Source organism: Schistocerca piceifrons, chromosome 1, assembly GCF_021461385.2.
Source record: "Schistocerca piceifrons isolate TAMUIC-IGC-003096 chromosome 1, iqSchPice1.1, whole genome shotgun sequence".
NCBI classification, from domain to species: domain Eukaryota; kingdom Metazoa; phylum Arthropoda; class Insecta; order Orthoptera; family Acrididae; genus Schistocerca; species Schistocerca piceifrons.
Window position 1 is genome coordinate 460190948 of NC_060138.1, and position 576716 is coordinate 460767663.

At 42.7% G+C, this 576716-nt stretch overlaps 2 protein-coding genes and 1 non-coding gene across 3 annotated transcripts; 1 reads left to right on the plus strand and 2 right to left on the minus strand.

The window, feature by feature from the left end:
- Positions 1 to 11513: 11513 nt before the first annotated feature.
- On the minus strand, positions 11514 to 196128 carry LOC124736369 (beta-1,4-glucuronyltransferase 1-like). The gene is made up of 5 exons (XM_047248574.1): positions 196060 to 196128; positions 71483 to 71743; positions 52837 to 53144; positions 17706 to 18015; positions 11514 to 11738 (listed from the first exon to the last, which is right to left on the minus strand). Exons 1-5 carry the CDS (start codon positions 196126 to 196128, stop codon positions 11514 to 11516), a joined length of 1173 nt encoding a protein of 390 aa, XP_047104530.1.
- On the minus strand, positions 36527 to 36601 carry Trnas-cga. Its single transcript has one exon. It is a non-coding gene; the product is annotated as a tRNA-Ser (tRNA).
- A 798-nt stretch (positions 196129 to 196926) lies between the features above and the next one.
- On the plus strand, positions 196927 to 461130 carry LOC124736535. The gene is made up of 18 exons (XM_047248575.1): positions 196927 to 197109; positions 201839 to 201949; positions 226193 to 226415; positions 239324 to 239419; positions 243898 to 244115; positions 273396 to 273621; positions 284980 to 285095; positions 292981 to 293214; positions 296942 to 297093; positions 304131 to 304347; positions 308716 to 308877; positions 376012 to 376200; positions 383553 to 383668; positions 416948 to 417360; positions 423427 to 423724; positions 433972 to 434236; positions 443744 to 443904; positions 460333 to 461130. The coding sequence occupies exons 1-18, from the start codon at positions 196927 to 196929 to the stop codon at positions 460523 to 460525; spliced, it is 3573 nt and encodes a 1190-aa protein (XP_047104531.1). The 3' UTR covers positions 460526 to 461130.
- The last annotated feature ends 115586 nt before the right edge of the window (positions 461131 to 576716 follow it).

A 576716-nucleotide genomic window follows, 5' to 3' on the forward strand; every position in this document is an offset into this window, starting at 1 on the left:
GGGATATTTTAGCGTTATGGTCATTAGTTCATGCCATTTCTCCTCTCTGTTAGAAGTTTTTAAGAAGCAGTGGAATAAAAATGATGCCTAGGCCTGCTACTCTGACTAGAATATGAGGTGGATTTTCCAGTAACCCTGTTCTTGAACAAGTTTATGTACATTTTTTAGGATATAAAGCTAAGAAAGTGCCATTTTTAACTTAAAAAGACCAAACTGTTCTCCTCTTGATGGATGAAATCCATTTAAAGTCACAGATGGTGGTAATATTATGTATCAGGCCTATAGTAGCAGCCACTGTGCATCTACAGCCTATGTATTCATGGTGCATAGTTTGGATACACAGTACACTGATGTAGCTCATATTCTGCCTCTCAGTGTCATGCAGACACCTGCTCTTTTCACCTTCCTTAAAGATATTGTATTGACATTGGAGAGCATGGGGTTAGACGTTAGTGGTACTGTATCTTATAATAATGTCGTGAGAAGAGAACTATCTCTTCATTTGCTTGGAAAGGTAAATTTATTGAAATTTGCCAACAAACTGTGTTTCAAATCACTGTATCCATCAACAACAAAAAGCAGAATGTAAAATTTGCTCTTTGTAGTTTTGATCATACAACAGCTATTGCTCTCAAGGAATTAGCTTCTAGTTACAATATTGAATACTGGAATGATATACAAATTTCACTGAGATAACTTGCTGGTCATGGGATACAGTTGCTGTTTGAATTTTGTTAAGAAGTCAGAGATTATCAAATAGGTGTCAACAGACAGTAACCAGGAATTCTAAACACATACTAGAGTCCCTACATCTGTTTTCAAACTGGTTAATGATGGAAAATTCGGACAGTAGGCCTATAATTGGTCTTAGCAGACAAACATGTTTAGCTCTTAGACATAGCATTTTGACTTGATCGATATGACTGGATACTGGCTCAACGAGATTTGCCTAACAGGCACAATTCAAACTGATGATCTCAAAAACACGTTTTGGAAATATCACTAGCCAAATGCTGGTAATTACAATGTCTCAATCAGACAGATTTTTGAGACAGGAAGTAACACAAAAAATTGGTGATATTGTAGTTTCCAAGGATGATACTTTGTCTAATGAGTCAGATATAAATGGCCTTTCACAAATGACATTCAGTGAGGAATTAAATTTAGTTATACATGATGCTGGCATACAAAAGTTAGATGAGGAAATGTGGCCTGTACTTCAAAATGTAAGTGGCTACTGGTCATATCGAGTCACTAAGAAAAATAAATGTAATTATTGTAAAATGTATCTAACAGCAGATGATGAGGATGTGAAAGATGATCAAAATCATTTAACAACTGTGGAGGTGCAATGTGTTATCCTGATCAGGATATTACAACATATGTGGCATATGTATATATTGCTTACTGGAAAAGAAGAGTTGTTTCTCTGGGTAAGATGCCAAAGAAATGTATTGGTTCATGTATGTTGTAGCAACTTGCCTGATGATATATATTTGTTGGGTTTAATTGTATTGTAAATCACACTGTACATGAAATCATTGACTATATATTTGGTCCTACTGTCAATATTCTTTTGAATAATTATACCCCCCAAAAGGGTCAATGATATTGTAAATACAAATAGTGTTACATGACTCAACAGGAAGAGATAAGTGTACTGAAAATTTGGTTCTGTGAAGGTTTTTGAATTTTTAAGTACAAATAAAAATAAATAATTAGGTAAATATAAATACTAATTCATTGTTTATCGAATTTACAAACATTCCTTGATTCCCTAAAATAGTATTTGTCCAGATTATTCAAAATTTCACTCAACTTCAAATTAAGTTTCAATGTGTAATTTCACGAAAAAAGGCAGTGTATCACAAAAATAAGGGAACAAATACTCATTATTTAAAGTATGAGAATTTCATTTTTATTTTGGATAAGAATTTGATGAAAATAAAGTTCAATATAGGCTAGCAGCTGGAATCATCTTGAATAGTAGTATGAACCCTACCAATGACGTAATACACAAAGTGTTGAGGTCTTATTTCTAGGTGGCTCTGGCTTGTTATGCAGTTGACCAGTCTGAAAATAACTAGCATAACAGAGAGATGCAAAGGCAGAGGCTGTTGCTTTTGGAAGTATCACTTTGTAAAGATTGATTTGAGAAGCGTGAAGATATTCAGGTAATGACGTTGCTCCACTGCTTAATCGCTTGTCATTTATCAGGAGTTTGAGAAAAGCACGATTTCTTTTTCTTTTCTGATTAGGGTCAGTTGATTTAGCTATCGAGACATAACTAAACCAAGTTACATAGCTTGGCCTCTGAGTTGCATTTTGGTTAACTAATTACATGGTAGAATTGCATTTTCTTTATCAGAAGTGGTTTTTGTAAAGTTGATTGTAATTGCTAGAGACTGAGGTTCATAATACAGCTCTGAATGCTAGTCTCTTTTCAATTATTCAGTAAATCGAATCTTTCCCACTGTCTCCTCACGAATATTTATTTGACTTTGCTACTGTGTGTTGCCGCATTGCACTCAGCGGAAAACAGTTGCATAAAGTATATAAAGCAAACTGCTTTCCGTTGCACCCAGTAAGGTTTTTTCTTTAGCTAGTTTGCTGTGGAGCTTATTTTAATATTAATCACTTTCCAGCAGTCCTGGGTTTTCATTGCCACAAGGTAAATCATGAAAATTTGTTAGGGCCAGCTGAACATCAGTCAGCACTCAGTAAAAGCGTTGACAGGCAAGCTTTGCATTTCAAAATTATAATCAGTTTCGGTTCAGTAAAGTTTAGTTCAGTTGTAAGACAATCTTATTCTTACAGAGCAAGGTTACTTACACTAGGTGATCAAAAGTATCCGGACATCTGGCTTAAAACGACTTACAAGCTCGTGGCTCCCTCCATCGGTAATGCTGGAATTCAATATGGTGTTGGCCCACCTTTAGCCTTAATGACAGCTTCCACTCTCTCAGGCATATGTTCAATTAGGCCTGGAAGACTTCTCGGGGAATGGCAGCCCATTCTTCAGGGAGTGCTGCACTGAGGAAAGGTATCGATGTCGGTCGGTGAGGCCTGGCACGAAGTCGGCGTTCCAAAACATCCGAGAGGTGTTCTATAGAATTCAGGTCAGGACTCTGTGCAGGGAAGTCCAGTACAGGGATGTTATTGTCGTGTAGCCACTCCGCCACAGGCCGTGCATTATGAACAGGTGCTCGATCGTGTTGAAAGATGCTGTGCTGTGATAGTGCCACACAAAACAACAAGGGCTGTAAACCCCCTCCTTGGAAAACACGACCATGCCATAATACCACCGCCTTCGAGTTTTACTGTTGGCACTACACACACTGGCAGATGACGTTCACCGGTCATTCGCCATACCCACACCCTGCCGTCGGAGTGCCACATTGTGTGCCGTCATTCGTCACTTCACACATTGTTTTTCCACTGTTTAGTCGTCCAATGTTTACGCTCCTTACACCAAGTGAGGCTTCGTTTGGCATTTACCGGCGTGATGTGTGGCTTATGAGCAGCCGCTCGACCATGAAATCCAAGTTTTCTCACCTCCCACCTAACTGTCATAGTACTTGCAGTGGATCCTGATGCAGTTCGGAATTCCTGTGTGATGGTCTGGATAGATGTCTGCCTATTACACATTACGACCCTCTTCAACTGTCGGTGGTTTCTGTCAGTCAACAGACGAGGTAGGCCTGTTCGGTATTGTGATGTACGTGTCACTATCACATCGGAAACAGTGGACCTACGGATGTTTAGCAGTGTGGAAATCTCGCGTACAGACGTATGACGCAAGTGACACCCAATCACCTGACCACGTTCAAAGTCCGTGAGTTCCGCGGAGCGCCCCAATCTGCTCTCTCACAATGTCTAATTACTACTAAGGTCGCTGATGTGGAGTACCTGGCAGTAGATGGCAGCACAATACACCTACTATGAAAAAAGTATGTTTTTGGGGGTGTTCGGATACTTTTGATCACATGGAGTGCGTGCATGTGTGTCAATTAGTGTTCGGGATTTTACTTAATCAGCTACGTACGTAAAAGTGTTTGGCGTTTTAATAAAAGCATTATGGGGATTTATTCTTTCAAAATTCTATTTTAATATAATTCTAATTTAATATATAGTTTTAGGGTTTTAATTATTTTCCGGTAAAAGTTAATTGCGTACAGCTGTAAGTTTCGGAAGGATTTGGCGGCTCTTTTTATCAGATAGTGTTTACGTAAACGCACTACTTGCATTGTCCAGATTCACATTACAACATAGATGCATTGGAAAGTTAAAGAATTGGAAACCAATTTGCATACAAAACAACAACAAGAAAATCACCATTTAAAAATACCGTTACAATGGCCCTGCTGCAGTAAGATAGGATTCTGTGCCGGGCCCGTTGTAGAAGAGGAGGGCAGTGTGTGTTCTCCTAGGTTAATACGCGGCAGCGCCGGCCACAGCCTGCCCAAAGTGCGTTTCAGTGGCAGCAGGACAATTACCGGCGCTGCAGCCGTGATGGAGTGGGCCGCAGTGCTGCCCTTCCTACTGCTGGCAGGCCGCCTGTTGACACACGACAGCCACGTGGCCACATTTGCCTTACGCCCAACACAACGCAGCACTAAGCGGGCATCGCCTTCTGGTACGCTCGCTGCCGCACTCAGGGTAAGACTGTAGCGTCTGCGACGTGCGTGACTGACGATGCGACGCCGAGGATGGAGAACTTTTCTGAGTGCATTCAGACATGTAGAATTTTGATATACATAATTGTTCCATTTCTTCGTTACGACGTTTTTTGCACTCGTTCTATCAGATTTTGATTATAACTATCTGCATTCTTTGTACCTTTTTACAGTTTTTAGAAATTATTTCCACTTGAGAATCAGATTTAGAATTCATCTTTTCAGAAAGGTTTAACAGAATCTAACTAAAATAAAAATAACATCAGCAGCAGGGCAGTAGTCCTCGACTGATGACACTTTTCAAAACATACGAAATTTTCAAACCCTGGTAACTACGACAATATGTAGTGGACTGGTGCCCTTTTCAATGAAAACTGGCAGATAAAGTCGTAAAGTACGTATTGAATTCGTAACTCCTTTTTTAAAAAAAATTGATTGATGCCCATTTCAAAACGACTGATTCAATTGCAAATGTGTTCCTTAGAAGAAGAACGGTACCTAGAACAAGTTTTACGCTAGAGTCCATGCTTCAGACGAAAAACATACAAATTTCGTCCTAAGCAAAGGTAATGTTTGTATTTTTGTTTATTCCACTTCTAACATGAGAAAACATATTCTGCGTGAAACGAAAACTGGGCACGTAGTCAACGTCACTGTTATTATCCCTGCGACAAAAAGCACGCTATTTCTGTATTCCCCTGGTCATAGTAGCTTATTATTCATTTCTGTAATTTATTTTAATAATTAATCACCATTTAGAGATTGCGCTTCATCCTCATGTTATGTTTTCAGCTGCGGTCGTTACAGACACGGTAACGCTTCGAAAGTATGTATATGTCAACATAATTATTAAACATTCACTCCATAGACATTAAGTATTAAAATAAATTTACAGCAGTCTTGGATATAGTTTTTATACAAAATTGTGCACAAACAGATCAATATTCACAGCTAATTGATCAGTCGTTATATAACTTGCTTCTGTCGTTTAGGCAGGTCTGACATTTTATAACACTTCAACTTGCGCTTGAGAATGGCTGTAAAAACGAAATCATAATTTTGTAAAATAAACGAATAGTTGTTTACAGTTTAATGGCGGAAACGCGCGTTCTCGCTCTCCTTTCTGAACGAGTCGACTCCAGTTGTGTCTGACAACTGACTCAGTTGACGAGTGGGCTGCAGCGGAGACACACGAGTGGAGTGCACGAGCACACGGAACGGCGAGTTCGGATATGATGTCACAGGATTCGCTGAGGAATTTAAAGCGAGATTCGGGGCCCATTTCCGATCTCTGGTAGAAAGGTTAATCAGTTCAGAGACGAATGGAAGCCGTATTAAGCATGTAATGGGTAGTGTTTTTGGTGTTTCCATATTTTGATCCAACACCTGTAGGTGTGTCATGAACATAACAAGAATACAGGGCTATTCAGAAAGATGCACCCTAATGAATTGATTTTTATATCGTGGAATATAAACTGGATATGAATAATGTACACACCTTTGCAGAGAAGAGGATCTAGGGTTTCGATTACTGCCCCTTCAGTGGTGACGGCTGCGCAATGCAGATAGTCACCAGAGTGCTCGTGACATCAGACACTCAGCTCACGTCAGTTGTGACCCCCTTGTAGCATTGGGTCTTATACATTCTTGTGTTAGGAAGAAGCGCCTTGGCATTTTCACTGCAGGAGTCATTTTGTCCGACTCGGAATTGAACCACGAACCAAGTAAAGGAAAAACCGTCGATGTGTACAATTTCGACAGTCCGAACAAAGGATGAAACAAAGGCCTACTTTGTGTACATAGTTCAAGTAAGTCAACGGATAGAGCTAGTAGAGAAGTAGGAATCTCATCTATTGTATGGTGACTTCTGAGACAGCTTTGGCCCACAAGCCATACCGTTTACTATTTGTATAGTATTTTGTTGAAAATGACAAAGTAAGGCATACTGAATTTTGCGGCTAAATGGGAACGTAGATGGCGGATTAAAACGTTTCTCCTGCACTGAATTTTTGAAGACAAAGCAAGATTTCAGCATAGTTGAAGGGTGAAAAGAGTCGTTGTTCGCATGTTGGGCCTGAAAAATCCTTATGAAACATTGTGACATGAGTCTCAGTGAAAGTAAATGTGTTTGTTTCGTGCCTTTTCGTAAATCAAAGGGGCACAAAATTTTTTTGCGGAGGAAACTGTTATTAGAATAACATACCCGAAAATGTTGGAAAAATAGTTCTTTCCTAAACTTACCAAAGAATCACAAGACTTCATTTTTCAACAGGTTTGGAGCTTTGCCCCACTGGCGTTTTCATGTCTGCGGATTTTCGAATGAGTCTTTTTCTCAAGAAAGGGTAGGCTACAAGGAAAAGGAAGACCGATTCTCTCTTGTTCTGGCCACCGAGGTACCCTGGTCTCTCTCCATGTGATTTTTTCCTCGGGGTTCTGTAAAAGAGGCAGTTCACGTTCCATCTCTACCAACAACTCCATCCTGCGGAACCGTATCACAGCTGAGGTGAACTCTGTAACACGAGAGGTGACTCCTCGTATGTGAAACGAGTTCGGCTACTGCTCAGATGTCTGCTTTGTAGCTGGAGGGGGCTACAATGAACGTCTCAAACCTGCGTTTGTTAGCTTTAAAACTTCCTGTTTCCAGATGCATGTAGATTATTCATATTCAATATATATTTTATGAAATAAAAAATAATGAATTCGTGAATAATACTGTACAGTAGAAAAGAGAGCCAGTTGGCCAGTCGAGAAACCAGTTTTAGTAAAACCGTATATTAATGAGTTTCACAAATTTCGTTGTAATAAACTTTCCCAACATACAAATAATCATATTGCTACTCAAAGTGAAAAATAGAAAAAAAACCTAAAGAGATCATCGTCCGTCGTTCTGTCTGAAAACTTTGTGTGAAGTATACAGGGTGATTCAAAACTGCTATTACAGGCTTCTAGTGGTTGTTGAGGGGACTTAGTGCATGAAGTTTTCTACAAGGAATTCATGTCCTGAAATGTAGCGTTTGGATGTAAAATCTGTATGAGAATCGAATAACTTTCAAACCTCCCGGTACGCAAACAGCGGAAACAATGAGCTTTGACCTGTGTACTGTAGCAACTTCTCCTCGGGTTCTCTTCTGTGAGATGAAGAACATCTTCTTCTAAGCTAAGAGTGCAGCGTGTCCGTGGAGCACCTCCTAGTTTCGAACGTACCAGCTTCTCGCAGGCGTTGTTGCACTAGACGAAAGAGTTGCGTGATGTAATTACAACAGGGACCGAGGACGGTGTCCTCTTCTCGGCTTGTGGGCGTACCCTGAAGTGGAAGATTTGAAAATCATAATATCTTTAAACTGATTTTATATCCAAATGGTACATTTCCGGACATGGGATCCTTATCAAAACTTCATCTACTAAGTCCGCTTTACAATTCCTGAAAGCCTGTAATAGAAATTTTGAATCAACCTATCCCTTATTCTTATATCGATATTACGATATATTTTTATATAACTGTAAAACGTCACTTTGACAGAATATGAAACAAACTGGAAAGTATTGTTAAGGTGTACAAGTATGACATGCGGATTTCAGAGAACAGATGTCGCGCCAATGCAGTTCGAGCTATAAAGATCTGACACTGCGCCATTTTGTTGTGTCATCAATAAGTGACAGACGCGCACAAGTGATAAATTGGACAAGTGTGTGCATAGTGTTGTGTCGTTCTGTTCAATATGTCTAAATTTACCGCAGAAAGAGCACTAGCGGACAGCATTAATTTTCTGTTTTCATTTGAAGAAAACCGCTGATGCATCATACGATTACTTCGAGAAGCTTATAGTGAACGTGCTCCATCGCAAGATACCTGTGAAAGATGGTTTCGACGGTTCAAAACTGGTGATTTCGATGTTGCAGCAACGAGCTTGGTAAATCGCCAAAAACATACGAAAATGTGAAACTGGAAGCATTGTTGAACGAAGATGATTCGCAAACACCAAAAGAAATATAGATGGGTGTCACAGGATTTGAACGATAGGCAAAGGGAAAAGCGCAAAAACACATGCGACATTTTGCTCGCTCAGTACAAAGGGATGTCATTTTTCCATCATATAGTTACAGGGTATGAGAAGTGGATTTATTTTGAGTAACCCAAGTGCAAAAAAACTTTGGGTAGACCCAGGCCCACCATCTACAACGACCGCAAGACCGAAAAGCTTTGGCAAAAAGACGATGCTCTGTATTTGGTGGGATCAGAGGGGCGTAGTCTATTATGAGCTGTTGAAACCTGGCAAAACGGTTTGAGCCGTGGTAAAAATTGCTGTTTTGAAGAGCGCGCCGCAGCATGTAGTGTGAAGCAGTCGCCCTCCGTTTCTGGCGGTGGCGCCGCTGTGGCAGTCGCAGCTTTGGTGTCTCCCTCTGGTGGGAAAGGGGAAAGGTTGCCTGTTCAAGTGCATTTAAAGGCGCTATGAGCTCACCAGTCGGTCAGTCTCTCGTCCCCAGCTTGCTGTCTCTCGCCCGCATCTGTTAGGCAGTTAGTGTCTGTCTGTCGTTCGGAGTGCTAGTATGTCTGTCGTTCGGATCAACCTTTAAAGCCGGCAAAATGAGAGTCTTTCCACTCCGCCAGTAAGAGAACTCAGCGAGTGGTCGCCCGGTCGGGGCTTAGTCCCTGCATCTGAGTCTGCGCGTTAGGCCGCCAGTCTGATCTAGTTTGTTCAGGCAATGGTCACTGGCGGTTGGATCGATCGGTTGGTCGGTCGCGCACTGAGACACAAGATGACTTGTCCGTCTTGAGCGTCGGCGCATGTGAGGTCGCCACGTGAGTCCAGTGGGCCGTGGCGTATAGCGAGGGGTAGTGACACGGGAGCAACAGGAATCAACCCACGACATCATTCTGGCCGGTGCGAGCTGGAATGCCGTGAGACGGGAGATCGGCGCGCCTTCCTGCGTTCGTTGAAGCGGCTGGCAGCGGACGGTTCGGGAGAGCGATTTGGGGGTGCTGCGCCAGGTCTTCTCGAGAAATTTCAGTTTATTAGAAGTTAAGTGATTGGTGATATGTTGTTTGATTTACTCTTGTTAAATTCTACTCGTTTACTTGCTGAGGTTACCAGCCATTTTGCTTTGGGGTCGTCCCACCGTTCTTCTCCGTTTGCCCACCCGCGGGAAGGTGGTTGTTTATAAATTGGGTGGTCCGTTTTTCCCTTGTGGAGTAGGGGCGGGTTAGAGCAACCTGCGGTTCGGGTTATTCGGCAATCTCCCTATCAATCTACCGTACGTTAGTAGCTGCCTCTGTCATGTGTGTCGGATTTGGTGTGTTAACGAATTTATTGATTGGAGTGTAACGGCCTAATACCTGAAATATGTTTTGATCTTTGGAAACTTTGATATTATTGCCTATGATCTTGAGAGGCGGTATCTGTGTGCTGTAGAGCATCTTAACTATTGTTTGGCCAACCTTGTACAATTTTATATAAGATTGCATTTCATGGGCTTTTATTTAAATGATCATTCTAGTATATAAAGTTGCCAGCCTTTCACCGTAAGACTTTTCTTAGAAGTTAAAATCAAGTTGCACCTTCGGTGGCAAGGTTAATATTTTAATTGTTAGTGTTTTGTACCATTTCCATCCCTCCTACGGGGGGTGCATAGTTTGTGTGCTTGTGTACATTGTTAAAACTCTTAGTTAGAGTTATCTAGTGGGTTGCAGATTTGCACCAGTTTAGTCTATCAGAGGCTGTTGTGTGCGGTCGTAACTACGGCCATGTCAAAAGAGAGCGGCAAGGTTCTCTGCCCGGAAGCTCATACGGTAAAAACTTGTTTCTTTCTGCCTCTGAATAAATTGTAACTTTGATATTTAGAGGGTGCTTTCTGATTATAATTTTAAATCCGTTTCTCTTAAAAAATGCTTTTAGGCACTATTAAAGTGAATAAAATTCCCATTTGTTAAAGAGAATTTGGTTATGATTTCATCAGTTACTCCCTGGCAGTTACTTCCATGCTTACATAGTGTGATTAAATGTGTTAATGTTCTTGATGAATCGCTAGTAAATAAAATTAATTCTTAAGAATATTCTTTGGAAAATAATCACGCTTTAGGTTAATATTAAACATTATCAACAACAATTGACCGATCTGAACCGTTCGCTGCTTGAAAAAAGGCCACAATACCGAAAGAGGCAACACAAAGTCATTTTTCTTCATGATAATGCCCCTTCACACAGGGGAAAACCAGTTCGCGACACACTGGAAGCACTCGGCTGGAAGTCCTACCCCATACAGATTACTCGCCAGAATTGGCTCCTTCCGATTACCAATCGTTTGCACAGATGGGTCGCGCACTTTCTGAGCAGCGCTTTGGTTAGTAAGAAGATGTGAAGAAATGGCTCGATGAGTGGTTCGAAGCAAAAGGGGAAAATTTTTACTGGTGTGGTGTTAACAAATTGCTCGAAATATGGGAAAAATGTGTAACAAACGATGGAGCATACTTTGAATAAAGCACTATTTATCATTCTTCTGAATTCAATATTTTTTTAGAAAAAGATACCCGCATTTCATTCTTGTACATCAACTATTGTGATACGTCATATTTAAACTTGTTCATCACCTATCTCGTATAACAATTAAACATAAACATGAAGTATTACAAATATTGTAATGGAGCATGTGCAGACAAAAACGCCGGTGGAAATCACGAATAAAGTGGTGACATCCGCGAGACAGGTGGCTCACACAAGCCTAGGGTGGAAGCTCGCGGAGATGCCGTTAGAGACGAAGTGCCTTCCGCTGCTCGCGCTGGCCGTTGCAGCTGCCTTGCCGGATAGTGTCCAGGCCACCATGAGGGACGCGCGTCGCCCTTCAGGGCCGCTTCCTCCTGAGCGAGTACCTGCGAGCCAGACGGAGAGGGTCTGAGCCGCCTTGGACGGCGACGCGGTGCGCCCACTTCCTCAGCAGGCCGTAGTTCTCGGCCATCTGCTTCTGCCGCCACTTCGGCCGCTGCTTCGCCGACTGGAAGCCGGAGTGTACCAGGAAGGCGTTGTCCAGCACTAAGAACCGCCAACCAGAAGCGAACATCTCGTAGGCCTGTGTACAAAAACAACACGTTTCGCTTCTAATAGAGTAACACACTAGACAGAGCAAATATTCCGCCGAGACATAGCAGCACGGCAACATTATTGTGTGTCTCTGTAAAACTGGTATTAATATACAGAGGGGTCCAAAAAAAATGTATCCACTGTTTAAAAGTCGATAACTTGCAAACTAATTGACGTAGTTGTCTCATTTTTGGTGAAAGTGTAGCTTAAAGTCCAACTTAAAGATATCGCTGTAGGTGTTCGAAATGGTCACCAAATATCCACACACAAACGATGCCGCCTAACTGCAGCACGATCTACTGACTGCAACGAGTTCAGTTGGATATTTGCACATGAATGTACGATGGATTCTTCGAAGTTCATACAATGTACGTGGCTTTTGTCAATAAACGACGTCCTTCAGTGTTCCCCACAGGTAAAAGTCCAGTGGAGTTAGGTCTGGGGCACGTGGTGGATACTCCAGAGCATCTCTACGGCCTGTCCATCTTCCTGGCAGATTTTCGTCGTGATACGCCCTAACACGATTTTGGTAGTGGGCTGGGGCACCATCCTGTTGAAAGTAAACTCTTCCACCGGCCGGTGTGGGCAAGCGGTTCTAAGTGCTTCAGTCTGGAACCGCGCGACCGCTACGGTCGCAGGTTCGAATCCTACCTCGGGCATGGATGTGTGTGTTGTCCTTAGGTTAGTTAGGTTTATGTAGTTTTAAGTTCTAGGGGACTGATGACCTCAGATGTTAAGTCCCATAGTGCTCAGAGCCATTTGAACAATTTTTTTCTTTTTTTTTGTTTTTTGTTTGTTTCCGAGTGATAAACAAGATTCCTGGATTCAGTTTATAGCGCAACGATAGACGGAAAACCGTTTTTACAGATATAAGAAGTGATGAAAGGGATTACAAGTCTCGGATGGCATGTAAAATGGATGTCTGAAGCTTCTGAAGGTACACCTCAGCGGTAACTGTGCCGTCAAAGAAGGATGGCCCAATCAAGCCACGGTAAGACACCCCACACCACAAATCCACGGGTTTGTCTACATGAACGTTCGGATTTTCGACGGCCCAGTAGAAGCAATTGTGGCGATTTACTGTACCATTGCGTTTGAACTGTGCCTCATCAGACCACACACCACAATCATCTCTGCAAACTCTTCATCGTTGTGCACCATGTTAGTAAACCACTCGCAGTACTCCATTCTATGATCTGGGTCGTCCTCGTTCATTGCGTGTAGCGATCATGGGATGTAGCACTTCCATTTTGCTGTCATCAAAATTCGCCGAATACTTGAGCGACTCACTCCAGTTTCACGGGCACACTGTCTCACAGACTTCTGTGTACATCTTTAACACAGCCTTCGGTTTCAAATTTGTCTCGAATGCGACGAATCGTTAAACATGTCGGTGGCTCTGTTTGGTACTCATTTCGCCATTGTCGTTGAATCTCATTAATGTTTTCGTACTTAAAATACCACTTCCTTTCATCGAATGTAAGCCTTGCGCCAGCCATGTTTACTCGAGTAAGTAGGTGCGACTAAGAACAAAACACTGCCTATCTGGCGACTGTCATCTGACAAAACAAAACAACGCAAAACAACGCTTGTGTGGCGATTGCCGGAATTACAAACTATTGCACTACCAAAGATGAGACAACTCAGTCAATTACTTTGCCACTTATGAACTTTTAAACAGTGGATACATTTTTTTGGACCTCTCTGTATAACATACTGGAGGTAGCGGGAAAGATATGTTTTAAAGAGCATGCAACTCATCCTCTTCAGATCTCTGATGTTCTTTGTTTCCCAAGTGTTCAATGAAGAAAAAAGGAAGGAAGAATCATTAAAGACGGAGCACGAACTCGGATTGTGTCAACGATGGGGAAAGAATTTAAAAATGGTTCAGATGGCTCTGAGAACTATGGGACGTAACAGCTGAGGTCATCAGTGCCCTTGAACTTAGAACTACTTAAGCCTAAGTAACCTAAGGACATCACAGCGTAGTTGGACTGCTTAGTCTACGAATAACTCACAACAGTACTATACTACTAATGGTGTTGATACAAATCAGAACAATGGCAATGATAAAAAAAGCAAGCCGGCCGCAGTGGCCGTGTGGTTCTAGGCGCTGCAGTCCGGAACCGCGGGACTGCTACGGTCGCAGGTTCGAATCCTGCCTCGGACATGGTTGTGTGTGATGTCCTTAGGTTAGTTAGGTGTAAGTAGTTCTACGTTCTAGGGGACTGATGGCCTAAAATGATAAGTCCCATAGTGCTCAGAGCCATCTGAACCATTTTTGAATAAACAAAGCAAACATTGCATTATATCAACAACAACAATTGCCGAAGTTGACCTTTCGTCAGAAAGGAAACCAAGGAATTTGGCAGAGTGAGAAAGAAGTGACAGATAAATTATTAGCGTTTCTGCAAGATGAGTCAGCGGAATGTGAGGTGTCTTATTCGCTCGATTGTGCGGACAACTTACATGAGTAATACAATGATGACGATACGTGCTTCACAAATGAAAGTGACACTGAAACAGGTGTTGAGCATGTAGTCCATCATCTCTGTCGATCAGGGAGCCACAAATCCCTTCGTCAGTGAAACATATTAAGAGACAACCGTTGTCCAAGGAGCGGATAGTAAACATGATTACGTAGGCGGAACATCACACACAGTACAGTAAAAAAAAATGCTGAAGAGATTTCGAATAAGTCCGCGGCAGTAATATGACCGTGTAACGCAGAAGAAGAGCTGCGGATATTCAAGGGGGGAAAGGTGTATTTTTTACAGAAACTAGTGTTTGCACGTTTCAATTTACAGGATGTGCGTGATGGTGACCTGCTACGTTATACCCATTAAATCGCGCGCAACATAGATTACAATGATTTCATTCGAAGCAGTGGATGGTTACATAACTTGAAAGAGTGCTACAGAATTAGAAGACATAAGACAATGAAATTTCAAACAAAGCTTCAATTTGACGAAGCACAGAAAACTGCAGAATCAGCCCGAAAATTTGTAGATGAGATGAACAAACTCATCCCATCGTGTCAGTAAGGAATTTGTTTTCATCTCCGACCAGTCCAGATTTAAAGAGGAAATGCATATGAAAGGAACCCTGGAAATTAGAGGTCCGAAGAGAGCTGTATCGAGATCAACTAACATCTATGCCTTCACGCATTGACATACAATCTGAATGGTAAATTGGCTGGAAAACTATTTACTGTGCTGCGAGGAGTTAGAGATGTTCTGACCCTATGATTCTTTCTCGTGTGCGTGATCTTGCAAGAACAGTTGGAAATATTTACGTCACGACAGACAAGATTGGTAAACGGGTGTAAGAGAACTACAACTATGGTATGAGCACTGCTTTTGGCCAATAGCTGGTCAAAATTACTCGCTTTTGCTTGATTCCTGGCCTGCGTATAAAAATAATATTCCTTTAGAGGAAACTATTCCTTCTGAAAAATGTGTGACATTGAAGTTCATCCCACTTGTAACCACTGGACAAACTCAGCATCTGGTTGTCTGTTTTTTCCGTGCCTGTAAAATATATTATCGCACTATCTGCAGCCACGCCTTAAACTATAGCCAGTTTCGAGATAATCTCCACGACAGGCTGTTTCTCATTCAGTTGCATGCCATCACATTCCATCATATCTCATCCCTCGTTACACCAATATGATTCTATATGGATTCTTTAAGAATGGATACCTAGCGGAACGTTCTGCACAGTTTGCAGGTCCGAAGGAGTTCGCCTTCGATGATGAGGGTACGAACCTTTCTGATCACTCTGGCGTGCCATTTCTCATTCGGTAGTCACGGTGCAAGTTAACAGTTTGTTTTGAACATTTCTTGATTGTCGACAATGGCCATTTTGTGACGTTTAATACTTATATCCCATAGAAGGCTGGTCTCTAAATCTCCCGGACACTCATTTTCTGTCACCCTCCTGTCTGAGTCGTTAGCAGCTAATATTATTCCTGTCGTAATTGTTAACACAAAACTTTGAAATGAGCCTTAGTAAAGATTAAACTTGCCAACTCGTATTCAAAGGGTTCATTGATAGTTTATGTCTGATTATAACACGAGGTTCCGACAGAGAGCCCTGCTTCAAAATTTATCTTTTGATTTATAACAGACAAGTGACTTACCACAGTATGTAGGCATTGCGTCCGTGAATGGTGTAATTAATGTATTTTTCAACAGTTATTAGCTACGTTTGATTAAGGGCATTTTATTCCCAAACAATAAATATCACTGCTGGTATACATCAGCCAGCGGTGCACGGCATACGCAGTCTCTGCATATTCAGGAACAACGCTACACTGGATCACAAAAAAATAACAATAAAGGTTGGGATAGTTAGGAAAGACACATTGAGACAACAGACCAGCTGACTTAAGAATAATCTCTCGAAGAGCTTTTACAAAAAAGAAAAAGGATATAATTTTTGTGTATATCATGTCCCAAAAGCAGAAATCAAAACGGGGAATCAGACTCAGTATTGTAACTCTGTGCTCTATTGTGACTTACAACTGCCGTCAGTATTAACGTGGGAGGAAATGAGAGGCGAAACAGAAGCGCTAGTTGAGACTGGTAGACGATCGGTGAAAACGCAGGTCACCTCGCTGCTGTACATTTGCGTCCCCGGAAGTGGCCGGACTAGAGAACTGACGGCAGCTGGAATTTCGAACAAGGAGCCTCTATTGGTCACATCGAGGTTTCCCGTGACAATGGTTGTGTCAGATTTGCAATGAGAGTCATGACACAGCAGCCAGGCTTGTGAAAACTTAGCTGAGGCCTACCACTGATTGATCCCCACTCCATCTAAGGAGAAATAGCATCAGCCAAAAGCCGGCCGCGGTGGTCGAGCGGTTCTAGGCGCTTCAACCCGGAACCGCGCGACTGCTACGGTCGCAGGTTCGAATTCTGCCTTGGGCATGGATGTGTGTGATGCCTTAGGTTAGTTAGGTTTAAGTAGTTCTCAGATGTTAAGTCCTATAGTGCTCAGAGCCATTTGAACCCATTTGAAGCATCAGCCATATTCCCACCAAGCGCCGGACGGGTGATAGTTGTTAATATTTGCATCATAGAAGCCAAGAGACCCGAGCTCTCGGGGACACTGACAGGAGACAACCGCATTTCGTATAGTTCCGTGGTTCCTCGAAAACGCGTGAACGTAACTGGCCACGTATCCCCACTTCTTGAGACAACTGAAAAGAAGGACCCTAGCTCATAAAACCTCTTTCTGCTTTTAAATAGAGGATCCTTTTCGGCGCCACGAAAGTTGCGCCTATTGTGTGATAGTCGACTCCCGACCAGTGGCTTGTAAGACTTTGCAGTACACGTCCCACGTCTCCTCAGCTACCACCGGTATCGCTGTACCTCAGTAGGACTTGACATTTGTGTAGCCCCTCTGCACCACCTACACACTTACTGTATTGCTGTTTGTAATCAATTACAGTTAATAGCTAATTAATAGGCCTAAATTTTAGTTCCTGAGTATTTTCTTTCTAAAATTTCTTTACTTGGTAGAGTTTAATACAGATGTCCCTATCACAGGGTACATTATCACCTCGACCTTTAGCGTTAACCTAGAGGAGACAGGTGTTGGCCGCTCACAACGCCTAAAAGTGTCACAAATACCTTCCTGTGATAACAGATCTTGTATTCAGGGAAGTTCAATCTCGCCACCTAAAGTCTGTGTGGCTGTAGTTTATACGAACTCGTAGAAGCGAATATTGTCCTTCTTCCTTCTGCAGAACCACAATGACTATTTCCCACATAATTTCGAACAGAGTCAGTACTCTCTCTCTCTCTCTCTCTCTCTCTCTCTGACCGGCCTAAGATAGCGGTGCAGACAAGAGAATTCAGATTAAACAATTCAAAATGAAAGAAAATCCGACGTCTAGTGACATATGTCGTATTCCGCAAGATCTGTTCAAGTGACGAATGTGTAGCCACACCTGCGTGTTTCTGGTGAATCCGTAGCCGACGAACGTCTCATCGAAGAGGGGAACATCTTCGCTCGTTGCGACGAATACTGGTTCGGCCTTCCACTCGTACGGCATCTCGTATGCGATGTTAAGCTGAGAGGCATTCGATTCGTGGTACAGCCAGCGTGTGGGCTGCACGCACCTCTGGTTGCGCCTGTAGACAGCCCAGTGGTAGGGACGGACCTGCTGGCTCAGCGCCAGTTGCCGCAGCTCCGTCTTGTCCCTCGGCACGTGCTTCAGTCTCGAGTCCATCTCGAATACCGGCAGCACGTACGCGCACCTGTTTGACAGAAAGGACGGCATCGAGAAAATCGTAAAGAGACCGAACAGTTTTCAAGTTCATCTTGACTATCCACCTAAGTGGATGGTGGGAACGCAGCCGTGTGTCGATTAGCAAATATACACTACTGGCCATTAAAATTGCTACTCCACGAAGATGACGTGCTACAGACGCGAAATTTAACCGACAGAAAGAAGATGCTGTGGTATGCAAATCATTAGCTTTTCAGAGCATTCACACAAGGTTGTCACCGGTGGCGACACCTACAACGTGCTGACATGAGGAAAGTTTCCAACCGATTTCTCATACACAAACAGCAGTTGACCGGCGTTGCCTGGTGAAACATTGTTGTGATGCTGTGACACACACACACACACACACACACACACACACACACACACACACACCACACACACACACACACACAAAATCCACTAACACAGAGAATGACACACAGCAAAACACACACACACGTTGTCAACACACAGTGAAAAGTGGAAGTGAGGTGTTGTAATAAATGTTGATGAAAAAACTCCGGAAATCGCCATGTTGAGTATGGGGAACGAGTAAACACACTTCGTAACTACACAAACGGCCACTTGAGGCAGTAAAGAAATGTCACCGTACTGCCACCGAATTCTAAATTTGCGCCTGAAATACCTTTTTTACAGAGTTCAGCATGCGACAACAGCTGTCTGTGCATTCACATTCTTTGTGCTCGCCAACTAAGTAGTGGTTCAGTTCGTGACTGCGGTTGCATTACGTCTTTGTGGATACATAATCACATGCAGAATTCAAAATGCACAGGAGGCAAAAGCTGTCCATTGATTGTGGATTACCAGACCACTGCACCTAGCTTCCAGTCCGTCTGAGGTGGGTTCCATTGCACTGTATGTTTTAATATGTTTTGGGCGTTTGCACTTCTGGCACCGCCAAACAACATCGCTCGCATGAGTATGCTACAACTTTTCGTTGTAGCCGCCAGTTATTCTATATAGCACTCCAGTCTCGCATCAACTCATTTCTAATTATTTTCTCTTAGGAACAGGCAGAGCTTCTATGTCCAGCAGAGCGTAAAAGATTTTCTTATACTACAGAAACGAAATTGCATACGTAGTATTTACTGGATTTAGTTTTAAGCTCACAGTTTTTCTCTTTATGAGACATATGGTCGTGTTTCTAGTGTATTACTCAGTGGCCTGACACAAATGAAATTATTTTTCGTATCCAGTGGCATTGTCTACAGGCTACCAAGGTTACCATTGTTCTAATTTTGCAGAATAGAAACATCTGATACCTTGCTGCACACCGAATAAAACAGAAAGGACATATAAAAAAAATCATGTATGCGAAAGAAACTTAGAATGCAACATGTCTTCAAGAATTCATGGTCCGTCGTTACATCTCATACAGTGTTGTTCAGAAATAAAGGATTAGGGAGTATAGACAAAATCTGAAGGACCAAAATAAATTTGTTAATGTTATCCTAAGGATAAAATAATGAAAATGTATTGAAAGGTCTCTGTTGGATTCCTTTCATGTTTGATTTCTTAAATCTGTTGTCATTTACGGCATAAATTCCTCTTCTAAATTTACTGTGGCGTTTCTGACTATCTGGGAGGAGACTGAGTAGTGGAACGTGTTACTTTTACACATAAACAAGAACGATCTGTCACACTACTACACTTTAAATCACAGTTTATATGTAATTCATGTCACACAGTCTCATACGGAACCTACATCAGCTTTCTTTTATATACTGTATGTGATAAGATACTGTCATCGCCCTTCCCTTCTGTGTGAGAGGATGAATGAGCAAATGTATTTCTAGTTGCATGCTTGAGGGTAGCAGACAAGCCTGTCTGCTAGAGAACAGTAGGACCAACGTCGGAACAGGTAGCTACGCTTTCTAAAAGCAGAGAGGTTTCCATTCTTAGTATGGTCATGTTGGTATAGGAAGCTGCCCCTCTGGCCACTTCCGTTTGTATTTGTGAGCCACCCCTCAGGAAGGGGCAGGCAGTCTGTCCGTGGCGAGCGTCTGAAGTGGTAAGATCTCCGGCTAAGCGCGTGTCTGCTAAGTTCGTAGGACAATGGATTTCTTAAGTTCAGCCTAACTGGAAATTTAATCACTTTTATTTCAGGTTTAGCTCTAAAATATCTAATGTTATCTTAAATTGCAGTGCAGTGTAATTCTCGTGTGAAGTTCAGATTATTTTCCGGTAGTTGCTTTGTCACTACTTTGTGAGTAAAGTGGAACCACGTGTTGATCAGTAACTCTAACTAAGATCAATCTTAAATGCGAATGCTTGTGTGATTATAACGTCTCGTCTTGACAATATTTTTCAATATAGCAACTTTTCTTTATGTTCAACCCACGTGGGGTGTACTTTGCGAGACCAGTACCACGTGCTTATATAACTGTTTGACCCATCAGGTTAATAGTAAGTCGTTAGTAACCAGTTCGAGGTTTTTCTTTTGTAAATTGCTTTTCGATCTCATTTATTTTAATTATCAAAATTATTGTGGAGTTATACGCTTTGTGTAAACCAAGTTGACCACGTGAAGCATGTGGTGTAATCATCAAAGTAGCCCTCAGCTATTCTTTTTGGGAAGATTTCACAGAGAGTTGGTATGAATTTAGTATACCAGTGTGTGGTAATTACATGACGGACAGGATTGTGCTACGAACGTAATTTCTTTGGGTGAAAATTGAATCGGTTGGTTGTGGTTAATTTCCTCTTGCATATGTTTCAACGTTCTTCGTGTGTTATTTTATGAATGCAGTGTTGTATGCAGTCTCCCAATCTTGGCTTCATATTTGATGTGTTCCGTAAGATTACAATCTCACATTTTCACAGTCCTAAATAAGGCACCAGCTTAGTTATGAATCGAGTTTAATATGCTGAAATTTCAATGATCAATCTTAAAATAAATTTCCAAATATAAACTGATTTCTTTCTTTTTATTTAAATTCTCTTTTATATATATATATATATATATATATATATATATATATATATATATATATATTACCTGTTGTTGTATGACTATTAAAAGATTATAATTAATGTTAGTCTGTTTGGGAATTTGGCAAACCTAGACTAGATACCTGGTGAAACAGTTGCGCAGTAATGCGCGGTTAACTTCCCCAGACAGCTCACAGCTTTTAACCCGCTTTTATCGTCTATCAGTACCGCTTTCATAGCAAAATAAAGCAACAACATTACAGTATTTTGCATAATAAGATAAAAAAATTATTTTGGTTCACGCTCAGCATGACTTACAACTAATCATGTTCATTTTGCGTTATTTACATATTCACAATACATGGACAAGCAAGATATGACCTACAGCCAAACTGCTATTTTACTGTCTCTTATAATCCACATAGCTTGCGTATGTCATATGAATGACATCCTTATTAATAATTTTTGTTGAATTACGTATCATTAATTATTTGGTAATTACTGAATGCACTCATGTTGCTTTATCATATAATTCTGTTATCTTTTACTCCTCACATCCGTTAGATGACTTTGTCATTTCTCACTACAAGTAGATGAAACTTCTTCCCTTGTTAAACATTGAGACAGCTATTTACAGTCGAGATTTTGTTACTTATTCACAAAGAGCCATCTTTGTAGAATGATACTAATTATCTCTCCCTTTGCAAACCTTATTTTGGTCATGTGTAAAGAAACAGAAATGCTTATCATGTCAGTACGTATTACTTATCTTAGACTTAGCTTAACTTAAGCAGAGTAAAACAATGTGTATGTACAAGACAAAGAAAAATCTTATTTATATATTGCTTATTTCTATTTTGATAAGAGATCAAATCTCATTTTATACCATACACAAACGTATTCATGAATGGAAACATCTGAAATATATTTTCACACTATCTTACGATATATCAAGATTTCTACTGTATGTTCTTCTTTAAATCCTTATTATGATACAGTTCTTTGATTTTTGAAAACTCGGGCTGTGCAATCGGATAGCGCCCTTTTTGGGGTTTTCTAATTATCTTTTATGATCCAGTGTATGATAACTGCCATTTTCTGTTCCTTTTCGAGGAGTGAGTGCTTTGGATGCGATTTAAATAGAATTATCTTACCTATTCGAAATTCCTGTATCTGACCTAGTCTTTTATTAGAGACGGACTTTCAAAGGCATGCCGACATATTTAGTGAGAGGAGTTTTTGTCTTATTCTTTCTTCTTTTGTTGGCTCGATACTGGGCATTTGGGCGGGTGGATCTATCCGTTCATTTCTTTCTGTGATTCCCAGTATTACTTCAGCAGGTGTAAGACACGTGGAGGTATGCGGAAGGTTGTTGACAACCTGTTCAAAGGAAAATACAAATGCAATCCTTTTAGTTTTTTGTTGTGGAGCGTAGGTCCTTATGAAACAGTTGAATCCCTGGAAAACATGTTCAATCGGATGTGACGCTGGGTGATAAAACGATACTAATATCTGTCTGATGTTATACTGTTATAAAAAGGCCTTCCTCTTTCTTTTACCAGTAAAATTCGGAGCATTGTCAGAGAGAAATGCATCAGGTTTTCCAAACCTGGTTATGTAAACAGCCCTGATCCTTTTTATCATCAGCCTGGGGGACGAGTCCAGCGACGTCAGTGGCAATGTTTTCTAAACGTTTATTTGTTACAATAGGATATAAGGGAATTTTGTTTGACTAATTCATCAGTTTGGTTTTCTGACAGATGGTACCACTTCGCAGTAACTGATGCACACATCAATCCAGGTTTGGGATGTAACAACACTGAGATAGCTTTTGTTTACACTTTTCTACCCCAGGGTGGCTTCATGTTAAGCGCATATGCATTACAAGATTTTCTTGATATGCTGATGGAATACATACACCATGAATTCGAACCGTTTGTTTAACCCTGGAGCAGGACATTCTTATGCACTTGGTAGTGCTATGTCAGTTTGTGATGCGAGTTTCCTGTCATGATGTCTTTAACTTTTATAACCTAGGATCCGCATCTTGCAAAATTCCAATGTCTTAGTACAACTTTAAATAATAAAGGCGATTTTGCAGGTCTTTCATTAGTAACACATTAAAATGAGACATTTGTTTCAAGTGGTCTGAATATTCTAGGAACTGCCTGAGAAGTCTCGAGAGAGCATCCCCAATTACATTGTCTTTACTACTTCTATCGACAGTCTCATAGTCATATACTGGCAAAAAGAGTGACCACTGGACAAGCATTGAGTGCAGCAATTTACATGGCAAGAAAAAACTGTGCTTGATGATCACAAAACACCTTTATGTTTCTATCATAGATAACCGAATTATTTGCAGGACCAAACCACAGCCAAGCCCTCCACTTTAGTCGTTGTGTATGATCTCTCACATCAGTAAGCAGCCAATGACGAAACTCAAAGTTCTTACTTCAGTTTTCCCATCATTATTAAAAAATCTGAAACAGACAGGTGCCTACATCACAACAAGACACATCTGTTGCGATGCAGAAGTCACTATGCATGCCAGGGTGGTGCAAAATGTCAGAATTCACAAGTGCATCACATCTGTTACGATGCAGAAGTCATTATGCATGTCAGGGTGGTGCAAAAGTCAGAATTCACAAGTGCATCCTCAGTTTTGCAAACAGCTTTATGACACTTGTCCGACGAAAACCAAGTAGCATTCTTCTGCCACAGATTCAACAGTTCTGTACTGTTCATTAACTGGCTAGGAGCAAATTGCCTAAAAATGAGGGTGTCTTAAAAATGCTTTTGTTTCATCATTGTTGAAGGCGGGGAATTTGCTATCGCTTTTATTTTCTCTGTGTCCAGCAGAATTCCCGCTGATGAGATGATGTGCCCAAAAAGCTTTGTCTTTTACGAATCTGGATCTCGCCAGATATGCAGTGATCGTGGAACAAGAAAATTTACTCAGTACCCTAGTTAACAACTCAGTATGTTCTAGCCAATGTGAGGAGGCAATTAATAAGTCATCATGTATAGTGTGACTTTGTCCAGCAGCTATGGTCCATGGACAGCGTCTAGTGCTGTGATAAAGACTCGAGAGATGGACATGGTATTAAGGCCGAAAGGTAGGACTTTAAACTGATACAACCTCACTTCAAAAATAAAGACTGTGTATTTGCAGGAATTCTGTCACGGCTACCTGCGAATATGAAGATCAAATAACTGTTGCAGATAAAAATTGCACACCATAAAAACTTTGCAGCTGTTCCTCTAATGGATCAGGCCTAGTCCTTACTGGGACAACAATCTTATCAACTGACTTAGTGTCTATGTCCAGGCACACACCTGATTATAGTTTTGCAGCAGTCAATGGTGATCTACTGTCAGGTGACAGAGAAGTTTCTATAGTCCCCCATTCCAGCATCTTCTGTATGTCTCTTTTAACAGTAGGCAATAGGTTTAGTGGGAGACCATTTCCATTTCATACTCACGACCATTTACTACACCAGGTGTCTGGGAAAAAACATTTTCGTACTGAAACAATAAGGTAGCTAATTTCTTACTCTGGTGTCCAGTTAAAATTTCAGTGTCCATAACTTTATTTCATATCATTCTAGACTCTCTCAGTACACCGTTACTGTCTGTAGAAACAGATGTAACATTTCCACAAGTGGTATGACCATGCATACGCAGCACACTACATCTTATATTTCAATTGAAATATTCAAATCCCAGAGTCCACCATGCTCTGTGTTCGTTTTTATCAAATTTAAAAAAAAAAAAAAAACATAACTCTCATTCAGTTTCAAGTGGCACTTTCTGCCTGGATGGTCGATCTGCAGGTGTCTCTTATGCATGAAGTCCATCCATGACAAACAGTTTATTGAGAAAAATTACTCATAACCACATTTAAATTTGCATCCATGTCAAAAATAATAGTGGTGGGTATTCCTCTCACCACAGCATTAACAACTGCCTGCACTATTCCAACAGAGCTTTCCCACAGGTTTCACGATCATTGCGAAATTCTTCACAGATGTCAATGCCGTCGTTATAATGCAACTTTTGAAGATGCACGCTGGCAATGGTGCACTCATTCCGTTCCATGACTGTCACCAAGGAGCTTGATGAATTAACTTTTGCTTTGTCTGCTCACTTGTAGTCAGGTAGGCATCTTTGAACCATCTCGACTATGCAAATGTCATGATTATTTGGTAGAGTCCAGTTTTGTGGAGGTCCATAATTGTGCCTAGGTCTATTTTCACAGTTCTGACTCACGGCGATGGTGGGTTTCTTGTGTTAGATGGCCACTAACTCCCGTATGTTTGATGCCACTGGTTCCTGTTATTTGGTTGCCAGGGTTCGCTTTTCGATTTGAGTGATGCTCTGGATGATACTATAATTATTACTCGACGACCGACGATAAAACTGCAATCTGCACTGTCCTTTTACATCTGCATTTTGATTTCCATGCCGTGCTGCATCAGTGTTGCATCGGTGCCCACCCGCCGTTACACTCTTCACTGCTGCCGTTGCCATTCGAATTCGCCGGCGGCGGCACACCGTTCCCAGAGCTACTCTTAACATCAGCCTGAATCAAATCTGTTGAGTCCAGTACTGATAAAACATACTCTAAATCGTGATCTGGTACAGTAATTAACTTCTCGCAAATACCGACAGGCAACTTTGCCTTTAAAATTCCCAATAGATCTTTGTGAACTATCGGATCACTACAGTTGCGTATCTTGTTAACAAATCTTTCAAAGTATTTCCTTAAACTGTCATGCTTCTGGTTATAAATTTCAGGATTGACACCTGTTCACGTAATCGTTCCTAATCACATCCTGACCGTATTTGGTCAGAAACGTCTTTTCAAATTGGTCATGCATAATACAATTTTCCGCAGCTTCCTCGTCCGTAAGGCTCCTTTGCCCTGAATGTGTGCTGCAACGAACAGAATCTTTTATCTGTCGTTCCACGACTTCGGTAACACGTTCCTGAGAACTTTTACGGAAGCAACCGGATGGGGGGACGTCTTCTCCAATGTAAACACTGGAACTGACAAAGGCTTCAATAGCCTTTCTTCGAGCAATATTCCCATCAAATTGGATACTGCCCTCGCCGATTTATTAGAGTACTCAGTGTTCAGACTGCTTGGCCAAAGTTGTTACAATACGACAGGTAAAGTGGACTGTTCATAAACTTTATGAGCACTAAGCATCATGCTGCATGTTCTGTATACCAGCAATCGTGTGATGCCAGTCCGTGGCCTTAGAGGTGAGATCGTTTCGCCATTGTGGAATACCGTCCATTAACATACGTTTGATATTTTCTAATTCACTTCAGATAGCATAACTTGAAGTATTTTGTTCAGTGAATGCCTCGACACCTGCCTGTTGCATGGCCTCCTTCCACACCAATTTTTACGCTGATGAGCCAAAACATTATTACCACCTGCTTGATAACTTGTTTGTACGGCTTTGGAAGAAATATATAACTGATTCTGCGTATCAGGGATCCGACTGTTTGTTGGTAGGTTTGTGGAGCAATGTGGCATTAGATGTCTACGCACATGTCATGTAATTCGCGTAAATAACGGGCCGCTAATGTGCGTACGCGGTACTGGCGCACTATAGCGAGCCAGATGGGCTCCACAGAATTTACATCTGGCGAATTTGGTCGCCGAGACATTGACGTGAGTTCACTATAATGCTATTCAAATCACTGTCGCACGGTTTTGGCTCCGATACACGAACAGTATACTGCTGAAAGATGACATCGCTTTTGGGGAAGACATTAAGCATGAAGATTAGCAGGTGGTTATCAGCTGTCAGCGTATCTTTGATTACCACCATAGGCCCGATGCAAGCGTAGCAGAATGTCTCCCACAGCTTAATACAGCTCCTACCAGCTTGCGTCCGTGGCGTCTGCAGTGTCCGAGCCGCTGTTCATCTAGATGACGGCGTTTATGGAGACGACCATCGAGGCGGTGTAGCAAAAATGTGATTCACCCAAAGAACCGCCACATTTCGACTGATCGAAATCCTGATGGTCCCGAGGCCACTGAAATCGTAATTAGCAACGTCGTTGGGTCAACATGTACGGGTGGCGTGTTGCAGAGCTTCATGTACAACAATGTACGATAAGTGGTGTGCTCCGAAACTCTTGTGCATTGTGCTCATTCGGCAGACAAGCCTCCTGACCGCACCGAGCGAGGTGGCGCAGTGGTTAGCACACTGGACTTGTTTCCTGGAGGATGACGGTGCAAACCTGCATCCGGCCATCCAACTTAGGTTTCCCGTGATTTCCCTAAACCGCTCCAGGCAAACGCCCGGGTGGTTCCTTTGCAAGGACACGGTCTATTTCCTTCCTCATCCACTACATCATCAGAGTTTGTGGTCCGTCTCTAACGACCTCGATGTCGACAGGCCTATAAACCGAATCTTCCTTCCTCCTCCGAACCGCAAGTTCTGCGAAGAGTGGTGAACGTCCAACCATTTAGCGGTAGTTTCACTGTTCTGCTACCTCTTTCCGTAGATGCTCACTACAGTAGCACGATCTGCTTTGCCGTTTCCGAGATACTCGTTTACAGGCTCTGCGTGATAATAACTTGTCTTTTGTCAAAAGTTGCTTATCTCAATGGATATCTCCATTTACACCCCATGTCTTCGCTAAGGTGATCCCCTGTACGTGTCTGCTCCTCTTACATACTTTTGTCACCGCGTCACGTGCCGGCAAAGCCACCAGGTGGCATCCAACAATTTGTTTATATTTTTCGTCTACCCGTTCAGTAGATTAATTTGTAACTCTCTCCCCTTGAGCGTCTAAGGACTCTCGCAACACGTCCTTGGGTTCGAGTGTCAACTTCTCTGCTCTCTGAGAAACCTGCTGCATCGTACATTTAGCGTCGTTTTTTGCCGTTTGTAGTGTTTGAACATCGTTAGATTATTTTTGAATAGGCGAAAGCATACCTTTGTTGGCCTCCTTTAGATCTGAGATTTCTTTGGACATATCAAATAAACTATTATTCATCCGCAAGGCCAACTCTTTGTCCAGCACTTCAAGTGTGGTGTTTACCATCTGTGTCGAAATTTACATGGCCGGTTCTCCGCCTCGCGTTTCAAGTGTGGTGCTTCCGTGTGTCGAAATTTGCACGACTGATTCGTCGTCCGCACTTAAAGTCACCATTCTAGCTCATTATCTTTGTCAGAGTAAGATTTATTTGCTTGGATCATTCCTTATCGCGTGTTTCAAGTATGATGTTTGCTTGTGTCGTAATCTGCAGGGCCAGTTCAATCTCTCGCGCTCCACGTCGCAGTGTTCTCATTAACATTTGCACTCGTCACGGCAGTAATTTGGTTGCGTAATCTGGAAAATTTGACTGGTTTGTGAAACCTCTTCACAAGATTGAGGCTGTGTGTCTTATTCTAACTCTGAAATACATGAGTTTATTTCCGGTATTATCGGTTCGCCGTCAATGGCGCTATCGACATCAATTCCAAACTTTACTTCAGTTACTCTATTCATTTTACTACCTTTCCAATTTTAGCCTTGTCACACAGTAAGAAATAAACTTGAAATTAAATTTTTACTATACGCAGAAGAGGTTTGTCTAATTTATGCGCATCAAGACTATTTTATTAGCAACAAGACAAGAGGGATGCTCCTAATTAAAACAGTAGACATCTTCCATCTTGAGTTTGTGCTGTCCATAGCAGCTGTCAGAACAGTGGAGATTAAAGATCTTAAAACTTGTAACTAAAGAACTTGTAATAACTGAATTTAAAATATGAATCATTCAACAGAAGTCCTGAGAAATCCTCATATGCGATTTGCAGTATAGTGTATCTTTCCACATATTTGACATGAACACTGTAAATAACGACAAAAGAACTATACATGCGTCATGTTGTGTGAACTTTAATGCCTAACTGAGATACGGACAAAGTGACGAAATAACTTTAAAGACAATTTATCGATTCTGATAATAGAAAAAAGACATTATTCTCCGTGATACAAGATCATATGTGTAAACTAAAGAATTGAACACTATAATATTTGTTATACTATAAAAGGACTGGAAAACAATGAACTTAGTCGTCTTCTGATGTTTTCTTGTATCTTAGCTATTGTTTGAGTGCAGAGGGTACGATTGTATTGCGTTAGCTTGTGCCTTGCTCTCGTTTAATTACTAGAACATAATTCAGGTGTAAAAGAGTTACGAAAATATAATAAGCTAATCTGGAGTGCAGAGTAATCATTTAAGGAACCCACGCCACATTTGTTATAACGCAAGAGTTTGTGTAGCATTTTTTGCTGCTAGCTGCGATCATCTTTGACTGAGAAAGTTGGCCGCCATTACGTGGCGCATTTAAACTTTTTATTTCCACAGGAAATACGACGAAGCCGGAGCAGAAGAACTTATTTAAAAATGCTGTCAAAATTAATTAGCATCAAATCACAAGATTGATTTTATCATAAAGTGATTATTTTCAGTGATACAATTTATTAAAGGTCAGGTGCCTCTTTGCATAAATTTTATTACGCTAACGCATCTAATATTATTTGTAGGGAGCCTTGCGCTCGTTTTAAATCAGAATTTAAAGTTTAATTTGGCAACCTGCAAATATAATATTACTTATTTTTAATTGTTTCTTACGAGGTTTTATGAAAGATAGCTTTACGAAATTTAACTTCACGAACTTAATAGAATCCTCATATAACGTACAGCAGAAAGGGACATTACAGCAGACAGTAAAACAATGGTAGCAATACCTCTCGTCTTCTGGTATTACTATATTCTGTTGCAGGTGCAACCTCCTTTCATCAAATTAATGTCCTCCAAAGCTGTCATGTTAACATGAAAGAGAAAATAGATGTATTAGACAAAAATTAATGATGAAATTTTGTTTCGTCGCTTCACGTTGGACGCCAGATTAGGCGTTACCTTCCAAAAAACTTTCATTTAATCGTACTTAATTGACATTCACAAAAGATAGCCTCATTGAAGATGGGGGCCAGAAATGTAAGTTAGTATACCTTACGGAGGAGTACGAAAGAGGTAGATAACATTCCGTTAAGACGTTTTACCTTAATGGCTCCCTTTTCCTATGCTTTTGTATCAGACCAGTGAGCAATGTTCTAAACGCACTTGTTAGATGGTGGGTGGCTGATCAGCCTAATATAGTTCTTGCGAAAAATTAGACCGGTAAAAAATATGTTTGCAACACATTAATTTCATTTAAAGAAGCATGTAACGAGAGAGCGGGATTAGTGTTCAGTCGTTCGGTCTCCAACAATTCGGCACCAGTCTCTCTTATTTGAAGCCTGAATTAAAATTCTAGTTCAATGAATATTATATGCATAAGAAGACATCAGATAGCGATGGAATTAAATGATCGGCACCGTAATATATCATTCTTACTGTTGCAGATTTCACAGAAATTGAACACTAGTATGGTTACGTAAAAATGTTTACACAAACATGCTCCTACATTAAGATGTAAGTTTCATGGACGTAACCCTAAGAAAACCATTCTTCTAAAACGTGGTAATTTTCACTTACTTTAAAAGTAGTTCTTTAAATTTTTCCACGATTTTTATGCACCTTTCTGCTTCTGTTCCATGCTTAGGCACCTTTCCCCCCGTTTTCTGCGTTGGTAATAAATTAGACAGAATTTTTTTCTCTTCTAGAACAGGATTTTAAGATTTTGTTAAATCATCAATAAATATAAATTATGGAAAACATTAGTAATTATTCATACCTCAACAGCAATGCCTAACCTCAGCAGCAACAGTCAAATTCAGTAACAATTGTAAAGCAGTAGCTGTCAATTCAAATAAAATTTAAACAGTGATACTGCAACAGTTGAACCTAAATTCAGTTAGAGCTAGCATTAATTTTGCGTTTCCTGTCTATCGACTATGTACTGTTTTGTCGCCGGTGTTAGTGTTTTACCACATCGGATTCTTCACAACAAAATTTGTGAGAGAGGTTAAGAAGGAGACTTTGTGTGCTCTTTCAGAAGAATTCAACACTTATTGTATCAGAACTGATGGCATCATTCTGCGATGTGCCCTGCGTGAAGTAAGTATCGCAGTCGACAACAAGCCTCAAAGAAACTGAATAAACCAGTACATGTAGAACAACAAATATTTAAAGAACACGGAGCCTCATAAGACGAAACCTGAGCAAACTAATCTGATACACGCATTCACTTGAGGATCTGGAAAGCAGCGATCATTGAACGGTTTTAGTGCCGATCTTGCCGTGGCATGAATCCAGTCAGGAATTCCAATCCCCGAAGTAAACAATCCTACACTCACATCATTTCTTGAGAAGTAAGCACAAAGGTCATTAACGGATGAGAGCACTCTGAGTATAAGTTACATACAGCCAATGTATGTCAAGGGTTTAGAGAAAATAAAAGAGCGGTCGGGAGACATGAAGTGGGATTCGTTTTAGATGAAACTACTGATGAGCTGAAAAGATATATTTTAAATATGTTGGTTTTTCCACCATCTGGTGAATGTGCAAAACCTGTGCTTTTAAAAATGTATCAACTCGAGAAGACATATGCCTGCAAGTTACTGCAATCATTCAAAGATCGTGTATGAACCTATGGCCACGAGGCATACAATACGAAAGCGTCAGGTTTGTGGTGACTGACAAAGCACGCTCCATGCTTTCAGCTTTCCAACAGTTGAAGGGCATGTACTCCAACCTCAACCAAGGGACATGTTTTCGAAAAAGTGAGGGAGAATTACTGTGCGGTAATTGACTTCACCGCTGGTCTCAAGAAGATACTGGTAAACGCTCCCAGTCGTCAAGTTTTGTATCAAGAAATGACAGAGCTCCATCTTCCACAGTTTTCTGTCATCACAAGGTGATGTACTTGGATAAGATCAGCAATTTTGTCGTGAAAAAACATTGATGAAATCAAACACTTCATATGTGCCCTAGAATCGATGGACGTAGCAGCGATCAATCAAGCTCAACAAGTAGTCAACAACAAAGACCTGGAGTAGGAACTTTTGGCAGTGTATGGCGACAGCTATTTGCTTGGTATCATTCTGAGTTCGGAAGAAGAAGATATGGAGGAGGAACCGTGGAAGAAGTTGGTGAGTATTAGGGACATCCTTGATGGATTTGCTAAACAGAAGTTCAAATTAAATTTGAAGAACAATCAAGATGTGGAAACTTTTTAACTGTGACTGAATTTGCTTTATGGGTGCTGAAAAGATATGCTCCATTGGTTTCTGTAGATGTCGGGCGAAATTTCTTCGTGTGTAAGGACCTAGTGAGCTCAAAGCGCCAGCGACTTAGTGTCAAAAATATTGACATGATATGTGTAACCACGTAACTAATGAGGAGGTATTGAGTAGGATTGGGGAGAAGAGGAGTTTGTGGCACAACTTGACTAGAAGAAGGGATCGTTTGGTAGGACATGTTTTGAGGCATCGAGGGATCACAAATTTAGCATTGGAGGGCAGCGTGGAGGGTAAAAATCGTAGAGGGAGACCAAGAGATGAATACACTAAGCAGATTCAGAAGGATGTAGGTTGCAGTAGGTACTGGGAGATGAAGAAACTTGCACAGGATAGAGTAGCATGGAGAGCTGCATCAAACCAGTCTCAGGACTGAAGACCACAACAACAACAACAATGTGTAACCAAGTATAAAAGAATCCTGTAAATGGGACAAAGAAAGGCGAAGATGATTTAAACCCAAATAAAGTAATTTCAGCCCCACCTCTTTTGTATCTTTTTGTATTTATTTTCAGAACCTTCTTCTTTTTGGATCATAATTTGTACCTTAAAATTCTAGTAATTGTACTGTCAGGATACAAAGAAATATGCTTACGGCAGATAGTGACGTACAGTCAGTGCCTAAGGTATTCTTCATGAAGATGAACATAATTATACCGGTGGGTATAGTCCTCCATCATCTTCCAGCGCCGTTTGCTGAAGTCTAGGTTTGCGACTTTGGCAACTCAAAAGTCGGGACGCTGCCGCCTTTGGCAAGTCAAAAGTCAGGTCATGTCAAACAGAAGGTTGCACTTAATACATGAAATGTTCAGGTCTTACCAACGTTCCTCAGTTTTTATCCTCACGGCAAACTGAACCATAGATACCACGCTTGAAATTTTAAAATATCTAAAAGTTAAGTCCTTACCTAAGAGCCCTATACTGGCGAAAATCTAGGGGATTCGGGCTGGATCTTGTAGAAGTACTTGTTCTGTGATGTAGCGGCCTTGAAATTTTTTCTCGTGCAGAACATGCCGACAGAATTCAAAGCAGCTCAAGTAATTCATTTTTAACAAGAAGCTTACTTTCCACATATTTCAGCTTAAATTTGTTTCACGCATCAGTCCACAAGTTTCTCATGAGGGAAAATACCTGTTCTACAAGCGCGAATAGAAAACACAAATTTCTCTCTCTTTCATAAATTTGAGGCTGCAATTTTACCAAACAAATGAACTCATTTATTGGTCTGTTTGTAAATCTGTAGTTTTATAAGTTTCGATGAGACTTCTTAACGCTGCGAATTTTTTGTCTAATTCGTCATCGTTTACTTTTGTGCTATGGTCTTTTAAAATATCTATTACGCTACAAGAGGTCATCTCATCTTTCATGCTCAGGCGAGATACTGAAATTAAACCACTTATTTCGATAGTTCAGGCTTCTCTGAGAAACGTTAGCAGCATCTTTCCTAACATTGTCCTTGACCGATTTGCTCAATCTCTTCAGATTTTTATTCACATTAAAAGCAAGAAAACCAACTTTTAATCTAGATTCAAAGTTTTTCTTCAAACATTCTAAAATGACGTAAAGACCTGTAGCCTGCTCTTTCCGATTTTTAAGTCGTAAAATAGTTGATGTAACAAAACTCATGTAGTTATGTATGAACTACATGTATAAAAAGGGAAGTCACCATTCGTCTTCTTTGTCCACGCCTTTGCCGAAAGTCCATATTAAAAAGTTGGTCAGTAAGACAGAATAGCTTCCCACTGTCTTAGTCAGCACTCAAGAACCGGCAAAGAGGACAACCACCGTACATGAATATACCGTTAAACTTTTGGATGTTCTTTTTCAACTATGTCAAATATTTGTTTGAGTTCATGGGTTTCCTTATTAGAAGAGAACTCGTTGTAGGCTTTCAATACTAGACTCTCGACATTTTGGATGCGGTTTTGGCCATTTTATGAATAGCATGACAGTTAAAATTCTCTCTGATTATATTATTAATTAAAGATTTAAAATTCTGAAAAACTAAGTGATGTTTTACGAAGATCACTGCTGCATTGTCTACACAGAAGCTTGATATACTATTTACTTCCAAACTGTGTTTATCTAAAACGAACTTATTTTTCCCGAAAATAGCTCAGCTGTTTCATTACTATCGTTATAGGAGCTTAGTAATTTCTAATTCACTCCATGTACCTCAGTAAACTATGTTATCGACACAGGAGAGCCTTTAATATCACCTTTATTGGAGGCGTCTATCGAAACAGAAAAAGCGCCATCTTGTAATATATTTTCTACGAGTTCTACCGCATGCGTAGCCAACACATTTTGTACTACCATCTCACATTTTGTATGTCCACAATGAAGTTTCGAACTTAATTTTAAGTGTTTGATAATTGTGCTTCCTAGATTAATATTGTTATCTGTAGAAACATAATTAACGTTACGCATAACTCCACAATATAGACGTGACAGTTCAGCAGTGAAACTTAATTGTCAACACAAGACTGCTTTACACTACAAAAGCCTGCAATCGATTTACTTTTAGAAGTTGATGCAAGAGAAAGTTTGTTTCTCTCTTGAAAATGCTTTCTCACGGCCCCAATACACTCACTTTTTATTGAAAAGGAAGCAAAACACTGTACACTTTACCATCTCTTCATCATTACCTTTAGCCAACCAAATTTTGAAATGTTTATATTCTGACTGTTCATTACTAAATGAGCAAATTTTCACTTTTCAGACCTGATTCTGTCATAATTGTCGTCTCTATTCTCGTTGCCACTGCTATTTGTATTTCTACTTAATCTACTGAGCATTTTAAACATGACTCGCACTTTCGAAAGCGCTAATGTCACCGCAATATTAATAATGGCTTGCTCTTACGGTATACCGACAATACGAAACATGTCAATACTCCTTCACTGTATCGCTCCATAACTAAACATATTTTGAAAACGAGAGCGCAAAAACCCATTGTTTTGTTGGTCTCTCGTGTTTTACACGTATTGGCTTTGGTTAACAAGAGTAAGATGATAAAATTAAGAATATGAAATAAAAAATTATGCACCATGTTATAAAATAGTAAAACTGTATAAGTAAACCATAACAGTAGGAACTAGAGGTGTCCCATCATTCTCATGTAGAAACACGAGACAATCATAGAAAAATAGGGACGATTCCTACAAAATGGGGACGTGTGACAACGCTAGCAATCCCCACAAGGTGGGGGCATCGTCTGCGAAGCATCTCCCATGCTCTGAGTTCAATATGCAGGCTGTTTCATTCGCTTGACGTCCTCCAAAGACATCAGCTATAAGTCCACGTAAACGAAATCGCTGCCCCTGCACCTCCTTTATACTGAAAATCCAAAATGGCATTGGCTTGTGACTAATCTTGTTGCTTGAAAATGTATTGAAGTATTCATCACGAAACCAGCCGAAATTTTGACTTTACGACAGCCTTCCGTCACTTCCAGCATGTTTTACGTATTCTAACATATCTCTCGTTCTCTCCACACTAGCTGGTGTCAGAACGGTTTGTTACTGTACTGGAATTCGCCTGAGAGTATAACTCTGACCCATCTGCCACTGGTCCCAGCCAGTTTATGCTGTTCCCTGCACAGTGGAGAGTGTGAGCTAGTGGAAAGTGGTGCCCAGACATGCACGGTCTCCTAGGATTGCAGGTCTTGTCTGCTGTTGCCTGTGATCTGCTACTGGAACAGACGAATATTCAGTGCGGTCTAGCAGAAGAGTGTCGCAGCAGATAGCACACTGGACTCACATACTGGAGGACGACAGCTCGAATCCCTACCCGATCGTCCAGATTTAGGTCGTTTGTCATTTCTCTAAATTGCTTAAGACAAATGCTAGAACAGTTCCTGCACCCAACCTGGGCTTGTTTTCTGTCTCGCCTCCTCTTCGAGGGGCATTGAAACCTAAACTTTTCTGTTTAGTATCTTATGGACAACTGGAAATCTCCTTCTTACGCAGCAAGTGTCGGACACTGTATGAGGAAACATGTAGACTACTACAGGAGCGACTTAGGTTGATGCCTAAAGATAGGTAGCTGACACAAAGCCATCATGTCATAAAATTTTATATCACGCTGGAGAAAATAACGATGCTGAGGCTATAAAAAAAAAAGAACAAAGTATGAGGGTCACACCAAAAGAAATGCACACTATTTTTGTAAAAATACAGTGTCCATTTTGCATGTGTGAAAGTCTTACAGTGTGTAGATATATCTTTCCCGCTTGTTTTCAAACTTAGTTCAACCTGAAACTTCCTGGGAGATTAAAACTGTGCGCCGGACCGAGACTCGAACTCGGGACCTTTGCCTTTCGCGGGCAAGTGCTCTACCAACTGAGCTACCCAAGCACGACGCACGCCCCGACCACACAGCTTTTACTTCTGCCAGGAGACGAAGTACTGGCAGAAGTAAAAGCTGTGAGGACGGGGCATGAGTCGTGTTTGGGTAGCTCAGTTGGTAGAGCAAAAAAAAAAAAAAAAAAAAAATGGTTCAAATGGCTCTGAGCACTATGGGACTTAACATCTGTGGTCATCAGTCCCCTAGAACTTAGAACTACTTAAACCTAACTAACCTAAAGACAACACACACATCCATGCCCTAGGCAGGATTCGAACCTGCGACCGTAGCAGTCGCGCGGTTCCGGACTGAGCGCCTAGAACCGCTAGACCACCGCGGCCGGCGTTGGTAGAGCACTTGCCCGCGAAAGGCAAAGGTCCCGAGTTCGAGTCTCGGTCGAGCACACAGTTTAAATCTGCCAGGAAGTTTCATATCAGCGCACACTCCGCCGCAGAGTGAAAATCTCATTCTGGAAACATCCCCCCGGCTGTGGCTAAGCCATGTCTCCGCAATATCCTTTCTTTCAGGAGTGCTAGTTCTGCAAGGTTCGCAGAAGAGTTTCTGTAAAGTTTGGAAGGTAGGAGACGAGATACTGGCAGAAGTAAAGCTGTGAGTACCAGGCATGAGTCGTGCTTCGGTAGCTCAGATGGTAGAGCACTTGCCCGCAAAAGGCAAAGGTCCCGAGTTCGAGTCTCGGTCCGGCGCACAGTTTTAATCTACTAGGAAGTTTCATATCAGCCCACACTCCGCTACAGAGTGAAAATCTCATTCTTAGTTCAACCTGTTCCCATGAGTGGCGCCATCACAGCATGTCTTCAAGATGGCTGCTACACTTGACGTTCGTCAGAAGCAACGTGCTGTCATAGAATTCCTGTGCTATGAATACGAGACACTGGGAAACATCCACAAGAGGTTGAAACAGGTGTATGGAGATGCTGCTGTCGATAGCTGTACAGTTAGTCGGTGGGCAAGCAGGTTACGTGATGAAAGTGGGCACGGCAATATTGAGGATTGTCCTTGCAGTGGCAGGTCTCGTAATGCACACACTCCAGAGAGTTAAAGAATTGGTGACTGCTGACAGACACATCACAGTGAACGAATTGTCACACTACGTTGGGATAGGGGAAGGAAGCGTTTGCAGAATACTGAGAGTGTTGGCGTTAAAAAAGGTTTGGGCCAGGTGGGTTTCCAGGATGTTGACAGTGACTCACAAAGAAACAAGAAAAACGGTATGCAGCGATCGTTTGGAACAAGAGGAGAATGGTTGAGATGAATTTCTTGGAATAATTGTGACAGGTGATGAAACATGGCTCCATCATTTTTCACCAGAGACGAAGAGGCAATCAATGGAGTGGCATCATGAAAATTCATCCATGAAAAAAAAAATTCAAAACCACACCTTCTGCTGGAGAAGTTATGGCTACGGTGTTTTTCGATTCCGAAGGACTCTTGCTTGTGGACATCATGCCAAGTGGAACCACCATAAATTCTGATGCATATGTGATGACACTGAAGAAACTTCAAACTCGACTGAGTCGTGTTCGACCACATCGACAAAAACAGGATGTTTTGCTGTTGCACGATAATGCACTGCCACACGTCAGTCAAAAAACCATGGAAGCGATCAGAAAACTCGGATGGACAACACCGAAACACCCGCCTTACAGTCCTGACCTGGCTCCATGTGACTATCATCTCTTTGGGAAACTGAAAGACACTCTTTTTGGAACAAGGTTTGAAGATGATGAGTCCCTCGTAGACGCTGCAAAGCAGTGGCTCCAACAGGTTGGTCCAGAATTTTACCGTGCGGGTATACAGGCGCTGGTTCCAAGATGGCGTAAGGCAGTTGAGAGGGATGGAGATTATGTGGAGAAATGAAAATATTGTTCCTAAAGGATGTGTCTACACACAGACATGTAGAATAAAAGATGGATTAAAAAAACAGTGTGCATTTCTTTTAAAGTGACCCTCGTAGAACGTTCTGATTAATTTAACTGACGGAAGGGATCCTGGAAATATTGATAATTCTGAAAGGTCAAGGTTCTAACTAATATGCAAACTGTGTCGTAAGAGTCTACTTGTTACATTGCAAGAACCGATTTTCAATGATGAATGCAAATATGAGGGGTGTTCAATAAGTAATACAAAACACCTTTTTCTCGGCCAGTTTCTGTTGAAAAAATGCGGGATTTCTTGTGGGACATGGTGGAGAACTCCCGCGTAGCCCCAGCAGTTTTATGAAGTTCCGATAGGTGGCGGCGCTATACGTAGTCTTCAAAGTGGCGTCTGTGACGGAGGTATCTCTGAGTTCCTTTTTGTGGAAGACCACATACTCACAGTAGCTTCCAGAATATCTACAGAGACATGGAAGTGAACAAAAGTACGATGACTTGCTGGGCGAGGCGTTCGTCATCATCGCAACAAGGTAGCGCAAACCTGTCCGACCTCCCATGTGCCGGTCGGTCGACCACAGCTGACTCATGAAATGTTGGAACGTGCGGACACTGTGATCGTCGGATTACAATGAAACACCTCGCTGCACAACTGGACATCTGGTGGTAGTGCTTACCCACTCGTACACCATTTTGGGTACACAAAGATTCAAACGTCCCCTTAGAACAATTATACATGACTGTGTTTAAACTGACACACAATATTTTTAGCGCAACGCAGTCTGACTTTCAAAGATCCCTACAAAAGAATGGCCCTGACTAACATTAACCTATACCTTTCACAAATCACTTACCTCACAAAAATCTTCGTTACTCAAGCTACTGCAATACAGCGAGTGCCACTACTGCCAGCTAAATAAAAGATTCAAACTACTGAAGGCACTAACTACTGATAGGCATAGTTAGCAAATGAAAGATTTTGATACAGAACAAACAATATATTTACCTTAATAGTCATAATATATATATAGCAGTTCATGCCATCCAGTCTTACAAATTTCAAAACTCCGCCATTTCTCTCCCCACATCCACCACTGCTGGCGGCTCACCTCCAACTGCGCAACGCTATGTGCTGTTAACAGCCAACAGCCCAACACTACAATAGCGAATATTACAACAATGCCACACAGCCACAGACTGCACACAGCACAGCCAGTGATTTTCATACAGAGCGCTACGTGGCGTTACCAATATAAAAACCTAGACAGCCTACTTACATAGCCCCCATGCTCCCCACAAAAAATTTTACAAATTGTTTTGGGCAGTGGGCAATACAGATTTGAAGAAATTTTTCATAATTACAATAACAAAGAAATCAAATGCACACACTTATTGATACAATGTTGGTCAAAGGTAAAATTTTCACACAGTCCATAAAGACAGTCCTGATCGTTCATCACAGTAAAATAGCAGTGTTTTTCTCAATGTCTGAGCAGTAAAAGAAAATGCACACGGAAGTAGTGAATTTCCATGCAGTCTTGAAGAAGTAGTGTTGTCCTTCCAACGGAAAGACAGTGCTGACTCTTGACATGCAGACAGGTAATGGGCCACAACAGAGCAAACCCACAGCAGAGTCAGTCGAAGTTTTGAAGAATACTGGTAGGGAGGTCGTCACAGAGCAGACCCACTGTAGTCCTGGTAGAGATTATGGTATTGGTGGGCCACCAGAGGTGCAGACCCACTGCAGTCCTTGTAGAAATAATGGTATTGGTGGGTCATCAAAGGTGCAGGCCGTCATCAAAGGTGCAGACTCACTGTAGACGTTGTAGAGACGGCCAACAGCCATCTGTTGCGACTGTGCAGGTGCACAATCACCATCGAAGAGTCTTGCGGAGAATATAGCAAGTCCATAAACCACCACTTGTGCACTCACAAAGTTTTTGAATTGTCCTTAGAACCAGCAATGCTGTTAACCAGTCCCTTGCTGACTTATTAACACACGTGCAAGCACAAACAGTCCCAACATCTCACATATTGTCCATATACTATGACCAACAGAAACGTGTGCAGTGAAATGTAACTTACAAGTTACTTAATTTGATGAACTGGTGTCAATTACAATTTTATAACATAAGAATACAATAAGAATGGTACAAAATACATCATTAAAGAACATAACAATACAGATAACATTTGTAGTAATACGGGCTTTACAAAAGAATCGAAATAACATATACATCAGTGTTACAAGAATTATGACATAAGTAAATACATAAAAGATCAGAATAACTTTTGGAACATCAACTTCACACATGAGCATTAAAACAAAACAGAATAATTAATGTCTAAACATCTTTATGAAGTAAATAACATATTATTAATGCAAATTATATTTGAGGATAACAGTATTCCTCATCATAGTGAATGTAGCTTAGTATTAGAAGAGAAAAAATTCTATGAAACAGTACACAGAGACAGAAAGAAAACAAATACACAAGGGTACACAAACACATAGTGGGATAACACAAAAGGAAAGGACAGGGTTTGTTCTCAGTGTAACATTTGGTACTGCAGTCCAACCCAAACTTCATTCCATAGATCTTTCGTCTTATTTCAACATTTGTTTCCACCAAAAAAAAAATCCTATCCAAGCATGCTTTCTGTATTTATATGTTGACACATTTCTTACCTCATTATTTACTTTCCATTATCTTACCTCATCATTTATTTCCAAGAAAATCCTACCTATACCTGCTTTCTGTACTTTTTCGTATAAATTCTCAATGCATTTCTTCCAATTCATCGCAACTCATTCTCTTATATATTCTACCCCCTCTTAAGCTAACTTAAATCTACTGAGCTCAGATGCTAAACTGAGGGACGAGGCAATGCAGCAGCACAAAACAATTAATACAAACAGCAATGGAAATTGTCAAAGCAAGCTACAGTAAATCTAAATTACCAAGCAAATGCAACATTACAACTAATATGAGCTGGCAAACGGCAGCAGCAAATGCAATAACTTATATCTAAACATGACAAAGCTCAAGCAGAAAGAATATTACAGTAAAAATGGCCATTTTTAATACCTATGTCACATCTTAACACTAGGGTGATGCATCACAAAAACTTACTCTGCAAGAAAGTTACCAAGTCATTAAAAAAATTATTTATGCAATTCCTGTGAAGGGAAATGTCTATTTGTGCTCTCTTTTCTAAGAAAGTATATCATAAACGTATTCTTTACTGGGCCTGTAGACAGAAAATAGTGATATTAGTACATCTATTAAATTTTATAATAACCAATGCTGCAGTGCAGCTAGAAACTAGATATTAAAGAAAATGAGCAAATATGTACAAAGGAGGCATGAAACATCATTCTTTAGCCATATGCCATTTCATAAGGTAGTAAAAAAAAATCTCTGAACTAGAAAGACAATAGTCATAATCAGGTGTATAGACATAAAAATATTTCTCGTCATTTCATTAGGCATTTCAGTAAATATCATAAATTAAGAGCTCCACAGTGTTACATATGTTTTAAAGTTTGAGCGTGTCGTATTTGCGATGCTTTCTACAAAGGAATGTCAATAGTGAGGATAATGGCCTCCTTTTTTTTTTTTACTCCACCTGTGCTTCTGAAAGGCACACACTAATGACTTTTTTCCAGGCGACTGTTGCACAGCTGGGTGCCCACGACGCATTACGTGAAGGTGGTCACTTAACTTTCTTACTGAAATATTTACGACACCAGTTTGCATTACAGTGACAGTCTCATATAAAAAATTTCACAGGTCGAGAATTTGCGTTGCAAATGTGTAGAAACAAAGTCCTGTAAATATAACAGTGTTCAAAAAGTTTTCGTCGGCATTGTGATACATTTGCGCATTTACACACATTTCATAACTCTTAAAGTACGATTCTTGGTTTCCAACGTCCTTTTCCTCAAATCAGAGTCCCGAACCACTACTCATTATTCATACACATATTCATCGACACTTCTTCAATATTTCATTATAATAAATACGTAGCATAATCAAATTCCTCATATAACATCAGCTTATTGATCATAAACATACCTCAACAGCATAATAGACATTGTCATCATAATAGTAACATCATAACACCTCAGTCAAATCTCAAAAACGTCGTAGCTTTCTGCAATAAGGTCAAAACCTAAATAAAGAACCTCTGCTCATTTCAACAGTGTCATCTACCTCCAACATACTTTAAAAATCATGATCCCATACCAAATACATCATTCAAAGGTCTCATAGTATCACAGTGGTTCCGAAAATATATGAACATTTCACAAAGTACAGACAAAATACAATTTCATAAGTGTGAAGTTATCCAACTGTGTAATTACGTAAACATCTGTCACTGATGTAGTAAAATAAATATTTGTCTCTCTCAGTTAAATGATCAGATAGCTGTGTAATTCTGTGTTAGAGAAATATGGTACCGATGTGTAAAGTTGTATAAGCAAATACCATATTAGCTAGGGCTCCCTGTGCTTGCCAAACACATGGTACACAAAGTAGGCGTGTACCCCCCTGAGGATTAATGTAATTACACCCTCAGGTGTTACAGATTACAGCAATGGAATGAAATGTATCATGGAAAACCTTTGTATCATTGTACTTCAAATATCTTTAAAAATAAATGATTTAAGTACAAAATTAATCACTCAAATACGTGTACTGTAGTGCTAAACTGTGCGTCTTGTTGTAAGATAATCTCTGTGGAAGTGTCGTAGTTATCGTCCTCCGAAAGCTAAGTTCTGCGGAAGCCAATGTACTTACCTCATGATAAACAAAAGTGAAATGCTTTGCGTATAGATATCTTAGTTATTACGCTTATTGCCATGATGATGAAAGTACTGTGCTGTAACGTATTGTTGTGCTACGGAAAAGGCAGTCTCATTGTAGCTATACCACAAAAGTTACTTCTAAAACATGTTTTACTTTCCAGAATAATACAGAAAAACTGTGCGGATATAAAACAGAAACACTGCAAAAGCAACATTGTAAATGGTCACTCATTAGCAGCGTCGTGATAAAATCGTGTAGCTGTCACATAAACTAACCACTGTGTCATCTAGTATCTCACAGAAAGTACTTTAAATCCAGAATGTATTTTCAAGTAAACCAAAATGTTGCATTAAAATCTCATTAGCAGTACTGGTAAATGTTCTAAGTATGTGAGCCTTATAGACGTTACGTAATCGTGCAACTAACAAGCAAGAATGTACACACACAATAACACTGTGACGTCTGTTCACTATAACAATGCATTCGTAATTTCTGTTTAAATAAGTTCTCTTGGTTCTTGACTGGATGTTTAACTTCAAACATTGTTGCATGTTAACAGTTTCTAAGTCTGACAAAGCATACTAGTAACGTGAAGTGATACATTGTATGGCAAAGACAAAGTTAAAAAGCAGATTATCTCTTAATAAACGGTTTTACATGTGAAATGTGGTGTAAACCTTTACTCTTCCTAGTACGCAGAGTTTCAACTTCAACGCAATTATCATGCGGTATATGTCGGTAAGGAATGCTAAAATTTTTCTCAAGGTTAGCGTCTATGTTATTTTTCTCTGAGCCAGCCGGCGAACGTGGCTGCCTGCGGTGCGAGTCGTTGTCTGCTATCACTTTGTTGGCGTGCGTCGTTATTGGGATTAGGAGACCTAACTTCTACAAATTCACCTTGACGAGAAGGCCCTGCCCTGTTTGAAGCTCGCCAGTTCTGATGCAATTCAAGTCTGTCGTTACTATTATATCGTCTGTCGTCATGTCGGTAGATTCCATAGTTTCTTTCTTGCCGGTCACGTGGTGGGAAATTTCTTCCTGAATTGTAACTGCGCACAGAACTGTTGTGTCTGAAGTTATTCTGTCTCCCTTGATAATAATTGTTTTTGTTCCCATATTGTCTGTTTCTATGGTAATCTCTGTCATATTCATTACTACGGAAATGCGATCTTTCTCTGTAACTATTATTACTCTGCCAGTGGTTGTCATATGGGTGGTGTCTGTTTTGGTCACGATTTGCGCTGTAAGAATTGACTTGTCGTGTCCAGTTATTGTTTCTGTCGTCACGGAATTATGACGGATGTGACCTGTAGTGATTGTTTTCCTGTTTTCGCATCCCGCGACTGTCTGTGTCAATTTCTAATTCTTGTAAGAGTCCCTGAAAAGCTTCAATATCGTCTTTGTAACGCCCTGCCAAAATAATATGTCGTAAATGTTCAGGTAGTTTGATTAAGCAAATGCGGGTGAGTTCTGAGAAGCTGTATGGGTTTGACAGGTACTGATTCTTGTGCAACATGTCATCAAAATATTTCACAAGACTGGAAAATTCAGATTGTTCGAAATGTTTCATCATTATGATGCTATCTTTTACTCGGTCTTGTGTAGCTTGAGACCAATATACTGAGAGGATGGCATGATAAAATTCTCCTTCACTGTGAAAATCGTGAATGACCGATCGCATTCTTTCAGCTGGTTCATTCTCTAAGTAGCCACACATAAATTCTAATCTGTGCTCTACTGACCAGTTGGGAGGAAAACAATGAGAGAATTGATGGAGCCACGCTTGTGGATGAATGTCGTTGCCAGAATTCTTAAATGTTTTGAATTTACATGTAGTAATGAACAGCTTATAGTCAAAATCATCGTGTCGGCGAGTCCCATATCGGTCATTGTTACGTCGTGTCGGCGGTTCCATCTCAAAATTCGGTGCACCTTGCCAATTTCTTTCATAATTTCCGAAATGCCCTGTGTTATTATTTTGTGGCTTTTCCGTATTTCTAAGTTCCTCTTCCCGTGTTGGAGCGTGAGTGTCCTCTGAAATACGTAATTTTTGTATTACTTGTGCCAACTGATCTTGTACTTCCCGGATTTCTCTTTTGTATTGCGTATTAATTTGATTCTGATTTTGTTTGAATTTCTTAATTTGTTCATACTCTTCTGTGTCAGTGATGGCTACAGGTCTTGTGTCATTCAGATCATCATCTACCTTCGCAGATAAGTTAGTGAACTGATCCGAAAGTTTGGCTACTTTCTCCGCTAGTGTACTTATGTCCACAGTGTGGTTTTCTGAACCAAGTTTCAGAGTATCTACTGTGTCCTTTAAGTTTTCCTGAGTTTTTGCAAGTTGCATAACTGAATTGGTAGATGCAACTGAGTCAATTTTAGCTTGCAAGGTCTCATGATTTTCATGAACAATAGTTTGCAGTTCTTTTATGGCTGCTTCGTGATTCTGTAATGCATTTTCATGCCGCGAAAAAATAGGTTGAAAATGCTCACAAATTTGTGTTTTTACGTCATTACAGACTTTTTGACATTTCGATTCAATGTTATTATTTCACAAGACTGGAAAATTCAGATTGTTCAAAATGTTTCATCATTATGATGCTATCTTTTACTCGGTCTTGTTCAAGCGTGGTGTCTAACTTCCGAAGATTTTGTTCCATTGTGTCTAACTTTTGAAGCTTTTGCTGTGTTTGTCACTGATTTTGTTCCATTGTGACTAACTTTTGAAGATTTTGTTCCATTGTGTCTAACCGTTGCTGTGTTTGCCTCTGTTGTTGTTCCATTGTGTCTACCTTTTGAAGATTTTGTTCCATTGTGTCTAACTTTTGAAGCTTTTGTCCCATTTGTTGCATTAATTCTAATAACAATGCACTGGTGTCTGAAACATGTTCCTCAGTGCTATTTGACAATGCATTTGAACCGACAATATTCGCATTTTGAAAAGCAGGAAATGTGTCTTGACTTATTTGAGAAAACGGCGAGGATGCAAAACCTGAATCTATAGTATTTGCAGGATTGTGTCCTGACATTTCGGATTCCTGAGGCAAGCTGTTGCTGACCGATCGATCGATAATGCTTCCCTGTTCACTAATTGTTTCACTGCCTACACCATTATTTGCAGCCCGCTCCATTTCCCTATGCACAATTACCAAATTACTAATTTTGAACATTAGTTAATTCATTACACGGTGGCGCTAACACACTGCTTTCGTCTTCACTATCATTTCTCAGTTTACTTTGGAGCCTAGTATTACGTTTTTCACACGCCCTTATTGTCACAATATTTCACACGACAACACAGAAAAGAAAATTTGAAGAGCAAAATAAGAAAACACATTAACATAGCATTGAAAATAATATCTCGTTAATTGCAAGCGCAGCTGCAAAATACTTGGTGCAAATCTACATGTGTGCCACAACTGTTTTACTGTACAAGAATGAAAAACTACAACTACAAAGGAAATTCTCTCTGCAATTCTGCGCTAGCAATAAACAAAGGCTACACTAATTGCACAAACTACAGGAAAAAAATCTGAAGATTCCAGTGAGGTATCCTGGCAGGGTCGCCATATGAAATGTCCCCTTAGAACAATTATACATGACTGTGTTTAAACTGACACACAATATTTTTAGCGCAACGCAGTCTGACTTTCAAAAATCCCTACAAAAGAATGGCCCTGACTAACATTAACCTATACCTTTCACAAATCACTTACCTCACAAAAATCTTCGTTACTCAAGCTACTGCAATACAGCGAGTGCCACTACTGCCAGCTAAATAAAAGATTCAAACTACTGAAGGCACTAACTACTGATAGGCATAGTTAGCAAATGAAAGATTTTGATAGAGAACAAACAATATATTTACCTTAATAGTCATAATATATATAGCAGTTCATGCCATCCAGTCTTACAAATTTCAAAACTCCGCCATTTCTCTCCCCACATCCACCACTGCTGGCGGCTCACCTCCAACTGCGCAACGCTATGCGCTGTTAACAGCCAACAGCCCAACACTACAATAGCGAATATTACAACAATGCCACACAGCCACAGACTGCACACAGCACAGCCAGTGATTTTCATACAGAGCGCTACGTGGCGTTACCAATATAAAAACCTAGACAGCCTACTTACAAGGTGTGTGTCCCCTGGGTTCTTCGCCGCCTAACAGAAGGCTATAAGGAGCAACGAAAGATCAGCTGTGCGGAGTTGATTGCGCGTTGCGAGGCTAGTCGAATGTCACAGACGATGAAACATGGTTTCATGACTTCGAACCGGAAGCAAAACATCAATCCACGGTGGGCGCTATACCACCTCTCCCTCGGAGAAGAAGTTGAAAGCCACATGCTCAGCCAGTAAACTCATGGCGATGATCTTCTGGGATTCTGTAGGCGCTATTCTGTTTAACGTCCTCCTCATGGCGCAACGAGCAGTTCTGAACTGTGCTGTGCCACCCTCAGGAAATTGAAGAAACGACTTGAACGTGTTCATCGCCACAAAAATGCAAAAGAACTTCTCCTCCTTGACAACGCCAGGCCTCACAATTGTCTGTGCACCAGAGAGAAGCTCACAAAACTTCATTGGACACTTCTTCCTCTTCCACCCTACAGCCCGTATCTCGCATCTTCCGACTTCCTTCTGTTGAGGCTAATGAAGGATTCACCCCTGCCGGCCGGGGTGGCCGAGCGGTTCTAGGCGCTACAGTCTGGAACCGCGCGACCGCTACGGTCGCAGGTTCGAATCTTGCTTCGGGCATGGATGTGTGTGATGTCCTTAGGTTGGTTAGGTTTAAGTAGTTCTAAGTTCTAGGGGACTGATGACCTCAGAAGTTGAGTCCCATAGTGCTCAGAGCCGTTTGAACCATTTTTTTGATTCACCCCTCAGGAAGCGTTATGTGGCTGATGGGGAGGTTATTTATGCAGTAAGACGTTGGTTCCGACGTCGACCAGTAGAGCGGTTGCTAAAAAAAAAAAATGTTCAAATGTGTGTGAAATCTTATGGGACAAAACTGCTAAGGTCATCAGTCCCTAAGCTTACACACTACTTAATCTAAATTATCCTAAGGACAAACACACACACCCATGCCCTAGCGAGGACTCGAACCTCCGCCGGGACCAGCCGCACAGTACATCACTGCAGCCCCTTAGACCGCTCGGCTAATCCCGCGCGGCTGAGCGGTTGCATGCGTGGGTACAGGCCCTCCCAGTAACGTGGAGTAAAGCCGATGCGTTGAGCAGAGATTATGCACAAAAATAAGGTTTTGTAGACAAAAGAGTGGGGAAGAATATGGTGCACTGAAATCTGAATAAAACAAACCTGCTTTCGGAAAAAAATATGTGTTGCATTATTTATTGAACATCCGTCGTGTATCAAGTACTAGCGCTATATCGAAAAGATAAGCTTAAGTTAATTACAACTCACGCTGGTCTTGCCGAGCTCCATCTGCGAAAGGAACCGAAAGAACTTTTAATGTATGCTGCAACGAAAACTACAATTTGCTTAGCAATTTTACGGCGATTTGCACTCTATGCAGCAGATGTAGATAAATTTCCGCACGTGAAGCAAAAAATTTAGCACCTACACAGTAAGAAGACGTGAGCAAACTACGCTACTGGATTTCCATTTTAGTGTGTTAATGTAAGTGTATTGTGCTACACCTCTACAACTCTTCTGATACAACTTTTAAAACATTAATCTCACCAGTAACTCCGTCTAATTAAAATTGTGGATGCTGTAATCTTTTTTCTCCAATAATTTTTTTAATTAGTGTGTCAGCAGCACTATAACCCTGTAAAGAACATATTTAACATCCAGATTTAAACAACATTAGCTTATCCAGAGTATTCAGGCAACAATTATTGGACATTAATATCAAATGTGTCTATCCTTCACCTGTTCTCTGCTGAGGTCACTTTAAATGTGGTGCCCGAATGTCTGTGGAGGAATGGCAGTCCGTTCCTTCTCAACAGCCGAAACCAGAGAAGGTAGTAACGTTGGACACTGGGGTATGGAGCGAAGTTAGCGTTCTCATTCCACAGGTGTTCCATTGGGTTCAGGTCGGAACTATGAGCAGGCCAGGCCATATCACGAATGTTATTACCCACAAACCATTGGCTCATAGATTGATACTTCATGACAGGATGAACTATCGCGCTGACACAATGTCCGCCCCGTTAGCTGAGTGGTCAGCGTGACGGATTGCCGTCCTACGGACCCGAGTTCGATTACCGGCTGGGTCAGGGATTTTCTCCGTTCAGGGATTGGGTGTTGTGCTGTCTTCATCATCATTTCACCCACATCCGGCGCGCAGGTCGCCCAATGTAGCGTCGAATGTAATAAGACCTGCACCAAGGCGGCCAGACCTGCCCCATAAGGGGCCTCCCGGCCAATGACGCCAAACGCTCATTTCCATTTCCAATGAATCACCGTCTCCGAACTGTTCCTCAGCTGTATGCAGTACACTAGCTGAAAAATGTGTGCATATCCTTCAGCATTTAGTGTTCTGTTAAAGCAATAATAGGATCACACTTTAATTACGAAAAACTTTCTAGCACTATAACATCACTTCCCTCCTATTTTACTGTTGTTATCACGCATTATGTCATCTGAGGTTCTCCAGGTATTCGCCTAACCCAAAACCTTCCCTCTCATTGCCACATCGTATAGCATGATCCCTGTCCGTCAGTACGTGAGGCCTGCCTGGTATAGATTTATCTGTGATTGTTATTCTCCTTTGGACTTCACAGTCACATCACCAACAGTCACCTTGGGAACCTTCAGGAAGGCTGAATTCTCCAGGAAGGATTTATTACTCAGGTGAAATCCACACTAACTAGCCTACCTTCGACACTGCTAAGTTCTGCTCGCCGGCCCAATCTTCTTCTCGACTTATAACTCGATACTCCCCGCCTCCGTGTACACTGATGGGGCCGCCTCTCTTGAGATCTAGTGATCTATTACTGCACATTACATAATGCGTTCGAATACCTTTGATTATATAGTCTGTTACACGGGAACTATGAACGAACATACAGAAATGATTGTTCTACTGTGTATTGCGTAACATGTGGCTTTTTAAAGTTTCATTCATGGTTCACGCTCCTTACTATAAATTAAGTCGAAGTATGCGATATAATAACGTATTTTGCAGAAAGTGTTGAGTTTTCATAATGGCTACATAACGTGTTGAGGAAAAGAAGGAAATTAATTTGTTATTCATTCTTCAGCGAAAACACCCTTGCTCTCTACTCCATTCATCCCAAATACGTTTGTCCCAAGAAACACCTGACCTCTAAACAGGTTGGCAGTGCTACAGTTGTTGTTGTTGTGGTCTTCAGTCCTGAGACTGGTTTGATGCAGCTCTCCATGCTACTCTATCCTGTGCAAGGTTCTTCATCTCCCAGTACCTACTGCAGCCCACATCCTTCTGAATCTGCCAAGGGTATTCATCTCTTGGTCTCCCTCTACGATTTTTACCCTCCACGCTGCCCTCCAATACTACATTGGTGATCCCTTGATGCCTCAGAACATGGATGGATGTGTGTGATGTCCTTAGGTTAGTTAGGTTTAAGTAGTTCTAAGTTCTAGGGGACTGAAGACCTCAGATGTTACGTCCCATAGTGCTTAGAGCCATTTGAACCATTTTTCGATTATTTTAGCTGTGAGCTCGGCCTGCGTTTTCCAGCTAATTTGGTTATTTTAATTACATAGCTGTTCGCCAACCTGTATACTGGGGGATCGAGCTAAGCTTTAATTTACTCAGTTATGTAGAGTTTATGGCCAGCATACGAAATTTTGTGTGTTATTAATAGCAATACCTTCATTTCTTAAACTTAAAATCGTTTTGCTTTTGTTGATGTTCATCTTATATCCTCCTTTCAAGACAATGTCCATTCCGTTCAACTGCTCTTCCAGTCCTTTGCTGTCTCTGACAGAATTATCGAGCAATAACCCTCCCAGTTGTCACAACGTATGGAGGTTTGTTTTACAACTCGTCATTACACTTTCAAGTGGACTTTATATCACATTAGAGTTAATGAATAACGGTAAAGGAACAAAATTTAACTTCGCTTCATTTTCGCAGTAAATAACAATTATTTATGTTTACATGGGTCTGAATACGTAAATGGCTTTGACAGTTTTCTACTTGAAGATAGTGATTAAAAACAACTGCTAAAAGACTGTGTTTAGACTTCGGACTAGACGATACCTAGATTCCCTTGATAAAAATTGTCTCAACAGTGGAGTTATTGAGCTAGACTATCTCGACATATCAGCTTACAAGACACAGACATTACACTGTTGGGTCACCTTATTATGAGCACATCATAGTTCTGCATCTGCAACGTGTAGCCCCTGGCATATGGCAATCTATGACCATCACTTAGTTCAGCTAATATGATAGGACTTACATTTTTAATGCATGTTTTTCGTCTATTGCCGCTATGAATAAAGAAAGTGAATTATCCTAATTCCAAAGCTTGGATGATAATGTGCTTTCATACAACGATCAGGATTTCTGAAACGGCGGAGTCTGCGAACGGTTAGTGAGCTTGAATGGCTTTAGTATAACATAAGGAAGCTAAATGACATAGCGTGAAATTCTGTCAACTGTTGTCGAGCTTCTTTGGCAGCCGATGTCCATGTTATAATGAAACAGCTCATCATCCAAACAAACCAGTGAAATGACATATGTCTACTTCAACGTTTTAATTAACCCTGCCACACATGGGGCTCCAAACTAGACTGCTGGTTCTGTATTAGTGTTGGCTGTGGTGTATTGGCCAGAAAGACTTGAACTTGCTCAACAGTATCGAAACTGTGCTGTTGTAGACTTGTTCGACGAGTTACTTTTTTTGTGTCTTGCACGATGGACGTGCCTTAAGAATCTGCAAGCATTTCTGTAATAGCATAAGTTGTTGGTCTCATCGTTACGCTCTAAAAAATAGTTTCATTGAGTTCTCTAGATCGTTAATGCACGTGGAACGCTTGTGCGTGCTCAATGTTCATGTTCATCCGACCAAAATGATCGACTCTCTTGGGGAGGATAGGATCGTTCAGCAATACAGTGGGGCTTGTCGTGCTGATTGAAGTGTCCACACATGGTTGGAAGTGTATGATCAAGAGCTGAAAGTACAGTCCTGGTCCAGAAATATCGCTGATTGTAACTCAGATCGACATTTGAGAAAACTCCGATGGTCGTGTTTGCTGTGTGTGTCCCCCAAGATACATACATCAACAGCTGTGGAAGTAATGCATATGGCACGGTTTCTGATAGTTTCTAGGTATCGACAAATACCAAATGAGGTAATTCCAGACGGTCTAGTTGCAAATAGGAACTACTCTGGATACTGACAGGTCGATTATGTGAACCCTCCCAATACATCCATCGACGACGACTATAGGCTTATGCTCATGACTTGGTTTCTGACATTTCTGAAGATTTGTGAATACCTGTTGAGCACTTCCAGGTGGTTCAGCTGCAAGCGGTAGCATAACAAAGTAACTCAAGGTTGTGAACACTTATGACGATACCTGATACAGGGTGGCTGGCGGCTGAACAGCTCCGTGAGTGCAGCGTTGACATCGAAGCCTGCAGGGGGCAGCATGTCAACGTCTGGGCAGAGCGTGAGCTTCGTGGGGCAGGCGAGCCTGGCCGTGTTCCTGGCCAGGTTCTGCGGGTACGACAGCTGCTCCCCCACAGGGTGCGCCTGGCGCCACAGCAGCCGCTGCAGCACCTGCTCGTCGTCCTCTCCGCAGTCCGCTTCCTCCAGCTGGTCCCCAGCCGCGACAACAGTATCGTTGGGTGGCTGCTCCGAAGGCCACAGCAAGTGGAAACTCACCTGCATACAGGAATAATTTATCATGCTGGAGTCCACAAATCATTTCCCATCATAGAAAGCGGACGCCAATAAACAATACTCGTGTGTGGTGTCCCGATTCTCGCGCAATTTGTCTGCAACTGATGTGCGGATTAGCCGCGACAGCAGCTAAAACACCTACTTGGGCATCATCATTTGTTACAGGCCGTGGTTGACGTTTCACATGTGGCTGAAGACTTCCTGTTTCCTTAAATAACGTAACTATCCGGTGAACGGTCCACACACTTGGATGATGTCATCCAGGATATCGAGCAGCATACAGAGCACACGCCAGTTGGGCATTTTGATCACAATAGCCATACATCAAATCGATATCGACCTTTTCCGCAATTGGTAAACGGTCCATTTTAACACGGGTAATGTATCACGAAGCAGATACCGTCCGCACTGGCGGAATGTTACGTGATACCACGTACTTATACGTTTGTGACTATTATAGCGCCATCTATCACAAAGCGAAAAAAGTGGTCAAACTAAAACATTCATATTTCTTTACGTACTACGCGAATATGTAATAAAAATGGGGGTACCTATTTTAAAAAACGCAGTTGATATCCGTTTGACCTATGGCAGCGCCGTCTAGCGGGCCAACCCCCTTCAAGCTAGACGAGTTTCGTTCTTTGTAGTTTTTTCGTTTGACGCTTATTTCGTGAGATATTTGGCCCGGTCACGATCAGTGGACCCCCTGTATACTCTGAAGCGGCAAAGAAACTGGTATGGGCATGCGTACTCTAATACAGAGATATGTAAACAGGCAGCATACGGCGCTGCGGTGGGCAAAGCCTACATAAGACAACAAGTGTCTGGCGCAGTTGTGAGATTGGTTACTGCTGCTACAATGGCAGCTTATCAAAATTTAAGTCCGCGCACGACTATTGTGCACACCATCTCTGAGGTAGCGACGACGTCGGGCTTTTCCCGTACGACCATTTCACAAGTGTACTGTGAATATCAGGAAACCGGCAAAACATCAAATCTCTGATATCGCTGTGGCCGGAATTGTATAGGAAGCTAAGACTCATGAACAAACAGTTTTCACTAGACCCAGCTGTATCTTAGATACTATGATGTATTCCTAGATCATGAATCAAGGCCACCAAATTTATGCTAGGGTTGCTTTAAAAAACGCAGTGCAAAATTAAATGATCATGGATTAAATCCAGAGGCAAAATGACAAAAAATAAACATATAATTCCTATGTGGACAAGACTCTGATGTTGAAATATATGCTATCCCACACTGCAATTCCACCGGAATAGCCGTGCTTGTTGAAGCGCCGTTTCCGGATCGGCGAGGTGCGCCGGCCCCCGGCCCCGGATCGATTCCACCCATCGGATTAACGACAGGGGACGGTGGGCCGGCCAGTCTCCAGTCTGGATATGGTTTATAGGTGGTTTCTTCACATCCAAGTCGCGACTCATTTACACCATTCGCGAACATTCAAACATTTAGAAAACATTCGCACATTTCCCCATGAATCACGCAACACGCGGACAGTCGCAGTTGGACATTCCCTCCTCACGGGGGCAGGGTAAAGGGGTTGGCTCTGAGCACTATGGGACTCAACTGCTGTGGTCATCAGTCCCCTGGAACTTAGAACTACTTAAACCTAACTAACCTAAGGACATCACACACATCCATGCCCGAGGCAGGATTCGAACCTGCGACCGTAGCAGTCGCACGGTTCCGGACTGCGCGCCTAGAACCGCGAGACCACCGCGGGCGGCCGGTAGAGGGGGGGGGGGAGATAACAGGGTGAGGGTGGTGACAGGAAGGGCATCTGGAAACCCCTTAGAAACTTAACCATGCCAAATCTATTCATAACAATCCCGAGATACTGCGCAGATCCGAGAAGAAGGCACTGGAAAAAAAAAAAAAAAATCCAATTTGAAACCACTATGTTAACATATGGTGGAACTGTACAATAGCAGTAAAAATGCTAAACAAGCAATATACTCTTACCAAAAACAGCCATGCTAGCCAAGCCTGCAGGTTGCGCAGTTGTATTCAGTCGTGATCTGAACAGTTCTCCGTGTAGGTATGAGTGCGTTTTGTCGGAGCTAAGTAGATTCAAAAGTGAGCAAATCGTTGGTACTTGTTTGGTGTGTGCTTCGGTAGCAAAGGTAACCGTAGTGTTTAGTGTTCCAGGAGACACAGTATCATAGATGTACACCACATTCGGGGAATGTGGAAAATATCATCCGCTAAGTCACGACGCGGACGAAAGTGTGTGTTGTGTGACAGTCACTGAAGAGGATGCTGACGAAAAGTAAGAGGACGACAGCTGCAAAAGTCACTGCACAGCTGAATGTCGCACCGGCGAGTCTTGTCAGCACCGAAACAACACGAAGGCAGCTCCAAAAGCAGGAAATGGCAGAGCGAACTGCAATTCCAACACCCCTCATTAAAGATGCATACGCTCGTAACTGGAAAACGTGATGCCGACGCCATAAATTCTGGATCATGCAACAATAGAAGAATGTCATTTGGTCGGATGAGACTGCGAGCCGAATTTGCGCCTCAAGAGTGAAACATGGCGGTGCGTCGGTGATGATTTGGGCACCCATATCGTAGTACTCCATTGGGCCCATAGTTACGCTGGAAGACTGCATTACTGCCAAAGATGGTGTGACGAAATTTGAGCTACAAGATGCCCTTTAAGAATTGTTCCTAGTAATACTGGATGTGACAGACAGACAAATACACTACTAGCCATTAAACTTGTTACACCACGAAGATGACCTGCTACAGACGCAAAATTTAACGGACAAGAAGAAGATGCTGTGATATGCAAATGATTAGTTTTCAGAGCATTCACACAAGGTTGGCACCGGTGGCGACACCTACAACGTGCTGACATGAGGAAATTTTCCACCCGATTTCTCATACACAAACAGCAGTCGACCGGCGTTGCATGGTGAAACGTTGTTGTGATGCCTCGTGTAAGGAGGAGAAATGCGTACCATTACGTTCCCGACTTTGATAAAGGTCGGATTGTAGCCTATCGCGATTGCGGTTTATCGTATCGCGACATTGCTGTTCGCGTTGGTCGAGATCCAATGACTGTTAGCAGAATACGGAATCGGTGGGTTCAGAAGGGTAATACGGAACGCCGTGCTGGATCCCAACGGCCTCGTATCACTAGCAGTCGAGATGACAGGCATCTTATCCGCATGGCTGTAACGGATCGTGCAGCCACGTCTCGATCCCTGAGTCAACAGATGGGGACGTTTGCATGACAACAACCATCTGCACGAACAGTTCGACGACGTTTGCAGCAGCATGGACTACCAGCTCGGAGACCATGGCTGCGGTGCCCCTTGACGCTGAATCACAGACAGGAGCGCCTGCGATGGTGTACTCAACGACGAACCTGGGTGCACGAATGGCAAAACGTCGTTTTTTCGGATGAATCCAGGTTCTGTTTACAGCATCATGATGGTCGCATGCGTGTTTGGCGACATCGCGGTGAACGCACATTGGAAGCGTTGTAAGTAGGCTGTTTAGGTTTTTATATTGGTAACGCCACGTAGCGCTCTGTATGAAAACCACTCGTTGTGCTATGTGCAGTCTGTGGCTGGTTTGCATTGTTGCAATATTCGGTATTGTAGTGTTGGGCAGTCGGCTGTTAACAGCGCGTAGCGTTGCGCAGTTGGAGGTGAGCCGCCAGCAGTGGTGGATGTGGGGAGAGAGATGGCAGAATATATATATATATCAAGGGATCATCAATTTAGTATTGGAGGGCAGCGTGGAGGGTAAAAATCGTAGAGGGAGACCAAGAGATGAATACACTAAACAGATACAGAAGGATGTAGGTTGCAGTAGGTACTGGGAGATGAAGAAGCTTGCACAGGATAGAGTAGCATGGAGAGCTGCATCAAACCAGTCTCAGGACTGAAGACCACAACAACAACAACAAGGATTTATTGAAACATGTACCCTCACCAAAAGAGAAACATCAAGGTTGCAAGCATCTGAGATAAAATTTCTTAGATCCACCATCCAGAAGACCAAGACGGACAGGTTAAGGAATGAGGAGGTGAGGAAAGAAGCCGGAATAAAGACATCCCGATGGTACGGGAATGTGTTGAGAATGGAGCCAACTAGAACGGCCAAAATAAATTTGGAAAGACAGGTGGATGGGTAAAGACCGCAAGAAAGGCATCGAACCCGATGGATGGACTTGACTGAGGCTGATCTAGTGACCAGGGGATGGACAGTGGAGGATGTTCTCCGTGAACAGGTGTATTTGGACAAGGCGAAGTGGAAGAAGGTCATTACCTGTACCCAGGAAACTGGAATTGTTAAATGATGATGATGATGATGAGGAGGAGGAGGAGGAGGAGGATTTAATCTTCCGAGCAAAAACAGAACTTTGGGTCGAGACATACAGTATCAACTACAGTTAATCATGTGGGATGTGCCTTACAAAATAGTAAGTGAAATTGTTAAATTACCTTTGACTTCATCAGTAATTAAGAAATATGTCAACTCCATGACAGCTAATTGTAAAGATACTGCTGAATATTTTCTTGAGATGTTACTTCCAGGATGTACATCAGAAGAGGAGAAATAATTCTGGAGAAACTGAAGAATAATGATGAACACACCTTAGGCTGGAGAGCGACTCTTAATGCCAGTTGAGCATAAAATAGCACCCACACAATTTTTAAAATCTAGAAAGGAAGGTCACTTAGTCTTCACAACATTTATGCTACTCTGCTAAGCCAGATATAACAGCACATTCGTCCAAATCTTTCTCCTTTATTAAATGAAGATCTCGTAAGTGGACGAATTCCTTTGATCTGGAAAATAATTTAGGTTATTATAATACGAACGGGTACCGATCGTGGTCCCACTGCTACAAAGGCATACCGACCAATCTGCTTGCTAAGCACAATACGGAAATTTCAAGAAAAATTTCTATGCAACACGTTGCAGAGTTGTAAAGACGTGTGTGGACAGCTACTGCAAGTCCGGATTCAGAATAGGCAACACTATAATGACATTAATTATGTCATGACAGTTAAAAATATAAAAGGAATGTTTGTGATTTGGATCACGACAGTTACAGACGGGGCATTCGATAGTTTATTATGCTTAATCTGACTGCACGGTTTACGAAAATGGGCGTTCCTAACCCTGCCATTGGAATATATTCTGTCAAGATAGAGTTGTACACTGGGAAAACAATGAGACTGTCCTAAAGATGCCACAGTGTGTAATTTGTGAGCTATTTGTTGATCATCACAACCTAAAAGATGTCGATGATGTCATTCTACATGCTGATGACATAATAGCGGGAGAATCACATGATTCTACAGACTACATTGAGAGTAAGGTCTCAGACGAACTCAGTTTCATTTAACATAGTGTTCACAGCAAAAAGTTACTATAGCTTCAAATATGACAATATATTCTTCTTAAAGACAATCTGGCGGGAAATCTTACTTTACACCTGAACCTTGTCTCCCTTCAGAGAAATGAGACATGCAGATGTTTGGAAGTCGCTCTTGACAAGAAACATAATTTTTGTTACCACATATAACGGAAAGTTGCCAGAGAAATACAAATTTTCTGCAAAAATTTCTAACTGCATTTTCGAACGAATAGCGATTATCAGGACTTGCAATTAAAGTACAAGGTGTCCGTAATTAAAGTTCCAGTTTCAAAAGCCTGTAGAAAGAGAGCCACTACTCAGAATGATGTCAAATTTGAACAGTGACGCAGAAGGAAACACAATGGAATAAAAAAAAGAAATTAATGAAAACTTTACCAACAGTTGGCGCTGTAAGCGTCTTAACGTAAATGGGGTAAGCTACACATGACAGGTAAATCGTAATGCGACGGCTCTGGTTTGAGCTGCGCACTACAGTGTCCGTACTTTTCAATGTGCATGCTGCACGAGTTCGGAAGTCAACAGTTTTGGTACTGTTACTTAGGTAAGCCCATCCATCACGGTAAAGCGCACCACATCGATGGTAAAAATCGGTGTTTATTTGTCCTGTGACTAAAAACCGCGTAAAAAGCAAAATGATATCAGTTTTTAATTGTCTTGGGACCAAAACCCCTCATAAAATGCAATGTGCCATTCGTTTCCAAATGTCGTGAGTCTGGTGCATGACATGTTCAATATGCTGTTCACCGTTTCCTACCACAAGATGAAATCGATAAGCAGCACGTTCCCTAATAGATCGGAGTGTCTCGGGTGTCACGTTCAGAACCCGTTGCTCAATGCGTGCTTTCAATACAGCTACGTTCGTAACTGGAGTACTGAACACAACATCTTTCAGAAAACTCAATTGCCACAAGTCACACGGATTAAGATCAGGTTAACTGGTCGGCCAAGCTGTAGGGAAATGTTGGCTGATAGGTCTAGCATTTCCGAAATACCTCTTAAGCAGCCGCTTCTCAGGCTACTCAATGCGCGGCGGAGCGCCACCTTGCGTAAAAATGATACTACTCGCACATCCCAGCTGTCCAAGGTTTGGAATGACTTTGGAGCAGAAAAAAACTCCCATAGCTTTTACCAGTGACAGTACAGGTAATAATACCTGCAGGACTCATTTCCTCGAAAACTACAGCTCTGCTATAAACAATGCCATCAAACCGCACCATACACTCAGCTTTGCGGAATGAAGTGGTACTGGTTGATGTGCGTGCGGGTTTTTCCGTTTCCTATATTCTGCATCTCTTCGTATTGACATGTCCTTGGAGATGGAAGTGGACTTCGTCTGTCCACAGAACGTTCCATGGCCATTCATTGTCCACCCCCATGTGACAAAGAATTTACACACGGAACGTTCGTCTTATCAGCAGGTCAGCAGGAAGGAACTCGTGATCGTGGATGATTTTTTGTGGATAGCTATGCAGGATATTTCGTAGGATTTTGCGCACGGTACTCGCAGGTATGTCCAGCATTCGGGCAATTCCCTGTGCACTGCATGTTTGCACACCACAACTCGACGCCTTCTGCAATGCTGTGACCACGTCTTCAACTGACATCGGATCAACTGGCTTCGAGCCTCTGCCACATTGCACTTCAAAAGAAACTGTCTCTTCGAATTTTGTATCATTTCTCCAGTCACTTGGCAGACATCGGACCAATGCCTATTTTCATACCTTTGAGTATCCGGAACTTCTGCAGGGCTACTGCCGCACAGGCACCCTTCTAATAAAACAGCGCAACCAGCAGCGGGCGATACTTCGTACACTACTGGCCATTAAAATTGCTACACCACGAAGATGACGTACTACAGACGCGAAATTTAACCGACAGGAAGAAGATGCTGTGATATCCAAATGATTAGTTTTCAGAGCATTCACACAAGGTTGGCGCCGGTGGCGAAACCTACAACGTGCTGTCATGAGGGAAGTTTCCAACCGATTTCTCATACACAAACAGCAGTTGACCGGTGTTGCCTGGTCAAACATTGTTGTGCTGCCTCGTGTAAGGAGGAGAAATGCGTACCATTACGTTCCCGACTTTGATAAAGGTCGGATTGTAGCCTATCGCGATTGCGGTTTATCGTATCGCGACATTGCTGTTCGCGTTGGTCGAGATCCAATGACTGTTAGCAGAATACGGAATCGGTGGGTTCAGAAGGGTAATACGGAACGCCGTGCTGGATCCCAACGGCCTCGTATCACTAGCAGTCGAGATGACAGGCATCTTATCCGCATGGCTGTAACGGATCGTGCAGCCACGTCTCGATCCCTGAGTCAACAGATGGGGACGTTTGCAATACAACAACCATTTGCACGAACAGTTCGACGACGTTTGCAGCAGCATGGACTATCAGCTCGGAGACCATGGCTGCGGTTACCCTTGACGCTGCATCACAGACAGGAGGGCCTGCGATGTTGTACTCAACGACGAACCTGGGTGCACGAATGGCAAAACGTCATTTTCTCGGATGAGTCCAGGTTCTGTTTACAGCAACATGATGGTCGCATGCGTGTTTGGCGACATCGCGGTGAACGCACATTGGAAGCGTGTATTCGTCATCACCATACTGGCGTATAACCCGGCGTGATGGTATGGGATGCCATTGGTTACACGTCTCGGTCACCTCTTGTTCGCATTGACGCCACCCGTGGCTCTACCCTTCATTCGATCCCTGCGAAACCCTACATTTCAGCAGGATAATGCACGACCGCATGTTGCAGGTCCTGTACGGGCCTTTCTGGATACAGAAAATGTTCGACTGCTGCCCTGGCCAGCACATTCTCCAGATCTCTCGCCAATTGAAAACGTCTGATCAATGGTGGCCGAGCAACCGGCTCATCACAATACGCCAGTCACTACTCTTGATGAACTGTGGTATCGTGTTGAAGCTTCATGGGCAGTTGTACCTGTACACGCCGTCCAAGCTCTGTTTGACTCAATGCCCAGGCGTATCAAGGCCATTATTATGGCCAGAGGTGGTTGTTCTGGGTACTGATTTCTGAGGATCTATGCACCCAAATTGCGTGAAAATGTAATCACATTTCAGTTCTAGTATAATATATTTGTCCAATGAATACCGTTTATCATCTGCATTTCTTCTTGGTGTAGCAATTTTAATGGCCAGTAGTGTAATTTTTACATTCACATTTTATGGAACTAAAAATTACATTTTGCGGTCAAATTGCTTGACATAGACAGAGAGAAATAGAGCTCGTAGTGACGGGCGCTTTTAATACAAAGGCTGAGAAACCCTTACCTATATTAAGCTTTGGCATCATCGACATAGAACTGTGGTATCTAGAGGCTAGTCATCGGTTACGCACGGTCGGGAATCCGAAAGGTAGAGGAATCAGATTCAGGTTCGAACACGGAATACTTCACTCTGTCTTTAACATAGTCTTCATTTCTCAATAATCTGAAATTAGCCAGGAACGACACGTGATTCGGATTCCGCGTCAGACGGTAGGTCGTCTTTCCCCGGCAGTAATGGCGTAGATTAGAGAAGATGCGTATGGCCGAAGTTTCGTACAATTAAAATTTGTGGCCGTTGAACCACATGTAATTATTATTATTAGCTACGCACAAAGCACTCTAGCGAAAGTGATTTTCGTGACCAGAACATCACTGTCAAGAAACAACGTAAGTAATGCATGCTTGCTGAATGGCAACACGTCTGAGACATGAGAAATGCAGCACGATGGCTTCTGGGTTTTTCTCAAAGAACCATGAACGATTGCAACGAAACTATATCATCCCACTAACAAGAATGAAATACATTCACCAGATATCGTATTAGCCACCATCTTAGAAGAGCACAGTGGTCGGTTTGAATAACTGTTAATGATATAGGACTGGTACCAGGCGTTCATGTAACACTCCATCATTGAAAGCCATCGCAATGGAGTGATTTATGTGTATGGAACCAGCGCAGTAAGACTGATCGACGTATAGACGTAGCACTACAGCGGAAAGACAGGAGCTGTCGTGTTTGGGCGTGTCAGTGACCACATTGTGAATGGTGCTGCCACATTTGTTGTCATATCAACGCGGGTTGTCCCGCAAGTGAAAAAGTAACGGTGTATTACTCGTAGCCATATAACACGGCGTAAGAACAGAGGCCGTAAAGACATTGTAGCCGACAGCGACCGGAGACCAGTGTCACTCCTCGTCAATGACTTAAACCCTACATGAACTGCTGCTGCCTCTGAATGCAGGTCCATCTCACCAGTTTCAGAATGAACACTGTAAGCAGGACTAAATGCTGTGGATATTTCGAGTCTGGTATCTATTGGTCATGAACTGTAGATTAAAACTGAAGAAACTGCAAAAAGGTGGGAATTTAAGGAGATGGGACCTGGATATACTGAAAGAACCAGAGGTTGTACAGAGTTTCAGGGAGAGCATAAGGGAACAATTGACAGGAATGGGGGAAAGAAATACAGTAGAAGAAGAATGGGTAGCTCTGAGGGATGAAGTAGTGAACTCAGCAGAGGATCAAGTAGGTAAAAAGACGAGGGCTAGTAGAACTCCTTGGGTAACAGAAGAAATATTGAATTTAACTGATGAAAAGAGAAAATATAAAAACGCAGTAAATGAAGCAGGCAGAAGGGAATAGAGACGTCTCAAAAATGAGATCGACAGGAAGTGCAAAATGGCTAAGCAGGGATGGCTAGAGGACAAATGTAAGGATATAGAGGCTTGTCTCACTAGGGGTAAGATAGATACTGCCTACAGGAAAATTAGAGACCTTTGGAGAGAAGAGAACCACTTGTATGAATATCAAGAGCTCAGATGGCAACCCAGTTCTAAGCAAAGAAGGGAAAGCAGAAAGGTGGAAGGAGTATATAGAGGGTCTATACAAGGGCGATGTACTTGAAGATAATATTATGGAAATGGAAGAGGATGTAGAAGAAGATGATATGGGAGATACGATACTGCGTGAAGAGTTTGACAGAGCACTGAAAGACCTGAGTCGAAACAAGGCCCCGGGAGTAGACAACATTCTATTAGAACTACTGATGGCCTTAGGAGAGCCAGTCGTGACAAAACTCTTCCATCTGGTGAGCAAGATGTATGAGACCGGCGAAATACCCACAGACTTCAAGAAGAATATAATAATTCCAATCCCAAAGAAAGCGGGTGTTGACAGATGTGAAAATTACCGAACTCTCAGTTTAATAAGTCACGGCTGCAATATACTAACACGAATTCTTTACAAACGAATGGAAAAACTAGTGGAAGCCGACCTTGGGGCACATCAGTTTGGGTTCCGTAGAAATGTTGGAACACGTGGGGCAATACTGACCTTACGACTTATCTTAGAAGAAAGATTAAGGAAAGGGAAACCTACGTTTCTAGCATTTGTACACTTAGAGAAAGCTTTTGACAATGTTGACTGGAATACTCTCTTTGAAATTCTAAAGGTGGCAGGGGTAAAACACAGGGAGCGAAAGGCTATTTACAATTTGTACAGAAACAAGATGGCAGTTATTAGAGTCGAGGGGCATGAAAGGGAAGCAGTGGTTGGGAAGGGAGTGAGACAGGGTTGTAGCCTCTCCACGATGTTGTTCAATCTGTATATTGAGCAAGCAGTAAAGGAAACAAAAGAAAAATTCGGAGTTAGTATTAAAATCCATGGAGAAGAAATAAAAACTTTGAGGTTCGCCGATGACATTATAATTCTGTCAGAGACAGCAAAGGACTTGGAAGAGCAGTTCAACGGAATGGACAGTGTCTTGAAAGGAGGATATAAGATGAACATCAACAAAAGCAAAACGAGGATAATGGAATGTAGTCAAATTAAATCGGGTGATGCTGAGGGGATTAGATTAGGAAATGAGACACTTAAAGTAGTAAAGGAGTTTTGCTATTTGGGGAGCAAAATAACTGATGATGGTCGAAGTAGAGAAGATATAAAATGTAGACTGACAATGGCAAGGAAAGCGTTTCTGAAGAAGAGAAATTTATTAACATCGAGTATTGATTTAAGTGTCAGGAAGTCGTTTCTGAAAGTATTTGTATGGAGTGTAGCCATGTACCGAAGTGAAACATGGACAATAAATAGTTTGGACAAGAAGAGAATAGAAGCTTTTGAAATGTGGTGCTACAGAAGAATGCTGAAGGTTAGATGGGTAGATCACATAACTAATGATGAAGTATTGAATAGAATTGGGGAGAAGAGGAGTATGTGGCACAACTTGAGAAAAAGAAGGGACCGGTTAGTAGGACATGTTCTAAGGCATCAAGGGATCACAAATTTAGCATTGGAGGGCAGCGTGGAGGGTAAAAATCGTAGACGGAGACCAAGAGATGAATACACTAAGCAGATTCAGAAGGATGTGGATTGCAGTAAGTACTGGGAGATGAAGAAGCTTGCACAGGATAGGGTAGCATGGAGAGCTACATCAAACCAGTCTGAGGACTGAAGACCACAACAACAACAACAACCTTGTAAAAGGATTTTGCCCTCAGCGGCGCAAAACTCCACACGTATCTATGGAGCCAAAAGACACAGAAACAAGGCAGTAGCTTACTGCAGGCATGTAGTGTGTTCCTAAGAGTCTCGATTTTGCCTCATTTGGAACGATGCTAGTTGACAAGTGTAGCGTCGGTCCAATGTGATGTTTAACCCGCAGTGTGTGGAGAGCATAGTTCAGCCCGGACGTTTCCGCGGTGTTTATTGTACCATGGCTAGGGTCCGCACATTTAGGTTATCATGAAGATGTAGGGGTATGAAACTTCCTGGCAGATTAAAATTGTGTGCTGGGGACTCGAACCTGGGCTGTTTGCCTTTCTGGTGAAAGTGCTCCAACGGCTGAACTACCCAAGCGCGACTCACGAACCGCTCTCCGAGCTTTACTGCTGCCAGTATCTCATGTACTGCCTTCCAAACTTAACAGAACATCTCCTGCAGACTTGAGGGTCTAGCACTGCTCGAAGAAAGGATATTGGGAGAATGGCTTAATTATAGCCTGGGTGGGATTATTACCAGGATGAATATTAACTCTGTAGCAGAGTGTGCGCCGAACTGAGACTTCCTGAGAGATTAAAACTTTATGCTGGAGCGAGGATGTTTATATCAATATTCTCAGTGACCAAACACTGCTCCTTCATCTTCGTGTTAGGTATGCTGTGGACTCTTCCTATCTTCCAGTATACCAATAGCCGTGCATGCACCCGTTCTTGGTTTGGTGAGCACAACCTACCTTTCATCAACTGACACACTAAATCGCCCGATCTTAATGCTGTTAAAATGTCTGGGGCTATTTGGAACGGTGGAAATGTATCAGTCAACATCATCGCAGTTTGATAGCTCTGCGAGATGTGATCATCAGTGAGTGACATGTGACTATGCCTGGATATTGATACAACAGAAGAAACTTGTGGGCTCTCTTCCTCACTGATTTGAGGCCGCTATATAAGCTAGGACTGTTGTAGTGTCCCTTTTGCAATATTCACCCTTATCGACGTGAATCGTAAATAAAAATGACTGTATGTGACCGAAAATGAACTGCAAACATCGATTTATCTACGAAAGGTAATAACACTAACTGTAAAAATATACAATATAGATCGATAGATGCAGAAAAGACATTATTTTTAGTGTATGAGATTATAATGTGAAGTAATTAAAAGAAGTATTATCATCTCTGTAAGAGTATAAAACACAATGCAATGTTCATTCTTCTGTCTAGTCTGTTTTGTTCTGTTCGTTCTGGTGTTCGCTGGAATAAGGTACGCAAGCTATTGTGCTGCGCTAGCATTTGTTTCTGTCGTAACGTAATTGCAAATATTTAATGGTGTAAACTGTTTCCTAGCAAGAATGTAGGCCCGTCCACACGCAACGATCTGTCTGCGCAAATGTCTGCACACATCACATCTGCGCAGACAGATCGTTGCGTGTGGACAGAAGATTTGCACCAACCTGAGGTGTGTGCAAACCTGGAAGTTGGAGTTGGAGGTTTGAGCGAAACCTCTCAATTCTGTGGGTTCAAACCACATCTGCGCAGACAAGTTGGAGCGTGTGGACAGGAGATCGCCGCAAATCTGGCGCGAAACAGCTGTTTGCTCAGTCTAGTGTTTGTATATGTGCGCACAGGGCATTAAAATGGATCATACTCTTTAGTGTTCTCGAGAGTTTGTAAGTGAATTCATTGAACTATACAGAAACCACCCATGTTTGTGGAAGATTAAAAGTAAATAATATAGTGACCGAGACAAAAAGACATCAGCATACAATGCTCTAATTGAAAAATTGCGGGCAGTTGACGCCTCGGCAAACAGAGAAACAGTAATATAAAAACCAAAATCGTTGCGAACTGTTTACCGAAAAGAGTTATCCAAAGTTCAGAAATCTAGAAGATCTGGTGTAGGAGTAGATCAAGTATACCAGCCAACGTTATGGTATTTTGATCTGCATGGCCAGCCGTTAATGAGGAGAAATTGCCCTTCTCATACAAGTATTTTTCACATAATATGAGGGGTTATAAGCCTTAAGAGATAATTATAAGTTTCGACATCCATCCGCAAATAATTTCGCCAGTCGTTAGGCTCGCCCAGCAACTCTCGCAGTAAATTTACGTGAGAAAACTGCTTTCGCTTTAGCAGCCACTGTCTGCACCATTTTGACCGCTTTCTCAGTTTCCTGCGGTTTGTCTGAATGTTTTTTGCAATACAAATTACGGACACAGACCACAACAGAACTTTCTCCATTTCTATATTTCAAAATAACGGAATTAAATTTTCGACGTTTACGGGGAGTGTAGTCGCTTGCCACTGACATTTCTTTTCTACACCGACAGATGGCAGGCGAGTAGTAGATTGGGGTTTGTGTCGTGTGAACAAACCACATTTGCAGCGATCTTTTGCATGTACAGACATCGGCGCCGATGTCTGCGCAGACAGATCGTTGCGTGTGGACCGGGCTTATATTAGTATAAAGTGATCTCCGTGTGTTATTCAAGAACCTGATCCACATTTATCTTATGAAAAGAATATTTAATGAAAATTATTTAGCATGTTTCCAGCTGCCGCGGAGCGAGTAACAGTGATCTCTGATTGTTAACAATTAGCCGCCATTACGCGGTACATTTAAAAATATTTTTTCACAGCACAACGTCTGATAGCCGGAGCGGAAGAAATATTGTAAAAATATTCAGTGAGATTAATTGAAGTAATCCAGTGAAACAATTTTATTAAAACTTGTCTATTTTCTATGATAGTGAACTGGAGGTGAGTAATACTACGCTATTGCATTTACAGTAATTTGTAGGGAGCCTGGCGCTCGATAAAACCAGATATAATACGTAATTGGCAACATACGAAATTCATTATTTTGCTTATTATATCTCTTTTGTATTTTTTTGAAAGCTAAAAGTAAAAACTAACTCCACTAAAAATCAATAACAGATCACGATAAATCAAAGGACAAACAAATTTACTAGGAGAGTGTTTCCTCTAAATAAATCGTTACATTATTTTTTTAAGAGATATAATACTGTCTTACACGTTATCAGCCTGAAGTCTCGAGGGGACGAAACTTTTTGTTTGTGACAACGTTACTTTTTGACAAGCCATGGCCCCTATCTTGTATATTTATTTGGAATTAAACTATTAGATTAATTCCATGGCTGCGAGCCGTAGTGCTTTTCAAAGTCGTTCTCTACTTCCACGAGTGAGAGCCGTGTAGCGTAGCCTTAAGCTATTCGTAATACTTCATCACTTCTGTCAGAGACTGCATGAAATATTATATATCAATGGAAAGAGGAAAGATCGATCCCTCGCACTGATCTTAATTCATTCAATGCTGTCGATTAGTTCAGTCGTAATATGGAAACGAAATTGACGGAGTTCCCGTCTAATTCGACTATACAGCAGTCAGGATCAAATTGCCGTCACGTAAGCAAAGTTTTGGCGGTACTGGGCGAAAAATTGTTGACTGTGGGTTTATAAGATTATTAAGCTACAAATGTGCAAATGTGAATTGGGAGACAAGTCTAAATGTGACAAATAAGTTGAATTTAGAAAAGGAGCGACCATGCAATCTAATAGCGTGCGTGTCATAGACCGTAATTAGTTCCAGTGGCACTTGCCTGAAAACTTAGTGAATAACACAGTGATAAATCATATCAGAAGCCTCAGCAAGATAGTGAAGCCAGCAGCATTTAAAACAGTTCATTAGGAGTGACAGACAAGGCAGTTACAACACCTGCAGAAGGAGAAAAGTCCTTAGAAGTTATGACAAGATCGACGCGTGACCTTTCAAGAATTTATGGAAGAAATGAGACAGTTAACTGCTAACGGAAGACATTACTTACGGGTCATAGTGGGGGACCGATATTAGACAGCTTGTGCCGTGCCCTTCAAGAACATTCCAGCATAAATGTCTCGGAATATGGTGAAGATGCTGAGTTGGATTATAGCATCCCTTTTGAGGCACGTCGCTTATGATGTACAGCCTTTTCCTAGCCACGTCACCACGATCACTTGACGCCAAGCAGCCACTCTGTTTACGACGTTTTACCACAGCTGGCGAGTACTCCTTCACTACCGTGTATTTCTCGGAACTTATTCCATGAAAATATATTGCAGATGATATTTATAAGTGTTGTTTATATGGCTTTGTTGAGCAGTAAGTTTTGGTTTTCCTGCATGTTTCTTTCATATGGTAACTTAATAGTAATGTCCATTGCAATGGACGGGGGGACTTAGTACCACAGTTTCAAGCACTAGTCCCAAGGCGTCAATGGTGATTATGTTTGCTAATATTGTTGCTAAATGCCATTATCTAAAGCATTATTTTTATTATTATTGTACGTAAGCAAAGTAGGTACTATGTTAATATGATCATTTTCTTAAAGGATACAGGTTAAAAAAAGTTCAGATGAAATTGTAGATTATCTTTTTGAATGGAGACTTGTCTGATCCTGAGGTCAGTGAGGAGGAGGAGGAGCGGGAGGAGGAGGATAATACCGGTCTGTTGGCTGTTGAGCTCCAGCAAAATCATGTTTCTTCCCCAAGTGAACAGAGGAGCAGCCTTTTTTAAAGTTTAGAATGACAGTATGACAAAAGCGATATCAATAAACTGCTAATGAAGCACTTTCTTTACATTTTTCACTTTCTTTCTAATGTTTATTCATACGATATCTCTTCAAAACATTTGGAACTCTGTCCACAAAATTTTCCTATGCATACCATTTACTTATTCTGCATGATCTCCTTCGACATACTCTCCTCCACAATTGATACACCGCTCCCAAAGCCGTTTCCATTTCCGGAAGCAGTCTTGGTATGCCTCTTGATGGATCGCGCGAAATGCCGTCTGTGGATTTTCTTTTATCTCGTCTGTTGCTGCAAAACTTCGTCCTTCCAACGGGATTATCAATTTTGGAAATAAAAAAAAGTTCACAGGGACCAAGGCTGCAGAGTACACAGGATGAGAGAGCACAGTAATTTCTTTCTTTGTATAATAGTCACGCACCAGCAGAGATGAATATGTGCGTGCGTTATCGTGATGCAAGAGCCATGAATTGTCTCGCCACATTTCAGGACATTTCCTTTTCAGATTTTCAAGCAGGCGTCGCAACACGTCGCGATTGTACCATCGATTTACACTTTGTTCCTATGGCACGAACTAATCCTTGAAAGTCAAAGAAAACTACCAGCATGATTTTGAATTTGACCCGACCTAACAATCTTTTTTGGTTTTTGAGAACCTTTCCCTACCCATTGTGAAGATCGAACCTTGGTCTTAACATCATAACCGTAGACCCACGACTCACCAGCAACTATGGTTCTCTTAGGGAACAACTCGTTCTCATTTGCGGGATCCAATAGCGCTTCACAGATTGCGAGGTGAAGGTCTTTTTGGTCTTGACTCGTGGACTGTGCGACGAACTTGGCGGCAACACGATGCATTCCAAGATGCTGTGTCAGGGTTTCATGACTTGATCGAACTGAAATGTTACATTCTTCTGTAATCTCTCGGACAGTCAGTCTTCGATTGGCACACATAAATTCGTTGACATGAGCGTCGTCGATAGACGTTGATGGGCGCCCTAAAAGAGCGTCATGTTTAACTTCCTTCCGCCCATTTTTAAACCGTGTGAACCATTCGTAACACCGAGTACGGCTTAAGCACTTATCACCGTAGGATTCCTGCATCGTTTGGTTTCTGTGAAGGTTGTCTGGAGTTTCACGCAAAACTGAACGCAGACGCGTTGCTCCTCTAACTCTGCCATCTCGAAATTCGCAAACTGTACGACACAGCATTCTACTCAATACAGCACTGAACAATAACTAACAGATAGCCGGCCGGAGTGGCCGTGCGGTTCTAGGCGCTACAGTCTGGAACCGAGCGACCGCTACGGCCGCAGGTTCGAATCCTGCCTCGGGCATGGATGTGTGTGATGACCTTGTGTTAGTTAGGTTTAATTAGTTCTAAGTTCTAGGTGACTGATGACCTCAGAAGTTAAGTCGCATAGTGCTCAGAGCCATATGAACTAACAGATATACAACAATGAAACTTCCGGGAGTTACACGTTAGATATAGGAGTGTGCACTGATGCCAACCGCATTTCGGTCCAATACACCAATGGCGCGAAATTACGAAAGTTCCGGTATTTTCTGAAGAGACCACGTATGCTACAAAGACCCATTGTCCACTGCAAAAGACATCCTGAAAATCATGGCTTTTTTTAAATCTAACATTTTTGTGAATGTCCTTCCACTACCTTCTGTTTAACAGGTCCATAAAATCTGTTTCAAAAAAGTTCCTGACGGTGACAATATCTCAGGAGCATATGTGACAGACACCCATTAGCAGAACAGCGGAGTTCGTGGCCGGACGTACCCGGTCCCGCACGTGTCGTCGGCAGCGCCTGAGGAACGTGACGTAGGCGAGCAGCAGGCGGACGTCGTCCCCTGCGGCGAAGAGCGCGACGGAGAGGGGCCCACTCCAGCAGCGCGCCTGGCGCTCCACGTGGTGCACGTGCGACAGCGAGGCGTGCAGCGCCAGGCACGTGGTCCAGTCCCCCGCTGGCGCGGGCAGCTGCTGCCAGCGGTCGCCCACCGACACGAACTGCCGCACGCGGTACTTCTCCGGTGCCGATACCTGCACCAGTAAGACCTGTGTCACTGGAAGGAAACTCAGTTACGGTAAACGCGCTGCCGTAAATTGGCTGCAGCCGCAGGGCGCCTGAAAACTGTGCAAGACAGTTACTGATATTTGCACAGAGTAAACGTTTATTTTCGTGAGCAATCTCATTGTCAAACGAGGGTCGTTACGTTGGATAGCCAAAATTTAGTCCAAGTTTATTTTTGTGTTAGAAGTACGAGTAATAACTCTCCATGTATTAACGTGATAAGCATCTTCATCCTTTCAAGAAATACGTGTAAAAATTTATAGAAAGTGGCACAGTGCAGTTGAGCATACCTTTCTTGTTGTAACCTTCCTTATTCATGATATTAAAACTAACTTATATCATGAATTATGAAAGACTTGAGATACTGCTAGTTTTAAGTTCTGGAATATTAATGGTTGTAGCTTAATCACATTCAGCTTGTAAGAGGTCCACGAGTAAGGAATTTATTGCTAGCGCACTTGAGCAGATGTAATTTCGATGGATTGCTCACGTGCTGCCTCCGATATGTAAGCAATGAGAGAATAACAGACCAGAGAGCAGTGTTGGCTGCAGTAAGAGCAGTGTCAGTAGGTGTAAGTAGTATCTAGCAGTCTGGTGTATCGAGTTGGCGGGACCAGTCGTGGGGAGCGATGGCGGTGCCTGAGCGATGCAATATAAGGTAAAAGCAGCCACACGCATATATAGTTTGTTACAACAAAATTTGTACTAGTCTTATAACAGGTCCCATGTAAATTTTTTCAAAAAAATCTTTCAATAATAATATTTTTTATAAAATTAACTTTTTGACAATTATTCATCTGAATTTAAAGAATTTACTAATTTCTGCAGTCCATGGTCATCCCAATTATCGTAAAGAAAAATCAGTTGTTTCTTTCTATACATGACAAATCTAGCAGCCAACATTGCACTGGGCTGTGCCAGAAAAATTTCTTATAGGAACAGATATATACGCATTATCCAGCGACTTCATTGAGGTAAGAATTTTCAATTTATTCAGAATGATCTTTCAGGGCCATGACGCAGCACTAATGACGTCCAAATTTACCAGTTTAGATTCACAGTCAGTTAATTATTGAAAGGTTATATGTGAGCCACAATATTATTGAGAGATTAGTCACATTTTATTATTGGTAGGTTACGGAATAATAAACGGTTGGGAGGTTGCCACTTACAATATCTGTGAACTGGCCACGTGACTAAAAGAAACAAACTTATCCTAAAAGCAGCTGCTAAATCATCCGGAGCCTTCGATGCTGCTGGAAAATTATCATCGAATCAAGATATAAGATGAATTTTTATTTTTCAGTGAGTCTACAAATAAAGTGATGTAGCATTTTGTACTTACCTGGAAGTCGAATATTTCAAGACACACACTCATTTACTGTATGTATCCGATGCATGATTGCTGAAACGCTGGCAAAACATAGAATGTGCGTACCAAAAATTTCAGGACCATTTTGAAAGTGAAAAGTGCCCTTCAAAATATTTTGGCGCAAGCGTTCTGTAAAATGTGAATTCGAGAGTGGTCCATCAGTTGTGAGGTAAGAATTAGATAGTAGTAAATCGGTTCAAAGAATAAAGGTCTAGGTGTTGTTTACGTCCTTGTAGATTCAACGAAAACACTCGAAGAAAAGGCTTACTTTAACTATTTTAAATTGTATTGATACATACTGTACTTGGAGGAAGTAGTACCACATATGTTCGATAAAAAATGTACAACATGAATTCTGAAGACCAAGAACAGAAAGTAGTGTGACAACACATGACACATGGATCCAAAGATCTAGGGAGCAGTGTCAATGGCCATCTCCAGCCCAGTACAGCTACCTTCCTATTTTTCAGCGTTTAATGCCCTGTCAACTGCATTACAATAACAAACAGTACTCTGGCTTGAATGTGCAATACAGAAGAGCTCGTTTGGGGCGTCGCTGGAGGAACTACATAGGGGTGTTCCTCAAATGATTCACGGTAACGGACGAAAATTAAAATCACAATTTCCACTTTGATCTTCGTACTGGATCCTTCCAAAGAGGACTAGAAATCAATTTTTTATATGACACTACACTCAATAATCTACACTGAAGCGCCAAACAACAGTTGTAGGCATGCGCACAGAGATATGTAAACAGGCAGAATACGGCCTTGCGGTCCGCAACGCCTCTATAATACAACAAGTGTCTTGCGCAGTTGTTACATTGGTTACTGTTGGTACAATGACAGGTTATCAAGATTTAAGTGAGCTTGAACATGATGTTATAGTCGACGCACGATCGATGGGACACAGCATCTCCGAGGTAGCGATGAAGTGGGGATTTTCCCCCACGATCATTTCACAAGTGTACCGTCAATATCAGGAATCCGGTAAAACAGCAAATCTCCGACATCGCTGTGGCCGGAAAAAGATCCTGCAAGAACGGGACCAACGACGACTGAAGAGAACCGTTCAACGTGACAGAAGTGTAACCCTTCCGCAAATTGCTGCTGACTTCAATGCTGGGCCACCAACAAGTGTCAGCGTGCGAGCCATTCAACGAAACATCATCGATACGGGTTTTCGGAGCCGAAAGTGCCCTTTATGACTGCACGACACAAAGTTTTATGCCTCACCTGGGCCCATCAACACCGACATTGGACTGTTGATGACTGATGTTGGACGAGTCGGACGGGTCTCGTTTCAAATTTTATCGAGCGGATGAACGTGACGAGTATGGAGACAACGTCATGAACCCACGTACCCTGCATGTCAGCAGTGGACTGTTCAAGCTGGTGGAGGCTCTGTAATGGCGTGGAGTGTGAGCAGTTGGAGTGATACGGGACCCCTGATACATCTAAATACGACTCTGACAGGTGACACATACGTTAGCATCCTGTCTGATCAACTGCATCCATTCATGTCCATTGTGCATTCCGACAAACTTGGGCAATTCCAGCAAGACAATACGACACCCCACACGTCCAGAATTGCTAAGGATTGGCTTCAGGAACACTCTTCTGAGTTTAAACACTTTTGGTGGCCACCAGACACCCCAGGCATGAATATTATTGAGCGTATCTGGGATGCCTTGCAACTTGCTGTTCAGTAGAGATCTCCACCTCTTCGAACTCTTCCGTAAGACTTATGGACAGCCATGAAGGATTCGTGGTATCAGTTCGCTCCAGCACTACTTCAGATACTAGTTGAGCCCATGCCACGTCGTGTTGTGCACTTCTGCGTGCTCGCGGGGGCCCTACACGATATTAGGCACGTGTACTAGTTTCCTTAGCTCTCCAGTATATATCAGACTACATTCTGTCCTATTTAAAACTAATATGCGAAATTACAGGGAAGAATTTATTTCTATGCGAATTTATATATTGTTTCTTAGAAGTGTGAAGTTTCAATCAAGACGAGGGGATGGAAGGAGCGTGGATTGGGAAGAGGAGTAATGTAAGCAAAAGTCTCTCAATCATATTTGCTGCGATAAACGGTATGTTGTAATAGACATTCAGTCATTTCTGACGGAGGAGCAGATGCCGTGCGTTTTGCCTTCTGCATCTGCATTTACGTCTACACTTCCGTAAGCCAGATTACGGTGTATTGCGAAGGGTACTATTTGGTTCAAAGTGGCTCTGAGCACCATGGGACTTAACATCTACGGCCATCAGTCGCCTAGAACTTACAACTACTTAAACCTAACCAATCTAAGGACAGCACACAACATCCAGTCATCACGAGGCAGAGAAGGTACTTTTGGCTCAAACGGCTCTGAGCACTATGGGACTTAACATCTGAGGTCACCAGTCGGTACTATTTGCGAATGGCGTGTGGGAAGAATCACTGCCGGTAAACGTCCGAATAAGCTCCAATTTATGTGATTTTCTCGTCTTGGTCATTTCGCGAGCCGTATGTGAGAGGAAGTAATGTGTTGCCCGACTCTTCCCGGAACACTCTCTCGGAATTTCCACTGTAAAATTCTCCTCGATCACAACACCTCTCTAGTGTTTGAAGAGGAGCATACGCATTCAATAATGAGAGAACACTTAAAAACGCAACAGAATTTACACATGTCAAAAACATAGAAGTCCCTGTTGGTGCCACACTTTCCTCATTTGACATACAACACCTTTATTCCTCTGTGCCAATAGATCCCACACTACAGATAATCAATGCCAACCTACAAAAGCACAAAAAATCCCTTCAACTCACATTACTGAGCTAATGGACCTGCTTGAATTCACACTTTTACACAACTGTTTTAAATTTAACAATAAAATTTACAAACAGATGGTATGGCAGTGGGCTCGAATCTTTCCGGATTGCTAGTTGAAATATTTGTAAGTAACTTAGAAGACAGAATCCTGAATTCCAATCACCACCTCCTCAAAAATATCATCTATCTACAACAGATATGTACATGATACCATAATTTTAATCAAAGGCACTAAAGATGACATCAGTGAGTTGAACCAGTTATTCAACAACTCCCATGAAAACACAAAATTCACAGTTGAACACCAAACAGATGATAGTATAAATTTCTTAGACCTTACCATTAGAATAAGAAATAACGGAGATCACTTTGAAATTTATCGGTAGCCTACCATAACACATACTACAATCCACAACTCCTCTTGTCACCCCACAACCCACAAAATGGCAGAATTCCGGTACATGTTCAATACAGCTATCCAACTACCACTCTCTGAAGACAAATGCGATCAAGGAATTGAAATTATAAAACAAACAGCTGTTGCAAATGGTTATAACAGCTCCATAGTAGACACCCTAAAACACTCAATAATGGCAAAGAAATCACAACAAAAAAAAAAAAAACAAAAAGAAAATAACATTTTCCATACAATCCCCTTTCTAGGTAACATTTCATATCAGATTGCCAAAGTCTTCAAACGAAAAGGCATAAGCATATCCTTTACAACAGCAACAAGATTGGACAGAAGTTACCTCACAACATCAGCACACGTAACCCACTTCATCACACAGATGTGTACAAAATTGAATGTTTGGACTGTGAATGCTTCTACATAGGCGAGACAGGCAGATCATTCGAGATTAGATTCAAAGAACACATGGCAGCAATAAAAAACAAAAAATGCCACATCAGCCATAGCCACCCACATGCTAAAACAAAACACCATGTTAACAACACAAGTATCAGCATCGTACACATCCAACCAAAAGGCAGAAAACTAGGCATCCTTGAAACACTCCATATATACAGACACCAAACAAAACAACCTGAATCCATCTTAAATGACAATAACAGAATACTATCATCTCTGCTTTCAGCAACTGCGTACGTCATTAAAATTGCAATGTACACACACACACACACACACACACACACACACACACACACACACAAACACAAACACACACACTTACATCTTAATATTTACCATAAATATTTAGTTATGTTACCATGACAGCCGACAAGTGTAAAAGAGATTGACCTCATTTACAGATTTATCATCACACCAACAGCTTGTACCCCTTGTCAGCTTGAAACTGTATGTATATCAACTACTGGCACAAATTACACATCCATCTGCATATTTTGAAGCATTAAACAATGTATTACACCAATCTTTAGGCAGTTATTACATGTAACAGATATAATCTTAGGACCCCTTGCCTTGTAAAGTTTGCTCTCATAAAATCACTCTTTCCACCCTTTCTATCCCTCTCACTTTCTCTTTCTCCCCCTCTGCCTCCAGCCTTTCATATCTATCTACGAATCCCAACCAAAATTGTTATTTGTGTATAATTATACAACTGTAGCCAATATGATTATTGCACTTACAGTTTGTAACAATTCACCTGATTGTATAAACGGGTATGCAGTTTAAGCTATTTCAACTTCTTAAAATCGGATTTATATACCACCTGAAGTATTTATTCCAACAAATATATTCGACACCTCAAAACAACACCACCCAGTCCTTTAAAATTTATTCTGTAATAATGTTGGTAGGACGTATATTCTTTGTACCTTGTGATAATATTTGCTCCTCTGCTTTAGAATCCATGCACCCAGTAGTTTCCGACGCCATATTTGTTTACAAGATATGGCAGTATATATGTGATGTGTTACGATAGTGAAAGAAACCTGTGACCATTAAACCTTTGAAACGTATCGTGGAGATAAATAAACAGTAACTGGTAATAGTAAACTTGTTGTTTCATTTAATAACCCAACTTGGTAAGGGCTCATAGTGATAAGCAGTAGTGGAGAATGGACTGAACAAATGTTACTTAAGCCACTTCTTTCGTGGACGAATGACATGTCTTGAAGGTTCTCCCACTTAATGTCAGCCAGGCATCTGCTTTTCCTAAATTGTATTTGATGTGGTCTTCCGTTTCAGGTTGCTCTGGACAGTTATTCCTAAGTATTTTACGGTAGTTATCATTTTCAGTGTTTTGTCTCGGATGGTGTAATGGAAGATTAGTGGATCTCTTCACATATTTATAAACAACATGTCACATTTCTGTACGTTCAGGGTCAACTTCCAGTCCCTGTACCAATAGTCGGTCCTCTGAACTTCTTCTTACATTTCGCTTCAGTCTTCTGGTGTTGTTAACGTCCTGTAGACAACAAGATAGTCCATGAATAGTCTCACAGACAGTTCACTGTTACCCACTAGGTCATTAATGCATGTACCCTCATGTGGCGAGAGGTGGGAACACGTAACACACCCAGCAAGATTGTCGAACACGGTGATCCATGTAGTCTACTATCGTGCAGGGAGGCACGTTGTTGCGTGGATGTACTGACCTCCAAATCTTTTAACACGGTGAACTCACCGCTCTACGTTTTTGTGAGACTGTACTACTCTTTCACGTGCGTCTCTTCAAGGATGTGTTCAGCCCTGACTTCATTTTTATAGATAACAATCCGCAACCTGATCGAACTGCGCAGGTGGTGAAGCGCTATCAACGAGAGAATATTCGGCGAGTTGACTGGATTTCCCGTTCGTCTTACTTAAATCCCATCGAGCGCGTGTCGAATGCGTTGGGGAGGCGTATTACAACATGTCAATATACACCAAAGATTTTTCAGCAGCTGTCAGCTGTGGTGGTCGAGGAGAATAACTCCTTTACCAACCTTGTGGCCAACATGGGAGCACGTTTGAGAGCATTCGTTGCCGTCCGTGGTGATCACACAGCCCAATAAGAACCACGTCCCGCCTTCTGTAATATCCAAGGGACCGTCATGGATCGCGGTGACTTCAGTGTAATTACTGGCTATTATAAAAGTGTCATTTATTTCTCCGTCTTGCTATGTATTTCTCTCTTTTGTCAACAGCGTTCACATTCGGTGAGTATGACAGCAAATCAAGAAAACTGAAGCCGACACTGGCGCTTGTACCCGGCAATGATACAGAGTCTGAGATATACGATTAGCAAACAATGACAGTTCATCGAGGATCTGCAACGACACTAGCAGAGGGAATTTGTTTCTTTAATTACAGTCTATGATCACAGAAATGTCTTCATACTATTGGTATCGGGCCACAATGACCATCTTGAGATCTATTTCAAACAGACGAACCCTTATATTATCCTAATATGGTAAAGTCAAAGTGCCATCGTCAATACACTAATATGCCAAAACATTATGACCACTGCCTATAGCGACTATGGGTGCCGCCTGTTGGCGTTCCGGACACGTGACGTGGTAACAGATGTATGTAAGCGAAGCATATTTGCACGGGGGATCACCCTAGGGAAGATATGGGCTGAAAATGGGGAAAACACATGAGATAAGCGACTATGACAAAGGGAAGATTACTGTTATGCAGAGCATGTAAATTAGCACCTCGAATATGGCGTAGTTGGTCAAATGTTCACGTGCTACTGTCGTGAGAATCTACGGAAAAATGTAGGAGGACAGTGAAACTACCATTGAGTGCAAAGTGGTTGGACGTCCACGACTCTTGACAGAAAGTGGGGTTCGGAGGCTTGTCTGCTCTGTAAAGTAGGATAGATAGTAATCTGTGGCATCTCTACCAAAAGAGCACAATGCTTGTGGAGGCACAAGTGTCTCAGACCACTCCAATCATCGTTCGTTGTCGAACATGGAGCACCGCAGCAGATCACCCTACGTGTTCACATGTTGAAGCAACGACATCTTCACTTCCGATTGCAATGGGCACGGGATCATTGAGATTCGACCGTCGATCAATTGAAACGTATCAGCTCTTCGTATGAATCATACTTTTGCTACACTAGGTCGATGGTCGTCTCCACAAACGCTGTTAACGAGGTGAACGGCGGCTCGAAACGTCAACCCGCCACGGACCCAGGCTGGTGAGAGCAGTATTATGCTATGTGAGACATTCACCTGCACTTACATGGGATCTGTGGTAATAATCGAAGACACGCTGTCAGCTGCGAACCACTTGCATCCCTTCATGCTTCATATCTTTCCCCTCGGCCTTGTCATCTTTCAGTAGTAAAACCATGTGTCGAAGCCAGAACCGTTCTACAGTCGCCTGAGCGCCATTGTAGTGAATTCATCTTGATGTCTCGGCGACCAAATTCGCCTGCTGTAAATTCTATGGCACCCATCTGGGTCGCTATCGGGCGATATTACCGAGTACGCAAATTAGTGACCCGTTATTTACGAGAATTACGTGACCAGAGCCTACACATCTAATACTATATACCTCCAGAAACTTACCAACAAACTATTGGATCCCTGATATGCATTATCAGTGATGTATTTCGTTCCAAAGACGGACAAACAAACTATTAAGCAGGTGGTCACAATGTTCTGGCTCATCAGTCTAGATGTAAAGAAAATTACCTTGGCGTTGTTTATATGTATTGTCGATGTAACTGTGGCTTAATCATGTTATAATAATATCAGAAAAAGCGACTTATCACGAAAGAATTGTGCGAACTGGATGTGATGTAAATATATAGACAAACAAATGGTTACAATTTCAGAAAAATTGGATTATTTATTCAACTGAACGAGCTTCGCAAATTGAGCAAGTCAATAACGTTCCACCTCTGAACCCTATGACAGCAGTTATTCGGCATTCCATTGATAGGTAAAGTTGTTGGATGTCCTCCTGAGGGATGTCGTGCGCGATTATGTCTGACTGGCGCGTTAGATCGTCAAGATCCAGAACTGCTTGGAGGCCCCTGCCCATAATGCTTCAAACGTTCCCGGTCTGAGAGACGTCTGGCTACCTTTCTAGCCGTGGTAGGAATTCATAAGAACGATGTCAAGCAGTACAAACACTCATTATGCGTAAACGGGCTTTTTCTTGATGAAATCCAAGCCCAGGATGGTTTACCATGCACAGGAACAAAACGGGGCGATTAATGTCGTCGACGTACCGCTGAGCTGTAAGATTGCTCCGGATGACAAGCAAAGGTGTCCTGCTACGAAATGAAATGCCACCCTAGACCATCAGTCATGGTTGTCGGGCTGTATGGTGGGCAACACTAGGGTTGTCATCCCACAATAGTAGGGAACTGGCGGCGCGAGGACACTTTTGGTATCAAATTGATTTGCAAATTAATTAAATTGATCAAATAATCACCCCCGCACCTGGTCACCCCCGCCCATCCCTCGCCCCGGATGACGTCACGTGTTTTTCTCAGCCGCACGTGTGCCTCAATCTCTCTCCCCCCCCCCCCCCCCCCCACTCCCACGCCCCTCCCCTACCCTTCCCCCAACCTACACTATTGGGAGAAATTTTGAATTTTGGCGGGAAATTTGATAACAACTTCGAATTTTGGGGGGAATTTCTTTGTACCAGGGCTATGCTGACATCCCACCCCACATCACTCTCACCCCACACGTGCGAATTGAAGGGAAATTAAAATTGCCAGTACCCTTTTAGGGACTCGAACCCTGGCCCTTCTGAGCGGAAAGCCCAAGTGTACCCTCCTAACACAATTAAACCACTAGAGGCGCTTGGAATTGACGGGAAACGGTTCACTTTTGGGAACTTGAACCCTGATTCTACTGGATGGAAAGCCCAAGTGCTCCCCCCCCCCCCCCCCCCCCCCCCAACACAAGGAAACTGTCGACATGAGGGGGGGGGCGGGGGAAGGTTAGGTTAGTGTACTTTATTTTTTTGGTCGGGAAACTGACGCAAAGATTGATCCTTATTATGTAATTAATCAAAACGATTGGGCCTAATTACACAACAATATGCATAGTGCTGCACAAGGATCGTATAAAATCGCAGTACAACTCAAAAACTGCCGATACCAACTGGTGTTATTATGCAGGCAAAAAATTTCACAGTGCAAAGTGACTCTCACGATCAATTCAATGAATTAGCCTATCAAATTGATATCAATGACGTGCCGCCTGGCGGGTGGAAGAGATGGCTAGGGCGCCACAGAATGATTCTTGATAAGCGTTTTTTTTTCGTTGTGGCGATATCTTTTAACGAAATTTCACTCTCCCACCTACACAGGGCGAGACAGGCTCTCACGATTTGTTTCATAAACGCTAGTATGATATAGCATAGCATTGGTAGAAGAGGACCTGTCTTAGTGTACAAGACAGCTACATTCTGTTGAATTGTAGCTTGTTGTTCTCGAATGGAAAATGATTGTGTTTTTCTTTTTTAATAGTTGCTTTACTATAGGAGTCGAGTTGATGTTAAATAGTCTAGCGCAGAACGGCGGGTGAGTTCCCTACGAGGTTGTAGCTCTCCCTTGGTAGGGGTAGCGGTCATTTACCACGGTTCTGAGTAATGCCGGCGTCGCGCTTTGTTCTGAAAGCACTACGGTGTGAGGCTGTGCTCGCTTTATGCGGGACGGGCTTTCTGTTTCTCAAACAGCCGACTTTTGAAATAGACATCTGGAGCGTCCTCCGGATGGGTGGAGTATGCTACTTAATTTCCCTTTTGTGTTGTCTAGGATCGTCGCCTCAAAGACATACCGCATGTCGCGATTGCCGCGAAGGGGCCTGCAGCCGTACGCGGGTCGGCAATAAAACAGTAAAGGGCGCGCAGCGGTCGTCGAACACAGCCACTGTCTGTGTAGGAGAGGTGGTGCATGGGGGCTCTGACCCAATATTTTGGACGAACAAGTTGCACTTGAGGCGGCCGTCCTTTTATCTGCTACTGATTAGTTGACTATACATGCTACTGGCGTAGGAGCATCGCCTCATGTAGTCACTTCACCATTGTAGCTTCCGTGCTACACCACCACTCCCACTGGCATAGGAACTCAGAGTGTCATACCTGCAAATTATAACTTGCACTCTTTTTTTTCTTCGAGCAGACTTGGTGCAGCTGTTTCAGGAAAGTATCACGTCCGTGGGGGGGGGGGGGGGGGGGGGGGGGGAGGAAAGAAAGATCTGAAACAAACATCCTGTGTTGGACTGCAAATGGATGGAATATTGGATGCAGCTGTTAGCTTTAGAAAAACATTGTTCATTCTGAGACAGATGGATAGTCTGATACACCCATCCTGTGTTTGCTGGCAAGTGGATCGAAAATTGGATGCAGCTGCTAGCTTTAGAAAAACATTCTTTGTTCAGTCTGAGACAGATGGAAAATCTGGCATGCCCGGTACCAGCTACAGTCCTCGAAATATATGTCGATGGTATCCTTAGGACAGAGCTGTGGCGGAAGAAGCTAACCTTTGAAACCGGTTATGACCAACAAAGTGTGGCTTGAGAGCAGAATTGTATGCAGATTACAGCTGCTGTTTGCTGCCCCCCTGACGGAGGCAGACACGTGGTCACCAGCAGACCGCCAGACACGTGGACGAGCAGCACATGTGTCGTGGTTGTATCATTAGACCGCCTAACAACACTCGCATCAGCTCACGTGGCGCAGCACCTTTCATGTCGCGCGAGGCAGCCATCGCGAATGCCGCCAGGCTGGCAAGCTGCTACCTGCTGGGAGGAGGCTGGAGACCTACAGTGGTGAAGTCACCACATGAGACGACGCTCCCTCGCCTATGGCTTGTATAGTCAACTAAACAATAGGAGATGAAAGGACGGCCGCCTCAAGAGAAGCTTGTTCGTTCAAAATATAGCGACCGAGCCCCCAAGCACCAACTCTCCACTGCAGAGAGTGGCTGTGTCGGACAACCGCTGCGCGCCCTTTACTGTTATCTGCGGCGCTCACGATATGTGGTGTGCCTTTGAGGCGACGGTCCTAGACAACACAAAAAGGGAAATTAAGTAGCATAACCCCACCCATCCGGAGGATGCTCCAGATGGCTATTTCAAAAGTCGGCTGTTTTCGAAACAGAGAGCCCCTCTCGCATAAAGTGAGCACAGCCTCACACCGCAGTGCCTTCAGTACAAAGCGCGACACCGGCATCACTCAGAACCGTGGCAAATGACCGCTATTCCGACCAAGGGAGAGCTACAGCCTCGTAGGGAACTCTCCCGCCGTTCTGCGCTGGACTATTTAACATCAACTCGACTCCTATAGTAAAGCAACTATTAAAAAAAGAAAAACAGTTATTTTCCATTCGACAACAACAAGCCATAATTCACGAGAATGTAGCTGTTTTGTACACTATGACAGGTCCCCTTCTACCAAAGCGAGAAAACACGTGCACATGAGAAAAATACGTGACGTCATCCGGAGGTGGTTGTGGTCGTGGTCTTGGGAGGGGGCGTGGGAGCGGGGGTGGGCGGGGCGGGGGTGATTAATTGATCAATTTAATTAATTTGCATATCAGTCTGATATCAAAAGTGTCCTCACGCAACCAGTTCCCTACTACTTCCCACCACTGTCTATGACGTCACTAGACATGTCTTCACCCTGAAATCTCATTGACCGTAGCAGAATTGTCTTCAGTGATTAGTCCCACTTCGAACTGAGCCTCGATTACCACTGGAGACGTATCTGGAGATTCCCTGGAAAGCTGTGGGATACCTACCTGACTCGCACCATATGGCCCGACGACAACTGGGATTGATGGTCTGTGGTAACATTACATTTCACAGCAGGACCACTTTGATTGTCATATTGGTACATCGACGATTTTCTTCACCCTGTTTGTTGCCTTTCATGGCAAGCCATCCTGGGTTTACATTTCAACAAGATAATGACGGCAGCACATTGTGAGACTTTCTACTGCTTGTCTTCGTGCTTTGCAAACGCCACCTTGCCCGCCAATGTCCCCAGATCTCTCCCCAATTGAGGACGTTCGGAGCATTAAGGGTAGGGCCTTCCAAAAAGCTCAGGATATTGACCATCTAACGCGCCAATTGGATAGCATTTGTCACGATATCAATCAACTATCAGTCAACGCCGTGCCGAGTAACTGTTTGCATAAGGACCAGGTGGATCAACGCATTGTTGACTTATTCAATTTGTGGAGCTCGTTCTCTTGAATAAACGTTCCAATTCCTGAAATTGTAATCACTTGTTTGTCTATACATGTACGCTACATCTACCGTTTTCCATCCAGTTCGGATAATTTCTTCGTGGTCCGTTGATTATTTATTTATTTATTTATTTTTCTTAGAACTTGCAAGGCTTCGCTATTTTAATGAAATCTAATGATATGTTTGTTCTGTCCAGCAGTCTAACGAGGTGGTTGGACACTCTAAAACACATCAAACACTACAGAAGTATTAAAACGTAACTGTATTTATGCTCAATAAGTTCTGTATAAACCAAATTTAAGTTTGTATCCTTGAGTCTCTTTGAAGTCTTGCAGCCCCTCTCTCTTTCTCTGTTGCACTAGTCTTGATTATCAGTATTCACTAGCAGTCGTAGTAGCACTAGCGTCTTTCTGGGATCGTAAAGTTCTATCTGCATTGTCATCGGTATGGTCGATGTGATCAGAGAGAAGCCTGAGGAAAATCTGAGGCGGAGCTCTGAGGAAGACGGTCAATAAAGATGCGCGAAGCAATCACAATTGCGAATTCGGCGTCCTCTGGTTTCATTTGTAGCGACACACGATGGCGTTTGGCAAGCCCTATTTACCGATGGCTTGCGGGTTTCTTCTGCGGAGATGACAGCGGCGAACGCAGCGCCGAAAACGATCGCCGAAGACACCGTCTGTTTACATTTTGCCGCGTGCACTGCAGCTGTAGCGGCTATAAGCTAAGTACTGGACAAACTGTATTTGTGCTCTGTAATACAGTTATTAAATTTAATAGATTTCACCGGTGTTGCGTGCCGTTTGCGGCGAAATAACGACTTAATAAACTTTTGTAACCGTTCGCTAGCTGTGTTTTATAGAGTTTTCAGTGTGCTGAAGTCGTTTAGTACAATTTCGTGCTTTAGTTTTCAACTGACGTTTATTATTCTTTCTAGTGAAATATTTTCGTAAAATTTTTCATTCAGTGTTTTAACTTTGCTTAGTGTTACAGTGGTCGTTTTAATTTTTTGGTTTTAGCTAATAATTTTGTGAAGTTTTGCTAGTATTGGTATCGGCTGTGTTGTAGTAGTATTAATACAAGTAGCTGCTTTCTTAGTAGGCAGAGAATTCGAGACCATTATTGTTAGTTCTTAATAGTTCTACTGGTGCAACTGAACTTTGGTAACGTAGACGTATAGATTTTTTCAGTAACTGTAAAATTTTACCATGAGTGAAAAGTGTGGTGGGGCTCTGTCGTAGGTTTGTGAGTAGTGGATTACCGTGTGTGGGATTTGTTCAAAGTATTTTCATTGGGGGGAATGCAGTGGGGAAGCCAGTGGTCATTTTAGGGAGATCCTCTCCTGGGAATGTAGAATCTGTAGTAGAAACAAGTTAATAGAGGAGCAGGAGCGTAAGAGCTGTGCCCTTCAGGTGCAGTTACAATGCGTAAAGGAGAACTAGATAGGTTGAGGAGGGGTGAAGGGTGGTGGGGAATGGGAACTGGCAGTTGGCAAGAAGGTAGCTAGGAAGAGGAGGTATTCAGACAGTTTTACTTTGCATACATGCAATAGATACGACCAACTGTCAGAGTTGAGTGGAGAGGAACCTCGTGTAGCCGTAGATGTAGGTAACTTGCAGCAGTCCTCAGCAATTAGGAGGCCTAGGTTAGTTGCAAAGTCTAGCAGAAAGAAGGTTCTGCTGCTAGGTAGTTCCCACGGTAGAGGTGTGGGCCAGCAATTGCAGGAAGTGTTGGGGAGTGAGTACCAGGTCACGAGCATTGTGAAGCCTAGTGCAGGGTTGGTTCAGGTGACTGAAAGCATAGGGGAGTTATGTAAGAATTTTACGAAAGAGGATCAGGTAGTGATAGTGGGTGGAGCAGGGAACAGTCTCGATAGGGACGGGGAATATGATGTCTGTGGTGACTTGGTTAAGGATAGCTATTCAAACTGGTGGCATTAATGTGCATTTCGTGCAACTGTTTCAGCGTCATGATCGGCCTCACCTTAAGCGGCTGTTAGGCGCATTAATGTGGAATTGGGGAGGGCACTAATGGCGGAGGGCACGGATCACATCGCAGTGGAGCCAGTTGGGTCTATCAGTAGATGGGGTATCACTAGGCATGGCCTGCACCTCAATAGGTATGGGAAGGGGAGGCTGGATAAGCTTGTAGGTACAGTGTAGTGGGTGGTGGTGGTCGGTGGTGGTAGCTGGTATCACTCATGGAAAAATTCCTGTAGTAGTTGATGTTAGAGCTGCACCTTTTTTAGATCGAAGTCAGCTGATAGGTATACCTGCTTAAAGGAAGTGCCTCTAGCTAAGGGCTCACCTCCAGAGGATGTACTGCTTCCAAGTAGAGAAGGAATTGGCATATTTCATCAAAATATAAGAGGTATTAGAGATAAAGTTAGTGAACTGGTAATAGATGTTAACTCTGAAATTATTGGTATATCAGAGCACCACGTAAATAATTTGATAATTCAGAGACTTCCTTTACCAGGCTACAGTTACCAGGCTACAGATTAGCTGGCTGTTTCTGAAGGAGTTCCTTGCGGGGTGGGGGAGTGGCTCTGTACGTAAAAAAACAGTATTTCATTTGAGTCCATAGACGTATCACGACACTGCACTGAACAGATATTTGAAAGTTGTGCAGCATTAGTTGAATTTAGTGAAACTAAACTTCTAATTGCTGTTGTTTATAGGTCCCCTAACTCCGACTTAGAGCATTTTTGCTTAAGTTGGAGAGGGTTCTTGATTCACATTGTAGGAAGTACCAGAAAGTAGTTATATGTGGTGACTTCAATATTAATTTTGTACGTGATTGTGCAAGAAAAAGGATGTTGGTAGATCTCCTAAATTCATATGATCTGATGTAAACTGTGTTTTTTCCAACTAGGGTGCAGGGGAATAGTAGCACAGTCATAGACAATATTTTTATTCATTCTTCATTACTAGATGGGCATTCTGTTAGTAAAAGGGTGAATGGCCTTTCAGACCATGATACACGAATTTTAACATTACATGGTTTTTGTACTCAAACCAATGTCGTACTTAATTACAAACTACGTAGGAAAGTTAATCCAACAGCAATAGAGAGTTTTTCAAAACTTGTCAAGGAACAAGAGTGGCAATATGTTTATAGTGCCGATAATATGGATGATAAATACAATGCTTTCCATAACACATTTCTCATGCTCTTTGAGAGTTGCTTTCCATTAGAACATTCTAAACGAGGTACTAGCAGTAATGGACAGCCCGGTTGGCTGACTAGTGGGATAAGGATATCATGTAGAACAAAGCGGGAATTATATCGAAATGTTAGAAGTAGTCACAATCAAGCTACAGTAGCCCATTACAAACAGTATTGTAAGGTGCTTAAAAATGTTATGTATGTGGTATGCAAATAGAATAGCTAATTCACAGGATAAAATTAAAGCCATATGGTCAGTTGTGAAGGAAGTGTCTGGTCAGCAGCACAAGGTTGATGATATAAAGTCGGTTCGCAGTAATAATATTTCTGTTACTGATAAATCAGATATATGTACAGTTTTTAACAACCATTTTCTGAGCATTTCTGGTGAATTAAATAAAAATTTTGTTTCTACAGGCAATCATATACATTTCTTAGCAAATGCCTTTCCGAGATTGAAGTCTGAAATACTCCTCTGTGATACAGACAAGAGGGAGATTGAGTCAATAATTAAATCACCGAAGACTAAGGACTCTCATGGTTATGATGGAGTGTCTAGTAGAATATTAAAGTACTGTGCTGCACATGTTAGGCATGTATTAAGCCATATTTGTAATTTTTCCTTTAGGAGTGGTCAGTTTCCTGAGCGATTAAAGTACTCAGTAGTAAAGCCGCTTTATAAAAAGGGAGAAAGGCATAATGTAGATAATTTTATACCTATTTCTATGCCATCCGTGTTTGCAAAAGTTACCGAAAAGGCTGTGTATGTAAAGTTAATTGATCATTTTATGTCACACGATTTGCTATCAAATGTACAGTTCGGCTTTAGAAGTCGTTTGATAACTGAAAATGCTATATCCTCTTTTCTCTGTGAGGTACTGGATGGGCTAAACAAAAAGTTTCGAACGCTTGGCGTATTTTTTGATTTAACAAAGGCATTTGACTGTGTTGATCTCACAATATTGCTCCAGAAGTTGGACCATTACTGAATAAGGAGAGTAGCTCACAGTTGGTTCACCTCTTACTTTAGCCACAGGCAGCAAAAGGTCATTATTAACAATGTTGATAACGGCTGTGATGTGGGAGCTGAGTGGGGTACTGTCAAGTGGGGGGTGCCCCAGGGATCAGTGTTGGGGCTGCTCCTGTTCCTTATTTATATAAATGATATTCCCTCTAGTATTATGGGTAACTCTAAAATTTTCTGTTTGCAGATGACACTAGCTTGGTAGTAAAGGCTGTTGTGTGCAATATTGACTCGGTTTCAAGTAGTGCAGTACATGACCTCAGCACATGGCTTGTAGAAAATAAACTAACGTTAAATCACAATAAAACTCAGTTTTTACAGTTTCTAACACACAATTCAACAAAACCTGACGTTTTAATCTCACAGAACGGGCATATGATTAGTGAAACTGAACAGTTCAAATTCCTAGGTGTTCAGATAGATAGTAAGCTGTTGTGGAATGCCCACGTTCAGGATCTTGTTCAAAGACTTAATACTGCCATTTTCACTATTCGAACGGCATCGAAAGAGAGTGATACTTCGACACGTAAATTAGTCTACTTTGCTTATTTTCATTCACTTATGTCGTATGGTATTATGTTTTGGGGTAACTCTTCCCATTCTAGAAGGATATTTTTGGCTCAGAAACGGGCGGTTCGGGCAATAAGTGGTTTGAGTTCACGAACCTCTTTTCGACCTCTGTTCACGAGTCTGGGTATTTTGACATTGGCCTCTCAATATTTATATTCTTTATTGTCGTTTCTTGTTACCAATATTAGTTTATTTCCAACAATAAGCAGCTTTTACTCGGTTAATACTCGGCAGAAATCAAACCTCCATTTGGAACGGACTTCCTTAACTCTAGTGCAAAAAGGTGTGCAGTATACTGCTGCATCCATTTTCAATAAGCTGCCACCCGAATTCAAAAATCTTAGATGTAATCCACGCGCTTTCAAATCGAAACTGAAGAGTTTCCTCATGGGTCACTCCTTCTATTCTGTCGAGGAGTTCCTTGAAAAATTAAGCTGATTCTCATTGTATTGCTGAATGCGTTTGCTTAAACTTATGGACTGATTTTTTTTCAGGTTCATGAACATTTATTTTTATCTGTTATTACTTTTATGTTGTAAGTTCAGGTACTGACACGTTCCATGACCTTGGAGATTTGCTCCTCAATTTGGTCCTACGGAACTTGACATGTAAATAAATAAATAAATAAATACCGCAGCCATTATGGACTGAAATTGATAGTGTTACAGCCTTAACCATAGATTAGTAAGGAAAGTCAAATGTTAAGCGTTCAATGAATTAGAAAGTAAAATTCTATCTGACGACTTGACAGAAAGTCCTTAGACGTTTTGGTCTTGCGTTAGATCAACAAATAGATCGATACCATCTGTCCAGGCACTCTGTGACCATAACGGAACTGAAGTGGAGAAGGACACACAAGATTCAAAATGCAAAACGTATTTTTCCAAAACTGTTTCACACAGAAGAAGTTCGAACTGTACTGCCTACATCAAATCGTCGCCCAAGTGACAAAATGGCTAGTATCGAAATACACCAAGGTGACAAAAGTGATGAGATAGCGATATGAATATACACAGATGGCGGTAGTATTGCGTACGCAACATATAAAAGGCTAGTGCATTGATTCATGTGAAAAGACTTACAAGATGATTGTGGCTGCATCACACAGTTAACAGACTTTGAATGGAATGCGGAATGGTAATTGCAGCTAGGCGCATGGGACATTCCATGTCGGAAATCGTTAGGGAATTCAGTATTTCGAGATGCACAGTGACAAGAGCGTGCTGAGATTTCCAAATTTCAGGCATTACCTCTCGCCCCGGACAACGCAGTGGCCGATGGCCTTCACCTAACGACCGAGAGCAGCGGCGTTTGCGTAGAGTTGTCAGTGGTAACAGACAAGCAACACTTCGTGAAATAACCGCAGAAATCAATGTGGGACGTACGACGAACGTATCCGTTATGACAGTGTGGCTAAATTTGGTGTTAATGGGCTATGGCAGCAGTCGACCGACGTGAATCTTTCTGCAAAGAGCACGAAATTGCCTCCAGTGTCTGGGCTCGTGACCATAGCGGTTTTAACGTAGAGACTGGAAAACCGTGGCCACGTCAGATGAGTCCCGATTTCCGTTCGTAAAAGCTGATGACAGGATTCAGGCCACGGAATGGATTCGGTCCTCTGGTCCAACTGATCCGAACATTGACTGTAGCAGACCATTTCCAGCCATTCATGACTACATATTCCAAAACAACGATGGAATTTTTATGGATGACAATGCACCATGTCACGGGGCCAGAGCTGTTCACTATTAGTTGGAAGAACATTCTGGACTGTCCGAGCGAATGATTTGACCATTCAGATCACCCGACATCAGTCCCATCGAACATTTATGGGACATAATCGAGACGTCAGTTCATGCACAAAACCCTGAACCGGCAACACTTTCACAATTATGGATGGCTATAGAGCGAGATGACTCATTATTTGCCAGCCGTTGTGGCCGAGAGGTTCTAGGCGCTTCAGTCCGGAACCGCACTGCTGCTACAGTCGCAGGTTCGAATCCTGCCTGGGGCATGAATGTGTGTGATGAACTTAGGTTAGTTAGGTTTAAGTGATTCTAAGTCTAGGGGACTGATGACCTCAGATGTTAAGTCCCATAGTACCCAGAGCCATTTGAACCATTTGACTCAATATTTCTGCAGGGGACTTCCAACGACTTGCTAAGTCCATGCCACATCGAGCGCTGCACTACGCCAGGAAAAAGGAGGTCACACAGGACATTAGGAGGAACTGTTGTATGTCATGACTCTTGTCACCTCAGTGTAAGCGACCAATGGGGTAGAAAAACAACTGAAATCCTTCAACAGAGGGAAGCTTACTGGACCTGGAGGGATACCAGTTCTATTCTATGTAAAGTACGCGAAAGAACGTTCCCCTCTTCTAGCAGCGATGTACAGTAGGTCTCCGGAGGAGCGAAGTGTTCCTGGTGATTAGAAAAACGCACGAAGGGTCGTCGAACAGACGCACAGAACTATAGGCCTCCATCTCTGACATCGGTCTGTTGTAGAATTATAGAACATGTTTTATGCTTGCATATTGTGACATTTCTGGAGATGAAAATCTCCTCTGTAAGAATCAAAATGGGTCCCGAAAACAAGGATCGTGTGAAACTGAACCCGTTCTGTTTGTCCAGATCCAGAAGGCGGTAGACACCGGCGGCCAGGTAGTGCTGTCTTCCTTGATTTCCGTTAGGTATTCGATACTGCTCCTCACTGGCACCTAATCAACAAAATACGCTTGTTCCGTATGCTGGTAAGGACAATAATGCATAATGGAAGAAGGAAGATTGGGTTTAAACGTCACGTCGACGACGTGGTCATTTGAAATGAAGCCGAATATCAGTATAGGCTGAGGAAAGAAATTAGCTGCACTCTTTCAGAGGAAGCATCCCGGAATTTGCGACAAGTGATTTAGATAAATCACGGAAAACCCACGTCTAGATGACCAGACTGGGATTTGAACAGCCGACCTCGCGGATGCGAGTTCAGCGTGTTTCTTAAGCACTGGGCACGCAGCGTCCTTGGACAATGGAGGCGCCACGCTTACAAGATTTCCATCTCGGCAGAATACTAAGTTCACAGACTTCGACACAGATTGACAAACTAAACATTAGACATGAGTGGAATGCCCTAAGGAATGAACATTATTTACAAGTGTGTGTTTTCAAGCTGTGAAAGTGGATGATATGCAGCCCCCTATCAGTCTTTGTGAGAAACCTGTGGTCCTGTTAGGAGGCGCCGATGAGGCGTACCACTTGCGAAACCGTTGCTGATTACATGCGTACACACTACTAGTTAGTTTGCATCCTGTCATACATTATTGCCTTTATAGTTAATGATAACACCGGGGTTGAATCATACCTCATCAATACCATGTCAGTTTAATACTGTGCACTTAACTTCTCACAAAGTAGTTGCTTGTATTCGGTAAATATACTGCAATACACGTGCTATTCATGTATCATTCATCAGATTAAGTCTTGTATTAGTCACAAATCTTCTGTAGTTGTTCCAGTGAAGTGTTGTCAGTAGAAGTCTTACCCATTGTGTCTTATGCAGCCAATAGGAAGACTGCTTCATTAGGGCCCTAATTCTAGGGCTATATTTTATTTTTGACACATGGATCTCTGCCAACAATTGTAAAAACGGCGATAGTACATTAGTCCTTACTAATGTAAAATTGTTACCTTCTGAAGAAGATAAATTTATATTTGTCGAAGCCTAGATAAAGAATTTCTCTATCCATTGCAACTGGTCGGCTGTTTATAATTTTATTATTTAAATCTAAGACTTTCCATCGGTTAAATAAAATCGATATTAGTGCTATAGGAGATAGAAAAGCATTCAGGATGACGCCAACTGGTATGGCGAAAGTCGAAAATGTTCAAGTCAAAGACGTACACTGTGATTGTCAAGACGCACACGATAACGATAATTTTTGATCGTAGTCTTCACTGTATAAACAGGGTTGTGATCATACGCTGTAGGTTTGCCACGTTTTCCTTTATGTTATCCGTCTGTGTCCTGCTGTCGTCTGGTGCTGGTATGGCAAGGGCCGTCAGAACATTATTTCATGGTTGGCTTAGGAAGGTACTCACGTGATCCGATTTAGATGAAAGGCAGACCAGAGAGGCGGGCAGCAGCAGATATAGCTCCAGTGTGATGAACATGATGACGACACAGCAAGTGGCACGAATCACTCTGCCGCCATTTCTGCGCATTCTGATCTGCGAAGAGCTAAAGTGTACAGACAAGTACCGTAGATGGTGATACACAATTACTCTGTAGGTGCTCCCAGTGTAGAAAGCGAGGTACCAATGACGGTGCCGTAAGCGTGTGCACGCAGTTAGCGCGGCCGCTCCATTACTGGTCTACGAAATGCTAATTCATTTAGCATTGAGGCTTCTGCGACTAAATGTGTTAGTATCGATAACAGAGGCCGCCACTGTCTTCTAATACTGGTAACATGCGGGAACGCTGGTCCAAGAAAAACTTCAAAAACATTGTATCTATTTAGCTGTTGCGTATCGTATTGATAGGCGTCTTTGTGCGACTATATTGGCCGAATTCTAAGACTGCGTATACTGCCCTAGATAACTCTCGCGGGAACGACAAAAGGTTGGGTGAGGAGGTAGACGTATGTGTTTAAATTTTGTATTGCACACGATAAAAAAAAGACCGCTTCTGCTGTATGTTAATATTTATTTATGATTGAAATAGTTTCACAGTGTTACAGTCACTTCATTGATATATCTGTATATAAATCTGACCAAAACGTATAAACATCCTTCTTCACTTAAAAATTAGTTGAACTATACACGAAACTACATAGGAAAATCACGTACTCATTTATTTCATGACTTAGATGACCGATATTCTGTAGATGACCCAACATTTTCCGTAAAGAGGTCGGTAGGCCAGGTTGAAATACGGAAGAATGCAGGAAAATCGCCACGACACAGGAAATCTAGAATAAGAATAAAGTGGTAAAGAATGCAAACTCCAAAATGGTTTGCAGAAAATGGTCACAGCCAATTTCCTTCCGCGTCCTCGTTTAATCAAAGCTTGTGTAACCTCTCTGATCACTTCGTCATCGATGGGAATTCATGCTCTGATTTTCCTCCCACGGTCACAGCTAGCTTAGAGTTCCAACATTATGTGAACGACAGCTTAGCAAGAAAAGAAAATGAAATTAAAATAAAAGATTCTTATGAAAAGTACAGTAAATGTTCTCACAAAATAAAGGAGACAAGAGTTACAAACAAAACACCTTTATTGGCCTTCAAAGTAATCACAATTTGTTACAACATCGGTTGTAAAGCTGCTGGAAACAGCAAACGATTCTTGGAATCGCTCGAAGCACTGATACAGAAACAACGAAAAAGCATGCCAAATTTAAACGAACGTGAAGTCTCCAAGATTGGTGATATTTTACAGAAGCTCGAAATTTAGCGCGGACTTCAATGAGAGAAACTTTGTCTTTAAACCTGCCAGAAAATCCAAAGAGCTTCTGGTAGTATGTAAAGTATTCTAGCGGCAGGAACAATCAACGCCTTCTCTGCGCGATGACAATGGACGACAGTGCTGCTAAAGCGGAGTTACTAAACACAGCCTTCCGAAATTACTTTACCGAAGAAGACGAAATAAACGTTCCAGAATACGAATCAGCAACAGCTGCCGACCTGAGTAACGTAGAAGGAGATATCCTTGGAGTAGTGAAGCAAGTCTTCAGGTCCAGATTGGAAACCAATCAGGTTTCTTTCATAGTACACTGCTGCGGTACCTCCATACTTAACAATAATATACATTTCCATCGACGAAAGAACCGTATCCGAAGGCTGGAAAGTTGCACAGGTCACGCCAAAATTCAAGAAGGGTAGTAGGAGTGATCCACTAAATTACAGGCCCATATCATTAACGTCGATATGCAGTAGGATTTTGGAACATGTTTTGTATTCGAACATTATGAATTACCTCGAAGAGAACGGTCTATTGACACACAGTCAACACGGATTTAGAGAACTTCGTTCTTATGAAACACAACTAGCTCTTTACTCACACGAAGTGTTGAGTGCTATTGACAAGGAATTTCAAATTGATTCCGTATTTCTAGATTTCCGGAGGGCTTTTGACACTGTATCCCAGAATCGGCTTATAGTGAAACTGCGGGCTTATGGAATATCGTCTCAGATATGTCACTGGATTCGCGATTTCCTTTCAGAGAGGTCACAGTTCTCAGTAACTGACGGAAAGTCATCGAGTAAAACAGAAGTGATTTCTGGTGTTACTCAAGGCAGTGTTACAGGTCCTCTGCTGTTCCGTATCTGTATAAACGATTTAGGAGACAATATGAGCAGCCGTTTTACGTTGCTTGCGGAAGATGGTGGCGTTTAGCGTCTAGTGAAGTCATCAGCAGAACAAAACAAACTGCAAAACGATTTAGAAAAGATATATGTATGGTTCAAATATTGGAAGTTGGCCCTAAAAACTGAAAAATGTGAGGTCATCCACATGAGCGCTACAAGGAATCCATCAAGCTTCGGTTACGTTAAATCAGTCAAATCTAAAGGCCGCAAATTCAACTAAATACCTAGAAATCACAATTACGAACTACTTAAATTGGAAACAACTCATAGAAAATGCTGTGGGAAAGGCAAACAAAAGAGTTCATTTTATTGACAGAACATTCAGAAAATGTAACGGATCTACTAAAGAGACTGCCTACACTACACTTGTCGGCCCTCTTTTGGAGTACTGCTGCGTGGTCTGGGATCCTTACCAGACATCGAGAAAGTTCAAAGAAGAGCAGCATGTCTTCTATTATCGCGAAGTAGGGGAGAGAGAGTCATTGACATGATACAGTATTTGGGGTGGATATCATTAAAAGAAAGGCGTTTTTCGTAGCTTCGGTATCTTCTCACGAAACTTCAATCACCAGCTTTCTCCTTCAAATGCGAAAATAGGGAGAAACGATCATCATAGTAAAACAAGGGAAATCAGAGCTCGCTCGAAAAGGTACAGGTGCTGGTTTTTTCCTCGTTATATTAGAGATTGGAGATTGGTGTAATAGAGAATTATGATGAAGGTGGTTCGATGAATCCTCTGCCACGCACTTCAGTGTGATTTGCTGAGTATCCATGTAGACGTAGATGTTGATGAAGCACCGACTGCAACGTCTGCGAACGGTGAGCCTTTCAAGGCTTATTTAAGACAAGGAAACAAAAATAAGCCTGGTGGCGCCAAATATGGAGAATAATGAGGGTGCTAAACAGTCACCTTGCGTTGTGCGAGAAAACTGAGCACACAAAGACGTTACTGATATCCAGCAAGATGTGACCACAGAACTTGGAGCGGTTCCACAGCAAGCGTTCCCTCACAGTTTCCAGCAGATTCACAACCGATGTCAGAAATGTGTTGCAACTGATATTCATTACTTTGACGGCAAATGAAGGTATTTTGTTCGTAACTGTTGTTACCTTTATTTTCTGAGATTATTCATCGAGCTTTCCAGGCACTCTTTGTATCTTGTGGCAGCATCTGTTATTAGGACTAAATATTGATGAGTGCCGACAGGTGTATGAATTATTACATACCTTGTGCTTAAAATGTCTCTAATTGGACAAGTTTTCTATCTTCAAGCAGGTAGATACTTTTCATTTGCGAAATATGGATGTTGTCTCCTGTAAAATATCTGGGAGTATGCGTACGGAACGATTTGAAGTGGAATGATCATATAAAATTAATTGTTGGTAAGGCGGGTGTCAGGTTGAGATTCATTGGGAGAGTCCTTAGAAAATGTAGTCCATCAACAAAGGAGGTGGCTTACAAAACACTCGTTCGACCTATACTTGAGTATCGTTCATCAGTGTGGGATCCGTACCAGGTCGGGTTGACAGAGGAGATAGAGAAGATCCAAAGAAGAGCGGCGCGTTTCGTCACAGGGTTATTTGGTAAGCGTGACAGCGTTACGGAGATGTTTAGCAAACTCAAGTGGCAAACTCAGCAAGAGAGGCGCTCTGCATCGCGGTGTAGTTTGCTGTCCAGGTTTCGAGAGGGAGCGTTTCTGGATGAGGTATCGAATATGTTGCTTCCCCCTGCTTATACCTCCAGAGGAGATCACGAATGCAAAATTAGAGAGATTCGAGCGCACACGGAGGCTTTCCGGCAGTTGTTCTTCCCGCGAACGATACGCGACAGGAACAGGAAAGGGAGGTAATGACAGTGGCACGTACGGTGCCCTCCGTCACACACCGTTGGGTGGTTTGCGGAGTATAAATGTAGATGTAGGTGTAGATTGTGCGTGACCAGTGTAGTTGATTTTCATGAATGTGTGTAGAGCTTTTAACGTCGTGTTTGTGTTTTTGATGGCGATATATTAGAAGGGAATGGGTGGAAGTCGAGGCCAGCGCATTAAACTTACTCGTCTTGAACAGCACTAACTCGGGTTTGCAGTTTAACGTTCCCATTCGACGAATGATAGCAAAACTTCCTGGCGGATTAAAACTGTGTTGCACTGGGTCTCGAACCTGAGACCTTTGTCTCTTGCAGGCAAGTGCTCTACCGACTGAGATATCCACACACCGCTCACGAACATTCCTCACAGTTTCACTCCGCTGCAGAATGAAAATGAGTTCAGGAAGAATCCCCTCGGTTGTGGCTAAGATATTTCTCCGCTGTATCCTTTCTTCCAGGACTTCTAGTAAAGTAAGGCATGCAGGAGAACTCCTGTAAAATTTGGAATTTGTTTCCAGAATAAGTTTTCATTCTACAGTGAAGTGTGCGCTATTTTCAAACTTCCTGGCGGTTTAAAATTGTGTGTTGGACTGGGACTTGGAACATTTCCACCTGCCGGGAAGTTTCAAATCACTGCATACTCCACTGGAGAGTGAAAATTCATTCTGGAAACATATGATAGAGTTTCATTCCTATGCTCCGTTAGACACCGCAGAGAATTGAGGAATTTAATCCAGGAATCTGGGTAAAGTATGGTGATGAACACTTTACGCCATCACCTGTTCTCCCCTCACCTGTCAAACGCTGGTGGCGAAAATTCCTTCCACTGCCAGTATTTGAACCTGCAACTTCTGAATAGAACATCACTGCAGAAGCGCACGTTTACGGCCCCGACCATAGACGTTGATCCAATTCGCCACTGATATGAGGGCTTCAGATGCAAGAAAATTACCGTGGACCAGTGTGATCTGAGAGCTCTTAAAAGGCCAGAACATAGTGTCAATCAAATGAAGAGCGATAAGGAATGTGGCACCTGATAGAGGTTTATTTTGTAATCCATCAGTGTTTTACGAAAATGTACTCGAGCAAACTAAAAGTGTCTGGCGTCCAGCTCTTAAGAAGCAATTACCAGAAATCTTCCAGATAGCTCAGATTATCATTTAAAGAGGCGCACTAGAAATTTGAACTACTGGGTTCGCAATCAATTGAATGAAAATCAGTCTAAAGAGACATTGGCTACATTGAAACACTTTTCTGGGACAATTAGAATACGTACTTGACGACTGTGTTAAGCCCATACTTCCATACTCTAATGAAGTAGAAGTAAGGAGGGTGATGTGGTCAAGTTCACAAAATTGTGTGGATCGAGAAGGGCTGGACATGTAATACGACGCGATGAGACAGATCCTGCAAGGAAAGTCTGCTGCAGTGAACCTGGAGGAAGAAGAGCGAGAGGACGACCCAGGCTGAGATGGAGTGACGAGAATGAAGAACCACAGTTATTCGTCTTAACTGGAAGTCTAAAGCAAAGTCCAGACAGAAATGGCGAAAAATTATCGAAGAGGCCAAATCCCATCCTGGGGTGTAGAGCCAGTGGAAGAAAAGACATGAAACAAAAATATGTCATGTGCCCTGATGGAAATCGTTAGAAAAGTGTACGTAATGCTTTTAATGATCTGTTACCATTCGAGGCATACCGTAATCCCAAAGAATGAGCCACATGATAAGAAAAATCGTCAAATTAATCATATTCCATGGATCCCGCAGAGAGAGGTGTCAGGGGTTTGGAAAGAAGTAAAAGATAGACATTTAATTTAAGTGCAATACAATGCAATGATTAAATTTATAAAACTAAGCTAGGTGGCGCCCATCTACGTTTAGGTTTTTCATTATTTTTCCTAAATCGCTCCAGAGAAATGCCGGGATGATTCCTTTGCAAAGAGCACAGCAGACTTTCTTCCCCATTCTTTCGTAACCCGAGCTCGTGCTCTGCCTCTAATGACCGCGCTGTCGATGGGACGTTAAACTCCAGTCTTCCTTCATGCCTTCCTTCCTTCAATATATGAGATCTGACATCGCCAGTTTACGAATTTTAATAATGTTAATTGCAATTTTTTTTAGAATCATCAGTCTTATGACTGGTTTGATGTGCCTCGCCACGAATTCCTCTCTTGCGCCGATCACTTCATCTCTGAGTGGCATTTTCAACCCACTTCCTCAATGATTCCTTGGGTGCGTTCCAGTCTCTGACTTCGACTACAGTTCTACCCTCCACAGCTGCATCTAATGTCTAGACATATGTCTTTTCATCATGCTCCTTCTGCTTGTCAGTGTTTTCCATACATTCCTTTCCTCATAGATTGTGCGGAGAATCTCCTCATTCCTTATCAGTCCAGCAAATTTTCAACATCCTTCTATAGCGCCACATCTCAAACGTTTCTACTCTCTTCTTTTCCGGTTCTCCCATAGTCCACGTTTCACTGCCATACAATGTTGTGTTGCAAACGTACATTCTCAAAAAAGTTTTTCCTCAGATTAAGGCCGATGTCTGATACTAAGAGATATCTCTTGGCCAGGGATGCCCTTTTCAGCTGTGCTAATCTGTTTTGATGTCCTTGTTTCGTCCATCATGTGTTATTTGGTTCCAAGGTAGCAAAATTCCTTAAGCCTTTCATGGTTAAAATTTGTTTTATATATATTCGAAAAATAAAAGGTAAAAAGCTGCCATCCTTTGTGATAAATGATACACTTTGAGTACCAAAAACAAATTTAAGCTGACCGATTTTGAAAGTCGGTGAAGTGGGACACATGTGTCCCACGAACCTAACTCGATCCATGTTTTCATGTGAATTTAGGCTCTTCAAAGGTAATTTTATCATTTTAGATTGATTGATTTTTACAGGGTGGCAATTACGAAAGAAAACATAACAAGTCAGTACACGAGCGCATTTATTTTGCTGACAATGAAAAACACAACGAAAAACGCAAGTTTTCAACATAACATTCGAAGATGACTTTGACATACCACTTACCAATGTTTTCTACATTGTATTAAGTTTTCTCGGGCATATACGTCCCACTACAAACAAATTATGTACTGAGGGTTGTACTAATGTTTCAAAGCAATGTATACGGTGGGTAAGAAAACACAGTTACTTCAGACATTCTTGGAATGGAGAAGATTGTGATTTGATGTGGTTTTTGTGAGGCAGACACTATAAACACAGGCCGCCACGTTTTCAGCCAATCCTTAACCTAAAAAAAGGACGTTGCCACAGCACTCTCTGATTATCGACCTATTTGCTTTCTTCTTGCGCTGTCCAAGGCCTTAGAATATATAGTCCACAACCAGCTAGCAAACTACCTAGCTACAGTATAAAAAATCTACTACACGAATACCAATCACATTTCCGTAAATATCGGAGCACAACAGCTCCCTTAACTAAGGTAGCACATGACCTGCAATTTGCCATGGATGCACAAAAGCCAACTGTCGTGCGCTTCTTAGATTTCAGCAAAGCCTTTGACAGTGATGACTTCGACATTTTACTTGCAGCCTAAATTTCTCGCCAACTGCATTGCAATGGCTTCGCCAGCATCGCATCATGTGCGGCACCATGAAGCCACAATTGAGTCAATATCTGGTGTCCCCCATTGTCCTGTATTAGGTCCTACACTCTTTTCACTGTACGTAAATGACATGTCATCCGTTTTGTACTACTGCAAACACCACATTTACTCTGATGACGTCCAGTTGCATGTAAGTGCAAAAGCAGTAGACCTGAAGACAGCTATCGAAAATCTCAGTACCGACCTGTGTGCATGTACGATATAAAGCTCAACGTATTCAAAATCCAAGAGGTACTGACTGGCCATTCTAGGCTCATTAGCCCGAAATATCGGGAGTTCCTACAACCTTTTACTCCAAATGGGATCAATATCAACTTCTCTCTTTCAACAAAGAGTCTAGGAATAATAACAGATGAAAATGTTAACTGGACTGAGCACGTAACTGTAATGTGCAAGAAGACATCAGCATGTCTCCATTCCCTACAAAAGTGTAAAAGGCTATTTGCTCTTGACTTGAAAAAGAAACTTGTACAAACATTTATGCTTCCAATTACTGATTACAGCGATGTTATCTCGCAAGGCCTTTCCCAGGAAAGCTCAGGGCGCCTGGAACTTGTTGCGTATTCCTGTGTTCGTTATATCTGTGGTGCTCGACTCTTTGATCGCATTTCACCATCACATGTATAGCTATCCTGGTTGCGTGTAGACTAGCGCAGAGATGTTCATACCTTTTGTCTTCTCTGCCGTCTATAGACGTACACTGTACACCAAATCTCTCGTTGACCTTAACGCTCTTGTCTGATCAACATTAGAGCAATATCCTTTCTGTCCCATTCCATCGTTCAGCCACTTTCTCTAAGTCATTCTCAGTAACAGGAACCCGACTCTGAAACAACCTCCCGCAACTGAATAACATTTCCAGCTTCAGAAGACAATTAATGTATCTAGTAAAGCAACAGTAAGGATTACAATTGTTCCTGTACACGCTCGTTAGCCTTGCATATCCTTCTTTCCAACCAGACGTTCGTCATTTCCCAGTATTCTTAGCCGATGCAGTCTGCTTAAATTTCCTTTCCCCAGAACTCGGTATATCAGAAAATATCTATCTTGTAATCAGTAACTTCTTTTTATATCTGTTATTATTATTGTTATTACTATTACCACTATTAGTGGCAGCAGCTGCAATAGTACAAGTACTGTCAATATTAACTTTATTAGTCTATAGTCAGTATTATTTAACCACATTGCCACTGCAGACACTGAAATCATTGTAATACTATCTGTCATATCAAAATTGTTATTACTTAGGAAACAATGATGCAGAAAATGTACTCTGTGTGTTCAATCCTAGTCCAATGTAAGAAAGGGACTGATGGCTCTAATCATGTCAGTTAATAAATAAACAAAATATTCAAAATTGGTACTCAGTTTTCGATGTTTACTTATTAACATATTCCACGTTAGACGATGCCCTGTATGTCTTCCTGCATTTCGCAGGAATCTTCAGGCGTCGTTACTCCCTAGCAGACAACAGTATCGCTCGTGAATAGCCTCACGAGCCTCCACCGTTATGAATTAGAACATCAATGTCTGTTGTGTACGGTGATGGCCCCATAACATACCCTTCGCGTGTTATAGAAATTACTTTTACACCAGTCGAGTTTGTTCCGTTTTGAAAGACATGTTGCCGCCTGTTTGCAAGGAATTCTGAATCCAGTCACGAATCCAGTCCGATTCTCGGTAAGCTCGTATTTTCTTCACTAAAAGACAGTGCGCAACTGCATCGAGTGTCATTCAGAATCTAAAGTACACGACATTCATCTGGACGCGTTTGTCCACGGAGGCTTTCCGGCAGTCGTTCTTCTCGCGAAACATACGCGACTGGAATAGGAAAGGGAGGTAATGACAGTGGCACGTAAAGTGCCCTCCGCCACACACCGTTGGGTGGCTTGTGGAGTATAAATGTAGATTTAGATGTAGATGATCAGGATCTCATGGACGAACAGAGCTAACAGAGTTGCGCAAGATCTCTGTTTACAGAACCCAGAGGAGATTTTCATACTACGAAAACGCTACAATCGCTTAGCATAAAACCTGTTCCGTAATTTTATAACAAACTAACATCAGCGATGTATACCGATAATCACGAGCAACTATCTGGCGACCCTTCTAGCAAGTGAGAATGATGTGAACATTTTTCAAAAATGGTTCAAATGGCTCTGAGCACTATGCGACTTAACTTCTCAGGTCATCAGTCGCCTAGAACTTAGAACTAATTAAACCTAACTAACCTAAGGGCATCACACACATCCATGCCCGAGGCAGGATTCGAACCTGCGACCGGAGCGGTCGCTCGGTTCCAGACTGTAGCGCCTAGAACCGCACGGCCACTCCGGCCAGCGAACATTTTTCCAATCGGTACATACTTTCCGTTGTTCCAGCGACATACGATGAACCACTGTTGGTAGCGGAGCAAGCTCTTTCGCATAATCTCTGTAGAATCTCAGCGGTACCTCATCCAGTCTATTTGCTCTTCCGCGGCAATGGACAGCATTGAGAGACATTTTTATAAATGAGTAGGAGCAGGCTGTCTGCAGATGACAGAATGCCAATCTTTCATGATCGTTAACTTAAGTCGACGAGAAACTAAGTTATAATTTACATACAAGTAGGCTCTCTAAATACTATGGGAGGAGAGGATGGAGCGTTGAAGTATGAAACACAGAAAAACGGGTGATGCACGTAGTGGGGCAGTGAAGTTTTATTTAGTACAGTATAACGTGTTACGTGAATCGTTTTGTACTTTAATACAGTATGAATTTTTCTTTCTACGGTTTAGAAAATGTACTACGTTACTAACATACTTCCTTTTGTGAGGATTAAATGTCACTTTTGTCACACCGATCAGCATACCCCATGTCACACAGAATCGCATGCTACCGGATTCTTCTGAGATGTCTCACCTACGGCCACTTCACCGGATCTGATATAACGGTACAAATAATTTTTTTAAATATCTTCTTCAGCCACGTTTGCAAGAGCCTGGCATTAGTTGTAACTAGTCTTCGTTGTCAATTTTTGTGTAGAATTTGACAAGGATAACTCTCAGGAGTTAAATATATAAAGTGAATGTTTATGTCCTGACATTTCATAAATACAAGTAAAAAATTATTTATTCATCCAAACAGATTTGGAAACGAGTCAGTAACTGGACTTGTACACGCATTTATAGATACCGGGACGCCAGCCGCGTAGGTTGATGCAATCGCTAGCAGTGTAACAACAAGAATGATGAAGTGGTCGGCGTGGGTTAAAGAACCGAAACACGTAGAAGTGACAGACATGGCTGGTGGAATATTCAACAAAACCAGCGAGGATAGCTCTGGTAGAAAAAAAGAGTTGAGACGCAATTCACAGGGAATCACTTTCGTTAACATGAATTGACTCAACCAGTCGACTGCAGTGTGGAAAAATGCAGTCAACATGACAAAGCTGTGTCGCAGATCCTCTAAACACCGAAGCCTTGACGGGTATAGTCGTCTGACTATACAAAATTGTTACCACAAGAGAACACTAGAGAACACTGCTCTTTATGGAAGATGTAAACTAATACCATGATACAACACATATTAGAAAACACGTTATTAGAGATGAGACAGTTCCTAATTCTTCTAAATTAAACTTCATTACAATAAGTGACACTACAGAAGTCTTATCATACCAGTTAAATGAAACGATAAGTTTCTTAGTTTCTTTCGTGATCTGAATTTGAACCCAATGTTATCCAAAAAAGCTTGCATATCCAATCGAGACTCGACTACGTATAAAGAGACGTAAAATATCGGCGTGTTCACCAGTACAAGGCCAAATGTCCGAACCTGGAAATAATATATTCAGCACTGCATCATGAACCCCATGAAGCTTATACTGTGTTGCCTGTGAGAAGTAAGCACGAAAGCTACGTCATAAAGTACAACCCACATGCGTGAAACGCCGTGATGTGAAGTTGTGGTGATGGACGAGGAGTAGAATTCGGTACCTGTATGAAGTGTTTGCTAAGCACAATAAGATGTCAGATATTAAACATGTTCACCAATAGCGTGATATTGTAACCTGAAACGACGATACAAATGATTTTTGCCTGGCACGGATTCGAAACCGGCATCTTTCACTATTGTCTTATAGCTAGAAATAAACATGAAATGTTTGCTGTTACTTCAGTAGTAGCGAGATGTGCACGTCTTCGGCTAAAGGTAACGCGACAAATAGTTCTGTGCTGGCTGAGACTCCAACCTACGCATATCGCCGTTGTTGATCTTACACAAAGCGGTGTCAACTGTCAAATTCTCTTTCACTAGCAGTTAGGATCACACCGTTCTCAGGGAACTTGAGGAGTTTGGCATAGTGAGGAAACAATGAAATGATGGGATAGTATCATCTCGAAAGGTTCAAATCCACAGAAATATTGGAATCTGAGCTCGAATCCCAGTACAGTGTCAATATTTTCAAAATCTCAGTGTCATTTAGAATAAGAAATGAAGGTCCTAACACCTTACATGACGATTGGTTCGTGAAGTAAAATAACATTACTAGTGCAGGAAAGCTTACTACAACCAGAGTGTCTGCAAACAGCGACTTCCGCCTCTGACAGCCAAAACTAATTCAACTCTGTTCCAGTCAGCAACAACTGGACGTGTTTAATGTTAATCTGGAACCACAGATTCTGTGTCGCCTGGCCACCAAGAGCTGTTGCTAACGATTTGATTCACGGATCCAGTTATATGGCTCCTTCCGCGTATAGCGATTTTACGACTATGACATGTGGGGCCTGAAGATGGCATTAGTGTAATGCCGAAACTGGTAGCACATAAGTTCATAAAATAAATTTTTACAATACACACGACTGTTGGTAAATTACTGCATTAAGAAATACATGCTAGCCGTTGTCCCATGGTCTATAATGGATCAACGAAGAACTACAGCTGACGCTCTTTCGGACTCCGTTTTGAAGCCTGGGCGTAAGTTGTTTCTCTAGGCTGTTACCTCCGACGGTTTATAGATTCTATGCCAAGACACAGACAGAAGTACAAAACAGTGTGTGAATCTGGATAAAATATCAGAGTCTTTAAAACTTTTTCTTATGTCGTCTTTTTCTCCAGTTTTCCTCTTTGAGAACCAGTGGAACGTCAATTGGCAACAGATGAAATAAAATTTGAGTTTCTTTTGAATATACAGTTTCTTTAATATTCTATTTTTATTTTATTTATACCTGTCTAGGTACTTAAAAAGTAATCAGTTTAGAGGGAAGCTTTAAAATTACATTGTGCTATTTCAAATACATCTCTCTCTCTTCTCCTCCATCTATTAGTACAGCATCCTTAATACACCATCCTTGAAAAATTATGCAAACGATTTCACCTTACTTTTATTCAGTGTTAATTTCTCCTTCATTCTCTGTCGCCTCTCTTACAATATCACACCGACTGCCCTTCTACCCCATTCTCCAAAAACGTTGTAAACAAACCTACCAGTTTTCATTGAAATTATACTTTCTCGTTTAATTTCTAGTTTCTTCAAAGTCATCCATCATTCTCTCAAAACATATCACATTGTATTCATTTATATCCCTTTACCTACAATCTATTCTTCGTTCTGGTAACATTCCTTTCAGTTCTCTCTCTTCTAAGATGAAACGAACTCTAGCATATGTCTAAGTAAGGAATATTTTGTAACCGCACACATTTTATTGTTTAGGGTCAATTGTCACGTTTTGCACCGTTTTCAACGTGATTTTCCAATTCCTAGACGGCAGCATTACCTGCCACAAATCTAAGAGAAATGTTCTGATTATCTGATAAATAGTTGATATATATGTTAGAAATAGCAGAAAGTATACATCACTTTACTTGCGGAATCACACTCATCACTTTTGTTTCACTAGGTGACGTCCCGCCAGTTGCTGTGAACTGTGACCTGTCAGACAAGAAATCACAAATCCAGTCCACAACTGAGACGACAGACCATGGGAAAGCAATTTGATTGAAAGCCCATTATGAGGAACGATACGAAAAGCCTTTTTGGAGCTCTAGTTATTTTAGTTCATGAACCAACCGTCATGTAGGGTCTTAGGATCTTCAATTCTTATTTTAAGTGACCTTGACATTTTGAAAATATTGACACTCGATTGGGATTCGAGCTCCGATTCCAACGTTTCTCTTCACTTCAACCCTTCGAGATTATACATTCATATCACTTCATTATTTCCTCACAATGCCAAACTCCTCCAGGTACCTACGAATGGTACAATGCTAACTACTGGTGAAAAGAAATTTGATAGTTGACAGCACTTTGAATGTGGTCAACAACGACCCTGCCTTTAGCCGAAGATGTGCACATCTCACTACCGGTGAAGTAACAATAAACATTTCATGTTTATTTGTAGCTATAATATAATAGCGACAGGTGTCGGGTTCGAATCCTAGTCAAAAATAATTTGTATCGTCGTTATAGGTTCCAATATCACGCTATTTGTGATTATATGTTATATCTGACATTTGACTGTACTTAGTTAACAGTTCATATAGATACTGCGTTTTACTGTCCGTCATCACCGCAACTTACTTTACGGCGTTTCATGCTTGTGGGTTGCACTTTGTTACGCACCCTTCGTGGTTACTTCTCGCAGGAAACACAGTATAAGCTTCATGGGGTGCCCGTTGCTGTGCTGAACATGTCGTGATTTATTTCCACGTTTGGACATTTGGCCTTGAAAACTGATACTGGTGAACACTTGGATATTTTACGTCTCTTCATGCCTAGTCGGGTCTCGATTAGACATGCAAGCATTGTTTGGCTATCAGCGAATTCAAATCTGGATCGCAAACAACAACTCGTCATATCATTTAATCAGTGTGATAAGCTTCTGCAGTGTCACTTATTGTAATGAAGTATAATTTACAAGCTTTAAGGACCGACTCATTTCTAATAACGTAGTTTCTAATATTTGTTGTATGGCGGCATTAGTTTACATCTGGACTGGATGCCATGGCAGTGTTCTCTAGTAGTCTCTTGTGGAACCCATTGTGCTTAGCCAAACGACCGTGCAGCAGAGGGCTTTGGGGACCTGCGACACAGTTATGCTATGTTGGTTGCACACAGCCAGGTGTGGCCTACACATTGGGACTCAGGAGTGATACATCATTTGTACTATGGTGTGTACATACACTGATGTTCCCAAACATCATGACCAGCGGCTTAATAGCTTGTTTGTCCCTCTTTGGAACGAAACACGTAATTGATCTGTGTATCATGGATCCTACAGTTCGTTAGTTGGTTTGTGGAGGTGTGTGGCATTGGATGTCTACGCACAGGTCATGTAATTTACTTAATAATTGGTCGATGATTTGTGTATGCGGCGAAGGCACCCGACAGCGGCCGAGGTGTGTTCCATGGGATTTACATCAGGCGATTTTTTGATCGCCGGGACATGAAAGTGAGTTCATTATAATGTTCCTAAAACCACTGTAGCAAGGTTCTGGCTTCGAGACACGTATAATTATACTGCTGAAATATGACATCGACATGAGGGAAGACATCAAATATGAAGGGATGCAAGTGGTTTTGCAGCTGTCAGTGCGTCTTCGATTACTTCTACAGGTCCTATTCAAGTGCGGGAGAATGTCTCCCATAGCATGATATTGATCCCTCCAACTTTCATCGGTGACGCGCTGCACGTTTTGAGCCGCCGTGCAGCTCGATGACGGCCGTTATGGACACGACAACCGAACTGATGTACCATAAATGTCTTTCACCCGAAGAGCCGACATATTTCCATTGATCGATGGTCGAATCCCGATGGTCCCGTGCCCACTGCAGTCGTAATTGAAGAAGTTGTTGGGTGAACATGTGGACAGGTAGGGGTGGTCTGCTGTGGGGCTCTTTGTTCAACAGTGTGCGATGAACAGAGGGCTCCGAAACACCTGTGCGTGCACCAGCATTCTGCTCTTTCGACAGAGATTCCACAGATAACCATCTATCCTATTTTACAGAGCAGACAAACCTCAGATTCCCACGTTGTGTGAAGGGTCATGGACGTCCAAACATTTAGTGCCTAGTGGTAGGTTCTCTAACTCTTTCCATAGTTAGTGTCGACAGTAGCAGGTAAAAATTCGACCAACTTCGCTGTTTCCGAGATACTATTTTAGAGGCTCTGCGTAATACTAATCTGCCCTTTGTCAAAGTCGCTAATTTCAACAGATTTCCCCATTTGCATCTCATATCTTCGCTATGGTGATCACCCGTCCGTGTCTGCTCCACTTACATTTTTTTTTTTTTTTTTTACCACTTCACGTAAACGCAACGCTACCAGGTGGCATCCGACGTCGCGGTGAGCTTTTTAGTAAAGTTTTGGCTTGTCATAGTACAAGGTTTATGTTGAAATGGCTATCCTTCCCCAAAGAAACAAGAAAATTGCTGCGCCAGATGGTTATAAAAGTATTGTATATCACAGCAGCGTCAGTGGCCTGTGAACGAATATTTTCAAATGCAGGACAACTGTGCACTAAGAAGAGAAAGAGACTTGCATCGACTAAAGTGGGTCAAATTTTGTTTATAAATGACAGCACTGATTAATTTTTCCTTTATGGGGAACATATATGATAATATTGACTGTAAATGATGACTGCAGATACATTTTAATTATAATTGTTATAATTTTTTATTTTTTCCAGTAAAACTATCAAAATATAACAAGAATCAGTCTTCATTCTTAAAATTTATCTACTTGATAAGAAATATTTAGGGTTTTGTTATAGTGTTGATAATTTTTACAGCAGACTAAATTTAAAAACTTTGTATCTGAAAATTATTAGGGATATGGCACAAAATTATTACTCCTCTTTATGTGGTCTTTTAAAATAGGACCAAAATAGGATAAAAATATAGGTTTAGTGATCTGAATTAAAAAGGTATGTACCTTCCTTTTATTTATTTTTGTGAGTGAATAGTGAATGCTAAGTCATGAAAAAGAGCTAGTTCATTTCAGTGAGTGACCTGATCTATGGAAAGAGCTGATTTGTACATCTTTAACCAGATTAGAGTTCTGCACCAAAAAATACCTAAGGATTGCCCGAAACTTTTTTTTCATTCGTGGTAAGTGGCACGGTAGTCGACAAAATTCAGGTTTCCGTTTATTCGCGTTCAAGAACCGATGAATTTAATTCCACATTACATTGGCGATAAGAATGTGGACCTTTTCTGTTCTCAACAGCCGATATTTTCACTAAAAATTTGATTTAATTCTGTAACTTTTATTGTACAGTAAAATGTTTATGGTTTGACATTTGAACTTTTGCAGGTACGTTACTTGTAACGTAAACTAGTCTTCTGTTCCATTCGGGTTTGATTTTGGCGATTCCTCACACCACGGGGATGACAGACTTCAGCGGGATCCCTCGACTGCCACCATCAGGGTGACTGGTTTCGGTTGTTCTCGCGTCCAATCGCCGTAACTCCCGAGCTGGGCGCTGTGTAGCCTCTGTGTGGCCACCAGTGGAGTACAGTCCACAGCGACTGTAAGAAAGATAGTGGTAACGCTCGCCCCACCGCTCAGCATCCCCCCATGCGACGTGCTGCACCTTAACAAGCAACAACACCGAACGACATGGCACAACTGCTCTCCGGAGATGTTTCTGGCACATTCGAAGTAAAGGATGCAGAAGAGAAAATGAAATGGTTCAAATGGCTCTGAGCACTATGGGACTTAACATCTGAGGTCATCAGTCCCCTAGAACTTAGAACTACTTAAACCTAACTAACCTAAGGACATCACACACATCCATGCCAGAGGCAGGATTCGAACCTACGACCGCAGCGGTCGCGCGTTTCCAGACTGTAGCGCCTAGAACAGCTCGGCCGGCTAGCGGAATTTTGCTGCAGTCAATAGCGAATCAACGTGTGAATCGGACATTCAAAGAACTACGATTTCCCTTGATAATGTCCTCCGCAGATGGGGATGAAATTTTGGGAAAAATCCATTCGACCATGGCATAGCCCGGAACATTTTATTACCTGTAACATTCCAGGTCGCCAAAGGTTACATTTTAGTAAACAATTTACTGCCGAAGAAAGTATGGTATCATCAATGCCTTTAGCTTGGCGCCTGTTGCTACCCGTCCGCAGGTCACACTTTGTCACACAGTCCACGGCCGGCTCAGCTGTACAGCGCAGTATGACTGTGAAAAACCGAATGGTTAAAACTAATGCCGGTATTTTAATTCTGAATAACCGGATATTTCTGTATTTGTCTGCCTCAGTAATAACAGGTATTTTTATTTTTCACTGATAACTGGGTATAAATTCGAAATATCAATTAGCCATAGCAGCAGTGCTAAAATTTTTCGTTTCCAAATAAATCTTCCTTAAAGTAGAGTAATTTTTATTCGCAAACATTTCATTGCTTTGAAATCTGCGTTAGTGTAGAAAATGTGAAAAGCGATCAGTTCTGTTTTTTTATCAATACCAACGGAAACGATTAACAAAAAAATTGCATTAAGGTTTAATTCAATTTTGTTGAGACAATAATGTACCTGTTACCGTGTGGCGTGGCCTATGAGTACACGCGTACATGCAGTGCGCCCCGTCTGGTAAATATCGTAGTTTCTCACTGTCGTCGTCGGACATCGGTTGTATTTCAGAATGGCACCACCCGCAGTCTTGAAATATTTTAGGAAGTAGGATGCTCCATTTGCTTTAAAAAACTGGAAGAGTCACAACAAACTTGCGACATAACATTAGATAACACTTCATTTATTTAAATTTACAATAAAAATAGAAAGCAGCTGATCTGCTTCCTATCTGTACACAATATGCCTTAACCTGCAGGCGTGACCCCTGCACCGAGCTGCCTCCGTGGTAACGTAGCAACACCGACCGGTGTACTCACGTCAGATGATTGCGTGACGGTAACGCGCCAGTCACGTGATGCCACACAATCGTAGACTCACCGACGGCGGACATACTCCAACACTGCCCGGGCCTTATAACCGCATACGGTATCTCAGGCGGGTAGTCTGTTTTCGGACTTCAGTGCTGCTGATACCTTAATGCCACACCATTCGGTTCCACCTCTTATCGATTTAGGCTACACTTGGATGTGGAGTATTCAGGGATTTCTACTACTGGGCACTATATACACGGGATTCATCTGTGGACTTCGCTGATCGAAGTCCCATTAACAGCGCAAGCACGTTCATTAAACTACTGCGTTATTCTGTTCTCTGTCTTCACTTGTAGAGGAATAAACCTCGTTGATTACTGACGTCTTGTGTTATTTGTTGTTGCACCGCTCACGGATACAACAGAAAGTGTGAAGCCCAAAACCTCATAGAGCAACTGCTGCGGGGAACAGCAATTATGAAATTGCAGCACTAGCAGCTGTGTCTCATAATCCACACGCGAGTACCAGAGAAATATCTTGCCGGCGAGGAATTGTTCACACAAGTGTTTCGGCGGTTCTAAACCGTCACAAATACATGCATCAAGAACTTCATTGGAATCATTTTCAGAATCGAATGGGGTTTTGGAATTCTGCCCTCACGCAATTACAAAGAGACCCGCAATTCTTTCGTCGAGGAATGTTCTCCGACGAGTGAACTTTTACGAACCATGGCGAAGTTAATCGTCATAACATGCATTGTTGCAGTGTGGAACACCTGCTCTGAATACGTAATGTTGATCATTAGAGCCCTTGTTCTGCTAACATTTGGAGCGGTATCGTAGGCGACAAAATACTTGGTTCTTTAATTTTGGGAGGCACATTGAACGAAGAAAGGTATCGTCAGTTACTGCAAGATGTACCCCTGTAGTACGACAGAACACGAGGTTTCAAAATGATGGCTGTCTCACACGTAACTCAGCAACAGCCCAAGAAGCATTAAATCGCGTTTTCAACGGTCGGTGGATCGGTAGATGTGGTCCGGTAAAGTGGCCTTTCAGATCATCTGACCTTACGTTGACGGATTTTTTCTTGTGGGGTCATCTTCAGGACGAAGTTTATGGAGAAGTGCTGGAGGACATAGCGGTTATATCAGGGGTTACCATTTTGATTAATTTTCAAACCCAGCAGTTCAAGGAAGTACGAGACATTGAACCATGTAACAAACGAACGTTGACCATTGTGACGTTTTAGAACATATTCTGAATGAAACAATCTGAATAACCTTACTGCAGTCCGCAGGCATCTCAGGTACTGTGCTGAAAAATGGCTAGCTTTTCTTTAGCCAGCCGGTGTGGCCGTGCAGTTCTAGGCGCTTCAGTCTGGAACCGCGTGACCGCTACGGTCGCAGGTTCGAATCCTGCCTCGGGCATGGATGTGTGTGATGTCCTTAGGTTAGTTAGGTTTAAGTAGTTCTAGGTTCTAGGGGACTGATGACCACAGATGTTAAGTCCAATAGTGCTCAGAGCCATTTGAACCATTTTTTTCTTTAACTGGAAGAGGAATAGGGCTACATCTCCTCTTGAACTCCTTCGTGGAAACATAGCTCTATTTTGTTTCTAAGCTTTCACAGATCTCCTAACAGCATTTTGCAACTCTTGGAATACCAATACTACGATACTTTTCTAACAGAAAACAACCAATCAAATGGGACAGGACTCATCAGAAAGGGAATAGTTTTTTCGCGTGACACGGGATCGTGGCCTGTCACCAAAACGTTCGGGGTCAAGAGCAAAGGCAGCTTCCAAATTTCTTGCAGCCTCGCCTTAAATTAAAATTACTTTGATTTTCTCTTCTACAGACCAAACATTCATTACTTCAAATGTCCGAGAAACATCTCCGGAAAGCAGTTGTGTCGCGTCGTTTGGTGTTCGTGCGTCATCATTATCAGTCGCTGTGGACTGTATTCCGCTGGTAGCCACGTAGCGCCCAGCGTGGAGTCACGGCGGTTGGACGCAAGAACACACCGACATCAGTCACCCCGGTGGCGGCAATCGAGGGACTCGCCCAAAACTGAATGGAACAGAAGTCTATGTTACGTTACAAGTAACTTGGGGGGAGTGTGGCCACTTTAAGTACAAATAGATGTCCCTTTCCAAAATTCAAACTTTTCATCAGGCACATTTTCTTCGTGCGATGCGCACTTTTGGAGATATTTAGTTGTTTCAAGTTAAACCAAACACCCCGTGGTACATTGTGCACTATTTTTCCGCACTGCAGTCAGCTGGATGAACCTATTCATACCAACTAAAGTGGTTCTCTATGTATAAACTGCGTCTGAACTATATTTCTTTACCTATAATCATGAAACTTGGCAAGAAGAAAGGTTTCACAGTACAACTAAAGGAAAAAAATCTGAAAAAATATTTCTTTCGTCATTTGTTATCCGACTTTGAACTTGAAATTAAAATAGTCTTGGAATTCCCATGAACCATATCTTGCCAGTATCAGTGTCGATAACAGGCAAAAACCGTTGAGATTTTCGATTTCCGGAATGGATGAACTGTCTATACACCATACACATAATTACAAACATTAAAAAAAGTTTAGCACCACCTCGGTTCAAGAACCTGTACAGAAAATTGGAATAGAGATCAACATAAACATATAAACATCATTTCCGCCCTTTTTATTGCTCATGAAAACCACACATTGGATGTTGCACCACCATACAGCGAGACCTTCAGAGGTGGTGGTCCAGATTGCTGTACACGCCAGTACATCTAATACACAATAGGACGTCCTCTTGCATTGATACGTGCCTGTGTTAGTCTTGGAATACAATCGGCAAGATCATCAAGGCACTGTTGATCCAGAATGTCCCATTCCTCAACAGCGATTCGGCGCAGATCCCTCCCGAGTGGTTGGTGGGTCACGTCGTCCATAAACAGCTCTTTTCAATCTATCTCAGGCATGTTCCATAGGGTTCATGTCTGGAGAACATGCTGGCCACTCTATTCGAGCGCTGACGTTATCCTGAAGGAAGTCATTCACAAGATGTGCACGATGCGGGTGCGAATTGTCGCCAATGAAGACGAATGCGTCGCCAATATGCTGTCGATACGGTTGCACTATCGGTCGTGGGATGGCATTCACGTACCGTACAGCCGTTACTTCGCCTTCCATGACCATCAGTGGTGTACTTCGGCCCCACATAATGCCACCCCAAAATAGATGGGAACCTCCACCTTGCTGCACTCGCTGTACTCTGTGTCAGGCGCGTTCAGCCTGACCGGGTTACCTCCAAACACGTCTCTGACGATTGTCTGGTTGAAAGCATATGCAACACACATCAGTGAAGAGAACGTGATGCCAATCCTGAGTGGTCCGTTGGGCATGTTGTTGGGCCCATCTGTACCGCGCTGCATGGTGTCGTGGTTGCAAAGATGGATCTCGCCATGGGCGTAGGGAGTGAAGTTGTGCGTCATGCAGCCTATTGTGCACAGTTTGAGTCGTAACACGACGTCCTGTAGTTGCACGAAAAGCATTATTCAACATGACTTCGTTGCTGTCAGGGTTCCTCTGAGCCATAATCCGTAGGTAGTGGTCATCCACTGCAGTAGTAGCCCTTGGGCGGCATGGGCGAGGCACGTCATCGACAGTTCCTGTTTTCTCTCTGTATCTCCTCCATGTCCGAACAACATCGCTTTGGTTTACTCCGAGAAGCCTGGACACTTCCCTTGCCGAGAGCCCTTCCTGGCACAAAGTAACAATGCGGACGCCATCGAACCCCAGTATTGACCGTCTAGGCATGGTTGAACTACTGACAACATGTGCCGTGTACCTCCTTCCTGGTGGAATGACTGGAACCGATGGGCTGTCGGACCCTCTCCGTCTAATAGGCGCTGCTCATGCATCATTGTTTACATCTTTGGGTGGGTTTAGTGAAAGCTCTGGACAGTCAAAGGAACAGAGTCTGTGATACAATATCCATAGTAAACGTCTGTCTTCAGGAGTTCTGGGAACCGGGATGATGCAAAACTTTTTTTGATGTGTGTAAATTCGTACAGAACACTCAGAGCGCGTGTCCTACTCGCACCTGGCCAATTTTTTTTAAATGTTTAGTCATTTCTTCATATGCCCAGGGTGTTAACTTCTAAATAAAACAGTATTCAAATGAGACCAATCTGTGTCGTCAAATAATGCATCTGGTTGTGTGAATCAGTCCTCGTATCAGTTGTTGCAGCACATGTTTTATTAAAGCTTCCTAATAACAGAAGGCATTATGCTGTTCCATGTTGTTAATTACGAAACCATTTTTACAGCTAAATCTATGAAAATTTAAATCTGGCTTCTTAGTTAAGAATACAAAATACTTGTTTTACTGTATTTGGAAATTCGGCCCACAATGGGGTAAAATAGGGTCAGTATGATTCACTGATTCATCATCACCCAGCCCAAACCACTAAGGATAGAAACTTGAAGTTTGGAGAGGGTGTGGATCTTACACTCTAAGCATTGTTTAAGAAGGTTCAAAAATGGTTCAAATGGCTCTGAGCACTTTGGGACTTAACTTCTGAGGTCACCAGTACCCTAGAACTTAGAACTACTTAAACCTAACTAAACTAATAAGAAGGGACTCTCCGAAACTCCATTTGTAAAGTAGCGAAATAGGGGATCAATGGCTTTTTGAAAGAATGTCGCCATTTAGCGAATTTTGAAGTTAGAACTACGAAGACTGGTATTTGGTTTCTCAGTCAGAAAAAAAAAGTGTTTCAGCATTTTTGGAGCTGCTACCGCTAAGGGGGTAAAATAGTAAGGGAAAGATTTTTTGAAAATAAATAATTGCTAAAGAACTGCTGAAGGGTTTTAAAAGGCCGTATTGAAAGTATCATGTCCTAACTTATCTTTAAAAGTGAAAGTATCAAACCCAAAAATGTTTCCTTTTTAATTAGTGAAAGAATCGAATATAAAATTGTTCCAAAATAATTATTCAACAAACCCACATCTGACTGCATCTGCAAACTTGTTTCGCACACTCCTCCATTTTGCCAGTAATGAAACATGTATCTGACTGTGCAATCAAGTTTAAGAGAATAATGCCGTTTGTGCAATGGCATTTAGTTGGTACTGAAAAATTAACTTTTGGCCTTGATGTTTTCTTAATGAAATTTTATCTTGACTTGAATAATACCGGTTGGACAATGGCATAAAATTATTTATTTGAAATAACTTTGCTCCAATAACTTAAGCTATACCAAAATCGATTTCAAACCATGAACTGCACATATATATTGCATAGAGGCCTCATTTTCTTTATGTTCTTTCATTTGGTGGGTAACTTTACTTTGCTACTCATTTTCATATTCAATACAAGCAAAGGATGTGGATCATGATTCACGCTGTTAGATTTAAACACAATGTTAAAAATTTAAGTCATATACAAAAACTACCATTTCCAACATTTTGCAGCACGCATCACTCTTACAAAAACTTTACAAAATGCTTACTGCGTCAAACTTCGAACATACAAATCCTAACTCTGAACATAGTCTAACAAAACCGTTTTGAAATCATTTTAAAGCTTTCCCATTAATGTGCTAAAGTTTGCTCAGTGTACAATATGAAAAATGCGTAGCGCTAATCCTACCTTAAAGCTGTCACCACACGTCTGCTTCCTCCAGGCACGTAGATGCGACGACCAAGTTTTATTACTGCGCGCGCCCGGCTCTCTTAACCATCAAAGATCCTCCTACTCAAAGATATTATACTCATTTCACGTTGCGGTTGACAACTATCGACTTTATTTTCTGGATCTGTAGCGCCTAGAACCGCTCGGCCACACCGGCCGGCACGATTTTGAAGTTTTTACATGACCACCCAGAAGCAGTACTGGGAAATCGGTTTACGAAATCCGCTTTGGGGAGTCCCATGTAGGAGGGGTGACTCGAGGAGTAAAGTGATGGCAAGCTTAGTGTAGGGTTTGGGTAACCCTGTAAACCTTCGACATGACATTACAGTCCAACAGTATTGCTCAATATCGTTTTATTAAAAAAACAATCGGTATGAGAAAGAGCCAAATGTTAGGGGTATTGTTGACACGGTCGAGGCAGGCGACGCCAGCGCCCCTCTGGCACCAGCGAGAACTACGGCTGAGCGCCGGCAGGTGGGTGAGGAAGCGGCCGCGCGCGCCAGAAGGCAGTGCGACGGCGGGCTGCGCTGCGCTCGCACTGGCCCAGCTGCTCAGGTGAGGCGCGCCGCACACGGCCAGTAAATTTCGATTTCGAGGGCGTACCCGGGACCTGAGTCATGGGCAAGGGCGGCAGAACCGAGCACATATTCACACAAAGTAGAAGTGCAAATCTCCTGAAAAACTGTATTTGTTCATCATAACAATGCTCCCACTTTATAGTAGAGGCCTACCACGATAACGTATTTGACCGTTGTTATAGCTGGCATGAGATCTGAACATATCATTTTACTATCACCCCGCTGACGTTCGTAAATTTCTGCATAACAGTTTTGTAGCTTTTTTACATTGGCTGGTAATGCGATGAAACACCGTTGTAGATTGATACAACACTACTGAAAGCTTTTAGAACTCACTGCCATTTGGAATTTTCTACTGCAAGTGGAGCAGCGACCTTCGGCGAAACAGTTACGAGAATTCTCGACAAATGGCTCGGGGTACACTTGCCGTTACTCAAGTCCGTTACATGCTTTGGCTATCTTCAGACTGATACTAAATTTATACATCTGCCGGTGGGGCAAGTTTTTTTTTTTTTTTTTTTTTTTTTTTGAGGGAGACAGGCCGTGTCCTCCAGCGCCCCTCTCCGAGTACGCCCTTGACATAAATACTCAATTGCTTCCTTTGCATAATGCCTTCAAAGAGCCCTCCAACCTTTGTAAATGTGACATGTCTTTAGGTATTATCTGCTTGCTTGATTAACCTTACCCAGCGCTTTGCAAAAAGAAGGTAGTAAATTTGATTTCTCAAGCTAAATTGTTGCATGCAATCTGATTCTCTATAAGATTCGTCTCGTACGCAAATCTAGGGTACAAGACTTTATCACTTCCTCAGTAGGCCTAACTAAAAAACCGACTATTCGTTTTTGTGTTGACACATCGCGTGTTGCTAACATCAGTTTCATAATGGCATATAACTCTTTCCTGCATTGCATTACAATCTGCAGTACATTCTGATGATATGGGTTTCCTCCTCTGCAGTTTCCTTGTTCGATATCAGTTGTTCTCGAATCAACTTCCGTGATGTTAATCTTGCACTCGAATGTGATTAGGTAGTATCTGAAAGTTTCCAGAAGACATTCCCGAAACGATGTAACTGGCCAGAAGTTATGTTTTCTTTTCTCTTACTTCAGTTATTAGTTCCAGCACCCATCTCATTGTTGCTTCTCATTTCAGAAATTGTTCTAATAAAGTAAACATAGTTGTCATTGTCAAGCCCTTGGGGAAGTATGAGAAACTTATATTACACTGAGACGATGAAAGTTATAGGATGGCTATGCACGAATGCAGATGGCGCTAGTATCGCGTACACAAGGTATAAAAAAGCAGAGCAGTGTAGGAATGGGAAAAACCGACCGGTTAAAACCGATACCGATATTTTAGTTCTGAGTAACCAGTATATTTGGGTATTTGTTTGGTCTTGTTTATAACAGTTCGTTTTCATTTTTTATCAATAACCGAGTAAAAAACAGAAATATCAATTAGCCATAGAAACAGTAGTAAAAGTTTTAGTTTTTTAACCAACATTTTTTTAAAAAAGAAGTATTTTTTATCTGTAAAATTTGCATTGGTTTGGAATGTTACGTTATTATACACTCCTGGAAATGGAAAAAAGAACACATTGACACCGGTGTGTCAGACCCACCATACTTGCTCCGGACACTGCAAGAGGGCTGTACAAGCAATGATCACACGCACGGCACAGCGGACACACCAGGAACCGCGGTGTTGGCCGTCGAATGGCGCTAGCTGCGCAGCATTTGTGCACCGCCGCCGTCAGTGTCAGCCAGTTTTCCGTGGCATACGGAGCTCCATCGCAGTCTTTAACACTGGTAGCATGCCGCGACAGCGTGGACGTGAACCGTATGTGCAGTTGACGGACTTTGAGCGAGGGCGTATAGTGGGCATGCGGGAGGCCGGGTGGACGTACCGCCGAATTGCTCAACACGTGGGGCGTGAGGTCTCCACAGTACATCGATGTTGTCGCCAGTGGTCGGCGGAAGGTGCACGTGCCCGTCGACCTGGGATCGGACCGCAGCGACGCACGGATGCACGCCAAGACCGTAGGATCCTACGCAGTGCCATAGGGGACCGCACCGCCACTTCCCAGCAAATTAGGGACACTGTTGCTCCTGGGGTATCGGCGAGGACCATTCGCAACCGTCTCCATGAAGCTGGGCTACGGTCCTGCACACCGTTAGGCCGTCTTCCGCTCACGCCCCAACATCGTGCAGCCCGCCTCCAGTGGTGTCGCGACAGGCGTGAATGGAGGGACGAATGGAGACGTGTCGTCTTCAGCGATAAGAGTCGCTTCTGCCTTGGTGCCAATGATGGTCGTATGCGTGTTTGGCGCCGTGCAGGTGAGCGCCACAATCAGGACTGCATACGACCGAGGCACACAGGGCCAACACCCGGCATCATGGTGTGGGGAGCGATCTCCTACACTGGCCGTACACCACTGGTGATCGTCGAGGGGACACTGAATAGTGCACGGTACATCCAAACCGTCATCGAACCCATCGTTCTACCATTCCTAGACCGGCAAGGGAACTTGCTGTTCCAACAGGACAGTGCACGTCCGCATGTATCCCGTGCCACCCAACGTGCTCTAGAAGGTGTAAGTCAACTACCCTGGCCAGCAAGATCTCCGGATCTGTCCCCCATTGAGCATGTTTGGGACTGGATGAAGCGTCGTCTCACGCGGTCTGCACGTCCAGCACGAACGCTGGTCCAACTGAGGCGCCAGGTGGAAATGGCATGGCAAGCCGTTCCACAGGACTACATCCAGCATCTCTACGATCGTCTCCATGGGAGAATAGCAGCCTGCATTGCTGCGAAAGGTGGATATACACTGTACTAGTGACGACATTGTGCATGCTCTGTTGCCTGTGTCTATGTGCCTGTGGTTCTGTCAGTGTGATCATGTGATGTATCTGACCCCAGGAATGTGTCAATAAAGTTTCCCCTTCCTGGGACAATGAATTCACGGTGTTCTTATTTCAATTTCCAGGAGTGTAGAAAGTAGGAAAAGCGGTCAGTGTTGTTTTAATAACAATGCCGACAGGAATGAGTAATAAACACATGGCATAAGAGTTCGTATGCCATTGTCGAGACAATAATGTTTCTGTTGCCGTGTGTCGTGGTTTAAGGTACGTGTGTACGCACAGTGTGCAATACAGCCCCAATATGGTCTGTACGGTAGTTGCTCGCTGTCGTCAGACGTCCTTTGTCCTGCAGGGTGGTACCAACCCTAGTCTGGAAATACTTTTACTAAGTGAAGCAGCAATGAAATGCAATGCTTCATTTGCTTTAAAACATTAAGGACGTGTCTGCCATTACCATGGTATAATAAAACAAGAAAGCAAATTCTGGTAACAGTAATAAATTATAAACTTAACAACAGTTCATTCACAGTATACAATAAAAATAGAAAGTAGCTGATCTACTGTCTATATCTACATAATATGCCACTATATGCTCGTAGCTCTGGACAACAGACTAATTAACACGAAAAACAGAGTTCTTCAGTCTCAGTTTCCATCCTTTAGCACTGACTATTCGTATAGCCCAAATAGTAGTATGATCCCCGACTATAACATGATTTTTGAGCAGAGTTTAAAACACTTAGAATCAATAGGAGAATATTGGCGATTTTTTGTAGTATTCAGATACTTATCACATTTCGACGAAAGCAGCGATCCGTGGACAGACTAATTTTTCATTTATTTGCATATTTAACATTTTGACTCTATGTATCTTGAAACTGAGAGACTCAAACATTTTAAAACTTTGTTCGATTTAATCAGTTATTCCAGAAAATAATAGAAATAAATACCAAAAATAGGTTATTTCAGAAACCGGTTATGATGAGTGGTTTCAACAGTCAGTTTAAACAGGAGTAAAAAAACCTATGTAACCAAAAACTGGTTGTTTCAGTGATAATCGCCATTCCTAGTACATTGGAGGAGCTGTCAGCTGTAGAATGGTGATTCACGTGAAAGATTTCGAACGTGATTTTGGCCGCAGGACGGGACTTAACATATTTTGAATGCGGAATCGTAGTCGGAGCTAGACACATGGGAAATTCCATTTCGGAAATCGTTAGGGAATTCCATTTTCCGAGATCCACAGTGTCAGGAGTATGCTGAAAATACCACATTTCAGGCATTACCTCTCACCACGGACAACACAGTGGCCGACGACCTTCACTTAACATCCGAGAGCAGCGGCGTTTGCGTAGGGTTGTCAGTGCTAGCAGACAAGCAACAGTGCGTGACATAACCGCAGAAATGAATGTGGGACGTACAATGAAAGATTCCGTTAGAGCAGTGCAGCGAACTTTGGTATTAATGTGCTAAAGCAGCAGATTATGCCTTTGCTAACAGCACGTCATCGCCTGCAGCGCCTCTTCGGGGCTCGTGACCATATCGGTTGGACCCTAGACGACTGGAAAGCCGTGGCCAGGTCAGATGAGATCCAAGTTGTCAACAAGCCACTGTGCGAGCTGGTGGTGGCTCCATTATGGTGTGGGCCGTGTTTGCATGGAATGGGCTGGGTCCTCCAGTCCAACTGGATCGATCATTGACTGGAAATGGTTATATTTGTCTACGTGGAGACCATTTGCAACCATACATGGATTTCATGTTCCCAAACAATTGCTCGTGCGTGGTTTTAAGAAAATACTGGAGAATTCAAGCGAATGATCTGGCCACCCAGATCGGCCGACATATGACATAATCGAGAGGTCAGTTCGTTCACAAAATCTTGCACCAGTAATACAGGGTTATTACAAATGATTGAAGCGATTTCACAGCTCTACAATAACTTTACTATCTGAGATATTTTCACAATGCTTTGCACACACATACAAAAACTCAAAAAGCTTTTTTAGCCATTCACGAATGTTCGATATGTGCCCCTTTAGTGATTCGGCAGACAACAAGCCGATAATCAAGTTCCTCCCACACTCGGCGCAACATGTCCCCATCAATGAGTTCGAAAGCATCGTTGATGCGAGCTGGCAGTTCTGGCACGTTTCTTGGTAGAGGAGGTTTAAACATTGAATCTTTCACATAACCCCACAGAAAGAAATCGCATGGGGTTAAGTCGGGAGAGTGTGGAGGCCATGACATGAATTGCTGATCATGATCTCCACCACGACCGATCCATCGGTTTTCCAATCTCCTGTTTAAGAAATGCCGAACGTCATGATGGAAGTGCGGTGGAGCCAATTTTCTAGCATGTCCAGATACACGTGTCCTGTAACGTTTTTTTCGCAGAAGAAAAAGGGGCCGTAAACTTCAAACCGTGAGATTGCACAAAACACGTTAACTTTTGGTGAATTGCGAATTTGCTGCACGAATGCGTGAGGATTCTCTACCGCCCAGATTCGCACATTGTGTCTGTTCACTTCACCATTAAGAAAAAATGTTGCTTCAGCACTGAAAACAAGTTTCGCACTGAAAGCATCCTCTTCCATGAGCTGTTGCAACCGCGCCGAAAATTCAAAGCGTTTGACTTTGTCATCGGGTGTCAGGGCTTGTAGCAACTGTAAACTGTAAGGCTTCTGCTTTAGCCTTGTCCGTAAGGTTTTCCAAACCGTCGGCTGTGGTACGTTTAGCTCCATGCTTGCTTTATTCGTCGACTTCCGCGGGCTACGCGTGAAATTTGCCCGCTCGCGTTCAACCGTTTCTTCGTTCACTGCAGGCCGACCCGTTGATTTGCCCTTACAGAGGCATCCAGAAGCTTTAAACTGCGCGTACCATCGCCGAATAGAGTTAGCAGTTGGTGGATCTTTGTTGAACTTCGTCCTGAAGTGTCGTTGCACTGTTATGACTGACTGATGTGAGTGCATTTCAAGCACGACATACGCTTTCTCGGCTCCTGTCGCCATTTTGTCTCACTGCCCTCTCGAGCGCTCTGGCGGCAGAAACCTGACGTGCGGCTTCAGCCGAACAAAACTTTATGAGTTTTTCTACGTATCTGTTGTGTGTCGTGACCATATGTCCATGAATGGAGCTACAGTGAATTTATGAAATAGCTTCAGTCATTTGTAATAGCCCTGTACTTTCGCAATTGTGGACGGCTGTAGAGGCAACATTGCTCAGTATTTCTGCAGGGGACTTCCAGCGATTTGTCGAGTCCAAACTACGTCGAGATGCTGCACTACGCCGGACAAAAGGAGGTCCGACACGATAGTAGGCGGTACCTCGTGACCTCTGTCACCTCTGTGCGTCATTCTTTTGATTGCACTGATGCATAACACTTACCTATGCCTTACTTCGAAAGATGGCTGAACAGTCGCCAGTTAGAACACCCTTGATTTATATTAGGAAAGAGTTGTTTTCAAGTATCGTATTGCAGTGCCTGTGTTATGTAGAATTACGATGCGGTTCCTTCGGACATGCAGTGCAGTATCGTATTTATACGCCGACACCGGGCAAGCGACTTTTAATAAAAATTTCTCCCCTGCACGGGAATACTGGGTGATCCATTGATCGTGACCGGGCCAAATATCTTGCGAAGCAAACGTCAAACGAAGAAACTACAAACACGAAACTTATCTAACTTGAAGGGGGAAACCAGATGGCACTATGGCTGGCCCGCTAGATGGCGCTGCCATAGGTCAAACGGATATCAACTGCGTTTTTTTTAAATAGGAAACCCCATTTTTTGTTACATATTCGTGTAGTACGTAAAGAAATATGAATGTTTTAGTTGGACCAGTTTTTTTCGCTTTGTGATAGATGGCGCTGTAATAGTCACAAAGATATGGCTCACAATTTTAGCCGAACAGTTGGTTTTTTAAATTAAAATACAGAACGTAGGTACGTTTGAACATTTTATTTCGGTTGTTGCAATGTGATACATGTACCTTTGTGAACTTATCATTTCTGAGAACGCATGCTATTACAGTGTAAATACCACATTAATGCAATAAATGCCGAAATTGATGTCCGTCAACCTCAATGCATTTGGCAATACGTGTAACGACATTCCTCTCAACAGCGAGTAGTTCGCCTTCCGTAATGTTCGCACATGCATTGACAATGCGCTGATGCATGTTGTCAGGCGTTGTCGGTGGATCGCGAAAGCAAATATCCTTCAACTTTTCCCACAGAAACAAATCCGGGGATGTGAGATCCGGTGAACGTGCGGGCCGTGGTATGGGGCTTCGACGACCAATCCACCTGTCATGAAATATGCTATTCAATTCCGCTTCAACAGCACGCGAGGTATGTGCCGGACATCCATCATGTTGGAAGTACATCGCCATTCTGTCGTGCAGTGAAACATCTTGTAGTGACATCGGTAGAACATTGCGTAGGAAATCAGCATACATTGCACCATTTAGATTGCCATCGATAAAATGGGGCCAATTATCCTTCCTCCCATAATGCAGCACCATACATTAACCCGCCAAGGTCGCTGATGTTCCGCCTGTCGCAGCCATCGTGGGTTTTCCGTTGCCCAATAGTGCGTATTATGCCGATTTACGTTACCGCTGTTGGTGAATGACGCTTCGTCGCTAAATAGAACGCGTGCAAAAAATCTGTCATCGTCCCGTAATTTGTCTTGTGCCCAGTGGCAGAACTGTACACGACGTTCAAAGTCGTCGCCATGCAATTCCTGGTGGATAGAAATATCGTACGGGTGCAATCGATGTTGATGTAGCATTCTCAACACCGACGTTTTTGAGATTCCCGATTCTGGCACAATTTGTCGGCTACTGATGTGCGGATTAGCCGCGACAGCAGCTAAAACTCCTACTTGGGCATCATCATTTGTTGCAGGTCGTGGTTGACGTTTCACGTGTGGCTGAACACTTCCTGTTTCCTTAAATAACGTAACTATCTGGCGAACGGCCCGGACACTTGGATGATGTCGTCCAGGATACCGAGCAGCATACATAGCACACGCCTGTTGGGCATTTTGATCACAATAGCCATACATCAACACGATATCGACCTTTTCCGCAATTGGTAAACGGTCAGTTTTAACACGGGTAATGCATCACAAACCAAATATCGTCCGCACTAACGGAATGTTACGTGATACCACGTACTTACACGTTTGTGACTATTACAGCGCCATCTATCACAAAGCGAAAAAAGTGGTCCAACTAAAACATTCATATTTATTTACGTACTACAAGAATATGTAATAAAATGGGGGTTCCTATTTAAAAAAAAACGCAGTTGATATCCGTTTGACCTATGGCAACGCCATCTAGCGGGCCAACCATAGCGCCATCTGGTTTCCCCCTTCAAGCTAGACGAGTTTCGTTCTATGTAGTTTTTTCGTTTGATGCTGATTTCGTGAGATATTTGGCCCGGTCACTATCAATGGGCTACACTGTATACATAATGAATGTACGAATGCAGGTTGTAGACACAGGGCTGTAGACATATGGAAGTATGGGTCTGCCTCTGGAGCCTGCTCAGGTAGCCTAATGGTGTGCCGGCACGGTAGCTGAGCGTCTTCGGTCAGAGGGCTGCTCGCCCTCTGTAATAAAAAAACACAGTAAAGGAATCAAGGATCAACTTGAACAGATGTCTTGTGACGTCCGCCCGGACCAAACTCAACGAGCAATACCGAACAAAATGAAGAAAAAGAAAAAAAAGGTAAATTCACCGCTCGCGATAACCAGAAAGTCCGGGTTCGAGTCCCGGTCCGGAAGAAATTTTCGTTGTTGTCATTCCATTGTACAGCTGACAGTTGCCCATATTCGCAACTGCGAATACATTTGATGGCTCATTATGGGGTAGTTGCATTTTATTTGAATTCTTACCCGCAGTTATTCTTGCAGTTGCATTCCACTGAAAATATCTACTCAACAGTGCAAATATCGACGATACGCGCAGTGTGTCTTCTTCGGAAACAAAATTGTTCCACTCACTACTCATATTTATTGTTGACAACAGTAATGTCCAACTCACTCTTCGTTCCCAGTCTTGCTGCATTCAGTACTGCTCCAGTCTGTCTCAGGTGTGTTTCGTCTGAAGTCTGTGGCATTATGTTGCCTTTTGTGTTGCATGTTTCGGTGAGTGCATATTATGGGTTTTTTTCACTGATGAAAAGAATTTTCACAGAAAGAAATGGAAGTAGGATAATAAACCAAATATATTGTAATTAAATTATTACTCTGTAACGACCCACAGACGACCACGACCCTCTTATAATGAAATACTCAGAAAATATCACTAATCAGTTTCCCAAATTTTGTCGGCAGATTTCGTGTTCGCCGTCTGTATAAATGATCTGATGCATAACGACGGAACGACTACATACAAACAGTTGTAGGATCAGGAGATGCCACGATAACAGTCATCGAAAGAATCCCTTGGAAATGTAAGTCATTCGCCGGCCGCGGCGGTCTCGCGGTTCTAGGCGCGCAGTCCGGAACAGTGGGACTGCTACGGTCGCAGGTTCGAATCCTGCCTCGGGCATGGATGTGTGTGATGTCCTTAGGTTAGTTAGGTTTAATTAGTTCTAAGTTCTAGGGGACTAATGACCACAGCAGTTGAGTCCCATAGTGCTCAGAGCCATTTGAACCATTTGTAAGTCATTCACAAAAGAAGTGGCTTACACAACACACTTTCGGTTGCTTCATGAGTATGGCTCCTTTTTCTGGAACACTTACAAGGTGTGATTAATAGAGGAAATAGAGAAGATCCAAAGTGGCGCACTTCGTCACAGTCCTGTTCAGTTAGCGCGAGGAACTCCAGAACCAGGCGCTACGGAAGGGACGCTGTGCATCACGGAGTTTTTTACTATTAAAATTCCGAGAATGTCGTTCAAAGAAGAAGCAGTATAGGAATTTCTCCATTATTTTGTTTATTTATTTATCGATTTATTTAGTCTGACAGGATTAGGGCCATCAGTCACTCTCTTAAATCGAAACGGGCATTCTACATAATTTCCATTAAATTTGTTTCGAGATGCATGTTATAATTTACATCTAATATCGAATTTACTATTGTGCGGAAAAGAATACAGGTACATTCGTGTCGGCCGCGGTGGTCGTGCGGTTCTAGGCACTCCAGTCCGGAGCCGCGCTGCTGCTACGGTCGCAGGTTCGAATCCTGCCTCGGGCATGGATGTGTGTGACCTTAGGTTAGTTAGGTTTAATTAGTTCTAAGTTCTAGGGGACTGATGACCACAGCAGTTGAGTCCCATAGTGCTCAGAGCCAGGTACATTCGTGCATGAGAAGTACAACAATAAAGGCAAACTATGGGTAAGTAGATCTAAACTATGAGCGCTAACAGCAGTACGCAAGAGCAGCGGTCGTAGATGCGGAGAAAAAGGAACGTGACAGAACACAGTTGATGAAGACAGAAGAAAAGAAAGCGACGTGACTCAACCATGAAAAGAGAAAGAAGCATAGCTGGAAGAAGGTGGGGGCATTTGCTTTGCAGTTTGACAGAGGGAAAACATGCCATATATTTTAATATTTCGTGTATGTTAACGCGTCGACACACAGGAAATATACATACATTCAATACGCAGAGAGAAGTGCAAGTGGAGTGTTGAAATAAATGCGGTCATCTGGAATAAGGATATCGAGTAAAGACATCTCCAAGATGACACACATGAATTAACAACATTAGAAATCGCCACTGAAGAGGCTTGTGTAAATAATAGAATGGAAACGTGTGGGGCAAAAGACAAATTGCCTTTCATTTAGTTGCAAAGACGAAACACCCTTCCGTGACTTTTGAAGCAACAAAGGAACGACAGAAAACCAAAAAATTACGAAAATTTGTGAATTGATATTTCACTGTGTCACAAAAACGCCTAACTTTAAAAAGTTACATGTTGTGGCGCACAGACTTCACGAAATATGTTGTTTGGATTAATTAACAATTGAGTATTGACTTATTTTAGTAAACAGAAGGTGTGAAAAATATTTTGATCTGTTTTAGAGTTTTTTAACTAGCAACACCCTTGTCATACGAATTCACTAACATTTATGATCCTGAAGCATTTTCAGATTTTTATTGTAGTTTTTCTTATAATTGAGGTCGTCTTTGTGACTGAAGTTTGGCTAAGGATCACTTATTTTCGAAGTTACCTCTGCGTTTTGAAATGCTTCAATTAATCGTACATACACCAACAGGTATGTGACATACAGTTATTATCTAAAAAAGCAACGTCTAGTTACGGGCATTGCAGGAAGAGAGCTCAGTACATAAAGCAATACAGTCGCTTCACTCCCAAAGTGCTGTGTCTTTGCGTTCCACAGTATAAACTCAGAGAGGATCACCAAGGGAAATGCCTTCACGGAAAAGCGAGAAAGTTTGCTCTTAACGTCATTAAGTTCTTTGACGACGGTAAGAAAGAGTACCGACGACAGAAGGGGCAGAGTGAGTGACCAAGATGTTAAATTGTTGTAATATAAAAAGAAAGTGTGTAAACTACAAAAAACATTGTCATCGAAACTACTGAATGTGGAAGAAAACTTCTGCTAGTTGCAAATGCTATTCAATCACAGGCGTCCGCTCGCCTCTGGAATGTGGAACGCGGGGGTTTTATTCATTAGAGAGTTCTCATACACATGTAGAAGCGATTTTCCGTCAATCAGCTAAACATCTCGTTTAGCAGTTGTGGCATTACATTTTTTTAATTTTTTTTTGTACTGTGTGAGACACATTATATCATCAATCCCGAATGAATTTTCTCTCTGTAGCGCTGAAATGAAACTTCCTGTCAGATTAATATCGTATGCCAGACCGGGATCTTTACCTTCCGTAGGCAAGTGCTCTGAAGAGCAGATGCTGGCGGAAGCGTATCTGTGACGGCAGCTCGTGATTCGTGCTTCGACAGCTCGCAAGGGCAACGCCTTGACACGGCCAACCGATTCGGCTCACATTTGCAGATCGCTTCCGCGTAGCCTCAAATGAAGGACCGTAAGAAATTTCGGCTCAACAGCACCTAGTTTTTGAGAAACCCATCCCTGAAGTTGAAGGCGTGCAATCGATTGAAAATAGACTGGATCGATGAATAATCGAAAGTTGCTTTCCTAGAAATCGACAAAAACACTTTTACATCTACCCTTATGTACCAGTAAGGTAAACGTTGTTCTATGAAAGCGTTGATGGCCTAGAGTCCATAGAGTCTGGCTGCGGAGCAGAGAACTTGTGTTAGATTCTCAGATGGAATCTTCGGGTTATATTTATTCGTATTTTTGTCCGTTTCCAAACTGAGCCGAATAGGTGAGTTAAGATAAGTAAATCAATAAGGAATAATAATAAGGTAAGCAAATAAACTTCTCAAGCGACTTTGATTGCTAAAGAATTAAAAATCTAATCGCGTAGCTTTACAGTGGCTCTTTCACCAACTCTTTTATACGTCATGACTTCCCTTCTAATAATGAGATGGTTAGTAACTGTCGTATAAACATTCAAAGCAAATAATTCGCAGCACAAAGACCATCTAATGCAGCAATCTTGGCGCCACTACATCGCTCCTTCAGAATATTCGGAGGAAAACAGACTTGGTTTATATTTTGATGGATACGACAAATACGATAACACTGCTTGAAAAGTCGGCGCTGGAAGTTGATTATGAATAATGGTTATAGATAATTATTGCATCACGCGGTTGAGAAATTCCCACTAGGCTTCCAGAAACAGATTGCCATCTTGAAGCCTCGAAATGGTTTTTAACTTGGCGATAAAAATAAACACCAGCTGGCTGGCAAACAGTTGTGTATTTTGGTGGCATTACTTCTGCCGTGTAATTCGGTTGACGTCTGCAATCTGTATGTTCCGATACATGACGGTATTCCTGGTTTCAGGCGAAGACGCAAACACTTATAACGAGTCGCTTAAACGATTGACTTCTTCGACACCACAAGTACCAAATTAATCATCAGCTTCTTATAAGCGAAGGACAACTTTAGGTAAAAAGTGTCCAGGCGCTGTGGTAGAATATTGCGCCATGCATGTTCGCGTTTTTTATGTATATAGGGTGTTCAAGAAGTCTTTCGCATAGTACAAGCATACATGAGACAGAAAATATGATACACTGACAAATATCTTTTATCTTGAAGTTTGGGTAATATATCCAAGTTTTTGAGTACACATACACACACACACACACACACACACACACACACACACACACACACATACATACATACATACATATATACAATTAATAAATTTCTAAGCGTACTTCTTTCGTTGCCCGAAGGATATTTAGCCGATATACCATTTCCACCCCGGTGTTGGTCAATATTCTTCAGGGATGGAGGCTATGACGGCAATAATTCTGCGCCATAATGCTGAAATGTCGTTCAGTGGCGTCTTGTTAACCTGGTCCTGTTTAACACAACCTTAAAGGAAGAAAGCTAGTAGTGTTATGTAATGTGATGGCAGAGGCCAGTTGATGGGAACACTACGCCTGTTCCATCTTCCCGGAAATGCTGTATGAAAGTAGGAACGAACATCTAACCTGCTATGAGATGGCGCACTATCTTGTAGGAAAATTAAGTTCGGGGTATCCTGAATCTGTAGCACAACAAATAACTGCAACGTATCAAGACGGGTATTAGTTGTAATGGTCGTTTCACTGAAGAAAAAACCTGGGCAGGTGCCAGTAGAAGTCGCGTACCGAGGGTTCCGTACAAACTTAATTGCGTGTATAGACAGTTTATTCATCCCGGGAATCGATAATCTCGACGATTTTTGCTTGTTATCAACATCGATACTGGCAAGATTTCAGACCCAGGGATTCCAAGGCTTACAAAAATGTTTTAATTTCAAGTCTGAATTCCAATACCGAATGACAAAAGCAATATTTCTTTCGTGTAATATAATTTTTTGAATTTTTGCTTTCCTGGTACTGTGCAACCTTGCTTCTTGCCAAATGTCGTGTTTCTACGTCAACGCTCTTGAAAAAAAGGGTTTTTAGCAGTCGGACAGACAGGCTGAGAGACATACAGACGGACGGACGTGCGGACAGACAACGACGTAATCTTATATGACTTCCATTTTTACCGATTGAAGTACGAAACCCTAAAACGGTAGTATGATTTTATTGTGCAAATATCGCACCACACTTTCAGCTTAGGGCTGTCTCTGACGGTGTCAAACGCAGCGTGGGGATTCTCGGACCCCCCAGTTCCGAACATCGTGACTGTTGACAACACCTTTCAAATGAAATGTCACCTCATCAGAAAAAGGTCACTTTTCAGACAGCCATGATCTCCTTCAGTCTCAACCAGTATGGCAACAGCAAAGTCATAACGCGCACTACAATTCGTTGATTGGATCGTACACGATCTTGACTTTTTTGAATGATTTCTTGAAGCCTTCATTGTCATTTTCTTTATTTCCTGTACGATTGTACAATTTCGACCGTAGGCTATTTTCAGTGATCGGTTTCCCGTGAAATGGATTATCCCATCTTTAACTACAAACTGAGAGTCCTTGTAACCCTAGTCATTCCACTTTAACTACTCTTGCCTGTTCTTTGGAATAGCACTCCTAACTTTTTTTGATTTTGGTTTAGTGTTTCTCAAAGTTACGCCCACTCTCCGGTCCGTTCCTCCTTCCACGCATAGTGATGCACATCCTACATCTAATTCACAAGTGTCACTAACGTATCCAATGTATGAAACTTCCGTTTTAGATACTTGAAAATGGCGTAAGGCCGAAAATGTACAGGCTGTGCATCATTCCGCGTGGAAGGAGAGGAACGGACCGGAGAGTTCAGTTGTCTCATTGCTATACACAAACGAGCTGTGATCGGCAAAATGTTCCCAAACGGAAGACAGCCAACGAGTGAACGGAACGCCGCTTGCGATGCAACCTCCAAAAGAGAAAGAGGCGGGAAGCGACAAAAGTTTAATTAGTGATAGGTGTGAAGTGGGCGTAACTTTGAGAAACACTAAACCAAAACAAAAAAAAAAGTTAGGTGTGCTATTCCAAGGAACAGACAGGAGTTGTTAAAGTGGAATGGTTGGGGTTACAAGGACTCTCAGGTTGTAGTTAAAGATGGGATAATCCTTTTCACGGGAAACCGATTCTTGAAAGTGGCCTAAGGCCGAAATTGTACAATCATACAGGAAACAAAGAAAATGGCAGCTGAAGGCTTCAAGAAATCATTCAAAAAATTCATCGCAGCTGCGACCCTATCGCATTGAAAGTTATAGATCTGGACTTTCTTGGCACGGAAATGAAGTTGTTTATGTAGGATGCGGTGCACTGATTTCTTCAGAATCTGCAACTCATATGAAGCTCTGCGGACTCACTTCTCAGGACTTCTCACGAACGCGTCTTTCACTGTCTGAATTCTCTGGTGCTAGGTCGACAAATGTTTGTTCTACGAATTTCACAGAAGCTACCTGTTTCCTTAAACTCCGCATAGCACATCTTGATGTTTCAACGTCTGGTGGCTGTCTATGGTATGCTATCTTGAAATTTGGTAACTGTGCTTCGTGAAAACAAAGGATGCATTGGGCTTTCTCCTGGTTTGAGTACATCTTGTTACGTCACTGTACCCTGTAACAAAGTGACAGTAAGTGTGTACGTACAAGAAAACCTGAATATGTTACATGCATTTCAAGATAAAAAGTATTTGTATATGTGTCACATTTTATGCCTTATGAATGTTTGTAATCAGGGAAAGAATTCCGGAACAACCGATGCTACCAGCTGAGACAAGGGTTCGTTTTCCCGTGCGTCGAATACTCGTCTTTGCAGCCGTCTTACTCGGAAATATTTTCATATTTTAAAGGTGGTTTTCTCAAAAACAGAGGGGTTTTGAGTCAAATCATCTTAGTCTTAGAGTCTTTCATTGTATGTTGTACACAAGGGACATGCCAAACATGAGCCGAATCGGTCGGCCTTGTCTGAGACCTTCCTCTTATCACTCAACCGAGCGCTTGCCCGCGAAAGAGCAACGTCTCAGATTTGGGCCGTGGTGTGCATCTACTAGGAAGTTTTATAACATCAATATTTATACTTACCTTATAGCCGTTATTGATCAAAAATACATATGTCGTGTTGTATTCACCTGTCAAATGAATGAAAATTGTGTTAGCTCTTGTTGGTTGATTTTGGAATGACCGTGCTTGGAGGCAGCCCAACAGCTAACACAAAGTGTATGAATCGGCATGAAATTTACGTAATGAGAGATAATTAATAATTGCAGTACTGGAATTAAAGCATAAATTCTTGTTGAAACTAAATTTGGTGCTATGAACTGTCACCCTCGCAATGTAAGAAAAAATTACAATGATACGTACCAAAGTCGCACAAACTGTAATTTGCAGCAACTTGGTGCTTAACAAAAAATCAACTATTCTCGTTATTACACATATATATGTTTGATAGAAGTCACTATTAAGTTACACTGATGTTACGTCTAATATTCTGTGGTTGCCGATCACACAGCCCATCCCTTAAAACTTGATGATTAACAGACATTTTGCCAGACGGGAGAAATTACTGCCTCTTCTTACAATTGCAGGTTAAAGTCATACGTAGAAATAAAAAAATGCTTGCGTCTTTTATAACTCTTTTTTGCTTTTGCATTTTTATCACACATAGCATTCACAACACTCATTGTTGATACAGGAGTGAAAATTACACGTACTTCTTGCATGGGATCTAAAACATAAGTACTCTCAAGCGAGATTTGAAACAAAAGTTATTAAAAAATTGAATATTCTCCTCGCATTTCTCCTTTGTTACAAAGATTATTTTAAAATCCTGTCTTTGCCGTCTTCTGCGGCGATGTACCAATTTCTTATTACTGATAAGGAAAAGAAAACGTTCATATAAATAAAAAGGTATTACACAAAATACAGCAAATGTTTCACATTCTATCCAGGATTTGGCGTGTATACATGGTTGCTATTTACTCTTCAACACCTCAAGGAAGATGTCATTATCTGATACCAAGTTGCAGCACTACGTTAGGCTAGCATCATTTATAAGATATGCAGTGTTTTCTTTCTTCCTACGAGTCATTACAAAATTTTTGTCGTAGAATTTGGAGAAAGTGGAAAGCTGTCAATAGAAATGTTAGATTATGCTGTAGTAATTGTGAGGACCATTCACTGTAGTATTTGCTAAAGGTAACTCGTTAGGGTAATAGGTTCTCCAGCTGTGCATGGCGTCAGTCACTAAAGCGTCATTAACAGAATACAGTAAGTACAAAACAGCTTCACTTGAAATTACTATGGCCTGAGAGGCGCGCTACAATTTCATTAGGCGCTCGTGCAACGAGCTGACAGAGTGTAAACACGAACTGAATTCTCCACTCGGCTGAAGATGAAGGCTTCAATGTCCACCAGACTAACAATAATCTTTGAAAGGACAAAATATGACTATCTTTACGAAAATTATCGGACAATATCGCCTTTGCAACTTCACAATTTCATTTCTATCTCAGGTTTCGAAGTGAAAGTAAAAATACACGTTTTATTTAAATATAGTACGACAGAATCATTTAACACTACTAATAATAGCAATTGCGTTAGCTTAAGAATGTGAACATGTCATTCAACGAAATAGAAAGATATGCCGAATATATTTCTTGCTCATTCTTAACATCACTGGATTACTCACAAGTAATTTAATACGCTATATTATTGAACGTTCACCTTTGTAACAAAATGGTAAACGGTGCTGCCTTCGTTGCCAGGGGACCGGGATTTGTTTCTCGATACCTCCTCAGATTTTTTCTGATGTAGAGGGGTATGTAACGGTTTCCACTCAGCCTCGTGAGGCCATACTAGGAACTTTTTGAAGAATGCAGCGGCGTCATCAGGATTCACCCACTGGCAACAACGGCCGCAGGAACTGGTGACATGGTGACCAAAGGTCCCACGATGACAGATGGCTCCTCGTATTCCATTATAGGCAACGCTCGTCCAGACCGAATAGACATATTGCCTAATCCGTGAATGGTGGCGCGTTGTCACTGAACAAGTACACGGTCTCACAAAAAATTGGAAGTCCAGAATACATGTACGGCCTTGCTAGTGGTCTCATTGATTCGGTGTTTTGGAGAGGGACAGCATGTTAATCCTGGTTTCATGCTGTGGGGAGGCACCGGTTACGACTTCGGCTTACGACTTGTAGTGACTGAAGAAACTCTGACAGCACAACGGTACATCCTCCGTCCTAAGGTGTTATCTCTCATGCGACAGTATCGTGGTACTTTTTCCAACACGACAATGCTCCTCAAAATGAGTCACGTGTGTCTATGAAATGCCTGCATAGTGTTGAAGTACTTCCGTGGTCAGCAACATCGCCAGAGCTATCCATGTGCGGGATCATTTCGGACTTAAACATCGCTTCGCCGATAGTATTGAGGATATCAAGGATCAGGTACTACAGTTGTGCGCCATCTTGCCTCAGGAGAGGATATTGCCGGTTATGACACCCTTTCCAGCCAAATAAGTTACAATCTCTGAACTAAAATCACACACACTGCCAACCTGTGATGTTTCATTTCCTTTCCTCCCCACCTCCTGAGTCCCTCCCTTTTTTTCCAGGCAGTGTGTTAAACTGTAGGTGCTAATTTATCTGGCTGGGTACGTCAGTTCAGTGGTTGGAGAAAGGCAACGGCACATCACCTGCAAAAAGGACCATGTGCATAAATATTCCACAACCAGCTGAGCAGTGCACTGTGAATAGTACATAGTGCCAGTATTGGTTTTATTTCCTACTCCTTTTGCGCACTGACCAAGAGAAAAACTAGTGTTTTATGCCTCTGTTGTTGTTCTCGTTGTGGTCCTCAGTCCGGAGATTCGTCTGTTGCTGCTCTTCAAGCTATTGTTCCTGTGCCAGCCTCTTTATCTCTGCATGACTACTGCAATTTACATTCATTTAAACTTGAAAAAAGTATGGCGCTGTGATGTCTATAATAATATTTATTTGCTACTGATTTATGTTTGAAACCATCTTCACGGCAGCTGTATAACATAAAAAAATAGACGAAATGTATAAATGAAAATAAAAGAAGAAATTCCCATACTAAACTACCTGTTGTTGTTGTGGTCTTCAGTCCTGAGACTGGTTTGATGCAGCTCTCCATGCCACTCTATCCTGTGCAAGCTTCTTCATCTCCCAGTACCTACTGCAACCTACATCCTTCTGAATCTGTTTAGTGTATTCATCTCTTGGTCTCCCTCTACGATTTTTACCCTCCACTCTGCCCTCCAATACTAAATTGGTGATCTCTTGATGCCTCAGAACATATCCTACCAACCGATCCCTTCTTCTAGTCAAGTTGTGCCACAAACTTCTCTTCTCCCCAATCCTATTCAATACCTCCTCATTAGTTATATGATCTACCCATCTAATCTTCAGCATTCTTCTGTAGCACCACATTTCGAAAGCTTTTATTCTCTTCTTGTCCAAACTAGCTATCGTCCATGTTTCACTTCCGTACACGGCTACACTCCATACAAATACTTTCAGAAACGACTTCCTGACACTTAAATCTATACTCGATGTTAAAAAATTCTCTTCTTCAGAAACGCTTTACTTGCCATTGTCAGTCTACAATTGATATCCTCTCTACTTCGACCATCATCAGTTATTTTGCTCCCCAAATAGCAAAACTCCTTTACTACTTTAAGTGTCTCATTTCCTAATCTAATTCCCTACTAAATTACCTTCGAACCACTAAATACATACAAAAATATTATAGATGTGATATACACTCCTGGAAATGGAAAAAAGAACACATTGACACCGGTGTGTCAGACCCACCATACTTGCTCCGGACACTGCGAGAGGGCTGTACAAGCAATGATCACACGCACGGCACAGCGGACACACCAGGAACCGCGGTGTTGGCCGTCGAATGGCGCTAGCTGCGCAGCATTTGTGCACCGCCGCCGTCAGTGTCAGCCAGTTTGCCGTGGCATATGGAGCTCCATCGCAGTCTTTAACACTGGTAGCATGCCGCGACTGCGTGGACGTGAACCGTATGTGCAGTTGACGGACTTTGAGCGAGGGCGTATAGTGGGCATGCGGGAGGCCGGGTGGACGTACCGCCGAATTGCTCAACACGTGGGGCGTGAGGTGTCCACAGTACATCGATGTTGTCGCCAGTGGTCGGCGGAAGGTGCACGTGCCCGTCGACCTGGGACCGGACCGCAGCGACGCACGGATGCACGCCAAGACCGTAGGATTCTACGCAGTGCCGTAGGGGACCGCACCGCCACTTCCCAGCAAATTAGGGACACTGTTGCTCCTGGGGTATCGGCGAGGACCATTCGCAACCGTCTCCATGAAGCTGGGCTACGGTCCCGCACACCGTTAGGCCGTCTTCCGCTCACGCCCCAACATCGTGCAGCTCGCCTCCAGTGGTGTCGCGACAGGCGTGAATGGAGGGACGAATGGAGACGTGTCGTCTTCAGCGATGAGAGTCGCTTCTTCCTTGGTGCCAATGATGGTCGTATGCGTGTTTGGCGCCGTGCAGGTGAGCGCCACAATCAGGACTGCATACGACCGAGGCACACAGGGCCAACACCCGGCATCATGGTGTGGGGAGCGATCTCCTACACTGGCCGTACACCACTGGTGATCGTCGAGGGGACACTGAATAGTGCACGGTACATCCAAACCGTCATCGAACCCATCGTTCTACCATTCCTAGACCGGCAAGGGAACTTGCTGCTCCAACAGGACAGTGCACGTCCGCATGTATCCCGTGCCACCCAACGTGCTCTAGAAGGTGTAAGTCAACTACCCTGGCCAGCAAGATCTCCGGATCTGTCCCCCATTGAGCATGTTTGGGACTGGATGAAGCGTCGTCTAACGCGGTCTGCACGTCCAGCACGAACGCTGGTCCAACTGAGGCGCCAGGTGGAAATGGCATGGCAAGCCGTTCCACAGGACTACATCCAGCATCTCTACGATCGTCTCCATGGGAGAATAGCAGCCTGCATTGCTGCGAAAGGTGGATATACACTGTACTAGTGCCGACATTGTGCATGCTCTGTTGCCTGTGTCTATGTGCCTGTGGTTCTGTCAGTGTGATCATGTGATGTATCTGACCCCAGGAATTTGTCAATAAAGTTTCCCCTCCCTGGGACAATGAATTCACGGTGTTCTTATTTCAATTTCCAGGAGTGTATGTCCTACATGTCTTGAGACAAACTTAACGAGAAATACATAAACTGCCACTAAGATTTGAAGACATTGGATAACTCACTTTGAACAAATGTGACCAAACAGGAAATTAACATGGGGACTGAGTGGATTAGTGGCAGCAAGTGATGTATAAGCTGAACGCAAAACAAGCCAGAGACCGTAAGAGTCAAAGAAGAATAACGTACCAAATACAATGATGCTGTTATTATCTGATGATGTGTTGTCAGATGACATTGTCTAACTACATAGTTTTAACTTTTGAGTAAACATAACATGTCGAATATAAAATTATGTTATTACATAAATGTAATTTGGTCACAAAACTTGTAGGAAGATTGCACACTTCTTGCGTCAATTGGAAAAATATAAAATAAATGTAGAACATATAGATGAAGTGAATCTAAAATTATTGAAACGCAACAATAAACCAGTAATTTGACAGTACATGAACCTCTGGTTAGAAAAATAATTCATCAGACTGACAAATAAATGGTTGGTCTTAAACCAAGAATACAGGCTAGCGAAAATTTGCTGAAGAATGTACGTACTAGGAACATAGACCTCAAATAGATCGTATCTAGAAGTTAATTTTCCAAACAGATAAAAATTAGTAAAGTGGTCATTACCAAGAATTGTATTTAATATAGAAAAAATAACCATATCATTGGTAAACGTATCGCAATTTGGCATGCTGTACTTCTTTGCCGTTTAAGCTCTTTGACTTTCTTTGCTTTCAGCTTATACATCATGTGCTGTCACTATTCCACTCAGTCCTCACGTTAATTTCCTGTTTGGTCACATATGTTGAAAGTGACTTTTCTAATGTCATTAGATCTTAGTGGCAGTTCGTGTATTTCTCGTTAACTTTATCTCAAGATATGTATGACATATGAACACATCTGTAATATTTATTGTATATATTTGGTTGTGACTACTTCGTCTGTGGATTTCATGTTTTATTTTCACTGACACGTTTTTTTTGTGTTATGTAGCGGCCATGAAGATGGTTTCAAACCGAAACAGAAAGCAGATACATTATGTGATCAAAAGTATCCGGACCCCTGGCTGAAAATGACTTACACGTTCGTGGGGCCCTTCATCGGTAATGCTGGAATTCAATACGGTCTTGGCGCATCCTTAGCCTTGATGACAGCTTCCACTCTCGCAGGCATACGTTCAATCAGGTGCTGGAAGGTTTCTTGGGGAATGGCAGCCCATTCTTCACGGAGTGCTGCACTGATTAGAGGTATCGATGTCGGTAGGTGAGGCTTGGCACGAAGTCGGCGTTCCAAAACATCCCAAACGTGTTCTACAGGATTCAGGTCAGGACTCTGCGCAGGCCAGTCCATTACATGGATGTTATTGTCGTGTAACCGCTCCACCACAGGCCGTGCATTATAAACAGGTGCTCGATCTTGAAGAAAGATGCGATCGCCATCCCTGAATTGCTCTTCAACAATGGGAAGCACGAAGGTGCTTATAGCGTCAGTGTAGGCCTGTGCTGTGATAGTGCCACGCAAAACAACAAGGGATGCAAGGCCCCTCCATGAAAAATACGACCACACCGTAACACCACCGCCTCTGAATTTTACTGTTGGCACTACACACGCTGGCAGATGACGTCCACCGACCATTCGCCATACCCACACCCTGCCATCGGATCGCCACATTGTGAACCGTAGTTCGTCACTCCACAAAACGTTTTCCCACTGTTGAATAGTTCAATGTTAACGCTCCATAAACAAAGCGAGGCGTCGTTTGGCATTTACCTGCGTGACGTGTGGCTTGTGAGCAGCCGTTCGACCGTGAAATCCAAGTTTTCTCACCTCCCGCCTAACTGTCATAGTACTTGCAGTGGATACTGATGTAGTTTGGAATTCCTGTGTGGTGGTCCGGACAGTTGTCTGGCTATTGCACATAACGACCCACTTCAACTGTCGGCGGTCTCTGTCAATCAACAGACGAGGTCGACCTGTACGCTTTTGTGCTGTACGTGTCCCTTTACGTTTCCACTTTACTATCACATTGGAAACAGTGCACGTAGGAATGTTATGGAGTGTGGAAATCTGGCGTACAGACGTATGACACAAGTTGGCTTGGCTTTGAGTACTATGGGACTTGACATCTGAGGTCATCAGTCCCCGACAACTTAGAACTACTTACACCTAACTAACCTAAGGACATCACACACATCCATGCCCGAGGCAGGATTCGAACCTGCGACCGTAGCGGTCGCGCGGTTCCAGACTGAAACGCCTAGAACCGCTCGGCCACACCGGCCGGCATGACACAAGTCACACCCGACCACCTGACCACGTTCGAAGTCTGTTGAGTTCCTCGGAGCGCCCCATTCTGCTCTCTCACGATGTCTAATGACTACTGAGGTCTTTGATATGGAGTACCTGGCAGTAGGTGGCAGCACAATGCACCTAATATGGAAAATGTATGTTTTGGGGTCACACAGTCATGCGTTTTTTGAAGTTTGTGCATACTGCTGATTTTCGCTTATGCAAATTGTTCATTTAAACTTGCCTACTGCAATCAAACCTAGGTCCTTCTGTACAGTTTTTATTCCTCATACTTCCTTCCATTACCAAACTGACGATTCGTTGACGCCTCAGCAGGTGTCCTATCAATCGATCCCTTCTTTTGGTCAATCACTTGGTTTAATTACCCTTACTTTACTTTTGTTATGTTGACCTTATAATGTCTTTTCAAGGCAGTGCTCATTTCTTTGAACTGCCGTTCCAAGTCCTTTGCCGTCCCTCACAGAATTAGAATGTCATTGGCAAACCGGAAAGATTATACTTCTTCTCACAGAAATCCATAGATGAGTAGCATTTCTACCTTGTCTTCTTTGGTGTACACCGTGCTCCCTCAGCTTTCAACAGAAGACGGTTGACTGAATAGCCTTTTCCTCGTGTTCCCGTTTGCTTACTGTCAACTACGACAAGTGGACGAGTTACGTTAGTACGAGTACGTGCAGTGTGTGCTAACATGCGAGAATTAAAGTCAAATTTTGGCTCATGTTTTTGAATGACGTCATGCTTGTGTGACTTGCACATTGTGATACGGTTTTGAACACTTCTTGAGGAGGGGAAGTGGATTACGGAATAAAAAAATGCTCGCCCACATACATACACACACACATACACACACAAACACACACACACAGAGAGAGAGAGAGAGAGAGAGAGAGAGAGAGAGAGAGAGAGAGAGAGAGAGACAGAGAGAGAGAACTTACACACAAACATTCAATCAAACAAAACCAATATAAAAAAACTGAGAAAGTTGCCAACACTTACAAAAACAAAGGACACTCTAGATGTAGAAATAGCCAGTTAAAGTGTTATGTTTTAACAATAGAGTGACCGCAAGAAAAACTGCAAAACATAATCATTTCACGACAGCCTCTGAAGATGCCTTGTTAAAAAGCAGAAACGCGACTGTGTTCATAAGTGAAATAAAAAACTAATATGTAACAAGCAAAAGGTTTTTTTTCTTGTAAATTACTTCGATTTATATACAGCTGCCACTTGTTATTTGCTTGATACAATTTTAGTTTGCTTCTGGACTATCGGTTATTCGGTGTGGCCGAGATAAATGTAACACCCTGTATATTTCATCTGTAAAAGTAAGGTAACTGGAAGCCCTAGATACGTCGTTCGGACGCCATGTCATCTTCTACCATTCGTAGCACATGCGGTTTGTAGGGGTCTGTGATCTGCATCGCTCTCCCGACCATATTGTGGGCTATTCAGACCTTGCACCAGCTATTTCTCATTCAGGTAGCTCCTTAATTGGTACCGTACGAGTCCTGCTACAGAGAAAAAATTCTTGGCAGTACTGTAAATCGAACCCAGATTCTCCGCTTGACATTCATCTATGCTGACTGCTCAGCTGCAGAGGCGGACTATGGATATCTAACAGAATGGATTTCATGGTCAAACAGAGGGAGGTCGCTTAAAATTTAACTGGGAGAGGGTAAGAAGTGTGTATTAGTTTAAGGAGAGTGAAGAGGGGGTTGGGGGGGGGGGGAGAGGGGGGAGCGAAGAAGGAGTTCTGCTATAGCTGTCAAGCTCCAGGATTAACGTAGTCGAGAGACGGTAGTTTGAGCAGTCGACCGCAGAGCAGTGAGTGAGTGCGGCTTTGCGGACGCGGCGCTATAGATCGAGACGCGAGGGGCGCGGATATCGACGGAGCGGCCGGCGCCTGGCACGGCGTCCTGACCCACTGGAACACTTGGCGAACCCCTCTCCTCCCCTTCCTTTCCCTCTCCCCTCGCTCTCCCTGCTCGTTCCTTTCTCTTCTGTTCCCCGTTATTCGGTGACCTCGGAGACATGACTAATAGTCCGAATTTCAGTCGGCTCATTTCCTGTGGAATGCGTCTATAGCTTTTCCTTGTAGCTCAGAACAGGATGTGACGATGTACTGCGTCTTTCTCATTTGACCTGTCGGCTATACAGGAGTCTCTGTGTTAGATGAAACGCCTAGGACGTTGCAAAGTAATGTTACAGTTGCAAAGGTGCCGATATAGCGTTTGGTTCGTGGGGGTGGGCTGGGGTTACAGTTTCTTCCTTCCAATTTCTCCCCCCCCCCCCTTTCCCGCCCTCCGTCCCTCCTCCCACAATATAAATTGCTGTCACCGTTAGTTTTAACGTACCACAAATGCCTAGGATTTCCATTGTAATGCGAATGAAACATATAAAATATTTTAACGTAATTATAAAATACAATAATGAAACGAACCGCAACAGCTATAGACGAATTTCCCTCTTTTCAGTGATTTAGAAAATACTTTCAAAAGCATTACAAAAGAGGATGCAAAGCTAACTGGAAGAGTAATTAGGATATAGCGAAGGAAGATTTAGAAATGGACGACCCTGTATAAAATAGATTTTAAATCTGAAATTTATAATCAGATATAGAAGAATGAAAGCCAAAAGCATTTATATTATATTGGTAGGCTTCAACAAAGAGAGTGATTCGATTGACAGGGAAACATTTTCCAGCATCTTAAAAGATTCAGGAGGTGAAAACAAATCGGTGGCAATCACAAAAGATACGCTAACAAATACAAAAGGCAAAATTAAATTTCTAGTTGGAACCGGCTTTTGAGATCTAAACAGGTGTAAGACAAGGTGATTGACTGTCTCTTCTACTGTTCAAATGTGTATTAGGGAATGTAATCAGGGAATGGAGGAAAAGAACAAAACAACAGGGGATTTTAAAAATCATTACTGGAAAAAGGAGGATAATCTGAAAACTGATTATCTAGGTTTTGCAGACGATTTTACCATCTAGAATCTGTTAGAAGATGCAACAATGCAGATAAACATCGTACAAGAGACAGCATCAAAAGCAGGCCTATGTATATATATATATCTTTTGAAAAAACTGACTAGGTGAAGGATGCGAAGGAGCCAACGAGACACATGGAAACTGATTATGGAAGAATAAAAAGAAGTATAATATTAAAATCTTTTTGTGAAATAATACAGTCAAATGCTTTGGGCAAAGAAGGTGACTTAGCAAGAGCAAGGAAGTGGAAGTGATTTTTCAGTTAACAAAAAACCTGCATAACAAGAAATCTGTATCCGTAAATGCAACATTCTGGCACTGCAACACTATCATTCGACCAGTACGTCTTTATGTTTCAGAACACCTTTCGTTAAATACAGCCAAAGATTTAGTTGAAATAGAAAAGAAGAAACCACCTCAGGGGATACCGCCTTAACGTAGCGCTGTCCGTGCGGGTAGGAGGTTTGCGCGCTCTGGATCCAGAGGGCTATGCCGGCGGTAGCGTAGCTACAAGCAGGGTCATTCATGCCGCACAGGCCAAAGGGGAGGAGCCAGACCAAGTGTGTCCCACAAAGACCTATCATTAGCCTGTCTCCTATCCCATTCTATCCTAAACCTCTCCTTTTTCCTTACCATTATCAAACCATTGCCAGGGTTATGGCGAAGTCTTTAACGGCAGCTATGGCGGAGAAGAGCATTTTTGGTGCGGCGCAGCTGGCGGAGGAGGCACCCTTTCCCTCCTATGGTAAAAAGGCTAAGGAGTAAACCCTGAAAGAAAATCCTCGGATACGTTAGGCTTAGGAGGCCAGCAGATGAGAAAAAGTTATCATTGCTTTCAATCAATGAACGAGCCTGATGAGAAAAGAAGAAAAGGAAAGTAATCATAAAAGTCTTTGAACCACAATTTGACAAATGGGAAATGGAAATTAACAAGTAATAAAGAAGTTTATGAAAGAGTAGAATGAATATTGTACACAATTTGGAAGAGAAGACGTATAATATGAGCACCTAAAAAGCCTGAATGAAAATGAATAACTAAGAAACTTGTAAATTTTTTGACAGAAACCCAAAATCGTCAATCATTGGATGAAAGAAGTTAAATCAGACCTCAGGGAAACAGAAATAATGGCGGAAGACATAGACGACAAAGAAAACTTCAGAGTAATATTAATAAGTCTGAAGGGATTGCAAACAAAAATAACCAAAAAAAAGAGACAGTCGTAATAAGGACAGAGGAAAGAACAGCATGGGAGAAGAATGAAAATTTTCTGGAAAGAAAGAAAAGAGGAAACAAAGAAGACGTAAGTTAATTCATGTTGTTCTCAAGAGGCAAACCTACAAAAAATAATTGCCTTACGTATGTGGTTAATAAATTACGATGCAGAAAAATATATCCTTTTAACGACATTTGTTCAAAAATTTTGAGAAGTTTACGTGTCATGTACTTATAAATTCCCCTGTCACGTTTTTCTGTCTCCATGTGAAGGCTAATTTCGGGAGCAACTGTGGGGATTTTGGCACAGTTTTCGCTGATAGACTGACTGACTTGTTAGGAAGGTCTATATTCAGGGTGTTAGCTTCCGCTACCGTTGTCGTTTTATGCAACCCGCAACGGTATACCTGGCATTCATAAAGCAGGGGCGAGACCTTCATATTTTCTCCCTCGCTACTTGAAAACAATCAGCCCTACAGAAAAAAATGAAAAGGGCCTTTTTGTGGAAAATTTAATGTAGTTAAATTTTCTACTGGGATACATTTTCGTTAGAGGTCGTAGTTTTCAGGTTATTCAAGAAAAATGTACAAAAGTTACCTTCAAATGTGACCCCCAGTCCCACACTCAGCCCCCATCGGTCAGGATTTCTAGTATGTCATTGATGGCACTCCCTCCTATCACCATTCTAATACTTACGACTGCTCGAATTATTTCCCACATTCGACCTTCTTTCGTCTCCATTGACACGCCTTACTACACCATCAGCTTAGTCGAGCGCTTACATATTGTAAAACTGACGGTTGTGTAAATTATACTTGACAGTTTTGTGAATTTTAGCAGCATAAAATAAACAATTAGATCGTTGCTTTCGTTAACCCATCTGAGTACGAAATTACTTGGCTTGTAAGCGTTAAGTATGGATCAAATTGTCCACATAATTAGTTTTAGCGTTTTTCCATTCATTACCCTCACGGGCACGTTTAAATTAATAATGCCAGTGAAGTAGCCGACTATGCTGGAGGCGTGATACCCCAATCAGTAGATACCGAAAAAAGATTGAATATCTGGAATGGTTCGTGTATTCGGAAATTTTTGTTCAATGGTAGAAGGGAATGCCACGAACAACGTACTTGAAATCCTGACTGGTGACGTATGAGTCTGGGGTGGAGGTGAGTCTGAAGGTAATTTTTGTACGTTTCTCTTGAATAATTCTAAAACTGTGGCCTCCAGCGAAAACGTACACGGCTCAAAATTCATCTGGATTAGATTTCCTTGTAGGACTAATAGCATGCGTGTGGCGAGCGTCACAATCTTAAGTTGTGTAAAACTACTGCGGTAGGGGCAGCTGAATCAGCCTGCACAATTTATAATTACAGTAATCGTGGGTGTGGAATAAGTGAATTGTCGTCTGTTCCGTTTTTGCTTCGGTTTGGAGTGATATCTCGTGGTAATGATGGGAGCTACGAGCTGGTCATTTACAGAGGAGGCGGTATCTGGTGGCAAAAGTAGTAAACACGCGCCGCAACTCCAGATAGCAGAACAGCTTGGCAGAATGCATACCCTTGAAGAAAACCATTTATTGACGTATAGTCAATGTTGTGTCGGTAGCTGGGCCGACACCGTGAAGTTTAGATGGTGGAAAATGCAAGCTACACTAACGCGGTAGCCGATAGGGCACGCACGGCTAAAGCAGACGGGCGTGAAGTCTGGAACATGAGAACTTATAAATGAATAAGAAGAAAAGTATGTAGATGCTTATTACTTATCTTTTATTTAGTCCTTGGAATACATCTCTCTTGAATACTCGTAAGCTATAGGCACTGATACAAATGGCGCCTTGCTAGTTCGTAGCCATTAACTTAGCTGATGGCTATTCTGTCTCTCGGCTAATGAGAGAGAAAGGCTTCGTACAACTGGGCGGTAGCTAGGTTCTCGTACAACTGGGCGGTAGCTAGGTTCTCGTACAACTGGGGCGAGTCCACTCTCGTATCACGAGATCTGCCTAGGTGGTGGCGCTAGGTCTGCGATCACAGTGGCGACACGCGGGTCCGACATGTACTACATGGACCGCGGCCGATTTAAGCTACCACCTAGCAAGTGTGGTGTCTGGCGGTGACACCACATTCCTCCCCCGCAAATCGGCGAACGGTCGTGAGATAAGGCTTCCGCCCGCCGTGGGGAGGACCACATGTTGACGTATGCGATGAGGTGGGGAGCCTAACAACAGGCGAGGCTGTGCCACCCGCACCCGGCCATCCGGTCCGAGGGGAGCTAGGAAACGCCTGCAAAACTAGTCCAGGGTGCACGTCAACATGCGGTGTATGCGCCCGTAATAAGACAGGAGGGACCGAAGGGTCGATTTCCATGGCGTCGGGGTAGCCGACGCGCGATGACGTCATGTGGTCCGGAGCGGGCGGGAGTTCCATGGCGGAGGACAGCTGGTCACGGGAAGCGATCGGCGGCGCGTGACCCTGGGAGGCGCTTGGCGGCTGCAACGAAGCGTCGAACGCGGGCGGCGCCGGCGGGAGAACAAGCGGCGGCGGCGGCGGCTGCTGCTGCTGCGGCGGCGGCGGCGCGTCGCCATCGGGCAAAATGGAAGGCATCGTCGGTAACACCTGGGGATGAGGCGAGCCAGTAGATGGGTCCCCAGGGCGCTGACCGGACGGCACCGTCGCTGAAAGCAGACGGGGAGCGGCAGAACCCGAGCGACGACAGAGGCGCAGCTGATTGAGATGCCGACGCACCTCACCAGAGGCCCCCAAAACCAAATACATCGCGCGGCCGAGGCAGCGAAGAATGCGCCCTGCGAGCCAACGCCGTGAACCTCGATAGTGGCGATAAAATACAACGTCGCCTGGAGCAAAAGCAGGAGTCTGCCGCTGCACAGGAACCTGATGCGGCGGATGCAGCAAAGACATCAAGGTGCGATGAGGACGACCGTGGAGCAACTCAGCCGGCGAGCGACCATCTCGGGGCTGAGAGCGATACGAAGACAGAAAGAGCAACAATGCGTCCTCCCGAGAATGCGACTCTTTCAATGTCAACATCTGTGACTTGAAAGTCCGGACCAATCGTTCAGCGGCACCGTTGGACTGAGGCGAAAACGGCGCGGATGTCAGATGTTGAATACCATTGGCCTGGCAGAATGACTGAAATTCTGCGGACATGAATTGTGGGCCATTGTCGGAAACAATAGTCTGCGGAAGACCTTCAATGCAAAAGATAGCAGACAACGCTTGGATGGTGGCGGAGGACGTCGTGGAAGACATCCGGACAACAAAAGGAAAATTACTGAAGGCGTCGACCAGAACCAACCATCGGGCATTCCAGAATGGACCAGCAAAATCAATGTGCAAGCGTTGCCAAGGGGAAGTGGCTTTTGGCCATGCAAAGACTTTCCGCGGCGGTGCGGACTGTTGTTCAGCACACGCCGGGCACGAAGAACACATAGTCGTAATCGCAGCATCGATTCCGAACCAAGTACAGTGCTGACGAGCAAGTTGTTTCGTTCGCACTATACCCCAATGTCCTTGGTGAAGAAGCCGTAAAACAGAGGACTGTAACGAACGTGGGACCACGACTCGGGACTGATCATTATCAGAACGCAACAACAAAACACCACGTCGAACAAAAAGTCTCTCCTTGTGAGCAAAAAATCGGCGAACCAACGGATCCTCGATCCGAGACTTTGACAAAGGCCATTGCGTAGCAACAAAACGTAAAACAGTAGCAAGGACAGGGTCAGCAGCTGTGGCTGTAGCGACACGACGAAAATCAATCGGAAACGATTCGACCACTTCATCGGTTTCCGAATCAATGAACATGCAAGCAAGTTCGGAAGAATCGAATGCTTTATCCTCAGCAACAGGCAAACGGGACAACGCATCGGCGTTGCCGTGCTTAGCAGTGGACCGATACAAGATATCGTAGCGGTACTGCGAGAGGAAAATAGACCAGCGAATGAATTTCTGCGCTGTACGTGGAGGTACAGGCTTGGTCGGATGAAAAAGCGATGTCAAAGGTTTGTGGTCTGTGATGATGGTAAAGTGACGACCATACAAGAAATCATGGAACTTAGTAACACCAAACACGAGAGCCAAAGCTTCTTTCTCTACCTGTGAATAATTTCTTTGCGCAGACGAGAGCAATTTGGACGCAAAGGCAATAGGGCGATCATGGGAGCCAACTTTGTGCGCAAGCACAGCACCGATCCCGAAATCCGATGCATCTACCATCAACAAAAGGGGTTTCTGGGGATCGAATGGCGTAAGGCAAGTATTAGAAAGCAACGCCGATTTCAACTGGCGAAAGGCGCGTTCACATTCCGTCGTCCAGACGAACGGAACACCTTTACGGCGTAAGCGATGAAGCGGAGCTGAAATGGAAGAGGCATTGCGCACAAATTTATTGTAATAATTAATTTTACCCAACACACTCTGTAGCTGTTTCACATTTTGAGGGGAAGGCAAATCGTGTATGGCACGGAGGTGCTCTGGACTTGGATGTATGCCTTGGGCATTAATGACATGTCCCAGGTATGGTAAGTCACGAGCAAAAAACACACATTTGTCCTTCCTCAAGCGAAGACCATTTTGCCGCAAGACCTGAAATAATGTTCGTAAATTCGCAAGATGATCTTCTTCTGTCTGTCCGGAGATCACTATATCGTCCAGATAGTTTGCTGCAGTAGGGACCGACGCACAAATAGTTTGTAAATATTGCTGAAACAATGCAGGGGCGGATGCACACCCGAAAGGCAGTCTTTTGAAGCGGTACAATCCAAGATGCGTGTTAACCACCAATACGCGCTGGGATTCGTCGTCCACCGGTATTTGCAAGTACGCATCGGCTAGGTCCAACTTTGAAAAATATTTTCCCGGGCACAGTTTAGCAAAAAGATCTTCCGGGCGGGGCAAAGGAAAAGTAGCAGTCACTAGCTGTGGATTCACTGTGGCCTTGAAGTCCACGCAAAGTCTCAATTTTCCGGAAGGTTTTGGCAAAATTACTAAGGGTGAGGCCCATAGAGAAGCTTGCACACGTTCAATTACACCCTGTGATTCGAGATCGTGTAACGTTCTTGCGACCTCATCACGCAATGCGTGGGGAACATTGCGCGCCCTGAAAAATTTCGGTTGCGCGTTTACCTTCAGTTCTAAATGTGCTTCATAGTTTTTAGCGCAACCTAAGCCCGGTGCAAAAATGTCTGCAAATTCGTCACACAGCCGAGAAACACTGTCTGTAGGCACAGTCTGATTCACTGATAGAACCTGATTTACAATAGACATGTTAAACAACTTAAATAAATCTAGACCAAACAAGTTCACTGCAGAAGAAGAACGAAGAACGTAAAATGACACAAGTTTTGTTTGTCCCTTGTATGTTGCAAGAAGGCCGCACTGTCCTAACACAGGAATTGTCTGTCCGGAATATGTAGTTAGCTTAACATTTGCGGCACGCAACGGAGGTGCGCCCAGTTGTTTGTACGTGTCGTGATTGAGCAATGAAACTGCAGCTCCGGTATCGAGCTGGAATGGTATCACTTTGCCTTCAAAGTCTAAGTCCACAAAAAGTTTATTGTCCTGCTGACGACAAAAGCGACTGTTTTGTGCAATTGGAACAGACACTGGTACAGAATCACTTGCTAATTGACGTGATTTCCGGCGACGTCGACGCACAGTTTTTGTGGGACGAACACAGTTACTGTTAGAGAAAGTGTCACTGGACGAAGTGGAATTAACGACATGAATGTCCATAGGCGAAGGTCCACGAGCCTGAGTGTCCTTGGTTCGATTCCGGCGCGAAGCAAAGGGCCTGGAATGATTGTGATCGTCTGATCTGAGCTTTTTCTGGCAAACACTTTGAACATGTCCTTTCTTATTGCAGAAAAAGCAAATAGCTTGGCGTGACGGGCAATGTTCACGCGAATGTCTAGTAGCACACCGCGGGCATGATTTCACTACATTTGTGGGCTGGCGCGGCACACCTGGCTTAGCACGCGGCGGTCGCTGTGCGTCCGTGCGCGAGGCCCGGTTACCGGGCCGCGCAGCGCGTCCAGCGGGCCGGTTAATGTAACACACGGCTGGCGAAGTTGCAAAAGATTCCTGAGCACAGTCAAGTGTGTCCTGTCTATCCAATATGTCTATCACTTGTTGAAGGGAGGGATTAACTAGTTTCAAAATTTGCTCCCGTATGCGAACATCAGAAACGTTCTGTGCAATTGCATCACGCACCATTGTATCTGAATAAGAAAGACCACAGTCACATTCAAAGGCACAGTCCCTAGTAAGTCCTTGCAATGTTGCTACCCACTCCCTATTAGTTTGACCGGCCGTACGTTTTGTACGAAAAAACGTATACCGTTTTGCAACCACATTAACTGTTTCTTTGAAATAGGCATCTAATGCAGACAAAATTTCCTCGTAGGACAGAGTTGCTACGTCTCGTCGGGGAAACAATTTCACTATCACACGGTAGGTGGACACACCGACACAAGAAAGCAAAAACGGCTGCCGCTCATTACCTTGAATTCTGTAGGCAGCGAGGTGGAAGGCAAACTGGCGGGACCACTCTTGCCAGGTCTCTTGGTTCGGGTCGTAGTGCCTAAAAGGCGGTGCAACGGCCGGTTGTGGCTGCGGTAGCGGTGAAGCGGCTGCGGCCGCATCGGTGTGCAGCGCACGTTGACCCTGGACGAGCTGTCCAAGGGCATCCAGTAACGCCTGCGTCTGCTGATTCTGCAAGCGATAAAATTCGGACAGTACATCTGGAGAATGTGGCGAAGCCATGACACAATTAAATGTAAGCAATCAGAAAAAGTTCACTTTTCCCTCGTCGCCAATAAATGTTGTGTCGGTAGCTGGGCCGACACCGTGAAGTTTAGATGGTGGAAAATGCAAGCTACACTAACGCGGTAGCCGATAGGGCACGCACGGCTAAAGCAGACGGGCGTGAAGTCTGGAACATGAGAACTTATAAATGAATAAGAAGAAAAGTATGTAGATGCTTATTACTTATCTTTTATTTAGTCCTTGGAATACATCTCTCTTGAATACTTGTAAGCTATAGGCACTGATACAAATGGCGCCTTGCTAGTTCGTAGCCATTAACTTAGCTGATGGCTATTCTGTCTCTCGGCTAATGAGAGAGAAAGGCTTCGTACAACTGGGCGGTAGCTAGGTTCTCGTACAACTGGGCGGTAGCTAGGTTCTCGTACAACTGGGGCGAGTCCACTCTCGTATCACGAGACCTGCCTAGGTGGTGGCGCTAGGTCTGCGATCACAGTGGCGACACGCGGGTCCGACATGTACTACATGGACCGCGGCCGATTTAAGCTACCACCTAGCAAGTGTGGTGTCTGGCGGTGACACCACAGTCAACATGTATTCAGAAAATATCGATCTTGGAAACACAATTAGCTCTTTATTGTCGCGAAATAATGAGTACATAGACCGGGGACATCAAATTGATTCCATATTTTTAGATTTCCAGAAGGCTTTTGACACCGTTCCTCAAAGGCGACTTGTAATTAAATTTTGTGGCTATGGAGTATCGTCTTAGTTGTATGACTGTATTTGTGATTTCCTGTCAGAAAGGTCACAGTTCGTAATATCTGACGGAAAGTCATGGAGTAAAGCAGTAGTAATATCTGGTGTTTCCCAGGGAAGTGTTCCTGATGTGCATAAACGATTTAGAAGGCAATCTGAGCAGACAGTATTGTCATTTATCGCCATGTAAAGTCATCAGGTGGTCAAAACAAATTGGAAAATGATTTAGATAAGATATCTATATGATGCAAAAAGTGACAGTTGACTCTAAATCATGAAAAGTGTAATGTCGTGTACATGGGCACTAAAAAGAAACCGCTAAGTTTCAGTTACACGATAAATCGTACAAATCTAAAGCCTGTAACCTTACGAATAATTTAAATTGGAACGATCACATAGACAATATTGTGGGGAAAGCAAACCAAAGACGACGATTTATTGGTGACAGGTCAAATAAAGAGACTGCTTACACTACGCTTGACCTCCCTCTTCTGGAGTATGGCTGCGCAGTGTGGGATCCGCACCAAATAGGACTGACAGAGAACATCGAAAAAGTTAAAAGAAGGGCAGCTCGTTTTGTGTCACCGAAAAATAAGCGAGTGAGCGACATGGATATGATACATGAATTGGAAGAGCAGTCATTAAAACAAAGGCGTTTTTCACTGTGGCAGGGTTTTCTCATGAAATTTAAATTGTTAACTTTCTCCTCGAGTGTGAAAAGGTTTTGTTGATGGCCTCCTATATGGTGAGAAATGATCAGTATTACAAAATAAGAGATATCAGTGCTCGTGCAGAAAGATGTAAGTGTTCATTTTTCCCGTGCGCTGTTCGAGAGTGGAACTGTAGAGAGATAGCTTAAAGGTAGTTCGATGAACCCCCTGCCAGGCACTTAATTATGAATTGCAGAGTTATCATGTAGGTGTAGATGTAGATATACATACTTATGTTTTCTGTCTGTAGGTGTCGGCTAATCTCAGGAACTACAATTAGGATTTTCTTATCCTGCTTAACGAAGGAGGTTTGTGTATATGACATTACAGCTATGCCAGAGAAGACGTCCAGCCGTAAATACTCAGCTTTACTCTTGTAAAGTTGGGGCTGGTCGCTAGTAAAGTTCAATTAAGATCAATAACTGGAATAAGCTCTCACAACTTGGGCAACGTCTTAATTAATACGATACAAAACAGAGGTGTGCAATCATTATTACCTGTCTTTCGTTTAGTATGCAGGTTTGGATACTGTGGTTATGTGATCGTGTAAATTGGGGGAATGATGATTCTTTGCGTCGCTTCCATTTCTTGCCGAAAAAGTGAATCTCTCGAGATCTATTTGCCCTTTGCCTTGTTGGCGGCCTCCCCCTTTCTGTCTCGCTTTGCGCAACTTGCTGCGTTTTGCTGCTTCCACTTGTGGACTCATGAATTGTGTCGGGTATGTTCCTGGCAGCAGGAAGGAGCAGCCATTAACCTGCTGGGACGTAGCCAGGCCAGGAGCGCACGCACGTGGCTGGTGCTCACGCAAGCAGCTGAATGCGAAATACACGTTTAACTTAGGGAATTACTTCCCGATTTCGAAACAAGCTAATTTTGTTTTCCAAATGTTATCTAATGGACTTGGATACTGATAAGTGTAAAAAAAACGCTTCTACTGAAATGTTCCTTTGGAGAAGGAGGACACACTATGAAATGTGGATAGAAAGGAAGGATCATTTCCATCGCCTACATATTTCCTCAATCTCATTTCTTTGGGCTATTAACTATCAACACACGTGAAACGATTGTTTATCCAGCAAACATTCGTAATTCAGGGACTCTTGATCATAGTGTCATGCGGAACTGCAGAAATAGTCGGCGCCCTCTCGGACTTTTGCAAATAGTGATAGTGTCAGTGATGCGGCGAGTGCAAGTGAACGTACGAGTAGAGGCAAGTGAAGCAAACTTCGACGTTTACGAGAGGCTTTCAATAAGTAATGCATCACATTTTTTTTCTCTAAGCAGGTTGCTTTTCTTTCAGGATTCCAATGCATCGTATTATTTCGCACACTTTTGGATACAAAACCCTATTTTTCTACGTAATCTCCCTTCAATCGATGGCCTTAAGCCATCTTACTGAGAGGGCCTGCATGCTCTACTGGTGGACGATGGAGCCAACGTCTTGCAGCATCAATAACCTCCTCGTGTTCCACTTACTACTTCCCGTAGAATGCATCCTTCATTGGGCCAAACAGATGCAAATTGAAAGGTCTCATCTGGACTGTAGATGGATGAGGATCAACAGTCCAATGAAGTTTTCTGAGCTGCTGTCGGTTGCGCAGACTTGTGTGAGGCCTTGCGTCCAGCTGAGCAGTGAGGTGTTTAAGTGCGATCCGTGATTCGCCTCGAATGAGAGTGTCCGCACTTTCAGACATTGCCGGAGTCACAGCTTTGTGCGCCCGGCCAGCACGCGAGTGGTTCAAATGGCTCTGAGCACTATGGGACTTAACAGCTGAGGTCATCAGTCCCCTAGAACTTAGAACTACTTAAACCTAACTAACCTAAGGACATCACACACATCCATGCCCGAGGCAGGATTCGAACCTGCGACCATAGCGGTCGCGCGGTTCCAGACTGTAGCGCCTAGAACCGCTCGGCCACTCTGGCCGGCACACTGGATAACAGAAAAGTAAAGTTGTATGGCGTCATTGGCTGGGAACAACGGAGAATAAGAAAGTAAAGTAAATTGGCGTTGATAGTAGGGAGCAATGGAGACCATAAAAGTAAAGTCGTACGCCATAACTCGCTGGAAGCAATAGAAAACTGTAAAGTGAAGTTGCATTGAGTTATGGGCTGGGAGCAATGGAGTTGGGAAAGTAAAGTCATACGGCGTCACCCATTGGGAGCAATGGAGAACTGGGAAAAAAATCGAATGGCGTTATTGGCTGTGAGCAATGGGTAACAGGAGTCTGATGTTCCGGCCTGGACAGTTTGAAAGCCGTCCGGAAGGCATGGATCTCTACAACAACCACCTGCGGCGATCGCTACGGAGACATGGAGGTCCTGCCAGCCAGTCAGTCTTGATTTCACTGCGCTAGTGTACTGATCTCGCTGCACATCGTTATTTTGGTTCTGAGTCGATACATCTTAGGTTTCCAACCTTGTTTTATTCGCTGGATTTGATATTCCGGCATGCTGTTTCCGTTGTCTGCTTTTCTATCGTTGTTGTCCACTGAGTTTGTGTCTCGTTGACATCCTTGCTCAGTAGGCCAATCTCCGCAAAATCTCGAGACCTTCCCGGTCTTGCTAGATTCCTCTCACTATAATTCACGACGAGGTAAAAGTTTAGCAGAGTTTCAGGGACCCAAAGCTCGAGCAACTCTTGGAACGGCAACGGCAACAGCTACTTCTGCATCAGCAGTTGGAGCAGCAATTTCAACAGAAGTTTCGTCAGCAATAGCAGTTCCAACAGCAATTTCAACAAGAACAGCAGAAAATTCATTTTCTGAAGGATCAACTGCAGGTCAGCGTTCCCAATCCATTCAGGCTGTGGTCATGTCCCAGCCGGAGAACCGCCTACGTGTTTCCGCCATTTAAAGACGCCGAAGAGCTCTGGGACACGTATTTGCAGCGGCTGAAACAGCACTTCACCACTTTTCAGGTTTCTGATTACGCTCTTCAGCAGTCGATATTCCTTTCTTTGGCTTCCCCAGAGACGTTTTACTCACTAAAGAAATTGGCTCCTCTCTCGAGTTCTGTCGCGCTCTTGTCAAATTATTATTCGTAACGATTCCGTGCCGTCGCATCGCACCTCGATTTCCGTCAATAACACAAACCGCTGGTAGCAATTTTTGAGCCACTCTCCCAGCTTCCAGAGCAGATGGCACAATAGTTACAGCGTTGGGGGCTTTTCCTCAGCTCCTATAATTATACCATTAAGCACAAACCCACGGCACAGCACGCAAATGTGGGTCCTCTATGTTGTCTCCCCTCTGATCCCAACCCAGCGTTTTACCAACAGGAAATCTCCTGTTTCCACAGCAATGTGGAATGACAGTATGCTTTGGATGGGTTTCCCATGGCAGCTGCTTACATTGATGCTGATGCATGCCACGACCTTCTCTTATGGTGTGTCATTCACTATGTACTGTATGGGTGGCCCATTTCCTTGTCAAAATCTGCTGATCCAGAGGCCCATGTCTGGGCTCGCCTCTCCGACTTCTATCAGTTATCTCTGATGGTCTTCTGCTTGATTCAGAGGCATAGCACTTGCAAAGCGACATGCCAAATGGCCAGAACTGAACAGTGACATGGAGGCCATGGTGCACAACTGTTCTGCTTGCGCCCAGCTCCTCGTCAATCTTTTGTTCCCTCACCCACGCCTCATCACGTCTGAGACTGCATTCATCTGGACTTTTCTGGCCCTTTTCAGGGCTTTGTGTCAATACCTATTCCAACAACCCATTCATTGTACCTCACAGCACTTGTCCAGATTCTTACCATCAAAGGGTTTTCCCACACCGTCGTGTTGACAGCAACAATCTTCAAATAATTGTGCACCCCTCAATGGCACCACGTACCTGTTTAGACCGCCATTTGACTGATCCTACAATAGTAAAGTGAAGCATATGGTCCAGAAATTTAAACAACAAATGACAAAAGCAGTGGACACTTCAACCACCACGGCTGCACTCGCAATGTTTCAGAGCACCACCAGGACCATTCTTCCCCATGGCTGTAGCCCATTAGAGCTTCTCCATTGATAGCACCTGTACACGCTCCTTCATCTTCTCATCCCACAGCCCAAGGAACCCCAGACATGGCACACTGGGCAGGCTCAGGTGTGTTGGGTTGCTCGTACAGGACAAAATCTTTGTGGATGCCGGCCACGGTGGTTGCACCCATGGGTGGCACCTTGCAGTGGTTGACAATCTCAGGGTTTTGGGGCGCTGTGGTCGAGCTGTTCTAGGCGCTTCAGTCCGGAACCACGCGGCTGCTACGGTCGCAGGTTCGAATCCTGTCTCGGGCATGAAATGGTTGAAATGGCTATAAGCACTATGGGACTTAACATCTGAGGTCATCAGTCCCATAGACTTAGTACTACTTAAACCTAACTGACCTCTAAGGACGTCACACACAACCATGCCCGAGGCAGGACTCGAACATGCGACCGTAGCAGCAGCGCGGTTCCGGACTGAAGCGTCTACAACCGCTCGGGTCTCGGGCATGGATTTGTGTGATGTCCTTAAGTTAGTTAGGTATAGGTAGTTCTAAGTCTAGGGGACTGATGACCTCAGATGTTAAGTCCCATAGTGCTTAGAGCCATTTGACCCATTTTTGGAAAACCGGAAAATAAAGTCATACGGCGTTATTGACTTGGAGCAATGGAGAACAGGAAAGTTTAGAAGTGCAGCTTTATTGGCTGAAGCAATAGAGAACAGGAAAGTGATATGGTGTTATCGCCTCTGAGCAATGGAGTGCAGGCGAGTAGTCATATTACGTCATTGGCGGAAGCAATGGAGAACATGAACGTAACGTTGTGTGGCATCATTGGCTGGCTGATGCTTGCCCCATCCCCCACCATCCCCCTCCGCCGCACCCCTCCCAACTATAAATCCCAACCACGAATCATGTTTGGGTGCAGCCACCTAATTGGATGCACAATGGCACCTCCCCGTAGCGAAATGTGAATTTTGTTTTTAAAGTGTATCCGCATATTGCACATGACTGGTTTGAATAGGAGTGAGTTTTAGTGCCATGTACGTGTTGCTGATGACGTTAGTGAGAAAGCAATGGTTGGTGCTTGGTGCCCGCTTGGCGCCAGGCTGCTCCAGTAGGATAGCTTCAGAGAGGTACAGTGGAGCCTGGCATTTCCATCTGACTGGCAGATCCACTTCAACAGTATCACATACCGTCATTTGATAATACATGACAGAGAGTTTTGAAATTTAATCCAAGACATTGTCTACAATTCTACTACCTAGGAAGCATATGCCACCAACTCTCTTCTCTTTGTCGCATAACTACAGCTTTTGAAAAGTTCTTCCAGCACCACAGTTCGAAATGGCCGCTTCGGAGTCGAGCGAAGTCCGTCACACAAGCAGGCAACGGCTACAGACGAAGAACGGTAGTGGAGAGAAGCAGAATCAAAAGTGGAGAGATGCGTGGAGAATGAGACAAGCCGAGAGAGAGTGAAGGGTAGGAGGCTGCCACAACAGTGATCGACTGCCGAGTCCTACCCCAGGAATTAGTACCAGAAGCGACTGCACGCGAACTGCCCCTCCAGACAGCAATAAGGCCCGCCGGTTGCCGTTTCTGACGGCTAAATTACGAGCCTGTCGCAGCTAAGTTACGGAGTTGCTCTACAAAAATCTGGGCCACAGCAACCGCAGCCCGGGCTAACGCACAAAACCTTGGGCAATGCGACACTGCGAATGGGGATCTGATTCGTGTGTTGAGAACCATCTTAAATCATGCCTCACCGAACGCTTTCATTATATATCTTGTCTCTGTCTACTTCGATAGTAAATAAAGTGTTAGAATCATCAACCATGATTTTATACCTCTTGGAATTTACGTGTCTTGGTCAAGAAAGGTCTTTACAACAAACATTCTCATATTGCATCGTCTCCAGCTGCCTTTTGATTTACTAGCGCAGGTGCTTATAAAAAAAAAAAAGAATTTTTATTTTTCATAAGGCTTTTCTTTCATTTGAGTACAGTAAAAATAACTGATCTTATGCCGACAAGAAATTTCAAGCTGCACAAACGTTAAGCAAGCAGGCACGCCAGTGTAGATCTTTCTCCATATTTGCATGTATATGAAATCCAGGAATACACTAAAGACGGAGAGCATTCTCGCAACAGGTTTGCCGAAGTAAAATCATCGATAGTTAATCATTGGTTGCTGCTATTACTGTATCCATTAAGTACGATGGCTAGCGTGCCTCTAATGAATTCGAGCAATCCACCATAAAAAAATTAGAATGGAAGTATACGCAGTAGTAATAATACGTGTAGTTATGAACATAATACCTTGTTAGAAACATATATGGTCTTATAAACAGCGTGAAAGTGTTCGCCATTCCAACTACAGATAGTTTCCTGTCATTAGATACTTTATGTGATCAAAAGTATTCGGACACACGCGCATAATGCGGAGTTGACCACTAGATGCCACGAGAGGCAGAGCCGCCAGTATAAAAGGAGACGGTGATTATATTGTTGGCAGCAGAGAAGCACTGACAGCAGAACGGGTCATCCAGGAGAGCTCAATGAGTTTGAACGTGGACTGGTCATTGGATGTCATCTAAGGAACAAATCCATCGGGTATATCTTGGGTATCAATAACCGCTTCAGCTGTTTTTAGTCTTTATTACTGAATCACTACCAAGTGCCATGAAGCCGGTAGTGATCCAATAATAAAGGACTAAATACAGGCTGTACATACAGCCTGCGAACACTTTCAATTATTTATTGCACAAGAACCAAAAGTTGTACAGGTATCATACATATGTCATTTTGAAGAGAAACCCTGAAGGGCTTTTTTTTTTCATGTACACCGCCACAGCGAAGTTTGGTAATTTGCCGATAGTCAGCGCTAGTTGCAAACATGGCGAGTTCTACAGATATCATGCATATGTCATTTTGAACAGAGACCCTGAAAGTTTTTTTTCATGCACACCGCCACAGCGCAATTTGGTGGTTTGCCGATACTCAGCGTTAGTCGCAAACATGGCGAGTTCAGGTGCGGAGCGAGCATCTGTGTGTTGGAGGTCTACAAAAACAAGTGTGCTACAGCTGTTCATCGGATGTTTAGAACCAAGTACGGTAAGAAGCCACCAACAAGGAAGGTCATTTACCACTGGCACAACAAATTCGTTACGACGGGTTGCTTGTGCCCGGTAAAGGGAAGCGGACGCCCCAGTGTGAGTGAAATGAATGTGGTGCGCCTACGAGAGACATTATAAGCAGTCCAAAGAAATCGGCGCGCTGTGCGTTGTGAACTCGAAATGGCTCCAATGACAGTGTGGAAAGTCCTGCGACAGAAACTGTCTATAAAACTATTCAAATTGGATCTAGTTCAGAAGCTCAATGACGACAACAAGGAAAGCGTTTTGAGTTTTTTCGCAGTTGCAGCAAATGAATGAGGGTGGGGATGGCATTGTTGATCGCCTAATTTTTAGCAACGAAGCCACTTTTCACACTAATGGCAAGGTGAAACGGCATAATTGTCGAATTTGGGGTACAAAGCATCCACACGAGTGCACTGAATTTGACCGAGATTCCACAAAGGTAAATGTTTTTTGTGCCTTGTCACGTCGATAACTGTACGGGAAATTCTGTTTCGCCGAGAGCACTGCTACTGGATATTCCTACTTGGACATGCTGCAGCAATGGCTGATGCCTCAAATGCAATCGGACTCTCTGTTCATTTTTCAGCAGCATGGGACTCCACCGCATTTTCATCGTGAAGTTCGTGGGTACCTGAACACGGAGCTGCCGCATCGATGGGTCGGCCGTGGTACAGACGGGGACAGCTGTTTCATGAAATGGCCTCCCCGATCACCAGATCTCACTCCGTGTGACTTTTTTCTCTGGGGACACATTTAAGATCCGGCGTGTGTACCGCCTCTACCACGCGATGTAGCAGAGCCCCGGGGGAGAATACGAGAAGCGACTGCCACAGTGGACGACGCCGTGCTGGAACGGGTATGGCAAGAATTCGATTACCGTATTGAAGTCTTGTCAGGTCACTCATGCTTCGCAGATCGAATGTTTGTAAGAAAAACTTTCAGAGTTTCTCTTCAAAATGCAATATGTATGACACCTGTACATTGTTTAGTCCTTGTACAATAAATAATTAAAAGTGTTGCCGGACTTTATGTGCACCCTGTACAGCTGAAGCGGTTATTAATACCCAAGATGACGACTCACTGCTGTGGTTGCCCCACCTCCAAGGTTGTCTGCCGTCAGGTATATTTCATTTCTTCTACATCTGACCAAGCCGACTGTTTATGATGCGACTGTGAAGAGGAACATCCTCACCTAAACCAGTGCGACGTAGATCTCATGTACGGACTGACAGGAGCGAGCTGCTACCAGCAGCCCAGCTATCAAATTATTGTGCGTAAAATGGTTGAGCAGCTCTTCGTAAGCCACGCATTTCTGTAGCCAATGTATTTAATTTTATTTTTGCTTACATGTCCGATTATTGATATTCCCACACCAAGCATGCCTATAAATACGTAAACTTGGATATGATCGAGATACGACTTCCACAGGCAAGCCAATGAAATTAGGATCTAAAACATTGTAAATACTGTCTGCCTGCTTAGCTGAGTGGTAACGTGCTTCCTCGAATGCAGCTGGCCCGGGTTCAGTTCCCGGTCGGGTTGGAGATTTTCTCCGCTCATCATTTCATCCTCATCACCGGCACGAAAGTCGCCCAATGTAGCGTCAACTGAAATAAGACTTTAGCACTCAGCGGCCGAGCTTCCCTGGTTGGAGCCTCCCGGCCAACAAAGCCATATGATCATTTCATTTAATTGTAAATATTGACACTGTGATACAATAAGCTCTTTGCTATGCAAGCTATTATTAAATGAAATGCCTGCTTTTAAACTGCTTTCCGGCTGCTGCTGTAGAAATAGACACGAAATATTTTGTAAATATTTGACATTGTCGCGTAATGGCGGCTGATTATTGCACGTCAGCGATGTTCTATTTCCTGGAGGCGCGGCAGCTATAAATTGTTTAAATGTTCAAAACACTGACATAAGGAATAGGAAGGCTACTTTCAATAGTAATAAGACTAACATTTCCTACATATATTAACAATTACAACATACACATCCCCTCAACGTAAATGACTTTTTCTCCAAGAACAGCGAAACCAATAATAAGGCAGACAGAAGACGTACAGGTAGATAGATTAGATTAAGTTTTCGTTCCATAGACCCAAAAAATGAGATAATTCTCGTGGGTGTGGAACATGTCAGACAGTATAGCATAAAAACATAAAACATTTGAATATAATATTTACTACCTTGATCATTTGTCAGGAGATTGTCGAAATAGGTGAATACAATGCGGTAAACTGAAACAGCTAATATTTATAGAATTAACATGCTGTCAGACTGAAACATTGTTATGCACTATTAATAAATTTATCGTACGCAAAATACTTAATCTTGGCTGTTGTGACCAAGTGCTGCCAAAAATGAAATCTAACATATTTTTCTTAAGCTGGCTTAACAGTCTCTGTTAAGATATCTATGGAGCAAGAGGAGTTGCCTATCAATTCAAACGCTGTTTAAACCGTGCTTTATCTGAAACCAAGTTTTTGATGGTTGCTGGCAATTTATTGAAAATGTGTGTTCCTAATATTGGACCCCTTTTCTGACCAAGGTAAGTGATTTTCGGTGTTTATGTAGATTGTTTTTATTCCTAGTACTGATACTACGTATTGAGCTATTAGTTGGAAATAGAGATGTATTACTTGCAACAAATTTCATTAAGGTTTGGTTTGGTTTTGGTTGGTTGGGGAAGGAGACCAGACAGCGTGGTCATCGGTCTCATCGGATTAGGGAAGGATGGGGAAGGAAGTCGGCCGTGCCCTTTCAGAGGAACCACCCCGGCATTTGCCTGGAGTTTCATTAAGGAATAAATTTATTGAGAAGCAGTGATTAGAATACAAAGTTCCACCGGCCGGAGTGGCCAAGCGGTTCTAGGTGCTACAGTCTGGAACCGCGCGACCGCTACGGTCGCAGGTTCGAATCCTGCCTCGGGCATGGATGTGTGTTATTTCCTTAGGTTAGTTAGGTTTAAGTAGTTCTAAGTTCTAGGGGACTCATGACCTCAGAAGTTAAGTCCCATAGTGCTCAGAGCCATTTTTAAACAAAGTTCCTTGAACAGGTTTATACACTCCTGGAAATTGAAATAAGAACACCGTGAATTCATTGTCCCAGGAAGGGGAAACTTTATTGACACATTCCTGGGGTCAGATACATCACATGATCACACTGACAGAACCACAGGCACATAGACACAGGCAACAGAGCATGTACAATGTCGGCACTAGTACAGTGTATATCCACCTTTCGCAGCAATGCAGGCTGCTATTCTCCCATGGAGACGATCGTAGAGATGCTGGATGTAGTCCTGTGGAACGGCTTGCCATGCCATTTCCACCTGGCGCCTCAGTTGGACCAGCGTTCGTGCTGGACGTGCAGACCGCGTGAGACGACGCTTCATCCAGTCCCAAACATGCTCAATGGGGGACAGATCCGGAGATCTTGCTGGCCAGGGTAGTTGACTTACACCTTCTAGAGCACGTTGGGTGGCACGGGATACATGCGGACGTGCATTGTCCTGTTGGAACAGCAAGTTCCCTTGCCGGTCTAGGAATGGTAGAACGATGGGTTAGATGACGGTTTGGATGTACCGTGCACTATTCAGTGTCCCCTCGACGATCACCAGTGGTGTACGGCCAGTGTAGGAGATCGCTCCCCACACCATGATGCCGGGTGTTGGCCCTGTGTGCCTCGGTCGTATGCAGTCCTGATTGTGGCGCTCACCTGCACGGCGCCAAACACGCATACGACCATCATTGGCACCAAGGCAGAAGCGACTCTCATCGCTGAAGACGACACGTCTCCATTCGTCCCTCCATTCACGCCTGTCGCGACACCACTGGAGGCGGGCTGCACGATGTTGGGGCGTGAGCGGAAGACGGCCTAACGGTGTGCGGGACCGTAGCCCAGCTTCATGGAGACGGTTGCGAATGGTCCTCGCCGATACACCAGGAGCAACAGTGTCCCTAATTTGCTGGGAAGTGGCGGTGCGGTCCCCTACGGCACTACGTAGGATCCTACAGTCTTGGCGTGCATCCGTGCGTCGCTGCGGTCCGGTCCCAGGTCGACGGGCACGTGCACCTTCCGCCGACCACTGGCGACAACATCGATGTACTGTGGAGACCTCACGCCCCACGTGTTGAGCAATTCGGCGGGACGTCCACCCGGCCTCCCGCATGCCCACTATACGCCCTCGCTCAAAGTCCGTCAACTGCACATACGGTTCACGTCCACGCTGTCGCGGCATGCTACCAGTGTTAAAGAGTGCGATGGAGCTCCGTATGCCACGGCAAACTGGCTGACACTGACGGCGGCGGTGCACAAATGCTGCGCAGCTAGCGCCATTCGACGGCCAACACCGCGGTTGCTGGTGTGTCCGCTGTGCCGTGCGTGTGATTATTGCTTGTACAGCCTTCTCGCAGTGTCCGGAGCAAGTATGGTGGGTCTGACACACCGGTGTCAATGTGTTCTTTTTTCCATTTCCAGGAGTGTACATGATGTTCTTATAACACGCTTTTGCACCCTAAAAATTTTTGCTCAGTTTGATAAGTGGCCGCAGAATATGATCCCATATGAATAGAATAGAATGAAAGTAAAGGAAGTATGCAGTTTCTTTATATTTATGTATCATGTACGTCTGACATCATTCTCACTGCAAATACAGACTTGTTTAGTCCTTTAAGCAGTTCTGTGGTATGCCTTTCACAACTGAATTTATTATCAAGTTGTAGTCCCACAAATTTAATACTGTCAGCCTCTTCGATCTGCATATCTTCATACGTTATACACATGCTGGAAGGAAGTCTCTTACACGTTCTGAACTGCATATTGTGCGTCTTCTCAAAGTTTAATGACAGTGAATTAGGTTTAAACCACTTATTAATGTCAGTGAAAATTTGATTAGAACCTATTTTTAAATCTGTACTTCACTTGCTACTTGTTGCAATGTTTGTATACTCAGCAAACGAAACAAACTTAGCATCTGGCAATGTAACAGATGGGAGGTCATTAATGTACACAAGAAAATGGACCCAAGATGGAACCTTGAGGAACACCACATGTAATTAATTCCCAGTCAGATGAAGACTGACTGCTTACTGCACAGGTATTTCGCAACGACACCCTTTGTTTCCTGTTAGATAGCTAAGACTCAAACCATTTCGCAGCATTGCCGGTGACACAATAATATTCTAATTTACTTAAGAGAATGCTGTGGTTCACACAGTCAGAGGCTTTTGACAGGTCACAGAAATTGCCAGTAGCCTCTAATTCATTATGTAATGAATTAAGTACAAAGTGTAAATAGCTTTCTCTGTATCAGAACCTTTAAGAAATCCAAAGTGTGACTTGAACAGTATATTATTTGCAGTCAGATGCTTGAACATGACCTTTTCAAATGTTTTTGAGGAAGCCTGCGAAAATGAAATTGGTCGGTAGTTTGATGGTATCTCTTTATCCCCCTTCTTGTAAAGAGGCTTAACTGCAGCATATTTTAGCCAGTCTGGAAATGTTCCGCTGATAAGAGATTGATTACACAAATAACTTAAGACAGAACTCAACTCACATGAGCGGCTATTACAATCGCTTCTTTTATCTACGTCTACATCTACGTGGATACTCTGTAAATTATACTTACGTGTCTGGCACACAATAATTCTCTGTTATTCTAATCTCGAACAGCGCACGGAAAAAACGAACACGTATATCTTTCTGTTCGAGCTGTGATTTCCCTATTTTATTATTATGATCGTTGTTACCTTTGTAGGTCGGCGTGAACAAAATATTTTCTCATTCGGAGGAGAAAGTTTGTGATTGAAATTTCGTGAGGAGAAACAGCCGCAACGAAAAACGCCTTTGTTTTAGTGGTGTCCGCCGCAAATCCTGTATCATGTCAGCAACACTCTCTCTCCTGTTTCGCGATAATACAAAATGTGCTCCCCCTTCTCTGAACTTTCTCGATGAATTCCATTAATCCGATCTGGTAAGGATCCCAGATCGTGCAACAGTACTCCAGAAGAGGACGAACAAGCGAAATACAGCCAGTCTCTTTAGCAGATCTGATACATTTTCTAAATCTTCTGCCAGTAAAAGGCAGTCTTTGGTTTGTCTTCCCCACAATATTTTCTATGTCTTCTTTCCAATTTAGGTTGTGCGTAGTTGTAATTCCTAAGTATTTAGTTCAATTTACGGCCTTTAGATTTGACTGAATTATCTTGTAACTGAAGTTTAAAGGATTCCTTTTAGCACTCATGTGGATGACCTCATAATTTTCATATTTTGTGGTCAATTGCCAATTTACACACCATTCAGATATATTTTCTAAATCGTTTTGCAATTTATTGTGATCTTCGGTTTGGTTTACTAGAAGGTAAATGGCAGCATCGTTTGCAAACAACTTAAGACGGTGCTGAGATGGACGTTAAAGAGCGGCAATCTGGCCACACTGTAACTACATGTACGGTAACTACTGCTGTTATGACACCGTGGTCGTGCTGTACAGTTGATGCAGTGGACAAAGTTATGAATTTGCATGCAGGAGGTCGATGGTTCGATCTTGGGTTGAAGCACATGTTTCTTATTAGGTAAATGTAGTCCAGGTGGTAAAGTAACTGGTATAGTAATCCTCAACAGCTATTGCAGCGCGTCCTCTAGAAAACATTTGCACTTACGTACTACAATCGTAGAAATGGAAGATTGGTCAGCTTTGAAAGAAGCCCTTTACACGTTGTGGGTGTGAATTTATTCGCACCACTTCGTCTATTAGGTGCGAAACCTGTTTTCTTTGTACCCTCGTCCAATGGTCCCATAGATTAGTACCAACTATTATTCTTGCCTCGTTCGCGTCCATTCATTTTGTTACGACCTTACGTTACCAGTAGAACTAACAACGTGCTTTGCGATCAATGTCTAAACTCAGTTACTATCTGTATGTGTTATCACCCTGGTCCCACTAATTATACCTTTCAACATTGAGTCTGGTAACCGCATGTTGTTTAGTACGTGTTTCATTGCATTATTATTATTATTATTATTATTATTATTATTATTATTATTATTCTACCGATGCGATTATGGAAATATCACGTCCATTACCGTTAGTGAAACAGTGTAATCCGAAACTGAACATTTCACAATTAGCAGTGTCAGGATGAATCATGCAGAACAAAATCTGTCAGGGGGCTAATGCACGTTAGGTGGAACAGCCTGCAGGACTGACGGCGTGTTTACACTGTACGCGCTGTCCACCAGCCAGGGACTAGTCAAATGGCTCTGAGCACTATGGGACTTAACATCTGAGGTCATCAGTCCCCTAGAACTTAGAACTACTTAAACTTAACTAACCTAAGGACTTCACACACATCCATGTCGAAGGCAGGATTCGAACCTGCGACCGTAGCAGTCTCGCGGTTCCGGACTGAAGCGCCTAGAACCGCTCGGCCACCGCGGCCGGCGAGGGACTAGTCGCGAGCAGAGTAACACACCCGTGACAGACTCCAAAGTACATGCGTACACATATAGAATTTTCTCATTGTAAACCTCTAAACCAGTGTGGTACACGTATGGCATACACAAATGATGAATATGTGGATGTGCTTCTGGCCCTTTGTGCATCTGATAACCGGGCTGGTGTTGCCACTAGTGAATATGCTGCTAGATATCCTCGTCGACGCCATCCAGATAAAAATGTGCTTCGTCAGCTGGAGCTGCGCCTTCGGGAGTCAGGTTGTCTCCTTCCACCACTTTTTGTGCGCCCTAAATCACTAATCATCATCATCATCATCCTTCCACCATTGCGTGACAGATGTCGTCCACGGCCTCGCCGTACTCTAGCTATGGAAGAAGCTATTCTGGACGTCATACACCAAGAACCTCAGCGAAGTACATGTCGCATAGCAAGGCAGCTGCGTGTCTCGCAATGCACGATCGTTAACGTGTTGCACGAGCATGGGCCTACATCTCTATGATTATGCTTTCATACAACACCTGCATTCTACATATCGCCATCAGCGGATGCAGTTCTGTGAATGGTTCCAACAACGACAGGAAGCAAACGATGACTTCATGAACACCGTAATATTGTCGGATGAAGCAGTATTCACTTGTGAGAGTGTCTTCAATATGCACAATACCCACCACTGGTGTAAGGTTAACCCGCACGTCACCCGCGACCGTGGACATCAAGTTCTCTTTGGTATCAAGACCTGGGCCGGAATATTGGGCAACAGGTGTTTGGGCCCCTACATGTTGCCTGAAGGATTGACTGCATGACGGTATCATGCATCCTATCAAACTATCTGCTGATGCGCTGTAAGATGTTCCACTACATTTTCAGGAGAGGATATGGTTCCAACATGATGGTGCACCTCCACACTCTGGAATTAATGTGCGACAGTATTTGGACAGAACATTTCCAGTGAAATGGCTCAGTCGTGGAGGTCCAGTTGTATGGCCACCGAATTCACCTGACCTACATACCCTGGATTTCTTCCTGTGGAGACGCCTGAAGGATCCAGTGTACCCTACTCCGCCGACGAATATGCAAGAATAGGTAGCGTGTATTCATGCTCCTCTTGTTACTGTGGATGCAGCTTTACTGCGAAGGGCCCAGAGCTGTATGATCCGGCGGGTTGAGCAATGTTTGGACGTGCAGGGAGGTCGCTTTGAGCATCTGTTGTTCTGAGGACAAGGTATTCTGTTGTGAAGGTCATGCGGTCATTCATATGGACATTATTATTATCACTGGTTGCTAATGTGCGACATCTGAGCGCTCGTATTATATGTACTATAAATCACAAGTAGATGTTGTGTTACTGTACTGTGCTATCATCTTTAGCATCTCGAAACTGATATTGTTTTTGTAGTTATTCTGTCCTACGACAGGTCATTTGCTTCAACTGTCTATTTCTTATTTGTTATGTTCAGCATTACAAAATGTTGTAAATTTAGGATACATGGAACCTAAGAAATGGTGTATATTACTGACCCAAGAAACGGAGTATATTACAGCATGAAATGTCAGAATAAAATTAGCAAATAAAAAAATACTCCCCAACCCAGAATCGAACCCTCCTGCATGCTAACCCAAAAACTCTGTCCACTGCACCAACTGTACAAAAAAACTAAAACGTGCTGACAGAGGTAGTTTCCATACACGTGGTTACAGTGTTGCCAAATTGCCACTCTGTAACGCCCTTTTTCTGCCGGGTGTATTCGCGGGACGAAATTTTGTGAGAGACATCTTTTTTTATCGCTGGCATGTGAGGAGTCGCGCTGCGAAGCCCGGGTGCTCGAATTTCGCTTCACCCTGTATAGGTAACGAGCAGCTTGAGACCTATAACACTACCTTGGGAAGCTCTAGAAATCTAGAAATCACTTCTATTTTGCGATGACTTTCCATCAGTTAATACGAACTGTGACCCCCCTGACAGGAAATTGAGAATCCATTCACATAACTGAGACGCAATTTCGCTACAAGCCGCTTGTGTTGCATATTGTCAAAAGCCTTCTGAAAATCTAGAAATACGGAATCAATTTTAAGCCCTTCGTGTGAGTAAAGAGCTGGTTGTGTTTCACAAGAACGATGTTTTCTAAATCCGTGTTGATTGTGTATCAAGAGACCGTTCTCTTCGAGGTAATATTATAAAACAAGAAAAGATATTATCATCTACAATTAAAGTTGTTAGTAATGGCAGCTATTCTGTTCAGACTACGTCTCTGATGAAAAATAATTATTGTACGCTTCAGACATTTTAGTAATAAGTTACAAATACCAGGTTGCATTACAATATCCGTACACACCTTTTGAAACGTATTTGAGTTTATAGTCTTGGAATCTATATTTGATTTCATTGGTGTTATATAGTCATAATGATTAAAAACTTTATATATTTCTACATAGTTGTTTGTTTAGTTGAGTATAATCTGTATGCTGGGTACTAATTTTCGTTGGACGCTCCTCCATTTGGACGTGGGCCGCCGGGAACATCCCAGGCGGAGCAGACAGACTATACCACTCATTTCTTCATTTTATGATTTTGTTTGCCATACGTCAAGTTTACAATGTTTGGATTTAATTTTTCTTGTTTTTGGCTTTTATTCTGTGTTGGCAGTTTATTCAAAATTTATTACTATGGGCACAAATTTGATCACTGTATCTTCAAATTAAAGTTTTTTTGTTATTATTTGTTTCCAAAAGTTCTTATATGGTGAAATTCTCTAATTTTCTCTATGAGCTTCTGCACAGTGATGTATTTAAATATTTTCTTCGATGCCGTTGCTTGATGCGTCGCAGTAGTCGTCATACATCCTCAGAGTCTACGCTGACTGGAGTGGCGGTGCGTCGGATGAAAACCGAGATTGTCGTTGAGGTCAACGTCCGACTGGGACACACGTTCAGGTCTCGAAGTCCGAAACCGCAGACATGCTGCTGGTGGTCTGGAACGTAGCCGGTCGGAGTCGTGTAGGCCTCCGCCTACCGCTCCTGTGCTCAGCATGACAGATCGATTCGGCACGCCGGGTTCATGGTTCAAAAAATGGCTCTGAGAACTATGGGACTTAACTTCTGAGGTCATCAGTCCCCTAGAACTTAGAACTACTTAAACCTAACTAAGGACGTCACACACATCCATGCCCGAGGCAGGATTAGAACCTGCGACCGTACCGGTCCCGCGGCTCCAGACTGAAGCGCCTAGAACCGCTCGGCCACACCGGCCGACACGGGTTCATGAAAAAAAATTTAAGCATGGTATAGAATTCTGACTATAAGGAGATGTTATTTGGCTTCTGGGCAGAATTTGGGTACTCTACTATTTACTGTTCCGTACAGGCCCTCTCTTCATTTTTCAAAACATGGTTGCTTTAATTCGTTCTACATAAGTCAGTTCACAAATGGTTCACAAATAGTTTGTAAAATAGTTATTAGTTCATTAGGTTTGTGAAATTACAATGCACGTCTCTACGCAGGCAATTAGTAAGAGTTAACATTTTGCGTCCTACACACGGTTCCACAAACGTTTCCACTCGCACCTGCTCGCCGTTCATTTTAGCTTGAGTCCGCAGCGAAGCAGAAATGTACATAGTTTATGCGCCGCAACTCACGTCCATTCCAGACATATTGACTTCAATGTTTTGGTTCTAACGTTTTGGGTTTAACGTCTCGCGTTTTTCTGTGGGTACTGACGTCTTGCCACATAGTACGGCCGACGTTCAATATTACAGTCTCTTGTCACTAACCATGGTTAATTCACAGTAAACATTACCCCAAATGTCCGCAGCTCGTGGTCGTGCGGTAGCGTTCTCGCTTCCCACGCCCGGGTTCCCGGGTTCGATTCCCGGCGGGGTTAGGGATTTTCTCTGCCTCGTGATGACTGGGTGTTGTGTGATGTCCTTAGGTTAGTTAGGTTTAAGTAGTTCTAAGTTCTAGGGGACTGATGACCATAGATGTTAAGTCCCATAGTGCTCAGAGCCATTACCTCAAATGTTGACTTTTTAATTGCTTTCAAGAAAATACTTTGTTTTAAAGTTCATATCAGCTTAGCATGTTTCTTTGCAGCGACTTCGCAATGTTATGTTCTTTTATGTACCACAATTCATATTTTTAGTACATTTTGTTCGTGAACATCTTGATATATACACTCCTGGAAATGGAAAAAAGAACACATTGACACCGGTGTGTCAGACCCACCATACTTGCTCCGGACACTGCGAGAGGGCTGTACAAGCAATGATCACACGCACGGCACAGCGGACACACCAGGAACCGCGGTGTTGGCCGTCGAATGGCGCTAGCTGCACAGCATTTGTGCACCGCCGCCGTCAGTGTCAGCCAGTTTGCCGTGGCATACGGAGCTCCATCGCTGTCTTTAACACTGGTAGCATGCCGCGACAGCGTGGACATGAACCGTATGTGCAGTTGACGGACTTTGAGCGAGGGCGTATAGTGGGCATGCGGGAGGCCGGGTGGACATACCGCCGAATTGCTCAACACGTGGGGCGTGAGGTCTCCACAGTACATCGATGTTGTCGCCAGTGGTCGGCGGAAGGTGCACGTGCCCGTCGACCTGGGACCGGACCGCAGCGACGCACGGATGCACGCCAAGACCGTAGGATCCTACGCAGTGCCGTAGGGGACCGCACCGCCACTTCCCAGCAAATTAGGGACACTTGCTCCTGGGGTATCGGCGAGGACCATTCGCAACCGTCTCCATGAAGCTGGGCTACGGTCCCGCACACCGTTAGGCCGTCTTCCGCTCACGCCCCAACATCGTGCAGCCCGCCTCCAGTGGTGTCGCGACAGGCGTGAATGGAGGGACGAATGGAGACGTGTCGTCTTCAGTTATGAGAGTCGCTTCTGCCTTGGTGCGAATGATGGTCGTATGCGTGTTTGGCGCCGTGCAGGTGAGCGCCACAATCAGGACTGCATACGACCGAGGCACACAGGGCCAACACCCGGCATCATGGTGTGGGGAGCGATCTCCTACACTGGCCGTACACCACTGGTGATCGTCGAGGGGACACTGAATAGTGCACGGTACATCCAAACCGTCATCGAACCCATCGTTCTACCATTCCTAGACCGGCAAGGGAACTTGCTGCTCCAACAGGACAGTGCACGTCCGCATGTATCCCGTGCCACCCAACGTGCTCTAGAAGGTGTAAGTCAACTACCCTGGCCAGAAAGATCTCCGGATCTGTCCCCCATTGAGCATGTTTGAGACTGGATGAAGCGTCGTCTCACGCGGTCTGCACGTCCAGCACGAACGCTGGTCCAACTGAGGCGCCAGGTGGAAATGGCATGGCAAGCCGTTCCACAGGACTACATCCAGCATCTCTACGATCGTCTCCATGGGAGAATAGCAGCCTGCATTGCTGCGAAAGGTGGATATACACTGTACTAGTGCCGACATTGTGCATGCTCTGTTGCCTGTGTCTATGTGCCTGTGGTTCTGTCAGTGTGATCATGTGATGTATCTGACCCCAGGAATGTGTCAATAAAGTTTCCCCTTCCTGGGACAATGAATTCACGGTGTTCTTATTTCAATTTCCAGGAGTGTATTTGTTTGTACGAGGGTAATCCCAAAAGTAAGGTCTCCTTTTTTTTATAAGTATAGAACTCTGTGTGGCAGTTGGCCAAACTGTTTTGAAGAGTGCTTCACGCGCTGTGTGTAAACATGCGCACGCCGCACCGAGGTGCTCAGTCTTGGCTTGGTAGCCGCTGAGAATGGAGCTCCCGTTTGATGTTACCGCCAACGCGAATTGCGCGCAGTTATTCGGTTTTTGAACGCAAAGGGCACTGCACTGATTGAAATCCATCGCCAATTGACGGAAATGTATGGTGAGTCGTGCATGGATGTCAAAAATGTTCGTAAGTGGTGTAGAGATTTTGCAGCTGGTCGGACCGAAATTCGCGACTAACAAAGGAGCGGGAGACCGTCAATTTCTGAGGAGAAAGTGTTGAAGGTTGAGCAAAGCATGCGTGAAGATCGGCGGATCACCCTGGATGATCTCTGCACGTTGGTTCCTCAGGTTTCCCGAAGCACAGCTCACAGAATTTTAACGGAAACATTAAATTACCGGAAGGTGTGGGCAAGATGGATGCCACGCATGCTGACTGAGGACCACATGCGCCAACGAGTTGATGGTTCCCGCGCATTTCTTCATCGCCTTGCAGCCGAACAGGACAGCTTTCTGGACTCGATTGTCACGGGTGACGAAACCTGGGCATACCACTTTACACCTGAGACCAAGCAACAATCACGCCAGTGGCGGCATCCTTCTTCCCCGAAGCCGCGGAAATTAAAAGAAACACAGTCTGCCGGTAAAGTTATGACAACCGTTTTTGGGATCGGAAAGGGGTATTGTTGGTCGACTTTATGCCCACTGGGACCACAATTAACGCTGACAGGTACTGTGAGACTCTGAAAAAACTCAAACGGGCAAGTCAACCGGAGAAGAGGAAGAGGAATGTTGAGCAACGCCCACACATCGCTCGGCAAACCGTTGCTCTCCCGCAACAGTTTCAGAGAATCACAATCACCCACCCACCCTATAGTCCTGACTTGCCGCCCAGTGACTATCGCCTGTTCCCTGGGTTAGAAGAACATTTGGCCGAAAAGCGATACAGCTCCGACGATGAGATGAACTTCTGAACGGCGAGCTGGTATGACATGGGCATACATAAACTGCCACAGCGCCTACAAAAATGCAGCGACAGAAATGGTGATTATGTCGAAAAATAACTAAATGTTCAAGCTGTAAACTGATGTAAACCATTGTAGAAATAAATAGGTCTATGTACTTATAAAAAATAGGAGACCTTACTTTTGGGATTACCCTCATATTTCTTTGTTATTATTTTCAGCACCCCTTGCCATGGTTTTGTGATCAATTAATTTATAATTAAGATTGGTAACAATACTCTGGCGTGACTTTACACTATTTCTACTTTGTTTTCAAACCAAATCATATTTTTATAATTACATTTATCTTTATAGGACTGCCAAGCATGTTCGTGTTTTGCACTGAAGTAGTGAACAATGGATCCTACCGTGAAGTTCAGTTTAGATCACAAGGCCACAGCTTGGCAAATCACATGTGCTCAAATGGCATAACACAACTATACTCCACTGATTTCATTTAAGTCTTTTATCGGTTTTCATTAGAATGATTGCAACATAACTACTTATAACTACGAGTAATGAAAATCTGACACTCCTTCTATACCTGCTGCTTCAAAGAACTAGAATTACATTTGAAATGGAAATGATGAGCAAAGAAATTTCAGTACAATCATGAAGTCCCTTTTCCTTATTGACTACTTAATTCTCTATAATAACAACTACTCTCCAATGTAATATGCGATTAACTCTCTAAAACGGATTAGGGCTTATGCCCTGTTGTCCATTGCAAGCTTATCTGCACAAATACTCTAGACAATTGGCACAAATCAGTTCATGCATAGTGCAGTAATCAATGTGAACTTACAACTACAGTCAAATGATGAAGATTCATTGAATACTTATATACTAACACATAAAAATAGAAAAAAATTTCTACATATACTGTATAAAATTCATCGTATATACATTTTAAGATCCTTATGCGGATACAAGCCCTTTATCTTGTCCGTCTCCACATTTCCTAGCACGTAATTACAGTTGTGAGGTATGTGTACGATTTTGTAACGTCCTGCATGCACCGATTTGTCACTTCTTATTTCTCTTATTTGTTAAGGGCGACTAAGTCAGCCACTTGGTAGTTAATAGTCTTTTTAACAGTCGTGTAATATTTTAATTTCCTCTGTTGAGCACAACAATCAGACTGATTAGAGATTCTTTCGTTTTTTCATATCTTCATTTGTTTGGAAAAAAATTGGAAATTTGTGGTAAGGTATTATGGGACCAAACTGCTGAGGTAATCGGTCCCTAAGCTAAAGGACAACACACACACACACACACACACACACACACACACACACACACACACACACACACACATGCGCGAGGGAAGCCCGAACCTCCGGCGGAGGGAGCCGCGCGGACCATGAAAGAACGCCTCAGACCACGCAGCTACCCTGCGCGGCGATTTGTTTGCTCTTAGTAATTTTAACAATGGCGTTAGCCACTCATTTGATTCAAATGTATTAAACGTAAGTTCGTTGAGTGTGTAACCCGTCGCTGGGTGTGGTAAGACACCAACCTAAGTTTTCCTTCCGACTTTGCCACAGCGACCGACTAATGGAATGCTAAATGGTGATAAATGTGGTTCTGTTATACGCTATTATGTCATTATTTCTTTGGAAACTACGTCATTTTCGTCCACGGGACAGAGTAAGTTCCGTGACAAAATGTTTTGTGGGACACCACCTCAATATTGTATAGATAACCTTCATTTATACCTGGTTTCTCCGAAAAAAACGTCTAAATAACCATTTAATAGCTGAATCAATCGCTTTTGTGGTTCCAGCGCCAAATAATCCGATCCTTGCACCTTGGAGTTAACCAAATTTATTCTACCGAGAGCATCATCTTCCGTAGTGTCCAAGTAATAAAACTTATGGCGTGTTAAGTCGCTACTAATCTGTAGTATTTGCAGCCTCCTGCACTTTACTTGGATACTCTGACAGTATTTGCCGTATATCTCCTTGGCTCGCATTAAATTCAGAGCAATTCTACCTCCATTTTCTAAGCTGAATTCTCCGTTCGACAGATCAATATTTATCTTTCTCTCACGGTCACGGATCACCGTTAATCCCTTAACCGCAAGAAAAGAGCATTCCATGGTTTCTTCTCCTATGAAAACAACTACCTGCATCTGGTACTTACGTAGCTTCTACCTGTGCACCAAAGGCTCCAGTCACTTTACAGTTCTGCACTGGATACATGACAATTTTTGTGCTTGACTTAAGGCTGTAAACGAATCACAGCTCAGGACACTGGCTGTTGCTCCTGTGTTCGATATATGCTTCCACAGGTACGCTTCCTATACGTGCTTTGACTATTGCTTACGCTATCTCAGCTCCGGCGCTCTCGTATCTACGTGTTTCCATTAGCAGATATTTCTGCGTATCGATACCGTCATTATACCTCAGCATTTGTGATTCGCGCTATTGTCTGTGCCCTCTCCCTACCCGTCGACCTACAGTGGGGGAGCTTATTGCTGCCGATTCGAGTTTGAGGCCGCAAGGGGTCCGAACAGCTTTCATCGTCACCTAGACAAATCTTACGTTATGATTCGGTACAGGCCAGGGTTGTCGGCTGAGATTTACGTTCTGTTCTGAATTCCTACCATCATTTCGATGCGCAGGATTATTATCCTTTGGTGGTGGTGATGGTCCTGTGCTGTGGATCCACTGCACTGGATAATTACTGTTATTGTGTTTTTATTATTCCATTGATTTCCAGTATTCCCCCTCCGCTAATTACTGTTGTTGTTGTTGTAACAAGGATTAAATCTGTCATCATAGCGCCGTTTTCTGGTAAACTGCGCATGCCCTTTTCCGTTTTGCTGTCCACCACTACCTTGTTGTTGCTCTTACTTCCTCCCCCCCCCCCCCCCCCCCCAATTAGCATTTCCTTGGCTGGAATAAGCATTTCGGTATTCATGTTTGCGCGGAGACGATTAATTATTTCCGTGCTCTCTGCTTGCTTTCGTGTCTTCTTGTGGCAGGTCAATCGCGTCTAACACAGAAAGATACTTTTCTGGATTATCCTCCGACACATTTATTAATTTACCTTTTATGTGACTCAGTAGTAGTAATTTCAATACCCTAATTACATCTCGATTCTAAAGTACTTTCGTAAATCTCCCTGTTCGGATCTATATGTCTCAGACCTGTTGACTTCCATCCCAAGCCATTCTTGTACTTAATGCGACCAGTACTTCGCAAGAAACGCTCTTTCAAACTGGTTGGTTGATTTAGTGGAGGGGACCATACAGCGAGGTCATCTGCCCCATCGGATTAGGTAAGAATGAGAAAGGAAGTCGGCCGTGCCCTTTCAAAGGAACCGTCCCGGCATTTGCCTGAAGCAATTTAGGTAAATCACGGAAAACTTACATCAGGATGACCGGACTCGGGTTTCAACCGTCGTCCTCCCACATGCGTGTCCAATGGGCTAACCACTGCGCCACCCCGCTCGGTTTTCAAATGGGTCAATAGTGTGACACCTATCTATCACATCGTCTGCCCACAGTGCAGCATCGCCTATTATGTGGGAACTGAATTTTCTGTTTAACTAGCCAAGAGTTAAGTAGTATACTCCTAAACCCTTTGATAAATATAACAGTGTGGACAGACTCCTTTTCTGCATTGAATGTTTGACATTGTCTACGCTTGATGAGGCTTTCTTCTATCATCATGCTAGATACAGACGGAGTTGCTCCCATAGTATTAGCAGTTATCTCCGGTTCTCTTTATGGGCTTGAACTCCCCGTATTATATTCATATGGCCGTTCGTGAGCACGAGAAATGCTTGCTGCATTGCCGTAGTTATTTCCAGGTTTCTTGTTAAGTAAGCTTGCGCGTTCTAAATCTGTAATACGCTGTACCACCTCACGTTGCCCGCGTGGTAGCTCATCCAAAAGCTTGTCGTCAGTGTGTCCTAAATCGGTTTTGCTCTCTTCAGCTTCATTGTTGTTACTAAAGCTATACCATTACATTCTCGCTGAAAAGCATCATTCACTTTTATGTCAATTTGTTCCACAATTTCGTTATCCTTTTCCATTAACCAGACATTAAGTACCTTTTCTACCTTCTTTGCTTGTTCAGTAAGGTGCTGTTCAAGGATTTCCTTCTGCACAAGCTCTAGATTTTCTAAACGATTAGTCAACCTTTCCACGTCTTCTTAATAACCGTGTAGGCAGTCTGAAAATGTTGTACATTACTCACAAGGTTACTGACCAATATTTGGTAACTCGCTTTACTCTCTTTTCATGTCAGATATCCCCAACTGAACTTTTTCAAACAGCTTGTTAATCTGTTCGGCAACTTCCTCGTCCCTTTTGGCTTGTCGCAGTCTCTCTCTTCCTCTCGTTCCTTTTCCCTTTGGGCTCTTTCTTTTTCTCTCTCCGCTAATGTTTGTTCTAATAGTCTATCTCCTTCCTCCTCCTTTTCGGCTCCTTCTTTTTCTCTCTCTGCTAATTTTTGTTCTAATTGCCGATTTCTCTCTTCAAGCTGTCGCAAAATTTCAGCAAAAGACTCTGGCTGTGGTGAACACATCGTTGCCATTGTCGTTGTATCTACACTCCTGGAAATTGAAATAAGAACACCGTGAATTCATTGTCCCAGGAAGGGGAAACTTTATTGACACATTCCTGGGGTCAGATACATCACATGATCACACTGACAGAACCACAGGCACATAGACACAGGCAACAGAGCATGCACAATGTCGGCACTAGTACAGTGTATATCCACCTTTCGCAGCAATGCAGGCTGCTATTCTCCCATGGAGACGATCGTAGAGATGCTGGATGTAGTCCTGTGGAACGGCTTGCCATGCCATTTCCACCTGGCGCCTCAGTTGGACCAGCGTTCGTGCTGGACGTGCAGACCGCGTGAGACGACGCTTCATCCAGTCTCAAACATGCTCAATGGGGGACAGATCCGGAGATCTTTCTGGCCAGGGTAGTTGACTTACACCTTCTAGAGCACGTTGGGTGGCACGGGATACATGCGGACGTGCATTGTCCTGTTGGAACAGCAAGTTCCCTTGCCGGTCTAGGAATGGTAGAACGATGGGTTCGATGACGGTTTGGATGTACCGTGCACTATTCAGTGTCCCCTCGACGATCACCAGTGGTGTACGGCCAGTGTAGGAGATCGCTCCCCACACCATGATGCCGGGTGTTGGCCCTGTGTGCCTCGGTCGTATGCAGTCCTGATTGTGGCGCTCACCTGCACGGCGCCAAACACGCATACGACCATCATTCGCACCAAGGCAGAAGCGACTCTCATCGCTGAAGACGACACGTCTCCATTCGTCCCTCCATTCACGCCTGTCGCGACACCACTGGAGGCGAGCTGCACGATGTTGGGGCGTGAGCGGAATACGGCCTAACGGTGTGCGGGACCGTAGCCCAGCTTCATGGAGACGGTTGCGAATGGTCCTCGCCGATACCCCAGGAGCAACAGTGTCCCTAATTTGCTGGGAAGTGGCGGTGCGGTCCTCTACGGCACTGCGTAGGATCCTACGGTCTTGGCGTGCATCCGTGCGTCGCTGCGGTCCGGTCCCAGGTCGACGGGCACGTGCACCTTCCGCCGACCACTGGCGACAACATCGATGTACTGTGGAGACCTCACGCCCCACGTGTTGAGCAATTCGGCGGTACGTCCACCCGGCCTCCCGCATGCCCACTATACGCCCTCGCTCAAAGTCCGTCAACTGCACATACGGTTCACGTCCACGCTGTCGCGGCATGCTACCAGTGTTAAAGACTGCGATGGAGCTCCGTATGCCACGGCAAACTGGCTGACACTGACGGCGGCGGTGCACAAATGCTGCGCAGCTAGCGCCATTCGACGGCCAACACCGCGGTTCCTGGTGTGTCCGCTGTGCCGTGCGTGTGATCATTGCTTGTACAGCCCTCTCGCAGTGTCCGGAGCAAGTATGGTGGGTCTGACACACCGGTGTCAATGTGTTCTTTTTTCCATTTCCAGGAGTGTACTTGCAGCCTGATACTCTTTGGTGTATGTACTGGCTGACCTACTTGATCTATATCCTCGGTAGTAATCGGTAGAATGGATTGTAACCGATTGTCGTCAGCAGGCCAAAGTGGCCGAGCGGTTCTAGGCTCTTCAGTCTGGAACCGCGCGACCGCTACGGTCGCAGGTTCGAATCCTGCCTCGGGCATGGATGTGTGTGATGTCCTTAGGTTAGTTAGGTTTAAGTAGTTCTAAGTCTAGGGGACTGATGACCTCAGAAGTTAAGTCCCATAGTGCTCAGAGCCATTTGAACCATTTTTTTGATTATCGTCACTAGCTCTCCGCGTGGTACTAGCTGCGGTAGTGACTACATTTTCGTTTCCCACATTGCTTATTTCTCGCACGTTGTCATCCATCACTAAATCCAAGCTAGACTGTGAATCCATTTTCCGTCCAACCTTAATCATAACTGATCAAAAATTACAGTACAACTTCACAAGAGTTACATACATACAATCACTTGCAATACATTAACATAAAATAGAATCAAACATAAAATAGCAACCAACATTCAACATCAGATATACTAATTTTTGGGAAACATTAAACTATTTATTTAGTTACTAATTAATTTCAGTGCAAAATTCTTTTGAAATATTACTACATACCACGACTCATCTACTGCACTATGCACCCAGAAAAATTTCTTTGAAAAGAAGAGTCCATGCCCAGAAGCCCTTACCTTATGCTTTTCTTTACTCATGTTTGTAACATATTTCGTCTTTTAATCTCAAGGTAATTTATTCAGTTTTTCAATAATTTTCGATTCTTGTTGTCTATGTACTTTGGATATGAAAGAAATTTTTTGTTGTAATTAATACATATACATAATCACATACAACATATACATAAATTCATTTATATATCTGTTTATTTTTTCTTATCAATTGGTTCTGGCCCCACGTATAAGGGTACTAGTTATTTCATTTTATTCTTGCATACGGGTCCGTTTATTGATATTCGGACACCAAGTCTGGCTACAAATTACGTAAACTTGCTTGTAATCGAGGTCAGACTTCCTTAGACAAGAAAGAAGTTTTCGGTCTGCAGCGGAGTGTGCGCTGATAAGAAACTTCCTGGCAGATTAAAACAGTGAGCAAGACCGAGACTCGAACTCGGGACCTTGTCTTTCGCAGGCAAGTGCCCCCGAAAGGCAAAGGTCCCGTGTTCGAATCTGCCGGCACGGTAGCTCAGCGTGTTCGGTCAGAGGGTTAGCTACTTTCTGTAACAAAAACGTGAGTGAACGAATCAACAAAGAACCTGAACGGGTGTCATCGGACGTCCGCTGCAAACAAATTCAACGAACAATATACGACAAAATGACATCATGTAATGTAATAAAATAAAAATAGTTGTGGCTCTTTTTCTTCACTATCAGTGTAATGTAATAGAATGAATATGAGCTGTGACTCACATAAAAAATAAACACACATTAATGCAATGGCTGAGCATAAAAGAGAAATACCCATGTTGGAATATTATTAACGGTGCAATACGTTGTTTTATTTAGCCCGACACTTAAAGCACTCAGTGAACTACTCAGTTCTCAGCGATTACGGAATTGTAAATACTCATTTGTTTAACTATTAAAACACCACAGATATTCCTCAATATATGCCTAGTCGACGTCAAGTTAAAAGTCGTGTGCATATTGCACCAGAAAATATTTCACCAGTTCGTTCACTGTACAACAATAAATTCCGTGACTCAAAATCGTGGTTTCATCTTGATTCCCAATATAACAAACGTAGCTTTTGCAAATAAAATCTTATACGAGAACTAGAATCCTGTGACCAGGCCTTCCTGCCTGGGATGTTATCTCGCTACTTTGAGAAAATCTGAAAGTGAACCTTATTAAATTATTTGCAGCGACCGCCAGGCTCGTAGAATCGGAAAGAAAGGTTTAGTTTTCTAAACGGTGGCACGTCTCTAAGATGAGCTGAAAGAAAGTTCTTATAACAATGAAGAATTTCTGTTAAGGCCCATATCTACTCTAGACAAGCAAAATTTAGGATTACAAATGGTTTCAACACGGACACAGTTTTTAAGTCACAAACAACTCTATTTAAAAAAAAATGGCTCTGAGCACTATGGGACTTAACATCTATGGTCATCAGTCCCCTAGAACTTAGAACTACTTATACCTAACTAACCTAAGGACATCACACAACACCCAGCCATCACGAGGCAGAGAAAATCCCTGACCCCGCCGGGAATCGAATCCGGGCGCGGGAAGCGAGAACGCTACCGCAGGACCACGAGCTGCGGGCACTCTATTTTCAGTTTTGTTAATATCTTACATTGGCTGAAACAGCAAGACGAACCTTCGTTGAACGCTGCTTACAGAACGCGTCCAGATCATAAGCCAAGAAGAAGAATAGTAATCGTGACAAAACTGGTCAGCGTTCAAACACAGAATCTCATTTCCAAGGAATATGCATACATTGTAGCATAATATACTGTTCCTTGATAAAACTCGCAAGTTACTCATACAATAGTTACCGTAAAACATGTAATCTATACATTTCACATTCATGTCCACCCAGGAGAAACAGTACAATCAACAACAAAAAAGCTGGTAGAGGACTTGATCGAGTTCGAGTCTCGGTCCGGCACAAAACTTTAATCTGTCAGGATGTTTCATATTTCCGTAGGCAATCCAATGAAACAAGAATATGTAAAGAGAAAAAAATATAGGCTTTACATTTACTTTTTGTTGGTGGGTCCACTTTTGTCGTAAAGGTGCCTGAACAATGTATATATTTTAAGGTACTTTCGTTCATCATCAAGGCCAAAGCTGCTGTATCTAACTTGGATCTATAATATTGTAAAACATGACTAAAAAACCAGCTGAACTCAGCCCGAAAGATCAAGAAGGCCCAACGGTACCGCCGGCCGCCGTGTCATCGTCAGCCCACAGGCGACACTGGATGCGGATATGGAGGGGCATGTGGTCAGCACACTGCTCTCCCGACCTGTAGATAGTGACACTGTAACAAAATAACTCTTTGCTATGCAAGCTATTATTAAATGAAATGCTTTAAACTACTTTGTGGAAAAAGACATGAAATATTTTGTAACAATTGAAACTGTGGCGTAATGGCGGCTCATTGTTGCACGCCAGCGATGTTCTGTTTCCTGGCAGCGCGGCACCCATAAATTGCTAGAAATTGTTTAAATGTACAAAACACTGAAGTGAGGGATAACAACAAGACTAACATTTCATACATATATTAACAATTACAACATACATACGTTCTCAACGCTAAAGACTTTTCATGCAAAAATAAAGAAAACAAAAGTAACACAGACAGAAGACGTAGCGGCTATTACGGCCGCTTCTTTTATAGGACAAGAAAAGATATTATTATCTGTAACTGCAGTTGTCACGTATGGTTGCTATACTGTTCAGACTACGTCTGTGATGAAAAATAATTACTGTAGATTTCAGACATTTTGGGAATGAGTTACAAAACTGACGCAGTCTTTAAGGTCAAAATTTGAAGACGTTATAACCGCTGCGCGATGCATGAAGTGGCGTAAAGAGCGATGCCACTGGACGGCAAACGACCCGAAACAACAGATTTGGAGTGATGAATCACGCTATACCCCATGGGAATCCGATGGAAGCTTTTGGGTTTGTCGAATGCCTAGAGAACGTTACCTGCCATCATGTGTAGTGCCAGTAGTGAAGTAGGGAGGAGGTGGTGTTACGCTATGAGGGTGTTTTTGGTGGCCAGAGTGTGGTCCCATTATCGCGCTTAACAAAACGCTACATGCAGAAGGATATGAAAATATTTTCCATCATTTGTATTGCGTACAGTAGAGGAACAGATGATTGATTGTATCAGTACAACAATGAAACTTGTCATAAAGTAGGGTCTGAAATAGACGGCCCTGCCCTTCCGTGAGTGCCGACCTGAAACGAACGGAACGCTTTTGGGATGAGTCAGGACGTCGACTTCGCTGCAGACATCAGCGTCCAACATCACTATCTACTCTGGTTTCGGCTGCCATACCTCGAAAAACGTTCAGACAGATGGTTCAATCGCTCTGAGTACTATGGGACTCAACTTCTGAGGTCATCAGTCCCCTAGAATTTAGAGCTACTTAAACCTAACTAACCTAAGGACATCACACACATCCACGCCCGAGGCAGGATGCGAACCTGCGATCGTAGCGGTCTCGCGGTTCCAGACTGAAGCGCCTAGAACCGCACGGCCACTCTAGGGGCACGTTCAGACATCTCACTAAAAATGTCACAGGCTCACTTTACGCTGTCATAAAGGCGAAGGGTAGGCGCATCCGATATTGACGTCCACTAATAGGTGTTCACATATTTTTTATCAGATAGTGTACTACACTCCTGGAAATGGAAAAAAGAACACATTGACAACGGCGTGTCAGACCCACCATACTTGCTCCGGACACTGTGAGAAGGCTGTACAAGCAATGATCACACGCACGGCACAGCGGACACACCAGGAACCGCGGTGTTGGCCGTCGAATGGCGCTAGCTGCGCAGCATTTGTGCACCGCCGCCGTCAGTGTCAGCCAGTTTGCCGTGGCATACGGAGCTCCATCGCAGTCTTTAACACTGGTAGCATGCCGCGACAGCGTGGACGTGAACCGTATGTGCAGTTGACGGACTTTGAGCGAGGGCGTATAGTGGGCATGCGGGAGGCCGGGTGGACGTACCGCCGAATTGCTCAACACGTGGGGCGTGAGGTCTCCACAGTACATCGATGTTGTCGCCAGTGGTCGGCGGAAGGTGCACGTGCCCGTCGACCTGGGACCGGACCGCAGCGACGCACGGATGCACGCCAAGACCGTAGGATCCTACGCAGTGCCGTAGGGGACCGCACCGCCACTTCCCAGCAAATTAGGGACACTGTTGCTCCTGGGGTATCGGCGAGGACCATTCGCAACCGTCTCCATGAAGCTGGGCTACGGTCCCGCACACCGTTAGGCCGTCTTCCGCTCACGCCCCAACATCGTGCAGCCCGCCTCCAGTGGTGTCGCGACAGGCGTGAATGGAGGGACGAATGGAGGCGTGTCGTCTTCAGCGATGAGAGTCACTTCTGCCTTGGTGCCAATGATGGTCGTATGCGTGTTTGGCGCCGTGCAGGTGAGCGCCACAATCAGGACTGCATACGACCGAGGCACACAGGGCCAACACCCGGCATCATGGTGTGGGGAGCGATCTCCTAGACTGGCCGTACACCACTGGTGATCGTCGAGGGACACTGAATAGTGCACGGTACATCCAAACCGTCATCGAACCCATCGTTCTACCATTCCTAGACCGGCAAGGGAACTTGCTGTTCCAACAGGACAATGCACGTCCGCATGTATCCCGTGCCACCCAACGTGCTCTAGAAGGTGTAAGTCAACTACCCTGGCCAGCAAGATCTCCGGATCTGTCCCCCATTGAGCATGTTTGGGACTGGATGAAGCGTCGTCTCACGCGGTCTGCACGTCCAGCACGAACGCTGGTCCAACTGAGGCGCCAGGTGGAAATGGCATGGCAAGCCGTTCCACAGGACTACATCCAGCATCTCTACGATCGTCTCCATGGGAGAATAGCAGCCTGCATTGCTGCGAAAGGTGGATATACACTGTACTAGTGCCGACATTGTGCATGCTCTGTTGCCTGTGTCTATGTGCCTGTGGTTCTGTCAGTGTGATCATGTGATGTATCTGACCCCAGGAATGTGTCAATAAAGTTTCCCCTTCCTGGGACAATGAATTCACGGTGTTCTTATTTCAATTTCCAGGAATGTATTTATAGGTTAACGTAGTGATACAACATAATACTGAGACACTAAAATTCAGTATACTCAAATTCAATATACTGACTGATGCAGAGTTTATTAAGTAATAGAGAATTAACGGTGAACCACAAATATTTTCTCCTTCTGCGGTGCCCGCATCTCGTGGTCGTGCGGTAGCGTTCTCGCTTCCCACGCCCGGGTTCCCGGGTTCGATTCCCGGCGGGGTCAGGGATTTTCTCCGCCTCGTGATGGCTGGGTGTTGTGTGCTGTCCTTAGGTTAGTTAGGTTTAAGTAGTTCTAAGTTCTAGGGGACTGATGACCGTAGATGTTAAGTCCCATAGTGCTCAGAGCCATTTGAACCATTTTTGAACCTTCTGCGGCAAATAATATTATGATAAGGGCTATTAATGTATAGCTCCCTTAACTGGACAGTAAGTTGACACATACATCAGCATCTACGAGTATATACATACTGCTCAAGCAACAGTATGGTGCATACGGGAGGGTACTCTATAGCACGCCCCGCGCTAGCCGCAATGTCTAAGGCGCCTCGTCACGGTTCGCGCGGTTGCCTCCATGGGAGGATCGAGACCTCACTCGGGCATAGGAGTGTGTGTTGTCCCTAGCGTAAGTTTAAGTTAGATTAAGGAGTGCGTAAGCTTAGGGACCGATGACTCCAGCAGTTTTGTCCCATAAGCTCTTATCACAAATTTCAAAAAATCTCCTCTGTACCACTAATAGTCATTTCCTTTCCTGTTCCAATCACAAATAGAGCGAGGGAAAAGCGACTGTCTGTATGCCTCTGTACAAGCCCTAATTCCTCTTATGTAGTCTTCGTGGTCATAAGCAAAATGTACTTTGACGGCGGTAGAATAATTCTGCAGTCAGCTTCAAATGCCGGTTCTCGGAATAGTCTCAGTTCTGCTTTGCTAAAAGAACGTCGTCTTCCCTCCTGGGATTTCCATTTTAGATCACGGAGTACCACCGTAATACTTGCGTGTTGACCAGACCCACCGGCAACAAACCTAGCAGCAAGCCTCTGAGTTGTCTCGACACCTTTAATCCGACGTGGTGGGGTCCGAAGCAGCTGAGTAGTACTCAAGAATAGGTTGCACCGGTGCTCTATACGCTCTCTCCTTTACAGATGAGCTACATCTTCCTAAAAGTCTCCCAATAAACTGAAGTCGACTATTCGCTTTTTCCTACTGCCGTTCTTATTTGCTTGGTCCGCTTCATATCGCTTTGCAACTTCAGGCCCAGATATTTAATCGACGCGGCTGGGTCAAGCAGCACCTTACTAATACTGTATTCGAACTTTACGGGATATTTTTCCTACTTATCTGTATTAAAATACTTTTGTTTTACATTTAGAGCAAGCCGCCATTCATCACGCCAACTTGAAGTTTAGTCTGCCACCTTGTATCCTTTAATAGTCACTCAACGACACCTGCCCAACATCATCAGCATACAGCCTCAGACTGCTGCTCAGCTTGTTTGTCAGATCATTTATTAACGTAGAGAATAACAATTGCAGATGATGTTTTTAAGAATTAGTGCCACATCTGTTCTAAGGTTTCCAATTTAAAAGAATTTTGGATTACATGTTTGTCTTGTAGAATGACATATTGGGAAAGATAGTGATATGAGAAACAAATTAAATCACATAAAAATTTCTATTTCCCCGGGGCATTTGAGACTTAAGGAGACATGGGGATACCTTGCTCTTAAAATGAAAAGCGTAAATCACAAATACAAATTCGCAATAAATTGTAAAGATACTAACATATGTGTCTCATTTTGCAACTAGTCTTGTAATTTCATCAGCGTAATATGACATGCTGCAGAGCAATGTTAAAAAAACGTTTACATTATGTCTCTTTGAAGAATCTAAAGAAATGAGCGCAATAAAACAGATTATCCATAACAATCATCTGCACGAAATTAGGACACACGCCTGAACAAACAAGATCACAATGCTCCCTAAAGGTTGTTACACCGTATAACTCAATGAAAAATCTGTATTCGGTTCCTAGATAGATTATGGAGCATGTCACATTGTGTCAATGTTTGAACAGACTTAGAAATGTAGAAATGCGAAGTCAGTGAACACTGAAAAACAAATGTTTAAGTTTATTCAGAAACAAGTTGACTTCTTCATTTCCTGTTGAGTTTGCTGTACGTCAAGCAGAAACTGCTTGTTCAGTTGAGAGCTAGATTTAAATTCTTCCGGAGCAATTATAGCGCCATCTGCTCCTGCTAATGCACTTTCGTCCTTTCTCCTTGTGAGCCTAAAATCTTTCAAGTATCACACATCGTTCTGAACCTCGAAACTTCCCGAAACTCTGACAGTTTAAGTGAAATATGGTGAACATTATTATGATTCCCTGTTTATTTCGTACTTCATTGAAAACTATTGTGAAAATCGCACGACTCGTAAATTGTGCTAAATATACCTGTTATTACGATGATTGGTCCGCCTTCCCCGGTAATTGCCTCTCTAAAATTTGTGATTTGCTTCTCGTCAATACCACACATTCATCTATCGCTGTACTCATTTTCATGCAGATCCAAGCTTATGCTCTTATTTCCAAAAGCGAATATACAAATGATTAAATTCGCCAACATTATCCTTCTCTTCGTTGACTTAATCCGCCCTTTAACGTGTGCTTTCAATTATTAGAACGTCTTTTTCATGCAAGAACTAGTTTAGTGCAACAAGCGAAAATCATATTTATAGCAAATATATAGCGTGGAATGTTCCTGATTATTGGCACCAAGTACCTTCTGCCGTGCACAGTGTACCAGCTTACAGAGTATTCGTGTAGATGTAGATGTCAAGCAGCCCACACAGTCTTCGGAGCGGTGCTTCAAATCGGCAGCTTTGCAGAGAGATCTCTTTGTGTTCGTAAGCACTAGGAAAAGTAGGTGAAATTACATTCGAGATAGCTGATGTCGTGATAAGTGAACATGGGATGGAGAACAAACTGAAGTCGCTCAACAGAGGAAAGGCCACTAGATCTGACGGATTACCACTACCTTTCTACACAGAGTATACGAAAGAACTTGCTCCTCTTCGAACTTGCTCATCGTCGAACAGACGCACAACACTATATCTGACGTCGATCTGTTGTAGAAATTTGTAACATGTTTTATGCGTGTATAGTACGACATTTCTGGAGACGGAAATTATTCTCTGTAGGAATCAACAAGGGTTCCAAAAACAACGAAAGTGTGAAACCCAGTTCACTCAGTTCGTCCACGAAACCCGGGAAGCTGTGTGGCTGGACTGAAGAGTTTCTAGCAAATAGAAAACAGCATGTCATTTTCAACGGGGAGAAATCTTGAGACGTAAAAGTAACTTTGTGTGTGCCCCAAAGGAATGTTGTAGGGCCATTGTTTTCACAATACGGTATGTATAAATGACCTAGCTGACAACGTTGGAAGTTCCGTCAGGATTTCGGAATGATGCTGTCGTATAAAGATAATACACAATGCTGAAATGTCGTGGCGGAATGAAGACCTACAGGGGATCGACACTTAGTGCAGCGGGCCGGCCGGAGTGGCCGTGCGGTTCTAGGCGCTACAGTCTGGAGCCGAGCGACCGCTACGGTCGCAGGTTCGAATCCTGCCTCGGGCATGGATGTGTGTGGTGTCCTTAGGTTACTTAGGTTTTAGTTGTTCTAAGTTCTAGGCGACTGATGACCTCAGAAGTTAAGTCGCATAATGCTCAGAGCCAGCCACTTAGTGCAGCGATTGGTAACTATACATGTAAACAAATGTAATGTGTGGAGCATAGATAGATAGAGAGACCCGTCCGTTATTGTTTGATCACACGATTGCAGAACAATCAGTTGAAGCCGTCACGGGGCTGTGCTGACAAAGTGATTTAAAGTGGAATGACCATACAAAAGTAATCGCAGTTAAAGCACATGTCAGACAGATTCATTAGAAGAATCTTCTGGAAGTGTTGTCTACCCACACAGAAGGTGGTATACAAAATCCTCATTCGACCATTACCTGAATATTGTTAGTGAGTCTGGTATCCGTACCAGATAGGATTGACAGAGGATATAGAGAAGGTCCAAAGAGGAGCAGCACGTTTCGTCACAGTTCATTTAGTAAGTGGGAAAGCGACACAGAGACGCTCTGCAAACTCAGTGGCAAACGCTGCAAGAAAGACATTCTGCATCACAAAATGGTTTACTGTTATAGGAGGTCGTACATTGCTAGAAGAATGAACCAATACATTGTTTTCTCCCATGTATAACTCGCGAAAACACCATGGAGGTCAAATTACAGAGATTCGAGCTTACAGGGAGGTTTACTAGCAATCGTTCTCCCCGCGAACCAATCGCGATTGGAGCAAGAAAAGGGTGAGTGACTGGTAAACTCAGTACCCTCCGCCACATACCATAAGGTGGCTTGCGCACTATAGATGTAGTGCTCGGTCGGCTGTCTGTCATTAATCTAGGACAAAAAAGAATATGCAGCTCTGTACCGCGTAAGGCCCGGCAATAATTGAGAGATAAGGTATTCAGTGTTTATATTGATAAGAACCAAAAATAGAAGTTGCATGTTACAGATCTTAAACCACTAGACTGAGCATTACAATTGCAAGTAGGCTGTTTAGGTTTTTAAATTGGTAACGCCATGTAGCGCTCTATATGAGAATCACTGGCTGTGCTGTGTGCAGTCTGTGGCTGGGTGGCTGTCTGTCATTAATCTAGGACAAAAAAGAATATCCAGCTCTGTACCGCGTAAGGCCCGGCAATAATTGAGAGATAAGGTATTCAGTGTTTATATTGATAAGAACCAAAAATAGAAGTTGCATGTTACAGATCTTCTTAAACCACTAGACTCAGCATTACAATTGCAAGTAGGCTGTTTAGGTTTTTAAATTGGTAACGCCATGTAGCGCTCTATATGAGAATCACTGGCTGTGCTGTGTGCAGTCTGTGGCTGGGTGGCATTGTTGGAATTTGCTATTGTAGTGTTGGGCAGTTGGCTGTTAACAGCGCGTAGCGTTGCGCAATTGGAGGTGAGCCGCTAGCAGTGGTGGATGTGGGGAAGCGAGATGGCGGATTTTTGAGAGCGGATGTTCTGGACGTGTGTCCATCAGAAACAGTACATTTGTAAGAATGGATGTTATGAACTGCTATATATATTATGACTTTTGAACACTATTAAGGTAAATACATTGTTTGTTCTCTATCAAAGTCTTTCATTTACTAACTATGCCTATCAGTAGTTAGTGCCTTCAGTAGTTTGAATCTTTTATTTAGCTGGCAGTAGTGGCGCTCGCTGTATTGCGGTAGTTCGAGTAACGAAGATTTTTGTGAGGTAAATGATTTGTGAAAGGTATAGGTTAATGTTAGTCAGGGCCATTGTTTTGTAGGGATTATTGAAAGTCAGATTCCGTTGCGCTAAAAATATTGTGTGTCTCAGTTTAGTGTTGATCAGAATAGGTAAAGAGCGAAATGTCTGAGTACGTTCAGTCCTGCTCAGTTGTTTGAAAATCAAATAACGTAAGGGATTTATCAGCACAGTAATTCACTAATTTTTCTAAGGGGACGTTTCACAATCACTAACAGACTCTACAGTTGAAGGCGCCTGAAAGCTGACTGATTTTACCTGTCTTCGCTCTAATGTCTTATGGTGCTGTACTCTCGTCGAAAAAGGAAGTGTAAGAGGTGAAGAAGCATGGTCTCCACTGCGTGATTAAGAGTTCGGTTGTCAGTCCATCGACTGCTGAGAAATATCTGAGTGGAGGGATGGAAGACGCGTTACTAGACCGGTTATTCAAAGCCACAAACTTCGCTGGTCAGCCATGCTGTTGGTATCTTAAGCTGTGAGAAACTCATCCGTGAGGCCAGCTCTATTATCATCTGCACCAACACTACATCTTAAGAAGTCCTACATGTAACTGCAGTATATATGTTCCCTTGGGCTGCAGCGGAAACCCGATTGTCCAAAACGTTTCGAGACTGGATTGATAAAAAAATAGGGAAAAGTTAAAATATTGGTTTCAATATTGGCAATGCCAAGTTCGGCGGGAGGCAATACGACCACGTGACTGTTAGAAAAATCCACGTTTGCGATGTTGTTCAGCTCACTCTTCACATTCGCGCCTTCTTCGGTCTTGGCAAACCATGAGAGAAACATTCTGCACCTCGCCCTTTTGTGGTAGGTTCGTATAGGTAACACCAAGTCTAACCATCGGTGATTGTATCCGGAAAAGAAATGTTCGCCATTTACATTTTAATCAAGTGGCGAGAGGCGTCCACACGTCATTGTTTTTATTTCGGAATGAAAGTGTGCTGTACAAATTCTGGACACACTTTTATATTCTTCAAAAGATTTCTGAGAGTGTCTCGAATATTCCATTTAGAGATGTTGCTACGACGCGATTTATGAAGCAACAATACTGAGACGGTACGCCTACACGTCCACTACTTAACACCACCTGTTTATAACTCAATGTTCGAATGTACATCTGTTGCTTGCTGTTGTTAGTTCAAGCCGCCACCGTAGTTACTGCGCTGACGCCACTTATACGCCAGGAATAAAATCATCTTCGGAATTGTTTTGGAAGGATGGCGAAGTAAAGGTTACACCTGCAACTGTGATGTTACCTCCCAAAGTGAGGACCCCGCCTTCACCGACCTCGTTTGTATTCGATTACCAGTTGCCTCCACGCGAATATGCGGCGACATCCATCCTGAAAACTGAAGAGTGACATTCATTCACGGTCCATACATATGACGACTCACCTCTTCTCTTTCCATTTTGCTCTTTTCCCAATTATACTGAATTGCACTACATGAGGTCTGTCCGTAAGCACTCTTTGACTTTTGGATCGTCTAATAACTTCGATGATGGAGTGTAGGAGGAATTTCGGAACTTTGTCTTCAAAATTTTTCTACGTTTATCTTTTACTTATTGTGCATGGTATCCTTCGAAATACTCTCCTCCACAGCTGATACACCGCTCCCAATGCCGTTTCCACTTCCGGAAGTTCTCTTGATACGCCTCTTCCTGGGTCGTGCGAAGCGCCGTCTGCTAATTTTCCATTATCTGGTCTATCGTTGCAGATGTTCATCCTTTCAATGGGATTTTCAACTTTGGAAATAAAAGAAGTCCGCAGGGAGCAGGTCTGGAGGGTATGGAGAATGGCTCACAGTGATTTCGTTTTTTGTGCAGTAGTCACCTACCAACAGGGATGAATGTGCAGGTGTGTTGTCGTGATGCAAGAGCCATGAATTGTCTCGCCACATTTCAGGCTGTTTCAAATGGTTCAAATGGCTCTGATTACTATGGGGCTTAACACCTGAGGTCATCCGTCACCTAGAACTTAGAACTACTTAAACCTAACTAACCTAAGGACAGCACACACATCCATGCCCGAGGCAGGATTCGAACCTGCGACCGTAGCGGTCGCGCGGTTCCAGAGGCTGTTTCCTTCTCACATTTTCTCGCAGGCGTCGCAACACGTCCCGATTAACATATTGTACGTGTGCTACGAATTCGTGATGAACTTATCCTTGAAAGTCAAAGGAAACTATGAGCATGGCTTTGACATTTTACCTGACTAGCTGGAGACCCTTTCCTGACCTATAGTGAAGATTGAACCTTGGTGTCAACATCATAACCGTAGACCCATGTCTCATCACCAGTTATGATTCTCATAAGGAACATCTTATTTGTGGGCTCCAATAGCGTTTCAATACTGCGAAGCGAAGGTCTTTCTAGTCTTCGTTGATGAGCCGTGGGACGAAGTTGGCGGCAACATGATGCATTCCAAGATGCTGTGTCAGAATATCATGACACGATCCATCTGAAATTTTACAGTGTTCTGCAGTCTTTCAGTCAGTCTTCGATTGGCATGCACAATTTCGTTGACGTACCTAACATGAGCGTCGTCGGTAGACGCCGAAGGGCGTCCTGAACGAGGGTCACCTTTAAATTCCGTCTGGCCATTTTTAAACCGTGTGAACCATTCGTAACACCGAGTACGGCTTAAGCATTCATCATTTGGTGTGTCTCTGTAAAAACTGTATTGAGTTTCACGCAAAATTTAATGCAGACGCGTTGGCCCTTGTGCTAATATAGACATTAATAAAAGGTACATAAATAAAGAGATTAATTTTTTTACCAAAAATCAATTATTTTCAATTAATGCCGGAATTTTACATTTTTATACTCTCTCTCTTTGAGTCCGTTTTAACGTGAACTTACTTCCATGTTGTTGCGATTAACACACTTCGGTGTAGATACTTCTTCTTCTTCCGGCACAAAATTTATCATTCTTGACTGTGAATATAACGTATTTTTCATTTATCGTACTTATTCTTCAGATACAGGCAGCACTCGTGACATGATACAGGCAGCACTCGTGACATGACGTTTACGTATTGCGCTAAAGATAACTGAATAGCTCCTCGGTTTTGTTCCAATAATAATTATTATTCAGACAACACAAATGGTTCTGGTGCTTCAGTCTGGAACCGCGTGACCGCTACGGTCGCAGGTTCGAATCCTGCCTCTGGCATGGATGTGTATGATGTCCTTAGGTTAGTTAGGTTTAAGTAGTTCTAAGTTCTAGGGGACTGATGACCACAGATGTTAAGTCCCATAGTGCTCAGAGCCAACACAAAGGGCTACCACACACATCTTACAAAAATACGTCTTCTCCACTCGAGAACTAAAGACAGAGTCCCTCTATTAATTGACAAAAAATTAAACGAGGTTTCCCTCATTTGTTACCGCCTTCCGTCATAGTAAAATACATCTTTTGCGGACGCTTACAGCGGTCGCGCTAATGTTTTTTTGTCAGTGCTTTTCTTACGTACCAATACACCCTCTAAATTTGCTATCTCGAATTTCGCAAACTGTGGGACACAACTTTCTACTCAATACACCATTGGCGCGAAATTACGAATGTTCCAGTATTTCTTGAACAGGCCTCGTATCGTGTATTGGCCTCGCGCTCACAGTGTTCGCTCGTGTCTGTCGCGCAGCTGTCGTGCAGGGCTGCCTAGTGCGGGGGGCGGCCAGTGAGCTGAGTCGGTTTCCCCGCAGGAGGGTGAGGATGAGGCGGACCGCATGGGCTGGTCGGCGTCGCGCTGCTGCGGCGGCTCCGGGGACGCCGCCACCAACGACGGCTCCGTGCTGGACCGCGTCATCTCGCAGGCGTCCGGCTGCGACGGCTGCCTCCTCTACCGGCTCGCCGACTACAAGAAGGGCGGCGAGCTCGTCGACGCCTACAACGTGGGCGGCCAGGCCGAGGTGCGTAGCGGCGGGCTCTCAAGGACGTGGCGCACACAACACATCACAGCCTACTTATGTAGCAACATCTTTAAACCTGAATTTTAAAAAAGTAGCCTTTAAAACAAATAGTACATTTGTAATTTATTAAGGTTTCCCTCAGAGTTGCATACAATGTTTTTTAGTGACCTGTTTTAAACATTTTCGTTCATTCCGAAACCATTACCTATATTCGAAGGTACAATTTTACTAACGAAACATGAAATACAAAATTTTCAAACATTTTGTGTGCACAGACCACAATAGTACAATAAACCTTTCATGACATGCCTCCATTTTTAATGTTTGTAAGTAATAAATAATTTGTTTTTGCATCAGGTCCATATAACAAATGTTATCTGACTGTATTACGACGTCTTGGTACAAAATTCGATAGGCACCTTTAGTTATTTATACATAGAACACTGACAAGCGCCTTTAGTTGTTTATTATGTGTCCAGGTGCTCTGTCTCTCGTGAGATCATTATGTTACAACTAAATACATAGATACTGTATCAGTGAAGATCTTAGATTCTCAAAAAATGCGAAAGTGAAAAAAGTCCACGTAAAGAAGAGAAACCGTTCGCTAAATTGAAATATTATGGCCATATTACTGTTAACTTAGTGTATGCTTTCCCTAATCAGTACTAAATAACATTTCGAACAGCATATCAATTAACATTTAAACTAAGACATAAAATTTTAAAACGTGGAAATAATTATAATGAATCTGAAGTGTAGAGCCTGCAATGTTGAACATGTGATAGTTTTTATGTAGACTAAACTATCAAAATTTTATAACTATATACAAGGAACATATCAGTCAAATAATATAGACTGATTTCGGTCGTAACCTGCGAAACACAAAGCATTCAGCAAGTAGTACTGAAAATACTATGAAAATTTTACACGTGGCACCTAAAGGAATAAAGTTAGACATAGTTGAAGAATGGAAAACATATAAACGGGAGATAAACGAGCCAGGCGACCGATGAACGGGCAGTCCAAATTTAAAAAAAATTCTTTTTTTAAAAAAATGATTCTTGATTCATTAAAGCAGCTGGGTGATGACAGCTCAGTAATTTATAAAATAATTCGACAATATGTGTGACCTTTTTCGAAACATTATATGTGTATTTAGTTGTAACATTATGACCTCTGGAGAGACAAAGCATATGAACACATAATAAACAACTGAAGGCTCGTGTCAAACTTTTATGTACAAGCAACTAGAGACCCCTATCGAATTTTGAATGTACTAAGACAATTTTAATGCAGACAATTAATATTTCCTATAACTATCTGATGTACACTCATGTTCAGAAAAAACAAAACACCTTGAACGACTAGAGATAGGACGTTCATATTCACGGGACAACAACATTAATATATTTTGCAGAAATGATTAGCATTTGAATCATTTCAGTCCGCGGGTTCAAGGTAAACATCGATATCGCGGGGCAATACCACCTACTGGTAAAATGTGCATGCGGCTCTCGTTGTGGCTGAAAACTGAAGGTAATGGATCAGTGGGATGCAGACGTGCAGGATGCTCCAAGAGGTATGCGCGAATCGTACTGCCAAATCAGTGAGTTTGAAAGAAGGCACATTATTGACATAAGAGTATGTGATGCATCCATCCGGGAAATTGGTGCTCGTGTGGGACGAAGTGAATCGGCAGAGTATGGGTGTGCGCAGAATGGTTCACGGAAGGCTGTAGAATACGATAAAATGGGGCAGGTCACACCACCCAGACCACCCCTCAAGAAGATCGACACCTCATCCGAATGGTATTTCAGGACAGATCTCCTTCCTCCTCGACCCTGGCGCAACAGTGGAACAGTGTAATTCATCGTTCACTATCAGGAGTCCGTCGCCGGTTATTACGGCATGGGTTACGTGCGCGTCGTCCACTTCTCCACCTATGTTTGCTAGATGCTAGAAGGCAATGGTGTAATGGAAGACGTCACTGGGGACAGGAATGGCATCAGATAGTGTTTTCGGACAAATCCAGCTTCTAAATTTGTTCGCCGCAGACAGGGGGAGCGGCATGACAATGACTGCTTTCGCACAAGACATACAGCGTCAGCTCAAGGCCTTATGGTGCGTGTCCATGGCACTGTAACCAGTGTGAATTACGTGGGTGACATATTGCAATCTACAGTAATACCCTTTCTCTGCACAATACTCCAGACGCCATTTTTCTGCAAGACAATGCACGACCACGTGCCTTCTTTGTGACACAGGATGTCAGCCTTTAGCCCGGTCCGCCAGATCAACAGACTTGTCGCCAATCGCAGATGTGTGGGACATGGTGAAACGACAGGTGCAATCCGTTACCCAATGCCAGCCACCACAGATGAACTTTGGAACCAAGTGAATGCAGCATGGATGGTTATACCACAGGACGCCGTTCGTGCCTTATACCCTTCGATGCCACGCATCGAACAAATTATGAGGGCCCATGGCGGACCCTTTGTCTATTAGGCAACAGGATACGTGCTGAATCTAGGTGACTAAAACGCTAATCATTTCTGCAGAACATATTAATGTACATGTCCTGTGAATATGAACGTCCTATCTCTAGTCGTTCAAGGTATTCTGTTTTTTTTCTGAAAATGGTTGTAAAAACAAATATCTTACAGTCAAACATTACAAATGCAAGTATGTCATAAAAGATTTATTGCACTACTGTAATCTGTGCATAGAAAACACTTGAAAATTTTCTATTTCTTGTTTAGTTAATAACTTATTCCTTTTAATGTAGGTAGGTGGTTTGAGAATGAACGAAAATGTTCGAAACTAGTCACTAATAAATATGTTTTATGAAACTCTGCTGGAAACCTTAATTAATAAATTACGAATTTATTGAGTTTCTGATCCTGATACTAATACAATGTGGGAAATACATAATTAGTACACTAAAAATTAACAAAACAACAATGACACTCGAAAAGATAGGTATAAAGGTTCAAGGATATGTGAACTAAAAAGTAATAGTTGCAACTCCAGATATATTAGAATGACTGCTAGACACTTTAATAAAGGAACACATAAGAACATTGCAGGCAATGTACCCAAATCACATGCATGATACTGTATAAGGAATTCGCGTACAGGAATAAATCGCACATGTCAGTCCTACCGTATAAACAGAAGAAAGGACATGGTCACTCTGAAGAAAACAGTTTCATACAGATGGTCATAAAGTAAACAGAAACTATGTCTTCAAAAATCATGGTTTGCTGCAAGAGAAACATATGCTTTCTTCATTGAAACATCACCAGTTTTGGTCAAACAGTAGACCATCCTCCGGCATTAATAACATTATGACTGAGGAGGGTCTGTTGTTTGAGGAAAACTGGCAGTGTTTTAATAAGGAAGGGAGCATCCAATCTCCCTGCCGAGTGGAAAATTCCTTTCAGTCGCTAGTCTCTACTGTTCCCACGATCTTTCAGTTAACGTACCAGCAGGGTGAAGTGCGGTGCACAGTAAGGTTTTCAGCAGAATGACCAAATCCAGAGAACAGCAAGGTTGTGACATTCAGCTAACTGAAATCTTATCCAAAAAGTTCGGCTCCAAAGGTGCTTACTGTCGAACCAATGGACACACAATGATAGGAGACGCAAAAGTATATCCTCAGTCTACATGCTTCTTTTTTGTAAATTTGTGAATGTTAAGGTAATCTAAAAATATTGCTATGGAACAGTACGTTTCTCAAAACGAAATACTGGTAGTCAAGCAAAAAATAATTTCTTTTATTGCTCCGCATACAGCAGCAGATACCCAACACTATGTTTGATTGAAGCCAACAACATAAATTCAGTTGTAAAAGACGAGGCGTAGTTCTTCTTATGAGCAAGATAAATGAAAAACAGATAATGTTGTTCCAGAAAGAAATTCGTCGATGGAAGAAGTTTTTCACCAATAAATCTGCCACGGTTTTAAACTATAGTTTATTAACAGTTAAAATCCTGATGAAATTTGAGAAAATCTCTCCTTTCAAAATGGGAATCTTTTTGGACCATACAAAGCTTCTTTAGATCTCTCTGTTCATTGTTTACACGATTCCGTTAGTAAATGACCATGCTATGGCTCTGTAATTGGTCTAAACTTTTCTTCGATGGCCACAGAACGCTCTCGATTTAACACCAAGTAATTAGTATTATTCGACTGTACTTGGCCTGAGCAGTTACAACAAAAATGAAATTACGGAATTTAAAAAAGCAAAGCAGCCAGTTTATTATTTTTATTTCAGCCATGTTTTAACACCATTCGCATTTAAAATTAAGACTTGTTTCGGAGTTTTACTAGTTTTGTGCTGTACTCTCATTGTCAACCTCTTGTATTTCACTTCCTTTTGTTATATATGTATTTGCTGGGTAGCAAATCATAGCATCTGGTAATGTTGCTGATGAAAGGTAAATGATACACAAAAGAAAAAAAATCAAGGACGTTAAGGTGGGGTATCAAGCAATTTGGATGTTTCTTATTTATTCCCACCTCTCCTACCCTTATCATCCCATATTTTCTTGTTCTCAACGATCTTCTTTAATGGTACTGAAAGCTATTTCTTGGGAGTCTAGCATACTTATGATAACAGCTTTCACTCACAATGCCAATGGACTGCCTGCACAGTCCGTTGCCTGCGGCTACTGTGTTTCAGCTCTACCACTGGACGGATGATGAACGAGAGCGCGACTCGTTGCAGGTGGAGAAGCTGATCCGAGAGCAGTTCGGCGTGCTGATGTACGGCGAGGGCCGCGGCCAGGTCATCAACAGGGCCGAGTACCTGCGCTGGAAGTTCCGCGACCAGAAGGAGGTCAGTCACCTGTCTTTACATCGCGTTCCAGCGGCGCAATAGGCGATAGCTAAAGCTGAAAGTTTTTGAAAACCATTCTGTATAGTTGAGCTCGCAAACCGGGCAATGCTCCGCAATTGCAAAACATATATCGCAATTGGCTATAACTCTTAACCTCCTTCTATCCCCTCTCTCTGCCCTCCTCCTCTCCCTCCCTTTGTCCATCTCTTCCACCTACTCATTCTCAACGTTACCCATCTGTACACTACATATACATCTATGTATCATATACGGGGTGTTCAAAAAGTCTCTCCGCAGTGCCGTATGATTGTTCGCCTGCCTGGGTTACTTCACTTCAAGTGGACTCTCCCAACATTCCACTGTTTCGTTTATCTCAGCCAGCGTCAGTAGTATCATTGGTGTGTCTTACGTGTTGACGTGAACATTCAAGTTTAGTTCCTTTATTCGTTTGTTTCGTTTTTGTCAGTGATAAAACGCTAACCATCGAAGAATGTGTATTTTTAGTCGAACCAAGGTTCAAAGCTGGCTGTAAATACACAGTTTCAGTTAGTATATTTAATTTAGTTTTCCCGGAGACAACACTCCCGCATCGCGATACTGTGCGAGATTTGATTAACAAATTTCGAAGTACGGGTTCAGTGACATGTGCACCTAGAAGTGGTCGTCCTAGCGTTTTATCTGAGGATAAACAAGTCGATATTTCCGGTAAAATGTCCACGAGTCCGAACGAGTCAGTAAGAAAACTCGCCCAGGAAATCGATGCTAGTGTCGGAACGCTCACACAGCTGGAAGGAAAAAATTAAAACTTTTCCCATACAAAGTGACAGTCGTGCAAGAATTGAAAAACGCTGATCATGGCAGGAAACTGCATTATTGTCGATGGTTCAAAAATTTCGTTCAAAAAAATGGAAGGGATATTCTTATTGAAATGTTTTTCACTGATGAGGCGTGGTTTCATTTAGCCGGGTACATGAACTCGCAAATTCTCGTATGTGGTGTACTGTAAATCCATTGTGTATTCGTGAGGAACCACTTCATTCTGTGAAAACAGGAGTTTGGACTGCAGTTTCTAGACGTCGGATTGTGGGTCCCATATTTTTCAACGAAACAATACATGCACAATGATACTGCAGTGAGTTTCATTTTGGTGTATTCACTGCGGCATACGGAACGCGCGGCTAACAATCATACGGCACTGCGGAGAGACTTTTTGAACACCCCGTACAATAAACATATGTAGTCCATGTCGCGCAGAATCTTCTTCAGAGTATTCAGTAAAATTTGATGTAAATTGGTCAGGCATTTGCTGAGATATACGTTAAAAATGTATCCTCTCTATAGTAAACATATATTTATATATATGATATACGTTAAAACAGTGTATGGCCTATGCCATTCCGTGTGTCCATTACAGTAGAGTACCTCTCTCTCAAGTCCCTTGCTGAAATTAATAATTTAATTGTAAAGCTATGCTGTTCAGGAAGTGGTCGTGTTGGTCTCCAGGCAGACACCTGGACTCTAGCATTGGACGTCCCCAGTTCAGTCCTAGATAGGGCTGGGGATTTCTTCTCTTTCCACTCCCTCCAGGACGTCCCCAGGTCCAATGAGGCTGCTATCAAAACGTGTACCTGTGGGACATATACCGTGGATAGGAGGTGGCCGTGGCGAGGGCGCGCTGGCACCCTCACTTTCCACCCGCCACTTTCTCCTTCGTAGAGCTGTAGCAGTTAGAGAGGCTTTTCTCTACTTGCAGCCAGACCACTGTCCAGTCAGATTTACCTTTACCAAGTAAAGTGGCCTCCACGTCTTTCTTATGAGAATTGACGTTTAGTGGGAAATCATGTAGGTGACTCGGACTTACTACTTTCACCAGTCTGTTAGTCAATGAAGCAAACTCTGGCACCGCACGCCACGGAATTTGAATCCGCGCCAGACGTCATGGACGTCGAAGACCCATAGAGGTCTCTGCACCATCGCGCCTTAAGCTGTGGCGGCGCGCGGCTCCTGGCCTGCTTTTAGTGTGGGGGCGCCAAAGTGGAACACGTGGTCCCAGCGGCCAATAGCGGCGCCCCCGATAGCGTACTTAACCGCTTGCCTCTCGCTCAGCCAGTCCCCCTACCCTCCATCTCTACACCCTTCATCTCCTTTCCCAAGGTGGCTTCCGTCAACTCCCCCTCCCGGATGATGCCCTCTCTCCCTCCATTTTTCCCTCCTATCAACTCTGATCCCCACCCCCCCCTCCTCTCCTCTGTCCTTTCCCTGGGCTCCCTCTTCCCCCCCTCCCATCCTGTTTTCTCCCCACCAAACCTCTCCCTACCTCCCTTCTCTGTTCCCCCCCCCCCCCGAGCCCTTTTGTATTCCCCTCCTCTGCCTTCCCCACTCCCTGTCGTGTCTGCCCAGCACCCCCCCACCCCTCTTATGGGTCCTCATCCTCCATCGGCTCCTTTCCCGCCTCCCCCTCTTCGCTTTTCCTCTCCTTCCCCCCTTTTTTATTTTCCCATCGTCTGTCCAGTTTTCCCCCCACCTGCTCTCGGCTGTGGTATGTCACATTTGCCAACTTTTTAGTGCAGTGTTTCAGTGACTGTTCAGTGTTGTTCGTCTTTCTCGTGTTGCGAATAGAAACCATGCTGTCACTAGGTGTGAATTTTATATCTTCTGCGAACAGAAACCAGACTGTCCCCATGTTTTTTAATTGTCTGTCTATTGTTTTACCTGTCTGCTTCGTATGTATTTTATCCTCCCTCTGTTCTTTGTTTTAAGTTCCACGATTTTTTTTTCGCCATGTTACTCTTTAAGTCTCCGATTTTATCACCTGTTTTTATTATTTATTCTCTTCATCTTTTAACAAAGTCTGTAGGCTGAAGAGCGGCATACTAAGTTGCTGCCAGCCCGCCCCCTTCGGGGGGGGGGGGGGGGAGGAATTGAAATTCAATAAAGAAAGAAAAAAAAAGCTCATCCAGTCAGTCTAATCTCGCTTACGTCGGTTTACACCTCGCTTTGGGCTAGACTGCTAACCTCCTGGTTCGTGTACGAGTTTATTTCCTTGTGACTGTTGTTCGGTCTTGTATTCGTTTCGTCCTACGTTCGTCGCGTCCGTCCTCTTCCGTTGTATTGTTGTTCGCGGGCCTCTCCGCGGGTCCGGTCGCGAATTGTCATTGCTACCCCGCGGCCGTCCTGGTCGCAGTAACAACACAAACGAATCTTGTCACACAAAAAGAAATCACCTGCCACTCTCACTGGTCTTATTTTGTTCACCTCATTGCACAGCAGTCTTCAGAAAATGCGTGTACCTGACAGTTGGTGTTTGCTCGTAGTACCAAAGAGCCTCATATCGAAAATATAGAACCCAAATGTAATTTGACGGTAACTTCGGTAGATTACAATAAATTGTTGTTCTTTTCACAAACGTGAACCAGTATCTTAAAATTATTGAATTTCTTCGGACTTTTTTTTTTTTATCCAGGAGGATGTGTATTCCCTCAGCAGTTCTCCAGTTACTTAGGAATAGTACAACAACGATTAGTTAACAGAAGGAGTTGGCTTAACGCCACCACAACGCACTGCACTAATCAAATGGTAGAGAGAAATTCTTTAAAGCACCAAACGTTATTAACATTCTACATTATTTTCATTCTTCACGTCTACATATTTGCAGCCCTCTGCCGCTAGGAGGCTCCGAACTGTTGTAGCGTGTAACATGGCGGTGTGTAACGTAGTTATGTGTCGGTGGTTGAGAAACAGTGTGCTATAATCCAGTTTCCACACGTTAAGCACACTCTGCTTCAGCATGACAATGCCAGACCACACGCGAGCGCTGCGACGTCTGCAACTAGCCGCCACTTAGCGTTCACTGTCATCGATCATTCTCTACAGAGTCCCGACTTGGCCACATCCGATTAAAGAAAACTTTCGGAGACTCCACTTTGGTAGTGATGAATTGGTGCAAGCAGAGGTGAGGTTGTCGCTCTGTCAAGAAAGACAAACATTCTCTAGTGACGCTATCAACAAACTGTTCACTCCATGGGAGAAGTGTTCGTCGCTAGGGTGACTACATGATACGATATTGCACTACCTCTCATGTTAAGAAGTACGATGCAGTGGTTGTAGATACATGGTTGACGACATATGCGTGGTTGGGTCTGGCCCGGAGCCGTGCTCGGATAGCCTCATGGTAAGGCGACCGCTTGCGATGAACTGGAAATCCGGGCTCCAGTCCCGGTCCGGCACAAATTTTCACTCTCGTCATTCAATTATACGCCTCATGCTTGTCCATATTTGCAGCTGCGAATATATTTTATGTATTCCAGGCTAACTATGTGGAGAAATAAATATGTAGAGATGAAGAATAAAGACGTAGAATGTTAATAATGTTTGCTTTATTTAATAAGCTTTAGGAATTTTCGCATAAAAATTCGGAGGAATTACTTTTCAGCACGCAGTCGTAAACTGATTGGGGCTGATACAATGCTCGGATGGTCTAATCTGTGAAAGCAACCTCTCTCGAAAAGTCGAAGATCTAATTTTGAATCATGTGACTAGGAAAAAACTTTAATGGTCTCATTGTAATAACTTTTATCATAGCTATCAGTACAAAGACTGATCTGATGCAGTTGTTCACGCAAGTCTAACCTACATATATCTGCGTAACTACTATACCACTACTGCATCACATTTCTAAAGCTTAAATTCTTCTCTTGTCTGTAATTTTTCTTCTACACATTTGGCTCATAGAAGGCTATCTCCACAAATAAACACTTTCAGGGAAGACTAACACTTAAATTTATATTTGTTATACATGTTTCTCTTTTGCACGAATGCTGGTTTGTTAAATTCTATTCACAGTAGACGGTTTGATGAAGTGTATTAACCTGCAGAACTCCGGAATAACACCGTGACCCAGTTTCTTAAGACAAAGCTTAAACAATTCAAAACTTTGGTCTGATGTCTTGGTTTGGCCAACTTGTGGGGAGGAGCCTCTCTTATGATAGAGGATCTAATGCTACGTAAGGTAGGTGTATGCAAGATCTCCTGTGAGCGTGAGCTTTAATAGGCCAGTCGATAAAGATGATCCCACTAAATAAAGAAAGTGGTCTAGCCCAGTTTCAAAAAGAGATGAACGCTAACTTTGGGAAAAGTGTCTCTGGAAAGGTGAAGTTCGTAGACTGTTCGTGTCTCGAGAGGGGAAGTGTAGCGCGAGAGTGACAGAAACACTGAACAGCCGTCGGGGAAAACATGTAGCCCCACACGGCATTGACCAAAGTAGCGTTCAAATGCAGCGGTATGAAAAGGCCAAGCGACATATGCAGTGGCCGAGCTCACCGTTCAAATAAACCTCAAGTGGACTCTTCCATAAAAGCTCATCAATTTCTACTGCGTTCGGCACTACCAAGAGTAGGACGGTATCGGTACACGTGCTGTGTGAGTCTATCGGAACTTATTATAGCTAATTACTTGTTTCAGGGACAATTACGATTTAATACAGGAGATTACTGATTTCGGTCGCTGTCGGCCACTTCAGATTATTTTCAGGTTATTCTTAATGTAGCTGTCAATTTCGGCACTATATATGAACGCCTCACCATTACGAAATACTTTTTTTTTTTTAATGTTGAGACAACCATACACAACGACAGAGTTTACGCGTTACACAGTAACTAGGCCGAGGTGGTCTGAAGACGGCTGACGATGGTCGAAACTGCATATTTAAGAGTTATCAGCACTTGTTCAACTCATCTACTGGAAGCTCTTTGCTTGGTGGATTGGACTAAAAGATCGAAATATGTCCAGCAAACATGGGCTGTGTAAAGCATACTTTAAGAGCTATAAGAACATGTTCATTGTGCTCATGACATGAATGAAAAATATAATACATTCATGAACAATGTCAGTACCATGTTTGAAAACTGTTTTCCTCTAAAAGTTACTCAAATTAAACAGAAGTCTATAATAAAACTATGGATTACACAAGGAATAAAGATTTCCTGTAAGACAAAAAGGAAAATGTGTCTGTCGACGAAGAATAGCTCCAACGCTGATGATTTAGCTAAATACATGGAATACTGTAAAATATTTTTAAAAAGCAATTCAGACATCTAAACAAATGCACTACGAGAAGAAGATAGCAATGTCAGGGAACAAAATAAAAACAATATGGGATACAGTGAAAGAGGAGACTGGTAGAACCAGAAAGGAACAGGAGCAAATAGCATTAAGGGTAGATGACACATTAGTAACCGATGGGCATAGTGTGGCAAATCTATTTAACAAGTACTTTATATCCGTTACTTATACAATGGGATTGTCAGGATCAGTAAATAATGCCCTTGAATATCTAAAACTAGCCTTTACAAATAGCTTCAGGTATATGAATATGTCACTCACTTCACCAAAAGAAATAACTTCCATAATAAAATCTTTAAAAACAAAGCATTCTAATGGTTACGATGAAATATCAACAAAGTTAATTAAGGCATGTTCTTGTGAGTTTAGTACGATTCTAAGTTACTTGTGTAACCAGTCAATTATAACTGGGACATTTCCTGACTGGCTAAAATATGCAGTTGTTAAGCCTCTATTCAAGAAAGGGGATAAAGAGATACCATCAAACTACAGACCGATTTCACTTTTGCCAGCATTCTCAAAAATTTTAGAAAAGTAATGTACAAGCAGCTTCTCAACCATCTGACCACAAATAACATATGATCAAGAACACAGTTCGGATTTCTGAAGGGTTCTGATATCGAGAAGGCTATTTACACCTACAATGAATATGTACTTATTCATTAAATAACAAATTACAAGAAGCATGTAATTTCTGTGATTTGTCAAAGGCATTTGATTGTGTGAATCACAACATCCTTTTAAATAAATTAAAATTCTATGGTGTCACAGGCGGTGCTGCAAAATGGTTCAAGTCATATCTCGCTAACAGGAAACAAAGGGTGTCAGTGCAAGGGACTAGTGAATTAAGTCATCAGTCATCACAGAATGGGAAGAAATTACATGTGGTGTCCCACAAGAATCCATCTTAGGGCCATTGCTTTTTCTTGTGTACATTAATGAGCTCTCATCAGTTACACTGCCAGAAGCAGAGTTCGTTTTGTTTGTAGATGACACAAGTATTGCAATAAATAGTATGTCGAGTGTAGTTATAGAAAGATCTGCTAATGATATTTTCATGGATATTAATAAATGGTTTAAAGCCGACTCACTGACATTAAACTTCGAAAAGACTCACTATATGCAATTCAGAACCTGTAAGAGGTTTCCACCCAGCATATGCATAAAGTATGAAGAAGAACAGATAGAAGAGGTTGACAGTTTTAAATTCCTAGGATTACAACTTGATAATAAAGTCAGTTGGGAGGAGCCCACCACAGAACTGCAGAAACACCGTAACAAATCTGTATTTGCAATTCGAGTGTTAGCTGACATGGGCGACGTAAAAATGAAAAAGCTTGCATACTTTGCCTACTTTCATTTCATAATGTCATATGGTATAATATTTTGGGGTAACTCTTCAAGTCAAACAAAAGTTTTCAGAGTCCAAAAGCGTGTAATACGTATTATTTGTGGAGCAAATTCAGGGACGTCCTGTAGGCACCTCTTCAAAGAACTGGGTATACTAACTACTGCCTCTCAGTATATTTACTCCTTAATGAAATGTGTCCTAAATAATATATCTCTTTTTCCAACAAACAGCTCAGTTCATACATACAATACCGGGAACAAAAATGATCTGCACAAGGACTTAAAAGCACTTACTTTAGTGCAAAAAGGGGTTCACTACTCAGGAACACTCATCTCCAATAACTTGCCAGCAAACATAAAAAATTTAGTTACAAATAAAGATCAGTTTAAAAGGAGCCTGAAAGACTTACTAGTGGCCAACTCCTTCTACTCAATTGACGAATTTTTTAATAGAAACAAATGATGTATCGTATATTTTCATACTGTTAGTATTGTTATTTCAGCTTTCAACATCCACGAGGATTTCCTCAGCACGGATCTATGGAACGAGAAACTAATCTAATCTAATCTAATTGGAAATTCACAATAACGAAGATGAACAAATGCTCATAGCTCTAAAGGGATTCACTTTAGAGCATTTTTACTGGTAATTTTTTTCTTGTTTTCGTTCACACTACTACTTCTGAGAGTTTGTCGGTAGAGTTCTGTATATGAAATCACAACTGTAACTGAAATAATCTGGTACAGCTTACCAGCAGTTGCTACATGTCTTCACAGGCATAATTTCTGCCCTTACAGCAGCGACTTGCCCTGTACTCTGTACACACTAACCGCATTTTTGCTGAGAGGGTACAGGTAGTCTCGTTTTCTGCGTTATAGGACAAATGTACTGCACTCTTGGTGGTATGTAAGTCAAACGGTAAAACAAAACTCTGCTCACGTTATTGCAAAAAAAATGGTGGAAGCGACAATGTTACAGTGTGGACAACGTTTCCGCGGAATTCCCTACCAACATTAATACACGTGCGATGTAGCAAACCTGGACAGCCGGATGCAGATTAGCATCCTTCGCGATAATTTGCATCTGTGGACGTGTATTGATAATACCGGTATCTGCAGGTGTGACAAGTAGCGATATGAATGTTCTTGGCACACTATCGATACTGCGATTAGAACCATCCCACGATCACAAATGGAACCTCTTATTACTTCTTTTTCGTCGTAATGTAGATAATTCCTCTGGGTTAGCCTAAGAATGTATCTCTGCCAGGAGTCGACATACGCAAATCAAGTGCCGCTGCTGCTAAACATGAAAGAACTAGCCGACATACTGGCGTTCGAAGGGGTGGTTCAAATGGCTTGGCAAATCGCTCGTGTGTGATGGATTGATGAGAGTGACCAATGGCAGGTGGTATTGTTGCCGAATGCCAGCGATACATCGTTGGCGTGTTGGGTCCTTAACGAGCTCGTTATCGACGGCGTTATTCGATGTGAAAGACCAAGGGTCACGCAACACTGTAAGAGGTCATGTACAAGTGCTTTAAATTATTTACTACCGTAATGAAACCCGGCATTAAGCAATGACGCGCATGGCCTGAAGCCTTTTGCGACCAGTATCGTCTGATCGCCAAAGTTGCTATGCGACCTCTACCTATCCAGTACAAGAGAGACGAAAAGCCTAAAAAGTATGGGCGAACTGTACTGGTATTGAGGATACGAACTGCATAATACAAGGACCATAGCTGTGATTATTTTCTGCAGTCGCAAAACTTTCAAACCGCATTTCATTCCTTTAATAGCCATACTTTTTAAGATGCCTATGATTTAAAAGGCAAATAGTTTTGTGAAAAAATGCAGCTTCATGCATGAAATCCGTCTACAATGCCTTAGAAATTCTTACAAAAAATATTATTTCTTATGATTCGTGCGTGGAGAAAGCTTGTTTTCAAGACGCCGTGGTGATACACTCGACTGGTCACATGATCCATGCCAGTGGCTGTCAATCTGGTACGTACTGCCCACTAGTAGCCGTTCCAGCTTGCGTAGTGGGCAATCTGCGGTAAGGGTTTTAAAAACATTTTCACTGGGTTTTCGTAAAGTTTTGACATAAAACACTTGGTAAGTAATTATTATTATATGTATTTTAAACATAGCTGCACAACAGAAACGGTTCCACGTGATAAAATTATAAACAGCCGACCAGTTGCAATGGATAAAGAATTCTTTACCTAGGTTTCAACAAATTTAAATTTGTCTTCTTCAGAAGGTGGCAATTTTACATTAGTATGGACCAATGTACCATCGCCGTTCTTACAAATGTCGGCATAGATCCATTTGTCAATATTTTAATTTTGACAAATGGATCTATGCCGACATTTGTAAAAACGGCGATGGTACATTAGTCCATACTAATGTAAAATTGCCACCTTCTGAAGAAGACAAATTTAAATTTGTTAAAACCTAGGTAAAGAATTCTGTATCCATTGCAACTGGTCGGCTGTTTATAATTTTATTATTATTATATGCTTTAATTTGCTGTAACTCTGCGTTAAGAATTTTGTGACATTATTTCCCTACTTTATAAATTATCCTCACTGCGGGACCAGAGGGCGATTAGAAAATTTTTCTACTAACGGAGATGCGGAAGTGAGCGGTTGACTGCCCTGCTTTATGTATGAGTGCACTTGGCACGGTAACTTCGTAGTAGAATGGATGATTTTCTCCAACATAAACTGATTCAGACAAACCGTAAGAAAAAGTTCGTATGACTAACTTGTAAAATCAAACTACCCTGAATGAAACTGACACATTCAAATCCACCATATCCATTACATATTTGTGCTGTGGTAATTTATGTGGTGCTTTTGCAGAAAGGTGAATCGATTTGATGTCGGTGTTTCAGTTGTCAGGGATAGGCAGAACTCTGAAGTTTGTTGGCGGCTTACCTTCTGCTGCTGTCACCGCTCTGTGCTATTACCGTATTGCACGGTTTCCTTCACTGCTGACTAGGAACCGACGCATTCGTGTCGCTCGCCAAACGTCTCGTCGCAGACTAATGCTCAGCAACGGTACGGGCCGTTGTGTGGACGAATGTATTGTTGAGAACTGCGTCACGTCGCTATTGGTTGTTTACTCTCAGAAGATACGCAGAAAATAATCACAACACAATTAAGGATACTATCCAGCGATAACAGTAGGGCGTAAGTAGACTGGGACATGTTTCAGGGACATACGAGGAAAAGGCACTCGTGATGTACGAAGTAAAGAAAGGAAAACTGAAAATGAAAAGGAAAAATGGAGAAATTAGTAAAGTTATCACTCAAATCAAGTATTTCGCTATGGTGAAATAATAAATGCTTCTGGGAAACCTTCAGAGGTAAACATGTGCGAATCCTATCTTTTGTTTATTCAGTGGATCCGAATTGAAGTGCCAATCAACCACTTCTTTCAATTTTGGCAATGTACGTTCATGTGAAAAAAGTATCGAGTTGCACCGTGGTCCACGTTAAATTGTAGGCACGGTAAGTCAGTTTATCGAATGGAGCCAGGCAGCGGTACACTACTTCCAATAGGAGCATGGCTAGTGCTCGAACCAACTTTCGCTTTGCACATAGCTTTACCTATCACTTCAAAGATCGGTATGTACTGAGACTTGAAGACAAGTTAATTAAATCTATGGAGCGAAAATGGCTAGATATGAGTAAATGTTGTGGCCGGTCTAGTAACGGAGCATCCATCATGAGTGTATATACAGTTTTATGCAAGGGAATATCAAGTCCAAACGTAGCTCTTACAGGCACTGTACGAATCCACTGTGTTAAGGCGGCGTAATGGTTAGCGTATCTGCCTAGTGAGCAGGAGAGACAGGTCGAATCCTGGCCTTGACACAAGTCTTCAGTCGTCGCTTCAGTCTGCATATATACATCATAGCTGTATGAGACTTGAAAAGGTCTCTAGAACCATATAGGTCCGTTTTATTCAGAAAGAGTTGAAAACGTCTCCAGAGTTTTTCGCCATAGCATGCTAAGGTGTTGGGATTGAAAAACTTGTTGCGTCAGCACTTCCAAGGTAACGCTATGGACATTAGACCCATTTATGGACTTACAGAGAGTTTCATTGATGTTGTTGAGGATCTGAAAAGTGTAATTCTTACGAGTAAGAAATATAATGAACAGGGTGTAGCAATAGGTTCTAAAAACATAATGTAATCCTACAGTTTTATTGTTCAGTGTAAAGTAACAGAATGAATCAACGTAGAATCTAAGGCGTCGAAGTCTGAGAGTATGAACGTCGCGGCTACAACCGACATCCTAGGTACAGAATTATCAGAAAGGATCATTCGATAAAAATTCAAAATCTGTGAAAGACAGGGCATCTAGTAGAGATGTATCTAACAAAGGAATAACAACGGTAAAGAAACAAAAAGGAAGGATGGAAGGTAGGCTAGGGATTAGCGTCCCTTCAATGACGGTCATTAGAGACGTAGCACAACCTCGGGTTAGGGAAGCATGTGGGAAGAAATCGGCCATCCCGTTATGAAAGGAACTATCCCGGAATTTGCGTTAAGCGACTCAAGAAAATTGCGAAAAATCTTAAGCTGGATGGTTGTACCGGGATTTGAACCATAATGCACCGGAATTCTAGTCCAGTGTATTAACAACGGCAGTAAAGATACATTTCGACGAGCAATGTGAGGACGAGGTACAGAGCCCGTAACTAGACTTAGAATTACGCTTCATTTACCCAGTGGTTGTCAACATCTGTTAGGTAGAAGATACTTTGTTTTTAAGGAACGAAGTAAGTTATGACGCATACAGAGCAATGCTTTCTTTGTTCATATTTAGTTCCTGTGATGAAGATCTTAAAAAGTAAGCATTTTAATTTTTTTCTGTGACATCTCCTCGTGACATTCCTCTTCCTTTCCGCTTCAGTTCCTTAAATACAGGGTGGTCCATCTGAAGTTTCGGGTGAGATTATCTCGAAAACTATACATCGGGTAAACATAGTGGGTAAGACAAGTTCTTAAGCTTAAAGGGGGACATCAAATGATACTACACGTGACCCCCAGCCCCCACCCCCTTGGGTGGGCCGGGGGGAAACTTTTAAATCTTAAATGGAAACCCCCATTTTTTATTGAAGATTCGGATTTTCCATAAACAAAGTAATCAAGTTTGGCCTGAAACATTTTTAAACCATTAACAGATGGCGCTGAAACCGAGAAAAATTAAAATTGGTGAAGAACTCCGATTTATTTAGAATGATCCGAGAAGGACGCATCAAATCGATACAAAATGTGCACCAATTCTTTCGTTACGCCAAATTAAGGTATTTTTTTACAAAATGTATCCTAACCGCCACAGTTTTTGATGGAGGGAGGCGGAATGGTATTAAAATATCGTTAGGGAACTGTTCATAACTGCATTACTCACCCGACTGTGGCGCTACCATGACCAAACTGCGAACTACGGTTCAGTATAAAGGTGGGTGCAAAGCGATCAGACGTCACTTGACTTTCAGATTGTGAACCGTAATCATCAACTAACGAAAGTAAATTATTCTCTAGCGAAACATGGCTCACTATCCTCCTACAGAGATTGTTGATATGATGTTAATTTTAGGTGAATACCATAACAATTACGCTGCAGCTGCGCAATTGTATGCGGATCGTTTCCCAAACAGGCGACATCCAAGCGAAAACATTATTCGAAATTCCAGTCAACGAGCTCGAAATGGATACATGCACCGTCCACCTCGTCATCGCGAATACAATGAAAATGACACTCGTACCCTTACCGTTCTCGCCTGTGTTCAACTGGATCCCGAAATTAGTAGTCGTGCGATTCAGAGACAAACTGGAATTCCGAAATCAACTGTTTTGAGGATTTTGAAGGCACATAAATATCGTGTGTATCATATCACACTGACACACATTAACGCCGAAAGATATGCAAATACGATTGCATTTCTGCCAATGGGCGTTGTAAATGATAAGAGGTGGCAATGATTTTTTTAGATACGTTATGGTCACCGATGAAGCCACATTCAAAAACAATGGCGAATTAAATCGCCATGATTATCATTATTGGTCCCCTGTCAATCCACACTGGCACAGACTCGTTGACAATCTACTCGAATGGTCGTTAATGATCTGGTGTGGGATTTTAAACAGTTACTTGATAGGATCGTATTTTTTTGACCGAAATGTTACTGGGGAATCTTATTTACAACTTCTCCGCGATGATTTGTTGGAGCTAATGGAAGATGTTGATTTAGAAACTAGGCAACGAATGTCGTTCCAACAGGACGGAGCAGCTCTCCATTACGCTAAAAATGTGCGGAACGTTTTAAATTTACGGTACCCTGGTCGGTGAATAGGACGCGGCGGACCAATTCAGTGGCCTCCACGTTCACCAGACCTAACATCTCTTGATTTTTTTTCTTGTGGGGTTATTTAAAAAATATTGTTTATGAAAGACAGCCCACAACCATAAACGATATGAAGCAACGCATTCGAAGAGCGTGTGCAGCCATACCACGGGATGTGCTGCTCGAAACTGTGGACAACTTTCGCAGACGATTGACTTTATGCATTGAAGCAAATGGGGATAATTTTGAACAATTTCCTCGTGGCTGATTTCATTATTTAAGCACCCCAAATTGTGAGAGGCAAGGGGACTCACACTAATGAAGCACCCCATGGAAACATCATGCTACTACGTCCATGTCGTTATTCCTCGGTAACGCTAAAAGTAGGATACAGTACATTTTGCACAAAAATAGATTAATTTGGCGTAACGAAAGAATTGGTGCCAATTTTTTATCGATTTGATAAGTCTTTCTCGGATAATTCTAAATAAATCAGAGTTCTTCCCCAGTTTTACTTTTTTCTCTATTTCAGCGCCATCTGTCAATGGTTTAAAAATGTTTCAGACAAAATTTGATTACTTTGTTATGGAGAAACCGGATCTGTGATAAAAAAAATGGGTGTTTCCATTTAATATTTGAAAGTTGCCCCCGGCCCCGCCCAAGGGGGCGGGGGCTGGGGGTCACGTGTAGTATCATTTTATGTCCCCCTTTGAGCTTACGAACTTGTCTTACCCACTATGTTTACCCGATGTATAGTTTTCGAGATAATCTCATCCGAAACTTCAGATGGACCACAGAGTATATAAAACGCGCTGTAAGTCGTTTTGCAAGGCGTCTATCATCATCGCAATAAAATAGTCCAAACATGTGCGATCTCCCGCTTGCCGGCCGGCGGTACACAGCTGTGGCTCCTGCAACATTGGAGCGACTTCCATGTGTTTGGCCCGATGAACGATGCACTAAGCGGGAAACGATACGTGGGTGGTGGGGAGGTTACCGACGCAGCAAGACTTTGACTCCGACGTCGAGCAATCGTGTCATGCGGGCATACAGACTTTTCCAGTAAAGTGGAGTGAAGTCCTGTCATTGAACGAAGATTATATGGAAAAGTAAGGTTTTGCAGCCAATAGAGTGGGGCATTATTTGGTATATTGGAATCCTGAATAAAACCAACCTTCTTTCAAGAAAACGTGTAGCGTTATTTATTTAACACCCCTCGTATTTGCGTTCTGCAATGAGTCAGGCACGGTTACTGAGTTTGGCTATATTATCAGTAGTGGAAGATTGGTGCAAATGGTCACATGCTTGTTAGACTAGTGAGAAAGTAATGAAATAATTAATGTGGTACTGAATAAATACTGCTTGTATATAAAATCCCTTAAGGATCAATAAAACCTACTCGAACGTAAATACTATTCTCCTTCGATCTACAGTGATCACTGGAGCTAAGCAACAATACCAGACGGAGAGTCGCCACCATAATCTAAATCAAAGAGTGCCGGTCGGAATCTGCTGCCAAAGTCTGAAGGCAGAGTCTGTGTCCATCGAAAACTGATGGCAGAGGCTGAATGGAGAGTCTGTGCTCATCGAGATCAGGTGGCAGAGCGTCGAAAAACATCGCTTCTGTACTCTTCCCAGCGTCCCCATGAAAAAAGAACTGGACACAGATTTTCAGCTGCTAATCAAGACACGTAAGCTGTGATCAAGACACGTAAGCAGTGATTGCCCAATGAGACCTTCGAATCCCTCTGCACAGAGAATTTTGAAAATAACCAACCGAAAATTCCTATGTAAGAAGATAGATAGCTGATAAGCGGCCACTATAGCGCCAGTCTGTTATTGCATCCATTTGTTCAAAAAACTTGAAACGCTACCGACAAGTTACTTCGGCAGAACTGGAGGAACATGTCTTGGCGTGGCAATCGCTAGCCGCAGTGCCGGGCTATCAGCTCCCTCATGTCGAGATCAACGACTGGTCTCAGAAGTTCCTCCCCAAGAGAACTGGAAGCGTAACGGACAGAGTTCTCTACAGAGGCAAGAGACGCCCACCTGTTCGCAGCGGTCAAGCTGGGCCACTTGTCCGTCGCCAGCCCAGGACACTGGCAGAGTTGTTACTCTCTGCCTAGGGTGAAGGGGCGAGTACTCTCATGATTTCCTCTCCCCAACAATTTAGCCACAAGGCAGAAACATACGAGTGTTTCATAAATCTGGCAAAAAAAGTGAGAAGAAATGCTTTTTTCGTAAATAACTCACTTTACTTCTCGACTCGTCTCCTTTGAGCGCTATACACTTGGCCCTCTTCAAGAAAACGCTTTTAGTACTTTAGAGAAATCATGGACAACCTCTGGCTGGTCAGACGAGGATTTGAATCGCCATCCTCCTGAACACGTGACCTAGAGGAGTAGCGCAGTGGTTAGCACACTGGACCCGCATTCGGGAGGACGAGGGTTCAAACCCGCGTCCTGTCATCCTGATTTAGGTTTTCCGTGATTTCCCTAAATCGCTTAAGGCACATTCCAGGATGGTTATTTCGAAAGGGCACGGCCGCTTTCCTTCTCCGTCCTTCCCTAATCCGAGCTTGTGCTCCGTCTCTAATGACCTTGTTCTCGATGCGACGTTCAGTACTAATCTCCTCTTCCTTCTCCTCCCCTTCCTTCTGAATACATGTACAGTGCCTTACTGCTGCGCCACTTTTCTTGGTTTGGCTACAACTTTTTTGCTAACGCAGCAGTTGTCAATGTAGTCGTCAGTCTACTTCCTGTTCAGGAGTCTGCTGAGGCAGTCGTGTTCTAAATATCAAGTTGCTAACTGTAAGAATTTATTCATGTTAGATTTCAATTGTAATTGAGACGTTGTCTGAAACAAGGACTTAACTGACATCTAAAGCTGACAGTAAATCTTACATTTTACACTATCACGTCACATATTCTGAAACCATGTATTTCATTTGTATTTTATTCAAATTTAGTCCATGTACGAGAGTTTGAAATGAATAAAAAAAATTATTTAAAACTTTTGAAGCTCTGTATCTCGATCTGCCAGGTGTGAAAATTACCGAACTATCAGCTTAATATGTCATGGTTGTAAAGTACTAACACAAATTCTTCACAGAACAATGGCGAAAACGTTAGAAGCCGACCTTGTAGAAGATCAGTTTGGATTGCGGAGAAACTTAGGAATATGTGAGGCGATATTGAGCCTACGGCTTATCTTAGAAGATAGGCCATCCTACGTTTATATCATTTGTAGGCTTAAAGAAAACTTTCGACAATGTTGACTGGAATATTCTCTTTGAAATTCTGAAGGTAGTAGAAATAAAATACAGGGAGCGAAATGCTATGTTCAAGTTTTGCAGGACTAGATGGTAGTTGTAAGAGTGGAGGGACATGAAAATGAAGCAATGCTTGAAAAGGAAGGGAGACAGGGCTGTAGCCTATCCCAGATGTTATTCACCCTGTACACTGAACAAGCAGTAAAGGAAAGCAAAGAAAAGTTTTTGCCCATGGCATTTCAGTTCTGTCAGAGACAGCAATGGACTGGGAAGAACAGTTGGGCGGAACGGACGATGTCTTGAAAGGAAGATATAAGATGAACATCATTAAAAGCAAGACAAGGACAATGGAATGTAGTCGAATTAAATCAGGGAACGCCGAGAGAATTAGATTAGGAAACGAAACAAATTTGTAGACACGTTTTGCTGTTTAGGCAGCAAAATAATTGATTGAAGTCCGCGGTACAGAAGCTATAAAATGTAGACTGGCAATGGCAAAAAAAGCGTTTCTGGAGAAGAAAAAATTGTTACTATAGAATAAAGACTCGACTGTTAGGTAGTCTTTACTGAAGCTATTTGGCTGGAGTGTAGCGAAGTATGGGGTGAAACACGGATGCTAAACAGCTTAGATAAGTAAACAATAGAAGCTTTCGAAATCTTATGCTGAAGAAGAACGCTGAAGATTAGATGGGTATATCACGTCACTAATGAGGAGATACTGAATAGAACTGGAGAGACAAGACTTACTAACTTGACTAAGAAGAGATTGTTTGACAGGACAGGTTCTGAGAGATCAAGGAATCACCACTTTAGTACTGGAGGGAAGAGTAGGAGGTACAAATTGTAAAGGGAGACCAAGGGGTGAATACAGGGTGGCCCATTGATCGTGACCGGGCCAACGCTCCCACGAAATAAGCGTCAGACGAAAAAACCAACAAAGAACGAAACTTGTCTAGCTTAAAGGGGGAAACCAGATGGCGCTATGGTTGGCGCCCTAGATGGCGCTGCCATAGGTGAAACGGATATCAACTGCGTTTTTTTAAAATAGGAAACCCTATTTTTATTGCATATTCGTGTAGTACGTAAATAAATACACTCCTGGAAATGGAAAAAAGAACACATTGACACCGGTGTGTCAGGCCCACCATACTTGCTCCGGACACTGCGAGAGGGCTGTACAAGCAATGATCACACGCACGGCACAGCGGACACACCAGGAACCGCGGTGTTGGCCGTCGAATGGCGCTAGCTGCGCAGCATTTGTGCACCGCCGCCGTCAGTGTCAGCCAGTTTGCCGTGGCATACGGAGCTCCATCGCAGTCTTTAACACTGGTAGCATGCCGCGACAGCGTGGACGTGAACCGTATGTGCAGTTGACGGACTTTGAGCGAGGGCGTATAGTGGGCATGCGGGAGGCCGGGTGGACGTACCGCCGAATTGCTCAACACGTGGGGCGTGAGGTCTCCACAGTACATAGATGTTGTCGCCAGTGGTCGACGGAAGGTGCACGTGCCCGTCGACCTGGGACCGGACCGCAGCGACGAACGGATGCACGCCAAGACCGTAGGATCCTACGCAGTGCCGTAGGGGACCGCACCGCCACTTCCCAGCAAATTAGGGACACTGTTGCTCCTGGGGTATCGGCGAGGACCATTCGCAACCGTCTCCATGAAGCTGGGCTACGGTCCCGCACACCGTTAGGCCGTCTTCCGTTCACGCCCCAACATCGTGCAGCCCGCCTCCAGTGGTGTCGCGACAGGCGTGAATGGAGGGACGAATGGAGACGTGTCGTCTTCAGCGATGAGAGTCGCTTCTGACTTGGTGCCAATGATGGTCGTATGCGTGTTTGGCGCCGTGCAGGTGAGCGCCACAATCAGGACTGCATACGACCGAGGCACACAGGGCCAACACCCGGCATCATGGTGTGGGGAGCGATCTCCTACACTGGCCGTACACCATTGGTGATCGTCGAGGGGACACTGAATAGTGCACGGTACATCCAAACCGTCATCGAACCCATCGTTCTACCATTCCTAGACCGCAAAGGGAACTTGCTGTTCCAACAGGACAATGCACGTCCGCATGTATCCCGTGCCACCCAACATGCTCTAGAAGGTGTAAGTCAACTACCCTGGCCAGCAAGATCTCCGGATCTGTCCCCCATTGAGCATGTTTGGGACTGGATGAAGCGTCGTCTCACGCGGTCTGCACGTCCAGCACGAACGCTGGTCCAACTGAGGCGCCAGGTGGAAATGGCATGGCAAGCCGTTCCACAGGACTACATCCAGCATCTCTACGATCGTCTCCATGGGAGAATAGCAGCCTGCATTGCTGCGAAAGGTGGATATACACTGTACTAGTGCCGACATTGTGCATGCTCTGTTGCCTGTGTCTATGTGCCTGTGGTTCTGTCAGCGTGATCATGTGATGTATCTGACCCCAGGAATGTGTCAATAAAGTTTCCCCTTCCTGGGACAATGAATTCACGGTGTTCTTATTTCAATTTCCAGGAGTGTATGAATGTTTTAGTTGGACCACTTTTTTCGCTTTGTGATAGATGGCGCTGTAATAGTCACAAACATGTTGTTGTTGTTGTTGTTGTGGTCTTCAGTCCTGAGACTGGTTTGATGCAGCTCTCCATGCCACTCTATCCTGTGCAAGCTTCTTCATCTCCCAGTACCAACTGCAACCTACATCCTTCTGAATCTGCTTAGTGTTTTCATCTCTTGGTCTCCCTCTACGATTTTTACCCTCCACGCTGCCTTCCAATACTAAACTGGTGATCCCTTGATGCCTCAGAACATGTCCTACCAACCGATCCCTTCTTCTAGTCAAGTTGTATCACCAATTTCTCTTTTCCCCAATCCTATTCAGTACTTCCCCATTAGTTATGTGATCTACCCATCTAATCTTCAGCATTCTTCTGTAGCACCACATTTCGAAAGCTTCTATTCTCTTCTTGTCCAAACTATTTATCGTCCATGTTTCACTTCTATACATGGCTACACTCCATACAAATACTTTCAGAAACGACTTCCTGACATTTAAATCTATACTCGATGTTAACAAATTTCTCTTCTCCAGAAATGCTTTCCTTGCCATTGCCAGTCTACATTTTATATCCTCTCTACTTCCACCATCATCAGTTATTTTGCTTCCCAAGTAGCAAAACTCCTTTACTACTTTAAGTCTCTCATTTCCTAATCTAATTCCCTCAGCATCACCCGACTTAATTCGACTACATTCCATTATCGTTGTTTTGCTTTTGTTGGTGTTCATCTTATATCCTCCTTTCAAGACACTATCCATTCCGTTCAACTGCTCTTCCAAGTCCTTTGCTGTCTCTGACATAATTACAATGTCATCGGTGAACCTCAAAGATTTTGTTTCTTCTCCATGGATTTTAATACCTACTCCGAATTTTTCTTTTGTTTCCTTCACTGCTTGCTCAATATAGAGATTGAATAACATCGGGGAGAGGCTACAACCCTGTCTCACGCCCTTCCCGACCACTGCTTCCCTTTCATGTCCCTCGACTCTTATAACTGCCATCTGCTTTCTGTACAAATTGTAAATAGCTTTTCGCTCCCTGTATTTTACCCCTGCCACCTTCAGAATTTGAAAGAGAGTATTCCAGTCAGCATTGTCAAAAGCTTTATCTAAGTCTACAAATGCTAGGAACTTAGGTTTGCCTTTCCTTAATCTAGCTTCTAAGGTAAGTCGCAGGGTCAGTATTGCCTCACGTGTTCCGATATTTCTTCGGAATCAAAACTGATCTTCCCCGAGGTCGGCTTTTACTAGTTTTTCCATTCGTCTGTAAAGAATTCGCGTTAGTATTTTGCAGCCGTGACTTATTAAACTGATAGTTCGGCAATTTTCACATCTGTCAACACCTGCTTTATTTGGGATTGGAATTATTATATTATTCTTGAAGTCTGAGGGTACTTCACCTGTCTCATACATCTTCCTCACCAGATGGTAGAGTTTTGTCAGGACTGGCTCTCCCAAGGCCGTCAGTAGTTCTAATGGAATGTTGTCTACTCCTGGAGCTTTGTTTCGACTCAGGTCTTTCAGTGCTCTGTCAAACTCTTCACGCAGCATCATATCCCCCTTTTCATCTTCATCTACATCCTCTTCCATTTCCATAATATTGTCCTCAAGTACATCGCCCTTGTATAGACCTTCTATATACTCCTTCCACCTTTCTGCTTTCCCTGCTTTGCTTAGACCTGGGTTTCCATCTGAGCTCTTGATATTCATACAAGTGGTTCTCTTTTCTCCAAAGGTCTCTTTAATTTTCCTGTAGGCAGTATCTATCTTACCCCTAGTGAGATAAGCCTCTACATCCTTACATTTGTCCTCTAGCCAACCATGCTTAGACATTCTGGACTTCCTGTCGATCTCATTTTTGAGACGTTTGTATTCCTTTTTTCCTGCTTCATTTACTGAATTTTTATATTTTCTCCTTTCATCAATTAAATTCAATATTTCTTCTGTTACCAAAGGATTTCTACTAGCCCTCGTCTTTTTACCTACTTGATCCCCTGCTGCCTTCACTACTTCATCCCTCAAAGCTACCCTTTCTTCTTCTATGGTATTTCTTTCCCCCATTCTTGTCAATTGTTCCCTTATGCTCTCACAATTTTAGACGAATAGTTGGTAACTGGTAGGTTTTTTAAATTAAAATACAGAATGTTGGTACGTTTGAACAGTTTATTTCGGTTGTTCCAATGTAATACATGTACCTTTGTGAACTTATCATTTCTGAGAACGCGTGTTGTTACAGCGTGATTACTTGCAAATACCACATTAATGCAATAAATGCTCAAAATGATGTCCGTCAACCACAATGCATTTGGCAATACGTGTAACGACATTCCTCTCAACAGCGAGTAGTTCGCCTTCCGTAATGTTCGCATATGCATTGACAATGTGCTGACGCATGTTGTCAGGCGCTGTCGGTGGATCACGATAGCAAATATCCTTCAACTTTCCCCACAAAAAGAAATCCGGGGACGTCAGATCCGGGGAACGTGCTTCGACGGCCAATCCACCTGTTATGAAATATTTTATTCAATGACGCTTCAACCGCACGCGTGCTATGTGCCGGACATCCATCATGTTGGAAGTACATCGCCATTCTGTCATGCGGTGAAACATCTTGTAGTAACATCGGTAGAACATTACGTAGGAAATCAGCATATAATGCACGATTTAGATTGCCATCGATAAAATGGGGGCCAGTTATCCTTCCTCCCATAATGCCGCACCATACGTTAACCCGCCAAGGTCGCTGATGTTCCACTTGTCGCAGCCATCGTGGATTTTCCGTTGCCCAATAGTGCATATTATGCCGGTTTACGTTACCGCTGTTGGTGAATGACGCTTCGTCGCTAAATAGAACGCGTGCAAAAAATCTGTTACCGATCCGTAATTTGTCTTGTGCCCAGTGGCAGAACTGTCCACGACGCTCTTAGTCGTCGCCATGCAATTCCTGGTGCATAGAAATGTGGTACGGGTGCAATCGATGTTGATGTAGCGTTCTCGAAACCGACATTTTTGAGATTCCCGATTCTCGCGCAATTTGTCTGCTACTGATGTGGAGATTAGCCACGACAGCAGCTAAAAACCTAATTGGGATCATCATTTGTTGTAGGTCGTGGTTGACGTTTCACATGTGGCTGAACACTTCCTGTTTCCTTAAATAACGTAACTATCTGGGGAACAGTCCGGACACTTGGATGATGTCGTCCAGGATGCCGAGCAGCATACATAGCACACGCCCGTTGGGCATTTTGATCAGAATAGTCATACATCAACACGATATCGACCTTTTCCGCAATTGGTAAACGGTCCATTTTAACACGGGTAATGTATCACGAAGCAAATACTGTCCGCACTATCGGAATGTTACGTGATACCACATTCATATTTTTTTACGTACTACACGAATATGTAATAAAAAATGTAGGTTCCTAATTATGAAAAAAACAGTTGACATCCGTTCGACCTTTGGCAGCCCCATCTAGCGCGCCAAACATAGCGCCATCTGGTTTCCCCCTTCAAGCTAGACAAGTTTCGCCTTTGTAGTTATTTCGTGAGATATTTGGCCCGGTTACGATCAATGAACCACCCTGTATATATAAGGAACTGAAGCGGAAAGGAATAGGAATGGCCGGCCGGATTGGCCGTGTGGTTCTAGGCGCTACAATCTGGAACCGAGCGGCCGTTACGGTCACAAGTTCGAATCCTGCCTCGGGCATGGATGTGTGTGATGTCCTTAGGTTAGTTAGGTTTAAGTAGTTCTAAGTTCTAGGGGACTGATGACCACAGATGTTAAGTCCCATAGCGCTCAGAGCCACAGTTATTCGGGGATGAAGAGGATTGCAGAGGATATACTAGCACGGAGAGCTGCATCAGACCAGTCTTTGGACTAAGTTGACAACAACAACAAGAAGAACGACTCAGGTAAGTCATTGTTCCAGATGCAAATGGTTCAAATGGCTCTGAGCACTATGGGACTTAACATCTTAGGTCATCAGTCCCCTAGACGTAGAACTACTTAAACCTAACTAACCTAAGGACATCACACACATCCATGCCCGAGGCAGGATTCGAACCTACGACCGTAGCGGTCGCGCGGTTCCAGACTGAAGCGCTTTTAACCGCGTAGCCACACCGGCCGGCCGTTGTTCCAGAGAACTGATAGTTACATCAATGTTGTCATGAAACTGTCGGAACGTATAACTTCACTATTCATAGACAACAAGACAGTCCTCTTCGCTCCAGTGTGCTCAGTGTCGTACATTTTCCCTTTACGGAACCAATCGATCGTAGAATTATTTCGTTTCTCTGTCTTTCAGTTGTCCGAAGTTCTTGCTGTTGTGACTGTAGCTAAGGCCTCGAATATCATGAAGATTCAATGTTAGAAGATTCAATGTACTAAAATCCTCTTTTACTCTAAATATAGCGTAAATACATTCTAAGGGAAAAAAAAGAAAACGACGCACCGCGAATGGGACTCAATAGCGCCCTCTGTGCTGATGCAGACTTCAGTTTCTGGCCAGGATGCGAGAGTGGTGATGTTGTGACTGTGCAGTGCTACGCTGTAGCGCCTGGCCTGTTCCCTCCCACAGGTGGTGCTGCCGATCGAGGCGTCGCTGTCGGCGCACGACCCGCTGGCGCGCTGGGAGGACCACGAGGCGTGCTGGCAGATGCAGTACCGCGGCAGCCTGGGCGAGACGCTGCTGCACGTGCTCATCATCTGCGACACGCGGCTGCACACGCGCCTCGCGCGCACCCTCATCAAGTGCTTCCCCAAGCTGGCGGTCGACGTCGTCGAGGGCGAGGACTACCTGGGTGAGGGAGGGCAGCCCTGCACCGCAGTGCCCGCTGCTGCAACTCGGCGGTCCACGTAACGACAACACTGCTTTAGTAGACCTCTGTACCTACGGGGTGTCCCAAATCTTTACATTTTAAATTGTACCTGCCGCAGAGGACACTGAACTTGGTATTTTTATGTGTGGAGCTTATAGTCGGAAAATGAACCACTCGCACCCAAACCTTCAAATGTCAGACACACGGATCGGTACCAAACGTTGTATGTATATATAGTATCAACCAAAACTCCGGTTTTTTCTTATTATACACTACTGGCCATTAAAATTGCTACACCTCGAAGATGACATGCTACTGACGCGAAATTTAACCCACAGGAAGAAGATGCTGTGATACGCAAATGATTAGCTTTTCAGAGCATTCACACAAGGCTGCACCGGTGGCGACACCTACAACGTGCTGACATGAAGAAAGTTTCCAACCGATTTCTCATACACAAACAGCAGTTGAACGGCGTTGCCCGGTGAAACGTTGTCGTGATGCCTCGTGTAAGGAGGAGAAATGCGAACCATCACGTTACCGACTTTGATAAAGGTAGGATTGTAGCCCATCGCGATGCGGTTTATTGTATCGCGACATTGCTGCTCGCGTTGGTCGAGATCCAATGACTGCTAGCAGAATATGGAATCGGTGGGTTCAGCAGGGTAATACAGAACGCCGTGTTCGATCCCAACGGCCTCGTATCACTAGCAGTCGAGATGATAGGCATCTTAACCGCATCGCTGTAACGGATCGTGCAGCCACGTCTCGATCCCTGAGTCAACAGATGGGGACGTTTGCAAGACAACAACCATCTGTACGAACAGTTCGACGACGTTTGCAGCAGCATGGACTATCAGCTCGGAGACCATGGCTGCAGTTACCCTTGACGCTGCATCACAGACAGGAGCGCCTGCGATAGTGTACTCAACGACGAACGTGGGTGCATGAATGGCAAAACGTCATTTTTTCGGATGAATCCAGTATCTGTTTACAGCATCGTGATGATCGCATCCGTGTTTGGCGACATCGCGGTGAACGCACATTCGAAGCGTAAGCGTGTATTCGTGATCGCCATACTGGCGTATCACCCGGCGTGATGGTATGGGGTGCCTTTGGTTGCACGTCTCGTTGCACTGGACGACAGCACGTGGCACGAACTACATCGGTGTTTTGGTTGATTCTCTATCGACGTCCAACGTTTGGAACCGATCTGAGTATCTGACATCTCGAGGTTTGGGCGTTAGAGGGTACAGTTCGGGCAAGATAACTTGGACAATGCGCAGAAACGAATTTTCGTCGTGTGCGCTGGACGAGTCCATCCTTTTGTTCCGAATGGTCGACCGCCTCAACCGACTGTAAAATGTCGAATCATAACATCTTCAGTCGTCTATTTTAAGTCGATATTTTATTTAAGCAACCAGTTTCGGGGCTACATTACGCCATCTTCAGGCCTTCTGTGCGACTTGTACGAAGAATCCCTTCTCTGCTCCACTCAAAATAGAGGCCAGCATTCAGTTAGTGGCGTGGGCAAGTGATAATCAAAGAGATCGCTGTGTCAATAAGTGATCTACGGATACCAGTCACTGAATTCTGGCCTCTATTTTAAATGGAACAGAGGTGGGACTCTTCCTGCATGTCAGTAAGGTGGCCTTACCATGGCGTAAGTAGCGCTGAAACTGGTTGCTCAAATAAAATAACGACTTGAAATTTAGACAGCTGAAGATGTTTTGATTCGACATTTTATACTGAACAGCCGTGAACCCGCAACCATCTGTATAATGATGGACCAACGTAGTCTATTGCCTGTTCTCTGTCCACCTGGACATTTCGAACGTTCTCATTGCTGTCTCCTTAGTATGTAGCATGGCACCGGAGTCTTCGACCACTGAAGGCGCGGCAAAAGCTCTTCGTAATCAGACACTTGTTACTCTATGCAATACCATTAAATTTGTACCAAAAGAGGCAAACTAGGAAGCAGAAATCTCATTAAAAAGTGTGTTTGGAAGCGTAGCAGGCACTGCTGTTGCGCAGTAAAGAGAATAAAGAAGGAGGTGGAACCATAACTTAATTGCTTCCCAAGGCTTCACTACATCATGAAAGACGCAGAAGGAGAAAATTTTATGTTTCTGTAATATTGACGAAAAGGGCATTAGAAGACAAACTTAATTTCTACCTGACGTGTTTCTTGTCTTACATTGTCATTATATAGGAAGTAATGATGTCTCCTACACTACATTTTTTACCCATTTTAATCCTTCTGGTAGCACGAGATCACACTTGTTTTGCTTTGTTTGATCTTTTGTTTTTCAAATTATTTCCGTTTCAGTACTCTAATGAGAAATTATTGATTTTGGAAATCCAAATGTATGAGAGGCAGTGAAATGGAAACGAGATAGATAGGAAAGCATTGGCCAGTCGCGAGGAGGACTTGCGCACTGAGGGTTCCGTACAAACTGAATTAGGTATGTACTCTGCTCATCCACTCCAGGAATCGAGGATTTTGATCATTTTTGTCTGTGGCAGACACTGGTACTGGCAAGACATCCGTCCCAGGGATTCCAGGACTAACAAAAGAAATGCTTTCTTCATGTGATATAACTACAAATTAACAATGTACGGATTCTTTTCCTTTAGTTGTCGTGGGAAACCTTTCTGCTTGCCAAATGTCATGATCCTACCTCAATGGGAAGTACCTATAAGTTTTAATGAGTGAGTTTACAAGCATCAAAATATGTGACATACTCGTAAAAGGTCGTATCTTTTAAGTGCATTGACTTAGAACCTTCAATTTATACATCGCCAAGGGACCATAGAACTTATTGTGTGTCACAAATTTCAATTTGATATGCCCATCCGTTCACGGGATAAATGGTTTCGGAGAGACAAACTGCCAACAAAGTGTCTTACAAGGGTTCCGTTTTTCCCGATAGAGGTACGGAATCCTAAATAGTAAGTAAACTGTTCGGTTTTTCAAAAGTAGTGGCTACAACTGTTAATACACTTACCCAACTGCGAGACCAGACGGTCAATGCCTTCATCAGGAAAGAATGTATGCGTTTACCAAGAGAACTATCATTGTACCCAGGCGTGGACCTGTTCGTCCGAAGCAAATCGACAGCAAAGTATGTAAATCGCATGGGGAGAGGTCGGGACTGTATGGAGGATGTGTAACATGTAGCTGAGTATTATCCTACAACAGAATGATGCCGTCCTTCAACATTTCTGGGCGTTTGGATCTGATGGAGCGGTTCAATTTTTGCAAAGCGTTCACGTGGATTTCCATATTTCTGGAGCCCTAAAGAGAGACATTCGTGGTCGCCAATTTGCTTGGACGAAGAAGTGCGCCCCGGTTGCAGTAATCGTCTTTTTCCGTGAAGGCACTGACCGTCTCGTCTCACAGTGGGATAAACGTATTAACGGTTATCGGCATTACTTATCAGACAAGACTGACCGTCAGACAAGACTGACCGTCTTGTCTCACAGTGGGATAAATGTATTAACGATTATGGGCATTACTTATCAGACAATAAATTGTTTACTTACTATTTTTCCATTTGCTTCGTCTTCATTTAACTGTCCCTTGTATTTGATGGAGAGCAAAGGTAACAGGCATACTACAGAAAATTCTAAGACTAAAGTGCCAATGGGTCGGACATGTAACTCGACAAGATCAGAGGAGGTGGATCCCTGTAATTGTACACTGGAGACCATGGAACCACAGGAGAGACACTGGAAGGCCCGGAAAGAGACGTCTTGATGACGTGAAGATGGAGGAAGGAACACGACTGTACCAGATGGTTCAAAACAGGAGACAATGGAAACAAAAAAAAAATGGTTCAAATGGCTCTGAGCACTATGGGACTTAACTGCTGTGGTCATCAGTCCCCTAGAACTTAGAACTACTTAAACCTAACTAACCTAAGGACATCACACACAGGCCGACTGACAATGGAAACACATGTGCGAGAAGCCGAGTGTGCTGAGAACCGAGTACTTGCTCTCCACATGTTCCGTGAGTATGCAGATTAGACTGGTGCTAATTCTATCACCCAAGTTCAAATAAAAGATTACCTCCTTGAAGTTAATAGACTACTTGAAAACTCAACCGCCGCGAACACTGGAAACGTTATTTGATAAGAACCTGCGCGCACCAGGGGCATCGCCTATTGCTTATGGTTGGAGGACCTGGACATTTCAACTGAATGATTTACTTTAAATTTTTAGATTTAATTTTACACGTCTAGTTCGTTAGGATCAAACTGAGGAGCATATCACTCAGGTCAGGTATCTTTCTAATTATAAGAAACTAATGGTTGTGAATAGAAACGTGTGAGAAGCTGATTCGTTCAGGCCTTAGAGAGATGGTCACAGAAATGATTACACAAGAAAATCTGAGGAGATGCTTTCAGAACGTGAAGAAGATTCATCAGTAAGTACACATAAACTTCCCGCAACATACATATTTTGAAGAATACAGTGTGGAGAGTACTGTTGGACCAGCAATTGTATCCCTTTTGAAGCCATTTTGACTATTTTTCGACCGTGACTGTCTCACGAAATATGTAAAGGTTTTTTTTAAATTACCGCTACGAGTCATAAACTTTGTCAACTAATGTATTACTTATTTATTTAGCCTCATATTTCTAGGGAATATCTCATCTTCAAGCTATGTGGCATTACAAAAACAACTTTACAATAAGGTCATACTGATGTTGCATAGTCTTTTCGTAAATGCTGTGGTCATCCTGTGGAAGAAGAGAAAACTTAGTGAGAGGTGATGTCACTTTGGAAGCTGGACTGATGTTTGCACGAAAGTATTTTGTAACAGTCACTCACTTTGTTCTTCTGGCGTGGCAGTCTCGTTGTGATGCGCTGGGGTGTCTCCATTTCCGTGGCTCTCTTGGTCACTGTTCACAAATTGTCACCAACATAGCAGTAACTTGGAGACACGATCACCAGCAGTTCTGTAGTGCAATGGACAAGATGGCGGTCAAAATAAAGCTGGTTTCGAGTTGACTATCGATTTGTCGATCTATGAGGTGTCAGATGTTTACATCTCTTCTGCACGTCTTGTTATCGTATTACAGATGTAGGTTGACGAAATACATTACAACTTGAGCACCTGTTACTATATTATTGAACTTATCAAGATATAAGCTTTTTATTTTACATATTTCTAAGCTATTGCTGGGGCTATAGTCAAACGAATGTCATGTTATGTATCTTTTATTCTAGGAGTACTTTAATGAAATTGGAAAATAAATATGATTTTTTAAGTCTGTCATTTCTTTCAGGATCTCGTTATTCCCCATATGGCCATGGATGAATATTTCCATTTCATTCAAGATGTCCATTTTCCAGCTCTTTTCTAAATTATGTGGTTAAATGACATCTCACATCCCACAGAGAAACTAAACGAAGTAGGAATTTATAAAATTACATGCAGTCATTACAACAAATATTACATTGGCCAAACGGGGAGAAATTTTAAAACCCGCTTTAACGAACACATTGACTGTTTCAGACTTGGCAAACCGAAGAAATCAACTATAGCGAAACATATAAATGAAACAGGACACAGTGTTACAATAGACAACGATCTCAAAGTACTACATAATTTAGAAAAGAGCTGGAAAATGGACATCTTTGAAGAAATGGAAATATTCATCTTGGCCACATGGGGAATAAGGAGATGAAATGACAGACTTCAAAAGTTCATACTTCTTTTCCAATGTCACTACAGTACTCCTAGAATAAAAGATACATGACAGTCGTTTGACTCTAGTCCCAGCAATAGCTTAGAAGTATGTAAAATAAATAGTTTATATCACGACGTGTTCAATAATATTGTAACAGGTGCTCAATTTGTAATGTATTCCGTCAACCTACCTCTGTAATACGATAACAAGAAGTGCAGAAGAGATGTAAACATCTGACACCCCATAGATCGACAAATCGATAGTCAAATCGAAACCAGCTTTATTTCGACCGCCATCTTGTCCACTGCACTTCAGAACTGTTTGTGATCGTGTCTCCAAGTTACTGCTACGCTAGTGACAATTTGTGAACAGTGACCAAGAGAGCCACGGAAATGGAGACACCCCAGCGCATCACAACGAGACTGCCACGCCAGAAGAACAAAGTGAGTGACCGTTACAAAATACTTTCGTGCAAACATCAGTCCAGCTCCCAAAGTGACATCACCTCTCACTAAGTTTTCTCTTCTTCCACAGGATGACCACAGCATTTACGAAAAGACTATGCAACATCAGTATGACGTTATTGTAAAGTTGTTTTTGTAACGCCATTTAGCCTGAAAATGAGGTATTCCCTCGAAATATGTCGCTAAATAAGTAATACAACAGTTGACAAAGTTTGTGACTGGTAGCGGTAATTAGAAAAAAAAACCTTAACATAATTGTACCCCTATCGCAAGCAACATATGCAACTGATGTGACCAACGATTTTGGACCCAAAATTCAGTTCTGTCAGTGGATTAAATTTTATTGATTGCACTGAGACCGGCGATCGTCGCTGTCAGCTGTTGCTATGACTTTCAGTTGTTACTACAAGATAGAAGTTTATTACGCCAATGTAAAACCAAATATTCATTTGCTATTGTCAATGCCTTGTACAAAAATACTCAAAGTAGCAGGTTGTGGCATAGGGGTTTGGGGCACTCTGTATCACCACGTGAGGTGGCGCAGCAGTTAGCACACTGGACTCGCATTCGCTAGTGCGGAGCTTCAAACCCGCGTCCGGCCATCCTGATTTAGTTTTTCCGTAATTTCCCTAGATCGCTTTAGCCAAATGTCGGGATGGTTCCTTTGAAAGGACACGGCAGATTTCCTTCCCCATCCTGCCCTAGTCGGGGCTTGTGCTCCGTCTCTGATGACCTCGTTATCGACGGGACGTTAAACACTAATCTCCTCCTCCTCCACTCTGTATGTTTTACGGTTGGGACCGTTTCTAATGACATCACCATTCGCGCAGCCAGATGGCGGTTGTTACCCGCTATTTATGTGCAATACGCTACATTTGTCTTATGTTGTGGATCGACTGCGTCAGTCACAGCAACAAGCGTCGACGTTTGCAGGCCCTCCTGATTTCGCTGCAATTTTCTGGCGAACAACCGAATCATCTGACAACGGACTCCTGTTACCGAACACATCGTTTATGTGTTAGGTTGGTGCGTAAGTTAGTAGTGTTTCATTTTGAGTGTTGGTATTGCGGTTACTACGACTTTATCTGTCGGTTGTCATTTTTTATTTGCAGTTCGCTGTTGCTATTTCTGTTTACATTCTGTCATTTTGAGATAGTGAGTAGAGTATGGACGCTAGAAAATTGACTGCCAAGTGGAGAAATCGAAACATTTCCCAAATATTCTTCTGTCTGAGTTCAAAAGTGGGGTGGCTGTAGCGGAGGCAGGCAGAAACATTTGCGTCGTGTATGTGGGCAATGCGACTGCTCAGGACAAGGCAAGAAATGGTTTTCTCGTTTTAAGGAGGATTGTTTTGACATTAGTCACTCTCCATTTTTCAGGAAAAACTTCGTGATTTGATGAAGATCGTTTAAACGCATCAATCCACAATGATGCACGTCAGTGTACTCGAGAACTGGCAAATGTGATGAGGTGTGATCATTCCACCCTTGTGTGACATCTGCATGCAGAAGCGAAGGTTCAAAATCGGGTATACGGGTACCGCATGCTCTAAGCCAAAATCACAAAAATCAGCAGGTGGCCATATGTGCATCTCTGGTTGCTTGTCGTCGAATGGTTCGTGAACAATATCGACTATTCCTATCATTTATCGTTACTGGTAACAAGAAATGGTGTCTTTACGCTAGCGTATGGAAAAGAAAGAGACGGTTGAGCCCAACCAAAACAGTAGCTCTCGTGGATCCACAAAAGATAGTGCATGGGGGCTTAATTATTATTAATTTTGAAAATGATTTCTAATTTTGGTGCTGTATGTCCGATTACGCTGTATCTCGTAAACGGTTGGCCCTGACTAGTATTATTACGCTATCTGACTGCATAGAACAACAACAAAGAATGAAATGGAAATTTTCGTTAACACAATTAATTAATTAAGTCTCCAGCAACTATAAAACCTACTAAACCAAAGCACAAGTGTAATTGTTCTGTGTGTGGGAGTGTGACTCAACGTACACATCTGGCACGGTTCTTCTTCAACAAGACAAGAAATTTTAAATACCATTTATACTGAAGTAACTAAAAAATAGAAATACTGTAATTGCGTAAGGAAAGCAGAATTACACTCTAATACAAGAACACAAGCCAGATGCTTTGTTGACTGAACCTGTAATGACGCATTATTTAGGACATTGAAATAATGAGAAAAAAAAGAAAAGTAGTTTGTTACCTTAATTTATATTGATGAAAAGCACTCTAATCATTACAATATCTCCACACCGACTCGCTACTACCATATCTCAACCAGAACTCTCCAATATCACATCTCAGCAAGCACCGCCTACTAGCACATCTCAACAAACACTCTTCACTACGACATCTCAGCACCGACTACTACGAGACCTCGACAGGCACTGTGGAGGCGGCTGAATAATACTCTTTGGCGCAATCTCTGGCGCAGTGGCTCAGTGTAGCCACCTTTCAATAGTCTTATGCATTTGGGGGAACAGCGACGGTGTAGTGTACTACGAATTGCTTCCCCCAGGGGTACTCATCAGTGCTGGCATTTATTGTCAACAACTGAGACATCTTATAGACGCAGACGAGGAACAACGACCAGGAAGACTGCGTGAAGTGATGGTACCCCACCCTAACGCCCACCCGCGTACTGCTAGACTTGACAAAAAACACTATATAGGAGTTGGGTTAGGAATTCATTCCAAACGCGCTTTATTCATCTCAGATTTTCACCTTTTCCGCCCTCTATCGAATAGCCTTCAAGGAACTTCTTTTCCGATTGAAAATACCCTCCGAACATGGCTCGACGAATTCTTCGCCTCAAAACCACGTGATTTCTAGAGCCGCGCGATCGAAAAGTTACCCAGCATTGGCAGACTTGTAAGTATGAAGGAGAATATATTATTGATGACTCAAGCCCCTGTTATGTGTATCTCTTGTGTTTATTAATATTATGGAAAAACGCTATGAACTTATGCACCAACCCAATAGATACTGTGAATAGTAATCACATTATAATATTTCTTTGTGAAATGCCCATATCTACGTTTGCACGATGTTTTCATGTTGAGGGCCGATGTGTCGGTCAGCCTCTATGTGGTTTTTAGGTGGTTTCCCACCTCCTACTCGGTGAACACCTCACTGGTATTCACGTCACGCCTCAGTTACATTTAGAAAACGTTCACACACTTTCACAAGGAATAACAGTAGGCGCGTAAGTGACCTGATATATGACAGCAACATTTGTAGTTAAGATGTGAAATAGACTGATTTTGAACAGACTGCTTTGAAAATATAAAATTTACAAAGTTACATGTTTCTTGACGGTAGCGCTCATTCGAAGTGGAGAAAGAATATTGTTGCTTTCACCACATTCAAATGCTAAACTGTTATTCAAATTATTTTATCGTATTCTATGTTTATGTGTCCAATGCTGTCAAGCGTTAGGAAACTTAAGTACAGAAAGGGTATAACGTCATTACTCTTTCATTGTAAAAAATTTTTTTCTTTCGTCAGGAGATTTCCAGCCGTTTAATGTGAAACGCTTCCCTAATTCCCTTTCCAACAAACCTCCAAATTCTGTTAACAAAGTACATTGTTCTTTTGTTGTGGGTATTTATTACTTATAAGAGTGCAGTATAATATTCGCCACCAACGTGCTGTTACTTGTCAATAACCCTGTTTTGATCTCATCGTCATCTACATATGTACACCGCAATCCATCTTACGGTGTGTGGTGGAGGATGCTTCAAGTACCACTATCTGTTTCCCCATTTCGTGTTTCATTCGCGAATGGCGCTTAGGAAGAACGGCTGGTTCAAAATGGCTCTGAGCACTATAGGACTTAACATCTGAGGTCATCAGCCCCCTAGAACTTGAACTACTTAAACATAACTAACCTAAGGACATCACACACATCCATGCCTGACGCAGGATTGGAACCTGCGACCGTAGCGGTCGCGCGGTTCTAGACTGAAGCACCTGGAACTGCTCAGCCACCACTGCCGGCGAAATACGGCCGTCGATAAAGCTCCATGCGACATCTAATGTCTCCGACTTTCTCGTCTTGATCATTTCGCAAGACGTATTCGGGAGGAGGTAACGTGAATTTCAGTAGTAAACTTCTCCGTGATGTACAACGCATCTCTTGTAGCGTCTGTCACTGGAATTTGTTTGTTGATCGTCTCGGTAAACTTCGGCTCGCATTAAACAATCCGGTGACGAAATGCGCCCTTCTTCGTTGGGTCTTCTCTATCTGTTCTCTTACTCCTACTAGATAAGTGTCCATAATGATGAACAACACTCAAGAATCGATCGGACGTGTGTATTGTAAGTCACTTGTTTAGTGGACGAAATTACACTTCCTTAACGTCTTCCCAGTGAATCATAACCATGAATAAAACAGTAGTTTCCCCGTTGTCGTCAAACTTATCCTGTATTTATCCAGAAAGATGCAAGAAACAGAACAGTTTAAAAAGTTGAAGACAGAAACAAAATACTTGTATTCGTCTTCAGAGTAATCTCCTCTGGCCACAACATGTTTTTGTCGGCGTTTATAAACCTCTCGGAAACTGCCAGCAAATGCTTCTTTTGGAATCAATCTTAGCACAGCTGTCACCTCAGAATAATCATTGGACAGCCGTCGAAACGTGACTCAAACCGCTGTGCACTGCAACCATGATAGTTGCTTACCTTATTTTTTGTAGAGTTGATAATACCTTGTGTGTAAAAGATAGATCTCAGTGACATATGTCGGTGACGTCTGCAGCAGTTATAGATGTTCCCTACTGCACCTCATTCAATTTCTGTGTCAGGATTTAGGAACAGCTCCATTTGCATACATGTCTTATCATTGTACACGCTGTTTTTCCGATTAATCCGATTTCAATGTTGGAGAAAATCGCCGATTCATGGGAGCATTTTTCGCACTTCGTCGGTGTTGTCTGTGGTTATGGTTGTCCATGGTCGATCCAGACTGAGATGTATCAACAAGTTTTCTTTCCGTCCCAAAAGCGTTTGAATCATTTGTAAAAACATTTTCTGGTCATTGGTCCTAATCAGCTCTGTTACACCTCCGTCAGTGTTCTCTACAATTTGTAACACGACTTTATGTTTATCAGTCTCCCCATTGTATTGCACTGTCAATTTTTCTACTCATTGCAGCCACAGCAGACATGCCTGCTTCAATTTGGTGCGTTCCTCATTACATAGCGCTTCTTAACATTTGTATTCATGTATAAGAATAGGTTTCGAATAAATTTGGACAATTAGTTATTGATCAATTCACCATTCTCGTTAGGCATTACGTGTAACCAGCGGTGCTTGCTGAGGTATTTGCTAGTGTTGAGTGGTACTTAAGATAGGTAAATAAATTAGTGAAATCAATGTGAAGTGAAGTAGAAATTAGAAAATAAATGAAAAACTTAGTTTAGTTTAGAAGAGTTACACACTGGCAAACAGCAGGCAGAGCAGCAGTGGCAACGGCCGGCTCTTGCAAGTCAGCACATTCAGGAGAAGCCATCGCCCTCCCCACATAAGCGGAAGCTGTCGATTCAGCCGTCAGGGCAACGCCCGACCGGCTCACGTGTTTCTCAACTGTCACATGTGATCAAAGGCCCTCGCCTACATTCCAAGAGCCACAGACCGACGTTAAGAAGATTCTTTGAGAAGCTTTTCAACGTGACAGAAGAGGCAATGGCCGTGAAGTCGTTCACCTCCAGTGAAGTGAAGTAAATAAATAAGCGAGACGCAGTGGGCCCGACAGTAGTTTTCAGTTCAGTTTCGGTTTGAGTTCAGTTCCAGTACAGTTCAGTCGGTGCTGAAGACCGTCATGCAGGAAGAGACTACATCGTACACAGAAGCACCAAGTCCGCCACTGTAATGGAATAGCAAACAGCAGCCTCGCCGACAGAAGTTAGAAGGTATATGAAGACTAATTTTTACGTACCTGGGTGACTCGTGAGGACGGGAAGGGGACGGCCTCACATCAGCAGTCACCTGTGAGCTGGTGATGAAGATCTGACAGTCAAAGACTGGCAAGCTGGATTCTGTTGTTCGAGTCCGGGACACTGGCCTTCCCCCGCCGCGCCGCTCTGCTGGCCGAAGCACAACACTGTCACACGCGGTCGCATAGAGAAGAGAAACACTGGGACCCCACATCCAAGGTATCACCATCCGATTCACGACTTCGTTCTCAATAACTAAACGGGCCACCTCACGATGCGCGTCTCCAGTCAACTGGGCGAAACAGCAGAAGGCTTTGCAAACGACACAGCTGCCGCTCTCCCAGCCAGAACAATCCAGTAAGGAAACCATTGTACAAATCTTTCAATAAAAGTTATCTTATGTAAAATGCTGTTTCGTTCTACCTCATACCCGAGCCAAGGAAGAACCCACCCTGCCCACATGTTGTTAAGAGAGAAAAAGTAATTTATTTAGTGTTTTTCACCCTGACATAATGCTTTAGAATCAAATGCCCTTCGCAGTAATGTTCATCTTGACAATTGACTAGCATCAAAAGAGGTTTCCCAGTTACACTAGCAACCACTATGCTCCATTGTCTATATAACGTCCTGTGTTGTCTTCTGACTGTTTGTTCCAGCCAAAATGAGTGTAGACGTGTAGAATACGGTGAGGCTCGTGTGGCGAGTCTCGGCTGCGGCATGTCTAATTGTGAGGCACAGCGAGGTGACGAGGCGGTGGCGTGTTGCAGGTGCCAGCGGCCTGCACCTGGCCATCGCGTACAACAACAACGAGCTGGTGCAGGACCTGGTGGAGGCGGGCGCCAGTGTGTCCCAGCGCGCCATTGGTAAGTGGCTGCCCCTCCTAAGAGCTCTGAAAGACGTCAGGACATTGCGTACCGATGTGGCGTGACGTGTAACTCTGTGCGATAGAGTCCGCAGAGTATACGGTCGTCGATGCGCAATGACCAGTTTTTGTCCAAAGCGCTGAGCGAGTTCATCCATTCGTTCAAAAGAGGAGGCCGATATCGTTTGCGCGATTTCGGCCGGTCGGCGTCACGCTGCAAAGACAGAATTGAGGCGCGCACCCACAATCTCTCTCTAACGGCTGTGCAGTAACTATTCGGTAAAAAAGATCGTTTTTTCGTTACTTACAGCTGCGTGATGACATGCCCTTCATTTCTTTAATGACCACAGTTATTGTTTGTACTTACGTAAGACACTGCACGAATTTAGGAAAAGTTTGCAATAAAAAATAGGTTTCATTATGATTTTGTGCTTGGTGCATATTACATAATATTTTGCTGCATATTAAATTTAACTAAGATATCGAATTTTTCCTTAGACTTTGGTGGGGTCCTCTATCTCCAGCAATTTTGAGGAAAGTGATCTGATTTTGCACACTCATATCCGATGGCGGATGCCAGCGATAAAGTGAGAATAAAATATCTACAACATTCCTCATATTTCATAAACGATCCGACCGAGCGAGGTGGCGCAGTGGTTAGACACTGGACTCGCATTCGGGAGGACGACGGTTCAATCCCGCGTCCGGCCATCCTGATTTAGGTTTTCCGTGATTTCCCTAAATCGCTCCAGGCAAATGCCGGGATGGTTCCTTTGAAAGGGCACGGCCGACTTCCTTCCCAATCCTTCCCTAATCCGATGAGACCGATGACCTCGTTGTCTGGTCTCCTTCCCCAAAACAACCCAACCCCCCCTCATAAACGATCCGAGAAACAGAAATTAGATTTTGGCGAATGATAGCACGCAAAGAGGAGAGTATTTTGCAATACGGTTATTATGCAAACTTTCATTATCTACCATGGCATTTCCACTAACTATAGACTTCTTCGATGAAAAATGTAATTTTTAAGGACCATCGGTAGATGGTGAAAAGATACATGGTATGGATTTTGGAACCAAAGTGAAGACGTTATACTTTTATTTTTATACCGAGGATAGGCTTTTTATAAGTTACTGGCCTTACTTTTCCTCAGTTTATCCTTAATAAAATTAGTAAATCAATCTTTCAGAATTCTCTCGCAGCTCCGTCTGCACAACATGTTAGTGACTTGACACTGCGTAAAATCCACTGTGTTTTGGCAAAAGAAGCAAATTTTAATATGGCAACAAGGCAAATGTACGTTTTACTCAAAATTCGCCACATGACGCTTTCTTGTAAGTTACAAGTGGTTTACAAGCCAGCAGAAAATTAATTTATGCTTTAGTTGCATTTTCAGAAAAATTATTTCTAGATACTAACCAAAGCAGAGATAACGGTAGATCTTTTTGAATGGTTTACAGACGAATGGAAAAACTGGTAGAAGCCGACCTCGGGGAAGATCAGTGTGAATTCCGTAAAAATGTTGGAGCACGTGAGGCAATACTGACCTTACGACTTATCTTAGAAGTAAGATTAAGGAAAGGCAAACCTACGTTTCTAGTATTTGTAGACTTAGAGAAAGCTTTTGACAATGTTAACTGGAATACTCTCTTTCAAATTCTAAAGGTGGCAGGGGTAAAATACAGGGAGCGAAAGGCTATTTACAATTTGTACAGAAACCAGATGGCAGTTATAAGACTCGAGAGGCATCAAAGGGAAGCAGTGGTTGGGAAGGGAGTGAGACAGCGTTGTAGCCTCTCCCCGATGCCATTCAATCTGTATGCTGAGCGAGCAGTAAAGGAAACAAAAGAAAAATTCGGAGTAGGTATTAAAATCCATGGGGAAGAAATAAAAACTTTGAGGTTCGCCGATGACATTGTAATTCTGTCAGAGACAGCAAAAGACTTGGAAGAGCAGTTGAACGGAATGGACAGTGTCTTGAAAGGAGGATATAAGATGAACATCAACAAAAGCAAAACGAGGATAATGGAATACAGTCGAATTAAGTCGGGTGTTGCTGAGGGAATTAGATTAGGAAATGAGTCACTCAAAGTAGACAAGGAGTTTTGCTATTTGGGGAGCAAAATAACTGATGATGGTCGAAGTAGAGAGGATATAAAACGTAGACTGGCAATGGCAAGGAAAGCGTTTCTGAAGAAGAGAAATTTATTAACGTCGAATTTAGATGTAAGTGTAACGAAATCTTTTCTGAAAGTGTTTGTATGGAGTGTAGGAAAGTATGGAAGTGAAACATGGGCGGTAAACAGTTTAGACAAAAAGCGAGTAGAAGCTTTTGAAATGCTACAGAAGAATGCTGAAAATTAGATGGGTAGATCACGTGATTAATGAGAGGTACTGAACACAATTGGGTACAAAAGACATTTTCGGCCAAACATGACTAGAAGAATGGATCGGTTGATTGGACACATTCTGAGTCATCAAGGAATCACCTATTTGGTACTGGAGGGAAGTGTGGACGGGAGGGGGGGGGGGAGGGGGGTAAAAGTCATAGAGTGAGACCAAGAGATGGATACAGCAGGGAGATTCAGAAGGTGAAGATTGCAGTATTTATTCGAAGATAAAGAGGCTTGCACAGGGCAGAGTAGCATGGACAGCTGCTTCAAACCAGTCTCTGGACTAAGGATCACAACAACAATATATTTATTTCTTAAACACTCTTACCTAGCAACTTTACCGGCTTCAGCTGGGAGGAGATAAATTTGCGGCCAAATAATATAGTTACTTAGTTAATATTTAATAAAATGCTATTCATTCTATTTTCACACTTTATCATTTTCGTTACAGCATTTGGTTATTACAAGCTTTTTCAAAAATAGAGGCTGTAGTTTCAGGTATATATTCCCTAAATGTAGGCAACAAAAAAATTCACTGCAACGCGTGTTCAGTAATATTTGGAATCCGAGTTATGGCCTTAAAGTTAGTGACATTCACTGAAACGTTTTTCTTCCCGCAGATAGTTGCCATGACAAAATATGTTAACCGGATAGTTAATTCCGGAGCGAAGGGTTCATTGAGTGTCGTGCTCGACATTCGACTCGTTATCAAATCAGGACCTGGCAGAGACACAATTCCTGTACAGAAAGGCGGACGGCACGATGTTTCTAGAAGGATTGGTACAGACAGCAATGATTCCAGACCAAATGACATTTGAACTTCTCCATCACCTTATGTGCACTCATTAGAATTTTACATCTCTGGTTTGGAGAGGGTACGACGAATTTCTGCAACTTCAGTTGTAGATGAAGATACTGTGGATCCTGTGCAAACGACTACTTCTCTCAGTACACGAAGGTTAGTTTTGCAAGTGAATCTTTTTCCTAAGACTGTGTGGAGACTGTCGCAAGATCAACAATTGTGTCCTCATCATTTTCAACGTGTGCAGTTCCTGTCACCAGCAGATTACGCCGCACGAGTTATGGTGTGCCAGCGGTTCGTGGAACAGTGTGCTACAAATCTGAACTTTCCTACAGTACCTTGGTATTGTTCACATATGAAGTACAATTCAGGCAAGATGTCATAACAAACTTCCGCGATCAGCATACATGGTCACATGAAAAGGCACATACAGCTGTTCTGCCTGTCACTAAGAACATTTCTCCCTCAGGTTGTAGGCCAATATCATTGGTAATCGATTAGTTCGACGGAAAGCCAATATTCCGGCAAGAAGAGGGTATTCTGATAATCTGTTTCGAAGGACCTATCTCAGAAACCAAGCATTTCTGGGCATATCTTGTAATGACCTTTTGTTGTTACCTGCATATGATGGATGTTGTTGTTGTTGTTGTGGTCTTCAGTCCTGATCCTGGTTTGATGCAGCTCTCCATGCTACCCTATCCTGTGCAAGTTTCTTCATCTCCCAGTACCTACTGCAACCTACATCCTTCTGAATCTGCTTAGTATATTCATCTCTTGGTCTCCCTCTACGATTTTTACTCTCCACGCTGCCCTTCAATACCACATTGGTGATCCCTTAATCCCTCAGAACATGTGCTACCAACCGATCCCTTCTTCTAGTCAAGTTGTGCCACAAACTCCTCTTCTCCCCGATTCTATTCAATACCTCCTCATTAATTATGTGATCTACCCATCTAATTTTCAGCATTCTTCTGTAGCACCACATTTCGAAAGCTTCTATTCTCCTCCTGTCCGAACTATTTATCGTCCATGTTTCACTGTCATACATGGCTACACTCCATACAAATACTTTCAGAAACGACTTCCTGACACTTACATTTATACTCATTGTTAACAAATTTCTCTTCTTCAGAAAGCTTATTGTGGACTGTGTTTGCATGGAACGGACTGGATTCTCTGGTCCAAGTGATTTTTGGATGCATTATATCTAGCTTGACATGTCAGGTGATGAGACACACTTAGCGTGGGCAGGCCTGACTGGAGTGAGTGGAGTGCCGTTTGCAGGCAGCTTCTTCCTGCCGCGCGACCAGCAGCGGCCGCGGCCGGCGCGCCACACGGACTACGAGGGCCTGGCCTACTTGGGCGAGTTCCCGCTCGCCTGGGCCGCCTGCTGCGCCAACGAGAGCGTCTACAACCTGCTGCTCGACCACGGCGCCGACCCCGACGCCCAGGACTCCTTCGGCAACATGATCCTCCACATGGTCGTCGTCTGCGACAAGCTGGTCAGTCCCAAACGGCGCTCCGCCATTCATTACACATCATCCCAAAAATACAAGAATCGCTTCGTGTTAAGTTCACTCTGGCTATAAAAACTGCATATTACCATCAATGCAGGGTGGTCCATTGATCGTGACCGGGCCAAATATCTCGAAATAAGTGCCAAACGAAAACACTACAAATAACGAAACTTGTCTAGCTTGAAGGGGGAAACCAGATGGCGCTATGGTTGGCCCGCTAGATGGCGCTGCCATAGGTCAAACGGACATCAATTGCGTTTTTTTAAATAGGAACCCCCATTTTTTATTACACATTCATGTAGTACGTAAAGAAATATGAATGTTTTAGTTGGGCCACTTTTTTCGCTTTGTGATAGATGGCGCTGTAATAGTCCCAAACATATGGCTCACAGTTTTAGACGAACAGTTGCTAACAGGTACGTTTTTTAAATTAATATACAGAACGTAGGTACGTTTGAACATTTTATTTCGGTTGTTCCAATGTGATACATGTACCTTTGATAACTTACCATTTCTGAGAACGCATGCTGTTACAGCGTGATTACCTGTAAATACCACATTAATGCAATAAATGCTCAAAATGATGTCCGTCAACCTCAATGCATTTGGCAATACGTGTAACGACATGCCTCTCAACAGCGAGTAGTTCGCCTTCCGTAATGTTCGCACATGCCTTGACAATGCGCTGACGCATGGTGTCAGGCGTTTTCGGCGGATCACGATAGCAAATATCCTTCAACTTTCACCACAGAAAGAAATCCGGGGACGTCAGATCTGGTGAACGTGCGGGCCATGGTATGGTACCAATCCACCTGTCATGAAATATGCTATCCACATCGCTTCAACCGCACGCGAGCTATGTGCCGGACATCCATCATGTTGGAATTACATCGCCATTACGTCATGCAGTGAAACATCTTGTACGAACATCGGTAGAATATTACGTACGAAATCAGCATATATTGCGCCATTTAGATTGCCATCGATAAAATGAGGGCCAATTTTCCTTCCTCCCATAATGCTGCACCATACATTAACCCGCCAAGATCGCTGATGTTCCACTTGTCGCAGCCATCGTGGATTTTCCGTTGCCCAATAGTGCGTATTATGGCGGTTTACGTTACCGCTGTTGGTGAAAGACGCTTCGTCGCTAAATAGAACGCGTGCAAAAAATCTGTCATCGTCCCGTAATATCTCTTGTGCCCAGTGGCAGAACAGTACACTACGTCCAAAGTCGTAGCCATGCAATTCCCGGTGCATAGAAATGTGGTACGGGTGCAATCGATGTTGATGTTGCACTCTCAACACCGAAGTTTTTGAGATTCCCGATTCTCGCACAATTTGTCTGCTACTGATGAGCAGATTAGCCTAGACAGCAGCTAAAACACCTACTTGGGCATCATCATTTGTTGCAGGTCGTGTTTGACGTTTCACATGTGGCTGAACACTTCCTATTTCCTTAAATAACGTAACTATCCGGCAAACGGTCCGGACACTTGGATGATGTCATCCAGGATACCGAGCAGCATACATAGCACACGCCCGTTGGGCATTTTGATCACAATAGCCATACATCAACACGATATCGACCTTTTCCGCAATTGGGAAACGGTCCATTTTAACACGGGTAATGTATCACGAAGCAAATACCGTCAGCACTGGCGGAATGTTACGTGATACCACGTACTTATACGTTTGTGACTATTACAGTGCCATCTATCACAAAGCGGAGAAAGTGGTCCAACTAAAACATTCATATTTTATCACGTACTACACCAATACTTACTAAAAAATGGGGTTTCCTATGTAAAAAAAAAAAACACAGTTGATATCCGTTTGACCTACGACAGCGCCATCTAGCTGGCCAACCATAGAGCCATCTGGTTTCCCCCTTCAAGCTAGACGAGTTTCGTTCTTTGTAGTTTTTTTCGTTTGATGTTTATTTCGTGAGATATTTGGCCTGGTCACTATCAATGGACCACCCTGTATATCCAGACAGTGTTATCTGGTAACATTGCGGTCAGACGAATTGCAGCCACTTGTACGACAACATTACTTCCCCGGTAATGTTTGCGGCTATACAGCTACTTATAAGTGTTTATATGGGTGCCACACAATAGGCTATTTTCCTATGTGATAAATATGGTTTGGATTGTTGTTATTCTGATTCATTATAGCATTTATGTTCAATATTCACATAACATCTCTCTTCTTTGTATGTAATTAGAGCATAAAAATCATTAAATATCAAGATGTGGTCACGTGATCGAAAACGCTCTGTTATTGGCTGATGCTCTGGTGACGGCACAGGCTAGTAGCGTTACCCGAAGATACGAGGCTTTTGCGTTGTTTTCCTGCAAGCAGTCTAGCTCTTTAGTAATGAAAACCCCATCACCACTTTTAAGTAACAATAGAAAGTAATTTTGTGAACACTGATAGTGGAAGCATTGCGAAAGTTGATGCATTTGTGCTCCACCAACGTAGAACGGCGATGTGTGCAACGAAGGATATAGTTTTCCTTGCTGCCTGCAAACACGCTCAAAAATCAGGAACTGTAGAACTTTTACAAATGTGTCTGTATATTATAACTAGATTGTTGACTGTCAGTCATGGGCTGCGACCGAAAGCACAATGAAATTATTCTTGGCAAAACTTAGTGCCGATTTCTTCTCTAGAAGACACTTAGCAGAGATAACGCTGGCAGCAGGCTTTCGGTGGCGCAGCTGACAGCGCATCCGATCGGAAATGACGTGGTCGTGTGTGCGGATCCTGTAAGGGTCATATATTTTTAAACTTTTTACACAAAATACGCAAATAACGTTAGCAAGTACTGATTGTAGCAGTTGTTCCGATTTTGGGGTGCATTATATCTAGCTTCACATTAGTCTTAGTCAGAGAAATAGAAAACAGAGCATAAACGCATATGCTTTGCGAACAAACAGTTCCTTTTTTCGGAAGCATTGCTAGTAATGAAGATATCACTTTATGCCAACAGTACAACAAGTGTTAGGACGACAAGGTTACACGGAGAGATATAAAGTGTGTACAACACGCAGATGACACGAACGTAAGGGCTGTTTTGCTTGTGAGTATAAACTAACATTAGCGTCTGAAGCAGACTTAGTTCGTATTTATGTGAGATGATGAAACTGCAAAAGTTTAAGCAATAAGAATTCTAGTTGGACAGTGCGAATATAAAAACATTGTTTCTAATAAACTAAATAGCGTTTGGTTACCTTAATTAGAAAACATCATTTTTAACGTGACATGTGAACAGTGACTGCAAATATAAGCGCATGTAAACAACAAGAAAAACAGAATAATATTCTATTTCTGATCTGTGTGGTGAAGTTCTGTAATTGTGGTTTGGTTTCCGTGTGAGAGGACTGTCGAGTCGTTTTACAAATAAGTTAAAATGTTTTTCCGGATTAGATTCGAAACAGCGATCTGTGGACACCATCTTATATAATCCGACGGTCTAACGTGCTTAACAACTGAGCAATCGAATAATGGAGGTGTAGTTGAGTAAAACGACAATTTTCAGTAAGAGTTTAATTTCGTTGAATGACACTGTCCTTCGTTGCAAGAGTGGGAGAGCATATCTTGTGGTAAGTTAATGTTAACTTCACAGTGCAACACATTTTTACTTAAGTTAGTGAACTCGTGCGTCGACGTGGTGGCAATTTGCTGCTACCGTGAACCACATTGCGACTTCTCATTCTCTGCAGTTTCTGTAGAGGTATTTGTGCAGTATGGCACTACACACCATTTGTAACCCATTTTCCAAAAAGTAAATTCCAAAACAAGACATCACTGTGAATTAGCGTTGTGGCAGTAGGAGCAGCGAGCTACCCAGTGACTTCACAGGCATCATATGACTTGAACGGAGCGTTTTAGGGGCTTTGAGATTTTTTGAATTGCATTTCCATTTTTATAAAAGAATACTGCAACTCAAGTGTAAAAAAAAAAGAATATTAGGAGCACAATTAATCATTTAAGACAATTTCGAGAAAACAATCAAATACCTATTGCCATAAAATAAGCAAGCGCGAGCTAGTGGAAGTGTCTGCGCCTCTCTCACCTTCACATCATACAAGTTAGGAAGGACAAGAGAATAAAAATGGAATCCTCATAGGATGACTTTGTTGTCTGTCTGTCTGACCGACTGTTAAGAATTCTTTTTCTCAGGAACAGGTACCAGTATCTACCTGCAATTTATGACACACACTGATTTCCCTGATCGCTTGGCGCTGTAAACAAATTAAGCTTATAAGTGAGTGTAATCGAAATATATGGCCGTTTATATCACATATTTTGACATTCGCAAATTTCCTTATCTAAACTTACGTGGTACTTCCCGTTGACATAGAATAATGAAATTTGGTCAAAAGTAATATTTCACACTAAAAGTAAGGGAAGAAATCCGAGAGTTGTTAATTTGTAATTATCTCACACGAAAAAAAAAATTTTGTCACTTCTTATGCGACTGTGTACATGTCTGCCTGTCTATAAACACAGCAACGGGCAATCTATTCAAGTTGAAACTCATGTGACACGCTAAGGTTTTTGGTCCGTTGGTGGCATGAACACCTTTAAGCACCTTTAAGCACATACTTCGATAACTTGCCAGTGACCCGCCAGGTTAGCCAAGAGCGCTAATGTGCTGCTTCCTGGACTTGAATAGGCGCGCCGGCCCCGGATCGAATCCGCCCGGCGGATTAACGGCGACGGCCGGTGTGTCGGTCAGCCTGGATGCGGTTTTCAACATCCCACTAGGTGAATACTGGGCTGGTCCCCATGTCCCTCCTCAGTTGCACAGCTCACAGACGTTTGAAACACGTTCGCACTATTTGATGGCTCACACTAGACGCAGACAGCTGTGGTGCACTACTTCCATCTGAGGGGGCACGGGTTGGCGCCAGGAAGGGCATCTGGCCTCCCTCTGACACTAACATTACCAAATCCGTAGTAACAGGGCCGACACCGCGTTGAGGTGAGAAAATGGCCTAAGGAAATGATGACTTCGATATCTTGACAGGAAATGATGACTTCGATATCTTGCCAGTATCAATATTGATAACAAGGAAAAATTGCCGAAATTCTATATTTCTGGGATGGATGATCTATATGCGTAATTTCACGGAACCCTCGGTGCACAAATCCTAATCGCGCTTATCCCGATTTTTTTATGTGAGTGGAATGTTTCAGAGAAATTACCTTTTTCAGAATTTTACCATAATGCCAAATACAATTTCGAATATCATGTACAAGCAAATGGTCTGAGAATTCCTAAAACACCACACTCTGTGGCGTCTGCTTACCTTTGTTGAGCACTTTAAAAATTACCTATACGGGAATAAAGTGTGACGACAGTCCTAGGCGCCTGCAGGTAGGCTACACTTCTGCTCTTGTGCTTGCTAGCAGGCATGCAGCCTCAGAAGGGTGCCTAGGAGTTGCCTGTCTGCAAAGGCACCATTACAGTTTGTCTGTGTACAGGTACATACTTAATATGCTCAACAGAGGCGGGTGGGTAGCACCGATTGTGTTGCGGAAAGGGGGGGGGGCTTTGACAGACCCTTTGCCGTTTTATTCGTTCATGTGTTAATGTTGTACTTCTCCATGATCAGGCAACAGGAGCGCACGAAACAGGAGGGCTGTAAAAGCATGAGCATCCTTAGCTGCTTCAGATCATGTTCAAATTTCGTCGAATATTTTTGAACGGTCCCTAGTGGTTCCACCCTGCATAACATAGCAAAAATTACGGTCACACTACATTCCAAAGGGGCCTGATCATGTCCAATGGGGTTTATACCTCATGATGTCCTTAGAGTAGGATTAAATCGTCCGGGTGGTGTCATCAGTGTCGAACATTGTCAAGTACATCGTACTGTTGCTCATTGCACTGGACCTGGTGTTTTCGACAGTGAAATGTGTAGAAAACAACATTCCAAGGAAATTGGTGGTTTCATTGATGCCCTTGCGGTACCTCTTGAGGACTTTTCGTGTCATTTCTGAGCAGTGGTGTACCGGGTGATCAAAAGGTCAGTATAAATTTGAAAACTTAATAAACAACGGAATAATGTAGATAGAGAGGTAAAAATTGACACACATGATTGGAATGACATGGGGTTTTATTAGAACAAAAAAAAAACATATTGCTAGACGCGTGAGAGATCTCCTGCGCGCGTCGTTTGGTAATGATCGTGTGCTCAGCCGTCGCTTTCGTCATGCTTGGCCTCTCAGGTTCCCAGACCGCAGTCCGTGCGATCGTGCTGTTATTGGCTTTGGGGTTACCTGAAGTCGCAAGTATATCATGATCGACCGACATCTCTAGGGATGCTAAAAGACCACCATAACTCCGGACATGCTTTGCAATGCTGTTCACAACATTATTTCTCGACTACAGCTATTGTTGAGGAATGATGGTGGGCATATTGAGCATTTCCTGTAAAGAACATCATCTTTGCTTTGTCTTTCTTTGTTATGTTAATTATTGCTATTCTGATCAGATGAAGCGCCAACTGTCGGGCATTTTTTGTACGTTTGTATTTTTTTTGGTTCTAATAAATCCCCATGTCATTCCAAGCATGTGTGTCAACTTGTACCTCTCTATCTACATTATTCCGTGATTTATTCAGTTTTCAAATTTATACTGACTTTTTGATCACCCGGGAAATTGAAATTTTTTCCATGGCCAGGCCAACCATAAGAAAACGGCATGATTTCAATGCTGGGTATCGCGGCAAAAGGAGGGATGTACCGTGTGTAGGAGGGAATGTGATGACCTTTTCCATGAACTGATGTGTCGCCTTTTTTCCGCACAGATCGATGCCTTGCTGTGGAAGCGTCTCCGAGCCTAAGGATGAAGCCGCAGTGCGCCACGCTTTTGTACCACTACAGGTTGTAGGCACTTTTGAGTGATCCTTTAATCGTGTTGCGCAGTGTGTGTATATAGATAAAGATATACAGTAACGTCAATGTCTCCCGTTACACCAGGAGCGAATTTTCATACATTATTTACCGTTGACATCATACTACAGACAGAGACTTTCACAATGCAGAACCCGAGCCAACTGAGCAGTGAGTATCATTCTGTGGTGGATGGCGAAGAGTCTCACTTACGTTTGTGGCTGTCACAGCAACACCATCGTGTGCCTAGACGACTTGGTGAAAGTTCACAGGATACAGTGGTTCTCGAACTCCATATAACCGCAACCCCTGAATCATGGTGTGGTGATGAGGTGTGGCTGAGCGTAAGATTACAGGACGGATTTGGTAATAATTGTTGAAGGGGTGGTGAACGTTCAGCAGCATATGGCAAGAATGGGAGACCCTGTTGTCATACCCTTCATCATCAGGATTCCAAATAGTGTATTGCAGCAGGATAATGCCATACCTGATACTGCAAGTCACACCACAAATACCTTTAGGAATGTACGAATCCTATACTGGCCTGCCCACTCCCCTAACCTGTCACCTATAGTGAACATCAGGGACGTAATAGGAAGACATATAGTTTCACACGAGCCTCTATCTAGCAATCTTCCTTAACTAACACAGCATGTGGTGCAAGCATGGCAAGAAATTCCTGTAGGTGACATTCAGAGGCCGTTTATGTGACAACAAATACGCGTTTTTATTCGTACCCGTGTTAGTCACACCTAAATCTAGTACTGATGCCGGCCATTAATTTCGAAAGGAATGAGAGTGTAATCAGTTAATAACCGTTATGCGATGAACTTCACGATGTTTCATAAATATCGGACTGATACTGCATGGTGTAACATCTTCCATTTCCATCAGTGTATAAGCTCCCATGACTTAATTATGGAATAGATCGCAGAACACCGATGATAGCAATCGACAATATCAGACACGAGTATAGAACTGACTGACCGTTCGCTGGGTGGATGTATAAATATCAGCCGCAAGGAACACAACGATCCGGTGTAGTCACATGACGAGACTGCCATTTGCTGGGATATAGAAGTGTGTGCAACACCTGGGTTCCACTGAATTCCCATCAGAGCGCTCATACACTCAACCTCCACCTTTCAACTACCACCTTGACTTAAGCATAATGGAGAAATGAACGCTAAGAGGATTAATAAAATGACCCCATAGATGACTAGTAGAAAAGGATTTCACACAACCTATAATTTAATAAAGCTACTAATCAGTCTCTAAGCTCAATATTTATCAAAATGGGCAGGAAATGAAATCTGACTACTAAATAATAAACAAATTAAATATCACAAAGAGATTTATTTTATGTAATAAACGTATAAATATACGATTCACTGAACAATGCTTAAATAGAAGAAGGGCGCAAAATAATGGTGTTGAGAATAATTAGCTGACAAGTTTTTTAAAGGGGCACTCACTGTGAATGCTGAATCTCTTATGAATGGGTCAGTCAACAGAGATAATGATAAACCCAGACTGTGCGACAGAATGCCACTCAGAAATGAGAACTCGGTGAAAAATGTATGTACAAAATTGTGAGTAATGTAGCGCCAAGACGACAGCATTCGCTACTGAGGGCTTCATAGAAGAATTACAGCTCCCTATCAAGCCCGTGTTGCAAGTATTTCACCATCAAGATCTCACGCGGTGTGTGGACAGCAAGCAGCAATCGGATGGTGCAGCCGCTGATCTACGTACTGCTGGGCTCTCTGATGATCAATGATCGCGGATAAAACCGCAATGAGATAAATTCCAGGAGAAGATACCATCAATAGACCTGTTCTCCCTCGCGGTCCAGAGGAGACACTTTTCATCTCAAGCACAGCGCACCGACACCGAAAATTTGTGCTTCTTGACCCAACCACACTCGAATGTTTCAAATTTTAGGAGGCCGTGGAAAAATGCGTCAATCATCTGTGTTCACTGTACTTCGCAAAATTTCACCAAGACGGCTAGCAACATTTTTGTACCAATCGTGGTCATTACCGCCAATTTTCAATAGGGCTCTGTAACGTCATATCGCATCGTGTTGAGTTGCCTAGTCAGTTCTCTGTATTTCCCGCGACACGCGAAAGGAGACATGAAGATTGCCGTCCAAAAGGAACAAAGTATCGGCCGGGCGCTAGGCGCTGGTGTGTCGGGCGTCCCGTGGCTTCAGACGTCAGACTGTGAGGACTACTGAAAACAATAGTAACTCTTGGCGTCACTCAGGCAAAGCCCAGAAATGAATTGGAATAAAACATTTAGCACAGAAACCAGAAAGTTTCACTTGCTGTCGCTTCATGTCTAACATAGTGGCCAAGAATCGTAGCAGGTCGGCTGCTATGGGGATCCGGCACATGCTACAGTCCACTCCCCATCTTATTCGCAGGAAAACCAGCCTGGCCCAGCCCGACTTCTTGTTTTTCTGACACACTCAATGCAAGTGGCCCTCGTCCAGCCCCAGCTCGCATACATAAGCACGACAGAAGGGCAAGCAATGCCCCAAAATCTGTTAAAATATCATGAATAAAAACCAAAGTCTTCATTACCAATATCACTTTCAGCAAAGACCTATCTTGGCCCGCCCCCACTGAGACGCATAATAAAATGATATCAGATAAAAAAAATGAGAAAAATGAGAAGACACAGGACACATTAGCCTTGTAAACTCTTATAACCCCCCAGTCAGAATTTATTTGCTTTTAACAGTGGTTGACTAACTTAGAGTAACGATAGTTTGCCAATCGCTCAAAAAAATCTGAATAGTAGCTACTAACATGTCACTACATAGGACATACCCGAGTCAAGTACTGACAGCAAAAAGGGGAAGTCTCACTCCGACTGATAAACAAACCACATCCGACACAGAAACGCACTCAGAGACGCCTCAATCATCCACAGAGGCAATCGTACAGTCACGGAAAGCCTAGAAGCTGTGGTTGGAAATTCGTCCATCTGGTCTTTGCAAACTTCGCATTTACTTGAACAATTAAAATTCAGACTGGAGGCCAATTCAAATACAGTCACGCTCTTCCACGAAGCAAAGTGGTCGACAATATTTTTACGCTTGTGGATTTAAACCATGACACTCTGTCGTACCGTATCCTTGATCAAGAAATATGGCTTGTACAAGGTTGATTGATGACTGATGGTCGTTTCATCTCACATGCAACCAGTTTCCATAAATTTGTAGTAATAGGCACACCTCTCTCAGACAGATAAATGCGGCTATTTAAAATGTGACATATAATTCGCGAGACATTCGGTAAATTTTGAAATGAAAAATGACGTTGTGTAACATATTATTCACAGCAATTTGTATGGACAGTATGAAATATGTACAAATAAACATTTACCTAGACAAAATTCGTTAAAATGGGATAAATAAGTAAGTTTACGAAATAAGATTTATATCTGAGTGACCCCTGTTCTGTTAACAGATGACATATAAGGCGTTAAAATTGATATAACAAAACGGAGTGGGCCGGCCAGTATGGCCGAGCTGTTCTAGGCGCTTCAATCCGGAACCGCGATGCTGCTACGGTCGCAGGTTCGAATCCTGCCTCGGGCATGGGTGTGTGTGTGATGTCCTTAGGTTAATTAGGTTTAAGTAGTTCTAAGTCGTAGGGGACTGATGACCTCCGATGTTAAGTCCCATAGTGCTCAGAGCCATTTGAACCATTTTTGGCGCGAGGGATTAGCCAAGCGGTCTGAGGCGCTGCAGTCATGGACTGTGCGGCTGGTCCCGGCGGAGGTTCGAGTCCTCCCTCGGGCATGGGTGTGTGTGTTTGTCCTTAGGATAATTTAGGTTAAGTAGCGTGTAAGCTGAGGGACAGATGACCTTAGCAGTTAAGTCCCATAAGATTTCATATACATTTGAACATTTTTGAACCATTTTTGAACAAAACAGAATCAAAAACTTGGTGAGCAACGATGTTTCCGCCGGGGAGGCGTATTCTGGTTCAGGACTGTGGCCTTTCCTAAGCAGAGCCATAGTATGGAAAGTGGTCACGCTCGTACTTCGCTTCTCAACAAATTAAACACATGGACTCCTCTGCAGGATCTGTTGAGCATGGAATGTGGGCTGGCATAGGCAACTTTCATGCCTAATGGGAAAAATTTGACCAGTGGCGAGGGCCTCCTATGTTATATCTCTCAGTAGCAAGCGGCCGGCCGAAACAGCAAAAGTGAGCAGCTCCATACACCCTTCTCGATGGGGAGGGGCATCATTTGTTGGACCGAGAGGCTCCCGATGCCGAGAGACAGCTCACCATGGAAGTAATGCTCTGCTGGACACAGCGACAGGAATTATTATTGGCTCTTAGTGTCTCTGAGGATCACCACAGTCAGGGATTTTCAGCAGGACTAAGTATTGGCTATCTGACGACAATTAAGATAACCTTGCTCAGAGTGTTGGAATGATCCCACAGACGTGTGGAAGTTGTGCATCGTCAAACGAAGAAAGACAGCAGAGCAGTCCTCATTTGGACTGCTGGTTTCTACTGCTCTCGCTTGGAGAGGAGAAAATATAGAAAAAGCTGTGCCGGTTCTCAACAACGCAGCACATATCTGCCTTGTCCACGCAGTCGTCCCGACTGTGTGATTTGCGAGAACTCAGAAGGTACTAGAGCTAGTGCCCGACATTACCGTGGTACTAGAACCATTCTCTTCGTAGCTCCTTTCTGCCGTTTGCCTGGATGGGCCATTTCCACCGGACGGCCACCGTCACCTCACTCGGACATTTCCAGCCACGTGTCCGCCCGGGCGCCAGGCTGCCTCGCACAACGGCCTTGGTGAGCACCTTTGCAGCGCGCTCCTCCTCGTTCTAGCAGACCTGAAGACGCGCGCTTCAGGTAAGCTGCCGCGCCAGTTCCTCTCGTACTGACTGCCGTTGTTCTTCTGTCTTTGCCAGTTTTTCTGAAATTCTATACTCTGTAATCTTGCCGACCAGAGGGCCGATCGCGGTCATTCCGTCTGTCATTGCTGTTTCCTTATGGCACCTGGGAGTTCCTATTAAAATTACTGTTCTGGCCCCTCTTTCAGTCATCAGCCTGTTGTTTTTGAAGCTGAATTCCAGCTCGCAGAATGGACTAATGAATTCTTCTGTACTAGTGCTACATTTCCCGAAGAATGTACGTTGGTAGTTGCTAGGCACCTTAGAGAAGTACAATTTTATAATTTCGCTATCGCAGTGTGGCGCATCTAGAAATTGATCTTTCTTTATTAGCCCCTCGAATACATTTATAGGGGTTCCCCTTCTGTCACATCGAAAGCGATGAAATTGTTACTGACGCGACATTGGATTCACATGTACGACTGCACCGGCGCTGGCAGGATTGTCCCATTCTTTCCTGTCTTTGTCATTACTGGTGTGGCACTCTACCATTCACGTGTCTTTTGTGTTTACTGTGTTCTTCCTCTCTCATATTGTGTATTTCATCCAACCCATCACTACCTGTAAACGAATTCTTTCTTTCTCTGCTGTTTAAAGCTTCCTGTTCTGTGTGAAAATACCGTTTTTGACCCTATGCTGAACAAAGTTCATCTTAGTGGGCCCGTCTATTTGACATTCGCTTACTAACAATCTTGTTTTGCTCCATGTTATCATTCAGGAAAGCAAAGAATAGGAACTAGTCCATACGACACCTAACAATTAAAACAAAACAAAGCTTTTCATAACTTACTAAAACTAATCCACAACGTAGATTGCATATTCATATCCCCTCCAAAATAGTGACAACGCCGTGGCAATGCCGGTAATCATCAGAAGAAAATCTAATGTGAAGTAGAAACCAAACACATGGACAACAAACAAAAAAAAGACATAGCTAAATTTGTTGGAAAGAAAACACAATAGTTAGTACATTCGTTCAGCTGTTTAAAACTATCGCAGAATTGAATAAAAATTGGAAATGATAAAATTTTCAATATTTAATCTAATAAAAATTATTAAGTGATCACTGACAACATCTCAGCGTTCACAGGAAAGATCCAAGAGCCGGCCGGAGTGGCCATGCGGTTCTAGGCGCTACGGTCTGGAGCCGAGCGACCGCCCTGGTCGCAGGTTCGAATCCTGCCTCGGGCATGGATGTGTGTGATGTCCTTAGGTTAGTTAGGATTAAGTTCTAGAGGACTGATGACCTCAGAAGTTGAGGCCCATAGTGCTCAGAGCCATTTTTGAACTGTCCTCTGTGTTACTGGACTTTCTGATGATCGATGACGACAGATAAAACCCAGTGAGATTAATTCAGGAAATAATCTTTACTGCTGTCCGGATCACTGAGACAGTCTTACTCCTAAGTTTGCACAAGAGCTTCTCCAGGAAAAGACACTATAAGTACACCTATTCTCCCTGGCAATCCAGAGAGGACTCCATATACTTCTACTCCCTGGTGGTCCAGAGGAGACCCTTCCATCTAGTGCACAGCGCACCGACACCGAATGATAGTGCTTCATGACACAACCAAGCTCGCATGTTTCCACACGTAGGACGCTGTGGGAAAACGTGTCAATTATCTGTGTTCAGTGCATCCCACAAAATCTGACATTTTTTTACCAATCATGGTCGTTGCCCCCCCCCCTCCCCCCAGTTTTTAGTAGGTCCCTCTAACGTCACTTCCGGTCTTCCTGAGTTGCCCAAAAACTCCCTGCATTACGCGGGATGCACGAAAGCAGCCGTGAAAACCGCAGCCCAAACGAACATAATACCACCCCGACGATGGGCGCCGGTGTGTCGGGTATCTCGTAGTTTCAGACCTCGGATTGCAAGAACCACTGAAAACAACACTAACACCAGTCGTCGGCCAAGCAAAGCCCAGACAATAAACAGCAACAAAACGTTTAACGCTGGCTTCAGAAAGTCGCACTCACTGTCGCTTCATATCTAATACAATGGCCAAGAACCGTAGCAGGTCAGCCGCCCTGAGCGGGCACACGCTGTTGCCCACTCCACCTCTTATTAGCAGAAAAGCCAGCTTGGTTCGGCCTCGTCCAGCCCCAGTTCACCCACACAAGAAGGACAGGAGAATAAGCAATTTCCCAACAGCATTTGAAATATCACGAATAAAAATCAGAGTCCTTGTTACCAGTTTCATTTACTGCAATGACCTTTCTCGATCCGCCCCCACTGAGATGTATTAATAAAGTGATACTTCAAAAATAATTCAGGAAAATGAGAAGAGAGAGGCCACAAGTGGCTTGTAACCTCTCATGATAAGTGGCGCACTCGTGTTGCGAGCGCAGCCGCAGCCGGGCACCAGAGATACCAGCGGTCTCGTTGGCGTTATTCGATACAAATAGGCAATACGCTGGCACCAGACTTTCCTTTCTCCCTTCTCTTCATCAACAAACACTGCACAGCACTCAGCGTAGTGATCCACATCAGTAACATGTTGGAGGAAACCTACGACAAAGCATACGGTTAACCACAACGTCACCGCGTCTCGCATATTATAACATCGTTTTCATGGACAACACTGATCACCACCGAACTGCCTGAGATCGTAGAGAGCGAGGATACCATGCGAGCTGAGTGCCTCGCATTTTCGCCAAATGTCGATCCGTGATACTCCCCTCGGAGAAAATAATGGATCAATGTATTTAATGCAGCTTTATCTTTTCGTTTACGACCATCAGAGACCACGTCAAGTAACAATAAAGCACTTCTACAAGACTTTTTTGCAGCCCAAAGGCGTTGCATTCTTTCTGTGGCCGCCTGATTTCTCTCCTATGCCCAGCCATTGTTTTGATTTTGCTCAACGTAGAAATTCGACTAGTTCTTGATCAGTGAGTTGTGCTTTGAGAGGTTAAAGAAGTCTTCCTACTTCATTCCAGTGCTCTTGAGATCCTTCCTTTCTTCCATAAACCATTTAACGGAAATTTTATGTCTCTTGTTAAGTACTTTGAAAATCTTCTTCGTTAGTCGGGTGCATCCATCCTGGGAAAATGTTCCTAGAGCGTTAGTCGTCGTCCCATATTATTATCTTCTGTTCCTCTCAGTCTCTAACGTCCATTTATTATCTTAGGATCCATTATTTACCGAAGCTGTACACCTACATATTCTAAAGGCTAGTGCCTTGTCGTTGCAATAACTCTATTCTTTTTAGTTCCTGTGATCGTCACATCCTATCCCCTCCTAGATGTGTTCCAAATACTTCATCTTAGGCAGTCTTCCTTCTTCCTTTCTCGGCACTTTCCCTTCAAGAATATTTGATGAAGGTTTGGTTTCTGATGACACGTCTAATACATTTTGTTTTTCTATTTTCCATTTCCATTAATAATTTTCTCTCTTCGTTGACGTCCATCAAGATTTCCATGCTGGTTTTCCTTTCCGTCCAGCTCATTCTTGTCATTTTGTATCATATCCACATTTGAGCAACATCAAGGCGATTCCTTCCCACTTTACCCAGATACCAATTTTCACTTCCATAGAGCAATATCCTCCATAAAACTGATTTAGAAAACAATTTTCTTACATCTGTGTTTATAAGTTTGCTGGTTAAAATGTTTTTCTTAGTCATATATGCGTCCTGAAAGAAAGCAGCTTCTCGCTAAAATGTTTCCCATTACAATGTTAAACTCCATTATATTTCTTACAGAAAAGGTCATATTAATTTTTTCCCTACGACTAATAGTTCCCGCCTTGCAATTAATGGAACAAATCGCAAATTATTTTTAAAATAGTGTTTTAATGGTACAAAATTAATGTTTAGTTTAATGAAGTGGGTTAAGAACAAATATTAAATGTGTGTACCACGTTTAAGTGTAGCAGAGCCGTATTAAGTGATGTGTACTTGGAATGTAGGGTGTAACAGCGGGGTGGGTGTGAGGGAACATAACTCACAGGATTGTACTCACGCAGTTTCCTTCTTCTGAGTACTGCACACTGAAGAGCGTGCATGCCAGTCCCCACTCTGTCTTCCCCGTTACGTCACAAGAAGCAACTGCAGGATGTTCCACAAACTTATACCGATCCTCCCGCGGTGCGCCGTATGAATCACTTGCAACGCAATGAACAGACTCGCTCGGGCGTGTTTTTTTACTACAAAGTGCGTCAACACGAAACGAAATGCAGCTACGAGTTATTGATAATATTAACACAAGAAATTTATACGTAAACGTCTAAGCGCTGTTCTACAACGCAGCTGTAGCTTTCTTCCGCGAATGCAATCTCCCTCATTAGGAGTGCCGCTCACTTTTCACTTTGCAGCCAGACTGTAACTCCTCTTCGTTTCCTGTCCAGGTCTCTTATGTGAGCAGACACAACTACTTCGCTGAGTTCTTGTTTATTTAGTGGAGTTATTTTCAGTTTATTAAGTGAGTACTTATTTGCAGTTGTTTAGTGAATTATTATATAAAAATGTTTAACAGCTGGAGGGTCGGTATAACTTTGTGAAACATCCTGCAGTTGCTTCTTGTGACGTAACGGGGAGGATGGAGTGGGGACTAGCATGCCTATACCATCACTGACTGGAGTACTTTTCACAGCAAGAGTTGTATTAGATGCATCACTCGAGCATCCGCTCTGACAACATCTAAATAGTTTCAGAGGCTTAAATTTTCTCCGTCTGCAACAGAAGTAAATCACCTTTGTGTTACAGAACCTCAGATATTTCAACATAAATTAAGCAATGCATTACAGCCGATTACTGTTTTAGACTTGAACATGATCCGTGTGATTCCTTGAGCCACATTCACATCCTCACTGGCAAATACACTGTGGATGTGGGGTAAGTGGCTGCACTCAGTGCAGCCCGCTCTACAAGTGCCAGCAATTACTGAAGGGAAGAGATTTACGCAGCCTACCAGTAACACCGTTACTGGTGACAGAAGTATAGTAACATTCTGGTCATTCATTAATACACCACTAAGTGTCTAAAATGCAATTACACTACTTTACAATACCCTGTAACTAACAAACAGCAGCAAGGTGCCATATTTACCAACGCATTCACTTCCTCATCAACACTACAAAGGTCGTTCACAAATTATACATTTCTCAGCCACTGTTAATAGGAACGCATTTTACATAAAAATCTCAGTTAACAACTGCAGATAAGTATTTATAACTTAAAATATTTACAATATCCGCAGCTCGTGGTGCTGGGTTCGATTCCCGGCGGGGTCAGAGATTTTTTCCTGCCTCAAGATGACTGGGTGTTGTGTCGTCATCATCATTCATCCCAATTACGGTCGGAGGAAGGCAATGGCAAACCACCTCCGCTAGGACCTTGCCTAGTATGGCGGTGCGGGTCTCTCGGAGTATGGGACCTCATGATGATGAACTGAAAATAATTCCGCTGTATAAACACGAGCGCTGTGAAGATATTTTGCCTGCTCGCATTGCAGAACTGGACAGGAAATGCTGTGGAGGTACAGTCTGTCTGTAAACTGAAAAAAGATCATTTCTCGGGGTTAAGGAAGTCGCCGTTCCCCGAAGAATACTACAACTGCCTGACAGGATGACTAAGAGACAATTCCCCCTCAAGTAGTGTCGAAAGTGTGCAGAGTTACGCAGTACTTTTCCATATACGTTTCTCCTGTTCATATTATTTGTCACTCATATCTACAGTCCATGTAATGTTAACTCACTTGGTGAAAAACGAACATCCCCAGACCGGGTGTGTCTATACATTGCGTTGCAATTGATTCATAAGGCGCAGTGCAGAAGGGTTGGTATAACTTTGTGAAACATACAGCAGTTGCTTCTTGTGATGTAGCTGGGTAGATGGAGTGGGGAACCATTTCGTCCATCTTCAATAAATTTGGGAACCACCTGGTCGCTGTTCAATTTGCAGAACACCTATGACAGAGGGAACTGCATAATCACAATCCGCTGGCCGGTGTGGCCGAGCGGTTCTAGGCGCTGCAGTCAGGAAACGCGTGACTGCTACGGTCGCAGGTTCGAATCCTGCCTCGGGCATGGATGTGTGTGATGTCCTTAGGTTAGTTAGGTTTAAGTAGTTCTAAGTTCTAGGCGACTGATGACCTCAGATGTTAAGTGCCATAGTGCTCAGAGCCATTTGGACCATTTCATCACAATCCTATAGCCTATCTTCCCCCACACGTTCCCTACCCCCCCCCCCCCCCCCCGCCCATGCGTCCATCCACTCCACGCTGTTACACCCCAAGAACATAATTTTTCCCTTAATACGGCTCTACAGCACTTACATGCGATATACACTTTTAATAGTTGTTCTTAACCCACTTCATTTAACAATAAAAATAATTATTATAACATTAAAACACTGTTTTAATAATATGTGATTTTTTCATCGCCTGCAACGAGGAAATTATTAGTGCTAGGAAAAAATTAATATGATCTCTTTCGATGGGAATTTAACGTAGTTTAATTTTGTACAGGGAAATATTTTACGTTAGAAACAGCAGTTTTCGAGTTACTCAAGAAAAACGTAAGAAAATATCTTTATACGTCTCCAATCCCTCGTTCATTCCCCATCAGTGAAGATTTTTAATATGTGGTAGTTGTGGGATGATGGCAGTGCAGGTTCATTTTTAATATCAAATTGATTTGCAAATTAATTAAATTGATCAGTTAATTACTTCCATCCCTACCTCAAGATGACATCATGGGTTTTATGGGTTTTCCCCATTCGGCACGTAGGTCCCCTCCCTCCTCATGTCCTCCCCTCCCCCTCCCACACTGCCCTATTGACAAAATTTCGAATTTTGGTGGAAATTTCGAATTTTGGGAGCAAATGTAAAAAAAATGTTGGAAATTTCATAAATGGCTGGAACTACATGTGTATGCTATGCTGACATTCAATCCAGACCCCCACCTGGGAGCTGGCGGGAAATCAAAAATGGCTGTGCTTTTTTCGAGATTCTAACCACTGTCATTCTGCACAGAAAGCCCAAGTGCACCCCCAAAACAGGGAAACCGTCCAGATGCAGGAGAGGAAGGTTAGGCTAGTGTACTTTATTTATTTTGGTTGAGAAACTGAAGTATAGATTGCTTATAATTACATAATTAATCATAAAGACTGGTCCTAATTACATAACCATCTGGACAGCTACACACAAGTAGCGCCTAAACTCACAATACAGCTCAAAAATTGACAATGTCATAAAACTGGCGTTATCCTGTTGGGAGAAAATTTCACAGTACCACTTGAAACTAGTGGCAGATATACTCAAAATAAACTCTACATAGGATGATACCTTCACCTACATGATGGAAGAAGGTACTACATTTTTGGTGGGAAATGTGCTCAGTTGACTAGATGTTGGTGTTGTACAGATAGAAGTTTCAAGCTGAGGACTGTATCTATAGCATCGTACATAAGGAATGGAAGGATGTGGTAATGGATGAGTGTAGGGGGAATACTTTTCAAAAAATACTGGCGATGCAACATGTTGGACTGAAGATGCAGTCCACAAGTCATAGAGACTATTGCCTGTGCTGGAGCTGTTTGTGTTTCTGAAATGGCCAGTCAGACCAAACTGCAGGAGACGACTTTGTGTGCCCACTGCCACCACATTTTACTGACCACATGTGTGTCCCACTGTTTCATGTCGATGTTTGCCACAGATGCCTCTTGCTACATAGCTCAACAATCACCCTGCAACCTGGTGCTCGAAATTCAGGAACGCCAATACACACTATCACAACTGATGAAAAGTACTGCACTGTTCCAGTTGCACATCGAAATTGTCGTGAAAAAACCAACACTCTTTGCGAATGAGTCATAATGCAACACATGTAATGGGGATTGAGAAAATAATCTTAAAAACACAACTAGCACTGCCAGATATATTCACTTATAAATATATTATAAATATCCACCCTGCGTAAAATCGAAACAAACTTCCACTACTTTGCTGCGAAAACTAACGATCACTGCAGAATGTCCTTTTAGAAACTTTTATTGGAGTAAAGAAAAAGGGAGAATTTAAACTCTGAAGATAAAAAAGACATCAATGTTAAGCGATTTCTTTCAGTTTGATGGACTAAATTGTAATTGACAAGCGCTCCATAACCAATTAATTTGCTCGATCAGAATGCTGGTAATTTACAGAAGCAGTGAGAATAGTGTTGATCAAGAGCGGAAATTGCGTAATTCGCCAGCGATGTAGTCTGCTTACTTATGTAATTCTGCATGTAAAAATCTCAGTGCAGTATTTCTGCTGTGAATTTCCTTTAGTGTTGAAGTTATGTACATAATCCATTGTTAAGGGCCCTTCCACACACGCACATACACAAGAGAAGTACCGCGATCTATTTCAGAAGCAGTTGACTGACTGAAAGCATTTAATTTGTAGTCTCCAACTGTTAGAGTGGTCGCTGCATCTCTGTGCAGCTCACAGCTGCACTAGCCCACTAAGTCTACCGTATTGCTCGAGGAAAACATTGTTTGTCTGGTGTCAGGTCATGATAGATAGATCCGCCTGCGATTCTCCACAGCTGACCAGAACAAATGATCGTCGTTTTGCTGCCCGTCCACAGAGTGACGGGGGTTGCAAAGAGGGCACCTGTAGTGGTCACTAACAAAGACAAGGAAAACATCCGCTACTCCCTCCATTTATTGGTTGCCCGCTTTGACGACAGCAATATCTTCCTCTCTGTAATAGTCTGTAAAAAGGTTATAATAGAGTTTTTACAGTGACAGCAAGTTCACTTCACCAACTGATCTGCATTGTAATCAGAGAGAGAATTTAACCGATTATTTGCTCTCTCAAAAGTATCTGAAACTAGGTTAAAAAAATGTGTGTGAAATCTTATGGGACTTAACTGCTAAGATTATGAGTACCTAAGCTTACACACTACTTAACCTAAATTATCCTAAGGACAAACACACGCACCCATGCCCGAGGGAGGACTCGAACCTCTGCCGGGACCTGCCGCACAGTCCATGACTGGAGCCTAAGACCGCTCGGCTAATCCCGCGCGGCCCGAAACTAGGTAGCTGAAAGTGCCGCAACTGTTGGAACTCATCTGAAAAGACTCGTCCATCATTCAGTTTGAAGACATTGAGTGCCTCTTCAGCTGAGGAGGTGACACCATTCCTAGTCTGAATAAATTTGCTCATCCTGTTTCACTAGGAGTGCAGCGCCATCTTGCTGCAATGAGTAGAGTCAGACCAGTACAGTAAATGTATGTGCTCATTCCAGTCGAAGTTAATAAACAGCACTTTAGCGTTTTCCAGTGCATTTTAGATATCCATCAATCCACACAAACACATCGATCATTACACATGTAATTGACTGTCGTTTGAGGAGCACTCCTTAGCCGTCAAATTCATCCAATCTGAAATGCAGATACATAGTTTAAGAGTGTTCTGGTGCTTGAGTTGGGAGCTAATTTCTGTGGAATAGCATTTACGGCACTGGAATGTGAATACAGAGCATGTTGTGTTCAGTGTCCATATCACGTAGTGCCAGACCGTTATGTTTTACAACACTAGTTTGTGAGAGTCTTGGCAGAACATTGGGCACCTGCTACTTGCCACTGTCGAGCATGGGATTAAATGAAGAGGTCATCACCTTCAGACAGCTGTTAGGAGATGTTCCACAATGCTGCAGTCTCGTCCTATTTCAAAATACTGCGATGCCTGTCACATCTTTTTTTCCACTAAGATAACAGTACCTCTTTTTATTTCTAATACCCCAAGTGTGCTGTGAACAGCATCTTCCAGAGATCGTCAACTCTGGACCAGTGATCGCGTACATGGCTGCAACATAAGGAAAAAATGGTCTTTGAAATGGAACACCGTCACTGTTGAAGAAGAGATTAAATGCATAGGTCATCACCTTTAGACATCTGTTTGGAAATGCTCCACAATGCTGCAAACACTTCCAGTCTCCATATGTTGCGAAGTCTTCCACATTTTCAATAAAAAACAAAGTCTCTGTGTTTTGTTTCTAGCACCTGGTGTGTTGTGGGAACATCACAGTTTTCACAATGTGATATTCAGCTTTCTTTGAGAGCCAATGGATCAAAACATGTTAAAGTTGGTTTAGCATCTGACACAGACGTTGAAGTCGTGGTAGAAAAAAAATGCATGGAAGTGTACAAAGCTGTAGTAATACATTGCCTGGACATTCTACAGCAGTATACAATGTTTCAAACTGATTATGACCCTCTCTTGTGGTTAATAGTCTGTGGGATATGGTCTTCCTCCAGTACAGACGACAAAACTTTACACAGGTCTCTGCAGGCGACTTCGATCACTGACAACCGGCTCCTGAGCTATTGAAAGAGAAAGATGCGATGGAACGTTATAGGAGGGTCTATTCCAGGAGTGTTGTAACTGGTTAAAGCTTGGATGCAGATAGTTCGTAGTTTTTTATTTTTTTATTTTTACCTACTCTTCATGTTACAAAATAACGATGAGGAGTGCTCTCAAATTTAATTAATGACAGTATATATACGGATCAGTATCGGTATTTCATATGTCTGCCATGAATGTAATGCCCTCATGCATGACAATTTGTAATTTGAACACATGGAATTCTCTCAATCAACACTGATTTTGCTTATAAAACTAATATAAATCGACTGTGTCTATTCTGGTGGAATCATTACTGTTTTTATTATTATTGTGAGTTTAAAAATATGTATTGCAACAATTCCTGTGTTATTTCATACCTCATAACCTCTAATCATAAAGTATTAAGTACCACTTGAAATATAGCTCATTGTTGAACGTAGAAATGATTGTTTTTTCTGACATGTGGGTAGATTGCGTGAAACAGGCTGTTCTGTGATGCCCAAATTGCTTATGAAACTACAAAGCAAGAATCTGCTGCTGTTATGAATCATAGTCTGCTGGGTGACAAACTTTACACACAAGTCAGTAGAGGGATCAAAAATGTCAGATGTCACCATACAGACAGTATTTGTTTTCGATGTATCAGTGGAATCTTATAGGGTTCTCTACCAGGTGGTATTAGGAGGTTCTATTACACGATTTGTCTTTTTAGATTTTGTAAACGCCAGTGCGATATACCATTCCACTGGTAATACATAAATTGGCATAGTGTAAAAAACAACAACATACTCTTGAATTATAGCTTGCTGTTGCCAAACATAAAATGATTGTGTTTCTTTTTTTTCCAACATGAGAGCAGGTGGCGTGAAGCACTGTATCCTGTAATGTTACTTCAGGTGGCTGAAATGTTTGTATTACACACTTGCATGACAATTTATTTACAGACACCGATCTGAACACCAGGGATGCTCTCAAACCCTGTAATTTTGACCATCAAACTGAAAAAAATCGCGTATCATAGATTTTTTTGTTTGGAGTTTAAATTTCCTCTTTTTCTTCACCCCAATGAAATTTTCGAAATAATGAGGACATTCTGCAGTGATCGATAGTTTTCACAGAAAAATAGGGGAATTTTTTGCCATTTTATACAAGTTTGATATACATAAGAGACGTAAGGTAAGTCAATACATCTGTCAGGTGTACCGTTATTGAGCTCCAACCTCTGCAATTTGGTGATCTATGATCGGTGGCAGCGCTGTAGCTCTTTCTTTTTCTCTTTGTTGGATGTCACAAAATAATGGTAGGTAGGGAGAGAGATGTGAACAATATCCTGCAGTCGAACATAATAGAATGACTGTATAGACGCCGTTCTATAATTATAATTCAATCGTCTGAAAAGAATATAATGCTCTTGCGCACAGAACTTTTTAATCTGAACACGAGGAATGCTCTCAGACTATAACAGTTTTGCTCATAAAAATGAAAGAAAATGGATTGCACCTATTTTCGTGGAAAGAAGGCTGTTTCTTTATTGCCCTCGCAATAGTGCTTTTTAAATAGATGCTTCCTTATAAGGGGTACATTGACATTAAATACAGAGAGGATTTTAATAAGTGTATTACTGTAAGCATACAGCTGAGGACTGTACCTACAGCATCCTACATAAGGAATGGAAGGAGCTGATAATGGACGATAGTAGGCAGAATGTCTACCCTCGCAGTACCGTGGGCACCAGTGGAAGCAGTTGGTCGTGGAGCAGCTGCACTTTTAGACAAACAACACATGGTCAAGGTAGCCATCATTTATCTCACTGTGGTCCACTGACTGTCTGGACCATTTCATTCTCTGCTGAGGAGCACTGCCCGCTGGAGTGGGTTGTGTTGCAGAGGGCCAGTGTCTGTGCATTCAGCTACGGCAGTTGGCGGCAGTTGGTGGATGGCGGTGGTAGCTGTCTGTTTCCCAACCAGCTGACATTTGAAAAAGCATTTTGGAGAATTCTCCAGAATTTCGTTTCTTTTTTTCATCTGGGTAGATGGGTGGCAGGCAGTCTTTCCAAGAAATATGTTAAACAGACTGCAGGAAGCAACCTGTTATTAAATCTTTGGTCTACCCGTGACTGATTTCCGCAGACTGATTTCCGCAGACAGTGTATCACATTCACCTCATCTCTTTGTGGACCATCAGTGACAGCATAGAACTGGCCTGTACGCCTGCCTATGGTGAGAAGGAGGGATGAGGGGTGGTAGGAGGGGGGGGGGGCGGAGGTAAGACTGGCTCTAAGTTGGTTAGTTCGTGCCCGCACATCAAAGAGAACACATCCTGTAACTGCCGCACCTCTCTCCTGGTGTGATCTTTTGGGGTCGGTTTTTGTGGTAGATGTGTTATTATGATGAGGTTCTCAGTGCCGAGTACGTGTGTCGCATCATAACCCACTGATAACGAGCGCTGGTTTTTTCATGACCATTTCGATATGGAATTAGAGCAGTGAAGCGTTTTCCATTAGTTGTGGTAGCCTGTATTGGACTACCTGAATTTCGAGCACCAGGTTGCAGGGTAATTATGGAGCAATGCAGCAGGAGGGGTCTGTAGCGAACTGTGATATCAAACTGTGTGGCACACACACCTGGTCGGTAAGAGGGGATGGCGGGGGGCGTGCCAAGTCGTCTCATGCACTGTGGATAGATCCGGCATGGCAGAAACACAAACAGCTCCAGCACAGGCAATAGTCTCTATGAGTTGTGAAATGCATCTTCAGTACATCCTGCTGCACCACCAGTATTTGCTGAAAATTATTCCAGCTACTCTTGTCCATTATCACCTCCTTCCATTCTTTATGTAGGATGCTGTAGACACAGTCCTCAGCTGTATGCTTACAGTAATACACTTATCAAACGCTTCTCTGTACAACACCAGCATCTCTTCAATTGAACACATCTCCTACCAAAAATAAAGATAGAACTTCCCACCAGCTTGTAGGTGAAGGGATCATTCTATTAGAGTTTATTTTGCGTACGTGTGCCACTAGTTTTGAACGGTATTGTGAATTTCTTTTCGCACTAGTTATACGGCATCGTCAATATTTGAGCTGTATTGTGGATTTACAAGCAACTTCTGAAGCGCCATGCATATAGTTGTGCAATTAGGACCGATCTTTATGATTAATTGAGTAGTTAGGAGCGACCTTTACTTCAGTTCCCACTCAAAATAAATAAAGTAGTCTAGCCAAACCGTCCTCTCCTGCGTTGGACAATTTGCGTATGTTGGTGGATGCACTTGGGCTTTTTGCCCAGAGGGAGCGTGGTTCGAATCCGAGAATCCAGTTCCCCGGGTGAGGGATGGTGAGGGAGATCAGCAAAGGCTTGGGACAAAGAAATTCTCGCCATTTTTGAAATTTCCACCATTTTTTAAATTATATGCCAAAATTCGAAATTCCCACCAAAATTCGAATTTCCCACCAATAAGGCAGGTGGGGGAGGGGGGGTGGTGAATCACATGCCGGCTAGGGAAAACTCATGACGTCATCTGGGGGTAGGGCTAGGGGTGGGTCTAATTAATTGATTAATTTGCATATCAATTTGATATAAAAAATGCTAGCATACTGCCTCATCCCCGTAGTTCATAATACTCGCTCCTAGCACTGTCCAAAATTTGCGATTACACGATTTTCCCCCAGTTTTCCTTCGTTGACTGGACTATGAAGTTCATCAGGAGTAGGAGGAGTTGGCTCGTTCGTTTGCTATGTGGTAGCTGTTCTCGATCACTTATCCCTTTGTTCATCACAGTGAAGGGGTTTCCCACAGTAATTGGTTAGAATGCAGTAGTTCTCTATGTTGGTCGCCTTGGTGGTTGATAATCATATACATGATGCATGAAGAACCTGTAACAGTTTCTGGTGTTGTTCCTTTTGATTTCTGATTCAATGCTGTCCCCTCCACAGTGACTTTTGTTCTTTTTGTTTTATGGGGCATCTTTGAAGTCTGATCCGCATTTCTTTGTAGTCGGAGTGTTTATCTTCTGTTTCGTATGCATATCGTATTTTTTTCGACGATTGCCCGTTTTGAACGATTGCCTTATACCTTATAATAGTCTTCAGTTCACCATTCAAATCCGAATGCTCCACAAATCAGGAAACTGCATGATTCGACAGACCGGACATTCGGATACCCACAATGACATCCCTTTCAGACTCTGTCAGGTGCTGATAAACGCTGTTTACGCGAGTACACTACGTCCCCGTGTCCTTCACGGTGATCAGTCAACAACTGACGCTGTTTACGTCTCTAATATATCCTAACAGGCCTGGTAACAAAACACCAACAACGCTAATGCGCTCTAGTGGTCGTTCAACCTGTCACAGAGAAATGCAGCTCTATTCAATTACTTGTCCGCTATATATATATATATATATATATATATATATATAAAAGGCTCACCGGCTACTTGACCATCTTCTTCTTCTGTGCGAATGCACAAACAGTGCCCGAACTCTTACGGGAATCGGCAACGCGCCGCGACAGTGAGTATAATGGGCGGGGGAGTACGAATGTAGTGCGGGACAATACGTTGAGAATGTGGGTTTCGCGGGAGACGTGCCAGAGATAAGGGGCACACATTTTCATTGTCCCTGTAGACGTATGTCAACGCCTGTAAGCAGCTAAGCGTGTTCATTTCATTGCACTTGTCCGCTTCTGGTGTGTACGTGTACGAAGTTACACTGGCGTCCAACACATATTGCCAAACGAAGTATACAGGGTGAGTCACCTAACATTACCGCTGGATATATTTCGTAAACCACATCAAATACTGACGAATCGATTCCACAGACCGAACGTGAGGAGAGGGGCTAGTGTAATTGGTTAATACAAACCATAAAAAAATGCACAGAAGTATGTTTTTAACACAAACCTACGTTTTTTGTAAATGGAACCCCGTTAGTTTTGTCAGCACATCTGAACATATAAAGAAATACGTAATCAGTGCCGTTTGTTGCATTGTAAAATGTTAATTACATCCGGAGATATTGTAACCTAAAGTTGACGCTTGAGTACCACTCCTCCGCTGTCCGATCGTGTGTATCGGAGAGCACCGAATTACGTAGGGATCCAAAGGGAACGGTGATAGACATTAGGTACAGAAGAGACTGGAACAGCACATTACGTCCACATGCTAACACCTTTTTATTGGTATTTTTCACTGACGCACATGTGCATTACCATGAGGGGTGAGGTACACGTACACACGTGGTTTCCGTTTTCAATTACGGAGTGGAATAGAGTGTGTCCCGACATGTCAGGCCAATAGATGTTCAATGTGATGGCCAACATTTGCTGCACACAACTGCAATCTCTGGCGTAATGAATGTCGTACACGCCGCAGTACATCTGGTGTAATGTCGCCGCAGGCTGCCACAATACGTTGTTTCATATCCTCTGGGGTTCACATTCTCCTTTAACGTACCCCACAGAAAGAAGTCCAGAGATGTAAGATCAGGAGAACGGGCTGGCCAATTTATGCGTCCTCCACGTCCTATGAAACGCCCGTCGAACATCCTGTCAAGGGTCAGCCTAGTGTTAATTGCGGAATGTGCAGGTGCATCATCATGCTGATACCACATACGTCGACGCGTTTCCACTGGGACATTTTCGAGCAACGTTGGCAGATCATTCTGTAGAAACGCGATGTATGTTGCAGCTGTTTTGGCCCCTGCAATGAAGTGAGGACCAATGAGGTGGTCGCCAATGATTCCGCACCATACATTTACAGTCCACGGTCGCTGTCGCTCTGCCTGTCTGAGCCAGCGAGGATTGTCCACGGACCAGTAATGCATGTTCCGTAGATTCACTGTCCCGTGGTTTGTGAAACCCGCTTCACCGGTTAACAGGTAGAACTGCAAGGCATTCTCTGTTAATGCCCATTGACAGAATTGCACTCGATGATTAAAGTCATCACCATGTAATTGCTGATGTAGCGACACATGAAACGGGTGAAAGCGGTGACGATGTAGTATGCGCATGACACTACTTTGACTCAGTCCACCGGCTCTCGCAATGTCCCGTGTACTCATGTGTGGGTCCATGGCAACAGCAGCTAACACACCAACTGCACCTGCTTCTCCTCTGACGGGCCTGTTACGGACCCGTTTGCGTGCTACGACCATACCTGTTGCATACAGTTGGCGGTAGATATTTTGCAATGTGCGGCACGTTGGATGCTCTCTGTCCGGGTGCCGTTCTGGATACACCCTGCAGGCTTCAGCTGCGTTTCGTCGACACTCGCCATAGATGAGTATCATCTCCGCCTTTTCAGAGTTCGAATACACCATGGTCACAGTTCCTACAACACTACACTATCACAGACGTCTGGTAACACTGTGTACTACAGTTGGTCTGCGTGCGGAGACGAATGCAGAATAACAATAGCAACAAGCGCTACATGCGGACACTGCGACAGCTAGACCAAACCACAACAGTGCACTACAGCCACACTTGTAAACACGGTCGTCATCGTAAACATGTCCCTGCTGATGCTGCTCGCCGACCGTGGCCCGTGTTTGTTACAACACGCAACTGAACGTCGGAGGTTTCAAGCGTCAACTTTAGGTTACAATATCTCCGGATGTAATTAACATTTTACAATGCAACAAACGGCACTGATTACGTATTTGTTTATATGTTCAGATGTGCTAGCAAAACTAACGTGGTTACGTTTAAAAAAATGTAGCTTTGTGTTAAAAAACATACTTCCGTGCATTTTTGTATGATTTGTATTAAACAATTACACTAGCCCCTCTCCTCACGTTCGGTCTGTGGAATCGGTTCGTCAGTATTTGATGTGGTTTACGAAATATATCGAGCGGTAATATTAGGTGACTCACCCTGTATAGCACACATATCTTATCCTGTGCACGTATGAATCTGTATTGACAGTAGTACAGTATACAGCTTAATGGTAACTAGAGAGTTTTTAATTGTCACGAGTTCAACATTTCTGGGTATGTTAAAGAAATGCACCTTACAACGTATTATGTAGGGAAAGGTAATGGCGCCTTGTCCAGCGAGTGAGTGCGTGGCGTGCCGCGGTGTTGCAGGACATGTTCGGCTACGCGCTGCGGCACCCCAAGCTGCCGGCGTGCAACGGCATCGCCAACCGCGCCGGCCTCACGCCGCTGACGCTCGCCTGCAAGCTGGGCCGCGCCGAGGTCTTCCGCGAGATGCTCGAGCTGAGCGCCAGGGAGTTCTGGCGCTACTCCAACATCACCTGCTCCGCCTACCCGCTCAACGCGCTCGACACGCTGCTGCCCGACGGCCGCACCAGTCAGTACTCAAAGCTACGCACAACAGCACACGTTCTTTCTAGTCAGGCTGCAGACTTAGTAGGCAGCAATCCAGAAACGGTGATTACGAGAATATATTAAGAAACCCTTGGATAACACGAGAGATACTGAATTTAATTGGTGAAAGGATCAAATTTTAAAATGCTGCGAATGAGGCAAGCCAAAGCTAATATAAACGTTTACAAAGTGAGATTGACAGTAAGCGCAAAATTGCTAAGCAGGAATGGCTGGAGGACAAATACAAGGATTTAGAAGTATATGTCACTAAGGGAAATGTGGAAGGTAGATACCGCTTACAGGAAAATTAAAAACACCTTTGGAGATAACAGAAACAGCTGTACGAATATCAAGAACTCAGATGGCAAACCAGTCCTAAGCGCAGAAGGGAAAGCTGAAAAACCGGAGGACTATATAGTCTATACAAGAGAGATGAACTTGAAAGCAATATTATAGAAAGATAAGTGGACACAGATGAAGATGAGATGGGAGATAAGATATTGCGAGAAAGATTCGACAAAGCTCGGTAAGATTTAAGACGAAACAAGGCCTCAGGGGTAAATGACATTGTGTCAAGACTGCGGAACGCCTCGGGATAAGCAGCCATGACAAAATTATTCCATCTGGTGAGCAAGATGTATGAGACAGGCAAAATACTCTCAGACTTCTAGAAGAAAGCAGATGCTGACAGCTGTGAAAATTACCGAACTATCACTTTAATAAGTCATGGTTGCAAAATACTGACACGAATTCTTTACGGAAGAATGGAAAAACTCGTAGAAGCCAACATCTGGGAAGATCAGTTTGAATTCTGGAGAAATGTAGGAATAGATGGGCAATAGTGACATTACGACTTATCTTAGAAAATAGGTTAAGGAAAGACAAAACTGCAATTATAGCATTTGTAGAGTGAAAGAAAGCTTTTGACAATGTTGACTGCAATACTAAAAATGGCTCTGAGCACTATGGGACTTAACTTCTGGGGTCATCAGTCCCCTAGAACTTAGAACTACTTAAACCTAACTAACCTAACGACAGCACACACATTCATGCCCGAGGCGGGATTCGGACCTGCGACCGTAGCGGTCGCGCGGTTCCAGACTGTAGAGCCTAGAACCGCTCGGCCACCTCGGCCGGAGAGTGCAAGACTCTCTCTGAAATTCTGAAGGTTACAGGGGTAAAATATAAGCAGCGAAAGTTTGTTTAGAACTTGTACAGAAACCAGACGGCAGGTACGACAGTCGAGGGGCATGAAAGGGAAGCAGTGGTTGAGAAGGCAGTGTGACAGGGCTGTAGTTAACCCCTGATGTTATTCAACATGTAAACTGAACAAGCAGTAAAGAAAACCAAAGAAAAATTTGGAGTAGAAATTAATGTTCAGGGACTTTGTCGATGCCATTGTAATTATGTCAGAGACAGAAAAGGTCTTGGAAGAGCAGTTAAACTGCATTGATAGTGTCTTGAAAGGAGGATATAAGATGAACATCAACAAAAGCAAAACATGGATAATGAAATGTAGTCGAATGCTAAAAGAACCAGATTAGGCAATGAGAACCTTTAAGTAGTAGATTAGTTTGCTATTTGGGCAACAAAATAACTGATGACAGCCAATGTTCATTTGTAGACTGGTAATGACAAGGAAAGCATTTCTGAAGAAGAGAAATTTGTTAATATCGAACGTAGACGTAAGTGTTATGAAGTGTTTGCTGAAGGTATTTGGAGTGTAGCCATACGTGGAACTGAAACATCGACGATAAGCAATTTAGATACAAAGAGAATAGAAGCTTTGGAAATGATGTTGCTACAGAAGGATGTTGAAGAGTAGATGGGTGGATCACCTAACTAATGAGGAGGTACTAAATAGAACTGGCGAGATAAGAAATCTATGGCGCAGCTTGACCAAGGAAAGTGATCAACAGACACATTTTGAGATTTCAAGGAATTACCAGTTTAGAATTGGAGGGAAGTGTCGGGGTAAAAATCGTGGAGGCAGACCAAGAGATGAATACAGTAAGCATATTCAGAAAGATGTAGGTTGTATTACTTAATCAGAGATGAGGAGACTCACACAGAGCAGAGCAGCAAGGAGAGATGCATCAAACCAGGTTTCGGACTGAAGACCACAACAACAACAACATTAAGAAATACTAAGGAACACCGAATCCTATCAACCACGTTCAGCATCTTAGTCCCAGACTAAAGATACAAGTAACAAAAGCTGTTATAGATACCAAGAAATCAAAAGAAAAGATAATTTAAATGAACTGGGGGAGCTGTCAAAAATTTTCAGTGAAACGATAGTAGCAACAATACAAATACACGTAGAATTAAATAATACTATTAGTAAATGTCAACAAGAGGATGTAGAGGATGCAATGAAAATATGACAAGAGAAACAACCTTCAAAAAGAATTAGAATGTCATGAACACAAAAAATATGTTGGGTAGACTTCAAGTTTCGTCATTTAAGATTGCAGGTAACAGAGAATGTAACATCGGACAGAATATTGTATTAAGTTACCAAAATTTTTTCTGTACGTTCGTATGGTTCGAGAGATAAATCGGAGACTGATAGTTACTAACCAGAACTCAAGGACAAAACTTCGAAGGTTACTGAGAGACATTTTGTGAGTATTTTGGTATAAGTGACCTGTGGCCTCCGGTACTTCATCTGATTTCCTATACCGCTTATTTTTGCATCTTTATTTCACTGAAAATATCTGTCGATTGTATGCGGTTGTTTGTCTTGTTAGGTAACAAATTTATTCAGTTCATTCAAGTACCACCGACCACGATATTATTGCACATGGCCTCCCATAGTATTGCCAGAAACACGCAGTGACACTATTTTAAAGAAGTGCAGGGGTGACTAAGGAAAGCGCGTCCCACCGTGAATGGTTTAAAGAAAGTTGTGTGTATACTGTCAAGAAGTTCAGTGTGTCCTCGTGAAAAATCACAGATAAAAACTCGCGTTTAACCGGTAGAAGCATCCTCACTCTCAGCTACAATAATATTGTGGTCGACTAGTACTTGCTGTTGACAACACCAACGACCACTTCACTCTTCGTCCTCAGTCTCGCTTTCAGCACTGCACGTTTCTGTCAAAAAAAATGGTTCAAATGGCTCTGAGCACTATGGGACTTAACATCTATGGTCATCAGTCCCCTAGAACTTAGAACTACTTAAACCTAACTAACCTAAGGACAGCACACAACATCCAACCATCACGAGGCAGAGAAAATCCCTAACCCCGTCGGGAATCGAACCCGGGAACCCGGGCGTGGGAAGCGAGAAGGCTACCGCACGACCACGAGATGCGGGCTGCTCGTTTCTGTATTTCTAGCAGTATTAGGTGTACATTAAGAACATTGTGTATTGGCTTACTGATGAAAACTTGGCCAATGTGAACCTTTTGTATGGGTTCACTGAATACAATAGAAGAGCGGCACAACGACACTCTGCTTACAATGGGACCGTACGAGCATCCCATATCCGATTTGATTCGTACTGACAGGGTGTGTGCAAGGCATGACTAATGCTTCAACATAAGCAAACAGGAAAACGCAACTCTCAAAAGTTTTGAAAAAATGGAGTTTGAAAATGTAAGTACGCTTATATACGTTGTATGATCGTTATTAACCAAGGAGCCTGCAGCCGAGCGAGTAAGCATCTACGTAAGTTTCATAAGCATGAGATCTCTGGAGAGAATTTCACAGCTGGCGCATTTTTATTTATTTTCATTACGATGTAATTCTAAAAAGAGATTTAATATGATTTTGCAAATTATCAATATTGATTCGTTTATGATTTTCATAACCTTTATCGTGGAAAAAGGGGAAAAAACATTTTCACGAGGAGACTGGATATAAAAATGTTATGTATGACTTCGTGCACAATGGTAAGGAGAGATAGGTTACTCAGTGGTGTGGTAACTGTCGTTGTAGGAAAGTTGGACAGCAGCTCAAATGATTAGTGAACAAGTAACACAGCAAACTACGCAAGCTTGTGGTCTTTGGTTAGTAATCAAAACTTTCGTGGTCCCGGGTTCGAAACCCGGCTGCTTAAATTTTGATTAATAATCAGCATTGGCGACCGAAGACTCCCGGCGTAAGAAGTCACCCTCATTCTGCCAACGGCCTTGTCAAAAAGGGCGGAAGAGAGGATAGAGGTTCAGGACACTCTCTTGTCCTAGGGGTGGGAAACTGCCCCTAAAGGTGGAAGAATTACCAGTGATCAAAGGGATGAGGATACATAAGGCAATGGAAACCACTGCATTAAAGACTCGTAACGTGTATCCACAAGACATGTGGCCTGTAACTGAAAAAGTGTCGTGATGATCTCTCCATTGCCAAAAGATTCAGGAACAGTTCCCCATTCGGATCTCCGGGAGGGGACTGCCGTGGGGGAGATGACCATGAGAAGAAGTTTCAATAATAAGCGAAAGGATAACGTTTTACGAGATGGGGGTCTGGAATGTCAAAAGCTTGAACGTGGAAAGGAAACTGGAAAACCTGAAGTGGGAAATGCAAAGGCTCAGTCTAGATATAGCAGGGGTCAGTGAAGTGACACGGAAAGAAGACAAGGCTTTCTGGTCAGATGAGTATATGGTAATATCAACAGCAGCAGGAAATGGTGTAACAGGAGTAGAACTCGTTATGAATAGAAAGGTAGAGCAAAGAGTATGTTACTCCCAACATTTCAGTGATAGGGTTGTTCTTGTCAGGATCGACAGCAAACCAATACCGACAACGATAGTTCAGGTATACATGCCGACGTCGCGAGCTCAAAATGAAGAGACAGAGAAGGTGTATGAGGATATTGAAAGGGTAATACATAACATAAAGGGAGATAAAAATCTAATAATCATGGGGGCTGGAATGCAGTTGTAGGGGAAGGAGTAGAAGAAAATGTTACAGGTGAATATGGACTTGGGACAAGGAATGAGAGAGGGAAAAGACTAATTGAGTTCCGTAATAAATTTCAGCTAGTAATAGCGAATACTCTGTTCAAGAATCACAAGAGGAGGAGGTGTACTTGGAAAAGCCCGCCCGGCTAGCCGCGCGGTCTAAAGCGCTGCTTCCCGGGGGGGGGGGGGGGGGGGGGGGGGGAAGTGTGTCGGCTCCAGCACGATTCCGCCCGGCGGATTAGTGTCGAGGTCCGGTGTGCCTGTGGATGGTTTTTAAGGCGGTTTTCCATCCGCCTCAGTTACACTGTGTCGGCGAATGCTGCGCAAACACCATTTCCACTTACGCCTATACTATCATTATTCTACCACGCAAACATTTGGGATTACACCCATATGGTATGAGATGTTCCCCGTGGTGTCCACTGGGGGCCGATCCGCACAATAACCCTGGGTTCGGTGTGGGGCGGCGGTGGGGCGGGTGGACTGCTGTGGCCTGTTGTGGGGTTGTGAACCACTGAGGGCTGCGGTGAGACGCAGCCTCTCCGTCGTTTCTAGGTCCCCGGATCAATATATACATACATACATACACACTTGATAAAGGCCGGGTGATACGTCACGATTTCAGTTGGATCACATCAAGGTCAAACAGAGATTCTGAAATCAGATACTGGATTGTAAGGCCTACCCAGAAGCAGATATTGACTCAGATCACAATGTAGTAGTGACGAATAGTAGGCTGAAATTCAGCAAATTAGTCAGGAAGAATCAATACGCAAAGAAGTGGGATACGGAAGTACTACGGAAAGACGACATACGCTTGAAGTTCTCCTAGGGCAGCACATACATCGATAAGGAATAGCTCAGTAGGCAGCACAGTTGAAGAGGAATGGACATCTCTAAAAAGGGCCATCGCAGAAGTAGGAAAGAAGAACATAGGTAGAAAGAAGGTAACTGCCAAGAAACCATGGGTAACAGAAGATATACTTAAGTTGATCGATAAAAGGAGGAAGTATAAAAATTTTCTGGGAAACTCAGGAATACAGAAATACAAGTCGTTGAGGAATGAAATAGATAGGAAGTGCACGGAAGCCAAGACGAAATGGCTCCATGCAAAATGTGAAGAAATCGAAAAAGAAGTGATTTTCGGAAGGACAGACTCAGCATACAAGAAAGTCAAAAGAACCTTCGGTAACACTAAAAGCAAGGGTGCTAGCATTAAGAGTGCAACGCGAATTCCACTGTTAAAAGCAGAGAAGAGAGCAGATAGGTGGAGAGACTACAAAAATGGTTCAAATGGCTCTGAGCACTATGGGGCTTAACATCGGAGGTCATCAGTCCCCCAGAACTTAGAACTACTTAAACCTAACTAACCTAAGGACATCACACACATCCATGCCCGAGGCAGGATTCGAACCTGCGGTTGTAGCGGTCGCACGGTTCTCGACTGAAGCGACTAGAACCGCTCGGCCTCACCGGCCGGCGGAGGGACTACGCTGACAGCTTCTATATGAGGGAACATTTGTCTGATGTGATAGAAGAAGAAACAGAAGGTTTAAAAGAGGCAGGGGATTCACCATTGCAATCAGAATTTAAAAGAGCTTCAAAGGACTTAAAGTCAAATAAGGCAGAAGGGATAAATAACATTCCATCAGATTTTCTAAAATCGTTAGGAGAAGTGGCAACAAAACGACTATTCACTATTTTGTGTAGAATGTGTGAGTAATTCCGAAGACTTCAAGAGGTGACAAGTGCGAGAAATATCGCACAATAAGCTTAACAACTCATGCATCCAAGCTACTGACAAGAATAATATACAGAAGAATGGAAAACAAAATTGAGGATGTGCTAGATGACTATCAGTTTGGCTTTAGAAAAGTTAAAGGCACCAGAGAGGCAATTCTGACGTTGCGGTTGATAATTGAAGCAAGACTAAAGAAAAAGCAAGACACGTTCATAGAATGTGTTGGCCTGGAAAAGGCATTCGACAATGTAAAATGGTGCAAAATTTTCGAAATTCTGAGAAAAATAGGGGCGAGCTATTGGGGAAAGACGGGTAATATACAATATGTACAAGAGTCAAGAGGGAATAATAACAGTGGACGACCAAGAACGAAGTGCTCGGATTAGAAAGGGTGTAAGACAGGGAGGTAGTCTTTCGCGCCTACTGTTCAATCTGTACATCGAAGAAGCAATGATGAAAATAAAAGAAAGTTTCAGGAGTGGAATTAAAATTCAAGTTGAATGATTATCAGCGATATGATTAGCTGATGACGTTACTATCCTGAATGAAAGTGAAGAAGAATTACGTAATCTGCTGAACGGAATGAACAATCTAATGTGTAGAGAATATGCACTGAGATTAAATCGAAGGAAAACGAAAGTAATGAGAAGTACAGAAATGAGAACAGCAAGAAACTTAACATCAGAATTGATGGTCATGAAGTAGATGAAGTTAAGGAATTCCGCTACCTAGGCAGCAAATTAACCGATGACGTACGAAGCAAGGAAAGGGTATTCCTGGCCAAGAGAAGTCTACTAGTATCAAATATCGGCCTTAATTTGAGGAAGAAATTTCTGAGAATGTGCATCTGGAGCACAGCTTTGTATGGTAGTGAAACGTGGTCTGTGGAAAACCGGAACAGAAGAAAATCGAAGCATGTGAGATTTGGTGCTACAAACGAGTATTGAAAATTAGGTGGGGCGCATCAAACCAGTAAGAAGAATGACGACCCGAAAAAGAAAGACGGAAAACAGAAGATTTACTTAAGTTGTTTTTCTCCAATCGTGCGAAGAGTCATTACAATAGTGCAGCGAGAAACAGTCCAGCTATCTCAATATCCACAAGGAAGAGTCTGTCCGTACTGAGGCACGGACGACGAAAACGGAGCCGCGACCAGTTGGCGTCTGCGTAGCATCACGTTGCAAAGTGGCTCCGAGCATGAGTGGAGGTGAGTCGCCGCACTGGCCACCCTGTACCGTGGCGGCAGAGGGCACTCGTGGGTAACGAACCGTCGGACGTGTGGCTCGGCAGCCGTGCTCCATTGGGTCTGCTGGATCCCTCATGATCTCTGTCGGTGTTGGGCAGAAACTTGCAGTTTCCTTACCAACCGTGATACGCCGGTAGGGTGGTATCATTAGGCGATACCAAGAAAACAGGATACACAAGAGCTTTCAATCGTATCAGTATAGCTGATCATAACAGTACAGCCATTTTATTTATATTACTGTATCTACATTTGTTAAAAGTATAATGTATAACCTATGGATCACATCGCGAATCAGCTTCATACTGATCATAGAAACATGAGAAAGAATAATTATCATGATATGCGGCACATGTAATGAAAGCCGAATTTTCTCCTGTGGATGTCTTTCAATGCGTGTACAGCAAAAGTAGCATGATATTCGTTCATAAAAGGTTCTCTGTCATTACACAATTTCGTCAAGTACCATGCATATCTGTTGTTGGAATTACAGTGAATGAAAAGTTCTGTAAGGGTGATTCAATGAAGAGGCCGCGCGATAGTAAAACTAAGCACTTACTCTTTTATCTTTGGACTCCTCGAATGCTAGAGACTATGCGAAGTATACAAGGACGCCCAAAATTTTCAACTTCGATTTTCTCGAAAATGGTTAAGAGTTGCGTCTTCCTGTTCGCACATGTTGAAGACATTGCGTGCCCTGCACGCGCTGTCAGTATTTATCAAACCAGTGAGGAGAGGTTCGCACGGTCCCATTGTGAGCTCTTCCTGCAGTGTAGGTAATTATATCACAGTGCTTTTGTATCGTCCGTCTTCGTAGATGAGAGGTCAGCGAAGCTGACAGCCGCGAGGAGGACTCGGGTTCTATTCCCTGTACTGCCAGCGATTTTTGTTTAGTGGGAGGACTAGTAAATGAACGGTTAGCTAACTGAAGAGCCACTCGGCCCATTAGCAGCGGTTTCAATGTCAAGCAACCCGACAACGCCCGCGAGAACGGCTTGCTGATCACATGCTCAGCCATGCCGCCTCAAATAACACAATTGGCCGAGGATGATACGGCGGTCTCGAATGTCTCGCCCAGGGGCACAATGCGAAACTTTACATTTACTTTACTTTTGTATCGTCTGAGGATTTGTGAGTGTTGCTTGTATTTGTCTATAAATGTGTATTTGCCCTGGAATGGCGACAGTGCACATTACCGTTCTCCGTCTGTCGCAACAGTCACATTTTTGTGTTTGAAAATAATCTTGGAATAGCATCGGGGCTGTTATATCCCACCCTCCGGCGCGCAGCTCGTCGTCACCATCGTCAAGGTGAATCTGGATAGTAGGCCAACACCCTTGGTTGACAGCATGTTGGCCATCATTCGTCTGGAACTCGTACCGAGGCTATACCCAACAACTCAGAGAACTGGAAAGTAACTGTAGCAGCAACTGTCAATTTTTCTTAGTAGAAAAATATTCGAGCTCAGCGATATCCGGTATTGATCTTTTTAATTCTTTATTTTTTGTGAAAACTTCCCTTTTTTAGTAATAGGATAATTTATCATCAGAATTAAGTTTGTAAGATAATTTGTCAATTTACTGCTTGATGCATTATACCTATCTGGCTATCTTTATAGGTACTCTGCACGTTGCTCAAAATGGCAGCTGCATTGCTGTTGTTGGTACCATTGCATGTGGAAGGCGTAACGTTCACCCACCAATGTGCACAGCTGCCAACAGCAGTTATCACGTGGGGTAAAGCATATTATCTCCGCTTCTCTCACATCGATTAAGGAACAAAAAAAATGGTTCAAAAGGCTCTGAGTACTATGAGACTTAACTTCTAACGTTATCAGTCCCCTAGAACTTAGAACTACTTAAACCTAACTAACCTAAGGCCATCACACACATCCATGCCCGAGGCAGGATTCGAACCTGCGACCGTAGCGGTTCCAGACTGTAGCGCCTAGAACCACTCGGCCACCCCGGCCGGCGATTAAGGAACACGGAGAAGAATAACTATATCCAGGGTGTACTGAAATTCACGTTATAAACTTCTAGGACTTGTAGAGAGGAGTGAGTTTTGAATGGGAACCTATGTCCGGAAACGTACCGTTTCCATGCTACAGCCGTTTGAAAACGTATTTGCTAGGAATATGCAACAGGGTAGTCATTGGGGGGGGGGGGGGGGTTACCTCGGAACGGCTGATGTCATTTGACGTCCATCCTACCTCTCTGACCTGGTTCGAGCCTCATTCACGTATCTGTGAGTGTTAGAGCAATATGGCTGAGTACACGTCTACAGCAGACACCGACGTCATCCTTCTGGATGGAGAAACTCACGATAATGGCAGAGCCGCTCGTCACCTATATCGAGATCGTTATCCACAACGTCTGACTCTATCATATACGCCTTTCGCCACAATTACTCAACGGCTTCGAGAAAGGGTACCTTCGCTATCAACTGACTTGACTTTGGTGCTCCAAGGAGAGGCCGCACGCCCGAATTGGAAGCGGTTGTACTGCAGCACTTTGAAGAAAACCCGTCAATGTGTACATGAGGAATTTCTTTGGCTATTAATGAGTTGAACTGTAAAACAAGTGATTAATCACTTAATTGTAAAAGTAGTCGTTTTCAACATGTTTTCAAATCGTTGTAGCACGAAAACGGTTCTTTTGCGGACATGGGTTCTAGTTCAAAATATTATCTACTCACTCCCTTCTACAGGTCCTAGAACAATGTAACGGGACTTTCCGAACACCCTGTGTAGCACTTAATGCACACCTTTATTCTGGCGCTTCAGTGCATTGTGGAGTGCGAAGACAAGAACTGCGAATATTATTGGGAGGAACACACAGGGATGTTCTCCCTCGCTCTTGTGTTATTGCCAAGTATTTTATGGAATGCTTTGAAAATATTAATCTCGAGGACCAGATCAAAGAGAATTAGGGAGCTTAAAAGGAAAATTCCACTTGTAGAATTAAGGATAGCATGAGCCGTCGCATTTGAAGCTCACCAACGATTAAATTTTGTAATGGTACTTATAGCAGTCTTCAATTACAAAAGACGTTGAGAGTGATGAGCTGCTCCAGAGACTAAACACACGCAAAGTGAAAACACCGATAAGATAGAGTCCAATTAAAATCTACGACCTAGACGATATATTTCAATTAGTATTAGTTAGACTCATTCCTTATTTAGAGTTGCAGTTTTTGAAATGACCTGCTATTTTAGTTTCCATTTCCATGTTACACGTTTGCCGCACTCCGCATTTCATTTTGACAGAAAAGGACAGTCGTTATTTGTCACACTTGGTGTTGAAACATTCTCTAAATCTATTACGCCTCACATGTTTCTATGAGTTGTAAAAGTGCGACGATGCTATCGAGGTGAACAGTATTTTCAAAAATTCACTGAAACATCTCAAGGCAATGTTTACTTACTAGATGATTGCTTTCTCGCCTTTCAGATTGGAATTCTGCGCTATTCATCATTCTAAATGGAACAAAAGAAGCGCATCTGGACATGCTGGACGGAGGCATCATTCAGAGGTTGCTGGAGGAGAAGTGGAAGACATTTGCTAGGGTATGACATAACACTAATGCCTTCTTTATGTAAATAAGAATTCTCATTTTATTCATTTTAGAAATATATAAATCTTATATACACAGTTTTTCCTTTCGATAAATTGATACCACTTGCAGCCGTTATATTCTGTCAATGAAGACATAAAATAAAGATTTACAAGTCGGTTTCTCTCGAGTTATTAACTGTTGTCCTCCTGAACGATTGTGATACCTAAGCGAAGTGACAGTTATGCATATGCATATTGATTTTTCACATTTTAATTACATTTTAGTCTTGGAACCACAAAATTGTGTAGTAACTTTCTTTATGCATTTATAAGTGGAAGAAATTAAATGTAAAGAAATGTATCGAAAAACTCAGGCAATAGCTTTGAATGTCGAAAAAGCTTATCAATTTGTGGGAAGAATTAAAGCGAAGCATGTACGTTAATGTTAAACTGCTGTGATTAACTTCCCATGAAATTTCCTACACATTATAGGAGTACAGCATACCGCTTATGAATCCTCTTAATTTTCTCTGGTTCATTTAGATTTTGCTGTTCTAATACCAATCGTTCGAAATCATTATAGAATTCTCATTGCCACAGAAAAATAAAAGAATAGCCTATGAAATCTTTCCATTCTGTCCACTAATGCAAATCGATAGAGATGACACAAATAAAAACAAATAATAGTACTAGTACGCAGTTTTTCTGTTCCATGTTGCAGCTATACTGGCGAGCGAGGACGTCCCACGAGGGAGTTTCCGTCGGTGATTTTAGTCTCACATACACGTGCGTATGGCTCATTGGAGACAAGATCCGCAAGAAACATTAGGTCTTCCTCTTCAATACCCACCAATTCCATTAATGTACAATGAGATGGTAAAAGTCATGGAATATCTCTTAATACTGCGTTCCGTTTGCCAGTGTAGTGCAGAACTCGACGTGGCATGGAGTCAACAAGTCGCTAGACGTCCCCTTCAGAAATATTGACCCATGCTGCCTCTACAGCCGTCCATAGATGCGAAAGTGTTGCCTGTGAAGGACGCTGTGCAACAACTGATCTCTCGATTATGTCACATAAATATTCGATGAGATTCATTTCAGGCGATCTGTGTGGCCAAATCGACCCCTCGAATTGTCCAGAATGTTGTTGAACTCCGTCGCCAACAACTGTGGCCCGACGACATGACATCATTGTTCGGGAACATAAAGTCCCTTAATGGCTCCAAATGGTCTCCAAGTAGCCCAACATAACCATTTCCGGACAACGATCGGTTCAGTGGGACTAGAAGGCCCACTTCATTCCATGTAAACACAGCTACACTATTCTGGAGACACCACCATCTTGCACAATGCCTTTTTGACAATTTAGGTCCGTGGCTTTATTGGGTCTGCGCCACACTCGGACCCTGCAATCAGCTTTTATCAACTGAAATCGCGACTCATCTGATCAGACCACCGTTTTCCAGTCGTCTAGGGTCCAACCGATTTGGTCACGAGCCCAGGAGAAGCACTGTAGGCGATGTCGTGCTATTAACGGACACGTTCCCACTGATTTCTACGGTTATTGCATGCAGTGTTGCTTGTCTTTTAGCACTGACAACTGTACGCAAACGCCGCTGCTCTCGGTCGGTAAGTGAAGGCCACTGCGTTGTCAGTGGGGAGAGGTAATGCCTGATATTTCGTATTCTCAGCACACTCTTGACACTGTGGCTCTCGGAATATTGAATTCCCTAACGATTTCCGAAATGGAATTCCCATGCGTCTAGCTCCAACTACCATATCGCGTTCAACATCTTTTAATTCCCTTTGTGCGCCATAATCACTTCGAAAGCCTTTACACATGAATCATCTGTGTGCAAATGACAGCTCCACCAACTCACTGCCCTCTTATACCTCGTGTACTCTACACTACTGCCTTCTGTATATGTTCTTATCACTGTCCCATATCTTTTGTCACCTGAATGTAGAATGAGGAATATACCCAATCAACAGAACAGGCTTGGTGTGCGGCTTGGGGTGCGTCTTACTTACGAGTTTTGAAACAGCGTGAAGCAATAACAATTCTTGAAACAGCAGGAAACTAATTCTAAGGCATATTTGTGATTTCTTTTATTTATTTCTTTTTTGTCTACTTATGGTTGTCACGTAATTCCTTCCGCATTTTGTATGTAACGTTTATCTGTTTATACGATATCTTGTCGGCACAATACTCACATTAACAATAGCGACGTAGTATAGGACAGTTCCCTATCAGTTTGATACTTGAATGAGGTTTCTGTCCCAGCCTTCATTTCTCAAAATCTGTTAGAAATGTTACTCTGACTAGACTGATACTGGATCCAAATTACTAGTATCTCCTGGTATTATCATTCAGGCCGTGTCGACGTAGGTTACTTTCACTTTAATGATGACATCGCTGCAGTTGTGACCTTGCGTAATGTGAGAAGGACCGAACATTCGCATATTCCTTTCGTGCAAACAGTCGAGAAGCAGAATGAGATTTTCACTCTGCAGCGGAGTGTGCGCTGATATGAAACTTCCTGGCAGATTAAAACAGTGTGCCGGGCCGAGACTCGAACTCGAGACCTTTGCCTATCGCGGGCTCTACCAACTGAGCTACCCAAGCACGACTCACGCCCCGTCCTCACAGCTTTACTTCTGCATAGGTCCCGAGTTCGAGTCTCGTCCCGGCACACAGTTTTAATCTGCCAGGAAGTTTCAGTCGAGAAGCACTGGTGCAGAGGCACTATGTGAGAGATTAAGCCTGAAACCATCCGACGTCGAATCCTATCCAACGAATGACGTAAGATTATCACTGTGAAAACTAAATTTTGAAGAACCGTGAAATAAGTGATCCCTTAAGCACACGCTGTAAATCCTGCTGATTTGCCAGTCGTTTCTCTCGGACGGCACTGTGTATTTATTGCTTCTTGGCATCGTCCAACCAATACCGGTCGCTGATGGGTCTCTTTATTGCAGTCTAGATACGCATGATTATCTATAGGGACTTACAATGAGTGGCTAAAAGTAATGAGATGGCAGTCGACCGCTGCTGAAGTCTAATTGGTCTACTGGCTCAGTACAGCACAGTCTTGGACAAAGTGCTTCCTGACGTTCCCATTCAAAACGGCGGCGATCTGACTTTACAACAGATCGTATTTCGCCGCATGTCGCTCTGATTGGGGCCAACGAGATATACTGACCCTGTGGCGTGCGTCGCAGGATGTGACACTACAGGCTTACGTGTCCCAGCGGGAAGCTATTTACTGTTTCATATAACTTTAATAATTCTTAACTATGAATTTAAATACGTGTGAGCTGTCGACAACACATGACAAAATTAAGACCTGTAGTGGGTACCTTATCCCGTGGGCCCCAGACGGTGTCAATCTTTCGTGACGTACGTCGGGCGAGGAGATTAGCGTGACGTCACAAGTTCGTTGCGGTGTCCCATATTTCTCGTAGGCCCCGGCTCTGAGAGGATGACGTGACGTCCGTTCGTCAAACGCTTGTGGCAGTTCTGTGCGTGTGCAAATATATAGGATACATCCTAGACAGAAGACGTAGACGATAACCCTGACTTACGTAATTTCCAATATACTACGACCCATGTGCCTTGCACCAGTTATCGTTCTGTATTCGAAGTGGGTTAACTCGCAACGTGCTGCCTTGTGTCACTACACACCTTTCTGTAAGAGACCACTCAGGGATTGTGTCTACGCCTTATCTAGACGCAATAAATGGTTCAAATGGCTCTGAGCACTATGGAACTTAACATCTGAGGTCATCAGTCCCCTAGAACTTAGAACTACTTAAACCTAACTAACCTAAGGACATCACACACATCCATGCCCGAGGCAGGATTCGAACCTGCGACCGTAGCGGTCGCGCGGTTCCGGACTGAAGCGCCTAGACGCAACATTCTGGCATCATATACGCCACATATTCAGACGGAACAAACCTTCCCTTCAATTTTAGGACCTCAGTTTGTTATAGATACTGTTATTTATCTTACTCATTGTCAACGGTGATCACTGACTGTGGTTAAAATAGCGAATGACGGTATGCCAATAGTTTTACGTTATTTTTACACTTTCATCTGCCAATTAGCCACTTTTTCAGCTCCTACAAGCTCTTCATCAGATGGTAAATATTTACAGCCACTTTGTATTTTGTATCAAGTGCAGATAGTTGCTAGGATCGCGGCGCTATAAAAATATTTGGCTTTATAATTATAGACTATGCTGAATTACGAATATAAATGAAATTGGTGTTATTTGTTTACCCGTAGGACATGTAAACCCGTAATCTGTTTGTACGGCACTTTAAAGAGATGCATTATGTACCAGGATGGAAAAACACAGCAGTTAAGTGCACACGGTTTAACAGGCAGAGAACAAACTACCAACGTACGCACTACGATAAAGAAATACACGATGTTATGACCCTAAATGAATAGACTTCCAGCGCGTGGATACGATTACTTCAAGCAATATAATAATGTTAATAAACAGTTAAAAGGCGCCAGTATCATGTGTACTGTTGTGAGCAGTACGCTCTGATCCATCTTAGGCATAACACTTAAGCGGCGTCGACCCTGATCCATCTTAGGCGTAACACCTAAGCGGCGTCGACCCGAGCAATTTTGAATTTAACTGTCCATTACAGTTTTTTTTAATTTCCTTATTTTCAAATTTCAAAACCGCGGTCTTTTAAGCAAGTGCGTAATTCCGTACAAAGTTCATAAATGTAGTTATATTCATCAGCGCTAGGATCGCAATGACTAGCTGCAGTTGATACAATGAATATAGTGCCTTAAATATCAGTCATCTGATGAAGAGCCTGTAGCCACTGGAAAGGTTGCCAGTGCGAAATATAAATCTTGAAATAGGACTTTTTCAAAACATTCAGCCGAATTTCGTAAGACAATATCATCTACATCAGTGACGATGGAAAATTGTCGAAAATTTTAACTTACCCATAGGAATTACTAAGTCTTTATTTTATAAAGAACTATCCGATATTACAAGGGTTAATCTTTTACGTTTATGCACGTATATCCTTGGCGAAATTTTTGCAGTTGCGTTTAGAATCAAAGCTTTCAACTAAATTTGACAAATGTTCACCGTGCCCTCCATGGACGCTCGAAAAACATTCAGACGATAATCAAACTTCCCATACTTTTCCGGGAATGTCATAGTAACTGCTTTCACTGCTACTTCTACGCATTCCGTACTCATGCAGCGCAGCTGTAAGTGGACTGCACCTGTTGAAAAACTCTTTTTGTGGTTATGTTGTAGCCATTTCAACTACACATACACACGCACACAGGGCATTGAGGAGACTCTACAGCCAACCGCATAAAATGTGGCAATTTACATCTGACGCCAAGGTAAACTTTTAATGTCGATGCGTAAGTTAAAATGTACTCCAAGTCTCTTTCTTCACTTATGCAGAAGATATATTCATGTAAAATTATTGAATCTTTTCGAAACACCCCGTACTTTACCCATACTTTAAAGCGACTGGTCGCAATTTTCATTCTACAACACGCTGTGGTGAGGTGGTGGTAACTTGCAAAGACGAACATGTCCACTAAATGTAGTTTTCCTAAATCAACATAAAAGTTATTTCAGACATACATACGAATGAAAATAAAATGTTGCAATACATACAATACTTTTGTTCGAAAAGGTAGTTCATATCTGTAAATCAAATCTACAGTTAAAATATTCCTTTAAAAGTACATTACAATAGGAACAGATTCTCATTTGCATAACCACCTAGACATGTTTGGCACTGAACGATTTTGAAAAGCGAATGTCATGTTTTTAGGGATCCGTGTCTCAATCTGTAAAAGCGAGACCCTTACAGGATCGCTTTGTTGTGTCTGTCTGTGTTTGTCTCTCCGACTGTTAAGTAACCTGTTTCTCAGGAACAGGAAGATGTATCAAGTACAAATGTATGTCACATGTTAAGGTGAATGCTCCCTTGGTGCTGTACAAATTTTAAGCTTTCAAGTCATTTCTATCAAAATATACGGGCATTTATGTCACATATTTTGATACTCGAAAACTCACTCATCAAAATCTATAAGGTGCTTCCTGTTGACCTAGAATCATGAAATTTGTCAAGAAGCAAACTTTTCACAGTGCAAGTAAAGGAAGAATACGAAAATTGCTAGTTTGTAATTATATCACACAAAAATATTTTTGACTTCTTTTCCTTTGCCCATGTGTCTGACTGTTCGTCTGTTAAGATTCTTTTTGTTTCTAACAGTTCGACGTGTCAAGTTCAAATTTATGTAAAATACCAACATCTATAGTTATTTGGTGACGTAAAAATTTGTAAGCTTCCAAGTCAATGCAGCCAAAAGACACTGCCATTTATGTCACTTATTTTTATACTAGAAAACTCACACTTCAAAACCTATGGGTTGCTTCCCGTTGACTTAAAATCATGAAATTTGTCAACAAGTAAGATTTGACAGTACAAGTAACGTAAAAAATCGGAAAGTTGTTAAATTGCGATTATGTCATATAAAACATACCTTTTCCCATTTGAAAATACGTTGCATTCATCACCCGTCAAAAGCATAATAGACGAACATTACTGCATTCCTTACTCAAAAAATGTTATATTAAATCTTCTCTCTCTACATATGTAAAGTTAAGTTCCCTGATGCGCTTTCTTTTGGTATATAGAGACTTGTGTTAGGGACTATTGTAGAGCTTTTGATACGCTCTTGGAATTCCCAAGAGAAATATATCGATATCCATAAGGGGCAGAAATTGTTGAGATTCTCGATTCCCATGATGGATGAATTATATATACAGTATACACTCGTCTTGTCAAACATAGAATTAGAGGAAATAACTTTTGATTGTTTATGTAGATGATTCTGCTAAGAGTTACCTCAAAGAACCTTTACAGTATTAGGTAATGTCATTGTTACATCATTGTTTTCTGTCATGATGATTTGAAATAATTGTAAAACAACAATAAAATCAGAACGTCTTGTAAAACACTGAAAAGGGATATCAGTGTAACAGTTGTCAATTTACAATTTTTTCTATAATATCACTTATATATATATATATATATGTGTGTGTGTGTGTGTGTGTGTGTGTGTGTGTGTGTGTGTGTGTAGATGGTCAATAATGGATGTGTACCAGCTTTAGTACTCTTGATTTCAACAGCCCTTCTCGGAAATTAATTTTCAGTGGACCATCGACATCTTTCTTCTTATCAGCTTACATTGGTTGGCTGGAAAGTACTTCAGCTCATGGCTGAGGAAAGAGTTTCGTAATGGGCCATCCGTGTTTCAGAAGAGACTTCCACTCTTGTACATCTTGCTGGGACCTACAGAATGCAGTTGCTCCACATCGATATGAGAGTTTTCTATAGCTTTGTACTTGTATGTGAAAATTCGTTTCATTTCATTTATGTGATTCTTCTTCCTCTCTCTGCAGTCTACAAAAGACTACGTTCTTCGCCCATTTTATTGCTTCGCTACCACACTGACACAGTAATAGTTATTAATATTAGTACTATGCAACAATATTGCACAGAATGATGTTAACAGGCGCTATGTGCGGGAACTTCTGTCGGTGACTGGAATAGAAATCACGTGACTTGAATCATCGCCTCCTATTGGCCGTAAAGGGCAACTTTTTCTCTGTATGAAAGTTACGTGTTGACAGGTTCGTATTTGCTCTGAACCATGTATTTCTATAGCCTCGTATCATGGGACATTTCATTTTGTATCTCAATTGATTCAAATGGTGGACATGTTCGCCTTTGCGTGTCACCTCAGTTATGTTTCCTCCGAGAGCTAACTGAAGTGACTCAGGCAGAGCAAGTGCCAGAGGCTGAGGTGGTGCTGGCGTTCGGCAGATGCAGTTCCTAAAGCGGCTGGCGATCCTGGCGCTGCACCTGCTATTCCTGAGCACGGCCATCTACCTGCGCCCCAAGGACCACGACGAGCCGCTGCTCGGGCCCACCGACTGGGGCAGCGTGGCGCGCTACTGTGCAGAGCTGGCCACCGTGGGCGGAGTGCTCTCCTACGTCATCCTGCAGCAGGGCGAGGAGATCAAGAACCAGGGGCTGCTCAGCTTCCTCAAGCAGCTGGTCAGTAGAAACCGCCTCTAGCAGTGGTATGAGTAACCACATCGTGCGCACTTCAAAAGTGTAGAATGGTTTAGCGCATCCACCTCCACCAGCTGCTAGCAGCCAGTAAGGTATAATCTCTCTCTGGGCAGCTTTCCACGAGTGACGTTAGGCCGCGCTTACTGCCCTCATCCATAATTTGCTCTGGCCATACTTATGTCGTGCTAAAATTTCGTTTCTTGTCGTCTATATAAACACTTTCTAAGGATGTAAAGACTGAAAATGATTGTATCTGCCATCCTTCCCTTCCGAGTTTCCCTACCACTCTCTCTCCATATCTGTGGTGGGTCTAGTGAACCAATTCCGTACGAAATTTTCCACGAGGTTGCCAAGTTTTGAACATGAAATCGTTTTCTTTAACTTCAGCCACACTATGTCGTAAGCAGCACTGAAGTCCACGGACACAACTACTCATTTAAGTGACAGTCAAGTCCACGAATATAACAACTGGTCTCGGTCCATTCTGATATTTTGATCCAATGTGGAATGTCAAAGACTAATTTCTTCGCAAGAACTGCTGTTAGTTTAAAATAATACAGACGACTTACTTGTCTAATCTTTTATACAAGGTGTCCCAGAAATATTGTAACAAACTTCGAGGGGCTTTAGAAGGTGTCTTGTGAACAAATTTAGGATAGGAACCCCTGTCCGGTAACGTCACCCAAGACGTCACAGAGCGCTGAAGTTACAGGTGCCGCCGCCTGTGATTAGGCCACCCCTCGGTGGCAAACGTGACTTTGTACGTTGATGGACCATAGGCGGAACATCCCAGAATGTTGTTTGTTATTCAGTGACCGCGACTGGTTGCGACAATCGCCGGTGGAGAAGATGGATCTAGCTGCTGCATAGATACTTCTTGCCTCCCATGAATGTCATTTTCTGTTGTCTCAGTGGATGACAGTTTCAGACACGGGTTTCCCTCTGCAGCCTTTTTTCCTCCTATACGCCGAAGAAAATTCGAGATCTTAGAGGGTTCCGGTATCAGACAAAATTGTGAGACGTTGCATCCACGGTCTGTCAGTGTACAAAGTTACGTTTGCTGCCGCAGGGGTGGCTTAGTGGCAGGCGCGGGCGCCTGTAACTTCCACAGCCTGTTGCGTCATTGTATGACGTTTTTGGACACAGTTTCCTATCATCGATTTGTTCCTCAAGACACCCTCTACAATCCCTCGTAGTTTGTCACAATATTTCTGGGACACCATGTACACGAGCCTCTCGAGAATTTTACAGCATGTACTTGAAAATGCTATAGAGAGGAAACTTGTTGCGTCATTGCTAAGTTCCCCTGGCAATAGTCTCATCTATTTTATACTCGCTTGCGCATCTCTCCCGATCTCAGAGTATCAGTATGGAATCGTGTAAGCCAGTCTCAAGCAAGGTTTCCGATGTGTCATATAAACTCGGAACACAGAGAATCCATTACGGCTAGCCATCTTCATTTTCAGTGAATTTATAGCCTTATTCATTTCTTCTTCAGTAAAGGGTACAGATGAGATAGGGTTTTCGGTGTTCCAGCTACTCTCTTCAATTCTTCCTTGACAATTTTTGTACATTCTTTGTCGTTTGGGATTTTCTTTGTATGCTATTTAATCTGTTCTATTTGTTATAGGAATGTGGTACATTGGTTGTGTAGATTGGGTGTTGCAGATCCGAGACGTCTCAGCAGGATCCATTCTTTCCAGGTCTAATGTACGAAGTCTAGCTGCTCTACAGCGGTTTCCTATCATTCCATTGTCTCCATATTAATTGACTATAGCAGTTAGTGGTGTATTTGATAGTTTCCCATTCTTTCATACACTTGCCAAAGCATCTCAGTTTCACCATTTCAGCATGAGATGTATTGCATTTAAAACCTCTCATACTCTGAAAATTATTCCAGCCATTGATGGTTGAGACAGTGAAATCGAAATTGTCGAATACATATTGACAGCATGTTGCACTTCGAGCAAATTCTTCAATGTGGTAGACAGTTGCCAACTGCTGCTGTTGAGCTTTTTTACACATATAAACACTAGCTCAGTTATCTTGTCTACTCACGTAAGAGAGCTGGACAGGAAATGTTGTGGAAGTGTAGCCTGTCTGTAAACTGAAAAGCGAGCAGCGCTCGTGGTGAGGGAACTCGCCTTACGTGTAAGAATGCCATATAGGATGACTAAGAAGCAATTTTCACCCTGTAGTAATGTAGAACAATGAGCACACACTTACATAGAATCTTTCGATGTGCCTTTCTTGCGTTAGTGTTACTAGTAATTCATGTCCGTATTCCATGTAGTGTTAACGCAGTTGGCGAGAAATAAATATTTGTTCTTAACCCAATTCATGTGACAATAAACATTTTATGCATTTAAAATACTATTTTTCATAACCTGCGATTTTTCCATCACCTGCAATGATAAGGGGCAGTCAAAAGAAAACTAATAAAATGGAAAAAAGGTAAGTAAACTGTTTATTATTTCAAAAGTAATTGCTGTAGATGTTAACACATTTACCCCACTGTGAGACGAGACGAGCAATGCCTTCACGGTAAAATGTTTGCTATTGCCTGCGGAACAATGGTCGTGCCCAGGGGTGCACCTCTTTGTCCGAAGCAAATCGACGGCCATAAACATCTTTCTACAGGGCTCCAAAAATGTCGAAATCGTATGGGGAGACGTCGGGGCTTTATGAACGATGTGTAAGGGCTACAGCGAAACTTATGCAGCGTATTCGAAACAACCTTGGCAACACTTGGGCGAACATTATCCTGCAACAAAATGATGCCGTCCGTCAACATTCCCCGGCGTCTGGAGTTGATGGCGCGTTTCAATTTTTGCAAAGTGGGTACGTACCGCTGTGCGTTGATTGTGGCGCCGTGTTCCAGAAAGTCAGTGAACTGCACGGCCTTTCAGTCTAGGGAAACAGTGATCATCACTCTCCCGGAGCTCCCGCGCCCGTTGTTTCCACTTCGCTGTAGCACTTACACATCCGCCACACAGTCCCGTTCTCTCCGCATGCAGTTTTCATATTTCTGGAGCCCCAGAAAAAAAAGACATTGTGACCGCTGACTCGAAGAAGTAAGACACTGCTGCTGTGTAAAGGCATGTCATCGATATGCGAGTTACGTAAACCTTTTCCTGCATATTTATGTCATTACGTGGGGGACGCAGTTCACCATTCGTCACAATGGGTGCGGTAAGACTCAACCACATCCAGGCTGGTGTATCTATCAGACCAAGGATCGTTAACTACATGAGCCGATTCCATCCAATACCATGTCATGTCCCAGTCTCGCAAGTCACTCTATACTAGCTGGTCCAAATAGTTAATAGCGATCACTGCACAAATATTTTCTCACATTATAGATCTAATCTTCCAAAGATTTCATTGACTGCAAACTGGAAGCTCGGGAAAGAAGGATAAATTGGCCTGACAGAGCACAGCAAAATTCAGGAGTGAGAGCGTCATGTTGAGGAAACACTGCTCCTCTGAAGTACTTCGCACCATAGCCGCAGCAAGATCTGTTAAACCAGAAATTTACTGAATAGTAGAAGTAAGATTTCGATCATTTGGTTACAGTCCACCTAAAAAAATCTACTTCGATGCGAGTCTGTTTACAGATAACTTGAGATCTGAATGACAAGCTTTGTTTCTCTAATGTACAACGCGTATGACTGAATGAGCCCACCGCAGTGGTGTTCCCGTGTTGCAGTCGCACGCTCCCGACAAGGCCATCTTCCTGGCGTCAAACCTGATGATCCTGGCGTGCATCCCGCTGCGCGTCGTGGGCGACAAGCGAACGGAGGAGGCCGTCCTGCAGTTCGCAGTGCCCGGCTCCTGGTTTCTGCTCATGTTCTTCGCGGGGTGAGTCTCGTCCATCACAGCTTGGTGACAGATTCGATGCGGTTTAGTTTTCGATTTCACCACTAGCCTAAAAAAATATTTTTTATTCAAGTTAAGGATTACAAGTTTTATTTAATTCGGTTCGCAATAACCATTTCAGACCTAAGTATACAGGTTTATAATCGTATCCATTCGGTATACGTAAAAACGGTGGTGTAACAAAAACGAGCTACATGAGCTTCGTCATATACATACTCAATTGGCTCTATATGATGAAGCTTATTTGGCTCTTTTTGTGACCGTACCATTTTTACACATGCCGACTGGATAAGATTTACACTCTGTGTACTTAGGCCTGAAGATTTTTATTACGAATCGAAATTAATTATACGGTGTATAAAAATAATTTTGTGATCTGTAATGGGGTCAAAATATACAAGATGTACCGTAACTAATGATGTCAAAGTATACAGTTGAAAGTACACTGAGCTAAAAGTAAAAAAAAAAAGAATTATCAGTAAATATGGGCTCTAAAGATCATACCTTAAGAGCTATGAGCACTTGTTCATCTTCGCTACAGTGGAACACATCTCTTCTACTGAATAAGTGATCATAGCTTTTGGTAAGCACTTTAGACCCCCTGTCTACTGGACATTTTTTCTTGTATTGGTCCATATTACCTGCTCCGAAAATATGGAAAGTAACGATCTTGCAGTAACAGAGATTTCTTTCACAGTATCGAAGATGAAGAAGAGTTCATGGCTCTTAAGGTATGCGTTTTAGAGCCCATACTTACTCAGACGTTTTTGCTTCTTGTATCTCATACTCTCACCTGTGAGCGTTTACGCCGTTAATTATGATACACCCTGAATAAGTACTTTCTTGCATCGCTGGAAAAATCTTGCTGCGACCACATCGCAACTCGAGAAGATCCATATCAATATTTTTGATAAAGTCCGATGTGTTAGTCTATTTCGATACAAGGAGGGGGTGGGGGCGGGGGGGGGGGGCAGCTGTTGGCCTTATTTTATAGAGTGAGGCCTTGAGTAAGTAAGGAATGGACAATAGACACATTCTATGCTCCATCTACTCTACTGGCTTTTCCTCTTACTAGCTGACCTCTGAGAATAAAGCGGATATTGGTGTGATATAATGTTACACAGACCGTAATTCTCATACGTGGAGACTGTTCAATCCTGCACGAGGAAGCACACATGCCACAAGGGAAATAACTTTCATACAGCAAATTGCAGCCGCTGATATTAATGTCCGCAAAGTATCACTATTCTGTTGTGGAATTGTTGCAACAAGACAGATCAGCCCACAAGGATAGATGGGATGTATGGATACTGCCTAACTACTTCAAAAATACCTGATAACAGCCCCTGGAACCTCGTTGTTCGGTCAGCCTGTGAGGGGTGGGGTTGCGGGAATGACCTCAGCACTCGGGCGTCCAGTGCTAAGGAAGTTGGAAGGTTAGGGTTTAGCGATCCGACAATGACGAGGTCATTAGTAATAAAAGAAAGTTTAGGAAGAGAGAAAAGCACAGAACCATAACGTTAATAAATTCGTCGAGAATAGGTTTATTCCAGATGTCGAGAGATGACAGGGCTGCGCTTGATCAAAAACTAAAGCGATGGAACCGTCCTGTCAATGTCAAAACAGTTTTGCTGTTTCTTTGACGCCTGGTCTCAGTGAAGCCATTTGGAACTACTAGACCTCGGCTTTGATCTGTGACAATGATCGGCAATTAGACCTACACGCATAGTCTGCAGACTATTCTGAAGTACATGGCAGAAGGTACTTAGCATTGAACTACCGCCATTGAAGTGAGAAAGAACGACTGTTTACACCCCTCTGTGTGAGCTGTAATTCCTTGCCTTCGTGGTCGCTACGTGAGCGACCAACAGTGGATTGGCAGAATAACTTCTCTAGATTCTTCGCTTAATACTGGAACTTGGAACTTTGGAAGAAGACTCTAGCAGGATGACTGGCGTCTTTCTTCACGGGTCTGTCAATTCAGATTTTTCAACATATCCGTGACGCTCTCTGGTAAGTCGCCCAAACCTGTTACCATTCGTGCTGCCTTCCTTGTACACATTCAGTGCCCCCTATTATTCCTGTATGCTATGAGTCCCACACGCATAAGAGCAACATACTAAGATGGGACGCACAAGTAATTTTTGAGCAGCCTGCTCTCTAGACTGACGCAACATCTAGAAAACTTAGCCGGCCGGGGTGGCCGAGCGGTTCTAGGCGCTACAGTCTGGAACCGCGCGACCGCTACGGTCGCAGGTTCGAATCCTGCCTCGGGCATGGATGTGTGTGATGTCCTTAGGTTAATTAGGTTTAAGTAGTTCTAAGTTCTAGGGGACTGACGACCTTAGAAGTTAAGTCCCATAGTGCTCAGAGCCATTTGAACAAATTTTTAGAAAACAGATTTCCGACCACACAGCAGCTCTTAATTTCAAGAACATACTATTAAGAAACTCCAATACACAAACGCCGCTTGTTTCTAACTTTCCTCAGAACCATCACTAACACAATTCGTTGATGCGTAACGTTTCAGTCGGAAGGAAACTGTGATCCTAAAACCTCTGTTATGTAACATACAGGTGTCGTGTCTACTAAACTTTCCGGAGCAGGTTCCTTTCAGAACGCTTCAGATTCTATACAGATAATGCTTCGCATTTTACAAATTAATGAAATGTCGCGGAGACCCAGGAACAACATGAATCAGTTGATACAGCAGTTGAATGATTTTGTCATAACAGTACCGCACAAAACAGTCATTCGAGAACCAGCGGCGCTGCAATCCACATACAACTGCATATAGCAGACAATTACGTGTTAGAAAGGAGGATGGCAGCTGTTTCTGAGACTGTGAGAGATGTCAACTGTAATTGATAACTCGATCGAACATCTTGGAGATATCCTTTAGAAAACGTACAGTTACGGTGGTTGGTACACAATGACAAATTTTCGTCCGAAGCACTGGGCGAGTTCATCCGTTTGTTCGGAAGGAGAGGTCAACACTGTTTGGCCTCTTTCGGCCGGTTGGAGACGCTGCGAAGACAGAAACGAGGCGTACGCCCTGCAGTCTTTCTCAAACGATTTTACGAAACTATTCATTTAAAAAAAATCATTTTTGCGTTACTTGCTGGTTTATATGCCGGCTTCATGATGACGTGCCCTTCATTTCGTTGATGGTTTGGTAAAAGTTGCAATGAAAAATACGGGTCGCTATGACTTTGTGTTTAGTGCATATTACATAATATGGTGCTGTGTATGAAATTTAGCTAAAATACTGGATTTTTCTTTAGGCCTGGGTAGAGATCTCTATCTGCCACAAATCTCGAGGAAACTAATCTTATGTAGAGTATTCATTTCCGATCGCAAGTGCAGCCGGTAAAGCCAGAATGAAATACCCATAACATTCCTCGCATCTCATAAACGGTTTGAGATATCGAGAAGGGATTCTGGAAAATGATAGCACGCAAAGAGGAGAGTGTTTCGCTATATGGTTATAATGCAAAACTTCATTATCTGCTGTGTCGTTCCACTAACCGGAGATTTAATAAACTTAATAAACCACTGTTTCAGAATTCTCTAGCAATCGCAGTTGTTCACCATATTTGTGACATAACATTGTATAAACTCCACTGTGCTTTAGCAAAAGAAGCAAATACACTCACGATTTACCACTCTAGATGTTTCTCTGAAAGGTACAAATGGTGTCAGGCAAAAATAAATCGTAGCTTTTGTTGCATTTTGAGATACTATTCATAGCAGAGGTGACAGTAGATCTTTTCGAATGGTCAGCATGTGGGTGTGGGCATGGAGAGACTCCAACTAATATTTACAAAAAAAATATGAGCGTAGGCTTCAGTATAGAACGGCACTTCCCCTCTAGCACTCAGGATTTCTCCTGTAGCGTGATGGCTGCCTGCCTGCAACCCCCACCACTACCGTTCTCCCACGCTTGCAATGCCAACTGCACATCTACTGGCCACATTATTCTGCATGCACATTTTTGTGACGGCTCCCAGACCCAAGGTCCTCTGCGGTACTTTTGGGGCAGCCACCACAAATTGTATAAAGCGTGGGTAGTGACCAGGATGTAGCTATGTCTGTTGGCCGAAAAATAATTAATGACAAGAATTGCGCCAGCTAGAATGAAGAGATAAGTTATCTTTATTTCTGACGAAACGTGCACCAGCAATACATGTCCAAGTAATATCCAAGAGTAATCCGTGTGCTGAGCCTAGTCGAATACAATAGCAAATATCACACTGCAATGGCTCCGCTATAAACTCCACGAAAGGCTAGCAATAGACAATCGACAATAGACTGTTCGTCTCGGTGCCAGCGCTCCTCCTTGTATGCAAAAGGCAGAGGGCGCTGCGGACCCGAGCTCAGCCATGGTGCGACATCTTCCGTCGGCGGTAACGCCCTGAAACACCGACGGCCGCGACAGGAACTGTGGCCAGCGATGTCACGGTCAGGGCGCGCGTGCGCGAGTTGGTGGGTTGGTTGGTTGTGTCCGTGGATACAACACACTTTATGGGGCGAACTGTGATGAGGAACTGCTGACAGATTCTAGACAAGCAAAAGACAGACAGTAAGTAAATTTCGATCCTACTGTCGTTCATATCTTACAGCTAAATTGCTAAGCACTTGTTCCACAACATTCAGAGGTTCAACAATGAGCGGTGAAGGACTCTGTATCTTAACCAGTCTGCTACCTCTATCTGGGAAATTAAAAGCTATACCACCGATTAAAGGTTCCACTAATGTCACATAGTGCTAACGGCGTCTATAGAAGTGACATAACATTATGATCTGTACCTTTCTCCAGGTGGTCAAATGTTTTATTTCTTTACCAAAGTTCGAAACTTCTCACTTATGGAAGGATACTATAGATGGATTTGCACTTATAAGGATTTACTGTTACAAATGACTCTATTAATGTGTGTGGAAAGACTAAAGCATGTGTATACTAAATTTATTACAGAATGAGAGAATGGTTGTGCTAGTTGGCAGTTCCGCTTTGATATGGTTGCAAGATACCGCAGTGTGTGAGACTGTGAAACCTATCAGAGTAATGGATCTATCTATACTCTGCCCTACTCCGTTGAAGACTCCATTTTATCCGTAAATTACGCAACGGAATCTTGAAATGCCCTAAAACAGAATCATAAGGTCGATAATTGAAATAATCCTTCTATATAACTATCCACTCAATCAATAGAATAAATCAGTAAACTGAAGGGAACTGCGTGCTCCTTCAACTAAAAGTGCAAGTGAAACATAAACCGATTATTTATTATATTAACCAACTATAAAGTATTTGCATCTATTTGCATCAGCAATCCACGAAAAATAAAGTTAACGGCCGACGACAACTAACAAGATAGGCAAGCGGAGGGATGGCTACCGTATCCTAGCTGCACATCAAATCATTAATCCAATACAACCCAGCGATTAATTTAGAAACTCCAGTGATCGACTGATTCTCACAACAAACAATACTAAGGCATGGTTCAAAAATGGTTCAAATGGCTCTAAGCACTATGAGACTTAACATCTGAGGTCATCAGTCCCCTAGACTTAGAACTACTTAAACCTAACTAACCTAAGGACATCACACACATCCATGCCCGAGGCAGGATTCGAACATGCGACCGCAGCAGCAGCTCGCTTCCGGACTGAAGCCCCTAGTACCGCTCGGCCACAGAGGCCGTCTACTAAGGCATGAATCGGGTTTAGTAGAACTGTGGCAATGGTACGCTTCCTATATACTCTAAAACCCCACCTAGTGACCCGTGCTGCTGTATACTCTCACCAATCTGCTGAGGCGCTGAGTTGGAGGACCGTGGTCGTAGAGGAGAACCAGAATCTCGCTCGTCATGCCTCGAACACTTCCAAACGGCACGACATCTCCAGCCAGCGACCTGTCTCCGTCCACCATCAAATCAAGAGTGTGTCTTTTTCTTCTAACAGCTCCTCATGCAGCAGTTTCATCAAATTGTCCGCAAACGCCAATCAGAAAAAAATGTAACTCTTTCCGCCAGTAATGTGTCAATGCCACGTTTAACAAATCCGCACCGCGGAATGTCGTCAGTTACGGGCCAGTCAGAACACATCTTCCTCGCCTAGAAATTCCCATCTGACATCAGCCGGCAACGGGTGAATCAGAGCGTACTTTAACACTTCCGAATTTGACGAGACCAAACTACATTCCAAGACTTGTTCTTTTCCGCCATTAATTGTGGTGTCCCAGCAAGCAGCTGAAACTGCTATCTCAAGAGCCGAGTCGTCACACAGGCCGCTAACCCCGACTTAGTAAAAAGGACAGGCAGCTTCCGTAAGCTACCCCTCAGTGGCCAGTTGACACGCGCAAGTCAGCAGAAAGCTCTGAGTGTCCGCGACACACCTGCCGCATTCGGAGGAGCGTGCGAGCTGTGCATTTCTCACGTATTCGCAGACTGGAACTACTAGCCCCTCTACCGAGGACAACTGAAATTTTCTAAAATACTTTACGTAGATGGAACTAAAGTGTCCTGCCCATCGCCAGTCGTGACAACGGGTGGATAAATTTAGTATAAATGGAAGGAGGCAAGCCAGACAGCTTGCAACCTTCCACGGTACAGGGCAACTAGCGTGAAAGTGAACCCGAAGACAGCTCATTAGCAGCCACAGACCATCATTGTGATCAAAACCGTCCATAAACATCGTACGAAACTGCAGAAACTAATCACCATATTTATCCATTACAAATCATAAACGATGTTGACTTTTGTGTGACCTTAAAGTATCTGCACAATACGACTTATTACATTACCAAACCAAAGTTAACTTAGAACATTAAGACAAACATGACAGGAAAGCTAACAATTGATTGTGATTAGTTTAGTTTTCTAGCAGTGTCCCGATCATATAAACAGAGTGGTCAGAAACAGTTTGAAAAGCTTGTTATTTTTCGCCAACATTTATTTTTCAGGACGTGGTATACTAGGTGTGTAGTCCAGAGACGTCATTTACTAACGTGGTTGCAGGGCCATCCGGCTGACTGGTCCGTTCGTGACGATGGTGTACTCGATGATCACCGGTGACATGTTGACGTTCGGCATCATCTACACGGTTGTGCTGTTCGGCTTCTCTCAGTCCTTCTACTTTCTGTACAAGGGCTTCCCCGGCGTGAAGACGTCGCTCTACCACTCCTACCCCACCACCTGGATGGCGCTCTTCCAGATCACCCTGGGAGACTACAACGTAAGTGACTCACGTCCTCTGACCGTCCCTAAAAGGAAAGAAAATGCGTAATTCATCTCTGTTTTCCATAGCTAAAGAGCATTCTTCACAGACATTGTTATATACCTGTGATTAATTGTAAGTCAACATATGTGGTGTTTGTTCTTTCGGACATGTGCGATAGAAGATAGACCAGAAATATAATTCAGGTGAGGGCGGCTAATGACCTCTTCAGTGCGAATGCACACCAAGCTCGAGCTCTCACGGGAATTGATGAAATGCCGAAAGTAATGAGAATAATGGCCAGACGGCACTACATTTGTAGTCCGTGGATACGTTGAGAATTTGGATCTGGCGGGAGGCGCGCTAGGAAAGTCCGTGCAGTTGCGATGACCACTGAGTCAGGATTGCTTAGTGGTCACAGCATCTGCCTAGTAAGCGGGAAACCTGGGCTCAAATCCTGGTCCGACACAAATTTTCAACTTTCCCCAATGATGTCAATCAATACCCTCTTGCAGCCAAGGTCTGTGAATACTTTGTGTCATAGTTCACAATGGCCACTGGATAAACAAATGAAAATGGTGTCTGTTCTTTCGGAAAGAAGACACAGACACACACACACACACACACACACACACACATATATATATATATATATATATATATATATATATATATATATATATATATATATATATATATATATACGAGGGCTAGAACTTTATAGATACGTGTTTCAAAGTTTTACTGACCTTCAAAGTATTCAGCAGCATTGTGTATAACGCGTTGTCAGGGATGTGGAAGTCGTAGGATACTCTTAGCAGTGCCAGTTGTGTTGACACTTCGAGCGGCGCGGTCTATTGCCCGACGAATTTGTAGCAGTTCTGAAGCGAATGCCGTGAAGTGTTTCCTTCAGATTACAAATCGAGTTGAACTCGCGAGGGCTTAAGGCAGGGGAGTGCAGTAGGTGGTATAGCACTTAGCAGCCTCATCAGTCAAACAAATCAGTAACAGCTTGCACTGTAAGTGCTTCAGCACTGTCCTGCAAAATGAAGGTCAGGTCCTGCAGAAAGTGTCATCACTTCTGTCTCTATGCTGTTCATTTTTGGAACACAACCTACGACCAGCTTAGTGAGAGAAGTGATGACACCTTCTGCAGGACCTGACCATCATTTTGCAGGACAACGCTTAAGCACGTACAATACAAGCTTTTACTGATTTGTTTGACTGATGGGGCTCCTTTTAAGTGCTATACCACCTACTGCACTCCCCTGCCTTAAGCCCCTGTGAGTTCAACTCGATTTCTAAACTCAAGAAGACACTTCATAGCATTCGCTTCAGAACTGCTACAGATTCGTCGGGCAACAGACCGCGCCGCTCGAAGTGTCAACACAACTGGCACTGCTAACAGTATCCTACGACTTTCACATCGCTGACAACGCGTTATACACGATGCTGGTGACTACTTTGAAGGTCAGTAAACCGTTGAAACACGTATCTATTTTGTACGAGCTGTAAATAAAAGGTTGCCACGGTCTCCATATAATATTACATCCTTTTAATAACACTTATATCCGAAAAATGTTGGTATTATTTCTTTCACTCGTAGTCTGTATCTTCCTTCTTCAATATAATTTGGATTCAAAATTTACCTAATTAGACTTCTTTCTCTGTTTAAAATGTGTGTGCCAACCCCATAAGAACACTGGTTTGATAACTATGTTGTGTTGCGTCCGTCTTGTTACTTTAGATACATTTTTAGTCATAAAAAGCTACTTCCAGATAAGTTTTTTGTCGTAAAAAGATGCGCTGTTGATCAGAAGGACTGTAAACATATAATCGAAGTAAACAAGAAAACCAAGATAAAACCCTTACAAGACGCCAAACAGAAAAAGCAAATAAATGGCATCAAAGAAAAAGAAAAGACATTAAGGAAGTGACAGAATAACTTCACTGACCAAGGAGCCCATTGCGAGGGAAAAAACATCCCGAGTCGCCCAAAAATATCATTCTACTGACATTACTGATAAGTCCCATTTCGAGTGCAAGACCTTTTGATCTGAATCGCCTTCACTAAAAACTTAGAGATAAGTGTAACTATATATATTATATACGAGGGGCCTTCGATAAGCAATGCAACTCAGTTTTTATCAGCCAATTTCAGTTGAAAAAATGCGAAATTTGTTGTGGAACATCGTTGAATATTCCCTCTTTAGCCCCTGTAGTTTCGAGTAGTTCCCATTGGTTGCAGCGCTATACGTAGCCTACAAACTGTCGCCTTTAACGGAAGAGCGTTCCAGGCAGAGAGCTGCCATTGAGTTTCTTTTGCCGCTAAACAAGAGCATCGCAGATATTCATAGGCACTTGAAGAATGTGTTCGGAGATGTAGTAGCGAAAGAAACAACGCTGAATCGTTGGGCGGGGCGTCTGACATCATCGCAGCAAGATCGCGCAAAACTGTCTCATCTCCCGCGTGCCGGCCGGTCGGTCGTACACGGCTGAGACTGCCGGAATGTCAGAACATGCGGGCACTCTCGTTTTATGTAGTCGACGGTTCACAATCAAGTAAACACCTTGCTGCTCAACTGGACGTCTCTGCTGGTAGCGCTGACACACTCGTCCACCAGTTGGGGCACTCGAAGCTGTGTACACGTTGGGTTCCTCGCCACCTAACAGAAGACAATAAAGAGCAACGAAGGACCATCTGTCGGGATTGCTTGCGTGTTAAGAGGCTGATCCTGACTATTTTTTGTCGAACATTGTCACAGCCGATGAAACATGGGTACCTCACTTCGAACCGAAAACAAAACTGCAGTCCACGGGATCGCGCCATAGCACCCCTTCTCCGAAGGAAGAGTTCCAAGCGTCACCCTCAGACGGTAAAGTCATGGCGACGGTCTCCTGGCACTCTGAAGAGGTTATTCTCTCTGATGTTCTCCCTCATGGTGCAAAGAACAACTCTGAAGTATTCTGTGCTACCCCAGGGTAATTCAAGAAACGACTTCACTTTGTTAGTCGCCCCAAAAATGCGAACGAACATCTCCTACTCTGTAAGGTCCAACACAAAGCTGCACACCCGAGAGACGCTCACAAAACTTCACTGGAGTGTTCTTCCTCACCCACCCCACAGCCTGGATCTCGCACCTTCCTACTTCCATCAGTTTGGCCCTTTGAAAGATGCACTCCGTGGGAAGCAGTACGTGGATCGTGGGGAGTTTGCTGATGCACCAAGACGTTGGCTCCGATGTCGACCAGTAGAATGGTAACGTGCCGGCTTCCAGGCCGTCGCACTGAACGGAGAATACATTGAAAAATACGGTTTTGTAGCCTACAGAGTGGGGGATAATATGATGTATTGGAATCCTGAATAAAACCAATCTTCTTTCAGAAAATAATGTGTTGGCATACTTACTGAACGCCCCTCTTAAAGTCTCCAACTTAAGGCTGAAGTTCACACTGTACACAAAATTAGCCAATGTATATCACGTAAGACACGTTCATCTAAAATAGAGGAAAACTCCCTATTTAATATGAGGGGACTTTCCTGAGTGTAAATTGCAAACGTAGTTCATGAAACCATTCACCAGCGTTTCAAGTAGGATGTGAAACTTTATATAGAATAATACAATTGTTTACAGTTATTTGTCTGGCTGGATACAAACAGGAAGACCTTCTGTTTATAGCACCAGGGAAGACTCAGAAAACACAAATGTTGCCCCGTTGTCGCTGATTTACCATACATTATAAAACTTTAATGATCGTCCCTATGCCTTTGATCTGTAGATCGTTAGCTACATAGCTGCAATACTAATTTCTTTTATCTAGGCCACTTATTGACTTCTATTAGTTGATGTCTAGAATATAAACCAAAAAGATACTTCCCGTCTTCTAATGAAAATTGAAACCCTTCTGCACTAATAGAGGCATGGACATAAATTGAATTATAATTTGGCGAACACATACAGTTAATGCCACAGCATTTTCCACTGTAAAGCTGTGATATCTTCGTCACTTTCGAAAAATAGGTAACTGCGTTTATTAGCAAACAATCAGGTCGTCGCAGTTATGAAGCAGTCACACTTCAGTAGTGTTACATGATAGCGTAAAGTTTTAAATGATGACCAGCGTCCATAAATCTCTGTTCCAATGTTGATTAAGCTGCGTAGTATAAATTAACTTGAAGGACACATCAATATATTTATCCTGCTATGAAACAAACCATTCAATATACGAAACTTTCAACTAAAGAATGGTGGCTTTCGAAGCTACATGTATTATATGTCACATAAATTTTGTTTCATTGTTGCAATTATTTTACGTTACTTCGAGTAGTTCAACATGTCTTGTGAACGAGTGTCGATTAATGTGTTGCGCCTTGTTGTTTCGCAGTACGCAGAACTGAGCCACACGACATACCCAACGCTGGCCAAGACAGTGTTCGCCATTTTCATGGTGCTCGTGCCCATCCTGCTGCTCAACATGCTGATCGCCATGATGGGAAACACGTACGCGCACGTCATCGAGCAGAGCGAGAAGGAGTGGATGAAGCAGGTCAGTGTTTTAAATATTCTTTAACCTTTATCAGCTTTAAGATGCCCTGTTCAGATGATTATAGTCGTTAAAACAGTATATAAAAATTCAGTCTTGAATTAGAAAGAGCTTTATTTCCAACCACGAACAATGACCCATCGAATCTTGTGGTGTCCATCTTCAGGCGCTGTGGTGTCTTCATCACACGTACGTGGTAGATTCCGCCAGCTAACGAGCGATGGGTAGGCCCACTTACAGATTCTACCGTCGTGCCGCTGTAGCGCGATCACGGGCGGGCAACCGGGCGGTCTGCGGGCCATAGCCGACCCGTGGTTGGTTTCAATCCGGCCCGCGGAAGAAATTCAGGGTGAATCCAAAATGAACGCTTCCTCAAAAACACGTGGTTTGAGAAGTAATGTGTTGGGAAAAGAATTCTATTCATAACGATGCGTCACCCCATAAACATTAAAGTCACGGTCGCTATAGTTTGGGGTCTCTGCGCTAGGATAATTGCTATCGCGTCGTGACGAGGCGAACAGCGAACGTAAATAAGTACGTCAATCAGGTCCACGGATCACAAAAGGTTGAGGGTATTTTATATAGAGGGTAGATGCCTCAGGATTTTGAATCTGTTGGTTGACTATAAATGGGCTTTTATGTCAAGTAATGAATTCCGATGGTAGGCTCCCGAGGAGTGGTTCTATTGTCAATATTTGTGTTTTTACATCGACATCAATTTGTTTACTTCTGAACAAAAATAAGCATAACTACTTGTAAAACATTTCTAACGAAAGAAGCAAAATATATTTAAAAACTGAATTAACAAATAATTGAAGAAATGTTACTTTTGGAAAGAAAAAGCGAACAATGATTGGAGAGCTATTTAGATAACAATGGGCATTGAGGCCTCGATGACCGGGCATTTCCATTAGAATCATTTATAACATTTTTACTTTAACTGAATGACGAAATGTACAAAATTATACACCAACAACTACATATGAGGGTACTGTACTCTGACATTCTGCGTAGTAGCAGAGACAATAGCTAAGATTGGGTGGGATTACTGACAGTTGAGAACTCCAACGTTGGGCGCGTTATGGGGCCCCTTAGGGACGTGGTTGGCAAGAAGGGAAAGAAACCCAATGTGCACTCCGTGTGCATGCCATGTGGAGTCATTCCAGATGTGGAACGGATCCTCCCGGATGCCATGAAGACCACAGCGTGCAGCCAACTGCAGGTGGTTGCTCACGTCGGTACCAGTGGTGTGTGTCACTTTCGATCAGATGAGATTCTCTCTGGTTTCGAGCGGCTAACGGAAGTGGTAAAGGCTACCAGTCTTGCCTGCAAGATGAAAGCAGAGTTGACCATTTACAGCATAGTCGACAGGACCGATTGCGGACCTCTGGTAGACAGCCGAGTCGCTGAATCAGAGGCAGAGGCTCAGACGGCTCTCCGACCGAGTAGGCTGCAGATTCCTCGACTTGGGCCAAAGGGTAGTTGAGTTTCGGGTTCCGCTGAATAGGTCAGGTGTCCACTACACGCAGGAGGCAGCTACACGGGTGGCAGGGACTGTGTGGCGTGGACTGGGCGGTTTTTTAGGTTAGAGGATCTCAGGAAAGCACAAGAAGGGCTTCAGTCACAAAGGGTGCAGGCTGAACACAGGAAGAACGTACCTAGATACAGGAACCATTGGTATAACAGTTGTAAATTGTCGTAGCTGTGATGGTAAAGTACCAGAGCGCCAAGCGCTAATAGAAAGCACAAATCGTTATAGGCACTGAAAGCTGGCTAAAGCCGCATATAAGCTCAGCCGAAATTTTTGTGAAGAACCTAACGGTGTTCCGAAAGGACAGGCTAAACACGGTTGGCGGTGGCGTGTTTGTGAAACTTCCCCTTTGAACATTTATACATGACTGTGCTTAACCTGACACACAATATTTTTTAGCGCAACGCAATCTGACTTTCAAAATTCCCTACAAAAGAATGGCCCTGACTAACATTAAACTATACCTTTCACAAATCACTTACCTCACAAAAATCTTCGCTGCTCAAGCTACTGCAATACAGCAAGTGCCACTACTGCCAGCTAAATAAAAGATTCAAACTACGGAAGGCACTAACTACTGATAGGGATAGTTAGCAAATGAAAGATATTAATAGAGAACAAACAATGTATTTACCTTGATATCATCATATATAAATATAGCAGTTCATGACAAATTTCAAAACTCCGCCATCTCTCTCCCCACATCCACCACTGCTGGCGGCTCACCTCCAACTGCGCAACGCTACGCGCTGTTCACAGCCAGCTGCCTAACACTACAATGGCGAGTATTACAACAATGCAAAGCAGCCACAGACTGCACACAGCACAGCCAGTGATTTTCATACAGAGGTGGCGTTACCAATAAAAAAACCTAAACAGCCTACTTACATAGCCCCCATGCTCCCCACAAAAAATTTTTACAAATGGTGTTGGGCACTGGCCAATACAGATTTGACAAAAATTTTTCACAATTACAGTAACAAAGATATAAAATGCACACACTTATTGATACAATGTTGGTCAAAAGCTAACCTTTTCTCACAGTCCATAAAGACAGTCCTCATCATTCGTCACAGTAAAATTGCAGTGTTTTTCTCAAAGTCTGAGCAGTAAAAGAAAATGCACACAGAAGTAGTGGATTTCCATGCTGTCTTGAAGAAGTAGTGTTGTCCTTCCAATGGAAAGACAGTGCTGACTCTTGACATGCTGACAGGTAATGGGCGACAATGGAGCAAACCCACAGCAGAGTCATTCGAAGTTTTGAAGAATATTGGTAGGTAGGTCATCACAGAGCAGACCCACTGGAGTCCTGGTAGAGATTGTGGTATTGGTGGGCCACCAGAGGTGCAGACCCACTGTATTCCTTGTAGAGATAATGGTATTGGTGGGTCATCAAAGATGCAGACCCACTGTAGTCCTAGTAGAAATAATGGCGTTGGTGGGTCATCATAGATGCAGACCCACTGTAGTCCTTGGAGAGATAGCCAGCAGCCATCTGTTGTGACTGTGCAGGTGCACAATCACCGTTGAAGAGTCTTGCGGATAATATAGCAAGTCCATAACCACCACTTGTGCACTCACAAAGTTTTTGGAATTGTCTTTACAACCAGCAATGCTGTTATCCAGTCCCTTGCTGAATCATTAACACACGTGCAAACACTAACAGTCCCAACTTCTCACATATTGTCCATATACTATGACCAACAGAAACGTGTGCAGTGAAATGTAACTAACAAGTTAATAATATCATGAACTGGTGACAATTACAATTTTATAACATAAGAATACGATAAAGGTACAAATTACATCATTAAAAACATAACAATATAGATAACATTTGTAGTACAGGCTTTACAAAAGAATAGAAATAGACATATACATCAGTGTTACAGGAATTATGACATGAGTACATACATAAAAGATCAGAATAACTTTTGAAACATCAACTTTACACATGAACATTAAAACAAAACAGAATAAATAATGTCTAAGCATATTTACAAGGTACATAACATATTATTAATGCCAATTATATTTGAGGATAACAGTATTCCTCATCATAGTGAATGTAGCTTAGTATTAGAAAAATTCTACAACATAAATCTTATCAGATAAACATATAAATACAGGAAAAACGTAAATACACAAGGCTACACAAACATATAGTAGGATAACACAAAAGGGAAAGGACAGGGTTTGTTTTACTGCAGTATTTTGCATGGAGATCTCCCTGTGTTCATCATTATTCCCAAAAAGTCCTATCTATACCTGCTTTCTGTATTTTGTTCACATCCTCTGTCAATAATAGTTCTTCTCCACTGTACAGTATCCTATTTCTTATAAATTTATAATAGTTAGTTTCTTATATAGTCTACCCCCTCTTAAGCTAACTTAAATCTACTGAGCTCAGATGCTAAACTAAGGGACGAGGCAATGCAGCAGCGCAAAACAATTAACACAAACAGCAATGACCAAAAAATTGGAAAATTGCAAAGCAAGCTACAGTAAATCTAAATTACCAAGCAATGCAACATTACAACTAATACGAGCCAATGTGCAGCAACAAAAAAATAAATCTGGCTTAGCAGGGTAACACAAATTAAAGTTCAGTAGCGCTATGCCTGGCAAACAGCAGCTTATATCTAAACATGACATAGCTCAAGCAGAAAAAATAGTACACTAAAGATAACAATGCAGATAAGGGAAATGTATAATCACATCTTAATGTCTAAGTAATTAAAGTGGTGCACCACAACAACTTATTGTAAAAAAAAATATTACCATGTACTTGAAAAGAAAATTATGTGTTACTGTTACTAGTTCCTTCTTATTGTTCTTTCCTTTCCAAGTGCTCCTTTTTTAAAGAATGTGGATCATAAAATAATTATTTAATAGATCTGTTGACAGAAAGTGTTCACATTAGCAAATGCATTTCATTTTATAAAAGCAATGCTGCAACACAGCTGGAAACCAGATATCAAATGAAATAAGCAACTATGAAAGTCAAAGCATAAAAATATCATTCAATAGTCATGTGGCATTTCGTAAGTCAGTAGCTCTCAACTCTCATAGAAAGACACTTGTCATAATCAGGTGTGCAGATGTACGAATATTTCCCATCAATTCATAAGCATTGCAGTAATTAGCACAAAGTACGAGTAATCATATGTTTTCAGGTAATGAGCGTGTAATATTTGCGATGCTTTCTACAAAGGAATGTCAATAGCAAGGTTAATGGAAGTAATGAGGGTGTCGCATTTGCAATATTTTCTCTAAAGGAGTGCCAATGGCGAGGATAAAGGCCTGCCTTTTTTCTTTTTTTTTCTACCTGTGCTTCCGGAAAGGTACACCCTAATGGCTTGTTCTCCAGGTGTTTGACACAGCTGCGTGCCCACGACGAATTACGTGCAGGTGGTCACTTAATTTTCTTACGGAAATATTTACGACACCAGTTTCTGCTACAGTGACAGTCTCACATAAAAATATTTCACAGGTCAAGAATTAGCGTTGCAAATCTCTAGAAAGAAAATCCTATGAATATAACATTGTCCAAAAAATTTTCGCCGGCATTGTGATACATTCACGCATTTACACACATGTACACACATTTCATAATTCTAAAGTATGATTCTTGGTTTCCAACATCCTTTTCCATAAGTCAGAGTCCCTAATCACTATTCATTACTCCTTACCTTATTACACATATACGTATCCATCGACACTCGTCAATATTTCGTCATTATAAATATGAAGCATAATCAAATAACTCATATAGCCTCAGCCTATTAATCATAAACATACCTCAGCAGCATAATACACATCGTCGTCGTAAAAATAACATCATAACACCTCAGTCAAATCTCAAAATCGTCGTAGCTTCCTCCAATAATTAAAAAAATTCTCTGCTCATGTCAAAAGTGTCATCTGCCTCAAACGTACTTTAAAAATCATGAATCCATACCAAATACATCATTCAAAGCTCTCATAGTATCACAATGGTTCCAAAAAAATATGAACAGTTCACTAAGTACAGACAAAATACAATTTCGTAAGTGTGAAGTTATCCAACGGTATAATTACGTAAACATCTGTCACTGATGTAGTAAAAAAAAGTTTGTCTCTCTCAGTTAAATGATCAGATAGCTGTGTAATTATGTGTTAGAGAAATATGGTACCGATGTGTAAAGTTGTATAAGCAAATACCATATTAGCTAGGGCTCCTTGTGGTTGCCACACACATGGTACACAAAGTAAGCGTGTACCCCCCTGAGGATTAATGTAATTATACCCTCAGGTGTTACAGATTACAGCAATGGAATGAAATATATCACGGAAAACTTTCTTTGTAATTCAAAAATCTTGAAAAATAAATGGCTTAAGTACAAAATCTCTCAAATGCGTGTCCTGTAGCGCTAAATGTGCGTCTTGCTGTAAGATAATTCTGTGGAAGTGTCGTACTTATCGTCCTCCGAAAGCCAAGTTCTGCAGAAGTCAATGTACTTACCTCATGATAAGCAAAAGTGAAATGCTTTGCGTATAGATATCGTAGTTATTATGCTTATTGGCGTGATGAAGAAAGTACTGTACAGTAACGTATTGTTATGCCACGAAAAAGGCTGTCTCATTGTTGCTATACCACAAAAGTTACTACTAAAACATGTTTTTCTACCCAGAAGAATTCAGAAAACTGTGCAGATATAAAACAGATACACTGCAAAAGCAACATTGTAAATTGTCACTCATTAGTAGCGTCGTGATAACATCGTGTAGCTGTTACATAAACTAACCACTGTGTCCTCTGGTATCTCACAGAAAGTACTTTAAACCCAGAATGTATTTTCAAGTAAACCAAAAGTTGCATTAAAATCTCATTAGCAGTACCAGTATGTGTCCTAAGTATGTAAGCCTGATAGTCGTTACGTAATCGTACAACTAACAAGCAAGAATGTACAATTAACAACACTGTGTCGTCTGTTCACTATAACAATGCATTCGTAATTTCTGTTTAAAAATGTTCCCTAGGTTCTAGACTGGATATTTAACTTCAAACATTGTTGTATGTTAGCAGTTTCTTAAGACTAACACAGCATACTAGTAATGTAAAGGGAAAAGTTATATGGCAAAGACAAAGTTAAAAAGCAGATTATCTTTCAATAAACGGTTTTACATGTGAAATGTGGTGTAAACCTTTACTCTTTCTAGTACGCAGAGTTTCAACTTCAACGCAATTATCATGTTGTATACATCGGTAAAGAATGCTAAAATTTTTCTCCAGGCTAGCGTCTTATGTTATTTTTCTCGGAGCCAGCGGGCGCACGCGGCTGCCTGCTGTGCGAGTCATTGTCTGTCTCTTTGTTGGCGCGCGCCGTTATTGGGATTAGGAGACCTAACTTCTACAAATTCACTCTGACGAGAAGGCCCTGCCCTGTTTGAATCCCGCCAGTTCTGATGCAATTCAGGTCTGTTGTTACGATCACATCGTCTGTCGTCATCTCGGTAGTTCCTGTAGTTTCTTTCTTGTCGGTTAAGTGGTGGAGAATTTCTCCCTGAATCGTAACTGCGCGCTGGACCGTTGCGTCTAAAGTTATTCTGTCTCCCTTGATAATAATTGTTTTGGTTCCCATATTGTCTGTTTCTAAGGTAATCTCTGTCATATTCTTTACTACGGAAATGCGATCTTTCTCTGTAACTATTATTACTCTGCCAGTGGTTGTCATATGGGTGTGGTGTCTGTTTTGGTCACGATTTGCGTTGTAAGAATAGGCTTGTCGTGTCCAGTTATTGCTTCTGTCGTCACAAAATTGTGACGGATGTGACCTGTAGTGATTGTTTTCCTGTTTTCGCATCCCGCGACGGTCTGTGTCAATTTCCAGTTCTTGTAACAGTCCCTGAAATGCTTCAATGTCGTCTTTGCAACGTCCTGCTAAAATAATATGTCGTAAATGTTCAGGTAATTTGAGTAAGCAAATGCGGATGAGTTCTGAGGGGCTGTATGGGTTTGAAAGATATTGATTCTTATGCAACATGTCTTCAAAATATTTGACAAGACTGGAAAATTCAGATTGTTCAAAGTGTTTCATCATCAAGATGCTAATTTTTACACGGTCTTGTGTGGCTTGAGACCAATATGCTGAGAGGAAGGCATGGTAAAACTCTCCTTCACTGTGGCAATCGTGAATTACCGATCGCATTCTTACAGCTGGTTCATTCTCCAAGTAGCCACACATAAATTCTAATCTGTGCTCTAATGACCAGTTGGGAGGAAAACAATGAGAGAATTGATGGAGCCATGCTTGTGGATGAATGTCGTTGCCAGAATTCTTAAATGTTTTGAATTTACGTGTAGTAATGAACAGCTTATAGTCAAAGTCATCATGTCGGCGAGTCGCATATCGGTCATTGTTACGTCGTTTCGGCGGTTCCATTTCAAAATTCGGTGCACCTTGCCAATTTCTTTCATAACTTCCGAAATGCCCTGTGTTATTATTTTGTGGCTGTTCCGTATTTCTGTGTCCCTCTTCCCGTATTGGGGCGCGAGTATCCTCTGAAATACGTAATTCTTGTATTACCTGTGTCAGCTGATCTTGTACTTCTCGGATTTCTCTTTTGTACTGTGTATTGATTTGATTTTGATTCTGTTTGAATTTTCTAATTTGTTCATACTCTTCTGTGTCAGTGAAGGCTACAGGTCTTGTGTCATTCAGATCATCATCTACTTTTGTAGATAAGTTAGTGACCTTATCCGAAAGTTCGGCTACTTTCTCCGATAGTGAACACATTTCCTCAGCGTGTTTTTCTGAACCAAGTTTCAGAGTGTCCATTTGTGTTGAAATCGTATCTACTGTGTCCTTTAAGTTTTCTTGAGTTTTTGCAAGTTGCGTAACCGAATCGGTAGATGCAACTGAGTCAATTTTAGCTTGCAAGGTGTTGTTATTTTCATGAACGATGGTTTGCAGTTCTTTTATGGCTGCTTCATGATTCTGTAATACATTTTCATGCCGCGAAAAAATGGGTTGAAAATGCTCACAAATTTGTGTTTTTATGTCATTACAGACTTTTTGACATTTCGATTCAATGTTATGTAACTCACTAGTTAAATCTTCACGTGTTTGTTCAAGTGTGGTGTCTAACTTTTGAAGATTTTGTCCCATTGCGTCTAACTGTTGCTGTGTTTGTCTCTGGTGTTGTTCCATTGTGTCTAACTTTTGAAGATTTTGTTCCACTGTGTCTAACTTTTGCTGTGTTTGTCTCTGATTTTGTTCCATTGTGTCTAACTTTTCAAGCTTTTGTCCCATTTGTTGCATTAATTGTAATAACAATGCACTGGTGTCTGAAACATGTTCCTCAGTGCTTTTCGGCAGTGAATTTGCACCGGCAACATTCACATTTTGACAAGCGGAAAATGTGTCTTGACTCATTTGAGAAAACGGTGAGAACCCAAAACCTGAGTCTGCAGTATTTGCAATATTGTGTTCTGTCATTCCCGATTCCTGAGGCGAGCTGTTGCCGACCAATCGATCGATAACGCTTCCCAGTTCACTACCTGTTTCACTGTCTACACCATTGTTTGCCGCCCGCTCCATTTCCCTATGCGCAATTACCAAATTACTACTTTGAACATTAGTTAATTCATTACCCAGTGGTGCTGGCAAGCTACGCTCGTCGTCACTATCATTTCTCAATTTACTTTGGAGCCTAGTGTTACGTTTTTCACACGCCATAATTGTCACAATATTTCACACGATAACACTGAAAAGCACAATTTGAAGTGCAAAAATAGGAGAACACATTAACATAGCACTGAAAATAATATCTAGTTAATTGCAAGCGTAGCTGCGAAATACTTGGTGCAAATCTATATGCATGCCACAACTGTTTTACTGTACAACAATGAAAGGCTACAACTACAAAGGGGATTCTCTCTACAATTACGCGCTAGCAATAAACGAAAGCTACACTAAATACACAAACTACAAGAAAAAATCAGAAGATTCCAGTGAGGTATCCTAGGCTAAGGGTCGACATATGAATCGTCCCCTTTGAACAATTATACATGACTGTGCTTGACCTGACACACAATATTTTTTAGCGCAACGCAATCTGACTTTCAAAATTCCCTACAAAAGAATGGCCCTGACTAACATTAAACTATACCTTTCACAAATCACTTACCTCACAAAAATCTTCGCTGCTCAAGCTACAGCAATACAGCGAGTGCCACTACTGCCAGCTAAATAAAAGATTCAAACTACGGAAGGCACTAACTACTGATAGGGATAGTTAGCAAATGAAAGATATTAATAGAGAACAAACAATGTATTTACCTTGATATCATCATATATAAATATAGCAGTTCATGACAAATTTCAAAACTCCGCCATCTCTCTCCCCACATCCACCACTGCTGGCGGCTCACCTCCAACTGCGCAACGCTACGCGCTGTTCACAGCCAGCTGCCTAACACTACAATGGCGAGTATTACAACAATGCAAAGCAGCCACAGACTGCACACAGCACAGCCAGTGATTTTCATACAGAGGTGGCGTTACCAATAAAAAAACCTAAACAGCCTACTTACATTTGTTGCTGTTAGAAGTGGTTTATCTTGTCGCGAAATTGAATTGGATAGTTCCTGTGAGTTGGTATGGGCAGAGGTCATTGTTGGAAACCAGAATAAAATAATAATTGGATCCTTTTACCGACCTCCCAGTTCAGATAATACAGTTTCTGAAAGGTTCAAAGAAAACTTGAGTTTGATTTCAAACACATACCCGACTCATACGATTATAGTTGGTGGTGACTTTAACTTACCCTCGATATGTTGGCGAAAATACATGTTTAATTCCGGAGGTACGCATAAAACATCATCCGAAATTCTAAACACATTCTCTGTAAATTACTTCGAGGGGTTAGTTCATGGGTCCACACGAATAATAAACGGTTGTGAAAACACACTTGACCTTTTAGAAACAAATAATCCTGAGTTAATATCGAGCATCATTACGGGTACAGGGATTAGTTGTCGTAGCGAGATTGAATATTGTAACCCACAAATGCTCCAAAAATAAACGAAAAATATAGCTATTCAAAAAAGCATATCAAAATTCACTTGACGCCTTCCTGAGAGACAATCTCCACTCATTAGAAATTAATAATAAGAGTGTAGACCAGATGTGGCTTAAATTCAGAGAAACAGTATCGGCAGTAATTGAGAGATTTATACCAAATAAATTAACAAACGACGGAGCTGATCCTCCTGGGCACACACAACGGGTCAGAACACTGTTGCAGAAACTACGAAAATAATTCCAAATTTAAACAGACGCAAAATCCCCAAGATTGGCGATCTTGTACACAAGCTCGAAATTTAGCGCGGACTTCAATGCGAGATGCTTATAACAGTTTCCACAACGAAACTTTGTCTCGAAACCTGGCAGAAAATCCAAAGAGATTCTGGTCGTACGTGAAGTATGTTAGCGGCAAGAAACAATCAATGCCTTCTCTGCGCGATAGCAATGGAGATACTATCGAAGACAGTGCAGCCAAAGCTGATTTAATAAACACAGCCTTCCGAAATGCCTTCACAAAAGAAGACGAAGTAAATGTTCTAGAATTCGAATGAAGAACAGCTGCCAACACGAGTAACGTAGAAGTAAGTTTGCTCGGAGTAGTGAAGCAACTTAAATCACTTAATAAAAGCAAGTCTTCTGGTCCAGACTGTATAACAATCATATATAACCTTTCGCTCGACGGAAGATCCGTACCCAAAGACTGGAAAGTTGCATAGGTCACACCAACATTTAAGAAAGGTAGTAGGAGTAATCCACTAAATTACGGGCCAATATCATTAACATCGATATTCACCATGGTTCTGGAACATATATTGGTACGAACATTATGAATTACCTCGAAGAGAATGTATATTGACACACAGTCAACATGGGTTTAGAAAACATCGTTCTTGTGAAACACAACTAGCTCTTTATTCGCATGAAGTGTCGAATGCTATTGACAAGGGATTTCAGATCGATCCCGTATTTCTGGATTTTCGGAAGGCTTTTGACACCATGCCACACAAGTGGCTTGCAGTGAAATTGCGTGTTTATGAAATATAGTCTCAGTTATGTGACTGGATTTGTGACTTCCTGTCAGAGAGGTCACAATTCGTAGTAATTGACGGAAAGTCATCGAATAAAACAGAAGTGATTTCTGGTGTTCCCCAAGGTAGTGTTATAGGCCGTTTGCTGTTCCTTATCTATATAAAACAGCAGTCGCCTTAGGTTGTTTGCAGATAACACTGTCGTTTATCGCCCAATAAAGTCATCAGAAGATCAAAACAAATTGCAAAACGATTTAGAAAAGATATCTGAATGGTGCGAAAATTGGCACTTGACCCTAAAAAACCAAAAGTGTGAGGTCATTCACGTGAGTGCTAAAAGTAATTCGTTAAACTTTGGTTACACGATAAATCAGTCAAATCTACAAGCCGTAAATTCAACTAAATACCTAGGAATTACAATGATGAACAACTTAAATTGGAAGGAACACATAGAAAATGTTGTGGGGAAGGCTAACCAAAGACTGCGTTTTATTGGTAGGACACTTACTAAATGTAACAGATCTACTAAGGAGACTGCCTACGCTACGCTTGTCCGTCATCTTTTAGAATACTGCTGCGCGGTGTGGGATCCTTGCGAGATAGGACTGACGGAGGATATCGAAAAAGTTCAAAGAAGGGCAGCACGTTTTGTATTATCGCGAAATATCGGAGAGAGTGTCACTGAAATGATACAGAATTTGGGCTGGACATCATTAAAAGAGAGGCGTTTATCGTTTCGACGGAATATTCTCACAAATTCCCAATCACCAACTTTCTCCTCCGAATGCGGAAATATTTTTTTGACACCGACATACATAGGGAGAAACGATCACCACGATAAAATAAGGGAAATCAGAGCTCGTACCGAAAGATATAGGTGTTCGTTCTTTCCGCGCGCTGTACGAGACTGGAATAATAGAGAATTGTGAAGGTGGTTCGATGAACCCTCTGCCAGGCACTTAAATATGATTTGCAGAGTATCCATGCAGATTTAGAAATGTATCACTCAAAATTTCTGACAGCGATCACTGCTTCTTTATGATTAGCTGCCGAGATCAGTAGTGATGCGTTTGGTCTTGCTCCTTGTGATTTCCTAGTCGTAGCAGTGCTATAGCGGAAATTGCACAGTGCTTCAAAAAGTGTCATTTCACACGACTTGTTGTACCTGACATCAGTTGGTATCAGGTACACGAGATCGTATGAAACGAAGCCTGTGAACCAAGTTCATATGCTTCAAATAGCTTACCTCGCTTGTACTTACAGTACCACTTTTTATTTCCTACTTTTGATTCCCTACAATCGATGCTATTATAGTAAGAAATTTGAGTCGCAGAGCATTAACAAATTATTGCAAATCAAATTCTAGATCTGATATTAAAAAGAATATTCACATCTTTAATGTGACAGTACAGTGAAGGAAACTTCGATAAATTTAAGCATTGTAAGCAGCAGACGAAGTCATCCGGTTTTTGCAGCATGTGTGTAAACAGAGACTATTCAGAAGATAGACAAATGAAAAAAATGAAATGGACGTATGGCATCGTTGGCCGGGAGGCCCCATTCGGCCATTCGGAGAAGTTCGGCCGCCAAGTGCAAGCCTTATTTCAGTCGACGGGACGTTGGGCGACTTGTGCGCCGGTGATGAGGCTAACACAACAGCCAGTCCCTGAGCGAAGAAAATCTCCTACCCGCCCGAGAATCGAACCCGGGTCCGCTTGCATGGGAGGCGAGCACTTAACCACCCTGCTAAGCAGGCTGACAGAAGAGGGTAGACAAATAGTAAATAGTCGCAGCTCAGTCGTAAAATTTCCCCATCTAGACAAAACTGCAAGTTTAGAGTGACATCAGATCGGCGAGGTGAGTGAAGGGAGAATTTTGTATGGTTTGCTCCAGGTCAGAGGGGTCAATGTATTTCAACAATTACACAAGGCTAGACAAAAACTTTGGTTTCTCTCTTTTTGTGCTCCAGTTGACAACTACAGAGCGCGATCAGACACTTATCCTACGTAAAATGGCGACTCTTGAGACCTTTCCGAGAGTATTAACCCAGCACTGCAACTCTCCAGCAGTTACTGCATTGTATATTTGTACGAATTGACATTTTTCCTCTTTTGCCGACACAAATTCGTCACTGAGTAACCAATTCCAGTTAGTAAGCCGATCTTAATAAAAGTTTTGCGTCATACCTCAATTATCTTCCATGCTGATATCATCTGAACAACTAATAGTCTAGAAAACAATATATCGCTACACGTAATGTATAACCAAGTGCCATGACAACCTCGACATACGCAGACAGCCGCAAGCACAAGCAGATAAACTGTAGCAGTAACAAATTACCATTTTCTTTCATTTATCTGTTTATTACTATAGCATCAAGAGAAGCTTTGGTTTAATTTACAACAACCCTTTTAATACAGACAGAAAAAATATGCAGAAAATACGTCATTGTTAAATTTATGGTTTTAGTGTCACAAAAGAAAAATATTTAACGTTACATAATCATTGTGCTCAATAAAATACTGGAAGTAATCAGTCTTTTGTTATAAAATTGTATCCCACTGGTCTAAATATTCAAGTTACAGCTGACTAATTTTTATATAACATCTGATTGATTGTAAGACTGAATATAACATTTGACTAGGAAGGATAGGATCGACTTTTTGGAACCATTCATACGGTGGTGTAGGCTGGGGTCCCAGATATCACCCCCTGCAGCCATTTGCCCTATGGGTCCTCGTTTGCGAATAATCGACGAAAGAGAATTCTGAATTTTGTGTGATGCTGTACAGACTTAAATATTTTATATTTGTGCATAATGGCTATGTAATGTAATGGTTAAAGTACATCCCTAATGTGTAGATGGTTGTGAGTTCGACTCTTTTCCTGTGGCTTAAAATTTTTTATTTTTTGTTCTTGACAGAAGTGATTTGATCATTATTTTAATTAATTGATTTTAATGCTATATTTTAATTTACAATCCTCTCTTATGTCAATTTAATCGTAGCATCAACTTTTTCACTTACTCTAAGTAGAAAATAAAATAGGTAATAGCCTATTTATACTAACTGTCCAATGGAATTAAAAATGTATTTTTCGTTACAAGACAAACATTTTTTGAATAGTAATTATTTTACAACGACTTCAGAGATAAAGTCAAGTTGCACTATGGGCAAAATAATGCAAACGAAGATGAAACTAAGGACGGCATTGTAAGTAAAACGAAATTCAAGAAAAATGAGGAATATAAATAATGAATGACATGACATGGACGAAAATCTAAGATGATGAAACGAAAGTAATTAAATCGTGGTTAATACATAAAAATAACTGTACTCGTAACCACACGAAGAAAGAATCCAAATGAAAAATGAATGATAGGATGAAAAAATTGGAGGAAATGAAAAAGGTAATGCGATGATTAAAATGGTGCAACAGAGCATTACAAATTGAAAATGTTACATTTAAACCAATTAATTGAATAAAAATAACGATAAGTCATTTCAATAAAGATTTAAACATAACTCACGCGGTGCGGTCTCTCAGGCCTCGCGAAAATTTTCGAACTCGTCCCCCCAGGTCAGTTCTAGCGGAATGCTCGCATACTCCTCCTACCCTTCTGAAATCGGTAACCTCGTAATGTTTTGATGTCGGTTGCGTTATCGCCTTCTTTTTTTTGTTGTTGTCACGTGTTGGGGTCTCCTAGACCGCGCTTCGTTTACTACCTTCACAGGAAACATCTCGTATATTCCAACACACGAAAGCTCTTCTTTTTTTCTTTTTTTTTTTTTTTTTTTTTTTGCTTTGCTGTCATTTTGTAATACTTTGGAAAGCATCGAACTTTGAAAATTAATGAATCATTTATAGTAGTCCTTTACTTTTAACGGTATCATTCTGTACCAGCGAAACATTGACATTAAAAATCTTCAGAGCCTTATGGGAAAAACCTACGTTGCAAGCTAGTCACGTGGACCTCGGAGACAGTAAGCTAAGGAGAAGATTTCGGTTCCACCCGTGCTAGGCCCAATTCACTCGGAGGCCCGGCGTGGAAGAGCCAGGGGCGTGGCGCGGACAGGGCGCGAGTAAACCATACTGACGTGACGCTGCCAGGAGGACGCGGGACCGTGGTCATACTACGAATAAATCAGAATATGTCGTCGCATCTGGTGAAGCTATTGACGCAATGGATCGTTTGTATTTCGCGTATGTCGAACAGCGAAGGACATATCGGATACACCCGTTATGGATGAAAAAAGTATAAAATACGACACAGTCGACGTAATTAAAGAACAGAACATGTATCCCGAATATTTCCACTAGTTTTACAGACTGTCTCAAAAGAGTATCTATATCGCTTTAGACACAGTGCAGAACAAAATTTAGAGAAAAACAACGTAACTGGAATGTTTCGAACATAATTCTTCTTTTTCATATGATTTTCATTTGCACGTAAGCCCAAAGATTGCTGATGTTGTGAGAGATGTTCAAAATATTACGACACTTCTGCGAAATCTGATCTTCCGTAAATATTTCACTGTTTTTTTTTTTTGGGAGGAGGGGGGGGGGGGGAGGGCATCATTCTTCTGAATAGTTTGATGCGGCCCGCTACGAATTCCTCTCCTGTGCTAATCTCTTCATCTCAGAGTAGCACTTGGAACCTACGTCCTCAATTATTTTCTGCATGTATTCCAATCTCTGCCTTTCTCTAAAGTTTTTTGCCCTCTACAGCTCCCTCTAGTACCACGGAAGTACCATTTCACTGCTGCAGACCAGAAATTCCTTGTTACAGGGCATAGTTTCCTACCATGTCATGGAGATTTTGCCCTTATAGAGAGGAACAAAACAACTTTTCACCCAGAAAACTGGAGCTTCTGAGCAACATGGAACCAGAGGGATGGAACCAGAGGATTTCAGGGAGCTTAGCGCAGTAGACAACGGTTTGCACAGGAGCTCATTCAAAATAACTATACATTTCATCTGAGAACCCTACTGCAATAGGGGGAAGGAAAAGTCATATAATTCAGCAACTGTCGATTTGTCAAAGCATTTCAAAGAAACCAAGAGGAGCTGGGAAAAGAAATCTGCCGATAGGTAACATTACAGTTTTCCCTATCGTGTGGGATATAATTCTGCCAGTTCAAAGAGCCAAGAAGAAAACCTTACTTGACGTGTAGCAGTATATCTCAGCTGAAAAACGGACTTTCTAAGAGCAAGCACCGAGTGAATAGTGGATTTGCCCTTCTGTCCTGCAAAAACCATTGGCTGAGGGCAGCAAACGCAACGCTGACTGTACATGTTTCGCGTAACTGCAACAGGAATAGTGTTAAATTTTTCCTTATCTCCTTCTTCTGCCGCTGCTGCTGCTTGTGCAGATTTGTATTGTAGTAAACATTATGTGTTTTGACCTATATGATTGCACTTTCTGAAAATAAGGTTTCCGCTTCAGTAATAAGTAACACAGAAAAACCAGAGTTTTTCAACATCAGAACGTTGTCACTGCACAGATTCAACGTTGTTCGTCCAGGAAAATAAAAAAAAATTGACATTTTTCAAAGATAACGTATGTATTTGTGCAATAACTGTTACAAAATGGCGTTTTACCTGATATACAATGCCTGCGTCACGAAATACCAACTATATAAGCTTAAAATAGGTGAGCAAACAGGCAAGCGTGAAACATCCAAAATACACAGTACTTTAGTTATATCAATAGCAGAATCCCATTTCTCATTCATTGCTCGCTGTAACACCCGCCATTTGTTCAACACTATGTGAATCAAATTAGTTATTTAATATTTCCTGAATGAAACTGTTAGTGTGGACAAGAAAAATTTACGTATACCGTACACAGCTAAAACTGCAGCTGGATCAGTGACTGTCTACTTCTCGTTTTAAAATGAAAATAACTCTCAGTGCAATATTAACTTAACATGTGATTGCAGTTGACATCATAAACCACATCTTCTACCAGCTTTAAAAACAATTTCAGTATGTTAGCTATATTTAATACGCAGGAACCTATGTCCTTTTTAAGGGTACCAAACGTAAACTGGCCAGCGACTACATTTTTCGCCGCAAACTTGTCGAAATACGCCCGGTAGTTTACTTATTTGGGAAGTATCACAATAATTAAGGACAGTAAGGAAAAAAAAAACAATTCACTGTCATACTGCATGCACTCATGACTGCCACGGTGAATTTCAAAATGTCTGAACTTCGTATGACCCAATCAAATACAACAAGCTCTTCATTAGCGCTGCATGATCGAAACACTCAGTTTATTATATTTTCCCAGTTATATCAGTTTTATGTGAATAAATGTATTTTACGACTACTGAACCCCAGTTTTTCTGCCTCCAGTACGTCTCAAGTCCCTTCTTTGTGTACAGATATTATACTTTCGTTGATTTTGTATTAACTGTCCACGTTCCCTCGATATGTAGTTCACAAGAAGCGGAAACTGGAATGAATTTATGACTGCTGAATTACCAGATAAAGACTTACAACCGACGACATCAGGGCAAGCAGTCTTCGTGTTACTGATATGACAGCCATCTAGGACACAAACAGCTTACGTAACGATTAAGTGAGACGTGTTGGTGTGATAAGGGCTGCAAATTCTACATGGCAGTGCTCGAACTGATTTTCCTTTTGACGATGAGAAGATAACGGTACTTAGAGATTCGAATTCGATATTTCCGCTTGTTACGCCATTGAGGTCTTTTAGAGCGCAGAGTTTGACAGTGGCCCCATTCTCTTCGCTATCTGCTCTGATACCAGCTTTACCGGTTTCAAAGTAACACCTGTGCTAGATGCCACAAGAAGCAAATACTGACAAAGTCCACGCAGGACTATCGTCTGAAGTGTAAACTGTAGCCATCGATATACGAGTGGTCCTTAAGAGTCGTCAGGGGAATTTTCTCCCGTGTTTCTGCAGATATCTGCAGTTTCGTATTTGTGAAAGATAGCTGGAATCAGTGCAAATATTGCTCATCACCTCTTCATTGTGACGCCCGGCGTCGGCGGAAAGCGTCGATTCGTTTCGTGTTACAAAGAAAATGATTTTTAAATCGTAATTTTACGTGTCCATTCGACAGAGGCGTCCCAAATGAGTCTAATGCGATATTCGTTGTATCGACCTGTGTTAGCAGGAGCAGTAAAACACGAAGGACGCCCACTACTTGAGCAGCGGTCCCACCGCCCCGGCCCGCACTGGCCGCTGCCGCATCGCAGAAGCGCTGCTCAGTCACTGCTGGAGTACGGTCATCCTTCGTGATTCACTGCCCCTGTTGAGACATATAGATAAGAGAATGTCGCAGTAGACAAAATTAGGACTGCGCTGTCTAGTGGGAAAGTAACATTGTCATTTAAAACTTATTTTGTTTATAACTGCAAACAAACGGACGCTTTCCGTCTAAATTGAACGTCACTTGAGAGACGTAATAATCTTCATTTGTTTTGACTGACTCCAACTTCACACTGCAAGAACGAAACTGCAAATGTCTGTTGGAACACCAGAGAAAAGGCGCCTTATGATCCGTAGGAGAGACACTTGGTGTGTCAGTTTTCTGAGCGCATGACTTCAAAGATAATACAATTGTGAGACGAAAGCATGGAAGGATCAAATATTTTCTAGTGGACAATGTCTTAAAGAAGACATATGCTTAATATTGCCATCATGTACACTACTGGCCATTAAAATTGCTACACCAAGAAGAAATGCAGACGATAAAGGGGTATTGATTGGACAAATATATTATACTAGAACTGACATGTGATTTCATTTTCACGCAATTTGGGTGCATAGATCCCGAGAAATCAGTACCCAGAACAACTACCTCTGGCCTTAATAAAGGCCTTGATACGCCTGGGCATTGAGTCAAACAGAGCTTGGATGGCGTGTACAGGTACAGCTGCCCATGCAGCTTTCTACACGATACCACAGTTCATCAAGAGTAGTGACTGGCGTATTGTGACGAGCCAGTTGCTCGGCCACCATTGACCAGACGTATTCAATTGGTGAGAGATCTGGAGAATGTGCTGGCCAGGCCAGCAGTCGAACATTTTCTGTATGCAGAAAGGCCCGTACAGGACCTGCAACACGCGGTCGTGCATTATCCTGCTGAAATGTAGGGTTTCGCAGGGATCGAATGAAGGGTAGAGCCACGGGTCGTACACATCTCAAATGTAACGTCCACTGTTCAAAGTGCCGTCAGTGCGAACAAGAGGTGACCGAGACGTGTAACCAGTGGTACCCCATACCATCACGCCGGATGGTACGCCAGTATGGCGATGACGAATACACGCTTCCAATGTGAGTTCACCGCGATGTCGCCAAACATGGATGCGACCATCATGATGCTGTAAACAGAACCTGTATTTATCCGAAAAAATGACGTTTTGCCATTCGTGCACCCAGGTTCGTCGTTGAGTACACCATCGCAGACGCTGTTGTCTGTCATGCAGCGTAAAGGGTAACTGCAGCCATGGTCTCCGAGCTGATAGTCCATGCCGCTGAAAACGTCGTCAAACTTTTCGTGCAGATGGTTGTTGTCTTGTAAACGTCCCCATCTGTTGATTCAGGGATCGAGACGTGGCAGCACGATCCGTTATAGCCATGCGGATAAGATGCCAGTCATCTCGACTGCTAGTGATACGAGGCCGTTGGGATCCAGCACGACGTTCCGTATTACCCTCCTGAACCCACCGATTCCATACAGTCATTGGATCTCGACCAACGCGAGCAGCAATGTAGCGATACGATAAACCGCAATCGCGATAGGCTACAATCCGACCTTTATCAAAATCGGAAACGTAATGGTACGCATTTCTCCTCTTTACACGAGGCATGACAAGAACTTTTCACCAGGCAACGCTGGTCAACTGCTGTTTGTGTATGAGAAATCGGTTGGAAACTTTCCTTATGTCAGCACGTTGTAGGGTCGCCGTCGGCACCAACCTTATGTGAATGCTCTGAAATGCTAATAATTTGCATATCACAGCATCTTCTTCCTGTCGGTTAAATTTCTCTTCTGTAGCACGTCATCTTCGTGGCGTAACAATTTTAATGGCCAGTAGTGTACATAAAAGATTACGTTGTCTCCTTGCAGGCGGTAGGAGAACACTTTACAACGGGAATTTAATTTATGTATTTTGTGGATGAGCGGACGAAAGTGAATCGTAGAGCTTTTCAGTAAAAAAATGCCTAAAACACCATAAATTGCTGACTATTATTTGACGCCATTCGTTCTGGTGATGATGTAATGTCTGATAGTGTGAATTAATTAAGTTAAAAACTAGATAGGTTTAAAAAATTACCTAGGTCGTTGTTTAATCAAGCAAAACTAATTTTTCCTACTTTCTGTGAAGCTAAAAAAACTACCTAGGTCGCCGTTAAACCAAGTAAAACTAATTTTTCCTACTTTCTGTGAAGCGAATACAGTTCGGAAACCGTCGTCTTATTGCTATGAGCTTTTTGAGTCTTGAGGGCTGCGACAGAACCAATACCGTAAATTTTTGTTTCGTCTTGCATAGGATAACAAAATTTACTTATTATCTGTAAATTAGCAGAAGACAGTGAAACATTTACTTTTATCTTTCAAGTATTAAGATGGGCATAGGTTCGTTGAGTTTTTCCATACGTTAAATAAACACAACAAATACACATAACAGACTTTTTAGTCACCAATAATACACTGAAGAACCAAAGAAACTGGTACACTCGCCTAATATCGTGTAGGGCCCCCGCGAACACGCAGATGTGCCGCAACACGACGTGACATGGACTCAACTAATGTCTGAAGTAGTGCTGGAGGGAATAGACACCATGAATCCTGCAGGGACGTCCATAAATCCGCAAGAGTACGAGGGCGTGGAGATTTGGTTGGTTGGTTGGTTGGTTTGGGGAAGACCAGACAGCGTGGTCATCGGTCTCATCGGATGAGGGAAGGATGGGGAAGGAAGTCGGCCGTGCCCTTTCAGAGGAACCATCCAGGCATTTGCCTGGAGTGATTTAGGGAAATCACGGAAAACCTAAATCAGGATGGCCGGACGCGGGATTGAACTGTCGTCCTTCCGAATGCGAGTCCAGTGTGTAACCACTGCGCCACCTCGCTCGGTACGTGGAGATTTCTTCTGAACAACACGTTGCAAGGCATCCCAGATATGCTCAATAATGTTCATGTCTGGGGAGTCTGATTGCCAGCGGAAGTGTTTAAACACAGAAGAGCGTTTCTGGAGCCACTCTGTAGCAATTCTGGTCGTGTAGGGTGTCGCAGTGTCCTTCTAGAATTGCGCAAGTCCGTCGGAATGGGCATGAATGGATGCAGGTGATCAGTCAGGATGCTTACGTATGTGTCACCTGTCAGAGTCGTATCTAGATGTATTAGGGCAGGGGCGGGCAGGAATCCTGCACATGTGCGGTGCACTTGCACGCGTGCAGTTATCAGGTGTTCCGCGTGCACACAGGGGCAAGCTGGCCACCCGCTTATCTCCCATCCCCACCATACCTTCTGTCCGCTCCTTCCCCTGTAATGCGTTTTGTTTCCTAGCTTGCTTTATTGAGTGAATGAATAAGGTTAGTAGGAGTGCTTGAAAGGAATCATGGTTTGAAAGAGTACCTATTACCTACGATACGTTTTATTTAATTATCGCAGGTGGAGTTCACAATACTTTAATATCTGGAACAAAATTTCTACATACAGACAAACACAAACAGTTACGTAAATTTTCATCACTGATGTTTGCTCTTAACCGAGACTTATTAATTCAGCAAATGGTTTTCCAGCTCTCACTATATTAAGCGCAGTCTTATAACTTGCACATACCGCTGGGCTATTATTGTTGTCGTCCTGAAAACTTGAAAACAGTGCTCCATAAAATGTTAAATCAGTTAGATGAGAGACATGACGAGAGAAAATCGCAGATCTCTCGTGACAACAGCAACTACGACAAATTCAAATGGCTCTGAGCACTATGGGACTTAACTGCTGTGGTCATCAGTCCCCTAGAACTTAGGACTACTTAAACCTAACTAAGCTAAGGGCATCACACACATCCATGCCCGAGGGAGGATTCGAACCTGCGACAATAGCGGTCGCGCGGTTCCAGACTGTAGTGCCTAGAACCGCTCGGCCACTCCGGCCGGCCAACTACGACAGATTCATCTGGTATCGTCAGATCGGTCTTCTTAAGCTCAGTCAATTCCCCATCCGCTCAGAATCCGACATAAATTGTACTCGTCCTTGTGAAATTTATTACAATGGCCTTCAATACTAAACTTCCGTTGACCAGCGAGAATACTGCCACATATTAAACATTTCGAATTTTCACGTTTTTGCACAAAGAAAAAATGATTCTCCCATTACTTTTTAAAAGATAGCAAATCTCCACTTCTCCGTTTCTTGAAATACAACGTTCACTACATAGTGCTCGCTTCGCATCAACGTCCGCAGCTTAGCGTGGCACTACACTGCCGCAACCTGCCGGCTGTCGCCACAGCCCCGGTCGACGCCTGCACGTGAGCAGCACACGTGCAGCACTGTGCACTCATGAGCCGCGTGCAACGTTTGCCCGCCCCTGTATTAGGGGTACCATATCACTCCAACTGCACACGCCGCACACCATTACAGACCCTCCACAACTTCAACAGTCCCCTGCTGACATACAGGGTCCATGAATTCATGAGGCTGCCTCCACATCCGTACACCTTCATCCGCTCGATACAATTTGAAACGAGACTCGTCCAACCAGGCAACATGTTTCCAGTCATCAACAGTCCAATGTGTTAACGGTCTCAGGCGAGGCGTAAACCTTTGTGTCGTGCAGTGATCAAGGGTATACGAGTGAGCCTTTGGCTCCAAAAGCCCATATCGATGATGTTTCGTTGAATGGTTCGCACGCTGACACTTGTTGATGGCCCAGCATTGAAATCTGCTGCAATATGTGGGGGGGGGGGGGGGTTGTACTTTTGTTTCGTTGAACGATTCTCTTCAGTCGTCGTTGGTGCTGTTCTTGTAGGATCTTTTTCCGGCCGCAGCGATTTCGGAGATTTTATGTTTTATCGGATTGCTGATATTCACGGGACAATCGTGAAATGGTCGTATGGGAAAAATCCCCACTTGATCGCTACCTCGTAGATGCTGCGCCCCATCGCTCATGCGTCGACTGTAACACCACGTTCAAACTCACTTAAATGATGATAATAACTTGCCTTCGTAGCAGCAGTAACCGATCTAACAACTGCGCCAGACACTTGTCTTATACAGGCGTTGGCGACCGCAGTGCCGTAGTCTGCCTAATTACATATCTCTGTATTTCAATACGCTTGCTTATACCAGTTTCTTTGACGCTTCAGTGTATGTTCTCCTGTACGTTTACAACAGTCTGGCAGTGGTGGGATAACCTTTCGATTCCGTGACTGTAGAAATCACATAGTTTCGAGGCGAAGAACTCGTGGAGCCATGGTCGGAGCGCATTTTCATCAGGATAGGAAGTTCCATGAAAGTTGTTCGATACAGAGCGGAAAAGGTGAAAAATCTGTATACTGTTTTTGTCAGTCTAGCAGAATGCAGCAGGGCGTTATCGTGGATTAGCATCACTTCACGCAGTCTTCCTAGTCACTGTTCTTGCACTGCGCCTGCAAGAGGTCTCAGTTGTTGAGAATAAATGTCAGCAACGATGGTTACACCTCAGGGAAGCAATTCGTAGTGCACCACACCGTCGCTGTTCCACCAGATACATAACATTATCTTGTGTGGATGAGCGCAGCTCTCTGCACGGGAGTTGCTGCTTTTTTTGGGCTCTACCATTCCTTTCGATTCTTTATGTTCACATGAAGACACCATTTCTCGCCACCATCACCGATACAGGCTAGCAGTGGTTGGTGCTGTTCACGAGCTAATTGACGATGAGCAAGCAGAGATGCACATATGGCCAACCGCTGATTTTTGTGATTTTGGCTTAGACTAAGCGGGAGCCGTAAACCCGATTTTTGAGTCTTCCCCATTGCACGCAAATGTCGCACGATGGTGGAATGATCACAGTTCATCACGTTTGCCAATTCTGTGGTACAGTGACGTGGATCATTGTGGATTACTGCATTTAAACGATCTTCATCAAACCCAGAGTTCATCCTGAACGTGGAGACTCACTAATGTCAAAACGATCCTCCTTAAAACTAGAAAATCATTTTCTAGCCGTGCCCTGACCAGTGGCATTATCACCTTACACGGCGCAAATGTTTCTGGCTGCCTCTGCTGGTGTCACCTCTCTGCAGAACTCAAACAGGAGAATATGTCGAAAATGTTCCGATTTCTCCACTCGGCACTCCATTTTCTAGCGTCTACAGGTACACTCCATCTCCAAATGACAATATGTAAACCGAAATAGCAACAGTGAACTATAAATAAAAATGGCAAATAAACCTACGGAAACCGCTATACCTTCATATAAAACAAAGACGTTATAAACTTATGCACCAACCTATAGCTATTAATAGTTTGTTCACAAATAGATGAAGGAGGGGCCCCAGTGCTGAGTCGGCAGAAGTCGTTCGACTTCGACTCGTTCATTTTTTGTGTCCGTTGTTGCCAGTTGGTTGGTTGGTTTGTGGGATGAAAGGGACCAGACTGCTACGGTCATCGGTCCCTTTTTCCAAATACTAAAAACACCCACAGAGCATAAAAACAATTAACAGAATAGATCACAGACGACACAGAACAAGAGAAACTGAGACAAAGACCAGACAAAACGAACTAAAATCACACAAAGTGTGACGGTGGTTGGCCGACAATAGAATTAAAAAAGGAGAAGCCAACCACTTAGAAACACATTAAAAAATCAGTTTAAAATCGTAGGCCAAAGGCCAGAATCAACAAAAAACAATAAAATAAAACAGAAACACTCAGATTAAATGATAAAAACCCCCTGCTCGAATAAAACGTAAAACTAAGTCAGCCATAGCGGAGTCATCTGTTAAAAGGGCAGGGAGCGTGTCAGGCAGTGCGAACGACTGCCTGAGCAAACCTAAAAGTGGACAGTCCAATAAAATGTGGACCACTGTCAAAACGGAGCCGCAGCGACATAAAGGTGGGCCCTCACGTCGCAATAGGTGGCCGTGCGTCATCCATGTGTGCCCAATGCGCAGCAGGCATAGGACAACAGACTCCTTGCGAGAGACCCGCAAGGAGGAGCGCCATACACCGGTAGGCTCCTTGATGGCCCGAAGTTTGTTCCGTGAAGGCAGGGCGCGCCATTCAGTGTCCCAAAGGACTAGAATTTTGTTGCGTAGGAACGCTCGCAAATCTGTCTCCGGGAGACCAATGTCCAGAGATGGTGTACTGGTGGCCTCCTTCGCCAGGCGGTCAACAGTTTCATTTCCGGGTATCCCAACATGGCCCGGTGTCCAAACAAAGACCACAGAGCGGCCGCAACGCGTAAGAGTATGCAGGGACTCCTGGATAGCCATCACCAGACGAGAACGAGGAAAACACTGGTCGAGAGCTCGTAAACCGCTCAGGGAATCGCTACAGATCACGAAGGACTCACCTGAGCAGGAGCGGATATACTCTAGGGTACGAAAGATGGCGACCAGCTCAGCAGTGTAAACGCTGCAGCCAGCCGGCAATGAATATTGTTCGGAATGGTCCCCTAGAGTAAACGCATCACCGACACGACCAGCAACCAACGAGACGTCAGTGTACGCAATGCCAGAACCCTGATACATTGCGAGGATGGAAAGAAAGCGGCGGCGGAAAGCCTCCGGAGGGACTGAGTCCTTCGGGCCCTGTGCCAATTCCAGCTGAAGGCGAGGGCGAGGCACACACCACGGGGGTGTATGCAGAGGTGCCCGGAAAGGAGGCGGAAGAGGTAAAGCCCCAAGCCCGGAGAGAAGCTCTTTGACGCGGACCGCGATCGTACAACCCGACCGGGGCCGACGTTCTGGCAGATGGATGACCGATGGCGGGAACAGGAGACGATAGTTTGGATGCCCGGGCAAGCTAAAAACATGGGCAGCATAAGCGGCCAGCAAACGTTGGCGCCGTAACCGCAGGGGAGGGACACCTGCCTCCACTAGTATGCTGTCCACAGGGCTGGTGCGGAAGGCACCAGTGGCAAGTCGTATCCCATTGTGTAGTATTGGGTCCAGCACCCGCAACGCAGATGGGGATGCTGAGCCATAAGCCAGGCTCCCATAATCCAGACGGGACTGGATTAACGCCTTGTAGAGCCGTAACAGGGTAGATCGGTCGGCGCCCCAGCTGGTGTGGCTCAAGCATCTCAGAGCGTTGAGATGCCGCCAACACGCCTGTTTAAGCTGCCGAATATGAGGCAGCCAAGTCAATCGGGCATCAAAAACTACACCCAGAAACCTGTGGGTCTCCACCACAGCAAGGAGTGCGTCGGCAAGATAAAGCCGCGGCTCAGGATGGACTGTTCGAGGCCGGCAGAAACGCATAACGCGGGTCTTGGCAGCCGAAAACTGAAAACCATGCGCTACAGCCCAAGACTGCGCCTTGCGGATAGCGCCCTGTAGCTGACGTTCAACAGCTGAAATGCCAGTAGAGCTGTAGTAAAGGCAGAAGTCATCAGCATACAGGGAGGTGGAGACAGAATTGCCCACCGCTGCAGCGAGCCCGTTTATTGCGATTAAAGACAGGCAGACACTGAGGACAGATCCCTGTGGTACCCCGTTCTCCTGGACGCGGGAGGAACTATGAGAGGCCGCGACTTGCACGCGGAAGGTACGATACGACAGAAAATTTCTGATAAAGATCGGCAGAGGGCCCCGAAGGCCCGATCCATGTAGCGTAGAGAGGATGTGGTGACGCCATGTCGTATCGTACGCCTTCCGCATGTCGAAAAAGACAGCGACCAGGTGCTGACGGCGGGCAAAGGCAGTACGGATGGCCGACTCCAGGCTCACCAGATTGTCGGTGGCGGAGCGGCCTTTAGGGAACCCACCCTGAGACGGAGCCAGAAGGCCCCGAGACTCCAGTACCCAATTCAAGCGCCGGCTCACCATCCATTCAAGCAACTTGCAAAGAACGTTGGTGAGGCTAATGGGACGGTAGCTGTCCACCTCCACAGGGCTCTTTCCAGGTTTCAAAACGGGGATGACAATGCTTTCGCGCCATTGCGACGGAAACTCTCCCTCGACCCAAAGACGGTTGTAAAGATCGAGGAGGTGCCGCTGGCAGTCCACTGAAAGGTGTTTCAGCATCTGACAGTGGATGCCATCTGGCCCAGGAGCAGTATCAGGGCAAGCGGCTAGGGCACTGCGAAATTCCCACTCACTGAATGTAGCATTGTAAGATTCTGGGTGGTGGGTGCGAAACGAAAGGCTCCGACGTTCCATCCGCTCTTTAATGGAGCGGAAGGCCAGTGGGTAATTGGATGAAGCGGAACTAAGAGCAAAATGCTCTGCCAAGCTGTTGGCAATTTCGTCGGAGTCTGTACAAACTGTTCCATTCAGTGAGAGCGCAGGGACGCTGACAGGGGTCCGATAGCCATAGAGGCGTCGGATCTTGGCCCAGACCTGCGATGGAGAGGCATGGAGGCCAATGGTGGACACATACCGCTCCCAGCACTCCTGCTTGCTTTGGCGGATAAGGCGGCGGGCCCGCGCATGCAGCCGTTTGAAGGTGATGAGGTGTTCAATGCAGGGATGTCGCTTGTGACGCTGTAGCGCACACCGGCGATCTTTAATCGCTGCAGCGATCTCGGGCGACCACCAAGGCACAGTCCGCCGCCGAGGGGACCCAGAGCAACGGGGAATGGCAGATGCGGCGGCAGTAACGATGCCTGTGGTGACCGATTGAACCACCGCATCAATGTCATCATTAGAGAGAGGCTCAATAGCGGCAGTGGAGGAGAACAAGTCCCAGTCAGCCTTATTCATAGCCCATCTGCTAGGGCGCCCAGAAGAGTGACGCTGTGGTAGTGACAGGAAGATCGGAAAGTGGTCACTACCACACAGGTCGTCATGCACACTCCATTGGACAGACGGTAAGAGGATAGGGCTACAGATTGAAAGGTCAGTGGCAGAGTATGTGCCATGGGCCACACTGAAGTGTGTGAAGGCACCATCATTTAAAATCGAGAGATCGAGCTGCGACAATAAATGCGCAACGGTGGCGCCTCGAGCTGTTGCCACTGACCCACCCCACAGAGGGTTATGGCCGTTGAAGTCGCCCAATAGCAAGAAAGGTGGCGGCAATTGGGCTATCAGCGCAGCCAGGACATGCTGTGAGACATCACCATCCGGTGGAAGGTAAAGACTGCAGACGGTAACAGCCTGTGGCGTCCACACCCGAACAGCGACAGCCTCTATAGGTGTTTGGAGAGGGACAGACTCGCTGTGCAGAGTGTGAAGGACATAGAGGCAGACGCCACCAGACACCCTTTCATAAGCTGCTCGGTTCTTATAATAACCCCGATAGCCACGGAGGGCGGGGGTTCGCATTGCTGGAAACCAAGTTTCCTGAAGAGCAATGCAGAAGAAAGGGTGAAGGCTGATAAGCTGGCGGAGCTCAGCTAGATGGTGGAAGAAACCGCTGCAGTCCCACTGGAGGATGGTATTGGCCATGGCTGAGAAAGGCGTGACGGGACTGGGAAGGCAGATTATGCCGCTGGGTCACCTGCTGCCTCCGATGGAGCACCTGTGCAAGTGCTAGCCATTGCGTCTGAGGGACCGGCGAGATCGAGGTCCTCAGCGGACGCAAGGATCTCCACCTCATCCTCAGACGCAGAGCTTTTAGGTAGCGGTGGAGTAGGTGCCACCGCAGGTGTCTTTGTCTTACGGGTCTTCAAAGTCGTTTTCTCTCGCTGTTCCTTTGGTTGCCGTTGTTGAGAGGGCTTATTGGAGTCAGTCTCTGGGACCGAAGAGGATCGTGAAGCCCATCGACCAGCGACCCGTGGCTTCTTCAGCCACTGGTTGGTCTCTGCTATGCCGCTGGTAGGAACCTGGGAAGGGAGTGACCCAAGGGATCCCTTCTGAGCGAGAGAAGCCGAAGAAGACTTACGCTTCTCCGGCTTAGAAGTGGGGACTGGTGTCCCCAGTGGTTTAGGGGGTGCTGCTCCCGAGGTAGATGGTGTGGGAGCAACAGCGAGAGAAGGGGCCCCCATCGTCAAGGGGGCAGGTGAGGTCCTCTGACTCTGAGAGCTGACTGTATGTCTTGCAGCTGAAGGAGCTGGAGCAGGAGTGACAGTGGAGGCATAAGATGACATCATGCGCACGGGATGTAGCCGTTCAAATTTCCGCTTAGCCTCAGTGTAGGTCAGTCGGTCCAGGGTCTTATATTCTATGATTTTGCGTTCTTTCTGTAAGATACTGCAGTCCGGCGAGCAAGGGGAATGAGGCTCTCCACAGTTGACACAGACGGGAGGCGGAGCACATGGAGTATCGGGATGAGATGGGCGTCCACAATCTCGACATGTGTGGCTAGAAGTACAACGAGAGGACATGTGACCGAACTTCCAGCACTTAAAGCACCGCATCGGGGAAGGGATATAGGGTTTGACGTCACATCGGTAGACCATCACCTTGACCTTCTCTGGTAATGTATCACCTTCGAAGGCCAAGATGAAGGCACCGGTAGCTACCTGATTGTCCCTCGGACCCCAATGAACGCGCCGGACGAAATGTACACCTCGGCGCTCTAAATTGGCGCGCAGCTCGTCATCAGACTGCAAAAGTAGGTCCCGATGGAAAATAATACCCTGGACCATATTTAAACTCTTATGTGGGGTGATGATAACGTTAACATCCCCCAACTTTTCACAAGCAAGTACCCTGCGTGACTGGGCAGAGGATGCCGTTTTTATCAAAACTGACCCAGAGCGCATTTTGGACAAGCCCTCCAGCTCCCCAAACTTGTCCTCTAAATGCTCTACAAAGAACTGAGGCTTCACGGATAGAAACGAGTCACCATCAGCTCTGGTACAGACGAGATACCTGGGCGAATACACGTCACTGTCATTCATTGCCTTTCGTTCCTCCCACGGTGTGGCCAGGGATGGGAACGATTTGGGGTCATAAACGTCAGCTTTAAAATGAGCCTTCGAACGCTTAGAGACTGCTGGTGGCTGGCCGCCAGCGAGAGATAATGTACCACGCTTCATTGCGGGTCATCCGCCCTGATGCCACCTACTCCGACCAAGGGCCTTCCCCACGGGCGCCACCCAGCCGCAGCAATAGCCACCTGGCAGGATGGCCATTGCCAGGAGTCCTGATGCCCCAGGGAGATGGGCATCTACTCCTTGGCATACGTTGGGAGTTAACGGCGCAGGCATCAGTAGAGCAATCCCTGTGTTGTCAGGGGGCTACAACCAACAGGGTACATGGCGGCCCCACCACAACGGACTGGGTACCGTGCTAGATCTTAGGTGCAAAAATGTCCAAGGTCGTCGTCGCAGTTAAAAGCAACACTGCAGAGTGCAGCTTGGTAATCGCACCCAGGGACGGATCCTCGCCCAAGAGATGGAAAACGAGCAGGACACCATTGCAACGACGAAAAAGCCGGCTAAAGGTCTCAATGCACGACGGATACAGTGCACCATGTAAGGCGCCCTTCCCCAATTGGCTCGCTCTTCGGAATAATTTAGAAAGATGGAGTTCAAACCCGACAGGGGACCATCACATAAGGCCGAAACATTAGAGACTCCTTTTAGTCGCCTCTTACGACAGGCAGGAATACCGCGGGCCTATTCTAATCCCCGAACCCGCAGGGGGGGCCGTTGCCAGTCTCCGTGCTCTAATCCAGGACATTGCTTGCGTCGCCGCTGCAAAGTGTTTGTCGCTCCGTGCTGTACTGTGTTGCGCATTAATGTATCTACTGACGAGTGACAAAGCGATCCCTTGCCCGTGCAGCAGATCCACTTTCCACTCGTAGTCTAACATTCTGCGTGGTGTCTGTTCTAAGTCGTGTCTCCCTACCACTTTCGTGCAACGACGCTCTGAGCGTGTTTTTTACGGAATTGACTAGTTTGAACCTGGGACCTGTTGCTGATAAGGAGACGCCAGACCACACATGACTTGTAGAGTTCAGAATAGTTCAGTGAGACTTGCGATGATACAATCAAATACTTAATGATTTTAGCGTTAGCTCCGCTCCACTCCCTGTAATAGAATCTTAATACTAACGAAATTTAGTGGAAGGGCTTCAAGGCTTTCCTATTTTTAGTTAGCTGGTAAAATAACGTCAAAAAAGCATTTAAGTTTACCACTGGAATTTTTATTCCACTCACAAAACATTGTTTATAAATTGTACTATTGATAAAAAGAAATATTTTAATACAGGATGATAAAAACCAACTGCATTCAACAAAAATGTGAACGAATATTCCCTGAATGGGTTTCCAAGTTCAATAATGGATCAAAGGATGACCTATGCCGTATCACATCTATAATCTAGGTTTAAATGAAGTTTCATAAAAGAGAAAACTATCAAAAATGGTCTACAGTGACCCTCAACTATCTTTAATTACTTATTTAACTTGTCGTAAATTACAGTGGCTGATGTGGCTTCTCAATAATTATATAACAGAAAAATCATCGCGTTTCAGATTTTAACTTCAAGTGGCAAATGTGAATACCACGAAGTTTAATTGACGATCGACACTAGTTTTACGTAAAAAGGGGAGGTAACAGATGAGACATCTGCAGTTCCAAGTGAAGCTTTATACGCTCTTATGCGGCATCGCGTGCGTTCATTATCTTGTCGGTGGTTAGGCAGCGTCAGGGGCGGCGGGCGTCGGGAGTCGTAGCTCCACACACCTCGCCGTCTCGGTAGCGAGTCTCTAACTTATCGTTACTACTGCTTACCGAAGTTGGTTTAAGAAAAAGGTATCTGGCTGTGTTTTCAACTGACCAATCAGCGTCTCAATGTTAACCTTAAGCTCCGCCTACAAAAATTCTGTCTATCCAATGAGAAACGTTATACTTTTCGTGGTGGGGCAATGTTTTTATTGTTTGCTACATAACAGAGAACCGAGCGAGGTGGCGCAGTGGTTAGCACACTGGACTCGCATTCGGGAGGACGACGGTTCAATCCCGTCTCCGGCCATCCTGATTTAGGTTTTCCGTGATTCCCTAAATCGTTTCAGGCAAATGCCGGGATGATTCCTTTGAAAGGGCACGGCCGATTTCCTTCCCAATCCTTCCCTAACCCGAGCTTGCGCTCCGTCTCTAATGACCTCGTTGTCAACGGGACGTTAAACACTAACCACCACCACCATAACAGAGACGCGTATAGTCTCACGCTAAAACTTGCAGCTGGTGTGGCCCTTTTAGTGTTATCGTAAGATCTATACTGTTCCTCGGGAGGACTATCTTTTAACATGGACTGGAGGATGGACCTCCAGGCGGTCGGCCAGCGATGTGGGTGTCCCATTGTCCTACTCTTATCGTAGGGCCTTCTAGCCTACACGGCTCTGCTCTCGGCTTCTGTTCTCGTTTCTCCCCTCGGAACTGCGTCTGTTTCACGGTGGGAAGGTATGACATGCATTTAGGCGTTCTTGTGTTAGTCTGTGGTAATCCATTTGCTCACTCGTTGATCGTATTTAATGTCAGGATTTATTCGGAGCTATGTGAAATATTGCCGGATTTGCTATCATGTCAGGGTTTTCATGAAAGATGTTAGATTTGCCTGACACCTTACAGTCGGAAGAGGGCAAGAGGTAGTATGTTACGGAGTGGCGCAAGCAGATAATACTGTTAGTGAATGTTGCGAGCAGGAGGGTAAAAATAGTTGTTCCACTCTCTCTCTCTCAGCCGATGAGACGAACAATGACGAACACAGAAGCAAGCTTCAGCACTGTGAGAAGAACACAGAAATTTTGCAAAGATAATCGTGGGAAATCACCAAAACTTTCGACAAAAATAGCTTAATTTCAATCAAATTATTCTGTTCGACAGTGTTGTGAATCTGCATTCGCTTTTGTCTGAATTACTTTAAAGCAGTAATTTTATTTGTGTGTGCAAAATCACCATTATTGATTGCAATACTGTTTTCCTAAGAAGGAGATTTATTGAAACTAATATGCAGTTATGTAGGTTAAGTTCCCAGGTATTATCACATCTTGAAATCGTGTATCCTGTTGGGCAGTCTTTACGAGTGATACAACAGAATTTCTTATGATCCACCATATGACTAAAGCCGTAGTAACAATGGCGAATATTACCACTGTGTTGTTGTTGTTGTTGTGGTCTTCAGTCCTGAGACTGGTTTGATGCAGCTCTCCATGCTACTCTATCCTGTCCAAGCTTTTTCATCTCCCAGTACCTACTGCAACCTACATCCTTCTGAATCTGCTTAGTGTATTCATCTCTTGGTCTCCCTCTACGATTTTTACCCTCCACGCTGCCCTCCAATACTAAACTGGTGATCCCTTGATGCCTCAGAACATGTCCTACCAACCGATCCCTTCTTCTGGTCAAGTTGTGCCACAAACTTCTCTTCTCCCCAATCCTATTCAATACTTCCTCATTAGTTATGTGATCTACCGCTCTAATCTTCAGCATTCTTCTGTAGCACCACATTTCGAAAGCTTCTATTCTCTTCTTGTCCAAACTATTTATTGTCCATGTTTCACTTCCATACATGGCTACACTCCATACAAATACTTTCAGAAATGACTTCCTGACACTTAAATCAATACTGGGTGTTAACAAATTTCTCTTCTTCAGAAACGCTTTCCTTGCCATTGCCAGCCTACATTTTATATCCTCTCTACTTCGACCATCATCAGTTATTTTGCTCCCCAAATAGCAAAACTCCTTTACTACTTTAAGTGCCTCATTTCCTAATCTAATTCCCTCAGCATCACCCGACTTAATTTGACTACATTCCATTATCCTTGTTTTGCTTTTGTTGATGTTCATCTTATATCCTCCTTTCAAGACACTGTCCATTCCATTCAAATGCTCTTCCAAGTCCTTTGCTGTCTCTGACAGAATTACAATGTCATCGGCGAACCTCAAAGTTTTTATTTATTGTCCATGGATTTTAATACCTACTCCAAATTTTTCTTTTGTTTCCTTTACTGCTTGCTCAATATACAGATTGAACAACATCGGGGAGAGGCTACAACCCTGTCTTACTCCCTTCCCAACCACTGCTTCCCTTTCATGTCCCTCGACTCTTATAACTGCCATCTGGTTTCTGTACAAATTGTAAATAGCCTTTCGCTCCCTGTATTTTACCCCTGCCACCTTTAGAATTTGAAAGAGAGTATTCCAGTCAACATTGTCAAAAGCTTTCTCTAAGTCTACAAATGCTAGAAACGTAGGTTTGCCTTTCCTTAATCTTTCTTCTAAGATAAGTCGTAAGGTCAGTATTGCCTCACATGTTCCAGTGTTTCTACGGAATCCAAACTGATCTTCCCCGAGGTTGGCTTCTACTAGTTTTTCCATTCGTCTGTAAAGAATTCGTGTTAGTATTTTGCAGCTGTGACTTATTAAGCTGATAGTTCGGTATTTTTCACATCTGCTTTCTTTGGGATTGGAATTATTATATTCTTCTTGAAGTCTGAGGGTATTTCGCCTGTTTCATACATCTTGCTCACCAGATGGTAGAGTTTTGTCAGGACTGGCACTCCCACAATATAAGTTTAACTATTGACTCTTTTTAATTTCGAATTGTCTATGAAAACTGACACGGTATTACGAGCAACAACCATCATTATTCAATATGAAACTATCACTTGACGCAGTTACAACCAAAGGGCGTAAGTGACAAAATCACGATTCTGAGAAAATAAACTTCAAAGTTAGTATCAGATTTAACATTTTGTATACATTTGTTACATTGTCTACAGTAACTGTTAGATGCAGTAGCTATCAATCAAGCTATGTATACAATATCTGTGAGTTAAATTCAGAATGCTGTGCTCAGTAATGTTTCTATCAATAATCTAGTCAGCATTTACGCCCCTCTAACTTCAAGGATGTCACTTACATCCCTTCGACTCTCATTAGTGTTAGGTTTGGAATGATCCACTACAATGCCATACATAATTGCAATATCTCCCACGGGGATCTGCTTGGTAAGAAATAATAAGTTACAGGTAAACAAGGTTTATTGCGACCACAGTGGAGAGATTTAATGACAAAGGAAGATTCTTCTCAATAAAAAATAATGCAACTTCTCAGCTACTAACAGGCGTGCACCAGGAAGACACAGTGAATAAACGTAGTAGGATGCGAAGACTATGCCACTGATAATCCGTAACGGCGGAAGTTGAGCGTTCTACGTAGCCGGCCAACAGGTACGTCTCGGGATTTCGCTAGAAAGTCGCAGGTCCCACTGCGGTGGCTTCCAACTGGGCTCCGACTGATGGGCTGTTAAGAGAGCCGCGTACGAATTGGTCCAGAGTTCCAGCGGAGCGAACTGCCGACGCATGAGCTTGCTTCGCCCTGTGTAGCCGGTGCACGGAGGAATTCGTGCCGACCCAGTTCCACACACGTGACACGGCCGAGGAAATACGCTCCTGGCACGGAGGACTTTTGGTGCCATTTATCCTGCGTCTGTCGTCCTTCTTGTGATCGACGCATTGAGGGGAAGCAACGCCTTGTACATAGGCAAACCTGTGATTGTTCATGTCTGAGGGGTTGCCGATTCTGTAGGCGAATAGCGGACACTTGGCAACTACTGTATTTTGTCCCATTTTCTTGTATTACGTTAATACATACACACAAATTTTATTGATTTCACATTTAATGGATTGGATAAGGCAAATGAATAAACAATTTTACATTCAGAAACATATATTTTGAAGCAAGCTCTTAGCACATACACATACTAATACTCACATTTGTTTTTGCTATGGGAAATGACTATTCTGAGTTTCACATAGCATCATCACAGGGTACGAGTCCCACATAGCATCATGAGAAGGAACCACATCATTAGCTGATTGTGTGCTTTGTGGTCTACTTGCAGATAAGCTCCTATATGGTTTGGAAACGGATGTTTTTGATTTGCGCTTAAGATTTTTATAGAATGGATGGTAAATTGGAGGCACAAAGGAGTAACTGCTGCAGATACCGTTATTTCACTGTTGTGGAAGTTGGTGAGAATTCATTATGTTGTACTGACGCTTAACTTCGGCTCCCATCTTAAGTCAGTGGAATCAAAATTCATCTCATCATTGAGGTAGTCTTATACAAAACATTTCATAAAGGAGCGGCCTGATTTAGGAACTTGTAGTCAATGATCTTCAGTGAGGTGTACTTCATGATGTACTCCCAAAACTTAAAGATGTTATTGTTTTAGCCTTGTCGCTAAAGGCAATAGGTTATTTACAGTCTGAGGAAGTTGTTGCTCATACTTCAACTAACCATCAGTGGTAGCATTTTCTCTGCCTGTTGGTTATTATTTCCGTTCTTCTTAATATCTCCATCTTCTTCCATTCTTCTGTTTCATTGTTTTGAATGCAGAAAACAGCTTCTAATCTGCCAGATTCGAATGCGTCTCATCGCCCGATCACAACAGTGAGCAAAACATTTGGAACTATAGAGTATAAATGTCCATGGCGTGAGCATTAATATACAAAGAACGAGAAATCTGTCCGCAACATCTCCTACAACGTAATTTTGGAACGGCGCATTTTAGACCTATAGCGCTTAGCGTATTATGAGTGTTGTTACTTCGCTGCTGCAAATAGATTACCTTCGGAAATACCGTGAAACTTCGTATAGGCCTATACGTTTTACAGATATCTCAGCAATTCGGTGCCAGAAACTGAAGTTGGCTTGAAGATGTGAAGAGCAGTATTATTGTGTTTCTTTGCCACAGTACCATAGCTCAGATTCCTCATTATCTACGTTTTTCGGTAGCGGAATAAGAAGTGACAGGCAACAATATTTTTTTTTGCGTTTTCTATTCCACTTATTCATATTGTCGAATCTCCTTTCTAATTAACTATATTACAATGACCTGTAGACGGCGCCGAAATGTCACGAAAAACGAATGCATTTGGACCTTTGAAACTGTTACAGTAAATACGGTAAGCGACTTGTACCATCCGCTTGTCCATTGTCATTTTCATTCCTTCTTTATTTACCCTTCTGCTTTTTATAGACTATCTATAACATTTTTTCGCCAGCTCATCGGAAAAGTAAACCTAAAATTTTGAAGTAATAAAAGAAGTAACAGCCAACAATACTTTTTTTTAGGTTTTGCTTTTTCACTGACTCATATTGTCAGTTGTGTTCTAATTAATTACGTTACAATGAGACTGTATAGGAAACTGTCTCATACAGAAATAGATACACACAAGAATTTGGGAACCTACATAAATTGGAGAAAATTAATCAGACTATCGTGTAAAAATTTTATCTCCATATGAACATTGCACGAATATATATACACTGACTGGCAGTTTACTCAAACTTACTTGCAAATTTATCTATGACGTGTCTAATAAACACATGGCCATAAAATTATATTTGTTGCACATACCTATGAAAAGCAACGGATCCTCCTTCCACATAATTCTTTTTACATCCGTAACAGCGACAATACTGCACCATAGCTGTTACTAAAACTCAAAACTGCTGAGAAGTATATAAAACGAGGCGAATACGTGTATCGTTCAAGTTTTGCTGATACCACAAATTTTAGATAAGCAGCATCGTCCCAAAATCGCGTGACGAGCTCAGTTTTATGTTTAGAACATGCGCAGTAGACTATGCTCACTCCGTAGATGTATATACTTTACGTTGCATGCATGTGCACTTGCATCAGAAAACATTAGTTCTTTAGATAATGGCTAGGAAACAGTTCAGGTCACCTGATACACCCTTTGCCACCAAGTAGATTGACTCTCAAGCTACAATATGGTCCACATACCTCCAAACATTCGGTTTTGTCACTTATTCGGCTTTGCTTCTGACCACCTCAATTTCAATTTCACAAATCCTGTAAGCTTTTGTAACGCCAATGTCTCAGTTTTTACCTTCATAGACATTCTATACATAACGGCCGACAGCTGTTATAGCGGTCAATAGATAGCACTGTCAGTCCGCGAGGAGCATAAACTGACAAGTGAGATCAAGCGTAAGCCAGCATTGCGTGACGTAAAAGCAATTCGTTACTCCCTCACTAACCCTCACACCTCAGCAGACAGTGTGCTGGTAGTTATAGTCGGAACTTCCTTTTTCCGATTCCCGCTCCCCTTCTTCTTGTGAACAGACAGATTTTTCTGACAGCAGGTAATTTTCGGCATTCAGGTAAGAATATCGAAATGTGGACTGAATTCAGTTCAACAGCTGCTGGAAGGTGGCTCTTTAATACTATTCACTGAGGTGATACGCTTCCTATGACCTGAGCCTTAAATATATAATTAAGAAAGGAACTAAAAGACAAATGCAGGTAGATGAAGTCATTACCTGTGACCGACATTAGTCTTACAACCTCGGATTAGCATACTGCCTACATAAACGACCTATTCGTCTCTTTGAAAAAAATTATAAACTGTTTTTCATTACTTTCTTAGGAGAAGAAAAAATTCTTAGCCAAGATCACAATAAAACACTGTGTTGTGGATAACCGGTTTCAGTAAACTATGTTACCATCATCAGATCTTCGTACAGGTTATTATAAAAATGTTGTGCCAGAGGCACACAAAATGCTTTCCATTAAATCACCAAATGCACAACATATTACGTGAATGGTGTGCTGGCACGTCAAAAGTAAAAGTTAAAATTACTATGTACACAAATCGCCACAACATTGCATCCGTATGATCACACGTCGTACCTACTAGGCCAGGGCGCCACAAGCCCTAACTCTAAATCAGAGCATTTGTGCTCAAGCTAGAGAGGGTTCTTGGTTCACTTTATAGGAAGCGCTAAAAACTTGTTGCATACGGCGACGTCAATATTAATTTTGTATGTGATTGTGCAAGGAAAAAGGATATAGCAAAATCTCATAAACTCATATGATCTGATTCGGACTATGTTTTGTCCAACCAGGGTGCAGGGGAACAGTAGCACAGCCATAGAAATTTTTTTTATTCATTCTTCATTATTAGATGCGCATTCTGTTAATAAAAGGGTGAGTGGCCTTTCAGACCGTGATGCACAAACCTTAACATTAAAAGGCTTTTGTAATCAAACAATGTTATATATAATTACGCACTATGTAGAAAAGCTAATCAAATGACAATAGAGAGTTTTCTAAATCTCATTTAGGAACAAGAGTGGTAGGATGTTTATAGTGCCAAAAACATAGATGACAAATATAATGCTTTCCTTCTTACACTTTTCACGGTCTTTGAGAGATACTTTCCATTAGAATGTTCTATACAGGGCACTAGCAGTAAAAGGCAGCCTGGCTGGCTGACTAGTGGCATAAGCATATCATACAGAACAAAGTGGGAATTATGTCAATATCTTAGAAGTCGTCACAATCAAGCTACAGTAGCCTATTACAAACAGTACTGTAAGGGGCTTAAAAATGTTATTAGGAAGGCAAAGAGTATGTGGTACGCAAACAGAATAGCTAATTCGTGGGATAAAATTAAAAACATATGGTCAGTAGTGAAGGAAGTGTCTGGTCAGCAGCACAAGGTCGATGATATAGATTCAGTTCACGATAAAAATATTTCTGTTACTGATAAATCAGATATACATACAGTATTTAACAATCATTTTCTGAGCATTTCTGGTGAATTAAATAAAAATTTAATTTCTACAGGGAATCATACAACACTCCTGGCAAATGCCTTTCCGTTACCGATGTCTTAAATACTCCTCTATGATAGAGACAAGGGGGAGACTGAGTCAATAATTAAATCTCTGAAAACTTAGGACTCTCATGGTTATGATGGAATGCCTAGCAGAATATTAAAGTACTGTGCTGCACATGTTAGCCTGTATTTAGACATGTTTGCAATTTTTCCTTTAGGAATGGTCAGTTCCCTGGACGATTAAAGTACTCTGTAGTAAAGGGATACTGTAGACAAATTTTAGACCTATTTCTATTCCATCAGTGTTTGCTAAAGTTATTGAAAAGGCTGTGTATGTAAGGATAATTGATCATTTTATATCACATAATTTGCTATCAAATGTACAGTTCGGCTTTAGAAGTCGTTTAACAACTGAAAATGCTATATTCTCTTTTCTCTGTGAGGTACTGGATGGGTTAAACAAAAGGTCTCGAACGCTAGGCACATTTTTTTTTATTTAACTAAGGCGTTTGCTTGTGTTGATCACAAAATATTGCTCCAGGAGTTGGAACATTACGGAACAAGGGGAGCAGCTTGCAATTGCTTCACCTCTTACTTTATCAACAGACAGCAACAGGTCATTACCCACAGTGTTGAGAATGGCTGTGATGTGGGCTCTGAGCGGGGTACGGTCAAATGTGGGGTGCTTCAGGGATCAGTGTTGGGCCACTCTTGTTTCTTATTTATATAAATGATATGCTCTCTAGTATTACAGGTAACTCTAAAATATTTCTGTTTTCTGATGACACTAGCTTGGTAATAAAGGATGTTGTGTGCAACATTGGCTCTGTTTCAAATAGTGCAGTTCATGACATAATTTCATGGTGTGTAGAAAATAAACTAACGCTGAATCACAGTAAGACTCAGTTTTTACACTTTCTAACACACAATTCAACAAAATCCGACGTTTCAATTTCACAGAATGGGCATATGAGTAGTGAAACTGGACAGTTCAAATTTATATGTTTTCAGATAAATAGTAAACTGTCGTGGAAAGCCCACGTTCAGGATCTTGTTCAGAGACTTAATGCTGCCATTTTTACTATTCGAAAGGTATCTGAAGTAAGTGATCGTTCTACACGAAAATGAGTCTGCTTTGTTTATTTTCATTCGCTTATGTCGTATGGTATTATATTTTGGGGTAACTCTTCGCGGTCTAAAAGGATATTTTTTGCTCAGAAACGGGCGGTACGGACAATAAGTGGTTTGCGAACTTCTTGTCGACCGCTGTTTACTAGTCTGGGTATTTTGAGATTGGTATCTCAATATACAGGGTGATTATAGTTAAACTTTCAAACCGCTGTAGAAATAACACCTCTGGTGTGGTATCGGAGAAGGGGGAAAACGTATGGCAGAAGAAAAACAAATAGTTACAAAATGTAGCAATAATGGCGCTGTAAGAATAATAATTTAATAGTGATCGATTACAAATGACAAATAAATCATACAACAATGTCTAAGGTGTAAGTTTGACGTTAAACAAACTGTATTACTCAGTGTGTATGGGTGCACAGGTGTGGTACTGTTAGTTACGTAAGCTCATCCACAACAGCAAGGTCATATCACATAGGATGAGAAAAACCGGTTTTAATTGTCCTAAGAGCCAGAAACCGCATAAAAAGCATCAATCACATCGGTTTTAGTTGCCCTGAGGCCAAAAAACGCATAAAAAGCATCAAGCATCAATCAAAATCAAATCGGATTATTAATTTCCGTGTGACTGGCGCAAAACATTATCAATATGCTGTCCACCGTTTTCTGCAACAAGTTGAAATCGAGAAACAGTATGTTCCACAATTGATGGAAATGTTTCTTGGGTCACGTTCAGAATGCGTTGCGCAATGCGCGCCTTCAATGCAGCTACGTTTGGAATCGGGACACTGAACACATCTTTCAGATAGCCCCACAGCCAGAAGTCACACGGATTAAGATCAGATGATCGGGACGGCCTGGCTGTAGGGAAATGGCGGCTATAATTCTAGCATTTCCGAAATGGCGCTTCAGCAGCTGCTCAATTGGATTTGCAATGTGTGGAGGTGCGCCATCTTGCATAAAAATGATCGCATCCACAGCTGAAATGACGTGGTTGCGCAAAAGACACTCATAGCGCTTACCAGCGCTTACCTGAACGGTAGCAGGACCGGAACCACATGTCTCTTCGAAAAAATATGGCCCGATGACAATTGATGCCGTAAACCCGCACCACACAGTGACCTTTTCAGTATGAAATGGTACCGGTTGCTTTGCGTGTGGATTTTCCGTTGCCCGTATTCGACAATTCTGTGTATTGACATACGTATCCCGTCAGATGGGAGTAGGCTTCATCTGTCCACAAAATCTTCCACGGCCAATCATTGTCCACTTCCATGCGAGCAAGAAATTCTAAAGCAAGGGTCTCTCTTGCTGACAGGTCAACAAGAAACAACTCGTGCACGTGGGTCATTTTGAATGGATACCAAAGAAGGATGTTTCATAGGATTTAAGCACCGTGCTGACGGGTACGTGCAATGTTCGGGTAATTCCCCGTTCACTACACGTTTGCTCACCACCACTCGTCTCCTCCTGCACTGCTGTGGCCACTAATTCCACTGACGTCGAATCAATTCGTTTCCTCCCTCTACCAGACCAAAAAAACCGTCTTTTCGAATTTGCGAATCATTTTCTCCAGATCACGGCAGTCATCGGACCAACGCCTTTTTTCAAACCCTTCAGTGTACGAAACTAATGCAGAGAGATGTATGCACAGTCATCATTCTTGTAATACAGTTTTACGAGCAGAGCGAGATCCTGCATGCAGACAGTCATGGTGAACGTCGCGGACGCGAAAGGAGGAAAAGCCGTGTACCCGGCGTGTTTACACCAACTTCAATGGGTCGTGCGCATGAAAGGTGTTTCCATTTACCTATTCTGACAAATACAGCGCCATTTATTGATCAATTTTCACACTATTTTTTTTCTTCTGCCTTACGTTTTCCTCCTCCTCCAATAATAATCCGTTGCAATTTGACGTCATTATGACTAGTACTGTTATTTCTATAGCGTTTTGAAGGTTTAACTTTAATTATAATCAACCTATATATATATTCTTTACTGTAGTTCTTTGTTAAAAATATCAGCTTATTCCCAAGAATAAGCAGCTTTCACATAGTTAATACTGGGCAGAAATCCAATCTGTATTTGGATGGCTCTTCCTTGAGTCTTGTGCAAAAAGGTGAGCAGTATACTGCTGCTTCCATTTTCAACACGCTACCGCAAGAATTCGAAAATCTTAACCCAAGCGCTATCATATCGAAACTGAAGAGTTTCCTCATGGTTCATTCCCTCTATTCTGTTGAGGAGTTCCTTGAAAACTTGCGCTGATTCTCATCTTATATTATTGATTGCGTTTACTTAAACTTATGGCTTCACTTTTTTGGGTTCATAAACATTTCATTTTTTTCTGTTATTACTTTTAAGAATTTTTAGCATATTGCAACCCCGTCAGCAACTGTGATAGACTAATATTTTGAAGAATCGGCCTCAGTTGCACAAATTTTCTAGTCTTTGCCGGGTTTCGGTTAAATTAATCCAGCCTTCTTCAGAAGCATAAAATTACTATAACATGCCAGAGTAAGGCACAGTCAACATTAAAATTAAAATCTATAGGACCGTGGTACCATGTCGAATTAAAACTAGTTAGCTGAAGTCCAGCCCCAGCGTCTCTCCACCACGCGGTCGGTTGGCAGCGGCAACTACATTGTAATTTCATGTTCTGACACGTTCCATGGCCTAGGATATTTGCTCCCCAATTTGGTGCTACGGAACTTGACGTGTGAATAAAGAAATAAATAAATAACATGTCGAAAAAGTCTATCGATACATCGTCGGAAGAAAATATCGAGGTACCTGCCTATAAAAATGTCAGCTGCACATTGAAAATATACTGCTTGTTTCAGAGCTGTATATTTAAGTATGGATTTATTATTAGATATTCTGTAAATCAACAAGTTGGCAGCCTGCCTATTCCCTTTGGAGCAAGAATTGAAAGGAAAACGAACACACATTCCTGCTTGCCCATAACTGCTTTGCTAACAATGGTAACTGCATGTAGTTCGGTTTAGTCACATACCGGATTTATCGGAAACACTTCATGTCGACTTCCGTATGTTTTCATTTCTTCAAACGCCAGTGACGAAGAAGTTGTAGTGTCAGACGTGCTTGGTGAAGCTAAACTTCGCAGTTTCTGTTGTCAGCGCCGAGCGTCGAATACGTCAGCATTTCGCCTCACACATCTCCGCCCACCTCAACTACCAACCTTGTCATTTAAATTTTTGTTTGTCATTTTCAGTAACTGTTTTTCAAGAATGTCAATGTGAAGAAGTAGCACACTAGTTGCGTTAAAAATTGTTTTTTAAGGCAACTGGTGTACTGTTTCTTCATATCGGAAACCTCGTTATTCCATTCACACCGCCACCCTAGTGGAATCGCAGATCTTCTTTTCTGCCACATATACTTGCATCACTCGGTCAAAGAAAACGACTGGACGTGATGAAAGCTCAACAAGTGGTAAGACTCCTTCACATAATGGAAGTAAAATTGTGTGCTACAGTTGTTGTTGTGGTGGTCTTCAGTCCTGAGACTGGTTTGATGCAGCTCTCCATGCTACTCTATCCTGTGCAAGCTTCTTCATCTCCCAGTACCTACTGCAGCCTACATCCTTCTGAATCTACTTAGTGTATTCATCTCTTGGTCTCCCTCTACGATTTTTACCCTCCATCCTGCCCTCCAGTACTAAATTGGTGATCCCTTCATGCCTCAGAACATGTCCTACCAACCGATCCCTTCTTCTAGTCAAGTTGTGCCACAAAGTCCTCTTCTCCCCAATTCTATTCAATACCTCCTCATTAGTTATGTGATCTACCCATCTAACCTTCAGCATTCTTCTGTAGCACCACATTTCGAAAGCTTCTATTCTCTTCTTGTCTAAACTATTTACTGTCCATGTTTCACTTCATACATGGCTATACTCCATACAAATACTTTCAGAAACGACTTCCTGACACTTAAATCTATACTCGATGTTAACAAATTTCTCTTCTTCAGAAACGCTTTCCTTTCCATTGACAGACTACATTTTATATCCTCTCTACTTCGACCATCATCAGTTATTTTGCTCCCAAAATAGCAAAACTCCTTTACTACTTTAAGTGTCTCATTTCATAATCTAATTCCCTCAGCATCACCCGACTTAATTCGACTACATTCCATTATCCTCGTTTTGCTTTTGTTGATGTTCATCTTATACCCTCCTTTCAAGACACTGTCCATTCCGTTCAACTGCTTTTCCAAGTCGTTTGCTGTCTCTGTCAGAATTACAATGTCATCGGCGAACCTCAAAGTTTTTATTTCTTCTCCATGGATTTTAATACCTACTCCGAATTTTTCTTTTGTTTCCTTTACTGCTTGCGCAATATACAGATTGAATAGCATCGGGGAGAGGCTACAACCCTATCTCACTCCCTTCCCAATCACTGCTTCCCTTTCATGTCTCTCGACTCTTATATCTGCCATCTGCTTTCTGTACAAATTGTAAATAGCCTTTCGTTCCCTGTATTTTACCGCTGCCACCTTCAGAATTTGAAAGAGAGTATTCCAGTCAACATTGTCAAAAGCTTTCTCTAAGCACACAAATGCTAGAAACGTAGGTTTGCTCTTCCTTAATCTTTCTTCTAAGATAAGTCGTAGTGTCAGTATTGCTTCACGTGTTCCAACGTTTCTACGGAATCCAAACTGATCTTCCCCGAGGTCGGCTTCTACCAGTTTCAAAAGAACAACTTCGAATACTTTGCTAATATTGTTAAAAATGTAGAATACAAAATAAAAATGTCGGCACTCGTTATTTCTGTTTCGATGTCGATATATCGTGTAAATAATATCGCCATTATAGTTATCGCTATATTTTAGGAGCAGTATCGATAAATTGAGATTTTATCAACAGCTCTAGTATGCATTCGGCCCTGATAGCATTTTTATGGTTGACTCTGAGTGACCGCATCGAACGGCGCAGGTGGAGTTCTTCGAAAGAGAGAATATTCGAGGAATGGGTCGGACTGCACGTCACCCCGACTTAAATCCCATAGATTGTGCGTAGAACTGCAGTTCGGCCACATGCACCAACAACCATAGAGCAACTTTCGACCGTGCTGTAGGAGGAACGGTACGCCCTGCCACAGCAACTCCTTACCAGCCTTGTCGCCAGCGTAGGAACACGTTGCAGAGCATACACTGCCGTCCGTGGAGACCACATACGCGAATAAGAACCATGTCCCACCTTTTACAATGTCTACGGTTCCATAATAAATCACGGTGCTTTCAATGTAATTATTGTCTTCGAATAAAAGTGTCATTTCTATACGTCTTACTGCGTATTTCTTTCAGCTACGTTCTGCACCATACTTTTAACAGTTATTTCTATGCATGGTTCAAGTTTCATCGAGCTGTATTACTTGGCAGTGACATATCATACGAAAGTTGCTTTCGTCCTTACGTTTAGCACATCAATACATAGAAATTTAGGTACCAGGAGCGTTTCGCCTGTTATTTTAAGGTATCTTCTGTGGATTTAATGTCGACGTAAATACGAAACGCTTCTGGAACATAGATAAATATAGACTGCAGCAAGAAATAGGCGTTTAAATTTATAAAGCGACATTTTTGTACTTGATACAGATAATGGCCACACTAACAAACTTGTTCAGCGCCATTAAAAATACGAATAATATTATGTAATTTCCATCCGCCTCGTTCAAATGGTTCAAATGGCTCTGAGCACTATGCGACTTAACATCTGAGGTCATCAGTCGCCTAGAACTTAGAACTACTTAAACCTAACTAACCTAAGGACATCACACACATCCATGCCCGAGGCAGGATTCGAACCTGCGACCGGAGCGGTCGCTCGACTCCAGACTGTAGAGCCGGCCGCGGTGGTCTAGCGGTTCAGGCGCTCAGTCCGGAACCGCGCGACTGCTACGGTCGCAGGTTCGAATCCTGCATCGGGCATGGATGTGTGTCATGTCCTTAGGTTAGTTAGGTTTAAGTAGTTCTAAGTTCTAGGGGACTGATGACCAGAGATGTTAAGTCCCATAGTGCTCAGAGCCATTTGAACCATTTTTGAACCAGACTGTACCGCCTAGAAACGCACGGCCACTCCGGCCGGCCATCCGCCTCGCCTCAAGAACAAACAATAAACCACTGTGACGGTTTCTGAATACATTAAATAGCAACTTATTTTCTAAATGAAATACCACAGCTCAATTTAATTAAATGTTCTTATTTTTGAGTCACATAATTATCTTAAAAATCTGCTTCTCTTTTGACGTAACACTACAGGCTGACGGCCCTGCCCCATGTCTGCACACAATATATCACATTCTGAAACTGATGTAAGAGAGTTTTGTATGATATACGACATGTGGCGCACTGTTAACTTTTAATATTCCAGAAGAGTAAATTCCTCTACATCTTTGAGATTTACAAGATATTGTGTGTTAAAGTATCTTTGTGCTGAAAATTAGTAATAATTTCGAACATTTCCCGAATTTGTTGATGGCAGTACTGTTTTATATCTAAAGAAAATTTACTGTGACATATTCTCTGATGAATCCAATGAACAGCTCTGATAGATTTTTAGTAATGCCAAGGCTGATTCGTAGTAACCATGCCAGCGTTGGCTTAGCTGGTGCTAATATTGCATTTGAACTTAGGCTCTGGCCTGGAATTAGTGACTGCTACTGTACCGAGACCATTGGTTATACAGGATCAGCCTGAACTCTATTAACTAAGTTACAGTGGTTCATGTGCTTTCTTTGCTAAGTGTTTTGATATAAGGCAACCTACCTCTACAAGGAGAAGTCCGTTCTGTTTGCCAGTTAATCATCTTTGTGGCTGTGTTGGATTGAGAATGCCTACACACAGATGGAAATGCGTGTCTGTAAAGAAAACGGTTCCATTCATTCATGGTATTCCTGGACTTTGCGGTCTGCGCTATCGGTTATTAGAAATCTGGCTATAGGAAACCGTGTGTGAGTTCGATACCGCACAGATTGTGTGACCATCACAAAATCTGGCGACTCGGCGCAACCTCGTAATTTCCCCCGTGCGTCAACTAAGAGGAAGAGGAGATAATGAACAAACGTGTGACAGGATTTGAGGCATGGAAGTTCTTCAACAATGAGCAAAAACAAACTCACAATCAACATATCAGATGCAGAATTACTACACAAATAAGCAAAGAGGTCCAAGCGCATCCCCAGGACAAAAGCCTGACTAATTCCGGGGTTTGAAGAGAGGTTTTATTTATTGGATTAATGAAACTTGGGTCGAGGACCATGGCTGCCTCGCTGAGAAACTCATGCCAGAAAAAGCCGAAAATGAATGTTGTCACCACACCGCTAATGTTCAAAAAATGGTTCAAATGGCTCTGAGCACTATGGGACTTAACTGATGAGGTCATCAGTCCCCTAGAACTTAGAACTAGTTAAATCTTACTAACCTAAGGACAGCACAAACATCCATGCCCGAGGCAGGATTCGAACCTGCGACCGTAGCGGTCGCGCGGTTCCAGACTGTAGCGCCTAAAACCGCTCGGCCACCGCGGCCGGCCGCTAATGTTCGTCCTCCGACTATAGAAGCAACGGAATATCTCCTGCAGAATATGAAATGGGAGAATTAGGATCTTCCGCCTCACAGTCGGAGTTGATTTTCATGTTTTTCATGAAACGAAGAGTGCATTAACACTGGAGCATTTCAAATAAAACTAAGAGCATCAGACCATTGCGAGTAACTGATTGAACAGCCATGCAGACGTTTTCTGTGGTGCTATCTGTTCGACTACATTCCATTATCTTTATTTTTTTATTAATATTCGTCTTACAACCTCTTTCAAGACGCTGTCTATTGCGTTCAGCTGTATTTTAAGTACTTAGTCGTCTCTGACAAAATTACAATGTCATAGGCAACCCTCAAAGTTTTAATTACTTCTTCCTGAAATCTAATTCCCGTTCCAAATTTGTCATTGCTTTCCTTCACAGCTCTCTTCTCCACCACTGCTTCCCTTTCATGTCTTTCGTCTTTCGTAAGTGTAGCTTGGTCTTTGCATAAATTGGAAATATTTTTTCTCCCCGTAAAATCTCTGCTACCTTCTGAATTTCAACCAGTGTATCTCATTCACCGTAGCCAAAAGCTTTTTTAAATCTTATTAAGGATGGTTTACCTTTCTTTAGTCTATCATCGAAGATACGTCATTAATACCAGTATTGCCTCATGTGTACCTACATTTCTCCGGAACCCGAATTGATCTTCCACTATGTCTGCTTCCACCAGCCTTTCCAATCTTCTGCAAGTATAACGATTGGTAAAAGTATGGACACACCAAAACCACAACATAGTGCCAAGCCTAATAATGTGGTAATCCCGTTGCCATTCAAAACAGCTCCCAGTAGTCTCGCAGCGTAAAAATACAGGTCCTTTATGGTTTTTGATGGGATCTTATACCATTGTTCCTGTAAAATAGTGACACGTTCAGGAAACGACGATGGAGTTGGATAGTGATCACGTATTCTCTATAATTTACACCACAAAGGCTTAATAACATTGAGATCTGCTGACTGTGGCCGGACGGTGTGGCCACGCAGTTAAAGGCGCTTCAGTCTGGAACCGCGTGACCGCTACGGCCGCAGGTTCGACTCCTGCCTCGGGCATGGATGTGTGTGATGCCCTTAGGTTAGTTAGGTTTAAGTAGTTCTAAGTTCTAGGGGACTGATGACCTCAGATGTTAAGTCCCATAGTGCTCAGAGCCATTTGAACCATTTTTTTTGCTGACTGTGGTGTCCAAGGGAGATTCGATAATTCAGCCTCGTGTTCACAAAACCAGTCCTGAACAATATGAGCTGACTTTATCCTAGGCAGAGTAATCATGGGGCCCATGTAATACTATGATATGGCTGCCCAAATCATCATCGAACTTGCACCGTGTCCCATTCTTGAGACGCAAACAGAAGTTGGAGACAGTGTGAAACAAGATTCATCCGACCAAATGATATTGTTTCATTTCTCTGCAGTCCAAGTTTTATGGCTTCGGCACCATGTTTTCCTGTTAGAGCCATTTGCGTCACTCATGTGTTTTTCCAGTATTGCAGCTCGCCCTGCTGTTCCCTGCTTTTGGAGTTCCCTTCGTGTTGTTTTGGTGCTGACAGTGTTCGCGAGTGCGACATTCAGTGCCGCAGTGACTTTTACAGCCGCCGGGCCCTTATTTTTCGTCAGTCCTCTTCAATAACCGTCTGTCACGGCCACTCAAAATACACTTTCGTCCCCGTTGTGACTTAGCGAATGACGTTTTTCCGCTTACCCTGTTGCCGGTATAAATCTACGATACGATTTCTCTTGAAACACTAAACCCCTCGGCTCCCTTGGTGGCGGAAGCATCGATCATACCAGTGCTAAGTAATACATTTGTCAGCAACAGCCTTTTTTGCAAGTTTTTTGCAAGGGCATTTCGTCTGTCTCAGATATCTTGGCTACCACATGGAATAGTTTCATTATGATATGCGTGATGTCGTCCAACGAACGAGATCCCAAAACAAAGTTGTTACCTTGCAACGCAACTACAAAGGAAGATAATAGCTGCATGGACGAATAAGCGCCACCACAAGCGTTCTTCAGCTTGCGGCGAGCACCGTACCGCTCAGCCTAGACAGTGACCATCGACTAAGCAAACAACATCGTCTTCTAGCAGGCCAGCAGTGTGCTCAAAGTATTAGGCAGAACCCTATCTAAAAGTTATTGTTAAATGTACTCTCATTGAGCTCAGATACGTAGCAAGTGATACATTAATGCTCAGAGACAGTGGTAAATATTCATGAGATTGTGGAATTAAGTAATTCTTCTTTTCTATTTTATAAAAAAGTGAACTAATATTTCATGTGTTATACTATCCACTCAGTCTTCTCCAGGAGCAAAGTAAAGAACCCACTATGTGCTGACGACTGTACTTTCGTCCGGTACAACAGTAACTGCTCCCAAAGATCTCAAGAATTATGGAAGAATACCAGCTACCATAGGTCCCATGTCTCGACTTCGGTCTTTCAGCGCTCTGTCAAGTTCTTCTCACACTATAATATCTTTCATGTCATGTTCATCTACTTCCTCTTCCTTTTCCACAATGCGTGGCAACAGCACATCACTCCGTTCAGTAACAAATATATACTCACACAACAGGCACTATGTGATCAAAAGTATCCGAACACATGGCTGAAAATGACCTACAACTTCGTGACGCCCTTCATCGGTAATGCTGCAATTCAATATGGTGTTGGCCCACCCTTAGCCTTAATGACAGCTTCCACTCTCGCAGGCCTATGTTCAATCGGGTGCTGGAAGGTTTCTTGGGGAATGGCAGCCCGTTCGTCACGGAGTGCTGCACTGAGGAGAGGTGTCTATAGCGGTAGGTGAGGCCTGGCACGAAGTCGGCATTCCAAAACATCCCAAAGGTGTGCTATAGGAGTCAAGTCAGGACTCTGTGCAGGCCAGTCCATTACAGGGATATTATTGTCGTGTAACCACTCCGCCACGGGCCGTTCGTTATGAACAGGTGCTCGATCGTGTTGAAATATGTATTCGCCATCCCCGAATTGCCCTTCAACAGTGGGAAGCAAGAAGGTGCTTAAAACACCAGTGTAGGCCTGTGTTTTGATAGTGCCAGGCAAAACAACAAGGGTTGCAAGCCCCTTCCATGAAAAACACGACCACGCCATAACACCACGTCCTCCGAATTTTACTGTTGGTACTACACACACTGGCAGATGACGTTCACCGGGCATTCACCATGCCCACACCCTGCCACTGGATCGCCACTTTGTGTACCGTGATTCGTCACTCCACACAACGTTTTTCCACTGTTCAGTGGTTGTAGTGTAACGACATAAGTTTTTTATAAATGATTTTCTTTTTTCATACGACCATGTGTAGACTTCGTCACCTACGTCAGTTACAACACACTTCAAAATTATTTACACTCTTTTTAAATTGTCTCAGAATGGTTCTTGAACGAAACTGCAAAACATCATTTGAGTCGTATGCGCAGAATTACGTCACTCAGTCCAATTGGTTTGCGCAAACTTTTTCAATTTAGATGTCGTTTGTTTCTCCTCAGAAATTATATTAACGCACGTTATCTGATTTAATAAATATTAGAACCATATTGAATAAACTTTCGAGATTCAAACTCGCGATGGACGTTGTCAAAAATTAATATCTTGTCAAATAAATTACGTAACATAAGTCTTCATAAATAAATTCTCGGAACACGTATTTCAACTTTAGTAGCATCCACTAGTTTATTATCTTCCTACATATAGACGTGAACCTGAGCCTTGACAAGACAGAACTGAACATTTACAACATGATTAAACTTTCTATGACGTCATTGTTGTACAAACATTACAAATTCTCAGTTATTTAATTTTTAGAAGCACGACGCAACAACTCGGTTTCAAGATCTTCTGTTGCTCTTTGGCTGTCGACCCGCGACGTATAGTGGCCAGCAATTTTCTCTCTGGTCCCGGCAGCGAAGATGCTGTCTCCGTTCGTTGCGCCGCCCTCTCCGTACATGAAACATAAAAAATAAATACAAAACTTTAGATAATTCACAGCTATTACAAATATTACAAAAATACATAAACAAAACAGTAAATTAAACTTATATTCACATGCAAACTGGGCTGACACTGGTGGATGGGGGACGCTTCGATTTCACGTCCCACTACATACCCCACCCACAAGCTCAGTTTGTCAGGTTTTAGCCGAAAATAAAACTTTTTCTATATACAACATTTAACTGTTAATACATTTTTCTCACATTTTACGTAATCTAGAGTCCTTGCTCTTAGATAGATTTAATCCTTTTACTACAATATTGTTGTGACTATTTGTCATTTACTTTTAATTGTGCTATTATGGTAATTCACAACCGGATATATGGAGATTACTCCTTTTCATTTAATAGTTGCTAGTAAATAATAATTTAGTACGTTCTTTAACGTTGTTACATTAGGACAGAGCGTTCAAATTGTGATAGATTAGTTTCAGTTTTATTCATTTACTAGAGTTATTCTTTCCAAAAATGTATATTACTAATAAGTTTCTCACAATAACTAATATTACTATTTACTTTACGTCATTCTTTTCCATAATGCTTTATTTATGCCTGAGGTCAAGAAGAAATCAAGCAAAACTTTCTTTAGAATCTCGGCACGGCTTTCTTTACCTTCGGACACCTTGTTGGGTAGTGGCAATTTATTTAGGAGAAACTAGCGAGAGAGCCCCGTTTGGTGTGTTCTATATTAACACTATTACAAATCTCTATTAAAGGCACTCTGCTATGTTCTCGTGATCCATATAGCTCTGGACGCCCATGGTCCCTAAAATTATTAACCATCCCCTTTGGTTCCTACTATCTGAGTAAATATAAAATATATAAAATTCCTTCTGACCTAATAACAAAACTTTCTTCCATATAAATCCACTTTTAGTTATCTTTCCCTTTTTGAAGTACCGGTAGGTTATTGTAGAACACTTGTTTAAACTTCCTGTCATTTCTTTAAAAATAACACGTAACTATCACGAAAAACTTCACATGAATAAACTATGAACGCTCTTCCGTATGTAACATATACCAAATATAAACTTATTTAGGAATGAAGGGTTTCATTTGATCGACACTATATAATCCTTTAATTACACCTGATGAAGGTTCCATAAGACGTAACGCTTTAGGATGTACAATCTTATGTACAACATATGGACCTTCAAAGTTAAAGAAGAATTTTCTACATTCCTTATTGATCTTCGAACTTTTAGGATAAAATCGTACTAATACAAGATCTCCTACCTGAAATGAGGGTTCTATAGCATGTTGATTATAACTTTTAATTCTCCGTTCAGCATTTTTAACAATCTTTTCGCAAACTTTTTCGTCTGGGATGCATTGTTGGATCTCATTTACTGGTGGCCAAGGTAGAGCAGCTAGTAAAGGCTCACCTATAATTCGTTTGCCTAAAATTTCTATAGGTGATAATCCCGTCGTTAGGTGAGGCAATTCATTTAATATCTTTTCGAATTCAGGCATTAGTTTGGCCCACCGAGTATGTTTATATGCACAATAAGTTCTACATAATCGTCCTAATTCTTTCATGACTCTTTCTACTAAATTACTTTGAGGGTGATATTTCGAAATTAAGATATGTTTGATTCCATATTGTTTTATCATATCTTGAAACTTTTTACTAATAAAGGCACTACCGTTGTCAGAGATAAGTCGTTTAGGAATGCCCCAGTTAACAAAGTAATTTCGAGTAAGACAGTGTATAACGCTTGCTGTGTTCGCTCGTTTCAAAGTATATAGCTACACATGTTTGGACCAACATTCCATTACAACAAACACATAAGTAAATCCTCCTGAACTACGAGGCAAAGGGCCGAAAAAATCTAATGACAGTAGATCCCACAGACCTCGAGGAATTACAGCGTGTAATTTATAACGCTTAGATTTGTTATTAACTTTAACCTTTTGACAGGTTTCACAAGTCCTAATAATACTTCTCACAATACGGGACATATTTCTGAAATAATAATACTTCATTAGGTGTTTAATACATTTATGAATTCCAAAATGCCCGTAACCTTCATGAATATAAGTAATTAATTCGTACACAACAGTTTCCGGGATGCAGATTTTCCATCTCTGGTGTTCCCTCTGTGCTTTCCAATACAACAAGTCGTTGAAATATAACCACACACCCCGGGTGTTAACTGTTTCGTCCCCATTATTAAGGTTTTGTATAAGGTCCCTATATTGATCGTCATTTCTTTGATTGCATCTAATAGCAGTTACTATGCGTTTAACCTTACGTTCGTTCTCCTGAGTTAAAAGGAAATAAACATGGTAATTTGTTCCTGGTTCTTCTGCAATATTAATATTCTCCATTCCTACTGGAAGTCTCGACAAAGCATCCGAAACTACATTTTGAGATCCTCTTATATACCTAATTTCGTATTGAAATTCTTGCAAGCATAATACCCAACGTAATAATCTATGGTGAAGTAACCGACAATTGTTCAAAAAGGTTAAAGCCTGATGATCAGTATATACAATTGTTTTTCTTCCCATTAATAATCCTCTAAATCTTTGAAAACCCCATACCACTGCGAGAGCTTCCTTCTCAGTTACAAAATAATTTCTTTCATGTTTATTTAAAGTTCTACTAGCGAATCCAATAGGCTGATATAATCCCTTCTCATTGATCAGATCACCTTGGAATATTACGCAAGACACACCATAATCAGAGGCATCCGTACACATACAAAAGTCCTGATTGAAATCTGGATGGTATAACATTTTGGCTTCTGTTAACGCTCCTTTTATCTTATTAAGAACTTCCTCTTCCTCTTTTCCCCATAGCCATACTGATTTCTCTTTTAATAAATCTAGTAATTTAGGATTAACAACATCCTGCCCTGGAAGAAATCTTCTCAGAAATCCTACCATTCCTAAGAATGATTTCAGTTGTTTCCGATTTCTAGGACTCGGGCATCGAGCAATAGCTTCAATACGTGCTGGGTCTGGCCTAATACCTTTACTGTCCACTATACGCCCCAAAAATCTCACTTCCTCCTTTCCGAAGTAAGACTTAGATAATTTTAAAGTAATTCCTCTGTCAATTAAACAGTCAAACAATTTCCGTAATATCGTTACGTGTTCTTCCCACGTTTTAATGGCAACCAAAATATCATCTACATATAAAATAATCTTTTGTAATAATTGCTGACCCAAAGCAGAATCTAATGCCCTAATGAAAGTTGACACTGATATATTAAGTCCAAAAGGTAAAACTTGGAACTGATATGACCTGCCTTCAAAAAGAAAAGCCGTATATTGCCGTGAATCCGGGTGTAATATTACTTGATGGTAGCCAGCAGTTAAATCCATTGTACTCATATAACGAGAACCAGCAATCTTAAGAAGTACGTCCTCCATAGGAATAGGTCTGTCTCTTTCCGTCTCTATAATTTTGTTTAATTCACGAGCATCCAGAATCAGTCGTACCCCACCAGTAGCTTTCTTAACTACCCACGAAGGACTGTTAAAAGCACTATATGATCGTTGGATAATGTTTTGTTCTAGCATCTTACTTATTTCTCTACTAGCCGGTTCTTTGAATTGTACTGGAATAGGATAAGGTTTCTTAAAGAATGGTTTTTGATCTTTAATCTTAAGTTTACAAACGTAATCTTTAATTCTCCTCGGTTCATCGGAGAAGACGGCTCTAATTCTAACAGCAAAGATTCCAACTCTTCCTTTTTTTGTTCGGATAGACAATTCGTAGAATAACATTTTTCTTTCACTTCGGTTTTGATACTATTACGAGCCTCACATCGGTATACTTCATATTCAAGATCACTAGAATCTATTAATAGGTTCATGGTCTGTGTGTACTTAATCTGTAAGGATTCGTAGCAATTTTCAGGTACTCGATTATCAGAAAACCTCACTTTAAAAGCACATGCCTCCTTATGGATGGTTAAGGAAGAGTCTTTAAAATCTAATATAGCTTTATATTTACATAGCCAATCTATACCTAAAATTATGGCCACATTTAAGTTGGCTACGACAAGTACAGAGTGAGCAATTAATTGTTTAGCAATTTCAAAAGTTAAATAAACTTCCTCAGCAATATTTTGACTTCTTTTTGGGAAATACAGAAGCGTCCGATCTTACCCGTCGGCTTTGACCCATGACGTCACAAATACCGCGGAAACGACTATAAACAATTCCAATATGGCGGATATAAAAACATCGCATACGTATTGTAAACACTGAAATACACAAGTTTCACAAAAAGCCTAATGACTGTAACGGGACAAGCGTGGGAAATTAGGGGTTTTTGGGTGCGGAGAAACTAAATATACAGAAATGTAGCCACCGACCGCCATTCAACACCACGCAAAACAACGAAATAAATCAACATCACAAAACTGACCAAATACCAAAAAACACATTCCTATCCATAATCGGACACTTCCCTTAACCTATATAGCTCAACAGAACCTACCGATCACATCCCCCAATAGAAAACTAAGAAACGAAAGCTTCCCTTACGCCTACATACATCGGCACTTATGCAGTTTAGCAGGTACGGAAAAAATTTTTCATTTTTTTTCAAAATTTGATCATCATGTGTCGTTATGCGGTGGGGGGAGTCTGCAGTGCCCCCCCATCCCCCCACAGGCTTCATTAGTGTCAAATCAATATTTTCGAATCATAGGCGGCCGCTGCCGCGGCCGCATTCCAAAAAGAAACTCCCAACCTAACCTCAAGTGGGCTACGCTACAGATCAATATGTTCATCAAATTGCTTAATATTACGTATACATGTTCATTAGTGTCAAATCAATATTTTCGAATCATAGGCGGCCGCTGCCGCGGCCGCATTCCAAAAAAAAAAACTCCCAGCCTAACCTCAAGTGGGCTACGCTACAGATCAATATGTTCATCAAATTGCTTCATATTACGTATACATGTTCATTAGTGTCAAATCAATATTTTCGAATCATAGGCGGCCGCTGCCGCGGCCGCATTCCAAAAAAAAACTCCCAACCTAACCTCGTATTCAGGGCTACGCTACAGATCAATGTGTAGGTCCCTTACGTCACGGGTCAAAGCCGACGCGTGAGATCGGATGTTTCCAACCTATACCCAATACACAAAACATACATAAATAACCAAAAAAAAAACGGAACTTACCTCAAAAAACTCAGTAATAGAAATTCCGCTTCAAATCCAACACCTGAGCAACAGAAAACTGACCCCACCACACGAAACAAACGAAACAAACGAAAACCATGAACACACCACCAGAGAGCACGACAAACAAAAACAAGACATCTACAAACACGCCACAATCGCAAATCAAACTCCGCGCCGTAATGACGTCACACACCACAACACGCTTACGTCACGGGTCAAAGCCGACGGGTAAGATCGGACGCTTCTGTTGACCCAGTAACTCCTATAATTTTCACCCCAGTTACAGGTAAGGTTGGGAAATTCCAGTATTTTCTTTTAAGCTGAAATAATTCTTTAGATAAAATACTTACTTCGCTACCCGAATCGATTATAATATTTACTTCGGTATCTTTAATATAACCTTTAATAACGGGTTTATAAGTTATATTCTCCCTTATCTGATTGTCTTCCTGAAGTAAATCTTGTTGCCAATCACCTTCCTTTTGGCAGCTTAATGGTAAATTGCAATTGGGTCTTGTATAATTTTCACTAACAGTTCCCTCTAGTTGACCCGTACTAAAGGACTTTACTAGTTTTCCGAACTTTCTATGATAACGTCACCTACAACTTGACCTTCATTAATTACTTGAGGATGATTTATCTCATTATCGTTATTGTGTAATCTTCGCATTTTAGAGTTATTACCACGATTTTGTTGGCTCTCTTTATCTTCAGATTGCCGTTTTATATAACAAAACCGGCTATGATTGTTGTTGTTAGATTTTCGTGGTTCTGAATTATTATTATTTCGAGGATTGTCATTTCTACCAAATCTAAATTTCCCGTCTTCCCGTTCTCTATTAAGTATATCTAACTGTTCTAAATATCCTAATAATACACAAGGTTGTGACCATTCCCTTTCTATCATTTTTTCCTTTACATAATACGGTAACCTACTAATTAGGACTCGTATTAGGTGACTTTCAATAATTGGTTCTTCAATTAATTTAGCACGGTTTAAATGCCATTCGAAATAATTCCTATAACCTCCTCACCGTTTAGAATATGGAGGAGGGTCTAACAACTCTAAAGTTAAGTGTTGTTGTTTTCCTCTTGACCAATAATTTTGTTTAAACTGCTTAACAAAATCATCCCAGTCCCTAAATTCAGTTCTATGCAGTACTGCCCATTCCGCAGCTTCTGCTTCTAAATGTCCTATTACAAATTGAATCCGTTTTTCATTACTCCATTTAGGAGATAATGAAGTTTCAAAAGCTTTTATAAAGATTATAGGGTGAAGTTCGCCTCCTGGTTTGAATACAGGAAATCGACTTGCTACATTTAAATTTGTCGTTATATCATCCCAACATTCTGCGAGAGACATAGTTGGATTTTGTTTAGATTGCAGAGACGGAGTTGCATCGGATTGGCTTGCCGTGATTTCTTTATTTGTATTGTTGTCGTCCGAGCTAGAAAACACGATGCGACTGTTGTCTCTGATTACGTTATTACTTCTACTACTTGAAATGTTTTCATTATTATTTAATTCCGATAACCGTTTAGTAATTTCCTTAGCATTTCTGTATTGGATACGCGGTTAGCTAATATCGATTCTTCACTGCGTTCACGATGTGAACGCTCTATACCTTCGTCAATGTTATTATCTTTGGAAGTCTCAAGGTTACTGCATATTTCGGTAATTAAAAATTTCATGTTTTCTATTTCAGTATGATCTTTTTCTACTCGATGAGTTAATGTCTCTAATTCTACATTATCTATTGAAGAAATCTCCACAGGTTTGGTAGAAACCTCTTTAATAGATTCTAATAATTCTCTGCGAACAGTTTCTGTTTGCATAGAAAATTCGTCTCGTAACTTATCGTTATTTTTCTCTATTTCATTTACGACTAAGACATTGACGTTATCTAGTCTCTTGGTTAAGTCAGTAATATCATTTCGCATGCGAGCTTTTTCCTCACGCGATTCCTGGATATGTTCTTCTAACCTTTTACAATTATCAGCAATCTTATTACTAAGTCCTACTAGTTTTTCCTGCATTTCAACTTTAGAAGCCTCTATTTTATCACTTAATTCTCGACTGGTTTCATTAAGATATTCCTGTAACCTGTCTGTAGATTTTGTTAGCTCCCCTTTTAATCTAGCAGTAGATTCCTCGTTAGACTGTTTTAATTCCTGTTTTAGTTCCTCTTTTAATCTAGCAGTAGATTCTTCGTTAAACTGTTTTAATCTAGCAGTAGATTCTTCGTTAGACTGTTTTAATACCTGTTTTAGTTCCTCTTTTAATCTAGCAGTGGATTCTTCGTTAGATTGTTTTAGTTTAGCGATCGCCCTAAAAAGGGATCTCATGCTCCAATCGGACATAGATTGCTCTTCGGCTGACATTTCACTTCCCGACATTGTTGTAAGATATTAACTAGTTACACACGCAGACTTGTAATCAACAATCCTATAAAAGCACACTCCCTATGTACAACACTCCACATCCAACTTAAAACAGACTCACCGGACACTAATATTTTAGTTTGTAGTTCTCGATGATCGGTGTGCTGCTATGGGCTGCAGATGTAACAGCCGTCGATGCAGCCGCTGAGATGCTGCGACCCCGCTTCCGCAACCGGCAGGACGCTGAGTCGAACACCGGAGACGTCACTGGCTGCAACCACGCCCGGCCCACCGTTGACAGGCGAAGCCCTCAGCAACACCTCTAATACCAGCCGGAGGAACGCCCCCCAGCTGACGTACTGGACCTGTTAGTTTAAGGAGAAAAAGGTTGTCGGGGTTTGCAGCGTTCAGCTGCTGCCCAACAGATGCGCCTTCTCGTGGAATAACTGCGTGACCGTACAGCTTGGCTGCGCTCCGTCAGCTGCCCACACCCGCGAAGTCACCGCTGGCTGGTGAAGGCTCCACGAAGACTCGCGTTGACTTCCGAAGGACTCTTGATGTTTTAATTGTTTCGTACCTGTGTGTCTTAGTTGCACACAAGTCCTGTTTTTAAGGTCGCCACGGTGTAGTGTAACGACGTAAGTTTTTTATAAATGATTTTCTTTTTTCATATGACCATGTGTAGACTTCGTCACCTACGTCAGTTACAACACACTTCAAAATTATTTATACTCTTTTTAAATTGTCTCAGAATGGTTCTTGAACGAAACTGCAAAACATCATTTGAGTCGTATGCGCAGAATTACGTCACTCAGTCCAATTGGTTTGCGCAAACTTTTTCAATTTAGATGTCGTTTGTTTCTCCTCAGAAATTATATTAACGCACGTTATCTGATTTAATAAATATTAGAACTATATTGAATAAACTTTCGAGATTCAAACTCGCGATGGACGTTGTCAAAAATTAATAATCTTGTCAAATAAATTACGTAACATAATTCTTCATAAATAAATTCTCGGAACACGTATTTCAACTTTAGTAGCATCCACTAGTTTATTATCTTCCTACATATAGACGTGAACCTGAACCTTGACAAGACAGAACTGAACATTTACAACATGATTAAACTTTCTATGACGTCATTGTTGTACAAACATTACAAATTCTCAGTTATTTAATTTTTAGAAGCACGACGCAACAACTCGGTTTCAAGATCTTCTGTTGCTCTTTGGCTGTCGACCCGCGACGTATAGTGGCCAGCAATTTTCTCTCTGGTCCCGGCAGCGAAGATGCTGTCTCCGTTCGTTGCGCCGCCCTCTCCGTACATGAAACATAAAAAATAAATACAAAACTTTAGATAATTCACAGCTATTACAAATATTACAAAAATACATAAACAAAACAGTAAATTAAACTTATATTCACCTGCAAACTGGGCTGACACTGGTGGATGGGGGACGCTTCGATTTCACGTCCCACTACATGGTCCAATATTTTCGTTCCTTACACCAAGCGAGGCGTCGATTGACATTTACCGGCGTGATGTGTGGCTTATGAGCAGCTGCTCGACCACGAAATCCAAGTTTTCTCAATTCCCGCCCAACTGTCATAGTATTTGCAGTGGATCCTGATGCATTGGAGTTCCTGTGTGATTGTCTGGATAGATGTCTGCCTATTACACATTACGACTCTCTTCAACTGTCGGTGGTCTCTGTCAGTCAACAGACGAGGATGGCCTGTACGCTTTTGTGCTGTACGTGTCCCTTCTCATTTCCACTTCACTATCACATTGGAAACAGTGGACCTAGGGATGTTTAGGAATGTAGAAATGTCGCATACAGACGTATGACACAAGTGACACCCAATCACCTGACCACGTTTGAACTCCGTGAGTTCTGTGGAGCGCCCCATTCTACTCCCTCACGATGTCTAATGACTACTGAGGTCGTTGATATGGAGTACGTGGCAGCAGGTGGCAGCACAATGCACATAATATGAAAAAGGTATGTTTTGGGGGTTACTTTTGATCACATAGGGTACAGACACGTCACACATACATAACATTTTAATAGTTGGTTGGGACAACGTTCTCGTCGGAGAATAAATTAATATGGAAATAAATTAATATGATTCTATTCCCCGATTCCGATTAAGATTTTCTGGAGGTTTCCCTTGGTATATGCCGCAACTGGTAAGCCCCACCAATTTATTCCCAATTAGAGTCCCGAATGTGCCCAATTATCAGCTTGTCTGACATTTGACCGAATACTGGGTGATCAAAAAGTCAGTATAAATTTGAAAAATGAATAAATCACGGAATAATGTAGATAGAGAGGTACAAAATGACATCATGCTTGGAATGACACGGGTTTTTATTAGAACAAAAAAAAATACAAACGTTCAAAAAATGTCCGACAGATGGCGCTTCATCTGATCAGAATAGCAATAATTAGAATAACAAAGTAAGACAAAGCAAAGATGATGTTCTTTACAGGAAACGCTCAATATGTCCACCATCATTCCTCAACAATACCTGTAGTCGAGGAATAATGTTGTGAACAGCACTGTAAAGCCTGTTTGGAGTTACGGTGAGGCACTGGCGTCGGATGTCTTATCAGATGTCGGTCGATCACAATACACTTGCGACTTCAGGTAACCCCAAAGCCAATAGTCGCACGGACTGAGGTCTGGGGACCTGGGAGGCCAAGCATGACGAAAATGGCGGCTGAGCACACGATCATCACCAAACGACGCGCGCAAGAGATCTTTCACGCGTCTAGCAATATGGGGTGGAGCGCCATCCTGCATAAGCATCGTACGTTCCAGCAGGTGTTTATCAGCCAGCCTGGCTGGCTCTGAGCACTATGGGACTTAACAGCTGTGGTCATCAGTCCCCTAGAACTTAGAACCTGCGACCGTAGCAGTCGCGCGTTTCCGGACTGCGCGCCTAGAACCGCGAGACCACCGCGGCTGGCAGCCAGGCTGGGGATGATGCGATTCTGTAACATATCGGCGTACCTCTCACTCGTCACGGAAGCAGTTTTGCTGACCAGCGCCATCTGTAGGACATTTTGTGAACTTTGTTTTTTTTTTTGTTGTAATAAAACCCCATGTCATTCCAAGCATGTGTCTCAATTTTTACCTCTCTATCTACATTATTCCGTGGTTTATTAAGTTTTCAAATTTATACTGACTTTTTGATCACCTTGTAGAACCGTGACTCTCCAGTGGGCCGTATCTCGAACAGCCTGGCCCACTGCTAGCAGTGGAGAATGTAAAGAGTAAAAAAAAAAAATCCACAGTACTGTCTTGAAGTTAGTTTCCTTTGTATAGCCCTTCTATATATTACGTCCAGCTCTCAGCCTTTCGTTCTTTGGTTAGTAATAGCTTGTCGCCTGAGCTCACGATGTTCCTCCAGCTCTTTCTCTTTCTCCAAAGGATTACTTAATTGTGCTGTATGTATTCCCAAAGTTATGCGGACTGTTAAAGGTTCTACCATCATTACTTGCGTGATCAATTGTATCCTTACGCGTCGCCGGTCCTCTGAAACATTGAGCTGAGTGCGTCTTTTCTGACAGGAGGCAGTGTCTTGCTGTTTTGTTCAACAATGCCCAAGCGCTACCGTTTATGCGAGATGAGATCAGTCGTTCAGGTCTCGCGTAGAACGATCGTATGAAACAGAGTCGCTCCAGAAAATATGAACAGTTTGCAGATGTTAATGAAATCTGAGTTAGGAAGTTTTCAGTCGAATGCTAGGACAGCAGATAATGAATAATAGGTTTATTCGCGGATGGTGCGAAATGTGTACAAATCAGTGACGTCATTCTCAGTCAGTAGCGGGCTATATTACGAAGGGCGATCAAAAAGTTACCGTCTGAGGGTACTTGCTGCAACGTATATGCAACATAGCGCTACTCCGATGCTGGTGTATAAGCACAGACACATAGGCAAGGGATTGTTGTGACATGTCTGTGAACTGTGATGACGTTTTTACCAAACGCGTTCAGACAGGACCAGTGTGCTGTAATTCTTTTTTTGACTGCCGAAACACAAACATAGGTAGACATCCATCGGAGTATGAAGAATGTAAGGGGCAGCATTTCTGTCGAAAACCACCGTTGTGGAATGGTACGCGAAGGGACGCTGCTGCTTCGTGACAATAACGTCCCTATACCGGACATGTCGTAAAGCAGAAGTTACGACAACTTAAGTGGGAGACACTCGAGCACCCACCCTAGAGTCTTGATCAAGCCTTCAGTCTCTTAAAAAAGGCCATGAAGGGTCGACGATTCATGTCGGACGAAGATGTGCAGCAGGCAGTTACAGACTTCTTTACGCAGCAGGACACGATGTTTTACCAAATGGGTATCTTCAATCTGCTGCGTAGATGGGATGATTGTCTCACAAGGGGGCCCTCCATACTGTAAATCACTGATTTTGATGCGCTTCAAATATGTCGTAGAGGCACTTACCCGGAGTATCTGGCTATCCGGTTTTGGTTTTTGAGAAAATAGATTCCGAAGTTCATTGCGCGCTTTGTATATCCGTAACATAAGATGTACTTCGAGCAAGTCAGCGTAGAGTAGCGGTAAAGGTTCACGGCTACCGCACTGGAGGTATTGTGTTCGAATCCTGCTAGTGTACTTTTTTTTCAAAACGATCGAATTTTTCAATTTTATTTCAAAGAATATCAACAAACAGTGTAAGGTGTGCGAAATTATAAAGATATATTCAGTTATTAATTTTTTCAAATATTCATTCAGTTTGTGTTTTGCATCATATTCTCCCAATTCATCTTCTTCGTTGAAATCTATCAGTTCACCATCAATAATGATCTGTCTTTCGACCAAGAGATCCTGTATTGCGATACATATCTCATTCCCAGTTGCAACGGAATTGGCAGAGATCACGCTAGGCGGTGTATTCGTTACGAGATTCAAATTGCGGAGTAGATTTTCGGTGTATTTAATGGCATTTGTGATTTCGCCTTTTGATTCTCCGTTCAACTCCTCTACTTGAGGATCTTCTTCTGGCTGCACTACTGAAGAAACACTTTGTTCTTCCATTTCACAGAATTTTTCTAACACACGGCACTAGAGACGCTTTGCGAGCAACTGACGCTGTAGTTCGCTGCGAACGTAAAGGAATGCAACTCGCATCCTCATTGGCCTAGGAGCTGGGGTTCCCGTTACAACTAACGGTATTCACGGGAGAGGGGATGATAATGGGAGGAGATCGATTTCGGTGATACAAGAAGCAACCGTTGTACGAACATTTGGAACTTCAATTGCGAACCACAAACGGAATGAACATTTGAAAAAATTAATAACTGAATATATCTTTATAATATCGCACACCTTACAATGTTTGTTGATATTCTTTGAAATAAAATTGAAAAATTCGGTCGATTTTGAAAAAAAAAAGCAAAGAACACGAACAGGATTCGAAGACAATACTTCCAGCGCGGTAGCCGTGAACCTTTACCGCTGCGCTACGCTGACTTATTCGAAATATGTGTAATACTACGTATATACAAAGCGCGCAATGAACTTCAAAAACCAAGGCCCGTTGCTAAAAAAACGGTTAGCCAGATACTCAGGGCAAGTGCCTCTACAACATATTTGAAGCGCATCAAAATACGTGATTTACAGAATGGACGGTTCCCTTGTCAGTGTTCACGGCGATTTTGCCAAATTGGCATACCGATTCTGGACTGTACACTCTTCAAAAAAATGGTTCAAATGGCTCTGGGCACTATGGGACTTAACTTCTGAGGTCATCAGTTCCCTAGAACTTAGAACTACTTAAACCTAACTAACCTAAGGACATCACACACATTCATGCCCGAGGCAGGATCCGAATCTGCGACCGTAGCGGTACAGTCTTCGAATGGAAACTTTTCGATCGCCCCTTTTTATTAGTTGAACGCTTATTAATATTAAAGCGAAGTTTTATTGTGTCGTAGTTTAATTCGCAGAAAGAATACAACAATGGCAATCCTCAGTATGACAGTCGAACTAAATTTAACAGCTAATATTAAAAGTTGGGGTTTAACAATTGTTAGGAAGTGCGTTAAGTACCAGCTCAATAAACGAAGTAAATTGTATGAATTGTTATCCTTTGGGAGCAACCATTCCGTTTAAATTTCACTTCAATATTAGTAAGGAAAAGAGGCAGAGTTCCGTGTTAGGAAACACGACCAAGTTTCTTACGAAGCGTGGTCTCTCTTTTAACTAACCCTTACCAATGTTCGATCGCCGCAAAGAAAACCGTAGATTAAGCATTAGCAAAATATAACGAGAGGGAGATTACAGTGCCTCTACAGCTTGGCTATTCTCCACTAGCCATGACTGCTTCGCCATTTGGCATTTCCTATCAAATTTATTTTCTAATATTTGCATTTTGTGTGTGAATAAGTAGCCACTGGTACAAGTCTGTGAAGCATCTCGTGAAGAGGCGTCCGTTCCTAATAAAACACGACATTTTAGAAACTGTGAATAGTTTTACTACTATTGTGGGGAGCCTCGGCTTGTACCCTGATTCGTTTTGCAGTGGGCGAAGATCGTGGTGTCGCTGGAACGCGCGGTGAACCAGGCGGCGGCGCACCAGTACCTGCAGGAGTACAGCATCTCCCTGGGGCCCAGCGACGACCCCAGCCAGGAGCAGCGCGGCGTCATGGTCATCAAGACCAAGAGCAAGACGCGCGCGCGACAACGCAAGGGCGCCGTCATGAACTGGAAGGTACGTCGCACAGGCGAGCCTCTGCTGCGTCGCTGGGACATACCCACCTGACACCAGACCACTGAGTCTAGCTGTACTACGATCTGTATTGTGCCCATTTTGGAGAATCGTCGTGTCTCTGGAGACAGAAGGACCCCAGAGCAAAAACGTCAGTACTGTGACCATTGGTCGCAGGAAACACGACTAGCACCCTCACACGACGACTAAACATAATCATTTAGAGACAAGACCCCGTGGACGATCCAAACGACTGTGCAGACAGAACATCTACACTACTGGCCATTAAAATTGCTACACCACGAAGATGACGTGCTACAGACGCGAAATTTAACCAACAGGAAGAAGATGCTGTGATATGCAAATGATTAGCTTTTCAGAGCATCCACACAAAGTTGGCGCCGGTGGCGACACCTACAACGTGCTCACATGAGGAAAGTTTCCAACCGATTTCTCATACACAAACAGTTGACTGGCGTTTCTTGGTGAAACGTTGTTGTGATGCCTCGTGTAAGGAGGAGAAATGCGTGCCATCACGTTTCTGACTTTGATAAAGGTCGGATTGTAGCCTATCCCGACTGCCGTTTTTCGTATCGCGACATTGCTGCTCGCGTTGGTCGAGATCCAATGACTGTTAGCAGAATATGGAATCGGTGGGTTCAGGAGGGCAATACGGAACGCCATGCTAGATCCCAACGGCCTTGTATCACTAGCAGTCGAGATGACAGGCATCTTATCCACATGGCTGTAACGGATCGTACAGCCACGTCTCGATTCCTGAGTCAACAGATGGGGACGTTTGCAAGACAACAACCATCTGCACAAACAGTTCGACGACGTTTGCAGCAGCATAGACTATCAGCTCGGAGACCAAGGCTGCGGTTACCTTTGACGCTGCATCACAGACAGGAGCGTCTGCGATTGTGTACTCAACAACGAACCTGGGAGCACGATTGGCAAAACGTGATTTTATCGGATAAATCCAGGTTCTGTTTACAGCACCATGATGGTCGCATCCGTGTTTGGCGACATCGCGGTGAACTCACATTGGAAGCGTGTATTCGTCATCGCCATACTGGCGTACCACCCCGCGTGATGGTATGGGATGCCATTTGTTATACGTCTCGGTCACCTCTTGTTCGCATTGACGGCACTTTGAACAGTGGACGTTACGTTTCAGATATGTTACGACCCGACGCTCTACCCTTCATTCGATCCCTGCGAAACCCTACATTTCAGCAGGATAATGCACGACCGCATGTTGTAGGTCCTGTACGGGCCTTTCTGGATACAGAAAATGTTCGACTGCTGCCCTGGCCAGCACATCCTTTAGATCTCTCACCAATTTAAAACGTCTGGTCAATGGTAGCCGAGCAACTGGCTCGTCACAATACGCCAGTCACTACTCTTGTCGAACTGTGGTATCGTGTTGAAACTGCATGGGCAGCTGTACCTGTACACGCCATCCAAACTTTGACTCAATGGCCAGGCGTATCAAGGCCGTTATTACGGCCAGACGTGGTTCTTCTGGGTACTGATTTCTCAGGATCTATTCACCCAAATTGCGTGAAAATGTAATCACATGTCAGTTCTAGTATAATATATTTGTCCAATGAATACCCGTTTATCATCTGCATTTCTTCTTGGTGTAGCAATTTTAATGGCCAGTAGTGTAGATCGCTACATAAACACTTGTAGCTACGAGAGTACAAGGGGCAACGAGCTCATGCAACGAATGAGTCTACGGACGATAGTAACGAGACAGACAAGGGTAGTAGTGACAGCAGATCAAAAAACTGGGGCGCAATTGAAGATGAGTTAATAGAGAATGGTTAATTGTAAAGTACTAACATAGGCTCGGTGATGCGTTAGAATTGTTAGCTACTGATGGAAATGAATCCTATATACCTAGGTATGGAACGCTTATGCATACAAAAAGCCATGCTATATTTCTATTGAATCTAGACTAGTAAAAGTACGAGAAGTGTCATACTGAAACTTAACTGATGATTATCAACAGAGTGTCATAAAAACTAGTGTACAGTAGACAGTAATACTAGACTGAAGATAAATGTAGAAACAGAAGATAGCAAATGCTGACATGTAGAGCACAAACTAGATAGAACCTAAACTAGATGAAGGGTCACACCATTTAAGTGCAAGTAGATGAAAGAATCGCCCTCGAATGGCGAGTGGTAGTAGATCGGGTTGTGGCTGACAGACTCAATGTCTTTCTGAGGTACACCCCGTGGACAAAATCGGTGGTGGTATTCTACGATTCTTAACTCTCTTTCTCTCTATTTTCCTTAACATAAATTGTTAATTTTTACGTTACCTAATTAGCTTTAAGTTTCCGAGTACATAAAGCTGCAACTTTGTTAAACCGCTAAGAAACTAAATAAACTTCATTTTATGGATATGTACAGTTTAATATGGTGAAAACACGACATTTCTTAGTCACTGAGAGTCATTTTAAATGTAAATGACAGCAAATAAATAAGTACATGAAAATCCATTTCGTGCAGAGTTGTCGTGAACAAGAGAAACTACTAAAGAGCTAGCGAACCAGTCACAATCAAACCATAACACCAAAGCCGTTGTAGGCTACTTACCGAGAGGATGGTTGTAACCAAAGAAATACGAAAGAACGCAAGGTCGCAGTCGTAGACGGTCCGATGGCGTGGTACTAATGGCTGGGCCTTATCGCAAGGAGCGCGTCACAGTCAACAACTTTTCTTTTTTTAATGCGATTTACTCTGGCTCATAGCCTCCGAGCTATGGCGTGAACTGACTTCTCCTTATTTGCACGATTTTCTATTTATTCTCAGGATCCAATCTACACAGGATTATTTTTTTAATTATTACCTACGCCTGGGTCCTACGGGACCAAGCGATGTACAACGAAGGATATTTTAGAATTTTCTCATAGTCTTTTTTGTGCGCATATTATTTTCATTATCTCAGATTGTATTCTTTTGCTATACTCAGATTAAGTATTCCGGTTTTCTTGCGTTTTTATGCCTGGCAGACTGTCTAGTCGTCAATTTCTGTATTTCATATTATACTATCCCTGCTTCTCTCATCTCTTCTTTTACCACCTACGATCCCTTTAACGAGTGTTGTCTCAGTTTGTAGCTTTACTATGAGTTTCATAGAATTTCACAACTTGTCTAGTTAGTCTAATTGGTTCCATTATTTTAATATGCCCATAAAATCTTTGCCTGCGTAATTTTATATCACAATAAATGCTGGAATACTTTTGAACTTCCTTATTTACTTTTAGTCTGTATGTTCTTCGGCTTTGGCGTTATGGTTTGATTGTGACTAGTTCGATTATGGTTTTATTGTGACTGGTGCGCTAGCTCTTTAGTAGCTTCGCTTGCTCACAACTCTGATCGAAATGGACATTCATGTATTTTTTTTTCTTTTTTGACCTAAAATTTTCCTAGTTACTCTTTTGGCTGCAGAGCACAATGTTGTACCAATGCTACCAAATTCTCACATCTAATAGGCAACCTTTAAGTGGTAAAGGAATGAAAATACAATTAAGGAAAAAAATTGTTTTTCTGGCAGTGACTGTTGGATCCCAAAATTTTGCATTTGTCATCACATGTCGGAATGCCTATTGTAATCCAAACTGGGCGCGCCCAATTTTACTCTGAATAAGGAATAAACAACCTTTTTCTCGATAAAAACTCTGCACCTTTCGTTTACGCTCGCAGGTGATGTCCACGCTTCGACTGTATTAACCAGGCTCATTCTGTACCTGCACTTAACTTTCACTCCCCTTAGTTAAAGTATTCAGCTGGCCAGATGCCACAACATAGTACTATTACCAAATTTTAATTTCATGTTAAATAGAGCCACCTGAAGATAAGAGCTTGCAACTCTATAATTTGTTTACAAGAAGTGGGATTGTTTGGCTGAATACGAGCCGGCCTTTCACTTTAAAAGGGTCAGCAGCCCACATATCTCTTGATTAAGAAAAACCCGATGTGTACTAAAGTTACGTCTCTTTAAATGGGTACAACTAGACAGTCTTCCTTCCTACGCACCACCTGTTAATGGAACAAGAAAGGTGGGGGAGGGGAGGGGGAGGATGATAGTGGTGCCACAAGCACACTCCGCCACACTCCGACACCATAAGGTGGTTTGCGGAGTACAGATGTAGTTAATTCATTCTAAGACAAAGAGAAAGAAACGACGCACCACGAATAAATTATCCAAATGAGAGGGAAATTGGTAGACGTAATGTGCCTGTACAGAGAAACAAATGATTACAGTTTGAGAAAAAATTGAGGATTTATTCAAGAGAAAGAGCTTTAGAAATTGAGCAATTCAATAAAGCCTTGGTTCACTGCTGACCTTTATGCAAGCACTTATTTGGCTTGGCATTAATTGAGAGAGTTTTTGGATGTCCTCCTGAGGGATATCGTGCCAAATTTTGTCCCATTGGCGAGTTAGATCGTCAGAAGCCCGAGCTGATTGGAAGGCCCAGCCCATAATGCTCCAAACTATCGCAACTGAGGAGAGGTTCGGCGACCTTGCTGGCCAAGGGCGTAGAGTATCGTCGACGTACGGCTGTCCTGTAAGGGCGCCGCAGATACCGAACCAAAGGGATCCTTCTGTGCGATGAAAGGGCACCCGAAACCATCAGTCCTGGTCGTCGGGCCGTATGCGGACGACAGTCAGGCTGCTGTCCCACCACTGTGCAGGGCCTCTCCAGACACGTCTTCGCTGGCGATCGGCGATCAGTTCGAAGCGGGACTCAAGACAATTCTACTCCAGCCATTGAGATTCCAGTCTCTGTTGATCCACTGTGGACGTGGGACAGCGGTTGGTCAAATATTTTACAAAGAAATCCGTCCACCAGCCGAGTAAATTGAGAAGTTCTTTTATTTCATTTCCACTCCCAGTTTCGGCAGCTCTTTACGCCATCTTCAGGACCCGTATGCACCTCTAAAAAATAATCTACTTTGGCATACTGGGGCCATATATTTCTGGATGTCGTGAATTCTCAAGTGCTTCCTTCGAAGTCTTCGAACTGATCTACAGAGGTCAATGATATTGCCATGAGTTCAGCACCCTTCCTTTGACCCGCCTACTAAGTGGTCACTGAAGGACCACTTGAATGTCGGATCGATGATAATGATGAACCCGGCGCTCTGAGTGCCTCTCCGACGATTGCTCGATCCTCTTGCTCTGTCGTCTCTCTAGGTCGACCGCTTCCTTATTGACGCTGTGGCCGAATAGTACCATCGCTCCTATTCAAAAGTCGAGCGACTTTCCGGTTACTCCAGCCGGCTGCTTTGAGCTCATCCGTACATCCTCACTCAAATGCAGACTTCTGCGTATATTGTCCACAGGCCTGTCTGCGAGGCTTATTCGCTGTCCAACTGTATACACGGAATGAAATTCGCAAAGACCTTATGCCCTAGTATTGACATGTCTCCTGTTTACTATGCCTGGCAGCTATTGGGCGATATTTCGCCCCAGCAGCACACGTTCATACAGGGTGATCAAAAAGTCAGTATAAATTTGAAAACTGAATAAATCACGGAATAATGTAGATAGAGAGTTACAAATTGACACAAATGCTTGCAATGACATGGGGTTTTATTAGAACCAAAAAAATACAAAAGTTCAAAAAATGTCCGACAGATGGCGCTTCATCTGATCAGAATAGCAATAATTAGCATAAAAAAGCAAGACAAAGCAAAGATGATGTTCTTTACAGGAAATGCTCAATATGTCCACCATCATTCCTCAACAATAGCTGTAGTCGAGGAATAATGTTGTGAATAGTACTGTAAAGCATGTCCGGAGTTATGGTGAGACACTGGCGTCAGATGTTGTCTTTCAGCATCCCTAGAGATGTCGGTCGATCACAATACACTTGCGACTTCAGGTAACCCCAAAATCAATAATCGCACGGACTGAGGTCTGGGGACCTGGGAAGTCAAGCATGACGAAAGTGGCGGCTGAGCACACGATCATCACCAAACGACGAGCGCAAGAGATCTTTCACGCGTCTGGCAATATGGAGTGGTTCTAATAAAACCCCATGTGATTCCAAGCATGTGTGTCAATTTTTACCTCTCTATCTACATTATTCCATGGTTTATTAAGTTTTCAAATTTATACTGACTTTTACAGTTTTGTACTTTCCAATTACAGTTTTGTATTTTCGGACGATACTTGTGTGAATATCAATTGGTGACCAATTTCCATAGCTCCTTCGCGGTGAGTCGTTTTTTCGTCTTAGAGCGTATATCGTAAGCACGTCCTAAATTCCAAAAGCCACGAAGCAGGTAAAACCCAGCCGTGTATGGCTCAACTGAAAAATCTGCTTCAGATAAATGTGTTTGAAGCTTCACGGGGATTGTCGACAGCATCTCTCTCCATGTGCGTCGGCTAAAAATCACTATGTAAAATGCAAAACCGAAACAGAAACACCGCAGACATTGTAAATCTATGTCGGTATGCATTTAAGTATCCGAGTGTGAGATCTACAGTGAAACCACGTTATTAGCTATACTCGTGCTCCATAATAACAGTTACAAAATGTGCCTGTAGTAGCCAAATAAGCCTATGAATTACCAGCGAGACATTTCCCACGAAATGTGCTATAACGTGTTCAAAGTATATTGTTCGGATTCGTCTGCGATCAGTATTTCGGAATTTTCAATTGCTTTCTCCAACCATTCAGAAAACATGAATAGAGAGGGGTCCAAAAAATGTGTTCACTGCCTAAAAGTCCATAACTTGCAAACTAATTCACGGAGTTGTCTCATTTTTTGTGGAAGAGTAGCTTAAAGTACAACTTAAAGGTATCACTGTAGGTGTTCGAAATGGTCACCATTAACATCCGCACACAAACGATGCCGCCCAACTGCAGCACAAACGACTGACTGCAACGTGTTCAGTTGGATATTTGCACATGAATGTACGATGGAAGATGGTCCTCTGGACTTTTACCTGTGGGGAACACTAAAGGACGTCGTTTATCGACAAAAGCCACGCACATTGGATGAACTTCGAAGAATCCATCGTACATTCATGTGCAAATATCCAACTGATTACGTTGCAGTCAGTCGTTCGTGCTGCAGTTCGGCGGCATCGTTTGTGTGTGGATGTTAATGGTGACCATTTCGAACACCTACAGTGATATCTTTAAGTTGTACTTTAAGCTACTCTTCCACAAAAAAAGAGACAACTCCGTCATTTAGTTTGCAAGTTATGGACTTTTAAACACTGGATACATTTTTTTGGACCCCCCTGTATACCGTCTCTGATAACTCATATCTGCTGTGCATGTATTTCAGTAGTAGAGAAGGTCTGGTGTCTTGTTTCAGCGCGTGGGCAAGGTGACGATCCGCGAGCTGAAGAAGCGCAACATGACGGGCGACCAGCTGAGGAGGCTCATGTGGGAGCGCGCCTCCATCTCGACGCCCATCCGCGTGCCGGACACGTGAGTGCTCTCCCCTCGTTCACCATGTTTCTCCTTTCATCGACTTGTCACTATTTTCAGCAATCACGTTACGATCCAAATTCACAGTAGTGATGCTATGGCATAGGGAATGTTTACATAACTTACGGGAATATGTTCGAATAACATAATCGACATTACTCGTCTGCGTTCCCATACATCATTTGTAAATTTACAGTTGTTACCTGAGCGTCTCATACCTTCACATTAATCGACTGAAACTACACTACTGGGCATTAAAATTGATACACCGCAAAGATGACGTGCTACACACGCGAAATTTAACAGACAGCAAGGAAGAAGATGCTGTGATATGCAAATGATTAGCTTTTCAAAGCATCCACACAAGGTTGGCGCCGGTGGCGACGCCTACAACGTGCTGACGTACACAGACAGCAGTTGACCGGCGTTGCCTGCTGAAACGTTGTTGCCTCGTGTAAGGAGGAGAAATGCGTACCATCACGTTTCCGACTTTGATAAAGGTCGGATTGCAGCCTATCGCGATTGTGGTTTATCGTATCGTGACATTGCTGCTCGCGTTGTTCGAGATCCAATAACTGTTAGCAGAATATGGAATCGGTCGGTTCAGGAGGGTAATACGGAACGCAGTGCTGGATCCCAACGGCCTCGTATCACTAGCAGTCGAGATGACAGGCATCTTATCCACATGGCTGTAACGGATCGTTCAGCCACGCCTCGACGACGTTTGCAGCAGCATGGACTATGAGCTCGGAGACCATGGCTGCGGTTACCCTTGACGCTGCATCACAGACAGGAGCGCCTGCGATGGTGTACGAATGGCAAAACGTCGTTTTTTCGGATGAATCCAGGTTCTGTTTACAGCATCATGATGGTCGCATCCGTGTTTGGCGACATCGCGGTGAACTGACATTGGAAGCATGTATTCGTCATCGCGATACTGGCGTATCACCCGGCGTGATGGTATGGGGTCCATTGGTTACACGTCTCGGTCACCTCTTGTTCGCATTGATGGCACTTTGAACAGTGGACGTTAAATTTCACATTTGTTACGACCCGTAGCTCTCGCTTCATTCGATCCCTGCGATACCCTACATTTCAGCAGGATAATGGACGACCGCATTGCAGGTCCTGTACGGGCCTTTCTGGATACATAAGAATCTTGTCTGCTGCCCTGGCCAGCACATTCTCCAGATCTCTCACCAATTGAAAACATCTGGTCGATGGTGTCCGACCAACTGGCTCGTCACAATACGCCAGTCACTACTCTTGATGAACTGTGGTATCGTGTTGAAGCTGCATGGGCAGCTCTACCTGTACATGCCATCCAAGTCTTTCAGAACATAATAAACTGCCCTTCTACGCCACATCACTCTCGTCAGAATGTACCACTACTGATGTTGTTGTTTCTGCTACTACTACTACTGCTGAACTACCAGTACTACTACAGTGAGTTAACTCAGAGTTGGCCCATAACCACTCGTACCTATAAGCACAACTACAGAATTGACTGCAGTTCTACTTTCAAACACACACGTTTATTCAATGACACACATATACTCAAATTCAAGAGATGGTTGTGCGATGTTCGTAGCCTGTGAGACAGAATCAAGTTGGTGCCTCTGAGGCAAAGTGAAACTGGTACACAAGGCAGTCCTCTAGCCAACCTAGGCAACTGCCGAAGAGCGGCAGGTCCTCTTCGGACAGGTGAGCTGCAATGATTGGTGGTGTAGCGGCGAAGGCTACTGGAACTGACACATTCTGAAAGACAGTGTGCATGAATACTTCCAGCAACCCACGGCAGGACTCTCACGAAGACACAGTGCTGATAAGTTGCAGAGCGCGGAGTAATACGACAGCTCCGCATTATTTGATTCACGTGATGAGCGACGTGGAATGTAGTTCCGTGCTGCTGACGATCTCTGCTGCCAGCCATTTGAATTCGAAGGCACACTTGCCCGTCCTATGTGTGTAGGTTTCGTACTCATCCTCCACACTTGGAGGGGAGTGTATGTTGCCATGGTTGCAGCTCGGGGTCATAGCAGGCAGACCAATCCCCTGCTGCCCTCTGTAGTGCAGGCACCTTAACCAGTGTTTCATGCTTCTGCGAAAGTAAAGTTACGCACGGAGGAAAAGATCAATTACATATAGTTTGTAATTGAAACTGAAACTGTCTTATGTCTTGACATTTTTAATAAAAATCCTAACTGCAACTTCTGCATATACTGATCACAAGGCAACGAAACAATACGAAATAGAGTGAAGTAACACAGAGCAATTGTCTGCACCTCGTGGTCTTGCGGTTGCGTTCTCTCTTCCCGCGCACGGGTCCCGGGTTCGATTCCCGGCGGGGTCAGGGATTTTCCTGCCTCGATGTGACTGGCTACTGTTGTGTCGTCTTCATCATTATCATCGTCATCATCATCATTCATCCCCATTACGGTCGGGGGAAGGCAATGGCAAACCACCACCGCTAGGACCTCGCCTAGTCGGCAGTGCGGGTCTCCCGCATCGTTTCCTACGCTCCTCGGAGTATGGGACCCTATCATCATCAATACATAGAAATACAGCAAACAACAATGACTACCTCGTGTAGTACTGTCAGCTAGGTAACTTTGCTCGCAACCAAAAAAGGCAACTTCCAGCTGAAGCATTACCACTCTGTTATATTCACGTCTAGGGAGCCGATCAGCCAGTTTAAAGTTACCATTGTGTATTGTGTACTGAACCAGGGATCTAGAAACGACGGAGAGGCTTCGTCCCGCCGTAGCCCTCAGTGGTTCACAACCCCACAACAGGCCACAGCAGTCCACTCACCCCACCGCCGCCTCACAACGAACCCAGGGTTATTGGGCTGTTCGGCCCCCAGTGGACCCCCTGGAATGTCTCATACCAGAAGTGTGTAACCGCAAATGTTTGCGCGGTAGAGTAATTATGGTGTACGCGTACGTGGTGACAGTGTTCGCGCAGCAGTCGCCGACATAGTGTAACTGAGGCGGAATAAGGGAAACCCTACCACATTCTCCAAGGTAGATGGAAAACCGCCTTAAAACCATCCACAGGCTAGCCGGCACGCCGGACCTCGACACTAATTCGCCGGGCGGATTCGTGCCGGGGACCGGCACGCCATCCCGCTCGGGAGGCAGCGCGTTAAACCGCGCGCCTAGCCGGGCGGGCAAAGTTACTATTACTACCGTTACAGCATAAGTAATTACAACTATTACATCTAGCTCTCAAAGAGTAGCAACCCATTGCAACTTAGTGATGGCGACGACTCTACAAGACATCGACAACTTATAGCAGACATTCTGATACATGACTGCCTACCCATGTCACACAGCGGAGGTTGGTCTGAGCTGGATCTGAGAAACGCATATATAGCTCGATGGTGACTCATATGAGCTCAATAGGAATGTGGAAAGGAGGAGCGAGAGAAAAGGGTTTGCACACAAACTCCTTCGTGTTTTTGGCTGTGTTCCTCAAACCATTCTTACACATTCTGGCAGATTAAAACTGTGTGCCCGACCGAGACCTTTGCCTTTCGCGGGCAAGTGCTCTACCGTCTGAGCACTTGTCCGCGAAAGGCAAAGGTCCCGAGTTCGAGTCTCGGTCGGGCACACAGTTTCAATCTGCCAGGAAGTTTCATATCAGCGCACACACTGCAGAGTGAAAATCTCATTCTGCATTCTTACACAATTTTATAATGATGTGATGGTGAAATGCCTTGCCTGCAGGATACTGTAAGATAAAAAGGCATGGATCAACGCAAGCTTCCTTCATATGTCTGTAGTATGAGGCAGCTGCACATGTATTAGAACTGAATTTCAGTCAACGTAAACATGTCCTGTAAGAGAGTATCTAGAGTGAATCTCCATCACCTCGGTCTTAATGGCACACAGGATACATAGTATCGTGTTTTTTTTTTTGTTTTTTTTTTTTACGTACTTAGACGCTACCATCGGCATGTATACCGTAACTCGTCAATCCACATGACCTTTTTCCACTTTTTTAAAGTCATCATTATTGTGACTGGTTTGCTAACCTCTTTTATCTCAGAGTAACTCTTGTCCCCATCATCCTCAATTATTTGTTGGATGTATTCCAATCTCTGTCTTCTTCTATAGCTTTCACTCTCCGCAGCCCGCTCTAGTACCATGGAAATTACTCCCTGATGCCGTAACAGATACCCAACCATCCTGTCCCTACTTCTTGTCAGTGTTTTCCATATATCCCTTTCTTCGACGATTCTGCAGAGAATTCTTCATGGCCTCCTTATCAGTCTACTCACTTTTCAACACATCTGAAACGCTTCGATACTCCAGTTATCTATACCTGCTGTTCTCCAAATGCACATTCACATAAATTTCTTCCTCAAATTAAGCCCTATGTTTGATATTAACATACTTCTTTCGACCAGGATTCACTACCATACCTGCTTTTTCCAAACGCACATTCACAGAAATTTCTTCCTCAAATTAAGCCCTATGTTTGATATTAACATACTTCTCCATCTACATACATACTCCGCAAGCCACATGACGGTGCGTGGCGGAGGGTACCCTGAGTACCTCTATCGGTTCTCCCTTCTATTCCAGTCTCGTATTGTTCGTGGAAAGAAGGATTGTCGGTATGCTTCTGTGTGGGCTCTAATCTCCCTGATTTTATCCTCATGGTTTCTTCGCGAGATATACGTAGGAGGGAGCAATATACTGCTTCACTCTTCGGAGAAGGTATGTTCTCGAAACTTTAACAAAAGCCCGTACCGAGCTACTGAGCGTCTCTCCTGCAGAGTCTTCCACTGGAGTTTATCTATCATCTCCGTAACACTTTCGCGATTGCTAAATGATCCTGTAACGAAGCGCGCTGCTCTCCGTTGGATCTTCTCTATCTCTTCTATCAACCCTATCTGGTACGGATCCCACACTACAGAGCAGTATTCAAGCAGTGGGCGAACAAGCGTACTGTAACCTACTTCCTTTGTTTTCGGATTGCATTTCCTTAGGATTCTTCCAATGAATCTCAGTCTGGCATCTGCTTTACCGACGATCAACTTTATATGATCATTCCATTTTAAATCACTCCTAATGCGTACTCCCAGATAATTTATGGAATTAACTGCTTCCAGTTGCTGACCTGCTATTTTGTAGCTAAATGATAAGGGATCTATCTTTCTATGTATTCGCAGCATATTACACTTGTCTACATTAAGATTCAATTGCCATTCCCTGCACCATGCGTCAATTCGCTGCAGATCCTCCTGCATTTCAGTACAATTTTCCATTGTTACAACTTCTCGATACACCACAGCATCATCTGCAAAAAGCCTCAGTGAACTTCCGATGTCATCCACAAGGTCATTTATGTATATTGTGAATAGCAACGGTCCTATGACACTCCCCTGCGGCACACCTGAAATCACTCTTACTTCGGAAGACTTCTCTCCATTGAGAATGACATGCTGCCTTCTGTCGTCTAGGAACTCTTCAATCCAGTCACACAATTGGTCTGATAGTCCATATGCTCTTACTTTGTTCATTAAACGACTGTGGGGAACTGTATCGAACGCCTTGCGGAAGTCAAGAAACACGGCGTCTACCTGTGAACCCGTGTCTACGGCCCTCTGAGTCTCGTGGACGAATAGCGCAAGCTGGGTTTCACACAACCGTCTTTTTCGAAACCCATGCTGATTCCTACAGAGTAGATTTCTAGTCTTCAGAAAAGTCATTATACTCGAACATAATACGTGTTCCAAAATTCTACAACTGATCGACGTTAGAGATATGGGTCTCTAGTTCTGCACATCTGTTCGACGTCCCTTCTTGAAAACGGGGATGACCTGTGCCCTTTCCCAATCCTGTGGAAGGCTACGCTCTTCTAGAGACCCACGGTACACCGCTGCAAGAAGGGGGGCATGTTCCTTCGCGTAGTCTGTGTAAAATCGAACTGGTATCTCATCAGGTCCAGCGGCCTTTCCTTTTTTTAAGAGATTTTAATTGTTTCTCTATCCCTCTGTCGTCTATTTCGATATCTACCATTTTGTCATCTGTGCGACAATCTAGAGAAGGAACTACAGTGCAGTCTTCCTCTGTGAAACAGCTTTGGAAAAAGACATTTAGTATTTCGTCCCTTAGTGTGTCATCCTCTGTTTCAGTACCATTTTGGTCACAGAGTGTCTGGACATTTTGTTTTGATCCACCTACCGCTTTGACATAAGACCAAAATTTCTTAAGATTTTCTGCCAAGTCAGTACATAGAACTTTACTTTCGAATTCATTGAACGCCTCTCGCATAGCCCTCCTCACACTACATTTCGCTTCGCGTAATTTTTGTTTGTCTGCAAGGCTTTGGCTATGTTTATGTTTGCTGTGAAGTTCCCTTTGCTTCCGCAGCAGTTTTCTAACTCGGTTGTTGTACCGCGGTGGCTCTTTTCCATCTCTTACGATCTTGCTTGGCACATACTCATCTAACGCATATTGTACGATGGTTTTGAACTTTGTCCACTGATCCTCAATACTATCTGTACTTGAGACAAAACTTTTGTGTTGAGCCGTCAGGTACTCTGTAATCTGCTTTTTGTCACTTTTGCTAAACAGAAAAATCTTCCTACCTTTTTTAATATTTCTATTTACGGCTGAAATCATCGATGCAGTAACCGCTTTATGATCGCTGATTCCTTGTTCTGCGTTAACTGTTTCAAATAGTTCGGGTCTGTTTGTCACTAGAAGGTCTAATATGTTATCGCCACGAGTCGGTTCTCTGTTTAACTGCTCAAGGTAGTTTTCAGATAAAGCACTTAAGAAAAATTCACTGGATTCTTTGTCCCTGCCACCCATTATGAACGTTTGAGTCTCCCAGTCTATATCCGGCAAATTAAAATCTTCACCCAGAACTATAACATGGTGGGGAAATCTACTCGAAATATTTTCCAAATTATACTTCAGGTGCTCAGCCACAACAGCTGCTGAGCCAGGGGGCCTATAGAGACATCCAATTACCATGTCTGAGCCTGCTTTAACCGTGACCTTCACCCAATTTATTTCACATTTCGGATCTCCGTCAATTTCCTTCGATACTATTGCACTGCTTATCGCTATAAACACGCCTCCCCCTTCACTGTCCAGCCTGTCTCTGCGGTATACATTCCCATCTGAGTTTAGGATTTCATTACTGTTTACGTCTGGTTTCAGCCAGCTTTCTGTCCCTAGTACTATATGGGCGTGGTGACCGTTTATTAATGAGAGCAGTTCTGGGACCTTTCTATAGACGCTCCTGCAGTTTTCTATTAGCACATTAATATTGTTATTCCCTGTTGCATTTTGCCTACTCCTACCTTGCCGCGTCTCAGGAGGCATCTTGTCGGCCCTAGGGAGGGAATTCTCTAACCTAAAAAACCCACATGTGCACTCCACACGTACTCCGCTACCCTTGTAGCCGTTTCCGGCGTGTAGTGCACGCTTGACCTATTCAGGGGGACGCTACATTTCTCCACCCGATAGCGGAGGTCGAGAAATTTGCACCCCAGATCTCTGCAGAATCGTCTGAGCCTCTGGTTTAAGCCTTCCACTCGGCTCCAAACCAGAGGACCGCGATCGGTTCTGGGAACGATACTACAAATAGTTAGTTCTGATTCCACCCCGCGAGCGAGGCTTTCCGCCTTCACCAATTCCGCCAACCGCCTGTACGAACTGAGGATGACCTCTGAACCCAGACGGCAGGAGTCATTGGTGCCGACATGAGCAACAATTTGCAGTAGGGTGCACCCAGTGATCTCTATCGCCTCCGGCAGTGCCTCCTCCACATCTCGGATGAGACCCCCCGGCAAGCAGATAGAGTGAACACTGGCCTTCTTCCCCGACCTTTCCGCTATTTCCCTAAGGGGCTCCATCACCCGCTTAACGTTGGGGCTCCCAATAACTAATAAACCCCTCTCCCCGTGTGCCTGCTCGGACCTTTCTGAAGGAGCGGCCACATGTCCACTCACAGGCAGAGCGGGCGATGCCACACGGCCAGCCTCCACATTGACCCTCCGCCTCGTGCGCCGCGAACGCCGCTGAACCCGCCACTCCCGTTGGGGAGAGGGTGGCCCAACCGCGCCCGGTACCCGCGAAGATGTCTCGACAGCAGGAGCAGTGGGTGAAGCATGTAACACCTGGGGTGTACCATGCGACGCACCAGACTCCTCACTGCCACTACACTCCGAGGCAGCAGCCTGAAGACGGCTGACCGCGGCCATCAACACGTTCAGCTGTTCGCGAACAGTGGCCAGCTCCTCCTGCGTCCGTACACAGCAGTCACATATCCTATCCATCCTAAGAAGTCAATTTACTGTAGAGAGTTAATCAACTTCTAACTAGACTGCTAATTCACTAAAGACGGCTGATAGTTGACTAAGCTGTGGTTGCTAGCTACTTCTTGTAGAAAACAATGAAAATAGCACTACCTGTCTCTGGACTGTATTGAAAACAAACACTAGCACTACTGGCATTATGGTTGACTAAAGGGACTCTCTCTGGCTGCATTCAAAACAAACACGAAATCTATGGAACACTATTACTAGCACTCGACAATTAAAGCTTCCTAAAAGCAAAAACACACGGAAGAAGAAGTGACAAGTAAGAAAAATACAGTTAATACTTAAATTAAGGTAGCTCGCTGCACAACAGACGTGAAGCAGACGGCACTTCTTTCGACCAGGAATGTCTTCTCTGCCTGCGCTACTGTACATTTTATGTCCTCCTTGCTTCGCCCGTCAAGAGTTATTTTCAATACAAGGTAGAAGAATTCCTTAACTTCGTCTACTTCGTGACCACCAGTTTTGATGTTAAGCTTCTCGTAGTTCTGAATTCTGCTGCTTCTGATTACTTTCGTCTTTCTTCGATTAACTGTGAATCGATATTCTGTACTCATTAGATTATTCATTCCATTCAACAGATCCAGTAAGTCTTCTTTTTCTTCACTTACGGTAGCAATGCCATCAGTGAATCTTATCATTGATATCCTTTCGCCCTGAATTTTAATCCCGCCTTTCTTTTGTTTCAGTTACTGCTTCTTCGGTGTATAGATGGAACAGTAGGGGCGAAAGACTCCTTCCCTGTTTTACACCATTTTTAATCCGAGCTTTTTTAACGAGCACTTCATTCTCGGTACTCCTGTGTTATTGGCTCTTCATGGTTCTTGTACATAATGTACCGTCTTTCCCTATGACTTACTCATATTTTCCCCAGAATTTCGAACGTCTTGCACCATTTAACATTGTCAAACTCTTTTTCCAGGTCGAGAAATCCTATGAACGTGTCTTGGTTTTTCTACAGTCTAGCTTCCATTACCAAGTGCAACTGTCACGACTGCCTCTCTGATGCCTTTACATTTCCTAAAGCCAAACTGATAGTCATCTAACAGATCCTCAGTTTTTTTTCAGTCTTCTGTATAATATTATTGTCAACAACATGGATGCATGGGCTGTTAAGCTGATAGTGCCATGGTTTCTGCACTATCCTTCTCTTGCTGTATTCGAAATTGTGTGGATAATATTTTTCAAAAAGTCGGATGCTACGTCGTCCGTCTCATAGATTTTACACACCAACTTGAATAGCCGTTTGGTTGCCACTGCCCCAACAGTTTTAGAAATTCCGATGGGATGTTATCCACCCCTTCGGCCTTACGTAATCGATGTATCCCAAAGCTATATTAAACTAATTATCATACTTGATTTCCTATTTCTTTCATAATGACTACCATTTCTTCTTCAACCATGTAATCAGACAAGTTCTCCCCCTCGCAGGGGTTTTCATTTTAGTTTCTCGATATATTTGTTCTTTTAGTTTCTCGACTTATTTGTTCTCTCGTCTGCGCTTAACAGTCAGAGTCCCATCGCACTCTTAATGTTGCCTCCCTTGCTTTTTATTTCACCAAAGATTCTTTTGGCTTTTCTATTTACTGAATCAGTCCATATTTTTTTAGATTTGTTCATACCTTTCTTTCAGCCATTTCGCCTTCGCTCCCATGTGCACTTCCTGTATTTCATTCCTAAGTGATGTATATTTCTATATTCCTAACTTTCCCTGAACATTTTGATACTTACTTCTTTCATGGAACAACTGAAGTGTTTCTTCTATCATCCAAGGTTTCTGCGCAGTTGTCTTCCTTGTAGCTATGTTTCTCTGTCCTGTGTGTATTACTGCTCGTTTTAGAGATTCCAACTCCTTTTCAACTGAACTGCCTTCTGTGGTATTTCCTATTACAGTATCCACACCTTTATCAACCTTCAAACGCATCTCATCGTTTCTCAGTACTTCAGTACCCCCAGCCGGCCGCGGTGGTCTCGCGGTTCTAGGCGCTCAGTCCGGAACCGCGCGACTGCTACGGTCGCAGGTTCGAATCCTGCCTCGGGCATGGATGTGTGTGATGTCCTTAGGCTAGTTACGTTTAAGTAGTTCTAAGTTCTAGGGGACTGATGACCACAGATGTTAAGTCCCATAGTGCTCAGAGCCATTGGAACCATTCAGTACCCCACTTCCTTGCACCCTGGTTCTTCCGGACGATCTCATAAACTTCAATTTATTCTTCATCATTAGTATGTTGTGATATGAGTCTATATCTGCTACTAGGCACGCCTTACAACCCGACAGTTGATTTCAGAATCTCTATCTGACCATGATGTAATCCAGCTGGAATCTTCCAGTGTCTCTGGGACTTTTCCAAGAATGCTTTCTCCTCCCGCGAGTCTTGAACAAAATATTTGCTATTAATAGCTAAAATTTACTGCAGACCTTTCCCCTTCGCTTTCCTAACTACAAGCTCATATTTTCCTGTAAATCCTTCTCTTGCAACTGCATTCTAACCCCCATGTCTATTACATTGTCATCTCCCTTTACATACTGAATCAACATTTCGATATCCTCACATATTTTCTTAATCTCTTCATCTTTTGCTTGCGATGTCGGCTTGTATAGGCCACATCGAGTATTGCTGTCGGCGTTGGTTTGCTATTGAATCTGATGATAACAATCCCATCAGTGAAATATTCACAGTAACTCACTGTCTGCCCTACCTTCCTATTAATAATAAATCCTATTCCCATCACACGATTCTAAGCTTACAACATATAGTGGTGGTATTTCTCTGTCCTTACTGATATTTGTACTCAGCGACGTGCAGTAGGCAGAAGAACATGTGCGTGATTGTGGTATCCAGAATATGGAGAGGGAATAATTTTAAGTGTTCACTAATTGTTGTCAGTCTTACAACTAGTCAGTGATCTGTTGCACTGTAGCTCATTTAACTGCTGTTACAGAGATAATCGGCGCCGATCATTAGAGTTTAACGTTGCATCGATAATGAGATCCTTATAGACAGAAAACAAGCTCGGATTAAGGAAGGATGTAGAAAGAAATTAGCTGTACTGTTTCCAAGAAACGTCCTGTCGATTACCGTAAATGGTCCATGGTAATCATTAAAAAAAAACTAAATCTGGGTAGCTGGACGGGTATATGAATCGCCGCCGTGTCTGTAATGATGCTAGTGCCTTACCACTCCATCCGCTGGAGCCACTTTCGGTCTCACTCAAACACATTGGTGCTCACAGCAAGTACTCTGTGGTTAGGTGGAGAGTAGTTTTCGCGAGTCGAGGTACTTTCGATACTCGCTTGACACTGTGACCAGGGAGGAGACCAGTGCGTGTTATTAGCCTTGAAATAGCACCAGGCACACATGATCTGGCTGTGATCAAGCTCCCTGATATCACGCGTTAAGGTCATCCTATGCTTGAAAATTACTGTTGGACAGAGTACACTCACGTTTCAAAAACCGAGACGGTTAGTGAATTAAAGGGTAGTACGATTGGTTTCTAGCATCGTACTTTCGGATGGAGACTTAGCACTCAGTGGCTTTTCCCCTGCAACTGGTTCCAAACCTCTCTGTTGCAGGAGTATTGACAACCTCTCTGCGCTGGGTGCTGGGCAGAAGAGGAGTAGACAGTTCTGCCCCGACAGAGTTAGTTCATCGTAGACCAGTTATGCACACGTAGGGAGGAGGGGGGCAGACTTATCCCCTTTCTAATCACCAGTAGATGACAGGTACCAGGCTCTTATGCTCATCCCTTAACAGACTAAGAACGTGAGAGACCTGGCGTCTTTTTGGTCTGGGAATTGAGACCCCAAAACTCTTTTCTGGTGTGGGGAGACACAGACTCGACAGTGGTTAGGGCTGACCAACTGGAGCCCACATCCTCTCTCAGTTTGCCTGTCACAGGCTATAATACTCTTTACGGACTGAATTCACTATGAAGAAGCTGCTGTTGTCTGATTTAAGGTAGGAGAGGACCGCCGCCACGCCAGGGCAAATGTCGTTCCCTGTAGACAGTGGCTGGTGGCCTACAAAACCTGGTTGCCATTGACTGAAGTGTCTCCTCCTTAGAGGCTCAGAATCTTCCAAGAGCTTCGTTCTGGTGGTGATCTGTAGAGCCAAGCAGTAGACTAACCAGTGTAGGGTGCTTGAGAACAATGTGTACGATTGGTCCTAAGGATGCCGTACATACTTAAATCACCTTAAATGGCTTCCATATAAAAAAAACTCAATATCATTTAGTGGTGTCTGATTTACTGTAGTTTTATTTCAAATTAGTTAATTGATATAATTCCTCTCATTCATATAGACACTAAAAGCCCCGTTCCGTGTATAGTTGTCGACCGAACCACAAGTTTGTTACCAGCTTATTATTTCCACTGCCACTTGAAGTCGCTATTGTGTAACACGTTACTGGAGAACTAAATGGTTTTCGGTAGGTACCAGATACACATTTCTATTTACTTAACTATGAACAGGTGATTGTGTTGATCATGGCTTTTCCATTCAAGCGAAACTGGTTTACAAAATGTATCTGAAGTACTCAGTAAATGGTATCACGAAACCAAGGCAGGAGTATAAAGAAAAGGATCCTTTATTTTACTTAAAATTAATCTCCACCCATCGCAATATACTTTTGGCAACATTTGTACTCCTGCTGAGAAAAAATCGGCAAAGCCTTCGTTTGGAAACAGAAAAAAACTTCATCCGAACAGGCCTCGAAAAGCCCAGCGATACCGACCGACCGCCGTGTCATCCTTAGCCACAGGAGATCAGTGGACGGCGGATGTCGAGGGGCATGTGATCAGCACACCACTCTGCTGGCCGCTGTCAGTTTTCGTGACCGGTGGGGCTGCTTCTCAGTCAAGTATCTCCTCAGTTGGCCTCACAAGGAGTGTACTCCACTTGCCAACAGCGTTCGGCAGATTAGGATGGTGACCCATCCAAGTGCTAAGAAATCCCGACAGCGCTTAACTTCGGTGATCTGACGGGAAAAGGTGTCACCACTGCTGCAAACTCTTTGTCACAATTGGAAACAGGGTTATAATTAATATTTCGTTACTTGAGCCAGTTACACGAAAAACTATTCACCGTACGTGTACCCAAATTTACAGGAATGATGTTCAGATTGTGCTTAGTAGGATGTGTGATGTTAATCTTGTTAATGTCATGACTTGCCGTTAGGCGCCGGCACTGGTAGGCGACGTATGGTTGGGACACAAGCGTCATTTGCACTGCATTTGCCGACAGTCAACAATGGTAGTGGACAAGATGAGCAATGCATTACTCGTAAAGCTGTTTTATCAAAGGAACAATAGAAATAGTGGTGCTGCATTAAAGGAATACGGAGAGGCTCTCTTTACGCACCGGGGTTGGAGAACATTACTCGGAAGTTGTACACTACTGGCAATTAAAATTGCTACACCAAGAAGAAATGCAGATGATAAACGGGTATTCATTGGACAAGTATATTATACTGGAACTGACATGTGATTTCATTTTCACGCAATTTGGGTGCATAGATCCTGAGTAATCAGTACCCAGAACAACCACCTCTGGCCGTAATAACGGCCTTGATAGGACTGGGCAATGAGTCAGAGCTTGGATGGCGTGTACAGGTACAGCTGCCCATGCAGCTTCAACAGGATATCACAGTTCATCAAGAGTAGTGACTGGCGTATTGTGACGAGCCAGTTGCTCGGCCACCATTGACCAGACGTTTTCAGTTGGTGAGAGATCTGGAGAATGTCCTGGCCAGGGCAGCAGTCGAACTTTTTCTGTATCCATAAAGGCCAGTACAGGACCTGCAACATGCGGTCGTGCATTATCCTGCTGAAATGTAGGGTTTCGCATGGATCGAATGAAGGAATAGAGCCACGGGTCGTAACACATCTGAAATGTAACGTCCACTGCTCAAAGTGCCGTCAATGCGAACAAGAGGTGACCGAGACGTGTAGCCAATGGCACCCCATACCATCACGCCGGGTGATACGCCAGTATGGTGATCACGAATACACGCTTCCAAAGTGCGTTCACCGCGATGTCGCCAAACACGGATGCGACCAGCATGATGCTGTAAACAGAACCTGGATTCATCCGATAAAATGACGTTTTGCCATTCGTGCACCCACGTTCGTCATTGAGTACACCATCGCATTGGTTCCTGTCTGTGATGCAGCGTCAAGGGTAACCGCAGCCATGGTTTCCTAGCTGATAGTCCATGCTGCTGCAAACGTCGTCGAACTGTTCGTGCAGATGGTTGTTGTGTTGCAAACGTCCCCATCTGTTGACTCAGGGATCGAGACGTGACTGCACGATCCGTTACAGCCATGCGGATAAGATGCATGTCATCTCGACTGCTAGTGATACGAGGCCGTTAGGATCGAGCACGGCGTTCCGTATTACCCTCCTGAACCCACCGATACCATATTCTGCTAACAGTCATTGGCTCTCGACCAACGCGAGCAGTAATGTCGCGATACGATAAACGGCAATCGTGATAGGCTACAATCCGACTTTTATCAAAGTCGGAAACGTGATGGTACGCATTTCTCCTCCTTACACGAGGCATCACAACAACGTTTCACCAGGCAACGCCGGTGAACTGGTGTTTGTGTACGAGAAATCGGTTGGAAACTTCCCTCATGTCAGCACGTTGTAGGTGTCGCCACCGTCACCAACATTGTGTGATGGCTCTGAAAAGCTAATCATTTGCGTATCACAGCACTGGGACATTTTACCACTATGTTCAAAAAATGGTTCAAATGGCTCTGAGCAGTATGGGACTTAACATCTATGGTCATCAGTCCCCTATAACTTAGAACTACTTAAACCTAACTAACCTAAGGACATCACACAACACCCAGTCATCACGAGGCAGAGAAAATCCCTGATCCCGGGAATCGAACCCGGGAACCCGGGCGCGGGAAGCGAGAACGCTACCGCACGACCACGAGCTGCGGACGAAGTCTGAGGGGGGTACGATGGGAAGTTTCCCTTTTAAGTGCCATGGCTTGTTCTTTCAGAATTATCCCTACGTTTCTACATTATCGTGGCCTCTCATTATGTAGGGTTACCATCAGTCAGGAAACCATGAAGTGATGTTTTCTGAAACCAAAATACTATCGCCACGGCCAATGATTACCCAAGGCGTTATAGAGGAGCCATTGAAACACAAGGGGTGGACAGAAATATGAAAACACCACAAACACAGCAGGTTATCATGCCTAATACGGTGTAAGAAAATAGTTTGCATTCAAAACAGCTTGCAGTTATGTCGAAATGGACACTTACAGGTCCTGTATGGTTTCAAAGGGCATATACCATTTATTGTGACTGAAAATTCACAAACACTTCTTTTATTATGTAAGTTACAAGGTTGATGACTGAACAACAAAATAAAGGTAACAATAACGATGCCAGTAACAGTCTGCTAATTGAGGCAAACAAAAGTTCACTTCTAATTTTCCACAAAGGTTTGTGGTACCACTTACACACACACACACACACACACACACACACACACACACACACACACACACTAGTAAAAGTCAAATTCAGAGATGAAGACGTAATCTTTAGTGGTCGAAGTCCATAAGGTCGGCATCCGGAGTGAATTGAACTTCGGGGCTGGTTCTAGGCTCTAAATAGCCGTCTCCGGCCAGTCAGGTTTTGGCGTAGTGATACTTCCTGCAGGCCGTGGCTCGATCTCCCCCCTGCAGGAAGTAGGAATGCCTGTTTCCATTATCTTGTCTGTAAATAGCCGGTGGTTACCATGGTGCTTTTGGTACGCCTTGGACATAGACAACCCCTTCCTCTGTGGTCTAATATTGGTTGCCGGCCCTCAGGGGCTACCTTGGCTCCGGCATAACACCATTTTTCTTGCAAAATAGTGCCAAGTTTAGGTAATGCTGATAGAAGTGGATAACGACCACAAACCCTTCTCTTCAAAGTATACCACAAATTCTCTATAATATTCAGGTGTGGTGACTGTGATGCACAGGGGAGATGCGACAATTCATCCTCAGACTCACAAAACCACTCCTGGACGATGTGATCTGTGTGAACAGGAATCATTCGTCTTGGAAGACAGTATCACCATTTTACCACGTGATGGACTTCATCAAGCAGAATTATTACATAGTTCCTGGCAGTACCTCGACCTTGGAGAGTAACCATGAAACCCATGGAATACTGCGTTATGGCTGTCCAAATTGCCACCGAACATCCGCAGTGTTTTAGTGTTGGTATGTAAACTCGGCCAGGAATTGGAAATAGTGTGAAACAAGACTCATACGACCAAATGACATACTTCCATTGCTTCATACTCATGGTTTTATAGCTTTGGTAGCACGTCTTCCTGATACGAGTATCTCCAACACTGATATATCATTTTGGAATTGCAACTCAGCCTGCTATTCCCTGCTTATGGAGCTCCCTTCTGGTTATTTTTGTGCTGACAGGCTTTGCGAGTGCGACATTCAGTTGTTCAATGGCTTTTTTAGCTATAGTCCTCTCATTTTTCGTCAGAATCGTCTTCAGTGACTTCCGTCGCGATGATTCAAAACACAATTTCGTCCGCATTATGACGTAGTGGATGATGTTTCTCCGCTTCCTTGCATGGGGTAAGGTCTTCGATAGGTGCCTATTGAAACGTAAGACACTTCGGCGACGTTAGATACGGAAGTACGCACCATATGAGCACCAATAATTTGTGCACTTTCGAATGCAATGAGATCCGATATAATACACTCACAACTACACAGATCACTGTTCTGATCACGGCTGACACTTGTAACGTATTGAGGATATTACAAAGGTGCCGTTCTTGGTCAGCTATTGCAATGCATCCTGCAAGGTTGCATTTGTATTTATGTTCAAGCGTTTTTGTCCAGCCGCCGTATATAAACTTGAGGGAAATTTTAGCAGAAGAGAAGAAATCATGAAACAGTAGCTTTATAGAACCGATAAGTTTTGTAATTGACAAACGAAAATCGATGGTTAAGTTTTATCTCTGACAAAAGTTATGTCTACTGATCAAATGTAAACTTCTACCAAGCAACTTTTTCACGATATTTACATTGATCAGTCTGAACATTACGACTATCGACCTATTATCGATACAAACCCCTCCAGGAGATGGCAGCGCCGCCGGGCGAGGACCGAAGTGGTTTAAATAGCTCTGACCAATATGGGACTTCTGAGGTTATCAGTTCCCTAGAACTTAGAACTACTTAAATCTAACTAACCTAAGGACAGCACACACATCCATGCCCCAGGCAGGATTCGAACCTGCGACCGTAGCGGTCGCGCGATTCCAGACTGTAGCGCCTAGAACCGCTCGACCACTGCGGCCGGCGCGAGGACCGAGCGAGGTGGCGCAGTGGTGTTAGCACACGGGAGGATGACAGTTCAAATACGCGTCCGACCAACCTGATTTAGGTTTTCCGTGACTTCCTTAAATCACTTCAGTCAAATGGCGGGATGGTTTCTTTGAAAGAACGTGGCCGATTTTGTTCCCCATTCTTCCCTAATCCGATGGAACCGATGACCTGGCTGTTTGGTCGCCTTCCTACCCGAAATCAACAAACCAACCAAGCAACCAACCAGCCTGACGAGGGATGAGTGGTACTTAGACACACGCACGGTGCGTGTAGTGTCATTGATCGCACTGTCCGTGTGTAGAATGTAGGGCATATTGTCATGGTCCAGAGGCTCAGCACGAGCATTTCAGAAACTGGACAACTAGTCGTGTGTTCGAGGAGTGCTGTAGTGAGTGGCTTCAACACGTGGCGGAAATCAGGTGAAACGAAGTCCAGACTTCATGGGATTAGGTAGCGACCCCTCATTATAGACGTCGGACGTCATAAGCTGGGCAGACTGGTAAAAAAGTGCAGGCGGCGAACTGAAGCGATACTAACATCAGACTTTAATGCTGGGCTGAGTCCGAATGTGTCTCTACACAGACTGCACCGAACACTCCTAATGATGGGCCTCTGCAGCTGACAACCCGTGCATGTCCCAATACAAACACCACGACATCAGCAACTACGACTGAAATGGGCACGTGACCATCGGCACTGGATGTTGGCGTAGTGGCAGGGCAGAGCGTTGCACAGTCTGATGGATCCCGATACCTTCTTCATAGTGCGGATGGCAGAGCGCGAATCCGTTGTCTTCCTGGTGAACACCTCCTCGACACTTGTACTACGGGATGGACATTCACGTGGACATCCATGGCTGCAGTGGAGCTCGTGCAAGGCACCATGACGGCCAACGAGTATCGTATACCAGTTGATGTTTCCCAATCGCAGTGGAAATTTTCAGCAAGATAATGGGCCATGTCACAAGGGCACGGGCGTGCTGGAGTGGTTCGAGGAACATAGTGGCAGGTTCCAGTTGCTGTGCTGGCCTCCCAGCTGGCCATATCAGATCTGAAACCGATTGAACACATTTGGAATGTGACTGAACTTGGCGTCAGAACTCATCCTCCCCCCCCCCCCTCCCCAGAATTTACGGGAATTAGGTGACTTGTGTGTGCAGATGTGGCGCCAACTCGCTCTAGCGACCTACCGAGGCCTCATTACCTCCATGCCGCGACGCGTCGCCGCTGTTCCCCGTGTCAAAGGTGGACACACCGGCTATTAGGTAGGTGGTCATCATGTTCTGGCTGATCAGCGCATGTCGCTCTCCGACGTCCGACCCGCCAGTCGGCAAGACTCAGCAGAACACAGAGTACCGCTGAAGACTTCCCGCGCAGCTTTGGCGCATCGTTAGGAACGGAAAAGGTTCGTGGACCACGAACATTTAACAGGCAGGGTATGGATGGCGTAGTTGTTGCCGGAGGTTGCTCTGTAACGTTTTGGACGGGTTTTTCGCGCCATACTTGAGCCCACTCATTCAGGTTACCTTGAAAGGGAAGCAGGGTGTTCCAGAATTTCAGCGACCAATGTTTTACATCTTCATAACAAGTGTGCTGTGGACAATGCCGCTTTCCAGATTTCGACAACCTTGTTCGCAGGGCCGTTCCTGTTTTGACTAAAATTCGGGCACTCTACTGCACCTCGCCTGGCTCTCTAGATCACACGAACGCCCTTGCGTTTTGGTATCAGTACGTTATCTAATCATCAGTGAGTAGATTGGCATACTCAAGAGAAATTTGTAGACCATCTTCTCCACAGGATCGACACCATTATAGAGGCTACAGACGTATTACATGATATTGGCGTGATACGGTAACTACTTGTTTCGTTCAGTTATTTGAAGAATCATTCACATCCACCTGTACAAAAAAAGAGCAGTTAGTTCAGACAGCGCAGGTAAACAGACAGCTGCAGCTTGTGTTCTGAGCTCAAGTAACTACCAAGTGCAGCTCTCAGACAGTAATATTGTGCCCAGAACTAATTGTTACTACGCTACGATACAGAGTGACCATAGAAATGGAAAAGGGCATGGGAACAACTTCCACAAGCAAAGAATGAAGAGTTTGACTAGTTGTGGGTCTTAGTGTTAAATGAAGTAAATAACGCAAATACTGGACCATCCTCGAAAATTTTAAGGTGGCGACACTATACTGCTGAAAATACGTGAATATGAAGAAACAGTTAGGCTGTTTCGACCAGGTTTACCAGTAAGGTGTTGGAAGTGTTCGCGTGTTGAAGACGTAAACGTAGGAAAATGCAACCACCCAACTGCATACCCCTGACAAAATCTCTCGAGCAGGGTATGAAACGTTAGGTTCAAATGGCTCTGAGTACTATGGGACTCAAGTTCTGAGGTCATCAGTCCCCTAGAACTTAGAACTACTTAAACCTAACTAACCTAAAAACGTCACACACATCCATGCCCGAGGCAGGATTCGAAACTGCGACCGTAGCGGTAGCGCGGTTCCAGACTGTAGCACCTACAATCGCTCGGTCACTTCTGCCGGCTGAAACGTTATTATGGTAGATATTTCTTTACTTTTAGAAGCCATTCGATACAGTTTTGAACTGTCATTTACTGAAATAAAATACGAGTCTATCGAGTATGTGTTTACATTTCCTAGTAGACACACAATCCAGTCACATTAATAAGACCGCTGCCTACGTTCAACGTCAACGTGAAGTAATCGCAGACGGCAGGTAACATTGGCAGCGGAGGGTATAGGGTATATAAACCGTGTCGGGGGGGGGGGGGGGGGGGGGGGGGGGGGGGGGGGGGGGGGGGGGGGGGGGGGAGGGGGCGGCAAACAGTGTAGTCGTTGGCGTAATGTGCAAACGGAGCATGAAAATTGACTTTCAGGCCAAGGATGGAAGCATTTCCGAGGAGGCTAAGCTTGTAAACTGTTAGTGTGCCACCGTGCATGGAAAAATGGCACTTTCCAATATCATTGTGACAGGTAGTCACATTAACGTGACTGGACCGAGTATAACTCAAGACGTTGTTCTTAACGGGACGAAATCGACACGATGTAGAGGTAAATTCGGGAGTGTTAGAGAGCCTTTGCTATTTGCGACTTTTATAAGTGTTCTAGTGGTTAACGCTGGAAGCTCCGCGTGGCTGTGCATGGACGACGCTGTTGCCTACAGCAGGCCGCTTCAAAAGGCGGCTAGGCGAGTACGAGCACTCACACACCGCTCGCCACACGGGGCACTGAGCCTTCGCGGTAAAAATGTGAAATCAGGCGTCATTATGTAGTCCAGGGGAAACGCAAACTTTGCCGTGTATTCAGAGAAATGACCGTGTTATATGAATGCATGGTGTCTCTTCTTTCGGACATATCCGAAAGAACAGATACCATAACATAATTTGATAGGCCTAGCTGAGGAATGGATCCACCTTCTTCAGTGCGGATGCACAAATACGTCCCACCCCCCTGTTGGAATCTCAGAGAGTGACCTTGGAGGAAATGGACAGGGATTGCGGATAGGCGGCGCTCGGTGGCAGTGTGGATCGGCCGTGAGGCGTGCCGAGATAGTGCCGCGCAGTTGCGGCAACGCCGTGTCCCGGGATGACGAAGTGGTTAACGCACCTGCCTAGTAAGCAGGAGATCCCCGTTTCGACTCCCGGTCCGGTACACGTTTTCACTCGTCGCCGCTGATTCCGCATCATGTCCCGGTGCAACTGCAGCAGTGATCCCCTCCGTTTCCTTTCCTTTCTTCTACCTTCAATTATACGTACGATCACTGTGTGTTAAGTTCGCCGCAGCCTTAGATGCAAGCGTATGCAGGGTGTTTGTGGACGAAAAGTCAATATTTTAAACAGTGATAGTATAAGTAATTCTGAACAAAAATGTTACATGAACATAGATCCGCAAATACAGTAGAGTCTCGACTATCCGATCTTCGGTTACCCGACCTTCTGTGTTATCCGACCCTTTCACTGTGCCGGCCGTGCACCAGTCGACGACAGGTCAGTGACGTAACGTGTTGTTTGTTGATACTCAGTTCATTGTCGCCGTCTGCTACTCCTCATTCCTCAGTGCTAACTTAGATCTGTAGTGGAGTGGACGTGTTGCACTTTGTTTATTGTAAAAATTTGTGGTGATGGCTTCAAAACGGAAAAAGGTGGTCGTTTCAATGGAAGAAAAACTTAAAGCTTTAAAAAGAATAGACAATGATGAAACTTTATTAAAAGTGGCGCAAGACTATAACTTCCGGAAAACAACAGTTGGAGACTGGAAAAGGAACCTCAATGAAATTAAGAATTGGTGTTCTCAGCGAGCAACCTCGGCTGTTTTGGAAGATCGGAAAACCATGAAAAAATGTGATTATGAAAAAGTAAGTGAAGCTTTGTACCTATGGTTTACTCAGCATAGAGATAAAGGTGTACCCATGTCGGAACTTACTTTGCAGGAAAAGGCCTTGAAGTTTCGTAACGAACGAAACGAAGGTGAACCTGATTTCACACCTAGTGTAGGCTGGCTCGATAGATGGAAGAAAAGATACGGAATTCGGCAACTTAATGTCTGTGGTGAAAAGCTTTCAGAAAATTTTGAAGCTGTTCAATTGTTTAGGAATAAACTTCACAAGATATTGGACAAGGAAAACTTAACAGGCGATCAATTTTTTAACTGCGACGAGACTGGTCTCAAGTACAAAATGTTACCGGAAAACAAATTAGCGTCAAAGGCCGAAAAGGCAGCGCCAGGCTACAAACCTGGCAAAGAAAGAGTTACAATTCTTGCATGCAGTAACGCCACAGCAAATTTGAAAATGTAACTGTCTATGATAGGTAAGCCAAAAAAACCGAGAGCATTTAAAAATGTATCTAAAATGCTTTACCGGTGAAATATTACAACCATAAAACTGCTTGGATGAGCTCAGACATTTTTAAAGAATAGTTTTTTAAGCAGTTCGTGCCACAAACTGAAAAGTTTTTGAAAGCCAACAACTTGCCCCACAAAGCACTGTTGCTTCCACACAATGCCACTTGTCATCCTAATGAAGACCAAGGGACCAAGGGACCTTAGAGACACTGAAGAGAAACTACCGCAGAAACTTGCTTTCCTCTTTAATTATTGCTATGGACAAGGGAGAAGACATGCTAAAGCAGTTGCGCCGTATTAATTTGAAAGACGTAGCTTATGACTTGGCCCAATCTTGGGAGAGTGTTGGAGCAAATACAACTGCAAAATCCTGCAAAATTTTGCTACGGAAAAGTCAAGAAAATTCTCCAGATGATGAAAATCTACAGCAGCAGACAGAACCAGAAAATACTACCCGGCTTTCATTGTTACGAAAAGTTCCGGGATGTGCTGACGCCACACAAGATGACTTAAATGAATGGACTGTCCAAGATGAAGAATTTGAAGTGACAGATGATGAAATAGTCAACATGGTAAACGAAAAAGAAGACGAAGAAGTGGATGTAGTGGAGGAAAGTTCGCCCAAGATTTCTCATAACGAAGGACACAAGGCCTTAGAAGCTGCTTTAAAATATGTAGAGCAACTGGAGGAAACATCGTCTACCGAGGTTTTATTTCTTAAGAGATTACGTGATTTAGCGGCAAAAAAAAACTGCAAACAGCAGGCACACAATCGATAATTACTAACTTCTTCACACAGTAAATATCTATTCAGTCTAATTTGATTTGTGTTATATTAAATGTTTAACTCATTTGGCCTACTTTAGCTTAATTTTTGTGTCTTTTGCATTATTTTCCGTGTTATCCGATCTTCCCTCTTATCCGACCTTGCCACGGCCGGTTTAGGTCAGATAATCGAGACTCTACTGTACTTCGTTATGAAGGTATGGGTATTGAAAGGATCTCTAATTCTGCAAAACTGATGTGCACAGCGTGAACGTATACGCAATACAACTGGACGGTAACGTGATTTTCTTGCAAACAATGCACGGATACATGCCAAGTTTACGCTATGCAACCTACCACGTATCATGGTCATGTGACGTACGTAGTACAACCATCCGCTGTTTCGCAGTTGTGCCGTGTAAGCCGCATTGTCTAGTGTACCGGCGACGAATCGGTTAGATGGTTCAAATGGCTCTAAGCACTATGGGACTGGTCATTAGTCCCCCAGACTTAGAACTATTTAAACTTAAGGACATCACACAAAGCCGAGGCAGGATTCGAACCTGCGACCGTAGCAGCCGCGTGGTTCCGGACTGAAGGGCCTAGAACCGCTCGGCCACAGCGGCCGGCCACGGATCGGTTAGCTGTGTAGTATATGGTCTTAACGGTGTTCGTAAAAGCGCTGCTAATGCCACACGTCCACAGTAACGGGGAATACGCAGATATGATGTATGTTTATGACTTCTGCGGCGGTAGTGCTATCGCTGCAAGAGAAGAATCCCACAGGCAGTTCCCGACTCGACGATTACCTAATCGCAGGGTGTTTAACAAAGTGATTATCGCTTTGCGAGCAGCAGGCTCTCTTCCAAGAAGACATTTTTCGTCCGAGCATGTACGTCAACAAACTTTGCAAGAAAAGGAAGAAATTATCGCAAGTGTTGAGCGAAGTCCCGATACGAGCATACGAAGAATGTCCCTGCGTATAAATGTCCCACGGACACGTGTATGGGATACATTATATGCGGAAAACCTGCATCCATTTCACATACAGCGTGTCCAAAAATTCCACGTTGGCGACAATGTCCAGCGACTTCAACTCTGTCACTGTGTAATTGAGAATTGTCATTTGCTTCCATACAGACTATTCACTGACGAAGCCCAGTTTTCACGACATGGGATAAACAACACAAGCAATAATCAACTATGGCCATGGGAAAATACGCACGCTTCAGTGGATAGCAATTTCCAAGTTCGCTTTACCATAAATGGTGCAACATGATCGGTAAACTTTTGATATGTCCGTTTATCATCAGTCAGCGACTGACGGGAGGGAGGTACCTGCTTTTTTGGAAAATTCATTTGTGGAACTATTGGAAGGTATTCCTTTAGCCAAGTGAACTGGTATGTACAGTCGTGGACAAAACGAGCGAGACCCCTGGCCTTTTCGTTATGCTGATCCTCACAGCTTTGAAGTCTGCTATACAGCATAACAGTCAAGGCGACGAAGTGCTACCAACATACTATGCACAGGCGTGAAATTGAAAAACTATCCGAACTTTGTCAGACTGTTTTCAATCACGTGTAAGATTATATTAACGCTGATTAGTGTGTTCAACACAACACGTAAATATAAAATATAAATGAAAGAAGAAACGCTAATTAGTATGAACTGTACTAATGAAAATGAATTCCAGCTTATCGAGATAACTGTTTTAGTAAGACAAAGTACCCCACATCGTTAGGAATTAGCAAAATATTACGCGCATTCGGCCACGAAACGGTCTGTGTCATCGTTCAGACCAGTCCCACTGGATTACCGTTGCTGAACTACCATGAAAGTGTGCAAATTTAGCAATGCGTGAAGATTCATAACGAAATTCTGTTAATGATGAAAAGGGTTTCAGCGGGTTCGGTGGCCGAGCGGTTCTAGGCGCTTCACTCACGAACAGCGCGGCTGCTTCAGTCACAGGTTGGAATCCTACCTCGGGCATGGATGTGTGTGAGGCCCTTAGCTTAGGTGGGTTTAAGTAGTTCTAGGTCTAGGGGTCTGATGACCTAAGCAGTTTCGTCGCATACATAAACGGCCGTATCTTTAGACTGCGTTGACATAGAAGCTCACTTTTTTACACCACCAAGGGACCGTATACCGCAGGAAGTGCGACACATTTCCGCTTATTATGCCTGCCCGTACTCGAGGTAAACGGGTTTCAAGGGTTGGGTAGACAGATAGACGACCGAGAAAGTGAGACTAGTAGGGTTCCATTTTTACCGATTTAGGTGACGAAATCCTAAGAACGAAAATAGCTACGACAGTTAAATGAAGATGAGCGCCACATAAGTAATTCACCCTATTCTTTATTCGAAATGTTATAGTTGCAGTCGATACATCAGCATACTAATCGTAGCTACGCTTTCGATCCAAATCATCTTTACAGGAATGCAAATAAAATCCATTTCCCTATACACGTGGTAGTTCAGATCCCAGTATTAATGCCACCGCGTTTTAGAAGTGAGAGTATTCCCATTGCTAGCTAGCTTAAGAAACACTTCGGCTAATGAACGTTTTCTGGCTGTGGTGAGTCTTATGGAGAATTCGAAACATTGTAGAATATGTTTGGCAGCTATGTCGCCGTTTATTTCCTGGGGTGGTGCAGAATTATCCTACTAAATTTACTCGCTAATAACAGTATTTTGTTATTTCGATAAACATACCAAATTATCGTCACATAAGCGGTGACATTAATATAGAAAATTCATTTTTTTGAGTCCAGAAAGCTCTGTGCAACAGAAACTGCAGATCATTTTGCCATTTTCATTGTGAAATTGCCGGCTTATTCATGTCTGGGGTAAAAATAGAGGGCTGTTTGCTTGGGTTGTCTAGTAGCGTAGTGAAAGGTATTTGTTACTGCAAGGAAGGTCTGGTTTATTTTCGGTTATAATCTCGACGGAGACAGATAGACTATCAGTAAAACCATTTTAAGAAATTCTCGCGCCCCCAGTGCGTTTTATTGCTACCTTTATTCTTGTGGATGTCAATATGAAACTCTTGTAGAATTTCATACTTGTTGCTGCCTATTTTTTCCGATTCTGACGATAACTGAATTGACTAAAGTGTGGCAATGAATGATTTTTAACAGACTTTCGTTATGAATCTGAACGCATTGCTATATTTGCACAATTTCATGGTAGTTCAGCAACGGTAATCCAGTGTGACTGGTCTGAGCCATGACGCAGACCGTTTCGTGGCCGAATGCGCGTAATATTTTGCTAATTCCTAACGATGTGGGGTACTTTGTCTTACTAAAACAGTGAAGTTATCTCGATAAGCTGGAATTCATTTTCATTAGTACAGTTTAAACTAATTAGCGTTTCTTCTTTCATTTATAGTTTATATTTACGTGTTGTGTTTAACACACTAATCAGCGTTAATATAGTCTTACATATGATTGAAAACAGTCTGACAAAGTTCGGATAATTTTTCAATTTCACGCCTGTGCATAGTATGTTGGTAGCACTTCGTAGCCTTGCCTGTTATGCTGTGTAGCAGACTTCAAAGCTGTGCGGATCAGCATAACGAAAAGGCGAGTGGTCTCGCTCGTTTTGTCCACGACTGTACTTTCAACATGACGGTGCCCCTCCACATGTTACCTTACGTGTGAGGGACCATCTCAACTGCACCTATCCTAATCGCTGGATTGGCCGTGGCGGTACTATTGACTGGCCTCCAAGGTCACCTGGCCTTACACCGTTAGATTTCTGTTTATGGGGTTGGATGAAATCAGAGGTGCACAAATTGAAGGTAAATACACGCGATGAACGGCTTCGTCACAGCATGGACGCTGTTGAATTGATTAGGAACCAAACACAGGCAATTGAACAAGCAACACAACATGTTATCACTAGACAGCAAAAGTGCATTGACGTTCATGGTGGGATATTCGAACCTGTTCTGTGAACTGTACAACATCTGTACAATAAGTGTTAAAGCCATTTGTAAAAGACATGGTACGCTTTTTTCAAAATGGTTCAAATGGCTCTGAGCATTATGGGACTTAACTTCTGAGTTCATCAGTCCCCTAGAACTTAGAACTACTTAAACCTAACTAACCTAAGGACATCACACACATCCTTGTCCGAGGTAGGATTCGAACCTGCGACAGTAGCGGTCGTGCGGTTCCAGACTGTAGCGCTTAGAACCGCTCGGCCACCCCAGCCAGCCTACGCCTTTTTCAACTGAATACATGTAACATGCATGTTGTAATGCATTATGCACTAAATGCAAAGGAAATGAACATTATGTAAAAATTTGCAGCATAACTGTACTTCTCTGTGACATTGTTTTCAAGAAAATCACGTTACGGCCAGTTGTATTGCGTGTATGTTAATGTTGTGCTCATCAATTTTGCAGAATTAAAGTTCTTTTCAATACCCATATTTCCCTAACGAAGCATTTGCGGACCTATGTTCATATGACTTTTTTTGTTCAGAATTACTTATTCTATCACTGTGTAAAATATTGACCTTTCCTCCCCAAACACCTGACGGTCGCTGTGGTCGAGCGGTTCCAGGCGCTTCAGTCCGAAACCGCGGTGCTACTGCGGTCGCAGTTTCGAATCCTGCCTCGGTCATGGATGTGTATGATGTCCTTAGGTTAGTTAGGTTTAAGTAGTTCATGTTTAGGGGACTGATGACCTCACATGTTAAGTCCCATAGTGCTTAGAGCCATTTGAACCATTTATACCCAAACACCCTGTATATTTGATGACGCAGTGCTTAAAGTAGGAAGTAGCTCTTTTAAAATCGATAAAAAGCAGCGTTGTGGCTACGTTAGGAACTTCAGAGCGAGGGTCACACACACCAGTATCAATTTGTAATACGTCAGTGCAAAATGCTTAGCTACAGTTACAACTTACAGATCTGCAATGTGACAGACAGTTGTGTGACAAGTTTCATAATAAAATAAATCCTGTAGACTAGCATAAAAATTTTCTTCGACACACATTTCCACGACTTCACAAGTTTGCCGCCAACGATCACGTCGATGTTTGGACCTACATAATTGAGCATGCAATCTTTTCCGCAGCGAAAAGAAAGAAATCTACGCACAAAACTCACCGACAGCGCTCAACTTAAAAGTTTACCTTTGAAACTGTGTTCAGAAGCCGGTACCATAAATTGCTGCCATAGTGAAAAACAAAAAAAGTTATATTCATTGACATCCATTGTTCCTAAGCTTAACATGGGAATAAAATAATCACAATATCAAGGTAAGTTAGACTTTGTACGTAAACGACATTCTCTTCAAGGCAGTATCAATCGTGACAAATCTTATTTTTTTGTACTTAGCTGTACCATGTCCTCCGTCTCATCAATTAGAAGAGATGTAACTCTCATTTCATTGTCATTTCTCATTAATGCAACAGTCTTAGGGAAAAAACTTGCCACGAAAGCAGTGATGTATCTGCCTAGAACTAACGTTAGCGGCCGTGGGGCAGACTCGTTGACAACAGTTTCTCATGCTGAGCTGCCATGTTCCGATACCTCCTTCCCTCCCCTCCTCACCTCTGCGCCATACGTTACTCGCCGTTGAGTCTGCCGGTTGCCTACTGCTGAGGCGTGAGTACGAGACAGTCCGTGCGAGTATGTCGGTGAGCAGGCCTCGCCTATAGCCGGTTTCAACGCTAGAAGATAGCAAAAAATGTAAGAAAAGCTGAGGAGGAGCAGAGATTGGAGTAGGAACTGGCAATTCACCCTAAACCCAAATAAATGTAACGTTGTTGTTGTTGTGGTCTTCAGTCCTGAGACTGGTTCCATACGGCTCTCCATGCTACTCTATACTGTGCAAGCTTCTTCATCTCCCAGTACCTACTGCAGCCTACATCCTTCTGAATCTGCTTAGTGTATTCATCTCCTGGTCTCCCTCTACGATTTTTGCCCACCACGCTGCCCTCCAGTACTACATTGGTGATCCCTTGATGCCTCAGAACATGTCCTACCAACCGATCCCTTCTTCAAGTTGTGCCACAAACTCCTCTTCTTCCCAATTCTATTCAATACCTACTCGTTAGTTATGTGATCTACCCATCTAATCTTCAGCATTCTTCTATAGCACCACATTTCGAAAGCTTCTGTTCTCTTCTTGTCTAAACTATTTATCGTCCATGTTTCACTTCCATACATGGCTACACTCCATACAAATACTTTCAGAAACGACTTCCTAACACTTAAATCTATACTCGATGTAAACAAATTTCTCTTATTCAGAAACGCTTTCCTTGCCATTGTCAGTCTACATTTTATATCGTCTCTACTTCGACCATCATCAGTTATTTTGCTCCCCAAACAGCAAAACTCCTATACTACTTTAAGTGTCTCATTCCCTAATCCAGTTCTCTCAGCATCACCCGACTTAAATCGACTACATTCCATCATCCTCGATTTGCTTTTGTAGGTGTTCATCTTGTACCCTTCTTTCAAGACACTGTCCATTCCGTTCAACTGCTCTTCCAAGTCCTTTGCTGTCTCTGACAGAATTACAATGTCATCGGCGAACCTCAAAGTTTTTATTTATTGTCCATGGATTTTAATGCCTACTCCAAACTTTTCTTTTGTTTCCTTTACTGCTTGCTCAATATACAGATTGAATAGCATTGGGGAGAGGCTACAACCCTGTCTCACTCCCTTCCCAAACACTGCTTCCCTTTCATGTCCCTCGACTCTTATAACTGCCATCTGCTTTCTGTACAAATTGTAAATAGCCTTTCGCTACCTGTATTTTACCCCTGCCACCTTCAGAATTCGAAAGAGAGTATTCCAATCAACATTGTCAAAAGCTTTCTCTAAGTCTGCAAATGCTAGAAACGTAGGTTTGCCTTTCCTTAATCTTTCTTCTAAGATAAGTCATAGGGTTAGTATTGCCTCACGTGTTCCAACATTTCTGCGGAATCCAAAATGATCTGCCTCGAGGTCGGCTGCTAACAGTTTTTCCATTCGTCTGTAAAGAATTCGCATTAGTATTTTGCAGCTGTGACTTATTAAGCTGATAGTTCGGTAATTTTCACATCTGTCAACACCTGCTTTCTTTGGGATTGGAATTATTATATTCTTCTTGAAGTATGAGGGAATTTCGCCTGTCTCATACATCTTGCTCACCAGATGGTAGAGTTTTGTCAGGACTGGCTCTCCCAAGGCTGTCAGTAGTTCTAATGGAATGTTGCCTTCTCCCGGGGCCTTGATTCGACTTAGGTCTTTCAGTGCTGTGTCAAACTCTTCACGCAGTATCATATCGCCCATTTCATCTTCATCTATATCCTCTTCCATTTCCGTAATATTGTCCTCAAGAACATCGCCCCTGTATAGATCCTCCATATACTCCTTCCACCTGTCTGCTTTCCCTTCTTTGTCTGGGTTTCCATCTGAGTTCTTGATATTCATGCAAGTGGTTGTCTTTTCTCCAAAGGTCTCTTTAATTTTCCTGTAGGCAGTATCTATCTTACCCCTCGTGAGATAAGCCTCTACATCCTTACATTTGTCCTCTAGCCATCCCTGCTTAGCCATTTTGCACTTCCTGTCGATCTCATTTTTGAGACGTTTGTATTCCTTTTTGCCTGCTTCATTTTCTGCATTTTTGTATTTTCTCTTTTCATAAATTAAATTCAGTATCTCTTCTGTTACCCAAGGATTTCTACTAGCCCTCGTCTTTTTACCTACTTGATCATCTGCTTCCTTCACTATTTTATCCCTCAAAGCTACCCATTCTTCTTCTACTGTATTTCTTTCCCCCATTCCTGTCAATTGTTCCCTTATGCTCTCCCTGAAACTCTGTACAACCTCTGGTTCTTTCAGTTTATTCAGGTCCCATCTCCTTAAATTCCCACCTTTTTGCAGTTTCTTCAGTTTTAATCTACAGTTCATAACCAATAGAATGTGGTCAGAGTCCATATCTGCTCCTGGAAATGTCTTACAATTTAAAACCTGGTTCCTAAATCTCTGTCTTATCATTATATAATCTATTTGAGACCTTCTAGTATATCCAGGGTTCTTCCATGTATAAAACCTTCTTTCATGATTCTTGAACCAAGTGTTAGCCATGATTAAGTTATGCTCTGTGCAAAATTCTACCAGGCGGCTTCCTCTTTGATTTCTTAGCACTAATCCATATTCTCCTACTACGTTTCCTTCTCTTCCTTTTCCTACTGCTGAATTCCAGTCACCCATGACTATTAAATTTTTGTCTCCCTTCACTACCTCAACAATTTCTTTTATCTCATCATACATACATCGATTTCTTCATCATCTGCAGAGCTAGTTGGCATATAAACTTGTACTAGTGTAGTAGGCGTGGGCTTCGTGTCTATCTTGGCCACAATAATGCCTTCACTATGCTGTTTGTAGTAGCTTAATCGCATTCCTATGTTTTTATTTATTATTAAGCCTACTCCTGCATTACCCCTATTTGATTTTGTATGTATAACACTGTATTCACCTGACCAAAAGTCTTGTTCCTCCTGCCACCGAACTTTACTAATTCCCCCTTTACTAATTCTAACTTTAACCTATCCATTTCCCTTTTCAAATTTTCTAACCTACTTGCCCAATTAAGGGATCTGACATTCCACGCTCCGATCCGTAGAACGACAGTTTTCTTTCTCCTGATAACGACTGCCTGTTGAGTAGTCCCCGCCCGGAGATCCGAATGGGGGACTATTTTACCTCCGGAATACTTTACGCAAGAGGATGCCATCATCATTTAATCATACAGTAAAGCTGCATGCCCTCGGGAAAAATTACAGCTGTAGTTTCCCCTTGCCGTTTGCAGTACCACAACAGCAAGGCAGTTTTGGTTAGTGTTACAAGGTCAGATCAATCAATTATGCAGACTGTTGACCCTGCAACTACTGAAAAGGCTGCTGCCCCTCTTCAGGAACCACACGTTTGCCTGGCCTCTCAACAGATACCCCTCCGTTTTGGTTGCACCTACGGCTATCTGTATCGTTGAGGCACGCAAGCCTCCCCACCAACGGCAAGGTCCATGGGGGGGGGGGGGGGGGATGTAACGTATTGCACATAAATAGCCGAAGACACCCATTGCAGTGCTGACAGTAAACTGCTGGAGACAGTAAGAACTGTAGGATACCTATCAGCAGCCATTTGGGTCCACGTAAACTGGAATGATCAAATAAAACTAATGTAAGCAGATCATAAGCCAAACTGAGATAATACGGAAGACTATTAAGGAAATATAATTTATCCACTAAAGAAGTAGCTTACAAAACACCTGTAAGAGTTATTCTTGGGTTCTACTCATCATTCTGGGACCGTCACCGGGTTGGATTGTTAGAAGAGCTACTCATTTCGTCCCGTGATCCTTTAGTAAGCACGAGACTGTTACGGAGATACCAACAAACTGCAGTGGCAGACGCTGCAAGAGAGGCATTGTATATCACGAAGAGGTTTACAGTTGACATTCCGAGAGCGTGCGATCCATATTACTGCCTCCCAGATATGTTCCGCGAAATTATCAATGTTTATAGACAGTCGTTCTCCCCGCATGTCATTTGTAAATGGAATAGAAAACCGAGAATATGACAGTGGTTACAGAAGTACCGTTCACTTGCGAATTTGAATGTAGATATAGGCAAACATATCTTAGACCACGTACAATTCCAAAAGCTACCAACGACGTAAAAGACGGGCGCGAATGTTTGAAATGAAAAATCTGCTTCAGGTAGATGTGTCTGAAGCTTCATGGGGATTTTCGACTATTCTCTCCATGTGTGTGGGTTATCATGTAGTTTTAACACAATTTAAGCTCATATCAGCCCATCCAACGATACTTATATTCTCAGATTGTAAAACACATTAAACTACTTTGTATTTTCTCCCATATCTTCGATGAAAACTATTATCCGTATCCCGATTTGCAGGCCGGATCCGGCAGAGGTGGAGGCTGCGATGGACAGCCAGGGCAACGCACTGAAGGAGGCGCTGGAGGTAATAGCGTTCCAGCACGACCTGGACCTGGACCTGAGCGGCGGGCCGCCCTCCACCCCCGGCTCCGCCCCCAGCCTCGCGCCAGCCCCCGCAGCGCAGGCGCCGCCCGCCGCGCCCACAGCCCCCGCCGTGCCGCCCGCCTTCGGCAGAGCCCTGGGCGTGGCCGCGCCGCTGTCCTCACCCGCAGCCGGTGGGGCAGCTGCCGGTGCAGCAGTGCCTCCGGCCGCGGCGCTGCCAGCTGCAGCCAGCATCGTCTCCAATGCAGCTGCCGCCGCCGTCGCCTTTGCACCTGCCGCGAACGCCGTGCAGACGCCTCCCATCGGATGGGTCATTCCTCCACCACACCGTAAGTGTCGTCTCGAGATAAGTCGTCGGTCAACGCTAAAACAATACGACTATTTAGTGCACATCTGATCTCGTGTAGTTTTAACCATCGACAAATTCCTACCAGCTGTAGAACCCAGCACAAAGAAATTGGTTTATTATGTGAACCCTTCGTCGGAGTGAAATTTACCACATACTGTCATACACACTACTCTATTCACACCACTACATGTCCACATCTATCTCATTCCGAACGCCCACGAAATAGTTATCCAAGACTACCGCCTCATCATATGAAATGCCTTCAGGTATTCCATAGATACACATAAATGAAACCAAGCGCTTAAGTTCCAACACCCTTCATTATCCACCAGATCACCTCATTTCTGCAAACTGGACAAGGTAGCACAGTGGTAAGACAATGGATTTGCATACAAGAGACAGTCATTCAGTTTCCTGTCCAGCTAGCCCTGGTTTGATTGCCAATCCTTCTCCAATCCGGGATTGTTCTCCATCTCCAATGACGTCATCGTTAATAGGATGTTAAATTTTAATCTTCTTTCCCTCCTTACTTCATGCAAACAGATTTTACTGCTTCTCATAATCACCCACATTTCAGGCAATTTAATCCTGACTGATCCACGCTCCCTCTACAGTCTCTGCTCCACCTCCATACATACCATACATTTTTTTTTCTTTCCCGGAGACTCACCACTGAGATTTCACACACTGATAGCCAAAAATGTATCACAAGTATACTTAATGCAGCAAAAAAGGACGAGTTTGTTGCCAAATACGTACCAAAGTGTACGAAACACAGCCCATAACGTCCTCTAAGAATTTCAGTGTCTTATTGGCACTAATTCCACCCCTTGCTATCTCCTCCCTCTACCCAACAACCTCAGGAAGATACTCACTTTCCATTTTTTTCTCTCGAGCATTTTCGCAATTTCTGATGAGTCATTTCGACTATTCTATACTCGAAAGTCTATGAACGTGCAGATATCTCTGTCCCATCCACTGATTCAAAATTTAAGTAGTTGCACAATAAAACACAAACCGAGCTAGCCACTCCAATAACAGCAAATCAGTAATGTTTATTGTTTAGATAAGAATAACTAGATAAGAATGAATATTAACTGTCTTTTGCAACTGAATGTTTAATTTGCTTTTAATCAAACATATTTCATCTGTTCGTGTTACACGTCGTCAGTGGTTTTCATGTTTCTCATTCTTTTCACATGCTCATTCGCTCCTGTGTAGGAGAAAACATAAAAAAAACACTGATTATGCCTAATACAAAAAAAATTTTAAATGTTTGGTTGAAAATAAATTTCACATTCACTTGTAAAGTCCGGATTGAAATCAAATGGCTCTGAGCACTATGGGACTTAACATCTGAGGTCATCAGTCCCCTAGAACTTAGGATTACTTAAACCTATCTAAGCTAAGGACATCACACACATCCATGACCGAGGCAGGATTCGAATCTGCAACCGTAGCGGTCGCGCTGTTCCAGACTGAAGCGCCTAGAACTGCTCGGCCACACCGGTCGGCCAAGTACCGATTATATGTATTCTTATCAACACAGTAACGTAACTAATGTAGCACCTGAGGAAGAATGACAGCGAATGTTGACTACAGCACATCTCTTAAACAAATACTTCACAAAAACGCACCCCGATCCTTGTCACAACATCTAAATGAACGCACTTTCTGCATGGAAATCCCTGCAGTCTGCTACAAATCTATCCTGATTACTACACTGACTTGAACAAAGCATCAATAACTATAATTTTTCTCAAACCGACTAAAACCCTTTTGTAACATCACCTCGTACAGTCCCATTAGGTTTATATACGAATGCATGCCCCACGACGATATTCATTAATAAAATATTCTCAGGTTTCAAACCGTGTCAAGTGGCTAATTACTCAAGAGCTTTCGGTAGAGATCTCCTCTGCCACAGTCAATTGGTTGATTGTAGTCTGGAAGCTGCTGCCATGCCTATGTAGCCACGTCTTTGCCATTGACGTCACCGTTGCTTGATCCCACACCATAAATGTTAATGTTTTGGTGGGGCGCCCGTCGCGCCCGCTTCAGTTCCCCAATTACAGAATATTTTTATCACCATTGCTTCGTTTCTCATGCTATCCGTGAAGCCGTTGGTCCGTTTAATAATAGAAGTTTCGTGGAATGAAATTCGGAGTCCTCTTTTCAGAGCATGTTCCGCTACAGCTGGTTTTTCGGGAGAGCGTAGGCGGAAACATCTTTCAGGGTCTTCGCGGCGCTGTTCAATAGTACGGGATGTCTGACAGACGTAAAACTGCTTACACGCACTCGGTATTTTGTATATTCTAGGTGTTCTGAGGCCTAGAATTACATGCAGTGACCCCCCCCCCCCCCCAGAGCCCACATTTTCCTAGCAACAATCATCTTACGTTACACTCACCATGAGATACTGTTCCACTCACTCCATTACGAGCCCCCCCTCCCCCCCCCCCCGCCTTTCATCATCAAAAAACTCAACTTCCACTAGTGCGACTTATATTCTCCTCGCACAGATTTTTCCTCTCCAGCTCATAGAAGTACATCAGCAGCTTATGTTTTATCTGCTTGTTTTAAATACAATTATCAGATGTAAGTGTGTAAAATCGATGTAAAATTCAAACAGTTAAGTTCTTTTTAACTTAGGGGAACACATGTGCAAAAATATTCACCATGGAGTTTTAACCAAGAAAGAACATGTAAGCTATCTCATGATTTTATTGTAATTTGAAAGAAAATTGTGGCTGGTTACTGATTTCCAATAAAAATGTTCTCAATTTCATATGAGTCAAATTATCAAATACATCGTTACTTGAAGAAATGGTGTTAAGGTGGTATTAATTGCTTTTAATATCAATTTAAGAAACTTTTCAATGATTTTTAAAAAAGTCAACTTTTTGAACATATTAAAATGATTTCTGTATTTTAGTATTCTTCCGGCTGCAAAGTGTTAGACTGTACCATTGCTAAGAAGCTCTTACCTCTATGGAGCAGCCACTAACGAGTGAAGAAGTGAAAATACAATAAAGGAAAAACAGATATTTTTTGTTAGCAGCGAGTGTTGGAATCTTATAATTTCTCATGCACAATACTGGAGATTGAAATTGTCACACCATGAAGGTGGCATCTTACACTCATTAAATTAGCATGAAATGTACAAATTCTGCATATACAAGTAATTAGCAATTCCACGCAACCGAGTGTAGTAGCTGGCATTATCATTGTGTACGTAGGGGGATATTAAATAGTGGGTTTCTCATTCAAATATCTCATTCGAATGTTGGTTGGTTGTAAGATCGTGTCATGCCACGTGTAAGAAAGAGAAACGTCCGTCAGCACATGTCGGGATTCGACAGAAGCAAGACTGTTCACTGTCGAGACTGCGGTTCATCATTCCGCGATGGTGCTGCTCGCATGTTATTGGGGCTGTCATCAAATATGGAATCGGTAGGTTCAGAGGGGCCACACATTGTGCCATGTAGGATCTCAACGGGACCCACGAAACTAGCCACGCTTCCTCGGATGCCATTTTTCTGGTAAGGGCTCAACACTACGACATACACTCAGTTCATAAAGAAGTCACAATGCCTGAAAGTGCTTTTCAGTTGCTCATGTTTTTTAATTTTGTCTCATTCATACCATTGTTACAGTTTCCAGACTTGGAGAAATTTCGACTGTATGTATGCGTTTGGGTCCGTCTCTGTAGCTGAACGGTCGGCTTAAGTGCCATACGGAGGTCCAAGTTCGATTCCTGGTAGTGTGAAGGACTTCCCTTAGATTGAACGGCTGTAACAACACGCACTCAGCTTTGCGTGTACAAGTAGGAGCTACCTGAAGGCGATATAGAATCTATCTGTGCTGTGTGACTATATATGTATATGATTATCCACAGATGATAGGCGGTAATGACAGAAAATGTTTCGCCAACAAAGATTTGAATAAATAGAAGAAAATTAATACAAGCAGCTTTCGCCGACACTTATGTGTCAAAAATGACTTTCATCTCGTAAGATACTTCAAAGCTGCACAGCACCCAAGCTTCGAAGGCATACAAGCTCTCCTTTTATAACTGGCAATAGCGATCGGAAGATCGTACACCTCTAAACACATGTCCAGTGACGACATTGGGGGAGGATGACTGCAGTTCGTTGTCCACCCATAGCCCCTGGGTCTGTTGAAGATTATTATTATTACATGATTATTAATTAAAATGTAAATGAATGTACTAGTATTATTTACATGTTAAATAAGTTATGTTATTTGTGTTTTTAGTACTCACGTCTGATGACATTAAATTACCCGAATAAAGAATGCAGTGGAGTTGGGTAGCACATTGTTGATTTTATGAGTTGTACCTGCACAGCATCTGTGAAGGACTTGGAGCATAAACGAGAATTGAGCTAAATAATTTGGAAGATAGTGTGAGCTGCAGAAGTGCAGTGGCAGTTTCATATGGAGGTATTAGAGTCAGGAGGATTATGATGATGGGGTGATGAGTGCCATGTTTAAGAATGGAACATTGAGACCAGAAACGCTAACGTGGAGAAGATATAGCATGATTTATATTTTGTTGGGAAGACAGATTTTAGAACAATTTTCGTAGTTTGGTGATGGAAGTTGTACGTAACTCCACTCCAAGAAAGTGTGAAGATGGTTTGCGCATCACGTTCAGATATTGTGTGATATAGATACAGCAGAGTACCAGAATCAGCAGATATTGGCAAACAACTCGTATAAAGTAGTTTTAGGAGAGGTAATATCATTCTGTCGATTAACGTGTGGGCTCAGCAGGCTTGGAATGTGTGCTTTGATATAATGGGTTAGAGTTAGCCGTAGGGGTCTGTAATAGATGCAATATTTTGTGGCAGGAAGAACTTTAGGCCAATAAGGTGGAAAGGAAAGGAAATGAAAGCATATGAGAGCTCTGATGTGGATAAGGATGGAGCGTATGTTAGACCTAATGATGAGGGTAGATGATGAGCCAGATTTCATGGTCTTGTGTTGGAAGTCTTTGAACTTTTATTACCAGAGTGTTTGCAGATACAGTTTCTGGATATTTGTATGCCTTTTGCGGTGGCAGAATACTAACATTGAATGTTAGGTAGAAAACAATGGGGTTGGTGAATATTGTTTCTGCGATGGGTGTGTGGATATAGAAAGCAAGATAGAGAAACTTGTATTTGAGGGTTTGGAGGGAGTTATGGAAGTTCGTTGCAGTCATAAGTAAGTCGATGTTGGCATAGGAAAGTATAAGACAGATAAGGGCTTTATAGCTGTGAGGCATGGTTGCCAGATATATTCCAAATGTTCGGCCAGTTTAGTTTTAATAATTTGAATCGATTCTTGGCTTTTATTGGATGCTTCCATGTGAGTTTAAGATCGAAGTGTAGTTACAGTAATCTACTTCGTTAGTTAATTGGATAGCACTATTATAAATGATAAGGTAGAAGTCATGGGGGACAAGGTACAGGTGGTTTGTCCTATTGCATAGATTCTGGAATGGTTTGTTTTAAAGGTCTTTGACTGCGTCAGGGAATAAACTAGTTGAATTGTAGTTGGGGTGATATTATTTCTGAAGAGTTAGGTTAAAGTCTAACATTGAAGGAGGTGGAAAGGATAAAGTACTTTAGGTCTATTAGGTGTGAAAATGAAGAATGGGAATAGAGAGAAAACAGGCCCTTTGGGTGTTACATGACTGACTGGAAGATTTATGAATTTATTTTATTGGTGGTTACAAAGCATGAGGCGTTTGGAATCATTTTGATATGGAATCCGTCTCATCTGTGGTACACGCTTATTGTCAGGTAGTTAGTGTGAGCTTTTTTTCAGTGTGGTATCTGGTACATAATGAGAAAAGTAGCTGGGGAAGGTATGTGAAACCAGGGCGAACACAGCAGCAACGTGGGAGGACGGAATGGTACAGCATTTGTGGTGTAGTCTGTAGAACTGCTTTAGAACTGCTTCCTGGAGACACACCGCTGATGACAGCTGCACAGCTCGTATGCCAGCACCAACCGGGAACTGTCGCTTGTGATTGCAGGTAGCAGCAGCATCGACGCGCCGCCTCCGTGGGAAGGCGACGCGATGCAGCAGCTGGTGGTGCTGTCTGAGGTGCTGCCCAGCGATGACCCGCAGCTGGCGGTGATCGCGCAGCTGGCGTACCAGCAGCAGCTGGACGCCCAGATGGTGCCGCCCGCCGAGCAGCACCGCTACTGCTGCGCCAGGCGCCTGCACGCGCTCGAGGCCGCCAACGCCTCCGCCCCCAGCCTCGAGCCCAGTGACAGCGACGAATTTGGAGGTGACTCTAACGACAGAAACATAAACTCTGGCGCCATAAAGTACTAAACAGCGATTCCAAAGAGGAACGAGTAAACTAGAAAGACTTTCCATATAAAAATAATCCTATCAGTAATACAGGCTGAACATGAACTCTACTAGTTGATTTTGAGGGGTTGTTCACTGACGTCTGCAAAGTGGTTTGATATTGCTAACTTATTAGAAGTCATCTGGTCCATGATGGTTCTTGATTTAGAACGATTACAAATATTATTTGTATTGGCTACAAATATGACTGGGAGAGGAAGTGAGGAGGAATGAAGACAAAACTCTCTTCAGAGTGTTGCATAACCAGCCAGGATTAATATACAACAAGGAAATAAAACAATACACTTCATAACACGAAGCAGTACTTCAGGCCAATCACTGTATAAGCCAACAGACAGAATAAATCTACGCAAAGACTACGGTATATCAAGTACGTCCGCTACACAAAATTTTCCTTTGCCAGAAAAAAAGTAGCCATTTGAAATAGCAGCTATTGTCCTTAGTACAAGATAACGTTGTGACTGGGAGGTCGCATCTAAGTGTGGCACCATTGGCTACCAAAGATCGAATGCTTCCACTTTTTGTACAATAAATAGGAAATGTTTGTACAAGACATCATGTACAGACCTATTTGTCTTCCGAATACCACAAGAACCGAACACATTATTTGTTCTGACTTTTCATAAAGTGTTGTCTCACTCTTGCACTCGTTTAACTAGGATTGCAGATCTACCTGTTCTTTGTAAGTCACCAACAGGTGACTTGTCACTTCGTAAGGTAAAACTCCTGTTAAACTGGAACATCTTCACATATATTACCTCAAATTTCCTCAGCACTGTTAGCAGTGATTAAATCCAATAATAGAAAGGAGGAAACTGACATTTTCGTGAACTACGTAGTGAGGCCGCGGTGTGTTAAGACACGGACTTGATTCCCGGGGACTGGCGTCCAAATTCCATATTTAAGTTTTCAGTTATTCCATTATGTAGCTTAAATTAACTGCCGCCATAGTTAGTTTGAAAACGAGGACGCCTGTTCGCTGCCCCATCCTCGTTCTTTCTGAGCTGGTGCTCCATTTCTAACGACCTCGACGTTGATGGGACATTAAACTAAAAACATCCTTCCTATTTCTTCGTTTCAGATTTGTAACCATTTCCTGTTTCTTGAACATTACAGCTACCTGCACTAAGCGCACAAATAGAATACTGATCGTTTATTCCAAAATTCCTGCCACCACTTCCGCATCTCTAAACAGTATACTCTTGTAGCCATAAATACAGTTTTTAATCAGGCATACATTTATATACAGTTTTAATTGGGTGTACATTTACTTCTAGGATACCCTGTGTAATCACTTACTACCATCAACTGCACAAGCATGTTAACAGTGAACTCTCACACTTCTTCATGAGCTATCTCGATCCTAGAAACCACGCACTAGTAATCGTCAACTAGAGTCTTGTGATTGAGGTTCATTACTTTTCCCCGTAAAAATAAACTCATTGACATCAAACGTTGTGATCGAGATAGTCACTGAACAAAACTGTCATGACCAAATGATGTTGCACCATAATGCATGTTAAGTTCATCCTTGACACTACGTTTAACGTATACCGATACCATGTCTGCTTATCCGCACCTCTAATGGCACTAGACCAACGACCGGGGCCAAAAAGTTGTACAAATGTTGTATCGACAGTTATATTTAATTTATCCGGAAGTATACTAGGTTCCATCAACAAGATTGTGTACCAATGCACTCAATATACTGGTAAAAATGTCTGTTGGATGATGTGGAATTCAACTGAGTAAATGATTTCGTACACCCACATGTAACACATATAAAAAGTATTTAGGCAATTAGGTAAAATGGTCCTGAAATTTAATTAGTTCCTTACATCAAAAGCAGTATTCAACGGTTCTGAGTAACACATTTAAGTCTGTGCACAGACCTCCAGACCTCATTGTTCAGAGCAGATAAGGTAATTCGATCATTTTCGAGAAGAAGACGTAATGACAGAAATACGTGAGCTATTCACAGTGGTAGTAATGACGGAGAAGTCCACTCTTTTAGAATGGTTTACTTTCCCTGACTGTAAGTAGCGGGAAATTTTGGTTTATGTTCACGAAATGCTAGCAAAACACCAAGTGACATAATGAAAATAAATAATTTTAGATTTTAATGTATTGATGAGATCGAAGTCATTGTAACTTGGTTGATGGAGAGTAAGGCTATTACTCGACCGTGGCTGTGTTGAGGACTTGTCTGAAGTGATTTATATCAAATATGTCTATCCTGTATCAGGACCGAGACCTTGAGCAGCGCATTGTTTTGGAAAGGGAAATGCAACATGGTGGACACAGTTAATTCTGTGCTACAATTAGTCGGAGCCGTTATGTTGCACATCAATGGGCAAAGCAGTGAACTGTTTCTTAACTCGATTTGAGTGGAGTTCAAGTCGTCGTTCGATCATCTGGTTTTTATCTGTGATCTCCTTAAATCGCTTCAAGTTATACGAATAGTGGGATGGTTCATTTGATAAGGCCAAGGTCTATTACTTCTTCCATCCTTGCCCAACTTAACAAGACCAGTGATCCTGCTCTATTGAACTCGATGAAGCCGAAATTTAAACTCTCTACCTCTAAAGATATATGTATTTGCAACCTCCATGTAGTTCGAAATCACATACGTTTGCTGAAAATAAAGTAAGGAAACTGATTCACATCTGGAATAGCGCCATAAACTGTTTTACGTAACATTTCACACAGTTCTCGATGGGTTTTGTAAGTAATGTATGAGTATTGATAGGTGTCACAGAGACAGCATACTGATAAGAAATACAGTTGTGCAAAGAAGTTAAGGATAGCATTTGTGTGAAACCCTGACCAATAATAACTCCATCCATGCTTAAACTGGAAGTTACCAAATTTCATAAATCAGGTTGCACCAACGTTCCAATAACCAACTCTTGTTTAGTTGTACTGAAATGAAAAAAGCCAAAATAATTACTCCAAAAAGAACAACAGAGGACGTACTTGTAGCAAAAATAAGCAGTTTCTAAATAGTGACAAATTTTTATCACTTGGTATTGTTAACCAATAAGCAAACGTCCATGACAGACATACACAAATAGATAATAAAAGGCAATATATCGAACTGGAAGTAGGACATGACAATGTTCAGTAGTCTAATCGGATTGTAAAGGTAACACTTAACGCGAATACGACGGAAACTACTTGGGTTAAGACAACGTTATGTACATTACTACAATATTTTCATCCATCTTACAACAGTGCAGTTGAACTTGTCCGCTAAAGCGTTAAGTACATCAGGTCTGGAAATCAGAACAATATGCAAAAACATTCAACTACATCTGAAAACTTAATATATAAAGACAGTACTTTCTTGGGATTAGCTGTTTTCCATGCAGATGCCAAAGACAATTCTTAAATTTAAAGGAAATTCATCGCCACGGAGGTCACAATAGCAATACTTTTCATCATCCGACAGAACGTAAAATAGCAGTCATTGTTATAACATTTCCAACCACCTGTGTGGAATCCATCTCCACAAAAACGATAATTATTCAAAATAATAGCAATTAGTAGTGGCGGCTCGTGAGTGTACGTTCTGGATGCTCACAAATTTTCAGATTCAGATAAATTTGAGAGTGTGAAATTCATAGCATCTGATATATAACAGTATGCTTATCGGCAAGTTTATACTACTACAGCCACTTCCAGTAATAATAACAACAGTAATAATAATAAGATGCATAACGTATCTGACAAGGGAAAGAATTGTTTTTGTGGAATTTTCTTGTTTTGTACATAATTAAGAAGAGTTTAGGGCAATAACGAAATAATGTGTAAGCTTTCACAACTCTCCATTTCGCATTTTTGTGTAAATGGGAGTTGTCGTGCTTTTCCATTTTTTCCGACAAATGTACAAGATGCCTAACAGATGTATTAGTTCACTAATTTACGTCCGGGTGGAAAATCGGATATCCTTGCGCTGCACCTACACAACAAGTTGTGCTAACTATACATTTCCTTGTTAAATGTTCGCTTGTAGTTACGATTATTTGATTTCGTCACTCTCTCAATCCAAGGTTCTGTTCTCGGAGGCCCAGTTCCGATGCAACTAACTTTTTCCGGTAATTTCTGTTCCCAGAATGAGATCTTCACTCTGCAGCGGAGTGTACGCTGATATGAAACTTCCTGGCAGGCTAAATCTGTGCCTTTCGCGGGCAAGTTCTCTACCGACTGAGCTACCCAAGCACGTCTCACGACCCTTCCTCACAGGTTTACTTTTCTGTTAGCATTTAAAATAGTTTCAACATCGTTCATGTTTACACTGCATACGAAAGCCGATTCCCGCAAAGTAAACAACAAACTCCCAACACAAAGGCCGTTTGTGAAAATTATTAAACTCAAGTAGTGATGTCTACCAACGTGGTCACTTAACTGGAATACAAATGAGGCGCTAAGATCGGGGAAGGCCACAACGCTGGGTACACGTATTTGCTTCAAACTTTGCACACCTTAAGTAGGCCATTAAAACAAGATAATGTGCAAGTAGTAAGCTGCACTACTCTGGCAATTCCGAGAAAATCGCAAGAATAGTTTTACGCGTCTATTATGTAACTGATGTATCTGTGCGAAAGCACCGACCGTAAGAAGTCATTGTAGGCAATTCGTAAGTCCGCTGACTTGGTCTGAGGGTGATCGCTCTGTGAGTGGAATCCATGTGCAATGGTAAAAATGTAGTTTCAAATTTATACAGCAAGTGCTGGATTTTCCAGTGTTTGCAATACATGTTGCGTGATCGCGGTGCATAGTTTTCCTAATGGAACCCAATCTAAAGTAGAGAGCGCGCATTATCCTGCTTATTTTACACAAAAAAAAAGGAAGTCGTTAGATTTTGCGCAATGAAGGAGGGTCGTGGCCATGGTTCGAATCCTGCCAACAGCTAGTTTTTCCAGTCTATATTTTTTCACCACTGGTCACATTATTTAATTTATACGACATTTGAGAGGTAATATAATGAAAAAAAACCATTTGCACTTTCAAGAAGTTATAGTGAATTTCATATATTTGACTATTTACTGTTTTTATTTTGTCAAGGACGAGGGACAGGCTTGGAAAGCCCAACTCAGATCTCGGTAAATAATGATGCGAATGCCGTTATTTACAATCAGTAATATAGTAAGGCACAATGTGCGAGACCGCAAGAGTAATGAACAATTACTCGTCGGATATGCCCACGACATCGCGCATTGAAGATGACATTTGTCATATAGATATGGAAAAAACATAAACTGAAACGCCATCTACTACATCGAATCAATACATTTTCCCCGCATTTACAGGGAATGTTCAGCGTTTCTAAGGGAAAACAGACCTAGTTGACATTATGAAAAATTTCTCTTTCTTCCGATAGTTTGGATGCAAACCACTCTGCGTAGCGCAACATTTTGGCAAATATAGGTGCTGACAGTTGGTGATATACGATAGAATGGATTTTAATACCATCTTCAAAAGAAGCAATTTTTCGTTCATTGTCAATCAGAAATAAACTGTTCTGAAGGCCCTTGATAAAGTTTTCTACTTGCCGATAGAAATAAACGTCGCATGGTTGGCAGATCGGAGTACATTTTGGCGTTTGGGGGTACGACTTTATGTGTGCAAGTTGGAAGACCTACGTCGTCGGTAAAGATGTCATGGTATAAAGCACAATGCGTTTCTTCTTTTGCTTGTCGATAGTTATAAATATGTTTGTCTAGTGATTAAATTTAATTAAAAATAGTAAGTAGTCAGCATAAAAATCACTTCATGCAAATACATGTGAGTTTTTGGTTATATTACTTCTTAAATGTCATACAAATTAAATAATATGGCCAGTGATGAAAAAAATAGATTAACAATTAATTCTGAGCTGGAGTCAAATCGTCACCTCACATTCTCGTAATCGTCAGAGCAGTCCACCTTACCACTTGCACATTATTGTTGTTTTCATGGCTTACTAAAGGCGTACAAAGTTTGAACTAAATCTGTGATGCCAACGTGGTAGCCCCGCCTTGTCAGATTAGGCCGTAGAGCTTGATGCAGCAGGCATCTCAGAAAAATTCCTGCTGGATGCGAGGAAGCAGTTCTTCCCCTGGCTCCATTCCGCCCTGGGCTGCAATGTCAAGTGATATTGGCCATGGAGAAAATATTGACCTACTACAGCGCGATCAGAATAACAAAACTGATTGACAGTCGAGCGTGCAAAGGGGTGAGGCTGTCGTATCATGTTTGTCTGCGCACACGTATGGTAGCGGCAGCAAAAATAGGACTACATTCAAACACTGCACATTAATGTGTAATATTGAGTTTGATTAACAGGTTGGTAATAGTTGTATCACTTTTATGCACATTTTCGTGGCTAGATTTGGACACCCTGGCACGAAAAATAAATGTCACAATGATACACAATGTAAACAACGAAAACTAATCACAGTTGTTATGTTACTGGACGCAAGAATCGCGTGAAACTGACTGTTGCAATTGGCATATGAGGCAACACAGCGGTATCTGTCAATCACTTTTCCATTAGGATCTAGCTTTAGTAGACTGGTTTGTCATGATTCGCTGTTAGTGTTGAACTAGTACGAGGGCCGTTCAGTAAGTAACACAACACAGTTTTTTATGAAAGCTAGTTGGTTTTGTTCAGGATTCTAATACACTATATTATTCTCCACTCTTTTGGCTTCAAAACCTGCGTTTCAAGATTGTCTCCGCTCAATGAGACGGCCTTACGCAACCATACTGGGAGGGTCTGTACATCCGCATGGTACTTCTCTACTGGTCGACGTCGGAGCCAACGTCTTGCTACATCAATAACCACCCCATCATCTACGTACTGCTTCCCGCAGAGTGTATTCTTCATTGGTCCAGACAGGCGGAGTCGGAAGGTGCGAGATTCGGGCAGTGGATAAGGAAGAACAGTCCAGTGAAGTTTTGTGAGCTCCTTTCACGTGCGCGGACTTGCGTGAGGCCTCGAGTTGACATAGAGAAGCAGAAGTTCGTTCGCTTTTTTGTGACAATGAACAAGTCGTTTCTTCAATTTCTCGGTAGTGGCACAGTACACTTCAGAGTTGATCGTTGCATCAAGAGGGGGGGACATCAAACAGAATAACCCGTTCAGAGTCACAGAAGACCGTCGCCATGACTTTACTGGCTCAGAGTGCGGCTTTGAGCTTTTTCTTCGGAGGACAGACTCCATGAAGTGCCGTTTCGTTTCAGGTTCGAAATGATGTACCCATGTTTCATCGCCTGTGACGATGTTCGACAAAATATTTCACGATCAGTCTCCTAACGCGAAAGCAATTCCACACAGACGGCCCTTCGTTGCTCTTTACGGTCTGTTATTAAACGGCGAGGAATGCATGCACACACCTTCCAGTAACTAAAATGGACCGGCCGGAGTGGCCGAGCGGTTCTAGGCACTACAGTCCGGAGCCGCGCGACCGCTACGGTCGCAGGTTCGAATCCTGCCTCGGCCATAGATGTGTGTGATGTCCTTAGGTTAGTTAGGTTTCAGTAGTTCTAAGTTCTAGGGGACTGATGACCTCAGAAGTTAAGTCCCATAGTGCTCAGAGCCATTTGAACCATTTTTGAACTAAAATGGAGGACGAGTGCGTCAGCACTACCAAGAGAGACGCCCATTTGTGCAGTCATATGTTTGATTAGGCATCGTCGATCACATCGAATGAGAGTGTCCGCAGATTCCAACATTGCACGAGTCACAGATGTGTATGGCCGGCCGGCACGCTGGAGAAAGGATAGGTCTGCGCTGCCTTGTTGCGATGGTGACAGACGCCTCGCCCAACGACTCACCGTGCTTTTGTTCACTGCTAGGTCTCCGTAGACATTCCGCAAGCGCCTATGAATATCTGCGATGGTCTGTTTTTTCTCCCCAAAGAAACTCAATGACAGCTTTGTCTAGAAGCACCTCCGTTGCAGACGCCATTTTGAAGGCTACGTATAGGGCCGCCCCCTTTGGGCGAGAAACAAATGTGTTGCATTGCTTATTGAACGCCCCTCGTATATATATATATATATATATATATATATATATATATATATATATATATATATATATATATATATATATATAGGTCACTGGATATTCTGCTCATACGAATATGTGTGCAAATACTAAAAAGCCCTTTTTTTGTCTTCAGACACTTTTCACGTTAGTCACTTAAAACATGGTGTAGGCATTCTGACTTCTGTTTCTGTGTTAGAAAGAGAAGTGTTGCTGCTCGCTTATTTCACAAGTTTTAACTGTCACCCTGGTTTCGTTACTTACTTACTTAACGCGATCAGGCGCAATGGACAGTGCGCTGCTTTGAGAGATTGCCTCCACTACAGCCTGTCTTCGGCTCCTTTCTGCCGTCCTTCCAGCAGCCCCACTCTCTGAGGGTCTTTGCATACGCAGTCACTCCATCGAGTTGTAGGTCTTCCTACGGGCCTTCTGCCGGTAGGCTTGATGTTGAGTCCAGTTTTCGGCCAGTGGTTGTGCTGCATTCGAGCAACATGCCCCGCCCACTGGAATCGCCGTGTCTTCATTATGGCCACGATGTTCGGCTCTTTGTATACATCATACAACTCTGTAGTGTGACGAATCCTCCAATTTCCACTCTCATTAACGTAAACTGATTTTGTTGTTTTATTTATAACATGAGAACCAAAAGCGAACATTCTTTTGAAATACGCATGCAGAGGTCAAATCCTCATTGTAAGCAAGGAGCAGTCACGGTGTTTCATACTGGACTCGCGTTCGGGAGGACGACGGTTCAATCCCGCGTCCGGCCATCCTGATTAGGTTTTCCGTGATTTCCCTAAGTCGCTTGAGGCAAGTGCCGGGATGGTTCCTTTCACAGGGCACGGCCGACTTCCTTCCCCATCCTTCGCTAATCCGATGAGACCGATGACCTCACTGTTTCGTCTCTCCCCCAAATCAATCCAGCTGCATAAGATGAAAGATGTGTCATGAAAAAGAAATGTATCTCAGCAGTTGCAACAACAATACAAAATTTAATAAACTATTTGTGCAGCAGCTACCGATACCACGGATACGTAAATGAACAGTTGAAGCATTATTACTCCAGGCATATCAGAATCCTGAATAAGTGTGATGATTTAACATATTTACGTGCTTGTAAATACGTCAGCTACACAATGTTCAAGCAGTTGCGCTGACGAAAATGTTCATGTAATGGCACATACTATTGTGCTATAGACTGCTTCGCAATGTAGTCTCGCACGTGTTATTCTCGCCATTTGTGGCTCAGAAGTAGCAACACTTGCAGAATTGGTTTCTTCTGTATTGGGAAAGAGATTTATTGCGTTTGACGATTGATTATCACCTCTGTGTGGCTTTCTCTTCAGATAGAGATGTAATGGCTTGTTTTCTGCTTTAAATGATGCAAGTATTGCATTCCATACAACTTTTCCATGTTCAGAATTCAGTGATTTGGCTGGAAGTGTAGCGAACGAATCTTCACGTTGTTTGGTTGTTGTATGACGGATTTCTTCAAAACGTTGGGTCTTCTGCTGTTTAATAGCCTTTTTTGTTCTTAAAGAAAAATGACATTCTTCGGTAATTATCTGTACGTTACGAGAGAGTAGTAAAGAAACTGCCTTGTACTGTACCGTTTCATACCTCCCAGCGGCCTCGGGAAACTAAAAAGAAAATGAAATTTCCTGTTATTTTTTAGATATTGTTGATTGTTATGGCACAACATTCGCTCCTTATTGTAAAAAGCTACGTTAAAAGTCAATATGGACGAGACTCTTCGCACTCCTCCGATATTGCATTCAGAAGTGTACCTTGCTAGTCTCTTAGTGCACTGCTGTCGCAGTCAGTAACAAAAACGAGACAAGTGTTGCGAATTTGAATGAACCTTCACTCACAACAATGAAGAATAAAATGGACCATTATAAACCCCGTTACTCGTCGCCGCCTTGTTGAATACGTTTGTGGAAACGTTGTGACTATGTGCCTCCCAGAACTATTAAAAATCATTTCTTCTTTTTGTAGTACGTCTTGTTGAATTGAAAGGGGGTGTGGCCGATATTCAAAACGGCTTCAAGACCAAAAAAATGGTGCAAATTTTAGTAAACGAACCTCTACAGAATCTCGTGGGTGGTGAAAGGAAAAATTGTTTTTTTGGCGTTAACTGATTAACAGCCCTATTTGAATTGTGCGTAGTAAAGCGAGAGGCGGAGGTTGCACGTTGCTGGTGCTGAGGCCGGCGCGGCGGCGTGTTGCAGACGGCGGCGCGATGCTGGGCCGCGGGTCGCGGGCGCGGAGGGCGCGCTCCGCCAGGTGGCGGCCGCCCACCAGCGCCTCCAACGGCAGCGCGCGGCGGCTGCTCTTCCAGCACCACGGCCGCTCCTCCACCTCCAGCTCCAGCGGCTCCGGCGCGGGGCTCGGCATCATCAACCCCGCCTTCATCGCCGATAACCTCCAAATGGTACGCTCTCGCATATCTCTTACAGTCACTGTTGCGTCTGGTTCGGAACACGAGAATACGAGAACGGACACAGGGTCTTGGAAGGAAGTTAAACAACAATAACAATGCGAGTAGTCTTGCACAATAATCTGCACAAACTCACCGATATCTAATTCTAATCACATTCCAAATCAGAGAGTTGTCAATAGCAATACCAGTCACAACGTTTTACCACCGCTGTAAATAACGTAACGACTGAGCACAGGATAACGAAACTGCTTTTCATCCCTAATTTACTTGCTGTCCCGTGAATGTTATTTTCATCACTATATTTAGATGTCAGGGAAAATAATATTTTCATGTCTTTGCGTGATATACAGTACTATGAAACGTAAGATCCACCCAGAGACCCTGGCGGACTCATGTTAATCTGTGCCAGTGGCATCGGTGGATACAGTATGGAGGGGTGTGGGGCCAGACACTTTTCGTGACCTGAAACCGCTACTGCAATCTCAAGCAACTCTACAGTTGGCCTCACGAGGTTGCGAGAACCCTGTTCCATTCCTCCCACCAAGGAACAATCCTTCGCAGCACCGGGAATCGCACATGGACCCTCTGCATGGAGCTCAGCTACACTCTCCACTGTGCTATAAAGGCGAAAGATATACTATGTACACACAAATGTTGTAATACGCGTTCAAAAGAAAACGGTACAAACGTATTTTGCACCATATAGTAGATCTACCGGGTGATCAAAAAGTCAGTATAAATTTGAAAACTGAATAAATCACGGAATAATGTAGATAGAGAGGTACAAATTGACACACATGCTTGGAATGACAACGGTTTATTAGAACCAAAAAAATACAAAAGTTAAAAAAAATTCCGACACATGGCGCTTCATCTGATCAGAATAGCAATAATTAGCGTAACAAAGTAAGACAAAGCAAAGATGATGTTCTTTACAGAAAATGCTCAATATGTCCACCATCATTCCTCAACAACAGCTGTAGTCGAGGAATAATGTTGTGAACAGCACTGTAAAGCATGCCCGGAGTTATGGTGAGACACTGGCGTCGGATGTTGTCTTTCAGCATCCCTAGAGATGTCGGTCGATCACGATACACTTGCGACTTCAGGTAACCCCAAAGCCAATAAGCGCACGGACTGAGGTCTGGGGACCTGGGAGGCCAAGCATGACGAAAGTGGCGGCTGAGCACACGACCATCACCAAACGAGGCGCGCAAGAGATCTTTCACGCGTCTAGCAATATGGGGTGGAGCGCCATTCTGCATAAACATCGTACGTTCCAGCAGATGTTTATCAGCCAGGCTACGGATGATGCGATTCTGTAACATATCGGTGTACCACTCACCCGTCACGGTAGCAGTTACAAAACCGGAATCACGCATTTCCTCGAAGAAAAAAGGCCCGATAACGGTAGATGTGGTAAATCCAACGCATACCGTGAATTTCTCGTCGTGCAATGGAGTTTCAGAATTTTCGGTAGCCCAAATTCTGCAGTTGTGGGCGTTGACAGACCCTCGGAGTGTGAAATGAGCTTCGACGCTCCACAACACGTTACTCAACCAATCGTCATCTTCCGCCATCTTTTGAAACGCCCACACCGCAAATGCCCTCCGCTTCACTAAATCGCCAGGTAACAGTTCATGATGCCGATAGATTTTGTACGGATAGCATCGGAGGGTACGCCTCAATGCCAACCAAACAGTAGGTATGGAATGCCGGTGCGACTTGCGAGTGCACGAGCGCTGACTTCCCCGTGCATAGACAAACCCGCTGCAGTCTCCATACCTTCCTGAACTGTCTTAGCAGCATTACGCCTTGTGCTCGGTCGGCCACTACGGGGTCTATCGTCTAAATGGTTTCGATCTTCGAAATCATTCTCGCTACACAGCTGCATTTGTCAACGGACCTTTACCCGTGCGAATCCCCTTCCTACGGCGATAGGATCGTAACGCTGCACATTCCCCATTCTGATAATACAGCTTCAGTAAAAGCTCCTTTTCAGATAACGTCAACATGCTGCGTCTGCTGGCGCATCTGATTCTCTCTATCATTACAGCTCCTTTTATACACGATTGTCATGCGATGTCACTGACGTTTTGCTGTCCAGCGCCATCTGTCGGACATTTTATGAACATTGTTTGTGTTGTGGGTTGGCAGGAGAGCCAACACTGGGTACTAGAGGAAGCCGAAAGGCACGCGTTTTAGCTCACGCAGGCTGGCGTGAGGTCTGGAAAATGGCTCTGAGCACTATGGGACTCAACTGCTGAGGTCATTAGTCCCCTAGAACTTAGAACTAGTTAAACCTAACTAACCTAAAGACATTACAAACATCCATGCCCGAGGCAGGATTCGAACCTGCGACCGTAGCGGTCTTGCGGTTCCAGACTGCAGCGCCTTTAACCGCACGGCCACTTCGGCCGGCGTGAGGTCTGGAACAGGACAAGGAAATTAGACTTTAGAAAAACGGACGTTTAACCATAATCCATTAATGATGAACGTCGCTCTTGACGGCACATTATTCATAATCTCAATAGTAACTGGTAATGGCGCCTTGCTAAGTCGTAGCAAATGACGTAGCTGAAGGCTATGCTAACTATCGTCTCGGCAAATGAGAGCTTATTTTGTCAGTGAACCATCGCTAGCAAAGTCGGTTGTACAACTGGGGCGAGTGCTAGGAAGTCTCTCCAGACCTGCCGTGTGGCTGCGCTCGGTCTACAATCACTGATAGTAGCAACACGCGGGTCCGACGTATACTAACGGACCGCGGCCGATTTAGAGGCTACCACCTAGCAAGTGTGGTGCCTGGCGGTGACACCACAGTTTGTTTGTTTTTTTTGGTTCTAATAAAACCCCATGTCATTCCAAGCATGTGTGTCATCTATCTACATTATTCCATGGTTTATTAAATTTTCAAATTTATACTGATTTTTTGATCACCCGGTATAAAATTTTTGTGTGTGTTCTCAAACATACATCCTTATACATCAGTTTCTCAATTACATCTGACAATTCCAAGTTCTCGCACAGTTCCTTCTCTACACCCAGGGGTCCTAATCCTCTGTAAAGTCGTAAATGTTGTCAAAAAACACTTACTGATATTAGCGGAAGAATACTAAATCCAATAAGCAAATCAGGAAACTATTAAATCTAGCCAAGTTCCTGCCTGCGGTCACAAGTAGACAAAAAAACAGCTGGCGTAGGGGCAGTCTGACAGCCGGGCCGTCCCTTATGCAGCTTACTGCCGTGACAGACCTGCTGCATATAAGGGTGGTCAAAAGGCTCACACATGTGAAATTGGGCTGCCTGCGGGGTAGCCTATATTAACTGTGCCTGTCCGCGAGTGTGCTGGAGGGATTGGGGGGGGGGGGGGGCTGGAACAGCGGACATCAAGCCATTCTTTGTCATATACTGAAGTTTTTCATAGATTTTATAGATCCGCATTTCTACCACCGTAATCTGTTTTAAACCTGTTCAATACTTCAGAGTCATCGATATTCAAAAAAGATGCTTTTTTCAACTAAAATGGATAGTAGTGAATTCAAAGTTAAATATTTAGCTTCTTCTTTAGCCACTGCTCTAAATTCAGAGCAAAATCTAAATATATTAAGGCAGTTTCAAATATTCCTAAAGTGAATTTAATGCTGTATTTTCCAAGAGCCCCGTAAGATCAAAAAAATGGCTCTGAGCACTATGGGACTCAACTGCTGTGGTCATAAGTCCCCTAGCACTTAGAACTACTTAAACGTAACTAACCTAAGGACATCACACACAGCCATGCCCGAGGCAGAATTCGAACCTGCGACCGTAGCGGTCGTGCGGTTCCAGACTGTTGCGCCTTTAACCGCTCGGCCACTCCGGCCGGCCCGTAAGATCGTTTTTGCTACTAAGCACTCAGAATATTTACTATAAAATACTTCATAAAACTCACTTTAGTTAACAACTTAACAAACGCATTGCAAACATTTACTTACATTGGTGTGGGCACTTGCAAAATTTCATTACATCTATTTTTGTAAAATATAATGGTCAAAGAAATGAACCTACGCTACACAACATAACAAATATTGAGCTGTACCTCATAAAATGATCGATCTGTACTCTTTTGAATTTTTGAATTACGCACTGCAACTACATCAGGTAATAGCACATCCCAGTCATTGTAATGATTGACTCTTGAGAGAGTGACTCGACATCTTCCCTAGCATCCTGTAACCAGGTTCGATTCTACCATTTCCTTGTGGGTGTAGTGCATGTGTTCTTAGTTATCGAACTCATAATAAATGACCAAATTGCTTCATCAGTTCTAATATCAACTGAGTAACTTCGTCCATAGTCAAAATCTCTTGAGTACCAACCTTTAATACCCAGCTATTATCCTTGGTTTGTCTCACTGTGTCAACTTGTTGTCTTGGAATAGCTATCATTTCTACAATGCGTGAGAAATGGTTTTGTTATCGTTTACACTTACCAATTCCTTGCTGGCATCTGTCCAAAAGTACCTAAGATACACAAACCGAACATCTGAAATAGTTTGTTGGCCTCCAGTAAACTCTGTGGCAGACTACATTGGTGACGTAATTTGGTTCATTGTACAAATGGTAAACAGTTTTTATATATTGGCTGAAATGGCTCTGAGCACTATGGGACTTAACATCTGAGGTTATCTGTCCCCTAGAACTTAGAACTACTTAAACCTAACTAACCTAGGGACAACACACACATCCATGCCTGAGGCAGGATTTGAACCCGCTACCGTAGCAGTCGCGCGTTTACGGACTGAAGCGCCTAGAACCGCTCGGACACCGCGGCCGACTTTTATATATTGTTTTACATCCTGCTTACATGTTTGCCACCACTATTATTTGTTCACACATCATTCTGCCGGCCGCTGTGGCCGAGCGTCTCTAGGCACTTCAGTCCGGAACCGCGCTGCTGCTACGGTCGCAAGTTCGAATCCTGCCTCGTGCATGAATGTGTGTGATGTCCTTAGGTTAGTTAGGTTTAAGTAGTTCTAAGCCTAGGGTACTGATGACCTCCGATGTTAAGTCCCATAGTGCTTAGAGCCATCTGAACCACTTGAACCACATCATTCTGTTGGTCTACAGCCTTCATGTCCTGCTAATATATGATCATGCACCTGTTTTAGCACTTTATTTCGCATTGTAGCTGATACCATAATACAAGGTCCGAGTTTCATTTGTATACATCACTCTCGATTGTGCACAATAAATTGTGGCTTGTAGTCTTCATAAGCAGCTTGCACCTCCCGCCACTATGGAACTGGAACCTACTCATCATACTGCACATAAGTTCCGACTCAGGCCATTGGCATTTCTGTGAGAGTTAGCAGGTCGATGAATTACCACAAACTCTAAATGATTGAGTTTCAATGCCCATTGCATTAACCAGGTCGATGGATCGTTTAAAGCTAACAGCCATCTCAGTCCTGCATGATTCGTTATGACCTTGAAGTTTCTCCCAAACAGATAACATCAAAAAATGTTGTATATGAGACTCAGCATCTCTTTCGCCGGCCGGTGTGGCCGTGCGGTTCTAAGCGCGTCAGTTTGGAACCGCGTGACCGCTACGGTCGCAGGTTCGAATCTTGCCTCGGGCATGGATGTGTGTGATGTCCTTGGGTTAGTTAGGTTTAAGTAGTTCTAAGTTCTAGGGGACTGATGGCCTCAGTAGTTAAGTCCCATAGTGCTCAGAGCCATTTGAACCATCTGAACCATCTCTTTCTCTGTTCTAGGGTAGTATTTTTCTGCTCTGTTCAACTATAGTGAGGTGTAGATGACGTCCTGCCCTCTCCATTCCCTGACTTTATACACAGCCTTGTGCATACGTGCTTGTGTCACATGATAACACAAATTCCTTCTCATAATTTGGGAAAACTAATATAGGTCCAAGTTTTAATAACTCTCTCAAATGACTGAATGCGTATTCCCACTCGACTGACCAGTGGAACTTTACTTTTTTCTTCAATAGATGAGTCAGTGGCTATAGTGCTGCAAATTTTGGTACAAACTTCCGACTGTAATTCAGCAGGTCCAAGGAGGATTGCAACTTCTTTCCATATGTTGTGCTCGAAAATCCTGTAGAGCTTTTATTATACAGGTATCGACCTGGACTCCCTCATGACTAACTACATGCCCTAAATACTGTACTTCTTCTGTCACGAAGTTATCTAAACCAAGTGTTAGGTGCGCCATGTGTAACCTTACCCACAATATATGCTCTTCCAAATTCTTCATAAAGGCGATTCCGTCATCTAAATACACTGTACATTGTCTAGCTTCAATCCAGCACTACCCCAGTTAAGAGGTGCTGAAATGTACCTGGTGCGTTTTTCAGTTCAAGCAGCATATGCCAACAGTGATAATCTCATGACGCAACCATAAATTCTGCCCTTTGGCGATCCTCTGGTGCCACCTCCAACTGATGATAACCACTGCACAGATGAAGGGTAAAAAACACCTGCATTTCTCCATATTATCCGAAGTTTCTGTTACACTTGAGGTAGGATAATCTATAAATAAACACTTATTGACGTACCGATAGTCGCAACAAAAGCTATATGCCTTCATCCCATCTGCATTTTCTTCAGGATAATTTCCACTGGCAGTTCTCGGGGACTGTGCTTTTCTCTATAATACCATCTCGTAGTTGCCGGTTAATAAATTCATCCATCACTGGCTGCAGGTAATGTGGTATGTGGTAAAATTTACGGTACATGGGCAGTTCATTATAGTTGGGATTCTGGACTGTGTCACTGGGGTCACTGGTAAAGACCAATGAGGATTAAGCAGACCCTCATATTCTGACAATAACTGCTTACTGCTATCTTCTCTGCTTCTTTCACCCATAGACCACTATGCTACACAGTACTACGCCAGCATTATTGTAGTGTCTAGCTACAGAACTGCATTGCTTACTGGCCCACGTATCCCTTAGCTCATTGTAGGCCTGTGTGAAGCTGATGCTGCAACCATATTGATCCTATCAGGGAGAGATGTAGGGTCTATGAAAACTAGTTTGTGACTGTCTCGAATGGACTGGACTGTCACATTTTTCAATGGATCATGAGCTAAATCAGTACCTACATCACAAGCCACGGATGCAACAAAAAGCCTATCATCATTTGATTGAGTCCTTCCATTGTAGTTCCGTGATGCTTCATCATTACTTTATCTTCAACTGGCTATATTTAATAACATAGATCTCCATTTCATTTTCTAATTTTTTAGGTGGTATGTGTGATTTTTCAGCAAGTTACTGGTGCAATATCACACAACTATTTAAAGATTTTATATGCATTGTATCTGAGAAGGAGCGGACATGCAGTTGCACACAGAGTTTTCTTTGTTTTTCAGTTTTTTTTTATTTCCACTGTTAGTGTTGGAAGATCATTTGAATGCAACATGTCGCAACATCATTGGCTGCATCAGCTAAAAAAAACTTTATCACTATATACTTCGTCATGGTAGTCAACACTGGCTTATTTGTTGGAGAAATACTGCAGCTGAAAGCTTTCTTTGTGACCATGCTTTGACATGCTTGACAGTCTATCGTGGGTCTAGTTCTAATGGTAGCGATTAGCTAATCACACTGTGCTCAGGGTATGTCTTCATCCTATTTTATCAAGATCCACTTCTTTGGATCTGGAGTGGCACATCTGTTACGGTGTTGTGTCGCCTGTGCATAGCGAAACAATCATCATATACTTAACGTGTTCTCCAATCACAGCTTGACTAGGTGGACATGTTCCATTACTTTCCAGTATTTAGGTAGCCTTGACCACAGTAGAACTTGCTATCCAGTGAATGTATTCACGCCAGTAAACACATCTTCTCCTTATTTGCTTCAGAATTGGAGAAATAAAAATCTATAGTGGGTATATTAGTTGGTAGCATGATAAAGTAGGGAGTACTGCATTATCCTTCATTGGGCACTGCTACTGACCATCTCTCAATTCCATACATTGCAATGGCCCAAATGGCTGTCTTGTGTATATTGGCTTTGAGTGTATAGGCATTTGTTTGTCATACAGCACTCTAGTGAGCCCCTGCCACAGCATCCACACAACTTTGATTCTATCCTTTTCACCACTACTGTTGCTGCCATCATGGTCTATATATAAGCCGACGAAACATAATAAACGCACCGGATAAAAAATTAGTCATTCCCAGGAGACATGACACTGCAGTGCAACATCATCTCTAGGATTGAGACTGACCTCAGTTCGAAGACAAAGAGAGCCAACAGGTTTCTTCAGATATGCCACATATAGCTGAAGCCACTCAATGATTGTTAGATGCTGCAGAGCTACCAAATTGCGGGGACGTTGATTCCTACGTTTCACCAGCTGTTCCACATAGTTAAAGACATTTTCTATGGGCCTAGGCTCGGGTGATTTAGTGGACCAGTCGAGGTGCGATTGGCAACTGAGCTGTCGACAGACCAGGATTGTATGCGAGCTGGTTGGTGTCGTCTCAGAAGATGGGACTGTCTACGGGATATTTATTATGAAATTGTAGAAGAAAGAAGCTTGTTACTGAGAAAGTTGAAATAAATGTCCTAGATGATTTTCACAGATATCTGAAAGAGTAGGTCAAGTCATGGCACGAGAAACACCTCCAGACTGAACTATTTGGACCGTCAGTGTATTCGACGCCTAGCATCATGTTTTAAAAAAAGCAAAATATCGACTCCTCGGTCTCCACAGCACGCCTCCAGTCAGCTACTGACCAGTTTCTGTGGTTAGCCAATTGAAGACGTGGATATTTATGTGTTTCTGTGAGAATAGGCCTTTTGCACAGTATCTGACCTCAAATGTCTATTGCACGCAGCTCGCTTCGCAGTGTTCGCTAGGTAAATGGTTGAAATGGGCCTGCATTTACGGATAGCAGTAATCCATGTCGGATGTCAAAGAAAATCTCGTTTCAGGTCTGTGTCTTTCTTTGTGCGAGTAATGTTCTTGCTCCTTATTACGTGGCTGCTAGTGGTACACCTTTCCTTGTAGACACGATCGACAGTCTGCGTTGATATACCAACAAACTGGGCAACTTTTTTCGGTGTTGTAATGGGCACGTCCAAAAACGACAGCCGCTTTCTGCCATTCTGTCATGTCTCCAAGTACCTTACTGCGCTGATTCCATACAGCAGTCTGGCACATACCTTACCCACATCTTCACTGCCATGACTTACTTCAGCTGTGATGGGTGACATGACTGCCTCGTACCTGTTCGATAGTATCGATAGCGCTACAAAGCGACCAGTGTTCCCCCTTAAGAGGTTGACTAATATAGTGTCTGGCTGAGTTTATGTCGATCACGAAATCATCATTGTAGAGCGATATAAAATGAATGTTTTTCTGCTTCTGTCTGTTGTAATGGTGTCCATTACCAATATTTTCAACAGTAGAGGCAGCGCTGACTACCGAAGGTCCCCTTTCGTTTTGATGATCAGCTGTAGACAGGATTGTTGTTGTTTTTGCAGAGTCCTCCAGTGCGGACTCCTGAGATGGACGCGGAAACTACCCCGCCCCCTGCAGCCGCGCAGCCGCCGCTTCCCAACGCCCACGCAGCCGTTGGCCGCTTCAGCATCGACAGGGACAAGACTGCCTCCAGGCCTCGGCCGAAAACCGCCAGAGTCAACAGGTCTGTTCTACAAATTCGACTTTCTACGATCTGCTCCAAAGAAAATGGATGAACGGTCCTAACATTCTCAGATGTCGTGTTATTCGTCGAATTATGTTTCATGTCGGTCTTCTTCATGAAGTTAAAGCTTAACATACTACTAAACTTCTCCCTCACCATTCAGATATATATTCTTCTCCACTTCCAAATTATTTCTCAGGCCCTTTAAACAAATTGTTAAAATTTCAGTGTAAATTCTTTTGTATCGAGTCTCATGTTCTTCAAGAGAACTAGTGAATTTGAAGGGGTAGGTGAGTCACTACGAAACGAATGCAAATGAATGTGGAAGAAGAAAGGATATGGAAGATAGCTACAGATCACAGAGGATAACCCACGTCAGTTTGTTCGAAGTATTAGGTTTTGACTAAAAATGGGTTGAAATGACCACAGACTTATCTCCTTTTCCATATTAGCTCCTATCAGTCGCAATGAATCCAACAAAGACGCTACCATAGAGAGACTACACCAAAACTCACTAATATGACAGATGCTTGGAGATCTTCCAACATTAAAATGCACTGAGGCTCAGGGAGCTCATGGACGATCTATTTCGCAACACAACTTTGAGATATGCGTACTTTTGGAATTTATTTAACCTGCAAAAGTAAATGAACTGGAGACTTCTTGTGTTTGGGGTGATGAAGAGCTGCAGATAGAAACTGTTCAGGATTTTTCTGTGGAAAAGAGAAAATGTAACAAGTGAAGCTACAAGAAACACCAGAGACGAACGTTACGAATCCAAACATGTTCTGAGACAACTCAGTTAACGGAATACAGTGTAATAAACTGATTTATTACACTGTAGGGTATGAATTGTAGGGTAGGCAAAATCGATCAAATATAGATGTACAGCGCAAGTTGTTGGAACGTGAAACTCCACTAGAATACTGCCGATGACTTGGTCTTAGTGCATGTATGTGTTTCCAACATGATGGAGGCCAACTCAGTTTGCGCCTCCTCCCCCTCCCGCCTTCCTTGCTCGTGGAAACCTCTGTCAGAAGTCCAATGAAAGATACACAAGTAGAGAAAATCTTGTTTTGTGGACAGGTAATTTATCTGATATGATCCTCCTGAGTTCTGCTTGTGGGGTTGCGTGAAAGATCTTGGGAGCAAGATACCTGAGACGTCTGAAAACAGTAAAACAAAAATCAAAGCCTTGAATTCCTTCTTCAAATGTTCTTTCGCAAACAAAAATGGAGAAATGTGGTCATCACTGAACAGCCGCTAAGAAGAGTAGTATGGTAATCAGTATTAGTGATAGTTGAAAGCAGCTCAAATTCCTAAAGTGATGAATTATTTTCACTGTTGTCTATAATTTGCCGTAGACCTCTTGAGCAGAGATGTGTTCTCCGTGATTAAGAGAGAACAACATTTCATCTGTGAAATAGAAATGATCCGCAGTACTACCAATCTATATCACTCGTACCTATTAGTGGCAGAGTACTATGATATATCCTGAGTTCAAATGTAATGACTAAAGTATTCGACACTGAAATTGACTAAGACGCTAATTTATTCATCGCGTTGAAATAATAGTCACAGTACAACATGGTGGCTCATGGTGTGGGTTCCTGTAGTCATATCCTAGTTCATGAACCACGGGCAACGTATGAGTGGCCAAGTAAGTGGTCCCGACAGTCGGGATACCAGTCACTTTGGAATAAGGCTGGGCATCTCGGACATATTCTGAGTCGTGGTTACCTTTGTGCTCATGCGGCAAAGACTACCAAATCCACCGGTTAGTCCCTCAACCGTTAGGGGTAAAACCCAATGGCACTCGGGGCGAGTAAGGCTAGCAACCTGCTTCCCTGGTACTTTAAATATGATGCTGGCAACAATCAGAGCAAAATGTCTCGGACCTTTGGAGGTGACGGAGTCCCACCTCTAACTGACACCAGGGACTCCTAAGATACGACTTGGGAAACAAATGGTAATGAGATGGGGAGCTATTAATATCAATGGGGGCTACTCTGGGAAGAATGTAGAGCTGGCAGAGGCTGCAAGTAAGATGGGGCTGGACGTCTTAGCTGTTAGTGACATTCGGGTAAGGGGTGAGAAAGAAGAGGAAGTGGGAGAATACAAGGTCTACCTGTCAGGAGTCAAAGCAGGAATAGCACAATGGGGTGTAGGGCTTTACATCAGGAAAGAAATGGAACCCAGCGTAGTTGCAATAAGGTATGTAAACGAACGACTGATGTGGATAGATTTGGCAGTGTCTAGCAAGAAAATTAGGATTGCGTCAGTATATTCGCATTGTGAAGGGACAGATCAAGATAAGATGGATAGTTTTTATGAGGCACTCAGTGATGTAGTTGTTAGAGTAAAGGACAAGGACAGTGTTCTGCTCATGGGTGATTTTAACGCCAGGATTGGAAATCGAACAGAAGGGTATGAAAAGGTTATGGGTAAATTTGGAGAGGATATGGAGGCCAACAGGAACGGGAAACAACTATTGGATTTCTGTGCCAGTATGGGCTTAGTAATCACAAACTCCTTTTTTAAACATAAGAACATTCACCGGTATCCTTGGGAAGGCAGGGGAACCAGATCTGTCATCGACTATATAATAATAGATCAGGAATTCAGGAAGGCTGTGAGGGACACACGTGTATTCAGGGGATTCTTTGATGACACTGATCATTATTTAATCTGCAGTCAAATTGGTATTGTGAGGCCGAAAGTGCAGGAGGTCAGGTCCATATGTAGGAGGATAAGAGTGGAGAAACTTCAGGATAAGGAAATCAGGCGCAAGTACATAACAGCGATCTCAGGAAGGTACCAGGTAGTTGAATGTAGTCAATTACAGTCATTGGAAAAGGAATGGACAAGGTACAGGGACACAGTACTAGAAGTGGCTAAAGAATGTCTTGGAACAGTAGTGTGTAAAAGTAGGATGAAGCAAACAGCTTGGTGGAATGACACAGTCAAGGCAGCGTGTAAAAGGAAAAAGAAGGCGTATCAAAAATGGCTACATACTAGAACTCAGGTAGACAGAGAAAGTTATGTTGAAGAAAGAAACAAAGCCAAACAGATAATGGCAGCATCCAAGAAGAAATCTTGGGAAGACTTTGGAAACAGGTTGGAGACTATGGGTCAAGCTGCTGGAAAACCATTCTGGAGTGTAATTAGCAGTCTTCGAAAGGGAGGTAAGAAGGAAATGACAAATATTTTCGACAGGTCAGGAAAACTGCTGGTGAATCCTGTGGATGCCTTGGGCAGATGGAGGGAATATTTTGAAGAGTTTCTCAATGTAGGTGAAAATACGATCAGTAATGTTTCAGAGTTCGAGGTAGAATGGGATAGGAATGATGATGGAAATAGGATCACATTTGAGGAAATGGAGAAAATGGTCAATAGATTGCAGTGCAATAAAGCAGCTGGGGTGGATGTAATTAAGTCGGAACTCATCAAATACAGTGGAATGTCAGGTCTTAAATGGCTACACAGGATAATTGAAATGGCCTGGGAGTCCGGACAGGTTCCATCAGACTGGACAAAAGCAGTAATCACACCAATCTTTAAACATGGAAACAGAAAAGATTGTAACAACTACAGAGGTATCTCTTTAATCAGCGTTGTGGGTAAAATCTTCTCAGGCATTGTTGAAAGGAAAGTGCGAGTATTAGTTGAGGACAAATTGGATGAAAATCAGAGTGGGTTTAGGCCTCTTAGAGGTTGTCAGGACCAGATCTTTAGCTTACGGCAAATAATGGAGAAGTGTTATGAGTGGAACAGGGAATTGTATCTATGCTTTATAGATCTAGAAAAGGTATATGACCGGGTTCCTAGGAGGAAGTTATTGTCTGTTATACGAGATTATGGAATAGGAGGCAAACTTTTGCAAGCAATTAAAGGTCTTTACATGGATAGTCAGGCAGCAGTTAGAGTTGACGGTAAATTGAGTTCATGGTTCAGAGTAGTTTCAAGGGCTGCAACCTGTCTCCACTGTTGTTCATATTATTTATGGATCATATGTTGAAAACAATAGACTGGCTGGGTGAGATTAAGATATGTGAACACAAAGTAAGCAGTCTTGCATATGCGGATGACTTAGTTGTGATGGCAGATTCGACTGAAAGTTTGCAAAGTAATATTTCAGAGCTAGATCAGAAATGTAAGGACTATGGTATGAAGATTAGCATCTCCAAAACGAAACTAATGGCAGTGGGAAAAAAATATAAACGGATTGAATGCCAAATAGGAGGAACAAAGTTAGAACAGGTGGACGGTTTCAAGTACTTAGGATGCATATTCTCACAGGATGGCAACATAGTGAAAGAACTGGAAGCGAGGTGTAGCAAAGCTAATGCAGTGAGCGCTCAGCTATGATCTACTCTCTTCAGCAAGAAGGAAGTCAGTACCAAGACTAAGTTATCTGTGCACCGTTCAATCTTTCGACTAACTTTGTTGTATGGGAGCGAAAGCTGGGTGGATTCAGGTTACATTATCAACAAGGTTGAGGTTATGGATATGAAAGTTGCTAGGATGATTGCAGGTACTAGTAGATGGGAACAATGGCAGGAGGGTGTCCACAATGAGGAAATCAAAGAAAAACTGGGAATGAACTCTATAGATGTAGCAGTCAGGGGGAACAGGCTTAGATGGTGGGGTCGTGTTACACGCATGGGAGAAGCAAGGTTTCCCAAGAGACTCATGGGTTCAGCAGTTGAGGGTAGGAGGAGTCGGGGCAGACCAAGGAGATGATTTTGAAGTAATAGGTTTAACATCAGAGGAGGAACCAATGTTAGCACTGAATAGGGGATCATGGAGGAATTTTATAAGGGGGCTATGCCCCAGACAGAACGCTGAAAGGCATAATCAGTCTTAAATGATGATGATGAGTACAACAACAATAACAGTTCGTAATTTATCTATGCCGGGTCAGAGTAAACTAGAGTCCAAAACAGAACATGATAATTAAGCCAGAATGTCCAGGGATTAAAAGCAAATCCGTTCTAAGCAATAGGAATGTCATCTAATGTAGAAATCCCAGCCCACTGAAGGCAGGGTTTCACGACAGATTCTCGCGCTATCGCTAGGTGCTGAAATATCCGAAGTGTTCTTGCACGGCCGGTTCCGGTCCCTATAAACTGGCCATACATTGTAGTCGAGGGCACGATTGGATATGAGACAATTGCCTCATAGCGCAGGCCACAGTGTGTCAGCGTTTGTGCTATGCCCTTATCAGTGACTGAGTCGATGCCTAGTCAGGCGAGAATGCAATTATGGTGGTTTAATCGAAAATGTCCTGGCCGATGGCAGTGATGTTGGCGGTGACAGCACACCGGGAAGGCGGAGGTGGTGACGGGTAGCTTTTTAATGGTTCAAATGGCTCTGAGCACTATGGGACTTAACATCTGAGGTCATCAGTCCCCTAAAACTTAGAACTACTTAAACCTAACTAACCTAAGGACATCACACACATGCATGCCCGAGGCAGGATTCGAACCTGCGACCGTAGCGGTCGCGCGGTTCCGGACTGTAGCGCCTAAAACCGCACGGCCACCACTGCTGGCCAAGTAGCTTTACAAAAGGCTCTGACTGGAAGAGTCCTGACGTCTGGCAGACTCCTCTGTGACTTTTCTGTGCTGAGTGCACATCCTGAAGGGGACAACAGTAGTAAGAAAGGCAGAGGTTCCACATCCATAGCTTCCCCGATGTCTGTTGAAGAATAACAGGAGTGGGGGGACGTCTTTAAATGAAGATATTCCAGGACTAAATCTAAGATTATACTATGGAAGCGAAGTGGGAGACTGGTCTCAGTCCAGAGGATAGAGTGAACTGGGGGGGCAAAGCTGATTGGCTTGATATCGACGGATCACCTAGTTCGTGTTTAGCTCCAAAAGCATTTTACTCCTTGCGCCTAGTACTTACTCCGGCATCTGTGTGGACCCACACTGGCAATCCCCAGGCTGACCGAATTGATGGATATGTCGTGGGACGCTAAAGATGTAAGAAGGAGCATAGGTGGTGGATATGGGTATTTTGGTCTTGGACTGACCGAGAATTGGAATGGTTCAATACGAAGAAAGGAATTTCCTCTATTATGGCATCCTCTTTGGACATCCACTCATTGGAGTGGTTCAGTACGAAGACAGGAATCGCATCATGACGTCCTCTTTGTTGGTGTCTATGGACATTATTTTCTCAAGGTGTTTGTTGAAGGTGTGTGTTAAGTGTTCTGCTTCGCCGGTGGAGGCTTGGGAGAAGGGTGGTGGGAAAATATGATCAATTCTAGTAGTATGGCAAAAGGAAGGGAATTCAGCACATGCAAATGACCGGCCGTTGACTGACACGAAGACCTGAGGGACCCATTCAATAGAAGAGATACTTTTGAGTGACGACATGGTGCTGCAAGCAGTGATGGCATGCGCGCCACTTATTGAAATTTAGAGAGTTACGTAATTAATTTGTTGGTTACATGTTCCATAGTTCATTTGAATGATTCTTTTATGGAAATTATGTGGAATGAGTCAGCTTACAGGCTATGTGTAAATGAGTATCTTATTTTTTTAGTTCTACTCAAGCAACAAGCCCTTTCTATCCCCCTTTTTGCAGTCTACGAGTTTGTAAATAGAAACATGTCAGGAATTTTATGTTATTGGGCAAACGATCAAAGCTTTTTGTTGCAACATTTTGAGTTTCTTCTCCTTTCTTATCCAATGACAACTTCAGTAATGGGTAATAAAGGTCATTTATGCGTCCAGTGTTGTAAGTGTGGACCTCATTGTTGTTCTCAAATTGTGACGGATCCTTTATAACGAATTTCGAATTTCATTAGCGAATATAAATACTGTGACGGCGCAATTAAGATACCTAGCTTCTTTAAGAGGGAGTACCTACATGGCGTCTCTGGACGAACGCCACATATTATTCTTACTGCTCGCTTTTGTGCAATCAGTGCTTTCTTTCTGATAGGAGTTACCCCAGAAAATTATTCCATACAACATTATTGACCGGAAATATGAAAACATGTCAGGAGGTTAATTATAAAAAGAGCAAAAGTTTCTGGACTTAGTTGTTTGGGAAACAAAGTAACATGCTTTTTCAGTTCAAGTTTCATTAATATGTACACCAGAAAATTTGGAGCATTCTACGTGTGTGTTGGGGTTTATGGGCGCGCAACTGGAGCATTCTACTCTGTTCACTGACTGCTGGTCATGTGCTATATCAATTTTTGGTGTGAATCTATTTGCATACAGAATTGAATACACTCTGTGTGTATTTGTTTTTTTTTCAAAATTTAGTGTAAGCTGGAGACGTACATCGGCCACATGCGTTTTGGAAAACAAGCTCCCGTCTGCGAGTTTGATCAGAAGGTCTTTTGAAGGAAGGATTGGGTACGATCGATCACAGATTGAGCGTCGATAGTGGACTTGAAATCACCGCAGAGGCCAAGTTTGCCGTTAGGGTTCTCCATTACATGTAGAGGCATTGCCTACCGACTGCCTTAGACTGACGTCAGAAGTTGTTGCCGCTCGAGACCGCCAAGTTCTTGCCTGAAGGGGTCGCGGACGGTGGAGAGAGCGATACAAATCAAGCGCCGCCGTCCATTGGAGCGTGATATTTGCAATATGATCATTTGCACAACCCATGCCGACGTGAAAGTGAAAAGAATATTCGTCACTCAACGCCTCTATGATGTCGAAGGTAATGCGCGGCGAACTATTATGGACTTTGCCAACGATATGAAAACTGAAGGTTTGGAAACCATTGGAGACAAAAATGTTCAGGTAGAAGCCACAAGAGCCGGCCGCGGTGGCCGAGCGGTTCTAAGCGCTTCAGTCTGGAACCTCGCGGCTGCTGCGGCCGCACGTTCGAATCCTGCCTCGGGCATGGATGTGTGTGATGTCCTTAGGTTAGTTAGGTTTAAGTACTAAGTCTAGGGGACTGATGACCCCAGATGTTAAGTCCCACAGTGCTTAGAGCCATTTGAACCATTTTTTGAAGCGACAAGAAAAAAAGAAGACACGGCACGAGATTATTTTGTACTTTATAAATGACAACTTTCCAAGTGGACTGTTTTTAAATGTATTTATTCACGATAGCGATTTCGACTCCATTCCCAAGTGACAGATCACTATTAAGTGCCGCAGTGCATGATCATCCTTTTATTAGGACACTTTTATTGAGTCAGCCACGTTTACATATTATACATTGAGGCAATTCAAAATGATCTGTCACTTGGGAATGACATACTAGGCCGAAAAAATATATTTAAAAACAAACCAGATGGAAAAATGCATTCCTTTATAAACTATTGCAGCACTGTGGACACAAGTAAAGAGGAAATACAATAACAATATATATGCATTGTGTTACTGTGTGTGTTTGTTTCAAAATGGTTCAAATGGCTCTAAGCACTATGGGATTTAACATATGAGGTCATCAGTCCCCTAGACTTAGAACTACTTAAACCAACTAACCTAAGGACATCACACGCATCCATGCCCGGGGCAGGATTCGAACCTGCGACCGTAGCAGCAGCGCGGTTCCGGACTGAAGCGCCTAGAACCGCACAGCTACAGCGGCCGGCTGTGTCTGTCTGAATGTTCGTATAATATTTAAACGTGGCTGACACAATGAAAATGTTCTGTGTTCTAATAAAAGAATGATTATGCATTGAGGCACTTCATCGTGATCTGTCACTTGGGAATATATATACTGCGTCCAATTCGCTAACACGTCCGAGAGGAGTATTTTGCTCGTTGTAACAACGGAGCCGCTGTGCATTAGGTTTGATGGGACGAGTACCCATCGCTGTGGTTAATGGGACAGTGGCACCAGTTTCGAGATGGAACTGAACAGTTGTCTTGTTGTCTTAGGCTGGAGGAGCATCTGTTTAGGTATGCGTTTCTGGATGAGGTATCGAATATATTGCTTCCCCCTACTTATACCTCCCGAGGAGATCACGAATGTAAAATTAGAGGGATTCCAGCACGCACGGAGGCTTTCCGGCAGTCGTTATTCCCGCGAACCATACACGACTGGAACAGGAAAGAGAGGTAATGACAGTGGCACGTAAAGTGCCCTCCGCCACATACCACTGGGTGGCTTGCGGAGTATAAATGTAGATGTAGATTTCTGTGAACGGGTGCAGCTGTATTAAAGACTTGTTTACATGTTTACGTTGCGGTATTCGAAGATATTTCTGGTGAGTATGAGCTGGCTGTGGGCGTTTGACTAAGCGTTCGACGATCAGTCCTTGGAATCAGTCACAAGCTTCAAATATCCAGCGCTTTCACTCGTGATCTATGCGGGCTTAGACGATGTGACAAAAAGGAATGTTTCAATGTTTGTCTTCCAGCACTGACAGCTCACGGGCGTGCGTGACTCATAGCGTTCAGCTGCTATAACGTAAATTTTGACGCGTTCAGAGGCAGTCATCTTCAAATACGATACTTATTTGAAGCAAGGAACATTAAACTAATTAAGGCTGTTGTAATACAGTGCAATGAGTTGGAGGAAATCGACATTCAAAACATTTTATAAATATTTGTGATCATGCCCCATATTGCACAATGCAGGTAAATATAAATATAACTACTGTTATTAATCAATGTATCATCAGCTCACACAGACAACAACACTGCCGCGTAATGACCTCGATGACGCTGAGGATTGCAGCATTCTGAAACAGAGAACCGGTGTACCGAATGTTGCCGACTTTCAGCGATCATTACTAAAGTCTGTTCGGGGCTCACAACATGCTAATTTTGTGTATGTCACCAATTAATAACAAAATCTGTACACATGCGGCCCGATGTGCTGTCCCACGACTTCGGTTTTGGCTCTTTAGTGGAAAGCTTTGACGACCACTATCTTAGGTACCGTACGGGGTCTTTATAATTAATGCGCAGCTACTCACGGGTTACCAGTGTGGGCCGTAATTATCGTATGACAGCGAAATTTGGTATATATGCCAATGCATTAATTTACCCTTGAAGAAATCAGTTCCAGTTTTGGTCACCAGATGCAAATTTAGCGCTCTACACTGGTTGTACGACCATATGACATCCACGCTGTCATTTGACAACCAATAACGTGAGTGAACAGTATGGTTATTGAGAAGAGAGACCGGACTCGGTTAGGGGAAGTGTTTTATATGAACGGCAACAATTACAGTGCTGCATTGAGAGAATATCAGCAACTGGAAGGCCTGAAGAGAAGCGCGATGTCGTTAAATGGATAAGAAGATTATAATGAAATTCGAAAACGCGAGTGAGCTTGTGGCACCTATCCCAGTAGGAGTTGCTGACGAGGTTGCTGTTGCTCTAACTGACCATGCAGCACGTGTCCAGGCTAGTGCGACTGCTTCTGCAGTATCCATCACATAGTCAACGCTGCGGAAAGTTTCGCGGTCTACAATAGACTGGTACCCGAACAAGATACAGACGGTGCAGCAACTGAAACCTCTCGATCTGCGGGAACATTCTGAATTTGCTCTTAGGTTACTGACACGAATCGAAGTTCATCTACATCTACAAGATTACTCTGCAATTCACCAATTAAGTGCCTGACAGAGTTTCATCGAACTAGGTTCAAGCTAATTCGCTAACTTTCCACTCTCGAACAGCGCACGGGAAAAACGAACACTTAAATCTTTCCGTGTTGGCTCTGATTTCCCTTATTTTATTACGATGGTCATTTCTCCCTCTGTAGGCGGGCGCCAACATTCTGAGGAGGAAGTTGGTGATCTAAATTTCATGAGAAGGTCCTCCATAGTTAAAAACGCCTTTGTTGTAACGTCTGCCACCCCAATTTGTGTGTCATATCCGTGGCACTCTCTCCACTATTTCGCGATAATACAAAACGAGCTGCCCTTGTACGAATTTTTTCGATGTCCTCCTTCAATCCTATCTGATGCGGATCCCATACTGCACAACAGTACTACAGAAGATGGTGGGAAAGCGCAATGTAAGCAGTCGCTTTGGTAGAACTGTTACGTTTTCTAAGTGTTCTGTCAATAAATCGCAGTCTTTGGTTTGCTTTCCCCGCAAAGTAAGTTATTCATAATTGTAATCGCTTAGTATTTAGTTGGGTTTACAGCCTTTAGATTTGTGTGATTTATCGTGTACCCGACATTTAACCAATTCCTTTTAGTATTCATGTTGGTGACTTCACACCTTTCATTATTTACAGTCAATTGCCACTTTTGCACTATACGTGTATCATGTCTAAATCATTTTGCGATTCGTTTTGATCATCTGATGATTTTACAAGACAATAAATGAAAGCATCAAATGTTCAAAAATGTTCAAATGTGTGTGAAATCTTATGGGACTTAACTGTTAAGGTCATCAGGCCCTAAGCTTACGCACTACTTAACCTAAATTATCCTAAGGACAAACACACACGTACCCATGCCCGAGGGAGGACTCGAACCTCCGCCGGGACCAGCCGCACAGTCCGTAACAGCAGTGCCTTTAGACCGCTCGGCTAATCTCACTCGGCAAATGAAAGCATCATATACAAAAAATCTAAGAGTGTTGTTCAGATTTTCTCCCAAATCGTTTACGTAGATCAGGAAGGCAACACTTACTTGGGGAACGCCAGATATTACTTCTGTTTTACTCGGAGACTTTCCGTCAGTTATCGCGAACTGTGACCTTTATGACAGAAAATCACGAATCCAGTGAAGCAACGGAGACGATACTCTACTGGCAAGCAATTAGAACTCGCTTGTCAAAAGCCTTTTGTAAATCTAAGCATATGGAATCAGTTTGACGTCCCTGATCGACAGTATTCACTACTTCGTGAGAATAAAAAGCTAGTTGTGTTTCACAAGAACGATATTTTCTGAATCCCTGTTGGCTATTCATCAATAAATCGTTTCCGTTTGAGCATGATATATGTCTCAAAATCCTACTGTAAAACGACATTAGTGATATGGGTCTGTATTCGGCGGATTTCATTTTTGGGTATTGGTATGACTTATGGAACTTTCCAGTCTTTGGGCACGGATCTTTTTACGAGTGAGAGATTCTATATGATTGCTAAGAATGGAGCTGTCGTATTAATATATTCTGAAAGGAACCTGAGGGATGTACAATTTGGAACGGAAGTCTTGCCTTTATAAAGTGTTTTAAGCTGCTTCGCTACACCGAGGATATCTACTTCCAAGTGACTCATGTTGACAGTTGTTCTTGATTCGAGTTCTGGAATATATTTACTTCGTCTTCTTTTGTGAAGAAATTCCGGAAAACCGTGCTTTAGTAGCATTTTACTGTCATCGACAACATCACCATTGTTAGCGCAGTTTTACCGCTGCCGCAGTTTTGCCGCTGGCGTATTTTACACTGGACTCGCATTCGGGAGGACGACGGTTCAATCCCGTCTCGGGCCATCCTGATTTAGGTTTTCCGTGATTTCCCTAAATCGTTTCAGGCAGATGCCGGGATGGTTCCTTTGAAAGGGCACGGCCGATTTCCTTCCCAATCCTAGCTTGCGCTCCGTCTCTAATGACCTCGTTGTCGACGGGACGTTAAACACTAACCACCACCACCACCACCGTACTTTACATACGACCAAAATCTCTTTAGGTTTTTTTGCCAGATTTCGAGAGAGTTTCGTTGCGGAAACTATTAAAAGCGCCTCGCATTGGAGTTCGTGCTAAATTTCGAGCTTCTGTAAAAATTCGCCAATCTTGGGGGACTTTCGTTCCTTCAAATCTGGCATGCTTATTTCGTTGCTCCTGTAACAGTGTTCTGACCAGTTTTATGTGCCATGTGGGATCACTATCATTTCTTATTAATTTGTTTGGTATAGAGCTGTTGATAATATTTCTTTGAATTTAAACCATATCAGGTCTACGCTTACATTATCATACTAGAAGAAGTGGAGACTGTCTCTTAGGAAGGTGTCAAGTGAATGTTTATCTGCTTTTTTAGATAGATGAATTTTGCGTTTACTTTTCGTGGGTTTTGATGTTACGGTATTCAGTCCAGTTACAACAACCTTGTGGTCACTAATCCCCGTAAATCTCATGATTCCCCCTTTTTGGTCAGGATTATTTGTTACTAAGAGGTCAAGTGATGGTTGTTCAAAATAATTATCTGAGAAAGTGCTCACTACGATTTCAGGCGGCATTGATGACATGTGACCGGGCAATATTTTATGGAGCGACAAGACACGATTTGCATTACAGAGTGCTTTGAATACACAGGAATGCCGACTTTGGGGTACCGTTAAATCTCTTGCTGTGCACGAAGAGCCACTGCACTTGCCTTATGTGATTGTGTGGTGTGGATTCACAGGCACGATTGTTCTCGGTCCGTCTTTCTATGAAGAGAATGCACCGAGACGTCCGGTCAGGTGTGCCGTGACGTCTGCAAGTTATCGAGACCTTCTTGTACCATACGTGATCACTGCTTTGGAAGAGCGTAACTTTGTGGAAACCGCTGTTTTGATGCAAGATGTTTAATAGGAAAATCAGCATTATGACTTTCTCACTTGTTTGACCTTTTCTGTTCACGTTCCGTCCCGAATTCATTACATATGGGAACATTTCTGTATATCTTTCTTGCATTCATAGCGCTAGATTTGCACCTGGTGGCCAAAACTGGAACTAATTTTTTCCAGCGTAAATGGGTTCCACATTAACGCATTAGCGTAACTACCAAGCTTCGCTGCGATACGATTATTACAGCCCACACTGCAGCTCCGTGAGCGGCAGCGCTTAAATTATAAACACCCGGTACACACAGACTGCGCACTTCCCTATCTTTGCCGCATTGAGATTTGAAGCCATGTGGCAGAAGCCGTATTTCTGTCATTACGCTCTACGCAAAGAGGTCTGATGTTTACAGTTTTTTTCTTTCATGGCTGAAATCAAGCACTGGTTTTAATAAATGAACGACTTGTTGTATTAGTATTAAACATGTAGCGATACACTTAGCCTAGTTTCTCCGAAATTACCGGTGTTAATGTGATGATTGTAGTTTTTAATTTGTCTGAGCGAAAGGGTAAGAAAAATCTTGAAACATAGTACTGACTTTTTTTTTAATGTATGGCAGTATCGGTTCTATAATGTATTTCTGTATTTGTAGCATGGCGAGTCATTCAGTTCACCGTTTCCACAGGACTACAAGAAAAAAATATCAGCTGGGCAGCAGTATTTAGATCAGCATTCATATGTTATGAACTTTTTTCTTAATCTAGTACAGATATCGAAACAATATTAAGATAATAATCGTACAGTAATATATTAGAAAACGTTTGCTGTAGAGAAAACTCTTATAGTAAGTTAGGCATTAACATTCTGTCATCTCATAATTATTTCATATATCGGGTCTGAAATGTAACAACCGCAGTATTTTTAAGAGATAAATGTATAATGATCAATATCATACAATTCATATTATTTAGTCTGAAATAAACTAACTCAAATAGACAAGCCTCCGCACCTGCTTAGTAACGACATCACTCCTTACTCTTGATCCGGTAAATTCTCTGATTTCATAAAAAAAAAATTCCAAATTTTCTTTTGCAAAAAACAATTTTACCTGTGGAACTATTTATTACTTCCTTCGTAATTTTGTGGCAGGATGATATTCTGTCGGTTTGCTTCTTAAAGGCGGTGGTCGAGATCTGTGTGACACAAGTGATGAGCTTCTCTTGGTTCTTTTGGTCCAGCGGAGCTTGAACATTGTGTTTTAAGCCTTTGCAGAGTAGTGCCTCCACTAGGCAGTGCCACAAGTTCCTCCAAATGTCGTAACACAACATACACACATATGTAATACTAACAAACGTAAATCCACCCGATGATGGAGGTTTAAACCTTCGAAACGCGTCGTGGAAAAAATAAAACGGTGACTGGTAACAGTAAACTTGTTGTTTCATTTAATAAACGGAGCAGCCTTCCAGAAGTCACCTGCAAATGGAATCCGCCACAGGTTCCCTGATCGAGATGTTGGCTTCAGCGAATGACATAATCAGATGATAAACGGGTATTCATTGGACAAATATATTATACTAAAATTGACATGTCATTACATTTTCACACAATTTGGGTGCATAGATCCTGAGAAATCGGTACCCAGAACAACCACCACTGGCCTTGTTACGCCTGGGCATTGAGTCAAACAGAGCTTGGATGGCGTGTACAGGTACAGCTGCCCATGCAGCTTCAACAAGATGGCACAGTTCATCAAGAGTAGTTACTGGAGTATTGTGACGAGCCAGTTGCTCGGCCACCATTTACCAGACGTTTTCAGTTGGTGAGAGATCTGGAGAATATGCTGGCCAGGGCAGCAGTCGAACATTTTATGTATACAGAAAGGCCCGTACAGGACCTGCAACGTGAGGCCGTGCATTATCCTGCTGATATGTAGGGTTTCGCAGGGATCGTAACACGGGTCGTAACACATCTGAAGTGTAACGTCCACTGTTCAAAGTGCTGTCAATGCGAACAAGAGGTGACCGAGACGTGTAACCAATGGCACCCTATACCATCACGCGGGGTGATACGCCCGTATGGCGATGACGAATACACGCTTCCAATGTGCGTTCACCGCGATGTCGCCAAACACGGATGCCGCCACCATAATGCTGTAAACAGAACCTGGATTCATCCGAAAAAATGACGTTTTGCCATTCGTGCAACCAGATTCGTCGTTGAGTACACAATCGCAGGCGCTCCTGTCTGTGATGCAGCGTCAAGGGTAACCGCAGCCATGGTCTCCGAGCTGATGGTCCATGCTGCTGCAAACGTCGTCGAACTGTTCGTGCAGATGGTTGTTGCCTTGCAAGCATCCCCATCTGTTGGCTCAGGGATCGAGACGTGGCTGCATGATCCGTTACAGCCATGTGGATAAGATGCCTTTCATCTCGACTGCTAGTGATACGAGGCCGTTGGGATCCAGCACGGCGTTCCGTATTACCCTCCTGAACGCACCGATTCCATATTCTGCTATCAGTCATTGGATCTCGACCAACGCGAGCAGCAATGTAGCGATACAACAAATCGCAATCGCGATAGACTACAATCCGAACTTTATCAAAGACGGAAATGTGATGGTACGCATTTCTCCTCCTTGTAGAAGGCATCACAACAACGTTTCACCAGGTAACGCCGGTCAACTGCTGTTTGTGTATGAGAAATCGGTTGGAAACTTTCCTCATGTCAGCACGTTGTGGGTGTCGCCACCGGCGCCAGCCTTATGTAACTGCTCTGAAAAGGTAATCATTTGCATATCACAGCATCTTCTTCCTGTCGGTTAAATTTCGCGTCTGTAGCACGTCGTCTTCGTGGTGTAGCAATTTTAATAGCCAGTAGTGTATTTATACAGCCCCTTCTGTTTTTTCCAAAGGTTTCTTTAATTCTCCCACAAGCAGCATCTGTCTTTGCCAAAGACGCACGCTGGTACTGCAGCGAGAGTGTGGTTGCAGGGTGGCGCCGGCGGCGGCGACTCCGTCGAGGCGCGGGACGTCCGCGCAGGCGGCGCCGGTGTCGGTGGCGGTGGCGGCGGAGGAGCGCCGTCTGGAGGAGGCGCCGGACCCGCTGGACGCCTGGAGCACGCGCTCCATCGCCAACATGAACACCCTGCTGGCCTGGGACCGCCAGGAGGACGAGAGCCTCTGAGGCCGGCACTGCCAGCGGCCGCCTGCGACAGCGTGAAACAGTTGCAGCCTTCTCATCCGTAGTGCAAAACCTGCTGATTCCTCTTAATGACGTTCACCCATCACGATCCTGCATGTTCTGTGAACTGCGCCGAGTCAGATTCCCTAGTGATGAGCAATAACAGATAAGATTCTGTGGCAGTACTTATTTATTCTGTTTAATTTACTTTTGTTCACCTACTATATTGCATTTCATTGGGACGTCACGTAAAGTAGCATTCCATTCGTAGCCAATGTCTATTGTAGTGTAAAGACTAAGATCTGTGTCAAATAAACTACAATAGTTAGTAATACGACCAGCACCAATAGGCCAGGACGGGGACACCATTGAATATGAAAGTAGAACGATACCGCAGATGCTAAGGAAAGACCTGTTGTAAAATACCCTCTGTTTTCACATGGCTAAACGAGATGGCGGCCTGTTAAGATACTGGACTCCTATTGGGGAGGTCAACAGTACAAATTCCCGTCCGGCTATTCAGATTTAGATGAGTTCCCTAAATTGCGTAAGGCAAGATGGTTCCTTTGAAAAGACGTGGCCAATTTCCTTCCCCATCCTTTCCAAATACGTGCTACGTCTCTGATGACCATGTCGTCGATCCTGATCTTTCTTCCTTCATATTACTTGTTGAGTAAATCACGAATCTTAAATCTATCCTTTCTTATCTAAAATTCATAATTAAGGAATTCGTAGTGATTTTCGCAGATCATCAGAAGGCGTATTGATGTAGTTGTCAAACCACATATTTTACTTCAGAAAAGCGCGCAGACAATACGAGACAACAACCGAAAGTGATAGGCCACTCGTGTGCTACTAACAGTGAGCAAGCGTCCTCAGACAATTTCACGGGTCTGTCAGTCCTTAAATGATCACTACCTATTGACGGCGAAGACATAGAGTCTGTTGACAAAACACATAAAAGTCCAAATCGAAATCCTACTCGTATAACACACCCCTTCTTACAAGCTGGTAAGCGAGCGACTTGGGGCGGGGGGAGTGAATTTACATCGGTTTCGTAACACCACCAAACGGTAACGCAGATTCTCTTGCGTTGTTTGGACCCGACATACGCGACTGATCGAGATACCGCGACTCAAATTCTCAAATAATTGTATTTAACTATGAAACAACAGCAATTATTAACACAACCCCAAAGTAAACTTAAGTCATTCTATGCAGCTCTGAAATTAGAAGAGCGGGTAAGACTAGAACATGAACTCTCATCTCTCTTCTTCAACTGCGCTCTAGGGAATGTTATTCGCGAGTGGCGCAAAGAACAGTGTGCAGAATAATGGAGTTAAATTAGTGAGTTGACACTGTTGGTGACAGTAGCCGAGACGTTCTCAATATGAAAATATTTTACGCGATCTAGAATGCTTTATTCGCAAAAATCCGTTTTGGGTATTTGCTTTATTAATAAGGAGTCAGATTAGATTGTAAGAACAAGAACGTGGCTGTTACAGTTTATCTTTCACCAATTATGTTGTAACTTTTGCTCAAAGTCTCTTCACACAGCTGATAAAAACATTGCCCTAATTCAGAGGGAAGCAACAAAAGTGGATTTCATGATCTCGCTTGAAAAAACATTCTTCATTAGAGGGAATAAGAGAACTAGAGCAGTTCAAATGCTCCGTTCAACATTCTGAGGCAGTACTTATTTATTCTTTTTAATTTATTTTTGTTCACTCTCTGAGAAATGTAAACTCAAGGATCAACAAGGCTGAAATTGGATACCACGTTAACTAAAGATGTTTTTAAAATACAATCAGTGTCCAGCAGGGGAAATCTCAGACAATGTTGTATGCATTTGACCGTAGGCTGTATATACAGCAGAGTATCTCGTAGTACACCTCTGTATGATTGAGAAACGTGTGACGTTGGAAAGACAGAAATGAACTGATTAGAAGCATTTGAAATGTGTTGTCACTGGAGGCTATCAAAGACCACATGGATTGAGCATATGATTAATGAAGACATCCTGCAACTGGCTGATAAATAACATTATGAAACGGCAGGTAGAACAGATGGGCATATAATACAACGTGAGCCGTTAGTCAAAACAGAAGCTGAAAAGATGATGTAATTCATACTTAACATTTCAACGTTCTGAGGCAGTACTTATTTATTCTTTTTAATTTATTTTTGTTCACCTAGTATATTGCACTTCATCAGGACGTCATGTAAACTAGTATTCCATTCCTGTAGTGTCTGATTCCAAAATACACTACCAGCAAAAAAAAATAGTACACGCTTTTAGAGGTTTCCAATTGCTGCAACAGTGCATATGGAGTACATGAAATGATTACATTTACAGATCAATGACACAAACGGTTCTGAGTTACCAGGTATCGACCCACGCTGAAACACCTAAATTAGTACTTGATGTAGCCTCCACAGGCGCTAATCCGGCATCCAGTCGACTTTGCAGATGCCGAATACTGTCCTGCGGTACGTTATTCCACGCCCCTCAGCCTGTACACGTTGTTCTGTATCAGTTGTTGGTTGGCGAGTTGCAAGAGTCACTTCTCGACCCATCATGTCCCACATGTGTTCGATTGGAGACAAGTCCGGAGGTAGCGTTGGCCAGGGAAGTTTCTGCACGTCCTACACATCAAGTGGAGTTTCACGGGCAGTGTGTGGCGAGAATTATCCTGATGGAACAGTACATCAACTTCCTGTTGCAAGTTCGGCGACAGAACGGCTCTAACAACATTCTGTACGTTTCGAGTTCTGGTTAGCGTCCTCTCCAAAAACACCAAAGGAGAAGAAGATTTGTTGCTCATCGCAACCCAGACAGTATGGCCTTGGAAGCGCCCAACGTATCTTGGACGAATGCACGCACTCTAGGTGACAGCGATTAGCAGGTTTACGCAATACACGCGACAACCATCACTTCGTTCAGGAACAATTTGCTTTGATCGCTGAAGACCATGGTGAACCATTCTATCTTCCAAGTGATGACACTCTGGTAGCTATACCCCTACGCTATCTCGACGTTGAAACATTATCAGTACATCCCCAGTGGTATATGCTGTCATCTGATCAAATTCGACGACGTCTTTCCAGGTCTATTAATTTTTTTCCTGGCAGTGAAAATTCTTTATATAACGGATGCCTTTTTGAGCTATATCCCTTCTTTTGAGACTTTCTATAAGTTTATGATGTTGTATTCTACCAAAGGCGTTTTCATAATCAATAAAAGGAAGGACTACATTTTTGACCTGCTCATAGAAGTTTTACACTAGAACTTGTGATGCAGTTATTGCTTCTCTTGTACCTAAGCTTTTTATAAACTAATTGTGTTTTACCCGTGAGTTTCTCACATTTTTCATGTAACCTTAGATGGATGGCTCTCAGAAATGTTTTTAAGGAATGGATCATAAGGCCAGTGAGCCTATGATCACATTTTCGGTAAGAGGGTGAAAGGTGACAACAGTCATGGGACTAGATAATGGCCTGTGTCGTAAATTTTGTTAAAAACTTTGTGTAAGGCTCTCATACCTTCTTCATCAAGAAATACTAGTAAATGTCTTTGTTAAACCGTATTTATTTGTTCTCTGAATCATTAGATTGTTCATACATAATTCCAGTTCAAAATAAATAAATCGTTAAGGAATATTTTCAACAATAAATTTAGCATTCACTTTATTCAAGAAAACATGTTTTTATTTTAAATTCACGAAAATTCCTGATCTGCCTTCGGAAATAATTTTTATCACGTAATAAATGTTTTTAGTACTGTGGAATTAAATTTATATTGTACTGATTTATAATACAATACTTCCATCAATTCCATACATACGTACTAAATTTCAGTTTAGTAGGATAATACGAAGTGAGGTACTCATTAATCAAAGGATTTTAACAATGAATAGACCCACGAAAACGTGTAAAGTTAACAGACTATAGCAAGAAAAGGAAGTACGGTGATTTTCCGCCTGAGCAAATGGAGGCGTAGGTCAAAGTAGTTTGGTAAGTTCAGCTGTACACTTATCAAATATACAATACCGAGCTGAACTAAAGAAATACGCGATACCGTCAAGAACTTCACAGAATCAGTTTACGGGTTATGACAGAACGAGCGGTCTCAGAACTTCTCTATTTGCATGGTTGGCACTACAAGATTGGGCATATAATTCTGTATGACCCACACTGTTTCCACTGGTAAATTTACAGAGTCTCTAGAGGAGGTAGTGTCTGCACACCAAAAGCTTTCGGAATGTCGCCTAGTGAATGCGTAAACATCCCGCTTTGGTGTACGGCTACAGAAGTCGTCATCTGAAATCCTACAGAAGTTGTTGACGGCTAAAGTCTAGATCTTGCCCAGGACCAGTCACAGCGGTGTTGTTCTTTTGTTCATGGGTTGGCAAAGCGACAGCTTCGCGTAGCCAGCGGGACGGTGTTTTCAAGTAACCAATGAGAGACGGGAATGTACTAATTAATTTCTAGCGCCGAAACTGAAACCATTCTCTTCTTCACTGCTGTCACAGATATTTGACTGCTTTTCTCCGAAAATGTCACACATCATAAGCTTGTGATTAGATTGGGACCTAATAGTAAAGCTTAAATTGTGCGAATGAAACGAGCAGCAGTTAAATTTGTAATCTCGGTTGTCTCAAATATTTGGTTGTTTCTTATTTCTGAGGTTGTGGTATACTGACGTGAGATTCGTCTCTTGCTTCGAAACACGTCTTCTGTCCGCCTATCTCTCAATGGCCGCGTAGAACCAGCAGCTGGCACCGTCCCTTTCATCCCAGCATACCTCACAGCGAGTACCGACAACGGTATTGCACGAAACACGTAAGTACGCCACTGGACTTGATCGACACTTTTACCGAAGTTGACAGAAGTGAAAGAAGACATAAGGCTAGAATTCCAAATGTGGACGTTGCACAAGCGTCCTCAAATGCATTGAAGACGATGTCCAGTGAAGTTATGCTCCATTCTCATCCGTCCCACGGGGGGTACATTGAATATAATAGTCACATCATTCAGGCACCTGTAACAAAGGAATTCTGTGCAGACACCTTGGACCGGATACAAGACGTTCTCAGAATTTGACAAGGAACAGCTACTTTTTATTATGTAACAATTCTCCTGCGCATCAGTCCTCCCATAATATCTAATATGACAAGGGAACCACGTATCCTATTCAGCTGGCGTCTCACCTTCGAATTTCCATCAGTTCTAGCGGCCATAAACGAAAATGAGGAGTGCTTCATGTAGTCTGAGAAATTCATAAAAAGTGCGACGTGGCAACTAAAAGCACTTTCTTTTAAATGATTTCAGAAATGTTTTTAACAGTTCTACAAATACTGGTAGTAAATTATGAATGTAGGAGGGGTATAGTTCGAGAAATTGAAGCGTAAAACGATACATAAACATTTCATTTTGAACTTATTCTGGACAGTTTTACTCTGTGATACGGAGAAACAACCTGGAGATCAACCAAAATGCACAGAAAATATATTGTTGTATATTTTATTTATCATTATTATTCATCATGTAATTTATAGTTTGTGAAAGAATGAGCGAGAACAGAGAAACAAAATAAATGTTTCTGTCATTCAGGAAAACTTGATTCCAACCGTTGTGCAATATTTTTCAACTCAGAGCCGTTTCGAAAATTTACTCGTCGATTTCGTCTCTTATTAAGAGCCCCTTGATGCTAACTGGACTCAGTTTCTGCCGTTCTCATTCCAAAACAAAACATGTGAGGTGGTTGCCAGGAATCAGTCTGTGTCAGTAGTCAACTATATTAACCAATTTTTAATTAAACTTATATTTATTTCACATAAAGCAGTTCTGTTTTAAGAGAAAAGAGACAATCAACACAGCTCACTTGCGTTTCTTTTAATTGCTTTATTCATCCAGACTTTACAGCAGTGACAATTGTGCAATAGATCGCGGATACATTGTGTGAACCTTGCATACGTTGGCAAGATCTAGATCGAGCGCATCTGCTTCTGCGTTTCATCTGTGTCATCAGATAATTACAGCAACTTTTGCCATGTAGTTTCTGTCAGTCTGATTCCTATATTTCCTGTTTTATTCACTTCCTTAGTATTGTGTGTTGTCCAGATATGCTTTCCCTCTGGATTCATGCAAATTGGCAACTGCCATTTGTACTCGTCATTACCAGACCCAACGTCTTCCCCTCCTCCCGCCCCCACATCCCCTACTCCACCATTATTTTTACCATTAGAAACTGAACTGACACAGACACTCTTGCTCCGTTTAGAAAATGGTGGATTCACGTCATCAGGTGCAGAATCGGAAGCTGAGCAATTTTCATCCTTCCTCTTATTCTTATTGTTATCTTAGGATCATAAGCCACTCAAAAGTACAAACTGCAATCTGATCATTAAACCACAGCTACTCCGTGTACAGTACTAGATGATATGGCAACAGTTATACGGATCACAGAGGTAAGAAATGAACTGGTAAGAACGAATATCAAAGAATCGGGAAGCACTGAAAGTAAGTTTTTTTATCAAACAATCGAACATAAAATACTAAATCTGGAGGGCAAGGAAAAGAACAAATCAGGAACAACGGGGGCGAAAGACGTTGCTTAACAGGCGACGAGTTAGGTGAACCAAATCCGGATCGGGTCTGCATGGAGGATTCACGATCGCTGGTCAGGCACACAGATCAGCCCGAGAGTAATTTCTTACACAGCTTTCCTTCCGCGTTTAGGCAAATGCTACAGTGGTCCTTCAATCCACATCGGAAAATACGATATGAAAACAGTTAAAACGCGATGACACAATGAACAAAGTTTACACAGTTCACACGACTTCCCTCAGTCCTCAGCTGACTGCTGTGGTGACAGGAAGGGCAACCGGCCACAGAGGGCTGTACAACGTTCTAGGACATTACAGTCGGATTCGATCCCGTTCAGGATCAAACATCCTTCACACTTTTGGTAGAAAAGCCTCCCACAATGTCTTTCTGTAAATATCGCATCATTTTGCAGTAGATAGCAGTAGTGACAAGTGGTGGTGCAGGTTATGGATCATAAGTGTCGTACAATAAGCTTAGGCTTTTGTAAACATTAACGCCATCAAAACATTACTCGATTTGTGATTGCATCATTAAGTTATTGTAGACTGAATATGTCAACTTACGAGCCCAACTCTCGTCATTCGCTGGAAGCTTTAATTTTCTGGTTTAACGTGAAGAAATCTGTGGTTGAGGGTCATAAAATTCTGTATACGACCTATGGTTAGGCACTCTAAAAGTGAAAGAAAGTGCTCAGAATGGTTTCAACGTCGAAGACCGGCATGACGGTGGAAGAGAGAAGGTTTTCTAAGCTGCTGGCTGAAACCGACGGAAACAATCAGAGGACATCGCTACAGAAAGCAATTGGTGCTTTTGAGTTGAGCTCTGAAAGACAGACTGCCACAATAGAGCGATAGAAATGAAAAGATGACTTTGCAGCATGACAATGTCGCAAAACCCGTCAAAACATACGTGGAAACGATGAAATGGGAAGTCATTCCAAATCCGCCTTTCTCCCTCGGACTACCAAAAATTTTTACTGGATCAAGTTAAAACCAGTATGAGCTACAAAGAATAAACAAATTTTGGTAAGATTTTCGATGTTGCCCTTCCTATTCGTTATATGCATCAGAAATTTCAGAAAACCTTCAAATTCCTGTGCGTCACTTGCTGCAGATACAAATTAAGTTTACCAGATCTGCTGCACACAAACTTTATTGTTCCTTCAGCTAGATTTTTCATTAACGAATTCTACTTACTGGATATAGCAGTGGAAGAAGTGACAGCCAAGTGTGTTGTAGTGAAGTTCATTATTCAAGACAACGCTCATATCCATGGAACCAACACTTCATTGTAATGTGCAAGAACGACTTTTTACGTATTAGTCATTTATGCAAAAAAACACGTCATTTTTAGGATTCCGTATGTCACACGTTAAAAAACAACCCTTAGGCCAGTTGCACACAAGGCGGACTTTTTTTTCCGCCGCGTCAACTGGCCGCAGCTGCTCACAGAAACCCGGCGTTTATACATACGGCAGTAAAATTTCCGTCGCCGTCGTACGAGTCTGCCAATTGTCGGTAGGGTACTTTCATCATCCGTCCAGTTCACTACATTTTACGGTGTTATTTAAATTATTTATTGCTTTTAAGGGCACAGTGTTGTTTGAAATGAATAAGGAAAAATTCTAGGTTTATTGTTATTACGTCGACGAATGAAAAGGAGAAGAAAAAATCGACTAATTGGGGTTCATCCAAGTAATGAAAGAAGAATGGGGACTGGAGTTTCTACATGTTCTTTGAAGAGTTGAGGCAGGATGACATGAAATTCTTCAGTTATTTCACAATGTCGGTGACTTCCTTTGACAGACTCCACGGGCGTTTTAAATATACACTATTCACAGCAAAAGTACCAAAAGGAGGAATTTGATTCAACTGGGCCGGCCGAAGTGGCCGTGCGGTTAAAGGCGCTGCAGTCTGGAACCGCAAGACCGCTACGGTCGCAGGTTCGAATCCTGCCTCGGGCATGGATGTTTGTGGTGTCCTTAGGTTAGTTAGGTTTAATTAGTTCTAAGTTCTAGAGGACTAATGACCTCAGAAGTTGAGTCCCATAGTGCTCAGAGCCATTTGATTCAACTGGTAGAAATGCTGGCAGTAACAATGAGGTAAGTATAGGACAACCGTTCTCAGACTACGGTGGTTTTAAAGGTAACAATATTTATTGAAACAATTCTGAAAAACATACAAAATACCTATACTGAACAAATACATTGTAATACGCAATATCTGTAATGCTACTATATAAAGACAAGTCGTAATTTAAAGTTGTGATCAAAAATCTCGAAAAGTTCTTGACCGACTTACTTCAGTTTTTTATACGATACTCCGATAAAACTTTGGACAGAAATAGGCTCCACAAACACACATTGTACTTCAGTAGACTGTACCATTGAATACCTCTACTAATGGCATGTTGACTTCAGGGTTAAAAAATCTGTTGTGTCAATATGATAATTTGTGGTTTACGTGAGGCCTTGTGATGGTTAAACTTCGTCCACAAGCTATTAGTCTTTGCTTGCTTCTATTTGGTCGTGTAAGAAACGTGAACGCATTTTCAAAGACAATAAGACCAATGTTACTGTTAAGAAATAATTGAAATTATAGTGTTAATTACTTCCGTGGAGAAAACGTGAAAAATATCGTTTTTGCAATAGCAAAATTTTCATAGTACGATGTCTGTTACTTTTCGGGATATCACCAGCGATTACACTTGCGTTGCGAAGTCCATGTCGTTTCGTCCTTCTCCCCGTCTGCAGCGCGTGGTCTCGCGGTCGCGTTCTCGCTTCTCGAGAACGGGGTCCCTGGTTCGATTCCCGGCGGGGTCAGGGATTTTCACCTGCCTCGAGATGACTGAGTGTTTGTGTTGTCCTCACCATTTCTCCATCATTCATGAAAGGGGTGAGATTGGACTGAGCAAAGGTTGGGAAATTGTACGGGCGCTGATAACCGCACACTTGGGTGCCCCACAAAGCGAACATCATCATACCACACCTTACCGATAGTCCGCCTCCGTAGCGCAGCAGTAGCGTTACCGCCTACTACGCAAGGGGGCTTGGGTTCGATTCCAACAGGGGACTGGGTGTTGTGTGTCTTACATCATCTTTGGCACGCAAGTCGCCGAATTGGTGTCAACTAAAGACTTGCAGTTTGGCGGTGAATCCCGAAGGGGATATTCCGGCCAATAAATGCCATACGATCATTTCATTACCATACCGACTGTTAAAATACAATGTTTCCAGAGTCATTTACAAATGAAAACAATAACTAGCAACTGCAAACAGGTTTTTTATATCTTTCTGAGCTATATTATTGAGACTAACGAATAAATAAACACAAACTTGAAACCAACTATCTTGAAATGGAAGTGACATGAAATCTCCCATCAATGCCGTTAGAAAAAGCAGGTGACAACAGAAGTAAAGCAGACACTCGGGCGTTTTCGAATCGTATACATTCAGCATCTTAAAAAAAAAAAAAGCTAGTCCGTCATAGTTTAGACCATGGACTGCAAATTTTTGATATAGCCTGCACTGGCATTGGACACCTGACAAATGAGCTGATTCAACGAATGGGCAGTGATTGTACTTTTAATGCTAGTAGTAAAACCGTTGGGAAAGACTGGTTGGTAGATTTCCACAAGCGTTATCTTGGAATAAGTCTTTGGCTGCCCAAAGAAACGTCTGCAGAGTTAACAAAGACGTTTCATAACGCACAGATCTTGAAATTGTACTCTCTTCTGATCACATTAGTCGAAGAACCGAATATTCTGCCAACCTAAATGAATAATATTGATGAATCAGCATTTCCACCAGTTGACAAATCACCAAAATATTTTTCTGCAAAAGGAAAATAACACGTTTGTCCCTTAACAAATACTGAGAATAGCGCTCGTATGACTTTGGTAACGTACGGCATTGCCCGTGAACAATATATTCCAATTGCGTCAGTATTTTCTTGGCAGAAACTGAATCCAACGCTCTACATCGAAACTCCACAGGCCACCTTGCCTCTGTATAATGAAACTGGTTCCGCGACTGCAGAATTATTTTTGGGATGGCAACAGCATATTATTTCCGTAGCGAAAGCAACAATGTAAAAATCTAGCGAACCCGAAAGTGCTTCGCAATAGTTAAATATGTTTGGGAATTGGATATATGTCCTAAACTATTTCCCCTCCTTATCTCTGTCCATCTTCTCCTTCCCCCTCTCTTTGTCTATCTCTTTCTTCTCTCCCCTCCGTATCTTTCTGCACACCTTCTCTTCCCTCCTCCCTCTCTCTCTCCATCACTTCCTCTCTCCTCTCTCCTCTCTTCTCCCCCTTTCCTAGCTTTCCTTGTCCATCTCATCCTTCCCCTCCCTGTGCCCCTTCCTCCCTCCACTCACTGTCCATCTCATCTACTCTTCCACCTTCGTAAACAAAGCATTGATTTCGAAATGAAGTCGCTTAACATTGATGGGTAAATCGGTTGGGGTCACTATAGCCCGCGTCATGAAGGACTGCACTTCCGCGCATAGAGGTGAAGCGATAGGATAGAAGTGACGCGTGGAGAGGATGAGGCCTGCACATGTGTGGTGGCAGAGATCGGGCAAACGAAGTCCATGTTGCTGAACCGTACTGCAGCGGACAACAATCAGGTTTCATTTGCCTTCAGTACATCGCATTATACGTTCAAAACTGTGATGGAGTAACACATCTTAAAAGCGATTTCGGTAACTGTCTTCAGGAGATAAATCTTACTTCAAGTCTTTAGGTTGAATCCACTGCTCTGCAACAATCGTCTGTATGACGTCGGAACAGCTGTCGCAGCTATGTGAAGATGTGGCGATATAAGCGCTCGCCTGTGCTTAGCATACGAGTATTGCACCGTACTCCAAGGACGAAATTAAAAATTAAAGTAACTTTTCCAAACTTTGTCAATATATTCTTTAGCATATTAACGTTAAAATTGTTAAATCTCAAGATCATCAGATGAATATATTTCGCTAAATACATGGTTTTAAGTGAAAAACAAATGGCACTAAATAATGAAGCTAGAAAGCCAAAAATTGCGCAGAATGTGCAAGTCTGTTCAAAAATCAAGTGTTACAGGTCTCAACTTGATCGGAGCAAGATTTTTCTCAAATTATACGTTTTTAAGAGAAATTGAAAGCGTTAAATATTAGACTCAGAAATACGAAAATTGGTATGAAGCTTCAGTTTGATATAAAGACCTTAACTATGTGACTCCATTAAGCTATCTCTAATAGTTTTCAAGTAATGCAATGAAAACTAGATTTCGAAAAAAAGTCGCTATTTCTAGTAGATTAAGAATCATTTATATCAACGATAGAAAGTTTTGATTACATCACTTAATTACATCCATTAAATAGTAAAGCCACAAACAGTTTCAACACCTTAACGCAAATAACAATCAATGCAAGGTCTCTTAAAGACGTAGTTCAGAGGTCATTTTCTACTGTCGGTTCCGTTCTAAAAATTCTAGCCGGTAAAGTCTAAATGTAGTCGAGCTAAAACTTTTTCGGTAATTAAAGCCAACCTAACTCCATCCGTATAAAAATGACGAAGATTGTAAATCGATTCATGACTGAGTTATTAAATAATACATGTAGTAGAAAGCGAACATTTAGCTGCTGCTACCTGGGCTTAGAGCAGACGTTTGGCAATCCGCTGCGCCCATATATAAATATGGCCTGAGAGGCAGTGACACACACACACATTGCACCCAGCCATCAATCTGTCCGCCTCAGTCAAACATAAGCTTACGCGCTGTATCGGATGACGTCACAGACAGGGTGCTGCAAAACGCATGTTTTCGGTACAAATAGGACTGTGCACCACCCTGTATCGCTTAGTTTTCACGGAAGTAACTGTTTGTATGCCGTCCGTAATGTTGACAAAACCGGGTCGTAAGTGATGGGATTATTTTCACTTTTGTGGCGAGCTATTAACTTTGATGATCAGAATGAAAGGTGAAAGATATTTTAATTGGAACTTAGCGTAGAGGTCGCTTTTGAACTGCGCATAGTGCTTTTTATGATAGACATTATTATTCAAATGCTTCAAATGGCTCTGAGCATTATGGGACTTAACTTCTGAGGTCATCAGTCTCCTAGAACTTAGAACTACTTAAACCTAACTAACCTAAGGACATCACACACATCCATGCCCAAGGTAGGATTCGAACCTGCGACCGTAGCGGTCGCGCGGTTCCAGACTGTGGCCCCTAGAACCGCTCGACCACCCCGGCCGGCCAACATTATTATTATTATAATTATTATATTATTATTATCATCAGGAATGTAACTATGTTTGCGTGTATCAAACGTTTACTTAATATATGGATTAGTTGCAACTCAAAACTTTTATTTTTAACCATAGTTCTTGAGCCCACTGAGTAAACAGAGAGTAGAAACATTTCTTTCAGTGAGCACAAGAAGAACGTGGACTTGCAGGCTGGAAATTATGGTCAGTACATTCCGTATCGTTTTCTAGCTGACAGCACAAATAGTTTACAGGCTCTTGCAAACGACGGCGAATCTTATCTTATTGTTATCCCGCTGCCCCACAATATCAAGTACAATATTTCACATAACGACGATTGTCTAACGACAAGATCATCGAAAATGGTTGCAATAATTGCGTTTATTGCGATTTGGACTGTATTATAAGTAAAAATTGAAACGTCCCCTTAGACAAATTAGTGAATTACTGTGCTGGTAAACCCCTTTCGTTATTTGATTTTCAAACAGCTGAGCAAAACTGAACGTACTCAGACATTTCTCTCTTTACTTATTCTGATCATCACTAAACTGACACACAATATTTTTAGCGCAACGCAATCTGACTTTCATTAATCCCTACAAAATAATGGCCCTGACTAACAATAACCTATACCTTTCATGAATCACTTACCTCACAAAAATCTTCGTTACTCGAACTACTGAAAAACAGCGAGCGCCAAAACTGCCAGCTAAATAAAAGATTCTAACTACTGAAGGCACTAACTACTGATAGGCATAGTTAGCAAATGAAAGATTTTGATAAAAAACAAACAATGTATTTACCTTAATAGTGTTCAAAAGTCATAATATATATATCAATTCATGACATCCAGTCTCACAAATTTACTGTCTCTGAGGGACGCACGTCCAGATCATCCGCTCTCAAAACTCCGCCATCTTTCTCTCCACATCCACCACTGCTGGCAGCTCACCTCCAACTGCGCAACGCTACGCGCTGTTAACAGCCAACTGCCCAACACTACAATAGCAAATTCCAACAATGCCACCCAGCCACAGACTGCACACAGCACAGCCAGTGATTTTCATACAGAGCGCTACGTGGCGTTACCAATATAAGAACCTAAACAGCCTACTTACATAGCCCCCATGCTCCCCACAAAAAATTTTACAAATTGTTTTGGGCAGCGGCCAATACATATTTGAAAAAAATTTTTATAATTACAATAATAAAGAAATCAAATGCACTCACTTATTGATACACTGTTCGTCAAAAGCAAAAATTGTTCTCATAAAGACAGTCCTGATCATTCATCACAGCATAATTTCATTACACAAAGTCTGATCAGTAAAAGAAAATGCACACGAAAGTAGTGGATTTCCACGCAGTCTTGAAGAAGTAGTGTTGTCCTTCCAACGGAAAGACAATGCTGACTCTTGACATGCAAACAGATAATGGGCCACAACAGAGCAAACCCACAGCAGAGTTAGTCGAAGTTTTGAAGAATATTGGTAGGTAAGTCATCGCAGAGCAGACCACTGTAGTCCTGTTAGAGATTACGGTATTGGTGGGCCACCAGAGGTGCAGACCCACTGCAGTCCTTGTAGAAATTTATTTATTTATTTATTTATTGTTCCGTGGGACCAAATTAAGGAGAAGTCTCCATGGTCATGGAACGAGTCAATACATGAAATTATAACACGATATTAGAAACAGATAAAATGAAATATAAAAAAACATATTCAGGTGACAAGTCGTAAGTTTAAATGAAGAAAATCAACAATGTAACACTGGAATTTGCTTAATTTTTTAGCTCTTCCAGGAGCTCCTCGACAGAATAGAAGGAGTGAGCCATGAGGAAACTCTTCAGTTTAGACTTAAAAGAGTTTGGGCTACTGCTAAGATTTTTGAGTTCTTGTGGTAGCTTATTGAAAATGGATGCAGCAGAATACTGCACTCCTTTCTGCACAAGAGTCAAGGAAGTGCATGCTACATGCAGATTTGATTTCTGCCTAGTATTAACTGAGTGAAAGCTGCTAACTCTTGGGAATAGGCTAATATTGCTAACAACAAACGACATTAAAGAAAATATATACTGTGAGGGCAATGTCAGAATGCCCAGATTTTTGAATAGGGGTCGACAAGAGGTTCTCGAACTTACACCACATATAGCTCGAACAGCTCGTTTTTGAGCCAAAAATACCCTTTTGCAATCAGAAGAATTACCTCAAAAAATAATACCATACGACATAAGTGTATGAAAATATGCGAAGTAGACTACTTTTCGTGTTGAAGTGTCACTTATTTCAGATACTGTTCTAATGGTAAATAAAGCAGCTTTTAGTTTCTGAACAAGATCCTGGACATGGGCTTTCCATTGTGCCAAAAAAATGCAAATTGGCAAAGCAAGCAGCAGTATATCTAAATAATGGTATTGGTGGGCCATCAAAGATGCAGACCCACTGTAGTCCTTGCAGAGACGGCCAGCAGCCATCTGTTGCGACTGTGCAGGTGCACTATCACCATCAAAGAGTCTTGTACTATATAGCAAGTCCATAAACCACCACTTGTGCACTCACAAAGTTTTTGGAATCGTCCTTAGAACCAGCAATGCTGTTAACCAGTCCCTTGCTGAATTATTAACACACATGCAAACACTAACAGTCCCAACTTCTCATCTACTGTGAATATACTATGACCAACAGAAATGTGTACAGTGAAATGTATGCTTACAAGTTACTTAATTTGATGAACTGGTGTCCATTACACTTTTATAACATGAGAATACAATTACAAAGATACAGAAAACATCATTAAAACATAATAATACAGATAACATTTGTAGTAATACAGGCTTTACAAAACAATCGAAATAACATATACATCAGTGTTACAGGAATTACGACATAAGTACATACATAAAAGATCAGAATAACTTTTGAAACAGCAACTTCACACATGAGCATTAAAACAAAACAGAATAAATAATGTCTAAACATCTTTACAAAGTAAATAACATAGTATTAGAAAAATTCTACAACGTAAATCTTATTAGCTAAACACATAAAGACAGGAAAAACACAAATACACGTAATGGAATAACACAAAAGGAATGGACAGGGTTTGTTTTCAGTGTAACATTTGGTACTGCAGTCCAACCTAAAACTTCATTCCATAGATGTTTCCTCTTATTTCACTTTTTTTTTTACCTTGTCAATGCATTTCTTCCAATTCAGCACAACTCATTCTCTTATATAGCCTACCTCATCTTAAGCTAACTTAAATCTACTGAGCTCAGATATATATACTAAGGGACGAGGCAATGCAGCAACACACAACAAATTAACACAAACAGGAATGCCAAAAAAATGCAAATTGGCAAAGCAAGCAGCAGTATATCTAAATTAGCGGAGCAAATGCAACAGTGCAACTAATATGAGCCAATGTGCAGCAACAAGAAAAATAAATCAGTAGTAAAACTGGCTTAACAGAGTAATACAAAGTGAAATTCAGTAGCACTATGCCTGGCACACAGCAGCAGCAAATGCAATAACTTATACCTAAACGTGACAAAGCTCAAGCAGAAAAAATATTACAGTAAAAATAGGAAATGTCTAACACCTACGTCAGAACTTAACACTAGGGGATGCATCACCTAGACTTACTCTACGAAACAAGTTACCAAATCGTTGAACAAATTATGTTTGCAATTCCTGTGAAGGGAAATGTCTATTTGTGCTCTCTTTTCTAAGAAAGTGCATCATAATATTATTCTTTACTGGGTCTGTAGACAGAAAATAGTGATATTAGTACATCTATTAAATTTTATTTTAACCAATGCTGCAGTGCAACTAGAAACTAGATATTAAACAAAATAGGCAAATATATATACAAAGCAATGCGTGAAACGTCATTCACTAGGCAAATGGCGTCTCCAAAGGCAGTAAAAAAATCTCTCAACTAGAAAGACAATATGTGCAAAAATGTTTTTCATCATTTCATTAGGCATTTTAGTAAATATTATAAATTCAGAGCTCCACAGTGTAATCATATGTTTTCAAGTTTGAACGTGTCGTATTTGCGATGCTTTCTACAAAGAAATGTCAATACCGAGGATAATGGCCTCTTTTTTTTTCTCCACCTAATGGCTTTCTTTTTTCAGCCAATTGGCACAGCTGGGCGTCCATAATGCATCACATCAAGATTACCCAGCTTTCTTACCGAAATATTTACGACAACAGTTTGTGCTACAGTGATAGTCTCATAAAAAAATTTCACAGGTCGAGAATTTGCGTTACAAATGTGTAGAAACAAAATCCTATAAATATAACAGCGTCGAAAAAATTTTCAGTGGCATTGTGATACATTCACGCATTTACACACATCTCATAACTCTTAAAGTACGATTCTTGGTTTCCAGCATCCTTTTTCACAAATCAGATTCCCTAACCACTACTCATTATTCCTTGCCTTATTACACATATACATATTCGTCGACACTTCTTCAATATTTCATCATAATAAATACATAGCATAATCAAATTCTCATATAGCATCAGCTTATTGATTATAAACATACCTCAACAGTACAATACACATCGTCATCATAATAATAACATCATAACACCTCGGTCAAATCTTAAAATCGTCGTAGCTTCCTCCAATAATTTCAAAACCTAAGAAAATTCTCTGCTCATTTCAGTAGTGTCATCTGCCTCAAACGTACTTTAAAAATGATGATCCCATACCAAATACGACATTCAAAGCTCTCATAGTATCACAATGGTTCCGAAAAAATATGAACAGTTCACACAGTGCAGACAAAATACAATTTCATAAGTGTGAAATTATCCAGCTGTGTAATTGCGTAAACATGTGTCACCGACATAGTAAAAAAAAGTTTGTTTCTATGTTAAATAATCAGATAGCTGTGTAATTCTGTGTTAGAGAAATATGGCACCGATGTGTAAAGTTGTATAAGCAAATACCATATTAGCTAGGGCTCCTTGTGCTTGCCAAACACATGGTACACAAAGTAAGCGTGTACCCCCTGAGGATTAATGTAATTATACCCTCAGGTATTACAGATTACAGCAATGGAATGAAATGTATCACGGAAAACTTTCTTTGTAATTCAAAAATCCTTAAAAATAAATGTTTTAAGTACAAAATTAATCACTCAAATACGTGTCCTTTCGCGCTAAATGTGCGCCTTGCTGTAAGATAATTCTGTAGAAGTGTCGTAGTTATCGTGATCCGTAAGCAAAGTTCTGTGGAAGTCAATGTACTTACCTCGTAACAAACAAAAGTGAAATGCTATGCATGTAGATATCGTAGTTATTATGTACAGTACCATGATCAAGAAAGTACTATACTGTAACATATTGCTGCGCTACGAAAAAGGCTGTCTTATTGTAGCTATACCACAAAAGTTACTACTAAAACATCTTTTACTTTCCAGAAGAATTCAGAAAAATTGAGCAGAGATAAAACAGATACACCCCAAAAGCAACAATGTAAATTGTACCATACATTAGTAGCGTCGTGATACAAGTATAATCATGTAGCTGTCAAAGAAACCAAATACTAAGTCATCTTTAATATCACAGAAAGTACTTCAAATAAAGAATGTCTTTTCAAGTAAACCAAAATGTTGCATTAAAATCTCCTTAGCAGTATATGTCCTAAGTATGTAAGCCTTATAGTCGTTACGTAATCGTGCAACTAACAAGCAAGAATGTACACACACAATAACATTGTGTCGTCTGTTCACTATAACAATGTATTCGTAATTACTGTCTAAATATGTTCCCTAGGTTCTTGACTGGATAGTTAACTTTAAAACATAGTTGCATGTTAACAGTTTCGAAGTTTGACAAAGAGTACTAGTAACATGAAGTGAAAAATTTTATGGCAAAGACTAAGTTAAAAAGCAAATTATCTCTCAATAAACGGTTTTACATGTGAAATGTGGTGCAATCCTTTACTCTTCCTAGTAGGCAGAGTTACAACTTCAACACAATTATAATGCGGTATACGTCGGTAAAGAATACTTAAATTTTTCTCAAGGTTAGCGTCTATGTTATTTTTCTCTGAGCCAGCCGGCGCACGTGGCTGCCTGCGGTGCGAGTCATTGTCTGTCTCTTTGTTGGGGCGCGTCGTTATTAGGATTAGGAGACCTAACTTCTACAAATTCACCTTAACGAGAAGGCCCTGCCCTGTTTGAATCTCGCCAGTTCTGATGAAATTCAGGTCTGACGTTATGATTATATCGTCTGTCGTCATGTCGGTAATTTCTGTAATTAATTTCTTGTCGGTCACGTGGTGGAGAACTTCTCCCTGAGTCGCAACTGCGCGGAGGACCATTGTGTCTGAAGTTATTCTGTCTCCCTTGATAATAATTGTTTTGGTTCCCATATTGTCTGTTTCTATGGTTGTCTCTGTCACATTCATTACTATGGAAATGCGATCTTTCTCTGTAATTATTACTACTCTGCCAACGGTTGTCATACGGGTCGTGTCTGTTTTGGTCACGATCTGCGTTGTAAGAATAGCCTTGTGGTGTCCAGTTATTATTTCTTTCATCGCGGAATTGTGACGGATGTGACCTGTAATGGTTGTGTTCCTGTTTTCGCGTCCCGCGATTGTCAGTGTCAATTTCCAATTCTTATAAGAGTCCCTGAAAAGCTTCAATGTCGTCTTTGCAACGTCCTGCCAAAATAATATGTCGTAAATGTTCAGGCAATTTGATTAAGCAAATGCGGATGAGTTCTTAGGGGTACATGGGTTTGAAAGATACTGATTCTTATGTAACATGTCTTCGAAATATTTGACAAGACTGGAAAATTCAGATTGTTCGAAATGTTTCATCATTATGATGCTATGTTTTACTCGATCTTGTGTAGCTTGAGACCAATATGCTGAGAGGAGGGCATGATAAAATTCTCCTTCACTGTGGCAATCGTGAATGATCGATCGCATTCTTACAGCTGGTTCATTCTCTAAGTAGCCACACATAAATCCTAACCTGTGCTCCAATGACCAGTTGGGAGGAAAACAATGAGAGAATTGATGGAGCCATGCTTGTGGATGAATGTCGTTCCCGGAATTCTAAAACGTTTTGAATTTACTTGTAGTAATGAACAGCTTATAGCCGAGTCGCATATCGTTCATTGTTACTTCGTTTCGGCGGTTCCATCTCAAAATTCGGTGTACCTTGCCAATTTCTTTCATAATTTCCGAAGTGCCCTGTTTTATTATTTTGTGGCTGTTCCGTATTTCTATGTCCCTCTTCCCGTATTGGAGCGCAAGTGTCCTCTGAAATATGTAATTCTTGTATTACCTGTCTCAACTGATCTTGTACTTCCCGGATTTCTCTTTTGTACTGTGTATTATTTTGATTTTGTTTGAATTTTCTAATTTGTTCATACTCTTCTGTGTCAGTGAAGGCTACAGGTCTTGTGTCATTCAGATCATCATCTACCTTTGTAGATAAGTTAGTGAACTGATCCGAAAGTTCGGCTACTTTCTCCGATAGTGAACTGATTTCCTCAGTGTGTTTTTCTGAACCAAGTTTCAGAGTGTCCATTTGTGCTGAAATCGTATCTACTGTGTCCTTTAAGTTTCCGTGAGTTTTTGTAAGTTGCATAACCGAATCGGCAGATGCAACTGAGTCAATTTTAGCTTGCAAGGTGTCTTGATTTTCATGAACAATAGTTTGCAGTTCTTTTATGGCTGCTTCGTGATTCTGTAATGCATTTACATGACGCGAAAAAATAGGTTGAAAATGCTCACAAATTTGTGTTTTTACGTCATTACAGACTTTTTGACATTTTGATTCTATTTTAAGTAACTCAGCAGTTAAACCTTCACATGTTTGTTCAAGCGTTTGTTCCAGTCAGTCTAACTTTTGAAGCTGTTGCCGTGTTTGTCTCTGATTTTGTTCCATTGTCTCTAACTTCTGAAGATTTTGTTCCATTGTGTCTAACTTTTACTGTGTTTGTCTCTGATTTTGTTCCATTGTGTCTAACTTTTGAAGATTTTGTTCCATTGTGTCTAACTTTTGAAGCTTTTGTCCCATTTGTTGCATTAACTGTAATAACAATGCACTGGTGTCTGAAAGATGTTCCTCAGTGCTATTCGGCAGTGCATTTGAACCGGCAATATTCGCATTTTGAAAAGCAGAAAATGTGTCTTGACTTATTTGAGAAAACGGTGAGGACGCAAAACCTGAATCAACAGTATTTGCAAGATTGTGTCCTGTCATTGCCAACTGATCGATCGATAATGCTTCCCTGTTCACTAATTGTTTCACTGTCTACACCATTATTTGCAGCCCGCTCCATTTCCCTATGCACAATTACCAAATTACTATGTTGAACATTAGTTAATTCATTACACGGTGACGCTAACACACCGCTTTCGTCTTCACTGTTTACTTTGGAGCCTAGTATTACGTTTTTCACACGCCATTATTGTCGCAATATTTCACACGATAACACAGAAAAGTACAATTTGAAGAGCAAAATAAGAAAACACATTAACATATCAATAAAAATAATATCCAATTAATTGGAAGCGCGGCTGCGGAATACTTGGTGCAAATCTACATGCATGCCACAACTGTTTTACTGTACAACAATGAAAAATTACAACTACAAAGAAAATTCTCTCTATAATTACGTGCTAGCAATAAACAATAGCTACACTAATTACACAAACTACAAGAAAAAATCAGAAGATTCCAGTGAGGTATCCTCGTCTAAGGGTCGACATATGAAACGTCCCCTTAGACAAATTAGTGAATTACTGTGCTGGTAAAGCCCTTACGTTATTTGATTTTCAAACAGCTGAGCAAAACTGAACGTACTCAGACATTTCTCTCTTTACTTATTCTGATCATCACTAAACTGACACACAATTTTTTTTAGCGCAACGCAATCAGACTTTCAATAATCGCTACAAAAGAATGGCCCTGACTAACAATAACCTGTACCTTTCATGAATCACTTACCTCACAAAAATCTTCGTTACTCGAACTACTGAAAAACAGCGAGCGCCAAAACTGCCAGCTAAATAAAAGATTCTAACTACTGAAGGCACTAACTACTGATAGGCATAGTTAGCAAATGAAAGATTTTGATAAAAAACAAACAATGTATTTACCTTAATAGTGTTCAAAAGTCATAATATATATATCAGTTCATGACATCCAGTCTCACAAATTTACTGTCTCTGAGGGACACACGTCCAGATCATCCGCTCTCAAAACTCCGCCATCTTTCTCTCCACATCCACCACTGCCGGCAGCTCACCTCCAACTGCACAACGCTACGCGCTGTTAACAGCCAACTGCTCAACACTACAATAGCAAATTCCAACAATGCCACCCAGCCACAGACTCCACACAGCACAGCCAGTGATTTTCATACAGAGCGCTACGTGGCGTTACCAATATAAGAATCTAAACTGCCTACTTACAAAATGCAATACACAACAAAGCAGACTTCAAACTCGAACCGGAATCATTATATTTGTTTGACTACTACTTCTACTATATACAACTTTTTTAAAATAAGTATAATGCGTGTATGTGGGTGTGTTTCACTGCGTAAAAAGGAGTTACTGGAAACAAAGACTAATGCAAAAGAATGTCGCAAAATTGTCAGTATGTTATATTTTTCGGTGTCAACAGGCATTATGAGTTTAATTCGGTCGACACTGCAGTGGGAGAACGCATTTGTGATCCACCGAATAAGCGAACAACTATCTTCTGTGAATAACTCGACGGAATGCTTACAGATAACGTCGAAAACCACCGATATCTCAACAGGTAATCCTCCCTTTCATTTTAAGGCATTTTCCAGTTCGCGCCTTTATAAAAACGTGTGTTTACTTGTCGATACATTGGTGTTTTTGATGAATTTATGCTGCTGCATTCTCGGGAGTAATTAGAGCATACAACATCTTGGGAAAAGCTGAACTTCTCCATGGGCAATGTGTTGAAAATTATAGTCTCAATACTTCATAGACTTTATATTCCTAATCAATGAAAGCTAGGAAGTCCTCATGTACAAGTATGCAATTGGCTAGTTGACAAAAACATTTTTAAACCAAGAGCATTTAAAACCAAAAATATTATTACTTTACTTTGTTTCAAAATCTACATCGTAACATCATCTACTATCCGAGTCCATGTCCGAACCATCTGATTGTAAAATTAGGATGATAGGTTCAGGGCTTTTATCCATCTTCACCTCCCTGTCAAAGTCTTATTTCTGAAACTTTGCAGCGTACCGCACATAGTTTTGCCACACGCTGTCTCTTGCTTCATGTACAAGCGTCTCAGTGTCTTGTTATCTTGAATGTTTTTTTCCCCACATAGCTTATAACATGTGCTCAAATAAATTCTATCGGACTATATTGGCATTGATATGTGAGTAAACGCAAAACCGTGAGACCACATTTACATGCAAAAAAGTCAGATTTATACATTCCGCCGCGTGACTTTTATAAATTAACGAGCTGCAGGAGTTCCGCACGAGTCTGGCTTTCGAACTCGTTAAGTCAATTCTGAAGCAATACCTATAAATAAAACAAGTTGTAAAAGTACGGTACAAAATATGGAATGTTAGGTTACAAATACGAAATATTAGGGTACAAGTATGGAATACTAGCATTCCATATTTAGTGACACATCCATCTTGATATTCAGAAACACAAATAAAATCAAAAATAAAATTTAAATAGGCAACAAACATACCATCTGACAGCTTGCATACCATTTCTTGCTAAACGACTGTTTAGCAAATTTATTAATAATTTATGTACTGTTGCAAGAATAAAAGTGAAAACCACCAACCTGCAACAATTATTCCTCCTACCGAATTCGTTAAAACAACTCAACCCACTAGTAATGAGTGCCAACTGCAATATGACTGCATCCCAAAGCAGTGTACAGATGCTGAACGTAGTTTTCAAGCAGCTCACCAGAGTACAGCATTCACAAGGCGAGAACCCATAGTATTTTATATTACTACCCCTATACCACATTTGGACCTCTTCCTCTATAAATAGTATTAGATGTTCACTCAGTCAACCTAAAGGAAACTGGGCGCTCGTTGTATGTAGGGCTTAAACCACATTCATAAAAGAACACCATTGTGGTTTTCGGTGCCACAAAATTACAGCCTGTTGGAAACAATTCGAAGAATTTTGTGTTAATATTTGTTATGTCGTTATTTTCATTCATTGTAGTCCTAGTTTTTCCACTTTTCCGTTTTTCTTGACATTTTAGTAAATTCCAGTTTTTCGTTGTCGGTAATCAAAGTGATTAATAAACAAGCAATACCCGTTCCTATACATTGTTTTGATTGAAATATCGGTCATTTTTAATCTCTTTGATTCTTTTCACTTGTTTAAAAGATAGGTGTTCGAGGCCAGAGATCACTGTTCTACGCTAGAGAGCCTGTATACAGAGACTCTACGCTATCAGTAATTTCGTCATCGTATTGTTCGCAACACGAAATTTGTCACCTGCTCGATACGGCAGTAAATCAAATTTTTTTCTTAGCAAAATCAAACTACAGCAACCAAAATGGCTGGAGCTACCAAGGTTATTGGGAGACCAATGCTTAACCAGGAACTCATGGGCGAGAGATTCAAAAAGGACAAGCAGTATTTCCGCATCCGAACTGTGTTCACGCCGAATCTGAAGAGTAAGTAGCAGCAAGCGAGAATTATGGAAAGCTTTTAATTGCTCTCTTTATATACAGTAACTTTATTTATAGTTCATCAACTCAAATTCACAAATCACGAAACATCTAGCTATTATCGGCAGGCAATCTATCCTCCACGAAAAAAATAAAGCGTCAAGTCCACAAACAGCTGGGCTCGATTTCTAATGGTCAGCAATTCTATTCTTTTTTCTGATATTTGCTTTCCATATCTTTAAAAACCACTCTACGTGAATATCTGCGTGATTTCACCGTGAGAATTTAATTCATTACCTCTCCAGTCCATGCACAGCCTTTGCAAATCCCTCGATTTTAATGGTGGAGTGTTGACTGTAATAAAAATATTTATTTCACAAGCCATGTGGCATAGTCTACGTCATATTTCCGATTCCGGATGATAGATAAATACAATTGTCCAGTGTATGTTTCTGTTCTTCTTCACAGTGACATAGGTCCCATTTGTATATGAAAGATATGAAGGACGATCGAAATTTCTATTATAGATTTACAGAACTTGCTTTACTAGTAAGTTCACAATTGGTATGGCACTTGGTTTCCAACAGAAGTGTTCCGTTTGATTTTGTTACAGTCGCAGTGATAAGGGGGGTCAAGTTAACGGTGTGAAATAATGTCTGTTTTGACTGATGTCGCATTTCCCCATTAACTTGAAACATTAAGATATCTCGGTGTAACAGTGAAGCGATTAAATTTTCACAGGTATATCCCAAAACAACTTATAAAGTAACCGTCATTATACACGGTCAATATTCAGAGATAAAACAGAAACGATCATTCGAAGCCAAAAACGTCTAATAAACATGGGTTTTAAAATGTATACTTTAAGAGCCATGAACACTTGTTGTGTAGAAGAGATGTGATTCACAGTAGCGAAGATGAACGAGGACTCATAGTTTTTGGGGTAAGCGCTTCAGAGCCCATGTTTAATAGACTTTTTTTTGTTCTAATGGTCGGTCCTGTCATATTCTTTAATATTAACCATTCCTCCTGGGAAACCCTGTATAGTTCAAACTAAACAATTCGTTTAAAGTGGACAATGATGTTTCGGGAAAAAAGCGATATTCGTTTTACGAAAAGTAAATTAGCTAGCCTGTATTCGTACTGGTGTCATCTTAACGCATTCATTTGCTTTTGTTTTAATTTATTTATTTCTGTAAATGAGTACATTAAAAAGAATTTTCAATCTTTTGAGTACTCTTTATCTCTTTAAAATCGTTGCTACTTTCTACATGACGCTTACGGTACGCGAATTTTTCGTCAGATTCGTAAGGGATCCATTTTATTGTAGAGCTGCAATTTAAGCAAAACTGATTTATAAACCCGTTAATTGACAACATTTGGACCTTGTACTGTTCCACTTCTCGGGCCGCTAATTGACAAAATAAGAAAATCCAAGGCTTTTTTTTAAATTTCAGCTGTATCGTATTCCATATTTGAACTACGTATCTCAAGTCTAAAATAAGATATGTAACTATCCGCTGCGTTTTTAAATTCGTTCTTGTTAATCGTCCTCATTTCAGATACGTGAGACGCAAAGGACTGGTTCTATTGACACATGATGGAATGGTTTAATTAAATTTTGAAACTGTCGAATTCTACGATAATGCATGTCTGTGACTTTTTTTCCTTTCCTTTACTGTTTACCGGAGTAGCAGCTTTACCTTAAGCATTTGATAAGGCCTTTACAAGTACCTAAATCTAGTGATCGTGTAAGTACATTATTTTTCCTTTTAAAATAAGGAACTACACCGTAACAGCAATAAATTTCTCCATCTTATTTCAATATTAAAAGCTACGAGTAGACACAATTCACTTCCATTTAAGGTAATTTCTGATATCTTTAAAGACTTTGCCGACAAAAAATACAGGGTGGATCACAATTAATAGCAAAACTGACGCTGTGAAAGCATACGATAACAGAAGCTAAAGCGTTCTAGTAAACATGTATTCGGAAACAAGGCGTTTGCGACATGATTGCGAATGTGTAGTTACAGGCCGCCACTGACTTCAACATGAAATATTGTCCTAGTTGATACAAATGTTTTCGAAATGTAAACTTTTCAATTACGTCCCCATCTAATTGGTCTTAAATTTTACCCATGGCCTACCTTACCTAGCGCAATGTGAAAAAATCGATAGGATACATGCATGATGGGGCACAGGTACATTTTGCTGCTAATATGACAGGACATCTAACACGTCAGTACAGTTCATGATAAATAGGGAAGGCATACTGTGTACCTTGGTCACCAAGGTCACCTAACCTCGGCCTTTTGGATTTTTCATTGCGAACTCATCTCAAAAGTGAAGTTTACGGAACTACTTCTGTCACTTTGAAGAACTGGAACAGCGAATTGTAAAATCCTATCAAGATTTAAGATCGGTGAGGGGGGGGGGGGGGGGGGGGGAGGTGACAGGGAGGGGTAGATGCTTGGAACACCTCTGTCGACAACAGGTACGCGTGTACAGTAATCTGTAACGTGTAGTTTACTGGAGTAGTATTGTATTTCTTGTTAAGGTAGACCTCGAAAGAAATTTGAGCCCAAATTAGTGGGGACTTAGTGGAATGTCTACATTTCGATTACATTCATACCGACTAGAACAATATTTCAAACTGATGTCCGTGGCGGCTCGTAATTACATTTCGCTATTGCCTCACAAACGGATCGTTTTTGCTTTCATCCGTGTCAGTCTTCGCTAGTCAATTTCTTTTTTTTATCCTGTACGCAAATTTTGCACCCGGGCGCCTCAAGTACTAAGCTTGCCGCTCCGAGTGGGCCGCTTGCGCCTTAATCAGAAGTCATGGGATACATCCTAATATCGGGTTGGACCTCCTTTTTCCCATCATAGTGCAGCAACTCGTCGTGGCATGGACTCAACAAGTCGTTGGAAGTCCCTGCAGAAATATTGAGAAATGCTGCCTCCATAGCCGTCCACAAATTCGAAAGTGTTGCTAGTGCAGGATTCTGTGCACGAACTGACCTCTCGATTATGTCCCTTTATTGTTCGATGGGATTCATGTCAGACGATGTGCCGAAATCATTCGCTCGAATTTTCCAGGATGCTCTTCAAGCCAAGTGCGAAAAACTGTGGCCAGTGACATGGCACATTGTCATACACAAAAATTCCATCACTGAATGGCTGCAAATGGTCACGAATTAGCCGAAGATCACCATTTCCAGTTAATGATCGGTTCACACCATTGCGGAGCCGCCATCAGCTTGCACAATGCCTTGTTGAAAACGGGCCCACTGCTTCGTGGGGTCTGCGGCACACTCGAACCCTACCTCAGCTCTTACGAACTGAAATCTGGGCTCATTTGAACAGGCGGCAGTTCTTCAATCGTCTAGGTTCCAACCGGAATTGTCACGAGCCCAGGAGAGGCGCGGCAGGCGACGTCATGCTGTTACCAACCGCGTCTACTGTCACAATCGATTAATGACAAATTTCGTCGCACTGTCCTAACGGATACGTTCGTCACACGGCCCACAAAGATTTCTGCGGTTATTTCACGCAGGATTACTTGTCTGTTAGCACTGAAAACTCTACGCGAACGCCGCAGTTTTGGGTCGTTAAGTGGAGGTTGTTGATCACTGCGTTATCCGTGGTGAGAGGTAATGCCAGAAATTTGGTATCCTCGGCACACTCTTGACACTGTGGATCTCAGAATACTGATTTCCCTAACGATTTTCGAAATGAAATGTCCCATGCGTGTAGCTCCAACTAACATTCCGCGTTCAAGGTCTGTTAATTCCCGTGGTGCGGCTATAATGACGTCGGAAAGCTTTACATGGTGGTCACCTGAGCACAAATCATCGCCCCGTCAATGCACTGTCCTTCTACAGCATATGTACTATACACTACCGCCATCTGCATTACGTATATCGTTATCTCATGACTTTGGTCACTTCACTGTATAGAATAATGTTAATTGTGATCCAGTTTGATTGTTTCTCATGCTTTTCTTCAACAAAAAAATATTTTTAAAATCGTTTTTGGTCGTGAGGAAGCAGTTCAACCCAAATTAAGGACAAGGACTCGACAAGAAACAGATACAAGCGCAGCCAGCTTGTTTTAAATTGGTACGTGACAGTTTATTCTAGTATCACTCCGACGTTAACTGTAGACTCAGTGATTGTCTCCCAACACTTTTGTTTTTACGGGTACGATACGTTTCTACAAACGGGAAAATATTACAGAATTGTTATCGTATGAGCATACTGTTGTTTGGAAAGGAGTGTATGTTTTACGACTCATTCTACACATACGTTCAGAAAAATCGCGAAAGATACAAAGCAACGAATTACTGATGTCAGAAAATTTTCCGATTTCTTAAAATATTGCGATATATCGGCCAAATTACAACAAGAATTACGGAGTTCAAACGTATATGCATAAATCAGAAAAACTAGAAAGGAAATGGCATGGAAAACGCTGGACCCAGGCCCAAAATCACTGCACAGTACTGCCGTTGGGCTATGCATTGAGTGACATCTGACGTGCCTGGATCTAGCATGCATGCGGATTTCGTCGTTACTGAGATGGAGAGTGAAGTGGAAATGTACCTAGACCCATCGCAGCCATTAGGCACATCCAATAAGATGACATTATCGCACAACAGGGCTTGCACCTGAACCTTGCGAAATGTTGATTGAGTTCAAGATACTACATATGATTCACGTTTTCCCTTAAATATCTGCGGCAATGTGCAAAGCTGCTTACGTATTTTTCCTCTCCATATCCCCAACTACTAAGAGTGGTCATGATAGGCGCATAGTGTTTGTAATTATAAGTTGTCTTTGTAGCAGATATTACAATATAATTTTTTATAATACAGTATTCAAAGACACGCCGATCCCAAACGTGGTTGTAAGACATCTTGATCGCACGACGTCAACGTCACCAACTTGAGGCTATACGTTGTATGATAAAACAGAATACCTGTAGACATGCATCCATATTTGACGCTAAGTAGAAAACACTAGAAGTTTGTAACAAAATATTTGAAACACAAGGTACAACAAACAGAAAAATCTTTTCAGTCCTCCAGTGAGTAGCGTGGCTTTTAAGATGAGTATTTTTTTCTGTCCACAGGTTGGCTTTCCAAAAGCCTTATCAGCAGAATTATTGTTAACCATCTCCGTGATGCACACCTCTTGGTAGCGGTTCATCAGGCGTTTACTGATACATTGTCTTCTGAAACTCTGTGACCGTACATACTTGAGCTGTGTTGAAGAAATCTGTGGTAGAAACTGAGCTGCTGCTGAGTTAACAACAGAAAGCCTCGCGCAAGGTTCCAATGCCACACAAAGGCCGCTGAATTAGGGAACTTCCGTTCGCAAGTCGAACTTATAAAATTCTTGGCTATATTTCTGTATGTGAGGACCTATAACACTGGATTCCTAAGCTTTGGTCCTTAAGTGGTTTAACCTTTCGAGTTATACGTCTGCTTCCAGCATCCCTTCCACGGAAGCTTATGTACAACATGTACCATTTAGTCGTGTCTTAGGCTGTTCTGTAGAAATGAGAATCGTATTTAACACAAGAATCTTCCGTCAGAGACACAATTTTTGCTCATTGGTAGTCTGTCGTTCTGTAGTCGCTTCTTGAATGTACGGCCTACATTTTCTTGTGTTTTTGTAGGCTGCAGAACATTAGAAATATAGAGACAAGTTCCAGTTAAATCACATTCGTTAATTAATTTAGTTCAGAGTTTATATACATCATTTGTCTCAAACTGACAACAATGAAGTTAGCAAGAATAAAATAAGTGAGAGAGAAGAAAAGATATCTAGCACAGAAAGCAATATTATCTGTCCACAAAACGTTTAGCTGTGACGTACCAATCGCTACACTTGTGGCATCCGGGAAATCTTGGCTGTAGCGCAGCATATAGCTCGAACTGCTCCAATGATACATAGGCAGCGGAGAAGGATGACAGACATTCATGTCCTGTTAGGCTCCGAACTCTCACAACAGCTTTTTCCGGTCACTTCTGGGAGTCTAGGTTGTTCAGCTCCTTTCCGAGACTTAACCTTTATTCATAGCCCCAGATCAGCTAGGAATGTTATTATCCTTCGAGAATGAACAATGTCAGCTTTTCTGGAGTACGAGATTGTACTGACTTCGGCTTTTGAATGACGTATTTTTGTTTCTTTCTTCCCTACAATTCCACAGTGGAATAGTACCCATTGCAAGCAGGTGTCATATAGTTTTCTGCAGTTTTTTTCTGGAAAGGAGTCAGTCACAATTACCTTGACGGTCCATACACTTCGAGATTGCTAATGTTACTGCTTTGAGTCACGTGTCTCAGCATATGACGGTAATCCGTAAGTGAATTGAGCTAGAGCAGGTGTAATGGCTGTAAGATGTGTGTTCATTTCCTGTAATAAAGCATACTATGAAGTCAGTGTATTCCAGTTCCAGAGGCTAGAAGTAGACGTACCTTTTCACGGCATGCCCTGCAACATCTTTCAAATCACTACGTTCTAAAAGGTAGTTCTGCTTTCATAAGATACGAAAGGAACCGAACGCAATAATGAACCAACCATATGCTGTTTTATATAGTGCAGTCAGAAGTATGTGATTAACGGACTTTCAAATCCATTGTGTATGTTGGCCTGTGACGGCCAGAGGATGGTGCAAAACGGGCCGTTCACCTGACATAAATTCCACTTGCATTAACCATTCTGAAAACAGACCTCGATGGTTTCAAGATGACGGACGTAGTCGCGGCCGTATTGCTTTGAGTTCGTAACATGAAATTGTAGACATACACTTATGAGCAAAACTATTACGACCACTGTCCGCAACGAGACTGAATGCTGCTAGCGGCGTTGCTGACACATTGTGAGGTAAAGAAAGTATATAAGCGAACCAGAGACGAATGTTGTATCGTCCAGGCGACGACACGGACCTCAAATAGGAAAGTCCACTGACATACATAACTTTGATAAAAAACAATTTATCATTTCTTGGTACCTGGGAACAAACATCTCGGAAACGGCGAGTCTGGTCGGCTGTTCTCGTTCGACTATGGTGAGCATCTATATAAAATGGTTTAAGGGTCACAAGCACGCGACAAAGTACTGGACGTCCGTTCCTCTTAACAGAATGTAGATGTCCTTGACTTGCCTACTCTGTAAAGAAGTATAGATCTGTGCCAGATTTGACGTCAAATGCTGGTGCAGACAGATGTGTTTCAGAGCACACTGTTGTCGCACGTTGTTGAACGTGAGACTCCACAGCAGATGACCACTGTGTGTCCCCATACAGACCTAACCACATCGTAGTTACCATTGCAGTGGGCACAGGATTAACGATATTAGGCTGTGTATCAGTGGAAACGTGTCACCTGGTTCGATGAATCACGCTTCTCGTAACAGTAGGTCGATTGTCAGGTCCGAATACGACGTCATCCAGGCGAATGTGTGCTCAAAACATGTACCACCTCAGAGACGCATTGTACAGTGGTTAGGGGTGGAAGGGGGGGGGGGAGGATTGAGGGAGTAGAATCCAATACCACCCACCACCCCAAATCATAATACCGGGTGCAGGACTAGTATGGCGATGCAAAAGGCAACAGACTCTAATCTGATCATCGTGGTGGTGCACACAGAATCGGTATTCGTCGGTAGAAACAATTTCTTTCCATTCGAGGGGCAGACGCATGTGGCGTTGACTCACTGGTAAAAATGGCACTGGACGCTTTGAGGACAATCCACTCTGCTGCAAATAACGTCGAATGGTACGCGCTGACTCTGCCTTTTGCGCAACAGACCGAATTTGTTGTGATATCGTTCCTGATGTGGCAAAGCAATCCATCACGGCCATGCGCACAATACGCCTGTCATCACGTGTATTGGTGCACTGAGGTGGGTACAGACGGTCCCGACGTTCCTTCCTGTATCCAACGATTACAGATCCGCATCACAGTTGCTTCGTTCAACCCGATACGATTATCGATTTCTCTGAAGGGTTATCCGCAATTCTGTTGGCAACCATTCTTCCTCAGTCGAACTCGAAAAACGTTCGGTGTCTTCTACGAGGAATACTGAAGCTGCTTACGCAAAACAACCGCACGAAAGAACAATTCTAATACGAGCACACGGCTGTCTCATCCCCCTTTATACTCGTACAGCGTCTGCAAGTGGCGCTGCTGGCGCTGAAATGCTTATCAGGTGTATCTCTCGTTTCCCCCAACGCAAGCTGCAAATTTCTCCTGATTTGAGTGCTCCCTTACTGGTGTTGCATTTTGGGTGGCCAGAAGTGTTTGATAAAATGTGTAGGTGATACAAGATGCGAAATTTACTACACAGAGCTGCCACCGCTGGTGGTAATAATAAGCGTATGGCATTGGAGGCCGTGAGACCCCTCTGGGGCCGGTTCCGCCGCCGCTCCACAAGTTCTTTAACGCCACTACGGCGATTTGCGAGTGAATGAGGATGAAAGACACACAACACCCAGTCATCTCAAGGCAGAGAAAATCCCTGATCCCACCGGGAATCGAACCCGGGACCCCGTGCGCGGGAAGCGAGAACGCTACCGCAATACCACGAGCGGCGTACACCCCTGGTGGTAGTTGGAGGTAACTAATGACAGTACCGGCAACACGCGGTTTTTACTTATTTTGTTGAAAGATAACGTCACGGGGACCTCTAAGAAATGGTACAGCCTTCGACCTATACGCGACATGAATGTATCGCCCACTGTCCATTTTACCCGCTAAGCGAACCATGATCATGTTGTATACCTAATAGTATCCCATACAATCACGCCAGGTGCTGGTTCCATATAACGCAGACGAACTGATCTCCTCAGAAGCACCACATACGTAAACGTCCGTCGTGGTCCTATATGCAGAACTGGGACTCGTCTGAAAAGATGACGTCGTCGGCTCCTTGTCCACTCATGTCATTACGCACGTCACTGTCGATGCGTCCGTTTCTGCTGCCATGTCAGACTACAACAAAGATCGCTGCAGTGACAGTACGCAGGGCCCCAGACATATTTGCACTCTCTGTGTGGATAAATGTACTGCTACGAAAAGTTCATTTCTCACTTAAGGTGCCTGACATGGCTACACGATGCTGCATGGCCGATCACACAATATATCTGTTCTCTTCCTCATTAGTCTCGTGGAACCGTTGAAATCTTCCATGGCGCTGAATTATTGTAGAACGATAATTCGAATCCTCGATGGGCCACAAACTTGACATGAGCTGGAGTACGTTTCTTCTTTTTAATCCTGCCGTTGTCTAATACCGATACGTGCTGGAAGATGCTTGTTCTTTTTATTCGAGATAAGGCACAATCTCTTCACAAACAAACAACATTCAATTGAGATCCCTGAGCGTGAAACCAGTGTGTGGTATTCCCTTATGAGAGTTGGAACTTTAAAGTGTTCATTTTTGGAACACAGCCTGCGACCAGGTCAGAGAAAAAAGTGGCGGCATTTTCTGCAAGACATTTCCATCATTTTGCAGAACAGTTCTCCGATGCATATGGCGCAGTTGCGACTGATGTGTTCGACTGATAGTGCTGGGGAGGGCTGCACTACAACACTATCCGAACGTAAGCGTTTGTGACTTCAACTTCATTTCTAAGATCAACGCACTTCACAACACTCGCTTCAGAACTGTTACAGAGTTTCATCGGGTAACAGACCGCTGCACTCGATCTACGAGGTGTGATCCAAAAATATGGAGAATAATTTTATTAGAAACAAAGTAATGAGCTTACTTGAAATTTTATTTAATCTCTGTCAAAGTACTGTCCTTGGCTAGCAACGCACTTATCCCAAAGTTGAATCCATAACTGGAAGCACTTACAGATGCCAGCACGTTAAGCTGCTCTGTCATTTGGACTCCGTCGTCAGGTCACAAGTGGCCCATCGGCACCATCCGACCGCCGTGTCATCCTCAGAAGAAGATGCGGATAGGAGGGGCGTATGGTCAGCACACCGCTCTCCCGGTCGTTATGATGGTTTTCTTTGACCGGAGCCGTTACTATTCGGTCGAGTAGCTCCTCAATTGGCATCACGAGGCAGAGTGCACCCCGAAAAATGGCAACAGCACATAGCGACTTGGGTGGTCACCCAAGTGCCGGCCACGCCCGACAGCGCTTAACTTCGGTGATCTGACGGGAACCGGTGTATCCACCGCGGCAAGGCCGTTGCCCCTGCTCTGTCATAACCCTCTCAATTTCGGGAATGGTGTCAAAACGTTTTCTATTAAAAACAGTTTTAATTTTTGGGAGGAGCGAGAAGTCGCGTAGTGTTAAATCTGGCGAGTAAGGCGGATGTTGAAAGGCAGGAACTCTTTTTTCGGCCAAAAACTCGTGAATAAAAAGCGAGTTGTGGCAGGGCACATTGTTGCGACGAAGAAAGGAAGCCATTGACCCATTTTTCCCTTGTAAAGTTCGGCGTTTGCAGTTGTTCCCCAAGGAATAAACTCTGACACACTATGCCCTCGAAATCGCAAAAAAAAAAGAGAGCGTGGCTGTGACATGATTTTAACTGTTGTGTCTTATTGGGGCGAGGAAATTCGCTGGTTTTTCATTGGGTACTCTGAGCTTTCGTCTCATGGTCATACCCAAAGACCCACGTTTGATCTTCAGTAACATAGTCGAACATGAAAGCCTGATCTGAATGAAGGTGATTCTTGTACTCCATGCTAACTGACACACGGTTTTCCTTCTGTTCATCACTCAAATGTCTGGGAACAAATTTTGCATTGAATCGTCTCATTTGCAGATGATCGCTTAAAATGCTTTGTACGAACCCGTACGAGATGTTACATTCTTTGGTAGCTTTCGAATAGTTATTCGCCTGTTTGAACGAACTATTTTTGGCACTTTGGCATATTTTCTTCTATTTTTGAGGTTAATGGGCGACCTGAACGTTGTTCGCCTTCTACCGACTTATTTTCGCTATTAAATCGCTCATACAACTTGTAAATAGACTTCAGAGTTAGAATATTATCGCCGTATGCTAATGTCAACATTTTATGAATATCTTTGCCACTTTTTGCAACTTGAAACAGAACTTAATGTCCACGCATTGCTCGAAAGCCATGATGCGCAACAGACGCGATAAACACAATCTTACACTAGCCTCTCCATACGCTGATGGACGTGCCACAACATATTCCAACTTAACGCTGCCTGTCTCAACAGATCAGGCTATCGAACAAATTGCATTAAATGGTTGTTGCGTCAGCATTTGTTACTAAAACAAATTCATTCACAGTATTTTTGAATCATCTCTCGCCGCGCGGGATTAACCGAGCGGCCTGAGGCGCTGCAGTCATGGACTGTGCGGCTGGTCCCAGCGGAGGTTCGAGTCGTCCCTCGGGCATGGGTGTGTGTGTTTGTCCTTAGGATAATTTATGTTAAGTAGTGTGTAAGCTTAGGGACTGATGACCTTGGCAGTTACATCCCATAACATTTCACACAAATTTGAACATTTTGAATCACCTCTCGTATCAACACAACAGGCGTTGGCGGTGGGTTATACACAGTGCCTGTGACTACTTTGAAGGTCAGCAAAACTTTCAAACATGTATCTGTTTTGTATAAGTTGTAAATAAGAGGGAGGACCGAAAAGTAACGCACAATATTTTCCTCCCCTGGTACTGCAGCTGGAACGTTGAAATTTCACGGCGACGTAGTTTGAAGTTTTGCGCTACAGAGGGTGTTTTGTTTTCATGTGCAGCTCTAGCGAGAGAATCCTGAACTACGAAACAAATATGGCACACACGTAACTGTCATCAACTTGTGAAGAGCAGCGAAATGTAGTTAGAAATTTGAGGTGCAAAAGGCATGACCCCAATGAAATTCACACGGGCATGCCTAGCGTGTATGGGGACGACTTCCTGGATCGTAGCAATCTCTCCACATGGTGTGCCTTCCTCCAAGAGGGTCGTGTGACGCTCCTGGAGACCAGTAGCAGCTGCAACCCCACAGAATATCGAAGTCATTGAGGCAGCAATTTTGAACGACTGGCGTGTGTAACTGCAAACGTTATCGTAACAGTTCAACATTTCCTATTGTGCAGTATGCCATGTTATTCATCACACACTGAAATTTCGTAAGGTTAGTGCTCGCTGGGTACCTAAAAACCTGACGAACAACCACAAGTGTCCACGAATGATGACAAGCTTGGCTCATTTAAAGCGTTACACTGCAGAAGGTCACGACTTTCTGAAAGGAATCGTCACTGACGATGATTCGTGGACGTACCGCTACATGCCCAAAACCGAGCAGGCCTCTATGGAGTGAAAATATGTTGATTCTCCACTGTGAAAAAAATTCAAAGTGACCAATCCTAGAAAAGTGCTTTTGACAGTGTCCTGGGATATGAATGGTGTGTTATTTGTGGAATTTGCTGAGCATGGGACTACTGTGAATTGTGCAGCCTGCACTAAAACTTCGGCTAAGTTGCATCTTGCCCTTGACAAACGCCAAAACACTAATACTGACCGTGTCAAACTTCGTATGACAATACACTCCCCCAAGTTGCTGTCCTGTCCTTGAGAAAGTCTCCAGATGTGTGTGGGAGGTGCTCCAATATTCACGGTATAGTCTGGACCTTGCACGGTTAGACTTTCATCTTTTGGTCCTATGAAGAAATTCCCGGCAGGCCAACGCTTTGCGACAGATGCAGAAGTGAAATCAGCAGTCAGCAGATGGCTATACTCCAGCCAAATGGACTTCTACGAACAGTCTACATTGAAACTGATACCCATTGAAACTGATACCACAATGGGCCACTGCGTATTAAGCAAATGCGGGGTCCGTAGCAAATTGTGACGGGGGCGCTTGGTTTGTTTACGTCTTATGGTTTAGGATATAAAATAAAACAAGATCGTTACAAATAAACTTTTCTCGATTTAATTTCGGAAAATTTACAAATAATACAAGTTAGAACAATGTCTCTGAGCAAATCGTATTCAATGTTCATTATACCGAGGTCATTTAGACGTTCCTGTCCCATTGCATTTCTTAATTCACTTTTAATGCGCTTTAACGTTTAGGAAGACCGCTCTCCACTGCAGTTGGTGACCATCATAAGTAAATGCGTAAGGCTATTTCTACATTTGGAAAACACGATCCTAACGAATTTTTCATTAAAAATTTGTAAATTTGTAGTTTCAAAGCTTCGTTCTTTTTCCTGTCAATGGCAGCAGCGATATCCGTTTTCAGCAGCACAGCGAACTGTACCAGTTAGTCGCCTAGCGATTCTTTTAAATCATCTGGGTAAGCATTCACGATATTAAGAGTTCTTTTCAAGATCTCTTTTGCTGTAAGAGATTTTAAGTCCCATAATATCCCAGAAACATTAGTCAGAGATGGTATTTTTCCATGAGTTTAGCTAATGCAGCCAGTACACTGTCAATTATCACAATAAACACCCGAATTTCAAAGTGTTCTCCAGCTGTTCGATTTTCTACAACTTCATCGGGTGTAGTTGACCCACATAAATGGTCATACTTTGTATTTCCTAGTTTCTTCTTGACGCTTGACGTTTCTTGCTGATATTCTCCACAGCTAGTCAGGGATTTGCCTTTTGCCTCAATTTCTGAAAATGTGAACCTCATTGCTTGGATACATTCATATAACGATTTATAAAATGCATATCCGGTGCTCAGATCTTGATCAGATGACTGCAGCTACACGCTAGTCGCTTCTGTTCCATGCGACACACATTATTCCTGCTTCCAACTTACTCATTTTCAAAACCAGTCCACAAGCCTCATTGCGGAACTCCTTTTGATGTATAATAGTAGATATGTCGTTCAAAACTTGTTTGATCGTATGAAAACCAGATAAAAGCGCCTTTGTAGCATCAGCTCTGGCCGACTACCTAGTGTCTGATAACTTTTCAAAATCGGAATTTTAGTACTATCATTTTTCAGTGCTTTCAAAAGAAGGCCCCATCGACAGCTAGAAGCGGAACAAAATGTACAGAGGCTTTTAAAGAAATCAAAGAAAATTGATGCTTCTGTACAACATTCTGCAGCACACTTGGCGACCAAATTTATCGGATGTGAAAAACAGGGAATATATGCAGCGTACTTAATTCGTACTTCTAAGCCGGTGTACCTGCCACTCATGTTACTGACACTGTCATAGTTTTGCCCACGACAATCTGTGATATTAGTGCCATTCTCTGTTAAAAAAGAAAGTAAGCTCTGGGAGAGTTGTTCAGCAGTATGACCTTCCATATCCAAAAGTTTCACAAATCTTTTCACTGGTCCGGATGGTAGGACATAGCGTACCATCAGAGTCAGTTGATTTAAGTGAGATATATCAGGAGTAGAATCCAGTGAGACTGAATAGTATTTGAATCTCTTAATTTTGCAAATAATATCATCCAGTATGTCTGATGCAATTAGATGAATTAATTCCCCGCGCATTGTTTTTGACAAATACGACGTATGTCCCTTTCCTTTATTTGCATGTATACGTGTATGTCGGCCAAAAACGGATCAAATTTGACTAGTAATTCTAATAACCCTAAATAATTTCCATTGTGATGTGAACCAACAATTTCTTCACTACCCTCACTCAGCTAAAAGACTTATAGCTACAACAATTCGTTCTAAGAGTGTTCGCCAATACTTTTGTTCGCTCTCAATTTGGCTTACAAGTAGAGAATCGACACGTGCATCCTCGTTTTTTTAGAACAGAGAAATTATCGTTTTTGTATGCGAACTGCTCTCTTCATGTCTCTTCAGCAAAATATTTGCATTCTTCCATTCTTTCGTAAACCGTATCGAACCGTCAGAATCTGCCACTCTGCAAACAAAACAGAACAGTCGACCTTTGCTTTCTGAATAGCACAACCAATCTCTCATGTAAGTTTTATTCGTTAGTTTATGTGTGAAGAACGAGTTTCTACAGAATCTTATATTTTCATTGAAGACAAAAAACTACTGTTCATATGCTGAGCTTTACTATTTCCTTTCATAATCCAATAATCTCTGTCAAAGTTGTTTGGCCACTCCCCAATATCGCTAGAATACATTTTACTTTCACTTTGTGTTCCACTTGCACAAGATGCATTAACATCAGAAGCCTGTAACTTTTTTCGACTTCTCTTTGTCTTGAAGATGAAGTCTCTGGCCCGATAGGACTTCCTATGCTTTTCAATTCAGTTTGGCTTGGAGACGATATGGCTGATCTGGGAACACTTGCCGTCTGTTCAGCTGCTGTATCACTTGTGGAAAACGTAACAACATAGGAAAAAGTTGCATATTCTGATGAATCTTCTGTAGTATAACTATCATCCTTACAATCAACCACAACTTTTGTATTTTGTACTTCATTTTCTGTAAATTCGGCAAAATAATTCTGAACATTAAAAAACTTAGTGTACGTGTTTTAGATATAACAGCATGAGTCATTCTTTCCTTTTCATCTCTTGCTTTACGCTTTGCACTTCCAGAAGCATAGTGGCGTCCATTATCTCTCTGTCTGCTGCTCATGGTCATTAGCTCGATCTGTGCTGAAGGGAAAATAAGTTACAAACCAAATGGAGCACTACTATTTAACAGGATTGCGTAAAGCGTAAGTATCATAAATAATATACGTCCATTTTCTACAGAAGCGCCGGCCGCGGTGGCCGAGCGGTTCTAGGCGCTTCAGTTCGAAACCGCGCGGCTGCTGCGGTCGCAGTTTCGAATCCTACCTCGGGCATGGATATGTGTGATGTCCTTAGTTTAGTTAGATTTAAGTAGTTCTAAGTCTAGGGGAATGATGGCCTCAGATGAAAAGTCCAATAGTGCTCAGAGCCATTTGAACCATTATTTTCTGCAGAAGCTAGTGCCAGTTGACTGCGCAAATGCTAAACTATATTATGAGAGTTTTTCACCCATAGAGCTTTTGCGAATGATACGTGCCGTGCAAGCAGAAGCGAGAGTCTGCTCACTAGCACTATGCGAGAGTAGAGCGAAATCGATAGTCGCCTTCCAAGAGTTTAGACCACTACAGCTTCCCGCCTATCGAGATCTATTGAATCTCTGCCCATAAAAATTATGCAGGAAGAAGAAAAAATCGAGTTGAGAGTGAGCTCTCAGCTGTTATCTGCCCATCAATACAAACTCTCGCACTTCTTTAAATTATTCGCTACTAGCGCTCTCAACAAAACATCATCTATTTGGCTTCATATTATAAGGAAAGCACGCTGGTAAAATGTCGGTTCCCAGAAACGACGTAGCTTGAGAATGTGGGCCATATAATGAAAGTATGCAGTCGAGACCCGACTGTACTCGTGCGCACTGGTTGTTCGTCACTAGCTCTGCCACATAGCAGCGATTTTCAGCCTAAGCGCGAAGTACATAGGTAACCTCGACTTAACGGTTACCCACGAGCTACAGCGCGGCAGCTCCTGGATTTGAATGGAACGACGGTCAAACTGAAATGGCTGAATGTAAAATAGTGCGAGCTAGTAAAGACATGACTGACTAAAATCATTATTTTAAGGCTATTTCGCACGCAAAGGGAAGTATATGGGCTACTCTCTGCGCTCTTATTTATATGTTCCAGTTTCGTTGCAGATATCGTAGACAACTTTCCAAATGAAGATGCAAATAATGGACTGGCGTTCGATGCTTCTTTACAGCCTCCAATGGTGGTAAGTACAATGGACGGTAAAATGAGAAAGTAAGTGATAATGAAGACATCTGAAGATTTAAAATCATCAGTAACAGGTCGAGATGATAGCGAAGGAGTATACGAAACAGTCTCGTCACTTTCTGGAAGACTAAAAATAAAAGAATCTTTCAGCGCCGTTAAGAAGATTTTTTATTAATTATTACAACAAAAACGATCTGTAAATTAACAGCAAATATGGTAGAAAGCAATGTACGCATGTGCAAATGTTTTCAAATGTCAACAAAATCGATCTACGTAAATTTAATATCGTATGCTACAATAACGTGACGGTACGCGACGTTAACATATTGAACATTGGGACATCATAGCCACCATATAAGTGGGACCAACTTTTTAAAAACAATCTGTTACGTGGGTATACGTATTCAGTAAGAGCTCCATTGTGGTGCGAAAGGCAACCCATTTTACTACAACAAAAAAACTAAGTACCGTTAAGAAACAGTCATATTTACTGTGTGTGAAGAATTTTTCAACGAGACGCTACCTGAGTTTTCCAAAGACAGAATACGTATAATCGTATTTTCATTCTATAAATCACATATGGTCGTCCTCCTATCAAAAATTGACGAAAAGCGACACACTCGTGCAGTCTGCGCGTCAGTAACACTACGTACAGCCACACAACATGCCAACGGTATCTGCAAATCGGCACTTGCTGTCGCCTCTGTTTTTACTTTTAAAAGAAGCGACGTGCATGCTAGGGGCACGAGTTGAGCAAAGTTTGTTTTATGGGGATAAAATTTTAGCATACAGGTCTTTTTATAGACAAGGAATACTGACGGATGCCCCGAGAAGACGTGTTTTCTAAAATCATACAAGATTACAGTAGATTTGTTTTCATTGTGTAATAGTTTTCAGGTCACAAAACCTTGTCAATGAATGAAGGACATGGAACTAAAGGGTCTGCCGTTTCCGGAATGACAATAAAACCAGGTGGAAGAAGACTGCCTACTGGTTTAGAGTTGTCACAAGTCTGGCTTTCTTCGGATTTGTCTTCGCATTGACCGCATCCAAGCCTGTCCATTGCGAGGAGGGAATGTCTGAGACAAGCCCGGACTTATTTCTGTCGTCGGAGAAATGAGAACGATTGAAAACAACACATTAATAAACACTCTTTGCTAAAAACTTACTAAATGGTGACAGTTGTGTGCGTAGATTCGTTCAACGGACATTAAAAAAAAAGCCAGTGCCACACACACTTAACCGCTCTCCTGAACATGTATGTTTTTCGTCACTTGCCGCGAAATATGATTTTAAGACTGTTCACGTGCTTTATTAGTCTGTAACTGGTGCCAGAGACATCTTTGCTTTGTACATTTTTATACTGCGACGAACTTTTACCCGTGACTTCGTCCGCGCATAAAAGACGCCGGCGCGGGCGGCGGCTCACAAAGCTTTGCCATCCTGCCGGCAAATTTGATTGTTTGCAGCAAGCGACACTGTCCATACTTATATGGCAAAACTGCGATAACTTTAGTTCTATCCGGAGTGTCAAAATGAAACCGGTATCAAATTTTAAGTTAGACCTGCAAAAGTACAAAAGAAAATTGCATCCAAGTCCATGCATTAGTTTTTACGTGGTGCGCGTACAGACACAAAAATTCTATAAATAATTTTTTCCCCTCCCTTCGCTAGCCATTATAAAAAGCACCCTCATATTCAGTTTTCTTAAATATCTCCTACGCACAGGCATCAAGTTGCAATTTTATTATATGTGATACGCTATATGTAGGAAAGCTATGTCCAATATTTAATTATTTTCGCTGCGAATGTCTTGAATAGCTGGGTGGATGTCACTGCAGATCACCACCCTTTGAAAATTTGTTACAGGTACCGTCAATGGAACACTTGCTCTGAATTCTAAAACTGACAAAGAAAAAAATAAAATATGATCGTATGGCATTGTTGGCCGGGAGGAGTTCGGCCGCCGTATTGCAAGTCCTTTTTAGGTGACGGCACGTCGGCGCCTTGCGAGTCAGTGATGATGAAGGACACACAACACCCAGTCCGGTGCCGGGAATCTAACCCAGGCCCCCTGGGTGGTAGGCGGTAACGCTACCGCTACGCTACGGAGGCGGACATAAAATTGACAATATTAATGTGAAGTGCAGATGCAAGAGCTACATCATTCGTCAGTGATACGTATTTGTAAATTGAAAATTATTGACCTGTTATTAAAATAATTGTTTAACCAGTTAGCTGTGTTCGTGCTTCACGCTTTACCATTAAGTGGATACAGTGGAGTGGGGTACTGCAACGTGCTAATGCTTAATATGTACGTCACAGATGGTCAGAGCTGCGCACAATCAAAATTATTGATGAAATTTTGACGCAAAATCGATTGCAAGGTTGTTATTTCGCCAGTGTCTTATTTTCCTCTTTAAAATATGACTTCAAGACGATGACGTTCCATTGTGGTATTAAAAACTCTCAAATATATACCAGTACTAAGGGTGAACAAATTCTGAGCGCTAAATAAATGTCTACTGTATTCGAAATCATCTAAATAAAGACTACAGTGTTTTATGATGATATCAAACACAAATAGCTGATTCGTACATAGTTACATACCAAGAGCTAACATACTTTTTAATTGTTTAAATTTCGTGGTATATATAAACAAACAATAATCGCTGTTGCCCACGTCAACACTCCGGCGCTTTTACATTTCTAATTGTTGTTCTCTGTGGCGTTGGTTGCATGCAAGGGGTTTGTTGCATGAACTAAATGTCTCTTAAGAAGCTGTTGCTGGCCATCCGATACACTGATTATCCTGTTCTTCATCGTGACGCCAGAAATATTATTAATCAGTTGGCAGAATGTTGCGAACTTAACCAAATGGCGAGATAATTCACGTTTTTCACTAGTCTACTTGCAACAAATAAATGCTATACTTGAAATGACTAAAAAGATCCCTCTAATTTGACAAGAGTTTTCGCGCCAGGCGCGGGGCCCATAGCATTTGCTAACTCCTGCTGCATGGCTAATCCGGCACTGGTAGGAGACACGGGGTGATAACGTTACTGACTATGTAGAGAAGTATGTAAAAGAGTAAGCTCATTTGCGATTTTTTTGTTTTGTTACTTATTAAACTTTTTGGTAATAAAACTATTGTGCGTTACTTTTAGATCTTCCTTCGTAAATAGTTGCTAATATTGAAGTTCCTACCCCTGTAAATACAGAATTATCGTACTTTCTTTGAGCTGTTACACTGATACGCTAATCGTTTGCATATCCAAGAATATAGTACACTTCATGACAATATTATGTTTGTTGCATGCCGCCTTCCTGGTGTTGCAGTTTTAATTGTCAGCAGTGTACCTTCCTGAGCCGCGCCGAATATATCTCTTGGTATGTGCAGTGCCACCTCTGGCAGGCAAGTTCTACGCGCCGGATGAAGGTACCAAACAGGTGGACCCTGCGTTCATTGCCATGATCGAAGAAGGGAGCCGCAAGGGCCCCAAGGACAAGTGGGATGCACCGCAGACCGGAAATCAGTGGTAAGGTTCAAAGACGTCTGTCTAGACAGGAACCGGTACCTCTAGGTTAATTGTTCAGCTACTACAGACCTCCTTAGCAGAGGTCGCTAACCTATATTTTTGTTGTAGCATTCAACTCACAGGTAGTCGGCTTGAATACAATACATTTCCACCCTCGGTTTACACTGATGCGACAAAACTCGTAGGATACCGATATGCAGGTATACAGATGGCGGTTCACAAGGTATAAAAGGGCAGTGAATTGGCGGAGCTGTCATTTGTACTCAGGCGATTCATTTGAATAGGTTTCATACGGAATTATTGCCGCACGACGGGAACTAACAGACTTCGAACGCGGAATGGTAGTTGGAGCTAGATGCATGGGGCATTACATTTCGGAAATCGGTAGGTTATTCAATATTCCGAGTTGCACAGTCTCAAGAATGTGACAAAAATACCAAATTTCAGGCACTGCCTTTCGCCATGGACAACACAGTGGTCTCCGGCAGTCACTTAACAACCGGGAGCAATGGCGTTTGCGTAGACAGACAAGCAACACTGCATGAAATAACCGCAGAAATCAATGTGGGACATACGACGAACGTATCCGTTAGGAAGTGGGGCAAAATTTGACGTTAATCGGCTATGGAAACAGACGACCCATGCGAGTGCCTTTGCTAACAGCATGACATCGCCTGGAGTGCCTGTCCTGCGTGAATCGGTTGAAACCTAGACGACTGGATAACCATGGTCTGGTCAGATGAGTCCTGATTGCACTTGGTAAGAGCTAATGGTAGGGTTCGAGAGTGGTGCAGACCCCACCAAGCCATGGACCCGAGCTGTCAACAAGGCACTGTGCAAGCTGGTGGTGGCTCCATAATGGTGTGGGCTGTGTTTACATGGAATGGACTGGGTCCTCTGGACCAACTGAACCGATCTTGGCTGGAAATGGTTATCTTCGGCTACCTGGAGACCATATGCAACCATTCATTGGCTTCATGTTCCCTAACAACGACGTGCCATGTCGCCGGCCCACAATTGTTCACGACTGGTCAGAAGAAAATTCTGGACAATTCGAGTGAATGGTTTGGCCACACAGATCTCCCGAAATGAATCGCATCAAACATTTATGGCACGTAATCGAGAGATGAGTTCGTGCACAAAATCCTGCACAAGCAACACTTACGCAATTGTGGACGGCTATAGAGGCAGGAAGGCTCAGTGTTCCTGCAGGACTCGGCAAGGCTCAGTATTTCTGCAGGATACTTCTAACGACTTGTTGAGTCCATGTCACATGAGTTGCTTCACTATGCTAGGGAAAAGAAGAGGAGTCCCATGACTTTTGTCATCTCAGTGTATAATGTATCGACTGAATGTTCTGAAATTTTAATGAATATTTGCGATTACGGTTATTAATGTTAATGCACAAAATTCCCATATATGGGCTAGTGGCTAGAGCGGCAGTTGTAAAGTTTGTAATTAACGTGCAACTAGAATCAGAAAATAAAGAATAGCAGCTAAATGTAACACACACGTAATTATGACCTACCAACTCTTCATGGTCCTCATTATCGTCACTTTTCTTAAGCACATTCTGTAGGACTTTTACCACTTCAGTGTATGGCCGGCTGTGTTGGAGTCGCGAACGATGGCGCTCGAGTTTAGGTTTGTTTTGCGCACCTACGTCACAGCCGACAGCCAGTTACCGTTCAGTAGCGTTCTGAACGCTCTGCAGTGAATATCGTAGCAGTTGCGAACATTAAACGTGATCGTAGCGAGTTATTTAGTGACTTTCAAAAATGGCTCTGAGCACTATGCGACTCAACTTCTGAGGTCATCAGTCGCCTAGAACTTAGAACTAATTAAACCTAACTAACCTAAGGACATCACACACATCCATGCCCGAGGCAGGATTCGAACCTGCGACCGTAGCTGTCACGCGGTTCCAGACTGAAGCGCCTTTAACCGCACGGCCACACCGGCCGGCTTTAGTGGCTTTTTTGTTCCATTTGTTGCTAGCTGTCATCGCTGATGTTGGTGGTAAACGACATATGCCACATGAACAAGCGAGGGCATAATTAGCAGGGTACCTATTTTCATCAAGTACAAAGCACATTTATCCGGTGTACAGCAACTGTCGTTTGGAACAGGCGACAGTGCAACCCCTCATCTGTGCTCTGAAAAAACGCCATTGTTCGTGAGTCAGACTATAGTTGAGGAAAGGTGGTGGTTCAAAGCTCCTGATCACAAATCTCTCCACAGTGTCTCATGGACTGAGTGACACTGTTAGCTGTATTTACGCAGGAAGTTTTAAATTGGTTATATTCGAGGGAACTGTCTAATTTTACCCTCCACCTTTCACTGATCGTCATCGTCAATGAAATAAACACTACACGTACATGTCTGAATGTAAATTGGTAGCGATACAGTGTATTTCACAATTCATTTTACACTTCTAGAGGTTGTAGAGCGGATTGATATGGTGATTCGGTGATGTTAGCACAAACTTTTGGGGATTATGGAGAAGAATAAATATATCAATTTGAGTGAAGGGACCCTGACTGCGGAACAAAACAGTCGAAAGTTATAAGCGAAAACCGTTCTGATACTTCTGACAGTGGAACACAAGTACTATTACTGCTGTTGTTGAGACTGTAGGGGAGGCAACTTCAGAGGTGGCACTGTGGACTAAAACAAAGAAAAAACGTCTAGTGAACACTTGTTCTAAAATGCATAACTGAGGAGCTATGAGTACTTGTGCATCTTCGCTAGTGTGAAACACATCTTCTCTATTAAACAAGTGCTCATAGCTCTTAAGGTGAGTATTTTAAAGCCCATGTTTACTAGAAGTTTTTTTGTCCGAACTAGCATCTCTAAATGTTTCCTACCCTACAATCTTAGCAACAATATGATCAGTACATGGCCGGCCGCTGTGGCCGAGCGGTTCTAGGCGCTTCAGTCCGGAACCGCTCTACTGCTACGGTCGCTGGTTCGAATCCTGCCTCGGGCATGGATGTGTGTGATGTCCTTAGGTTAGTTAGGTTTAAGTACTTCTAAGTCTAGGGGGCGGATGACCTCAGATGTTAAGTACCATAGTGTTTAGAGCCATTTGAACCATTTTTTTTCTTTTTTACCTGTACATGTATTTCACTGTCAGATGTATCAAAACGGTTTTCGCTTGTAACTTTAGACTCGTTCATTTTCGGTACAGGGACTCTTGTCTCAAATCCATACATTTATCCTTCTCCATCATCCTATAAAGTCTGTAACATAATCACAGACTCACCATGTATACACATACATTTACAGGCGCCGACGCCTTTAACTTTTACGCTCAGTAGTGTCGCTGGATGACGTTTCCGGGCATGGGTTCCTATGCAAAACTTGATCTACTAAGTCCCCTCTACAAGCTCTAGAAATGTGTAACATGAATTGTGAAATACCCGGTTTATGTAGACATGGTGTATCATAGCTAGTACTGAAAACTGACACAGGTAAAAGTATAGGATAACAAAAGCAAAAATGTTCCAAGTAGACATGAGTTCGAAAATGAGCTGTTTGCGAGATAACTTGGAATGTGTGGTTACGAGTCGCCACTGATCTCAGAATGAAGTATTGTCATAGTTCGCAGAAACATATTTCAAGCGTAAACTTATAGATTAGATTAAGTCCCCGTCTAATCGAGCTCAAATATCGCTCTTGATAGGACAACGATAAATTTTCCTGCTGATGCAAGACTGCCTATGTTGTTGTTGTTGTTGTGGTCTTCAGTCCTGAGACTGGTTTGATGCAGCTCTCCATGCTACTCTATCCTGTGCAAGCTTCTTCATCTCCCAGTACCTTCTGCAACCTATATCCTTCTGAATCTGCTTAGTGTATTCATCTCTTGGTCTCCCTCTACGATTTTTACCCTCCACGCTGCCCTCCAATGCTAAATTTGTGATCCCTTGATGCCTCAAAACATGTCCTACCAACCGATCCCTTCTTCTAGTCAAGTTGTGCCACAAACTTCTCTTCTCCCCAATCCTATTCAATACCTCCTCATTAGTTACGTGATCTACCCACCTTATCTTCAGCATTCTTCTGTAGCACCACATTTCGAAAGCTTCTATTCGCTTCTTGTCCAAACTATTTATCGTCCATGTTTCACTTCCATACATGGCTACACTCCATACAAATACTTTCAGAAACGACTTCCTGGCACTTAAATCTGTACTCGATGTTAACAAATTTCTCTTCTTCAGAAACGATTTCCTTGCCATTGCCAGTCTACATTCTATATCCTCTCTACTTCGACCATCGTCAGTTATTTTACTCCCTAAATAGCAAAACTCCTTTACTACTTTAAGTGTCTCATTTCCTAATCTAATTCCCTCAGCATCACCCGATTTAATTTGACTACATTCCATTATCCTCGTTTTGCTTTTGTTGATGTTCATCTTATATCCTCCTTTCAAGACACTGTCCATTCCGTTCAACTGCTCTTCCAAGTTCTTTGCTGTCTCTGACAGAATTACAATGTCATCGGCGAACCTCAAAGTTTTTACTTCTTCTCCATGAATTTTAATACCTACTTCGAATTTTTCTTTTGTTTCCTTTACTGCTTGCTCAATATACAGATTGTATAACATCCGGGAGAGGCTACTACCCTGTCTCACTCCTTTCCCAACCACTGCTTCCCTTTCATGCCCCTCGACTCTTATAACTGCCATCTGATTTCTGTACAAATTGTAAATAGCCTTTCGCTGCCTGTATTTTATACCTGCCACCTTCTGAATTTGAAAGAGAGTATTCCAGTTAACATTGTCAAAAGCTTTCTCTAAGTCTACAAATGCTAGAAACGTCGGTTTGCCTTTTCTTAATCTTTCTTCTAAGATAAGTCGTAAGGTTAGTATTGCCTCACGTGTTCCAACATTTCTACGGAATCCAAACTGATCTTCCCCGAGGTCCGCTTCTACCAGTGTTTCCATTCGTCTGTAAACAATTCGCGTTAGTATTTTGCAGCTGTGACTTATTAAACTGATAGTTCGGTAATTTTCACATCTGTCAACACCTGCTTTCTTTGGGATTGGAATTATTATATTCTTCTTGAAGTCTGAGGGTATTTCGCCTGTCTCATACATCTTGCTCACCAGATGGTAGAGTTTTGTCATGACTGGCTCTCCCAAGGCCATCAGTAGTTCTAATGGAATGTTGTCTACTCCCGGAGCCTTGTTTCGACTCAGGTCTTTCAGTGCTCTGTCAAACTCTTCACGCAGTATCTTATCTCCCATTTCGTCTTCATCTACATCCTCTTCCATTTCCATAATATTGTCCTCAAGTACATCGCCCTTGTATAAACCCTCTATATACTCCTTCCACCTTTCTGCCTTCCCTTCTTTGCTTAGAACTGGGTTGCCATCTAAGCTCTTGATATTCATACAAGTGGTTCTCTTCTCTCCAAAGGTCTCTTTAATTTTCCTGTAGGCAGTATCTATCTTACCCCTAGTGAGACAAGCCTCTACATCCTTACATTTGTCTTCTAGCCATCCCTGCTTAGCCATTTTGCACTTCCTGTCGATCTCATTTTTGAGACGTTTGTATTCCTTTTTCCCTGCTGCATTTACTGCATTTTTATATTTTCTCCTTTCATCAATTAAATTCAATATTTCTTCTGTTACCCAAGGATTTCTATTAGCCCTCGCCTTTTTACCTACTTGATCGTCTGCTGCCTTCACTACTTCATCTCTCAGAGCTACCCATTCTTCTTCTACTGTATTTCTTTCCCCCATTCCTGTCAATTGTTCCCTTATGCTCTCCCTGAAACTCTGTACAACCTCTGGTTCTTTCAGTTTATCCAGGTCCCATCTCCTTAGATTCCCACCTTTTTGCAGTTTCTTCAGTTTCAATCTGCAGTTCATAACCAATAGATTGTGGTCAGAATCCACATCTACCCCTGGAAATGTCTTACAATTTAAAACCTGGTTCCTAAGTCTCTGTCTTACCATTATATAATCTATTTGATACCTTTTAGTATCTCCAGGGTTCTTCCAGGTATACAACCTTCTTTTATGATTCTTGAACCAAGTGTTAGCTATGATTAAGTTGTGCTCTGTGCAAAATTCTACAAGGCGGCTTCCTCTTTCATTTCTTCCCCCCAATCCATATTCACCTACTATGTTTCCTTCTCTCCCTTTTCCTACTGACGAATTCCAGTCACCCATGACTATTAAATTTTCGTCTCCCTTCACTACCTGAATAATTTCTTTTATCTCGTCATACATTTCATCTATTTCTTCATCATCTGCAGAGCTAGTTGGCAAATAAACTTCTACTACTGTAGTAGGCATGGGCTTTGTGTCTATCTTGGCCACAATAATGCGTTCACTATGCTGTTTGTAGTAGCTAACCCGCACTCCTATTTTTTTATTCATTATTAAACCTACTCCTGCATTACCCCTATTTGATTTTGTATTTATAACCCTGTAGTCACCTGACCAAAAGTCTTGTTCCTCCTGCCACCGAACGTCACTAATTCCCACTATATCTAACTTTAACCTATCCATTTCCCTTTTTAAATTTTCTAACCTACCTGCCCGATTAAGGGATCTGACATTCCACGCTCCGATCCGTAGAACGCCAGTTTTCTTTCTCCTGATAACGACGTCCTCTTGAGTAGTCCCCGCCCGGAGATCCGAATGGGGGACTATTTTACCTCCGGAATATTTTACCCAGGAGGACACCATCATCATTTAATCATATAGTAAAGCTGCATGTCCTCGGGAAAAATTACGGCTGTAGTTTCCCCTTGCTTTCAACCGTTCGCAGTACCAGCACAGCAAGGCCGTTTTGGTTAATGTTACAAGGCCAGATCAGTCAATCATCCAGACTGTTGCCCCTGCAACTACTGAAAAGGCTGCTGCCCCTCTTCAGGAACCACATGTTTGTCTGGCCTCTCAACAGATACCCCTCCGTTGTGGTTGCACCTACGGTACGGCCATCTGTATCGCTGAGGCACGCAAGCCTCCCCACCACCCACCAACGGCAAGGTCCATGGTTCATGGGGTGGGGACTGCCCATACCGCACCAATATGACCCTAGAATCGAGCAAAGCCTGCTTTTTGTCCTCCGAACATCACATGACCTTATTCCTCTGTATGTTTCTGTCAGGGATCACCACAAAAGGGAACTGTACATCACTCCCATTGATTAGATTGAAGTACTGGGGCAGTGAATTTTACAGTCATGTCACGATTTACACAAGGATGGGATGGTGTTGAAAGAATTCTTACTCACTGCAGAGACTGTCAGTTAACGAGCATTTCGCTCTCATTTAAATATATGGCCGAAAGAAAAAAATGGTTCAAATGGCTCTGAGCACTATGGGACTTAACATCTGTGGTCATCAGTCCCCTAGAACTTAGAACTACTTAAACCTAACTAACCTAAGGACATCACACACATCCACGCCCGAGGCAGGATTCGGACCTGCGACCGTAGCAGTCCCGCGGTTCCGGACTGAGCGCCTAGAACCGCTAGACCACCGCGGCCGGCCTATGGCCGAAAGAGTCAGCCCTCAGGAATTGTGAAACAGACCCTGTCGTCTAGGACCGTGTGCCACAAAGAGTGCAGATTCATCACGAGATGGGAAATTCACAAGCGTCTATTGTGCTGAATGAGGCCTATGCGCTGTAGTGTGTGAGTGAGACAGACGAGAAGCTACATCGTAGGGAAACCCCATAGAAGCCGTTTGTGGCCATGGAGATGTAGCAATGTTAAATATGGCGGACCTAAGATCGGCCATAAAGGGAAACATTTATGAAAACTATTTAATTCTGTAGTAGCTCAGGGAATGAAACGACAGTAATTTCAATCTACCACCCTTCATAAATTTTCATGGTGATCCCAATAAAACTTGAATATTGATCATATCTATAATAGTTTAGGATTTACTGTTAAAGTGAAATTCACAAGTTTTGTAACAAAGACCTGACTGCTAAAATCTGAACGCTTTGGTCGATCTTAACGGTCGACATTTCATATAGAAGTGCATCATTAAATTGACGACTATTGTAAATATTAACCCTCTAACTTTATTTGTTTAAAATATGTAGTAAATTTAAATTATCACTATTTTCAGTTACGTATCAGATCATCATTTCCTCCACACAAAACACATTGAACGATGACAGCCTGACACCTTACTGAATTATTAGGTAATAGAATATTTGTTGTACAGTTTAGTGCATAATAGTTCCTTTTTTCTTTATTTATTTATCAGAAAGCACATTGGTACAAGGCTACTGGCCGTGGCATTCCAAGCTAAGAAGGAAATTGTATTGGTTATATGTAAAAGAATTCAACATTTATTATGTAATGGATATTATTGTTACAGTATTTAGAAAGTGAAAGTGGTCAAGCTTTGATTATTTAAATGTGTTACAATTTAAAATAATGTAGAATAAGCTGTTGTCAATCAGATGGATGGCTTCAGGGAAGGGAACTGTCCTAGTCTGTCGAGCGACGATGTTCGGCACGCGGGGGACGCGGCTGGAGAGGGGCAGAGGGACAGTTCTGGTCTAGACACCAAAGGGTACAGTGCTGGTGGAGACGCGAAAGCGGGCGGTCGGTCTTTAGGCGGCTAGGAAGTGAAACGATTTCGCGTTGTGTGGTGTCGCGGGACTTAGTCTCTGAGCAGTGAGCAGCCGCGCGCTTGATGTGAACTCTAACTTACCGTGAAGATAACGAGGTGGAGTATTGGACTTGTATTTCGCGATGAGGTTGTGAATGATCGAACTGTGTCAAATGGATATGCGCGCGAGTGTAACAGTAACTCCAAATACGACCACTTTCGCTATTAGGTTGCTTTCTGAATAAACATTATTCTAACCAAATCGCTGCTGTGTGGCCTACATCATTACAGGTCGGTTAATTTAGTTCCTGATATTATTATATAACTGTTGTTATATGTTATATTAAAGTTGTATGCTTCATACGACTTCGCAAAGGACCATAAGTGTCTAATTTAGGGCGTCTAATGCGATACGTGCAGTTCAATCCCTAGACGAGTTTGAGCCGAGACATTTAAACGAAGAGGAACCGCATGTGAGCCTGAACGTCTTTGGGATGTTAGGTCGCAAGACGAGAGTAGTACAGGGTCTTTATGATTTAGTTATAAATAAGTAACCTTTAATTGAGAGAAAGATAAACAATTGACAGAAATATTTGATACAGCGCTGAATGCAATATATCTTCAAGTTACACTTACAGATGTTCAGTGTGGCTACCTTTTGTAACACGACAAATGTCCCACCTTATATAATTGATTTTATTTTAGTCATCATCCAAAGGATCACACATGTGATATAGGATTTATCATTAGAATATTTACATGTAACACATGATAACAACGCATAACATACTAAACAAGCAAAGCAAATTACATACCCATAGTATATAAATAGATGACAAAAGCGTAGTACACAAAAAAGACTTGATCGTAACAAACTATGTAGGGCATTAACTGCGCCTTACACACTAATATGTTGGGGGAATTTAACCGAATCTTTTAAGTATTGTATAATTTGAAAATAAATTTAAATTCGTTTAAATTGTTGAAAGCAAGTAAAGGTTTCAGTTTATTATCTGAACAGACATTCATTGACACTGTAGAAGCATTTATCCATCAGGTATTTTTTTTACTTCATGCTTACTTTGTCTTCTAACTCTTTAATTTGGATGGAAGTATGTTTACAAAATATATTCCTGAGTTGCTCACATTATTCTGACTTCTGGTTTTTGCGGCATAGGTAATGTAGAAGTCTTTACAATGCCTTGTATTATGCTTATGGCAGCTGTAGTTGGTTTGAAGATTACAGTCATTTTTACTGGTCATTTCCAGCCATTTAAAAAATCAGTCTCCTACCAAATTCTCTAGTCTTTAATGTAGCCCCAATAGCTTTCTAAAGACAGGTCGGTAGACAAAATCGGATGAACCGTTTAGACTTTGGAAATTGGTTGCTGGGCATTACTTGCATAATTTACAGTTAGACACTAAACTTTAAACTAATGAAGATATTGAAAATCTGATTACACCATCAGAATCATCGTGCAAGTAATGGTAATGTACATGTTTCTTTTTAAGGTATCATGATTCCTCCAGCTGTTATTAATTTCTACATGAACTGTGAAATGTCTGCCATTATGGTTTCACAAAGTCCACCATCTTTGGCACTCCCGGCGTACAAATCTCCTTCATCGACACAAAGGACAGTCGTCGACACAGCGTCAACATGGGATTTCCAGCCACGCAGTCGGCCTGGACCTCGTCCCGGCACCACGCGGTTGCTGACGAACGCCAGCTTGCCGAGTGGTCCGTGCGGCCACGCCAACGCCGAACATAGAATATTTTCAGGGCGCCACAACTCGCCCGTTACCTACTAATTAGTATTGAAAAATAGATTAATCGTGCATGCAAAGGAGCCAATACCATCCAGTTGGCATTTGCGTAAGTGGTTCTTTCAAAATGAGCCTATGCTCGTGAACAACTAATCTGCGGTCCTTTCAAGAACTGAAGGTAAAGAACTTCGTGAATTTGCAGAGGTTAAACCGAATAAAAACACGCGCCTTGAGATTGTTGTCTTCAAAAGGTATCATCACTTTGAAAAGGAGCTCTTACCCTCTGAAGAGCCGAACATGTTTCGAATCGGCGTCAATTCCCATCAGAAACTGTCTTCCTCCAAGTACAACTCCCAAAGCTAGATGACTTCTAATATCAACATAACCAGGTCGGCTTCCATCAGAGTCTAACACCAGAAATAAATATTGTGTCTACCTCCAAACCCGATGCTGGAATGAATACTTGGATAAAACGCATGCTTCCTTTAGCCACCAATACCAGTGTGTTTCTTCCACTTCTCTTTCGAACTTCACTTAGGCTGCATAATAAAATGCCTAAGCTAAGTGGGGCGTTCAATAAGTGATGCAACACATTTTTTTCCGAAAGAAGGTTGGTTTGTTTCAGAATTACAATGCATCATATCATTCCTCAGCCTTTGCACTACAAAACCATATTTTTCAACATAATATCCGTTCAATGCGACAGCCTTATGCAACCTTACTGGGGGGCGCCGTATGCCTGCATGATACCACTCTGCTGATCAATGTCGCAGCCACATCATCCACGCACTGCCTCCCGCTTAGTGCGTCCTTCATTTGGCGAGACAGACAGAAGTCGGAAGGTGCGAGATCCGGGCTGTGGGGTGGATGAGTAAGAATCATACAGTGAAGTTTTGTGTGTCAGTACTACCGACAGAAACGTCCAGTTTGAGCAGTTAGCTGTTTGTGATCTGTGGATCACCTCGAATGAGAGCGTCTGCACATTCCAACACTCCAGGAGTCACATCTGTATGCGGTCAGCCAGCAAGCGCGGGATCAGACAGGTTACCGTGATCTTGTTGCTTTGATAACTGACGCCTCGGCCAACGACTCCCCGTGCTTTTGTTCACTGCCAGGTCTCCGTACACATTCTGTAAGTACCCACGAATATCTTGTTGCTTTGATAACTGACGCCTCGGCCAAGGACTCCCCGTGCTTTTGTTCACTGGCAGGTCTCCGTACACATTCTGTAAGTACCCACGAATATCTGCGATGCTCTGGTTTTCCACCAAAAGAAACTCAATGACAGCTCTCTGCTTGGAACACACCTCCGTTACAGACGCCATTGGGATGGCTGCATATAGAAGCGGGGAAATATCCCACAAAAAACTGCATTTTTTTCAACCGAAATTTACCGAGAAAAAAAGTGTTGCGTTACATATTGAACACCCCTCATATAGTTTGCTAGCCAATCATGTACAAACAATTTGTTGTTTCGCCAATCAGCTGAGAGGTTGCTTTCAGTTTGTTTCACTTCCACGTTATATTTCAGAGACTAATCATGAGACAAAGAGAGGAAAACTGTACGTCATCTCCTCCTAGCAAAATTGAGTGGAAAATTTCCAGGAAAGATTAGAGAGAAAAGAAGAAAAGTTGCGAGGGAAGATAGTGCGCTTTTGCACAACCAACTCCCTGCCGCCAGCTTCTCATAGAATTTGGAAGCTATTAGAATGTATCCTGTTGTTAGACTCGTGTCATAAACTAGAAAGAGGGCTTCTCTTTCCACCTTTTCACCCCTGACGAGTCGAGCAGCCACCAAGCAGAGGCAATCCCTCGGCACCGCCTCTCCAGACGCCACCGAGCCGGACCGTGCAAGAAGCACCCACTGACGACAGAAAAGTGCGTAACTGCAGCTCTGCGTCTCGCCTTTGCGTCACCAGCCAGTCAGACCGCTGTCGAAGAAGCTCACTTTCCATCTCGCCTCAGACAAACTACATAGGACAGGCAAATGTTCTCCATTTGTCAGAGCGACTTCCCATGGAACGCTGTGGCCAGAACGGCTTACATCGCGTTCGAATGTACGCCAAGTGGCGTGTCTTCCGTGGCGGATGCTGTGAAGAATTAAATTATTATTATTATTATTTCTTTTCTTCCTCTCGTTCTTTTCTTTATATATATATATATATATACGACACGAGTCTAACCACAGGATACTTTCTAATAGCTTCCAAATTCTGTGAGAAGCTGGCGACAGGGAGTGGGTGTGCAAAAACGCACTATCTTCCCTCGCATCTTTTCTTCTTCTCTCTCTGATCTTTCCTGGAAATTGTCCAGTTAATTTTGCTAGGAGAAGATACAGGCAGATGAATCTAAAGCAATAAAAAGAAATATATGACACTGACAAACAAACAAAAGAGATAGAGAGATGCTCTTCAATTTCTTTTTATTGCTTTAGATTCATCTGACCGTATCTATACGTGATAGGTGGCGGACATATTGCGAGTTCCGCCGAATTAATATTGTTAAAAAAAAATCTGTTTCTATAAGTGGTAGCGGGTGGACGTGTGACTAGTTCCTCCGCATTGGTATTGTTCAAAAGTGTGTTTTCCAACTGTGCGTTAGAAAGTATTAAAGACACTTACCGAGATAACGAAGTTAATCTCTCCGCGACGCCCAGAGAATCCAGCATCGAGAGGATCGAAGATAGCAAGAATAATTCGCTTGAGCAGAGGAGGGCCGATCCGGAACCAGTATTGTCATACCAATATCCATGCACAATATCGGTAACGAGAAAGGGATATACATAAATTTACGAGTGGTAAATGCTGATTGTATGTATTGAAGCCGGCCGTTGTGGCCTAGCGGTTCTAGGCACTTCAGTCCGGAACCGCGCTGCTGCTACGGTGGCAGGTTCGAATCCTGCCTAGGACATGCATGTGTGTTATGTCCTTAGGTTAGTTAGGTTTAAGTAGTTCTAAGTCTAGGGGACTGATGGCCTCAGATGTTAAGTCCCATAGTGCTCAGAGCCATTTGAACCACTTGTATTGAATATTGAAGGTCTGCTTATATTAGAGCCAGTTGAAATTCACTCAGGATAGGTGTACCTTTCAATTTTTTTCAGTAATTCTTTCAAAATTTTCCTTTTAATTATTTAAGCATCAAATTTTTATTCAGTTTCCAATATGTATATTACATTCTTAGTCCCACCCGCCACTATCCAGTGCGTCCTCCCTGCACTACGGGCTTGTCAGCCGTTGACTAAATCGGGGCTGAGACCGACTACAAAAATTACATTACTAGTTAAGATTTCGTTCTCTCGTCCCGGGTAGCAAAAAACTGCTCATACTCTACCTGTACCATAAATTGCAGTTACATCATAATTACAAGCTGGAAGAAGGGAGTTCTTACTTATTGACCTTCTGCAGATATTTTTCAAATAGATTAATGTCTTTCTCATTCCCATCCTATGAGAGGAGGAGGAAATTAGCTTAATGAGCAGTCGTAGATATCGATTTTAATGAAACGACCCAGCCAGCAAATGGCGATAACCTTTTAAAGTTTACATTTCAAATTTTTTTGTACTAACCTGGGCAATATTTCATACTGTAGCCAGCTGCGTTTCTTAACAACACCTTCACATTTATCTCGCAAAAGTCTCGTTCGTGGACACATGTTTACTGGATCGTTTTTGCTCCTACTACCACCCATTCAATTTTCGTTATTAACTGTGATATACCTTGAGACCTAAGTTTCTTCCGGCGTATACAGTGCTCAAATAACTTACGGGAATGCAACCGGGTGACGTCGTCATCAACCGCCTGTCATTTTCAAAACAAAACTGAAGCAAGTAAGGGCTGTGTAAGTGAATTTAAAACAGTCCGTGAAAGATACACGAGACGTCCGTTGCGCTATCGACCAACACTGCACCGGGTGAGTCACGATAATACCGAGTTGGCACCAAGGTCTGTGGACTTCCGGAGTCGCACAGGGAGCACCTCTAACAACATCGGTCGTATTTTGTCGAAATATGCTGTGAAATATTTTTTCCGACCTCCATCTAAGATTAAATCCTTTTAGGTTCTGTTGAGGCTGATCCTTAATCGCGCAAGGCGCCTGTCTATCGCATTTCTTAGTTATGGCCTGTTTATACTTGCCAGAGTATCAGAACCGTGGAGGACCAGTGTACCAAGCTGAAGCGTCACACACGCTTACAACAGCCGAGAAAATCTGTTATACCAAAGCATTGTCTTGACACCGGTCACCCTATGGAATGTAACAACACGAGGATTCTGGTATGCGCTTCCAGATTTGCAGTAGTCTTATTAAGGAAGCAGCTGAAATTAAATTATCAGGTAACCATATGTATAGAGGTGGAGGTTTTTGCTTAAATTATTTGTGAAATACAGCTCTGCCCCATGCCAAAAACCAATTTTTTACTTGCTGACGTTCAGCCTTGACAATGATAGGGCGATCACCCGTCAGGATATCGGCGGTTTACAACGACGTCACCTGCCGCATTCCCCTAACTTTTTTGAAAAAATATATACCGTGTATTTAGTTTGGTGGTTGTATCACTTATTTTGTACTTCCAATATATGTGCAGGAATTCATTTATGTCTTTACAGAACTGTATGTGGTAAAATAATACAACTCTGAAAGGAGTTCTTTGATAAACCACTGCTTTCATGTGTTACATTCGTCCTCAGAAATCAGATTGTTAGAATAAGACTATTGGTTTCCCCAGACATTACGTGACGGTTGTTTAGCCACAATCATGTAAGGAGACGCGATAGTATACGGATTGCAGTTGTTGTCGTACGAGTATTACAGGTTCGTGTGGCATACTCGGCTAACTGCCGTAAGCAAAAACTGACGTTTATCTTGATCGTCAAGTAGTAGCATACCAGCATGCTTTTCGATTTTCTGCGCAGACTGTTTACTATCCCGATCGATATACAAGAATGTGGTTGGTAGCGAAAGTCGTCGTTCAATGTAGTAAAGTTGCGATCAGGTGTTCCACGCGACCTTCAGCAGAAGGACGAGCGAATTCACTGTTCAAGATGTGAGGTTATTCACATACGTAGTCACAATTCACAATTTTTGTATGTAAAACGCTGAACTATAATAAAATACAGACTTATACTGCTCGTGACAAACGGCTTCATACTGGAACGCTAACTGCGTACCCATCGCTCCAAATGTGTTTTGTCAAGACCCCCGTGAGAAACTTGGTCAACACTCCTTTAAATCTCTGCTTTACCACAGCAACAGTGTCGCTGCCGATGTTAGTTGTTGATCAGCAACCCTAAGACAAAAAACAAACGGTGCACCACGAAGGAATTATCCGAATGGAATGGAAATCGGTAAATGTGAAGTACGTGTACATACAAACAAACGATTACAATTTCAGGAACTTGGATGATATATTCAAGAGAAAGAGCTTCGCAAATTGTCCAAGTCAGTAACGCACTAGTCCACCCCTGGCCCTTATTAATGAAGCAGTTTTTTGGCTTGGCATTGATTGATAGAGTTGTTGTATGTCCCGCTGAGGGGCAAATTCTGTCCAACTGGTGTGTGAAATCGTCAAAATCCCGAGCTGGTTGGAGGGACCTGCCCATAATGGTCCAAACGTTCTCAATTGGGGAGAGCTCGGGCGTCCTTGCTGGCCAGGGCATGGCTAGGCAAGCACGAAAATAAGCACCAAAAATTCGCGTGCAGGCGGGCATTATCTTGATGGCATGTAGACTTTGAATGGCTTATCATGAAAGGCAATAAAACGGGGAGTAGAACATCGTCAGCGTACGGGGTCCTGCCATGAAGAGAAATGACACCAAGACCATTACTCCTGGTTGTTGGGCCGTATAGCAGGCAACAGTCAGCTTGGTATCCCTTCGCTGTACAGGGCGTCTCCAGACACTTCTTCGCTGGTCATAGAGACTCAATTCGAAGCGGGACTCATCACTGAACACAATTCTAAACTAAACTTCACCCAGACAGGCCGTGAAGGCCCAGCGTTACCGACCGGCTGCCGTGTCACCCTCAGCCCACAGGCGTCACTGGATGCGGATATGGAGGGGAAATCGTCAGCATATCACTCTCCGGGTTCAATGTCAGTTTACGAGACCTGGAGCCGCTACTTCTCAATCAAGTAGCTCCTCAGTTTGCCTCACAAGGGCTAAGTACACAGCGCTTGCCAACAGTGCTTCGTAGACTGAATAGTTGCCTATCCAAGTTGTAGCTCAGTCTGATAGCGCTTAACGTCAGTGATCTGACGGGAACCAATGTTTCAAACGCGGCAAGGCTGTTGGCTGAAGACAATTCTACTCCAGTCAAAGAGATTTCAGGCTGAAGACATGCGCGGGACGGTGGTGGGATACCACCTTGACTGTAGCTCGCATTATGGCCCGACAACCTAGATTGATTGTCTGGGTGTCATTTCTTTTCATGGCAGGAACCCTTTGGTTGTATCCATGGCACACTTATAGCAAATCGGTACATCGACAATGTTCTACACCTTGTTTTGTTGCCCTTCATTGCAACCCATCCTGGGCTTATATTTCAGCAAAACAATGCCCGCCTGCACATGGCCAGATCCTCTACTGCTTGTCTACGTGTTTGCAAAACCCACCTTGGTCAACAAGATCGATGCATCTCTTCCCAGTTGAGAACGTTTGGAGCATTATGGGCAGGGCCCCTCAACACGTTCGAGATTTTGACGATGTAATGCTGCAGTTGGATAGACTTTAGCACGATATCCCTCAGGAGGACATCCAAGAACTCTGTCGATCAATGTCAAGTCGAATAACTGCTTGAATAAGGGACAGTGTGGACCAACACGTTATTGACTTAGTCAATTTGTGTAACTCTTTCTCTTGAATATATCACCCAATTTTTCTGAAACAGAATCATTTGTTTGTTTGTTCATGTATATCACATCTACCGATTTCCATCCCTTTCGAATAATTCCTTCATTTTGTGTAGCTTTCTTTGGCACAGAATGTGCATAAAATATGGACTATATTAATAAAAAATATGATCTGAAGTTTGATGCTTTGATGTGTGCAGACTAGAAATACTTAATGTTCGTGGGGCTGTGAACTCCTGGTAGCATTTGCTAGGTGATGGACGTCAATGCAGATGGAGTAGAAATGACGTGCTAAAATAAATGGGGTGAATATTAGGAAGTGTTAGATAGCAGTTATAGAAGGAAACCCTGGGTTGGAACCTTCATTTGGACTAGAAATGGTAGGGTAACTTTATGCTCTTAGGATGTATAGGTCTCAAGAACGATACATGATCTTGGGTGATTCAAATGGTTCAAATGGCTCTGAGCACTATGGGACTCAACTGCTGAGGTCATTAGTCCCCTAGAACTTAGAACTAGTTAAACCTAACTAACCTAAGGACATCACAAACATCCATGCCCGAGGCAGGATTCGAACCTGCGACCGTAGCGGTCTTGCGGTTCCAGACTGCAGCGCCTTTAACCGCACGGCCACTTCGGCCGGCGATCTTGGGTGAAAAGGTGGTTGAAGCTACATCAGGAAAGGGCACTGAGTGTACAAAGATGTAAACAAGGTGGAACATGGTGAGACAGTCCAACATTCTCGAGAATAGTGAATAAAGACACTGCTGGCATTATGTTTTGCAAGAGACATAGGACTGATGGGTGTATTCCAGGTGTTGAGGAGATGTGGGAACATTACCACCTGGTAAAGAATACAGGTGACGGACATTATAGGATCTGGATGGAGTGGTAAAACTTGGGAGATGCAGGAATCCTTGCAACAATTACGTAGGTGGGGACGAGGCAGATGAGGTTTTTGTTGGGGTATATAACAGTCAAAGGATTTAGTCTCCGTATATATCTGCTTAGTAGATTTAGTCTATTGTGGGCTCCCTCTTTGATGGTTATTAGGTGAGGTGTCCAAACCAGCTTTTGATTTAATGTTAGTCAAGTGTCTGGTCCAGTAAATCAGTGTTTGGTCAAGTAAATCAGAAGACTGTGAAGCAGAGGTCTAGAAAAGGGAAAGAATTACTGCCTAATACTGTTGGCATCAAGTGGATGATCCTGCTGGGAAGAGATAGAGCAGCCAGCCAGGTGGATGGGAACAGCCAATTCAGATTGGTGCACTGACATACTGTTTCACTGTTATAGTAGTAGGTTCTGTATTATAAAATGGTATCACAGTGGAAGCTTACACTAGTGCATTGGTGTTGGGCAGCTACGGGTGGCACCTGCAGCGACTGGTGGACACGGACCCCAACGACCGTCGGCTGCGCTTCCCACGCTGCTCCACTGAGGTCTCCCGCTGGGGTGCTGTACTGCTGCGCTTCAAAAACATGCTGCGATAGTCAACCGTGTGCTCAACCTTTTCGTTTCAGCTGCTGTAGTCACATGCAAGATGCTCAATGCTTTTTGATAATCAATTTTTGTGTGTATAGTTCGATTTTTAAATATATATATTTAGATCCACGGCACATTTTAACCGCTCCATTTATTTCCTTATATTCTTCCTGCAGATAAAAACTGCATTAGCTACTCATTTATTTTCGTGTTTCATTTCTTTCCCAAAGTGAGCACATTGTATTGTTTAGAGTTTTTGTGAGGTGATTACGAGTTATTCCATTTGCGTTATTCTAAAGGAAGCATTTCGAAAACTGTATGGAGCCAAGAGATCTGTATATATATTTCTTTTAATAAGTGGGACAATGATAACAGAATGAAGAATCTACATTGTGTATATGCATGGTGTCACAGGAGGAATGGTCAATATTCGGGGATATGGTAGGAATGATCACTTCACACAAAAAACTTCATATGGACATAGGGACTACTCTGATTGGTTTGCAAAATAGAACACATTTAATAAAGATTGTTACTTATTTTATTTATTATTAAATACATCGTCAGGTACATATGTACAATAGCTAGTAATCATTACAATATGCGTTTTAAAAGGTATTAACCGACAAATACGTCCTCGATGCGATCAAGCATTTGATGTCATGCGTTCACCTTTCGTTTGTACATCTCAGGCGTCAGCAAAAACGCATGCACAAATATCTAAAGGAGTAATATCTGGCGATCTTGCTGGCCAGTTAATTGTACTACCAAGGCAAATCCAGCGGTTAGGGTAAGTACAGTTGAGACGTTCCCCCAAACATCTGGTAAAATGTGGGCTTCGTCATGTTGGAAGTACATTGTAGGCCGTGTGGCCAAAGGAATGATCACAAGGCATTCAGGAAACGAATTCTCTAAAAAATGAAAGTGAATCTATAGCGTCATTCTCTCTTCCAAAATGACTAGATAAATCAATATGTTTCTGATCATGCAGCACCAAAAACGAGCTTGGAAATTGCTTTTCACTGTAGTGTGTGCCTTCGATAAAACAGTGGAAAAATTTTTTTTCTGTGGTATAAATTTACGGAGTCTATTTAGATGCATATGATGACGAAGTACTTAGCCTATAAATTATTTTGTTTGCATAGACTGGTTCTCACGACAATTGGTTCTTTGTTTACTAATCTACCCTCATTAAGTTTCTTTCTCAATATAAGGTAACTGTACTGAGTATGGCCTGTGACTCAATAAGGCCTAGTGTAGAGGCGAGCACTAATCAGCTGAAAGAGCAGCGCTCCAGTTTAGGCAGGAAAATGAGCAGAGTTTGCGCTCTGGTGGAACTGAAACTTGTAGCTGCTTGCACAGCTTGCCGTAACTGGAGAAGGGCCGCGCATCAAACCAGATGTAAACTTGTGACATTGCTGTGGTGTCTAATGCCTCTTCTATTCAGTGCATTAGATTATGTTGGTAAATAAATCCGTTTAATTATATTCCTTTCATTAGATTGTGCATAGGAAACAAAAGTAATTACTTTGACACCTAATAACTAAATACTCCTTTGACTACTACTTATAGTCATGAAAATATAGTAGGCCAACGCAAAAGCTTATTTAGAATACAGCATAAACAATGAACGACTAACTAGCTCTAGTTTACGCACAGAAATAAGTAAATGAATAAATATACTTAACCACAAACAAAACATAGGCTTGTGTGTTCTTATGTGGAGGTGTGCGTCTCTTTTTGCTGAAGGAAACGAGTTATATTTGGTGCGATCGATCTCGCACTTGCAGTTCGCAGAACTGCAGTGAGATGTGCATCAGTTACAGTGGCTCTTCGAGGATATTTATATATCTTCATTAGAGAGAACATTTTTTCACACAGATATGTTGACCCGAACACTGATAACAGTTTGGCACCCATTTTGTACATATTTGGGAAATATGATTGCAAAAAAGTACACAATAATGTGATAGGCTTATTTGCGATTCATATTTAACCTCAATTCACTATCACATCGAATTGTGAGCAACTTGCGCTGTAGAGCAGATGGAACGTCATCAATTATTATTGTAGTTGAAAAGGGTGCAGCAAGCACTTTCAGATCCATCGATAAATCTTCCAGATCTCTAAATCGGATGGAAAATTCTTTCACAAGAGTACCTGAAAATGTCTGCAACTGATCTTGAGCTGCAATAGATTTCCGCATTGACCATTTGGGAAAGTGTTTTTTCAACATCCGACGCTGCCAAAGCTCCAACATTTGCATGAAAACAGTAATAATGCCTACAAAATGTTGCTTCATCTGGGATGTATCTCGGTCAAAAATGCTAACTCATTAATCCATTTAGGATCAGTGAATTGATGGAAGGGACGCCCCTTCATTTCCATGAATAAAACTATTTCGTCCAACAAATCTACTGAGCCAATGAACTTCACAAAAGTACGCAATATCACTATATTCACACTCAATATCCTTCAGCAGAGTTTTAAATTGTCTATGGTTCAGTCAATGACTCTTAATAAAATTAACTGCTCCCACTACTACAGTCATTACATTTGCCATTGTGACGTTTTTCTGGGCACAGGTTTTCTTGATGAATCAAACAATGCACAGGTATGAATCTCACTTCGTGTTGCCGTAGTTTGCTTATCAGATGACCTATAAGCCCTGCTCTACATCCGACCATGCAGGGTGCTCCATCAGTGGCAACTGAAATAAACTTTCCCCACAGCAGACCAAACTTGATAAATACGTCTCCCACACACTGCAGTATGCCATCACTGGTCGTAATGTCTTTGAGAGGACATAAATCAAGGACTTCCTCCCTTACTACTAAGTCTGTATCAATACCTATAATAGGCTGTGTCCAACAAGTCGGTACTCTCATTTAATGGAACAGAAAACACCAACACATTCGAAATGACATCCATTAATTGTTCCACAATATCACTTGACAAACTTTCGATACGACAAGTTATACTGCGCCGCGATAGACTCAAGCTTTCGAAAGAACGTGGAAGAGACATAGTTCGTCAGCTACGACTTCCAAACTCTGCTCCACGAATTCGTCGTCACAAAATGGTCGGGAAGAACGGGCGATCAGCAAAGCTATTCTGTAACTAGCACAAACAGTTGCATTGGAAGAGGAAGCATCACTTTCCTATGTAAGAAATTAGCAGATTTGTCATTTCGAAGGAAAATTTGTTTATTAAGCATCATAATTAAGTGATATGGTATGTAGGTGCAACATTATAGTACGTACCTCCACTTTACTTCCTTCCTCGCGTAGCTTATTAAGAAGATTAAGTCGTATTTCACCCTCTACACATCCATACTATTTGAAGTGATGTGTTCTGTAGTGACCTTCTGAATTGTACTTTTTTATGCCTAATAATTCACCACATACCGAACATTGCGCTCCTCCTTCGCTTTCCTTGAACAAGTAATCACGCCCCCAACTAGAGTCGAACTGTAAAACATAACACCACTTTACCGCATTGCTTTGACTAGCCATTTCAGCTACACAACGCACTGTACCGTAACATAATACAGAGGGGTCCAAAAAAATGTATCCACTGTTTAAAAGTCCGTAACTGGCAAACTAGTTGACGGAGTTGTCTCATCTTTGGTGGTGTAATAGTCCGTAGTTCCGGCAATCGCCACACAAGCGTTGTATTGCATTGTGTTGTTTTGTCAGGTGACAGTCTCCAGATAGTCAGTGTTTTGTTCTTAGTTGCATCTAGTTACTTGAGTAAATATGGCTATCGCAAGGCTGACATTCGATGAAAGGAAGTCAGTTTTGAAGTGGTATTTTAAATACGAAAACATTAATGAGGTTCAACGGCAATGACGAAATGAGTATCAAACAGAGCCACCGACACGTTTAACGATTCGTCGCATTCGAGACAAATCTGAAGCCGAAGGCTGTGTTACAGATGTACACAAACAACGATCTGGACGACCTGTAACAGTAAGAAGTCCAGCTAACTCCCGTCGTCTGTTACAACAACTCACTCGCTCACCACAGAAGTTTGTGAGACAGTGTGCCCGTGAAACTGGAGTGAGTCGCTCAAGTGTTCGGCTAATTTTGAAGACAGCAAAGTGGAAGTGCTACATCCCACGATTGCTACACGCAATGAACGAGGACGACCCAGATCGTAGAATGGAGTACTGCGAGTGGTTTACTAACATGATGCGCAACGATGAAGAGTTTGCAGAGATGATTGTGTAGTCTGATGAGCCACAGTTCAAACTCAGTGGTACAGTAAATCGCCACAATTTCATCTACTGGGCCGTCGAAATTCCGAACGTCCATGTAGACAACGCCGTGAATTTGCCAGGAGTAAATGTGTGGTGTGGGTTATCTTACCGGGGCTTGATTGGGCCATTCTTCTTTGACGGCACAGTTACCGGCGAGGTGTACCTTCAGAAGCTTCAGACATTCATTTTACCTACTATCCGAGACTTGTATGGAGACGGAAGAGTTTCCTCACAACAAGATGGTGCCCCAGCCCACTACCAAAATCGTGTTAGGGCGTATCTCGACGAAAATCTGCCACGAAGATGGATAGACCATAGAGGTGCTGTGGAGTATCCACCACGTTCCCGAGACCTAACTCCTCTAGACTATTACCTGTGGGGAACACTAAAGGACGTCGTTTATCGACAAAAGCCACGCGCATTGGATGAACTTCGAGACTCCATCGTACATTCATGTGCAAATATCCAACTGAACACGTTGCAATCAGTAGTTCGTGCTGCAGTTCGGCGGCATCGTTTGTGTGTGGATGTTAATGGTGACCATTTCTAACACCTACAGTGATATCTTTAAGTTGGACTTTAAGCTACACTTTCACCAAAAATGACACAACTCCGTCAATTAGTTTGCAAATTATGGACTTTTAAACAGTGGATATATTTTTTTGGTCCCCTCTGTATACTGAACCAGGTACATTGCTGTGGCTAAGCTTGCGCCTTGAATGCGCATGTCGTTATCGGGTCTGCACAGTAAAAACTATTAGACGACAGCTGCTGTTGGCTCCTCGGGTCTGTCCGCGCAAATGTAGGTAGCTCCGGGAGCGCGGCGACTCTTTCATTGCCTGCCTATGGCTCAGTGCCTTTATCTTGGTAACTATGACAGGGATCCGACAGATGACACCACATGCCCATTTGGCAAACTACTTTAACTATCTCTGCTTCTCACAGAGAGCTCCGTGACTATCAGCCATTTCACAGGTGAGCTATTGTTGTTTGTCATTCATTCATTATTTTGTTCAGGTAAGCTTTGGCGTTACTCATTCGTTATAATTTTTCTACAAAGGTGATACTGTGTCAGTTACTTCATGCAATTGTTCTGTTTGGGCGTTTTTGTTACAGAAAGTATGAGTTCTTCGCGGAAGATACTCCGACGATTTCTGCTACATATGAGGTAAATATTGTCAAGTAAAGCAGTGACGGAATATAAATGATGTGGAGTACAAAACTATCGGTCATGTTTTGAAAAACAACTGGGACAACGAGATAACTGTTGGGTCCCCACAGAACGTTTGTAAAATTTGCGTGGAGTCTCTTCGACATTTGAGTCATGGAGGACGAAATGGGCTTCCGTTTGGAATACCGATGACATGTACATGTACAAGAAATTACATCGATGATTGCTAATTTTGTGCTGTGGATGTAAAAGGTATGAATCGATGCAAAAAGCGCTCTTGGTTGCATCCAAACGTACAATCCGCTAAGCCACTAATCTTGCATAGTGAATACCGGTATTTACTTCCTTATCAGAAGACTAATGTGATGACGTCGAAATGTTAGACACTCAGACTAAAAGCAATAGTGAAAGTGAATTCGAAAAATGCAGTCCTACACTGCAAGGCTGTTCTCAGGGTGAGCTAAACGACTTGATTTGAGATTTAAATTCAACCAAGAAATCAGCTGAGCTTCTTGCGTCAAGGCTAAAAGAAAAACATTGTCAACTTGGCGTATCAGTAACAGCCTATCGAACTAGAGAGCTTGACATTCTTCCATATTTAACGAGATCAATTGTATCTATATTGCACGACATTTCTGGGCTTTTAAATTTAATGGCTCTTTCAACATATCAACCAAAAGACTGGCGACTTTTCCTAGATAGCTAAAGGAAATGTTTTAAATGTATGTTACTGCATAACGGAAATAAATTAGTTTCGATCCCGATTCTTGCGGAAGAATATCCAAATGTTGAGATCAATTATATCTATATTGCACGATATTTTGAAACGTCCCCTTTGAACAATTATACACGACTGTCCTTAACCTGACACACAATATTTTGTTAGCGCAACGCAATCTGACTTTCAAAATTCCCTACAAAAGAATGGCCCTGACTAACATTAAACTATACCTTCCACAAATCACTTACCTCACAAAAATCTTCGTTACAGGAACTACTGCAATACAGCGAGCGCCACTACTGCCAGCTAAATAAAAGATTCAAACTATGGAAGGCACTAACTACTGATAGGGATAGTTAGCAAATGAAAGATATTAATAGAGAACAAACAATGTATTTACCTTGATATCATCATATATAAATATAGCAGTTCATGACAAATTTCAAAACTCCGCCATCTCTCTCCCCACATCCACCACTGCTGGCGGCTCACCTCCAACTGCGCAACGCTACGCGCTGTTCACAGCCAGCTGCCTAACACTACAATGGCGAGTATTACAACAATGCAAAGCAGCCACAGACTGCACACAGCACAGCCAGTGATTTTCATACAGAGGTGGCGTTACCATAAAAAAACCTAAACAGTCTACTTACATAGAGAAAACATAAACAGCCTACTTACATAGAGAAAACATAAACAGCCTACTTACAATTTCTGGGCTTTTAAATTTAAAGGATCTTTCAACATATCAACCAAAAGACTGGCGACTTTTCCTAGATAGCTAAAGGAAAACTTTTAAATTATTTTACTGCATAACGGAAATAAATTAGCTTCGATCCCGATCCTTGCGGAAGAATATCCAAATGTTAAACTTGTTTTAGAGACAATTTCATTTCATCAAGATCAGTGGTCAGTGTGTGTAGATTTAAAAATGGTGAACTTTTTATCGGGTCAGCAAACTGGATATACTAAATATCCTGTTTTCTTTGTCTGTGGGTCAGTCGTGCGAATAATGGACACTAGCAGGAAAGGCTCACCGCTGAGAATGAACGTGACTTTAGGAAAAGATTACTCTGTTCATGAACTGCTGGTCAGCCGGGAAAAAATCATTCTTCCGCCACTACATATTAAACTTGGTCTTATAAAACAGTCTATTAAAGCTTTAGGAATGGTGATTGCTTCAAATATATTTACCAGTCATTTCCTGGTCTCAGTATAGAAAATTTACAAGCAGGAGTTTTTGATGGTCCACAAATCCGTAATCTTATAAAGAACGATGATTTCACAAACCACATGACTTGAATTGGAAGCATGGACAAGCTTTCTATCAGTTGTCAAAAATTTTTTGCGGGCTCACAACGCCGAAGAATGTCCCGAAATAATAGACAAAAGTCCCAGAATTTCCGAAAACTAGGAACTAATATGAGTGGCAAACTGCATTTTTTGCACAGTCATCTAGGTAAATTTCCTGATAAGTTGGGTAATTACAGCGAAAGACACTAAGATCATGGAGGAAAAATATCAAGGCCGTTGGGATCGCCATGTGGTAGCAGACTACTGCTGGAACTTGCAGAGGGACCGTCCGGACCAAAAACACCGAATAAAATCCCACACAAAACGTTTTTCTTAATTCTTATCAATATGTTTTTGTTGTTATGATTAATTTTATTATTGTTTGTATCATTTATAGCATTTTGTTTGTTTGAAATCATCTGGTAAGTTTGAGTTTTAAAAATATTCTCCTCTTTTTTATAACTTAATTCCCAATATAAGTGGATTGCCTTTATCTCAAAAAGTAGAGTCACCAAAAAAATATTACTATCTTCGGTTTCAGCAGACCATATTTTCCTGAAATTGATTAATTAATCCCATGCTGCAGAATCAGTGTTACCCCGTGTAATTATTACTTGTGTTCTTGTTTCTCTTCTGTATAAACGTGGCATCATCAATGAGTAGTATTAATGGAATAAAGTGACGTCGTCATTTAACCAGTGAAAAAATGTGTTTTATCTCAACAAAGCATTTTGAATGGGCATATGTCCATACGAAGTTTTTTGCTTCAAATAAGCGTCCCTGTCGTATGCCTGAATACTGACCATTCCTCCTGGGACATCCAATATGTAAAGTATGTAAGTGTGTGTGTGTGTGTGTGTTTGCAGAAAAACAAATCTGTCGCAGTGAAAGGAAGTAAGACTTACAGAAATGCTTCAGTAAGTAATGGATTAGAAACGGGACGTTGGCAGAAAAGGCCAAACAAGTGAGAAAAGCACTACACAATTCGTTCAACATGAGTCATATACCACGAGTGGGATGGCTATTCGTACACAACATGCTGTTTGACAATACGCTAAATTCGGCAGCTGTGTATTCACTGCACTCTGTGGCATAAAATGTGACTAGTCACTCCACATAATATTGCCTGGTCACTTGTCAACAACTTCAGTCGGTGTCAGAAACCGAAGAGCAAATTCAGAACATTCCCGTGGATCATGAGGTTTTAGTTGCTGCACCGTCTGGATCTTGTACGGATAGACAGAATAGACAGCAAAACTTTCCGCAGTGTTGACCGTGGGATGGACAGTTCTCGTGACACTGCATGAGCACTAGTGTGCGTATTGTGTGTTGAACCGGGGACCTACAAACGACGGAGACGCTTCGTCCAGCCGTAGCTCTCAGTGGTTCACAACCACACAATAGTCCACAGCAGTCCACTCAACCCACCGCCGCCCCACACCAAACCCAGTGGATCCTTCTGGGAATGTCTCTTACCAGACAAGGGTACCCCAAATGTTCGCGTGGTAGAGTAATTATGGTGTACGCGTACGTGGAGAGTGTTGGCGCAGCAATCGCCGACATAATGTAACTGAGGCGGAATAAGGGGAACCAGACCGCATTCGCTGAGGCTGATGGAAAACCGCCTAAAAACCATCCACAGGCTGGTCAGCACACCGGACCTCGACACTAATCCGCCGGGCGGATTCGTGCAGGGGACCGGCACACCTTCCCGGCAGACCGGTGTGGCCGAGCGGTTCTAGGCGCTACAGTCTCGAACCACGCGACCGCTACGGTCGCAGGTTCGAATCCTGCCTCGGGCATGGATGTGTGTGATGTCCTTAGGTTAGTTAGGTTTAAGTAGTTCTAAGTTCTAGGGGACTGATGACCTTAGAAGTTAAGTCCCATAGTGCTCAGAGCCATTTGAGCCAACACCTTCCCGCTTGGGAAGCAGCGCATTAGATCGCGCCTTCCTCATCCAGGAGCCACACCAAGCTCACTCGTGATTTCGGATTTCATTATCATCTTCTTTAAGCCGTTCTTTAAACCATTTAACGCCGTCGGCCCTTTGCTCAAATCTTTCAGAAGCCGATACTCTCTCAATATAGTATATAGCACCATAATTGCTGCCGTTCACATTAAGCAGTCTCACTAACAGCGCTCAGTCTCTCTTCTCGATAGCCATACTGTACATTCACCTTACGGTTTGTCAAATAACAGCCTGGATGCCATCAGTGGTGCTAAGTTCCTATGGGACCAAACTGCTGAGGTCATCGGTCCCTAGGCTTATACACTACTGAATCTAACTTAAATTAACTTACGCTAAGATAACACACACACCCATGCCCGAGAGAGGACTCGAACCTCCGACGGGGAAGGGGGGGGGGGGGCGCACGAACCGTGGCAAGTCGCCTCAGACCTCGAGATTACCCCGCGCTGCGTAGATGTCATCCATCATATAGTGTACAGCACCAGATTTGCATGTGGTAGTCAAATTGGAACTAATTTTTCAGACGTGGATAGGTTCCGCATAACCAATTAGCATGTCTACCAAGTTGCGCTGGCATGCGATAATTACAGACTTCACTGGGGTTCCGTAAGTAGCTGTAATTATTACAATACACAACGAGGGTCAAAAGTAATCGTATGACCTTACTAGCCCATTTCAGCAGCCAGAACTCAACTATGCTATCAAAGCCAGCAGAGTTTGTTAAGCGGCCGGCTTAGTTACATCCGAATGGAGCGAATAAAGAATTTTAAGCCATCAGCAAGAGAAAGGATCCTACAACTGCATGATATGCTACTAAATACCAAAGACATGGTGAAAAATTGGAGTGCCTGTTAATCTTAAAGCAGACAAGGAAGTAAACCATCCCAAAAGCTTAAGGATGGTCAGCCCCTTAAGACACCTCTACTTACACACGAGCTTGCGTCTTCGTAAAAACTCGTTCTGCTGGTATGCGTTCAACATAGCAAAAGAAACTGAAATATTTCCGCTTCATATAGTACATGTTTCCGTCACAGTAGTAACAGTTCACAACACAGCATGTTGTTATCAATGGAGAGACGTCTACAGACGTTAAAGTAACCTCTGGCGTGCCACAGGGGAGTGTTATGGGACCATTGCTTTTCACAATATATATAAATGACTTAGTAGATAGTGTCGGAAGTTCCATGCGGCTTTTCGCGGATGATGCTGTAGTATACAGAGAAGTTGCAGCATTAGAAAATTGTAGCGAAATGCAGGAAGATCTGCAGCGAATAGGCACTTGGTGCAGGGAGTGGCAACTGACCCTTAACATAGACAAATGTAATGTATTGCGAATACATAGAAAGAAGGATCCTTTATTGTATGATTATATGATAGCGGAACAAACACTGGTAGCAGTTACGTCTGTAAAATATCTGGGAGTATGCGTGCGGAACGATTTGAAGTGGAATGATCATATAAAATTAATTGTTGGTAAGGCGGGTACCAGGTTGAGATTCATTGGGAGAGTGCTTAGAAAATGTAGTCCATCAACAAAGGAGGTGGCTTACAAAACACTCGTTCGACCTATACTTGAGTATTGCTCATCAGTGTGGGATCCGTACCAGATCGGGTTGACGGAGGAGATAGAGAAGATCCAAAGAAGAGCGGCGCGTTTCGTAACCGGGTTATTTGGTAACCGTGATAGCGTTACGGAGATGTTTAATAAACTCAAGTGGCAGACTCTGCAAGAGAGGCGCTCTGCATCGCGGTGTAGCTTGCTCGCCAGGTTTCGAGAGGGTGCGTTTCTGGATGAGGTATCGAATATATTGCTTCCCCCTACTTATACCTCCCGAGGAGATCACGAATGTAAAATTAGAGAGATTAGAGCGCGCACGGAGGCTTTCAGACAGTCGTTCTTCCCGCGAACCATACGCGACTGGAACAGGAAAGGGAGGTAATGACAGTGGCACGTAAAGTGCCCTCCGCCACACACCGTTGGGTGGCTTGCGGAGTATCGATGTAGATGTAGATGTAGATGTAGACCATCCTCTACACGTAAAAGAGAACAGTGGAGTCTCGTTGGTCGGGTTAGACAGACCACAGAAAGTTTCGACAGGTATTATTTTCAAATTTACATTCCTCATAAAATCGTTGAAGTGATACATGGTTCGTTTGATGGAAATACTTTTCTTAAATTCAAGTTGGGGAGAAATAAGAACACGGTTTTTACAACAATGCCACAACATTTCTTGAGCAATTACCTTCTCCAAAAACAAAAGAAAACAAAGCCGGTAGTCTAGTGTTCAATAATTATTTATGATTTCCAGTTCATCTACATAAGATTTAAAATTAGTTCTCGCATTAATTGCATGACAGTATACTAACATGCTGACTAAGTTTTTACTGAAATAATGGAATGAAAAACTTTTCCTATAGTACGACAATGCATTTATTCACATATCTTGCTCTGTCTAACAAGTTTTGCTGGGTGTTCGTATACTTCCTTGGATTGGAAGGTCATCACTTTCGAAAAGTCAGGGCAGTCAGCACTGATATATCCTCCCGCTAAATGCCTTTGTAAATGACGGTCGTTGTTCCCTTACTGAAAGCTGTTTCTATGAGCGATAGATAAGGAAAATTGTTTAAACCTCTGAATGTCCTTGTTGCACTTTGGAAACCTTTTTTTCCAAAAGAAGGCAAGTTGTCTTCAACCACGAGTTTAACAATAACTGAAACAATTATATCCAATCTATTCATAACGTACAGCAGGTAAGTTGAATTCAAGTGGATATATCCGAAATAATTTCAGTATGCAAGTTACTTTCAGAAATTTTCATTACCAGTCCATTGGTATAAAACAATAAGATGTACAATCTCCAAAGCATTTCTTCAAAACTTAACTCTCCTCATTTCAAAATGGTATCCCAGTGCCTTCGTTTTTTTTTTTTTTTTTTTTTTTTTACCGGGTGTCAACTCGCGGAACCTCACTAGATAACAGTTAAAACGTACCATATGAGCGACGCAGACTTACCCCCTTCTGCTCGACAGAACATATGTAATATAGAAAAGGAAACACACTATGTTCAGTTACATGGTACACAAAAAATATTGCATTGGAGAGAAAGATTGTGTGGGGAGCATCCTCTTCCAAGAGTGATAGTCCTGCATAGTTTGCAGGAGAAATTTTGTGAAGTATGGGAAGTATGAGAGATGTAAAGGCTGAGTCGTGAATCGAGCCTGGACTAATTCCATTTCAGCGCTGCAGAAACAGCTTAACCAGTAAGAGGATTGATCGTAAAAGGCAAGGTTTCAAGTTCCGATTAGGCACAAAGTTTATATCTGCCAAGAAGTCTTAGTATTTGCTTACAGCACATGGAATTACAATACAGCAAAAAGGCTCTGATTTATTTTTTATAAACTGATTGTGCAATGACTTCATTGTACAGTTTGAAATGATTAATCTTTTCACCTCTCATACTCTTCGCCTTGGGCTTGGGGCCAGTATTTTCAGCTATCAGCAAAAAATAAAATTTCTTCCCATTTTGGTAATTTCGAGATATTATTAAAACTTCAGATGATTAAAACACAACTCCCTGTGGCTACCTATCAGACGTACCCTGACAGAAAAGCACTAGGAAACCGAAGCTAGGATGAAGTGTATAGAGAAACCATTGTAAATGTGAAATTCTCTGAATTATCAACATTACTTACACTGAACTTTGACGATATATGTCCAAAAGCGCCCAGACCAGTACCAATGTCTTACAGACGCAACTAAACCGAGTCATAATGAGCCCGAGTTTTAAAAATTTCCATCATGGGAATGGAAAGATTTATACATAGGTGCGGACTATGCCAAAAAAATCATTTAATGACAAAATGATATAAAACGCCGATAATAAGTGCAGTGCAGTCTGGGGTGTCATGAAAATGGAAACAGAAAGAGGCAAACAAAGGTATAATAACATACTATTACGGCAGAGGTATAAGGTAATAATGATCTACACCATCTAGTAAACTACGTGAATGAACATTTTTCAAGTATTGCAGGGAAGTTACAACAAAAATTGCCAAAAGAAAATATTGCATCTGTAAATAATTACTTCTCAGGCACAATGATGTTACTGCCAACCACACAAAATGAAGTCAGTGAACTGCACAAAAACCAAAAAATAAAAAAGCCAGTAGGCTTAGATAAAGTACCAATGTGTGAACTGAAACAATGTATATACACTCCTGGAAATTGAAATAAGAACACCGTGAATTCATTGTCCCAGGAAGGGGAAACTTTATTGACACATTCCTGGGGTCAGATACATCACATGATCACACTGACAGAACCACAGGCACATAGACACAGGCAACAGAGCATGCACAATGTCGGCACTAGTACAGTGTATATCCACCTTTCGCAGCAATGCAGGCTGCTATTCTCCCATGGAGACGATCGTAGAGATGCTGGATGTAGTCCTGTGGAACGGCTTGCCATGCCATTTCCACCTGGCGCCTCAGTTGGACCAGCGTTCGTGCTGGACGTGCAGACCGCGTGAGACGACGCTTCATCCAGTCCCAAACATGCTCAATGGGGGACAGATCCGGAGATCTTGCTGGCCAGGGTAGTTGACTTACACCTTCTAGAGCACGTTGGGTGGCACGGGATACATGCGGACGTGCATTGTCCTGTTGGAACAGCAAGTTCCCTTGCCGGTCTAGGAATGGTAGAACGATGGGTTCGATGACGGTTTGGATGTACCGTGCACTATTCAGTGTCCCCTCGACGATCACCAGTGGTGTACGGCCAGTGTAGGAGATCGCTCCCCACACCATGATGCCGGGTGTTGACCCTGTGTGCCTCGGTCGTATGCAGTCCTGATTGTGGCGCTCACCTGCACGGCGCCAAACACGCATACGACCATCATTGGCACCAAGGCAGAAGCGACTCTCATCGCTGAAGACGACACGTCTCCATTCGTCCCTCCATTCACGCCTGTCGCGACACCACTGGAGGCGGGCTGCACGATGTTGGGGCGTGAGCGGAAGACTGCGATGGAGCTCCGTATGCCACGGCAAACTGGCTGACACTGACGGCGGCGGTGCACAAATTCTGCGCAGCTAGCGCCATTCGACGGCCAACACCGCGGTTCCTGGTGTGTCCGCTGTGCCGTCCGTGTGATCATTGCTTGTACAGCCCTCTCGCAGTGTCCGGAGCAAGTATGGTGGGTCTGACACACCGATGTCAATGTGTTCTTTTTTCCATTTCCAGGAGTGTAGAATATAAAAGCTCCCTTAACAAACCTAATAAATAAATCCTTCACATCACGGAAATACCCAGAGTATTTAAAACAGGCAAGAGTTGTATCTCTGCAAAAGAAACGTAATGCATAATACATACAAAATTACTGGCCCATTTCCCTGCTGTCGCCACTTTCAGAAATAATAGAATCAGTTATGAAAGACAGATCAGTGAATTACTTGAGTAAATACACCTTTTAAATGAATCACAGTTTGGTTTCCAAAGTAGTAGAAGTACAGAATCAGCCACAGTAGAGTTTACAAAGATAGTATTTGATGCTCTTGACAAAGATATTTGTGTTAGCTCTTTCTAAGGGTTTTGATCCTGCTGACCTTTAGATTCTACTAAGTAAGCTAGAAGCATTAGGAATTAATGGTTACGATGATGAGTGAAGCGAATACACCACTGAGAACTTTACAATTCAACTCTACATATTCAAGAAAAATGAAACTCACAAAAAATTTCTTGAAAGAATAAATCTCTTACTGTTACACAGTTTCTACTGTACTGTACACAGCAATCTAGACAATTTTAACGCGTCGTGCCATACTATAACAGTTAGTAAGTCGAAATGTGTTCCTGGTTAATGAATGTCTGTAAAAGGTAGTGGGCTTTGAAGATCACATTCACTACGTTTACATCTCATACGTGTCCCGAATGACAACAATCGAATTTCAGGAATCGTTTTTCGCTGATGTGTTTATATGATAAGCCTAAATAGATTTTGCCAACCAGATCAAATATAAATATTCTAAAGGTCAGTTGTTTTATAAAATAGAAGTTCATTTTCTTCATCCCAATGAACTGAAATTATCAGTACTTCGACAATGTTTTTGTTGGAGAAACTGTAAGATTTGATTAGAGATATCACTCAACTCCTAAGGAAGACGAGAACGAGATTTTACAGGAAGAGTTCTTAAAAATCTCATCCACGTTCAATTGCTGTGTTCGAAAATGTTTTATTATAACCACTTAGATAACGCCCATTGTATAAAAAATGGAAAGCTATCACTGGTGTAATGTTATTGTAGTCCAGTGCAAACTAAGTAATAGTAAACACACAGTCGTATTCATATTCCAGCGCAGAGAAATAATAAATGTTTCGTCAGTAGCTAGTGATTGTGTACCAGAGTCTTTGCTGCTACAAGACAGAGTAGTTATCGTAATTCATATAGCCAGCTTTGAAGAATATAGTGCTGTTGCCGATCAGTTCGGTTTTCTAAAGCAGCAAATATATTATTATTTATTTTTCTCATTCCATCTAATATATATAGAATGTGCTCTTCTTTAATTAAATAAAGCAAATGATCAATTTCGTGGACTGTCAAATACTACTACTCTCTTTCACTATACGTAAAACCCCTTTGCCCATAAACCAACATTCTTGGAACCATGTACGTACCTGACAACCCAAGCACACTTCAAAGACGGTTATTCTTTTATATAGGAACGAATATCTACTGTGAAAGATGAAACGCATTTCCAGAATCGATAATCGAGTGTTATATGACTTGCCAGAAGGGTTACTGGGTACTCGGTTCAAAAAAACCAGATTTAGGAGCACCATGAAAATCTTATACTCTTGGGCTACAGAGAAAATCTTTAATTTTCGTTTGATTCCGGGGCATTGAGGAGGAAAAAGTGATTAAGTTGGCATAGATATGGCGAATAAATGGAGCCAACAGCAACCTCTCTTGTGTGAACGGAAAGATTATTGTCACGCAAAGTTCAATCACCGAAGAATCTTCAAACGTAATGGAAACGATAAAGCAACTGGCAAATAAAATTATTCGAAGTACGATGTGTCAGTATCAGCGTGTGATTGAATGACTGTAGAATTAGGCATAATTATCTGTTTCCATAATTATCTATTTCCAGGACATATATTTGTCATGCCGAGGCATGTTGTGACGAAGGTGACAGGTGAATGGAACCAGTGGACAAAAGAGTCCACACAGTGACGAACCAGTACCATATCGCCCAATGTGAGCGAAGCATGCGCTGACTGCAAACTTCCCGCAGGCTGCATTGGACCGTCCAGTTCTGTCCACATTGCATAAATGCGCACGGAGGCTGCGTAGTAACAGCTGCCCGTCATTTTAATAAAGATAATGTTATGGTCTTTGGTCCAAAGACTGGTTTAATTGAGCTGCCCACGCTACTCCCATGTTTTAAGACTCTACACCTCTGCATAACTACTGCAACCTACATTCACTTGAACCGACTTGTGTGGTTAAGCCTTGGTCTCTCTCTACAACACCCCACCTTCTCTCCCCCACGCTTTACCCTGTTATCAACAAGCTATTCCTTGATATGTCGGGATACGCCGATCCCTTCTTTTAGTCAATTTATGTCATAAATTTCTCTTCTCCCCGCTTCGATTCAGTAACTTACCTTCGGAATTCTTCTGTAACACCACGTTTTAACATGTACTGTTCTCCTCTTTTCTGAAACGTTGATAGTCCACGTTTCACTTCTGTGACAGACAACAACTCTCAGAAAATATTTCCTATCACTTAAATTTATAATATTACATTTAAAGATATTTCCCGCTAATATTTTGTTTCTGAAATAGCAAACCTTTTGTTGACATTTCCTAGTTTAATTCTCTCTGAATTTAATTATTTAATACGACTACCAGCATTACCCTTGTTTCGCTATTAACAGGATCTCTCATAACCTCTTTCCAAAACACTGTCCATTCGATTCAACTGGTGTTCCAAGTCCTTAGCTGTTCATTTATTTTATTTTTATTTACACGTCAAACAAATTCCGTAGGACTAAATTGAGGAGCAAATCTCCAAGGTCATGGAACGTGTCGGTACATGAAATAACAACATAAAAGTAATAAAAGGTAAAAATAAAATGTTTATGAACCCGAAAAGAGTCAAGCCGTAAGTTTGAGTAAATGCAATCAACAATACAACAAAAATAAGCTTAATTTTTCAAGGGACTCTTCGACAGAGTAGAAGGAGTAATCCATGAGGAAACTCTTCAGTTTCGATTTGAAAGCGCGTGGATTATTGCTAAGATATTTGAATTCTAGTGGTCGCTGATTGAAAATGGATACAGCAGTATTCTATACACCTTTCTGCACAAGGGTTAAGGAAGTGCGATCCAAATGGACGCTTGGTTTCTGCCGAGTATTAACTGAGTGAAAGCTGCTTATTCGTGGGAATAAGCTAATACTGTTAACAAGAAATGACAGTAAGGAATACATATATTGAGAGGTCAATGTCAAAATACCCAGATTCGTGAAAAGGGGTCGACAAAAGATTCGTGAACTTACGCCACTTATTGCCCGAACCTCCCGTTTCTGAGCCAAAAATATCCTTTTAGAATGGGAAGAGGTACCCCAAAATATAATACAATACGACATAAAAGAACGAAAATAAGCAAAATAGACTAATTTTCGTGTCGAACGATCACTTACTTCAGATACCGTTCGAATAGTAAAAATGGCTGCATTAAGTCTTTGAACAAGAGCCTAAATGTGGGCTTTCCACGACAGTTTACTATCTATCTGAACACCTAGAAGTTTGAACAGTTCAATTTCACTAATCGTATGCCCGTCCTGTGAAATTAAAACGTCAGCTTTTGTTGAATTGTGTGTTAGAAAGTGTAAAGATTGAGTCTTTCTGTGATTTACCGTTAGTTTATTTCCTACAAGACATGAATGTATGTCGTGAACTGCACTATTTGAAATCGAGCCTTTACTACCAAGCTAGTATTATCACTAAACAGAAATACTTTAGAGTTACCTGTAATAATAGAGGGCATATCAATTATACAGGGTGTTACAAAAAGGTACGGCCAAACTTTAAGGAAACATTCTTCACACACAAAGGAAGAAAATATGTTATGTGGACATGTGTCCGGAAACGCTTACTTTCCATGTTAGAGCTCATTTTATTACTTCTCTTCAAATCACATTAATCATGAAATGGAAACACACAGCAACAGAACGTACCAGCGTGACTTCAAACACTTTGTTACAGGAAATGTTCAAAATGTCCTCCATTAGCGAGGATACATGCATCCACCCTCCGTCGCATGGAATCCCTGATGCGCTGATGCAGCCCTGGAGAATGGCGTATTGTATCACAGCCGTCCACAATACGAGCACGGCGAGTCTCTACATTTGGTACCGGGGTTGCGTAGACAAGAGCTTTCAAATGCCCCCATAAATGAAAGTCAAGAGGGTTGAGGTCAGGAGAGCGTGGAGGTCATGGAATTGGTCCGCCTCTACCAATCCATCGGTCACCGAATCTGTTGTTGAGAAACGTACAGACACTTCGACTGAAATGTGCAGGAGTTCCATCGTGTCTACCGGGGTTGCGTAGACAAGAGCTTTCAAATGCCCCCATAAATGAAAGTCAAGAGGGTTGAGGTCAGGAGAGCGTGGAGGTCATGGAATTGGTCCGCCTCTACCAATCCATCGGTCACCGAATCTGTTGTTGAGAAACGTACAGACACTTCGACTGAAATGTGCAGGAGTTCCATCGTGCATGAACCACATGTTGTGTCGTACTTGTAAAGGCACGTGTTCTAGCAACACAGGTAGAGTATCCTGTATGAAATCATGATAACGTGCTCCATTGAGCCTAGGTGGAAGAAACTAAAATGAGCTCTAACATGGAAATTAAGCGTTTCCGGACACATGTCCACATAACATCTTTTCTTTATTTGTGCGTGAGGAATGTTTCCTGAAAGTTTGGCCGTACCTTTTTGTAACACCCTGTATAAATAAGGAACAGGAGTGGCCCCAACACTGATCCCTGGGGCACACCCCCCCCCCCCCCCCCCCCACTTAACTGTACCCCACTCAGACCCTACATCACAGCCATTCTCAGTACTGTGAGTAATAACCTTTTGCTGTCTGTTGCTAAAGTAAGAGGTGAACCAATTGCGAGCTACTCCCCTTATTCTTTAATGGTCCAACATCTGGAGCAATATTTTGTGATCAACAAAATCAAACGCCTTAGTTAAATAAACAATGGAGAAAAGAGAATATAACATTTTCAGTTGTTAAACGACTTTTAAAGTCGAACTGTACATTTGATAGCAAATTGTGTGATATAAAATGACCAATTGTCCTTACATACACAACCTTTTCAATAATTTTAGCAAACAATGATGGGATGGAAATAGGTCTAAAATTGTGTACATTAGCTCTTTCCCCCTATTTATAAAGCGGCCTTACTACTGAGTACTTTAATCATTCAGGAAACTGACTGTCCCTAAAGGAAAAATTACAAATATGGCTAAATACAGGGCTAACATGTGCAGCACAGTATTTTAATATTCTGCTAGGCACTCCATCATATCCATGAGAGTCCTTAGTCTTCAGTGATTTAATTATTGACTCAATCTCCCCCTCGTCAGTATCACAGAGAAGTATTTCAAACATCAATCTTGAAAAGGAATTTGCCAAGAGTGTTATATGATTCCCTGTGGAAAATAAATTTTTATTTATTTCACCAGCAATGCTCAGAAAATTATTGTTAAATACAGTACATATATCTGATTTATCGGTAACAGAAATATTTTTTTCTATGAACTGACTTTATATCGTCAACCTTGTGCTGCTGACCAGACACTTCCTTCACAACTGACCACATTGGTTTAATTTTGTCATGTGCATTGGCTATTCTATTTGCATACCACATACTCTTTGCCTTCTTAATAACATTTTAAGCACATTACAGTACTGTGTGTAATGGGCTACAGTAGCTTGATTGCGACTACTTCTAACATTTTGATATAATTCCCACTTTGTTCTACATGATATCCTTACCCCAATAGTCAACCACTGAACTGCAGTTCACTGCTAGTACCCCGTTTAAAACTTTCTAATGGAAAGCAACTCTCAAACCGCATGAGAAATGTGTTAAGGAAAGCATTATATTTGTCATTTATGTTATCGGCACTATAAACATCCTGCCACTCTTGTTCCTTGATGAGATTTCAAAAACTCTCTAGTAATTATATGTGACATTTGTTTGAGTGTAAAAGCCTTTTAGCGTTAAAATTTGTGCATCATGGTCCGAAAGGCCATTCACCCTTTTACTAACAGAATGCCCATCTAGTAATTAAGAATGAATAAAATTATTTTCTATGGCTGTGCTACTGTTCCTCTGCAGAAAAAATGCAGTCTGCATCAGATCATATAAGTTTAGGAGATCTACCAACATCCTTTTTCTTGCACCATCATATACAAAATTTGTATTGAAGTCACCACATATAACTAATTTCTGGTACTTCCAATAAAGTGAATCAAGAACCCTCTCTAGCTTGAGCACAAATTCTCTGAAGTCAGAGTTAGGGGATCCGTAAACGACAACAATTAGAAGTTTAGTTTCATTAAATTTAACTGCCCGTGCACAACATTTAAATATCTGTTAAGTGCAGTGCCGTGATAGTCTATGGAATACTGTTTTTTACGTAAATGGCCACTCCCCAACCCTGCAAGGAACTTCTTGAAAAACAGCCAGCTAATCTGTATCCTGGGGTAAAGGAAGCCCCTGAATTGCCGAATTATTTAATTGGTGCTCTGATATACCAATAATTTCAGAGTCAATATCTATCAGTAGTTCACTAACTTTATCTCTAATACCTCTTATATTTTGATGAAGTATGCTAATTCCTTCTCTGCTTCGAAACATGACGTCCTCTGAAAGTGAGTCCTTAGTTAGAGGGACTTCCTTTCAGCAGGAATGCCTATTAGCTGACTTAAATCTAAAAAAGGTGCAGCCATAACACGAATTACTACAGGAATTTTTCCATGAGTGATCCCACCACCACCCACTACACTGTCACCTACAAGCTTTACCAGCCTCCCTTCCCCATACCTACTGAAGTGCAGGGCATGTCTAGTGAAACCCGATCTACTGATAGACTCAACTGGCACCACTGAAATGTGACCCATGCCTTCTGCCATCAGTGCCTTCTCTAGCCACATGTTAATGCGCCTAACAGCTGCATTACGATGAGGCCGATCATGACGCTGAAACAGCTGCATGAAATGCACATTAGTGCCACCAGTTTGAGTAGCTATCTTTGCCAGGTCACCACCTACATCATATTCCCCGCCCCTATCAAGGCTATTCCCTGCTCCACCCACTATCACTACCTGACCCTCCTTCGTAAAATTCCTACATAATTCCCCTATGCTGTCAGTCACCTCAGCCAAACCTGAACTAGGCTTCACAATGCTGGTGACCTGGTACTCACTCCTCAACACTTCCTGCAACTGCTGGCCCACACCTCTACCGTGCGGACTACGTAGCATCAGAACTTTCTTCTTTCTGTTAGAATTTCCAACTGTGCTAGACATCCTAACTGCTGACGACTGCTGCATGTTCCCTACACCTACAGCTACAAGAGGCTCCTCTCCACCACTCAACTCTGACAGTTGGTCTTCCCATTCCCCAGCACCCTTCACCCTCCTCAAACTATCTAGTTCCTCCTTCGCGTGTTGTAACTGAACGGCACAGATCTTACGCTCCTGCTCCACTATCAACTTATTTCTATTACAAATTCTGCATTTCTAGGAGAGGATCTCGCTAGAGTGCCCACTGGCTTCCCACAGCATTCCCCCCAATGAAAATACTTGGAACAAATCCCACACCGCAACCCACTATTGACAAACCTACGACAGAGCCCACACTTCTCACTCATGGTAAAATTTTACAGTTACTGAAAAAAACTATACGTCTACGTTACCTAAGTTCAGTTACACCAGTAGAACTATTTACAGAACTAACAATAGCGGTCTCGAAATTCTCTCTCTACTAAGAAAGCAAATACTTGTATTAATACTACTAAACCACAACTAATACCAATACCAACAAAACTTCACAAAATTATTAGCTAAAACCAAAACCTCAAGCGGCCACTGAAAGACTCAACGAAGTTAAAACAGTGAAAGAAAATTTTGCTGAAATATTTCTCTAGAAACAATAAGAAACGTCAGCTGAAAACTAATGCACGAAATTTACTAAACAACTCTAAAAAACAGTGCGAACGTTTCCAAAAGTTTATTAAGTCGTTATTTCGCCACAAACAGCACGAAACACCGCTGAAACTATTATTTAATAACTGTGTAACACTGCACAAATAACTGTCAGTACTTAGCTTTATAACCGCTACAGTTGCAACTGCACGCCGCAAAATGTAAACACAGTACTGAGGCGCGAGGCTTGGACGAACGACGTAAGCACATTCATTAATTGTCTGTGGCAGAATTACAGTTCACAGCAAATCTCGAAGTTTTTTTTTTCTTCACCGTGAAATTTAATTCACTTTCTACATTTCTCCTTGCTTTCCTTTACTGCTTGCCCAACGCACTAACTATCAGGGACAGGCTAATAACTCCGTCTCACTCCATCCTCAACTACTACTTCCCTTGCAAGTCCTTCGAGTCTTATAACTGCACTCTGGCTCCAGTATATGCCGCACGTATTTTACCCTTGATAATTTCAGACTTTCAAAGAGTGCAATCCATTTAACACTGGTAACATTTCCTAAGTAAATCTTAGCGTTTCCATTTTTCTCAGTCTACCCCTTCAACACTCTCACAAATGTGGCGTGACTGATTTGTGGATTACAAAATTGGAAATTCGTGGTAAGGTCTTATGGGTTTCTAAGCTTACACACTATTTAATCTAACTTAAACTAACGTACGCTAAGAACGACACACACATCCATGCCCGAGAGAGGACTCGAACCTTGATGGGGAAGCCGTGCGGACCGTGACAAGATGCCCTAGACCGCGCGGCTACTCCGCGCGGGCTATGGATTACAGTTCAATGACTAGCAGACAACCATCATTCAAGTTAGCAAAGTTTGCAAAAACTGGATCATCTGAATCGTTAAAAATTATTTATTCAAAAATACTAGAACCTTACACATATATCCTCGAGGAGCTACACGAAACTGTTTAAAAATTGTGAACGGGCTTATTGATACACTTAGTGAACATTTAGTGCGGCAGCTTACTTTCAAGCAGCGCGTTCACAAAACGGGATTCCACTTGAAATGGGTTTACGAAGTGTGATAATGTTGCGCTATTTTGTGAATTTATGGCCTGTCCATTACAAGGTAAGAGGTAAACTGTGGACGATGCTTCATTTTATAATATCTCTCATTAGCAATTTTAATAACAATTTTAGATCATAAACGGAGTTCTCACTGTTTTAAGATACATAGAAAACGACAAGTTCGATTTGTGTAAGTAGGTAAAGAAAGCGTGTTTCTGTTGGAGAGGTGTAATTTTGTGGCTTTAGAGGGACGAGAAGATCTCTGTGGTTATACTCAGTGAGGTGTCAGTTCTCTTCCTGATGCGGTTCCGGTGGTTTGCTCTCACCGGCGGCTTCCTTCTTGGCGCAGAAGAGCAGCCGCCACCAGGGCCCGCGCCGGCGGTGCGCGCGCGGGGGCGGAGAGCCCTCCGCGGCCATCTGGTGCTCGTCGACGCTGGCCAGCTCTTGCAGCGCCGCGGCGACGCGCCGGCGGGTGTGCGTACCAGGGCTGACGCTCGCCGCCGCCTCCTCCTCCTCCCCCGCCACCACCTCGGCCTCCTGAGCCTCCTCCTGCGTGGCTGCGACACTTGCCTTCGTCGGCTCCTGCATCTCCTGCGCGTCATCAAATCAATGCACACCTGTGGCTCCGTCAACACCAGCACAACATTACATTGCACTTGAAAGGCTGCGATGTTGGGCAGGTCACACCAATACGCAAGAAAGAAAACAGAAGTAACCTACTGAATTATAGATCCTGATCACTGACATTGAAATGACGCAATGACAAACGTAAGAGCGTAAAGCATAGACACAAAATTTTGAGAATAATAGGTGTTCGCGAAATACAATTTCGTAGGCGAACTACCAGCTTTTTAGGTAAGCCCAGTCTCAACATCCGATATACAGGGTGGTCCATTGATCGTGACCGGACGAATATCTCCCGAAATAAGCGTCAAACGAAAAAACTACAAAGAACGAAACTTGTCTAGCTTGAAGGGGGAAACCAGATGGCGCTGTGTTTGGCCCGCTAGATGGCGCTGCCATAGGTCAAAAGGATATCAACTGCGTTCTTTTTTTTTTTTTTAAATAGGAACCCCCATTTTTATGACATATACTGTAAGTAGGCTGTTTAGGTTTTTATATTGGTAACGCCACGTAGCGCTCTGTATGAAAATCACTGGCTGTGCTGTGTGCAGTCTGTGGCTGGTTGGCATTGTTGGAATATTCGCTATTGTAGTGTTGGGCAGCTGGATGTGAACAGCGCGTACGTTGCGCAGTTGGAGGTGAGCCGCCAGCGGTGGTGGATGTGGGGGGAGAGATGGCGGAGTTTTGAGAGCGGATGATTTGTCCATCAGAGACAGTGAATTTGTAAGACTGGATGTCATGAACTGATATATATATATATATTATGACTTTTGAAAACTATTAAGGTAAATACATTGTTTCTTCTCTATCAATATCTTTCATTTGCTAACTATGCCTATCAGTTGTTAGTGCCTTCAGTAGTTAGAATCTTTTATTTAGCTGGCAGTATTGGCGCTCGCTGTATTGCAGTAGTTCGAGTAACGAAGATTTTTGTGAGGTAAGTGATTCATGAAAGGTATAGGTTATTGTTAGCCAGGGCCATTCTTTTGTAGGGATTATTGAAAGTCAGATTGCGTTGCGCTAAAATATTGTGTGTCAGTGTAGTGATTATTAGAATAAGTAAAGAGAGAAATGTCTGAGTACGTTCAGTATTGATCAGCTGTTTGAAAATCAAATAACGTAAGGGGTTTACCAGCACAATAATTCATTAATTTTTCTAAGGGGACGTTTCAATTCGTGTAGTACGTAAAGAAATATGAATGTTTTCGTCGGACCACTTTTTTCGCTTAGTGATAGATGGCGCTGTGATAGTCACAAACATATGGCTCACATTTTTAGACGAACAATTGGTAACAGGTAGGTTTTTTAAATTAAAATACAGGACGTAGGTACGTTTGAACATTTTATTTCGGTTGTTCCAGTGTGACACATGTACCTTTGTGGACTTATCATTTCTGAGAAGGCATGCTGTTACAGCGTGATTACCTGTAAATACCACATTAATGCAATAAATGCTCAGAATGCTATCCGTCGAGCCCAATGCATTTGGCAATACGTGTAACGACATTCCTCTCAACAGCGAGTAGTTCGCCTTCTGTAATGTTCGCACATGCATTGACAATGTGCTGACGCATGTTGTCAGGCGTTGTCGGTGGATCACGATAGCAAATATCCTTCAACTTTCCCCACAGAAAGAAATCCGGGGACGTCAGATCCGGTGAACGTGCGGGCCATGGTATGGTGCTTCGACGACCAATCCACCTGTCATGATATATGCTATTCAATACCGCTTCAGCCGCACGCGAGCTATGTGCCAGACATCAATCATGTTGGAAGTACATCGCCATTCTGTAATGCAGTGGAACATCTTGTAGTAACATCGGTAGAACATTACGTAGGAAATCAGCATACATTGCACCATTTAGACTGCCATCGATAAAATGGGGGCCAGTTATCCTTCCTACCATAATGCCGCACTATACACTAACCCGCCAAGGTCGCTGATGTTCCACTTGTCGCAGCCATAGTGGATTTCCCGTTGCCCAATAGTGCATATTATGCCGGTTTACGTTACTGCTGTTGGTGAATGACGCTTCGTCGCTAAATAGAACGCCTGCAAAAAATCTGTCATCGCCCCGTAATTTCTCTAGTGCCCAGTGGCAGAGCTGTACACGACGTTCAAAGTGGTCGCCAAGCAATTCCTGGTGCATAGAAATATGGTACGGGTGCAATCGATGTTGATGTAGCATTCTCATCACTGACGTTTTTGAGATTTCCTATTCTCGCGCAATTTGTCTGCTACTGATGTGCGCATTAGCCGAGACAGCAGCTGAAACACCTACTTGGGCATCATCATTTGTTGCAGGTCGTAGTTGACGTTTCACATGTGGCTGAACACTTACTGTTTCCTTAAATAAAGTAACTATCCGGCGAACGGCCCGGACACTTGGGTGATGTCGTCCAGGATATCGAGCAGCATACATAGCACACACCCGTTGGGCATTTTGATCACAATAGCCATACATCATACATCAACACGATATCGACCTTTTGCGCAATTGGTAAACGTTCCATTTTAACACGGGTAATGTATCAAGAAGCAAATACCGTCCGCACTGGCGGAATGTTACGTGATATCACGTACTTATACGTTTGTGACTATCACAGCGCCATCTATCACAATCGAAAAAAGTGGTCCAACTAAAACATTCATATTTCTTTACGTACTGCACGAATATGTAATAAAAAATGGGGGTTCCTATTTAAAAAAAACAAACGCAGTTGATATGCGTTTGACTTATGGCAGCACCATCTAGCGGCTCAACCATAGCTCCATCTGGTTTCCCCCTTCAAGCTAGACGAGTTTCGTTCTTTGTAGTTTTTTCGTTTGATACTTATTTCGTGAGATATTTGGCCCGGTAACTATCAATGGACCACCCTGTACACTGAAGTGGGAGAGGTCACGGAATAGTGGTATGCAAATGGCAGAAGGCAGTAGCATCGCGTACCCAAGGCATAAAAGGGCAGTGCAGCGGTGGAAGCTGTCATTTGTACTCAGGTGATTCATGTGAAAAGCTTTCCGACGTGATTATGGGTGCACGCTGGGAATTAATAGATTTTAACGCGGAATGGTAATTGGAGCTAGATGGATGGGACATTCCATTTAGGAAATCGTTTGGGAATTCACTATTCCGAGACGCACAGTCTCAAGAGTGCACCTGGGAATAGTAAATTTCAGGCATTACCTCTCATCACGGACAATGCAGTGGCCGACGGCCTTCTCATAACGACCAAGAGCAGCGGGTTTTGAGTAGAGTTGTCAGTGCAACAGACAAGCAACATTGCAGACCAATAACCACAGACGTACGACGAACGTATCTGTTGGAACAGTGCGGCGAAATTTGGCGTTAATGGGCTAAGGCAGCAGACGACCCACGCGAATGCATTAGCTTACAGCACGACATCGCCTGCAGCGCCTCTCCTTAGCTCGTGACCACATCGGTTGGAGCCTAAACGACTGGAAAACCGTGCTTTGGTCAGATGAGTGTCTATTTCTGTTGGTAAGAGCTGATGGCAGGGTTCGAGTGTGGCGCAGACCTCATGAAGCCATGGACCCAAGTTGCCCACAAGGCATTGTGGAAGCTGGTGGTGGCTCCATATTGATGTGGGCTGTGTTTACATGGAATAGACTTTGTCCTCTGGGTCAGCTGAACCAGTCACTGACTGGAAAATGGTTATGTTCGGCTATTTGGGTACCATTTGCACCCATTCATGGACTTCATATTCCCAAACAACGATGGAATTTTTATTGATGACAATCCGCCATGTCACCGGACCACGATGGTTCGTAATTGATTTGCAAAACATTCTGTACAGTTCGAGCGAATGATTTGGTCACCCAGAGCGCCTGACATGAATCCTATCGAACATTTATGGGACGTAATCGAGATGTCATCAGTTTGTGCACAAAATCTTGCACCGGCAGCACTTTCGTAGTATGGAAGGCTCAGTATTTCTGCAGGGGACTCCCAACGAATTGTTGAGTCTATGCCACGTTGAGTTTCTGTACTACGCTGGGGGAAAGAAGTGTATAATGTGCCAACTTTATGTTCTGAAATTTTAATTAATATTTGCGAGTATCATTGTTAATATTAATTTACAGAATTTCCATTTATAGACTAGCGATAACAGTGGCTTTTTCAAAGTTGTAAAGTTTGTTATTAATGTGAGACTAGTATCACAAAATAAAGAACAGATGCTAAATGCACCACACACATAATTTTGACCTATTCCAACAGTTCATGCTCCTCATTATCGTCATTTTCCTAAAGCACATTCAGTAGCTTGAAATTCAGACAAAGACGTTCACTTCAGGCATGAAATCTAATATTTTATAATGTATTTGTGTTTCAAGGTTGATATTTGCCTTCCAGCTACGTATTTGGCCAATCGATTAGGAAAGCATCTCCAAAACTTGAGGAACTGACAACTTGTGGCCTCCCTCGACACGACTAGTAGAAAATTCTAGCCTCCCAAGACTCTAATAAAGAAAATGTTACTTTAAACAACATCTCCTGCAACCTGTACAATACTTCATCACACTGAAATTTCAAAAACGTATATTATTGCCATGTACATCAATTTTGGTTTGGTAGCGTTCTCGGTAACACTCTTAAAGATTCTGAAATCCTCAGCACCAATTTTACAGCCTATAAAACGCTCAGCTAGCCTTGCTCTTTGTGTAAATTGACTCCAGTGACCAGGTAAGAAAATCTACCTTCGATTACCAAGTATTACTACGTTCGCGATGTAGACACTAAATTATGCTGGCAAGCATAGTTAACAACTGAGCTCTGCAGAGAAACAAAGTTATACATTGTGCTTTGAGCAGAAATGGAAAAGAATATCAGAGGAATCGGACAGACAGATTTTTGTCACTATTCGTACATACAACGTGCGTCTACAGTACAGACAAAGCTGTTCACCATAGTATCAACACAAGTGAGGCCCATGTATACATGTTACAAACTCAAAAGGATGTGCTTTAGCCCTTACGCTTCTCAGCGCCTCTAATTCATTATGATTTTGGAACATGTACTGTGTTCTATCACTATGAAATGCCTCAAAAAAAAAATCTACTGGCTGAAAACTAGCTACGATTATAGAAAATATGCTACTTGTGAAACACAATTGACTCTTTATTCACAAGAAGTAAAGAGTGCTATGAACAAGGCATCTCAAGTTGATTCCACATTTCAAGATTGCCAGAAGGCATTTGAAACAGTTTTTCACACCTCTTCTAATAAAACTGGGTGTCTATGGCGTGTCTTAGTTGTGTGGCTCTATTCATGATGTCCTGTCTGAGAAATCACCGTACATACTAAATAATGTGAAGTCATCTAGTGAAACCGCAGTTCTACACTACCTGGTCAAAGGTATGCGAACGTCTTTAAGTGGTCATTAATATGGGGTGTGTCCAATAAACATGGGTCCGGAAACTGATTGGTCGCGTGGAGGGGGGGGGAGGGAGGGGGGAGGGGAGACACCTTGGCCTGCTCTCTCTCCAGGGCAGAGGGGTGCATTGTCATGAATGGACGCCATGTTGAACACCTCGTGTAAACACGTGTTTATTGCAGAAAGTTTGGATTTCCGGACCCATGTTTACTGGACTTATTTCTCTTGATTCGATGAGTACTAGCACCTCTTAAAGTACTCGACACTTTTATTTGAACACCTTGTATATATGTGACATCCAATGATTGTTCCACGCTCGATGTACTGATCTTTCCTTAGCGACCTATTCTCCCTCTACTGGGTCCACAGCCCGTGGCCTAGTTGCCAGCGTTGCTATCTCTGGATCACAAGGTCCCGGGTTCGATTTCCGGCCGGGTTGGGGATTTTCTCTGCCCGGGAACTGGGTGTTTGTGTTGCCCTTATCATTTCATCATCATCATCATTCGTGACAGTGGCTAGATTAAACTGTGAAAAAAATTGGACTGTAGAAAAATTGGGACTTTGTATGGGCGCTGATGACCGCGCAGTTGCGCTCCCCACAAGCCAGACATCATTATCATCATCCCTCTACTGGCACTGCAATACTTCCCGCCTGCTCTTACTTAAACTCGTGCGTATACTTCTCGTGATATTTAGTGGACAATTTTGCGTTACATAGGTGTGTCTGGAAACTTTAAATCGTATTGTATAGCTATATAAACGATTTAGGTGGCAATCTGAGCAGCTCTCTTACATTGAGTGCCGATAATGCTGTCGTTTTCGGTCAAATAAAGTCATAAGAAGATCAAAACATGATTTAGACAAGATGTCTGTACAGTGTGAAAGGCGGAAATTGATCCTAAACAATGAAAAGTGTACATAAAAATCCGTTTAATTTCGGTTACACAATAAATCATACAAATTTGAAGACTGTCAATTGAACTACACATATGGCCATTAAAATTGCTACACCACGAAGATGACGTGCTAATGACGCGAAATTTAACCGGCAGGAAGAAGATGCTGTGATATGCAAATGATTAGCTTTTCAGAGCATTCACACAAGGTTGGCGCCGGTGGCGACACCTAAAACTTGCTGATATGAGGAAAGTTTCCAACCGATTTCTCATACACCACAAACAGCAGTTGACTAGCGTTGCCTGGTGAAACATTGTTGTGATGCCTCGTGTAAGGAGGAGAAATGCGTACCATCACGCTTCCGACTTTGATAAAGGTCGGATTGTAGCCTATCGCGATTGCGGTTTATCGTATCGCGACATTACTGCTCGCGTTGGTCGAGATCCAACGACTGTTAGCAGAATATGGAATCGGTGGGTTCAGGAGGGTAATACGGAACGCCATGCTAGATCCCAACGGCCTCGTATCATTAGCAGTCGCAATGACAGGCATCTTATCCGCATGACTGTAGCGGATCGTGCAGCCACGTCTCGATCCCTGAGTCAACAGAGAGACGTTTGCAAGACAACAACCATCTGCACGAACAGTTCGACGACGTTTGCAGCAGCATGGACTATCAGCTCGGAGACCATGGTTGCGGTTACCCCTGACGCTGCATCACAGACAGGAGCGCCTACGATGATGTACTCAACGAGGAACCTGGGTGCACCAATGGCAAAAAGTCATTTTTTCGTATGAATCAAGGTTCTGTTTACAGCATCATGATGGTCGCATCCGTGTTTGGCGACATCGTGGTGAACGCACATCGGAAGCGTGTATTCGTCATCGCCATACTGGCGTATCACCCGGCGTGATGGTATGGGGTGCCATTGGTTACACGTCTCGGTCACCTCTTGTTCGCATTGACGACACTTTGAACAGTGGACGTTACATTTCAGATGTGTTACGACCCGTGGCTCTACCCTTCATTCGAACCCTGCGAAACCCTACATTTCAGCAGGATAATGCACGGCCGCATGTTGCAGGTAATGTACGGGCATTTCTGGATACAGAAAATGTTCGACTGCTGCCCTGGCCAGCACATTCTCCAGATCTCTCACCAACTGAACGGTCAATGGTGGCTGAGCAACTGGCTCGTCACCGTACACCAGTCGCCACTCTTGATGAACTGTGGTATAGTGTTGAAGCTGCATGGGCAGCTGTACCTGTACACGCTATCCAAGCTCTGTTTGACTCAATGCCCAGGCGTATCAAGGCCGTTATTATGGCCAGAGGTGGTTGTTTGGGTACTGATTTCTCAGGATCTATGCACCCAAATTGCGTGAAAGTGTAATCATGTATCAGTTCTAGTATAATATATTTGTCCAATGAATACCCGTTTATCATCTGCATTTCTTCTTGGTGCAGCAATTTTAATTGCCAGTAGTGTAAATACCCAAGGACTGCAATTACGAGCAGCTTAAACTGGAACTCACATAAATAAAACTTTATGGAGGAATTGAGCCAAAGAGTGTGATTCACTGGCAGAACAGAAGATGTAACAAATTTAAAGAGACTGCCTCTCCGTCATGATCTGGACTACTCCTGCGCGGTATGGCGTCGTTACCTTATAGGATTCACGGAACACATCGAAAAAGTTCAAAGAAAGGCAGCTCGTTTTGTATAAGAGGCATTCAAATGAAAACGAGAAGGATAGAGAAAAGTAAATGAAATGCTTATTATTTCAAAAGCAATCGCCGTAAATACACTCCTGGAAATTGAAATAAGAACACCGTGAATTCATTGTCCCAGGAAGGGGAAACTTTATTGACACATTCCTGGGGTCAGATACATCACATAATCACACTGGCAGAACCACAGGCACATAGACACAGGCAACAGAGCATGCACAATGTCGGCACTAGTACAGTGTATATCCACCTTTCGCAGCAATGCAGGCTGCTATTCTCCCATGGAGACGATCGTAGAGATTCTGGATGTAGTCCTGTGGAACGGCTTGCCATGCCATTTCCACCTGGCGCCTCAGTTGGACCAGCGTTCGTGCTGGACGTGCAGACCGCGTGAGACGACGCTTCATCCAGTCCCAAACATGCTCAATGGGGGACAGATCCGGAGATCTTGCTGGCCAGGGTAGTTAACTTACACCTTCTAGAGCACGTTGGGTGGCATGGGATACATGCGGACGTGCATTGTCCTGTTGGAACAGCAAGTTCCCTTGCCGGTCTAGGAATGGTAGAACGATGGGTTCGATGACGGTTTGGATGTGCCGTGCACTATTCAGTGTCCCCTCGACGACCACCAGTGGTGTACGGCCAGTGTAGGAGATCGCTCCCCACACCATGATGCCGGGTGTTGGCCCTGTGTGCCTCGGTCGTATGCAGTCCTGATTGTGGCGCTCACCTGCACGGCGCCAAACACGCATACGACCATCATTGGCACCAAGGCAGAAGCGACTCTCATCGCTGAAGACGACACGTCTCCATTCGTCCCTCCATTCACGCCTGTCGCGATACCACTGGAGGCGGGCTGCACGATGTTGGGGCGTGAGCGGAAGACGGCCTAACGGTGTGCGGGACCGTAGCCCAGCTTCATGGAGACGGTTGCGAATGGTCCTCGCCGATACCCCAGGAGCAACAGTGTCCCTAATTTGCTGGGAAGTGGCGGTGCGGTCCCCTACGGCACTGCGTAGGATCCTACGGTCTTGGCGTGCATCCGTGTGTCGCTGCGGTCCGGTCCCAGGTCTACGGGCACGTGCACCTTCTGCCGACCACTGGCGACAACATCGATGTACTGTGGAGACCTCACACCCCACGTGTTGAGCAATTCGGCGGTACGTCCACCCGGCCTCCCGCATGCCCACTATACGCCCTCGCTCAAAGTCCGTCAACTGCACATACGGTTCACGTCCACGCTGTCGCGGCATGCTACCAGTGTTAAAGACTGCGATGGAGCTCCGTATGCCACGGCAAACTGGCTGACACTGACGGCGGCGGTGCACAAATGCTGCGCAGCTAGCGCCATTCGACGGCCAACACCGCGGTTCCTGGTGTGTCCGCTGTGCCGTGCGTGTGATCATTGCTTGTACAGCCCTCTCGCAGTGTCCGGAGCAAGTATGGTGGGTCTGACACACCGGTGTCAATGTGTTCTTTTTTCCATTTCCAGGAGTGTATTAATATTTATCCTACTGTGAGACAAGATGGTCACTGACTTCTACAGCGCAGTCAAAACAACTTTGGTAACATGTGGGCGGGCATTATCTTGCAACAGAATGATTCCGCTGGTCAATATTCCTGGGTGTTTGGACTTGATGGCACGTTTCAGTTCACGCACAACGGTATGTGGAAACTCTGCAAAAACTGAATCATGTCATTAAGTCCAACCGCGCAGGAATGTTGACGGATTGAATCATTCTGTTGCACGATTATGCCCGCTCACATGTTGCCGAAGTTGTTTCAACTACCGTACTCCGCAGATGTTATGCAGGGAAGTTCGTACGTATTGTCCACTCAGTCCCGATCTCTCCACATGCGATTTACACTTTTTGGTGCCCTGAACATTGACAACCCTGGTCGTCAAGTAGTTTCAGACGAAGAGGTGCACACCAGGGTACAATCATGATTCTGCAGGCAATCGCAAACGTTTTATCGTGAAGATATCTAAGTCGCCACAACGCTTTGGGTATCCATTTGATAGACTTCGCTAAAAAAAAAAGAACGCCCCAATTGATTTCCTTCTCATGTGCACGCAGGAAGATGATGGGAAGAAAAGTCGTCAAAAAGTCACACTTATTCGGTCAACTCACTTGACTGTACACCGAAATGTTTTGTATCACACCAACAAATATTGTGCTGCCATTAAGTCGAGTGTCACAAAACCTTTTACTAAATTAGTGGCTATAATTAAACTAATGGTGCTCCGAGTCCTGCAGTGCGGGCTGTATACATTGCAGCGTGCTGAAACATCGCAGGTAAGTCCATTAATCTGTGCACTCGCACGGCATGCTGAAAAAATAATAGTTCCACTTTTCACCAACAGGTGAATGTATGATACTATAAGCAGTTACAATGTGATGTGGGGGCAGGAAAAGGGGAGGAACGATCAAACACATGATAATGGTGGTTCTGACTCGTTTCTTACGATATGGTCACAAGTTTCAACGTTTGTTCAATATGGCCTCCCAACTCAGCAACATGCTGCATCCATAACACAGCTTGGTCGACAGTTCCTTGCAGCAAATCCAGTGTAATCAGAGCAATATGTTGTTGTACGCTATCCTTCCAGTTAGGAAGAGTCCGGTTACATCGCTGTTAGACGCGAGCTTTCAGATATCCCCACAACCAGAAGTCACATTAATTTAGGTCGGGGGATCTGAGAGGCTACACACCTCGAAAGTGTCTAGAGATGATGCAGTCATTACTGAAGATTTATCGAGGCAAATTTTTTACCTGGCAAGCGACATGTGATGTCGCTCCATCTTGCATGAAAATAGTGGTGTGGACACAGTTGTGTTCCTTTTGAGCTGGAATCACGTATTGTACAAGGAGATCCTTATAATGCGCAGACGTCACTGTATACATCAGCAGGCCCAGCAGGTGTCATCTCCTCAAAGAAAAACAGGCCGAGAATGAATGAGCTTGTCAAACAACACCACATAGCCACATACTCACATATCTTGAGCGCAGTGGATGTTCCTCCACAATACATCGTGGAATATAACACCATATGCGACAGTTTTGTGCATTCATGGCACCGTGCTGAGTAAAATGTGCCTTGTCCATCCAAAGAATGTTCCCCAATCACATGTCATCCATTTCCATGCACGCCAAAAAACTAAGGGCAAAGGCATGCTGTTGTAGCCTATCTTCATGTGGTGCACATTCTGAATCTTGTAGAAACAGCAGTGTAAAATGTGCCCCAAACTCCCTTGAACTGCTGATCAGGCGAGATACAATTCCCATCACATAGCTCGAGCACTGGTTGCAGAATCACAAGTATGTGCTGTATGGCCGGCTATACTACAGCGACTTCTGCAACAACTGCCATGGGAATGTGGCGTCTCCCTGTCCCTGCTGCACCACCCAATTCACCTGCTAACGCTGCCGTTGTGATAAAATAGTTTTGCTAGTAATACACGGTCTCTCTTATCCATTACCATTGTGTTTCGTACAGAAAAATTCAACCTTCCTAAACCTTTGCATCAACCATCGCATTTCAAAAGAAATCAACACGTGCAGCCAAGTGACAAACAGTAATCTAACGTCGAAACAGGAAACATTACTCATGTTGACCGCCTTCAGCGCCATATTTTCACCTGGTGGTGAGAAGTGGAACTCTTTTTTTTTTCAGACTACTACACAAGCACACCAGCTAACGTACCTACGATATTTCAGCATCCTGCAATGTATACAGCCCACACTGCAGCACTTGTAACACTGTCAGTTTAATTATAACCACCTGCTACGTACACACAACGCCAGTTTTGACAGCCAATAATGGGAAAATCATTTACTTATATACAGTAGAGATATAGTGGCTTTGTGCACCGTACGGAGGACAACTATGGTACATCATTTCACAACAAGCAGTTCCCAATTGTTTGCTGTATAATGGTTAGAGTTGGAAATTCTTGTTATGCCAACATTGAACAATAATAAACTTACACGTATATATTTAATTTTTAATACTTGTTTCGAATAATCAACTCATACACATACATTTAAATTGTGACACTTGTGTTATAAGTCGATATTTCTGCTGTAACTAACTGAACTTTGGGTTGAAGAGAAACTTTTCAAATATGTCTCGCTTTCAGTTTTCCAGTTTATGATTTTTTATGTATTACACCATTAATAGAAATATCACACTATTCCCGAAAACCCCTATTTAAATATTATGGATAATGGGAATTTTTCAATTCTACACCAACAATAAAAATGAAAGGGCTGCTCCATTAATAAAATTTGTATAATTCTTATGCAACTGCCATAAAGGTCTATTAGTAAAACAGAAAAAGCAAAGCCATATTATAATACATATAGTTCTTTGGTGTCCTTAAAAGTGAAAACATTGCAATTCAAAAATAAAACTCATAGTGATATTATTAAGAACTTGAAATGTAACATTTTCTTTGATTTTTAAAAAAGGTCAAAACGATTATTATATAAAGGATAGGATGATATATTAGAGGTATTTCAGGTTAGTATTTGCAGCAGAAGCAATATGGAAATGAATTCATAAGACCATCACTTGCCAGATCACAATTCAACATTGGTCTATCCAACATGAAAGCAGTGAAAAAGTTAAGCAAACAATACCTCAGCTCAGTAATCAAAGAATGTAGAAATTTTAAAGACTGATAAAATTATAGAAACATGAAATTATTTTATCATATTTTAAAAACTACAGATTAAAAGCTAAGATTGAGTGACATTTACGAAAAGATCGCTTTGGGCTTAGAAGAGCAAAAGTAAGACGAGAACCTATGAAAGTGTTCACCTATAAAAGTTATCGCTAAAAGATAAAAATCGAAGTGAACAAAAGAATAAATGCAATAATTTTTTGTATGAAAAACAATGTTCCTTAGAAAACTGTAAGATAATGTTTGGTGATTGAAACGATTTAAAAAGTAAAGTATGATTCGCAATTTATACAAAATCCACAGTTCATAAATATATTAATGAAGTGTTCAAAATGGCTGTTCTTCTCCATTCTTTTAATTTTTTGTTGTAAATGAAAAACAACACGGAAACAATAATTGTCAATCATGAATAAACATATTCCACTACAATTGATGATGTTATTGTAATGCCAGCACATACATAAAGATAATTAATTCTACAAGATGATTCGGTGATGATGTTACAAACTCTGAGGGATGATAGCGAAGGATAAATATATCAATCTGAAATACAACATCCTGATCTGGAAACGACTTAGTCGAAATTATAAGCGAAAATTGTACTGATACCTGTGACAGTGGAATACCTGTAGAAATATCGCTGTTGCTAAGACTGTAAGCTAAGCAGCTCTCAGAGGTGGTAGTATGGACCAAAACAAGAAAAAACATCCAGTAAATATGGGCTCTAAAATGCACACCTTAAGAGCTATAACCACTCGTTCACCTTCGCTAATGTAAAACACATTTCTTCAACTGAACAAGTGCCCATAGCTCTTACTGGTCATTTTTTCTAGCTCTGAAATCGCCTACCCTACAATCTTAGTAACAATAGTACTGGTACTTGTACTCCACTGTCAGAAGTATCGGAACGATTTTAGCTTATAACCTTCGACTCGATCATTTCAGGATCAGGATCTCTTACCAGTAAACTGATAATTTACCTTTCTCCATCATCCTTGAAAATTTGTAACATCATCGCAGAATCACACTGCACACTAAGAATTTTTAGTGATGCACCGGGTTAATCCACAGGAATAGAAAAATATAACAGATAAAGTGGACAAGAAAGTAAGAGTAAGTCTAAATAAAAGGAATTAATTATTTTTCTTGGATAGAAACATCACAACACAATTCATGAATAATTGTAATTTATTAAAAATAAGAGCACTTTAATCCAGAAATATGGACGAAGGAAATCAAGCAGTTTGTTTAGAATATAATGATTTCGAATAATGGACTTCTGAAAAACAAGAAAAAGTATGCAGTAAAGATGCAGAGGTAGAGGCGGGTCACTAAACTTTCCTGGATCAAAAGCAGATCTAATGAGTAAATACTAAAATAAATGGATGATATCATATGCAGGTAAACACCAAACACAGAAGAAAAACGTAAATGGAGACCTAATTCAGTATGATTTATTATTAAACATTGTTCTCGGAGGAAAATACTAAGGAAAAAAATCAAGAGGTAGGTAGAAATTCGCTTACTAAACTACGATCAATGGCTGCACCAATAAGGCATTGCCAGCACTGAATAAAGATGATGATAATGGTCCTAATGAAAAGATATAACCTTGACATATACCATCTGTAGTATCAGCTAACACAATAAGTTATGAAGGTGGGGGAGTACCCACATTTGAGGTGCAATTGGGAACATGGAGCGGCTAGGCACTTCACAACACCTACAAACCAGTACCTGAGAAAAAGTGAAAAGTTCCGGGAAAATCATTAAAATGATAGAATCGTTTTTTGGCCTGATAGTCTGAAAGTTACGTGCAGGATCAAAACTCTACATATTGTAAAAGACAAAACAAACACCATCCAAACAGGCCATGAAGAAACAACGGTACCGACCGACCGCTGTGTCATCCTTAGCACTTTGCCAGCACTGGTGATATGGAGGGACATGCGGTCAGCACACTGCTCTCCCAGCCGTCATCAGTTATTGTGAACAGTGTCGCTGTTTCTCAATCAAGTAGCTTCTCAATTGCCCTCACAGGGGCTGTTTGCACTCCACTTGCTAACAGCACTCGGCAAACCCGGACAGTGACCTATCCAAGTGCTAGCCAAGCCCGACAGCGCTTAACTTTCGTGATCTGACGGGAACCGGTGTTCCCACTGCGGCAAGCCTTTGGCACAAATTGTAAAAGAACCATTCCAAAATTCACACGGGAGAGTGTAGGAGAGTCATGGTGCTTACGTGCTCAGTGACTTCCTTTATTTCATACGCCATCCGCCTGTTCAGTCGCAGGGCAGAACTGACAACCTTCTTGATGGCCGGCAGCTCCTGCAAGGTGAGGACGACCTTGTGCTTGGCGGTGGTGGCCGTGACGGGCTCCAGGGGAGGTGCAGAAGGCTCAACAGTAGGCGTGCTGTCGGTAGCGGCAGCGTCCGCTCCGGTTTGTGCTTCTGACCCTGTAACCACCTGCTGCTGCTCCTCGTAGTGTTCTCGCGGCCGCTCTTCTTCCTCCTCTTCCTGACCCCTGCAGCAGACATATCGCATCCAAACAGTCTACAGTAGCTAGTTCCTATTAATCTACCTATACAAATCACCATAGCTGGAGCCATGACGATGGCGGTCAAGTTTAGTCTACTTCTTCGCGGGACCAATACGATACATGGGCCCTGTGGCGTACGTCATAGCACATGATACGACAGGTCTTTCCAGTTGCAGCGACCGTCTCCCGTGGGGAGCGAGTCGCTATTTGAGCCTGTTGTAATACTTTGTAGCTGCACATTTAAACAGATTCACACTCTCTATAACATATGAGAAAGTTAAGGAAAGGAATTTATTAAGTACCTTTCCCTCCTGTAGTAGATAGTAACCGAGTGTTCGTAATGTATGACGGGCAATGCAACTGGTGTGACGTCACAAGTTCGTTGCAGCACTCTTACTTCCCGTGGGCCCCAGTTCTGAGCGCCTGACATCACACATATTCCGACAGTTAATAACCATTCGGAATCACTGAGGAAGCGAGTGGCGCCAGCTCGAGAACTCTTCAGCGGATTGGCAGTGCAGGTAATTTATCCGTCCAGACCCGTGGAAACCTTGTTTTCAGATCGCCAGCGGAACATCACAGCCATGAGAAACCCGTTACGAATCTACACGATTTCGACAAAGGCGTTCTAAGGCAAGTTGTGCTCAATATTTGTAAGACAGGCAAATTTCCTACTGTCAAGACATATCGTTGAAAATGCGTGAAACTATAAATTTTAAATGCAGCTTTACCTCCATGCGAAGAACACTGAAAAATATTGGATTCAGATATCCATGTACAAACTTTTAATGCAACGTACTGATGTCACAGCTTCAATCGCATAATTATTTAAGTAAGTATTCTTGAAATAAGAAAATCCGGTAATCAGATAAATTGTTACTTGGACAAAACATGGGAAAACCAGACTCATACGACGAAAGCGTATTGGAAAATGCCTGATGGTTCGGATGGCTGTAAAGTACCAGTTGATAAAGATGGACGAATAATTGTGTTTCACGCTGAAATGCTTCCTGATTCGCTCCTGAAAGCAAATTAGTGTTCTGGGCAAAAAAGAGCAATTGTGATTTTCATTCTGAAATAAATTCAAGACGCATTTGAGTTATGATTTAAGAAACAGTTTTTTTCCTTACTTGCCGACAAACTCGGTGATTGTTATGGACACCGCCGAGTTAAAAGTCAGTTCTTGACAGCACCGACAAGTACAAAAAGCCAATATCATCAAAAGCTCCCTCACGATAGTTTGTACGGGGGGGGGGGGGCGGGGGGGCTTTAGACCTGGAGGTATGAAGTATTATTAATATTTTGGAAGACGAATAGCCATGAAGCCATGAAAAAGTTCTCTTCCGCTCCTGTTAAAAACCTGCGTATTACCGACTTTTACACCATTTTCTTGAAAGAAAATCACCTGACTACGCTACATTTTTTCCTTTCCCTGAGAGCTAGGGGTGAGGTGCCGTGGGCCCACTTGCCACTGGCTGTGGGCGTCCTTGGATATCAAGCTGTAGCTTGCAAATAAAAAGATATTGGCAACTAAACTCGTGCTGGATTGTTGAATCTTGTAGTGCTTCATAAGCCTCGAGTAAAAGTTTATGAAATCGATTGTGTTGCACAGGAACAGGACATCTAGTTTTGCTTTTGTCACCATAACATTTCCACTACAAACCGACAGTGCTCACATGGCCACAAGCGAACGAAATTCGGCATTTAAAATACCTGACACAGAAAGGCTTTTGCACGAAGCGCTTGCCCCAGAACAGTGTGCAACCTAGCGTATACTCACCTCAGGATTGCGCGATACAGCAGCCAAAGTAGCAATTTCGTTGTAATTGGTAGTTGCTGTGTTTGTAAGTTGACGCTTTCTGGGTGCCCAGCAGCCTGTTTCCATTAGACTTGTGCAGATATTGCAAGTATTACGACGTGAAGGACGCCATCTATCTGGGTAGCGTACGCTGCTACAGCTGTGATTGTATTTCTGTCATATTCGCCGTAAGTTATCATATCTAGTTTTTCTTCATTACTGAAGACGGGACATATCGACGACAAGACTGCAAATGCCACACGCCACACCAAAGCAGAGAAAGCACTGTCCGAAATGTACGTGTAATGCGTCAAGAGTTATTTTCCTGTTTGACACCGATAAAAATGCAGCAGGCCTGAGCAGGAGACACTAATAGACTGAGCAGTGTAGGCAGAAATGGTCTGTTTACAGCAGGCTGCAGGACATTGCAGGCAACCTTTGCCGTGCGCGCTACGGCAGAAACCGCGGTGCCATTGCCATTCTTTAAAGTCTTATATTTCAGAATGTATGAGGCTTGGCTGGTTCAAATGGCTCTGAGCACTATGGGACTTAACAGCTGAGGTCATCAGTCCCCTAGAACTTAGAACTACTTAAACCGAACTAACCTAAGGACATCACACACATCCATGCCCGAGGCAGGATTCGAATCTGCGACCGTAGCGGTCGTGCGGTTACAGACTGAAGCGCCTAGAACCGCTCGGCCACTCCGGCCGGCCAGAATGTATGAGGCTCAGAACAGGGAAACCAAGTTGTCCTTTATGGATTACGCATTCCTGCCCATTGTGTGAGCTACGAAAAGGGCATCTGGCCACCTTCTACCTGCTAAATCCGACTGCAAGAGCATCCGGCCACGTTCTAACTGTCAAATCCGCAAATTAACATGCCGTTCCCGTGAAGATAAGGGGTACAGGTAAGGAAAAAGAAGTTGTTGTCGAGTAAGTACTCTTCCCTGCACGCTCACTACAGTACTGGAGATCTTATCACACAGCCTCCCACAAATACCACTCACGCTTCGCAAGAGACCATCCAGTAACACTTCAGCATACCACATGTTGAAACTTTGGTGTCAGACGAGCCAGTACCTATAAGCAATATCACGGGATGATGATATGGAGCATCACCTCAACAGCATGTCAAAATGATCTATTTTTACATGTGATTAGACTGGGCAACAATGACCTGAACAGGAGGCCTGAACATTACACCAGTGATTCTAGGGAATGACCATGTTTAGCGCTCAGACTCAAGAATTCAGTGGAGCAGTTAAAATTGCGGTGTCCCTGTTGATTACTTTCTTATTGGGTTTTTCCTTTGGCTTTGCAATGAACGAACCAAAGTTTGGTAACATTACCACTGTAGATGCAGTGCAGTCTTATTGATGCAACTGATACAAATCCAGGCAGACAATACAAAGCTGCAAAAGCATTTGGATGCACTAACAGCGGATACCAGAGATCAGCTCTCAACCAGTATGCAGGTATGCATCTATGACAGTGGTACCACTATCTCTCTCCTTTTTCAGGTAAGGCAGGCGGATGTAAGCAGTCATAGATAACATAAAGAGCCGCTAATGCGGGATTTTGTTTGGAGGAAAAGCTTTTACATACATTTAGATTACGTTTGATGAGAGATGCTAAAGCACGCATAACATTTCATGAGGAGTTTAGGAATATACCAACATGAGGGCTGGATGCGTGCAGTGATAAAGAAGAAAAAATATCTGCAGGTATTTTGTGACACTGTGTCACAAAAACTACAGGAATACATTGAAAACTTTGAAGAGAGGACCAGAAAGCTTAACGTTCATACGTATAAGTTGTGGGTTAATGTAGGAACTAATTTGCTGGTAAACATATTATGTGTATTGGAGCTGCTAAAGGAAAATGAGGAATTAGATAAAGCTCAGTATTTTGTGTAAAGGATCATTGCACACCTACAGGATAATTTTGAGGCTGCAGATGTGGCACTGTCCTAGTGACTCACGATCGCTAATTTGGAGATCTTGCAGGAAGATAATTTAGGCAGATCAAGTCTGGACCCTAAATTTAAGCAAACCATCAGTTTATCTGCATCACAGGAGAAGGTAACACAATTGGAAGGACTAGAGAAGACTGCAATGGAATAGCTATTTTTAGAATATGAGGATCTATTTAATCCATGTGGGTCTTTGTGAGTGACCCCAGTGACATAGCATAGAACCCCAACTAGGAAATAACTGCCAGTGTATTGCAAACACAAGACAGTAGTATTGAGAATAGTACCAGCCCCTGGGTAGCACCAGTGGTAATCAATTGTCCTGAAGAAAAGTGCAGATGGGACGAAGGTGTATCGATTTATTGTGACTATTGACACCATAAGAATTGTACAGTTACAGATGCTTATTTAACCCAAGATATAACAGAAATAATGGATAATATGGGGCAATGCATATACTTTTCTATCATGGATCTGTGGATTGATATTCACCAGAGGATCACCACGGACAGATTTTATATTCCCATCAGGACATTATTAACATCAGCATATCCTGAATTGATTGAAAAACACGCCTACCACGTTTCAGTGCCTCTTAGACAGACTGGAGGGGACTGAAAGCTAGACAATGTATAATGTGTTTAGGTGACTTAATTGTCTTTATCAAGAACATGGATGAGCATGGATCGCATCTAATGGCGGTGCTTAAGTGGTTGTGCATGGCTCACTTAACACTCAGTTTATAAAATTGGTACTTCTCAATGGAAGAAGTGCAGTATGCGTGACATTTAATTACTTGGTATGGAGTTGGGACAGATCCCAGGATAATGAAAGCTACAGAGGATTATCCGATACTGTGTCAGAAAAAGAGATGAAGTCTTCCTTGGACCTGACAAATTATTACCACATATTTGTACAAAAATCTGTGTACATAGCATGACTGCTGACTCATCTATTGAAGAAACGAGTGAAGTTCCATTGGTCAGTGGAGTGGAAAGATGCATTCAGGTGATTAAAACAGTCATTAACAAAAGTACCGATATTAGTTTTCCCAATTTATGAGGAGTAATTTGTGCTGTCATGCAAACCGAGCAATCATGGACTCGGCTGTTGCCTCACAACAGTTCAATAGAGCAGGCAAGAACTATTATATGACAGAAAAAGAGATGCTGCACTTCACATATGGTATAATATATTTTTGAAATTATTTAGATAGGAGAAGGTACGAGGCCATAAAGGATTGCAGATTTGAAGTGGCTATTAGGTTCAAAAGATCGATCGATCAGGTTAACATACTGGATACTGTCGACCCAGCAAGTCACATGTAAATGCCGATGGATTGAGTCGGAAAGTATCTGTGATTGAACATGTAGGTTCTACCTCTGCACCAGAAGGCCCGCAAGTGATGAAGACTGCACATTATTTGAAACAAAGCCACAATTCAATGTGCACAATGGAGTGTTATGAACCAAGCTTAGACCTTGTATTGTGGTACAAGTTATGTTGCAAAATGAAAATCTGAAACAGGTGCATGATATTGTATTAACAGGACATGTCAGTCATAAAACAACAGAAAAACATGTAACCTAACAATACTGGGCATGAGCAGAACATACAGTATGTAAAGAACTGTGTACCATGTGCACAACGAGCCAAACGAAGTAAACAGTATATTCCGCTGCAGAGATTATCAGAATCAAGCAAACCATTTGAGATGATCAGATTGGACATTTTAGGTCCTTTTGGGCAGAAACCAGCAGTGAATCGGTATATGTTAATAATAACATATCACTTTTCAAATTTTGTAGCAATGATAACTATTCTAGACGAACAAGCTTACACAGTGGCTCAAGCCATGTTCAATAATTTGTTATTGACGTTTGGTACTCCAGGGACGTTTCTTATGGACCAAGGTACTCATAAAGCAACTTTATTTTTTGTTACAAATTCGTAAATTAAAAGACAATCACATTATACTTGGAACAAAATGGCGGAATGTAGAGCGTTCACAGGACGATAGAGATGTTGATTCTCTATGTCATAAGTCATCATAATGAAATTCTTGAAGTTTTCCCAGTGCAATAAGAATTCCATGAAATTCTGGCCTTGTAGCTGGCTGATATCGAAACTAACCTGAATGTAGCTAAATGACTGTCAGTCGAAATATTGTGGCAAGATGTCGATATTACAGCTGCCTTCATTATATCTTACTGTACTTCTCACATCAATGTTCATTCATGTTCAGTAAAGAGGTTGGTGTCAACAATTTTTTTGCTCATGGAGAGTGGGTATACATTCCCACAACATCAAGGGTCAATTCTGAAGACAGAAAATATTATTGGTTTTAAAAGTTGTTATTTACTATGTCTAAATATAAGTCCTACAACAACTGCAGCACAAGAACCCTAAGCACACACGAGCACTTCAGATGTAGCTTTCTGTTTTATTCTATACATATTATAAAAATGTATGTTGTGCCATATCTCCTCTTAGTCCACTGAAACGATTTCAAGCAACTTAGTATATATATCATTCACTGCCTCAATAGAATCGCTGTGGGGGTAATTACCACCTATATATCAAAACGATGTGGTGGAGGTACAAAAGAAGTTTACCCCATGATGCATGAATACCAAGACGCTATTCATCCAGTATTTGAGAATAAAAGTGCTTACTGATTTGCAACAGACTAAATAAATAAATTCAAACATTTATGAATACTCATCCCACTGACAATTCCCATAAAATGATGAAAGGAAAAAACTATATCGCTTAGTAAATTTTTGCTGCTCATGCAGTAAAGCTACTGCATCAGATATGACGTTTCAATTTATTACTTCTTTGGAAATTTTAGAAATTTGTGGTAATGTCTCATGGGACCAAACTGCTGAGGTGATCGGTCCCTAAACTTACACACTATTTAATCTAACTTTAACTTACACTAAGGACGACACACACACCAATGCCCGAGGGAGGACTCGAACCTCTGATCGGGGGAGCCGTGCGGACCCTGACAAGACGTCTCAGGCCGCCTGGCTGCCCCATGTGGCATATTACTTCTTTGCTACTAACTCTATTCACAACACATATTGTAGACAGTATTTATCTATGGATATGTTTGCAAAATTGTATCACTGTTTGACACACAGTTCACGAGGTATGACGCCAGAAGCACTGAAATGCATGAAAACGAAAGTGCAAGGTGCAATTCGCCATATGTACAGGTAGGATATGTGCACAAACTTGAGTAAAACATGTTGAATATATGTGACAATTGCATACGCAGACAAAGCCTTGGGTAAAACGCCTCTCCTAAATCATTGGATTGATTTCAACCAAACATGGTACTCATATCCCTTACATTCTGGGAAGGTGTAATGCCTCTGCAAACTGTCTGACTTCTCCACCTATAAACTCTGCCACAGTGATCCCATCCCCAAAGACTAATTTAACCTCCAGTCGCTGTTTAAAGCCTCAGGCTCTTTCCAGAATTTCTCCCCTGAATCCTTTTCCCTCCACACACTTATGACACCTGACTCACCCATCTCCTATGCAATCCCCAAAATCCACAAATCCATCAATCCTGGACACCCCATTATAGCTGTTATTGTACCCTCACTGAAAGAATTACAGCTCTCATCGACGAACACCTCCAACCAACCACTTCCTTCACTAACTCTCCACCATCCCCACCTCTTCTCCTGGATACCTAGTTCTCACTATTGCACCACTTCCCTATGCACTATTACGGGTCTTGCCACTACTGAACACTATGTCTCCCAGTGTTCTTCAGGCTAAAATTCCACTACCTCATTCCTCATACACTTTACTAAATTCATCGTAACACACAACTACTTCACCTTCAGAGGGAAGGTACACAAACAAATCAGTGGCACAGCCATGGGGACGCACATGGGACCCCCCTATGCCAACCTGTTTATGAGGCATCTAGAGGAAACCTTCCTAACCCCCCAAAACCCCAAACCTCTGGTCTGCTCCATGTTTATTGATGATATCTTCGTGATTTGGACTCAGGGCGAAGACACCCTATCCTCATTACTTCACAATCTCAATACCTTCTCTCTCATCCACTTCACCTGGTCCTCCTCAACCCAACATGCCACCTTCTTGGACTTTGACCTCCTCCTCTATGCTGGCTCCACCCGCACCTCTGTCCACATCACACTCACCAATCACCAACAGTATCTGCATTTTCCGGCCGCGGTGGCCGAGCGGTTCTAGGCGCTTCAGTCCGGAACCGCACGACTGCTACGGTCGCAGGTTCGAACCCTGCCTCGGGCATGGATGTGTGTGATGTCCTTAGGTTAGTTAGGTTTAAGTAGCTCTAAGTTCTAGGGGACTGATGACCTTAGATGTTCAGTCCCATAGTGCTCAGAACCATTTGAAGTATCTGCATTTCTACAGCTGCAATCCCTTCCACAAAAAAAAGGTCTCTACCATACAGCCTGGCCACCTGGGGATGGTATATCTGTAGTGAAAAGAAATCCCTTGCTCAGTATCATGAAGGTCTCACGAAGGCCTTCACAGACAGGCTCAATTCCCCAGATGTAGTCTGCAAAGAGGTTTCCCATGCCATGTCTTCACACACCCCAATCCTCCCATCATAGCCAAGAGCCAGCTACAAAAGAGTACCCTCTTCGTCATCCAATACCACCCCAGACTGAAACAAATGCACTATATCCTTCGTCTGGTCTATGATTGTGTAACATCAGGTCCTGAAAAGAGGGCCATCCTATGTGAGATCCTTCCCACAGCTCCTAGAATGGTGTTCCATCGCCTACCCAATGTGAACAACATCCTAGTCCATGCATATCACACTCCCAATCCCAACACCTTGCCACAAGGATCATATCCTTGTGAAAGACACAGGTGCAAGACCTGCGCAATCCTCCCACCCAGCACTTCATATTGTAGCCTTGTCACAGGCTTATCCTACTCCAGTGGTGGCAGAGGCACCTGCGGAAGCAGCCATGTCATATACCAACTTCGCTGCAATCATTGTACAGCTTTTCATATTGGTATGACTACCAACATGCTGTGCATCAGAATGAATGGCCACTGCCAAACAGTGTCCAAGAGCGTGCTTCGCATGCAGCTAAAATAACATACTTGATTTCAATGACTGCTTCATGTCCTGGGCCATGTGGATCACCCTCTCCATCACCAGCTTATCGAAATTGCACACATGGGAGTTACCCTTCCAACACATTCTCCGCTCTTGAAATTATTCTTGCCTCACTTACGGTAACCTACTGTTCCCACATCCTCCACCCAACAGTTTCCACCCCCTCTGTCCTATCATCATCTCTTAATTCATGTCCCCTGATCCCAACTATGCGTTGCTCTCTGCCAACACATTCACTGGTTTTTTACCCTTTCTTTGCTCCTCTCCTTTTCCACTCCCCGATCTCCCCTCCCCCCCCCCCCCCCCCCCCGGTCACACCATCACAGCATTCCGACGCTACGCCTGCAGACTTGTCCTGTTGCCTTCTTGCTCCGCCCTCCGCCAGAAACCGCTTTTCTCTCCCCCCTCCCGTACGCTGATATCCCTCTCCCTTCCTCACCCCACTCTGGGTTGCTGCTTTCGTTCAACGTGAAAATTGCGTTCTGATTATAGCAGCCGGAGATAGTAGTTATGTGTGCGTGAGGTGTGCTTGCTTGTGTGGAAGTGTGGGTGTTTTCCTTTCTGAGGAAGGCTTTGGTCAAAAGCTCAGTGTGTAACGGTCTTTTGGTTGTGCCTGTTTGCAACTCAACATGTCATCTTTACGTGAGTAGTAGTTTACCCCTTTCATAATATTGTTGGTATTCAAAGCCAGATATACACCAGTCAAAGAACGCCATGTTTCCCAAAGTCGCTACAGTTTTGGAGCACCTATCATTTGGTCAAGTTACGTCAAATACTTAGGTGTCATCATGGACAATAAACTAACATGGCAGAGACGTACAGCTGAACTTCGACAGCAGGTCACCCAACGAGCGGCTGCCCTGTAGTCAGTTACTGGGTTCAAATGGTTCAAATGGCTCGGAGCACTATGGGACTCAACTGCTGTGGTCATCAGTCCCCTAGAACTTAGAACTACTTAAACCTAACTAACCTAAGGACATCACACACATCCATGCCCGAGGCAGGATTCGAACCTGCGACCGTAGCAGTCGCACGGTTCCAGACTGCGCGCCTAGAACCGCGAGACCACCGCGGTCGGCTCAGTTACTGGGGTACTGCAGCATTGTAGAGGTTACAGAACAAAGTACTATGAAACGTTTTGCACGTGCCAACTAACTTTCTTGTTAAATGCCGTTATGGCGTGGCACAGGAATCAAAATTCCTGTACCATTTCAGAATATTGTCAAATATTGCCAGAGCATTGATGCATCAAAAAACAGAGGTGTCTAAGAACCCACTAATTAGGAGCTTTGGCGTACTCCGCGATGACGAAGACCTTTTCAGACAGCCAATACCTGTAGGCCACAAACAGTAAAGCGACGGTTCACCAAGGTAACTACTCAATCAAGAAAAACGCCGCTGTAAAGATGACAAAATAAGTCCTAAAATCCTACCCCTGCCATTCTCTTTCGGATTAATAGTCTTCTGATTAGTTTGATACGTCCCGTGACGAGTTCCTCTCCTGCACTAATATCTTCATCTCGGAGTAGCATTTGAACACAACGTTCTCAATTATTTGTTACAGAGATTCCAATCTCTGTCTCCTTCTGCTGTTTTTACCCACTACAGCCCACTCTAGTACCATGAAAGTTATTCCCTGATCTCTTAACAGGTGCCCTATCATTCTGTCTCTTCTTCTTCTCAGTGTTCTCGGTATGTTACAATCCTCGACGATTCTGCAGAGAACCTCCTTATTCTTTATTTTATCAGTTCATCAGTTTTCAACACCCTTCCATACCACCACAACTTGGATGCTTCTATTGTCGTCCATGATCCACTTCCATGCAAAGCAGTGCTCCAAACGTACATTCTCGGAAATTTCTTGCTCAAATTAAGGCCGATTTTTAATATTAGTACACTTCTTTTGGCCGGGAAGTCCTCTTTGCTTGTGCTAGTCTGCTTTCTGTACTCCTTGCCTTCGCCCGCCATTTGTTATTTTGCTTCCAAGGTAGAAGAATTCCTTCGCTTCACCCATTTCATGGTCCCCAGTTCTGAATTTCTGTATATCGTTTATCTCACTTCTGCTACTCCTCATTGCTCTCGTCTTTCTTCGATTTACCTCAAAACAGTATCATGTACACGTTAGACTGTTAATTCCATTCAACAAGTACTGTAATTCTCCTTCATTTTCACTGAGGACAACAATGTCATCAGTGAATCTCATCACTGATATCTTTTCACCACGAATTTTAACTCTACCCTTGACCTTTCTTTTATTTCCGCCATTACCTCTTCGATATACAGACTAAACAGCAGGAGCACTTTTTAATACGAACACTTCGTCTCTGCTCCCTCTTGGTTTTTGCGCATATTGGATATTTACCCGTCTTTCCCTATGGCCAGTATTAACTTTATTTGTTAGCCGCGCGGTCTCAGGCGTCTTGTCACGGTACGCGCGGCTCCCTCCGTCGGAGGTTCGAGTCCTCCCTCGGGCACTGTTGTGTGTGTTGTCCTTAGCGTAAGTTAGTTTAAGTTAGACTAAATAGTATGTGGGCTTAGGGACCGATGACCTCAGCAGTTTGGTCCCATAAGATCTTATCACAAATTTCCAAATTTTCAAAAAACTTTATTAGTTCATAGTTAGTATCACTCACAGTGTTTCTATACACACATATACACACTCAGATCATTATAGTAGTATTTGTCATCTCAAAATTATTATTTCTTGGGCAACTATGATGTAAAAAAGACAGTGCCTATGTGAAACTCTGGTCTGTTGTAAGAGACAGCCTGATAACCCTTATCAGATCAGGTTAAATTAATAAATAAATTTCTCTGAGAATTTTGTACATCTTGCATCATTTTACGTTGTTCAAGGCCTGTTCTCGATCGACAGATTTCATGAACATCTCTTAATTTTTCTTAAGTTTTACTACCACCGAGCTAAGTGTAAAAACATTACCTTTCGTATGTCCAAACACATCGTCTTCTAACTGAGCCTGAGTTTTCTGATCCATTCTTGCTTAGAGCCATGAGCTGTTAAGCTGATTGTAAGATAGTTTTCACACTTGTCTGCCCCTGTTATCTTCGGTGTTGTGTCTATGATATTTTTACGAAAGTCTGAAGGTATGTCTCCAGTCTCGAAGGAGTGTTATCTACGACTTTCGCCTCATTTGATCACAAGTCTCTATTCAAGTCTGAACATCACTCCCATTTCTTCTTTTGTCACGTCATCTGACTGTTCCTCCCCCTCGTAGGGTCTTCGACGCTCTCTCCTCTGCGTTGATGCCTTTGTTTTTAATTTCACTGAAGATTGTTTCGACTTCTCTGTAGACTGAATTTGTCCTTCCGACGTCCATTTTGTCCCGTTTCTGCAAATTATTCCTACAAGTGTTTCACCTTGGCTTCCTTACACTTCCTATTTATTTCATTCCTAAGTGGCTTACATTACTGCATTCCTTTTTCTCCTGAGAAGTTTTGTACTTATTTCGTTCGTCGATCATTTTAATATTAATTCTGTTAGCAAAGGTTTCTCTGCAGTTACCTTCCTTGTAGTTATACAGAATGTATCAAAAAGAATCATCCGATGTAAAAGAATCAAAGCTATTATGATATTTGAGATATGCACATGAACGACGTACTGTTGGAAAGAGCAAACTCTCGAGTTTTACATGGTTCCCACTAGGTAGCAGCAGTGTGCGCCCACTTCAATTTTATAAAGATGGTGTCGGGACAACAGAAAGCGTTTTGTGTTCTATGCTTCGCGCAATGCAGGTCAGTAATAACTTTTCAGCGTGACTTTCGTGCTAGGTATGGTGTGAATCCTCCTACAGCACAGAGCATTAGATGATGACATGAACAATAAAGGCAAATCGTCTGGCCCCCGTGTGTCTGCCACTGACGTCGAACGCATCCGCAATAGTTTCACAAGGAGTATGCAGAAATCCGTTCGCCGTGCAGCTCGACAGATCAATATGCACCCGATGTCCGTCTGGCGTGTGTTGCGTCGACGTTTACACATGAAAACATACAAAATTCAGCTACTGCAAGTTCTTTGTGAAAGTGACAAACAACAACGTGTGGAATTCTGTAATTTCCTTCTTGGCAAGATGAAGGATGACAGTTTTCTTCCACGCTTCATGTTTAGTGACGAGGCAACATTCCATTTAAATGGAAAGGTTAACCATCATAAAGTGAGAATATGAGGTACGGAACAACCACACGAAGTTGTACAAT

Excerpts from the sequence above, each read along its gene's own strand:
- LOC124736369 (XM_047248574.1), bottom strand. The coding sequence starts at position 196,128 with ATGATAAATTTTGTGCCGGAAGAAGAAGAAGTATCTACACCGAAGTGT. Across the intron at positions 53,145-71,482 it reads GACGACACGTGCGGGACCGG|GTGAGTTTCCACTTGCTGTG; the intron begins GTACGTCCGGCC and ends TCCTGTATGCAG. Across the intron at positions 18,016-52,836 it reads CGCCAGCCACCCTGTATCAG|GTGCGCGTACGTGCTGCCGG; the intron begins GTATCGTCATAA and ends TCTGTCAAACAG.
- LOC124736535 (XM_047248575.1), top strand. The coding sequence starts at position 196,927 with ATGGGCTGGTCGGCGTCGCGCTGCTGCGGCGGCTCCGGGGACGCCGCC. Across the intron at positions 273,622-284,979 it reads GCTGCCCGACGGCCGCACCA|ATTGGAATTCTGCGCTATTC; the intron begins GTCAGTACTCAA and ends CTCGCCTTTCAG. Across the intron at positions 308,878-376,011 it reads AGAAGGAGTGGATGAAGCAG|TGGGCGAAGATCGTGGTGTC; the intron begins GTCAGTGTTTTA and ends TTCGTTTTGCAG.